The sequence below is a fragment of the Narcine bancroftii genome, chromosome 6, assembly GCF_036971445.1.
Source record: "Narcine bancroftii isolate sNarBan1 chromosome 6, sNarBan1.hap1, whole genome shotgun sequence".
Lineage (NCBI taxonomy): Eukaryota > Metazoa > Chordata > Chondrichthyes > Torpediniformes > Narcinidae > Narcine > Narcine bancroftii.
The window spans coordinates 20,668,881-21,245,596 of record NC_091474.1 but is presented as its reverse complement, the minus strand read 5'-3'; the positions used below and the strand labels follow the sequence as shown (position 1 = coordinate 21,245,596).

At 41.1% G+C, this 576,716-nt stretch overlaps 1 protein-coding gene and 3 long non-coding RNA genes across 6 annotated transcripts; 2 read left to right on the top strand and 2 right to left on the bottom strand.

The window, feature by feature from the left end:
• Positions 1-50,401: 50,401 nt before the first annotated feature.
• LOC138737448 (uncharacterized) lies at positions 50,402-66,060 on the top strand. Its single transcript, XR_011340930.1, has 4 exons — positions 50,402-50,447; positions 58,738-58,947; positions 64,400-64,498; positions 65,956-66,060. It is a non-coding gene; the product is annotated as an uncharacterized lncRNA (long non-coding RNA).
• A 143,676-nt stretch (positions 66,061-209,736) lies between these two features.
• LOC138735786 (transcription factor MafB-like) lies at positions 209,737-522,366 on the top strand. Of its 3 annotated transcripts, none has more exons than XM_069884211.1 (3): positions 209,737-211,295; positions 220,131-220,184; positions 522,348-522,366. In XM_069884211.1, exons 1-3 carry the CDS (start codon positions 210,376-210,378, stop codon positions 522,349-522,351), a joined length of 978 nt encoding a protein of 325 aa, XP_069740312.1. In that variant the 5' UTR covers positions 209,737-210,375; the 3' UTR covers positions 522,352-522,366. The 3 variants fall into 3 exon arrangements, with proteins under 3 accessions (XP_069740312.1, XP_069740311.1, XP_069740313.1); XM_069884210.1 differs by lacking the exon at positions 522,348-522,366 and adding an exon at positions 319,004-319,073; XM_069884212.1 differs by lacking the exons at positions 220,131-220,184; positions 522,348-522,366 and adding an exon at positions 213,032-213,516 and having other exon boundaries at positions 209,738-211,295.
• Positions 283,595-291,758, bottom strand: LOC138737447 (uncharacterized). Its single transcript, XR_011340929.1, has 3 exons — positions 291,709-291,758; positions 287,672-287,821; positions 283,595-284,621 (listed from the first exon to the last, which is right to left on the bottom strand). It is a non-coding gene; the product is annotated as an uncharacterized lncRNA (long non-coding RNA).
• Positions 522,367-525,707: 3,341 nt separating the features above from the next.
• On the bottom strand, positions 525,708-540,769 carry LOC138735787 (uncharacterized). The gene is made up of 3 exons (XR_011339943.1): positions 540,627-540,769; positions 528,220-528,352; positions 525,708-526,717 (listed from the first exon to the last, which is right to left on the bottom strand). It is a non-coding gene; the product is annotated as an uncharacterized lncRNA (long non-coding RNA).
• Between the last annotated feature and the right edge of the window lie 35,947 nt (positions 540,770-576,716).

Genomic DNA, 576,716 nt, shown 5'->3' with positions numbered 1-576,716 from the left:
CCCCTTCATGGACTCCATCTACGTCTCCTGCTGCCAAGAAAAGGCAGCTAACAACTGAAGGACCCATCACACTCTTCTCCCATTAGGGTGAAGGCTCAGGAGCGGCTTAAATGTAATTTCTTCAATGCAGCCATCAGGCTCCTAAATTAACCACACAACAGTGTTGCCCATAGAATAAATCCTTCCCCTTCTAATTTTCTTTTCAATTATTCTCCCCACCCCCACTGTTACCCTGAACTCCCCCCACAATCTACCACTCACCAACACTGGCCAATCAACTTGCCAAACCACACGTCGTTTGGATGTTAGAGGAAACAAGAAAATCCAGGGAAGTCACACTGTCACAGGGAGAACACGCAAACTCCTCACAGGCAGCATCCAACTGCTGCAACAACCTTCAATACTGTAATTCAGGTTTGCAATAAAGGCAGATAGTGCAATGTTGTTGAGGGCGTTCAGAGTTGCACTGAGGGATCTCTTGACCTGTAGTCAAATTCTCTGCCAGTGAGCTATACACTAGAGCCATAACCTACACTTTTCCCATGGCCCTCAATTCACTTAATAACTAAACATTCTAACGTGTGCTGGCTGGTATTGACTTGAATAGCTTCAGAGTATTCCACACACTCAGCTGGGCTTGGGAAATTGGAAATGAGCAGCCCTGAGAATTTGGCAGTCCCCAGAAGTATTCCATTAGGAAAATAAATGCTCAATTATATGAAATTAGAGAATTCCTCCATCCATGCTTTCTATGCCGTAAAAAGCACATCCAGATATCATTTAAGGATATGTAACTAGTCCAGCAGAATTCTAACCTTATATATGAATATACTTATATCATAATTAAGTATTCTAACCAGGAAAAGATAAATGGGAGTGTGAGCAGGTAACGAAGATGGCGCTGATTACTCTTTATTAATTAAAAATAAGATCTATTTGCTGCCCCTTATCTATAGATAAGGGAATATTCCACAGTTACTCACCAAAGGATTGGTCAACACCTTGGATGCTTGTATGTCTCTGGTTTCTCAGCTCTGCATCCATTTAGTGTTTCCTTGAGCTTTTAGCTGTAACATTTGCTATGCCTTGGACAGTTGTTAATTTACAAAATCTCATAATATTGATTTTGAGATTTTTCAATCAAAGATGCTTTAACTGCAGAATATCACTCAGAGGCTAAACTGAACAGAAGATTCCATTTTTTCAGCTCACTGAATCGATTGCAATTTTCATACATTACCGCTTAATTATTTTAATCAATTTAACAAATGGTACAATCTCGCACCTCTCTGCTGTAGGGAATGTAATAACTCGCGAGGACTCAAAAACTGCACAAGCATAAAGCTCTGAAGCATCGTCAAACTAGGCTAATCCCTCTCTACATATCATGGAGAGTGTCACAGGCACAAATCCATTTGCTTTTATGATTTAACGGCTCAAAAAACTCAAAGACAGGAACTGGCTGCTCATAGCATTTCCTTTCATTATTATTAAATCTGCAAGAACATCCAAATGGGTCTATTAACAGCATCACAGATGCAAAGGGAAGGATTACTTTTTTTTCTTTACCTGGAATGAAAAGTTTTACAGTCACATTTATTCATCATGTTCTTTGCTGTTTCATTGATCTGTTTGGGAATTATCTTTTATTAGTCCTTTGAGTACTTTGCTTTATAGTCTAATGCAAAAAGGTGTCAAGTAAATAGTCAATTAATTACACATGTACTACGCCTGGCTGTCAGTTCTCTGTTGATGAAAGGTCTTTTAATAAAATCCAGCCACAGATCTTGATATTAGCTGAATAAGCTCCAATGCTCAGATGGCGGTGTGTTGGTTACTACACCACCCTTGGAGCAGGCTGACAGATACTCTACAAAACTGGTGAAGTTGTGTAACAGTCCTATTAGCCCTGATTGGGGAGATTGTCCACTCTAATGCTTTCTTTCTCAGCATCACACCATGCTAGAACTCCTTCCTTCCCTCCTCCTTTGGGGAGGAGGGGCTGGTTGAGCCACTGCTGCACAAGTCTGGCGACCCCAGTTCAAACCTGGTCTCCCGTACTGTCTGTGAGCACTTGTACAAGTCATTCAGGTATTCCGGTATGCTCCCACATCTCCAAGACGTGCGGGTTGTTAGCTTAACTGGCCCAGGTGGGTCGGCGAGAGATAGAATCGGAGACAGAGTTGATGGGAATGTGAGAGAATAAAATGGAAGATTAGTGTATGATTAACGTGAATGGCTGCTTGATGACTGATGGACTCTGCTTTGTATGACTTCATGATGAGATCATCTCCAGGCTCAAACTAAGTGGAGCAATATGGTTGCGACCTGGATGGGAGAGAGAGTCTCAAAATACCAGTTGGAGGGAGGATTTACCTGGAACAACTCATGATAAAAATTTTCTTTTGATGTCAAATGATCTTTAAGGACAGAAGCACATATTATTAAAAATAATAAGCGTGTCTTCAGCTAGTCACGGCTTCCTTATTTATTCGATTTTCTTCCTTTGCTTTAGAAGATCAATATGGGGCTCAAGCTATGTAGCTATTTCATTTAATTATGAATGCACAGTGATGCTTAATAATTTAATAAAATTAATGCTTCACACAATAAAATCAGAAGAATTCTTAGCCTGAGCAATAAAATTGAATCCTCAACAGGTCAGAGAGAGGTTAGCATAGCGGTTAGAGCAATGCTGTTACAGCACCAACGACCATAGTTTGAATCCGACGACGTCTGTGTTCTCTCTGTGTCTATGTGGGTTTCCTATCACCTATCAAAACATACAGGGGTGGTAGGTCAATTAGGGTATTTGGGCAGCACAAGTTTGTGGGTGAGAGGGCTGTATGTCTAAATTAAAAAATATATTTATATATACTGTATATATTTCGATGAATTGAGGACATTTCAGTGGTGCAGTGATGAATGTTTCCTTACAGCACCAGAGACCCAGTTTGGACCCTAAACCTCCACTGCTCCAACTTCAGTGGTTTCACTCAAGATACTCTGTCTTTCCAGTTGCACTCCAAAGGTGCGCAGTTTGATAGGCTGCTGGAGCGTAGCCTTCGTGTAAGTGGGTGACAGGAAAAGCACAAGGGAATTTGATGGGATGAGAGAGAAAGAAATGGGGGCGGGGGCGGGGGGGTTGAGCAACAAAATTCTGAGTTCCAGCCTTGATATGATTGATTGAATTGGCTCTTTGTAAGAGAAAATGAGAAATTGTCAAATGATGTCACGAGATGCTGGAGGAACTCAGCAGGTCAAACAGTGTCCCTTATGTAGCAAAGGCAGATGGTAACCAAAAAAAGGGAAAAATTCTGCAAAAAATTGATTTGTGCCTGGTTGTTAGAAATAATTTCTTTGTTCCTCAATTTGGCAAGGTAAAGTTGGAAACAGGTTCATTGTCAAGAAGAACTCACCAGGCTGACTGTGGAATTAAGTCTGTAATGGATTGATTCTAATGAGGGCTCAACAATATAAAGTGGAGCAGTGTGCTGTTGTGAGGAAAACTGGTTTCTTCTGGCTTGGCTGTGCAGAAACATTCCCAAGCACAGCAAAATCTTGGGGCACAATAAAGCAGCATAGATCAGCACTGTGTAACTGATCCAATGTTCGTCCGATCATCTGAAAATTATAAATAAAATGGCACACCATGCAAAAACCCATGCTCCAGGGAAATGGACATAAAATGGTAGTTCCCAGCATTTTTTTTTTCGTCGTGAGGCACTAGGAATGGTGGGGGTCCAAAGAGATTTACTTCACAGATCCCTAAAATATAACAGTCAGGCACAAAATAATTCACAAAGGAGGATGGAGAAGGTCTTCATATACCAAAGGGTTGGACTATTAAAAGATGGAAACTGATCTACACTGTACAAATCTTTAGTTAAATCACAACTGGAGTGAAACCTACATTTGTGGGAAGAGACAGATTAATCGGAGAATTTTAAAAATGTTGTTCTTTATGTAAATATTGCTGATGAGGATTGTACACACCCCTCGTCCCCTGATTGTCCTTTGAAGCCATCAGTTGGTTGGGCCATTTAAGGGGGTTAATAGGAACTAACCATGTTGGTGAGTCAGGAGTCATGTTGATTAGGTCAGAGAACATTAGCAGAACATTGGTGAATGCAGAAAGGTTTTATAGCAGTATGGCTGTTTCATAGGTTCTGTTACCAATATTGGTTTCTCTCATAATGTGAGATTTTAAATTAATTATTTGAATTAAAAATCTCTTGTGCTTTCAAGATTGGATTCACAACTTGCCCCTGCATTCACGTCTCTGGGTGTGAGTTCACTATCTTAATTATTATTCATCCAAACCACAAATTATGAAGACAGAAGCATGATCTTGTATTCCTAAAATTATGAGCTAAGGAATAATCTGGCCATGAGTAACAGGTGTTTAAAGGGAAAAGAGGGATTAGCCAGTGTTGTTGGAGTGAATAGGGTGATGTTTAGGACCAGATTACTTTTCAGAGGGTAAGCATTTAATCTTAATCATAAACTTGTTGTAAAGTTAAGTTGTTTGTGGTGTTAACAAGAAAATCAGGAAGTTAAGCAGCATGAACCCTGATGCTAGATAAAGATTGGCTAAGAAGAAAGGTGAATTTAAAAGAATACAATCTTTTTATCAAAAGGATAGAAAAGGTTTAGTCAGACAATTTATGAGTGTCCCAGCAGAGATTGGCTGTTTAGAAGAGCATTTAAGTCTTATTTTGTCATTTTTAATTATGAGCTTATCTCAGATAAAATTATATTTTACTGTGGGCGAGGTTGTAAATGTTATTGATGGTTTTAAAAAAGACACTACTGCTGGCTCAGGTAGGTCAGAGAGTATTTGCAAAATGGATACCAAAGCATTAGCTCGAATGAATTCTTCCTGTTATTTCTAATTTAGAGACACAGCATGATAACAGGCTCTTACGGCCTGCGCCACCCAAATACACTCATGTAACCAATTAACCTACTAACCTAGTATGTCTTTGGAATGTGGGAGGAAAAGAAGCACCCAGAGGAAACCCACACAGAACAGGGAGAACGTACAAACTCCTCACAGACAGCAGCAGATTTGATCCTGGGTCGCCGCAAAATATAGGTAAATAGCATGGGCATTTGGAAATATTTCTTCACACAGCATAAGCACTGGTAAAGGTGTGGATGCAGAACTGTAGGCTAAAGTCTGGAAGTGGTCTGTTAGTGTGAGGGGAAAACCCTCAATTATTCAGTCTGCTTTTCAGCTTTTATTCAAGTCTTATACACTATTTTCTGGATATCTGTCAGCTGAGATATTAGGCATGAGCAATACATTGCAGGATTAGTGATGTGGTAGATTTGTGGTTCTATTGATCCGATAGGAATCTTGCTGAGTCCATGGTTTGATGGAGAACTGGCTACATAATGCAGAATAAATAAACAGTATCTGCAACGTGGACCATGAAGCGCAAGGATTTTGGTCAAAGACTAACTGGTTCTCAATGTCATTCTGAGAATGAGGTTTGTTCATCATACCCATTCTTACTAAAATTATCTCCAGGCAGGTGGCAACATTATAACACATAACTACCATGTGAAATGTCCCAGAAAATGGTAAAGTTCTGGGACACTCAGGGTAGGCAAATAATGTTGATCTTGCCATTAAAGATACATCCTACATCAAACATTACAGCACAGTACAGGCCCTTCAGCCCACATTGTGCTGACCTATGTAAATCTACTCCACAACAATCTAATATTTCTCAATCTCATGCCCATAACTCATTATTATTTTACATCCTCATGCCTTTCTGAGAGTCATTTGAATGTATCAGTTGCATTCTTAATTAAATTGTATCCTGTGAATAAATAAATTGAAAGAACCTTTGGTCAATGTTTGAGACACTTGATGCTTCCTATGTTTTTTTAAAATGAAATGATGGGAAAATAACTTGGTAAGTTAAAAGCTGGTGCATTTGAAAATGGTGTGATTTATTCATGAGCTCAGTGACTATAATTTTAATTAATTATCTTGCATGGTTTGCTCTCCTGTGGAGAATGTGGACATATAGGGCTCAGGTCTTTGTTAAAGACAAAATATGGGAATATACACACACCCTGATTAAAACGTGAGACACACCCAATAATAATGGCTGCAGCTCAAAATGGAGGGAGGAAATGAGCAAAGCAATCAAACTTTTAATTCATATTTAATAAATTGTTAAAATTGCACCATTGTTCTACAAGTTGTGGTTTAATTATTAGCTTCAAAGAACCTGTTATGCTCTGGCAACAAAGCGTCAGTAATGTCTCATCATCTGTCCTCTGTTACATGGAAATCTTCGGCATTCATTTATCTTGTCTTTCAGACTAATTGCCTTAAATACATCATTGTGTTTCTACATGTGCACTTTTCCTGGAACATAAAAAGTCAAAGCTTTTGCTTGGATTTGTAAGTCAGCAGGAATGTTTACTGCAGCACTTTATCTGTTTCTGGGTAAGCAAGCAGCAGGAGATCTTGCACTATTAAATCCTTAAAATTCATGTCTCTTATTATCGTGTTACATACTGGTTGTATCTTACAATGCAAGGAGTGTCAACATTGTTTACAATATATTTCAGCTTAATATCATATGAAGTAGAGTGGTTGTATTAGTTTATATATATATAAATATAACTAGAAATCAAAACCAGATGCCAAGTATATTTGATATATTTTATAACTTATTTCAGCTGTATCACTAAAATGTATCACCTGTATTATTTATACATACTGACCAATGTTTGCTCTACACATATAATTGGTTAATATTAGATCATATATGATAGATGATAGATGTAATTAATATATGCTAGTATGTATGCAATATTATTTCAAGTCAAGTTTATTATCATCTAATTCTAGAAGTAAAACTTGACGAAACAGCGTTCTCCAGTCCTCGGTGCAAATCGCACAGACACACAACCAGACATAACACACAGACAAGCAATACATATTCAGGGCAAGTATTTCATCTATACAAATAGGGGTCCTCAATGATTTTTTGCAGCCTCTTCAGACAATGATCCAGGTAGATCACTCGATAAGGGAAACCCCTGTGATTCTCCTTGCCACTTTTATGATCCTGTGGATTGGCCTCCGAACCAGTTCTCTACAGTAATTGTACCACACTGTGATGCAGCCAGCAAGACCAAGTGTTATTTGCATATAATACAGTGCTTTATATGTAAGTAAATGCCACATTAAAAGTTTAATAAACATTTGCATTTACAATATGGATCCAGCAGCGATGGAGAAATAAAGTTGTGAACATTATTGTGAACCCTGAATGTGTAAGCATTTGGATTTTGGATGTTTTCAGATTTTGAATCTTTGTCCTTCGGATTGGCAACAGAGTCCCTGTGGTTGGTGTTGGTAAAAAAATATAAATGCAAAGCATATTCCAATTCATTATTTATAGGGAACTTGCTTTTGGATTGATCTATTAGCGATTTTCTTTGGGATCTTTTAATAAAATGTCTTTTTGAGTAGCATAGCAAAAAATGACTATTAAACCCAAGAGAAAAGAACTGTGATTTGGAGCACTGGATCTGAAAACAGGACTCTTTGGCTATTATCAGCCTGAGGGGATAATGTAAGCAGTGCCTGAATAGTGTAAGGGAAATTAGGATCAGTGGACAATTAACCCGTCTCTGCCCATGAATGTGGTAAAACCCACCACGCAATAGACCAAAAATATCTCATCCTGATCTTGATGGAAACTCAGTGTTGACATCTTTAAGATAACTCCCTCTCTGCTGACCCCCTCGCTGGTTCACTGCCATGGTCATTGTTCTGTAGGGTCATCTCCTATGGTTCTCCATCTCAACGATGCTCCAATCCACTCTTCTCCTGGAGTCTGCAACCCCGTTTGATGCGATGCCAGCACAGCTGTCACCATCTTAAACACACAGACTCCGTGATTGCAGCATTAACTTTTAACTGATCATTTAAAGCCTCACGGAGCAGTCGGCTTTAGAACTGGGCAACAGGACCTTGTGGAGCAGCACTGGGACTCTGCTCCCTGCATTCCCCCGTCTGCACCAGCGGCAGCTCTGCCAATACAGCAGCTCTGGCCACACTGCTCTTTTTAACCCCTGGAGGAAATCGGTGGGTCGAGCAGCACCAGTGAGAGAAAAAGAATTGTCAACATTTTGGGTTGGAACCCTTAATGGGAACTGAGAGTACAGAGGAGAGGTAGCCGAAGCATTTCAGAATGAAAATTTGAAGTCAGCTCAAACATGACAATGCTCAAAGAGGCATGGAAGCATTAAACTTAAGGGTCTTTTCAAAGCTGTACAGCTTTACCACTCTAATTCTGGTTCGGCTTTGCCTATTGTAATATATTCCAAAAACAACTTTGAACATACCAATCCACTTGTATTATTTCTTCATTCAACGAGCAACTTTAAATACATTAAATCGAAGAGTCCATGGGCAAAATAAGTTACTTACTTCTATTTATCTGTGCCTTTCGTTGGAACCTCATCTTTGCTTCCACACCCTCAATTGTATTCATGATTTTCTTTACAGTTGTTTAGCTAATAACTAGCAAATGTAATGAGATGTTCCCACTTCATGCAGCACAGACATGCAGTGACATTTTCTGATGCAATTTCCAGCTTCATTGACAGACTATTGTGATGAACCACTTTTGGATTGGCAGCTATTTGCTCGCAGGGCTGGTATTGACAGTAATGCCAAAGAAAGGCATTGACTGATTGATTGCTTTATTGAGGAATTGTAGGTTAAAGCGAGGAAAAGCAAATGAGAAAGTAGAGTTTGTAGATTAGCGCGAAAGGTTCTTTTTCATAAAATCAAGATAACTGCGATGTGGCAAAGTGAAGCTGTAAAATACAACATCTCGCTCTAAGATGGGGAAAACCTCGTGATTAGTGAAGGGAGAGTAAACACGCAATTTTTAACTCAGTAAATCATTCTCCAGTAAATCTATCTTTTTCTCGATCTTTCACACACACCCACACACACCCACACCCACACACCCACTCACATTCACACATTTTAACTATCTTAATATATCTTTTTCTTTTCTCAACCCAAAGTCCCATCAATACTTCCCAGTTTACCATTAGATCATACTGAGATCCACAGGTCCCAAGACAATTCAGGTTGGGGAATTGGAGGCACCAGCAGTAAGGGTATGGCATTATTAACTAGCAAAATTTTACACACACACACACACACACACACACACACACACACACACACGCGCGCGCGCGCACACGCACACGCGTGCACACACACACACACGTGCACACACACACACGCACACACATGCACACACACACGCGTGCACGCACACACACGCACACACACACACACGCACACACACGCACACACATGCGCACACACACACATGCACACACACACGCGCACGCACACACACATGCACACACACACGCGCGCGCACACACACACACACACGCGTACACACACACGCGCGCACACACAGACATACACGCGTGCACGCACACATGTGCACACAGACACGCACACACACGCACACACACACACACGCACATGCGCACACACACACGTGCACACACACACGCACACACACGCGCGCGCACACACACACACACACGCGCACGCACACACACACGCACACACGCACACACACATGCACACACACACACGCACACACACACGCACACACATGCGTGCGCGCACACATACACGCGCGCACACACACGCACACACGCGTGCGCGCGCACGCACACACACACGCGCACACACATGCACACACACACACACGCGCGCACACACACGCGCACACACACAGACATACACGCGTGCACGCACACATGTGCACACACACGCGCGCGCGCACACACACACACGCACACACACACGCACGCGCGCGCACACACACACACACACACACACACACACACACACACACAGAGCTGCATTCAAACCAGGGTCGCTGACGCTGTAACAGCATTACGCTAACCGTTACCACGACCGTTACCACGACCGTTACCACGACCGTTACCACGACCGTTGCCACGACCGTTGCCACGACCGTTACCACGACCGTTACCACGACCGTTGCCACGACCGTTACCACGACCGTTACCACGACCGTTGCCACGACCGTTGCCACGACCGTTGCCACGACCGTTACCACGACCGTTACCACGACCGTTGCCACGACCGTTGCCACGACCGTTACCACGACCGTTACCACGACCGTTGCCACCACACTTACATTTCATTTTCACTCTGTTCTGCTGAAAATTCCGTGTTTAACTTTCCTGTACGTTTAATCTCATTTTGGTTTATATCCTTACTTCAAAATGCTATGTAACCTAGGACCTGGAGAAAAATAGATTTTATGACACTATACCTGAAAAGATATTGGATTGATGATGTAGACCCTGAAGGTCTATTGAGTTTTTGATGAAGGACCTCAAATATTTCAAGGCCGTTTCACAAAAGATTGATTCACATGTGTCTATTATAAAACAATGTTTAAGATAACCAGGAAGGAGATGGATAAATTAGTTGCCCTTTGGGAAAGAATGATCAAAAATGACTACTTGCTCTCTGAATCCATGAAGCATTTTGGAGCAGTCACTGAAGAGTTAAATTGCGGTGAGATGCCACAGTTTTGCAAGGTGTATACTGAGAGTTCTGTGCAGTAAAGGTTATCTAAAGTGCAGTGAGTGAGCAGTGAAAAGGGTAACCTAATTAAAAAGAATATAGAGGAATCTTATTTACTCCTGTATACACACTGTTAATTCAATTGTACTTGAAACTGAATGGAGATCAAACTTTTCTGCTCAGTTAATGAGTGAGCTTCAGACTAACAGATCTTCCTAACTAATTTTCCAGTCTTGCTCTTGTTTGGACAAAATATTGATTCCCCAGTCTAAATGAGAGAGAAGAACAGAATTCTGGAAGAACAGATTTGCTCTGTCAGGCTTGTGTTTCCACTGGAAATCAGTGATTAACTGTGACTCCACTCCTTTCTCACCACCTTTCGTCGTCCTTCCGGATCCCCAGTCTTATCCATCCCCTGACATTTTGTTGGTGAATTCCCTCTGTTGCGCATCTGAAGTTTATTCCGGAGATGCTTCCTGTATGCTCCCAAAGTTAGCAGACTTGTAATTCATCCCTGCAGCCATTTGTGATAAATAGTTAATAGACTATTAGGGTGAAAGGCATGCAGCAATCCCTCTGTAAGACTCACTGATACGGCATAACATCTGGATCTAATAGCTCCCTCATGAATACACAACCCATATAACTGCTCTCCTCTCCAGATTATAATATGTTATTGTATAGGTCCCAAAGGCAGAATTATAATGAGACCTATCTTAAAAAAAATTTTGTGTCATTGTGTACGTTGCATCTCATCTGCATTGTAACTGTTGAACCATCAATTTTCTATTCCGTATCAATACTCCCCTTCATTGGTTCTTTAAGCATTTACGCATCTGTGCTTATAATCGTTCTAATTGTTTATTTTCAAATTTTGCTTTTCATTGCTCATCTCCAATTTTAATTTTCTCCCCAATTATACAACGTTTAGAAATTCTCCCTATTTACATACATTTCAACCTTAAAAAATGAGAAATGAGATGTGGCCGGCATAATGGAACTTTCTCCTCTCCACAATGCAATAAAAAGTGGCTGTCAATTTGGTAAAGGTAAGGCAAAGGTTCCAATATTGTCATGTAATCCTACATTTAGAATGTAACATACACAAAATTCTTTAATGTTTGTCTACGTTAAGGCAGACAGAGAGTCGCCACTTTGACTAGCGCCCCTCACAGAAACCTACAGCACCTGGCCTTCCTAGACGGTCTCCCCTTCAAGTGCCTGAGCCTGCTTAGCTTCCAGGATCAGAAAATAGTCAGGCTATTAGGCTTCATACCTGTTGGAGGTCAATGAACTGAGGCTATTACAGAAGATATCCTTCCTCAACAACATATCAATGAGACTCATTAGGATATTACCTTTGAAGACGAAAGAGTGCAGATGCAGACACCTGGTAGAACAAAAATGAACAATGGTAGAAGAACTCCATGGATCAAGCAGAATCTGTATATGCAAAAAGATGTAAATTGATGTTTTGAGCCAAGACTGCGTAAGGATCTTGGTAAACTATTATCTGTATATTTATCTGTCGGGGCACACCCATTGGCTGGCTGTACCTGTGGCTCCACCCACAGACCCCTGAATATAACTGACTGCACCACAGCCCCCCCCACCTCCCTAGCTCAGGACAATTGACCAGCATGTACGTGTCTCCATTCTATTGTAAATAAAAGCCTGTCAGTTTTTCATAACTCCCAGTCTTTTGGAGCTATTGATGGTGCATCAAGGATGTATCAGGATATTCTATTTGTTAAGTTGGGTTTTCAGTAGAGTGTTTATGTGTATGCACTACTTGGCATGGCAGAACACTGTGGGCTTGTTGTCCATGTGCTTTCTGTCTTTTAAGATATTAAATTGTTACTTGTGATTTCAGCAGTTTGCGGTGGGTGGTTGAAGTGCATGTTGGTAAAGTCAGTGTTTGTCACCTTCTTTTCCATTGTTTAAGTGCCAAAGGATTTCTTTTTGACATTTAACACAATGTACAATCAATTCACCAGAAGTAAACCAAATAGAGTGCAACCAAGCACAATATGGAACAATTGAACCCAACTACAGTACATTTCATAAAATGTAAACTAGTTTGGCAATATCCAGCTCAGAACTACTTTACTCCTGCAAACTGTCCCACAAACTGTCCCACGCCATTGGAGGAAAGAAGAATAGAATGAAAAAGAGCACCTCACAGGGAGCAACATTTCTCAGCCTATCTAGCATTGGAAGACAAACCAAAACCTGGTCTACTTGTCAGAACAATGTGGGTTTGGGGTCGGATGTGGGATCAGACCTTCTGCAGTGGATCACTGCCAACCTTGGAGATCTTCTTAAGTAAACCACTGCCAATCTTTGAGATATTCTTCAGTCAACCACTGCCAACCATGGGGAACTTTTGCAGTGGACCACTGCCAGCCTTGGAGATCTTCTTCAGTAGACCACTGCCAATTTCAAAGATCTTATTCAATGGACCACCGACAATTTTGGTGATCTTCTGCAGTGGACCGATGCTAATCTTGGAGATCTTTTTCAGGGGACCACTGCCAATCTTGGAGATTTTCTGCAGTTGACCATTTCCAACCTCTGTTACGTGTGATGTGGAAACTGACTAAACTTATGGATTATAATTTTCAAGTTCTGATTTGCCTTCTGTTCAATGAAAGTGGGTGGAAGCAAAATGTAGGGTACATTTGCTAGGCAATGACTAATGTGGAAATTTAAATTCAAGTTAAACTCCAGAGCTTCTACTGAGACCATCTTCAGTGGTGAGACCTCACTTGGAGAATTGTAAATAGATTTGGGATCTTCATTTCAGAAAATATGTGCTTACATTGGAGAGGTTTCAAAGGAGGTTTGCAAGAATGATTCCGAGAATGAAAGGGTTATCATATGAGGAGCATTCCACAGCTCTTGGCCTGTATTAATTGGAATTTAGGAGAACGAGGGGAGATCGCATTGAAAAATTTTGAATGTTGAAAGGCATGGACAGACCAGATGTTGAAGGTTGTTTCCCATGGTGGGAGAGTCCAATACAAAAGAGCACAACTTCAGGATTGAAGGGCATCCATTGAGAACAGAGATGCTTCGGAATTTCTTTAGCCAGTGGGTGTTAAATCTGTGGAATATCTTGCCACAGGCAATTATGGGCATATTTAAGTCAGAGATAGGTTCTTTATTAGCAGGGCATTAAAGATAATGGGGAGAAGGAAGGACAAGTGGGAAAATGGATCAGATCATGATTAAATGGTGGGGCAGACTTGATAGGTTGAATAATCTATTTCTGCTGTTATGTCTTATGGTCTTATAATCTTATTGTTCACTCTCTTCTTTAAGTCGGGGTGACATGGTTAATGTAGCTGTTAGAGCAACACTGTTACAGCGTCAGGGATTGGGGCTCGAATCCAGCACTATCTCAAAGGAGTCTGTGCATTCTCCTTGTATCTGCTTAGGTTTCCTCTGGGTGCTCTGGTATTCCCCCCACTGTTCAAAAACATACCGCAGTTGTAAGTTAATTAGGTTTAATTGGGCAGAACGACCTTGTGGGCTGAAAGGGCCTGTTACCGTGCTGTATATATGTCTTGTCTATATTTAAAGATGTTTCTTAAAATGCATCTATTTGATACTCAACTATATCTTTCTTTGAGATGGTGCCCTTTTCAACTCTTGGGTAGCATCCTGGGATACTTAATTATATTTTAAAAAAGCTTTGAAACTACAAGTTGTTTGTATTTTAATGTTATTTTCTGTTTCTTTTTATGCTTCTGTTGCTTTTGTCTAGTTCAGGTGAGCTCAGATTAAGTTGCATCTCTTATTGCGGTCCAGTTATTGGCTTCCGATAAGTGTAGAAAAATATTGTAATGGAGTGTTAAATTGGGCATAGTTTTAAGGGGAGTGGAGAGAGATTCAAATGTGACCAGAGGCTCAAAGGGTGGTGGGTATGCAGAACAGAGCTGATATCGTCGGAAGCAATTTCCAGATTGAAAAGACATTCAGACAGGTACATGGAGAGGACACATTAAAAGGGATCTGGGCCAATTGCAGGCAAATGGGACTAGCACAGGGAGGCAGCTTGGTCCATTTGTAGGAAGAGGTGGGAAGTCCAAGGGCCTGTGTCTGTGCTGTTTCACTCTAACTGTATGTGAGCAAGAATAAGGCTATTTGGGCCTCAAGCTTGATTTATCATAAAAATAATCTTTCACTGCAGCACTTTTTTCCTGCATTATTCCCACAGTCACTGTTTTCCTTAAATATCCAGATATCTTCTACAATCAATGCTCAAAGTAGAGAATTCCAAAGATTCATCTCCTCTTAATGAAGAAATTTCTCATTGTCTCAGCCCAAGAAAGCTTACCTCTTATTTTGGGGCTGTTGACCATTGGTTTGTAAATAGAGGAAATATCTATCCTGCCAGATGGAATTTGAGTGGGGAAATGGATCAGCTCATGAGTAAATGGAGGGGCAGAATTGATGGGCTAAATAGTCTATTTCTGCTACTATATCTTAGAGTCGAACAATGAGGTGTTGGTGGGACTCTCTGCATTGGGCAGCATCTGTGGGAAGAAGGGCTTATCCATCTTGTTCACCCATGTCATCAATAGCAACACCATGGGGTTTTGCTTTGCTTTTATGCTCGTGCCTTTCGGAGAATGAGGAATACGGACAATAGAAGAAATGGATCAGAAGAGGGCAATGTCTATAGTAGTGGTAGACATTTACTGCAAAAGGAGAACAAACTCGTTTTACCTTGCCAATTTATTAATATTTGCTCATGTTTCTTTCCCAAGTGAGATTTTCCAGGTATTCTCCATGAATGCTCCACAGTGCCAAACTCCAGTCCTGCCCACACCCCCCCCTCCGGTAACAACGTCAAATTCCCCATCACTGCCTTATTTTTGAGGAAAAACTGAAGCATATCTTTAATATTAATTCATAATATTCTAGTGCTCCTCATCAGGAAGGTATCTTCAGAAACAATGACTTTATCTGTGGCTTCCTTGAAACTTCCACCAAAGTTATGGGAGAAATTTGGAATTAAATCAGGAACATGTCACAAAATTTTCTGTTTTGTGGCAGAGTCACAGGTGCAAATAATAATGCCATAAATTACATTTTAAAAAATAGAGAAATTAGTGCAAAAGGAAAAGAAAGTAATGTCTTGTTTGTGGTTCATTGACCATTCAGATATCTGATGGCAGAGGGGAAGAAGCTGTCCTTGTGCCTCTGGGTCTTTGCCTTCAGGCTCCTTTCCTCCTTCTTGATGGTAGCAGTGTGTAAAGGGCATGATTTGAGTGGTGAGGAAAAAAAAGCGGTGGAGTCTCAAGACTCACCTTCTTGTAGATGTCCTCGATGGAGTGAAGACTTGCCCATGATGACGGTGCATTGGCACTTCCGTACCAGTCAACCAATCAGAATGGCCTTCTGTAGAACTTTGCATGTGTCTTTGATGACATGTCAAATCTCCTCAAACTCCTCATGAAGTGCAGCTATTGGCAGGCCTTTTTCTTGATTGCATTGACAGGGAGGCTCCAGGACAGAGCTTCAGAGATTTTGATAATCATATTCTCCTGATTTCTCCCTCCTGAAGTCCACAATCAGCTCCTTAATTTTGCTGACGTTGAGTGTGACATCACTCAACTAACTGATCTATATTTCTCCTCTATGCTTCCTCATTGCCATAGGTGATTTTGCTGACAACTGTGGTGTCGTCGGCAAATTTATAGATATATTTGAATTGTGCCTGGCCACACAGTCAAGGGCGTAGAACAAGCAGAGCAGTGGGCTAAGCATGCATCCTTGAGGTCAATCTGTGTTAATTGCTAATGAGGAGGAGATATTGTTTCTGATTCATACTGATGATGGTCTTTTGATGAGGAAGTCAACAGTCCAATTGCAGGGGGGAGGGTGAAGAGGTCGAAGTTTTGAACCTTGATGATCAGTACCTAGTGTATGATGGTGTTAAAAGTTTATTCATAGTGTTGAGTGCATCTACAGGGAACGCTGCCATTGGAGAGCAGCAATCAATCATCAAAGACCCACACCACCCAGCGCATGCTCTATTTTTGCTGCTGCCATCAGGAAAGGGGTATAGGTGGCATAAGACTCACACCACCAGGTTTAGGAACAGCTGCTACCCCTCCACCATCTGACTCCTCAACAATAAACTCAATCAGAGACTCACTTAAGGACTCTTACTTGTGCACTTTATTGATTTTCTTTTTGTTTTCTCTGTATTGCACAGTCAGTTTGTTTACATCCGTTATCTGTTTACACTTCTTTGTTTACAGGTTTACGCTGTGTACAGTTTATTTTTTGCACTACCAATTAGTAGTAATTCTACCACACCTGCAGGAAAAAAGAATCTCAGGGTTGTATGTGATGTCAATTATGTACTCTGACAATAAATCTGAAATCTGAAAATCAGCCTGATGTACCTATTGCAGTTGTCTTGGTCAACAGAGCTGAGTAGAGAGCCAGTGATAATTGGTTCTGCTGTAGGGCAATTGTGATGGTCAACAAATGGCAGTGGGTCCAGATCTTTACTTAGACACCAGTTCATTCTGGCCATGACCAACTGCCTGAAACATTTTATCACAGTGGGTATGAGTGCTTCTGGCCTATAGTTCATGTGGAAATTCAACCTCATTGTGCATCAGTCATTAAAATTGGGCAGGCAGGTGCAGCAAGCAGTAAAAAAGGCGAATGGTATGTTGGCGTTCATATCAAGAGGATTCGAGTTCAGGAGCAGAGAGGTATTGGTGCAGTTGTACAGGGCCTTGGTGAGACCTCACCTGGAGTATTGTGCTCAGTTTTGGTCTCCTTAACTGAGGAAGGACATCATTGCCATGGAGAGAGTGCAGAAAAGGTTGACCAGATTAATACCAGGGATGGCGGGACTTGCATATGGCTAGAACGACTGGGCTTGTACTCGCTGGAGTTTAGACGATTAAGAGGAGATTTAATAGAAACGTTCAAAATTCTTAAGGGATTTGACAGGCTAGATGCAGGAAGATTGTTCCCAATGTTGAGCAAGTCTAGAACCAAGGGTCACAGTTTAAGGATAAAGGGGAAGTCCTTTAGGACTGAGATGAGGAAGAATTTTTTCACTCAGAGGGTGGTGAATTTATGGAATTCTCTTCCACAGGATCCATAGCTATATTTAAGAGAGAGTTAGATTTAGTACTTGTGACTAGGGGGATCAGGGGGTATGGAGAGAGAGTGGATGATCAGCATGATCAAAATGAATGGTGGTGTAGGCTTGAAGGGCCAAATGGCCCACTCCTACACCTATTTTCTATGTTTCTATGTATGAAAAAAAAACATATACTCTTTCATAAAATGCTCCCAGGTGATATACATACATATATATATATATATATATATATATACATATAATTGAAAAACAATATTTATAATTCCTTGATTTCTTCTTTATGCAAAGACTGATCCATGTTTCTAAGACCAGGTCACACATTTGCTGTATATATAATATATAAACTTTACATTGCATTCAACTGTACAGTTTGAGAAACAGTTTTAAAAGCTATTAATATTTTCCCCCAAGTCGTTTAGAAATAAAGTAAGTGAACAATAAGAGTATGGCTCCCATGTCTGAAATATAGAACAGGAATGGCTTCTAAACATTTATTCCCTGGAGTACAATATTTCACTGAACCTTGAATGCTGTGTCATTGAACACGGAGTCTGAGTGATGAGGAGATAGTGGAAAAGAAAGGCTGGTAATAGTACATGAGACCTACATTGTCAGTGACTAGTGGCTAAAGTCACTACAATGAATGAGTCTGAATTAACGTGTTCTCAAAAGGATCCACCTGCCTGGCCAACACAGCTTAAAGATGTCTTCATCACGATTGTCTGTGCTGTCACCATGTGTAGCGAGCGCCCTTTTGTCAGCTGCTCCTTCCAAGCTGGTTGTCATAAGGTTGAAGATGTATCATTAACATGACAGAGGCAACTTCGTACAGTGCTTGGCAGCACTGTCACTGAAAGCGTATTCTTCACAGCAGGATCACCACCAGCTGCTACAGATGTCGACTATCAGATGACAATGTACAGCAACACACTGACTGCATATTTGGGATCCATTGCCACATATCACAGAGTCAAGGACTATTGTCTTATTGCAGGGGAATGGTAGTGCACTTCAAAGTATCTTCAGGACTCCACATGTCAATTAACCACTGGCTAAATATGGTATTCCACAGGTAAATACTCAGCTCACTATCAAATTTAATATTCCGCCCAAATTATTACAGATATCCCACTTTTGACCATTTTGAATTATGTATAAGAACAGTGAAATTGCCAGCTAATGCACTGTGAATGTGGATGCCTAAAAATACAGACTGTGACCATTTATAGTTAGTGATTTAGAGAAAAAAAGAGGAAAAGATTCAGGGAGGAATGAATGTATGTACCCTCATAATGCACAGTGTCCCAGGAGCATGTGTTCTCTCACTTCTATGTGCAGATTTCCACATTACTTAATTATTTTTTCTCCCGATTTCAAACGAATGTCTTTATGTTCTACATGCTTCTTTATGTTATGTGTAAGCCTAATTTACATAACACTACATGAAGGTAAATGGACGGCTGAGGCTACTAATTAGAGTAGGGTGGAACAATGCTGGGGATTGCTAATTGGGATGGACAGAGTTGAATTGGTGGTTATTGTGCAGTCTCACTAGCAGGTTGAGAGTGGGAGAAAAATGCAAGTCAAATCGTTTTGCAATCCACATTTCACAAATCCACCCCTTAGCTGGTCATGCTGCATTTATAGGACGTAAAAGGTAACCAACTTTTCGGGTTTGAGCCCTTTGTCAGGAATCCTGATCTGCTGAGTTTTTCCAGTACATTTATGTCTTGCACTCAACCCCAGCATCTTCAGATTTTCTTATTTAACACCTAAGTTCAAATCAGTTTACCTTAGCATCAATTTTTGCCTGGTAGAGTTAATCAATAGGAGGGTAACCAATTGGAAGAATGGAAGTGCAACATGGTTAGTGTAGCGGCTAGGGCAATGTTATTACACCTGGGTTCAAATCCAATCCTGTCTGTCAGGAGGTTGTACATTCTCCCACCCTCCAAACAGATAATTTGGTGTATGTAGGCAGCACGGACTCATGGGCCTGTTACCGTGCTGCATGTCTAAATTCTAAAAAATGAATTCTTTATGGCACCAATGAACACAGCAGTGCCTGTGGAATGTGTCCTACTCACTTTGATAAAGTCTATTTTAAGCTGAAGAAGAGAAGTCCGTGAGGCACTGGGGAGCTCGTATTCATCCCGCAGACTTTTGTTGTCAGTACTTTTACTGAACCTGGGCCTGTAAATAACAAAGCCTAACTATGCTGCAAACAGGCATCAGGATTCATTATAGAAAGGGTTAAGTGCCCTGCCATTAGTCATCCAGCTCATTGGAGGAACCATGCAGAGTCTTTGACAATAAAGCTCAGACTGGCTCATCAGGGAACAGCAGTGGGTCCTCAGTAAATGCAGTTGTGCGTGAAATATTCACAGCAGAATTATGTAAACCGTAAATATGGGTATAACTGTTGACTTTCCATTGCTATCAGCAGCTTTCATTTAATTACTTACAGAAGCTAATGCCCTGGTAAAAGCCCAACAAGATTATATTTATGATGTACTAATTCTTAGATACTATACGCATTGGTTCTTTTGTGACGACGCTTACCCACTCTAACTACTCTCGGCTGCAGACTTCATTTCATCCTGTGGTAATACTGTTATTTTTCACCACTTAATCAAGCTCCTGTGTTATTTTGAGACAGTAACGTATATGTTAGTCTCAGATACCTGTGATGTGCAAAACTTGCAGAGGAGTTATTTTTTTTCCCCAGCTAAGTGGCGTTGTGGAGAGGGATGTGGGATGAAGGGAGCACAGAGGAAGGCAAGTTTTATTTGGGATCAGGAGCATCTGGACTTTCAAACTACCTGAGGCAAGATACCTATCCATGCACAAGCAGCTTATTTGTGACGTTGAATTCAGTCCCCTCATTGCAGCAAGGATGTGGAGGATACAAAGAGAGCGCAGAGATTTACCAGGATGTTGCTTGGATTGGAGAATATGTCTTATGAATCAAGGTTAGCAGAGCTTGGGCTGAAGGATGAGAGGTAACCTAATAGAAGTCTGCAAGATTATGAGGATTAGATAAGACAGACAACATGTACTTTTTTCCCAGGGCAGGAGAAGCAAACACCACATATGTCCAAAGTGAAGGGAGAAAATTTTAGCGGAGATATTAGGGGTAAGTTTTTTTACATAGAGATGGGTGGAATACATTGCCAGGGTGATAATGGAAGGCTGAAACAATTGGGGCATTTAAGAATTTAAGATACTCTTAGACAGGCACATGGATGAAAGAAAAAAATGGAGTGTTATGAGGTAGGGATGGCTTTTTTTTGGTAGGCATATAACAGCACAATATCATGGGCCGAAGAGCCTGTACTGTGCTGTAATGTTCTATGTTCTCAATAATGGGTTCCCCACATTTAGGGGGTACCTTCACTGTAAGGATTGCAGTATTTTGAGAAGTGGCTCACCACACTATTTCCATTTTAGCTTCAGGATTCCAGCATCTGCAGATTTATTGGTTCTCGTCTCTAAATTTTCCTCATGCTCTTTAGTTGTACTGCCTGTTACCTTTCCCTTCCAAGCATTGCTAACTGCCTGGGTCAATTCTCCTCTGCATAGGCAGTATATGTGGCACTCACACATGTGGAAATTTCATGCTTTGATGATGTCTTTCCATGTGGTGTGCTATATGCTAGTCAACAAATCTTCTCCAAGACAAGAAATGGAAGAACAACCAAAGATCAATGGCATGGAAGGGTAACAAGAAGGAGAGCCAATTTTTTTTTCAGCAAAACCTGTTAGCGCAATGCTGTTAAACGCCAGTGACCAGGACCAGGGTTCAAATCCTGTGCTGTCCATAAGGAGTTTGTATGTTCTCCCCATGTCTACATGCACTTCATCTGGGCACTCTGTTCAAAATGTACCATGGGTTGTAGGTCAGTTGGGTAGAATGGGCTCATGGGCTGAAAGGGCCTGTTGCCTTGCTGTGTGTTTAAATTTAAACTTAAACTATCATAATTTACTTCCGTTTTGACTCAATCACTGATTCCTCCATCGTCCTTCAGTGCTTCAGTTTCTTCCTACATCCCAAAGACGAGGTAGGCTATTTGGCCACTGTAAATTCCCTGTGGTGTGTAGGTTAGAGGTAAGAATCTCAGCCTACTGTTGGGATAATAAAAAATAATATGGAAAAGTGTAGGATGAGTGGGATTGGTTGATTGACATCTCAGCGGACTAAAAGCCTTGTATCTGAATGACATTGTGACTTGATGACTTTCAATTGTCTCAACCTGTCGCAAACACCTGAGCACAAGACCTGAGAATAGCATAGTTCACTGTGCACCTCATCGCTCATTACAACATGCAAATGTGCTCTTGTTCTTAACCTTCCATGACCAGGTGCTCTAATTGCTTTGTAATTCTCTGTATTATTTCAAAATATCTTCAATGCAATATCAGTCATGAGGCTTCAAACTCAGTTTTCATGCTTCTGATCTTTGTCCCTGTGCTTTATCACCGAGAATTCTGTATCACCTTTTTAAAAGTTCAAAACTTTCCTTCAAATGAAGATTCAGGGCAAAGGAAACCAGATTTCCAGAATTTGGCTGATACTTGGATTTATGAACAAGATCCCTCCATTTCATTCACATTGCAAACTGCTGAATAAACATTTGTTTTGGATAATTACAGGCCAAATATCAATCGTACATGGAACTGTTTTGAGAAACCTCTATTGTGGAACTTCAAGCAATGTATGGCCTTGAACAGTATGTCGTGGGTATGGTGCACATGGCCCAAATGTGATTAAAATGGAAGGTTACTAGGTCTTTAAGATACAGGTACATTAGTTTTGAGCTACAAGTAAAGGTAAAGATAAAGGTTCCATTATTGTCAAGTAATATTACATTTAGAATGTAACTTTTTCTACCATAAGGAAGACAGAGAGTCACCTCTTTGCCCAGTGCCCCTCACAGAAATGCGGCTGCAGCGAGGATCGAACTTGCAACCCATGGTTTACAAGACCAGTGCTCTAACCACTGAGATATCGGAGCCTCAAAAAATAACTGAGATAAATCATCTCAGTAATAGGCCCCGCTGGGAGGTGAATGCAGGATCTCCTGTTTATCAGTCATGACTATTAGCTGGATTCATCTGTTGGACACGTGATACCCAACTGCCTCTTCCACTATTTGCAGCTTCTGTTGTAACAATGTTTGACATGCCATATGGGAAGAATTTTTGGCCCAAAATGCAATAACTTGAACTTAACTATGACTTACCACAATAAGTCAACTTGGAATTATAAATATTTTCCTCCACTTATCGAGTTGATCCTGAGGAGGACTCAGATGGATGTGGGAGGCACTGTGGATGACAGGAGGGGGGATTACTTCCAGCTGTAATCAGAGTTCTGGAAATTTGCACAATTTTTGACTTGGTTGAGAATTAAATGAGGAAAGAAAAGCGTCACTTTCAAAAACAGCCTTTTGGTACAAGGGCAGGAAGATATTGAAGCAAGAGCTCTTTAGAATAATTATTCGTGAAGGGAATAACAATATTCAACAACATCAACCACCAACACAGACCGAGATAGGCTCTGGGACATGTCTAACAGTCATAGTTACTCATGAATTGTAAACCAGAGTCTTACCTGCACTTGCTGAGGTAGTTACTTGTAATCGAGAAGGACAGTAACATATGGGTATGGAACAAGATTATTATTTCATTCTGCTCTTTACAAAATGATAAATTACTTAAACAAGTTCTGAACTTTGCTTTTCCTCTTGCAGGTCATTTCTCATATTAGAATTTTAAGACTTGCTTTATGACGTCTACAGAAACTATAGAAAATTAAATCTTTATAACAAATTCAGAAACCTGGGTGATTGATGTGTTTTGAGGCTCAGTTCTCAGAGCGAGTAGGGTCGTAAAATTATTAGGGCTTTGCTTTCCTCCACTGGACTGCCCTTCTGTTAATTAAACACGGTACATATGCTACTTTTTTTTTTAACAAGGTTTGTTATAATCTGAAAATGGAAAGCATTTTCTCTATAAATGCTACAGTAATTCTCCAACATCCTAAGGCTTGAATTTATTAATGGCAGAGCTATTGAACAAAAAATGTGTTATTTTCTCCTTTTCTTTGAGAGCTTCAGTGCACAAAAGCTAGACACCAGGCAGGGACCATGATTAGAAATAGCCCAAACTCAGAATGCAAAGCTAAATAGGCTCATTCATCCTTAATACGTTCTTTCCCATTTCTACAATGCCTGTAACTGCTGCTTAGTAAACATTTTTATTACATTACTAATTTAATGGGGGTGTTAAACCTGCCAGAGAGCTGTAGAGACTTTTCAGCTGTTAACACATAATGTTGGAATGCTAACTGCATACAGACCTGCACAGAATGATCCATTCAAATATCAATCTCTGAAATATTTCAAATTTTAAAATATGAGTCATCCAAGATCAGGTGAACAACCTTCCTTTTATTCTCAGCTATCAATCAATCTAAGGTCAAGTCAAAACACAATGCTGGAAAAAATCAGCAGGCTTAACAGAGCAAAGATGTTTCAGACTTGAGCCCTTCATCAAGGTATGAGCAAAATGTAGGCAGCCGACTGAGCAAAATGATGGGGTGTGGGTGGGGGAGGTGCAGGAGAAGGAGTGCAGTCCCATAGGCCGGAGGTTATAGGTGGATAAGGGAGGGAGGGCACACCAGCAAACAAGGAGGGGGGGGGGGAGGCTCTGTGAATGGAGAGGGAAGAGGGTGGAGAGCTGGAAGAAAGGAGACAGAGGGATGGGGAAGGGAGGGAGAATGGGGAGTGGTCTAGCAGAAATCAGAGAAGTCGATGTTGATGCCATCCGGTTGGAGAGCGCCATGATGGAATATTAGGTGTGGCTCCTCCAATTTACAGGTGGTCTTGGTTTGACAGTATGAGGCCATGGACAGACATGTCAGCAAGGGAGTGGGGTGCAGAATTGAAATGTTTGGCTACCACGAGATACCTGTCACTGATGAAGACAGAGTGAAGTTGCTCAGTGAAGTAAAGGTCAAGGGCAGTCAGGTTGAGTAAAACCAATGGGCCATAAGCAATTTACATACAATGTATTGAGGCAACCACTCATAAAAGAGAGTAAACCTTAGAAAAGTCTGAGATGGCCATCATTGGGCCATTAATCACTGGGTCATTAGCCTGGAACCAACCCTACTACTGTAGATCGAGTGTACACCTGGGCTGAATTGGGTAAGGACAACAGATTTCCTTTGCCATTGGGTTTTTTTTTTAAAAGCAAATCTCTGGTTTCATGGTCACCATTACTGCTTTTACATTTCATCACCGATTTAATTAAATGAATCAAAAATTCCCAGCTGTTGTGGGATTTTAACTCACGGCTTTGGATAAACTTCTTAGTAGGAGCCTCTAGATTGTGAGGCCAGTAATTCAGCCAAAACTCCCATATCCCCAAAGCCATCAGATCCCTGAGTAATCAATAAACCGAAGATGCTGCCTCACTTTTCGCGCACTATTATTTTATTTATAGTAAACGCTGTAAGAAGGTTATAATATGAATGTTTTCACTAGGAAGCTGCAGCTAAACCCCAAATTTTATGACTTGTTCATGACAATAAATTCTGAATCTGATTCTGAATAATCCCAATCCACACAGTTTCTGAATTGTTTGTTTTCAGAAATAAACCAAATAATATTATTCAAATTATCTGCCCCCAGAGAGGCCAATTTTCAATCTCCCTCACTACTTAAATCATTGTCCTTTACTCCACACTAAATGTCTTAAATGCTGAATGATACAAATAAAAACTACCAGCACCAGATGGTTCTTAGCTCATAATCTTATTACCTCCTCCAAGAATCCCATTAGTTTCAGGAGGCATGGCTTGTGCTTCCAAAACATGGGTCCATACACTTCACAGTTGAATGTTAGCAGATAGTTGGTTCCCCATTACACAGTAGGAAGCAAGATTTAAGCAGAGACCCTCATTTGGGAGTGTGTGGTGGAACACTGTATTACAGTCATTGAACTGGTTGGCCTACCCCGATACTGTAACTCCTCCCCCTCCCTCAGTACGGGCTTGGAATCAGACCAACAGCATGTAAGATATGATTGTAAGTTTATAGTGAGAAAATCCTAATAATATCGACTTCAGGTCTGTTGGGTCTAATTGAGAGTGCAACAGAGTGGCTGATGGGAAACAGGATGAAGCACCTTTTATCTCTGGTAGATATTCAAGGACAGCTTTGGTGAAGGTGGCCATGAAGGAATTACAGAATTGTCTGAGTCCCCATTCCCATTAAAATCAAAGCACTACATTCGAGAAACAGACCACTTGATCCATCCATACCGAACTATTATTCTACCTAGTCCTATTGAGCTGAACCCTGGCCAGTGGCCTCCATACATTTCCCATTCATGTAAAAATCAAAATTATCCACATTCACCACTTCAGCTGGCAGCTCATTCCACACTCTCACTATTCTTTGCATGAAGGTCCCCCCCCCCCACCCCCCCATGTTCCCTTTAACATTTCCCCTTTCATGTCTCTAGATCTTGTCTCACCTCTTCTCTTTCTTTTCTTTGGCTTGACTTCGTGGACAAAGATTTATGGAGGGGTATGTCCACGTCTGCTACAGGCTCGCTGGTGACTGACAAGTCCGATGCGGGACAGGCAGGCTCGGTTGCAGCGGTTGCAATGGAAAATTGGTGGGTTGGGGTTGGGTGTTGGGTTTTTCCTCCTTTGCCTTTTGTCAGTGAGGTGGGCTCTGCGGTCTTCTTCAAAGGAGGTTGCTGCCCGCCGAACTGTGAGGCGCCAAGATGCATGGTTGGAGGCGAGATCAGCCCACTGGCGGTGGTCAATGTGGCAGGCACCAAGAGATTTCTTTAAGCAGTCCTTGTACCTCTTCTTTGGTGCACCTCTGACACGATGGCCAGTGGAGAGCTCGCCATATAACACGATCTTGGGAAGGCAATGGTCCTCCATTCTGGAGATGTGACCCACCCAGCGCAGTTGGGTCTTCACCAGCGTGGATTCGATGCTTGCGGACTCTGCCAGCTTGAGTACTTCGATGTTGGTGATGAAGTCATTCCAATGAATGTTGAGGATGGAGCGGAGACAGCGCTGATGGAAGCATTCTAGGAGCCGTAGGTGATGCCGGTAGAGGACCCATGATTTGGAGTCGAACAGGAGCTTGGGTATGACAACAGCTCTGTACACGCTGATCTTTGTATGTTTCTTCAGGTTATTGTCTTTCCAGACTTTTTTGTGTAGTCTTCCAAAGGCGCTATTTGCCTTGATGAGTCTGTTGTCTATCTCTTTGTCGATCCTTGCATCAGATGAAATGGTGCAGCCGAGGTAGGTAAACTGGTTGACTGTTTTGAGTTCTGTGTGCCCGATGGAGATGTGGGGGGTGCTGGTAGTCATGGTGGAGAGCTGGCTGATGGAGGACCTCAGTTTTCTTCAGGCTGACTTCCAGGCCAAATATTTTGGCAGTTTCCGCAAAACAGGACGTCATGCGCTGGAGAGCTGGCTCTGAAAGACCTCAACAATGAAGACGCTGTTTACATCCGGTACCGCACGGATGGCAGTCTCTTCATTCAGAGGCGCCTGCAAGCTCACACCAGGACACAAGAGCAACTTGTCCATGAACTACTCTTTGCAGACGATGCCGCTTTAGTTGTCTCACCTTTTTCATCTTTCCCTATGACTCAGTCCCGGCAACATCCTCATAAATCTTCTCTGCACTCTTTCAACCTTATTGATATCTTTCCTGTAGTTAGGTGACCAATTGAATCATAGAAAGATCCATTGAAACATTCTAATTTTTAAAAAAGTTTTAAATGTTTTATTATTTAGACATACAGCACAGTAACAGGCCCTTCTGGTCCATGAGCCCATGCCGCCTAAATACCTACAACCCTGGTACATTTTGAATGGTGGGAGAAAATTGGAACACCTGGAGGAAACCCATGCAGATATGAGAAGAATGTACAAATTCCTTGCCGTGCTGGGTTCGCACCCATGTCGCTGGCACTGTAACAACATTGTCCTAACCGCTACACTAACCATGCTGCCAACATTCAGTGTAGAAATGGTTCCTACAGCCCACCACCTCCATGCTGACTATGATGTCTATCCACACAGATTCTGTTTGCCATCTATCTCTCTACTCCTTTCCAATGCAAGGCCTGTTCAAATGCCTCCATTTTCCTCCTCTGGCAGCTTCTTCTTCTAAGTTCAAAGTTCAAAGTTCAAATTTCAAATTTATTGTTAGAATACATACATGACCCATCAAACAACCCTGAGGTTATCTTTCCTGTGAGCCAGGCAGAATTTCTACTTAACACTAAGTGTAAACTGTACTCAGGAGTTCGTGAGCACTTCTTTCTTGAATTTTTTCACCTTTCTTGAGAAACAAAAATCATCAGACTCAAGGTGAAAACTTAGCCCTCAGATTTCCAACAGAAGAAGGCGGTGGCACATTAGTGAGGAATCAATATTCTTCTATTTAAGTGTCTGTATAAGTGATTCTTAAAGTTAATGATGGGATTGCACTAACAATTGTACAGACTCGGTGGACAATGAGCCACTTCCTGTGTTGTCAGAAAAATAAAATACAAGAAGTAAAAAATAACAGTGCATACATAGTACAGTAAAACCCTGGTATCCTGCACCTATGGGGATTGGTAGATGGTGGATAAATGAATTTTCTGGTTGCTTGAGACCTACTCTTACAATTCCTAACTTATACACCTGCGTTAAGAATAAACAGTTTAAAAGGCAAAAGACAAAAATATTATACTGGACTAAAAATACACTGAACAAACTTTACTTGCATGAACATATAAATCTTAAAACATTTGACTTTAGTTTCAGTCACATTCTTTGAAAACATTCAACTGCTGCCTGCAAATACAGGTTCTACCCCCTCCACAGAGCCGCCTGAACGACTAACAATAACTATAGATAATTAATCCCCCCTCCTCCAAGTTTATAAATAAAGCCTATCACTGGAGCAATTCTGACTAAACAGGGATAAGGAAACACTTTAAGAGAGTCACTCCAATCGTGAGTGGGATCAACCAGCTCTTCATCTTGGGCAATGCCATTGCTGTTTCAAACAGCTTCCACGAGCCAAGCATGACTGCAGGCTGAATAATTGCTCCCATCTTTACCAAAGTTTCATGTATTACTTCAGAGAACATTTACTTTTACAATTTTAAATTTATGTATTATCTCCTATTATTTTATTCATTTTTAAAAACATTTTTTTTTTGCCGGTTGCTTGAGGCTGCCAATTGCTTGAATTCTGGATACCAGCAGTTTTACTGATATAAAAACAAAACAGGAGGACCATAAAATCTTTTTACCACTAATACATTGACTTTTGGTCGAGCTCGGAGATAACAAATGGCAGATGGATTATCCAATCATTAAATAATTTCACTCTGCGGGGTTAGAATCACTCAGTGGATTGGCACTTGTAATGCCAAAATGCCAACAAAGATAATTCAATTTTTTGTAAGATGCATTCTTAGAATAGCTTAAACCTCGAGCATCATTTGGAATCTGAAGGGAGACAGAATTGCACCCTCACTCCATGATGTCAGTCCACCCATCCACAATTTCATTTTTTCATCCAGTCCTGCTGGACAGGGATGTTGTGGGTGAGTGATTCACCCAAGAATTTCTTACAACCACAGTTATTATCAGATCATAGGCCCCTGGGAGATGCATGCTCCATGCCCACTTTCTACACATGATGACAGACATGTCAACATGACCATACTGGGTGTCAAACAAAATGCGAGAGATTTTGCCAATAGGATCATATTTTATTGTGCACAGTGTTACTAAGTGGCTGGAATGCACAGATGTTACCAACTGCTTCACATGACTGTTTATAGTAGCAACGTCCATGTTATAAATACAACTTTTCATGTCATAAGGCCATGGGAAAACAGAAGGGTCTTTCGACACCTGCACTTCACTCTTCTGTCCTTAACAACCTTTGCTGATATAAATACACGAGAATATTTCAAACACTGAGTGATACATCTTATGGCAGTCAGAAGGCAAAGATGAATATTTAAGGATTGTACTAATGTTCATTCATTGGTGATCATTGTGTTGGATTTGACTGCCAGTTTAGATAAGGCTGAATTATCTTTCTGGCTGTGGGATGCAAATGTTGGGTGGATCCATTTGCTACTGTGGGTGACTTGCCCATTTATTGGTTCCCAGAGCTTCTTCGTTCCAGCTATATTCCAATGAAGGATCATTGAATTGAAATCTTCCTCTTTCCACAGATGCAGTGTGACTCTCTGAATGTTTCCAGCATTCTATGTTTTTGTTCAGCTTTGCACTTTCCATACGTGACCTCAGAGATTCCACTTCAAAATAAACAATACAATAGCAAAATACTGCAGAAGCAGGCCACCGGAAACAAAACCAAGTGTAGACCAAGTGATGTTTTGCAGAACACCTCCATCCAGGCCGCCAAGGTGTTCCTGAACTACCAAACACCATTACTATAATTCTCTAAACAAATTCCCAACTCTTTGTCTTTGACCATTTACACTGTTCCAAAGAAACCTATTCTTATCTCAATGGAAAGCATCCCATCTTCTGACTATACACAATTATGTCCTGAATTCAATAATGTCAATAAAATCAGTTCCATCCTTTATATACATTTGTTTTTCTTTCTGATAATTTTCCTGCTGTACCCTTTACAATTGGTTTTAGGTATAATCTTCCTCTCTAACCCTTCACTATTTACCTCACTCCATCATCCTGTTACGCATTTGAACTCTCCTGCCTTCCATCCTATTATAGATCTTTCTTCATTTACTTTAGGTTTCAATCTTGTTTATTTATTGCTTGAGACCAGGTAATTGTTGTTTTTAATAACCAAAGCTGAGGGATAACTCTATTAATACAGAGCTTCACATTTAATTTGGAAATTTAGACATACAACATGGAAACAGTTCTTTCTGGACCACAAGCCAATGCTGCCCAATTACACCCAACTACTTACCTACAATGCCCGTAAGTTTTGAAGAGTGCAAGGACACTGGAGCACCTGGACGAAACCCACGTAGACACTGGGAGAATGTACAAACTCCTTACAGACAACACCGGATTTGAACCCAGGTCACTGGTGCTATTAACAGCGTTGTGCTATCCACTATGCTACCCATGTTTATGACGTCAGAGATATTTACAGTAGATAAACATATCCTTTAGCATTGAGTGCATGAAGACAATCAACCCCATTTTTACACTCATCCAATGGAAACCCTTCCACCTTTCGAAATGTTGTTGTGTAGAAGGGTGAAGCTCAATAAAGATTTATTTTACTAATTTTTAGTTTATATTTGGTGACCAAAAAACAGCTCCAAATAAAATATCATTATAAAAATGATCCACTCAGAGAAAGATAAAAGATAATTCCAGGTCAAAGTGATTTAAGTGGGAGGGGTAGGATTAGTTGCGCGGGGGGATGCTTTTATGTTGATCACATTATAGAATAGGATGAAGATTTATAGTCCCTATTTTTATTTTCTTTTTAACATCATAATCTGAGGTTTTGAGCCTCATAATTTGGTTTACATTCTGTATTACAAATTACACATGTTATGCATATACTATGAATTGAATTGAATTATGCAATCAGAAATCATGTATAAAGGGTTTTTTCTATTAAGATCAATATAAAATATTTCAAAAAGATAAGATTCCTTTTCAAGATTCCTTTATTGTCATGTAATACAATACAATAGCAAAAACTGGAGAAGCAGGCCACTGGAAACAAAACCAAGTGTAGACCAGGTGATGTTTTGCAGAATACCTCCATCCAGGCCACCAAGGTGTTCCTGAACTACCAAACACCGTTACTTTAATTCTCTAAATGAATTCCCAACTCTTTGTCTTTGACCATTTACACTGTTCCAAAGAAACCCATTCTTATCTCAATGGAAAGCATCCCAACTTCTGACTATTAGTGCAGAGCATGTAATATTACACAAGATTGCCTTCTGCCTGCCATAAATCAGACAAAGAGTTGCCATTTATGTCACCTGGTGCCCCTTACAGTACAAGAGAAAGTGAAGCAATGGAGCTTCCCTTCAAAGTTACTGAATGTCCTTGGATTCACCACCAGCGCTCCCTCAGCCTCTGCAGCTACACAGACTCCTGTTTAAGCCGAACCTCTGCGCCTGATGCCCTTCAGGACCCCTTCCTGCCCTAAAACCCTCTCTCAAATCCTTGCTCCAATACCTGGTTAAAATTACCTGCTGGAAGAGATATTAGTAAAGTTGGACATGGGATTTTCTTAAGCTATTTCCCAAAGAAGGAAAGAGTAGAAGAGGGGTGGAAATGTTTCAAGAGGAACTAAAGGGCCAACAATGGATCAAAGCACAAGTGACTATGCCAGACAGTGGAAATTTCAAATTTGTAAGACTACAAGTCAAGCAGAAAATTTCATTTACTATAAGTACACGCCCAGTTTTTAAGGTAGACGGCACTTTCAAATTCACATCTGCAACACAATCCTCTTAAAATAATTGCTGCCTTGAACTTTAAAATCCAAGTGGAATTTTAGCCTAGAGACAATGCAAGACAACATAAGAAATGATTGTTGGTATCAATGGAAAAGCCATTGGAAACTACAGGTAAAATTAGAGTTTACCAGGCCTGAGAGGAATGATCTTGGAGGGGATTTATGCAAGATACATAAAAAGAGAATAAAGGTAAGTATGAGGCAAAATTTAAAGTTCAAGGGGAGCAGTGGGAGAGCAGGCCTCAAGCTTATGGATAGGAAGAGAAAGCTTAGAACAGATGTTTAGATGCACACAAGGGCAATAGCAGAAAGCTGTGGAAGAGGAAAAATAGCTAGTAACTGGTTGACAGTAGGTTTGATACTTTGGGAAAATGAGGCAAAATGAACTAGGTAACATTACTTATTTTGTGACATTCAGAAATATCAAAGTGAGGCTGTGGAAGGGAGATTATTGGAAGTGATGAGGTCAGAGTTAGTGGAAGGAAATTTAACAACTGCATTAAAAAAAAGGCTTGATTGCAAGATGACTCTAAAAGCCAGGCATGGGAACAATGTCATAGGACACCATTACATTTCTTTGGTGCAAAAAATTTCTCTGATGAAAATAAACAGTCCATCTTAATTAGTGTGGTTAAAGCCACTGCAGAATCTTTGGCTTGGCTTCGCGGACGAAGATTTATGGAGGGGGTAAATGTCCACGTCAGCTGCAGGCTCGTTTGTGGCTGACAAGTCCGATGCGGGACAGGCAGACACGGTTGCAGCGGTTGCAGGGGAAAATTGGTTGGTTGGGGTTGGGTGTTGGGTTTTTCCTCCTTTGCCTTTTGTCAGTGAGGTGGGCTCTGCAGTCTTCTTCAAAGGAGGTTGCTGCCCGCCAAACTGTGAGGCGCCAAGATGCACGGTTTGAGGCGATATCAGCCCACTGGCGGTGGTCAATGTGGCAGGCACCAAGAGATTTCTTTAGGCAGTCCTTGTACCTTTTCTTTGGTGCACCTCTGTCATGGTGGCCAGTGGAGAGCTCGCCATATAACACGATCTTGGGAAGGCGATGGTCCTCCATTCTGGAGACGTGACCCACCCAGCGCAGCTGGATCTTCAGCAGCGTGGACTCGATGCTGTCGACCTCTTCCATCTCGAGTACTGCAGAATAGTTTAATGAGAACACTACTTAACCTCAAGGTTCCTTTTTTACCATCATGTAAAAATACATTAAAAATGTAATATACATGATCAACTTTTGTCTCGTGTAAGATAAACAAAGAGTCACCATGGGTATTGCCCAATCCCCTTAACAAAGAGAAGCAGAAGAGAGTTCCTTCAGAGACACTGAGCATGCGTGGATTCATCTCCAGATCTCCTGCAGCCTTTGCAGCCGCACAGACTCCTATTCAAAACATCGGCCATCCTCCAGATACAAACATCTGATACGATCAGGAAGTGCCCAAGGCCTTTCGGAAGCTTTCTCACCCTCAGCACCCTCTTGAATCCTAGTTCCGATACCTGGCTCCCAAGATGGAAGGCCGTAGCCTGTGTGGGGTCCTTCGACCTCAAGTCTCCTGTAGTCTGCAACCTGTGTGGAGTTCACGAACAGATAATTGAGTCTCGTGCCTGGAACACTTTCCTATTCTGAGAATAGGAGACTTATTTGTCATTTTATCCTGAGACAAACATATCACAATGCTGGTTATGAGGCATGAACATTAACAGGTAGCACAGGATTGTCATCAAACGAAAGTAATTGTGAACCTATAAGTGACTATCCTTCAGAATATAACCTGCTGTTGTTCAGAAAACCTGAAACAAAAGTGCCTTGGTTCCTGTCACGGCACAGCCCACACTGGACAGGTTCCAGCAGATTTACCCATGGAAGGAAACTGAGGTCAGCTTTAGGTTTCATCATTCACAGCCAGAAAACCAGAGAAAACAACAAACCACTAAAAATGATAAAAGTGCAAAGAGGCGGAGTCTCACATTGGTAAAAGGTGATGCCCTTGCAGTGTTTTATTTCTTTATTCACTGCACTTGGCTTTTGCACTTTCTCCACAACTTACACTATTTGGCTACTATTACGTTACTCCCTACACTCACCTTTTTTTGTCAATTTAGTTGTTTATTTGTTGTTATTGCACCATCTTCTGAATGAGTTTGATTGCCTGGATTGCACACAAAATGAAATCGCAGTATGTAACAAATAAATAATTCACTTCAATTCATTTCAATTCCATTTCATTCCAATTAGTTCAATTTGATTCTATTCAATTCTTTTCTGTTCGGTTCAGTAGAATTCAATTCAATTCAACTCAATTCGAAACTAAGGAGATTTGTACATGAAGGTAGAACATCAACTCGTAACTACAGTTTTGGACAAATACAGTTTCCTGCTGAGTTTGAGGAGGCCACTGCCACATCAGGTCATTTTCTGGTGCATTTATAAGAACAAGGTCTCAAAGCGTGATCAATTCCTCGAATTGCCTTTAGGTAGGTATAGATCATTAGGAGGTGGTTTGACGTCAGGTTCCAGTGCATCCTTCCACTCATCTTCTTCCCCAGAAGATAAATCTTATTTGACAAATGTATTTGGAGTGACGCAATGGTTCTGTAGTGGCTGCAGCAATCTCCTCCTGTTCCTTAAATATATTTCAACATTTTTATAATTGGAATGGGTTGGCTTTCAAAGCCCTCAGCATATTTTTATCTTGTCTTTCCAGCACTCCTTCAGTCATACATTGCGATACGCTATTTCAGAAATTAAAGCATTTCTATTCAATTATAAACTTTCTCTGCCGCTGAGTGGGAACATATTTGACACATGCATCTATAAAGATAGCTCCACCTCTGTTAAAGCCATACCTAATGCAATACATGGAGCACTAACTCTATTTAAAAACACAGTGTGTAGAGGAATGCAATCCTAAACAGCATTAGCCTGAATTCATAATTGGACTTTCCAAAATGTAATTATGAAAGATGAAAAGCTCCTTTCAATGAGAAGGCTGTAAATAGAATAATTAATTTTGTATTTGGTTGAACAATTCTGTATTAAGGACCTTACAGTGTAACTGAAATTAATTAAGTGCACAAGGATTTATGGGAGTAGCAAACAAAAAGAATTAATATGCACTAAAAGATAGATGACTTTGGAAACATAATGATGCATCAGCCTCGGGTATTCTTTAACAAATTTAGCAGGCATGCAGAGAGTGCAAAGTTACACTGACAGAATTATCTAAACTAATGCAGCAGCTGGCTTTGCAACAAATTGAAATTGCAGATAAGAATGATGATACCGGGTGCTTACATACGATGATGAAGCTTTGCTTTCAATTTATACATTCCCAACTCTTCTTTGCCCCTTTCAGCTTTGTCCTGTCCTTCTCCAGCTGATGGCCCAGTTGCCAGAGCACTTCCTCTGTTCATCAACTGCCTTTCCAATAAGTTTTTTCCCCGTAGGGCATGACACAGGACCCTATTGAAGAATTTTCCTCCCATAATGCGGTCTATGCAGAATAGAGAGAGGCCATTAAGCCAAAATGTTCCATACTCACCTCCTCCCATTTTTCCCTTTCAAATCCTTGACCATGTTTCTGTCCATCCTTCTCCTAAATATATCTTTACCATTCATTTTAATCGTCTCCTTTGATAGCAAGTTCCTCAGTCTGGCCACCCTTTGGAGGTTCCACAGTCTGGCCAACCTTTGGAGATTCCACAGTCTGGCCATCCTTTTGAGGTTCCACAGTCTGGCCATCCTTTGGAGGTTCCACAGTCTGGCCATTCTTTGGAGGTTCCACAGTCTGGCCACCCTTTGGAGGTTCCACAGTCTGGCCACCCTTTGGAGGTTCCACAGTCAGACCATCCTTTGGAGGTTCAACAGTCTGGCCATCCTTTGGAGGTTGCACAGTCTGGCCACCCTTTGGAGGTTCCACAGTCTGGCCACCCTTTGGAGAACAAACAAGTTCCTTCCACAATACATTTCCTGTTAACTCTCTTTCACCATGTTCTTCTTACAAGTGGAAGCCTTGTTTCTGCATCCACTCTATTAAAACTTTGAATAATCATAAAGACCTCTGTAAGATCAATACCTGGCCTTTGTTAAAGAGCAAAGAGACATGGATTCATCTTGCTTTCTCAAAATGTTTTCCCTGCTTTTCTGCATTTATCCCTTTGTTACCTCAAAGCACAGATATGGGATCATTTTTCATGTGTCGTCATCATTGCACTGTGAGAAGTCTGGTGCCTATTTCATTGTGTTAAAAGGGTGGTTTAATTCCTGGATTCATTTAAAAGAAAAAAATAAATGTAGACGTACAGTATGTTAACAGGCCCTTCTGGCCCATGAGTCCGTGACCCTCAAATTCACCAATTAATCTGCAACCCTCCGACATTTTGAAGGGGGTTAGAATTAGAAGCCAGAGTTTAGCCCATTGATCCAGAGACATGTTTGAATTCTATATGGTAGCTGAGGAATTTAACTTAAATAAATCTGGCATTAATGCTTGATTTGGTATTGGTGTAAGTACTGTGAAAATATTGGATTCATATTAAAACCAATTTGGGACACTAATGTACTTTGAGGAATGATATCTGCCATTTTTACCTGGTCTGGCCTTTATGTTACTCAAGACCCATTATTGTGGTTGACTCTTCGCCTTCTCCTCAGTTCAAATGACTATTAAGGGTGGACAGTACATGCTAACATCAACAGCAATGTCCACATCCTGTGAATGAGTAACAGAAAGAACTATTTTCTTCAAGAATTACTGAGGGACTTCTTTCCCCCAACCCCCCACCCCCCCCATTGCTCTTCCCTTCATGCTGTTGGCCCAGGCTTTGTGCGCAGATCAGCAAGGTGATACAGAGATGAGAGCGATATTGCTCAATGATCCATGGATAACACCATTTGGCAAGCTACTTTAGCAAGAAGACCCAAAGCCAAGCTCAAACCTAATTTGGAGTACATACATGTTTAGTTGTTGGGTACGATGATGGGGAATGATAATCATTAAGTAGTATGTTGTTTGTTTCTCCTTTGCTTTGCATTGCTAATGGCCTGGCTGGCATCCCTTAATTCTCCATAGGTGACCCATAAGACCACGAGATCAGAAGTAGGTCATTTGGCCCATCAAGTCCATTCTGCCATTCCATCCTGAGCTGATCCATTCGCCCACTCAGCCCCACTTCCCTGCCTTCCCCTCATAACCTTTGATACCCTGGCTATTCAGATCCAGTTGCATAACCTCAGATAGTTTCCATTAATTCCATTTAGGAAACACTTAATGGTTCAAATTGAAAAAATAAAACAAATTAGTTGATTGACATATACATTGTACAATGTAAGTATGCACTGAAATTCTCAATTACTGGTGATGAACAGAAACTTTTTAAAAGAAAATCTACAAAAGATTTTTTTTAAAAAAACTACAATAGGATGCTTAATTGAATTAAAAAGAGGCAATAAATACAAAAAAAGATGGATGATAAATGTTCACCACAAAGTGACAGCAATGGTGTAGACAGTCCTTTTGTGTGGGGTTGCGGCAGTTTCCGATGTAGTTGATGCACAGAAGACTGAGGTTGTGAAACTTTTCGGCTTTTATTGACAATAGACTGGAGCTGCAACCAACCTCATCAACTGATCAAGGCAGGGTGAATGGGGAGCATGTAAAGGAGTTATGGGTATGATCGGTCTCAGGAGGTCCAATGATAGTGGAACAGTGGTTTACAGAGTAATGTTTAATTATTTGGTTAAAATAGAAAAAAAAATGATGCATAGTATGGGGAAAGGGAGTGTGCAATAGGCTGAATGGCCCTATTCTGCACCAGTTATAAAATGGTTCCGTGGCTCGTTGCTATTTAATGCTTTCTCATACTTCCATAACATCTTCACTGCGTTTCATTGTAACTGGGTAATTATTCTGCTTTTCTTAATAAAGATAATAGTTTGTGTATTTCAATTCCCCATCTGGTTCTCTGCAGTGATGTGGATCCACCAATCAGGAAATCTCATCAGACAACTGTTCCTGATTATAAGTGCAGCTTAAATATTTGCAACATTGTTGCAGTGTAGATTTTGTAGATTCATTTTTAATTAAAAATCCAGTCCAATAACCTTCAATAGAAAATCCAGTCATCCTTTCTGCTCTCTTTATATTGACAAAGCACCTATAAAATGTTAGGAAAGAGATATGGCTAACTGTAGATTGATCTTGGGTGCCAAATGGGTTGGTTGAACAGTTTTTAGATGCGATGCTGTGTATTTCTAACTATTTTGAAACAGTCAGACTTTAACATGTGGACAACTATTGCCCATAGGCCTGCCTTCCGGTTCCATTGGGTTCGATTGAGCTGACTATGCAGAGATGGATACATTGACTTCCAAAGTGCACAAAGTGTCTGTGGCAAATAACAGAAGTGTTTCTCTCATATTAGGTTGAAATAAAAGTGAGGTGAAACATGGAAGTCTGCAGACAGTGTGATTGCAGTAAAAACACATAGTAAATGCTGGAGGTTTTGCAGAGTAAAGATACATAGCCAACATTTTAGGCCTGAGCCCTTCTTCGAGGACATTTTGGGCCCTTGAAGAAGGGCTCAGGATTAAAACGGCGGTAATATATCTTTACCTCGTAATGACGCTGCGAGTCTGGTTGAGTTCCTCCAGCATTTCTGTGCATTTTTACTTAAAACAATGTGAATGTATCTCTTTGTTTCCAGCTTTCTGGTCATCTAATTCCCCCCCACCCCCCCACCCACCCAAGCCACATTGAGATGAAATGGGAAGTTGAGAACAAAGCTAATTAGTACATGGAGTCAGCTCCCTCTTCCAACTCATTTAGCCTGATCCACATAAAGCAGAAGAACAAGAGCACAATTACAAAATATAGAGATACAATAAAAGAAAGGTCAAATTGTGCCAAGCAAGAGAAAGATGAAAGAACTATTGTGGACTTCAGTTAGGAACCTGACGTCTATGAGAAGAAACAGTCTTTATATCTACTGGTGTACGATTTCACACTTCTGAGCCTTCAGATTTCAGATTACAAATTTTATTGTCAGAGAACATTCATGACATCACATACAAACCCTAAGATTCTTTTTTCCTGCAGGCGTAGCAAAATTACCACTTATTGGTAGTGCAAAAAAAAAACTGTTCTCAACATAAACATGTGAACAAATAAAGAAATGTGAACAAACTGACTGTTCAGTACAGAGAGGAAAACAATAAATTGCAAAAGTAAAGATCCTTAAATGAGTCCCTGATTGAGTTTATCATTGAGGAGTCTGATGGTGGAGAGGTAGCAGCTGTTCCTGAACCTGGTGGCGCAAGTCTTTCCTGATGGTAGCAGTGAGAACAGACCATGTGCTAGGTGGTGTGGATCCTTGATGTTGTCCTCCGATGGCAGCGTTCCCTGTAGGTGTTCTCAAAAGTAGGGAGAGTTTTGCCTGTGGTGTCCTGGGCTGTATCCATTACCTTTTGCAGGGTGTTTTGCTCAGGGGTATTGGTGTCCCCATACCAGACTGTGATGGGAGGAGGGAGAAGAGGGTGTGTCCTGAGTGTGAGAGGCACTTTAGTGTGCTGGCAGCCTTTCCTAGGCCCTGGGAGATGTATATGGAGTTTATGGAGAGGGGAGAAGTTTGTGCGATGTTCTCAGGTAATCTTAAAACAAGCATAATATTGTAGCCATTTTCCATTACACTTTGTTCCACTTCAAAAGACAGGAGTTGGACCCTACATATTGACTCCATTCTACTAATCAGGTGATTTTTTTATTTGCCATAACTTCACTTTCCCCGTTCTTCTGTTGCTTCAACTCTCCATCAGTGTAATTTTAGCTGTTGCTCTATCAATTGTATTTTACCAAGTATGTATGACATGTTATCCAAATCTATTTGTGGCAGCTACTGTGTTTAAAGTGACAATGCAATCTTTGGATTCATGTTGTATCCCTATACTTTTTGAGTTTTCCCATGCAAATCTCAATTTGACACTTTGTTTTCATCCAGATCATTCCATATCTGCCTTGGTTAATTTTGGGAACTTTTAATTCACTTTTTTCTTTCACAGGATAAAGACTGTACTGGTTAGGCCATTTATGGTAAACCACTGTTAAGCTATGATCAGCTGCTGCTGGCTGGACATGCCCCCAACCCCCCAGACCGATCCTACCCATAGCCCTTTGCATGGTCCCCATTCCACTCTGCCTTGATCAGTCAATGAGGTTGTTGGCTGTTCCAGTCTATAGTTAATAAAAGCCTCAATCAGTTTCACAACTTCAGGCTTTTGTGATTATTGATGGTGCATCAACATTATTAGGCACTTTTTTTGTCAGTTCAGGGGATCTTGCTGAGTTGGGGGTCATGAAGACAGGCTAAGGATGTCAAAATCCGTCCCAAAAGAACTTTAATGAACTCGAATGCCTTTTTGATCATAATTTAATGGATAGCATACAATAATCACAATTTGTTTTGTATTTATTTATTTAAATATGAACATTTAAATTACTTAGCTATCATGAATGAGATTTTGTAACTTGACCATGACTTCGCCATCTTAACTAGTGTTGGAATTTTACTTCTGTTCCCTTTGTTAAATCCTTTCATTTTTAAAGAAGCTTTTGACATTAATCTCCAATGACACTCAGATGACAACTTTGACTGTTGACATGCCCTAATTTCTTCACAATGACACAGAAAAGGGAGAGACCTGCATAGGTGAGCAAACATATAGGACTAGCAAAGTGAAGGGATTTTAAGGAAGGATGGGACAGGAATTCCATAGAATTGTAACTGGGTAGAGATGAGATAAGCAGAGTGGGGGAGAAACCAAGATGGTGGTGTGGCTGCAGTTGCTAAAATGGCAGCTCTGCCACTGTTGTGGACCTGGAGTGAGGTGGCATGGTTTCTCAGTACCGCACGATCCTACTGAGTGGCCGTCTTACCTGACTGACCCATAAATTGTCTGTAGAATCGGGTTGACCTCCATCAGAGCTCTTCAGAGATCTGGTGCTTATGTTCGGCAGTGCAGAACTCGAGGGCTGCAGGCTCCTGGGAAGAGCAGATTAGGAGAACAATATCCACTGGGAAGAAGAAGCCTAAGAGAAGGAGAGAAGACCCTATAGGGTGGGAAACCACAAAAGTACACCATCAAGGGTCTGAGATGCTGAAGGTTGTGGGCTGATGGAGATTGGCTTGTGGGAACCAGGAATTTGGACTGGGATTCGTGAAGGTATGAATGGTGACCAATGCTCCTATAGGGTCTTGGGCATTGACAGCTTCCTATTTGCTTCAGGGTTCAGCAATTGGGAACCGGGGGCCAAGAAAGGTGTCTTGTAAGCCTTGAACTTGGGATCATCACTGCTGGACAAGACAGGAGTCCATGCAGCTATGAAGATTATGGGGACACAGGAGGAAGCAGCCTCAGAGGAGGTGGTGCAATCCACGTTCATAATGTCTCTGAGAGAACTCCCTTTTGCTTCTCTTGCTATTGAGTTCAAAGGTAGAGAGGTCACGTTCCAATTCTATAAATTTCTGATGAGGCCACACTTAGAAAATTATGTTTAGACTGGTCACCTCATTATAGGAAGGATATGGAAGATATGGAGAGGGTGCAGAGAAGAGTTACCTGCATGATGCCTTGATTGGAAAATAAGTCTTATGAGGCAAGTTTAACAGAGCTGGGACTTCTTTTTGGAGCGAAGAAGGATGAGAGGTGATTTAACAGAGATCTACAAGATTCTGAGAAGCATGGATAAGGTAGACAGCCAGCGCCTTTTTTTTTCCAGGGAGCGTGTAGCAAGCACAAAAGGACATATGTGCAAAGAGAAGGGAGGAAAGTTTAGGGAAGACATCAGGAGTAAGTTTTTTACACAGAGAGTTGTGGGTGCCTGGAATGCCTTGCAGGGGGTGGTGGTGGAGGCTGAAGCATTAAGGGCATTTCAGAGACTCTTAGACAGGCTCATGGCTGAAGTAAAAATATAGGGTTATGAGGTAAGAAGGGCTTCATTTTTTTTGATAGGAATATATGGGTTGGAACAACATCGAGGACCAAAGGGCCTGTACTGTGCTGTAGTGTTCTATATTCCATGTACTATATGGACGTTGAGCTGGTGTTGGTGCCTCTTTGTGTGCATTTACAGGGCAAACATAGGAAAAACTCTTTAATGTGTTTTTGTGGACATAAAAATAAATGGAAGCTTGACTTTGGATCCAGATGGACAAAAGACCAGAATTGGCGCAGATGTGTGTCATGATTGGAGAAGTTGTAGAGAAGAGGAAGAATGAGCTCCCAGAATGATTTGAACAAGGAGAGGAATATTTTTAATCAAAATTAAAGGCAAATTCAATTCTTCAATTACTCTACCTTTGTTTTCTGATGGTTGCCATTTTGCTTGACTGAACCAGAGAAGCAGAATGCTAGAGAGTGGCAGTCAAGCTCAGTGCTCAGCAAACGGATTATTCCATAATCCACTGAAAACATCAGGCAACCACCATCTCTTTGTGATGGGGCAATGCATTCAGTGCGAATTGAAGATGCTGAGTAAAATTTCCGTTTGCTATCTTACCCACAAAACGAGTGATTTATATTTTTAAAAGAATCTTTCAAAGGATGAGAGGACATGAAAAATGTGCATGTTTGAGAATATTCTGTGGTGATAAATTTCTGATGGCTCTTCCCTCCTCAGTGCGCTCTCTCTCTCTAATTACTAAATTGCCTAACACCTTTTTTTAAATATCTGATTAGTATGGTTACCTCTACAATATGATGATGCCTCATTCCAGCAATAAAATGCAGTATTTTCTCTTCTCCACTTTTAATACTGTCTGCACTGCGTGGTGCCAATTACTGTGCATACGAGACAATCGAAAGTGACAAACACATGATGCATTTTCAAAATTCTTTAAAGTACTTAAAATTCTGGAATGTTGGATTTTCGTCTAAAGAAACTGTCTTATTGTTGATTCAAGCAACTTTGGCAGCTTAAGATCAGTTCGTTGGCCGACATGAGGCCGTGAATTTTTTCAACTCAATGGAGTCCTTCTGGGAAATATGGAGCTTTTCCCCATTGTTGTCGACATGGGAAGGACATCACCATGAAAGAAACAAGTTCTATTTGAACTCATATGATACTCAACAGTAAATGCTATAAAGTATGTTTTTTTTAAAAGTAATTCATCTATTCATTTTTGAATAGTGTGAAATGATTGTGTTGGGAAAGCTCTTTGATGAATAGATGTCCAAGACTGATCATTCACTCTAAATATGATCCTATACCATAAATGTTCTCTGGTCCTTGGTGCAAAAAGATAGCAGACATGACACACATGCAGATAAACAATATATATGCAGGACAAAATAGAAATAGATTAGAACTGTACAGCACAATACAGGCCCTTTGGCCTTTGACGTTGTGCTGACCCATATATTCCTTCCTAAAAAAAAGTACTAAACCCTCCCTATCCCATTACCTTCTATTTTTCTTTCATCCATTGTCTGTCTAAGAGTCTCTTAAATTCTCCCAATGTTTCAGCCTCCACCCCCATCCCTAGCAAGGCATTCCAGGCACCCACAATTCTCTGTGTAAAAAACGACCCTGATGTCTCCCCTAAACTTCCCTCCCTTAATTTTGTACATATGTCCTCTGGTATTTGCTGATCCTACCCTGGGAAACAGGTGCTGGCTGTTCATCCTATCTATGCCTCTCCTAATCTTGTAGAATTCTATCAAGTTTACTCTCATCCTTCTTTGCTCCAAAGAGAAAAGTCCTAGCTCTGCTAACCTTGCCTCATAAGGCTTCTTTCTAATCCAGATAACATCCTGGTAAATCTCCTCTGTGCCCTCTCCACAGCTTCAAGTATTCATCTGTACAAATAAATATTATTTCATGAATATGAGAGTCACAGATGGTTAGTATGAGCAGTTCCTTCGGTCATTCAGCATTCTCAATGCCTGTGGGAAGAAGCTGTTCCTCAGCCTGGTGGTGTGGGATATGATGCTCCTGTATCCTTTGTGAGAGAAGTGAAACCAATCAATGAACAGTGAAGGGAAATGTCGGCATTTTTCCACAAGCAACTTAAAGACTTCTGCAAACTGTTAAAGTTGTGATCAACCATTCAATGTCACATTTCAAATGCAACAGAACACTAGGCTTCTTCAGTGGACAGCACGAGACTGCCATGATCCCCCATCATCCACACTGAGGAATCCTGTACCTTGTGGGACCTGCTGGTTAAGGGTGTCCAATTTGCCATTTATTTCACTAAGTGGCTGCAAATAAGTAAATCACGTGTTATGCTTGCTTTAATGTTGAGTTTTAATTGAGTTAGTCCAAAGCATTTTAGATTTGCCGAAGTACACTGTGACATGTAGATAGCAGCAACCAATCTTAGACAGCAAGTTGCCGCAAATTGCAATGTAGCTGGAGAATTGGATGAAATATTAAATTTAACGTTTGATATACAGCACAGTAACAAGCCCTTCTGGCCCACAAGCCCCCATGCCACCCAAATACCCCAGTTGACCAAGAACCCTTATATGTTTTTGAATATTTATTATATTTGTCTATTTTGTCTCCACAGTAACTTTTTGTGATCTTAGATCAGTTTCCATCCCAAGCAGTGATGCATCAAGACAGGGTATGTTTTACAGTTCATCTGTCAACATTGGGTAGAGATATTGGGGAGATGCTTATTTTCCTTGGACTTCTGAGGAAGTTGAGGCTTTGTGAAGGAGTATTTATTATTTTGTGAAAGAATCCTCTCCATTTGTTCAGATGAATCCACCTATATCAACTTTCAAGAAACTTAATGGCATCCAGGACAAAAAGCCCACTCGATTGGTTGATTGGTACCCTTTCTGCAACCTTTAACATTCATCCCCTCCACCACTGGCTAACAGTGTGTGTGTGTGTGTGTGTGTGTGTGTGTGTGTGTGTGTGTGTGTGTGTGTGTGTGTGTGTGTGTGTGTGTGTGTGTGTGTGTGTGTGTGTGTGTGTGTGTGTGTGTGTGTGTGTGTGTGTGTGTGTCCCCACCCTCTAAAAAAGTGAACTATGGTTTGTTGGCTAGTTGATTTCTATGATGTCCCTCAAACCACCACCTCTACCTCTGAGAAGGACAAAGGCTTCAAGTGTGTTTGGAACCTTCAAGTCACATCTTGAATATTGCAAACAATGAATTTTAAAGGAAAATGACAGCATTTTTCCACAAGCAACCTCAAGACTTCATTGTTGCTGCATGTAAATCCTGAAACTTCCCCACAGAGCTGTGGGACAATCTTCATCAGATGTTCTCCAGCAGTTTGAGGATGTGCCTTCACACTACATCCTCATTTAAAGATGGGCATAAAAAAATGGGGCATTGCCTGTGGGGCTCAGATCACAAAATGTGGAAATAACAATTAATAAGTGTTATTTGGAAAGTGGCCATATCTCTCAATGCCTATTTTCAGTCCTCAGCACCTTATTATCATCAGGAGGTACTCATCTTTGATATGGCACTATGAATATCTAGCTGCGCTAGGACAGCTAATATCTTGCAAATGTCTCGATTTGGTTTGCGTATCCATTAGTTTGCACCTATTTAGTGTCCTACTTGGGACGATGCTTTGTTATTGCCATTATATGACTGCTAGTTGATCAGCAGCGTAATGCCTGTTGTGTCACTGATGCTACCAAATTATATTGCCTTGCTCTAGCAGGCAGTGTGAAATCTATTAAATAGTGTGGCTTAACTGTGAATGCAACATGCGGGGAATGAAACAAGCCTGAACTCAACCAAACCATGGCACCTTGTCAATCACCCACTTCAATGATATGGCCTTCAAAGAATTGCAGCCATACCTAGGTTGAATATTAACTGGTCAGAATGAGAGCCCTGTTGTTCAGTCTCACTTGGTAGTGTCCATGCTAAGGCCTTTTCCTTAATTAATTGTTCTATTCCGAATGCAAGTTGTTTAGTCCTCTCCCATTTAGCTCGGAAGTGGTTGAAATTACGTTCAGCTTGAGCAATCTTAATAGTCTGCATAAATAGAACCTAGTGTAGCATGCACTAACATCTCCATCCTTTGTCCAGAGATTAAATACATGCCACAAATGGTTTACACATCATCACACTGATCCAGGTTTCACAGCTTATGACCAGAGAGGATATTAAATTAATTTGCAGCTCACTTTAGCAAAGCTTGAAAACATTCAACCATCCATTAATCAAATAATTTCCATCAATCACAGCTGGAAAATGATAATAACAAGCTATTAGAGCTGGACAGGTGCACACTTATTCTCAACCATATTTGATAAGACTTTGGCTTAGCAGGGTTAAAACTCGAGGGCATCGGAAGTGTCAGCCCCATACTGGGTATTTGCTTGAGGGTTGGTTACCGCCCAGAGAGTTTATTAAATTAGACAATAAAGGACCATGAGGAAGATAAAAGTTTGGATATGTGACATAGATATAAAACATAAGTTGTCAAGCAGGAGAGTCTGAAAGGAAGCTTACAAGATGAGATGGTGGTGAAGGAGGCAAATGCAACGCTGGCATTCAAGAGAAACAGAATATAAGAGCAAGGATTTGAGGCTTTATGAGGCACTGGTGGGACCTCATTTAAAGTATTGTGAGTGCTGCTGTGCGAATGATTCTGACGCAAAGTCCACAGACTGTACAACGGGCTTTAATTAGCTTAAACTTGTGCACCAATCTTAGTATCTTTGCTGGCTCCACCTGTGTCTGACTGTCCCCTGAAGGGGCCGGCTCAAGTCTTCATATGGGATGGTGATTGACAGCTGGCAGATGGGGCCAGCCTCCCAGGTTGCCTACCTACAGGTACAATGGTTGTCCCCTGCAGTAGGCTGGTAGGAGTGGAGCCAGTGTAGTGGTTGTATCTTCACAAGTATTGTGAGCAGTTTTGGGCTCCTCATTTAAGAAAGGATGTGCTGACATTGGAGAGGGTTCAGAGGGGGTTCATAATGATAATTCTGGGAATAAAAGGGTTATCAAATGAGAAGAGTTTGGCAACTCTTGGCCTGTACTCATAGGAATTTAGAAGAATGAGGGGGAATCCCATTGAAAGATTTTGAATGTTGAAAGGCATGGACAGAGTAGATGTAGCAAAGTTATTTCCCATGGTGGGAGAGTCTAGAACAAGAGGGCACAACTTCAAATTTGATGGGTATCCACTGAGATCAGAGATGCAGAGGAATTTCTTTCACCCAAGGATGGTACATTGGTGGAATTTGTTGCCAAAGATGGTTGTGGAAGCCAGGTTATTGGGTGTATTTAAGGCAGAGATTGATAGGTTCTTGATTAGCTATGACATCAAAGGAGAAGGCTGAGCAGGGGGGCGGAGTGGGGATATGGTGGGGTAGATGGGCTGAATAGCCTATTTCTGCTCCTATGTCTTATGTATGTCTGGGAAGTAGAATCTGGGAATGTGTGGGTGAATAAAATAAAATGGGAGTAAATGGGTGCTGGATCGTCAGTGCTGTAGGGCTTGTTTCTGTACCATGTAGCTCCATGACTGCTTACCCTCATTAACAAGGACAGGAGGAGTAAGATTTTCTGAGCCTCTTTCATCTCCTATGTCTTCTAGTCTTATGAGTGTCCCAATAATGCTGACACCTCTTTCACCTCACTGATGTGGCATGCTCTGCAGGAAGATTTGGAGAACAAGGCTTTTTGAAGGTAAGGATGTCAGTGCACACAGTAAGTTGCCGCCTGAATAAAGTGCCTTCGCTGATATTGTCTTAGTGAGAAACTAAGACATGGTGTTAGAAGTGACAGTTGATGAAACTATGAAATTTTGATGCCTCCAAAGTGAAGAAACTTTGCAAAGATACTGAGGTCTATGTCAGAACTGAGAGAGCACATAACAGAGCAAAGAAGACATCGGAATCGCTTGATTTTTAGCTGTCTACCTTGTCTAATGCATGTAAATTGTGGAAGGAAGAGTTTGCATTCTGATTACATCTGGCTATTGCAGAATATCCATTCCAGAGTTACAAAAATAAATTGTGTCTCTTCCTCAGTTGAGCATTTTTTACCTTGAAGTGGTCTATTTTCTTTTCTTTGGAGTAGAAGATAAATGCAACAAGGGTGAATTTAATGATAAGAGTACCACTGGATGCATTTATGCCAAGATTTTGATACAAGGACAACCAGTGACATTGCAAACTGACTCTGGATTAACATAGAAAGAAAGTCAGCAATGCCATATGTTATCGATGTAATTCAAGACTTCACTGTAGCCTGCTGGGAAATGTTCCTTGAAGGTGGTGAACACAAAAAAAATTAATGGACATATGATGTTGACTTCTTCAGAGTGGACCATGACATATAGGGGCAGCATTCGGCCTGTTGAGTCAACTCTGCCATTCCATCATGAGCTGATTAATTCTCCCACTCAGCTCTACTCCCCTGCCTTCTCCCATAATCTTTGAATCCCTGACACTTCAGATACCTTTCTGCCTTAAATACACTGAAAAACCTGGCCTCCATCATCGTCTGCGGCAGCAAATTTCAGAGGTTCACCACTCTGTGACTACAAAATTTCCTCCTCGTCTGTTTTAAATGGGCACCCTTCAATCCTGAAGTTTTGCCCTCTTGTCCTGGACTCCCCTACCATGGGAAAGAACTTTGCCACATTTACTCTGTCCAGGCCTTTCAACATTCAAAATGCTTCTATCTGATCCCCAACCAATCTTCTGTACTCCATGGAGTAAACTCCAAGAGTACACTAGAAAGATGTCATCACTAAACTTGAAATTATTGCAGAACAGCAGATGTATTTGGGAAAGGTACATTATGAACTTGAAAGTTGATTGATTACATACAATTACTTTGTATTCAACTGACAGATAAATATGTAATTTTTTTTCATGAAAAAAGGATGGACAGAGACCAAGGACCATGTGCAGGTCTCTCAACCCTCTCAATTCAAGTTCAAGTTTATTATAATCCAATTGAACAAATACAAGCTGATGAAACATCATTCTCCGATCCTTGGTGCAAAATATGCAGGCACACAACCAGGTGTAACACACATACAGACTAACAATATATATATAAACATAAATAAAAAAATATTTTTTAATAAATATGATAGTCACAAGTGTGAGCAGTTCCTTTGGTCGTTCAGCATTCTCACTGCATGCAGGAAGAAGCTGTTTCTGAGCCTGGTGGTACTAGGTCTAATGCTCCTGTATCTATTTCCTGACAGGAGTAGTTGAAAGATGTTGTGTGTGGTGTGGTAGAGATTTTGCATGACTTCATGTGACAATGATCCCTGATCAAATGAGGAATTGACTAAAGTCTTCATTCAGTCCCAGATAGATTATGTGGAAAGTCAGGGGTGATTTGTTTCACCAGATGGGAAAATGTGTCTGGTAACTTTGTGGGAGATGGAGAAGGTCCATTCAGTGGCAATCACTGACATGCTCAAAAGGATGTTTTAAGTTCCCGATGCTCTGGTTGCTGATCATGAGTTCCCCAATGACTGGCAACTTGATCACTGAACATCCTGTGGAGTAACTAACAGGCAAGGAACCCTATGAAGAAGGCCAGGAATTGGTTAAATAGCTTATCATCGGAGAGGGATTTCTTCTAATCACCCATAACACCCCCAGCCCATGGGGTGATGAGCAGTCCTGTGCACATTGCTGAGTAGAAGACCACAAAAATTGCTTCCAACAGCAAAAAGATTCCCTGACTTATCAAAATGATGCAATAGGGTACCTTGGTTAACATCTCATCCAAAAGAAAGATTTGCTTGTGTACCAATGCAAATGAGACCAGCTCAGGTCAACAACATAGTTGGCATTGGTGAACTGAACTGAATTGGCTGTTTTTGTGCTATATAACTCCATGACTCTGAAGGGTTTATTTAGATAACTAGAGGCAGACAAAATTAAACAGGTACACTACCAGTGGCCAAGACCAGCCACTAATTTTTGTTGGAGATAGAGGGAGGATGAAACCTTTATCAGATTAACACCAGCAGAGGTTGACAGAATCAGAACCAGAATTTATTGTCATGAACATGTCACAAACTGCATTGTTTTGTGGCAGCTTCACAGTGCAAACATTTCTATGAGCCACATTTAAAAATAGTGCAAGAAAAAGAAAAAGACAAAGTGAGGTACAGTCTGCAGTTCATTGTTCATTCAGAAATCTGGTGGCAGAGGGGAAGAAGCTGTCCTTGTGCTGCTGAGTGCTTGTCTTCAGGCTCGTACCTTTTTCCCAATGGTAGCAGAGCGAAGATGGCATGGCCTGGATGGTGGGGGTCCTCGAGAATAAATGATAGACAATACTCCTGAGATCAAATGAGTTCACCGTAAAAAGAATAGAACAAAAGGAAGTGACCTTGTTGAAAAAGTAAAAACATACAAATGCTGGAGGACCTCAGCAGGTCATGCAGAGTCCATAGGAAGGAAAAATATTTTACCAATGTTTTGGGCCTGAGCTCTTCTTCTAGGTATGACCAGAAAGCAGGCAGGCACCTGATTGAAAGGCTGGGGTAGAAGGAAGGAGGGCAGGGGTTGGGGAGCAGAGGCCAACAGACAGAAGGAGCTAACTGGATATTGATAGGAGGGCAGGGGAGGAAAGGTGAGAATTGATTGGGGTTTGGGGCAGCTCTGGGAATATAGAGCTGGAGGAAAGAAGATGGAGGGAAAGGCAAAGAGAGAGAGACAGAGCTAAAGAAAATGAGAAATAGGGATGGGGAAGGGGAAGAACAAGGGTGTAGGGCTAACAGAAACTGGAGAGGACGATGTTAATGTCACCTGGTCGGAGGATCGCCAGCTGGAAGATGAGGTATTGTTCCTCCAATTTGCAGGTGGTCTCAGTCTATCAGTGCATGAGACCACGGACAGACTTGTACTCTCTCAATAAAACTAGGGACGACACCAGATATGGAGACACCAGAGGATGTCTTGAGAATATTGTAGCTCCTCCACAGTCCCCACAAGAAATGTAACAAATTGGGACCATCTCTGGAAGGAGGTCTTAATACATTGAAAACTTTGTGTCAAAATTAACCACACATCAACAGGATAGTTATTTGGAATGATTTTCTTCCTCTTGAGAATTTTCTTATTAAAGGAGGGTGTAACATATGTTCTAAATGTAATTTCATTTTACAGACAATAGTTGCTTTTTACTCCTGTTTTCCCTTTAAGAATTACTTTGGGTTACTAGCTCAGGGATAGTGCTGCAGTAAGGCTTGGTAAGAAGACACAAGGAATCTGGCGCAATAAACAATCCAGTGGTCTAGCACCATTGATTGGAGAAAATAAATGGTCAACATTTTAGGCTGAATCCCTTAATCAAGAGAAGGAATGCTCTAGAAGGAGGGTGCTTAGAAAGGAAAGTAGCCATAATGACACTGACTCACTTTGTGCGGTGATTAAAGTTAGACGTACAGCATAGTAACAGGCCCTTTTGACCCCCAGACTCATGCCGTCCAATTACAATCAATTGACTTAGAACCCCCAGATGTTTTGAAGGGTGGGAAGAAACCAGAGCACCCGACGGAAATCCACGCAGACACGGGGAGAATGTATAAACTCCTTACAGACAGTGCTGCATTTGAACCCTGTTTGCTGGCGCTGTAAGTGTTGTACTAACCACTACATGAACTGTGCTGCCCCAAAATAAAGGGAATAAGGGAGTTACTGAAATTGGTCAAGTTAAATCTCAAATTGGGGGAGGGACAATACTCACTGGATATAAGAATGATGGGAAATAATGTTATTGTTTACATTTATTCATTCTTGGGGGTAGGGGGCATGAGAATTATACTTTCACCCCTTAGTGTCATAAAAGGGAAAGGCTTATTGCCCTATGTCATGAGGTAGCCCTGCCTCAATGGTTTTGAAGTCACCAAACATGTCAGAATGGGGAAGAATGGCTGATTACCTTGTCTGAAGGAAACTAGTGAACAAAACATTATTTTAATAACAATTTGATAGTTTACATGAGCTCAATTACTAATAGCAGACATTTAATCCTGTATATATTGCTTAAGTTTATAGTCCCCCTTGGTGGGATTTGAGTTTAAATTGATCCTTAATAGCCTAGGGCTCAGATACCAATACCTTGGTTCTCCTGTGATAGCATCTGAGGAGGTTCCACTGGTAGGTTGGAATACTCAGCTCGGTTGGCTGTACTTTGGGTCATGAGACTCCTGTTCCTGAGCACAATAAATTCAGCAAATGCTATTTTGCTTAGCTAATTAATTTTTCCATCAGAACTTGGTGGGACTTTGGAATTTGAGGATCTTGGAGATTGGCAGAGGCAGAGCCATTGAATATACAGTAAAATCCCTTGTATCCGGAATTTAGCCAACCAGCAACCTTAAGCCATCGGCAGAAAAATCAAGGAAAATAAATGTTAAAAAATGAAATTGTAGGTAAAAACTATGTGGTTAAAATTGTAAGAATAAATATTCTCTGAAGTAATACATAATCCTTTGGTGAAGATGGGAGTAAATATTCAACCTTGGCTGTGCTTTGCTCATAGCAGCTGTTTGAATAAAGTTGTGTTTGAATGAAATGGCATTGCCCAGGATGAAGAGCTGGTTGACGCTGCTCACTGTTGGGGTGCCTCTCTTAAAGTGTCTCCTTTTCCCTGCTTAGTAAGAGTCACCCCAGTCAGAGGCTTTGTCTCTAAACCTGGGGGAGGGGGCGAAGGGGGAGGTGGGGTGTAATTATCTATAATGTTATTGCCTTTTGGGTGGCTCCATGGAGGAGGAGGAACCTGCAGATGTAGCAACAGTTAAATGTTTTCAAAGAATGTGACAAAAAATAAAATAAAGTAAAATACTTTAAGGTTTATATATTCATGCAAGTAAAGCTTGATCTGTATACGTCTAGTATCGTATTTTTGTCTAATCTTGATAACTGAAACATCAGTTATGTACTTTTAGCTTTGCTATATAAACTGCTTGACCTGCTGTTTTACTCCAGCTTTATGTTTTTACTATATTAGTATTTTTATCCTTTGGCTTTTAAACTATTTATACTTAATGCAGGTGTAATAGTTTGGCATTGTAAGAGTAAGCCTCAAGTAACCAGAAAATACACTCCTCCAGCATCTACCAATCCCACGGGTGCCAGATACCAGGGGTTTTACTGTATTGAGATCGAGATTCACAGACACTTTAATTACAAGAGAGTCAAGGGGAGAGAGTGGGATTGGATCGTCCATGACAAGGAGTGAAGTAGGCGCAAAGGGCCGATTGATCTGCTCCTGTCCTGTGTCCAGTCTGCCCTGCGGGACAGCTTGTTTGAAGCATATCCTCAGGGTCACATTGGTTTTATCGAATCAGAGATATTGTCACGGTCGGCAGCCGTTGATGACATAAGCAATGTGCATGGGGAGACGTGTTAAGCGTCAGTATATGGGTGATGGATCTCAGACGCAGGAGGAGAGTGAGAGCGTCAGGATCGCCCTTGTGGCAGTGAGCGATTTTAAGATTTGAAGCATGCAATGTTGTGTCTAGTGGTTCAAAAAAGAATGTTGACTTCATGTTGCGCTGAAAGAAACAAGTGAGTGCATTCTTTATTTGTTTTTAAGCTGTGATGAATCTGTCATTACAATATCTTCCTCACTGCCCCTTTGGTCCTTAACAAGCTTCTTTCATCTCCTTCCCAGTTTCAAGGAGGGTTCTTTGACCTGAAATATTAATTCTAATTCTGTTCCCACAGATGTGGCCTGACCTGTTGAGTACTTCTAGTATTTTCTATGCTTATTTTAGATGTTAAAAAGCCCTGTGAGAGAGTTATCCTGTCCTGTCCAATATGTTTTCCTCAAACAGCATCACTGAACTGACTAAATGATTATTGCCACTTTGCTGTTTGTACTCCTTAGCTGTGCACAAATCACCTCAACGCTGACTGGGAGATGGTTTCGCTTAGCACCTTCTCTCCATCCGCAACAGTAGAGGGGAACTCCCAGTGGCCAACCATTTCAGTTCTGTACCTGGTACCTTCTCTCTGTCTGCAACAGTAGCGGGGACCTCCCAGTGGCCAATCATTTCAATCCTGTGCCTCACTCCTGCGCCAACATGTCTGTTCATGGCCTGATGAACTGCCAGATTGAGTCCACCTGAATATTGGAGGAGTGTCACCTAATATTCCATTTAGGCACTCTCCAAATAAATGACATTAACATCAACATCTCCAGTTTCTGCTAAACTACTCCTCTTTCTACCTCTCTACCCATCCCTCAGTCGCCCAACTTCCATCCCCATCCATTTCCATTCAGAAAATTATTCCCTTACTCTATTTTCTCTTGTACCCATATCCACTTGTGTCCTCTGGCGTGGGACCTGTGCTCCTGTGCTCCTCTCCATGCCCCTAACCCATTATTTTCATTTGTGCGCCTTCCTGCTTTGATGAAAGACTCAGGCCCGAAACATTGGATATGTATCTTTATCTTTGCTGCGTAAAGAACACTCTGTGACTTACTGAGTATTTCCAGCAGCTTTGTGTAAACTATAATCACAGAGTCTGCAGACTTTGTTTAACACATATTACCTGTTGGGTTTTACATATTGCAGCGGTACTTACACCCCAAAGTGCTTCAGTGAATGTAAAATGCTTTGGAATATCCTGGTAGAGAAGTGAAAAGTGCTATATAAATTCAAGAGCTAAAAATTCAAGGCCTCTCTACCCCCCCCCCCCCCACCCCCACCCCACCCCGGCAACTGGATCCTTGACTTGCTCATTGGAAGACCACTGCCAGTATGAATTGAAAACAATGACTCTTCCTCACTGATCATCAACACAAGGATGCGTGCTTAGCCCATAGCTCTTTTCTTTATACACCCACTACTGTGGGACCAAGCACAAGTTCAATGCCGGCTATAAGTTTGCCAATGACACCACAGTTGTTGGCAGAATCACAAACAGTAATGAGAAAGCGTACAGGAGGGAGATAGATCAGCTCGTTGAATAGTGTAATGACAACAACCTTGCGCTCATCATTAGCAAAACCAAGGAGATGATTGTGAACTTCAGGAGGAAGAACAAGGAACACAACCCAGTCCTCATTGATGGCTCAGTGGTGGAGAGGGTCAAGAACGTCAAATTCTTGGTTGTCCACACCTCCGAGGATCTTTGTCTTGGAGCCTCCACGTTGGTGCAATCACAACAAAGACTTACCTTTGTGAACTGTTTGTGGAGATTCACTGAAGACTCTCGTAAACATCTACAGGTGTACTGTGGAGAGCATTCTGGCTGGTTGCATCAATGCCTGGTACGGAGGCATCAACTCTCAGGACAAGAATAAACTCAAGAGGGTTGTTAACTCGACCTGAGACATTACAGGCACCAGACTTCACTCCATTGAGGACATTAACATGAGGTGGTGTCTTAAAAAGCACCCTCTATCCTCAAAGTTCCCCACCACCCAGACTATGCCCTCTTCACTCTGCTACCATCGGGAAAAAGGTGCAGGAGCCTAAAGACGAGCCCAAGGACAGCTTCTTCCCCGCTGCTATCAGATTCCTGAATAATCAATGAACCAAAGGCACTGCCTTACCTTTCATGCACTGTTATTGTTATTATTAATTAATTAATTTTTTTTATATAGTAATGTCTTAATATGGCTATAATATGTATGATTCTGCCAAAAAAAACGCAAATTTCATGACTCGTTCATGACAATAAATCCTGATTCTGATTCTGACCTTCTTTTATTCAATACACTCCATAATAACCGTTGAAGGTGTCATTCTTCCAGAGCCTGGACATCAATCAAATATGCCCAATGAAACCCCAAAAGAGTTAAAGCATATGACTCTTCATGAGAACAGTCTGCCTCAACCATGATGAATCTGATTGGTATCATTCCACCTCACACAGCCTGATCAATATGGGTTCACAGTGACTGGAAAAGCCACACACTTCTGTGAGCTGCACTAGAAATGATACTCAATTTGTCTCTCGGTGTTGTGTTCAGAATAGGTTTGATGGGTTCAAAGAGAATCAAGTTTGAACATGTGTTATGATCAACCAGTGGTTTTTATTTACACACAGGGGAATTCACAAAAAGGACACACATTCACAGATTTAGATGCACAGCAACAATACACAAGTAACTGTACATCAGATGCAGATGAATCACTGGTAAACATTCCCAACTCCTGATTGGGAATGCCCATCCACCCTCAGGCACAGCACACTAATGAACAGTATATTAATTACAACTAACAAATATATCAAGTGAACCTAGTCTCCAGCATTGACCATGGCTCGGGATCTGGGATGGGTCCATTGCAACCAGTCCTCTGGTGGAGCCCATGGCCTGCAGCCTGGACTTCAGTGATGGTCTTGAGTGATGGAGAAACTCAGCAGGTCAATAAGTGTCCTTTAAACTGTATAGCAAAGATAAAAATCAATAACCTACGTTTCAGGCTTAAGTCCTTCATTAAGGTATGTGGTTGAGGAGTCTGATGGTGGAGGGGTAGCAGCTGTTCCTGAAACTGGTGGTGTGAGTCTTGTGGCACCTGTACCTTTTCCTGATGGTAGCAGCGAGAACAGAGCATGTGCTGGGTGGTGAGGGTCTTTGATGATAGCTGTTGTTGCCCAGCATTCCCCATAGATGTTCTTGATGGTGGGAAGTGGATTGCCTATGATATCCTGGGCTGTGTCCATTACCTTTTGCTGGGCTTTGTGCTTGGGTTCTTTGTGTTTCCATACCAGAATATCATGCAGCCAGTCAGCACACTTTCCATCACACATCTGTAGAAATTTATCATGGTTTCTGATGTCATACTAAACCTCTGCAAAATCCTGGGGGAAGTAAAGGCGCTGACATGCTTTCTTCACGATGTCATTATTATGTTGGCTCCAGGAACGATCACCAAAATAGTGACTCGCAAGAACTTACATTTGCTCACCCTCTCCATCTCTGATCCCCCAATAATCCCTGAATTGTACACATCTTGTTTTCCCTTCCTGAAGTCAACAATCAGCTTCTTGGTTTTGATGATATTGAAAACTTGGCTGAATAGTGCACCAACAAAAACCTCGCACTCAATCTCCCTCCTGTATGCAGAATCTTCTCCTCTCTTTAAACAACCCACAACCATGGTATTGTCAGCAAATTTGTAGTTGGTGTTGTTTTTGTATAGGTTGTAGGTGTAAAGCGAGTAGAGCAGGGGCTAAGAACGTACCTGTGGTGCTCTGGTATTGATGGAGACTGTGGAGGAGATGTTCTTACCAATCCTCACTGATTGTGGTCTGTGAGCGAGGGAATCAATGATCCAATTGCACAATGGGGTGTTGAGCCCCAGGTCTTGGAGCTGATGATCAGTTTTGAGGGTTTGATGGTGTTAAATGCTGTATTGTAGTCAATAAAGAGCATTCTGATGTATGCATCTTTGTGATCCAGGTGTTCAAGGTTGCTAGAGGAAGCGAGGTTACCAGAAGAAGTGAGGGAAGAGATTGCTGGGGCATTGGCAATTGTCTTTGCAGCTTCCCTGGCCATGTGTGGTGATGGAGGATTGAGGAAAGACATTTGTAGTTCCCTTGTTCAAAAAAGTTAATAGGGAGAATCTGGGAATTATAGACCAGTGAGTCTTACATCAGTGGAGGTGAAACTATTGGAGAGGATTCTTAGGGGTAGGATTTATGAATATTCAGAAGCATTGTCTTCTCAAGAATAGCTAGCATGGCTTTTTTTAGGGGCAGGTCGTGCCTCACGGTGCAAATCCATAGATCTCTCAAGGTTGCCACATAGGGTAGTTAAGAAGGCTTAAGGTATTTTGGCCTTCATTCTTTGGGGTATTGAGTTGAAGAATCATGAGGTAATATTGCAGCTCTATAAAAACCTTTGTCAGTTCTGGTCTCCTCATGACTGAAAGGATATAGAAGCTATGGAGAGGGCGCAGGGATTTATCAGGATCTTCCCTGGATTGGAGAACATGTCTTATGGGGCAAGGTTAACTGAGCTAAGTGCTTTTCTCTTTGGAGCGAAGAAGGATGAGAGGTGACTTGATAAAAGTCTGCGTGATTATGAGATGCAGATAGGGTGGACAGTCAACACTTTTTTCCCAGGGGCGACAGTAGCGAATACCAGAGGACATCTGCGTCAGGCTCCTCTGAACCTACCTCTTTGACAATATATTTGCCCATGTTCCATATTTTCTCTCTTCTGTTAATACATGGAAAATATGTTTATTTATAATTTGAAAAAAGCATGCAGAATGATAGAAAAATATATAGTGTGTAAATTAATGTGATAGATGGGGGCAGGATATTGGAAGTTCATTCATGGAGGAACCTGACAGCTGATATTGTAACTTGTGCCAATACATCCATCAGCCCTATGTCCCCTGGCAAACATTGGTACCTAGTAGAACTGTGAAAGATGCTTTATAAATTTTCATTCTCATTCTCAATTTTATTTACAAATCTCTCCAGGATAAATGCTTTTTTCCGGTCTTGAACATTCCTGATTTTAATCACAGAACTATAAAGCTTGAGATATGAGATCAAATCCTGCCAAAAGAGACTGGGAAATATGAATTCAAGAAATTAAATAAATGCAGAAATAAAAAAGGAAATCGTTAATGGTGATGAGGGAATTACTGGATTGTTGTAAAAGTTATCTGGTTCATTAATGTCCTTCAGGTAAGGAAATCAGCTATTCTTACATTGGCATTCTTGTGACCTCGAACACATAATAACGCGATCAATCCTTTACTGCTCTTTGAATTCCATGTTCTTGACTTCCTATTTGCCGCAATCTGGAATTGTCTCCCTGAACATCTATTCTCCCATTTCCTGGAAACCTCCTCAATCAAGCCTGATTCCTTCTTCTCGTTACTATGTTAGAAAATGTTTCTATGAAGCAACTTGAGACATTTAACTGGATAGAAGCTGCTATATAAATGCATAATAGTTGTTTGCAGAAAGGTGTTGTGTTATAGACAACTGAAATTAATGCACAGGCCAGGCCTGAAAGGGTTAAGGGTCTAGCAAATACCAATATAAAAGACGATATAGTCATGATAATTAGTTCATGTCTAAATACAGGGTTTTATGATAGAGCTGGTAATGGCTCCATTATCCAAGCATACCAATTAAACAGAGTTTCCTTTTACACAATGGTAATTAACCAAAAAGCTCTTAGAGTAAAAAAATGATGCTGCTTCTGGATGGCTGTTCAAAGAGCCATTACAATCCTGAAGCTGAATTTAAACCAATTACCCCAATTTCTTACAACCAGCTTCCATAATGGGTTATTGGAAATCTTTATGTTCCCATTCGGAGCAAGTAAGTTGGCAGTGAGGGAGAAGAAAATCGACCAAAAATTATAGGTATATAAGATTATGAGGGGCTTAGATAAGGTGAACAGCCTGCACCTTTTTTTCTGGGGTGACCAAAGCAAATACCAGAAGGCATCTGTTCAAGGCGAATGGAAGGTTCAAGGAAAATGTCAGTTTTTTACTCAGAGTGTGGTGGTTGTCTGGCCTGTCAAACCTGGTCCACCATTCAATGAGATCATGGCTAATCTGATGATAGCCTCATCTCCACCTACCTGCCTTTTCCCCATATCCCTTAATTCCCCTACTATGTAAAAATCTATTGAACCTAGTCTTCAAAATATTTATTGAGATACTTCAAAGGGGAATGAATTCCATAGATTCATCACCACTCTGGGAGAAGCAGTTCCTCCTCAAATCCATTACCCTGAATTTTGAGGCTAAGTCCCCTAGTTCTAGTTCCCCCCCCCACCCCCAACCCCACCAATGGGAATAACTTACCTATTTCTATCTTACCTATGTCTTTTATAATTTTATATGTTTGTGGTGGCTCATACAATAGGGACATTCAAAAGACTCTTAGAGAGGCACATGAATGTAAGAAAAATAGAGGTAGGGAAAAACTAGATTGTTGTTATGTTTCCATAGGCTGGCAAAACATCATGGGCTGAAGGGCCTGTTCTATGCTGTAATGCTCTATGTTCTATGTTCTAAAAATTGAGTTTACAAGAATCCTCTCCAATAGTTTCACCTCCACTGATGTAAGACTCACTGGTCTATAATTCCCAAATTCTCCCTATTAACTTTTTTGAACAAGGGAACTACAAATGTCTTTCCTCAATCCTCCATTACCACACATGGCCAGGGAAGCTGCAAAGACAATTGCCAATGCCCCAGCAATCTCTTCCCTCACTTCTTCTGGTAACCTCGCTTCCTCTAGCAACCTTGAACACCTGGAGAGCAAAGATGCATACATCAGAATGCTCTTTATTGACTGCCTCTCCTTTCTCCAGGGGGTTTGGTGTGAATCCTGCATACAAGATTTACAAAGGAGAGACAGAAGCTTAGTTCTACTTCTAACCCGTGGCAGGTTCCGGAGGTCAGTTCTGTAGCTATGACATGCTTGGCATGATGCCCAATAACTCCCTGCCCCAGGGCAGTAAGCAGCTGGGATCAGGAAGGTTTTACATTGGGCGTGGCTGAGGACAGTTGTGTAGACCAAGTTGTAGGGGCACCAGTCAAAACAATACTCAGACTTGTGCTTTTCTGTCCTGGGGTACTGATATCAGTGTGGCTGCATATTGAATCCTGGAGGAAGGGGAGGATTTAAAGGGGATCTGAAGGGCAGGATTTTCACATAGGTGTATGGAACCTACCACATGGGACGAGCTGCCAGGGGAACCAATAGAGGTGGGGTCAATGATTATTAAAAGGCATTTGGATAGGAAAGGGTTAAAGGGGTGTAGGCAAATCACACACAAATAGATTATCCAGGTTGGAAATTTGGTGGGCATGAGGAGGCTGTGCTGAAGGGTCTTGACTTGCTTCATGTCCCTGTGACACTAATTACAGGATGGTTAGAACTCATGAGAATACTGTTTGGCTAACTGAGACAATGCTGGCTCTATACAAGAACAATCCAACTCATCCCATTGTAGTGCACGCCAAAAGAATCAAAACCTTGTTGCTCCAAACCAAGGCTTTTGTTAACTAGAGGACTGGAGTGTATCACATGTAGGTCGACCAGTCTAGAATGATCTGGGTCTGGCTAGGACCTGCCAGTAGGTGTGGCTATGCTCTCAGCTAATCACAACCATCCTATACCGCAATATATGCATATACACATTGGTGATAGAATCCGTACTATCACACCCATTCCCTTGCCTTCTCTCCAATTTTTTTCCCTTAGAATCATTTATCACATTGGCAGTTGCATTCCACCTTTGGCTGCGCATTCCAGATTCAAACCACTCACCAAATAGCATAATGAGTAGATCCTTTTGAACAACACTGCCTTTGACCTAAGTGGAATGGAATGGAATCACCAAGGGTTGATCCAGATTCAGCCATTAGGACTAAATGTGAAGATTACCTTGAGTCCAAAATGGTTTTGTATTGATCAGGAACTACATAAAAACCCTAGTATCTGGAATTCAAGCAAATGGCAAAAAAGACTTTCGAGGAAAATAAACAATAAACAAAAGAAAAAATAATAGGTAAAATATTTATGTTTAAAATTGTAAAAGAAAATATTCTCAGAACCATAGAAACATAGAACATTACAGCATAGATATAGGCCCCTTCAGCCCTTCTAGTCTGCGCCAAAACAATTTTTTGCCTAGTTCCACTGACCAGCACCCACTTCATAGCCCTCCATTCCGCTCCCATTCATGTACCTGTCAAAATTCTTCTTAAATATTAAAATTGAGCCCTCATTCGCCACTTCAGCTTGTTCCACACTCCCATCACTCTTTGTGTGAAAAAGTTTCCCCCTCATTTTCTCACTAAATGTTTCCCCTTTCACCCTTAACATTTGTCCTCTGGCTTGTATCACATCTTCTCTCAGCCTATTCCACTCATAATTTTAAATACTTCAATCAAATCTCCCCTAATTCTTCTACAGTCCAGGGAATAAAGTCATAACCTATTTAACCTTTCCCTGTAACTCAGTTCCTGAAGTCTGGGCAACATCCTAGTAAATCATCTCTCCACTCTTTCTATCTTATTGATATCTTTCTTTGTGTGTGGAGGAAACATGGCCTCCCTGCCTGTCTGGCATGTGTGTATTGCAGGTGGTAATGTGTCCTTCCTGTCTGAAACTTATTTGGAAGTCACATCAACTGTCAATCAAGTTTGGACTCTGGCCACCTTGTCATTAGCTAATTTAAATCACCAAGGGTCATTATTGACTAGAATCAAAGATTAGCACTGTATTTAAAACCAATGTACAGCACATTCTTTCTCTCTGCCTCATAGTCCAAGCCCTGGATGTCACTCCATGCCAGGTTACTTCTGTGGGCATTGCTCAAAGTGTCATGGGTAAGGTGTGCATTACACTGAAGCTGAGCTGTAGTATTGCAATAGATCAATACTTGCAGAGAGCCTCACCCCCATTGGTATAGGAAACCAGTTAAGTATAAGAGTCCCTGTTTGTAATGTGTGTATTCAAGAGTGTGAGCGTGTCTAGTATAGGTTCGCTATTGACGGAGTCCAACCTAGGTCTGAGATGAATGTCTATATTGTTGCTTAAGTGAAATAATAATCGAGTACCATTTAACAATCTTTCCTGCTTGCCACCTTTGTCTTGAGTAAAGTTTCGTGTGATTGTAACAGTTAGTCCTGACTCGTATCTCTGTGAACCCACAGAGATACACGACAGTCCTGTAATTAGGTGACGAAAACTCCATACAATATTTCAGTTTTGGCCTCGCCAATGTTTTATTCAAACTTACATAACATTTCAATTCCTATACTCAATACTTTGATTTATGAAGGCCAATATGCCAAAAACTCTCTTTCCACCCTTTTCCACCTGCAACACCACTTTCAGGGAATTATGTATCTGTATTTTCACATCCTTCTGTTCTACCGCACTCCTTAGTGCCCTACCATTTATTGTAAATGCCCTTTTTTGGTTTGCCCTTCTAAAGTGCTACACCTCACACGTGTCTGCATTAAATTCCATCTGCCACTTTTTATTCTCTTTTACCAGTCGGTCCAGATCCCCGCAAGTTTTAAAAACCTTCTGTGTCCACAACAATGAAGTTACACTTAAATCTTTGGTAAAAATGGGAGAAAGAGTTCAGTCAGTGGAGAGTCTTGGTCATGCTTGAATAAAGTTTGAATAAAGTTGTGTTTGAATAAAATGCTGTTGCTCAAGATGAAGAGCTGGTTGATGCCAATTGCCATTGGGGTGACTCTCTTAAAGTTTCTCTTTATCTCTGTTTAGTAAGAGATGACCCGATCAGAGCCTTTATCTGTAAACTTAGGGGAGGGAGAGTTAAATATCTATAATGTTAATCATTTTTCGAGCTGCTCTGTGGAGGGGGAGGAACCTGCAGATGCAATGACAGTTAAATGTTTTCAAAGAATGTGACTGAAAATTGAGTAAAATGCTTTAAGCTTTATATATTCACACAAGTGAAGTTTGTTCAGTGTAAATATAGTATAACATTTTTGTCTTTTGAACTAGTTATCCTTAATGTAGGTGCATTGCAAGTGTAAGTCTCAAGCAACTGGAAATACAATATACTTATCCAGCATCTACCAATCCCCAAAGGTGCAGAATATGAGGAGTTTTACTGTAGTTATAAAATAATTATTTAAAGTTTGGAAAACCACCAACTAGAACTGGTTTGCTAGGCTAATGTAGATCAACTTTTTGGTGTCTCATTTCCTTCAAGAGCTGTCAGTCAGAATCTTACCTATATTTGCGTGAAAATTGGCCCTGCAGGTTTTAAATTATGCGGATTAATCCCAATTTAATTAACTAATTTAGCATGCAAGCACAATTAGTAATTGACATAATTCATTACACATTGCTGGGTTTTGCATTTACCCTCAGAAATGTCAGAAAATCTGGACTTTTTCAAATATATTTATAAGCTATTCCCCCCACCCCCCCCCCCCCCAACCCTGAACATGCTTGCAGACTCCTGCAGTTTCTTTTATTTTGCATAGTGCTGCAAACACATTAGGAATAGAGCTGACATATTGAAAATCTGGAGAGAGTCAAAGGAATCTTCAGTAACAATAACAAGACAAAAGGTTGCATTTGAAATGGACTTATAATTAATGATGAATCTCTTTATAAGCAGATGTCCCATGGCATTGCTGGAAGAACACATTGAAGGGTGACATCTGAAATGTGACAAGGAAGAACAAAATGCATTCAGTGAATGTATGCTAAATTACAGGTGTGCAGCTTCCGATGATTCTCCCTCTCAATACCTCGTATACTTTTGTAGATCTATCAGATCATTCCTCAGCTTCCTTTGCTTCAGGGACAACAAGCCCAACCTATCCAATTTATCCTTATAACTAAAGACATCCACTCAAGCTACATCCTGGTTCGTCTCCTCTGAACTCTTTGGCTGTGACCCGAGCTGCACTCAATGCTCCAATTGTAGTCAAAATGATCTTTTGGAAAGCTGCTGTATAAGGTCCCAATTCTAACTATACAGGTAAACGTGTCATACACCTACCTGTATTGCCACTTGCGGAGAATGATGGATGAGCCTCAAGGTCTCTCCATTTCTTGGTGCCGTTTTATTTACTACATATGTCCTGTCTTATTTGACTTCCAAAATACATCGCCTTCACTTGTTCAGATTCAATTCCACCTGTCAATGCTCCCCCCAATGTTTCATCGGACCTATCACCTACTGTAGACTTAGACCACCCAAACTTCCTCACTTCATATCGTCGCAAACTTTTGTGTCACCTGCAAATATACTCATAATATGTCTAACATTCACACCTGAGTTATTTTTTTTGACATATATACCACAAAAACACAGTTCCCAGCAGTGTTCTCTGCCATCTACCTCTGGTCGCAGACTTCCAATCGGTAAAATATTTCTCCACAGCCACTCTCCTAGAACCATATCACTTTGAATCCAATTAGTCAGTTGGCCTTGGATCGCAAATGCCTTAACCTTCTGGTCAAGATTAGCAGGGAGCACTGTGAGTGGCATGACTCTATGACAATTGCAATGACGTATCGACGTCGTCTTTCCATAATCAATCTAATAATACACTGGCCAGTTTGCATTGGGAATGTTGGTTGAAGCACAAATGTGGGCTGGGAATCCAGGAAGTGCTCACAATTCTCTTCAGAAAACAGTAGTAATGCACTCTTGGTGTTCAGCTTACAGATCAGATAAGTCATTGGTTTAATGAAAGCATCCCATTGCAACTGGAAGGTGGGTCCAACTCTCCAGAGCAAAACCTTCTGATAGAGAGGTGGAAGTGCTATCAACAAGACCACAGCTGTGATGAGCTTGTATCTGACTCCTTAAAAGAACAAGTAGTGTGAGTGTTAAGCAAACAATAAGGAAAAATAGTTTTCATTCTTCCCCACTGGCGTTCTTACAACTGACCTCATTCTCCTCGCTACAGTCCATATCCTACATTAAGAAATGTGTTTGTTTTAATTAACTCTTGTCTATGAAGTGTGGTAAGGAAGCTATGATCATAATTTGTATAGTGCAGGGAATATAATGAGGACAAGCAGGTTATTTGAGAACAGCTATAAATGAAATGCTTTTACTCTTTGTTGATGCTTCAGGCTAAAATTAATCACCCTAATTTGCTGAAAAGTGTATTGAATAGTTCATGGCTGTGTTTCTTTTTCATTCGTTGCATGGTTCAGCTGGAGACAGACCTTAACTCTTGAAAGACAGTCACCATCCAGTGCAGGAATCCTGCATGACAGAGATACCCCTGCTATTTGGTGATTGCAAGAAACGTAACCAAGAGAATTCCTGCTTTGTGAATGACCTCAATAAATTTCATGATGCCACTTGGAATGCATTGATCATTTTGTTTCATTTAAAACATGGCATGCTTCTTTTAAAATAAAATCAGATTTTGAAACAAAAATATTTTTGTTAATACCATGCTTCCTGGAGCAGATTTTTAAAAGAGATAATCAACAAAATAAATACAGCACAGATTAAGTGTGAAATGATAAAGGTTCCTTCTTTAAGTCGAGTGTGTTATTATATTGCTTCTTATCAAATCAGCTCCTTAAATTCTCTCCTCAATCTTCACTTCCCCGTTTCCTTTCCCATCTTTCAACACAATCTTGCTTATTTGGGAGAGTTCAATGTGTCATCTTGTTGACCAAGGTGTTTGAGGTTGTGAAAGATAGCAGCCACAGCCCCATACATCACAGGGAAAACTCTCCCCACCATCAAGAAAATCTCCATCTCCATCAGAGAGTAACACAAATCATCCAAGACTTACTCTGTTCTCGCTGCTGCTGTCAGGAAAGAGGTATACGTGCCACAAAACTCGTACCATCAAGTTTAGGAACAATTGTTACCCCTCCACCATCAGACTTCTGAACAACAAATGGAGATTCATTTAAGGGTGCTTATTTTCAGATTTCAGGTTACAGATTTATTGTCAGAGTACATAAATGACATCACATACAACCCTGAGATTCTTTTTTCCTGTGGGCGCAGCAGAATTACCACTAATTGGTAATGCAAAAATAAACTGTACATAGCATAAGCATGTAAACAAACAAAGACATGTAAACAGATAACAAATGTAAACAAACTGACTGTGCAATACAGAGAGACCAAAGGAAATCAATAAAGTGCACAAGTAAATGAGTCTCTGTTTGACTTTGTTGTTGAGGAGTCTGATGGTGGAGGTGTAGCAGGTGTTCCTGAACCTGATGGTGTGAGTCTTCTAGCACCTAGACCTCTTTCTTGATGGCAGCAACAAGGAACAGTGTGTGTGCTGAGTGGTGTGGACCTTGGATGATTGCTGCTGCTCTCCAATAGCAATGTTCTTATAGATGTACTTAATATTTTACACATTATTTATTATTGAATATTTATTTTCTGTATTGCACAAGCAGGTTGCTTACATTTCATTCTTTTGTATACATATCTTTTCTTGAGTCTAGTTTTTTTTTTGCACTACTGATAAATAGAAATTTTGTCTGGTGATACAGGAAAAAGAATCTCAGGGTTATATGTAATGTCATGCATATACTTTGACAACACATTTGAACTTCGAACTTTGATGTTCAATTGAAAATAAAACTGATGCCATAATACGATCAAAATGAAGTTTTCATCCACTGTTGGTCCCGCCACTGCATGAGAATTGTAAACAGATAAATGATAAGATTTATCTTTGGTCATTGCATATTTACAGATCTTTGGAATTTAAAGATAGTTTCTTCAGTTCTGATGGTAAAGAGGGTGAACAGCCTCTGAGGATGTTACCCACTGAGGAGGTAATATTCTTCACCCACAGTGCACAGACATACATAATACACAGCACATAATAACCCCATATAAACACAAAGATATGATGAAAATAAATATATATTATTATTTTTGAATAATTTACTTGGTTGCAAGATATTGTGCATCAGTCTCTCAGACACTGATTCATCTCATCATTGACTGAAAACTAACTTTTTTTCTCTCTTCCTCAAAGCTAACAAAGGGTTTCGCACCTGAGCTGTCAAATCCATTTCATTTTCCACAAATGCTGCCTGACCTGCTAAGTTTTAATTATAGAATTTCCGCATTTACAGCTTCTTATTTAATTTTGCCCACAGTAGAGGTTGAAATTCTGGAAGGAGCACACATCTACTGTGTTTCTGATCGATTTAACCCCTGTCTTAAAGTTGCACATGGGGCTGGTTGAGCACATATGATTTCAGATCCCCTCCAACATTACATTAGCCAAAGTGCCACAATTAGGATTTTGGTTAGTGCAACGCTAACACAGTGTTCAAATCCGACGTGGTATGTAAGGAGTTTGTATGTTCTCCCTGTGTCTATTTGGGTTTCCTCCAGATGCTCTAGTTTCCTTTCACCCTCCAAAACATACAGGGTTGCTGGTTAATTTGGCTGTAATTTGGTGGCCAGCTTAGGCTTCTATCATGTTGTAATTTTTTTTTAAATTGAAAGAAATAATCAACCAAGAAGTTGTTTGACATTTTGGAGGTGTGTACATGTCAATTCAGACACTGGAAAGTTTAAATTTCTGTTCAGGTTCCTTAATTCTGTGTCTAGGGAGAATTTTGGGCCTCAAGATAACTCACACCCCTTACCTAGCACCTGTCCTGAAAACAACTCCTGTGAAAGTAATGGATGTTATGAAAGCACACAGAAATGCTGGAGGAACTCAGCCGGTTCCACAGTGACCGTAGGAGGGTAAAGACCTTGGCTCTTCAAGGTATGAGCAAACAGTAGGGAGGAACTTGAATAAAAAGACTGGGATAGGAGGGAGGAAAGGAGAGCGGTGGGGGGGGGGGTGTGGGCATAGGCCAGTAGACAAAAAGAGATAACTGAATGTGGATAGGACAGGAGAGGAAAGGTGAGAATTTATCGGGGGAGGCATGTGGCTCTGAAAGCAGAGGTGGAGCAAAGGAGACAGAAGAAGGGGTCAGGCCTGAAACATTGGTAAAATATCTTTACCTCATATGGATGCTGCGAGACCGGCTGAGTTCCTCCAGCATTTCTGTGTGCTTTTATAAGACATCTATTACTATCTCGGCTGCACCATTTCATCAGATGCAAAGATCGACAACGAGATAGACAACAGACTCGCCAAGGCAAATAGTGCCTTTGGAAGACTACACAAAAGAGTCTAGAAAAACAACCAACTGAAAAACCTCACAAAGATAAGCGTATACAGAGCCGTTGTCATACCCACACTCCTGTTTGGCTCCGAATCATGGGTCCTCTACCGGCATCACCTACGGCTCCTAGAACGCTTCCACCAGCGTTGTCTCCGCTCCATCCTCAACATTCATTGGAGCGACTTCATCCCTAATATCGAAGTACTCGAGATAGCAGAGGCCGACAGCATCGAATCCACGCTGTTGAAGATTCAACTACGCTGGGTAGGTCACGTCTCCAGAATGGAGCACCATCGCCTTCCCAAGATCGTGTTATATGGCGAGCTCTCCACTGGCCATCGTGTCAGAGGTGCACCAAAAAAGAGGTACAAGGACTGCCTAAAGAAATCTCTTGGTGCCTGCCACATTGACCACCACCAGTGGGCTGATATTGCCTCAAACCGTGCATCTTGGCGCCTCACAGTTCGGCGGGCAGCAACCTCCTTTGAAGAAGACCGCAGAGCCCACCTCACTGACAAAAGACAAAGGAGGAAAAACCCAACACCCAACCCCAACCAACAAATTTTCCCCTGCAACCGCTGTAACCATGTCTGCCTGTCCCGCATCGGACTTGTCAGCCACAAACGAGCCTGCAGCTGACGTGGACATTTACCCCTCCATAAATCTTCATCCGCAAAGCCAAGCCAAAGAAAAAAGAAGATTACTTTCACTGTGTATTTTTCAGTGCAAGTGTTAGGTAAGGCGTATGAGTTATCTGGGGGCCCAAAGACACAGAATCAAGAACCTGAACAGGAATTTAAACTTTCTAGTGTCTGAATTGACACACCCACCTAATGACTCCAGTGTCTGCAGAATATTGTGTTTCACTTTATGATGAATGTTATGTAATCGGTAATCTTTCAAGAGATTGCTTAAATTTATAAATTTTAAATTTATATTTAGATGTACAGCACAATAACAGGCCATTTTGGCCACAAGTACATACCACCAAATTACATCCAATTAACCTACAATATCCAGCACGTTTCGAACGATGGGAGGAAACTGGAGCACCCAGGAAAAGCCCATGCAGACACAAGGAGAGTATATAAACTCCTGCCAGTTAAAGTGGGATTCGAACCCTGGTCTCAATCGCTGGCGCTGTAACGGCGTGGCGCTAACTGCTACGCCAACCATGTCGCCGCTTATCCTTGCAGTTGCAGGAACTTGTTCCCCATAGGTTAATGGGAGCTAATGGATATGGTCTTTAGCCAAGCTGACATCCGAGTCTCTGAACTGGTCTCCATTGCAACAATGTAAATGACATTGCCTTTGAGATTTGGTTTAAGACCTAATGTACATGTCAATCCAGCGCATGCCTGCTCTGGGTGGAAATACCAATGAGTCACTGATCTCGGCTAGTAAGAAGGAAATACACCATTGCTGTGCAACAAAATAGAGTTAATTAATGTCCTCTTGCTGAAGGCTGTAGCAACAATCATTGATTGAGTTTTACATTCAGTTTGAATGAAAGAAAATGGGTCCAAGGCTAGTATTGTATATTTAAATAAAATTAGGGCTTGTTATCTCAGGGAAACTGGTAAATTAGGTTAAGGCATTGATTGTTTGAGATAGAGAAAGCCAACCATCTGTGGTCAACTAAAAAAGTGAAGGATAGCATTAAACATGAAGAAGTATTTATAATTGGACAAAGGCAGGAAGCAGGTCAGAAAATTGGTCAGAATGTAAAGAGCAGAAAAGATTGAGCATTTTTGGCCTCCTCATTTAAGAAAAGATGTGCTGACATTGGAGAGGGTTCAAAGGAGGGTCATTAGGATGATTCCGGGAATTAAAGGGTTATCATAAGGGAAACATCTGACAGCTCTTGGCCTGTGTTTGTTGGAACGTTGAAGAATGAATTGAAAGGTTTTGAATATTGAAAGGTATGGACAGAATAGATGTGGAATGCTTGTTTCCCATGGTGAGAGAGTCTAAGATAAGAGGGCACATTTTCAGGATTGAAGGACGTCCGCTTAGAACAGATATGTGCAGGAATTTATTCAGCCAGAGGTCGGTAAATCTGTGGAATTAAGTGGTTGTGGAGGTCAAATCACAGAGAATGAAAGGTTCTTGATTAGCTAAGGTTATGGGGAGATTGGGCAGTGGGGATGAGTGGGAAAGTGGATCAGCTCATGATTGAATGGCAGGACAGACTCGAGGGGCTGAATAGCCTATTTCTGCTCCAATATCTTATGGCCTTATAAATATTAATTCAAATACCTAAGTATGAGACAAAAGGAGGGAGGAAAACAGATTGTCAGTTTCTATGGTAACTCAAGGGAGAAAAGATGAAAAGTGAGTTTGCTAGAAAGTGAGCTGGTAAGTTACTAATCTAAAACCAAGACATGATTGGTGAAGTAAACAGGTATCTTGCATCCTTCTTACATTCACAACACAAGTATCATCTCAGAAATAGCAGTCATTTGAGAAGTTGGAGAGAAAAACTCAGGAAATTGCAATCACCAGGGGAAGTGGTTCTAAGAAAATTGTCAGACCTTTGTGGCCAAATGTCTTCTGGTCTTGATTTTATTCATCTCAAGATTTTAAAAGAAATGGCAAGTGTGATTACTGATGTATGAGCTCATTTTCTCAAGTTCCCTGGACTCAGAGAAGGTTCCATTAGATTGGAGGATGACATTAAAGAGTAACTTGTTCTGAAAGAGGAGAGACATGAAACAGGAAAATACAGGCAGTTAACTTAACATCTGTCACAGGGAAAATGATGGAAGTTGCTATTAAAGGGGTTATAGTGGGGCACTGAGAAAATGTCAAAGTAATCAGGCAAAGTCAACATCAAAGGGTAATCATATTTTGACCAGCTTATGTTGGAGATCTTTGAAGAAGTACCATGAGTTGTGTTAAGGGGAATCAGTGGCTGTATGATACTTCAATGTCCAGAGGGAATTTGATAAAATGCAAGGGTAAAGATCGTTGCAGAATGTAAACTCTGGTGTAATCGAGAGTAGATTGCCTGGCAAACAAGAAAGAAAGACTGCACAAGAACTTGCTTGTGTAAGTTTGATAAGAGGTCATGAATGGCTTGTCACAAGTTAAGGTGGCTTTTACCAATTTATGAAAATGAGACTGAAAGAATGATTGGTGTATTTGCCGATGATGTGAAGGTCGGGAGGAAACTAAAGTGTGGAAAGGACATAAGGAGGATCATAGAACCTTACAGTTCAGGGCCTTCGACCCACGATGTTGTGCCAACCTATATAAGCCTACTCAACAAACTAAACCTTCCCTATCTCCCACCCATAACCCTCTATTTTTCTTGCATCCATGTGCCTGTCTAAGAGTCTTTTGCTCACATTGCCCAGGGACAAAGATGCTGGCTGTCCATCCTGTCTAATAATCTTGTGGACCTCTATTAAGTCACATAAGGATTCTGGTAGGGGATGTGAATGGGAAGTGTCTGGCAAATGGAGTATGATGTGGAAAAATGCAAAACTGTCCACTTTGACAGGAAACTAACAAAACTAAAAACCAAGTTTATTATTTAAATGTTGAAAATTGCAGATTTGAAATGCAAACAGATCTGGTTGTCCAGATTTACAAAAGATTTTTACTTTTTGTAACTGGGGAAGCGAAGAGAATAGCCATGGTTCATTGCTGGGGGAGCTGAATACAAATGTAAGGAGGTAATGCTTCAATTATATATTGGGCATTGGAGGGACGTATCTGTGGTGCCATGCACCAAACTGGTCTCCTTATTTATTGATGCATTGCAAGTGGTTTGGAGGAGATTTACGAGACTACTGCCTGGAATGGGTGAATTGTCTTATGACGAAAGTTCAGATTAGCTATGATTTAATTTGCTGAACTTTAGAAGAATGAAAAGTTCAAATTTCAAATTTATTCAGATTACAAACATGACATCACATACAATCCTGATATTCTTTTCCCTGCGGGGCCAGGCAGAATTTCTACTTATTGGTAACTTCAATCCACCTCTGGTTTTCCCTTCCTAAAGTGCACAGTCAGCTCTTTGGTTTTTGTGACATTGAATGAGAGGTTGTTGTTAGTACACCGTTCAATCTTCCTCCTGTATGCTGGCTCCTCGGCTCTTTTTATGCAGCCCACGAATGAGGTATCATCAACAAATTTTTAAATGATAAGATGAGATGATCGAACTATTCAAGATCCTGAAGGGTCACGAACGTGAAGAGGATGATTTATTATATGAAAATCTAGACCGGGATCACGGTTTAAAAAATAGGTTCATCCATTTCAGGCAAAGATGAGGCCATTTCTTTCCTCTCAGATGGTAGTGAATCTTTGGAATTCTTCTTCAAAATGCGGTAGAAGCAATCCTTTAAATTTTTTAAGGCAGGGGTAGATGGATATACAAAATGGATGAAGTTTCCCATAGCGTCACTCAAAAGAGCCATGATCTTATTAAATGGCAGATAGGCCTTGAGGGGCAAAGTGCTCTTAATTTGTATGTCTGCCTGCTGTATTTTAGATAAATATTGAACTGGAAGCCTTTTTGTTTTATAGAGACTCTACTGGCTCTGCAGCTTAATGGGAGTTAATCGGTCAAAATGCTGCTCTAATTTCCCATGTAATGCCTGTTCTTGTCTTCACCTGGCAAATTGTTATATGATAGGTAAGAATGTCCTTATTCAATGTGAAACTTCTCACACTATTTCTCACACACTCCAATCCACTAAATCTTGTCAGTTGAATTCTGGAAAAAATTCTAATATTATTGAGAAATGATGAAATCTACGTCAGGAACTGGTCACTAACCATCACATTATCAGTGGACTGATCCCTCCAACTTTCACCTTGTTTCCATCTTCATGTTGGATGTAGAGAGACAGGCATATAGACCCATAGAACATTGTAGCACAGAAGCAGGCCCCTTCAGCCCTTCTAGTTTGTGCCAAACCATTTTTTGCCCACTGACCTACTCCCAGTTCATAGCCCTTCATACGTCTCCTATCAATGTACCTGTCCTAATTCTTAAATGTTAGAATTAAGCCTGCATTCACCTCTTCAGTTGGCATTAGAAGAAAGTCTTTATTCTCTTTCTATTCACATGAGACAAAAATTACCCCTACCCTACATAAAAAAAAGTTAATTTGTTTTAAAATATGATTCAAATATGATGTCATTTGTTGGGCAATTCCTTCTGTCTTTATTTCCCTTTATGTATTATTGGGTCCGATTTTATCTCTGGCAACTTCAACCAGATAAAATCTTTGAATTACAAACAACCAACTGGAGAAACTCAATGGGCCAAGCAGTATCAGAGGGAGAAAAAGAATGATCAATGTTTTAGACCAGAACCCGTTATCAAGATGGAGAGTGCAGAGAGGAGATTGGTCTTATCTTGACAAAAGTCTCAAGCCCAAAATGTTAATTATAAATCTTTGCCGCCTATGGACGCTGTGGAACCTGCTGAGTTTCTCCAGCAGTTTTTTGTTGGAGACTGAAAACTTTATGAATTCACTTCATATTCTTTCAACCAGTGTTTCTTCCTGTCCTCGATGAAGGATCAAAACTTATCCAACTAAAAAGTACTCCATGGCAGCCTCCTCACTCCCCTCTGCACTCCTAGTCTTGATGAAGGGATCCAGCCGAAACTGCGACAATTCTTTTTAACCACACTGAAGCTCTTTAACATTCAGATTGTTGCTCTACCTTCCAGCATCTGTGGTCTCAAAATATTTAGGAATGCAATGTTTAATATCTGGATGCTCAGCCAATAAAATTGTCTAGCCTGTGCTCCTGAAAGATTCTCAGAAAGTCTTCATGAATGAATTGAGGTGCGGCAAATAAAACTGGACAACAAATTTTTTTCAAAGTTTGATGCTGACACATTATGTCAGTTCAACTGACCTAAAATTGTTTTGTTGGGTTATTTTTGTTTGTACTCAGCATCTGTTGCCTCTCGTGCCAGTGTCCAACAATAGTCGGCCAGTATTGATGGATTCCAGTTGGCCTGATAGCACTTTTCTATGGTCACAGTGTCCTGGTAAAACCTTTCACATGTTCATCACTGACTGTGCCAAGATCAGCAGGGAAGAAGTCCAAGTGTGAATGCAGGAAATGTATTTTCCATGACATCTTGCACTACATGATTTTGTATGCTTGAAGCATGTTAAAAACGTGGCAGGAAATCCCTAAAATAGGTTATATCCAAAACATGGTGTGTGATAGGAATTTTTTAAGGTAATTTTCACCCAAAAGTGTTTAGGAAGGAAAATCTTCATTGTCCAGTGTAATCAGGTGACCCTCTCGTTACGGCAGCTTGAGTGAGCAAAACCTGCCCTTATGAAAGTCACAAATCATTCCTAAAACATCTACAAGATGGAATGGAATTGAACTTCACTCCAGCAAAACTTCTATGAAAATAAATACAATTTTTTTTCAACTCATATTTCTCAACGCATATGCAGCTGACATCAGATAATAAAAAATTATGATACAGGTGGTTTTCTTGAAACATAATCTCCTGTGATGTTGGGGGTCGCCTGTGCATTCAAAGAGGTAGGGGTTTATTGACAAGGCACCACACTTGCTGTTTACATGTTAAGGGTGGCATGATGGTACAGTTGTTTCCCAGTTCCTCTGACTTGGGTTTGATTCTGAATTTGCAAGTCTTTCTATAACCACATGGATTTACATTGTGTTCTCTGGCTTCCTCCCACATTCATTAACCTGCCTGATATGTTAACTGCCTGTTGTAAATTACAACATAGTGCGGATGAGTAGTAAGAGAGGTAAAAGTGTGGAATTCTTTGCCACAGGAAGTAGTTGAGGCTGGTTCCCTGTCAATATTTAAGTGTAGGTTAGATATGGCCCTTGTGACCAAGGGGGATTAGGGGGTATGTGGAGAAGGCAGGAACCGGGTACTGATCAGCCATGATCATAATGAATGGTGGTGTAGGCTTGAAGGGCCAAATGGCCTACTCCTACACCTATTTTCTATGTTTCTATGTATCAAGGAGAGCCAATGGACGTCTGAGAGAGAGGATACAGTTGCAGGGCTGCAGGGAAATAAGAATGGGATCGAAACTGATGGGATTGCTCTGCTGGGGAACTGACGTACCTGACAAGTTGAATGGGCTGTAATAACTACCCTAAGTAACAATGCCTAAGGTCTAGGTCAGTGGTTCTCAACCTTTTTCTTTCTACACACATACCACTTTAAGTAATCCCTATGCCATTGGTGCTCTGTGATTAGTAAGGGATTGCTGAAGGTGGTATGTGAGTGAGAAGGGAAGGTTGAGAATCACTGCTCTAGACCCAATTGTTACTGAAATATTTTACTTGAAAAAAATGGTCATTGACCCATTCCCTTTGGAGTTATGAAACCGTGCACATAACAAGTCAATTAGGTACGATTAAAACACTGGCTTTCAAACTTTTTCTTTCCACCCACATGCCACCTTAAGCAATCCCTTACTAACCACAGAGCACCTATGGCATAGGGAATACTTAAAGTGGGATGTGAGTGGACAGAAAAAGGTTGAGAACCACTGGTCTAGGTGCAATTTGAATGGCAGTGTTCTAATATTGAGAAGCATCACAGCATTCAACAGTACAATAGGTACATATTCAGTGCTTACTTTGAAAAGACAGATCTCACTTGGACCTGTTCATGCAGATCCGTTGGACAATCGGCATTGGTCTGCAGAGAGATCACTTAGAGGGTTGACAAAAGAATGAGTCAGCATTGATTACAAGGCAGAATAATTTCTGTTGATTGGCAATGCAATTCAAAACCAACCATTGAAGAGAACTCAAGCCCCCAGTGACCAATTGAATGATCACACATGAAAAGAAAGCCCTCATTTCCTAGTACATTTAATGTTTTCAAAATCATGTGTTTGCACAGTTCACTCAAGTTCAAAGCATCATCTCTGTAGTGATTGAGGAGTGAAACACTGAAGTCTGCAGATGCTGTGATTGCAGTAAAAACACAGTAAATACTGAAGGAATTCAGCCGGTATCTCAATGCCAGAAGGACGTAAAGATATATTACTGACTTTCTGGGCCTGAGCCCTTCTTCAAGGTATAAGCAAAGAGCAGGCAGGCGTCCTACAGAAAAAGGGGGAAGAATGGGACGGGGAGGAGTCCAGACCAATAAACAAAAGGTGTTTATTGATTATGATAGGTGAGAATTTATTTTGGGTTTTAAATTTAAAAACAAGTTTAAAACTATTTTAAAAAAGTGCAGAATATAGAGAAGAGTTAAGCAGTGCAGGGGCATCATATTTTACCACAGAGAGGTCCATTCAAGAATCCGATAACAATAGGAAAATACTGTCTCTGAATCTGTTGGTTTGTGGTTGCAAACTTGTATATCTTTCAGACAATAGAAGCGGTGTGACTGGAATGGGATGGGTCCTTTAACATATTGGCACCTTTCCTGGGGCAGGAGAGGTATGGACGGAATCAATGGAGAGGAAGGTTGGTTTGCACAATGGCCTGAGCTCCAGTCACAAACCTTGTCGTGGTCGAGTACTTACCTTGGTCGGGAGGAGGAGAGTGAGAGGATCACCCATGTGGCAGTAAGCCAATGAAATGGTCAGAGGATTTTGGGAAGTTGAATGCAATGTTATGTTTAGTGAATAATAAAAAAAAATTCAACTTCATGGTGCGCTGAAAGAAATGAGTGAGTGTATTCCTTATTTGTTTGTAAGCTGTGGTAAATCAGTGCTGTCACAGCCTCTCCAGTTTCTTATGGTCTTGGCAAAGCAGTTCCCGTCCCAGTAAGCTGAAAGGGAACGCACCTGGGTCCATTTGAGGTTCATGGGTGGGAAGACCTATTGGGCAATACAAACAGGTTTAACCTTGAATTGAATGCAGCCCTACAAACCACTTGTGCCAATTACAATTGGTTGTAACTTAGCTCACAAAGAGTATTATATCCATTAAACGTTCAACTGAGAAGCTCTGGTGGAAAGGTGAATCCATTTTTCTTTTTTAGATACAAAACAAAAATAATGGAAATATTCACCAGGATACACTCTATATCAATGGGGCAAGAAAAACCTGAAGACCTGAAATATTGGTTCTCTTCCTTCAAGTGTGACCTGCATTTCCAGCAATTACTTTTTTTCTTTGAGATTTCCAAAATACCTTTTTATTTTGACTGCTGATTGATCTGCAGGGTAGCTTCAACCTTTAAATATCTTTGATTTGATTCTTTAGTCTTTTATATGGGTCTTTGGTGAAATACATTAATCGTGATTCTAATTCATGAGGTCCCTTCTTTAAACAGGGAGAGAATCCTGATGAAATACCCATTTTAATCTAGATTCTAGTGAGAAAATCAGACACTTTCACACAACCAATCAATAATCACAGGATAAAGTCTCTTTATTATTCTATTGATAAATAATTCTAGCTGTTAAAACTAAACTATCAAGAGAGAAAAAAAGACGTGGTTTTAAACAATAGCCCTCCCATGTGTCACCCTTCCTGTCATATTCCTGACACTTTCAATAGTATTGCCCTTCTCTTGATAAACCTTTTATTGGCATCTGAAAAGATCATTTCAATTTGTTCAGGCCATCTATAATTTATAGATAACATGAGTAAGGCTTCTGGTGAGCAATATGTGTTTCTATGGCCCCTGCTTTTAGGTTTTTATCAACAATGGCTTTGTGCTTTGCGTCACCAGCTCTTAAAAGTGTGCCTTTTGTTAACCCCCCTCCAGAATTTTATGAACCCTGTGACTGACCCCAGATATTTGAATTATAATTATGAACATTGGATCAGGAAACAGGGTTGAAAGAAGGTTAAAAGATACAAATCACATTGCTGTTCTCCTGAGCAGACCAGACCTCATTCATATTCCGCAATAATATCTTAAGGGAATTCTGGAGGGACAAACCAGCAATTACTTGTGTTATTTAATTGGCATTATCATTTTAACAGTCTGACAGAGACGGATCACCCTATCAGGTTAAACTGTGGTTGTGAAATAATGCAGACCAGTTGAGGCGTTGACTTTTATCTGAAAAAGAGAGGGTGATTTATGTTGTGAAACCAGAGAGTTCATTTGCTGCTCTCGACACTTGCAGGGAATGTCTTCCTTTTATCACCAGTAAGGTTGTTTGGATTTGTTAGAGGGGGAAATGCATTGACGGACGAATCTCACAGTGAGTGATGCAGTGAATGGACACAGTGACAGCAGCAGTGTTAATAGTGATGCAAACACTAACCCATTTATTGATCTGCTTTCTCTGTCTTGTGCTGCCCTCCCTGCTGTCACCCTTTTCCTCTTTTTCTTCCTTGTGCTCTCCAAGGAGAGACAGTGAAATAAGTAGGCAGATGACAGCTCTGAGCCTTTCTGCTCCCAACAGTGTCATCAACACCAACTGCAAACAGATAAATTGCAGGTATCCTTTCCTCTGTCTACCAGCCATTCTCCATCCAACTGCTACAGGGGAAACCCAATGTTTGTCAAGACTATTGAAGTGGAGTACAGAATAAACAGCCATGGCCAGCTTTTAGATTTGACAAGGGAACAAGTAAATATGAAAACTTTGCCTTTTCGGAGTGACAACAAATGCTAAGCTTTGCCTTCGTTCTCTCGCAAGACACTGGGGAAATTCTACTTTCTTTACATCTACATGGTTTAGAGATGATGCAGTGTTTTAGATTTGAAAGAAGGATATTGCTGCAGTTAAGTTTTACATCATGTGTTAAATTTTCAGGAGGAAGGTCCACTTCATGCCTTTGAAATACAGTAAGGCAGTGTATATGCAGCAATATTTTTGTAGCTTTTTCTAGCATTGGAATCAATGTTCGATACTAATCTCATTTCAAATTACATATTGGCCATTAGTACCTTCTGGTGTGAATGGTTGATACTGAGGATTACTAGGTGGTTATTTCCGGGTAGTGGTGAGTTTAGCAACGCTTAGAGATTTGATCAGTGACCAGAGCATTAAGAGATTTTCTCAAAATTTCTCAAAACTGCCACCAAGACAAGGTAATCCCTCATTTAATGAGATCAAAACTTCATGCTGTTCTCAAAGTGGTCTCCAAACATGCTATATTGTACAGCAATGTCCTTTGTCTTGTACATCACTGTAACTGTTCACAATCATTTATAATTTTAAAGGGAAATTTTGCTGCAATCATTGTTTATTTGCTGTTTTCTTTCAGCTGAGATTATTTAACTGGGAAGTTTTACTCGTTCATTGTTGACCATGCTGCTGAACTCATAGATTATGCTCTGTGTTTACATAGTCAGAAGATTTCTAAGCATGTATAAAGAGAGAAATACTCTCTTTAATTATTTAGAATGAATAACATTTGCAAAGTTTTATTATCTATATTAAAGATTGAGTGGCAATCATTTGTCTTGGGTAATGCCTGTATTTTTAATTGGCTTTCATATATCACCTTACCAATTCAGTTAATTTGTTTCCTTTCCAATTGGTAAATTGCTAAGGATTACATAGCGAAAGGGTGAAAGCTGAAATTATGGCTGTCAATTAATAGTATCATAAAGTGAATAATTACATGGTACATGTAAGCATGTTTTTCTTCATTATCACACCTCCTTAGCTATCAGATGATATTATTTGCAATGAAATGCACTGGGATGAGCTCTGTGAATTGCTTAGCAATTGACTAAAACAATAAAGTAAGCTAATTTGCATCTCAAGAAGAAAAGATCAGTTTAGGTTACTGGTCCTTTACTCAGCTTATGGAATGAATCTCGAAGGCAAGAAATGTCATCAGTGTCCATGTGGAAGTAGTAAGCATCTCCATAAGTCATTAATGGAGTCATAGAGCACAGAACTGGTCTTTTGGTTGATGCTGACTATAACTAAGAACCTATATTAGCCCCATTTACCCAACACCAAGTCTTTAGCCTCCAAAATGTAGGCAATTCATGTGCTCCTTTCAATGTCTGGCAGGCTGGAGATCGTGTCATTGAGCACCTCAGTTCTGTCCGTCTTAATAGATTGGATCTCCCAGTGGCCACACATTTCAATTCCCAATCTCATCCCCTTGCTGGCATGTCTGTCTATAGTTTCATGCACTGAGACCACCTACAAATTGGAGGAACAACACCTCATCTTCCATCTGGGCCCCTCCAAACAGATGCATTAACATCGACTTCTTCAGTTTCCATTAGAAACCCTCCATCTTCTTCCCCCCACCCCCAACTCCTTTAGTCTAGCATTCTCTCTCTCTCCATCTCCCTCTCTCTCTCTCTCTCTCCTTACTCTTTTCCTCTGTTTTCTTTCACAGAACCAAAATCAATTCTCACCTTTCCTCTTATCATATCCAATTAACACCTTTTATCTGTTGGTCCGGACTCCTCCCCCCACCCATTCTTCTCCAGTGTTTAATTTAGATGCCTGTCTGCTTTTTGCTTATACTTTGAAGACAGGCTCAGACCGGAAATTCATATAATCTTACTTACGCACTTTATTGATTTTTTTATTCTCTCTGTATTGCACAGTAAGTTTGTTTACTTTCATTATCTGTTTATAGTTCTTTATTTTTTACATGTATATGGTGTGTACAGTTTTTTTTTTGCACTACAAATAAGTGGTAATTCTGTCTAGCCCACAGGAAAAAAAGAATTGCAGGGTTGTATGTGATATTATGTATGTACTCTGACAATAAATCTGTAATATGAATCTGATAGAAAATTTGTAACTGCAAAGAGGGATGAGTATTGTTATCTACAATGGTTATTAGTTTGAGGTGTGTACCAGCAATAATGGACAGAGATTGGATTAGAGATGGAGTGACTGTATGTTTGAATTGTTGGGCAGTGACAATATTCAGGAATCATTCATACTTGAGTGTCCAATGATTCACCCAACAGACAACCAATGAAGAGAAGTCTGGGGATACTAACCAACCAGCCACAATGGTTACCACTCTAAGGTAATGAGCAGGAGTTCGCTGGTTGTCATTTCATTATTACATTGAATTGAATTGCTTTGTTGTCACTGGTACCAAGAGGCATTAAATGCTTTGTTTTGCATACTACCCAGGCAAGTTGATTCAGCAGATAGTGAAATAGTAACTAGAGAAAATGGTGTGTATCGCAATTTTCCACCACCCAGCCCTACACTATCTGCAAGTGTCAATTGAAAAGGAATGTATTTATTCATTTACTTTTTATTCACATAATATCTCATTTGATTCTGCACCTCAAATTTTTGGATGGTAATTTGTGAGCTCACAAGAGTCCATTTCTGCCATAATGCAGAGGTTGTCTGCAATAAGAGTGCTTCTCAAAACGTATGAATTTACAGTATTGACTCTGAGTGTCTGCCAGCATAATCTGCACATATGTTTGCTTCATATAGGGGTAGCAAGTGCCACTACAGTGTCAGTGAAATACTTAGGCAGAAGGCACACATCACTGAAGTGTCTGTGGAGGCTACCCTGACTGGAATGACAAATCTGCAGAACAGAGCAGCAAGTGTCCCAGATGGGGAGACAACCTTTTTTTGAGCAGTCTAGGTTCAGCAATTCTTTTGCGTAGTGAACTCAGACAAACCAGTTTATTGCAGGATTGAGGCGACAGTAAAGATCCACAAAAAAAGGTGATTGTGTGGTGGAAAGTGTGCTGACTGACTGCATCATGGTCTGGCATGGGGACGCCATTACCCCTGAGCATAAAGCCCTGTAAAAGGTAGTGGACTTCCAAAGGGCATCATCTATTTATAGAGTCACCAAATGGACCGAATTATGCACAGATTGAGCTGGATGACTTCAGAAAGAAGTGGAAAGGATTGAGAGGGGGATTCAAGAGTTCCAAAGATCCCCTGTTATGCTAGATCTGGGTTAAATGAAATCACTGCCGAACTGTGTGGGCAAAGTGCATCAAGGGAGGATGGTAACAGTTCTGGTTGAATCACAGGCAATCAAAATAACTGAGAAAGGAAGTTCAGAGGAAAGAACTTCCTGCCTGCAACAACACACACAGCAAATGTGGAATCAAAGTAGAAAGTGATGTAATACTATAATATTGAATTTATTGCATTTAGTAATATGCTTGAAAACAATATCTAATTACAATATCTAATTACATCTTGGCGCCTCACAGTTTGGCGGGCAGCAACCTCCTTTGAAGAAGACCGCAGAGCCCACCTCACTGACAAAAGGCAAAGGAGGAAAAACCCAACACCCAACCCCAACCAACCAATTTTCCCTTGCAACCGCTGCAATCGTGTCTGCCTGTCCCGCATCGGACTTGTCAGCCACAAACGAGCCTGCAGCTGACGTGGACTTTTTACCCCCTCCATAAATCTTCGTCCGCGAAGCCAAGCCAAAGAAGAAGAAAAATTACAGTAAAACCCCTGGCATCCAGAACCTATGAGGATTGGTAGATGTTGAATAAGTGAATTTTCTGGTTTCTTGAGTTTATGCGTTTCGTGATTATTGGTGAACTAACAGCAAGATATGCCAATTTTAAACTTCCATATTTTTTTACCTTCTATTTTACTTGATTTTTTTTTTTGCCAGTTGCTTGAGGCTGCCAGTTACTTGAAATCTGGATAACAGGGGTTTTACTATATTACTGCAGTAATAAATGCATTAGTAAACTGTGTTAAATTCAGTGATACAATTGATATTTAGAAAATATGATGAACAATGTATTCATGCCTTATGATTAGTTAAATTAACAATTGGAGCAGGAATTGTAGAATTAACCTATATAAAATATATTTGGGGAACTTGTTTGGATATTAAAAAAACCTGGAATGAATATAATGCAAATAGTAGATATAACTTACACATTGGGTTTGTATTTGAGAGGACAAAAGAAATGAGCAAATGAATTTTTTATTAGAGTTAAGAACTGTGCATGAATAAACCACTGTAAAAACCAGTTCATTCGGTAATTTCATTAAATTAGAACCAGAATTGTAGCTTCAGTAGAAAGGATAGGACTTCAGGATTGAGATGGTGATTATTTTTGTCATTTCGAGCAGCTATTCTCAGAGGGAACTATAGAACTATCCTGGGGACCACAGCATATTTAAGGGGCGAGTGGGCATGGACTGAAATCATAAAATATATTATATGTAGTCGGTAGGAGAGAAGTATGGATAAAGCCAACTAAACGTGATTGCTTCACAGGGAATGGGGGCCATAAACTTTGAGCAGAGTGCTAAAGGGGGGCATCGCCAAAAAAAAAGGCAGAGAATGGCTGATTTAGAGGATAGAGAATTCTCTGCCCCGTGAACTGTGGAGGCTTGGTCATAGAAAGTTTAACATAGAAAAGTACAGTACAGGAACAGGCCCTTTGGCCCACAATGTCTGTGTGGAATGTGATTAAAAGATACCTGCTGCTTGCAGATTCAGTTCATTCAACCATTACCTAATGGATTTCTGGACATGAAGAGAATAAAGGGATATGGGGATAGCACAGGAGATTGGAAAACTGGGGTAGAAGGTCATCCATGACCATAATGGTAGAGTAGACTCAAAGGACAAGAAGACTTACTCCTGCTCTTCATGCACATAATATTTTTATATTGGTGTAAATTTTAGCTGCTAGTTTCTATAATAGATCCATTTTTTAATGCAAAATGGAACAGAATATAACTGTGTATGAAGGATTTAGTGCTGTGTGTTCCATGCCTTATGATTTTTCAAACAGTGGTTGTACCAGCCACTGCTCTTTGTTGAATGCAGATTACCATTTGGTTGTTGGATTTGCCTCTGGTACTGCGTGGAGTTTCCCCATGTTCTCTGCAGCTGTGTGAATTTCTCTCAGGGACTCTGGCTTCCTCTCACATCCTAAATTGTCCACTGTAAATTAACATATAATAACATAACAATTACAGCATGGAAACAGGGCATTAGGCCCTCCTAGTCCGCACCGAACCAAACACCCCTTTCTAGTCCCACCTCCCTGCACAATGCCCATAACCCTCCATCTTCTTCTCATCCATATACCTGTCCAACCTTTTCTTAAATAATACAATTGACTCCGCCGCCACTATTTCTCCCGGAAGATCATTCCACACGGCTACCACTCTCTGAGTAAAGAAGTTTCCCCTCATGTTACCTCTAAACCTCTGCCCCTTAATTCTTAACTCATGTCCTCTTGTTTTAATCTTTCCTCCTCTTAACGGAAATAGTCTATCCAAGTGTAAGCAAAAGCATCAGATGGGAGTTAATGAGTAAGGGAAGGAAAATAAATCCTTGCCCGCAGGGAAATGGAAAAGGGGAAATAGTACTGATGAGATTACTCTTCAGTACAGCAGCATGGATTTGATGGGCCCAAGGTACTCCTTCTGTGTTATAATAAGTAAGAAAGTATAGGTTCCTCACTGAGGAGAGTTTGGTAAATCTCAGCTCCAGCATGGTGTAAAACTGTAACAGCTCTGCCTAAATCATTCAAAACTACCAAGTAATTATATATATAATTCTCTCTGAGTTATGATATTATTCCTTTAATGCATCAGAATTTCCCAAAGAATCATTCAGGAGTAAAATGAGAGCAAGTCTGATGCAGCATTGTCCGGTGAAATTAGCATGAATGATGATGGTTTTGTTCAAAGATTTGGGTTTAAATGCTTATTAAGGGAGGAAAGGAAGATGGAATGGTAGAAAGGTTTGGGGAGGGAATTCTAGAGGCAAGTGTTAATGGCTGATGGAACAGCTGCTAATTATCTAACAATTAACTTTGGAGATAATCATGAGGCCAAAATTCATTCAGATATTTTAGAGAAAATCAATCACAAAGACAAGCATGGACAAAACCATTGTTCTTTGAACTGACCTCCAACTTAAGGATCTAACATCATCTCAAATCACAAAATTCAGAGTGGTAGGGATTAATATATTGAGACTAAATAGACAAAACAATGATTTTTCCATGGGATGAGGCAATGGAGAGCATCTCTAAAATTCGTGGAGCGGTTAGCATTATGCTGTTGCAGTGCCAGCCATGGTTTGAATCCAGTGCTGTCTGTAAGTAGTTTGTACTTTTTCCCCCTTAGTCTGCGTGGGTTTTCTCCCACCCTGTAGATCAACTGGGTGGAATTGGGTGGCATGGGCTTATGGGCCAGAAGAGCCAGTTATGTCTAAATTTAAATTTTTAAAATATTTCTATGGCTACTTTCAAAAACTGAAAATGACCTCTTGTGTTTCAGTGTCAGTCTTTTTGGTAGAATGTGGAAAGCAGTGCTGCCTATTTCTAGATAAACAAACAATTAATTAAAGGTCCATATGAGGAGGACATTAGGCCAGGGATTCAAACTGGCCAGGCCTCAGGAGAGTACCTATACTCTTCATCGAAATAGCACCATGTGACCTGTAACACCTATAACACCTCCCTGGACGAATTCAGCATCTTGAGAAGCATCAGCGAGAGAGAAAGAATAGTTGATGTTTTGGGTCTTTGAAGGCAGATCATGTTCAACTTCAGGTTCCGGAGTCTACACTCTCCAGTGTGTCTCAGTTTAATCCCATCCATTATCAAGCACCTCTAATCCAGCAGAGAAGCAGCGTTTAAACCCATGGCCTGAGTCAGCACCAACCACTAAGGAAAGGTTGGTGGATAAAACAATTCACTGTTTGCACATCAGTGAATCTGAAGATCAGTGACTAAACCCAAGTACACTTCAAGTCTCTTAGTGTGAATTCAAATTACCTGGGTTCCTTTCCTCCCTCATCTCCTTGGGGACTTTTTTTCCCCGAAGCTTATGTCTAAAAGAAAAATCACCTTGTGAAGAGGCAATTCAACAATAAGAATGCCATAAAACTTTACCTATGCACAAAGTTTGTTAAGCAAATAAGACCAAAAGTGAAAAATAAATAATTGAAATGTTTGGAAATTTGAATGGGAGACAAAAGTGTTCCACTATTTTTTTCCATCTGAGGCAGTAGTGTGTAAGTAAAAGACCATAACCCAGGCAAGATGGTGCTGAGATAACCCTTGAACTTTTGAAGGTCTTGTCTTCTGGGTGAGAAGTTTCAAAAGGGATGCTGTTTTGCCTATCGGGCAGAAGTAAAACAAAGTCACATGAAAGAGCAGTGCAATTATCCTCATTGATCTGGTCAATGTTTAACCCTTGATATTTATTTAATTTCTGCAGGGGTGGGGGTGTGCAAAAATTGTCTGTTGCATTCTCTTTATTCCTACTTGGACCTTCAGAATTAGGGATAACTTGCTTCTTCTCCAGGCTGTGATGTTTCTTTCATATTGTAATAAAGAAATTTGGTTTCTTTAAAACAACTATATTTTATTAGCTTCATCATGACCATGTGGAGGCATCCAACTTAAATCCAATGAACTGCAACAAACTAGTCTCTGGCTCCCTCTCGTGATCAGGAGGATCGCTAGCACTCTATCACAACATTCCCTTTCCTTGAGATGTTCAATCTAACAACATGACACACTAGCACAGTATTCATTTCAATTTAAAGTTCAACATAAAAATGTAAGCACAACATCGGCAGCACAAACTTTTTAAGTGCGCAGTTCTTTTCTTTCAGAGATTCAGCCTGTCAGGTGCTTTGATAACACGTATAGATCTTCTTAATGCAGGTTCTTGTGTTGGCTCTGCTGGTCCACCACTGTCTAGCATTGGAGGTGTTTCCTCTGTTGCCGTGCAGGCTGGATCTTCTGCATTTGTCTGTTCCTGCAGTGTCTCTTGCATTTTCAGCAGGCTCTTTCGAGTCCTCCTCAGTACTTGACCATCCTCTGTTCTAACTGTGTAGGATCTTGGATTTATTGCCTCCAGAATAGTGGCCTTTTTGTCCCAAGTGTTGGAATCTCTGAGTCTCACTGTGTTATGTTATGCCAGTGGCCCTAAGCTTCTTGCTGACTTGTCATAGTTTGTTTTTTGTCTCCAGTGCAGATGCTTTTGTTTCTATTTGACATCTTCGACATCTCTGTCTTGTTTGGATCTGGAGAGTAAGTAATAAGTGTGGTGTGTAGTCTACGTCCCATCAGAAGCTTAGCAGCTGACATGCCATGTTCAAGTTGCGAAGATTTATAACTCAATAGATCTAGATTATGGATCTGAGCCACTATCTAGTGCGTTTTTGAGCAACTGTTTAACTATGCAAACTCCTTTCTCTGCTCTACCATTTGACTGTGGACGCAGAGGACTTGAAGTTACATGTCAAAAATCATACTTTCTGCACAGCTCTGGAATTCTCTACAACTGCAGTCTGGTCCATTTTCACTGTAGACAATTTGAGAAATTCCATGCCTGGAAAAGATCAATTTCATATATTTAATCTCGTAAACAGCAGACATGTTAGAAAGTAGTGCAATCTCCGGATAGTTCGATAGATAGTCAATAATCAGCAAGTAATTCTTTCCATCCATCTGGAACAAATCAGCCCAAACTTTCTGCCATGGTTCTGCTGGCAAGTCATTTATTATCATGGATCCCTTTGTGTGATGTTTTAAACAGATCTCACAGCTGGAAACCATCCTGTCAATGTTAGTGTTTATACCTGGCCAATAAACAGGTATTGTTCTATCCTTCTTGCATTTTTCCATTTCAAGATGACCCTCATGCACCCTTTTCAACATCTCGTTGCAGTGATTGAGAAATTATAATTCTCCTCTCTCTGTGTAGAAGTCCATTGACAACACTCAGCTCAGCTCCGATGTTGTAGTATGGCTGATATTCACCACCAGGCCATCTTTCATTTAGATTCTCGATGACCTTCTGTGAACTGTGCCCTTTTCTGTTTCAGCTATGATCTGCTTGGATTTCATGTCAGATACGGGAAGAGATTCTGTGATAAGGTTCACGTGGAGATTCACATCTGTCTCTGTGGAACTCTTCACTCTGCTTCATTCTCCCGGAAAACACATAAGCTAACGCAATAGGTTTCCCTGGTGTGTACACACTCTTGACTAGACTTAAGTTTTCACATGCTTTGTCACCCAGCAATGATTCATGTCCATCTGGGACTACTGTGAACCTGAGGTGGTGCTCTTTATCTTTAACTTTCACCTTGCATTTACATGTGCCTTTCATGTCAATGCTCTGTCCACTGTAGGCTTCGAGATGCACAAGATTTGCATGGATGTATGGCTTTATCTTCATTGCCCAGATGTCATGTTTACAGATCAAATTAACCTTTGCACTTGTGTGCAGTTTGAAAGGAGTATTTGCTCCATTTGTATGTAATGACACAATCCACTTATCCTGCTCAACTCTGTTCATGCTTGGCTGTTTAGTGTCTGTTGGTTTATAATCTTCCTGCACTACCATGCCTATGAAAAGTTTATCACTGAGGGCAGTTTCTTCTATAGTGTGTACAGTGTCTTTTATAGTGTGCACACTTTTACTTCTGATTTGTTTCCCTTTGGCAAAACATTGCTTTTCATAATGATTCTGCACTTTGAACTTATTACAGACTTTTCAATCGGCTGGACCGTCTCAGTGAATACTGAGTGCCACATTGTTTACAAATGAATGTCTCTCCTTTTTGTTGTTTCCTATATCTCAATTTTTGTTTATGTGTGCAGAAACATACTGTGGCTACACTTCAACTAAGGTTACCTCTGTCTCTCACAGAAACTTCTCTCACTTTCTCATCAATAATCCCGAACATAATTTGATCATGGATCATTGAATCTTGCAGCAATCCAAAATTGTATGTTCTTGCCTTTAGTTTCAATTTTGAAAAAAGCATCAAAGTTCTCTCCCTGCAGCTGTGTGTGTGAGTGAAAGACATACCTCTCAAATGTTTCATTTTTCTTTGGTGAACAGTGTTCATCAAACTTATCGATAACCTTGTCGAACTTTCCCATGTCTTCTGCCTTGGCCAAAAACCAATGTGTTGAAAACCTTTAGTGCTTGAGGTCCCACTACGATAAATAGCTGTGCAGTCTTCCATGCATCAGGTTTGCTATTGAGTCCAATAGCTTGCAGGTAGAACATGAATATTTGTGAACTTGTGGTTGACATTTACAGTCCAATTTACAGCGTCAGCAACCTTTACACTCTCTTTTTCTCTGCTGATAATGTCTGATTCTCACTCTGCACACTCCTGGTTCTTCTTCCACTCCTGGTGTATCTTCCACTCCTGGTACCACATGATGTTTCTTTTATATTGTAATAAAGGAACTTGGGTTCTTTAAAACAAATATACTTTATTAGCTTTATCATGACCGTATGGAGGCATCCATCTGGAATCCACTGAGCTGCAACAAACTTGTTCCAACTTCCTATAGTGGACAGGGGGATCGCTAGCACTCTCTCATTACACAGGCTAAGCAGGGTGATGTGAAAGCTGCTGATTTTCCTGCAGGTGTGGCATAAATTGTTTGACAAGATGAGCAGAAGTTAAACGATCCTTCTATTGCTTCCTCTGAGTTTCTGTATCTCCTGATGGATGGACCAGATGTCCCCAGTTGGATCTCTTTCTGTTACTATTACATTGGGAGGTTCTAAAATACCTTAAATCATCAAACCAAATGTTCAAAGATTTTGATTGGACTCAAGATGTTGGAGCAACAGTGATCCGTATCACACTTGTATTATGCTCTTATGTTAATGCAATTAATCTAGTATAGATACTGAAGTACTTCATATTCCATTGACCAGAGATGCTGATTTCACAAAACATGCTCGTGTTAAAAGATTAAGTGGGTATATTCTTTGAAGAAGTGGAATGAGGCGTGGTGGATGTGTATTTCATCTTGTTCACATACACACATTGAGCATAATAGTTAGCTGCCTATTTGTTGCTCATTCTTAGTTGCCCTTGAGAAGCTGATGCTGAGTCATTTTCTTCAACTGGTACAGTCCATCAAGTCAGTATCATGTCTACACAAGAGCAAACGCACAATGCTGGAGAAACTCATCAGATCAAACAGTGTCCTTTATGTCGCAAAGATAAATATATATATAGCCAATGTTTTGAGCCCTTCATCAAGTTATGGAAAAATGTCGGCAGCGCATCCGAACAAAAATGTAAGGGGGGAGGGGTAGGGGAAAGAGCGTGATCCCAAAGGCAGAAGGTAATATGTGGATAAGAGAGGGAGGGCACAACAGAAAGCAGGGGGAGGAGGGATGGCTCTGTGAATAGGGAGAGAAGAGGGCGGAGAGCTGAGGGAAAGAAGACAAGAGGGAGTGAAGGGAAGGAGAATGGAGAGTAGGTTGGCAGAAATCGATGTTCGTGCCATCCAGCTGGAGAGTGCCGAGGGTTGCTCCTCCAATTTACGGGTGGTCCTGGTGGGATAGTACATGAAGCCATGGATAGACATGTGAGTATGAGAGTGGGATGCAGAATGAAATGTTGGCCACTGGAAAATCTCTGTCACTGATGCAGACAAAGCGAAGGTGACCAGCCACTCCGACGTAGAGAAGGGAGCACTGGATGCAATAAATCACTCCTGCAGATACACGACTGAAGTGTTGCTTCACTTGAAAGGCATTTTTACTTCAACAATGGTGTCTGCAGTCTTCATACTTTACTTCTGTGCAAGGGCAGACTGATTTATCCCATTTCCATGTAGACCCGCTATTTATTTTCTTTCAGACCTTTATCCAATTCCTTTTTGAATGCAATTGTTAATTTTAATCCAGTACAAATCCTGACAATTTATTCCAGCTTCTAATTACTCACTGTGAAATAAAAAGTATTCATGTTACTTTTATCCCCTTCTCCTTTATTCTGTCTCCCCGTTCTTGACCTTCAACCAATGTGAAGAATTTCGATCTATACCCTTTGTGGTTTTTCAATACATCTATCACATCTCCTTATAATTTCTGTTCCAAGGAATACAACTCCAGCTCCTGTCTGATTCCTAGAATCAGCTGGGAAATCTCTCTGTACCTTCCCAAAGCTCTTAAACATTTCCTGATGGTGGTGACCTGAAATAAACACAATACTGTATCTCTGGCCAAACTTGCCTATAATTAAATCATTATGACCGCCAAAAAAACCTTCAGTGTAAATTTCTTTCTCAACCTGTCCTTTCACTGTTAATGTGTAAGCCTGGATCTTTCTGTCCTTGTGCCTTTTTTTTTAGAATTGAGCCCCCATTTACTCTCTTCCCTTTTTTTCTTGTCAAAATGTAACCTTCCATATTTTTCAACATTAAATTCTACCTTCCCCCTACCTGCCCATTCCACTTTCCAGCTTGCATCACTGTAAAATTGTTTGCTATCCTCTCCACAGTCTTGTGCCATCTACGAATTTGGAAACCATATCTTGTACACCCAAATCCAGATTATTATATGCTAAGAAAAAGAGAGGTATTTGTTCTGCCCCCCCCCCACCACATCCCCAACTGGAGAGATTCCCTACAATCGGTAAAGCTAACTCTTGTGATCACTTCCTGTTTCTTGTTGCTCAACCAATTTTTTTAACATTCTGCTCTTCGCCCTTTTATTCTGTGGCTCTCAGCCTTAACGTCAAGCTGTGTGTCTCGTTTTGGTGTAACACTGGTGTTAAATTGATGTTACCTGATATTGATGGAAGGGAGATATTTTTCTACATCATTTGATTTCACTGTGTATCTTTCCCATGATTCAGGCTAAGAAAGGGTGGTCATAAGTTTGTAAGATATTGCTGAAAAACTGTTTACATTGAATAAGATAAATGCAATTAGAAACTATCAGCCAAATAAGGCCTTCTACATGTTTTCGGAACTGATGCTTTATACTGGTGACAGCTGCTCCCTTTGCACTTTCCAGAGGTTAAGACAATGAAGTGGACTGCGAGAGGTTACTCAGGCTGACTGTGTGAGGGAGCTGACTAACATCACGAGGTGCAGTCATTAACCTCAGCTGTTGCAACAAGTTTGTCATTTTGACTGTGTGTGCTAATTCAACTTCTTCGCACTGGCGAGCTTCGTCACTCCTCCACACCCCCGACTCCAGCAGCATTCAGTGTTAATCAGAGAAACTTAAAAGAAATCAAAATATTGCTAAAAGTTGTCAGCTTTATCTTTGGACGTCTGATTTAATAAGGGAGCCCCAAAAGGGCAAGATTGATCCCCTTATGTAAACCTATGACATGATGACATGCTGATTTCCCATTCACTCTGAGCTTTAATTGCCATTTTTATTAAGGAATAAATTAATGCAAACAGTGAATGGAGTTTTAATGATCTTGTAGAAGGAGGGTAGTGGTCATGCAGTGTAAAGGGAAAGGGGCTGATTTGGACACTCTCCAGTCATGCGATGCAATGCGACCCAACAGCTCTATTTACATATCTCAAATGAGCTTAATTTCTCATCACCTCAAGTGAAATGAAACAAGGCTGGAGACCAAGTGTAAAATCGTCTGTCATTCATGACTCAAAAATTGTTTTCGCACTCAAATTCATTTGTGTTGCAAAGCTGATGAATGTTATATGGTAAAAGGTAGATGGAGCTTTGCTTCCATACGGGCATGAGAAGCTCAATTCATCTGCTTTGCCCTGGCGGTTCCCATCCAAATTGTTATTCTTATTTGTCTTGTTTGATCTGCACTGATCATTTTTGTGCATTGCCCTTGTGGCCTCAATGAGAAGAACTTCCTTCTTACTTTTTGAGTTGAACGTGGAAATTTCTTTCATCAGGATGCACAACAATGTTACAATTAATGCTTAGGGTAACGATGAATCCCAAGGCCTGAATGAAGCAGGAAAAGAAGGGCAAAGTGTGAGGAATGAGTCATTCACAGACTGCAATGAATCATTGGGTTTACTCTTTTTGCTTGGCTTCAATGGTTTTTCTCTTGAAATCCTGACAACCTGCTCAAAACATTAAGAAAGCCAAAATGGTGACATTTAGCAAAAAGTGTTTTTTTTTAATAGGTGAGGTGTGACAAATGATGACTCATGGTAACTGCTCAATTACTCCCACATGGTGACTGATTTGCTCATTCATGTCACTGTTACCGTCTTGAATCCTATTTTCAGCAAAACCATCCCCGTTTCCTGTCTAGGTAACTTTGCTTTCCACAGTGTCCGCTTTCACTATCGCAAGCTCTCCACTGCCAGGTTTGCCAGTTCTGACAAGCTCTCCCAATGTCGCAAGCATTCCTCGCAGATCAACCTCTGCGTTATTTTCAAGATCTTTCTTGGAGCTTCATTGATCTTAAGTATAACTACCGAGACAATCATATAATTTCTATCATAATCTCTCTCCTTCCTCTCACCATCAAATCAAATTTCCTCTGATACGAGAGGCATCCTCTGATGTGAAGGCCATAGATAAGGTAGATCACTTCCCTGTAATGGAGATAGAGGTTTAAGGTGGGGAAGGGGGTGGTGAGGAACTGCCTGAAAAGATGATGGGGGTTGGTGCTTTCACAGCATTTTCAAGGTATCTGGGTGGTCAACTGAATCAATCAAGCATAGAAGGCATGAGGCAAATGCTGGTAAATGGAATTCATTTTGATACTTTTTTTTAAATTTTTTTATTTTTCACACCATAAATCACATTAGCCATGATACACACTTTTTCCTTTTCACACATATACAGTGACATTTTCTTCCCCCACCCCCCTTCCTCCTCCCAACCCACCCCCCCACCACCCCCCTCCCATCCATTTAAGGTATACAATCTAGGTTACATTAAACCAGTCAGACAATGTTGTCATTCAACAAAAATACACTTGATGGACATGTTGCCACAGGTCATGTTTCTGTGCTGTATGACCTCATGAACCTATGCAGCACCGTAGTCTTAAATGTCCACCTCTCTCTGATACATCCCTATTCCTGAGCATGGTTTTGGGAAGCACATGGCCCTCCATATAAACTCATCAAGTTCCTTGCTGAGGCACAACATTGTCCATAAAGTGTTAATGAAACCCCAGGCCCCATTGTAACCCATGCTTACATTTCCCAGGATATTGCCAGTCAAATTTCTATGCATTTCTCCCTGATAATCAATGATTAATTTGGTGGAAAAATGACATAAAACTTGCAATCTCAAATATGTCCTCAAAAGTGAACGCTCCCACTCACTTCACGTAAACAAATAAAGAAATGTAAACAAACTGACTGTGCAATATAGAGAGAAAGAAATCAATAAAGTGCAAAAGTAAGAGTCCCTGAATGAGTTTTTTGTCGAGGAGTCTGATGATTGAGGGGTAGCAGGTGTTCCTGAACCAGGTGGTGTGAGTCTTGTGGCAACTATACCTCTTTCCAGAAGGTAGCAGTGAGAACAGAGCGTGTGCTGGGTGATGGATCCTTGATTACCCTTCCTTACGTTTTTCAATCCACCCTTGGTGCAAAACACTGCCCGACTCTGTTCTTGCATTGATAACTGTCCCTTTTTGGCTTCTCTCGAAGCCCTTTTCTTTACAGAAGTGCTTTTTGGAAGTAATTGTTTTGGGTTTTAAAGAAAAAAAGCAATTAGCACAATATGAGCACAAAAGTTTACATGGAAATCAGATCAGTAATTGAAGAAGATGTAGAGTTCAGAGGGCCTGGCACTGACGATGAGTTTGATATCGTCCTTGAAAGTCGACAACATGCTTCTCTTGTGTTTCACTCATGTTCCACAGCAATATTTTATTTGTCCCGAGAACTATGAGTGCTTGCGTAATCAGTTTCATTGTAATTCCAACTTTGTGTGATAGATATTGTTTGGTCAGATATTTCAAGTGAATTTCACGTGGTCCAGCATTTTTTTGGAAAGTAGTTCTCATGCATAGAAATGTATCCATTTTTCACTAGACCTAAAATGGGAACCTCCATTATTAAACTTATGACGAACTTTCTCAATGCTCATACTAACTGGAGTGGATACCTGCCTATCTAGATTTTTCATATCTTGATGAGGGGCTCAAACCCAAAACATTGGTTCTATATCTTTGTATTTGCTATATAAAGTACACTGTTTGACCTGCTGAGTTTTTCCAGCGTTGTGTTTTTACTAACTGAGGTGATGTTGGTTTTACAAATGTTATTGTTTCTGTTTAAATTAATGAGATCTAATTCTGGATTCACCGCTCGATCTTACAAACCACGTTTTGTTTACAGAAGATAAATGCATCTTCATGAGAATTACTGAGTGTGAAAGCTGTGCAACAACTTACATTTACATGGCACCTTTAGCAAAACAACATCCTTCACCGGAACATAAATTTTGAATTTGGGTCTTCCCTCAGAAGTAAGGAGATGTGAGTACTGTTGACAATCAGCATGGCTAAAAAAAGTTTTGAAGGAGTATCTATCATCTAGTAGCCCTCACATCTACTGTGATTAAATGCTGTGAGAGGTTGGTCATGGCCAGAATTAACACATACCTAAGTAAAGGCCTGGATCCACTGCAATTCGCCTACCAACACAATTGCTCCACAGTAGACGCAGCTCTCCACTCTGGAACACCTAGATCCCAATTCAGAGATATAGCTGCTCTTCAATGACTATGGATCAGCCTTCAACACCATTATTCCCTCAGAGCTGGTCAACAAGTTCCAAATCCTGGGCCTCTGCACCCCTCATCTGCAACTGGATTCTTGTCTTCCTCATTGGAAGACTACAGTCAGTAAGAATTGGAAGCTACATCTCCTCCTCACTGACGATCATCATAAGATCACCTCAAGGATGCATGCTTCGCCCACTGCTCAACTCATTATACACCCCCGACTATGTGGCTGGGCACAATTCAAATGCTATCTACAAATTTGCCGATGATACCATGGTTGTTGGCAGAATCACAAACAACAATGAGGAAGTGTACAGGAGGGAGATAGATCAGCTCATTGAATGTTCTGACAACAACAACCTTGCATTCAATTTTAGCAAAGCCCAGGAGATGATTGTAGATTTCAGAAGTAAATCAGGAGAACATGAACCAGTCCTCATCAAGGGGTCAGCAGTGAAAAGGGTCAAGATCTTCAAATTCCTGGGTGTCTATATCTCTGAGGATCTGTCCTGTAGCCTCCATGACAATGCAATCACGAAGAAGGCTTGCCGATGGCTATACTTTTTAAGGATTCAGTATGGTACCATAGACTCTTGGAAACTTCATTCTGGCTGGATGCATCATTGTTTGGCATGGAAGTGCCAATGCTCAGGACAAGAAAAAGCTTCAGAGAGGCTCCAGACTTCACGGCATCAATGACGTCCACAAGAGGCGGACTTCAGAAAGCAGCCTCTATCCTCCAGAGCCCTTATCCAGGCCATGCCCTCTTCGCTCAGCTACCATTGTGAAAAAGGTACGGGAGCCCAAAAATGAGCACTCAGTGGCACAAGGACAGCTTCCTCAACTCTGCTATCAGATGCCTGAAAGAACAGTGGACTACAGACATTGTGTCTTTTTTCTTGCACTATTTTTGTTTTGCATGCATTTTATTTAAATGTTTGCTCTGCTTTGCTGCTGCCAAACAATGAATTTCACGACATGTTCATGACAATAAATTCTGATTCTGCGGAGGAAAGAGGTGGATGGAGGCACAGTGAACTCACAACTGTTGCTGCTCCAGGGTTAAAGTTAAATCCTGACCTCGGGTGCTGTCCGTATGGAATTTTCCCAATCTCGCTGTGATCATGTGGGTTTCTGCTGGGAGCTGTTGGTTCCTTCCCCACCCCAAATGGTGTTTTGATGGGTTACTTACATCATAAGGAAATTTATCAAAAAGTTTCAGGGCCACAGAAAAGTAAGGAGAGGAGAAATGGTGCATATGGGAGGAGGCACAGATCCAAAGGGAGTTGAATGGGTTTTCACTGTATCAAGATTAATAAGAAATGGAACTTTTCAGTTTAGCGAATCCCAAGGGTAAAAGTTATTTCAATCAGTGAATGAAAGAAAAAAAACTGAGTTAAAAAGAGATTGTAAGGCTCAAATAAATTACAGGAGTGGAAAATGTGAGGCTCTGGAGGGAGTTGAAAGAATGGGAGAGAATTTCAATACCAACATGGAGCTCATGAGTAAATATTCTTGTAAAAGAGCATTTACTGGAAGACAGACTTTTGAATGGACTCAATTCAGAGATGCTGGAATTAATAGAAGCACGTTGGGATGGAAAGAGGACCAGAATCAATGAAGTTTTTTAAAATCTATTCCATTGTGTTTTCTCTGCCAACAAGGTTAGTCTCACCTCTTGGCAATGTTGATTATGATGACTTCTGCTTCCATTTAAATGCAGCAAGGGCCTATACAACCAGCAAATTTCAGGCCCAACCACTCATTAAGTGACAAAAATATTCTTTAACTCTTCTCTAATCCCATTGTTGACCCAATGCTAATCATTACTCTCCTTTCATTGACGAATAGGTCCTTTCAATGAAGAAGAAGGTTTCTTACAGGGCTGAATGAGTCAGTTCTTGAGTTAACATTTCCCCTGACTTGAGTACATAGAATAAAGTGTTAGAACCTTGTAATAAGGGTTATCTATTCAGGACAGAGATTAGAAGGAATTTCATCAGCTAAAAAGTGGTGAATCTTTAGAATTCACCAACTAATAGGACTTTCATACTAAAATTTTCCAGAGAGAATTCTGTAGATTTCTCAGAGGCAAAAGGGCTTTGGGGGTCATACATGAAAGTAGTACTGAGTTAAAAGAAAAAAATCCACCATCATCTCATTGAATGCAGAACAGGAACAAGGGACCAAATGGCCTACTTACTTCTTTCTGTTCTGCTGTTATTAGTAAGGATTGTCTGTGTGTCAACTCTGCAGTACCTGTGAGAACTTAGCTGCCTGAATCTAAGATATTGAAATAAACCTTGACATCCGTGTGAATTACATTCCAAGTGTGGCATTTCATCGGTTCTGCTGGGTTTTTTTGACCTCCTGTGAAAATCGAAGTTTCAACCTTGCCAATTTTTTTCAGGTTCTTAAAAAAAAACTTGCTCAGAAGCATACTCTGAGTACAGTAGCTTCATTAGTCATCGGACATGAGGCTGCTGTACAAATGTGCTGTGCGGTGCAAAACAATGCATCAGAGAACAACTGAAATAAATGGGCTGTCCCTAGTGCATTTAGCTGGAAATACAAGCATGCTCTTAATTGAAGGTTAAGCAAATAGGAAAGTAAACACCTGACGACCAAAGAAACTACTCAATGAGCCTGTGTTTCGAACTAATGACTTAAATTTGACTCAATTATTTTAACAGGATTTTTCATCAATTCAGAACAACGATTCCGAGAATTGGAATGCCAAAGCAATAAGCTTGGAGAACATTATGCACTCATTTGATGTTGCTGGCAAGAATTGGATAGCTTTTGTTCTTAAGAATATTTCAGAAACATCAGTTTTCAGACCTTGATGCTTGAACAGGTCCCAGACTTGTACTGAGATGGAACTGCACCTGCTACTGGACTGCACAGATGGAATGTGGCCTTGTTGCTATTTCATTGCATTGCACTTGGGAATTTCCTCTTCAATTCTGCTTTGGGCTGGGAATCAGAAATTCCAATGACTTAAAACAAAATTCCAGTGCTACTCAGCTGGAGATAAAGGGGAAGATTTATAATATGTGAATATTTATTATCTATTTATTTAACATATTCATTGACTTTATTTTATTTCAATTAAGTTCACTGTTTTTGTTTTTAGTTTATAATACAATAAAATCCCTGTTATCCTGCACCTATGGGGATTGCTAGATGACAAATAAATATATTTTCCAGTTGCTTGAGACTTACACTTACAATGCCTAACTAATAGACCTGCATTAAGAATAAACAGTTTAAAAGTACTTATATAGGTGTACCTGTACTGTGGAAAACATTCTGGCTGGTTGCATCACTGTCTGGTATGAAAGTGCCAATGCCCAGGACAAGAAAATACTCCAGAGGGTTATTAACTTTGCCGGTGACTTCACTTGCATGAACACACAAACCTTAAAGCGTTTAACTTTATTTTTAGTCACATACTTTGAAAACATTTAGCTGTTGGGGCATCTACAGTTTCCCCTCCCCATCCAAAGATGAAAAATAACATTATGGATAATTAGCCCCCCACCCCTCCAAGTTTACAGAAAATGTAAAAATACTTAATAATATACTAATAAAGATTAAGAGGCTTATTAAGTGAGGATAAGGAGACACTTTGAGAGAGCCTAGCCAACAGTGAGCAACATCAACCAGCTCTTCAACCTGGGCGACACCATTGCTGTTTCACAAGACTTTATTCAAACAGTTCCTATGAGCACTCAGCTGGCTGAATATTTGTTCTCATCTTCACCACGGGTTCATGTGTTATTTCAGAGAACACTTACTTTTACAATTTTAAACATACATATTATTCTTTGTAATGTACACCACCAACTCTCATTACTCGCGTAGGTAAGTGCTCATTTAATGTTCAATTTTTACCTGTTATTTTATGCTTTTTTATTTTAATTAAAAAAATTTCCTTGATGTTTTTGTTGGTTGTTTGAATTCTGGATACCAGGGGTTTTACAGTACCTGTTTGGCTGCAGCATGGAAGAATTTCACTGTGTATGTACATTGTACAATGTAGATGATATCATCCGTCACATTTTGTTTTTATGTTTCTAAATATTTCACGTGACTTAATGTTTTTAATTCACTTTGTTTTTCTGTAATAAATATTTTCAAATAATTATTTTGATTTTTTAAATTCTATACAGCACTGAGGTTTAAATATTTTCAAGGACCATCACATTTCTTACAGTTTTACACTAAGCAAAGGACTATCTGCAGCTTTTCTATCCCAAAGGGTAGAGGGGACGAGCCTAAGCCTAAGCCTATGCAATATAACAAGTTACACTGACTTCAGCACCCAACTTGAGGGTTTGGGGTGACCACTGCACGTCCAACCTCAGATGAGACCAGGATGACTAGGAACAGTAGACAAGAGTTCTGAATGAATGGCTGGGCCCAGCAATGTCGAGAATAACATCTTCAATGAAACTGGAGATTCCAGCAATTACTTTCGCTCTTTCACCTCTCTGCCCAAAGCACTCTTTGAAGCTCCATTCTGACAAATTGCCATGGAGCAGCAATATTACACTTTTATTTTGAATTTAAAATTTCCTATAATCTATTTTGTTCTTAGCACGTCTTCAGATTCAGATTGTCAGAGTACATACATGACTTCACAATTGTACACAGTGTAAATGTGTAAACTAATAAATGAACTGTAAACAGATAATGAATATAAGCAAACTGACTGTACAATTCAGAGAGAACAAAAGAAAATCAATAAAGTACACACGTGAGAGTCCTTAAATGAGTCCCTGATTGAGTTTGTTGTTGAGGAGTCTGATGGTGGCAGGTAGCAGCTGTTTCTGAACCTGGTGGTGAGAGTCTTGTGGCACCGATACTTTTGTGCTGCTTGGTGTGGATCCCTTATGATTATTTTGGGTAAGCTTATTCTGTCAATGTAACATTTTCTGTACTCGGCTGCCCAGAAATTCATCTCTAGTTTGTTATTCAAATGTATGATAGAGGAATGCTGTATATCTAAGAACAGTAAAACTCCAGAAATTTGGAATTCAAGCCACTGGCAGCCTCAAGCAACCAGCAAAAAATAAAAATAAAATAAACAAGAATAAAATAATAGGTTAAAAAAATGTAACTTTAAAAAGTAAAATTAATTGTTCTCTGAAGTAACACATGAACCGTTGGTGAAGATGGGAGTAAATATTCAGCCAACAGAGTTGCCTTGGTCATGCCTCACTCATAGCAGTTGTTTGATTAAAGTTGTGTGAAACAACAACAATGGTGTCGCCCAGGTTGAAGAGCTGATTGATGACTCTCTTACTGTCTCTCCTTTTCCTTGCTTAGTCAGTCAGAGTCACCCCAGTTAGAGGGTTTATCTGTAAACTTTGGGGAGGGGCAGTTAACATCAGTGTTTATCTTTCAGCGGCTCCGTGGAGGGAAAGAACCTGCAGATGCAGTGATGGTTAAATACTTTCAAAGAATATAACTGAAAATAAAGTAAAATAAGGTTTATATATTCATGCAAATGAAGTTTGTTCAGTGTAAATACAGTATAATATTTTTAAAAATCTTTTAAACTGTTTATTCTTAATGCAGGTGTATTAGTTAGGCATTGGATGGGTCACGTCTCCAGAATGGAGGACCATCGCCTTCCCAAGATCGTATTATATGGCGAGCTCTCCACTGGCCACCGTGACAGAGGTGCACCAAAGAAAAGGTACAAGGACTGCCTAAAGAAATCTCTTGGTGCCTGCCACATTGACCACCGCCAGTGGGCTGATAACGCCTCAAACCGTGCATCTTGGCGCCTCACAGTTTGGCGGGCAGCAGCCTCCTTTGAAGAAGACCGCAGAGCCCACCTCACTGACAAAAGGCAAAGGAGGAAAAACCCAACACCCAACCCCAACCAACCAATTTTCCCTTGCAACCGCTGCAATCGTGTCTGCCTGTCCCGCATCGGACTGGTCAGCCACAAACGAGCCTGCAGCTGACGTGGACTTTTTACCCCCTCCATAAATCTTCGTCCGCGAAGCCAAGCCAAAGAAAGAAGAAGGTAAGAGAAAGTCTCGAGTAACCAGAAAATACACATATCCGGCATACACCAACCCCCATAGGTGGTGGATAACAGGGGTTTTTACTGTACTTTAAAACCAATGGGGCACAAGATCAGAAGTGAAGTAGAGCAGTCGTTACCACATAACACCCTCTGGTCTTACTGACTGGGTATCTTTGCATATCTTTCTTTGGCTTGGCTTCACGGACGAAGATTTATGGAGGGGGTAAAAAGTCCACGTCAGCTGCAGGCTCGTTTGTGGCTGACAAGTCCGATGCGGGACAGGCAGACACGATTGCAGCGGTTGCAGGGGAAAATTGGTTGGTTGGGGTTGGGTGTTGGGTTTTTCCTCCTTTGCCTTTTGTCAGTGAGGTGGGCTCTGCGGTCTTCTTCAAAGGAGGTTGCTGCCCGCCAAACTGTGAGGCGCCAAGATGCACGGTTTGAGGCGTTATCAGCCCACTGGCGGTGGTCAATGTGGCAGGCACCAAGAGATTTCTTTAGGCAGTCCTTGTACCTTTTCTTTGGTGCACCTCTGTCACGGTGGCCAGTGGAGAGCTCGCCATATAACACGATCTTGGGAAGGCGATGGTCCTCCATTCTGGAGACGTGACCCACCCAGCGCAGCTGGATCTTCAGCAGCGTGGACTCGATGCTGTCAACCTCTGCCATCTCGAGTACTTCGACGTTAGGGATGTAAGCGCTCCGATGGATGTTGAGGATGGAGCGGAGACAACGCTGGTGGAAGCGTTCTAGGAGCCGTAGGTGGTGCCGGTAGAGGACCCATGATTCGGAGCCGAACAGGAGTGTGGGTATGACAACGGCTCTGTATACGCTTATCTTTGTGAGGTTTTTCAGTTGGTTGTTTTTCCAGACTCTTTTGTGTAGTCTTCCAAAGGCGCTATTTGCCTTGGCGAGTCTGTTGTCTATCTCATTGTCGATCCTTGCATCTGATGAAATGGTGCAGCATATACACTCCTTATATAATATAATATAATATATAATATAATATATAATATAATATCCAACTTGATTCTCTCAATACCATTTGCTTGAACAATATATGTTTAAAGACTACTTTCAATAGGATAAAATGCTCAAAGGTATTTCACAGATCTGCAATAAAACAAAATTTGACATGGGCACATTTAGGAAGTGATTTGGAATATTGACAAAATGTTCAATCAAAGAGGTAAGATTTTGAAGAGAAAAGAGAGGTGAGGAGCAGGCAATACTTAAGGAGGCAAGATTTAGGGAGTACATTGATCATGCACAAAAGTGCTGGAGGACTCAATAGGTCATGCTACTTTCATGGAAAGCAGTGTTTCAGACCTGAGACCTTTAGGTACTCCAAAAATCAGACAGACACCCCAGTAAGAAGGTTAAATTGGGAGGTGGGAGAGGAACGTAGACTACCAGGTGACAGGAAGGTGGGTGATCGAGAGCTGAGGTGATAAGGGAGGGGCGGGGGGGGGGGTGAGAAAGATATTCTCGGATAGGGGAAAGGAAGAGAAAGGGGCTGCAGAGCTAGAGGAAGGGAGATACAGGGATGAGGAACCGTGAGAGAATGGAGGGGGGGGGGGTTACTGGAAATTGGAACTGTCAATATTGATGCAATTTGTTTGGAGGCCAGGTCTTAGGGTGTTGGCAGCTAAAGGCATAGCTGTCAGTGTTGAGCAATTGAATTTGGGATGTGCTGTAAGCCAGAACTGATGGTACGACTTTCAATGTATATCAATGATTCATAAGCAAAATGTTTTCAAGGACTCAATAATTTAGAACGGTTTCAACAGAAGCTACTGGTATATGGAAGATTACATTGCTGCGTAGCATAATTTATTTTGCCAAATGATTTTGACTTCGCAATGCTCTTTGAAATGTTGTTTTGCAGTCACAAATTTTCCAAATTAATTGTTGGGAGGGAGCCATAAAGAATATCAGACAAGGTGGAAAAGAGCAGGAGCTGCGAAAGAATAATGCGAAGAACCAGGGATGGATAAACCACTGAGTTGGCTCTGTGGAATCAAAGAAGCAAAATAAAATAAAAAAATTTTTAAAAGTACTCTGAATGGTATTTGCAAAATAATTCAGTGTTTCATTTGAGCCATATGACTGCTAAGAAGTAACTCATCCAGACAACTAGAATTTCCCAAGCCGAGGACGCATTAAAAACAGGTGTGAAAAAAAAATTGAAGGCCATTAAATAACGAATGATCCCTGTTCATTCTGACTTAAATTCTGAAAACCAGAGGCAACCGGGACACTTCTGTAATATCTGGTGTGTCCCTTGATTACTCGCTGGACCAGTCTTCAATAAATCAGAGGGCTTCTCTTTAACTTGTTGCTTATGTCATTTAAAGGACAACCTTTGACTAAAAAAATCAATCATAAACAAATAAATTAAAATGGCAACATCACACAAAACACACTGCCTGCAAAAATCCGGAATGTTTATTTGCAGTAATTTAATACAAGGTCAAATGTTATAAATGGTTTGACAGCTTGCAAGAACAATGAAAGTGGAATGAACAAGGATCTTGTGAGCTGCCACCAACTGCATGAGCTCTTTCGATCCTTGGCAAGCGAGTGGTAACTGAAGCTTAACTAGCTTTCTTGACTGAGATCCATAAACATTTTCTATCCATAGAAACATTTTCTACTTCACATGAATCCATTATCAGTGAATAGAGGCACACAAGAGGACTGAGCTGGATTTATCTGAAGACATTGAGTTATTACTTATTCCCTTCTGATGACATAGTCTGCAATTTAGTTTCAATACCTTTCTGTCCATCGAGTTGTCTCGAAGAGATCATTTTACACTTTGATTCCTATATTCTCATTGTACCCATAAAATGAATGCCTTGTTACTCAATGAGGATGTTGACCATCACACTGAGCACGGGCCACCCCTTCCCCCCCACCCCACAGGGCTGCGTGCTTAGTCCACTGCTATTCACTCTGCTGACCCATGACTGTGTAGCTAAACACAGCTCAAACCACATCTCCAAGTTCGCTGACCACATGACTGTGATGGTCCTTACAGAGATGAGGAGCAGTCACTAACGGACTGGTGCAGAGCCAACAACCTGTATTTGAACATTAATAAAACAAAAGAGATGGTTGGTGACTTCAGGGGGACCTGGGGGGACCACGTTTCATTGACCATTGATGGCTCAATTGTTGAGGTCGTTGGAGTGCACTTAGCGGAGAATCTCACCTGGTCCCTTAACACCAGCTCCATAGGCAAGAAAGCCCAGCAGGACCTCTATTTCTTCCCAACCCCATCTGTCTTGGGTAAACTTATACCTCTCATTTTGTTTGTTTTAGATTGGTCACAGTGTTTGAGCTACCGAAAGAAAACAGACACACACACACGCACACACACACACCAAGAGCAGTTCAGTTTATACAAGGCTTTATTACTAAATAAAGCTGAATTCACACTACAATATGCAAGCCCTTCCCAATTATACTTATCAATGCCTGGACTGGTCCCAACTGCCGAAGCAAGGCAACGACTGCACACTTGTGTAGGTTGTCGGGGCGCAGGTAGCAGCTTCTCCACCTCCCTCGACCGGGACGTTAGCTGGTCTCTTGAAGTTCTTCTTCTTGCTGAGAGATGTTGCCACCTCTTGGAGAGTCTCAAACTTCAGCAGTGGGACCATGGCTTATATTACCCAAAAGTTGTTTACTTCAGATCTTATCTCTTTGAACAAATGATTTAATTATCTTCAAGGTCTCCTGACAGTCTGCGACCAACAAAAGACAACTGCATCTCTGGGCCTCATGGTGGAAGTTGGATAATGTCTACTGATTCATATGCATCCCTGGGTCCCATATAGTGTTAAATTTAGATAATGTCTTCTGATTCAACTGCATCCTGGGCCCCATGGTGGAATTTAGGTGTGTCTACTAATTCATATGCAACAAGCAGGTTTTCATCCTGCAGAAGCAAAGGCTGCAAAAGAGACATGGTTTAAATCTTCCATTACACCATCCTCACCACATTCCACAGAGGATGTATTGAAAGCATCCTGTGCAACTGTATCACTGCCTATTTTGGAAGCTATACCTCCTCAGTTCGCAAGACCCTTCAGAGGATAGTGAAGTCAGCAGAACAGATCATTTGAGGCTCTCTTCGTATGATGAAGGGCATTTACAACACCCGATGCAGGTGAACAGCAATAGCATTGAGAAGGAATCCACACACCCCTCACATAAACTGTTCTTCCCTCCTGCCATCTGGTAGGAGGTAATGTAGCACTCAGATCGTTAGGTCCAGGCTGGGCAACAGCTTTTTTCCCCCCAAGACATCACGCTCCTGAATTCCCAGAACATATGTGGATAGTGTACCATGAACTTTTTTATTGTATATGTCTTAATATTTTAATATTTCAATGTGTTTAACTTCTATTCTATCTTTTATTTATGTAAATATGCTCCCATGGTCCTGGAGAAATGCTATCTCGTCTTTACTGTGCAAGCATAGTATGAATGATAAATAAATGTAACTTGACTTGACTTGAACCTGCTCCAAATGACTGATATTGCCTTGGGCAATAGAAGGACCACTTTTAGTCAAGGTACAGTAGGCAAAGGAGGAAAAACCCAACACCCAACCCCAACCAACCAATTTTCCCCTGCAACCGCTGCAACCGTGTCTGCCTGTCCCGCATCGGACTTGTCAGCCACAAACGAGCCTGCAGCTGACGTGGACTTTTTACCCCCTCCATAAATCTTCGTCCGCGAAGCCAAGCCAAAGAAAAAAACAGTAGGAGTCCAAAAATCTGGATGCCAGAAATCTGGACCATCCGTGGATCAAAGATTTGAAAACTCTCAAGCTTTTTCAATTTAGTGGTTTTTTGTGTGTGTGAATGTGTAAATGCCACAGATGCACAGCACCAACAAGCAAACATGGTTGTTGACTTTATTTTTCTTTAAAACAGATCATTTTGATCAATGAAGCATGCTGTGTTTGCTAAATCAAAATTCACCTGTTTATCTCTTCTTTATTTCTCCTTAAATTTGAATTTTTAAAGTACTGCCTGAGAATCTGGAAAGTCCAAAAATATGGACCTACCCAATCCCCGTGCAGTTTGGATTTTCAGAGTTCTACTGTATGGAGTGGGGTGATGGGACCATGAAAGGATAAAAGGTGGGCCAATGGGAGTCAATGAGCACAGAAACCCTTTGCTGCACCATCAAGCTCCCATTTTCAATTATCCAATCCCCACACACCCCCACAACACACACACACACACACACACACACACACACACACACACACACACACACACACACACACACACACACACACACACACACACACACACACACCAATTTCCCGAAGTTCGAACCTGGAAGGAAAATGAAGCAGAGGAGAAAATGGAGTAAAGAAGGAAATCCATGTTTTCAACATGAGAACATGCAAACTCCACAAAGGCAGCCCACAAGGTCAGGAATGAATTTGGATCACTAGAGCAGTGAGGCATGACAGTGTTTGAAATCATTGAACTCAATGGGTCATATTGCCTTCCATCTGAATGAACATGGGAACTTTTCTAACCCTAAAGGACTAGCCTTCCTGATCTCTGTATCAAAGTGCTATTTGACAGACATTTTAAAAATGTTCAAATCAACATTGAGAAAAATATATATTCAAGCTGCTTCTTGCTTTCGTACAAAATATTGAATAAATAATCTTGTTCAAGTCGAATGGACAATGAGATTCATGAAAGGAGAATATTATGGATCTGAGAAAAGATGAGGGTTCTCTTTGGAATGCATTCACCATTCCTCCCTCTCATGGTGGCATGGTTTGTGCAATGCTCTTGCAGTGCTAGCAACCGGGTTTCGAATCTGGCGCTGTCTGTGAGGAGTTTGTACGGTTTCCTCTCACCTTTTAAAATGTACTGGGGTGGTAAATCAATTGGGTGGCACGGGCTTGTGGACTGAATGGGCCTGTTATTCCGCTGTATGTCTAAAAAAAATTAAAAATTAAACTTAAAAAATATTAGAGAATTCATTCAAATATCTTGAAGTAATAGCAAAAATTGTTTTAAAAAATGAATTAAGTAATCAGGTAACCTGTATTTACCCTTTTCCACAGGGTCACTGTGCATATTCCAATAGAAAGGACTGAGCTTGTTAATGCATTTTCCCTGCCATGAAGTTGATGATCAGCTTATCCTTATCATTCAGCGGATCAGTGCTTCACTGCTGTGATATGAATCCAGAGGCAGAGCACCAGGTCACATACACTGGCACTTGATCTCAGCTCATCTCTGAATTGAATTGAATTGCTTATTGTCATGTGCACCAAAATATAGTGAAAGCTTTGTTACAATAATGAAACAAAAGGACACATTGTGGTGTTACAGCAAATCATTGGGCACAGGGTTACAAAGGCAGAGTGCAGGCTATTGAGAAAAATCCTGCTAAACCAGTACAAGGGCACCATCTTTTATCAATAAGAGGTCCATTTAAGAGTCTGATGACAGCAGGAAAGTAAATGCCCTTGAATCTGGAGGCTTCGTGTTTTCAAGCTTGTTTATCTTCTGCTTGGCAGAAATGGGAGGGAGGGGAGAAGAAATTATGACTGGGGTGAGATGGGTTAAAACTTTCCTGAGGCAACAAAATATATAGATGGAGTCAATAGAAGGGAGGTTGCTTTAAATGATGGCATGAGCTGCATTCTCAACTCTACAGTTTCTTGTGGTCTTGGGCTGACCAGTTCCCAAATCAAGCTGTGAATATATCCTGGCAGAATGTGGTGTTTGGTGCAGCTATACAAATTAGGACATGCTAAATTTCCTTTGGCTTTTGAGAAAGTAGCATTGTTGGTGTCTGTTTGTGTGCTGAAAGGGTAGTCAGTGGCTCTGGGTGAGGAGAAAGGATTCCACCTGGGCACCCAAATTGAATGAATGGCATCTAGGAGGTGAGCCCAGGACACCGGGGTTCACTGCTGAACCCTCCGGAGGTGTTGTAGGTCTATCAGTGAAACACTGAGGCAGGAGGGTAATAACCCAGAAGATGCCACCACTCATGGTTACCCCACAGAGTCTAGGCAGCAAGTCTCAGGAGTGCAACAAGGGATATTAACATCTAGTCCCACCTCAACATGGTTAAACTAGAAAAAGGTGATAAGAACTTGAAGCTTCCACCATCTCCATCTTGGCACCATTGATAAATGCAGGGGTGTATGCTTCCCTGTTTGCTGAAGTCAGTGACCACCTCCTTCATTTTACTGTCATTGAGGAGAGAGGTTGTCATCCTGACACCATGGGACCAAACTTCATATCTCTTGCAACTTCCAACAGAAGTAAGATTTTTCCTGCGAATTAAGCATGAGTTTTTCTGCAAGCAATTCACAAAGATTTAACAAGGAGCATGTGTAATGAGCCCAAGAAGAAGAAAGAAAAAGGGGATGATCAAGAATATGTTGGAGATAAAGATGCTAACCAGAAAAGTGAAGAAAGAAATGTCACATTTAGCAGTGTGAGCCAAATAGGCCACTGCATGAAGACGCTTCTTTTCGTATGTTGTTTAACAAATGTTGTTTCTCCTCATGAATGATGAATATCATTTAATTACAAACACCAGCTTTTGTCATTAGTTGCACTATGAGTTCTTTTTCTTGAAGATTTACTGTCATTCCTATAGGACTGAATTATCTTTTTAAGTCTATTATTTAAATGTGATTAGCTAATGCTTTTCTTCTCCCTCCTTTTCATTTAATTTGTGAATACCGATCTTGTTTACTTCGCAAAAATATGCATTTTGTCTTTTTTTTTAAATCATCCACAATGTTACAAGGAAAAATGCAAAGAATAATTTATGTGGGACTTGGTTTGAAGTGGCATTGATACATGGGGTTTCCGAGTCAATTAATAAGACCAAGGATTTTTTTTTTTATAAACAATTTTCATGAGAAAATATAACCTCAATACATCAACTAATTGCAAAGGACCGAAATGCTCTTCCTGGAGGCAAAAACAGTGATATATTCATTTCTCATTTGTAGTTTTATCCAAAAGGCTCATAATTTAGATTCTGAAGAAACAATATATTTGCATAAAGACGGTTCGATTTTGCCAGTCAAGATCCTGAACTGTGGCCACCAATATATGTACAATTATACAAACAAACAAGAGCAATTTAACAGGGGTTTGCTATTCATTGGGCCAGTTGGCACCTTATTTCTTTTCTTTTTAATGATAATGTGTTTCTAGCTGAATTATTAACGGACTAGTTACCCCATAATGAGAGCAGATTAGGTAAAATGCTATGTAAGCTTAGAGAGAGCAGAAAAAAATAAATGATTTTTAGGGTTTTTTTTCCCCCTGAACTCTATGTCTTGGCTTTATTCCTTCTTTGGAACTTTTTCTCTAAGTTACACTGCCCCACATTCCAGTCCCAATAGCTTCGGGGCAATGCACTTGCAGTTACTTCAGACTCAAGTACACTTTTCCTCTGAAGCCATATTTGGGTCCATCCTGGAAGTGTTGATGGCATGCATCTCTTTCTCCACCTTCAGCCAACAGGCCAGGACGGTACCTCCACCGTACAAGAGCGACATCTGCCTGTAAATCTTTGGAATTCTCCAACCAAGGATGTTATGGATGCTAATGAAGGCCGAGGACAATGGTGATTTGGGATTAAGGGACGAGATGTTTAAGTGGACATGGGAGTACAGAGTTATCCAAAGACATGTTGACTGGTGGACAAGGTCAAAGAAATGTTAAAGCTTACAGCTACAATAAAATGTTGAAAGAACTCAACAGGTGAACTGTATGTAGGGCACTACCAGTAACCACAGAGACAAGCTGAGGAATCGATAGGCTTTAATACACAGAAGAATCTTGCTGGTCCGAATCCCAGGATAGGAATGGTGGCAAGGGAAATGTGGCTTGACCTTTATGACACAGGACCACAGGAGGAGGAGTCATAGGGTATGAGTCATCCGTGGGCAGGCCAGCTCCATATATACAACCAACAGCGATAACTATATACAATGGAGGAAACATATCACCGCACTGCATTTGTGGAATGTTTGAATTTTTAAAAAATATTTAGAGATGCAGCCCAAAATCCCAATTAATCTGCAACCCTGGTACATTTTTGAAAGGTGGGAGGAAACTGGAGCACCCGGAGGAAACCCATGCAGACATGGGAAGAATGTACAGGCTCCTTACAGAACCTGATTCACTGGCAATGTAATAGCATTGAGCTAACCGCTGCACTAACCGTGCTACCCTCGTTTTCTTTTAACAGAAAAAAACAAAAGAATTGATTTTGTTTGTTTGTGCAATTGAAGATATGATGGTGGCCACAGTTCAGGATCTTGACTGGCAAAATCCAACTTTCTTGATGCAAAAATATTGTTTCTTCAGATTCTAAATAATATGCGTTTTGGGTAAAAGTACAAATTAGAAATTAATAAATCTTTTAAGTGGCTAATGCTTTCAGTTGAGTCCTGGCATCAGGACTGAGAGTGGAAAGGGAAGCTAGCAAATGATCAGAAAGAGAGAGGCTGGTCAGTGATTGGTGGAACCAGATGATGGAGGGAATGATGGGCAGATGGAGCTAGATGGGAGAGGGGTGGGCTGCCAGTGAAACTAATAGGATAATTTCCACCTATTATTTACCAAGCTGTCTCAAGGCTCCCCCTCCTTTTCATCCTACCCAAATGGGCTCCTACTGCCCATCACCTGCATCTCTTTCATCTGTCGAATTATGATCAATGCCTCCCTTCCTTGGAAGCGTAGAGAAATTTGATATGTCCCCAAATGTCTCTTATTAATATTTATAGGTGCCCCATAGAAAATGGCACTGCAATTGGAGCTGCTGTAATGGCAGCAGAGCTGCTGGTGGGAATCTGCAAGAGAGGAGAGTGGAGAGCTCCAAAGTGTTCTAATGCCAACAGCTCTGTATGTTTATGAGAGAGAGAAGCCGACAAAAATAAACTAAAATCTTGCAACCAAGATGGCGGCACATGTGCTTGACAGCATCCATGAGGGGCTGCAGTCTCCAGGGGAACAACGGACCTGTGCAGGACATCAGAAGCTTGGAGAACAGCCCTCATTGAGAAGGAGAAGCTCTGTACTCGCTGCTACCATCAGGGAAGAGGTGTAGGTGCCACAAAATCCGCACCACCAGGTTCTGGAACAGCTGCTACCCCTCCACCATCAGACTCCTCAACGACAAGCTCATTAGGAGCACATTTAAAGACTCTAACTTTTGCTCTTTACTGATTTTTTTCCCCTCTTTGTATTGCACAGTCAGTTTGCTCACATATATTTATTTGTTTACATGTGTATGTTGTGTACAGTTTTGTTTTTGCATTACCAATAAGTTGTCATTCTGTCTGACCTACAGGTAAAAGATGCTATGTATTTATGCTGATAATAAATCTGAAATGTGTAATCTGAAATACACATTACTACCGCTATCTGTTCAAAGCAAATTTTAAGTGACATCTCAAACATTTATTTGAGCTTCTGTGTTAAGATTTTCTAAATAAATTCCCTCTCTAACCTCAAGCTGTCGGGAAAGATTTTAAAGACATTTTAATGTAGATGTTCTGTCTAGCCCTCAAGAAGGTCACTGTATATGTGTGAAAAGGAAAAAATGTGTATCATGGCTAATGTGATTTATGGTGTGAAAAAAAAATTTAAAAAAAAAGAGGGGGAATCTCAGGTTTGTATGTGATGTTATGTATGTATTCTGACAATAAATGTGTGTTTTGAATAAATCTGAACTTTAATGATTGTCAGTGTATTTTTTTTAAAAAAAAGGGAAATTTAAAGAACTGCAAGTGCTGGAAATCTTAAATAAAACCAGAAAATCCTGGAAGAAATATCAGAGGTCAGGCAGCTAAGCAGTTAACATTTCAAATTAAACTTCTTTCATAAGAACTGGTTCAGATGTAGCTTCTTCAATCTGATACATTAATTGCTTCCCTTTATTCTCACAGTTGGTGTCAAAAAGTCTAATTGGGGGGCATTAGGGTAACTGTGGAGGGGGAGGGGGGTGGGGGGAGGACAAAATGATGTTTGAAAACTCACTCAACCTGGGAGAGGGGAAACCCTTCTGCCATGAACCTCCCCCGTGCGCAGCCATCACATTTCCCCCTCCCTCCGACGTAACAGACAAACGCACTTGGTTATAGAGCGTGGAGACAAAACCTCATGACACTAGTGCTGCAGGTGGGTGAGGGGGCACAATAACTAATTGTGGGGGGGGGGTTTGGCATGGCCTGCGAATGCCCCCCCCCCCCCATGATGCCGAGCCTGTAAATATGGGATTGAAATGATTTGGTAAAAATATACACAAATGTGCTGGAGAAACTCAATGGGCCACATAGCATTTGAAGGAAGCAAAGGGTAAATAACATTTCTGGCATGAGCTCTTTGTCAAGGTATATCTAATACAGAGGAGGGGGTGGGGGAAGCAGTGAGAGAGACTCACAGAACTCCCTTTGATGAATGGAGAACTATTTCAGGGAAGGTGTCCCTAGAAGAGACTTCATGGTGGAGCAGATGAAGGGAGTTAAAAAAAGATATCTGAGGCAATTATATATACCTGAAACAAATTATTTTTATTAAATTGGTGCACGTAGAGAAGACACTTTTACGACGGTAGAAAATTTTGTATATGTTGAGACAAGATGGTAAAATGAATTAGCATTATATAAATTAGAAACATAAACTTTATAATTATAGACATGACTCCAGCTTGTTATAATCAACTCAATTATGATAATAATTATATGCCATTACAAACCTCTCTTTATAATAAACTGTTAGAATAAACTTTCTCCCTGGTGTACACCAAATCTCCACTAATGCTTGTTTGGGCTTTAGTTTAACGGGTTCATTAAAAAAATTCTTTTGAGCACTGTTTTCATGGATTCACCAGACCAGTTAAAACAAGCAATATTCCGTTGGCATTAAATAGCACACAAAGGTATCGAATGAGTTCACCAGCCTGCAACTGGAGAGAGCTAACCATAACAGACTCTCAAACTATTGACAAGACAAACTTCCAAGAAACAAAACAGAAAAAAATCCTTGAGGAGTGAAGCATGAATGTCTGCAAACTAATAAAAATCCAACAATGTTGGAGGAGCTCAACTGATCACGTAGCATCCATAGGAGCACAGATCAACATGTTGGGCCTGAACCCATCATCAAGATATGAGCATAAAGCAGGCAGGTGTCTGAATAAAAGGGTGGAGGAGGAGGGAAGATCAGATTTCAGATTTGTGGTTAGAGTACATACATGAGATCACATAAAACCTGAGGTTCTTTTTCCTGTGGGCGTGGCAAAATTACAACTAATTGTTAGTGCAAAAAAAAACTGTGCACAGCGTAAACATGTAAACAAATAAAGAACTGCAAACAGACAACAAATATAAACAAACGGACTGTGCAATACAGAGATACAAAAAAGAAAATTGACAAAGTGCACAAGGAAGAATCCTTAAATGAGTCTCTGATTGAATTTGTCATTGAGGAGTCTGATGGTGGAGGGGTAGTAGCTGTTTCTGAACCTATACCTCTTTCTGATGGCAGCAGTGAGAACGGAGTGTGTGCTGGGTGGTGCGGGTCTTTGATGATTGCTGCTGCTCTCCAATGGCAGCTTTCCCTGTAGATATTCTCAGTTCCCCATGTATGGACTTGAAAGGCCAACATGGCCTGTTTCCGTGCTGTAAACGGTTATATGGTTATATTTATATATATTCATTTTATATTGTATCTTTATTGTGTGTGTCTATATTTACGCACACACACACACACACACACACACACACACTTACTTGCTGTATAATGTGTGTGTATATGTGCACCATGGTCTGGAGATATATTGTTTCATCTGTTTGTATATGTATAGTCAGACAGTAATAAACTTGAATTTGAACTAAACTCAGTCTGGATCAAATTTGGATAAACTGACCACAGACCTGCTTTTTATCAGGAAGAGTGGTCTGTTTGGAATGGGGTGAGAGCAGGATCTAATTATTACAGAAAGCATACGACAGTCAAGATCTTCATTATTCAGTAGAAGGAGGTAGAGAGAGTTTAGCTCTTTTACACTTTTAAACCAACTAATTGCATGCAGCTTTATAAAGGTTGTAAGGAATTAGCAATAAGGCAGTCACACCACACACGAGAGGCTGAATCTGGAGCGATAAACAATCTTCTGGGCGAACCCAGCGGGTTGAGCAACATCAGTGAGAGAAAAAAAATCTGTCTCGATGGAGGTTTCTGACCTAAAAATATCAACCGTTCTTTTTCTCCAATTGATGCTGCTTGACCCACTGACTTCCTAAAGCATGCTTCTTCTTTTTTGTCACACTTCACAGCTGACAAATGCCACGAAGAACCGAGTTTACAGTGTAGCTGGAATAAAAATACTGAGGTTAAAAATTTTCCTATGGTTGTGATGCAAACATCAGGTCTGTCATAGGACATCGAACATTACAGCACCGTCCAGGCCTTGTATTGCATGATGTTGTGCCAAACCTACTCGACAATCTAAACCTTGCCTACCTCACAGCCATAACCCTCTTCTTCTTGCTTCCATATGCCTGTCCAAGAGTTTTTTAACCATCCCTGTTGTTCCAGCCTCCATCACGTCCCTGGCAATTAATTCCAGGCACCCACTGCTCTCTGTTTAAAAAATAAACTTGCTCCTGACGTCTCCCTTAAACTTTCCTCCCCTCATCTTATTTGCTGGTATTTGCTACTGTCGCCATGGGAAGAAGATACTGAGTGTACATCCTACTTCTGCCTCTCATAATCTTATAGAGCTCTATTAAGTCATCTCTCATCCTTCCTCACTCCAAAGAGAAAAGCTCTAGCTCTGTTAACCTTGCCCTGTCATTGGTTTCACATGAGCAGTGCAACAATATTAAATATCTTTGATGTCACTTATCATAACCTGCACATTCAAGTTCAAGCTTATTGTCACATTGCACCTGGCACAGTGAGAAAGGTACTTCCGCGAGTTGACTGGCAAGTCACCTCCAACAAAGTACTTCACTTAAATTAACATAGTATGTAGTAATGTTGCATTTTAGGCAATCATAGCAGCCAATTTACAACAAGCAAGCTCTTACAAATTTTAATGTAGTAATAGCCAGATAATCTATTTCTAAGGCAATAGTTCCCTGAACACTAGGGATAATTCCTTTGGATTTATTATCTCACCACATGACATTGCTTCCAATTGTGCAGTATGCTCTGAATTAAGCCATTTGGAATTTTAAAATTTCAATTTTTCTTTACAACGCAGAAGAAGTCAATTCCAGCTATTGAAACTTGTGTTGCACAATGACACCCAATTAACCTACAAGCCTGTATGTTTTTGGAGGGTGGGAGGAAACTGGAGCACTCAGGGAAAACCCACACAGGTCATGGGGAGAACGTACAAGTTCCTCACAGGGAGCGCTAGATTCGAACCCTGGTTGCTGGCGCTGTAATAGCGCTGCTTTAGCTGCTAGGCTGACTGTGCCGCCTTGTCAGTCTAGGCTTTGTTGTCGGGATTTTGGAGTAGGATTTATAATCAGAAGCATAGAAGGTGTTGCAGAGCAGATAACATTACCTTGCCATGGTTCAAATCATTGGTGATTCTGTCAGAATACAACTTCTCCATCATTTGCATTTGCAGGAAATTGGATGGGAAGTGCATCCATATTCAATATTGTAAGTGTAGCCAAATAATAAACTGCTGGAGGAACGCAGCAGGTCAGGGTTTCCATTTTGCATATTATTCTGTGCCTGCATTTCAATGTGATATGCAGCATAACTGGGCATGGATTCCATTCCTCCAAGCCCACCAGAACTTTAGAGACCATAAATACTGGCTACTGGCTACTGGGAGTAGAGTTTCTAATGCTCTGGTCTTCCCTCCCCATCAATCTGCCCCTCTCTTAAAATGGGATAACGGTTCTTTTCAAATGTGTCGATAATGTACGTTTGCTTGCTGATTACACATTGATAACTAAGGAAAACCATTCATCTATCTCATTTACAGACAGCTGAAGAATATGTTAATGAACCTCAGCCTATTGACATATTCTTCAGAATCTTAATTGCGAAGAAGCTGGAAATATCCAAGACAATTGCACTCCATCAGTCAGTTCAGTGAAGACTTTCTGTGGATCTTCACTACCATGAAACCACCCCCCCTCCCCCACAATGTCCGGTCCTTATTTACAAATTTGGAATGGACAATTCAACTGATTGACTCTCAGACTGGCAGCTGCTTCCCTGAGATCATGGAGGTGTCAACAATGAGAAGGGGAGAGGGAAGTGGTCATTTCAATGGCACAGTGATTGGAAATGTTGGTCCACCATTCCAGAGACCCATGTGTGATCTGTGTGGAGTTTGTCAAGTCACGTTTATTCTCATCTGATTGTACAAGTACAACTAGATGAAACCTTGTTCTCCGATCTTGGGTGGAAAACATGCACACACACTCCAGACATAAAGGCAAACAATACCTATGCATGACAAGTACTCATATCTACAAATAAATAAATAAGTAAATAGATAGATAGATATCGTTTCATAAAAATGAGAGTCTCGGATGGTCAGTGTGCGCAATTCCCTTGGTCGTTCTCTCTGCCTGTGGGAAGAAGCTGTTCCTCAGCCTAGTGGTGCTGGGTCTGACACTACTGCAGCTCTTTCCCGATGGGTGCAGCTGAAAAATGCTGTGTGCAGGGTGAAAGGGGTCTTTGATTTTGCACGGCCTCTTCAGACAATGATCCCAGTTGATCACGTTGATGGGGAGGAGGGAGAATTTAGTGATCCTCTCTGTCACTTTGCGTGTGATGATGTGGGATTCTGCCGGGTTCATTCGTCTCCTTTTTACATTTATTAAGTTCATTAAAAAAAATTACATTTTATTTACAGAAAGGTAGAAGGCAATTCCAGCCATTCAAACCCATGACGCCCAATTACACCCAAATTAACAGGAGCACCCAAGGAAAGCCCAGACAGACACGGGAAGAATGTACAAACTCCTTACCGATAGCGCATTGTGCTAACCGCTGCGTTTACTGTGCTGATGAGAGCCATAATGAAGTGACGTGGCTGGGTGTTTGTTATCTGTGGATGTGGTGAGCTTAGGTCTTTTTATCATGCTGTATGACTATAATTCTGATCCCTCCTCTGAGTATCGTGATTTCCACTTTCTTGGGAGATGATTCACTGAAAGGGGTGAGAGTGGTGCTGGCGGCAGAATTTGCCGACTCTCAAAGTTTTCAGGGGTTTTTTGGGAGAAAATGGTTCATAGCCCCAACATCAGTCAGGACGTGCCAGAAGAGTCCAGGTTGGCAGGTTTTCTCATCTGACCTGGGCAAAACAAATATTGTACCATAGATGATGATTGTAGGCTGTTGAACTCAGAGGTAGAATTCCTGCTTTTTATTCAGACATGTGTTAAGTCATTTGGATCCATTAGTGGGATGACCAAATGGAAGCTGATGGTATGATTTTTAATTACAAGAAAAATGTAGACATACAGCACGGTTACAGGCCCTTGTGGCGCATGAGCCGTGCCGCCCAAATACACCCGATTAACCGACAATCCCCAATGTTTTGAAGGGTGGGCAGAAACCAGAAAACCCAGAGGAAACTCGTGCAAACACAGGGAGAACATACAAACTCCTTACAGACAGCGCCGGATTTGAACTTGGGTTTCTAGCACTGCAACGGCATTGCACTAACTGCTACACTCTTGCAGAACAACTTGAATGTTCCGCTGTTGGAGCCGTGGACTTGTGAGTGAGATTCCTGTCTGCCTGTCAGATGAGAATAAAACATTTGCTGGCACTAATTTAACAGTAGATATGGTCCCTGGATGATGTTTCAAGTTCACGTTTATTGTTACGTGTACGAACTTGAAGAGAGAAAGTTTGTTTTGTGAGCTGCCCAACTAGACATACCATAGATAGTCCAGCAAGTAAGACCCAATTCTTAGAGAGGGAAATCAATTGGTATAGAATAAAGGCAATGTAATTTCTCCTTTGAGCTGTTCATTCTGGAATCTGACAATGGCAAGAAAGAAACTGTTTTTAAATACTTCTTCCCGATGGGTCGAGGGAGAAGAGAGTGTAACTAGTGGGGATGGGGTGGGGGGGAAATAAATCTTTTAATAGTGTGTCTGTTTCTCTAAGACAGCGATAGCATGATAGAATGGAGGGCGGACCACTCCATCAATCAGTCTACTCACAATATCAGGCAACTCTTAATATCACTGCCAATTTCATGGAAGATTGTTCACTGTAAGGGGTGAGTAATACTGGTGGCAGGATTTGCTGACTCTCCAAGTTTTCAGAAGTGTTTAGGAAGTGGGGCTCCCTGAGAAGATAGTTCATGGCCCCAACATAAGTCAGGACATGCCAGAAGAGCCCAGGTTGGCAGGTCAGCAAAGCAGGTTGTCTGCACCCGGACAAAGCATGAATGAATATAGGGGTGACCGTGGATGATAATTGTACTCCAATAGTACCATGACTATACTTCATAAGTACCCCACTGGATGTAAAACACTTTGGATTGTCTCAAGGTCCTGAATGGCTCAAAAGAAATCTAACTTTTCATTTGCTTTTCCTTTATGTTTTCATAATAAAGGGAAGTCCAGAGCTGAAAATGGAAATCACACCCTGTACCCATGTCACTGAGGCACGTTCTTCTTTAGCTTAAATGGATTAGTATTTTAATAGGGATTTAGCAGTGAATAGAGTGGCCAGTTGGAGACATTACGTAATACCAGGAAGATTTTTCAAAATGTCATAAACTGCTAAATAGCTATTGTCTGCACAAAGGTTCCATGTTCAAAGAGTCCATGGGCAACTCAGGCAACAGAGATCACATTACTTGGTGATTACAAACAGCTACTATACTAACTGTATTCATACCTCGTTATTGTGCCAAAACTCACACAGGATTGCAACAACTACGTTGCTTTTACTATGTAACTCCTGACCTTCCTACACAAACATCTTTTTCAAGTGAATTGTCCATCCTATAAGAAGAAATCATGTCGAATTTTTTTAAATACATTTTTCCAGTAAGCAGAACATGTTTATAATTTTGCCTTGGCCAACCCACATTTTGAAATAAATTATAATGTATCAGAACTGCACTGTTAATTTTTTTGGTAGACTTTTTTTCTGCACTAAGGATAATTGAATATTCATTATCCCTCTTTTTTACTTCTGGTCTTTTTTGATTCAATTGTACAAATGTTTTTTTTTTAAATAGGGGTTCAGGTTCAGTAAGAAAGAACTTCAGTACATTCATAGATTGTATATGGCAATAAACCTTTTGTAATTTTCCTGACCTTCCTGTAGAAATTAATCTATATTTAAGATTAACGTATTGTTTCTACAATGCAAAACCTCTTTGGACATTTGGGCTGTCCAATTCCACTTGAAAGGTTCCCACTAAAAATATGCTACTGCAGCAGCTGCCAACCGCAGCGCTACTGAAACAAAGTACATCTGCACAACACAAGGGTGAGCCAATAAATGACTTTATTTGAATCTCTCGCACTGCTTTTAGGGGATGATCCACTTCCTGTCTGGGGCGCACTGGTAGAAGGGAGAGACACCAGCGCGTGGCGGAGTCAGTGCCTGCCCAGCGACGCGCAACCAGGAAGTGGCGACTTCTCCCCGGCAAAGAATGTCGCCAAATGCAGGCTTCTCCTGAGAAGGGAAGACGGGCCCGTGCCATCTTGGACTAACTGACTGGGGTGGCGATTTGGCCCGTCTAACGGCTATTATTAAAATTAAGTGCCTCTGCCCTGATTCTAATGACTCTGGGTCTGATATGAGATTTATTTATTTGCTGATTTTGTCTCTGGATGATGCAAATGTGTGGCACAGGTATTTCTCTGCTGTTTTCCAATATGGTGAAAATGATATATTGGGAATCTATAGAATGGACAGAGGAGGAATGAGAATTGGAATTGCACAGAATGACAAAGAAACATAATACCAATGAGATATCTATGGTATCTTTTTTAAAAGAAGCAAATGATTTCCTTCATTGGCTCTCCTGATCCATTGATTAATGGAGCGATGCCATCCAACATAAAGTTCCTTTTATTCTCATGTGCTTTTGTTTGCCTGTAAAGGCACTCAAAGACATTCTATGTGTCCAGCGCCCCTGCCAAGAAAAGAAAGGGAAGTAAAAGAGAGTTACTACAGAGACATTGAATCCATGGATCCTGTCACACCCTCCCTTACTACTGACTCCTGTGCTCACATAACCTCTGTGGCTGCATGGCCTCCTGTTGTTCTAGCAGTGAACCATACTCCACCTGAGTCACCCTCAGCTCTTGCTTCTGAAACAAAGCTGCTCACACCCAAGGCCCTTTGGGATCCCTGTTCACCATTGGCACCCTTACAGATCCCGATCCTGATGCCAGGTTCTCACGATGCTCACAGAATTCTCCTCCTCATCTTCTTTACTCCGAGGAGATTAATTCTAGTTTCTGCACTTTGTCCTCATTGCTGAAATCTTCATTCCCTGCAAATATTTTGGAATGGCTGGATATTCCAGCGAGGTGGATTATAACCATTCCTCCTCAACACCTTAAAGATGTTGTTAACATTGTATCAGCGTTCTGGTAGATGGTCACCCACAGACTAGAAACTGAACTGTACCATGCAGTATAAGAGTGAAAGCTTGTAGTGCTGTAGGAAGTGATTCCACCATAAAGCCTTTCCACCATCGACAATCCCCAAGTCAGGAACTTAAAGGAATAATATCCACTTTCCTGGAGACCTGCAGTCCTAGCAACACTCTGGAAAGTTACACTAACTAGGACAAGGCAGTTCACTTATGTGGTAGCCCATCAAACATCTGAATCACCTCCTTCACCGTTAATGTACCATATCTATCGTGTGTCCCACCTTAAAAATGAACTTTAAATGCCAAATGATCTCTTTGTGTGAATAGAAATTTGATATTAACAAATCAAGCAAGAAACCATTACAGTTTAAATCAGTGGTTCTCAACCTTTTTCTTTCCACTCACATATCACTTTAAGCATTTCCTATGTCATAAGGGATTGCTTCAGGTGGAACGTGGGTGAAAAGAAAAAGATTGAAAACCCCTGTTTTAATCGTGCCTAATTGACTCGTTACGTACACGTTTTCATAACTCCAAAGGAAATGGGCCAATGACAATTTTTCTCAAGTAAAATATTTCAGTAACAATTGGGTCTAGAGCAGTGATTCTCAACCGTCCCTTCCCACTCATATACCACCTGAAGCAATCCCTTACTAATCACAGAGCACCAATGGTATAGGGATTACTTCAAGTGATATGTGAGTGGAAAGAAAAAGGCTGAGAATCATTAGTTTAAATCAAATAATATTCTGCACTAATATGGAAAACAATCTTATGTTTTGATCTTAATTAAATGGAAGATAAAGAATAGCATTTGCTGACGTTATATCTGCAAATACTTGTTTAAGTAATGAGTAATTATTTATAAATGTTCATTTGGAAAGGATTCTGAACAAATTGACACAGTGTTTAAAGAATCCTATTTGACTGTGTAGTGAGGTAGACTATTCTGGCCCAATATATGTCTACACAAGATGTAGTCATCTTACCCCAAACTATTTATTTCAGCTGTGCCTTCAATGGGGCAGTTGGCTTATTATTAACACTAAATGGATAGGGATCCATGCTGCATGTTCACAGATGCTCAACAACTGCATGTCCCTCATTGTATGTATCATTTGGATACATGCCTTGTGGTTTTCTCAGATAAATTCATAATGGAACACAGTCAGGAGAATGAGGGAGCACACCAGCAAAACAGCAAAAAAACAATCCAGGGTTAATTTTGACTTTTTACAACAGTGAAAAAGAGCAATAGGAAATCAATGATTTGTTTAGTGTGTCTTATGACTTTCATTCTCAATATTTGCGATAGTATTTACAGATGCAGCATCATGCAATATTCTCCTGTGCCTCTCATTAATACTTTACAATGCAGCGATGGTATTGTTCCCTGAGGTTAAGAAGGAATAGAAGTGGATAGGCTGCCAATCAAATGGACATACCACTATCAAGTGATGCGGTGGCTACATCCCTACTGGTGAAAGATATGATTTGGTCTGCCTGAAACCTGTTGGTCTTTCAGCACATGGTGATGTCGGTGAGAGAACGCTGCCGGCTGGCACATTCCAGACTGCAGGAGTACTTGCTGAAGGACCCACTGAGGCCTGGTGTAGCCAACGTGAGGATGCGGGAGAGGGCAGGACCACAGTCTAGAGTCGTCCCATTACCGGCCATTGAGGGGCCGAGACCGAGGGGAAGTCCCTCAAACAACAGAGGGGAGAGAAGCAATAAGGTGTCACAGTGGTGGTGATAGTGTAAATAGAATCGAATATAACAATATACAGTGATGGGAATGCATGGGTATGAAAGGTAGAGTAGGAGCAGACTCTGAACAATTTCTTTTTGTAAAATATTTATTTTGAATAAAGTCTATTTTTGGTTAAAGGATATCGAACCCGGGTTGTTTGCTCGGTATGAGCATTGGGCAAAATGTTTAATTGACATCAGTAACCATCAGCCAAAGGGAAATATTAAGTATGTAGCTAAGGTTAGGAACATACAGTCCGCTGGTGCAATCAATTCAAACAAAACTGTCAACTATTCCAATTCAGCGACTGTGACAACATGTAATCTGACTAAAAACAGTGACTGTGTCCGTTATTACTGTAATAAATTATGGTTGAGCTATGGTGTTATAAATCAAGACTGTCTAATAAACTCAGCTGTTAATTCATCAGTCATTCTCTTTGCTGTCTCACCAATTCAGTTCATTTGATCATAGATAACAATAGCTTTAGTTTAAATACTATTTGTTGTTTTGATGCCAGTAACAGATGAGTGGCTACATGTTCTCTCCTAATTAGATTCACCTGCCTAGAAGTCCAGGAGCGACACAACAGGCACACTGTGACTCCAGAGGAATACCAGCTCCCTTCAGCATTCAAAAGAACAAATGCCTCCTTGTCCATTAACAAACACATGAGAAATTTATGTTGACCTTTTGAGTCAAAACCAGTTTGTGCATTCATCAGAATTATATCTTTTCCTCATATTTTTAGTTTGGAATGTTTATGTTTCATTTTAAAAATAAATTCTGAAAACAAGATAAAAGCCTGTTTCTCGTTGTATTTTACAAGCCTCTTACAAAATAAAGATGATTCTACAGCAAAGAGAGAGGTGCTACCTTTAAAGGATTGAAAATCTATCAAATATCTTTTGGTTTGTAACAGTCTTGTCAGCAATAGTTTTTGTGAAGAAATGAACGAATATTCATTGGTGTGTTTCTAGTTATGACACTTTAGTTTAGTTTCAAAGTGAACCATTTCCTTCCATTATTTTTTTGTGGGGCACCATCTTTATATTTTCATTGAAGTGTTTAGCTAAGCAAAGAATAGTTTGTGAATGACTCTCATCTTTCTGTGGAGGTCGGTAAAACACAGAATTGCTGACAACAAAATGCAACTCACATCTCAAACGTGCAGAAGCAACACCACTTTTCCTTGCTTCTTTTTGATTTCCTTAATGTAGGAGATAATGCAGATCTGAAAGTGAATTAGCATCAACTAACCTATGCATGGTCTTATTGGGCTATTTTAATTCGTTCGTATTTCTGTAAGAGCAGCATTTGTTGCCTTCCATAATTGTCCTTGAACTTGGCACATAAATCACTTCTGTCAAAAGCATCTGCAGTTGCATTGTGATCATGGGGTTCTGTTTTGATCCGTTTGAGGTAAATATAACTAAATCCACAGCAAATTTATTGATTCTTAATACAGAATCAGAATTTATTTGTCATGAGCATGTCACAAAATTCATTGTTTGAGGCAGCTTTGCAGGTACAAATATTGCTATAAATTACATTTAAAGAAATAAATTAGGCCAAAGAAGAGAGAACAAGGTGGTGTCTTTGGTTCATTGTCCATTCAGAAATCTGATAGCGGAGGGGAAGAAGTTGTCTTTGCAACGTTGGGTGTTCGTCTTCAGGCTCCTGTACCTCCTTCCAGATGGTGGGTGAGGTGGGCATGGTCTGGGTGGTGAGTGTCCTTGAGGATAGAGGCTGCTTTCATGAGATAATGCATCTTGTAGATGTCCTTAATGGAGTGAAGACTATTGCCTATGATGGGTCTAGCCAAGTTCACCACTCTCTGTAGCCTTTTCCTGTCATGTGCATTGGCACCTTCATACCAGACAGTGATGCAACCAGTCAGAATATTGTCCACGGTACACCTGTAGAAATTTGCAAGAGCCTTTGGTGACATTCCAAATATCTTCAAACTCCTCACACTCTTCTGTCTTCTGAATTGGCTGAGAACTGACTCACTTCAAGAACAACTACTGTAACTCTAACCCTTCTACATGCTTTGGAAATATGGACTACCTACTGTTGGTGCCTCATAGCATCAAAGGATACCAGCAGTTTTAAATCCAATAAATCTTCCTTATCCATTGGGACCCAAAATTCCCCAGCTCTGGAGAATGGACCCCATTATCTACATGCCTGATACCAGACCCCAGAATTTTGCACTCAAGTCTGAGTGCAATCATGGCAACAGGCAGAGGAAATGTTTGAAGGATGTTCTAAAAGCCTCCTTGGAATTGTGTAACAATTTCACTCATGGGATCACTCAAATGGAGAAAGAGCAAATGGGTTGACACTAAGAACCTTAATCATATTTGATGGGAGCACAGAAAGACAAGTACAGACAGTGAAGGAGTTCACCATCTCCCAGCCTACCCATTCAACTCCTCAACCTGTGACAGAGTCTGTAAACCCCACATTGGTTTAATCAGAAGCCACATAACTGGAATAGAAAAGTTATCACTGATTCCACAAGAAGGCAAATTAAATGTTAAAAATGGATAGAAGCATGGATGAACAATTTTGCAACTGGTTTTAAATGTGGCAAAATTAAAATTCTGTCTTCCTAATAATCATTCCAGGGTCTAGAATTTTTAATATTTTTATTGGTTTCATCAAGTAAAGGTTACAAAGGAACATAATAAAAAATATTAATAAAACACATAATAATAACAAAAATGGTATTAAGACCTAAGTTACATTGAAAAGAAAAAAAAACCTTAAAACCCTTTATATTAATTGTCAACCCCTTCCCTTCGGAGGTTAAACATAAACAGTCTGCTACCTAATAATAAGGGCAAGGTAAACAATGGGGTAAAAAAAATCAAAAGTAAGCTCATGTTACAAGTTTTGAAAATATTTAAGAAATGAACCCCATAAGGAAACAAAATTAAGATTAATTTCAGTAGTGGAGCATTTAATTTTTTTTCCAAAGTCAGATATGCCATCATTGAGTCAATGGTCAAATTAAGGTATCCAATCTTTTTTTTTTAGAATTTTTTATTGACCAAAATCTTGTTTGCTTTGAACAATTATCCACCAAATTTATAACCACGTAAACATCATGTTTTTCGTTATTTACAGGTTAAGAGCTTCTTTTTTTAATTTTTTAAAATTTTTCACACTATGAACCATATTGACCAAAGTACACATAAACATTTCCCTCTTGGATATACACAGTGTCATTTTCTCCCTTTTTCCCACCCTCCCTTCCCTTCCTCCTTTCCATCCCCCTCCCCATCCACTAAACGTTCAACATATACGATACATTAAACCCATTAAACAATGTCATCACACAATGAAAATAAACAAGAAAATTGTGTCATCTACTTTTACACACTGGGTCAGTTCATTTCGTCTTCTTCTCATTTTGTAATTTTAGGTGGTGGAGGTCCGCGGTAGGACTTCTCTGTTGTGTTCCATGTATGGAGCTTCTTGAATTCTTTAATTTGAGGATCCCTCAAGATCTGGAATCTAATATGATAGGGAAGATTTATAATTTTAAACCTGATCACAAACAGTTGCTTTCAGTCCTTTTTGGATCTAGGGATAGTTCCCTGGACAGAATTAAAAAAGACGACGGGAACAAGATTTTCACCAGTTAATGGAATTCTATTCTGAAACATTCATCCTCTTGTTGTACGAGACATCCATTATTCCAATTTAAGGTCGTACACCGGGCCCACGATTCCCAAGTCCAATTAGTTAAATTCTATTCTAATCTCTCTTCTAAATGTGATAAATGTATAACTGATCATATGTTCTGGATGTGCTCCTCTCTCTCCAATTTTTGGGAAGGGGTATTTTGTACCTTGTCTTTAGTTCTTAACATTATTTTGACTTCAAATCCTTTTTTTTTGCTCTTTTTGGAATAAGTGGGCCAATGGGTCTGATATTGACTGCTTCACAATCCCTTGTAGTTGCTTTTGCCTCCCTTATTGCTAGAAGGGCCATATACATTCATATTCCTTACACATTTGTATCGACAAGTCAGATATCTCTGAAAGTCAAAGGCAAGGATCTGTTAATAATATTAAGATTGAGCTAGCTGATTTTATTAATGTTGTCCTTTGAATTAATCAGAAGTCATCTGAACTTCCTGCTTGAAGATCAAGAATACTAATTAATATGATTAAGAAATAATATCTTCATATATTGACTACTTTAATGTCATAGTTTCTGTTGTCTTACATAACCCTTCATAAAACCTTTGCTTGAACGTAATTTTATTTTGTGCAAGCAAAGAAAAGCACTATTTTAATTGAGCAATGAAGAGAAGAGATCTTGGGATGAAACACACAACAGTAAAGCTTCAATTGCTCACTTTCTGAGTTCAGAAATCTGGCTCACCAGTTACTCTTTGCTGCACTCCTTTTCTATTCACTGATGCCCCAGTTCCTGCATCCCCTCTTAACTTGGTTCACTGGAAAGGTAATTATCAAACTGTTATGCTAAAAAAAGTAATGAATTTTGAGGTTAATATTAAAAAAAACATCCAATAGTCCAGAAAATCAATCTGTCTGCTGCCACTGAAGTCCCAAACATGCCAGAATAATGGATATTTTTCTGTGCTTGCATCTTTACTCAGTTAAATCTTCAGTAAATCAAGATTCAAGTTTCAAGATTCTAGATTTCTTTCTTATCATGAAATGAAGACAGTGCAATATTACACGGAATTTGCTTTCGTTTGGCATAAGGCAGACAGACAGACCACGAGCAGAAATTGCCTGAAGCGCCTCTTACTGTCAGAGAAAGAGAAGCAAAAAAAAGTCCCCTCAGAGTCCCCGAGTGTCTGGGGATTCACCTCCAGCGTTGCCGCAGCCCCTGCAGCCACATAAAGTCCAGTCCAAACCATCAACAGCCCGAGCTCCAGATCCGAACCTCCAACGTGATCAGGAATCCTTCAGCACCCTCTCACATCTCAGTTCCATTACGTGGTACCTCTTTAGCCAGTCTCAACCCAGTCTCCAGCAGTCTGTAGTGTGGTGTGAATCCCATGACAGCAGCCGCCAGTAGCCTGCAGCCTCCGCAGGTTACTCACCTCGAGTCACCAACAACCCACCGCCTGTGTGTTCTTCAGCCACAGAAACCCTCACAGGTCCACCACAGTGGTCACCATCTCCTGGATTGTCTCCTCTGCTCTCCTTCTCAAACAGGGGTAGTCTCCCCATCTTCTAGTGCCCTGCGCCAGTCCTCTGCTTCTCCAGAGTCTGCAACCCCTTGTGGCTACTTTTGATCATAGGCACTGCCATCTTGGGTGCAAACACCATGGACGCAGAACCTTAAATAAAACTACCGTCGACTGCACTCTTGGGAAGAAAATGTTCATCTTCTCCTCGACATCAATGCCATCCTCTCCTCTGTGTCCTTCCTGTGAACTGATTTAATGCCCAAGAATTTACCTTTTTCTTCCACACATAGGGAAGTAGAACAAGTTGCACTGGAGTTTTGCAGATGCAATGTTACAGGTAATTTTCTAGTGCTTTGAGATGTTGAACCAATACACAGGTACCTCTGTAAACCCACCAGCAGCATAGCTAAGCCACATTCACTTCCCTTTCCCAATCTACAACCCCAACATCAAGGCTCTGTTCAGCTGTTTACATGACACCAGGCACTAAAGCAAGAAAACTGCATCAAACTCTGTTATGGAACGAAAATCCAGGACGATGGTTAATAGATATCAAACCTTGCAGTTCCCCAAATCTCCTTGAAAAGCGTAACATTTTCAGACTCTTTGAAATGTCTGACTTTTCCAAAGTAAAGGTTATATGCAGTTAGCAGAAAGAGCACAGTTAATAGCAGCATTTAAGAGGCTTTGAAATAGTCATGTGCCTATGAAGGAGATGAGAGGAATTCTATTAGGTGCAAGCAACATTTTTAGCTTGATTTGGGCACCACATTTGGTATGGACATATGGGAGGAAGGGGTTGTTCCTGTGCAATACTGGTCCATGTGCTGTGTTCTGCCATCAAGCACTTCCTCCCCTGACCATGGTAGAGTTTGCAGATCCCAGGCAGGTCACATCAGCATCCAAGGAACCTACAGAACTAGCGTGGAGGCAAGTTGACCTCGACCCTTAACCTCGTCCAAAGTCTAAAAGTCGGATGGGGGCCATGGGTGAATTATTGTCCAGAATTGCGACGGCAGACACATTCAGAAAATAACTATATTTAGGTTCTGCAAAGAGCAACATTGCAGAAAGTGCCCTTCTTTTTTCCCATTACAACTGAATCTGTGCTCCCCCTCCACCACCCCACCCAAAGGCCTATTGGAACAATTATCCACTCCTTGCTTCTTTCCCCAGCTCAGTCTGATGCCAATTCCCATTGGACACCTGAGTAGCTTCCCTCCCACATTTGGTCGACTAGGTTTGGGTCTGGGATGAGTAGACATGCAGAAGCGACAGCTCTTGGAAGATTGAGCCCTACATGTTTTTCTTGTAACTAAGGATGGGTCTGGGAATTAAACAGGAAAACGCCTGGGGATAAGATATCAGAACCATCTAAATGTGGGACAAGTTGAAATAACACAAAATTCTCTCTGTCAGTACAAAATGGGGTTTCTTGTTTTTGCACTCCTAAAGTTAATCATTAACTGTTAATTTAGACATACAGCTTGGTAATTGGCCCTTCTGGACCACGTGCCAATTAACCTACAACCCTCGAAATGGTTTGAAGTGTCTGAGGAGATCGGAGCACCTGAAGAAAACTCACGCAGGCATGGGGAGAATGTAGAAATTCATTATAGAGAGAGCCAGATTCAATCTGGTGCTGTAATAGCATTCCGCTAACCGTGCCGCCATCGTCAAAAGGTTAGCTCGAGGACGACATCCTGAAATTGTAAAATGCTCAATGGAAAGTCAACAAAATTCAATTCTGTTTCAGCTTCACTGATCAATTTCCATAGTTAATAGGAACATAGGAACATAGGAAGTAGGAACAGGAGTAGGCCAAAAGTGGCCCATCGAGCCTGGTCCGCCATTCAATACGATCATGGCTGATCTAATTTATGGCCTAATTCCACCTACCTGCCTTCTCCCCATATCTCCTAATTCCTCTATCATGTAAAAATTTATCTAACCAAATTTTAAATATGTTTAATGAGGCAGCCTCAACCATTTCCCTGGTTAGAGAATTCCAAACATTCACTACTCTCTGGGAAAAACTATTTTTCCTAATCTCTGTCTTAAATCTACTCCCCCGAATCTTGAGACTGTGTCATAATCAGAATTCACAGCGGGAATGCACTGTGCTGAGACAATGGAAGGGCTGAAGATAAAAAAAAATCCAAATCCCGCATCAGTTAAATCTATAAAAGTGAAGCAGACAACGTGAGATGTCAGTGATTCCAAAAGGTCTCAGGTCAGCAAGTGGCACATGACCTCTGTCTGATCAGGCGGCCGGGCTTCACAGAAATCCCTGGCTGGTTCCTATTCAGAGTGCTAATGCATCACCGTCAGAGAGGACTACATTTGAAAGTCAGAAATAAATGCCAAAAAATAAATTTAGGGAGATAATATAGGGAAAAAGTCTGTGGATGCTGTGACTGTAGTTTAAGACATGAAAGTCCTGGAGAACCTCGGCAGGTCACACAGCATCCATAGGAAGCAAAGATCCAAAATGTTGGTTAATACCTTGATGAAGTGCTCAGGCCCAAAATGTTGGTTGTATATCTATGGGTGCTCTGTGACCTATTGAATTTCTCCAGTGCTTTTGAGTATAAGGCCAAAAAATAAATACCCGTTTTATCTGTCAAAATCACAATAAAAAAGTATATATCAATTTTTTTATCTGTCAAAATTGCTGAGATGAGCTGCCAAGTTCAATTCATGGTTCAAAAGGCAAGAAGGATACCTTTTCCTCACACATAAATATGTAGGGAATGGAGGGATAGGTATCATGTTTTAAGTTGGGCACAGAAATATGCTTCAAAGGTCCTGTTCCTGTCCTGTTCTATGCTCTTGGGAAGATTATTTACAAAGTGGCAACTGAAGTTTACAAATGAGCTCAGCAGAGTGCACCTTGTGTGAGTTGGTCAGAGAAGGTGAGTAGTACTTGGCTTTGGAGAATTAGTATGGGACTGTGAAATGCAGTTAAAAACCAAATGCCGGAGGAACTCACCAAGTCGAGCAGCATCAGCGGGAGAAAAAGGATGTGCTGGGTCGGAGCCCTTCATTAAGACTGGGAGGGCAGAGGGGAAATAACTAGTATAACGAGGGTTTTCACACTATGAACCATACTAACTAAAATACACACAAACACATTTTCTCCCCTTTTTCCCCCTCCCTTTCCTCCCTCCTTCACCCCCCCCCTCCCCACCCACTAAACGTTCAACCTATATGATACATTAAACCCATTAAACAATGTCATCACACAATGAAAATAAACAAGAAATTTGTGTCATCTACTTTTACACACTGGGTCAGTTCATTTCGTCTTCTTCTCCTTCTGTCATTTTAGGCGGTGGAGGTCCACGGTAGGACTTCACTGTTGTGTTCCATGTACGGTTCCCAAATTTGTTCGAGTACTGTGATGTTATTTCTTAAATGATATGTTATTTTTTCCAATGGAATACATTTATTCATTTCCATGTACCATTGCTGTATTCTCAGGCTCTCTTCCATTTTCCAAGTTGACATAATACATTTTTTTGCTACAGCTAAGGCTATCATAATAAATCTTTTTTGTGCTCCATCCAAATCGAGTCCAAGTTCTTTACTTCTTATATTACTTAGAAGAAAGATCTCTGGATTTTTTGGTATGATGCTTTTTGTGATTTTATTTAATACCTGATTTAGATCTTCCCAAAACTTTTCCACTTTCTCACATGCCCAAATTGCATGTACTGTTGTTCCCGTTTCCTTCTTACAATGAAAACATCTGTCTGATACCGTTGGGTCCCATTTATTTAACTTTTGGGGCGTGGTGTATGGCCTGTGTAACCAATAATATTGTATCATGCGTAACCTCGTGTTTATTGTATTTCTCATAGTTCCGGAGCATAGCTTTTCCCATGTTTCATTCTTTATCTTTATGTTTAGATCTTGTTCCCATTTTTGTTTGTTCCTTTTGATGTCATAGTTGATTCTCTTTCCACAAGGAAGTGCATTCCAGATCTCACTCGAGTGGAACAGTTAGCATATAGGGTAGCATGGTTAGTGCAATGCTATTACAGTGCCAGCGGCCCGGTTTCCATCTGGTGTTGTCCGTCAGGAACTTGTACATTCTCCCCGTGTCTGGGTGGGTTTCCTCTGGGCACTCTGGTTTCTTGCCACCTTTCAAAACATAGTGGGGTTGTAGGTCAATTGGGGTATTTGGGCAGCAAATGCAGATGGGCCGGAAGGGCCTGTTACCCAGCTGTATGTCTAAATGTAAAAATTTTAAATGTAACATTCTCTGGCTAAAGAAAGATTACGTCCCTCTTGTAACTTTTTCTCAAAAAAATTATATCTACCTTTTTTGGTCCTTGAACTGTACTTGTCTCACCTTAACCAAGTTCAAGTTCAAATTTATAGTAATATATGCTAAAGTACAGTGAGAAAGTTCAATGTTTAAATAGTCCACCTCAAAACCTCATGCATAGTACGAGAGTAACAGTGCAGTGCTGAGTGCAGACCTGTAGTTATAGAGAGAAAGCAATTAGAACAGAGCAAAAGCAGCATTATTTTACTAGTGTGAGCTAGTCTGGTAACAGTGGGGTGAGATCAAATACTTTACTGGCCTCTGTGAAAATTTGTAATATTTTGGGTCAATGTTGCAATGTCAATAACGTAAGAACATAAGAAATAAGAGCAGAAGTTGGCCGTCTGGCCCATCAAGCCGGATATGCCATTCAGTGAGAACTTGGTTGATCTGATGATGAGCTTATCTCCATCTCCCTACCTTTTCCCCATATTCATTAATTCCCTTACTATGCAAGAATCTATCCGATCTTTCCTTAAATATATTTACTGAGATAGCCTCCAATGGGCAGAGAATTTGACAGATTTAAACATCCTCTGGGAAGAGCAGTTCCTCCTCGTCATAGTCCTAAATCTTGCAGCTATCTTCCTCATTCTGGCTTTCCCAAACAATAGACGCAACTTACTTTATCTTATCTATGCCATTTATAATTTTATATATTTCTAAAAGATCCTTCTAAATTCCAGTGAGCACAGTCTCAGATTACTAGGTTTCTCCACATAGGTTACCCCCCCCCCACATCTCTGGAATCAACTTGGTGAACCTCCTCTGCCCCGCCTCCAAAGCCAGTACATTCTTCCTCAAGTAAGGAGACCAGAACTGCATACAGTGGTCCAGATGCGGCCTCACTAGTACCTTCTACGGTGGCAGCATAACCTCCCTGCCCCTAAATTAAATCCTTCTAGCAATGAAGGCCAGCAATCCATTCATCTTCTTGATGGCCTGCTGCACCTGCAAACCAAACTTTTGCGATTCATGCGCAAGCTCTCCCAAGTCCTTCTGCGTGGCAGCACGCTGCCATTGCTTGCCATTTAAATAATAGTCTGATCTTCAATTTTTCCTTCCCAAGTGGACAACCTTTGCCAACATTGTACTCCATCTGCAGGACCCTTGCCCATTCGCTTATCCTATTTATATCTTTCTGTGCACTCTGAACCCTCTGAACAATTTGCTTTTCCACTCAAATAGAAGTTTGCAACTCAAACCTTTGGCCATATTTTGTGAAAACATCCCTCAACTGCAGATGCTGGAATCGAGCAAATAAAGAGAAGCGGAAAGGACTCAGCAGGTCAGGAAGCATCCATTGAGAGAAATGAATGGTCAACCTTTTTGTTCAAGATGCTTTCCTGAGATCATAGTTTACCATTAATTCAAAATAATTTATCCAGTCTTTTAAATGAATCAAAGGTAGAAAAGATCATGTGGGACGAGGGTAAATGCTAGCCATCTCCCCTCCATACTCTCTGTCTTGATGAAAGGTTCTGTCCCAAAACATAGACCATTCATTTTCTCCCACTGATGCTGTTCAACCCACTGAGTTCCTCTAGCACAGTAATTCCCAATCTTTTTCTTCCAACTCACATACCACTTTAAGTATTCCCTATGCCATAGGTCCTTTGTGATTCATAAGGGATTGCTTAAGGTGGGATGTGAGTGGAAATAAATAAATTTGAAAACCACTGTTTTAATCGTGCCTAATTGACTTGTTATGTACACAGTTTCATAACTCGAAAAGAAATGGGCCAATGACAATTTTTCTCAAGCAAAATATTTTGGTAACAATTAGGTGTACAGCAGTGGTTCTCAACCTTCCCTTCCCACTCACATACCACCTTAAGCAATCGCTTACTAATCACAGAGCACCAATGAGATAGAGAATACTTAAAGTGGTATGTGAGTTGGAAGAAAAAGGTTGGGAACCACTGCAGTCTAGCAGATTGTTTTTTTTTTGCTTAGGATATGAAGTATGCAGTTTCAAATTAAATGAACATATAATTTGAATTGAGTTTTAATAGACTGTATCTCTCACCTTATTGTTTTAATATTCCCTCCTAACAGTTTGCAGTTACCCATGTCTTATTTTTTAAGACCATCATTAAACCTTATCTCAATGACCAAACTTTTGGCTTGAGACTACACTTCATTGATCTGCTTAACTGGCTACATCAAATTTTCATTGATAGTCCTCTTGAGAATTGCCTACAGCTGCTTTGCCACATAAATGAAAGATTCTATTGCTTGTGCAAGGCAGTAGTGCACAGAGGTTATTTCAAAGCCTTTCTATCTAGGATGCTGGTTTGAAATTTTATTCATCTTTTGGTGGAAATTGATGCAAGATCAGAACTTGAGTGTATGATTTCCTCTGCAATTAATTCCTTTTTTCCTTCTGCTCCATCCACTTCAACAAGAAGTTCTAAAGACAGACCATTGGCAATATGTACGTAACAAATTTTCTTGAACTCATATTAGCAGAGCTCATTCAAGGTGGCCCTGAACACAAAAAGGAAGGATGAATCAGGGAAGGAAGCAGAGAAAGGAGAAAACACTAGTCATCTGCCTCTTTTCTACAGTTTCACCTTCCTCTTGTTGCTCCCGAGAGGGGGATGGTGAAGCTTAAAATTTTCTGCAACCATCAGATTTATGTTGGAGACTTGGAATGCATCACTGTATGAAATAGATGCACACAAGACAGGAAAGTATTTCCCCAAGCACCATCATGGGCACCAGTCTTCCCTCCATTAAGGACATCTACCAGAGGAGGGGTCATAAGAGAGCAGCCTCTATCCTCAATGGCCACCACCACCCAGGCCCTGCCCTCTTCACAATGCTACCTTCAGGAAAAAGATCCAGGAGCCTGAAGCACCCAGCAGCATAAGGACAACTTCTTCCCCTCTGCCATCAAATTCTTGAATAAACAATGATCCACAGACACTGCCTTACTTTGATTTTTTCTTGCAGGTGGCTTATATAAATGTTTTATCTGGAAAGCTGCCACAAAACACTGAATTGTGTAACGTGTTCATGACAATAAATTAATGAGGGTAAATGACCAAAATGAATCACCTCACACTTGTCTGAGTTAAATTCCACCTGCCATTCCTTTGCCCGTTTTTCTAGTTGATTCTGTTATACTCTTACACAACCGTCCTCACTTTCCACTTTCCATCTGCAAACCTACTCACTACACTGCATTACCTGCTGAGTTCCTCCAGCATTTTTGTGCTTTTACCACAATTATCACATCTGTAGACTTGTTTTACTTACCATGTTAACTTTTTTTCTCTCTCTGTCACACACACACACGCACACACACACACACACACACACACACACACACACACACACACACACACACACACACACACACACACACACACACACACACACGAGAGAGAGAGAGAGAGAGAGCAGAAAAGACCTTGCTTTATCATCTTATCTGAAAGACTTGTCAGTATTAATTACAGGCTTCAACCTCTTGTGTCTGAACCCTTGAGCCTCTAACTTAGAGGTGAGAGTATTTCTACTGATGCAAGTGCCTTTGGTCATGACAAGCTATCATGTCTCTTCAGTTAAAACCTCATGGATATAACACTGTTGACAGGTGGACAAAGTTTGACATCTCATCCAAATACACAATACACCTTTACATCTCTGACATTTTAACTATAGAATAAACTTGCTTCCTGATTAATACATTAAATAAAATCAGCTCCACAGATGCTCCACAGATGCACACTAGCATGCCATTTGCACACTGGACTTCACTGTCCATGAGTAAACCCTTGCAAATGGAGTGCTGCAGGACTCTCTGTGAAAAGTAAATGGTGCTGCATATAAAATTTGTTAAAAATCAATGTGTATGTTTTATCTGTAATGTTTGTACAATGTTCTAAATTAATTCCAAAGCTAGAACAACAATGTACACTTCATGCAGTCATACAGCACAGAAAAAAGCACAAAAGCCCATCAAATCTATTCTATCCATTTCCAATAATCCTATGATATAATCTCAACATTTCCAACCATTATTCCTAATCTACTACTCGCTTGCTTTTACTAAGGGCAATTTACAATGGCCAATTAATCTAACAAATCGTGCATGTTTGAACTGTGGAAGGAAATCAGAACACCAAACCCAGGTCGTGACAGGATTAACGTGCAACCTCCACATAGACAGCACTAGAGCTTGGGATTGAAGCTGGGTCACTGGAGTTGTAAGGCAGCAGGTCTACTGGAAGCATTGTGTTTTTTTTTAAGATGTAGCACTCAATGGTGGTTCACGGGAATGTTATCAATAGAAATACAGTACTGTGAAATATAATATGTTAAAAATAGAGTGTGTGGTGGGAGGTGAGGATACGGAATTCTATCCTTGTCTTGACTAGGAGGAGAGGGACTGAGAACAGAAGTGTGTGGGGTAGAGATGAGGGTCCTGACGACTATGGCATTCGAGGAAAAAGGAAAACACCTCAGAGGTATTAAACAAGAAAGTCTGCTGTGTGGAGACTCTCATCTTCAGAACAGATGAAATGGAGATTAAGAAACTAGGAGAATGGAATAGAGTCATCACTGGAAGAAGAGAAATAGAAGATTCAGTTAAGGTAGTTGTGCAAATCTTACTGACATTGGCCACTCACCTATTCTCTGAAATGAAAATAATGAAATTAAGAAAGGGATGGAAGGTGCCAGATATTAATGGAACTGTCTTGAAGGTCCATCAACTTTAGATAATTTGGAAGTGCATGTGTAAATCCCACCTCTTTAAGTATTTATTTGACCTATGTCAAAACACATTATCAGGTCATTATTGTTTATGGGATCTTGCTGTGTGGCAGTCAACAGTGTAAATAGTGCTTACATTTCTAGGGAGTATTTTGTGGCTGTGAAAATGATTTGCAACGAACTGCAATAGTAAATGAAGCAACTTATCCTTTCGACATAAATATTCAGAATTCTGAGGTGGAAGGAGTGCTCCTTGAGAAAGTAAAGTCAGGTGAAAATTAAATGAGCTTTATTTAAAAAAGGAGCAAGTTGTCCTATTCAATAAATTCAATACTGATCTAGAGAAAGCAATTATTGCAGAAAACCTGCCAAAATTAGTCATTTTTTTGTTTTATTTTATGATTTCAAGAGATTTATTTCTTGCAAATTAAACATGTGGAGTGCCCAGAGGGGAGGGGGGGAAGAGGGAATAAAATGTATCAGCATGTAACCTGTACAACCCCCTCCACACAGTGGAGTGTTCCTCTTAAATCATTTGCCTAAAATGGCAGTTAACGTGGCATTTGGTTTCAATTTTCAAAGATATTAAGTATCTCGGTGGAGCTGTCAGAGAGCCACTTAAAGAATAATTTAAAGCAATGGGAAGACAGTGCTCTCATTGCTCCAAGGGAAACCCTCATCTCTCCTCCCAGCTTGCTTTCAATGTAAAGATCTATTTGAGTAACTGTGGCTCGTGATTCCTTCAGTTGAATGGAATCTAATAATGAAGGACCACAACATGATTCAGGCCTGGCCCCAATGTGTTAATATATGCTTGTTTGCAGCAAATGGTCAAAGCAGCTATCTCTGAGGAAAGAATCTGAATTTGGAGATGACCCAGTAGTAGGTGGTCTCATCAGCTCCACAGAGAAGAGGTGGAAAATCTTGTAATATGGTGCGAAAGTAACAACCTGAGTCTCAGCATGCTTAGACGAAGGAGATGATGTAGAAATAATGGTTTTTCTTGTTGAGATTGGTGTTGATTAATACATCAAATACATAAACACATTCATTAATTAACCAGCGTCTTCATTGTTGGGGTCTTTCATGGCTTGGTTCAGCATCATGCTGAAGAAGATTGAAAAGAGGGTTGGTGCGAGAACACAGCCTTGCTTCACGCCATTGTTAATGGAGAAGGGTTCAGAGAGCTCATTGCTGTATCTGACCCGACCTTGTTGGTTTTCGTGCAGTTGGATAATCATGTTGAGGAACTTTGGGGGACATCCGATGCGCTCTAGTATTTGCCAAAGCCCTTTCCTGCTCACGGTGTCGAAGGCTTTGGTGAGGTCAACAAAGGTGATGTAGAGTCCTTTGTTTTGTTCTCTGCACTTTTCTTGGAGCTGTCTGAGGGCAAAGACCATGTCAGTGGTTCCTCTGTTTGCGCGAAAGCCGCACTGTGATTCTGGGAGAATATTCTCAGCGACACTAGGTATTATTCTATTTAGTAGAATCCTAGCGAAGATTTTGCCTGCAATGGAGAGCAACGTGATTCCCCTGTAGTTTGAGCAGTCTGATTTCTCGCCTTTGTTTTTGTACAGGGTGATGATGGTGGCATCACGAAGATCCTGAGGCAGTTTACCTTGGTCCCAACAAAGCTTGAAAAACTCATGCAGTTTGGCATGCAGAGTTTTGCCGCCAGCCTTCCAGACTTCTGGGGGGATTCCATCCATACCTGCTGCTTTGCCACTTTTCAGTTGTTCGATTGCCTTATATGTCTCATCCAGGGTGGGAACCTCATCCAGCTCTAGCCTTAGGGGCTGTTGAGGGAGCTGGAGCAGGGCGGAATCTTGGACTGAGCGGTTGGTACTGAAAAGAGATTGGAAGTGTTCTGACCATCGGTTGAGGATGGAGATCTTGTCGCTGAGGAGGACTTTGCCGTCTGAGCTGCGCAGCGGGCTTTGGACTTGGGGTGAGGGGCCGTACACAGCCTTTAGAGCCTCGTAGAAACCCCTGAAGTCGCCAATGTCCGCGCTGAGCTGTGTTCGTTTGGCGAGGCTAGTCCACCACTCATTTTGGATCTCCCGGAGTTTGCGCTGAAGATGGCTGCATGCGCGACGGAAGGCTTGTTTCTTCTCTGGACAGGACGGCTTTGTAAGGTGAGCCTGGTGGGCAGCTCGCTTCTTTGCCAGCAGCTCCTGGATTTCCTGGCTGTTTTCGTCAAACCAGTCCTTGTTTTTCCTGGAGACCCCAACAATGAAGACGCTGTTTACATCCGGTACCGCACGGATGGCAGTCTCTTCAATCTGAGGCGCCTGCAAGCTCACACCAAGACACAAGAGAAACTTGTCCGTGAACTACTCTTTGCAGATGATGCCGCTTTAGTTGCCCATTCAGAGCCAGCTCTTCAGCGCTTGACGTCCTGCTTTGCGGAAACTGCCAAAATGTTTGGCCTGGAAGTCAGCCTGAAGAAAACTGAGGTCCTCCATCAGCCAGCTCCCCACCATGACTACCAGCCCCCCCACATCTCCATCGGGCACACAAAACTCAAAACGGTCAACCAGTTTACCTATCTCGGCTGCACCATTTCATCAGATGCAAGGATCGACAATGAGATAGACAACAGACTCGCCAAGGCAAATAGCGCCTTTGGAAGACTACACAAAAGAGTCTGGAAAAACAACCAACTGAAAAACCTCACAAAAATAAGCGTATACAGAGCCGTTGTCATACCCACACTCCTGTTCGGCTCCGAATCATGGGTCCTCTACCGGCACCACCTACGGCTCCTAGAACGCTTCCACCAGCGTTGTCTCCGCTCCATCCTCAACATCCATTGGAGCGCTCACACCCCTAACGTCGAGGTACTCGAGATGGCAGAGGTCGACAGCATCGAGTCCACGCTGCTGAAGATCCAGCTGCGCTGGATGGGTCACGTCTCCAGAATGGAGGACCATCGCCTTCCCAAGATCGTATTATATGGCGAGCTCTCCACTGGCCACCGTGACAGAGGTGCACCAAAGAAAAGGTACAAGGACTGCCTAAAGAAATCTCTTGGTGCCTGCCACATTGACCACCGCCAGTGGGCTGATAACGCCTCAAACCGTGCATCTTGGCGCCTCACAGTTTGGCGGGCAGCAGCCTCCTTTGAAGAAGACCGCAGAGCCCACCTCACTGACAAAAGGCAAAGGAGGAAAAACCCAACACCCAACCCCAACCAACCAATTTTCCCTTGCAACCGCTGCAATCGTGTCTGCCTGTCCCGCATCGGACTGGTCAGCCACAAACGAGCCTGCAGCTGACGTGGACTTTTTTACCCCCTCCATAAATCTTCGTCCGCGAAGCCAAGCCAAAGAAGAATTAACCAAAATAGTAGGGGCAGTTGCAAATAACTCAGGTCAGTGAGGGGGGGACTAGGCTGGGTGTTGCCTGGCAATGACAAGCCATTAGCCATGACCAAGGACAGTGAAAGGCTCTGGAATGTGCATTTCAGATCCTGGCTGATAACTTCCAACAGTTCTCTTTCTCTCTAGAGTCATTTGATTTACTTGAATGAGGGGATCAAAACTGTAAAAATACCTGAGAGGAGAGAGGGCACATTTGTGTGACTGGCCCACAATATGGTGCATCAGGGGTGGCCAACCTTTTAATTTTTAATTTAGACATACAGGATGGTAATAGACCATTTCTGCCCATGAGTCTGTGCCGCCTAAGTACATACTCATGGACCAAAATGACCTGTTACCATGCTGCATGTCAAAATTAAAAGGTTGGCATTGCATAGCTTAATGCTGATGGGATAATCCTTGCTGTCTAGGGGGTTTTGAGATTGGTTAATGCCAGGTAGCATTGGAGAATTTAAACCCATGTTTTTGTATGCTTGGGGAGCTCCTTAATCCTTTATGGAGGTGATGCACCTCCCAAAGGCCTACGTGACAAATAAAGCAAATTAGCTAAAAAAAAATGTCCGAGTCCTTCATCCTTCAGGAGAGAGTAAACTGATGATTTGGATCTCACTGAACAACCTGAATCCAGGATCAACATTTATCCTCCACCATGATTGTGGATTTCAGGAGGACCAGGAATGACCACCCTCAACTGCACATCAATAACTCACTTGTGGAGAAAGTGGAGAACACCAAATTCCTTGGAGCCCACTTATTGTGGCCACACAACATCTACTCACTTGACAGGACAGTGCAACAGCGACTGCACTGCCTGATAAGACAGAAATGAGCAAGGCTACCAGCCACCATCATGTCATCCTTCTTCAGGAGCTCTATCAAGAGGGTACTAGCCAACTGCATCACAGTGTGGTACAGTAGCAGGAGAGAAATGGATCGGAGGTCAATCCACAGGACCATAAGAGTGGCAAACAAGATCACTGGTCTCTCCCTTCCCGTTCCCCTCGACATGATCTACCAGATTCACTGTCTGAAGAGGGCACAGAAAATCATTAAGGACCCCTACCATCCTGCACACATCGTTCAGCTGCTCCCACCTGGAAAGAGACACAGGAGGATCAGATCCAGCACCCCAGGCTGAGAAACAGCTTCTTCCCAAGGGCAGTGAGAATGCTGAACGACCAAAGGAACTGTTCACATTAACCAGCTGAGACGCTCATTTGTACAAAACATATTTATGAACCAATATTTATTTATATTTTTGTATGTATGAATACTTGTCCTGCATATGTATCACTTGTCTGTACTTGTGTTATGTCTCATTGTGTGTCTGTGTGCTTTGCACCAAGGACCAAAGAACGCTGTTTTGTTGGGTTGTACTTGTGCATTCAGATGATAATAAACGTGACTTTTAATGGCCAGACGTGCAATTTTGATTAAATGGAAAGACTATGTTTCACCTACACATGCACAATGGCTAAGGGATATTATATCTTGTTTAAATTTGGAAAAAAATTAGATATGCTGTCATTGATTCAAATATCAAATTTCAATTTTTCAATTGATATGGGGCTCGTTTATGGACTACTATCAGGACCTTAAGAATTAGTGCTGATTTGGAATTTTGGCAAGGTGCTCTCTCTCTCTCTCTCTCTCTCTCTCTCCCTCTCTCTCTCTCTCTCTCTCCCTCTCTCTCTCTCTCCCTCTCTCTCTCCCTCCCTCTCTCTCTCTCTCTCTCTCTCTCTCTCTCTCTCTCTCTCTCTCTCTCTCTCTCCCTCCCCCCCCCCCCCCCCCAAGATTATGTCACTTGAATGTTTTTAAAATTTCAACCTTGTTTAGGGGATGGGGTTTAGAATTTATCCTTTTTTTCTTTGTTAGATTCTATTGTAACATTAAGTTTGTGCTATTGAACTTTTGAATTTTTACATCTGATCACTACTGTTATTGTTTTACTTGTTCTATAGCACATATAATTGTATTGTTCATTTTTTATTGTGCAAATATCAATAAAGTATTTTAAAAAGATAGAAAACGTGACTTGACTTGATAATCCGTGATCTCCTCTACATCAAGAGACTGGACACCTCAGCTCTGTCCGCTTCAATACTCCATCCCATTCCCTTATAGACATGTCTGTCCATGGTTTCATGCACTGCCAGACTGAGACAAATTGGAGGAACAACACTTCATCTTCTGCATCTTCTGACTGGGATCCTCCAACTGGATGGCATTAATACCAACTTCTCTGGCTTTCGTTAACCTCCCCCCTCCCCCACTTCTTTCACCATCACCTTACACTAGCTCTGTCCCTCCAATCCACCTCTTTTATCGCAAACATGATAAATTCTTACCTTGTCCCTTATCAGATCCAATTAACGCCTTTTGTTAGTCTGGATTCCTCCCCCAGCCAGGACTGTCTGAATTCTGAGACTTTCTGAGATTTCCTGCTTCTGGCTCATTCTGCTTATCTCTTGAAGAAGGGCCCAGGCCCGAAACATCAACAATATATTTTTGTATCCTATGTACTCTGAAAAGACCAGCTGAGTTCCTCCAGCATTTCGGTGTGTTTTCATTACTCTCACAGCATCTGCAAACTTGCGTGTATCTCTCTTGACAATCTCTTCACTTGGCTTGGGCACTGCTTATGTAATTGGTTTTCAGGATTTTAATTGCTGCATTACCTGAAGAGCTAACTATAAGATGAAAAGATAATCCAAGGTTCTGACAAGCACCCAGATTGTCAGAAGCAATCAATTGGTTTTGAACATCACATATATTGCGATACTATAGAGACTGCAGCTCCAACAATTTTACTACTGCACAAGGCCAGATCATCCATTATGACATTGGGTGCCTTCTTGAGGCAGTGCCAGACCCTAACCCTTAACCCTAACCCTAACCCTAACCTAACCCTAACCCTCACCCTAACCCTAGATGCCTGCAATGGATGGGACGTCAGAGCTTGAGATGGACCTGGCTACATTTACTACTTTCTACAGCCTTTTCCATTCCTGGGCAGTCGCATTCTCAAGCCAGGCTGTTATGCAACCAGCCAATATGTCGATCACAGTGCAACAGTAGAAATTTGATAAGAGTATCCAACAACATGCCTAATCTATTCAGGCTCTGTTTCTGGGCTTTTTGGGAAATAAATGACTGCCTGCGTTTTTTTTAAAATCAGTCAACTCTGTAGTGCCTTAAGAGACCCCATTGTGAAAGTCAAAATGAAGCATCTCTGCATTGTGTTTCTGCAATGAAGTCATTTCAGAATGTAACATTGTGGCCGCTGGAGAGCATATGTGATCTGCAAAGTGATCACCCAATCTGTGTTAGGTTTCTCCAATGCAGAGGAGATCTCATCGGATGCACATTGTCCAGCGAGTACAGTAAAAGTCCAAAAATCCAGATGCTAGTAATCTGGACTACCTGAGAATCAGGACTGTCAAACTTCTTAAATTTAGCGGGCTTTTGTGTGCATGCATACATAAGATGCACAGCAACAACAAGTGACCACGCTTTATCCAGTTAATCTTATCACAAAGAAGTTCATAGGTAATCTGTATTTTTTTTTGCAATGTTCATTTTTAAACATAATTTCAAGCAATGTAGTGAAAAAATGTTTCCATTTTTGTCATGTTTATTTCTATTTAAAACTGCTCATTTTGATAAATGAAGCATGCTGTATTTGTTAATGACTGAACTATCAAAATTTACCTGTTCGTTTCTTCTTTATTTCTCTTTAAATTTGAATTTTACAAGTGCTGCCTGAGAATCTGGAAAATCTGAAAATCTCGACCGACCCAAACCCTGAGCAGTCCGGATGTGAGAACTTTTACTGTATTCAGTTGCTTTCTCCATAATTTTCCACAGCATGTGAAAAGTAGTAACTACTCTTCAATATTACCAACATTATCTCTGTACACACTGAGAATTCTGCACACACTGAGAATCAAGCCTTTTACATGAATAATCTGATGCACAGTCTCATATCTTGCAATCAAAATTCTAATGACATGTCACATTCTATAATCCAAAATCACTTTATTTTTTGCATAACTGCAACTATGCATATTTATCACAAGATCACACGATTGTAGGAGCAGAAATAAGCTCATCAGCCCATCGAGTCTTTTTCTTCTTTGGCTTGGCTTCGCGGACGAAGATTTATGGAGGGGGTAAAAGTCCACGTCAGCTGCAGGCTCGTTTGTGGCTGACAAGTCCGATGCGGGACAGGCAGACACGGTTGCAGCGGCTGCAGGGGAAAAATGGTTGGTTGGGGTTGGGTGTTGGGTTTTTCCTCCTTTGCCTTTTATCAGTGAGGTGGGCTCTGCGGTCTTCTTCAAAGGAGGTTGCTGCCCACCGAACTGTGAGGCGCCAAGATGCACGGTTTGAGGCGATATCAGCCCACTGGCAGTGGTAATCTATTCCTTTAAATGTATTATCTTTATTTCCCTCTCACGGCACATTGTGTTAATGAATGCTAATTGTTTGTTCGTGTATTTGGTTTTCTTGTGTATTTGCAGCAAGAATTTACCTGCATCTATGCATTCTATTTCTGCATATAATAATAAAGTCTCATCATTTGTTTTTCTTGTTGTTATCTCTATTCATGATCTAAGTTCCAGAAACCACACTGAGTTATTTTATTCATCCAAGCAGAACCGCAGGAAGTATAGAGAATGGAGAGAAAATTCCAGACATTGTGATGAAACATTCAAATCTCAGAAGCAGTATAAATATTTCCACCCTGACAGGATAGAAAAACCTTTCTTCGAAAGATGAAAGCATAAGGTTTACAAAATGTGCAGAAGGGAGGAGTGGATATTTGGATGAATATTTTGACCAGAAGGAATTTATTATGTTTCCTTTAGACAATGGTTTTCAAATATTTTCTTTCCACTCACATACCACCTTAAATAATCCCTATGCCATAGATGTATAGTAATTAGAGGGATTACTATACAGTGAGTTTGAAAACTACTGTTTTAATCGTACTTAATTGACTTGTTATGTGTTCAGTTTCATAACTCCAAAGGAAATGGGCCAATGACAGTTTTTCTCGAGCAAAATATTTCAATAACAATTGGGTCTAGAGCTGGGATTCTCAACTTTCCCTTCCTACTCACAGACCACCTTAAGCAATCCCTTACTAACGCCAGTGGGCTGATAACGCCTCAAACCGTGCATCTTGGCGCCTCACAGTTTGGTGGGCAGCAACCTCCTTTGAAGAAGACCGCAGAGCCCACCTTACTGACAAAAGGCAAAGGAGGAAAAACCCAACACCCAACCCCAACCAACCAATTTTCCCTGCAACCGCTGCAACCGTGTCTGCCTGTCCCGCATCGGACTTGTCAGCCACAAACGAGCCTGCAGCTGACGTGGACTTTTTACCCCCTCCATAAATCTTCGTCCGCGAAGCCAAGCCAAAGAAAACTAATCACAGAGCACCTATGGCATAGGGATTACTTAAAGTGGTAGGTGAGTGGAAAGAAAATGTTTGAAAACACTGATCCAAAATGAGAAATGTTAGGCGAGTTAAATGGTGGACTCCTATTATTTAGGTTTGGGAATTAAAAATAGTTTTTTTTGCTGCTATAATTTTTGGTCTAAGTTTCTTCGAATCTATTGTGATGTTTTTGATGAGGACAGGTCTTGGTCAACATCCCTCATTTTCCCATCTTTATTTTTCAGAGTGCTGTGGTCAAAGAAATATCACATCGGAACAAGAGGTGTGCGGTTTGCTGGGAAGCAGTCTTGAAAGTACCCTGTCAAAATTGGGAAGGAGGGTGGACAAATCCATGTTGACTAATCTCTTTGACTTGTAGCTGCGCTGATTAATTACAAACAAATAAAGAATACACTCACTTGATTCTTACAGCACACCATGAAGTCGACTTTCTTTATTAAACCCTAGACACAACAGTGCATTCTTTACCTTTCCAAACACTGCCCAGCCAAACCCCTCTGACCTTTTCACTGGATCTCTACCCCATGAGTGATCCTGACGCTATCACTTTGCTCCTCCTGCAACTGTCCACCCCCCCCCCCACCCCCACTCTAGTCTCCGAACCCTGAAAGCAGGCAACTGATTGGAACTGTCCTGCCATGTAACGGTCTGGAGGGCTGACAGTTCGGCCCTAGAGACAGGCATGGTCTGACTGCAAAGATGTGACTGGTCCTCTGACGTTGGCTCCGACACAGAGCATAGACTGTTGATATGCGATAGCTTTAATCTGTCGATGGAAACTGTGTCAGCTTCTCCATTCTTGTCAATTACAAAAGTCTTCGGGTGGCGTCATAAGACCTGAAAAAGACCATCATAAATGGGCTTAAGAGGTTTGCAAACAGATTCGTGCTGAAGAAATACATGAGTACGGTGTTGTAAATCACTCTGCTTATAAACGCCAGGTGATGCCTGCCGCGAAAGAGAAGGTTTGAGTAATCTCATGTTTTCCCGAAGATGATCAATATAACTAGCCGGATCATACATTGGACTCGGATTCACAGATTCGCCTGGCAAGGTTAATATACTAGTTCTGCTACTGAACATCCAAGATCTGCCTTATCAGCAATACACACACCAGGGAGAAACATTGGCAAATGTTTGCTCCACATAAATGCATCACCACCTGCTGTTAATGTTGCCTTCAATTGTTGATGGAAATGCTCAACAAGGCAATTGGCTTGTGGATGGTAAGCTGAGGTGCGAATGCAAGTAGAGCCCAGATCAGTGAGAGCTTGGAACAACACTGACTCCAGTTGAGACACTCGACCAATGCCGTAAGATGAAGTCCAATGATCCATGAAAGCCCTAGTGACCATCTCCGCAGAGATGGTCAATGATAGGAATGACCTCATGCCCCCTGGTAGTCCGGTGCTTATATCCCCGAGATAGCAGAAGTGGGCCTACCAAGTCTAGGTGCACGTGCTGGAAATGGGAATGCTGAACAACAAAATCCCCCAGCTTGGACTTCGTGTGCCTGGAGACTTTAGACCATTGACACAGCAAGCAGGTCCTAGTCCAACATCCCTGTTAACATGAGGCCAGGTAAAATGTTCCTTAACTAGTTTGATTGATGCTCTTTTACCAGGATGCAATAGATTGTGAAGAGACTCAAAAATTTCCTGCCTCATAACTGCTGGCACAAAAGGCCTAGGCCTTCCTGTGGAAAAATCGCAGACGAACTTTTCACCTGATTCATCCAGGGTCACGTCTTGAAGATGGAGACCAGAGTTGATGCAGCGGTACCAGATGAGATTGGAATCAGTGTGCTGTGCATGAGCCATGGCGGTGAAATCGATGGCAGTAGTTGTTTGTAAGGCATCAATGTCATGCCTGAACAGGGCATCGGCCATGGCATTTGCTTTTCCTCGGATGTAGGTCTGATGAAAATTGTAAGTCAAAGTCCAGGTGTCGAATTTCTCTGGATGAGTAGAAATGTGAGCTTGTACTTATGGTGCACACAAGAGGCTGGTGGTCTGTATAAATGGTGAAAGGACGACTTTCCAATAAAAAGCAGAAATGTTTCACTGCGAGATAGATGGCCAAGACTACCTGACCAAACATACTGTACTTTGACTGAGCCAGTGACGCCAGAGGTTCCCAGTGTTCCCACAGCACTGAAAGATGCATCTGTGGTAAGAGAGAGAGCAAGGCATTAGGGTTCTGATGTACAAGCATCATGGCATTCGCAAGTGCAGTCTTTACATCGTTGAAAGCCCACACAGCATCGTTTCCCAAAGTCCATGCCTTTTGGACATGGACGTCAGATCCTTTTAATTGTGCAGTAAGGGATAATAGAGATGCTGTACAGCATTCGGCAGGAATTGTGATACAAATTTATCATGCCTAAAAGATGTTGTAGGCCTGAGCTGCATTTGTCATTTCTCAAATATTGTCTGCTGCTGGATCAGCCTTAAACCAGGATCCTGTCCTTTCTGAGCCTTGCTCAAGGGTTTTCCCTATCTAGTGATACCAATGCATCATCATATAGACATTAAACATGTATTAAACCCCCCCATTATATACAGACTCAGGTCCTCTGGTTGCAGTGTGGGCTTATAGATTATCTCCGGACCGTATTAAAATTGTGAAATCGGAATTCAGCCACATGAAAAAGTTGGGTATAGTCCATAGATTTGACAGCTGCCGGGCTTCACCGTTGCATATAGTTCCAAAAAGATCTCCTGGGGATTGGCGGCCTTGTGGCAATACAAAATTCACAATTTAGAAGATTTCTCAGCAAACCTCCACTGCAAACATATATTTTCAAAAATAGATCTCATACAAGGATATTCTAGTCACAAACTCTCTTCATTCCATTAATGAGCCATAGAATCATACAGCATGAAAGCAGTTTTGTTACTGAATCCATCCCCACCACCACACATCCTGCTAATCCATACAGCACAGAAGACAGATCTTCTGGTTCATGAACCCTACACCACCCAATTACATCCAATCCACCTACGTTTTGAAGGGTGGGAGGAAATCAGGGTACCCGGAGATATCCCACACAGATCACGGGGAGAACACACAAACTCCTTATGGACAGCACCAGATTTGAACCTGGATCACTGGCACTGAAATAGTGTAGTGTTCTAACCGCCATGTGCTAAAATTCTGTTTTGTTGTTCTGACATTCTCATCTACTCCCCTACAAGATGTTTCTGAGCTGGAAACAAACTCTGCAGGTTATTCTTTGTTTATTCATGTTTTAGGCTGTGAACATTACTGACAAGACCGATATTATCAACATTTATTGCCCAAACCCCAATGCCCTTTCTCAAATAATATACGAAGAAACCATTTCTAATTGAACTGCCTGATTTTTCAATCTCATCTATACTTCTATTTTTAATTAGTTTACTCACAGTAAATTGCATTCCCATTATTCACCTCTTTGCAGGCAGAATTGGTCTCAGAGGAAAAGTTCACCAAATCAACAAGCTGGGTTAGTTTACCTGACTCTGGCAGAGTCAAAGAAAACAGTAAATCTCCATTGTCTATCCAACTATAGGAAAGATGTCATTAAAATGGAAGAAGTGCAGAAAAGATTCACTAGGACTGGCAGCTTAGGACAGGGAGAGGGTGGATAGGTGGCGGCTTAAAGCGGAAAGAGGGAGAGGGACCTCATCGAAGTGGCAAAGATAAGATTGTAGATTTTCTTTTTCCCGGGGTAGGGAATGTTTAGATGCAAGGTGAAAAAAAGAAAGATTTAAAGGAGACGTGGAGAGAGGTAGCAGAGGAATCAGCCGAAACAATGATACAATGGCAAAAGTGGAAAGGCATTTTGATAGAACATGGATAAAAAAGGTTTAGAGGGATGTAGATCAAATGCAGACAAATGGAACTAACTTAGATTGGCATCTTGGTCAGCAAAGACAAGTTGGGTTGAAGGGCCTGCTTATGGGATGTAAAACTATAGCCGCTTTCAGGTGCTTGGACACAGATAATGCGCCAACAGATGTGGCTGGGGGAGTGCAGCTGGGATGTTCAGGTTATCGCAGAGTCTGTCACCTGTATGTGCCAGCTGAAGGAGAGCCGCGTCCAAGCGAACGCCGGCTCCTGTGGACTGTGGCTGTAGACCCACTGCTGCTTTCATGTGCAACGGGGGAGTCTCCGAGGCGGAGAATACACCTACAGGAGGAGGATTAGGTAAGTGCTCCTCCTGGCTGGGTTCTCCACATTCAGGTGCCCACCCGACAGCCATATTGGGGTAGAATAGGCGGCTTTACAGTCGGGTATTCTGGCCACCTGAAAGCAGCTTATAGTTCTATGAAAATAATTAGGTTGTGTCAGCCTTAATTTTCATATAAAATGTGGCATATAAAACTCAATATTTTATATGAGAATTAGAATAATCAAAATGTAGTTCAGCATGAAGGGAGGCATTAATCTGAACATAGATTCATCAGTCTTTTTTTAAGAGATGTAACCCAGCAACAGGCCCTTTGGCCCAAGAGCATGCGCCACCCAAATACTCCCATGTGACCAATTAATTTACTAACCAGATTTGGATTTCAGATGTATTGTCAGAATTCATGACATCATATACATCTTTGAGATCTCTTTTTCCTGCAGGCATGGCAAAATTACCACTAATTTGTAGTGCAAAAACTAAACTGTACATAGCGTAAAACATGTAACCGAACAAAGAACTGTAAAACTGACAGTGCACTACTGAAAGATCAAAAGGAAAATCAATAAAGGACACAAGTAAGAGTCCTTAAATGAATCTCTGATTGAGTTTGTCATTGAGGAGCCTGATGGTAGAGGTGTGGCAGCTGTTCCTAAACCTGGCTGGTGTGAGTTTTGTGGCACTTCGACCTTTTTCCTGATGGCAGTAGCAAGAGCAGAACGTGTGCTGGGTTGTGGAGGTCTTTGATGATTGCTGCTGCTCTCCAAAGGCAGCGTTCCCTGTAGATGTGCTCAATAGTGGGGAAGAGTTTTCCTGTGATTTCCTTGGCTGTGTCCACTACTCATGGAGACTCGGGGATAATATGCAAACTCTTACAGACAGTGTTGGATTCGAACCCTGGTCGCTGGCTTTATAATAGTGTTGTGCAAACCACCGCTTTAACCCTGCCTTTGCCTTTCTTCAACATGGTCCCCTTTCAGGCAGTGGGGCATCAGCAGCGAATCTGAAATACCATCAATCCTTCTACGCTGATAATAAATCCTGACTGTTAGTGAGATAGCTTTTGTGAAGAGATGAATGCTGTTATCCTGGTTCCATAGGGGGCACTCTTAAGTTGCAACTACAACTAACAAGTTCAAGCTCACCTTTATTTTCATCTAACTGCACATGTACAACTTGACAAAACAGCGACTCTCCACACTATGGTACACACACTGAAACATGCAATACACAATACAGAAAGATCACATGAATAATCAAAATAAATATGTGTAAATATTTGGGATGACCTTTACGATTACAGGATTCTCTTTATCATTCAAAGTCTGCGGGAAGAAGCTGTTCCCCATCCTGGCAGTCTTGATTTTGATGCTCCTGTATGTGGAAGTTAGTTCCCAGATCAGTAACGTTGTCATTTGAAATTTCAGAATTGGGGATGAGAAAGTATTTGTTTAACAATCTAGTAGTGGGGTGGGATGGGGGGGAGATGGGTGGAATTTCCCCACCAAGCATTGGAAATTGGGTCTGCTCTACAAACATTGAGAGGTACAAGGTCCAATGGTGGTCTTTTAAGACCATAAGACATAGGAGCAGAAATAGGCTATTCAGCCCATCGAGTCTGCCCCGCCATTTAATTATGAGCCGATCCATTTTTCCACTCAGCCCCCCTGCCCGCCCTTCTCCCCATAACCTTTGATGCGCTGGCTATTCAAGAACCTATTAATTTCTGCCTTAAATACACCCAATGACCTGGCCTCCACAATAGCATGTAGCTACAAATGCCACAGATTTACCACCCTCTGGATGAAGAAATTCAAATGAATAAGCATTATAACAGTCAATAAAGTGCATTGCATCCAAGCCTTAGCTTCAAGAATTAAACTCTTAGATAAGGGATGTTACACTCTTCTCAACGCCACCTTCAGGTGTTGCGACAGAGCACTATACAGTGCTGCTAGAGCCAACTTGAAGGGAGGAATCAGGGATGCTAACGTGACCTATAAGATGCTAACGATCCACAGCGAGTGTGGCAGGGCATTCAGCATCTCACCAATTACAAAGCCAGTAACAGCATGATGGCAGCAGTGACGCCACGTTGGCTGAGGATCTTAATTATTTCTTTGCTCGATTTGAGCTGAAAGCAGCGGAGATGGATACAATGCCCTCATCCGTCTCCAACATCCACATCCTCACTGTGCAGGAGCATGATGTGAGATGGGTGTTCAGTGCAGGGAATCCAAGGAAAGCCGCTGGCTCTGATGGCGTGGCGGAAAGGGTGCTGAAGGAATATACATGCCAGCTCTCCGAGGTCTTCACAAAGATCTTCAGCCTGACCCTGTCTAAATCCATCATTCCATCTTGCCTGGTTGGCCTCAATCATCGCACTGCCGATGAAGAATGTCATCAGCGTCCTCAATGACTATCGTCAGCTTCAAGAGGCTGGTCTTGCAACGCATAAAAGCCAGCTTCCCACCCACCTTTGATCCATATCATTTGCCCATAGGGCAAATAGGTCTACAGTGGATGCCTTCGCCACTGCTCTTCACAATGCACTGACCAACCTTGAACACCAGGGGAGCTATGTGAGGATGCTTTTTAAAGACTTCAGCTCTGCCTTTAACACCGTCATCCCAGGCAAACTGGTTAAAACAACTTGCTGAATTAGTATTTTCTCAATCTATTTGTTTCTGGATTAAGGACTTCCTAACGAACCATTCCCAGATGATTAAAATTGGCACTCACCTCTCCCTTACACTTATTAGTCAACCTTATACTCAGTACCGGCTCCACACAAGGGTGTGCATTGAGCCCCATCATCTATTCCCACTATACCCTTGATTGTACATTCTACACCTTCTACCAACATTGTCATCAAGTTTGCGGACGGCACGACTGTGGTTGGACTTGTTATAAGAGGGAACAAGACCATACAGGGATGAAATCCAAAGACTCACAGCATGATGTTCAGAGAACAATCTTGTCTTGAGCTCTCCTGGATTATCAATACCATTGCAGGAGTTAAAAAGGCACAAAACCGACTCCAGGTCTTGAGGATTCTCAGGAACATCAAACTGCTTGGGAAACTGTTGGTGTCCTGCTATCACTACTCCATCCATTCATACATCTGCTCAGCAGCAGACAAGGGAGACCTTCAAAGGGACATCAATAGAGCCCAGAAGATTATCAGCTGCTCACTGCTCCATCCATTCATACATCTGCTCAGCAGCAGACAAGGGAGACCTTCAGAGGGACATCAGTAGAGCCCAGAAGATTATCAGCTGCTCACTGCCTTCTTTCAAGGATTTATTCCACTCTCGCTACCTCAGTAGAGCAGCCCACCTCCTGAACGACCCTTAGCACCCTAGTCATCGTTTGTTTGACCTGCTGCCCTCTGGTAAACGTTTCAGGTCCATTACATCATAGACAAACAGACTTAAAAACAGTTTTTAACCCCAGAGCCATACGTAAACTGAACACTGCCAAACATTGAATATGGTATTGCTTTTATATCTTATTTGTTTGATGTATGTGTGCTCTGTCAAGATGTGTACTCAATCTCATTGTACTTCTGCAAAGACAATAAAAGGTTACCCTGTCTTATTTTATCTTAAGAGGGGTGCTCAAAAGTTTTTTCAAACAAGTGGGGTTTCAGGAAAAGTCGGAAGATAGAGGGGAAGTTCTGGGAGAGAATGCCAAAATTTAGAATAGATTTTTGCCTACCACATGCAGGCAGATCGTCAACAGTGGAGTCACAATTGGAGGAGAGCAGAAACCTCCTGGGAGCATAGGATCACAGGAGTCTATATTGATCAGGAGCCATCAGGCGAGACTTTAAAAACAAGAATGTATTTTAAAATTGAGCTTGAATATTATTCCTCACTTGGAAGAGCTAATTTCACAAGAGGAAATAGTGATTAAAAAATGGTTTGGAGACAGATGGTTGTGTGTTAGGTTCTCCCCATATTCACTGAAACAGAGGATCTTACTTAGCACAATTACTTTTCAAGGAAAACCAGCAGGCCACTCTGAAAGAAAGCTATTTTTCACCTAAGAGCTTTCATGCCTCTCTTAATAAATGTAGGTTTGTTGATTTATGTAAGTCTGATGTAGGAGGTTCCAAATGAATGTAATCTGCATCAAGCAAAACACTAACCATTGGTGAACAGTGTGAATAATGATTCTCCACTGTATTCGATGGATGCTATTTATAATAATTTCTTGCTTTTCTCATTTCACCACGTATTCCAGTGATTAATCAATTTATTGGGCTTTGTCACCACAACAAATTGCGAGCACAAGACAAATTTATTGCTTCATGATAAAAGAACTTGTTTAGATACAAATAAATTAAATCCTCTTTCATTATTTGAGTTTAATGTTTACACAGATGACCTGAATAGTAAAAAGGCGAGCAGGGGTAAAAATCTCCAATTATTCCCCTTATATTTCACTTGCAGTATAAGGAATTACAAAAGCAAAGTTGTTATCAAGTGCTGAAGTAACCCTTGCAGAAAATTAAAGCTGTTCAAACAATGATCAGGACAGTTTAAAGTCCCAGTCCACACACTTCTGAACACATTGTGCTGTTATTTTTTTCCCACACCTTCTGGACCACAAGGGACAGCTACAAAAAGCTTGCTTGGTTCAGCTTGAGGTGCAATGATTAGTTTATACACAAAAATGCTGGAGAAACTCGTCAAACCATGCAGCGTTCTTTATGTAGAAAAGATAAAGATATTCGGACCTGAGCCCTTCCTGAAGCCAACTCCACCTTCTGACTTCCCCAACCCTCCACCCTCCCCCTCTACCTCCATTATCCCCCCCCACCCCATCCTCGCAATTCAGAGAGCTATCCCCTCCCCTTATCAATTCCCAGCTTTTTTCTCTTCTGCACTCCTCCCCCCCCCCACCCCCGTCCACCTCTGACTTCTTGCCTGTGGCCCTGTGCTCCTCTCCCTGACCTTCCCCCCCCCACCACTTTATTCAGGAACCTGTCTGCTTTTAGCTCATACCTTGAGGAAAAGCTCAGGCCCTTTATCTTTGCTACCTAAAGAATGCTAAGTGACTTGTTGAGTTTCTCCAGCATTGTTGTGGAAACTACAATCAGAGGGTTCGTAGATTCTGGTGTTTAATTTTCCTCATGTTTAGCTCGAATGAAATTGGGGTATGTGATAGTACAGATCTATCACCAATGTACATAGTGTATATAGTTACTGTATCTAGACTGTGCTTACAGCGATTGGCTGAGAGCTAAGCCACGCCTATTGTCTGGGCCTTAAAGGGTAGTGTCCCTAGCCAGGTCGGATCATTCCGGACTGGTCGGCCACCTGTGAAGACCTCCTGTCTTTTGCTAATAAAAGCCTTGGTTTGGATCAACAAGTCTTTGGTTCTTTCGACGAGCTCTACAGGGTAAAAAACATTTAATAAGATTTGCAGCAACAGAAATAATTACTGATGATTCTTGGCATAAATAAGACTTACCCCAACTCTGTGGAAACCACTGATCCTTTCTGGGGCCCAGTTCTTCAGTCCACCCACTCTTCACAATTTTCAAATGTGTGAGGTAGCATCATAAAAATTATATTTTTCAAAACGGCATTAGGCTTTCAAGACAAAGTGCTGCAAACATGTTTGAAGTGCTTTATTTTGGAAATACAGCAACAAAAATTCCACACTGCAAACTCCCAGACAATGCATTAAATGGACTGTAATATGTGCTATAAAATGATGCTAATTGAGAGATAAATATCAGATAGGACACGAGGGGGAAACTTTCAGCTCCTGGGATTTCTTCATCTACATGAGAGTAAACAGCCTCTCACCTGTCAATCTTTCAAGATTCTTTGATGCAGTACTGAAATGTGCCTTAGATTAGTGTCCTCATACCCCTGAAATGAACATTACACCCTCCATCTTCTTGCTCAGAGGTAAGAATGCTACTACCTAAGACATGGCTAAAAACAGTCTGCTGGAAGAACTCAGCAGACTGAGTGGTCGACATTTAGGGTCTGAACCCTTCATCTAGACGGAGAGAGGAGATGAGAGATAGCCAATAAGTTGGGGACACAGTGGGAGGGGTTTGAAAGGGGCATGTAGGGGAGGGGTAAAGGATGCCAGACAGACAGGGAGGTGGTTGCTTTATCTTCTAGCACTTGCAGCCTTCTGTGTGATTCCGGTACATTGTTCCATTATAAAGTCACTTCACGGCATGTTCACGTGGAAGACGTTTCTTCCTGAAGGTTTCAGACTTAAAACAGTGCCCATTCTTTTTGCCCACTTATATTGCCTGCCCACTATCTCTTTTATTTGCTTTAGATTCCAGCATTTACAATCTCTAGTTGTAAAAGTAGACCTGAGATTGCTTGAAGACAATCATGAATACAGCTGAAAAAACAGATTTGTGAATCACTTTGCAAAGCGTGAGAACTCTATTACAGCAAGAAGCACTGCTACAAGCAGCTAGTCTTACCCCAAGAGATTCTGCCTCATGGTTTAAGTTACATATTTATGCAGGTAAATGTCCAGACCTCCAGAACATTCAAACAGACTTCTCCAAAAAATGTAGATGTTTCTTAGAATTTTCATGGAATTCGTTAATCAGGGTCATGTCCCTTACCCAATATTTAATAGTCTTTTACTACCTTGCAGAATAAGAAGGTTCTTATCAGCTCTAGCTGATAACAAGAAAGAAATGAATACAGCTAGCTTCTCTCTTCCAGTCAGCATTTTAAAACTTATATTGTCATAGTGTGTCTTCAGACAGGGCCAACACTTGCCAAAGGGTTGTTAGGCTATTTAGTTGTGGAAGTCTATATGGGCAACGCTGAGATTTCTCCTCCCTGACATTGACAGCATTAGAACTGGAAGCAGATCTGGAGGAGGCAGCTTGATTGATTGCGTTCATCTTCAAATAAACTTAATTTGTTTGCTCAAGGCCACAATGTTTTAGCATCAACTAAAATGTATCTTGGATGGAAAATGCAGGCAAATAATGAAATAGGGAAAACAATTGTGCTCAGTGAGACAGATGGATAGGATTAAAGAAGAAATTAGTTTAGCAATGTAGTAGGGGTGGGATGCAGTTGATAGATGGCCTCAAGGATATCTGGGATGAAGATGTTGGATCAACACTGGCATGATAGCACTAGAGAGAATCAACAACCAGCTCAGAAAGACTGAAAAGTTGCAACATTCCCAGTAATAAGAGTAATTTTAATTCCAAATCTAATTTAAGGTCAACATTTCAGACTTAACCTAATCCTGCCTCAAAACAGCAATCATCCAGTTTCATTAACAATTGACGGGAAGGTAAGTGATAAATCTAGTCTCTCCTCACAGCCAGACAATATCCTGGTATAATATGAAGGCCAATAGAGGGTACAATATGAGATCAAACATAGGATTCTGTTGGCACCGTGGTTAAGTGAAAAAAGCACACAAATGCTGGAGAAACTCAACAGGTCAAACAGTGCCTTTATGTAGCAAAGGTGAAGATACATCACCAACATTTTGGGCTTGAGCCCTTCATCAAGGTGTGGGGGAACATGAGATATATCTGAACCAAAGGGGGAAGGGGGAGGGGGTGGTGAGGGTAGGAGATGATAGGTGGGGGGGGGGGGGGGGGGGCGGGACACCGCAGGAGGTGGGGGGAGGAGTAGGCTAGGTGGAGAGAGAAAGGAAGTAGGAACTGGAATAAATAGTTAAGGGGGTGGCGGGGAAGGCAAGCTGATTAGTGGAAAGCATTGAACTCAGTTCATGGCCTGGGTTTGGAGAGTGCCCAGATGAAAAATGAGGTGTTATTCCTCCAATCTGCATGTGGTTAGGGTGGGGTATTGTGAAAGGCCATGGACAGCAGTGCACCCTCTGTGGCCTTCTCTACGACGGAGAGACTGGCCGCAGATTAGGAGATCGCTTCGCCCAGCACCTCCTCTCCATCTGCAACAAAAGCGACCTCCCTGTAGCCAACCATTTCAATTCGGAGTCATATTCTCAACCTCACATCTGTCCTTAGCCTTTCACACTACCCCACCCTGACCACAAGCAGATTGGAGGAACAACACCTCATTTTTCATCTGGGCACTCTCCAACCCCAGGGCATGAACATTGAGTTCACTGCATTCCACTAATCAGCTTGCTTTTTCCCCCCTCCCCCTCCTCCCTTTAACTAGTTATTCCAGTTCCTACTTCCTTTTTCTCTCCATCTAGCCTAGACTCCTCCCCCTCCTGTGATGTCCCCCCACCCTCCACCTATCATCTCCCACCCTCACCACCCCCTCCCTTCCTTCCCCCTTTTGTTCAGATATCTCTCATGTTCCCCTACACCTTGATGAAGGGCTCAAGCTTGAAATGTTGGTGATGTATCTTCTCCTTTGCTACACAAAGGTACTGTTTGACCTGCTGAGTTTCTCCAGCATTTGTGTGTTTATTCATGAGGCTACAGTATGATGTTTATTAGAGGAAAGGCTCTGGGGGAAACTTTTCTTTCTCTTGGTATCTTTATAAGCACCTGAAAACAGACAGCACCTAAAATCTTTCACCTGTTTGAACTGTTGGGAGACAAAGTTTCCTCCTTTCAATATTTTTATGAAGTTGATTGCTCAGAGTTATTCCTCTATCTGTTGGGGCTCACATGTTGGCCAGATGAAATTTCTGCCTGCCTGGATACCCAGTAACTGAAGGGAATCATCGATTGCTGGAGGTAAGTGACTTGCTGGACTGTGAATGATTACAAAACTGACACCAACTTCAGCACTGCTGCACTGAGCTGGGCACGTGGAGAGGCTGGTTGACTTCACTGTGCAATTATAGCAAATAATGGACTGTTTAGATGCCAATATAGCCTTATGTCTTTCTATTAACATGGTAGAAGCAAAGTGCCCTGATTACACTGGACAATGAAGATTTTGCTTCCTGAACACTTTTGGGTGTATTTTATGGATTTTAGATTGCTGATCAGGAAAATCACCTTAACATTTTTCTATCTCGTACATTTTTGTTAGATATAACTTATTTTTGTGACCTTCTGAAATATTTTATTTCAAGTCTACAAAGCCACTAAGTGCAACATGTCATTGAAAATTAATTTTTTGCATTTGCACGTGGACATCTTCCCCGCTGATCTTGGTGCAGTCAGTGAGGAACATGGCGAAAGGTTTCACCAGGACATTGCGACCATGGAAAATCAGTATCAGGGCACTGGAATCCACCAGTGCTGGCCGACTATTGTTGGACATCGACACAAGAGGCATCAGATGTCGAGTGCAAATGAAAATCAGTGGCCATTTATTTTTAGGTCAGTTGAACTAACGCAATGTGTCAGCATCATTATGCAATTAAACATGTCAAATTCAATAAAAGTTAATTAATGTTTGTCCAATTTCCTATGTGATACAGCAATTTGAAATGATCTTTGTGTTCAGCTTGAAGTTGTCTATCATAATCCCCAATTTTTTTTCAGGAAGCAAACCTTTTGAAAAAAAATTGTTGTCCAGCACTGTGTATGGAATTGAAAAACATCTTTAATCATGTTAGCTGCGCATTATTGGAATGTAGATTCAAATCCCAGTCCTGAGATGGGACTCCAGAGTGCCATACTGTTGGAACATTGACAGCTTTGTGCTGAAGATACCTACACTCTGGGGCAAATGTGCAAAATCTCATGATACCACTCAAGGTAGAACTGGAGATTTATGCCCCCGAGCAACATGATCTAGTCATTATCACACCACTTTTGTAAGACTTTCCTGAATTCAACTTGGCTGCCACCTCTCTTGGGATACGAAGGCGATTACACCTCTGTGAAGGATCCACGAGAATGCCATACGCCGGTGCTTCTGAGTTGTCTTGCTGAAGCAGCCACCCTTTGACCATGTCAGAGAATTTAAACACACACCATGGCCTTCTTCCCTTTTACCATCCAGAGTCGAGCATAAATCATGGTTTGCCATAGAGAACAAACATAGTCTCTGCCCCAGCATTCAATTTCCTAAGCTAATTTAAGCTTAACCTCTACCTCTGTTCTCAGTTTATCATCCTGAGTTAAGTGGTCCTGATCTAGCTTAATTAATTAGTCCACTTCTCTTGATAGCTATTCTGGTTAAGTCCGCTTTAATTCATGATAATTAAATCTCTTCCTGATCCCAATTCTCAAGGAAAATCCCAGCATTATTTAATTAGGTTCTACAGGACCATTGGAGATTTACATCCATTTGGTTTAGAAATGGAATCTTCGCGGCATGGATTGTAAGAGTTAAGTCTGCAAGCAGCAGAATGCCTTTTCCCTGTTACATGCAAAGCAACATATGCCATGTTTTAATTGGCAATTCGGACGACAAAAATTAGAAAGATTTCCGGTGGTTAAATTCAAGGAGAGGAAATTTTTTTTTAAAATGCATGTGAGAAAATCTGTTCATTTATTAGGGCAACAAATCAATTAACATTTCAATTAATTATTAATCATTAGGATTACTCCACCTCCAGGAAGAATCTGTGCAGAAGAAATGTTTTACTGGGGAGAGCTGCCTAAAATTAGCTGTAGCCCATGGAAGAGTTTGCAGTCATATGTGTTTTTGCAGTATGAAAGTGATAAATTGATTTGGAAACCTAGGTACAGCAGTAATGCTGCTAATGCAGTGAAGTGCGATCTCCCTTGTCTCCCATAGCAATGAGGGCAGTGTCCCCTTTAATGCCTTTGCCATCCCTTGGGCTGTTCAAAGGGCACAGCAGATTGTTGGCATGAAGTAAGAAAATTATCCCAGTTCCCTCATGATATTCCCACTGCTGCCACAACTTCATTAGTGGAATGTTAGAGTGGAAATATATACAATATGCTATCATTCATGCTTTTCGAAGTATGGATAATGTCCTCGTATCCTCTGAAGTGTCTGCTGGGAGGTATGTAACTCAGGCAGTTTCAGTCTGCATTCTAACTGTGGGTAACAGGCTCCTTACTACCTCTGGGCATCATCTATAAAACATATTTCTTTCTAATCTCTTATCCTTTCAGTTACTGGATCACTTAAAGGAACATCAGATAATTTAACATTAATTGAAACAAAAGATTTTACTAATAGATGTACTTCTTACCATCTGCCTGCATGAAATTGATAGAAGCAACAGAATAAGGGTCAGTGATGTCGCAAAACCCCAGTCTGTCAAACAGTGCTTTAAGGGTTTTAGGACATTTGTGGATAATTTCATCGGAGCAATTCCTGCCATGGCATTCCGGCGAAGTGTGCGTATTGATGAAGTTTAACACCACACTTTCAGTAAGGCTAAGCCTAAAGGGCTGGAGCAATATCAAGTAAATTCCCAGCTAAAAGCTGTGCAATAAGTTTCAGTTGATTCATTAGACTTTAAATGAAGATCTTCTAGTTTGTATCCTTGCCTTCCTTTGTGTTCATGTAGGATCATGTTGTCAGTGTCCACCAGAACGGTTCCTCCTGGTTTAATTTTGAACTTCATCGATATCCTTAAGCTTCTGCACAGTCAATGAACTACTTTTCACGTTTTCTTACTGTTAATATAAAAACAAGTATAAAATGTAATCAACCTCATCTGACAATGTCTCCGCAGCGAAGGCCACTGCAATAAGTTAACGTGCACAAAATTAGAGATGCTAATTGGGGTTCAGGTTTGAGTGGGATTAAACAAAAGCACATACAGCTTTATGTTTGGAGGGAGAAAGAACAGAGTTAACATTTTAGGTTTATGACCTTTCTACATAAATGAATGTGTTTAGAGATAATTATGCCTTTAAATGGAGAAAGGGGTGAACAGCAGTAGAGATCATAGTGAAGATTTGTGGTCATCTGGAAACAAGGGATGATTGAAAAACAAAAATTCATAAGGGCGGACGAGAATGGTGATTTACAGCATCAAATTTTGGAAGACACAAGTCAGACAGTTTTCACAACAAGAGCACACTAAGCTGTCTGCTGCCAACTTCTATCATGTTTCAAATCTCCTATGCTTTCAGTTGGTGTCACTTAAAAGAACACCTGATAATTTCATATTAATTTTAAAAAATACTAATGGATGATGTATCTAAGCATCTGCTTCATAAAATCAGCAGGAAGAATGGAAATAATGGTGAGTCAGTGTTGTCAAACCCAATTGTGAGTTTTATAGGACATCGACCTGAAGCGTTAACCCCATATTCCCTTCTACTGATGCTGCCTGACATGTCGAATATTTTAAACATTCTTATTCTGTTCTTAAAGTAATTCCATGAAAGTAATCCAACTTACAATTTTATAGTCTTTGTGCGTCAAACGTCTTGGAAATAGTGTTTTTGTGTTTTCTAGGTTGTTTGAGAAATACACAAAAACCTGCCACATATATATATATATATATATATATATATAATTATTATATAAAATCTCTTTCTTTGGCTTGGCTTCGCGGATTTATGGAGGGGTAAAGTCCACGTCAGCTGCAGGCTGACAAGTCCGACGCGGGACAGGCAGACACGGTTGCAGCAGTTGCAAGGGAAAATTGGTGGGTTGGGGTTGGGTGTTGGGTTTTCCCTCCTTTGTCTTTTGACAGTGAGGTGGGCTCTGCGGTCTTCTTCAAAGGAGGTTGCTGCCCGCCGAAATGTGAGGCGCCAAGATGCACGGTTGGAGGCGAGATCAGCCCACTGGCGGTGGTCAATGGGGCAGGCACCAAGAGCTTTCTTTAGGCAGTCCTTGTACCTCTTCTTTGGTGCACCTCTGTCACGGTGGCCAGTGGAGAGCTCGCCATATAACACAATCTTGGGAAGGCGATGGTCCTCCATTCTGGAGACGTGACATATTATGTATAGATATATTATATATAAATAATATATTAAATGTGTATATGTGTGTGTACAGAATATACTGTAGGTATGTGTGTTTACATTGATTTTTACCTGTTGTAGCCATATATTATTTGCTTGAAGAAATGGATGCATAAGAGTTCAGGATATGGGATCATCACTGAAATTGATAGTAAGGTTTGGTGTTTTGGGATTGTGTCCTCAATAATTAAAAATATGCTCACATTATGTACAAAGGAAAAACAACAAATGTGATATTGCCCTTCAGATGATAAAAACATTTGGACTTAATTTGTGGCTATTTCGCAGTTTTCAAAAAACCCAAAGTTATTTAAAAAAGGAACGAAACTTTTGATGAAAGTTTGTGAACCTGTGATGTAACTTTCTTTTCTTTTTTTCTCCATAGATGCTGCCTGGCTTACTGAGAAAGTCCAGTATGCTGTATTTATATCTCAGCAAAACTCTGATCATTGGTCACTAGATTGTTTGGAACCTTGATGGTCCAGCATGGGACTAACTCATTGGTGCAGAATGTGACCCAAGGATATGGAGTGCAAGCAGTGTGCTGCCAGAACTGGAGTTCCCTGCCATATAACTACATGATTCGAGGACATTACTTTCAAAAGCAACCATCTCAAAAAGAAGTATAGCACAGACACATGCCCTTCAGCTGATCAAGGGCAGCACAGTTAGCAGATAGGACAATGCTGTAACAGCACCAGCGATCGGGACCAAGGTTTGAAACCAGCACTCTAAGTTGCTTGTACATTCTTCCTGTGTCTACTTGGGTTTCCGCTGGGTGCTCTGGTTTCCTTCTACCATTCAAAACGTACCGGGTGTTGTAGGTCAATTGGGTGTGATTGGGCAGACAGCCTCATGGGTCAGGGCTTGTTACTGTGCTGTATGTCTACATATAATAAATTTAAGTCCATGTTAACCATTTATATTTATTCAACACTCATTCCATTTTACTCTCCCCACATTCCTATCATTTTCACCCATTCTGTCACCTGTCTACATACTAGGGACAAATTACAGCAGCCAGTTAATCTACCAAGTTGCACATCTTTGGGGTGCGAGCAGAAGTCAAAGGACTTGGAAGAAACTCATATAGTCACATGGAGAACATGCAAACTCCACATGGACAGCACATTGGATCAACATTGAACCGGAGTCTCTGGAGCTCTTTTATTTGTGCACCCATGCCATCATTTGTGGCTGTGTTCTTTCTTACTTTTATCCTCTTCAAACAAATCCATTCTGTCTCCCAGGAATATCATCAAGACTTGAAATATGGATGAATTATCTGTCTAAATATGCAAGGATGATTTATGAATATATGACTTTGGAATATGAGACTTTTTTAAAGATTGCTGTGCAAGAGATTGAATTGTATATTTAAAAATATTATGCAATGAAGATAAAATTGGGCAATAAAGATTTTATATTTGCAGTCTCACAGCCATCCATTTTCTATTAATTTAAATTACTCATGGTTGTTATTCTAAAAGTGTGAGTGAAATGAGATAACATTGACAAATAACTTATAAAAGTGTAAGCTTCCTTTACCTGTCTCAAAGGCTTCAACTCAGACAAAAAATCAACATGAAAAGGACCATCTGTTTCAGGGTAGCTTGAACCAGTCTTTTTGATGAGGAAGAAACAAACAACAGATTGACTTTATAACAGGCTTTTTCAAGGAGAGGTATGGGAATGTCATCAAGTAAAATTCCTGTAAGGCTTTATGGTCAATACTTCAGCCGCACAGACTCCAATTCAAATGATTGGCAACCCGAGCTCCAGGTGCAAACCCTCTGCACGATCGGGAAGTCTTCACCATCCCATGCCCTTCATGAGCCCTTCTTGCCTCCAGCACCCTCTCGAATCCTGGTTCTGATAAGCCAGCCTCCAGCAGCCTGCTTAGTACATTGGTACGGACAGAAAATGAATGTTCTATGAATAATAATAATATCATTTGGTGTGAGCTTGATGTCAGGAAAACATCAGGTGCAGTGGTATGAATGTAGTTCAATTTCACTCAGAAATGACATCCTGGTTTGAACAACACTGAGTAAAGTCAAAATTAGATCAACCAATTTAATTTCTTAGTCAGAGAAAATAAGAAGCCATAGATGATTTTGAAACCCTCTGCCAATAACTCTTGACAAACTGACTGAAAATTAATATTCAATAATAAATATTGTGTAAAAATGATACAAATACAAAAGAGAGAAATGTAAACAAACTGCCTGTGCAATACAGAAAAAAATAAGTTTTGAATGAGAAAAAATGTGCAAAGAGTAAGGTTTTGGGAGTCACTGTCTTGGAGGATCTTTAATGGACCTAACACACCAATGGCATATTGAGGAAAGCACATCGGCGCCTCTACTTCCTCAAGAGTTTGCAGAGGTTTGGTAGAACACCAGAAACCCTGGAAAATTTCTATGGATGTGTGGTGGAAAATGTGCTGACCAGCTGCATCATGGTCTAGTATGGGAACACCAATATCTTTGAGTGTAAAGCCCTCCAAAAGGAAGTGATCACAGCCCAGGACATCACGGGTAAAACCCTTCCCACTATCCAGGACATCTACAGGGAATGCTGGTGTCAGAGAGGAGCAGCCATTGTCAAGGATCCATGCCATCCAGCAAATGGTCTGTTCTTGCTGCTACCATCAGGAAAGAGGTCTAGGTGCCACAAGACTTGCATGATCAGGTTCAGGAACAGCTGCTACCCCTCCACCATCAGAGTCCTCAATGACAAACTAATTTAAAGACTCTTACTTTTGCACTTTATTGATTTTTTTAAAAACATTTCTGTATTGTACAGTCAATTTGTTTACATTTGTTATCTTTTACAATCCTTTATTTGTTTACATGTGCATGCTGTGTACAGATTTTTTTTTGCACAATGAGTGGTAATTCTGCTGTGCCCGAAGGACAAAGAATCTTGGGGTTGTATTGATGCCGTGTATGTACTCAGACAATAAATCTGAAATCTGAAATCCTTAAATGAGTTTCCAATTGAGTTTGTTGTTGAGGAGTCTGATGGTGGAGGGGGAGCAGCTGTTCTCGAACCTAGTGGTGCGAGTCTTCTTACTTTATTTTATTTATTTGTTTTACTTAGACATACAGTACGGTAATTGGGCCTTTTGGCCCATGAGCTCGTGCCACCCAAATACATCCAATTGACCCAAGTTTTGAATGGTGGGAGGAAACTGGAGCACCCAGAGGAAACCCACACAGACATGGAGAGAATGTACAAACTCCTTATAGATTCGTTAAAGAGAGCACTGGATTCGAACCCTGGTCTCAATCACTGGCACTAACTGCTATGCTAACCGTGTTGCCCTTGTGGCACCTATACCATATTTCTGTTAGTAGCAGCAGAAACAGTTTGTTTTTCAGTACATGAACTTGTTTCAGCACCAAACCAATGTTTCATTGGACTTTCCATTCCCCGTGTCCAAGGTCTAACTCATGCCTGCATGTTTCACTCTGAATAAAACATTTGTTGTTATTTCTCTTTAATAGAGACCATACTGTGGGAAATCTCACCAACACTGTCATCATTTCTCCTGCCTTCACTGCTCTCTTGTAATTTTATGGACCAAATGTGATGCACCCATACCTTTTCACCATCTGAAAATGCCTTGGTAGCTTATTACACCCAATTCAAATGTGACGGGTGGCACCAAATCTGTGCTTCTGTTCATCCTCAAAAATTACTCGGGGATGTGTGCGTCACATTAAGAACTTCGAGAACTGGATCTATGAAGAGAAGGAGGAAAACAGAAAGGTGTCAAAGAAGCAGAACAGATAACAATTAAGAAACATGCTTTTGTTTCTTTCGTTCATGGACAAAATGCAACACAAGAAAATATGATGGCAGTGGGCCACAGGGCCTCTCAAGCCCTCCTCACCATTCAATACGAACCTGGGTAATCTACCGCAGGCCTCATCTCCTGTTAGGCTGCAGTTCCTTGGAGCTCTTAATTCTCCCACGATCCAAACATGTATCTACATCCTCTTAAGGTGACTCCAGTAATCAAGCATCCTCACTGGAAAACAAACAAAGCGTAAAGATTCAGAAGTCCAAGATCTGCAATCATCCTGTCCCTGGTGTGTCACACTACCTTCCAACAGGACAAGACCCTGAAAAATACAGGTCATTTCCTGTACCTAGGGATAAAAAATGTGATCAAGATACGTCACCTTTAGTCAGCTGAGGAAAAGACTGCTTGAAGATCTAGTCCTCGGGATTTAGGTTCTTCAGGGCAGCAATGGACTTTGCCGTTCTTTATGCTTCAGACACCTGAACTGTTTACAGCAGGCATCTTGAGGCACTAGAAAAACAACACTAATTCTGTTTCTACCAAATCTGCCAAATCCCTTGCAAGAAGAAGTGATTTGAAAATAGTAACCTCTCCCAGGCCAACATTTCCAGCGGTGAGATCCAAGTTAATATCAGGCAACCATGATGTTCACATGCATGACACCCTAGATCGAGAACACCAGGTTGACAGAAAAAAAGCCCCACTTTTGAGGATGTGCCTCAAACTTGATGAATCGCGGCACAACAACCAGACATTAGGAACCTCTAGCTCACAACACCTTAAACTGGGATGACATGGAGGAGGTCACATTTTCTTCTCTCCCCTTCCATCAGGCAGAAGATATACGTGCTTGAAAACACAAGCATCACAATTCAAGGGCAGTTTTTTTTCCTGCTGTTATTAGGCTTATAAAAGGTCTTCTCACTGCAAAAAATGATGCCCCTGAACTATACTTAATGCACTTTTGGAGAGAAATTAGGTCATCCTCAATCTCAAGGGCCTAGAGGCAGACACCTATAGAAATCCTTAATTTCTGTTGCTGGCCTTAAATAACAATTGCATCCTCTGCTCTGCTGCCTCCTCATGCAGCGGAATGATATGCCCTGATGACAGGATAAGAAACTAGACTTAACTTGGCTACCATCCACCGTAATGTCAACCTTCTACAGAAGCTCTAATGAGATCATCCTGGCTCGCTGCATCCTAGTGCGATACAGTTGCTGTAGAGAATTGGATTGGAAGGACCATAGTCGTGGCAGAAAGGATCATTGGAGTCTCCAACCACCCCCCCACCCCCCCACCCATCAACATGTTCTACCGGAATCATTTTCTGAAGAGGGGGTGCAAAATCATTGAGGACCTGCATCTTTCAACTACTCCCATCAGGAAAGAGATACAAGAGTGTGAGAGCCAGCATCATCAGGGAGAGAAACAGCTTCTTCCCGTGGGCAGTGAAAATGCTAAATGATCGAAGGAACTGCTCACTCTAACCAGCCGAGACGCTCACATTATGAAACAATATTTATTTATATATGTGTATATTTGCCCAGTGTATTTACTGTTTGTCCGGATGTGTGTTCTGCCTGGTTGTGTGTCCGAGTGTTTATACATCGAGGATTGGAGAATGTTGTTTCACCGGGTTGTACTTGTGCAATCAGATGATAATAAACTTGAACTTGAACCTCATGTAAGCACAATGAATGGAAGAATTACCAGTTTTATTTAATAATTTATCTGTTGCTTTCAATGTTTTCAACTGGTTTTAATGTGTTTTAAATGTTAATGAATACTTGTAATTTTCCAACAAGATTTTCACCTTGAAAGAACTATCACGTTGTATATCTCCGTGGGACTCAGACTATCTGCCTTTGCTGTTTGTGAGTCAGTGGCTGACTCTCCATTACATCAGCAAACTATTCGTCCAACGAGATATTTCATTGGCTTTAAAAGATAAATGGCAAGCTGGTAAAATGAAAAGTAAGTGTTGTTAAGCTAATTTAAATCTCAAACTTTATAACTTGTCTCTTGTTTTTCTATTCCTAAAATAAGTAAATGAAATTGAAGATTGGCACAAGAGTACACAATAGGAGTTCATGTAGTACGAACGAGGAATTAGATATTAAGAAGATAAGAAACAAAACTTTATTGTTTTATCACAAAATTAATATTTTGGCAATGGTTCTGGCAAAATACTTCCAGGAGCCATTTCATGAGCAGATACTGATTATAGCTGAAATACCTAGAAACATTAATGGGCTGAGCAATCAAAGGAACTGCTCACACTGACCTCCCGAGATTTTCATATTCACGGAACAAAATTTATTTATTCATTTATTTGTGCATCTGAATACTTGTCCTGCATACGTGTTTATGTCTGATTTTCTGTCTGCCTTAATGCCTGGCTCAGACAAGTTAACTGAACCTAAACACTCAGGTAGGTTCAGATATGATCGTGCACGTGGTGGTTTAAAGTACAAGGTGGGGTTTATTATCTGAAATTTATGTTCCACCTCTGCTCTTAAAAATTTTTATAAGATTCCATGGCACAAATTTGAAGAGGCAATTCCCAGTCTGCTGACCAACTTTTATCCTCATGGAACAAACTAGATTGTCTGCTTATGAGCTTGTTTGAGGGAGCTTCCTGTGTGGGAATTGTCTGATGGATTTCCATCTGTATAACTGTGCTTCTCTGAATAGTTCTGTCAGGGGGAGGTGTTTTTCCACGGTCTTCTCCCTACGCCATCATGCCACGCACCCCCCCACACACACACAACTGTGCTTCTGAAAAATTTTAGCAAGTATACTTTTATTCTTGGAACATCTCAGCAAGCATTGTTGGGTGTAGGCATGTTAATATTCAGGACCTGCTCACCTCCTTCATTCACTCAAAGCAAAATCCTTTTTGAAGAGTTGATTCTGTAGTTACTTTTTGGTCTCCATCAAATGACAAAAATGCTGACAAAACTTTCTATTTACTTAAAGATCAATGGTCTGTCAAGGAATAATTAGACTTAATTAGCATCGAGTCCACGCTGCTGAAGATCCAGCTGCGCTGGGTGGGTCACGTCTCCAGAATGGAGGACCATCGCCTTCCCAAGATCGTGTTATATGGCGAGCTCTCCACTGGCCACCGTGACAGAGGTGCACCAAAGAAAAGGTACAAGGACTGGCTAAAGAAATCTCTTGGTGCCCGCCACATTGACCACCGCCAGTGGGCTGATCTCGCCTCAAACCGTGCATCTTGGCGCCTCACAGTTCGGCGGGCAGCAACCTTCTTTGAAGAAGACCGCAGAACCCACCTCACTGACAAAAGGCAAAGGAGGAAAAACCCAACATCCAACCCCAACCCACCAATTTTCCCCTGCAACCGCTGCAACCGTGTCTGCCTGTCCCGCATCGGACTTGTCAGCCACAAACGAGCCTGCAGCTGACGTGGACATTTACCCCCTCCATAAATCTTCATCCACGAAGCCAAGCCAAAGAAAAGAAGAAGACTTGGGTATGCATTATGTCGGGACCATTCCAATGGGCTGTCAGCTTGTGGGTGTGCAGTTGTCATTGGCAATCACAGATTCCCTAATTGCAGAATTCCAGTCTGATTAGCTGAGCATTGATGAATCAAATGCTATTTGAATATCAACTGTGCAGCTTCTTTGGTGATTGGTAAGTGTCACTCAGAAAGGTTGGCGGGGAAATGCTTGTGCAAACATGTTCTTACTATAGTAATCTTAGGAGAATAAAAGTGTGTTTATGTAGAGCTTTGCAATGTTCCAAAATGCACCACATGCTAAGTGGTGGAATCTCTTGCTGATAGAAGGGAATGCAATGGCCAATTTGATCCGAGCAAGCCCTCACAGCCAGAAATAAGATCAATGGCCAGACAACCTGTGGTTGTCAAGTTGGCTTCAGTAGGTTTGTACTGCCCAGAATAGCATTATTCTTTGTGAAGCATTGCTATGGATTTTGGCTTAGCGCTTTTCTTCTGAAGTACAACCTATCTTTTATCAGGATAGCCAAGTGATGGCCTGGACTATGTGTGGTTGTCTGTATATGCTGGGCACTGAGTGGGATAAGTTAAAGCATGACCCTGGAGAAACTCAGCAGGTCAAACAGCGTACTTTATAGAGCAAAGATAAAAATGTATAATCAACTTTTCGGGCTTTTATCTACTTCATTTTTTTTAAATTTCATATTTATTGTCATCACATATACTCATGAGATTCCTTTTTCCTGTGGGTACACCAGGATTATCACTAATTGGTAGAAACCGGAGAAGTCAATGTGTAGGACCCGCAAATATCTGAGAGTCCTACACAACGTTAAGTGCTGCTAACCATCTGGGCACTCTCCAACCGGATAGCATTAACATTGACTTCTCCAGTTTCTGTCAGCCTACTCTCCATTCTGTCCCTTTCCCTTTGTCTTCTTTCCTCTCCAACCCACCCCCCCCCCCACCACCATTCTCCATTCACAGAGCCATCCCTCCTCCCCCTGCTTGCTGGTGTGCCCTCCCTCCTTCACCTACCTATTAACCCCTGCCTTTGGGACCATGCTCCTCCCCTTGCCCCTAACCTCACCCCCCCACAATTTTGTACAGGTTGAGTACCCCTTATCTGAAATGCCTGGGACCAGACGTTTATTGTTTTTTTGGATGTTTTTGGATTTTTGAACAATGGAACTAAGCAACCCAGTAGCATCAGCATGATACCTGTAACAGCGGTTAATAAACAGCAACAACGAACAACAGCAGGCTTGTTGAGCACCAACATGAAGCCGTAAGTATAAAATTCACATGAAATGATGTTTAGTACTTAACAAAAATAAACGATCTCTGGTTACAAAAGAAGACCACTTCCTTGACCACCTCCCCAATGCCACCACCAGTCCCCAACACCTCCCCACCGCCGCCGGTGGTGGACCAGGCATCTCCCTGTTGCTGCTGCTGGTCCCCAACACCTCCCTACAGCTGCCTGATGGACTGTGACTATGGTCCCCGCTCCTGCCCGAGAGCCTGTGCTCCCCGCTTCTGCCCAGGAGCCCGAGGTCCCCACTCCTACCCAGGAGCCTGAGGTGTCTACTTTGATGCAGACAGCACCGCAGCCGATGTTGAGAATGGAGTCACTGTCATCGACTCTGGCTGCAGCCAAAGTTGAAGACTTGGCCCCAGCTCCGTTTAGCATCTTCCCAGCCAGAAGCAAAGATTTTGGGTCTTTTTAGTTATTGTAATCAAACTGGTGTCAACAGAGCGTCAAAGCCCCACATGGGCAAGTCAGTGGTTGAATTTTTTTTAACACTTGTAATGTCATGTCAGCGCTAAAAAATTCAGTTTTTGGATATTTTCAGTTTTTGGAACTTTGGATAAGAGGTACTCAACAGCATTCTGTTCAGGCGGCTGCCTACATCTTTTCATAACTTGATGAAGGACTCAACAAGCTCAATACTTTGATTCTGGATCTTTCTCTTTGCTATAAAAAGGACACTGTTTAACCTGCTGAGTTTCTCCAGCATCGTGCTTTTACTTCAGCCCCGGTGTCAGCAGACTTTCCTCTTTTACTATTGTGTGGGATGAAGTGGAATTAATTCCTTCCAACACAGCTATTCACCTGTAAAATACAGGATAGCAAGCCTCAAGTGACACTTCCTAATCTCATGACCCCTCCCTCCTATGAGATAAAAGGTTTGCAGCTGTGCACAAGTGAACATCTCCCTTAAAGGTCCACGACATCCTCCCCATTTCTTGTCACGAGGTTGAACTCCTGGAAGTCCGTACATAAGGGGACTGTGGTAGAACCTTCAGCACTGTGAACGAGCAGTTCTTAAAAGTTGTTCACTGTCAACTCCACAAGGGCAAGTGGGATTGGGCATTAAATGGTGACTTTGCCAATGATACCATGTTCCATAATGTATTAAATAGTGCCTCAAAACACTTTACAGACAAATTGTTCACAACTTGGCTCTATCGTCAGGAATAAATGAAAAAAATAATCCGCACTTAGACATTATTTGAGGGATCAATGTTGAGCAAAACTTTTCCTGCTCCTTGTTCTGTCCCACAGGAGTCTTTATATTTACTTTAATGGAGCAGACAGGATCTCTGCTTAATGTCTCAATTGAATGCTGGTACCTCTGCCGGTGTTAACCAGCCCCCATCCCACCACAAAGTCAACGTTGACATTAACATAAAACTATTGCTCTGTTTAATCAGTAACCAGGTGAGTGTTACAAAGATTTAAAACATTTCCAGAAATTCTCCCAGAAATAAAAGATATTAAGCTTTTTAATTTTGATTACATTCAATTTGACTGTTTTCTGTCATGTGTATCAAGACATGGAAATCTGTTAGTATGTTACACTTCAAATTTCAGATCTATATCTTACATCATCATTGTTTTAAGATCATAATCCTGGTGCTGCTGTGAAACAAGATGTGTTTGTTTCTGTGCCAGTGAGTGATACAGTCCAAAATATACAAATGGAATATGCAACTTAACAATATAGATTCCTATTTATTCTTGCAACAATATAACAGCCATTAACTCCAAGTTCCAAATACATGAAACATGCGACCATTAATCCCATATCCGTGTATGTAAAACATAGCCATTAATTCTAAACTATAAGAAAAACATTCACAGCCATTAACCCCAATGGATAAAACACACAATCATTAGCTCCAAATGTAGAAAATCTCGAGTAGTTAATTCTGCAACTGAAATATAATTTAAAGCTAGTTTAATATTGGGAAAACAATTTGCACATTTTCTCCAGGTTCCTACTGCAAGGAAAAATGAATAATATATCCTTCTGGAATAATCTACAATAATTCTGCCAACACTTGAAGAAAGAGATTTGTGCTTTCCTTGATATGACAGCCGATTTTACTAGATCATGATCACTCCACCCAATTCTCTGTGTTTTGACTAGTTACGTCCCTCAGGTAGTGGTAAAATACCCTTGGCCATGTCAAAGAGTGGTGTTATTTCTGCTGCCTTGCTAAATATCTATTGCTTCATCAACATAAGTGTGATACATCATCTGGTCATCATCACAAATCAGTTTGTGGGAGCTGGAGATGTTTCCTGCATTAAAAACTCTTCAGAGGTAGTTCATTTTTTGGTGTAAAATGCCAAGGAGAAACAAGAAGGGTTGCAAACTATGAATGGAAGCATTATATCATAACTTACCAGTTGTTTGAGGGGAAATTGCGATAAAAGAAAAAAATACATAGGAACAGATCTATCCTCTTTATAATAGGGTGGATGAATCAGAATAAAATGTTATAATGTTCTGAGTTTTACTATCACGGCTTCCCCCTTTATACCTATCGGAAATCATCTCCCATGTCCTTATTAGAATAGCATCCAGACGTGGGATATAATGGAACTAAATTTAAGACTCCATGCTACAGTGCAGTGCTGATAAGAGCAGTGTAACACAAACGCTTACTTGTTATGTGCCACACATGTAACAGGGCATTGTGCACATCAGAGGCAGTTAAAAGAAAACAGGCAACTATGGTCTATTTACGTGGAAGGATATTATCATTATATTCACTTCATTGAATTAAAGTCACTGCAATTTCTATTTAAGTATTTTTATATTATTTAAAAAATGAAAACTTCTGTCCTATATTAAATGTAAACTTTGTTGCAGCAATCATACTTTATTGTTATCTTCTCTCTTTGGCTTGGCTTCGCGGACGAAGATTTATGGAGGGGGTAAAAAGTCCACGTCAGCTGCAGACTCGTTTGTGGCTGACCAGTCCGATGCGGGACAGGCAGACACGATTGCAGCGGTTGCAAGGGAAAATTGGTTGGTTGGGGTTGGGTGTTGGGTTTTTCCTCCTTTGCCTTTTGTCAGTGAGGTGGGCTCTGCGGTCTTCTTCAAAGGAGGTTGCTGCCCGCCAAACTGTGAGGCGCCAAGATGCACGGTTTGAGGCGTTATCAGCCCACTTGTGGTGGTCAATGGGGCAGGCACCAAGAGATTTCTTTAGGCAGTCCTTGTACCTCTTCTTTGGTGCACCTCTGTCACGGTGGCCAGTGGAGAGCTCGCCATATAACACGATCTTGGGAAGGCGATGGTCCTCCATTCTGGAGACGTGACCCACCCAGCGCAGCTGGATCTTCAGCAGCGTGGACTCGATGCTGTCGACCTCTGCCATCTCGAGTACTTCGACGTTAGGGATGAAGTCGCTCCAATGGATGTTGAGGATGGAGCGGAGACAACGCTGGTGGAAGCGTTCTAGGAGCCGTAGGTGATGCCGGTAGAGGACCCATGATTCGGAGCTGAACAGGAGTGTGGGTATGACAACGGCTCTGTATACGCTGATCTTCATGAGGTTTTTCAGTTGGTTGTTTTTCCAGACTCTTTTGTGTCGTCTCACTAAGTAACTCAATAAGTTCAAGGATAACTTAGACATCTAATGTGTGAACTTAATGAACTTTTTGTACCTGTCAAATATTTGGGGAGCTCTGATTTTCAGCTTCCTGGGCACGTGAGTTCATCGGTTATCCCCCAACTTGGAGGGTTTTCTGCCTCCAGAAGAAGTGAACCCTGGAGGGACTGCCTCCAGGCAAGGTGACTTATGTAAACTACTACCTTCCATGAGAACCTAGCTCTTTTGGAATCGCTGTTTTGGGGCTAGTGGCTCAGTGGTTGCTGAGAAACTTTCAGATTTCTTCAGCAGGTCGAAATATAATAAGCATTTGGTGGTTGATAAACTACAGGGCTCTGAGACCTTGCACTACACCTCATTTTTTAGAAATATGCTACTATTTTCAAGTAGCATACACGATTAGAACTATTCAGCCCACACGAAATCCAGCATTCAGTAAGATCATGGATGATCTGTTGGCTCAGAATCACTTTCCTTCATTAATCCCATATCCTTAAATATCCAAAAATAAAAAAAAATATAAAAAATTCTCTTTGCTTGATCCAGGCAGGAAAAATACATTTTACTTGTGCTCTCCAAGCCTGAATAGGGAATAATATCTGCTTGCTTTCTGTGTAGGGAGCAAAAACATGGACAAATAGGGAATAGGAGCTGGGATAGTCCATTTTGCCCTTCAATCTGCTGCAAAGTTCAGTGATTATTGTAGATCTTTTTATCTCAATACCATATTCACGCCCTCTCCTTAAACTCCCTTCTGCTTTTTGTATTCAGCTATATATCTTTCTCCTTTTTAAGTACATTTCGTGGCTTGGCCCTAAAAGCTTTCTGTGGAATGATCACACTGCACTCTGAATGGGAATCTCAGTCCTAAATTACAATGCTTACATATCATGCTCTTTGGTTACATTTACCCCAAGGAATGGAAACTTCCTTTCTCCATCTAACCTGACAAGCTGGTGAATGCATGGGCACAATTCTGACCATATTGGTAGGAGGCTTTTAACAGATGCCTATTATAAGCACAGGTCCTTAGCCTGTTTAATGAGCTTTGCAGAGGATCACATAGCCTCTCCACCCCCAACCCCATCAATTGTGTGTACCCCAGTTCATTTAGGTTGTTCTACATGAGCTGGGGGGTTCATGAAAATGTGTTCTGATTCTATGGCCATGGATTATTAACAGAAAAAAAACAAGCGAGTTGTGTGAAATACCAGTGTATTTCACCTCCAAAAGAGTACAAAAGTCAAAATGAGGTACATTAGATTTACCACTCTAGTATACAAGGACTCTGAGTGTTAAATGTGCAGACAGGGTGAATTATCCAGATTGCAGAATTTGAGAGATGTTCTGTCTGAGATTCTTAAGATGGATAAATATTGGATAAACTATTTCCTCTTGTGGACAAAACCAAAAGCAAGATAGAATTATCATAAACTTGATCAAGCCTAACTCAGGGGGAAAGTCGGAGAACAATTTCTGATTAGAAGAAATCAAGGACTCTTTCTCCAACTCATTGTGGATTCCAAGAAAACTGCAAGTTTTGGGGCTGAGATTGGCGATTTTATGGTTGATATTATAATGTTCAATGGAGCTCATCTAAAAATGGAAAATTAAGGCACAGATGAAACATGACCTCCTTGATGAACAGGTCTTGAGGGTCAGAAGGGAAATCTGTTCCTCTGTTTCAGCTCATTATGGTTCATGGTCTATACAAGAACCCTTTCTGACCAAGTGCTAGGTCCTGCCTACAAGACTTTATTTCTCTTTGTGATCTCTTCAACATTGTTGACTGTAATTATCCTCAGTCCCCAGAGAGAAAAATCCCAGCTTATTCACCCTCTCCTTATAACTCAAGCCCAGTAACATCATCGAGAATCTTTTCTGTGCTCTTTTACACTTAAGACATTGTTCCTATAGCTGGATTACAAGACTGCACAAACTACTTCGCATGTTCGCACCAATATCCTGTACACCTATAACATAAGAGAACATAGAACAGTACAGACCTTGGTGAAGGGCTCAAGCTTGGAATGTTGTTTATGTATCTTTATCTTTGCCATATAAAGCACACTGTTTGACCTGCAGAGTTTCTCCAGCATTGAGTTTTTATTTTAATAGAGCAGTGCAGCACAGGAAAAGGCCACATGTCTGCACCAAACATGATGCCCAATTTATATTTAAACCTTCCAGCTTGCACATGATATATATCCCTTGATTCTCTACATATTCATGCGAAAACTGATAAATCTATTTAGGGCGACTCTTATATCTGCTTGTCCCACTACTGTTCCAGGCACCTCTGTATAAAAAGAATTACCCTACACATCTTCTTTAAATTTATCCCCCACCACCACCACCCCCCCCCCCCACCACTCCCATCAACCACACCACCTTAAACTGTGGTGTCCCACCTCCTATACTCAATTTCCTGACCAAAGAAATGCTCAGAAATGCTGGAGAAACTCAACCAGTCTCGCAGTGTCCATAGGAGAAATTACCGATATTTCAAGCCTGATTCCTCGAAGAAGTGCTCAGGCCTGAAATGTCAGTAATATATCTATATCTCCTATGGACACTGTGAGCCCGGCTGTGTTCCTCCAGCATTTCTTTTTGTTTTTACTGCAATCACAATGCCTGCAGATTTTTGTGTTTCGCCCCGACCGATGAAGACAAGCATTCCAAATATCTGTGTTGCCACTTTCAAGGAACTGTGTACCTGTTCTCCTTGGTCTCTGTTCCACAACACGAGATACAATTGGATATGCAGCCAAAAGTAAGGATGTAATTTCATCTTCATTGCAACAAATACCACCACCACCAACCAAAGATCCCCCCGCCCCTCCCCCCACCCATCCCCCATAACTCACAAATTTATTAGAATGGAAGATGGGATGAATTTTGATAATGGACATATAAATCACTCTGCTCTAATAGTGAAGGAAAAATCTGCACTGAAGATTCTGATACAGTGCTCTCAAAGTTCCCAAGGTCACTCAGCGTCTATAGGAAGTAGGACACAGATGGCACTTCAGGAAAGGTTCAGGCCCGAAAAGTCAACTGCCTTTTACTTGATCAGATGAGTTTCGGCAGCACTTTTGTGAGTCCAACATCAGCAGATTTTCTTGTTTACCAAAGTTCCCCAGGACTCATTTTAAGTAGCTGAGCACAGGACTTTCTGCTTTATAGAGTTAACTTCCTAGAAGTACAAATCAGCATTGTGTGTCGCAACGGGCATACTGCATGATGCAGACCCATACTTTGTTACAAGCCAAACACGTGTTCAAAGATTTTTAAATCACTTCAAGGAGAAAAGCCTTGCTAGTGATTTTGTTCAGAAACTGGTGCTGTGGCGCTATGACATTCGTCAAAGGCCACACCTTTATCTTCTGCTCTCTGTGAATCATTCCACGAGTGTTTCAGTGAAAGGTAGTGATGATACAAAGAATGTCCCTGCATCTTTTCCGTCACTTACAGGCAAATTGTACCCGTTAAATTAAGATAATTGCTCAACTTGCTCTTTGTGAAGCTGACTGATACTGTCACCAAATAAGCTGTCAGTACACACCCTGAAACCTTTGCAACAGTTTCCAACCTACTCTTTTGTTTAGATTTCTCCCTCTTTGAGATGGAAATGGTATTCCAATATATATACGTATGTATGTACATTTTAGAAAGGGGAGCTGAAGTGAGCAGTTCCGACAGTCATGCTGCTTTGATTGATATCCCTGCACGGAGGTGTAATGAAACGGAGGCTGTCTTCTTGCACCTATGATTTATGGGGACTAAATTTGAGATGAGGAAAGGCCCCATGCAGGGAGACACATCTTTCCTTATGGAGCAGAGATGGTCATCCATCACGTACTGTGCATAGAGTCCACTGGTGAGCCACTCATCAGACGAGTGCACACTCTCTTTGTTGGGACTCCTAACAAGTGTTGGTTCAGCAGAAGTGTATTTAGACTGACGGACCTTTCTCAACAGATTGGTACTGGGTCATTGATTCTTGCCATTGCTACAGAGCACAGAATAGGAATCCAGAGAGTATTTTGCAGGAAATATTAATGGCAGTAACGATTGCCACTGAAACTGTTTTGAATCTACTAAGATGTTACTCAAGGCTTTCTCAGATGAAAAATAAAATGCTATTCACTTATTTGTGAGCTCAGATACTGATACTGGACTTCAGAGCCATTTTGGCCTCAGAGTTTACAGAGTTCTCAGTCTGCGTCTAGTCTCTCCAACCTAGGGAAGGCTACAGTGGGAGCACTGATCAAGCCCAAAATGTTGGTTAATGATCTTCATCTCTACTATATGAAGTATGTTTGCTATATAAAGTTTGACCTGATAAGTTTATAAAGCAATGTGTTTTTACTTCAATCACAGTGCCTGCAGACTTTCGTGTTTTACTCCTTATACCCAAAGATAATGATTTTCTTCTAAGAGTAGGCTATTAGGTGAGCTCAATAAAGTGGGCCGAAGGGCCTGTACAGTGCTGTTGATTTCAATGTTTTAAATGAATTGTTCCATCTTTCTATATTGGCCCTCAAGTCAAACTTTAACTTGCAAGCAGGAGAGACGTTTGTTGTTGAACTTCGTCCAATGTGATAGGCAGAATTGCAAGAGCAGTCTTTAAAAGATTCAAGTCTCCCTCTCTTAATTGGACTCACATTATTGGACTTCCAGCCAAGGGTGGAATATGTTCTATCATTGTCCTCTGGAATAGCATTTATGGACCAGAATATTGGTGGGTAAGGTTAGTTACAGGTCAAGCACAAAGTAACAATAATCCAGGGACAAGTTTCTCCCTGATTTTGTTTTCCCAGGTTCTGATTGATTTGTCAACAATGCAGCCAAATTCTGAAAGTGGTATCGTAGTAGTTAAGTTTTGGCAAAGTATTCATTATCAAGTTATACACTCAAAATGGAAGTTTGGCAAATTTAAATTCAAGTAATTGAATAAATTTGGAATAAAAAATCTGAAGTTAGTAATACTGATCCTGAAGCTTCTAGGTTGTTGCAAAACCAACCAATCTTTACCCCGCCGAAAACCTACACGACTCCTGACCCAATAATGAATCTCCTCAGTTCATGTTAATTTGGGATCCTGCTCTTCCTCGTGAAATCCATCTTCTGCAAAAATGTTTAGAAAAATACTCTTCCATTAAAATTTGACACTGTAATAAATATTTCCTGCTTGATATTTAGCGCCACCTCACTGGCTCTACACAAAGCCCTGGAACACCTAGACAGCAAAGATGCATATATCAGGATGATCTTTATCGACTACAGTTTGTTCTCTCTGTATTGCACAGTCAGGTTGTTTACATTCACTATCTGTTTACAGTACTTTTATTGTTTGCATGCTTACGCTATGCACCATTTACTTTTGCATTACCAACTAGTGGTAATTCTGCCGTGCCCGCAGGAAAAAGGAATCTCGGGGCTGTATATGATGACATGCATGTTCTCTGTCAATAAATCAATAAATCTGAAATCTAAAATCTGAACTCAAAAGCTTGATGCTACTATAAACATAATGCTGGAGAAACTCAGCAGGCCAAGGAACGTTCTTTATGTAGTAAAGGTAAAGATACCTAACCAACATAACTAGCCCTTCATCAAGGTTGCATTTATTCTTCACTCTCGGCATTTGCAGACATTTCTGCTTTATGTTTGGTGCTATTAACTGGTTCCATGAGATTATGGAGCCCATTCAGCTCCGGAGGCCAAGGGCAAATTTTAATTTTAACAATGGATTCAAATGTTCTGCTATTGCTAATTTTGGGGAGAGCTGGCCAGGCTTGAGGAACATATTCAGATTGATAAAATAATAGAGCACCTATGGCATTCTATTCCATAGGGTGGCCAAACTCTTTTGGTTGTGGGCCACATACATACATAAGGAGTCACGGGCCAAGCAATATTAAGGCCAGCAATTTTCAACCACTGTCAGCTCCTTTAGCAGGACATTTAACATCTGTACTGAGCCAATAGCAGTCGGACTGGGCAGTTGGACCCCGTGGGGGGCTGCAGACACTTCGCTTCCCAAGCTCCACGGGTCCGCACCAGTGGCAGCGCTGCCGTCACAGCAGCTCCAGCAGCGCCACCTTTTTTTTTCATTTCAAACATGCCACTTAAAAATGGGCAGGTGGCCCAGGGCCCGTAGTTTGGCCAAGCCTGATCTAGAAAATGGTCACAATTATGGCATTTCAAAGTCGCTTGACATGATCCACTCCTCCCACATGGGGGGAGCTAGGAATTGATGGAAGCTCGTGTTTGTCAAGTTTTAGCATGTTGTTCCAAAGTTCTGATGTAGAAATTTTTCCATTTGATATGTGATATGGGAGGACATGAAGATAAAGTATCATCAGAGGAGCTTTCAGAGCTCCTACCTATAGATAATGCCAGCATTTCCATCCTTGATAAACTGTCTTTTATCCTTGGTTTAAATGGATGAGACACTTGAGTATCTGGCCCTAATATTGTACTGACAGCAGTGATTAATACATCAACTTTGTGGTGATGAACTGGAGATTAAATAATGCTAAAGAGCAGACCTTTCAACCTAGGGTAGAAGAGATTTTGTTTGTGTAGCAGAGAAAGAGTTGCGGAGCTTTGTCTGTGTAGGCTTGCAGCATGGATCACCCCACAAAGCCAACAAAAATACAGGCATACCTGATGATACCCGTGGCTACCTCCCGTGGGAGGAGAATTGGCCTCTCCTCCCCACCCCTCTGTCTCCTTTCCTTCAGCTCTCCAACCCCTTCCTTCTCCATTCAGAAAGCTGTTCCCCCGCCCCTATTTTCTGTTGTGCCCCCCTCCCTTCTCTACCTCTTGCCTGCGAGACTGTGCTCCTTCCCCCATCCCCTCTCCCCATCATTTTCTTCAGGCACCTGCCTACATTGTGCTCATACCTTGATGAAAGTCTCAGACCTGAAAATGCGGTTATGTAGCTTTATCTTTGATATTTGTGTGACTTGCTAAGTTTCTCCAGCATTGTGTATTCACGAGGGTAGGAGATGCTGCTAAACTTCCTCTACTCCTTGACAGGTGATATGGCCCTATGTGATCAAGAAACTCATTCCTGGGATTCCAATTTTGCATCTTCCTACAAAATCTGATAAAGAAGCAGTTTACAAGTTCTAGTATGCACAGCTGGTCCTCAGATTTTCCAGTACTCCAATAGGATTTCGTAAACCCTAAATGAGGACTCAATGCCAAAAAGAATGGAATAAACAAGATGAACTTGATTAAGTTCTACCTGACTTTCCATCAAATCTCAATCCATTACCCATTATTCCCACAGTGATTTGGGAGTATATCACCATTCCTGGTTCTAAATCCTAAAATCCATTTGCAGCAATATAGGTAGTTAATGTAGTTCTATATATAATCGCATGCATAAAATTGATTAGATGCTCACCTCCAATCAACGGTGCTCATGGTGATTTTAGGACTTACCTTGTGTCTGTGGCTCATGATATTTTTGGTTGAAGTCTGTCAAGGATGTGCTAGCAGACATGCACTCAGCAGTTTGAAAGAAATAAATAAATGTTCCAAAGGACAAAACAGTCTCCACCTGTTTTTTTTTTAATGTTAAGATATAACAGCCCAACCCAAGCTGTTCAACACAGCAGTCGGCAGTGATTCAAGACTGCCTTAAGTTCACCAATCACGCAACACAATCTCAAGCAACTGGAAAACTCACTTATCTAGCATCTACCAATCCACGTAGGTGCCAGACGCCAGGGGTTTTACTGTCCCACCTGGAGTTTAAGTGCGACTCAAGTGAAGATCTTCCAACCTGAGTTAGAAGACTCAACTCACCTTTTTCCTGATTTTCTTTGAACTGAATTGGTTGGACTGTTTCAGGAGATTTGATAAAATTGCTATTGGAACCATATATAGGAGAGAAATCCATCAAGAATGCAATGGCTGACACAGTGGCACATCTTGAAGAGGCGTTGTCTCCGATGTCCAATGACCTAGGTTCAACCCTACCCTTATGGTGTTTCCTGTGTGAAGTTTGCAGCTTCTCCCTATGACCATGTAGGTTTTTTTCAGATGCTGTGGTTAATTGTCCACTGGAAATTGACTCCAATGTTTAGGTAAGTGCGAGAATCTGGAGGAATTGATTATTATTTGAGGAAAATAAAATGGGTTGGGGCTGGATTAGTGTAAAGAAGGGTTCTTGATGATTGATATGAGGTGAAGGCCTGATTCGGTGCTACAAATTTCCTTTTCTACAGACATGACTGAACATGGTGGATTTTAGGACTATTACAGATCCAAGACCCTTCATCAGAACTAGGAAAGGGGGAAGCTCAATTTAGTTAAAAACTGAAAATATTGGAACATAGAAACCAAGTTAACATTTCAGGTTCTGTGATCTTCAGTTGAACTGCTGAGTGTTATCAACATTCTTTACTTTTTATTTTTACTTTAAATATCCACTTTCTTATCTTTGTAATGCTTTGAAGATTTTTGAGCAAATGAACGGAAAGAAGCCTTCTTCATGAATCTACATCACCTTGAAAGCCTGCAGCCATATCATGAATTTAAAGAAAATATAGTCAGTTGATATTGTTGAGACATGACAACAATTATCTTTGCCTTATCTTCCATTGTTTGCCAGTATTATTATAATCCTTGTCATAGATAAGTAATTAACATAGAGTGAACATTTCTGGGTACTCTTTGTCATTTGTGTGCATCTGCTGACAGATTCTTTGCACATTTTCTCAGCAGTAAACACACCTAAAACCATAAGTTCACAGAGGATCTCTGTTTGTGGAAATCCTCCCCGCCTCTGCTTTAGGTGGCCACAGATCCAGTCAAAAGGGTCAGTCACTGCAGTTTGATAACTGCCAGAAGTCCTACCTCCTCATCTGGCAAAACAGTTATTGAATGAACTACAGAGAGAGCACTGTTTATATTTAATTGCAATTGTTGTGTACCATTACATTAGACCCCAGCCTTTGACTCAAGATTCATTTATTGGCATGTAATAAAGCAGAAAATGTGATAGTACACAAAAGTTAGTGTAAGGCAGATACACTAATCCAGCCCCAACCCATTTTATTTTCCTCAAATAGTATCAATTCCTCCAGATTCTCGCACTTATCTAAACAATATATACATGTCATATTTCTCTCTATCAAATTTATAAAAATATTTTAAAAGGAATATGAATTATGGATATGATTTACAATTTAAGTGTAATACGGAATATCTTATTTAGTTTGTGTAACTGTCCATATCATCTTATTGAATTGTACCTTTTATTTTTGTATAAGTCCTTTCTTAAAATCAATAAAAATATTTTTAAAAAGAAAGAAAGGAAACAGGGAAATAGTAAAGTGAATAATAAATTCATCCAACCAGTAAAGGTTACCGGTTATGAAAGTGAATGAAGTGTTGATATGTGATTAATAGAGGATTAAAAAACAAAATCGTAAGATACAGGTGGTGATGATCAAACTGTATTTGGGTGAGATGCCATTTTGAATATCGCACCCATGACCTTGTGGCTTAAGGCACATTTTTCCAAGAGACAGCGAGGATATGGAAGCAGAAACAGGGCTTGAAAGCAACTTGCTTTTTCACTCTCATTGCTGATGTTCCATCTCTGGTCAACTCAATCCCTAAAACTTCTGGTGCTAATTTCTTTTTATGCTGTTTGAGGCTCATATACCCACCCCACCCCCCCGCCGCCCCCACCACCCCATGCCCTGACCTCTTTTCACTCCAAAGCCCCCTTAAGCACTTAGATTCTGTTGTAATAACACTGAACGACAAATGTCTCAAAAGGTTGGCTTCTTGAAAGAAAAATTGGGGATTATGATAGACAACTTCAAGCTGAACACAAAGATAAAGTCAGATTTGCGGTATCACACAGGAAGTTGGAGAAACATTAAAATGAACTTTTATTGAATTTAGAATATTTAATTTATTATAATGATGCTGGCACATTGCATTAGTTCAAATGCCTCAAACTGTTTTCCCAATGATTGGTGCTCATCATCTGGTGCCTCCCGTGTCAGTGTCCAGTTGCCCTGATACTACTTTTCCTTGGTTGGAATGTCCTGGTGAAATCTTTTACCATGTTCAAGATGAACAGGGAAGACGTCCAAGTGCAAAAGCAGAAAATGAATTTTCAATATGTTCCACTTCACGGTCTTGCTTGAAGTGGACTTAAAATATAACAATGCAGCTACTGAAAATGCACTGGTGGCTGATGAACACGAAATAACGACACACACAGTTGCAGGTAAATCAGAGCTTGTTTACTAAAGTTACTCGCGCACTCTTTTGAACCACTGAACCACTCACACCATATCATGACGTCGCGACGTTATGGCGTCCTGCGCGGTTCCCTGGACTTCTGGGTGTTGTAGTCTATCTATTGCACCGCAACAACAGGAAATTGCAAAAATAGGTTAAATCTAAAACAAGTATGTGATAGGAAAATGTTAAGATGAATTTCGAGATCAGCAGCTCAAAGTCCATAAAATACTCCCAAAAGGTGTTCAGGAAGCAAAATCTTCGTTGTCCAATATAATAGAAGCACACAGAACAGTGTCAGTGTGGAAGATTGTGCTTTGGAACTTGTAGTTATCTTCACAACAGAAGAGAAGCAAATTCTGTTTAACATGAGAATCTGTGATTGAAGCTTATACAAAATTGCTGGAAAATCTCAGCAAGTATTTCAGTGTTCCTTATTCAACAAAGATAAAGATATATAACCAATATTTTAGGCCGAGCCCTTCCTTAAGGTATGAGGTAGGTGTTTGAATACAATGGTGAGGGGCAGGGGGAGGAGCACAGGGCCACAGGCAAGAGGTCATAGGTAGATAGGTTTGGGAGGATACAAGGGGGAAAAAAAATGAGAAATCTCCTTGAAAAAGAGTCCCTACTTACTCCAGGCAATCCATTCTTTCTCACAGTGAAGAAGGAACATTTAGAATGTTCTTGAGAACTTCATGTCCTTTCCTTCGAAATAGAGAGAAGAGCTGTGGAAGGAGATGAACCCATGACAGGCTATCCATCTATCCATCCATCCTCCTTCCCCTTCTGTGGAAGAGCCTGCATTTACCACAAGCAAATTCTTCTGAGGCAGTCCCTTGGTACCTGGGATGATGCACTTCCTCTTTGTGAGTTCTAAGGTGACCAATGAGAAAATACAGAAAAGCTTGGTCAGGTACCAGGACAGGTACCTGGTCAGGGATGAGCTCCTTCCATAGGATTTCTCACTACTCACAATGCAGATGCTCAAGACCATTCCAAATGTTCTTTCTTCACTATGAGAAATCAATGGAGTCAATGGGAGGTCCTTTTTTTTCACAGAGATTTTTTTGGATCATTTTCCTTTGCTGCCTGGTAATCTCTTCCCTTGATCAAGCTTACAGTAAACCATCTGTTTCGGGCATGCAAACAATTTGACTGTGAACAGAACCAACTGAGCGTACATTGGGCCTCAATGTTGGGAATATTTCCCTGGAAGAGTGCACATTGACTTACTTCTTCTTCCAATGATTTTAGAGGATTTTGTAGTGCTTGGACATGTCTGCTATGGGTAATGCAGGTCACCTGAAGGGCAGAAATCACTCCTACCTAGTAGACCATGAATTTGGCACAGTTAGCCTAGCGGTTAGAGCAACGCTGCTGCAGTGTAAGGATTCAACCCGGGTTTGAATCCAGTGTTGTCTGTAAGGAATGTTTACTTTCTCCCCGTGTCTACATGGGATTCCTCTGGGTGCTCCAGTTTCCTCCCACTCTTCAAAACTTACAGGGGTTGTAGGTCAATTTAGTGTTATTGGGTGGCATGGGCTCATGAGCTGGAAGAGCCTGTTACTGTGTCATATGACTAAATTTAAAATAAAATTAAATTTGAGTCAGATATGAGGTTGTTTTTTTTTTCTCATTTGACCAAACGCTAGGCTGACACATTGGAGGTGGTGCTGAATTTCATCATTGAGATCTCGGCCTTTGCTGAGAGATGGCTCCTGAGGTCTACATTTTCCATGATCAAAGGTCTAACTGAAGTCATGAACTAGATGTGCAAGCTTAGGTAGAGCATTTCTGTTAAGTTGTCATGAAAGCACACATTGAGGCAGAGGAGGAAATGTAAGCTCCCTTAACTGACTATTGGAGAATTCCAAATGTGGTCTGCAGACATGAGACCACATTAAGGCCTAATTAAAAAAGTGAAACATTTGATAATTATAAGCCCCGCCGTTTTCCGCAGAACATTATGGCAAAAAGCAATTATGGCCCTGGGTTCGACCATAATTTCCAGTTCCGCACTCTAAGTCTGGTTGGCAACTTTCCTTATAAAGCTTTCCACTGTTGTTAACCACCATTGTTTTCAGGTCTTAAATACTGTAGATTTAACCTTCGTTTCTCCTCACAAGGAGAATTATTTCAGGCAGGCATGGCAACGTCACTCTTAGACTTGCTAAATAACTACTTGGTCAGCGTACTTTCTATTCTGTATAAATGGATCGGAGGAGCAGCCAATTGTATACAAATATGGTTAAACCTTGAGATCCAATTCACTGGACCAAAAATATGCACTACCTGAATAGTGGCATCACATCCTGAGGTGCTTGCCCAGGCCAATTTCACCTTGAAAATATCACTGTTGTGATTTACACCCGGAAAAATCAACTTTGAACAAAGGAAATGCAATGGCATCCAACTTTTAAGGAATGCACTGACTTTAGACATCATTAATCTTATTAGCACGGGAACACTTCATATCAGTACCTATTTTCATGCAATGGCATACAAAGGCAAAGGCAGTGCTGAGGCATGAACATGTTTATGTATTTTTTTTTATTATTTAGTCAAACAGCACTGTAACAGGCTCGTGAGCCTGTACCTCCCAATTACACCCAATTGACCTACAATCCTGATACGTTCTGAACGCTGACACAGGGTGAACATACAGATGGTACGGGATTTGAACCCCAGTCCCAATCGCTGGTGCTGTAACGGCTATGCTGACCATGCCGCCCATGTACACTGCAAGAAATGAATACACCTCAATGCACTAATTTATCTTGCAGTCTTCCATTTGTGTACAGGTAAGGAAAAGAACGCACCAGTATTGAAAGGGTCTAGTGGCTGCCTTATGGCTAATCAAGTCATTTTCTGTACACATATTGAGAGATGAGATGTGTGCTGCCATTGGCAAGGGACTGATAGTTCTTTATATCCCTGGAAGCATATGTACTCACTCATTTCTTCCTCCACTTTGCCATATCATTGCCTCTGATATGATATATAGAAAGGTAATGATTGGGATGTAGCTGTGTCCTATAAATCTTATTCAGAGTATCTCAAAGTGCTTTAAAGTGCAAGTATTGTCAGAACAAAGGAAATGCAATAGCCTATATATGCACAAAGCAATCTCCACAAGGAGATGATGACCAGATAATCGTATTTTTCATGGAGATGCAACAGGGTAACTATCAATTCCAGCCCATGGGTCCACCCCATGTCTTTGGAATGCGGGAGGAAACCCTTGCGGTCCCGGTGAGAATGTGAGAGCTCCTTATAGACAGTGCAGTAATTGAAACTGGGTTACTGGTGCCTTGCGCTAACCTCTATGTGAACTGTGTTGTCCCAATTATTTGACGATAATAAGTGAAGTAATAATATAAGCCGGGGCATCAGGGTATTCCTTTTTTTAAATTCAGGATTTTCAATCAACATGGAGTTTAAAACAAGCAAAATCACAGATACAATATACACATAAAATACCAAAACCAAATGACATGTTGATATACAAAGAAAGAAGAATCAACACATTTTATCACAGTGCTCAAGTTCCGCACTATTGTTTATAAATATATAATTACACCATGCCAACCCTTAAAAGAAAAGTAGGAAACAGAAAAAAAGGAAAAGAAGAAAAGAGAAAAAAAAGAAAAAAAGAAAGGCCTTCTCCCACAATGGAAAAGAAAGGATAATTCTCCAATATGATGTGACAAAATCATGTTTTCCAGAAGCATTAATTACACACAGATGAAACATTACGTGATTCATCCAGAGCTTCCTTCCTCCCTTAAGGGATCAATGTCTTAACATAGGCATCAGTAGGGATTCTGAAGATGGTGGAGACCGGAGAGGGGAATCATCAAAGGTTAAACCCCCGTATATCTTCAATACGGTTCCATATTCTTAAAAACACGTGACAATTACCATAAGTAATCTTTTTCAGAGGAACATAACTATGCATTTCTAACTTCCAGTGGGTCAGACTCAGTTAGGAATCAGATTACCAAGTAATGGCTATACATTTCCTGGCAACCGCTAAAATGAGTTTAACAAATTTCAATTGATATTTTGACAGCCTCATTTTAGGACTTATATCTGCTAATTTTCCCAATAAAAACAATTCTGACACCCGAGGGTATCAAATTCTGGTATTTTCTTTTCAGGAGATTCCCCAAATCTTCTCAGAAAGATCTCACCATAGGGCATGACCAGGTCAAATGCAAAAATGGTGCCTATATCTTGACCTCGTCGAAAACATAAATTGGACCATTCAGATTTCAATTTATTTAAATTTTGCAGAGTAAGGTACAGCTGATGCAAAAAACTTCTATTGCATTGCTCATGCAGTCCTGACCAGCAAAATGGATCAGTTTCCATACCCAAATCTGATTCTCATCTCTCTCTTGACTTACTAGCCTTTGTTTAGGGGCTTCCACCTGAAGTAAGAAAGATATTTTTGGGATAAATTTCTTTGTGATTCCCCTCTTGATCCAGAATCTCAAGTCAGTACATTGCAGTAACATTTTTAATTGAAGATACCAGAAAAAGGATATATCTAAAACTCCAAATTTATTTCTGATTTATTCAAATGTCATAAATTGTCCCTGCTCAAAACAATCTGTATTTGATCCCACTCTAAGACCAAGTTTCTAGAATTTTATTATCAATTGTTAAAAGAATTAATTTATTTTGATCTAGGGATATTTTGGGTGAGAAGCCCTCCCAAACCAACTTGACCACTGAGTTTATTTTAAATAGGGACCAGATAGTAATTTAGAATTCCATTTATATATAACATTTTCTGCTATCTTCTCACCAACCTTATACTGTTTCAACTTGACCCACAAAGACTTGTCTCCTCCCTCAAAGAGGGAGGTGATGAACTTCATTTGGGTTGTCCAGTAATATTTTTTTTAATGTCCGGGAGCTTTAATCCTCCCAGGTTATTGACAGAGACTCTGGAAAACTTCCACAGAAACTTCCTAATATAGATATATTTAAATTCTGAAAGCATCATTGTGATACTAAAATGGTTTTTGAAAAAGATATTGTAATTTAGGCAATATACTCATTTTAATACAACTGACTCATCCAATCAAAGTAATTGGAAGAGTTATCCATTTATTAAAATAATCCTCAATTTTCTGAAGCAAGGGAAGATGATTCAACTTGTATAAATTCTGTGTTATTATCTATCTTAATACCTAAATATTTTATCCCATTAAGTAGCCACTTAAATTGAGAGTCTCTTTTAACATGATCATAATTCCCACCCTTAAGTGGCATAACTTCACTTTTATTCTAACTAAATTTGTAGCCCGAGAAAGTCCTGAAAAATTCCAATTGAGACTGCAATTTTTGTCATGAACTCGCTGGATCTATCAGATATATCAGAACATCATCAGCAAATAGATTGATGTTATGTTCTTTCTGGTTAACCCTGAAGCCCTTTTATGTCTGGATCGTGGCGGGCAGATTCCACTAATGGTTCGATAGCCAGGACAAAACAGGTCGGGGATAGTGGACAACCTTGTCTACTAGATCTGGACAATGGGAACACCAATGAGATTTGGCCATTAACGATTACTTTCACTTTAGGCTCATAATATAGAGCTTTAACCCAGTTAATAAATACCCCCTAGTCGAAATTTTCACAAAACTTTAAATAATTAGTCCCATCCCAGTCTGTCAAAGGCTCTCTCTACATCCAGGATCAGAGCAACACTCAATTTATCTCTTGTTTATCCCCAATGGATAATACTGAGCAATCTGTTAATATTGTCCGCAGACTGCCTCTTCTGTATGAATCCCATCTAATCTACATTTATTAATTTAGGCAAATGTACTGCCAATCTATTTGCTAGAGTTTTAGCAATGATCTTATAGTCCATATTCAATAATGATATGGGCTTATAAGATGATGGTTTCAATGGGTCGCTATGTTTTTGGGGAATCATTGCAAATAATTGCTATTGAGGAGAACTCTGGGAGAACATAGATAACCACTGTTCGATCTAGTACCATAAATAGAGGTATCAATAAATCTTTAAATTCTTTATAAAATTTTGGTGGGAACCCATCTTCTCCTGGGGATAACCATGTTTCCCCTATCTCAACTTGATTAAAGGGAATGTTAACCCCCCCCCCCACACCCCATTCTTCTACATTCAAATTTGTAAGGTTCAATTGTGACAGGAAACTATCTATTCAAATCCCCCACTGATTGAGGTTTGTTTAAGTTCATATGAAATTGTTTAAAAGCTTAATTTATGTCCTTTGATTTATAAGAGATCCTCCCCATGTTTGACTTAATTGCTTTTATTGTTCTCAAGGCTTACTCTGATTTCAACTGCCAGGAGAGGACCTTGTGGCTCTTTCCCATACCTCATAGTACCTTTGCCTAGATTTTATCATGTTTCCGTTCTATATGTGTTTGTGGCATTGTACTTGAGCTTCTAACTAATTAGTCTTCTGCTTTTCCACAGTTGAATGTCCTTTTCTAAAATTGTGATCCCCTTTTCCAATTCATCCACCTCCCTTATTTATTCTTTTTTTATTCCTAGAGACATAACCAATAATTTGCCCCTTTAATATGCCTTTAACATGCCCCAAAGTAAGAATTTGTCCACAGTTGAGTCAGAGTTTGTCTCACACAACATAATAATTTGATTCTGAATAAAATTACACAAATTCAGCTTTCTCAACAGCAAAATATTAAAGTGCCATCTGCGAACCATCTCTTGGTTATCTGACATATCAATGGTTAATACAAGAGGTGAATGGACTGATAGAAGTCTCACTTTGTAGTCAGTTCCTATGATCCTACTCTGTAATTGAGCTGAAATGAAAAATAAATCTATCCTTGAGTAGGAGTTATATTGTCTCGAATAGAAAGAATAATCCCTTTCTCCCGGATTGCCAACTCATTATTCATCGCAGTTAACATGGATAATCTTGCAGGATAGCTTTCTGAGGCATTACAATCCAAAATGACTGTGCTGGAAGCAAGCCAGTATAGGAAGCCAATGGGCAAAATGGTCTGCCTTCCCAGTACACTTCCTGCACACACTAATAACCATATAACCATATGGAAACAGGCCATATCGACCCTTCTAGTCCTTATCAAGATGGTGCATAGTACAGTTTGCTCCAGAAGTCAAATGCCACTATAACCTTCTGGGAAATGTTAAGGACTGAATCCCAAGAAAGGTGTGCTATGTTCTGAAGCAGAATGCAGACTTAGATTGTAGTTATGGCATGATTTCCATGACAGTATCAATGTGTTGCAGAAATTGGAGGGAGATGATTTCATTGTAAAAGGTTAATGTTGTTACCTCATCAACATTCACACCACCCTTCCTCTATTGCTTGTACTTTATATTTGGTCATGTATAATTAAATATAAACTTTTTGAATACATGCGAGAACAAGTAAACACTTTTTCAGTGGTATGAGTTTTTAATTACTACCATGTTGCAACATGTAAGATTTTGTTTCTATGTCTTGAGTAACTACTGGCTCAGTTAAGCTTCCTGACAAAATGATTTTTTCCATTAATTGTTTCAAGAAGATCAATAAACAGCAAATTAGGCATCTGACTCCAGAAATATATGAGGGTTTTGTGCAACTGGAGAGTTTTGTGCAGGTTAGAGAGCAGAGCCAAGCCAAAACTGGAGTGTTTTGGAGTATGCAACTGGAAATCTTCCTAAGGCAACCTTTAAGTGGGGAATTATCTTTGTCAGTACCTGCGGAAATATACTAAATATTTGTGTGGGATAAATGTGACCTTTTTCAAGCCTTACCTATCTAGTAGGACAAGTTGTATTTGATTCATTATATTTCATAGAAACCCTACAGCACAATACAGTCCTTTCAGCCCACAAAGTTGTGCTGAAACATGTCCCTGCTAGGCTTACCCATAACCCACTATTTTTTTAAGCTCCATGGACCTACCTCTTAAAAGACCCTATTGCATCTGCCTCCAACACCGTTGCCAGCAGCCCATTCCATGCACCCACCACTCTCTGTGTAAAAAATGTACCCTGACATCTCCTCTGTACATACTCCCCAGCACCTCAAACCTGCATCCTCGTGGCAACCATTTCAGCCCTAGGGGAAAAAACCTCTGACTATCCACATGATCAATGCCTCTCATCATATTATACACCTCTATCATGTCACCTCCCATCCTCTGTAACTCCAAGGAGAAAAGACTGAGTTCACTCCACCTGTTTTCATAAGGCATGCTCCCTTTACATTCTTGTAAATATCCTCTGCATCCTCTCCATGGCTTGCACATTCTTCCGGTAGTGAGGTGACCAGAACTGAGTACAGGACTCCAGGTGGGGTCTGACCAGGGTCCTATATAGCTGCAACATTACCCCTCGGCTCGTAAATTCAATTCCATGATAAATGAAGGACAATACACCAGATATCTTCTTAACCACAGAGTCAACCTGCACAACTATTTTGAGTGACCTATGGACTCAGACCCAGTTGGACTGGGTGATAGAACCCTGTGGAGGAACACTCAGTCTCTACTCCCTGCTCTCCACAGGACGGCACCAACAACAGCACTGTCATTATAGCAGCTTTGGCAGCGCCGCCATTTTTTATTTTTGCTTGCTAATCCTCCAGTGAAGCATCTAGGGATAATTTATTTTGTTCATGCCTTCTCATATTTGTTTTACGCCTTGCTTGATTACCCTATGACTCTATTGCTATGAATGTGCCAAGGGGAATTTTGTAGCCACCAAGTCTTCTTCTAACCTTGAGTTATTTACTTGCTTCACATGATTTTTTATGTCTTTTTCCAATTTCAACATTCAAAGAGTATTTGATATGATGCATAGCATCCTCCCCCTGCGACACATAGTTTGCTGACTTGGGAAATTAAAATGTCTATTTCTTTTCTGAAAGGGAGTGGCTTATGTGGTAACCTTGAAAATTGTATGGAAAATTTCTACCTGCGTTATATCTGATGTGTTATGCAGGGAGCAGAAATCCAAGTAACCAGGTTACAGCTTTACAAAAGGTGGTCATTCAGGACATTTTCGTGTCAGACTGCACAACTTTATATATTTGCTTGTCTTTCTTTTTTAATCTTTTTAAATTAATTTTCCACAAAAATAAATAGAATAATGTACAGAAAATGTGAAGAAGTAATATTCATTGTCCTTGAATATAATAATCAAGTACTTTCAAATTAATTCGACCTTTCCATATAATGACAGATACAATGAATAAGGAAATAAAAAGTTAATGCATAAAAAAACCATCTAACTTCGATGAAAAAGAAAGATTTTTAAAAACCCTAAAAACAAAAATAATTGGTCAATCTATTGTGAGAGTAATTTCAAAGTAAGTAGAAAAGAGATTCTTCCTGAGTAAACACAACACACATGGGAAAAATAAACTGGAAATGGTTCAATTTTGTTTATTACCTTGAGTCATGTGAAAATATTGAATAAATGGTCGCCAGGCTTTTTTGAAGTTAAAGGTAGAATCAAATGTCCAACTTCTATTTATTTCTAAACCTAAACATGACATAATGGAGGAAAGTTATTGAAGTAAAGTAGGCGGATTGCAATCTTTCCATTTGAGTGATATAGCTCTCCTTGCTATCAACATTAAAAAGGCGACTATCCTTTGGGCTGAAGCAGGTACAAAGCCTGATCCCAATACTGTGATCTTAAAAATAGCTGTGAGAAAGTTTGGGTGTAAAACTAGGTTCAACACTTTAGCTGAAGAAAAACACTGCCAAAAATTATCTAACTTTGTACAGGACCAAAACATAGGAGTCAAAGTGGCCTCTTCAGATTTACACCTATCATAAATAGAACTCATATTAGGAAAAATGCGGGTCAATCAATCCTTAGATATATCTTCCCTGTGCACTACCTTGAAATGAATCAAAGTTTGGCGGGCACAAATTGAAGAAGTAGTGACAAGTCAAAAAATTCTTTCCCATGAATCATCAGAAAATAGCTGTTCAAATTCCAATCCCCAAGCACCTTTAATTTTATCATTGATTATAGGACGTAAATTATGTAAACTGTATAAATTTCAATCCTTTTCAGGAAGGATTTAATTGAAGAAGAGAATCGATCAAATTAGTTGAAAAGGCAAATGGAAAATTTGGCAGAAAAGCGGGTAGAAAACTCCTAATTTCGAAATATCTAAGAAGATGTGTCTTAGGCAAATGGAACTTCTCAGCTAATTGATCAAATGACATTAAACAATTTCCTTCAAACATATCAAAAAAGGTGAGGCGAAAGCTTAGTCAGATGATGTCTTAAAAAAATTGGAATAAATTTTACTGGACAGAACAAAATTATTTAAATCAAATCCTTAATGTATGTCTAAGAATTGGATTAAAATCTTGTTTATATACTTTAGATAATGCAAAGGGGAGAGGAGTACCTAATAGAGAAGTTAAAGAGTATCCTCTGACTGAATTCTTCTCCAATACCACCCATAAAGGGCAATCATACATTTCAGAATATTGTCCAAAACCTGAAATTTGGTAATGCTATACCATTACTATCTCTTCTCATTTTCTGTAGAACCTAGGACTTTTATTATTCCATATATAAGATGATATTTTAGAATCTAATTTGTTGAAGAATACTTTGGGGACAAAAGTTGGGATAGCTTGAAATGTGTATAAGAACTTTGGTAAGATTATCATTTTAATTGCATTTTGATAACATTTGTTTAGCATAATCAATCAAATGGAGGTAAATATATTTATACAAATCCTTAAAGTTTTTTGTAATTTTTATACCGAGAAATGTAAATTGATTTTTAACAGCTTTAAAAAAATAAATGATCATATAAATTTAAATGATTTCTGATAGGAAAAAGTTCTCTTTTATTTAAATTCAGTTTATATCCTGAAAAAAATACCAAATTCAGTAAGCAAAGATAACATTGAATGAACCAATTTTTTTTTAGGATTGAAGGTAAAAACCAACAAATCATCTGCAAAGAATAAAACTTTTGTACTCTCTCCCTTCTCTGGATACCACGGATATTTGTAGAATCTCTTATAGAAATTGCTATGGGTTCCAAACCTAGGTTGAATAATAAAAGACTAAGAGAACAACCTTGCCGTGTACCGTCATGTAACCTAAAATAAGGAGATGTATAGTTATTAGTAATAACCGCTGCAATAGGAGCTTGATAAATTAGTTTGATTCAAGAGATAAATCCAGGACCCAAGTTAAATTTTCCCAAAACTAGAACAAATAAGGCCATTTCACTCTGTAAAAAGCTTTTACAGCATCAAATGAAACAACACATTCTGGCAATTTGGGTGGAGTGGAATAAATAATGTTCAATAATCTTCTAATATTAAAAAGAAAGTATCTATTCTTAATAAACCCAGTTTGATCTTTAAAGATAATTTTAGGCAAACTATCCTCAAATATATTGGCTAAAATCTTAGAAAGATTTTTTAAATCTTAATAATGAGATCAATCTATAAGAAGTACATTCAGACAGATCCTTATCTTTTTAGGATTCAATGAAATTGAAGCCTCATTAAACAGTTTTAGGCAAAGTTCCAGAAGAAAAGGAATCAATAAAAACTTCACGTAAGGACTCAATATCATTAACTGTTTTAAAATACTCAATTGTATACCCCAGAGCATTACCTGATTGAAGTGAAAATATTGCCTTTATGATCTCCTCTTTATTAGTAGGCATCTCTAATAAATTCAAATCATAATCAGGTATCTTAGGAATACTCAATGTTTGTAAAAAAATTAATCATAGAAGTATTATCTGGAAAGTCAGATTTGTACCAATTAATTTCTTCATAATTCAAAGTTTCTGTATCTTCAAGATTTGCCATCTAACTGTAGCTGTTTTAAGTTGTCCAGCTAACAATTTACCTGATTTGTCCCCATGTATATAAAATTGATTTTTAGATCTAAGAAGTTACATCTCAATGGGATAAGTCATAAGCAAATCATGTTGTGTCTGTAAATCTACCCTTTTTTATACAAGTCTTCAATGGGTGTAACAGATAAACCTTATCTATTTCTTTAATTCTTTTTGTAATCTGAGTAATTTCCATTTACATTTGCTCATCATCTGCCATTTTTTTCTTTTTTTTAAAATTTCTGTGTTTAAAAAAATTAAACATACAGAATGGTAATAGGCCAATTTGGTCTACGAGTCCATGCCACCAAATTCATACCCAATTAACCTACACCCCTGGTACGCTTTGAATGGGGGGAGGAAACTGGAGCCCCTTGGGGAAAACCCACACCAGCATGGAGAAGTACATACAAACTCCTTACAGACAGTGCATGATTCGAACCCTGGTTCCGAACGCTGATGCTTTAAAGGTGTTGTGCTAACCGCTACGTCAACTGTGCCGCCACCTTTGAAATCACTTTTGAATTTAATCAGAGAGATGTAATACCATTGTAACTGTCTATAGAAAGATCCTTACTCTTTGATCCCTTTCAATATGGGATTATGTTCTAAGTGGATGCTTAAATTTCATTTTCATGCTTCCTTTTTATTCTATATTTTTCTTCTTGAGACTCGCTGGAAATACAAGGAAGATGTTCATTTTTACAGCAATGCCCAAAATCAAATCCAATGAAGTGCTTTCCAGTTGCCAGGGTTAATATAGAAATTGCACCAATCAATTTCTGTATGGCAAAGTTCCACAGAAAGCTGCAATAGACCAATAAAACTCAACAAAGATTTGCATGAATTGGAAGCATAAAAATAAACTTCATTCAAAAGATGTTTAAATTAGAATATATGTCTCTGTAAAAGCCATGGGGTTAAAACAGAGCCTAATGCACATTCCAAACTTTGCAATTTGTCAGGATAAATCATTTTAAAAAATCCATGTTTTCATAAGGAAATGGGAAATATATAGCCCTCATCCAGATAGCTCTAAAAATGAAATTGGGTAGTGCCATAGAGTCAAGGAATATTCAGTGTGGTATAGTCTCTCTGTCCTAAATCATCCATGCTAACCATTCTGAGCTAGTTCCATTTGCCTGCATTTGGCTCATGTCCAGTGGCATACCTTGTTGGGGCTGCAGAGGGAGCAATCGCTCCCCCGAACACATTTTTCAAAACTGGTGTACCCCAACCCAGTCCAACACTGACGCCAATGCCGCACACCCCCCCCCCCCTCCCAGTCTGTCACCGCCAGGGCACCCCTTGCCCTGTTCCAAAGTTGCCATCACCCCTCCTCCTTCCCTGGTGTGACATCACCACCACTCCCTCCCCCCTCCACTCCCCCCTCTGGTTCAATGTCACCATGCCCCTCACCCCCCAACACTCTGATCCGATGCCGCTGAAAAATCAGTGTGGCCCGCCATTCAACCATTGACTCGCCATCTGGTATGTGTCGTGGCACTCCTTTTATGTGCTCGCACCCCTTAACTTTAAAACCTGGCTATACTCCTGGCTATGTTCTTTGAAATCCTTCCTATTCCTCTATCAGCCCAAATGAATTTTGAACAACACCAACTTCTAGAGTTTCCTCTGACAGCTCATTCCAGATACAGACTACCATCTAAGTGAAAAAGTTGCCTCTTGGGTCTCTCTCTCCCCTCTCATCTTAACTCTATGTCCTCTAACTCTGGAATCATCTACCCTGGTGAAAGAACATTCACTGTGAACACTCATTGTATGAATGCCACTCACAATTTTATATATGTCTTTAAGATCATCTCTCAGCTTCCAACACTTCAGAGAATGAAGACACGGCCTATCCAGCCTTTCCCTATAGTTCAAGCTCTCAATTCTCAGTAATATCCTGGTAAGTCTCATTTATACCCTAATGGTGATGGCAGAGTCTTCCATTTCTGCCAGCTTTGTCAACTTCCAGTCTTTTTTCAGTCTTCTCCTTGTTCCTTTTTATCTTCATTTGAAATGTCAAATGTGTGTCATGGGCTTGTGAGCCAAAAAGGCCTGTTACCATGCTGTATGTCTAAATTTAAAAATGTATATAAAATGCCCTGTTTGACCTGCTAACTTTCTCCAGCGTTGTGTTTTTACTTTCTAAATATCATTGTATATCAGGATCTCATAATACAGTCCTGCAAAATCAGAAGTTTAATGCACTTGGTTTGCAACTGAAAAAATGGCCAAAGCACTAAATTTTTTGTTCACACAATATAGATTTGCAATACTGGGTTAACTATTTCCTTATCATATTCCACCATTTTAAGAAGCTACTCATGCTGGATGAGCTTACCATACTGTCCAGCAATTGCTATTAATATTGTTTGTCTCTTGGTATTTTGGACACCAAAATAAAATTTAGAAATGATGGCATTTATCCTTCTCTACTTCATAGAAAATCCATCGTAATTTGTGAATGGATTTTACTTTAGTTATGTACGATAAATGATACATTAGATAATCAGCGTTCATACTTCTGTCCCATTGTATGAATGTCTTGGATCAAAGGCCAGTGACACATAATGAGAATAGGAGGATTGAAATGCAAGAAATAGAAGTAGGAGCAGGCCATTCAGCCCCTCAAGTCTATTCTACTGATCAATAAAATTGCACCAAAACTTGACTGGTCTTTCACATGATGTACTAACCCTATATCTCTTGATGTCTTTGCTATCTAAAAATTGCCCCCTCCAAAAAAAAATTGTGGTGTTCTTAATGTGAATTAGAAACAGAAAAGTCTGCAGATGCTGTGATTGTAGTAAAAAGATGCAAAAATGTTGGAGGAACTCAGAAGTGTCCATAGAAGGTAAAGGTATATTACAGACATTTTGGGCCTGAGCCCTTTGTCAAGCCATTAGCAAAAATCAGGAAGGCACATACATTCTGTATTGGATAAAACCCACAGAAGATAGCTTACATTTATGTTGTACCTTGAATAGTTTTGGTATCTCGTGGAACTTTTTGCAACCAGGCCGTGTTTTTTTTTAAAAACAGCTAAAGCCATCAACTTGCTTATTATGACACTTGAGACATTAAACCTGTTTGGTTGAAGATATTTTCTGGCCAAGCAATACCTTCTGTCCCAACCTTCCTCTTATTTTCCCAGCACCTCTGCAATCCATGCTCTCTCATGGCCCTTGAGATTTTGATTGTGTTCAAGGAAAATCACATGGATTTCTTAGATTGACTATTATCCTTGATGTTGCCCCATGTGGATACTGAAGACAACATGGATGTGGATTTGCTTCCAGTACTCACTCCGTGGTCGTTGTATAGGATATTGTGAAATCTTCACTCAGTTCCTATCAAATGTGTAAAGAATAATAACTTAGGAAAGGGAGGCATGTGGATGTTTAACTAGTAGCGAGAGGGGCATAATTGACTTGTTCAAAGATAGGCTTAGAGACAGGGATGATCTTCTGGATCTTTAAGAGAGATTTAAGACATATGCCTGTCTTAAAACTGAAACGCCAAGATTTAAGGTGAGAGGTGAATAATTTCAAAGGGAGGTAAAACTTCGTCACGCTGATTGTGTTCGCTACATCAATGGACTGTCAGAGGAAGTGAAAGAGGTGGGCCACGTTTAAAAAGACATTTCGATCGGTGGATGGATTGAACATGTTTCTAAGGGGGTGGGTCAAGTGCGAGACGTGGACAAGTTGGAGCGAAGGGCTCGTCTCAGTGCTGTGAAACTTGACAATTGCAGCCAATATTAAAGGAAAGGGGTTGATCCGTTGTGGTTGACAATTAGCCTCCTTACTGGAGATATTAGGTTCTGGATGAGTAAGGCGGCATGGTATATCAGAGAAGCTGTCAAAGCATGAGTTCACATCCTGGCAGAGGAGCCGCCTTTGTTGGTCTGCCGTCCGCTCCTGGTTGAACGAATGTCAGATTAACATAATTTGCAATGGTTCACGCCACTCCCTGCACTCTGCTCACAGAAAATACATTTTTTTAAAATACAGAAAGCGTTGCTTGATAGTTAAAGATGCTTTTGCACTTTGCGCGCCCTGTACTAATTTTAATCTCATCCATTAAATTTTTAAACAACTCTGCAAACAACTACTGGACTATTTCACCTTTTAACTCACACAGTAAAGCCGGGTTGTGTCTCTAATTAACGACCCGTTAATGAAAATACCCTCTCCACAATTTCAGCCTACATTTTTCGATCTGAGTTAAATTCTGGGTGCGAACGCGAGCTTGAGATCAAGGTCAATTTGCGATCTCAAGTCGCGGTGTCATTCCCGTGCCTTTCAAGAATGAGTTCGAGGGAAATCTCTCTGAACCCAGGAAAGTTTGGAAGATGTTTCTGCGTCGTCCCACCGAATTAACGAAAGAGTAATGAGCCGTTGGGACTCTTGAAAATTTTGAAAGGTGTCACTTAAGTCAACGCAATTTCGTTCGCCGGCGTTCCCTTGTGAGAGCAAACAGCCTTTCCCTCTTTCACACTGGAATTGCATCGAATGGCGATGTGGCTTTGGAAAAGGCAGAATTGGTGTGTGCACCCACTCTAATTTTTGTTGCAGAAATTCATTTAAGGCGAGGTTTCATCGCTGTGTTGAAGAATCAGTCGGAATGACTGTCCAAGTTTATTCCAGGACATACATGCTAAGTTTGCCATTCATCGTAACTTTGCCTAGAACCCGCACTAATACAGTTAAGTAAATGTACTCAACACAAGATACAGATGTAGATGACAGAGCAGCAGGGGCCCTGCCGATATTGTCCAGACCTGGATGAGGGGCTCAAGCCCGCACAACTGCGCTTCCCCTTTAAACACAGAGGAGAACATCTGCCCATTTTCAAACCAGATCCCCGCCCCCTACTCCACCTCCACCCCGAAACCCTGGAAGCGCTTGTTGGCAGCCCGCCTGGAATCCCACATCTCACTCATGTGACAGACACCAAATTAAACACTAGATGTGAATCCCTCGCACATTCGATGGAATTGCATCAACGCCTCGCCAGTGAACTGACTCGAGGCAGCCCCCTTTAGCTAGCCCGGTAAAATGCAGGTTTCAGCAATATGCAAATTGATGTTTGTCCTGGATAAAGATATTGTCTTCGATGCGAGTCAAGCAAGTGGCGGGACTTTAAAATAAAAAAGGACTCCCAGTCGACTCTGTTCCCACTCGAGTCTTAAAGTTCATTCGCAGAATGAATAGCAGCAAATAGTCCCACCACAGTGGGTAGGTCTGACGACCTGATACAGTCATCAGTCTGTATCGCCAAAACGATGCTGAGTTATTTGGCAAGCAATAATAAACAGCATCTGAAATTCAACACAATAACTCCATCACAAGCCGGACACAAATGAAACTCACACAGTTAGTAAAACATGTTGATGCTTTTCTTAAAGAATGCAATCGAATTGATTAAGTGAGTATAAAATTAACTCCAGTTTTCTTTTGTATCACGATGGTGATGTATATATGTGTGCGAGAAATGTACTGATCTACACTATAAGGGTACTCGAATTTCATTAGTTCAAGCAAAAAATTTAAATACCCAGGTCTCCTGATAATATATGCACGCTGTCCTACTGCCGGTGTTGGTTGTTACCCCTCTTTGCGGAAGCGTTTGGAGGAAACAGCCTCTTTGTAAGAGATGCCAGGAGCACATGCATGCAGCGATTGCTAACGGGTTATCAGGAGGCATTAAACGTCGGCAGAGGATAGACCCTAAAGGGCAACGCGCCTGCATAAAAATGTGATGAATTATTAACAATATAATTGTTCCCGAAAACACAATAAATGTGAAGAGAAATCGGCCAGTTTCTCCCCCTTCACTTGTTCTTTATCCGCCACACTGTCACTCGCCGTCTTGCTTTGGTCCCTCTCGCTGTCCCCCTCCTCTCTATTGCCTGGATTTCGCACTCTCGGAATCTTCGCGTCTAAATCTTTTCCCGCTTCGTTCGCTAAACAGCGAGAACTGAATCACAGCAGCATGTGGCTATATATTCCATTTAAACCACGTTTATAAATTCAATCTTCATGCACATTCAATCTACAAAGCAATCCCGGAGATTAAACAAAATTTGTCTGTAACGTGTGCCAATCGTCAGGTATATATATCTGCATTAATTTTTTTTTAGAAAAATGCAATGCTGGACAAACACAGCAGGTGTAGTTTATGTTGCAAAGGTAAAGATACATAGCCAACGTTTCGGGCTTGAGCCCCTCATCAAGGTCTGAAAAATGTCGGCAGAGCCCCTGCTGCTCTGTCATATACATCTGCATGTTCTGTTGAGTACATTTACTTAACTGTAATTGTGGCATTCTTTCAAATAGGTTTTATGTTTTTATTTTAATTTTGTTTGGCCTTCGCCATTCTTAATGTAAACCATTGGAATCTTTTGCATATTGAGTTTGTAACCGAGTTCAAAATATCAAGTGCAAAGGAGAGCCAAAAGAATAAACTGTCAGCGGGTCGAGCAGCGTCCGCGGTGGGAAAGGAATTGTCGATGTTTCCGGTCGTGACCAGGCACGAGGCAATGTTGCTGAGATTCGTGGTGTAGGCTCTGCAAGAGTGTAACCAAGGCTCTCTATAAAGGCAAAAATTTCAGCTTGATCCCCATGTCAGGTTTCAGATTTATTGTCAGAGAACATACATGACATTACATACAAGCCTGAGATTCTTCTCCCTGCGGGCGAAAGCAGATTTACCACTTATTGGCAGTGCAAATTAAAAAACCCTACACACGTACACATATAAGCAAATAAAGAACTGTTAACAAACTGTGCAATACAGAGCGGGGAAAAATCAATAACGTGCAAAAGTGAGAGTCCTTAAATGAGTCTTTGATTAAATTGGTCGTAGAGGAGTCTGATGGTGGAGGGGTAGCAGCTGTTCCTAGGATGGTATCCATGCTGAACGTCGGTGTCCAGCGTGGAGCAACGCCAGCTCCCCCATGCCGCTGAAGGTATCGTAACCCAGAAGCTCCGAAGCGAGGAGGGAGGTTTTAGGTATGATTTACGATTCCTCCAATGTTTCCTACCAAGCGCCTTGAGAATATTCTGAAATGCCAGACCGTTGACTCTGGGACAGCGCGTGTGAAGTTTCCTTGATGACAATTGTGCTTTGATGGTGCAATGTTTGAGAAGCGAGGGGGCTGCCTGCAAACTGGCTATTGCGCGGTGTATGTGTTTTTCTCCCCAGAATTTGCTTTGTGTAAGGCTCGCTGAGTGTGAGACCAGGTAGCTGTGTCCATATGTTTGTGTGCAAATATATCCTGACAAAACGTGTTTTCTTGTTCTCCAATGTCTATCTGGTCAAGGAGAAAGTTTGGCTGCCCGGTGCACATCCGCGTCTCTCGCCTGTTGAGAGCAGGTACCGTGTACGTATGGTTGTATCTGTCTCAGTGTGCACCTTGAATGTGTTGACAGGTCGCTGATAGATTCAGGACATAAAGATGCGGCTTCCTGCCCCACATCCCGAGAGGGAAGGTGGACCCGATGGAGGAAGGAATCTCACCCAACAAAGCTTCTCCATTTAAACTCTGGGTGATTTCTATCTGAGCCAATTTTACATCGGCTGGAAGCAACTAATAAAAACAACCCGAAAAATGTAAAATGTTTACCTTTAAATAATCCCCAAGTATCTAATTTGGCATGACCTAAATCTGCAGATCGATTTTTAGATCCTTATTTTTCTGTTTCTGCAGATGATCACAGCCTTTTCCATCCATTTGCTTTTCTTTAATCCCTTTAAACCTGTTTATCTCAAACCTCATTACACGGGCAGAGGGTGAAATATTTTATTCCCAGCAAGAGAGAGAGAGAGAGAGAGCGCGCGGAATTCTATAATTCATGTCCCTTCAGTTAGGCGAATCATCACTCCTGTCATCTAGAGTGATAAATATGTATAAACAGAAATATATTTATTCCTCTCCATGTGTATTTATGTCCTTAAGTCATGGCAGAGAACCCGACCCAGTTCAAAACCTTCCCCTCGAATAAACAGACACGGGCTTCAGCGCCTGGGATCAGATTGGTTGTGGAACATTGAAGAGTTCAAATATACTTGTATGCATCACTTTTAAGGGGAGTAAATAAAATTTACTCCAACCCGAGGAATATTCACGCCCTAACCAATGAAAAAACCTTTCAATCAAGAGAGATTAATTAAACTTGTCTTTCTATTTAATTCGTGGCTGCAAACATCTGTTTCCCGGAGTCACCCGAGTAACATCAGTCGTTCATGTCAAAAGGTTCCCTTTTTCTTTTGCACGAGCAATCGGTCTTTTCAAAGTCGATATTGGAACTTAAAAGCTACTTGTATCGTGCGAGACTTGAGTGAGAGTGGAATTTTCTGCGGTAGAAGCTGTTGTCCCAGTCGCTATCGCGTGCTATTTTTATGTGTTAGCCTAGTGTAGAAAGTCATGAAATCTGAAACCATGCCGATTTCAATTAAAAAATACAGCTTCTTAAATCGAATGAATTTAAGTAAGAGGGGTTAAACAATTAGATTGGTTGCCTCATCGGCTGAAATAATCCTCAAAGTGGCCTAAAATGTATATGGGGTATCTTATTACTGTGATCTGCGGGCTATTTTAATTCGGAGTAATGTAGGTACTGGCGTATTTCTATCTACTATGTGTAATTATTTGAAGACCCGTCTGTTGAAGTATCGACTCTGAAGCGATAGGATGCAATCGGGAAATAGTAACAAATTGATTTCATTTTTTTAAAAAGTCTTCCATACTCTTAGCGTTTGTCGGTCGTGAACCAACACGCAGACTGCGTGGATGGTGCGACCTCAAATGAATAGCATTCATTTGCCGCACTTTATACCATGCATTTCTGGAAAATGAAACTTCTAATTGTGTTCAATGTTGTAACACGCGCGCGCGCGCGCACACACACACACACACACACACACACACACACACACACATGTCAGGGGGATGGTTGAATGACTGTATTTGTATTTCGACGGAAGGAATATATGGGAACTGTCAGGAAGCAGGTTGTAACTTTCGAAGTATCACATCACACGGATGTTTCAAATGCCCCGTTAACAAGATTACACTAGTGCAACTAAAAAATTAAAACGAACACGTTAAGCCTATCGGTTAAGTAATACTTCATAGCCCAGACTGTCTGCATTAATTTAAACTTGAGGCGATGGGAGTGTGAGGACCGAAGGCTGCCCTGCGAAAGCCATCCACGCGGCGAAAGCTAAACGTTTGTTTTCATTCATCAGAGCCCAGGGTTGACAGTATCTAATGGTGGGAAATGTGGAAAATGCTGGTGGGCGGGAGGGGGGGGGGGCGATTATTGCAGACAATTCTGGGTAAATTTTGCAGCCGCCGCACTACAAGTAAAACAAATGCCCGTGGTTGTTTCATTGGTACATGAAGTTCATGCATCCAGTCAGATCTCACAGCGATAGGATGAAACAGATAACAAATGCCCACCTAAAACCATACTCATGCAGAATACGTAGATAACGCAAATTTGGAATTGTAGCAATCACCTCAACCCCTGCGTGATTGATGCAATGGTTTTCAAACTGACCCCCCCCCCCCCATCCCCAACTCACATTAAGTGTTCTATGATTAGTAAGGAGGTTGAGAACCACTGGTCTAGACCCAATTGTTACTGAAATATTTTGCTTGAGAAAAATTGTTATTGGAGTAATGAAACCGTGCACATAAAAAGTTAATTAGGTACAATTAAAAAAGAGGTTTTCTCTCCACTCACATACCACCTTAGGTAATCCCTTACTAATCATAGAGTACCGATGGTATAGGGATTGCTTAAGGTGGTCCGTGAGTTTGAAGACCACTGTTTATAAACATAAGCATTGATATTTTAGATGACGTTCGGCATCTGTAACGGGTTTACCAACTAGATTAACGCCTGTGATTTATAGATCGCTTAGGCGCCCTACGCCTTCACATATCTGTGTTCGAAGCAGGCTGTCCGCCAGGAATCTTCGCGGGATTGTTAATAGAAGCTATGGTCCCGCATTCTGCTGCCGTCGTCGCTGTTCGGTTCATTTGCGGTTCCACTCTGGTCCCAGCCTCTATTTTGAACACTTGGGGTCGCACTTTGTAGCGCTTTGACTCTGCATCCCTGTGTGTGTTTAGATGCGCACGCGTGAAAATTGTCGTCCCAGCCCGGGCAATCTGATCCGTGCAGAGAGCCGCCGAAGTATAGATGTATTTGAACACGCACCGAGCGCCGAATCCCTGTTTTTATTTCATTTGAACTTTGCAATATGGAATGCAAAAACAAGAATCAGCTGGCTATATTTTACTTGCGATGTTCTGGGGACATTATAGTCGGCCCTCGAAATTAAATCAACCCTGTTGGTGCAAATAAACAATCGTCTCGACCGAAATTATAATGTCACGGTGTAAAGTGGGTAATGTCGCTGCATGCCACCTCGGAAAGATCACAGTGCTTTAGATATTTGGAGTTAGATATTTTGCAATGGTTACAGGACTGCATTTTCTTTTTTTTACCTTTTTGCAGAACGCGCAGAATTCGAGCATTGTAGCAAGTTTTCAACGCACGGGTTTCCCCCTCTCTGGTAGAACAGATGCTGTACTTGGCGGAGGGACAGCGGGTCTGGAGACATGACGACCTGATCGACATTAATCTCCACAATGTCTCAATTCACCGGTTAATCTAGGTGCAAGCGTCCTGTCAGAGTATCGCGGTAAAGCAACAACAATAAAAAAACACACACACACACAGTCAGACAGATAAATCACTGAAGGGATTGCGAGTTTGCTTCAGTAACGGCGCGGGGAAGTGAGAGAGAGAGAGAGAGAGGGGGGGAGCAAAGGGAAACCGGGGGCGGAGGAGAGAGAAGCAGATGTTTGGGAATGTGAGGGAAGAGAGGGGGGGGGGGGGGTGAAATAACAACGCCTGGACAGAGGCAGAACAGAAAGATAGGAAATTGAAAGGATCAAAAAACAAAACGCAGAGCAGCACAGAGAAAGACAACCGAGAGATTAGAGAAAAGAGCAAGTGAGACACAAAGTGTCCGAAGAATGCAAGCGAGCAGTGAGATATGGGCAAAGGGAAAGGGCAATAATATGGGGGCTGAGAAATCACCGCGAACACTCTGGGAAATTGTCCTTGGGTTTGGCGAGGGGGGGATGGAGAACTCTGCCAGTGGTTGGAGTGTGAGGGTGGTGGCGTTCGGAGGGAGACCTCTCACTGAGCTTGGGGGAGGGGTGGTGATGGTGCTGAGGGTGGATGGGGAGGAGTCGTGTTCACTGTAAATGAACGGTGGTGCTGTTGGGGAGGAGGGAGGGGGAGAGGAGAGGATCCTCTCTAGATGTGCAGGGTGGAGTGCGGAGGGGTGGGCGCAAGGCTTTGGCAGCTCCGGGCTCCCCAGCTGATGATCAGCTGATTGGTTCTAATTGTCAACTCCACTTACCTTGTTTCTGTCCTATTATGCTAATCCCGCCGTGCGGAGGCGCTGATTGGCGGGGGGAGGCGTGAGCCCCGCCCCCGGTTGGTGACGTACGCCGTGGGGGTATATACGGTAAAGAAGGAGATTTGCAATCTGCGTTAAAAGCTGGCTGATCAAAGACAGATTGGCTGTGGGTGATTTTTTTTGTTGATATTTATTTTAATTTTGGTCTTGCAGAAAGGCAAAGCTGAGGCGGGCGAAGCGGAAGCAAGCAGTAATCACTGCTTTGCAAACGTAAGCTTTTGGCTTTTTACTTTGTCTCTGGGAGGGGAGGACTTGTAACTATTTTCAAAAGACTCCGCACCAGTGGGACACGTCCTCCCTCTTTTCCTCCCCTCCCTCAATCCTTGATTTTTTTTTAATGTCCCCCTGCTTTTTAAGAGAAGGAAACGCTTTCTCCCCTCTTCTCGGCTGCAGCAAGCACTCAAGACCAGAAGCTTGTCCCTTCATGCCAATCCGGCTCGTTTAAGAAGAATCGCTGCGCTGTGACAAGGACGCCACGCCAAGCGAGACTCGACTCTCCCCTTCTCCATGTACCGTGCCATTCAAAGAAGTTTGACTTGCTGAGAGGCTCCGTGGAAAGAAGGCGGTGGGGGGGAGAAGAGCGAGCGAGAGATACTTACCAGAACGCACTCACCGAGAGATAACATTCGGGCAAAAGGAAGGCAAGAGACTTTCAAGTATCAGGAACTCCCCCACCCCCACCCCAGAACAGACTTAAAGCAATGACTACAGAGCTGGCCATTAATACCGAGTTGCCGACCAGTCCACTTGGCATGGAGTATGTTAATGACTTTGATCTGATGAAATTTGACGTGAAGAAGGAGCCTCTGGGCGCTGATCGCACTGTGAGGCACTGCAACCGCTTGCAGCCGGCAGGCTCCGTCTCTTCCACCCCCATCAGCACCCCTTGCAGCTCGGTGCCCTCCTCGCCGAGCTTCAGCCCCACCGAGCAGAAGACTCACCTGGAAGATCTGTACTGGATGGCGAACAGTTACCAGCAGCTCAACCCCGAGGCTTTGAACTTCACCCCTGAGGACGCGGTGGAAGCCTTGATTGGCAACGCGCACGCCGTCCAGCAGCAACTGCAAGGCTTCGAAAGCTTCAGGGGCCACCACCACCACCACCACCACCACCACCACCACCAATTCCAAGGGGTCAACCCGGACGAGCTGGGCAACGGCAACGCGCACCATCAGCATCACAGCCACCACCAACAGCACAGCTCCCCGGCTTCCTCCACCTCCTCGACCTCTCAGCAGATCCAGAGCTCGCCTCATCACCAGAGCCTCCTGGCCGAGGACAGGTTCTCCGACGACCAGCTCGTCAGCATGTCGGTGCGGGAGCTCAACAGGCACCTCCGCGGCTTCTCCAAGGACGACGTGATCCGCCTGAAGCAAAAGAGGAGGACCCTGAAGAACAGGGGCTACGCGCAGTCCTGCCGGTACAAACGCGTGCAGCAGAAACACCTGCTGGAGAACGAGAAGACCCAGCTCATCCAGCAGGTCGAGCAACTCAAGCAAGAGGTGGCCAGGCTGATGAGGGAGCGAGACGCCTACAAACTCAAGTGTGAGAAACTCGCCAGCAATGGCTTCAGAGAGGCTGGCTCCACCAGCGACAACCCGCCGTCTCCAGAATTCTTCATGTGAGTCTGCGGTCGTCTGCCACCCTCCATCTATAACACCCCATCCATATGCCTGCTTGAGGATTGTTAGAGAAAGAGAGAGAGAGAGAACGGGAGAGAGAGAGAGAGTGAACGGGAGAGAGAGAGAGAGAACGGGAGAGAGAGAGAGAGAACGGGAGAGAGAGAGAGAACGGGAGAGAGAGAGAACGGGGGAAAGAGAGAGAGCGGGGGAAAGAGAGAGAACGGGAGAGAGAGAGAACGGGGGAGAGAGAGAACGGGGGAAAGAGAGAGAACGGGAGAGAGAGAGAACGGGGGAGAGAGAGAGAACGGGGGAGAGAGAGAGAGAACGAGAGAGAGAGAGAGAACGAGAGAGAGAGAGAACGAGAGAGAGAGAGAACGAGAGAGAGAGGGAGAGAACGAGAGAGAGAGAACGAGAGAGAGGGAGAGAACGAGAGAGAGGGAGAGAACGAGAGAGAGAGAGAACGAGAGAGAGAGAGAGAACGAGAGAGAGAGAGAGAACGAGAGAGAGAACGAGAGAGAGAGAGAGAACGAGAGAGAGAACGAGAGAGAGAGAGAGAACGAGAGAGAGAACGAGAGAGAGAGAGAGAACGAGAGAGAGAGAGAACGAGAGAGAGAGAGAGAACGAGAGAGAACGAGAGAGAGAGAGAGAGAACGAGAGAGAGAGAACGAGAGAGAGAGAGAGAGAACGAGAGAGAGAGAGAGAGGACGAGAGAGAGAGAGAAAAAAAACCTATCAGCAACATAGCCCCATTCATATATTTGCCTGTTTGGTTGTATAGAGAGAATGACAGAAAACTTGCATTTAAAACACACAAAAAAAATATTAATCCTGCATGCTGGACATGCATGGTAATAATTTCTATTTTGTACCAGTTTACTTTCGATTCGGCATGGCGTTTTATTTGAAAGAAGTTACCGCAGAATAGTTGAACTATTTTACTGCTTGTGCCGTTCTCGGTTTTTTTTTCAGCTGACGATTTTAACAGCTTGTAAATATGTGCAACAAGAACTGTGTCCAGACGCACTGATCTCTATTTCAGCAGACTTTTTTTTAAAAAAGGAGAAACCACCTTTTTTTCTTTGGCTGGGGGATGAGTGGGAGTGGGGAAGAGCTGTTTGAGGGCAAATTTCTGCTTCATCTGAAACCAATATTGTAATATCAGCTCTTTTTCTCCACCAAACCCCCACTCCCCGCCACTCTTTCTCCATTGTTTTGGTTACTTTTTTTTCTTGTGTTAGTTGTTGCAGAATTTAAAAGAAACGGACAGACGTGGAACTTAAACCATAATTAGCAACAATCATTTTTAAAAAAATGCCATTAATGTGTTAATTTTACTTGGCGCCTTGAAAATTAGGCAGCTATGGCTTCAGAACACTTTGGTTATAATATTTTGATTTCTTCATTATTTGAATTGTAAACTGTCACAGCGCAGGAAACTGTATTTGTTTTATAAATGCGGTTCATTTCCTAAATGCCTTCCAAACCGGGGGAGGGGAGGGGGGGGGGGGGGTGGAGAAAATAATGAAGGTCAAGTTTGGGTTCTGTATGTTGTAAATCCAACGCTTGTTAATAAAATATACAGTCACTGCAGTGAGAATGTTTTTAGTTTTTTTAAAATGTTGATTCAATTGAAATTGGGACTCTATTTCATCGCTGATAGTGTGGGAATTGCCCCCCTGACCAAGTCGACCTTCAGGCAAAAGCGATGCGATAAAGTGCACACTTTTTAATTGCAGACCTGCTTTCTCTTTGTACGGGACTTAGTGTCTAGAGAGCACGGACAGCACGACCAAAGTTCGAACTCTCTAACGTGAACGGGAGCGATCAGCTTCCCACCCCCGCGCGTCTGTGTGTCTTAAAACGAGGAGGATGACCATTTGGAGAGAGAAAAAAGTAATAGGGACAGCATGTCAACATTGTACGGCTTTACTTTTTTAAAGGACGCCTCTTTTTTTACCCGAAAGAGAAATTAAACCTTGACTGTAGTGATTGAAGCAATTTTGATTAATCGTACCCGGACACACAAAAACTATTTCTCTCATAAATTCTGAAGGGTTCGTAAACATATCGCTGATGGAATGTCTTTTAATTAACTGTTCCAGTTTGGAGTATTGTAGTGTAATCCAAAAGAAAGAAATGGTTCCTGTCTTTTATCTTTTCTCTTTGGTTCTGTGAAGACATTTTTTTCCATTATATGCTTATTAAAGTAATTCAAATGGCATTTATTTTGTTGACATGCTTCTTTGATGTTTTCTTTATTCTCACCTCTGCTTGGTCCTTTGTTTTGATTTACTGATTATTGTTGGAAAATCAGGAATAGGAGGGGATGTCAAGAGGCATGGTGAGTGTGTGCTACATAATACATAAGTTTTAACTTATTTTATTACAGTCACATACCCATTTGTATCATCTATCACCATTATTACCCTGGGTACCTCCATCCTTAATATGCATTTGGCACCAGGAATCATTCTGACAATATGCCAGGAATTATGCTTGAAATCCCACAGTAATAAGAGATTTTTTTATGTCACTGGAAAATCATTGCCTTTAATCTGTAACATATTTCAGATATTTATTGTTGTAAAACCAGTACTTAAGCAGCACAGACTTCAAGTTTTAAGTTTGTTCTTTGCACTATGTGAGCAGAGTTACTGGGTGGGTATGATTTTGAAGATTTTTTTAACTGCTCTGTGAGCCAGTTATTGCAGGCGAGCTTGGGAACGTCTGAGAGGAATATTGTTTGTGGGAACTGCCAATTAATGTCCTCTTATTAATGTCCTCTCGTGCATGCAGTGAATGAAACAGTGGGGCTAATTGAACAGCAGTAATAAGAAAATAGAAGGAAAAGGTCTTGGTATGTTCATCATGCTGTATTCTGTCTGAATACTGTGTGGCTGGGAAGTTTTTGGAGGTTGGAGTTCATTGATGGAGGAGGAGCTTATGTCATATCTGTAGCTGTTATGAATTTTAATTTTGAAATACACATTTCAAATGGCGGGAGCAGAGACGAGGATATTAAGCCTGCCTTTCCGTTAACTGACGCCAATAAAGCACAAACCATTTAATGGGTCCCAAAACCAGAGAAAAATAATGCACAGAATCGCAGTTGTGTTGGTTTAAAGGATGTTCTTGATGTCATTGTGTTGCCCTCTTTGCAGCAACTGTAAACTTCCAAGTCTTTGGTGTAATTTCAAGGTTATGGCAGAGACCCGTGAACCTTTCGACTGTGCAATGCTGTATATTGGATGAAATTCACATTGCAGGCAGGATTTCAGCAGGGATGCATTGATCGCAGCAGAAATCTGAGAGAGACGACAAATAGCTGATCTTTCAGAAAGTGATCATTTAAGCCCAGCCTTTGGAATTTTCCTAAACGTGAGGGTCTTGCTTTTGTAGATAGGAGCAATTTACTCTACTTTGAGAAAGAAATGCACATCTATTTAAAAAAAAATTTTGAATAAACATTTAAGCCTTTAAGTAATCCAGTATAATTTAACATTTCCAAGTGTCTTCAGCCAATTTACACACACACACATGCATTTAACTCATGCCATGTCAAAAAATTATTTTTAAACTGCTTTCATAACCCATTTGGCACACACATTGCAAGGCTGCTTTAAGACGTGTAAGTGAACAGCACATTAAAGAGTTGACAATTTGGGATATTTCATATTATGTAGTTTCAAGCAAGTGGGTTCATTAAGTACAGTGATTTTGAGCAGTGTGCACCAGTCATCCAGCCAGTGTTGTTCTGGACTAACCGTTCCCAGCTGTTTTAGGTTGAGTTTTCAGCACATTGTCGGCTTGACATGCTGTAGCGAGCTGGTTGGTTACTAGTGGTTGATACTAAAGGGTCAGGGCATCTCTTCTGGCGTTGATGGTGTCAAATTACTGATCCTAGATACAGCAGAGATAAAGGTTGGGCCTGACTTCAGCAAGAAGGGGGTTACTCCTCTGGTGAAAGATATTAAGGGCTGACACTGTGCTAAACATAGCACATGCTGTTGATGGCGGAGCCACACTTTAATCATTTGTGTGTGCATATAAAAACTGAAATACTACAGAAATTGGAAAAAGCCAGATACTTTTTTTTTCCCAGGCTAAAATTTATTGTAATAGGAAACGAAACAAAACTGAAATCAAAAAACCACAAGAGAATAGCTGACACTGCAGTAGTTAAAGCAATTTATAACAATGTTATCCTGAACTGATAATTTGCCTTTAATAAAATTAACCATGCACAAATGCGATGAAATTGAAAGAATTGTTTCTATTAAACTGTTTAAGGGAATCAATTATTTAAACATAAGATCAACATTAAGTCCAAAGAATTTTTCATCCACTTGCTTATCAAAGATGTGGTCTATCAGAAGATATTATTTTCCTGTTTAAGAATAATGTCACCATTCCACTATTTACATTTGTTGACAATATATTTGGGACATCATGGTACTGAAATTATATTTTGCAGTTTATCATTATAGTTTTGAATAAAATAAATTGCAGTGCTTGGAGAACACCAAATGTATTTAGATTTTAAAAACACTGGTAATCACAATGGAATACAAAACCTAATAGCCAATATTTTAGTCTGTCGTTATTACCACTATAAAGATTGATATAAAAATTGCCATTACAGTCTGAGGGAGCCAATTGATAATCACAATTAATGTAAAATAAGAGTCAGTGGTAGAGAAATTGACATGCTATGATTCAAACCATCAAGATCTTTTGTATTATGCTTGAGTCTCATTTTTTTTATTGTTGCCGACCAGTGCCATTTTCCCACAGTGCATGTGTGGGTACGTTTCCCGCATAGGCTTCATCCAGTCTGCAGCACTACACATCTTTTCTTCAACACTTCACCAGGTTTTCATCTTAGAGCACCAATGGAAATGATGTCAATTTAACACCACACAGCGTAATTTAAGAAATAATCATTTAAATGTTTTGCGAACCCAAAGTCTTAAAATTCCATTCATCGCACTGGGAGATAATAATAGTTTGAGAGATTCAGATAAAAAGCCTTTGCCACTGGATACCAGAAATTTTCTGCGAGATCATTTGCCACATACAGTGAACACAGCAAATCAATACTTCTATCTCTACTAAAACAGGATGATGTCTCATACATCAATTCATTCCATCCTCAATATTCTTTACACTGAGGTGAAGGGAAATATCTTCAGATCTTGTTTGTCCACTTTAAAATAACAGGGACACCGTGCACAAACATTTGGTGGAAGGTCTGGTTTTGTCAGGCCATTCTACAATGGGATAGACCAAAAATATCTGTCATTCCTAATATCGAGAATGAGGTACCAGAACAGCAGGTTTGGTAACTTGTAATTGGATAAATACTTGAAAAAGAATGGTTTGTGAACCAGACCTTTCACAGTCACAGGCAATGATAAGTCAAATGTTGCTCTCTAGAGCATATGATCTGCAAAAAAATTTAAAAGTGGAAGATTTTTCTTGTTTCTACCTCACCAAATTATTTTACAATGGTCACCGTTACTTGCTAATATACATAATGATGTGCATGTGTGGGTGAATGCATATGATTATTTTTGCCGATAATGAGTCGGTCGCGTGATTCGCTTGTCGCAGTAAGTGATGTGCTGTGGCTCAGATCCACTGAGCAACTGGCATTCTTGCTGCCTTTGGGAGTTAATGTGTAGAATTCACAGTAATTACCATGCACGCTGTGTTGTAAGTGTTGAAATTCTCAGGATTTGTTGTGGAATTTTGCACTGCATCAAATCGCTTGCTCTGTGGATGAGCAAAACTTCACATCTTGATAATTGGTGCATCACAACATAATGCCTGTCAACGTCATTCTAATCATTGGAATTTTTCCATAACTGCTGCTATAGACAGCAAGAAATGAGTTGTTCATGTTTAATACGCATCATGGAGTTGAAATAGCCTCAACTCCAATCCTTCATCCAGAAAGGAAGTATTTGTTCGCTTCCGATGCCTCTACGTAATGCTGCATTCATGTAAAATGATCCCTTAAGCCGTGCTTACACTCAGCCTTCATCACAGAACCAACCGCTTCATCTGGTAAGGCCGTTAATGACTTTTAATGAGCGATTGTTTTCTTTTCCGCACTTGCTGCAGGAAATGTACGACAAGTTCCAAATCTATCGATCTGATTAGATGATCATGCAACATTCATCAGAGTGATCTCCTGGAATTAGAATATTGCAAAGAAGGTTGGACTACAGGTGATAGGTGACTAATATGAGATAAAATGCATGACAATGGACAGAACTCAGGAGGATCACATTAGCTTTTTAAATAATAATTCTTGGAATGTGGCGGTTGCTGTTAAGGCCAACATTTTTATTGCCCATCTCCATTTGCCCTTCAGAAGGTAGTGGCAAGTTCTACATCCTGTAAAATGGTATTGGCACAGTAAATGACAACAGGCTGATAGTCCATAAGGGAATTGGGAAACCAGATACGAATTAACCTATGTGCACAGTGAATTGGTGGAAAATTATATTTTTAGCAAAAGGCTTTGTTAGATATTTCTGAACTAACTCATCTGCAAAGCTGCATGGAAACAGAAGACAGGCTGAAGAAAGGTGCAAAATAACAGGGGGGGGGGGGCGGGGGGGCTGGCGTTTGGATACATTGAAGAAAATACATTGCCCTGCTACATGGAAAAAAGGAGAAAGGGAATGGGATTGGTGGGATAGCTTCCCGAAGAAGCCAGCATAGATTGAACAAACTCTATGGCCTTCTTTTTTCCTATAATAAACAAACAGTTCCCACCTAATCCAAGAACTACGGCATAATGTGAGTTCCTAGATTTGTTCACACTTAGTTTAAATAAATAATGTTCTCTGGCATCCCTGCAAAATGGTCATGGATTGTTGACCCCTTTGCTTCTCCCCCTCTGTGCACGAGACAGGAAACAGAGAGAAGGGAAAGAAATTAACAGCACAACACTGGTACAATTTTTCACCTTCACTCTTATTACTGCTTTGGACGGGCGCATTGCGCAGCAGAAGGCACAGTTACCCCTGCTTCTCAAAACAAAAATCTCGCAGCTTTACACCAGACTTTTCCAACAATATGACAGGTCAGGTGGAATGGGCCATAAAGCATGTTTTAAAAGAGATAGTGTGCAAACCAAACTGGGCCTCTTTGGCTGTTTATAGGTGACATCAACCTTAGGGCGTGTGGATTGTTTTTTTATGATCTGCAACTAAAATGTCAACTCTCAAGGCCTGTCCTCCATACTCCAGTCTATCCCACTGTCCTTATATATGTCTAGATTGTGAGGTTCTAACCAGCTTCATCCAGTGGAATGGGAGCTAAGACATCTTACTGCCTTAATAAAAGGTCTCCAGTATAACATCATATGGCTAGCCTCAGCTAAACCTCTTGCCGGATCACAGCAGAAAAGTTGCCGCTAATTCAGCACTCATTGCCAAAGCCCCTGGTGAAGGAGGCCACAGAGATGCCTGTGTGGGAAGTGAAATACCACACTTCTGCAGCGGAGGGTGCTCTTCTGAGATAATAGCTTAGGCATGCAACAGAGGAATGGAGGAGTTTTACATTCCATCAGGCACCTTGCAGGGGTCTTTGACATGGGTAGACAGGAAATGGGTCAAGTTTACAGACCACCTCAGTAACTCACAACTTTGCTTTTCCTAGACCACAGAAACTGAAGCAGCAAAGTTTTAAGACTCAATAGGGCAGCTGGTTGCACAGCTGCCTCCCAGCTGCAGGGGCCTGTATTAAACCATGACCTCGCATGTTGTTTGCATGGAGTTTGCACATTTGGCCTGCGTCCACTTGGGTCTCTTCTGGGACCCCTGGTTTCTTCCCTGCATCCTGAAGACATGAGGGCCAGTACCCACCTTGAGGGATGGGAATTGGCTCCCTGTAAATGACCCTCTGTGAAGGTGGGCGGCAGGAGCACGGGGAGGGGCAGGGCAATCAATGGAGCTGCTGGAAGAAACATAAAATGAATGGATTAGCATAGATGTGAAACATAAAATTCTGCAGACTACTGAGAATAAAGTAAAAACACAATTCTGGAAAAACTCAGCAGGTCAAACAGTGTAATTCATACATAACCAATGTTTCGCACTTGAGCCTTCATCAAGGTAAGATTAGCATAGATGGATGCTTGATGATCAGACCATTTGCAGTGGACAAAGGACCTCTTTCTGTGCAATCTGATAATGACAATGGTAAGACTTCAGTGGGATCATCGTGATTGAGCAACACATTGATTTTAAAAATATAAATATTTTTTACCTTCAAATACTTCAAGGATTTCATTCCTTCCATTTCTGTAACCTCTACCTTGATCCATCCAGAAATAAAATCTAAGTTCCTCCAATTCTTTTCTCAATTGTCTTCCAAATTGGATGCTCTTTGTGTCATTATCCATTCAGCAGTCAAGGTCTGAATCTTTGGAATCCATTTCCTAACCCTATCTACCACCCTATCTCTCCTTCCTATTTAAGAATCTCCTTAAAATACACTTCTTAAACCTAGCTCCTCATTACCTATCCCAATATATCCCCAGGAAGTTGGCTGTCAAATTATGTTTGAGCTGGCTCCTGTGAAACACCATAGGACAATTCACTTTGATTGCGATGCTACATTAATGCAATTTGTTGTAGATTCCTATGATCGAATTACTTTCAGCCTCCAGTAGTTGATTAATCTCAGGTTATTAATGCCAATGCATTGATTCATTGATGGGTGCATTTCATTAACCATTTGTCCGTAATGTCTTTCATTCAATGAGATCAGAAAGTAAACGTAATCTACCTTTTGATTTTATATCTTACGTTTACACAGATTCCCAATGAAATGCACAAGAAAGCAGCCACTGCGCTCCATGCCTCATACAAGGTAAACATCTTTTAATTTGCTTTGGAAATGGGTAATTTGGAACTCCAGAAGTAATTTGGAATTTGCTTTTTTTTGTTAACGATTGCCTTCTGTCTGGAAATGAGGAACATACAAAGGAATCATTTCACTGGGTAAAAAGTAGATAGTCTTGCATGTTGCCACATTATAGTGTGACAGCAGCTCCATGCAGCAGAACAAGTCTCCATCCAGTGTAAAGTGATTGTGTTTGTATATTAAAGGGCAAAACAGATCAAATGGGTTAAATGGTGTTTCATTTTATTGTTAAAGGTCATGAGTGAAACACATCAATAAATGAGCAGTCGAAGCAATAGTATTTGTCAGTGTCCTATCTGCAAGCAAAGACCAAAGTTTCATTGCAGGAAGGTTACTTGTAGTTTTTAATTGAACACATTGTTCTTGAGCAGCTCCTTAAATTCCCAGGAAGCAGCAGATGAAGGTGGTTCAGTGTTAGCTGGAAACATGTGAATCGCTAGCCTACCATCCAGTCTGAGTTTTGGACACTTCTTGAAGACCCAGATACAATAAAGAGCCTCCTGTATAGAATCCCTCTGTTCATGGATCACAGAAGTGATAGAAGTCATAATTTGTATGGCATTTGTATTTATTGAAAATGCTTAAAAGATGGAGGCTGTTCTCCAATTCTTTCATGGGGATATGAGAATTTTGAACTTCAAGTTACTATTAAGTCTGGAAATCTAACACCCATCACTCATTGCTCCAGAACTGAAAGACTTGACAACTTCAGGTTTCAAGAAATTCACCCCAGTCGGTACCACTAATGTTACTACATTTGTCGGTGAGACAGAGCCGAATTCTTAATAGGAGAAATTTCCCTTATGCAGAGGAACATCAGAGCACCAGCAAATGTGGGTTTGGACAGTTGCAAGGGCTTCTCAGAACAGTTATTCTCCAGTTCCAAATTCATCACATTTAAATCAATTTCTGTCAAAATCCAAGAATTCCATGTACTTCCCTTAGATGTTACTGTTCTAATTTAACTTGGGTTCCCCACAGGATTTAGTGCAGTGGTTGTCAACTTTTTTCCCCACTCACATACCACCTTAAGTAATCCATTACTAACCACAGAGCACCTATGCCATAGGTGCATCTTTAGTAAGGGATTTCCTAAGTTGGTATGCAAGCGGAAAAAAAGATTGAGACCTCTGCTTTGGTGGGAACTGAACTCTTATCTCAGTGGTTCTCAATCCTTTTTTCCCCTTAGGTTCTCTGTGGTTTATAAAGGATTACTTAAGGTGGTATGTGAGTGGGGAAAAAAGATTGAGAACCACTGACATATCCCCAGTTAGTTAGTCCTGCTTTCTTCTTCAGTTATATCGCTACTGTGTCACTGTATTAAAGAATTGGATTGTTTGTTTGAAGCTGACCATGTGATGTCAATTTGATGATAGTGTAAACTCCACATGGTACGGAGATTGGGAGAAGAATCAGCGTCCATTTTGTAAACAGTCATAGCAGTTACTTAACTCAATTTGAAACATACAATACATACCTAAACGCTCAGACAGAGGCACTGGATGCTGATTGGATCTTTTGCGAGGAAATGCAGTGGAAAACATCACAGTAAAATAAAACAGACAGCTCCGATGAAAAAGAATTCAGGCAATGCAAACGCCAGAAAATCTGCTATTCCGAGCTTCTAATTTCCATTTCCCTTCATATCTGAAGAATAAAATGTAGCTGACTGCGTACGATTGAAAGCAAGTGCATGCTAAAATACATGCCCACACTGTGAGAAAAAAATCTTGAAAATCATCTGAATCATCAAACAAATTAAAGATCAAATTGGTTATAATATTTTTTACAAAAAATGCCAGAAGACCTCTATTGAATTAAAATCTGAATACATGTTGGGCCTTTTCACTTTTAAGTCGTAGCCATCAGAAATGGTAGATGAAGTTAAATAAATGAGAAAAGTGCAATAACAAACTGTGTGAGGTGACATAGAGTTTTAACTCTTTGAGGATAATTTAGCTCCATGCTATTGGTTACAATGCACACATTTCCTTCCTCTCCACTCTCCTTTCCAGCTCATTCATTAAATATCCTGAATAAGGCAAAGCACCTTGTTATCGGTCTATTTTTAGAAACTTGGGAAGATCGAGCTTTGCAGGGTTTAGATGAGGAAGCAGAAGCTCATACGTTCAGTGCTCGGTGACTCAAGATGATTTTAGACAGGGGTGTGGGTGCATGAGTTGGGGGGTGGGAAAGAACATTCCCCTCTGTCACCACCTCCCGTAAAATATTAAGTATGTGCAGGTGAGCATGTTTGTGCCACGTCACGTAAGTGTTTAATTTGTCCTTTCAAAATCAGCTACGAGAAACTAAATCCTGATCTCTGGTGCTGTTCACACTGAGTTTGCACCTTCTCTCTGTGACCACATAAGTTTCCTCCTCTGTTCCAACGATGTGCAGATTGGTCGGTTAACTGGTCATTCCCAGTGCCTGTCTAAATTAAAATTGTCCCCATTTCCTCTAGCAGCTTGTTCCATATAACCTGTGTGGAGAAGATGGCCCTCTGCTCCCTTTTAAATCTTTCTCCTCTCACCTTCAGTCTCTGCTAGTTTTAGATTCCCCTGCTGTGGGTAGAAGGGTGTGACTATTTACCTTATCTGTGCTCCTCATGAATTTATAAACCTTTACAAGGTCTCCCCTTAGTCTCCTATGCTCCCGTGAGAAAATTCCCAATCTATCCAAACTTTATATATAATTCAAGGTGACCAGTTCTGGTCACATTCTTGAGAATCATTTCGGCACCCTTTCCAGCTTAATGATGTCACCGATTGATTCCTATTGCGAATGAATTCCACATCCATAAGTATGATGCATAAAATAAGTTTTTCCTTGCAATTCTCTTGTACCCTTTCCCCTAAATTTTAAATGAATGCCTCTTTTATTGGGAACATCTTCCCCTTATCTCCCTTGAATGAACAAAGGGAAGTTGGAGGGGCTCAATGGGTCCATGGGGGAAAATTGTCATTTAGGTGAGGACCTATTATTGAGATTAAAGTTCTGATAGCCAGCATAGAAATGGGTCGGGCTGGTGGTGAGGGGCAAAGAGGTGATAGGATACAAGAGAAATTGAGGTGGAGAGACAGGCTGTGAGAAGGAGGGGAGGGGTGGGTTGTGAAAAGTAGAATGGGAGCAGATAAAGGAGAAATGAAGCCAGTGGAACCAGATTGGGGTGTGGCTGTCTTGGAAATCCCAGTGTTCATGCTGCTGTGTTCTGAGCTACTCAGGAGGAGTATGATTTGCTACTCCTCAGGTTTACATTTGCCAATGGATGAGGGCAATGGCAAGTCTGCCCTCAATGTGGACTGGTGATGGGAATTAATTGGCTAACAACTGAAAGCTCCAGTCTGTGCAGGAAGACAGAGAGCTGGTGCTGGATGAAGCAGTACGAAACAGTGCTGGAGAAACTCAGCCAATTACAAGTATCCTCAGCAAGTAAGGGGCAGTCGATGCTTTGGGCCTGAGCCCTTCCTCAGCAACTACTGGTTCCTTGATGAAGCACTTACTCACTCATCGGTCCAGCATCTTCACTTCTTGTGTTTCCTTCTTATCTCCTTTATTTATTGCAAGTTTCTGCTTGGTTTCCAAATGATTTAGCTTCTATGGACAAATTTGCTAGCCTACGCTTTGTTCTCCCTCTCTTCCCTTTCTCTTTCTTTTCTTTCCTCCAGCTCTTCACTCCCTTTCCTCTCCATTCACAGAGTCATTCCTCCTCCCCCTGATTGCTGGTGTGCCCTCCCTCCCTTATCCACCTATCTGCCTTTGAGACCATGCTCTTCCCCCTACTCAATGCCCCACCCCCCCACCCCCCACCATTTTGTTTGGATGCCTGCCTACATTTTCTTCATAACCTGATGAAGGACACAAGCCTGAAACGTTGGTTAAGTATCTTTATCTTTGCTATATAAAGTGCACTGTTTGACCTGCTGAGTTTCTCCAGCGTCGTGTTTTTACTTGTTCCAATTAGAAGATTTGGTTGACCTGCTGATTTCCTTGAAGACTCAAAAGCCTCTGAGGATCTAAACATTGATCTGCACTATTTGGTTTGTTAACAAACCAAAAACACGGAAGGTTAAAGTGAATGCATGCAGTCTTTGTTACCAGGGTAGATTTATAGAGTGAGAGGGCATAGGTTTAAGGAGAGAGGGGAGAGATTTGAGCCAATTTTGAGGCAATATTTTTTACTCTGTGGGTGATCCATATCGAAAATGAGCTGCCAGAAGAACCTGTAAAAATGAGTAGACATTCCAAAGACATTTGGAGAGGTATATGGATAGGAGGTGCTTGAAGGATGTGGATCATATGCAGGCTAGCTCAGAATGTCAACTTGGCAAGCATGGATGAGTTGGGTAGTAGGATCTGCTCCAGAAGATCATGAGTCGGAAGCCAAATTAGGCCATGCAGCCCAAGAAAATCTGCTCCACTATTCAAATTATGGCTGTTGCATTCTTCTTTTCAACCCTGTTCTCCAACCTTCTTCCCATAACTTCTGACACCTTAACTAATCAATAACCTATTAACCTCTAAGTGTACCCAATGATTTGGCCTCCATAGCAATGAATTCAACAGATTCACAACCCTCTGGCTGAATAACTTTCTCTTCATCTCTGTTTGAAAGGGATGTCCTTTGATCCTGAGGCTCTGCCCTCTGTTTCGAGACTCTCTCTCCCACTGGGATCATCTCTCCATATCAACTTCATCGAGTTCTTTCAATGCTTGAATGAGATTCCCCCTTATCCTTCGAGACGCTAGTGAATACGGACACAGTGCCATCAAATGCTCATCATATATTAACCCTCTCATGCCAGGTATCATTCTTGTAAATGTCCTCTGGGCTGTTTTCAATGCTAGCACATCCTTCCTTAGATATGGGGCCCCAAGTTGCTCCAAACATGGTCTGACCAATGCCTTATAATGCCTCGGCATTATCTTTGCTTTTCTATCCTAGTTCTCGTGAATAGTTTTCGCAAACATTGCATTTGCCTTACTTACTACTGACTCAACCTGCAAGTTCACCTTTAGGGAATCATTTAGGGGCTTCCACTTTCTGAATTTTCTCCCCATTTAGAAAATAGTCTATGCCTTTATTCCTTTTCCGAAAGTGCATGACCATACACTTTCCTATGCTACCTTCCATCAACCACTTTGCTAATTTTCCCAACCTGTCCAAGACCCTCCGCAGACTTCCTGCTTCCTCATCACTTCCCGCTATCGTCATATGATCCACAAACCCAGCCTCAAAGCCATCAATTCTATCATAAGACATAGGAGCAGAAATAAGCTATTCAGCCCATTGAGTCCATCCTGGCATTCAGTCACCAGCTGATTCATTTTCCCACCCAGCCTCATTGCCCAGCCTTCTCCCCATAACCTTTGATGCCCAAACTAATCAAGAACTTATCTAAATTATTTACATACAATATGAAAAGTAGTGGACCCAACACTGACCCCTGTGGAACACCATTAAGCTCCGACAGCCAGCCAGAAAATGCTCCCTTTATTCCCACATTTTGTCTTCTGCCAGCAGCTAATCCTTTATCCGTGCTAGTACCTTTCCCATAACACCAAACGTCATATTTAACATTATAAGCGGCACCTCGTCAAAGGCTTGCTGAAAATCCAAATAAACAACTGACTCTTCTTTGTCTGTCCTACTCGTTCCATGCTGTCTGACTCTATATCAGTCACGGCTATTACAGTCCAGCTCCCAGGTTAAGTGAATGTAGTGTTTAAGTGTTGCAACAGTTTCTTGAGGGTTGGACTACTGAAGAGGGACATGAGTAAACTCCCAACAGTGGGAAATTTAAATGCAAGTAATATAAATAAATGTGGAATTTATATTGGTAGTATTTTTAGTGTTGAACATGAAGCAGTGAGATGGCTGTTTTATTTTTAAAACATCCTATCCAGACGACTGAAGTACCTTGGTGAAGGAGATTTGGCATTCTTTCTCAGTCCAGTCTACATGTGACTTCACCAATTTGACTCTGAAGTAGTCTCTGAAGTGGCCTCACAAGTCTCTCAGTTCAGGGACAATTAATGAAGGAAAATAAAGTTTGCAATGTCAGTAACACATGCAGATAAAAATGAATTGCCTCCATTATGATCTAACCTTCTTTACATTCTGTGAGCCACTTTTCCATTGGAAATTCTTATAATCAAATGGAATGGGGATCAGCAATACACAAATACACCTTGGAGTTCACGTTACTAGTGACCTATCATGGACACACAACATCTCTTCACTTGTCAGGAAGGTGTGACAGCGACAGCACTTCCTGAGAAGACTGAAACGCGCAAGGCTACTGGCCACCATTATGCCAACTTTCTACAGGAGCTCTATCAAGAATGTCCTGGCCGTCTGCATCACAGAGTGGTACGGTTGCTGTAGAGTAATAGATCGGAGGTCAATCCACAATTCCATAAGAGTGGCAGAGAGGATCAGTGGAATCTTCAACCTCCCCAACTACCCCCCCCCCCCCCGCCCAATCGATGTGATCTACTGGGATCGTTATCTGAAGAGGGTGCGCAAAATCTTTGAGGACCTCTTCCATCCCAGACACAGCACCCCATCAGGAAAGGGATAGAGAAGTATCAGCGCCAGCACCACCAGGCTGAGGAGTAGCTTCTTCCCATGAACAGTGAGTGTGCTGAATGACCAAAGGAACTGCTCACTTGAACCAACCAAGACTCTCATATTTATGAAACTATCTATTTATTTGTTTGTATATATGAATACTTGTCTTGCACTTGTATTGTTTGTCTCTATGTATGTTATGCCTGGTCACAGAGAACCCTGTTTCATTGCGCTGTACTTGTGCAATCAGATGACAATAAACTTGACATGATTTGACAAATGTGCTGGAGAAACTCAGCAGGTTATGCAGCATCTGTGGGAAGTAAAAGTTAACCAACATTTTGGACCTGAACCCTTTTTCAAGGTATGAGCAAAAACAGGATGGGGGGTGGGTGCTGGAATAAAAAAGGTGGGAGGGAGGGTTTGTGGGAGGGGAAGAAGAGGAGAGGAGGGGGAAGGGGTAGAGGAGGTTAGCAGCCAAGAGGTGGATGCAGGTGAGAGGACTGAAGAGAAAAAAATCTGAAAAGTGATAGGAGAGGAAGTAGCTCTGTTCTGAGAGAGAAGGGAAGGAGCTGGGGAGCTGGTGGAAAAGAAACAGAGAGATAGGGAATACAGAGGAGGGGTTCAACAGAAACTGGAGGTCGAGTTGGAGAGGTGCCCAGATGGAATCTTAAGTGTAGTTCCTCCAATTTGTTGGCAGTCTCAGTTTGGCAGTGCATGGACATGGACAGAAATGTCGGTGTGGGAATGGGGCATGGAATTAAAATGTTTAATCGCTGGGAGGTCCTTGCTATTGAAGTGGACAGAGCTGCTCAGTGAGGGATCAGCGAACCTTTTCCCAGTTTTAAGCTTGCTGACCCAAAGCATGAACACCCAAGGTTTTGAATAGGAATGTATGTTAATGGTAGCGTTCCTTTGGGTTGTAGAACATTTATGACACAGGGGGATGCTTTTTGACCCATCTTGCTTGTGCTGTTCCAGAAAGACCTATCCGATTTAAACCCATGTTCCAGGACTTTGCCTGAAACCCTCCAGGCCACAGCTCTTCAAGTATTTGTCCTGGTACTTTTCAAATGTATTAAAGATTTTTGCCTCTTCCACCCAATCAGGAAGTGAATTTTGAACCCTTACTGTTCTCTAGATGAAAATGTTTCTCCTCATTTCCTCTCTAATCATTCTAATGACTGTATATGCATTCGTATGCAACCAAACTCCAGCTAGCTGGACTCCTGTCAAAACCAACTTGAACTTGAATGCTTTGCACGTACCATTCTGTCACATGCCGTCATTAGCCTTATTCGAGGAGACGAGCACAGAGGATGATGTAATCGAGTCCATGCTTTTCCCCTGCTTCAGGAGGCCATGTGTGCAGTGATACGTTTGACATTTATACTCAGAAGTACGACCGCAGTACTGAGCAACTGGTTCTTTGGAGGGTGGCTGAAAGGAAAGGGATTTTTGCCACGAGTTTCAAGTTCCTGTCAGGATATCTTGCCCAGTCGATGAAGTGCATTCAATATAAGGCAGGAAAAGTGCTAACCAGCGTGTGCACAGCAAAGTCCCGCAGACAGCAATGTGATAATGAACAGATAATCTGTGGCAGTGTTGTCCATTGAGAGGTAGATAATTTTCAGCATCGGCTCTGCTTTTACTTTCCTGTTCTCCTTCATGTTAGACCAATGGAATCTTTTATGTCGGCTTAAGGAATGCCTCACTTTAGCATGGGACCTCAAAGAAAGCTTCTGGAAGTTCATCACTTTTGGTAGTGGTCATACTTGAGAATCACTTCCAATAACTTCAATGTTCATGGATGTTAACTTCAAGTTATCAAAATGAAGTCGAATCTGCAGCTGTTATTAAAATGACTGTAAACAAATTGTGTGGGCATTGCATCAGTACTGTTTATGGGGTTTATAGATTTTTTTTGTGTTTTGCAATACCACAGTCATGACTCCACTTCATAACTCCTTCAACGTAAAGACATTGTCAAGGAAGCACTTTAATTACACATTCTTTCCCTGATGATGTCATCCTGGCTTTGGTAGTCACATTTAAAAAATAGTTGCCTTGTTGAGTGCAAAACACACCACAGGATAATAAAGTAAATGATTCTCTGTGTAACTGTTTCATTTTTAAACAGTTTTTTGTTTTACATGCTAAAAATAAATTCTGCTAAAATGGTTTTCAAAAAAAACACAAAGTATGGATCAGGGAAGTCGAATTGATAAAGCAAATTCAGAATCAGAATTTATTATCGTGAGCATGTCTCGAAATCCATTGTTTTATGGCAGCTTCACAGTGCAAACATTTATGTAAACCACCTTACAAAATAAATAAAATTAATGCAAAAAAAGTCAGACTGGTTCATTGTTCACTCAGGAATCCGATGGCAGAGGGGAAGAAGTTGTCCTTGTGCCGCTGAGTGCTAGTCATCAGGCTCCTGTGCTTTAAATCTGATGGTAGCAGAGTGAAGAGGGCGTGGCCTGGGTGGTGGGGGTCCTTGAAGATAGATGCTGCTTTCTTAAAACAAGATGCATAATGCATTCTCTTAATAACTATGTACAACGATGGCTCTGCTTTCCAAAGGCAAAGGTCACAGGTGGAGGTTTGGGGGGGGGGAATTTCAAGAGTGTTGGTTAATGAAATGTCAGTGATCCCCAGTGATATTTAAATTTTGAAGGAAGACAGGTTAAGCATATCAGATTACTGCTTCTGATCTGTAAATCATCTGAAATAACTTCCCGGGTCACTTTTCACAGGCGGGCGTGAAAGTATTCTGAGCAGCCAATTCTCTTCAAGTATTTTCAAGTTTAAAGTGGCTGTGCACCCACTTATTTGGGACAGCTTGCAAAGAGTTGCCACACTCCCGAACCATCTTTCTTGTTAATGATAATGATTAAGATCTTTTCAACACATTGCAGCCCTTGCAGATTTAATTTCTTTTAAAAATTGAGTTTAATTTAGAGATTCAACATGGTGACAGCCCGTGAGTCTGCACTGCCCAAATACACCCACGTGACCAATTAACTAACTAACCCCGTATGTCTTTGGAACAGTGGGAGGAAATTGGAGCGCGCGCGCACACACACACACACACACACACACACACACACACACACACACACACACACACACACACACACACACACACACACACACACACACACACACACACACACACACACACACACACACACACACACAAGGAGAATGTACAAACTCCTTACATACAGCACCAGATTCAAACCCATCACTCACACTTTAAGAGCATTTGGTGAACCATTTTACTTTTTCTCTAACACTAAATTTTACACGTTTTTTTTGTTTGCAATACCTGAATGGCAAGCAAACAAAGTGCAGTATTTCAATTCATCTCGGTACATGCGTCAACAATAAAGAATTCTGGTTTTATTGTGGTCAGATAAATAATCCCAAGATGTGGAGAAACATCCGATGGAAAATTAATCAATTCCACTTTGCAGTTTTATGTATTGAATTATGTTTGAAAGAAAGCTCATAATATTAAACAGTGTGCTAAAAGTAATCAGAAAGTTGTCATATTATGTGAGTAGCCTAACTTGTTGGCTAATGTACTTCAGGGAAGGTACTAGCCCTTATCGCTAGTCTGGGTTTTTCAATATTCCAATCTAGCCCTGGCATTGCTTAGTAAATCACAAAGTTGCATCAAAGTGCAACCTCTGGTCTAAAACAGAAAATGCTGGGAACATTCAGCAGGTCAGACAGCACCCGTGGAAAGAGAATTAGAGTTAGTTTTCAGATTGAAGGACCTTTGTGAGAATGTGCTATGGAAGTTAGACCATAAGACATAGGAGCAGAAATATGCTATTCAAGATTCAAGGTTCAATTTATTATCATAGTAATAAAACAGTGTTGTATTACATGAAATTTCTTTTAGCCTGCTGCGAGGCAAACAGATTTGCCACCAGCAGGAATTGTCTAAGTGCCTCTTACAGTCAGAGAGAGAGAGAGAGAGAGAAGCAAAAGGAATGTTCGTAGATTCACCTCCAGTGCCTCTGCAGTCACACAGAATCCAGTTTAAACCATTGACGACCCGAGCTCCAGATCCGATCCTCTGATATAGTCAGGAACCCTTCAGCGCCCTGGGCACCTCCTGGCATTCCGATCCCTGGTGCCCCTCCAGCCAGTTCGAGCCAGTCTCCAGCAGTCCGCAGCCCGACGCGAGTCCCCCGACAATGGGCCTCCAGCAGCCCACAGCTTCAACGGGTTCCTCGCCTCGAGTCGCCAGCAGCCCGTTGCATGCACTGGTCCCTCAGCTGCAGAGAACCCCTCACTGGTCCACTGCCGTGGACAACGTCTCCTCTGCTTCTCCTTCTCAGGTGGGTGATCTTCCTGTCCTCTGGTGGCCTACTCCAGTCCTCCGCTTCCTCGAAGTTGCAGTCCCTCGTGTCCTGCTGCTGATTGGTAGACGCCACCATCTTGGACGTGGATCCCACATTCGCAGGATCTCAAAGCCTGTTCGGAGCCGACAGCAGTCGATTGGGCAGTTAGGCCATGTAGGAGCACTGCATCTCCGCTCCCTCCTTCCCTGCGGGTCCACACCAGCATCAGTGCTGCCGATTGATATTGTTCCACTGTTCCACTATTCAGCCCATCAAGTCATTCAATCATGATCCACCCAGCCCCACTCCCAGTCTTTTTCCCTATTACCTGTGGTGCTCTGGCTATGAAACTCTGCCTTAAATAAACCCAATGACTTGGCATCCAAACCCATTTGCGGCAACAAATTCCACAGTTTCCCTGCCCTCTGGAATGGTGTTGGATTTAAGTTGTACAATGGGATGGTGTGGAGAGGACGAGCCTCCAACCCAAAACATTCACCCTGTCTCTCTTTCTGCAGATGCTGCCTGACCTGCTGAGTGTTCCCAGCATTTTCTGTTTTTTATTTCAAATTTCCCATAGTTCTTTGACTCAGGGCAATTTAGGATGAACATCAATTTGCCTTGCCAATCATGCCACACTTCAATAGCATGTCACACTCCTTGACCCCCAGGCCCGCTTCCCCAAAGCTGTCGGAGCATACTTATGACCAGAAGTAAATCATGAAAGTCTGCGGACACCATGTTTGAAATAAAAACACAACGCTGAAGGTCAACAGATCAAACAGTGCACATTATATAGCAAAGTAGTACTTTATATAACTTGATGAAGGGCCCATGCCTGAAACGTTGGTTATGTATCTTTATCTTTGCTTTATAAAGTACTCTGTTTGACATGCTGAGCTTCTCCAACATTATGTTAATACTTATGACCATGTTGTTATGAATATACCATGGAATATTCAATAAAGAAACTTATTGACTTCACAGATGCATTGCTTGCATTGTTACGGGTAGGCTCATTAACGGAAAAACAGCAGAAAGGCACTGAAATTTTGTGTTAAATAATTTTCCAGATGTTGAATATCCTCAACACCACATTGGAATTACACAAAGACTGCAGATTCACATCACTGGATTTAACTACTTTGTTCAAATTTTGGAAAAGTCCCTCCAGACGGAGAGCAATTTAAAAATATATAATTTTTCTGGGGTCAGAAGAGGGAAGGTCAGGTGGATTGACCTCTAAAAATGATTCTTTGTACTTAAGTCACCTGTCCAAAACAATAGGCTGAAGATTGTTTCTTCCACCATCAACACCCCTTCCCCCCACCAGCTATGTGAAGGGCTCAGGCCCAAAATGTCGACTGCCATTTACTTCCTACTGATGGTGCCTGATCTGTTGAGTTCCTTCAGCACTTTTGTTTGTGTACTGCACTAGACCCAGCCTCTGCAGGGTTTCTTGCTACTTCCGTGTGGCTTTCTGAGGCAACTTTTGATAGCAGTACTCATTCATAGGGTGAGGAGAGCTGTTCCATTAGTGGTGAGTTTGTCAGTGATGGGTTGATGGAGAAGTGGAGCTTGTTTCATCTTTCATCAGGTTCAGGGCAAGGAGGAGCTGAAATTAGCAGCCAACATTGACAAATGTTGTTTGTGCCTTTTTGGGTCTTCCTACCAGCTTGTCTTTAGGCCCAGCCATTGATACTGTACACCACAGTGTTGGGTCAGTTAACCCAGCCAGTTAGACAGGTTCCTCCGCTTCATTCTGAGGTGGTTGCTGAGACTCTGACTGGCTCAGGCTTGTCTGACAATGCAAGCAGCCTGCATTAACACAATTGAACACAATCTGCTGGAGGAGCTCAGCGGGTCAAACAGCGTCAGTGGGAGAAAAAGAATGCTCAACGTTTTGAAACAGGACACTTTATCGAGGCTGCTGTGCGTCTCCAGCCTGCATTAATGCTTGTCAAGCAAAAGGATTTAACCCCTATCTCTCCTTTTTTTTCTTTGCACACAGCCTGAACTTTCATGTAGGCTGCAATAATGGCATTTGCCTCACAGCCAAATACTCATTTACAGACACCTTCAACTTGAAATTATCCCGTGTTTACTTAGTGCTTATCAGATGTTAACAACATTGACATGAAGTGCTTTGACTGAACCATTTGTGCTGTTTAAATTACACATCTTCCACATCATGTTCTCCCATCTTCTTGAAAGTAAGAGCAAGGCCAAGATTTTCACTGATTGTGTCTGTTTCGATCCTTTTGCAACATATGATTGGAAGAAAGGTGGAAATATAGACTCAAGTCGAAGTGCCACGTCTTGGACACGACACAACTCGAACCTCCTGACATTTTGGGATCAAATGTCATGTTCAGTCACACAGCCAACATTTGTTACATAATAATTCCCTGCTTGACAGATGTCACCATTCAAGTTGAATTTTAAGGGCAGCTCAATTAGTTTTATTTCCTTTCTTGACACAACTCTGTATTTTCTCGCCCATTTCCTTCAATATTTGCATCATGAATTGTTAACTAAGTGACACAGTTGAACTGTCTGTAGGTTTTAGTTTATGTTGTTTTGCAACTACTAGAAGATAAGTTAAAGCAGTATGAGTTGCCTGAGCTGCCGTCTTTTATCTGTCCCTTGGGAACACCTTGGATTTTATTACCTTCTTTCACCATCTATCTCATAATGGATAACGGGAAATGTGAAACTAAACATTAGGCAATAATGCCAAAAGCGTACAAAGTAAACAACTTGTATTTATATGCCACTTTTAATGACAAAAATGTCTTTAGTCACCTTGCAGGTTTAACTTTCACACAAATCCAGGACCCGACTACATGTTATGACAGGTGATCGGGGAAGTCTAAAAGGGAGAAAGTGAGATGGAGGGATGAGGAAGCTGAGAAAAGGGTTTTGAAGCTTAAGGTCTGGGTAATCGAAGATTTAGGAGTAGGCCGTGTTCTTAGCTCCTTGGCCTACTCACTTTACACGAACGACTGTGTGGCTTGATACAACAATAATACCATCTATAAATTTGCCGACAATACCACATAGTGGGTTGTATAAGGAAAGTGGGTTGTATAAGGAAAGGGATGAGTCATACAGGATGGAGATTGAAAACTTGGCTGATTGGTGCACCAACAACAACCTTGCACTCAATATCACCAAAACTAAGGAGCTGGTTGTTGACTTCAGGGAAGGAAAGCCAGAGATATCCAACCCAGTGATCATTGAGGGATCAGAGGTGGAGAGAGTGAGCAAATTTAAGTTCTTGGGAGTCACTATCTCGGAGGATCTTTCCTGGACCCAACACACCAATGATATCATGAAAAAAGCACACCAGCACCTCTACTTCCTCAGGAGTTTGCAGAGGTTTGGTATGATACTAGAAACCCTGGCAAATTTCAACAGAAATGTGGTGAAAAGTGTGCTGACCGGAAGCATCACGGTCTGGTGTAGAAACACCAATACCCCTGAGCATAAAGCCCTCCAAAAGGTAGTGGATATAGCCCAGGACATCACAGGAAAAACCCTCCCCACTACTGAGTACATCGACAGGGAACACTGCCGTCGGAGGGCAGCAGCAATTGTCAAAGACCTTCACCACCCAGCATGCGCGTTGTTCTCGCTGCTGCCATCAATAAAGAGGTCTAGATGCCACAAGGCTCAACCCACCAGGTTCAGTTACAGCTGCTACCCCTCCACCATCAGACTCCTCAACAACAAACTAAATCAGAGACTCATTTACAGATGCTTACTCGTGCACTTCATTGATTTTCTTTTTTATTCTCTCTGTATTTCACAGTCAGTTTGTTTACAGTGCTTTGTTTGTTTACACGTGTACATTGTGTACAGTTTATTTTCTCCGCTACCAATTAGTGGTAATTCTGCCTCACCCGCTAAGAAAAAGGAATCTCGGGGTTGCATGTGATGTCATGTATGTACTCTGACAATAAATCTGATATCTGAGAATGAGGGCAGTCAGCAATTCACAAGGCATTGGAAGTGGAGGAGTACAGAAGCAGGAAATTTGAGATATTACTTTTCACAGTAGTCTCCATTTTTTTCTATTGCCTTTGAAGACTAGATTAGAATATGTGTTGATGCTATTGTACAAAGCCGAAATAACAGCCATTGCCCCTACACGATCATGGGAAAATAGGACATGGGATGAAAATAACATTAATGAAGCCACACTCTGCTGCATTGGTTTTAAGTGTTCGCTGGAAACAGTGCATATTCAGGTGTTTATGTAGAATTAGCAAAGTTTAAGTTGCTTTTTTCCACTGAGATTAGGTGAGATAAAATCTAGAGGACCTGGTAAAAGTAAAGGTTCCATTATTGTGACTGTAACATATAGAAATTCTTTAACTTTTGTCTACCGTAAGGTAGACAGAGAGTCGCCTCTTTGTCCAGTGCCCCTCATAGAAATTTACAGCACCTGGTGTTCCTCCAATTACTGACCAGTCCTGAGCCGAGATCAGACTATCCCACGTGCATTCAAGCTATTAGAGTTAAGGTTGAAAAGGAAAAGTTTAAAGGGAATACTTGTTCAGGCAGAGAGGGCGAGCTGCCAGCTGAATTGGCGAATGTAGGCTCAATTTTGACATTTAAGAAAAATTTGGACAGGTACATAGACGGGAGTGGCATGGAAGGATATGGTCTGGGTGCAGGTCAGTGGGACGAGGCAGAAAAATAGTTCAGCACAGACTAGAAGGGCTGAAGGGACTGTTCTTGCGCTGTAATTTTCTATGGTTCTACAGTGCAGGTAAACATTCCCATGAAATCCAATTTACACTGAACAAATCTCCTCACACTCATTTTCATCGCACCCCATCAACATAATTCTGGTTATTTTTGCTAGGCTCTGGTTTATCAAAGAATTAACACAGCACAACGCAGCTCATCAAGTATATGCTGTTTCTCGTCACTCTCATTCCCCTGCTTTTCCCCATAAAGATGCAAATCATTCTGCCTTGTGTCTCTCCACTTCTCTTTTGAAAACACAGATAGCCAATGAGTTCCTGATAATGATCATTCTTTGTTTATCAACCCCCTCCCACCCCTCACCCTTCCATCCATTTTATACCAATTGCTCAAAACATTAGATCAGAGGCGTTGTCAATGTGAACATTTCCCTCTGTTTACTCTTTCTAATCCTTGCACAGCTCATTCAAATTTCACCTCAGCCTATGCTAGAAGAACAATTTCCACTGCACTAGTTCTGACTTGTAGCAGAAATCCTTCGTCTGTCAAAATAATCTGCAAAAAAAATAAAATTGAAATAAAGCTGACCTAATTAATTATCCTATAAATTTCTCTCCCTGGTATTGTCCTGTCTTTAAAAAAAACCTATCTTTTGACAGATTAACTTCATATGATCCATTAAGTGTGACTTAATTGCAATAATTCTTTCATATCTTATCAAAATGCATTTTAACTTCTGTTTATTTTCTGTTCTCAACTGTTTTTTAATTACTGTACATTGGTATACTTTATATTCATGGTCATCAGTGCTTATGGTACAATATGCATGATACAATGCAATTATTAAATTGCAACAGAATTGCTGAGCAGATTTGGAGAGATCTTGTGCTGTGGCTGACCCTAAGGGCAGATTTCTGGGGAAGGGTAGTTGGTTAGCAAGCAAAGCCATGCTTGGTTTTGATGCATCAGGAACTAGTTCTAAATCAGGACCTGTTCTAAATGTTTTGCTTTAGTCGCCTGATTTTTTAAATATATTTAATACATTTAAAATCTGTGTTACTTTTTGATAGATCAAACAGGTTCTCTAGTTCAGCAAAACCTTGAATGTCATATTCTTATTTTGAAATCTCACTCTTGAGTGTTCTTCTGCCCTGTAACCTTCCAAAATGACCAAGGAAGTCCCGATTTAATTGATCTGCCATTGCTATTGAGTCTTTAGTCATCATTATTTTGAACTCTGGAATTCCCTCTCGGCTCCCCTACATCCATCTCTCTCTTTCCCTCTTTTTCTCCTTTTATGCGGTTGCTTTAGATCTCCCTGCTTTGATCAATTTTTGGTCATCTACCAAAGTTCAATATTGTGTATGCTAATACACCTGTGAAAAAGCCTTGGGATGTTTTGCAATGTTAACGGTGCTTTATAAATGCTGTTGTTTAATATGGCACAGAGTTGGTTTATTTTGCCTCAAGAAACCAGCAAATGATTTGTCATGTCCTTAATATAAAAGTGGAAAGGATTATTTTTATAATTAAACTGATGGGGAGTGGGGTAGAATAGAGTAGGAGCGGAGGGAGGAGGAAATTCTGTGAGTGCCATGAAAGTTACATTTGTGTTTTGGAAGGCTTCCAAACACTAGTATCAACCTAAACAGCATCAAAAAAATCGGACAACAATATTGAGGCAGGTTGCTGCAAAAACTGCTGACAGATGATCTCTCATTGAAGCCGATGCCACAGATATTAACCCCTACAGGACCATGTAGATTTTGTACTTTAGTAATAGTCAGAATGACTTTCTTTATTGAGGATCCTTTCCATCCAGCACACTATATCTTTGACCCATTACTATCACAAAGGAGGTACAGGAGCCTGAATATCAGGACTGCCAGGTTGGGAAATAGCTTCTTCCTGTAAGATTGATGAATGGTATCTTGTAACCAAGCAAATTCTTCCAAAATATATTTATGTTTCTTTCTTTGGCTTGGCTTCGCGGACCAAGATTTATGGAGGGGGTAAAAAGTCCACGTCAGCTGCAGGCTCGTTTGTGGCTGACAAGTCCGATGCGGGACAGGCAGACATGGTTGCAGCGGTTGCAGGGGAAAATTGGTTGGTTGGGGTTGGGTGTTGGGTTTTTCCTCCTTTGTCTTTTGTCAGTGAGGTGGGCTCTGCGGTCTTCTTCAAAGGAGGTTGCTGCCCGCCGAACTGTGAGGCACCAAGATGCACGGTTTGAGGCGAGATCAGCCCACTGGCGGTGGTCAATGTGGCAGGCACCAAGAGATTTCTTTAGGCAGTCCTTGTACCTCTTCTTTGGTGCACCTCTGTCACGGTGGCCAGTGGAGAGCTCGCCATAGAACACGATCTTGGGAAGGCGATGGTCCTCCATTCTGGAGACGTGACCTACCCAGTGCAGTTTTATATTATATCTTTATTTATGTATGTGATTATTATGTGCTGTGTATTGTGTGTGTAAAGTGTGCATCATGGTCTGGAGAAATGCAGTCATCTAGTTGAATATGTACAGTCGGATGATAATAAACTTGAATGTGAACTTGACAATCTTCAGAGAAAGCAATGAAAGGCTGGAGGAACTCAACAGGTTAGTCCATATGCATGGAAAGAAATGATGAGTAAACATTTCAGGTGGGGACAATTCATTAAGGTTTTATCAGTGAATTCCTCGGTCTCTCATTGTTTGCTCAAAGTCCCAGCATCTTGTACTTATCTTCTGAAATAAATTGTGCACTCCCTGGTGGCATACTTGCTTGCCTTGCCTTTATCAATTACAATGTTCCCATCCTGTATTGGATTAGAAGTTACCTTTCTTTTCATGTCAAAATTGGCACAGAGAGGTGGATTGCCACTGACCTGCCAGAAGTTAACTCACCAGCTCTTGTCCTGTAAAAATTTTAATCCAAACCTGATGCTGCATTCTGGAGGGGTGAAGTACAGGTCACATGCATTAAGTGGATAATTTCATACAATGTTGCACAATAAATGAATCTTGTATCATCAGGGATGATTTACATTCGTCTTGTGATAGGGGTGTTGCTGGCAAAGCCTGCATTGAATACCTGCCCCTAATTGCCCTTGAGAAAATGACGATGAGTAACCTTCTTGAGTTGCTGCAGTTATTATGGTGGAAACACATTCACAACACTACAAGATGAGGAACTATAGTGCATGGGCACGACTGTATAGCTTGCCTGACCATTTCAGAGGGCAGTTAATAATCAACCACCTTACTGGGTCTGAAATCATATATAGATCAAATAATGAGAAATTGTCATATAATGTAACTACATTGGACAGATACACCAAAATTCGTATTTGCTACAGCCACGCAAGTACATATGTTGCACTAGCTACAAAAAATAGGGGAGCACGGTAAGCATAGAGGTTAGTGCAATGCAGTTACAGTGGAAGAGAACTGGGTTCGAATCTGGCACCGTCTGTAAGCATTTTATATGTTCTCCCCATTGACTGCGTGGGTTTCCTTTTGGGTGCTTTGGTTTCTGCCCGTCCTTCGAAAACAGTCATGTGGGGGTTGTAGGTGAATTGGTTGTAAATGGGCAGGAGGGGGCCAAGGGCCGGATGGGCCTGTCACCATCCTGTATCGAAATTAAATTAAAATTACGACAAAGCTGAAAAAGAGAATAAATATAAAATCATGGATAAATATTCACCATTGCAGTTTATGTCAGTAAAAAATGTAAAGTTTTAATCGTGCAGCCAAATCTTTTGGTGGTCCTGGATACAAAGAGGTTCAAGAGCTGGATGGTTGTTGAATCTAGAGGCTTCTGTACCTTCTATCAGTAGGTGGCAGTCAGAAGAGTTTATGTCCAGGGTGATGGGGGTCCTTTGTGATGTTGGCTGGTGTCTTTACAAAATGTAGAATATAATGTGGTGAGGGGGACAGACACTAGTAGGAAGAGATCCATTTTAAATATCAGCTCACATAGGGCATAGACGTAAGGGGTCAACATTCCTTGTTTGACAGATCTCTAATAAAATGCCTTAGGAAGTTTTTGGTATGTGAAAGTTGAAAAGCTCTACAAATTATTATATTTTATACATACATTTCCATGGGAGCTCTTCCTTGTCCATAATTTAGAGAACACAGTCAACTTCTAACTTAGATGAAGAGATAACAGTGATACTAGTTTAGACAAATCAATCTTCACCATGAATTTAAATAGCAGCGTAACGCAACGCACAATACGTGAAGGTTTGGGGCTAAAGACTTCTGAATGTTCTGCCTTTCACACTCCACCCCCCCCCCACCCCCCCAACTCAATGATAATTCTGAGCAGTGTGCTTCTACCATCTCCATTACTCCAGATGTAATCTAAGAAGGTTATTGCTTGTCATATTGATTGACGCTGGTGCAGCGATTATGCCTTTGACCCCATAGGGTTAATCCATAGGATATGATTGGGTTCTTTTTAACTGGATATCTAACCATCTTAAATTATTTCATCAGATAATATTTTTCAATTAACTCTGAGCACCTAACAGTTTAATAAAGCTGCACTGATACACTTACACTTGATAGGCTATAACTTACATGTGATTACCCAAATTGAAACATCGTGAATCACATTTTTTACAGCCAGTTTTACACCCTGCCAGCACCTTGTAGTATAGTTTGATTAGTGTAATATATACTGGGGCTGGGTGACATGCAAATTTCACCACCAGTGAACCCTTTTTAAGTTGATACTATTCGGGTATTGAAATTAGGTGCAGGACCAACTAATTATTGCAGGAAAAAGATAGGTGAAAGCAATTATTTGAATGGAATATTCATCTTTTTAGCATTTATTTGGTCAATTAGTTATATGTATCAAGTTATCACATTGAATATATTCCCTATAATTCTTATTGGAGTGTAAAATGCATGGAATTAAGAGCAAATTCAGCAGGTTATTTTAAATATTGTGGCATGCTGTTCTATGGTGTAAAGGAGAGAACTCCTTGCTTGTGCTAAATTTATCCATATTCCCCACTGACCTGCTGCATGAAGGGTGTAAAACTGATGAAGGTGCAGATTTCAGGTAATGTTACAAAAACATATTTAGCTTGATGTATCTCCCAATCACAACTCCTGGTTTGCATTCCACTGCCAGTCTCTGGAGTAAAATGACACTGGGTCAAGGGAGAGAATGTCCAGGAAGGACAGTGCTGCTAATTTCACAAAAAAATTTCACCTTCGCTGTGGTGCCAGGCTTCTCCCTGAGAGTGGTCATCTGCCACCATTAAACAAGGCGCAAAAGCCAATAACCATGTTCATGTAGCCAGAGTCACAACCTTGAATTGGGACCAAGACTCAGACAAACCAAATTATTTTCCTCTCTGAACCACCACTTCTGTTTGTTAACATTTAACATTGTTTTTTTTTGTTTTGATCTGCACAGGAATCATTCTGATAGCAAGATCTAACAGTGTGTTTTCAGAGGAAAGGGTGTTTTTTGGAACTGACTTGTCAACGTGAAGAACATAATGTGAAGGGTGGCCTGGTTAGAGAAGCAGTTAGCACAATGCTGCTACAGTGCCAGTGACTCAGGTTCAAATCTGGCGCTGTCTGTAAGGAGTTTGCATGTTCTCCCCATGACTGCATGGGTTTCCTCCAGGCGCTCTGGTTTCCTTTCACTATTCAAAAACATACTGGCGTGATAGGTCAATTGGGTGTAATTGGGCAAGCACGGGCTCGTGGGCTGAAAGGGCCTGTTACCAAACTGTTTGTCTAAATAAAGATTCCTGACTTTTGTTTTTTGCGTATGTTTTAGATGTAATGTTAACAGTAGCATACTGGTGGTAATTTCCTAGAAGTTGAAGCACGTCGCTTTTTTACAAGCAACTAAACTAGAACTGGAAAAATGCTGTGTATGACGGGACAAACTGCCCCATTAGTGACCCAGAATAAGAGAACCATTCATCTGAGCTGTGGCTGTGTATATAATGAAAATAACTGACGTGCAGTAATGTTGCTAGTGCAGTGTTCTCTCACATTTCCAGTGAGCCAGATTCAATCCTGACCACTGGTACTGTTTACTTGGAGTTTGCAAGCTCTAGTGGGTGCTCTAGTTTCCTTTTGCATCTCAAAGATGTGCAGGTGGTGTATTAATTGGCCATTGTCAATTGCTGCTTGTGTGAGGGTGAGGGGTAAAATCAGGGGTTAGTTGATGACAATATGGGAAAATAAAACTGTGAAGGTGCTTGATAGTCCTTGCAGACCTAGTGGACTGACAGACCTGTTATCAGGCTGCAATTCTTTATTTCTAACTGTGCAGGATTATTTACTGGCCCAAGGTGGACATTGTGTCTTACAGGATAAGATGTGCATAAAAATAACCATGCTTGTACTGACTGCATGCCTAACTCAACTTACAGACCCCATCATCAACGTTTGTATCATTACTTTTAAATTAATTAAAACAAAATTTAGACATACACATACAGCAGGTCTAAACTTTGTTTTAATTATATTTAAATTTAATTTAACAGGTAATAAGCTCTTTTGGCCCACAAGTTTGTGCCACCCATTTACACCCAAGTGACCTGCAGCCTGGTAAGTTTTGGAGGAAATCAGAGCACCCGGAGGAAACTCATGCAGACACAGGGAGAACGTACAAACTCCTTGCAGACAGCATTGGATTTGAACCCTGCTTGCTAGTGCTGTAACAACGTTGCGCTAACCGCTACACTAACTGTCCCTCCCCAAAACCCATGTGACTGATTATTGCCTGTATCTGTAAAAATACTGTGCTAGTACTTCAGTGCAAGGTACTGCAAACACACAAGCAGACATGACACACATACAGACAGGTGATACATGTGCTCTGTACTTATACTGATTGTATCTATAACAGAACAGATTGGACCAAAGTTGACTGAGAAATCAGTAGCCCCTTTTATACAGAGCTGTAAAGCTGGGTTTTATCCACCTTTTGAGCTCTGTGTCAAAATATCAAAGGCGGACTGGTGGACCAGACTTACCCGTCCTTGATCCTCCAAGGGGTGGGGGGTTAGTCTCACTGGTGGAGCATATTTGACTCGCGGAGCCGGCTTTTTTCGGTTCTGTGTGAACATGCAAGCTGACTTCCTATGACGGGTCCTGTCTATGGGAATACCGCAGCTTTGCAGTATAAAAGGGGCTAGTGTCTTGTGCCTACCTTGAAGCTTTCAGTTGTGTTGTAGTTTGTAATAATTCAAAAGCAGGATATGCACGCTGCCAATTTGAAGTAAAACAGAAAATGTTGGAAATACCCAGCGGGACATTTGTTTTGGTAGTTCTGGTGAAGAATCACAGGCATGAAATATTAATGCTGTTTTTCTCTCACCATTGATCCTGCCTGTCCTGATGAGCATTTGCAAAATTTTCTGACTCATTTGAGTTTTGAGTATTTTGCAAAATCAACGGGACAGGAAACTGAGATCGACACAATCGATGAGAAAGAGGTGTAGCACACATAGGGGGTGCAGTAACTCAGCAGGGTCATGCAGCATCTAGGGAAAGCGAAAGATGGCCGAAGTTTTAAATCCATATTCTTCTGTGGGTGTGCCGAACACCAGGCGGACGCCACAATAAAGAGGTGGGATGGGGGAGGGGGGGTAGGAGCACAGTCTAGCAGATGCTAGGTGGATGCAAGTAGGAGGGGAAGGAGCTGAGAGGTGACGGGGAAGGGGCAGAGGGTTGAGGAAGATAGGAGAAGAAAGGGGTGGGGCTGGGGAGTTGGAGGAAAAGAGAAGAGGGATGAGAGAAATGAGATGGGAGATGAGAAGAAGACTTGCATGCGGATAGTCTCTTTCACAGCCTCAGGAAATCCCAAAGCATGTGATGGATTTCCAGGTTGCAAATAACAAGATTCCACAAACAGCAGTGTGATCAGGAGCAGGTCTACTGGAAAGAAAAGGTCACAACATCAAGATGTCCAAAAGTGCTTTTGAGGGGAATAAGGACAGAAAATGTAGAAAAGCTCAGGTGCCTTTGTGGAAAGGGAAACTACCAATGTCTCCTCTTTTGGGAGAATCTCTTCCCAAAACTGACAAACTGACAAATCTATTGAAGATGAGCATGAGATGATGTCAATTTGGAGTCTTTGAAACTCATCCTCAAAGTGGGAGTAGAGTCTATGAATGAGTTTTTTTTATTAGTTCTGAAGTCTAAGTTTGTTTCTCTTTCCACAGATACTGACTGATCAGTTGAGTATATCCAGTATTTTTTTTTACTTCAGAAATGCTGCACTTGAAATTTTTTTCTCGGGGTGGGAATTTTCATGCTTTTATGGCACCGCCACTACTGTATTCCATTCAATGACTTTGGTTGAGAGATAAAGTTCGGCCACAATTCCACCGTGAATTCCCGTTACTGCTTGCTCCAGCAGTGTGGAGGGATCTTTTTCATCCAATTGTGAAGGCAACATTTTATTTGAAAACTGGCTTGCTTAACAAGACAATATTCTCTCCGTGGCTCTTTGGAAACATCAGACTGGAGATTTAGCAGAGGTTAAACATTTAATAAGTAATCACTGCACTTTTGGTTAATCAAAACTCAAAACTGCTCACAACACTTAGCAGATCCGAGTTCAACGTGAATCATATCCTTCGTTGTCATTTCACAGATGCTGCCTAATCTGCTCGGTGTTTCTGGAATGTTCTGTTTTTATTTCAGATTTTCGGCCTCTGCAATTTTCTTTGATTTTTCATTTACTGTACCTTTTGTTAAAGGGAGAAATCCTAAATTATTCAGAGGTATTCTTTTAAAGGATTACGAAGCTCCTGCTCTGATATATTAGTCAGATCAAGCGCGCTAAGCAAACACATTTTTATCTGTCCATCACACATGGATTTTAAAGCTAATCTGAAGTCATTACAAAGACATCTTGCAGGATACTGTGATCAGCTCTCACTGTGGGGAGGTGAAAGGCCTACTGACCCTCTGTCTTCTGTAAAGGAAGTATCGTAGCATATTTAGCCCTTTGACAACCAAAAATCACAAAGCAGCAGTAGGGGATATTTGAGCTGGAGTATGTATTTATTTTTCTAATTTGTAAAGGCACCCCCCTCGAGATGGCTATATAATGAAGCTGCTATTTATCTTGGGATTAACAGGAAGGTGAGACACCAGCAATGCTGGAAACATCTGGAAGTTTCAGACTGTTGCTCCATTTCGTACTTTGTCCCCAGAGAGGACACACTTTTCCTTCATTTTACTGTTATTTGACATGTCACAATGTAAGATACCAGAAATAATGATCTGCTGAAACAAATCACACTTGGACACAGACAGAAGCTGTGCATCGAAACAGAGGCAGTGTGGGGAAGTGGACAATGGAGAAAGTAGATAATGCTGCATTATCTGCCGGTTTGACGTGAGAAATGAGCTATCCCTAGTTACCTGTTACAGCTGATATTTCACGTATCGGCTTGGCCTGAATGACTACAGTAAAAGTCCTAAAATCTGGACCACTTGGGGATTGGGTCTGTCTGGATTTTTGGATTTGCTGATTCTCGGGCAGTACTTTTAAAACTCCAATTTCAGGAGGAATAAAGAAGAGACGGACAGGTAAAATTTAATCGTTTATTCATTAGCAAATACAGCATGCTTCATTTCTCAAAACGAGCAGCTTAAATAAAAATAAAGTCAACACTTGACAAAAAATGTAAACATAACATTTTTTCCACTGGAAAAAAAGAGCATATAATGCTTGAAATTATGTTTAAAAATGTGCATTGTGAAAGAAAAATGCACTCTACAAAATAATTTCTTTGCGGTAAGTGTGCCCACTTGTTGCTGCTGTGCATCTGTGGTTCTTACTCAGTCACGCACGCACACAAAAGCCCGCTAAATTTAAAAAGTCTGTGAGTTCAGATTCTCTGGTGGTCCAAATGTCTGGACATTTACTGTATTTCATATTTGGTTAGTTTGCAGTGAATATTAAACCTGCCAACCCCATATGTCTTTGGAACATGGGAGGAAACTGGAGGACCCAAACAAACCCTTTGAAGGTCACAGGGAGAATGTACAAACTCCTTACAGCCAGTGGAGGATTGGAACCAAGGTTGCTGGTGTGTCATTGTGCTAACCCTTCCATATGAATGTGAAGTGCTTGTGTCCTTTGGAAAGCTACCACTTAATTTTTCAAACTATCTATAACAGTACGGCAATTAAGTGATTTCAAAGTAGAGATACTTCTGTAAAGGAGGAAAATGCAGCAATCAGACTAATAAACAGTTTGAAAATTGAATCATAAACCAGAAGACATAGCCACTTGATATTGATGCTCAAAGAAAGCTCTTTCATTGGTACATAAACACCCTCCCCCACACTCCCACTTTGAGTATCTGACCAATCTCATTCTGAAAATGGTTGATCAACTTCCATTCCCTTCAGGATGCTCAATCTGAATCACATCACTTTATCTTTAAGCTGGTGGAGTGGTACCCCAGTTATGGCTGCTGACTCTCAGCTCCAACTACCTTGACCTCGGGCATTGCCTGTGTAGAGTCCCAGTGATCACGCACTCTGGTTTCCTTCTGTATTCCAAAGATGTGATGATAGGCTCATTGACTCCTGCAGTTTGGCCTTAGGGTAGGAATAGAATCAAGGAGGAGTTGATCGCTTTATGTGAATGTATAGGTTACAGTGAATGGGACTGATGGTAGTGCCCTGACAGCAAACATAGACTTGAGGATGATAATGATAATACACTTTATTGTAATTGTGCTGGTAGACCAGCCAACAAGACACAATCAGTGTTGACCATAAGCACATACAATAAACCATATCCAATTAAAACCACACTATTCTAAAAGAATTGTTAAAAATCCCTTATAAAATACAAGTGCAGCACCACTCAACGCCATGAATTGGTGTTTAACATTGTCACAACCATAAAAAAAGCTCTTTTTAAACCTAGTGGTGTGTGAGCGAAGGCTCCTATAGTGTCTGCCTGATGGTAGGAGAGTAAATAGTTAATGTGTGTTGCGTCTTTGATAATATTTCTCGCCCTGCCCAAACATTGTCCCCTATAATGGATTCATTGTTAGGCAATTGCATTCCAACAATCTGTTGGGCAGTTTTCACTACCCACTGGAGTGCATTACGATCTTGTAACGTGAAATTCCCGTACTGCACCGAAATACTCTATGTCATCACGGCTCAATTGTGCATCTATAGAAATCCAACCAGTATTCTTGGGCAGAGGTGGATCTTCCTCATGTATTTTCAAAAATAAAGATGGACTGAATTCTCCTTTTCTGTGCCTTCCAATTCCTTCACTAAACTATGTCCTTTAATTATTTAATTTCTTATTCTGGCTCATCACTAACAAATACTCACCAGTAAATAGATAATCTTTGCATATTTTAGCAATATTCACTCAAATGACTTCTGTTCTTCCTTAAATAGAGCCAAGGGGATTTTACATGCATGAGAGAATAAACTTGATTAGATTTGATCATGTCGGATGTGGCATTGAATTATCTTAGCACTCCCATAGTACTGTTGTAGGTAATCTTCATTACATGCTCAAGGCTTCGGAGTGGTCTGTTACAATGTGTCTCAGCAACAAGAATATATTTAAAAAATAGGAGCAGAAATAGGACACTTGCACTTCCAATTCTGCTCTGCCCTTCATGACCTCATGGTGATCCCTCCTTTACTTCCTGCTGAGTTCCTCCAGCATTGTGTGTGTTTTACTTTCTGGTCTCTTCCCTTCGGTTGTAGTTTAAATATCTAACCACCTCTGTCTTGAATCCAATGACTATCTTTTGGGGTACAGAATTCTGAAGATTCTCGACCTATTGGAGAAGACATTTCTCTTCATCTCTATGTTAATTAGGGATCTCCCTAGTTGTAAAGACACCAAGCCAAACACACTCAGCTGGAGAAATTAAGCAGGTGAACAGTCTCAGTAGGAAAAGCTGAATAGTTAATTTTTCAAGCCCATTCTCCCACTGCTGCTGCTTGATCCATTGAGTTCCTCCAGCACAATGTGTTTAACTTCCGAATCCTACATCAACAATCTCTTGTAGAGAACCCACTTTGTCTTGCCCACTCAGAATCTCACATCTTCAACAGATTACTTGAACTCGTTGCAAGCCCAATTTACTCCACCTTTCCTGACCTTCATAACAGAATCCAATCTCGTGAATCTTCTTCCAGCTGCTCTCTATTCTTTTCATCGTTGCACAGAGCTACTGCATGGAAAGAGGCCTTCTGACCCAACATTCAAGCCAACCAAGTTGTCTACTTAAGCCAATCTCCTTTTCAAAACAATCCAGCAATTTATTGGGCACCTTTACAGGCAATAGCTTCCTCATTCCCAAAGCAATCACTTGAGTGCAGTCTTCCAAGTTAGGGTAAAGGCCCTGGTATCCAGGAATTCAAGCAAACGGCAGCCTCAAGCAACCGGTAAAAAAGAAAATCCGCATATTAGCTGAGTCTAGTGAGCAGAAATCAACAGATCATGAGGGAGCAGATATGCTTTAGTAAGGCATTGTATAAGTAAATCTCAGGCAACTGGAAGATACTCTTCCCAGCATCTACCCATCCCCACTGGTGCCGAATACCAGGGGTTTTACTGTATTATGGTGGGATTGGAATTCATAGCTCTAGGATTTTGAATGCTGAACAAACAAAGAACTCAGATATAGAACCAAAACTCCATGTGGCACTTCAGATGTGACCATAGCATTGACCTGTAAAGTTGCATCAGAATGTGCCTACTATATGATACTCCATCTTCCATACAAAACAAAAGCCAATGTTCCAATTAGGACTCCAAATTACTTGCCATTTCCACAGCAACAAAGCCAATTTCCTGCAGTGACCTCGGACGTATTAGCTCAGGAGAGATGTGGCCTGTTCAATCTCGATGGTCAGCATATAGTTTAAGGTCTGTCTTTGAGAACATTGAAAGAGGTTAGAATTGTTGTGGAACATTAGGCAATATATTTCTTGTTGTGATGTTAGCTGTTTCTGGTTATAGTTTGTGGCTCAACCTGGAAAGTAACTGAGAACTACATTTGCATTAAAAATCGTGTTGTAGAGATGCCAGGGTTTCACATGGTCACAACTGAAGAAGCACCAAGAGAGTTGGTGGCACTTTGAGCAGGCATCCATATAATCATGGCTGATCTTCCTCTCATATACAGTTCTGTTGGCTCTGTTTCATCAACTTGATTGGTGACAGCTGTCACTAAATTCTCTGCAATCCACATAAAACCATGTTCTTTGGAAGGGTGACTTAGCAAGTACGTGGTTTCGAATGAACACTTACACATTACGTTACAAGAATTCTCTGAGAAATTTTCGGATGAATCTGCCAGCATATCTCATGGCTTTTAAGAAATATGAAGCAGCATAAAGAAGGTATATGTAAAAAGTATTTTACCTTTCTACTCACAGCTTATTTTTTGTCTTATTTTGCTTACTTTATCATAAAAGAGTCAAGGGGATTGAGAATGTTTTTATCGCCCAAAAGCAGGACATTTGGAATAACTCCTTTGAGCTTCCTTTTGCTCATTTAACTTCCCTTGAAGAAAGATAGATCATGCCATTCATCTCAATAATTCCATTGGGTAGCAAGTTCACATTCTAGCCATTCGCTGAGCAAAAAGGTTTTTGTTGAAATCGTCACTAGATTTCAAGTTCAAATGTATTTATCGTCTGATTGTACAAGTATAACCTGAAGAAAGAGCATTCTCCGGTCCTCAGTGCAAGCCTCTGCAAACACACAAGCAGACATGACACACTTGCAGACAGGTGATACATGTGCTCTGTACTTTTAGTACAATTAGTAAAGTAAATATATATGACAATAAATAAAGAGATGAGTCACGGAGAGCCTGTATGAGCAGTTAGTTCATCAGTCATTCAGCAGTCACACTGCTCATGGGAAGAAGTTGTTTCTCAGCCTGGTGTTTCTGGCACTGAAACACTCCTGATTCTTTGTCCCAACAGGAATAGCTTTGTACTCTTTCCATGTTAATGAATTCTGCATAAACTGGTGGATCTTTTCAATGGAAGTAAGCATCATTGGAAAAATCCAGCACTTATTTCCAATCCTTATGCTCAAGACGTTTGAATACTTAGAAAACCAAGGGGAAGTGTACAAAATCAGCCTTCATCTTATGAAATGGAGGAGCAAACATTGAATCATGTGCCTAACCCTACTCTTACAACTGATTTTATACGTACTATTCCCTTCATGTGGTCGCAGGTTCGACATTTTAACTGCTTTCTGATAAAGCAATTTCTTCTCAATTCCCATTGGATCTATCAATGATTGTCGTATTTTTATTGTCTTTAGTTTTGGTCTTCCTCACAAGTGGAAATGTGTCTAAAGCTAAAACCATATTGCAGGCATCTATCATTTTGAGAGAATGAGAGTGTGTTTATTCTACTCACAAGTTCAATCTTCGTAAAATCCTGCGTGGTCTCTCCTTTGTGGATTTCCAGGACTTCCTTGATCGTGCAAGAATTTGTCTATTGCATAGTTGCATGCTGTGCATCATTCACTTATGGCCCAGGTGTGGCCATAAAAACTGGAGACAGAGCAACGTTATCCCATGTAGCTGAATACCATCTGTTGGATGACACTTTCCTTCTTGAACCGTAAATCACACCAATCACTGGCCAAAAGCAAAACCAAATTCAAGCTGTAGTTTGCAATAATCTTGGTGGGGTTTTGTAATTGTGACATATCCTCTCAATAGGCACACCATCTCGACCCAACCCACTTCCAACATCCAGCATGACCCCGTTCTTTGCCTTGATCATCAAATCTCACTTTGTTATCATTTGCTTTAGCTACGTTCAGCTACAAAAGGCAATGTGATCTTGGAGCAAGGGAATACCTCAAAACCAAAGCAGAAGGAGGTGGCATGGCTCAGATAAGGCTGAGGTTGCCGTGATACTTATATTTTAAACAATTTTATAACTGCCATGTGTTAAATTATAGAAATGAGTGTGAGGTTAAAATTCCTGATAATTCAAAGATTGCTTCTTTAATGACAAGTTAAAAGATTAACTGAATTATGGATTTCTTAACGTTCTTCATCCATATGCATTAAGTTCCCTAACCTGTCAGTTCCAGCAATTCTCTTCAATCATTAGTCTTAATATTTCTTATTTTACTCTTTGTCTCAAAACTGAGTGGACTCTCAACGCCAGATGGAAGGGGACCAGCACAGCACCATGCTTGCATTGCTGTACTTGTGTTTAAGCTGTTGGGAAAGAAGAAAACACAAACAAAATTCACCAGGTCATACATGTGGTAAAGAAACCTGGTCAATTCTAGACCATGATAATCACAAAATTCAAGGTCTTTTCGTCCCTCTATATAAAAGCATCTTCACTTATCCTCATCCCTCACCTTCTCTTGGTTGCCTTGCCAATTTCTTTTCCCTTTTAGTTGCTTATCTATCTCTCTTTGAATGCAAATTTGGATATGTGTTAATGCATTCTAGATCCTAACCATTTACTATAATAAAAATATTTTTTTATTATTCCACTTTCTGCTGTTTTGGCATTTATGAACCCTTGGTTTTTGACTCCTCTGCCAATAGGAATAGTTGTTTTTCTCTGTCAATACCCTTTGTGAGTTAAAATATCTCAATGAAATCTCCTTACCACCCTAGATTAACTCTTCAAATCTTTCAAATAAACTAACACCTCTCATTATTTTAGTAAATGTCCTCTGTGTCCTTTCCAATGTCTTTACTGTCCCAAGGTTGGGCATCAAAGGGAACGTAATGCCTCATTTGTTACCAAACCAGAGCCTTATAAAGATCTGTCATAACCTCCTTGCCTTTGTAACACCCAGGATCCCATGTGTTTTATCAACCACTTTCTTAATCTATCATTTTACTTGCAGTATTCTCCGCTGAAAAATCCATGGACACCTTGAGAGTCTTTTCCCAAGAGACCTCCAGCTCATTCCCAGTGAAATCAAACCCTACGATTGCTCTGAATATATGCCTTGATCATTTTTGCAGAAAATTCTGATTTTTGGCACACTTGCTATTTAATTTTAACATGCAATAAGTTACTGGAGTTGTGTGGGGGGGGGGGGTGGTGCAAACTGGGCAGCATGGACTCGTGGGCCAAAGTGGCCTATTACCGTGCTGTATATCTAAATTTAGCAATTTATTGACTTGAGCTGTATACAGATCCTGGTTTGGTTGCTTTTTGTATATTTTCCTACTTTTGCGTGAGAGGAGAGGGACCCACTCTAGCCCTGTGTTTCCTTCACTCCTGAGATTGTTGTTGAAAGTGCAACGAGTATTTGCCCATTGACCTTTGGCTCTCTGGTGAAGAGTGTGAGTGCATCCTTTGAGGATTTGCCGGACTGATAATTTTGCAACAAACCACTGCAATCTGTGGAGTGACAGTGCAATAAGGCACTTGTAAAATCTTAGAAGTGTAAGCACAGAACTAGGCCAATCAGCCCATTACTGCATTTGCAGCTCCTTTTCTGCAGCCTTTTTTAATTAGAACTTTCATTTCTTTCTCTATTGTTCTGCAAATGATCCTATTCAATTATTCAACTCATCTTCTTTCAAAAAGTTTCTTTGGACTTGCTTCCAGTACCCTTTTAGGCTATAAGTGCTGACATGCTTTTTGCTCCCATGGCTCACAAGCATAGCGTGATTTTGTTTTGGCTTCATCTTTCACTCAAGTTATTTTCCTCCAAGTCTCTGTGTGCAAGTTAACAAAAGGAGAATTAATTGAATTTACTTTCAGTAGCGCAGTCATTTTTGATTCATTGGAGAAAATTACCTTTCACAATCTAATGACTTTCCAGACTAACTTTACACCACTAAATTACTTTGGCACCTGGTCATTGCTGTACACAAGGGAATATCACACCTCATTCAGATGTAGCTGGCATCTGCAGATTGCAATATGACCGCATTGCTTTGGGGCAGCACAGTTAGTGTAGCGGTTAGTGCTGATCAGCACTAGTGAAGCAGATTCAAATCCAGTGTTGTCTGTAAGAAGTTTGCACCTTCTCCCTGTGAGTGCATGGATTTCCTTTGGGTGCTCCCACCCTCCAGAAACAGAGTTAATTGGTGTATCTTGGGTGGCCACCTATTATCATACTGCGGCTCTTAAAAAAAAGAGTTGGAACACCAGGAGAACATCCCTGTTCTTCTTCATGGTTTGCTGTGGGATTTTTCTCACTTATAAGCAGAGAAGACAAGAGGGGTGCTTACAGGACCATTGTTTAGTTTCTCATTTAGAAGTTATTCGTTGTTGAATAACAGCACTATTGTATGTGGGTTGGGTTCTTGGGCTCTATTCAGTAGAGCTTAGAAAAATGAGATAATATATGATTCTAAAAGTACAAAATTCTGACAGGCAACGCAGATTAGACCTTCCAGATCAGGCAAGATGTTCACAGGCACCTCACCCAACCGAGTGCACCGTATTTGGTTCACTCCTTGTGGTATCCTCCATATTGGTGAGTTCAAGCATAGAATGGGCAACTGCTTCTCTGAACACCAATGATTTACCTCTGGGTGCAAGCTGGGAACTTTTAATTTCTTTCCCCATTCCCATGCAGACATGTCTGTTCTTGGTTAGTGTTGGCACCAGTGAACCAGGTTCAAATCTGGTGCTGTCTGTAAGGAGATTGTACATTCTCACCGTGTCTGCGTGGATTTCCTCCAGGGGCTTTTGATTCCTTCCTCATTCCAAAGCGTACAAACTTAATAGGCTAATTGGTCACATGGAAGTAAATGGCCGGCACAAATTCATAGACCAGAAGGGCCTGTTACCATGCTGTATCTCTAAATTAAAATTGACATATCGCATTCCATCTGGATAACTTAAAATCCATGGCATTAATATTGTATTTCAAGTAACCTCATCCCTATTAAGTTCCTCTATTTTTAAATGTCATCTTCCTGTTCCCATATCTGCTTTTCTCTAAACATACCCTCCACCAAAATGGCCTCTTCCATACCTGTCACTCCACCTTTCCCAGCTTAATTGTTTTGCAGCCTATTACATTTTAGCCCTTCTCTTGTCCTTCCCCTACATATCCCACTCCCTTTCCCCCTCCTTCCTGGGAGAGGTAGCCGACACGCTGAAGGATGTTTCCACACTTCCCCCCCACCCCCAGACTCCACCTCACCCCCTCCATGGATTCCATCCACACATCTATTTGCCCACATTTGTACCCTCCCATCCACCTTTCATGGACTCTATCTATACCTCACCCGGCCTGGGAGAGGTGGCCAACACATTGCTTAATATCTCCCATTCCTGTTTGAGCCTTGAGAAAAGGTCCTGACCATCCATTTCTCTCCATGCCTGCTGCCTGATCTGCTGTGTCCCTCTCACCTATTTTCAAGATTCTAGTGCTTTTAGCCATTGTGTTTGTCTAATATATTTCTCTTGGCTAGGTGGTGGCAGGATTAAGTTCACAGAATTATTATTTAAATTTAAATTAAATACACCGTAAAATATTTAGAAGTGAGCTGAAGAGAGATTTCTTCAGTTAGAAGGGGATGAACTCGTGGAATTCTCCACCATAGAAGGTTCTAAGGACCAATTTGCTGAATTTATTGAAAAAACTCTACAGGTCAAGCAGAATCAGTGTGGATAAATGTTGACATTTCAGGCCAAAATCCTTCATAGACCCATTGTGGAGAGGGGAGATGGTCAGCATAAGGAGGAGAGGATGGGAGAAAGAGACAGGGGCCAGGAGGGGATTGGTGAGGCAAGGAAGGCTGAGGGTAATGGATGGATGGGTACGATGAAGGGTGGGTTTAGGAGACAAAGGACAAATAAAGAGAAAAAGTGAGAAGAATGAAAACAAAGGGGCAGATGGAGCAAGATGAACCGAGAACTGTGAAGGTGGAAGGAGATCTTGAACAAAGGCTACTGGAATCTTACAAGTAATGAAGTTGATAATTAAAGGTGATGTTGAAGAAGGAGGTAGATTTATAATTACTAGAGGCATCAATAGGTATAATGAGAGGGTGGATATTTAAATTTAAATTTTATTTACAACCTGAGAGAAGCCGATTCTGTTCATTTAAAACTGAGCTGCCCAATAACACTCAAATTAACCTACAAACTGATACATTTTGGAATGATCCACAATATATTGAGTGAGCAGACTTGAAGGGCTGAATGGCTCGTTCCTATTTACTTTGTTCGATGATTCAGTGTTACAGACAGATATTGGCCAATAAAATGAGCTCTAGTCCCTTAACAGGGTTGTAATAGGACAACTAGGGATGGGAATGCAGCCTTGGGTCAATTCAGTGCAATACCTTGGGGATGCAATTAATCATGAATGATGTTGGTTAACTAAATACCCTGAAATATTTCTAAATTATGGTGGGTAGGGACAGGCAGATACTTCAAGGTTTTCCTTTGAGAAGACTTTGCAGTCACAATCCAGAATATGGTGAATTCTTGGATGTCTGTGGAAGGTATGAGCTGGATTGGTAAGATGGTCTTTGCTCATTTTATGTTTTCTTCTGTTCTGAACTGTGTCTGCATTGGAGGACCTGAAATGTATTTTAACTCATCTAATAGCTCTAAGGTAAAAATAAAATTATTAGACCCACAGCTGGAATATCTTTAAATTCAGTCACACTTTTGTGTTCACAATGGCATAAGTACTAATTCATGAACCACATTTTTAATCATACTAGCTACACAACCTTTCCAGCTGGAAAGTATTCATCATAAGACTTTGTGACAGTTGTCATACCCTCCACTAGAAAAGTTGGATTCATTGAAAAGGTTGTGTGATAGGACTTGGTGGTTTTTGGGTGTGGAACTCGGAATGAAAAGAGATCCAGAAAAAGGAAAGGGGAGATCCTTGTTCTCTCTTAGTTCACACATCTCTGTAATTTGTTACTCGTGTATTATCTCAGAAATAGATGGAGTTGGAAAACTTCACTTTGGTAGGTTGGTTGTAATAATAATTACATGGTGCCCCAGAATGTACATCTATTCGAATGGATTAAGGCCTTTTGCCCTTAGTAAGTAGAGAAACATACAAACATTCTTTTAATTTAGTCTTAAGTAAATGTGAGAGAAAGGCAAAAGATCCAATTATGATTTAGAAGAAGGGTATTAAAAGAAGAAAGGGAGACTCTGACCATCAGATTGGAATCTCCTGACTCCAAGAATGGTGCCAGAGGATTAGTGGTATGATAATATTGGTATGATAATATACCAACAGAGCCATTTTGTCAGGTTATTGACTTGTGCAGTACATAGGTGGTGGAACCAGCACTTCAAGTTTTGGTTATGACCAGAAAACTCACCCCTCTGCGACTATGCTGTAACTTTTTATGTAAAGTATATTCTTCATACCCCGATTCTCTGCCAAACTACTCTGCAGCATCTTGACCAAGCTTTCCATGACAGCACTTCCTGAATCTCTGACCACCAGTAAGGACGAGGCAGCAGAAACAAGGGACCAAGTCACCTGCAGGTTCCCCTCCAAGATGCACACCATCTTGACATGGATATATATTGCATTTCTTTCATTACTTACAGGCTCAAATCCTTGCACTCCCTAACCAATAGCTACCCAACACTGTGATTATGGGCCAATACCTATCCTTCAGCTAACACTGCTTACAAAACAGTTTATCGGGCAATTATCACAGTGCCATGTGTGGGAGATTACAGTTTCCAAATTGCTACTTTTATTTCATGACAACATTTGGATTTTCTATCACGCAAAGGGTCATAATTAAAGGTTTAGCATTTTAGCAAGAAAGAAGTGACATGAAAATCTTTATTGCTTAAATATTAATTTCCTGTTGAAAGTGTTCAATTGTCACATCAGTACACAAGACTGTCTCTGAAATATGTTTCATACTTCAGTGGGATGGGTACTAGAGGGATAGCAGAAAAAATGCTGGAAACACTCAATAGATCAGACAGCATCTGTGGAGAGTGAAACAGAGTTAGTTTCTTTTCAATGACTTCATCAGAACTGATGAAACATTGGCAATGAAAAGATGAATGGCTTGAAACGTTAACTGTTGTTCTCTCTGGATATGTGGCTTTACCTTCAGAGTATTTTTCAGAATTTCTGTTTGCATTTCAGATTTTCAGCACCTGCAGTATTTTGCTCTTAGACAACCGTGTAGTATATGCATTTAAAGCCAGAAAGAGGGATCATTCTCAATGCAGTTTTTTTTAAAAATTGTTTTCCATAGGACTCGGTGGGGCTGGATTTCAACTGGCATTGGATGCTGTCACCAATGTAAAGATTCAGAGGAGGGAAAGAAGTGTGATTGTAGTCTTGCCTGTACATATGATAACTTTATAACTTTGATATAAACAAAATAGAGAGAGTGCAGAGAAGGTTCATGAGAATGTTGACAGGATTTCAAGGTTTGAGTTACAGGGAAAGGTTGTGCAGACTGGAGCTTTTTTCTCTTGAGCGTAGAAGATTGAGAGGGGACTTGATAGAGGTGTTTAAGATTTTAAAAGGGACAGACAGAGTAAACGAGGATAGGCTTTTTCAATTAAGAGTTGGGGAGATTCAAACTAGAGGGCATGGTTTAAGATTGAAGGGGGAAAATTATAAGGGGAACATGAGGGGAAATTTCTTTACGCAAAGGGTGGTAGGCAAGTGGAATGAGCTTCCGACAGACGTGGTCCAGGCGGGATCATTGGTTACATTTAAGGAAAGACTGGATAGTTACATGGATAGGAGAGGACTGGAGGGGTAGGACCGGGTGCTGGTCAGTGGGACTAGGAGGGTGGGGATTTGTTACGGCATGGATTAGTAGGGCCGAACTGGCCTGTTCTGTGCTGTAAGTGGTTATATGGTTATATGGTTATGGTTACATGCACACACTTCCACTATCCCCTATGTCCACAGCAAACAATAATTTCAAACAGATTTTGTTCACATCAGATTGAGATTCTATTTCATTTAGACTGGTTTAGAAAAAAAAAAATCTTGATGGAAACTGTCTTTTCTGAAAGAGTACTTGTCCCTGACTGAGTTAATTGCTGTGGTGAGTTTCCAATTTTTCCACCTGTTCGGGAGCTTTTGAAGAAACTTTTGAAACTAAAGTTATCATATGTAGCAACAGATATTTTCTTGAAATAGACTAGCCATCCAAGACTCTCATATGTACAAAACAACATTTCTATTTATATATTTATTAGTATAGATAAAATACTTGTCCTACATATGTATTGCTTGTCTGTATGTGCGTTACGTTTGGCGTGTGTCGGCATGTTTTGCACCAAGGACTGCAGAACGCCGTTCATCATGTTGTACTTGTGCAATCAGTGATAAATAAACTTGACTTGAAAGACTAAATTTTAGTTAAAAAAAAGCATACAATGATGAAACTATAATATGATTTTGTTTTACAAAGTAATTGTCAATAATTAGCTTGCCATACCTTAGAAGTTGACACAATAACAATATTTAACAAGCATTTGGACAGATTTATGGATAGAAAGGGCTTAGAAGTATGTGGACCAAATGCAAGCAAATAAGACTTGTCCAGAGCACCAACTTGGTCTACAAAAAGGGCCTGTTCTATGCTGAATGATTTGATAATTTTGGACTCTATATTAGCCTTGATATAAGTGCTAGTTACTTTGGTTAAATTCCTTTATTTTAATTTATTTTTTAATTTAGCGATACAGCGCAGCAACAGGACCTTCTAGCCCTTGAGCCCATACCACCTGAATACACCCATGTGATCAATTCACCTGCAAACTCCATACCTCTTTGGAATGTGAGAGGAAACGGGAACTCCCAGAGGAAACCCACATGCCATGGGGAAAACATGGACACTCTTCACGAGCCCAGAGGACCCCAAAACCCAGCAGCAATAGATATTCACCAAGACAAATGGTTATTTCAACAAAAGTTGCTTTTAATTATCTTTTAACATGAAAACTGGATCAAACTTTAACTTATTACTATTAACTTAATTAACCTGACTTAACCCCTTCTAATTCTAAGCGCATGTGTATATAATATATGTGTAAGTTCATAAAAGTCCTTTAATTCACAGTCCAATCTCACTTCTCATTCCTCCAAGTTCATTGGTTTCAGGCAATTCTTAGACTGTGCACAGAATTTAACATTTATGAATTTCACCAGGCTTTGGTGCTTGAAAGGTAAATGGTTACCGCTCAGGAAGGTGCTTGTCAGTTTTCAGAGAGAGATTTGTTGTTCCTGGACACAAGCTGTTCCCTTTTAATCAGCCATGTCAGTGTCGTGCCAAAGAAACTTGCGACATCAGGGTTTTCCAGATGATAACCTCTTTCTTTCAGGTCACCACAGAGTTCCTTTTTGTTTCCCTTATTTCAAGTGAAACATTAGGCACCCAGTCCTCTCCTCTTGTATGGTCCACAAGGACTTTGACCATGACGAACTAAGCACCCACAACCTGTCTTCAAAATGGGGTTTTTCACAAGCTTTCCAGCTTGTCCTGTTCCAGTCCCAAATGCTGCTGCTGACTGTAAAACTGAATCCCCCTTCTCTCTCTCACTCTCTCTCTCAGAGAATAAGCCTGTTTGACTCTCTCTGCTTGCTAAACCACATGACCCTCATAGAACAGCAAGCTGCACTCCCAGACCCAAACCTACTCCCCCGAGTTCTTTCATCTGTTGTTTTTCAAAACAACACTCCATTAGTGAAGTCCCTTGGGCACTCTCCAAAGATTTTTGTAAAGGCCTTCAGAGCCAGACAGTCTAGCTTGAGCAGAGCTCCAATATTTTAAATGAGAACTGTTTTGAAGTGTTTGTATGTGACCTACACTAAAGAAAACTGCCATATTTCATCTTTATATTGCATATCTATATGCAATATAAAGCACAACATATTCTGTCACAACAGAGAGCAGAAAATTCCAACTGGCGTCATTGCTTGGCATTAACTTCTATGTTAGCCACATCACCCCTTATTTAGTTCAACCATTATTTTTTAGCTGCTTTGATAAATGCTAATAAATTGCTCTAATATATCGTGTGATGTCATTCACACAATAATTTTCTTAAACTATCTGCCTGGTTTTATTGATTTTATTTATATTGTGTGTAGATGAGTACAAATGAAGCTCAGGCAAATAATTTAATGAACTTATGTAGTTTTGGCTGCATTGTATGTAAATAGGAAATAGGTTGCAAGCTGCACTCCAGTGTTTATAACGCACTGGTGTCAGAGAGGTTGGAGTGGGACAGAGATGTGAACAGGGAGCAAACTGAAATGAGATAAGTTTGAGAAAAGATATCAGAGATGGATGGATTTAAAAAAAAAACTTTTGGTTATTTTGGGAATAGATGGTTATGATAATAGTACTGGAAATTGATGCTGTTGTCCAAAATCACCCATCCTGGAAATGTGTTACAGTGCAAGTACAAGGGGTTGAATACCCGATTCTTGTGTTTAGCTCTTATGTTCTTTAAAAATAAATAAAGTAATGTCATGGAGAAGTGAGGCTTTGGATTCAAAGGGACAGTTTCAGGCCAACCAACCACAAGAAACCTCGGTTGAAGTGGGTTCATTTTCCAGTTAATGTCTATCTTCCTGGCGATATCCCTCCATTTCTCCCTGACATCTGGCCACCTGACAACCAGATCAAGTGCCTACTTTATTTTCCTGCAGACTACTACAATTCTAGATTTTATCTGAAGAGGTACGGAATGTAAAAGCTAACTGATACTGATCGTGATTCAGACTTTGTAGTGACCTCAATAAAGTGCATTTTTGGACTCCACATTACAGGAAGGATATTAAGGCTTTACAGAAGACACAACACAGATTTGCTAAAACATTGGCTGCTGCAAAGAACAACAAATAAGATGTAAGCCTCAAGAATTGGATTCAATTGTCTGATGTTATTATGGTTACATTTAACATTATGAAAGAATGTAAGAGAGTAGATTAAAACTGTCTTTTTTAACAAGCAAGACCACAGGACGATATTAAGCATAACAGATATGGAACAGAGGAGAGAATTCACGTTGGGAACTGTAAAGCAGTCAAATTCATTTCAAGGTTAAGGTAGGAAGTGTTAAGATTCAACATGAGTTGGGGAAAGACAAGAGTTTGACGGGATAGTGAAACAGAGTGGGCATATGTAATTGGAATTCTTTGTGTGGAGGGCATTTCTTCATCACAGGCAGTTCCTGGAGTCAAAGATGATGCCTCCCTCCAGGTGCACTAGGTCCTGGGATGATTGTTGTAATCTGGAGATCAGCAGGTTCTGGGGACATTGAAGCATACGGTGCTTAATGGAGCAGGATGGTTTGGGATGATCTCTGTTCCTTTTTCTGGTTTGCATTTATTCACAGTGCGTTGGCTGAAGAAATGTAAGGAGTCAGTGCCATGTTGGATGCTGGCATCGTGAATAGTCACGCACCAAGGATTTCCCTGAGCCAGTGAAGATGTTGCATGTTTTCAAGGAAACATTGAGAAAATCTTCAAAGAGTTTTCTTTTTTTCTCCTAAATGACTCTTACCACTAGTAGACCGTTTACTGGTCTCCAGTATACATATGGTATCTGCTGTGTCCTGGAACTGGTTGAGTGTGGTCAGAGCCTTTGTGTTTGTTGACTGGGAGTAGAAGCTGATTTGTGGATGCAGCACTGGCTTTAAAATTCCTGCTTACTGGAGAGCTTAGTGAACCATGCCTGGAGTCTTCACCATTGAATGACTTTTCCTCAACCAGGTTGGAGGAGAATATTGATGTCATAATTCTTGTGTAGCTTCACTGAGAAATGGCCACCCACATATTTAAGGTGATTCTTAATGCTTGGGGCTGGTGGTATACAGGGCCATGGAAGACCTTTACCTCACAGGTGTTATGTGTGAAGGCACCCATGAAAACACTTCAGTAAAAAGAATATTGCTGACTCGAAGTTCAGTCTTCGAATCTGCACATCATCTGCACATTTGCAAACATTGTGAGCCCATCATAGTTCGATGACTGAGACTGGAGCGAACTTGCTTTTGGAGTGGAGTCAAAAAAAGCTGAACAGCCTGTAGATGAATCAAATTTTTTTGTTTGTTGGATGTGAATTGAAGGAAGATTGAAAGAAAGCTTTGTGCCTTTCCTGTCCTTGCTTGATTCCAGTCTGCTCCGAGTTTAGGCAGTGGTGGATTTGTTATTGAGGATCACAGGGTAAGGAGTGGTAGCAAATTTCTGAGGACACCCAAATTTCAGAAGGATTCTCTCCGTAATTCCTTTTGATCGACTGAGCTCTGAGGTGGAAAAGGTATAAAGAGGGCGATATGTCTCCTTGCTTTTTTCTTGGATTTCACATGTGACAAATGTCACATCCCATTTCTCCTCTTGGTGAATGGAATCTGCATTGTGACGAACAGGAGATCTTCAGTCACTGGGGGAAGGTCTCTGAGGGAGATCCTTGCATTGACATTAAATCCTTAAAGAGGGCTCAGAGCATCTTAGTTTTTAGACTGCAGCATGCAACGGCACAATCAAGGAATTTTGCCATTACATGGGCAGTCTAAAAAGGGATGTACAGGAATTTTGAGTCAACTCCTGCACTGTGATTTATCCTGTAGGACTCCTACAACTTTTAGGAGGAGGTCTGCAGTGTAAATCGTACCAGAAAAATTAGTTGTCAGTCATTCGCTCTATTGCACGTCCAACCACCAGGACTGGTGCACTCAGGTACTTGCAGTCTAAAAAGGTGCCCAGTGTGATGACCACACGGAGAGTAACTATATTAATTTTTTCAATGATTTTCCCGACATTGCAGTCTAAAAGTCTATTGAAGACCCTTATCATCCAACCTGCGGTATCAACCTTTTTAAAGAAGATATACAGGAGCATAAAAACCAGGACTGCCAGGCTGGGAAACAACTTTGTCCCACAAGCGGTGAAACTGTTGAACAATCCTAGAATTTCATAAATTATTTTTATTTATATTTATTTTGGTCACTTTATATATATGCCGTTTGTGTGTAGGGGGTGCTGTGCATCTATTTGTGTGCACTATGGTGTTGTCATTTATGTGTGTGTGTGTGTGTGTGTGTGTGTGTGTGTGTGTGTGTGTGTGTGTGTGTGTGTGTGTGTGTGTGTGTGTGTGTGTGTGTGTGTGTGTGTGTGTGTGTATGTGTGTGCGCGCGCGCGCGCGCGCGCGCATGTGCTTGTGAGTGTACAATCAAATGACAATAAACTTGTACTTAAATGTGAACTTGTGGAAGATGTCAGGGGGCCTGCTGTGTCACACATGCCTCCTGCCTGAATGATGATCATGAAGAGGTTATTTCAGAGATTCCCTAGGTTCTCATATCATCACAAGTGAGGAAAATAAATTTCTGGGTTTGTGCCAAAGTACTTTTCTGCTGACCTGTCAAAGCTCAGCAGGGAATCTTATCTATAATCAAAATCGTGATTGCTTTTCATTCATCAGATGTCATTTTTAATTCTAATCAGACCCGGTGTAGCAGAGGTTGTCACAGATTAAGCACAGAAATACATTCAGCTCACCAAGACCATCCACCATTTTACACTAATTCCTAAATTAATCCCAATTTTTAAAAATTCTGCTTATTTTCTCATCAATACCCACCCCCGCCCCCCCCCCCCCGCCCCCAGGGCCAATTGCCTGGTGGTCAATTAACCTACTAAGCTGCACATCTTTGAGATAAGGGAGAATATGGGAGCATCCAGAGGAAATCCACACGGTAATGGGGAGAATTGCACACAAACAGCACCAGAGATAAGGATTGAATTCTGGTCCTTGGCATTGTAAAGCAGCTAGGCTTCTAGAAAGACACATGATAGGAAGCGAATGGAGGGATATGCATCAAGAGCAGGCAGAAGAAATTTAGTTTAATTTGGTATTGAGTTTGGCGCAGACACTGTGGTTTGATGGGTCCACACCTGAACTGTAATATTCTATTCACGATTCCTTTACCATCATGTAATAGTACAGAATTAGTAATATTACCCAAAAAAGTGCCTTCTGCATGCTGTAAGGTAGATAAAGCTTCATCATTGGTATTGTCCGGTATCCTTTACAGAAAGAGAGAAAGAGAAGAAAAAATGAGACCTTTCAGAGTCACTGAGAGCCCATGGATTCTCCTCCGGCCACATAGTCCCTTGTTTGATTCACCAGCAAACCTAACCTTCAGATCCAAACCTCTGATATGATCTAGAAGCCTTCAGTGCCTGAAGCCCGTCGGAAACCCTTCTTGCCCTCAGCACCCTCGTGAATTCCGGCTCCGATACCTGGTTCCCATTAGCCGGGCTCCAGCAGCCTGCAGCCCCCCCCATGCGGGTCCCTCAACTGAAAGTCGTCCACAGACTGAATGGGTCCCTCAGCCACTGAGCCCCTCACTGGTTCACTGCCGTGGTCGCGTTCTAAAGTGGAGAAAAGGATTTGAATTGTTGAACCCGGATTCTATTTGCCCCATCAGATACCGGGTAGTAGCAAAGCATCTCATAATACTATTCAGGAAAAATATTATGGTACAGGTCGTTATCACAGTGTCAAGAGAAACATTCAACACTCAATCAACAATTCAAAAATGGGTAATATGGTCTGTAACCTTGTTGTTTATTGGAGCTTGCTGCATCCAAATTGGCATTCCTATACTACAGCAATGGCTCCTCTTCAAAGGTTTTTTTATTTGATTAACCTGCAAAATGTTGGATGAATGCAACAGATCAGGGAGTATCCATGGAAGGCAAAAGATAGTCTTTTAAATTAAAAAAAAAATTCACACTATGAACCATATTAACCAAAATACACACAAACATTTCCCTCTTGAATATACACAATGTCATTTTCTCCCCTTTCCCCCCCCCTCCCTTCCCTTCCTCCTTCCCGCCTCCCTCCCTACCCACTAAACTTTCAACATATACAATACAATAAACCCGTTAAACAATGTCACCACACAATGAAAAATAAACAAGAAAATTATGTCATCTACTTTTACACACTGGGTCAATTCATTTTGTCTTCTTCTCATTCTATCATTTTAGAGGGTGAAGGTCCGCGGTAGGCCCTCTCTGTTGTGTTCCATGTATGGTTCCCAAATTTGTTCAAATAATGTGACTTTATTTTTTAAATTATATGTTATTTTTTCCAATGGAATACATTTATCAATTTCCATGTACCATTGCTGTACTCTTAGGCTCTCTTCTGATTTCCAGGTTGACATTATACATTTTTTTGCTACAGCTAAGGCTATCATAATAAATCTTTTTTGTGCTTCAACCAGTTTGAGGCCTAATTCTTTACTTCTTATATTACTTCGAAGAAAGATCTCTGGATTTTTTGGTCTGTTGCTTTTTGTGATTTTATTTAATACCTGATTTAGATCTTTCCAAAACTTTTCCACTTTCTCACATGAAGGCAAAAGATAGTTGATGTTTCAGAATGAACCTCTTCATCAGGAAGTTCAGAGCTTTAGAATGTTCAGAAATAGAAGAGAGGAGTTCTGTATAAATTAAGTTCCTATCTCAGGGGTTCCAAGGTCAATCATAGTTCTTCATCACGATCTGTCTGAGATCAGCTGACCTGCCAATGAACCCGGCAATTAATTTTAGTTCTCTCCCAACCACTCTGTTCACCCAACTGACTCTGCAAACACATTTTGGTCTCGGGCATTGTCATTATATAAACTGGACCTTGCTGGAAAACATTCCCGTCTCTCACTGTAGAACTTGCCAATATAATTCACAACTTCAACTGTAAAAATCTCAGACACATACTAAACACATGCCAACATTTAAGAAAACAGTCCTCTTTTTCACTCTGAGCTCGGCTTTCAAGCTTTGAAAGAAAGATTCATTTTATTGTCTAGGTTGGGAGATTGTCACTTTATTAATCAATCATTGAAAGGGAGGGTTGGACGTTAGATAGTTGGAGCCAATTAAACCAACCGCGATGCAAATCTGTCAGAACCGATTAATTTAACATTGATTTACGGATTCAGATTTGATGCTGGGAAGATTTTAGAGTCAGTCACAGGTGACTGTATTCAATATTTTTTCAAAAACCTGAAAGCTTCTTTTAAAGTTTTTTTTAAACTTAAACCTTCCTGTCACAAGACACACTTTGTTGTCAGAGTTTTAAAAAAATTGTAGAGGGAGAAATGATGTGAATATATGTAAAAATGACATGGATTTTCCGTGTTTAAGAATTTACTGCAGGGTGCAGATAAATGATGCCTGTGAGTGAATTATAAAATGAGTTTATGGTCTGAACCTTTGAACAGAGTTTATAATATTGTTTGCATGCTTATGTTGAAGGCTCATTTTATCACGCAGTCACTTATGTGATCTAGGCAATCTCTGCAACATTAATCTCTTTCTGTTACATATCGTCAACTCAACACTATTTTTAACACACCCCTCCATTATTAAAACTTTGAAGGCGTCTTCATGGATAAGAAGCCTTGAAATTAGTTTGTATTGCACTGCTCATTTCACTGAACATCCCATGGTGTGAAATACCCTTGCGAGCATTTCAGGGTTATTATGAGTGACTCAGGAAGGTGAACTGCACATTCCTAGTTATGAATCGTAAAATATAGAATCTACAGCATAATACAGGCCCTTCAGCCTATATTGTTGTGCTAACCTAATAACCTATTCTAACAACTGCCTAGAATTTCCCCACTGCATAATCCTCCATTTTTATCAGTTCCATGTACCTGTCTAAAAGTCTCTTCCTATTCAGCTGTGTACCAAATTATCTTTCCCATGCAAGGATCTTTGATGAGCACTGGAGGATAAATGAGATTACATTGTCCCAGGAACATTTGTCACTGTCATACACCATTCATGACCATTGGAGCTTAAGACATAGGAGCAGAAATAGGCTATACAGCCCATCTAATATGCCCTGCCATTCAATCATGAACTGATCCGTTTTCACACTCCCCGGCCTTCTCCCCACTAGCTAATCTAGAACCTATCAATCTCTGTCTTAAATGCACGCAATGACTTGGCCTCCACAATGACCTGTGGCGATAAATTCCATAGATTCACCACCCTCTGGCTTTAGAAATACCTCTGCATCTCTGTTCAACCTTGAAATTGTGCCCTTTTGTCCTAGACTCTCCCACTAAGGGAAACAACCATTCTACATCTACTCTGTTCATGTCTTTCAACATTCAAAATGTTTCAGAGATTTCCCCCCCCCCACCCTCATTCTCCTAAATTCCAATGAGTAAAGGATAAGAGCCTTCAAATGTGCCTCACATTATTACTTTTTCATTCCCATAATCATCCTTGTGAATCTCTTCTGTACCCCTTCTAACATCAGCAGATCCTTTCTTAAACAAGGAGCAAAAACTGCTCACAATACTCCAAGTGAGGTCTCACCATTGCTCTATAAAACCTGAACATCACATCCCTGCTCTTATATTCTATTCTTCTTGAAGTAAATGCCAGCAGTCCTCTAGTCCATGCTGATCTAGATGATAGGGTGGCAAATTGGATTAGTAGATTTGCAGATGATACAAAGGTTGGTGGTGTTGTGGACAGTGAGGAAGATTATCAAAGCTTATAGGGTGATAATGGACAGTTAGAAGATGGGAGATGGAGTTTAATACTGATAAATATGAGGTGCTACATTTTGGGAGGACTAATCAAAATTGGTCATATATATTAAATGGTAGGCAATTGAGGAGTGCAGTGGAACAAAGGGATTTAGGAGTCATGGTACATAATTCCCTGAAAGTTGAATCACATGTGGATAGGGTGGTGAAGAAGGTATTTAGTATGTTGGCTTTCATAAATCAGAGTATAGAACACAGGAGTTGGGATCTTATGTTGAAATTGTATAAGGCATTGGTGAGGCCAAATTTGGAATATTGTGTGCAGTTTTGGTCGCTGAATTACAGGAAGGATATAAACAGAATAGAGAGAGTGCAGAGGAGATTTATGAGAATGTTGCTGGGGTTTCAAGGTTTGAGTTACAGGGAAAGGTTGAGCAGGCTGGGCCTTTATTCTCTGGCATATAGAAGGTTGAGGGGTAATTTGATAGAGGTATTCAAAATTATAAGGGGGACGAATAGAGTCAATGAGGATAGACTTTTGTTCCACTGAGAGTGGGGGAAGATTCAAACAAGAGGGCATGGATTGAGAGTAAAAGGGGAAAAGTTTAAGGGAAACATGAGGGGGAATTTCTTCACGCAGAGGATGGTGGGGGGTATGGAATGAACTTCTGGCAGTGGTGGTAGAAGCGAGATCGATGTTAATATTCAAGGATAGGTTGGATAGATATATGGACGGGAGAGGTGTGGAGTGTTGTGGGCCAAATGCGGGTCAGTGGGAGTAGGTGGGAGATAATGTTCGGCATGGACTAGTAGGGCCGAACTGGCCTGTTTCTGTGCTGTAAATGACTATATGATTATATGGACCACCAGGCACTCATTCTTATTAATTGTACTATCTGCTGTAAGTATGGGTTGACTTGTCTGGCTAGCATGCAAAATAAAACTTGCGACTGCATTTCATTCCATGTGCCAATAAACCATTCAGTTTAATTATGACCATTGAGGTTCTTTCCCATGTTGACCTATGAACCAGCCTTCATTTCATGTGGATCATTTTATGAGACAATGTAATTCTAATTCAGCAATGCAAGATCCTAGAGAAATGGTTCCCAACCTTTTTCTTTCCGCTCACATGCCACCTTGAGCAATCCCTATGCCATCGGTGCTCTGTGATTAGTAAGGGATTGCTTAAGGTGGGATGTGGGTGGAAAGAAAAAGGTTGAGAACCACTGTCATAAGCGTACCTTATTGACTCGTTATGTGCACGGTTTCATAACTCCAAAAGAAATGGGCCAATGACAATTTTTCTCAAGCAAAATATTTCAGTAACAATTGGATCTAGAGCAGTGATTCTCCACCTTCCCTTCCCACTCACACACCTCCTTACTAATCACAGAGCACCAATGGTATAGAGATTACTTTTTTTATTTTTAAAATTTTTTATTTTTCACACTATGAACCATACTGACCAAAATACACACAAACATTTCCCTCTTGAATATACACAGTGTAATTTTCCCTCCTCCCTTCCCTGCATCCTTCACCCCCCCCCACTCCCCACTCACTCAACGTTCAACATATACAATACATTAAACCCATGTCATCACACAATGAAAGTAAACAAGAAATTTGTGTCATCTACTTTTACACACTGGGTCAGTTCATTTCGTCTTCTTCTCCTTCTGTCATTTTATGCAGTGGAGGTCCGTGGTAGGACTTCTCCATGGTGTTCCATGTACGGTTCCCAAATTTGTTCGAATACTGTGATGTTATTTCTTAAATTATATGTTATTTTTTCCAATGGAATACATTTATTCATTTCCATGTACCATTGCTGTATTCTCAGGCTATCTTCTAATTTCCAGGTTGACATAATACATTTTTTTGCTACAGCTAAGGCTAGCATAATAAATCTTTTTTTGTTCTCCATCCAAATCGAGTCCAAGTTCTTTACTTCTTGTATTACTTAGAAGAAAGATCTCTGGATTTTTTGGTATGTTGATTTTTGTGATTTTATTTAATACCTGGTTTAGATCTTCCCAAAACGTTTCACTTTCTCACATACCCAAATTGCATATACTGTTGTTCCTGTTTCCTTCTTACAGCGAAAACAACTGTCTGATACTGTTGGGTCCCATTTATTTAACTTTTGGGGTGTGATGTATAGCCTGTGTAACCAATTATATTGTATCATGCATAACCTCATGTTTATTGTATTTCTCATAGTTACGGAGCATAGCTTTTCCCATGTTTCATTCTTTATCTTTATGTTTAGATCTTGTTCCCATTTTTGTTTGGGTTTACATCTTGTTTCCTCGTTCTCTTTCTCTTGCAGTTTGATGTACATGTTTGTTATAAATCTTTTAATTATCATTGTGTCTGTAATCACATATTCAAAATTTCTTCCTTCTGGTAACCTCAGCCTGCTTCCCAATTTGTCCTTCAAGTAGGTTTTCAGTTGGTGGTATGCAAATATTGTACCGTGAGTTATATCATATTTGTCCTTCATTTGTTCAAAAGATAATAATTTATTTCCCGAAAAACAATTTTCTATTCTTTTGATCCCTTTTCTCTCCCATTCTCTAAAGGAAAGGTTATCTATTGTGAAAGGGGTTAGTTGATTTTGCGTCAATATTAGTTTTGGTAGTTGATAATTTTTTTATTCCTTTTTACGTGGATCTTCTTCCAAATGTTGAGCAGATGGTGCAGTACTGGTGAATTCCTATGTTGCACCAGCTTTTCATCCCAGTTATATAGTATATGTTCAGGTACCTTCTCCCCTATTTTTTCTAGCTCTAATCTGGTCCAATCTGGTTTTCCCCTTGTTTTGATAAAAATCTGATAGGTATCTTAATTGTGCTGCTCTATAATAATGTTTGGTAGCTGTATGCCCCTTGTTTGTACCATTCTGTTAATTTATCTAGCGCTATCCTCAGTTTCCCCCCTTTCCATAAGAATTTCCTTATCATTTTCTTTAGCTCCTTGAAGAATTTATCTGTTAGGTGAATTGGTAATGATTGAAATAGGTATTGTATCCTTGGGAAGATATTCAGTTTAATACAATTTACCCTTCCTATCAGTGTTAGTGGTAAGTCTTTCCAATGTTCTAAGTCGTCTTGTAATTTCTTCATTAATGGCTGATAATTTAGTTTGTATAGATGGCCTAGATTATTATCTAGTTGTATACCTAGGTATCGAATTGCTTGTGTTTGCCATCTAAATGGTGATTCTTTCTTAAACTTTGTGAAATCCGCATTATTCATTGACATTGCTTCACTTTTATTTGTGTTGATCTTGTACCCCGATACTTCTCCATATTCCTTCAATTTCTGATGTAATTCTTTTATTGATAATTCTGGTTCTGTTAAGTATACTATGAAGTCATCTGCAAATAGACTGATTTTATATTCCTTCTCTTTTATTTTTATCCCTCTTATTTTATTTTCTGTTCTTATCAGTTCTGCCAGTGGTTCTATAGCTAACGCGAACAGTGAAGGAGATAGTGGACATCCCTGCCTAGTGGTATTTTCATTTTCTTCTTCTTCTTTGGCTTGGTTTCGCGGACGAAGATTTATGGAGGGGGTAAAAGTCCACGTCAGCTGCAGGCTCGTTGGTGGCTGACAAGTCCGATGCGGGACAGGCAGACACGGTTGCAGCAGTTGCAAGGGAAAATTGGTGGGTTGGGGTTGGGTGTTGGGTTTTTCCTCCTTTGCCTTTTGTCAGTGAGGTGGGCTCTGCGGTCTTCTTCAAAGGAGGTTGCTGCCCGCCAAACTGTGAGGCGCCAAGATGCACGGTTTGAGGCGATATCAGCCCACTGGCGGTGGTCAATGGGGCAGGCACCAAGAGATTTCTTTAAGCAGTCCTTGTACCTTTTCTTTGGTGCACCTCTGTCACGGTGGCCAGTGGAGAGCTCGCCATATAACACGATCTTGGGAAGGCGATGGTCCTCCATTCTGGAGACGTGACCCACCCAGCGCAGCTGGATCTTCAGCAGCGTGGACTCGATGCTGTCGACATCTGCCATCTCGAGTACTTCGACGTTAGGGATGAAAGCGCTCCAATGGATGTTGAGGATGGAGCGGAGACAACGCTGGTGGAAGCGTTCTAGGAGCCGTAGGCGATGCCAGTAGAGGACCCATGATTCGGAGCCGAACAGGAGTGTGGGTATGACAACGGTTCTGTATACGCTTATCTTTGTGAGGTTTTTCAGTTGGTTGTTTTTCCAGACTCTTTTGTGTAGTCTTCCAAAGGCGCTATTTGCCTTGGCGAGTCTGTTGTCTATCTCATTGTCGATCCTTGCATCTGATGAAATGGTGCAGCCGAGATAGGTAAACTGGTTGACCGTTTTGAGTTTTGTGTGCCCGATGGAGATGTGGGGGGGCTGGTAGTCATGGTGGGGAGCTGGCTGATGGAGGACCTCAGTTTTCTTCAGGCTGACTTCCAGGCCAAACATTTTGGCAGTTTCCGCAAAGCAGGACGTCAAGCGCTGAAGAGCTGGCTCTGAATGGGCAACTAAAGCGGCATCGTCTGCAAAGAGTAGTTGAACTGCCTAGTGGTATAGAGATTACTTAAAGTGATATGTGAGTGGAAAGAAAAAAGTTGAGAACCACTGTCCTAGATCTTTATCTTAGTGTTGATAAAGGGACCTGACATGAAATGCTGACTGACCAATTCTACCCCTGGATGCTGTCTGACCTACTGAGCTTCTCCAGCAAAACTTTGTCCAAAATCCTGAATGTCAGGAGTTATTAAACCACGCATCATTGATGACGCTTGGCTATGACGACGTGGGTATACCAGAACTTCTGAGCTCACCATTTCTAATTTGCTCTCCTAACCTCCTACCCTCAAGAAAGTACTCAAAATGTAAAGTGTACTTTTTTTTTTGTTTCAAACAGTTACAGCAGAGCATAAGTATTAGAATAAGTGGAAAGAAAGAAACTGTTTGCTTTATAAAGAATAACTCATTATTGGAAAGGGCTCAAGGAGCAGGAAAGGTGACAACACAGATAGTAAGAGCCACAAAATGGGAGTATAAAATTATCAAAAACAGTCTGAATGTCTTTCAAAGGCCATTTCTTTAACTAATGCAAAGTCATTGACCTGAAACATTATCTCTGTTTTTCTCTCTCTATAGAAGTTGCCTGACCCATTGAGTTTGTCCAGCATCTTCTGTTTGCACTTCATAAGAGACTGTTAGCGAAAGTTAAGCTGAAGGAGTTGAAGGCAAATTATTGACCTGGTTATTGATCAGCTGAACAGCAAGAGAAGGAGAATAGGGATAATGGGGAAGAATTCAGATTGGCAAGCTGTGCCTAATAGTTTTTTTTGGAAAGAATATGCAACGGGCTCACAACTATTTATAAACAATGAGAAACAAGGTCACGTATCCAGGTTTGCTGGTGGTATAAAGACAGACAGCACTGTTAAGCAGTACAGGTGGAAGCATAATGTTACAGAGAGATATTAATAGATTAAGTGAATTGCACAATCTGATTTTATGCCAGTGTTATTGATTCAACCTGACAGCAATATGATTAAGATCAGATACTTTTATTTCTGCGTACAAAGTGGTCTCACACGAGGATTAAAGCAATAATTATTAACAGGGAAACTGATTTTAAGTCCAAATGCCTGATTTCAGTGCTGAGACAAACATGCCTACGGTATTTATAAAGATTTCTAAGTAGTATAAAAACACAGAAATTGCTAGAGGAGCTCAGCAGGTCTCACAGCGAGACCGACTGAGTTCCTCCAGCATTTCTGTGTTTTTACTACAATCACATCATCTGCAGACTTTGGCCCCTCTCTAATCCAGCCAAGAGGCTTTTGAATCCCTTTTAAAGTTGTCAGCTCCCAAATGCTGTACTCTCAAATGCTTCAATTTGACTGTGGACTAAACTGAATGCATAGTGAATTTTCACTCTCAAATAAACTGATTTTTCCAACCCAAACATTAAATTAAATTATGTCAAGTTTGTTTATTTGTCACAAAAGTGAGAAGGGCTCTGCAAGGAGTCGAACAGTTTACCACTAGCGTTCATACAATTGTGAAAGGAGCACAACTTACAGAGATTAGTAATAATGCGTTTATTGCAATGATTTTCCTACTTGTTCCAGCTGAGCAGGTACTGTGCTGAAAAAAAAGCGACAGTAATATACTTAATTGAATTAAGAAACAATAAAATTGGGGCGGCACGGTTAGTGTAGCAGTTAAAACAACATTGTTTCAGTGCCAGCGATTGGGACCGGGGTTCAAATCTTGTGCTGTCTGTAAGGAGTTTGTATGTTCTCCCTGTGTCTGCCTGTGTTTTCACTAGGGGCTCGGTTCCTCCCACTGTTCAAAACGTACAGGGTTGGGTGTGATTGGGTGGCATGGGCTCATGGGCTGAAATAGCCTGTTACCATGCTTTATCATTAAAAAAATATAAATTTAAAAGCACAAAAGATACATAATAAATCTTCACAGTTATACTGGTGCAAAAAAAAAATGACCTTGAAATAGTGGAGCAGTCCATGGTTAGCGTTCAAGAGCCTGATCGCTGTCGCAAAGAAACCATCCTTGAACCTAGAGGCATTGGTCTTCAGGCTTCTGTGCCTTCTCCCCAAAGGCTGCAGTGAAAAGAGGCTCTGACCTGGGAGATGAGGGTCCCTCATGATGTTGGCTGCCATCTTGGTGACATTGAGAGCAAGATTGTTCTTCGGGCACTACCCAGCCAGCAACAATGAATTGAAATGAATTATGAAGTTACAAAGATTACAATTACCACGACTAAATGAACTCCTTACACTAATCATCTGAGACTCTCGTATGTACAAAACAAAATTTATTTATTTATATAGATGAAATACTTGTCCTGAATATGTATAGTTGGTTTGTGTGTGTGTTAGGCATGCTTTGCTTCAAGGACCAGAGTGCACTGTTTTGTCAGGTTGTACTTGTACAATCAGTTAGCAATAAACTTGAATCGAAAAGGAGATCAATCATCCCCGGAGACAAAATTATAGCACTGTTACGGGTTCATTGAGGAGCCTGATGGCTGTGGGGAAGAAACTGCGTTCAGGCCTGCTACTGTGTGCTTTCACACTCCAGCATTCTCCCTCTTGGGAGGAGGGAGAAGAGTGTGCCCAGGGTATGATGCGTCTTTCAGTATGTCGACTACCTTTCCTCGGCAGCGGGAGATGTTGATGGAGTCCAAGGATAGGAGGGAAGGTTGAGGGGGGTGATCTAGTTGAAACTCTTTTGACATTATGGGGAACCGACAGAGGAGACCAACTAATTCCTCTGCCTGGAGAACATAGACTAGTGGAGCTTCATCGAGAAATTAGAGCCAGATATTCAAATAGGAGACATTGAAAGTTTGAAGGTTTCCTCCGCAACTGGCAATTTGATGTATGATCAATAGTTAATATTAAATTAGATTTTTTTTAAACCAAAGTCTTTATAAGATATGGGGAAAAGACAGCCTTTGACAATGAAGTCAGAGATCAGCCTTGAGTTTTATTGAAGCTTGAGAGATATTGTTCTGAGAATGTTCACTTTTATGTCAGTGAGCAGTTTGGACCATGGTTGTGATTTATGGTCAAATAAGTTGATCTTTGCAGGATGGTAATAAGAACTCTACAATTGGTTTTAGTGATTTGAAGTGATGGAGGGTTAAGTAAAGCCAGTCAGGGTTCATGTTTCTCATTATCATTCTGTGATTGCTGCTTGAATGTCTGCATGTGAACGTAAAGATAAAGGGAGTCTAGGGTTCAACAAGGATATGGGTCACAATTATGTTTCCTACTAGAAATCAATGGCTTGGATAGAATGTATCAAACAAATTGTACCTTGGCAGCAGTATTATTGTTGGATGAGCTGATGCCAGGGGCGGTAGAGAAATGAAATGAACTCCATTTTAAAAGTGAAAAGGTTGAGTTTGAGCTCATTTAGAAAATTGATTCAAATATTTGTAAAAAAAACCCTTGATTTTTAAAAACTTACAATATTTAAAATCTTTGAAAGTAACATGAAAAAACTACACTGAACCATCTAATGCCATCTGTGGTAAACACAGGTTAGCTAATTTCTTTCTTCTTTCTTTGGCTTGGCTTCGCAGACGAAGATTTATGGAGGGGTATGTCCACATCTGCTGCAGGCTCGTTGGAGACTGACAAGTCCGATGCAGGACAGGCAGGCACGGTTGCAGCGGTTGCAAGGGAAAATTGGTTGATTAGGGTTGGGTGTTGGGTTTTTACTCCTTTGTCTTTTGTCAGTGAGGTGGGCTCTGCGGACTTCTTCAAAGGAGGTTGCTGCCCGCCGAACTGTGAGGCGCCAAGATGCACGGTTTGAGGCGATATCAGCCTACTGGTGGTGGTCAATGTGGCAGGCACCAAGAGATTTCTTTAAGCAGTCCTTGTACCTCTTCTTTGGTGCACCTCTGTCTCGGTGGCCAGTGGAGAGCTCGCCATATAACACGATCTTGGGAAGGCGATGGTCCTCCATTCTGGAGACGTGACCCACCCAGCGCAGTTGGGTCTTCAGCAGCGTGGATTCGATGCTATTGGTCTCTGCCATCTCGAGTACTTTGATGTTAGGGATGAAGTCGCTCCAATGAATGTTGAGGATGGAGCAGAGACAACGCTGGTGGAAGCGTTCTAGGAGCCGTAGGTGATGCCGGTAGAGGACCCATGATTCGGAGCCAAACAGGAGCGTGGGTATGACAACAGCTCTGTACACACTGATCTTTGTGTGTTTCTTCAGGTGGTTGTTTTTCCAGACTCTTTTGTGTAGTCTTCCAAAGGCGTTATTTGCCTTGGCGAGTCTGTTGTCTATCTCTTTGTCGATCCTTGCATCAGATGAAATGGTGGAGCCGAGGTAGGTAAACTGGTTGACCGTTTTGAGTTCTGTGTGCCCGATGGAGATGTGGGGGGGCTGGTAGTTATGGTGGGGAGCTGGCTGATGGAGGACCTCAGTTTTCTTCAGGCTGACTTTCAGGCCAAACATTTTGGCAGTTTCCACAAAACAGGACGTCATGCGCTAATTTATTTGTTATCTAAATGGGGAGCAACTTATAAATTGTGAGAGTCGGGAAAATAAGCACAATTTGAATCGAGTAAAGAACAAAAGTCTGCAGACGTCGTGAAAGAAGTTAAAAACAAAGCTGGTCAGCAAGACAAACAGTGTACTTTATGTAGAAAAGATAAAGATACATAGCCAACATTTTTGGCTTGAGCCCTTCATCAAGATAATAGAATTATGCAACCTAGATTGTATAACTAAAATGGATGAGGGGGGGGGGATGGGGGGGTGGCTTGGGAGGAGGGAGGGGGGAGGGAGAAAAAGTCACTGTAAATGTGTGGAAAAGAAAAAGTGTATATCATGGCTATTGTGATTTATGGTGTGAAAAATAAAAAAATTAAAAAAAAAAAAAAAAGATAATAGAATTGATGGAATTATGGATTTTTGGAGGTATGATTGGGTTGCAACTATTTCGAATGAATTGAATCGAGCATGGGCAATAGTTGTGGGAATCATGCATTTAAGTGGTTTAGGATATAATAGTGCAATATTTTAAACCCCACTACTTTAATTGTTGATTAAGATGACTGCATTAATTATATTGGAAACTAGGCAGAAATGAAAAAAAAGACATTTGAAATACAATTACATAGGCATATGTATGTAAGAAAAAATAGAGATTTATGGATATGAGGAGGGGAAAATTTAGATTGTAGTGGATTTAGATTGTAGTGGCACAACATCATGGGCTGAATGGCCTGTATTGTGTCGTTCTATCTTAAAAGATTTGCATTTATATATCACCCTTTGTGTCCCTTTAAAATTGTGGTCAATATGCCTTGGATCCAACGTACATCTGAAGTGTATTCATTTTTGTAGAATAGGAAATTGTTCAGCTTATTCACGCCCAACAAGATCCCACAATTAATGTTGTGACAATCTATTTATTAAGTAAAAATACTGGCCTGGACATTGGAGCTGAACATCCTGCTCTGCAAAGATTTGTGGGAACTTTCTTGTCCATCTGAGAAGTCAGGGAGTTTAATATCTCCTCAAAACAAAGAGTTACTGACAGTTTAGCAATCCGTCAGTAGGCCTTTTCATGCAGACAAAAAGCCTGAGTGTAAAGGCGGAGATTCTCCGTCCTTTTGTCGGGAGACTTACCTCCTTGAGTGCACCTTGGTCAGCTCCAAGGCGCCGACTGCAATCCCTCTCGGGGGAAGGGTCAACGGCAGAACCCAGCGCTCCACCACCTAGCATGAATATAATGCCGCTGCAAGCGGCTGGCTAGGGGGCGGGCTGATGATTTTATCAGCCGGTGACCCATCTCACTCACTCCTCTCCCTCCATGACCCCTCAGGGCAGGAGCAGCTGGTGAGGGCTGTCAGGGCAGTGCCAGCCAGCTGGGGCTGTCAGGGGGCAGCTGGGGCAGGCTGTGACAGCTCTGATGGCTGCTTTGGCCTTTAGTGCTGCTTGTCAGCCCATAATCCTCCACACAGCTGGAACCATTCTGGGAAATGCAGAGAAGTTCCAGCTGTGTGGGGGAATTATGGGCAATGAAGTTGTACATTGCTCAGCAGATATGTATGGCGTCATGGCACCAGTAACCACACCTCCTGAAAGCCACATCAATGCCCCAGCCTCCTCCCGGCTGAAAAGTGACATCAGAGCTGGCTTTTCTGGGCCTGCATGGAAAGGTAAGACATACCTTTTAATTGGGATTTTAAGCTGGCCTCCGTGGGGAGGCCAACTATGAAAAGGCCTAGTAATAACCCCATGGAATTCTGAGTTCAGGCTCCAGACTGGGGCTCGAACTGGAACTCAAATGTAAATAACTTCCTCCTGAAATGAGATCGTCCCTTCACTGAAGCACTTGTTCAAATACCCTACCTTGGAAATGGGAAATATTTCTTAACAAGCTAATCAATCGATTTACCTCATGATGGAGCTTTCAATGCAGCAATTTTCTGCATTATCTCCTTGAAAGAAAATGGTAGAAAAATCAGATTAATGAAAAGATTTGTAGGTAATGAATAAGGCTTTGACAATCTTTTTATCTGATACTTACTGTTCTTGTCTGTATCAGCTGTGTTTTATATCATGTACCACATGAGAAGTAATTGCAACCCTGTGTAATCCCAAACCATGAGCTGTAATTAGCTATATTCCAGACATATAATTATATTCTAATTAATACTAAGAAACACTCAGAGATTAATGCTACAGCTGTGTAGCAAGGGTGGGATAAGCAATGCTTAATTATATTAAATCATAGTTGATTTTGATGAAACATAATTGGCTTTATTACTGGACCACATCCACACCTTAATAAAGATGTTATTATGTAATTCATAAACTGCTGGTAGACAGCCTGAGACTTCAAATAGTAGCAGTAATAGATCTGCAGGCATGACTTTCCTTGATCCTTATAGTGAATGTACTTAATTAGGTCACGTATTGAACAAATGCTGTGTCGTCAAACCGAGGAAGGTACGTTCAGTTGTGTGTTTATTTTGGAGTATGAATGAGAAGGGTAAGATGTGACAAGTTATCCCAAAGAATTGCTCTGGATTATCCTTTCCTGTGAGCAAGCTGTGATGCACCACCCAGTTGATTTTCACGGAGAATGCCCAGAATCTGTAGATGGAACTTCTAATGGAATGGAGAGACAAACTTGCCTTTGATCCTGAATGCTGCATTTAAGAGGGAATATTAACTCGCCTTCTGATGGGTGCCAATGGATCAGAATGTGCAGAGGGGGAATGCAACCCTTTGCCAGTTCTCATGGATATCCTTGCACCTGGCATTCAAGGACAAATTTCTCCACTGTAATCGTTTACAGGTTGCTGATGGGAAGTCACTCTTCTGTGGTGATCCACCAATTTTAATATTAAGGAATTGAAAAAGCAGACTGGGCACCATGGGTCGATCAAAATAAGAAATTAAAGCATGATTTATGCACCATGAAAGATGAATCCTTATGAAGTTCTCTGCAGCAAATCCTCAGAAGTGTGACATCTCGAATCGAACAGGCAGTGACTGTGGCAGTTACAGAATGCCGTAGCTACATGCATGACATGATCTGAGTGCAGAAAATGTGAAATGCTTCTAAAGGATGGTTTTAGAAAGTTTTGCTGCGGAACTGGAGTCTTGCTTAGGTTTTGGAGGAACAACACCTCATCTTCAAAATGGCGGAGAAACTGGGCTCAGATCTGTCTGCCGCCATAGCTTGGATTTCCCAGTGGCTATCCATTTCAATTCCCCATCCCATTCCCTTCTGATATGTCTGTCCATGATCTCACGCACTGCCAGTCTGAAACTACCTATAAACTGGAGGAACAACAGCTCATTTTCCAACTGAGCACCCTCCAACTGAACAGCATTAATATTGACCTCTGGCTTTCGTTAAACACCTTCCCCCACACTTCTTCCCCTGTTGTCTTCCCCCAGCTCTATCGCTCTCTCTTTTCCCTGTCTCCTTTTGCACAGACATAATCAATTCTCACCTTATCATATCCAATTAACACCTTTTGTTGGTCTGGATTCCTCCCCCAGCCGGCATTGTCTGTATTCTGAGATTTCCTGTTCTTTGCTCATTCTTGTTTATTCCTTAAGGAAAGGTTCAAACTTGAAACGTCGACAATATATCTTTGTCTCCCATGGACGCTGAAAGACAGGTTGAGTTCACCAGCATTATGGTGTGTTTTTGCTACAATTACATTGTCTGCAGACTTCCGTGTTTCATTTTGCTTAGTTATAGACCAGGTCAGATCTACTGTTAGTACACTGTAGTGGGGCCTTATAGCTTGATTCTTATGGAGAATGCAACAGTTATATGGCATCCTGGTGTTCCATTCCCTCCGTAGTTTTGCATGCTGTCACTCTCACTTTCTCTTTCCTTACATTCCATGCAGAGCAGGGCATTTCGCTGATGCTTAACCTCTGACAAATCCCTGATTTCCCATGCTCAACATTCGTGGCTATCTCCGAGGCTCCAACATGGAGAATCGTCGTGGAGCCAGGCTCTTCAGCCCATGCAGTCCACCCAGCTTTCACTAATACTAGAGGAACTTATTAACTTACCAGCGTACGTTGGCGATGAGGCATGAGGGAGGAAAATGGACCACCTGTAGGAAATCCTGAAAATTTCACACAGAGAATCCTAACTGCTGAACCGTTGTGCCCTTCCAACTTCTCACCCTTGCCAACATCATGGCATATACGATGAGTCCGCCTTTAAATGTATTTTCTGTATCTGTAGTTTAATTTTTGCTGACTCCTGGGATGAGGAGTTTAATTTATTTTTGTTGCAGGGGGACTTTGCAAAACTGGTGGTCCTGATGTCCAACTAAGAAGCTTAAAGTGGGGAGTGGGACAGGTGTTCAGAAATGAAGGGTTTAGAAAATGGAAAACAGAACAAACTCCACCAGTTGATCAGTCAGTAACAAAAGAGTGTAACTTGAAAACCATCAGCAAAAAGCAAATCAAAGAGATTCTATTTACCAAGAAGGCTGAGGTGACATGAACTGCTCTAGCTGAAAAAGTAATGGCAATGATAAAATGGCAAAATAGTGGGAAAGATTAAACCATGGAATTCAACAGAATGAGGTTCTATTTTGAGAACTACATAAATGCAAGCAGCGGACTGAATGTTATTTTACTTTTCTGCAAAGTTCAATCATTCTAATAAAGTTCAATACGTAGACTAGATGTAGCTCTTTGAACTTGAAATCATCCACTTGTTTGAATGTTGCTGTGATATCTGGATTATGAGATTAATATTAAATTTGCAGGAATTGCTGCCCTGACTTCACAAATAAACAAGTTAAAGTTTAACAAGCTGTCTCCCTGTTTCCTCCACGTGATAGATTACAGTTGTGAAATAGAAATTCTTGCTGACATTGTTTGTGTACTTTAACCCCTGTAGCTCACCGGAGGGGAAAAAAAAGTACTTTACACCGAGCTTCGCTAGATTAGAAACTAAACTGGACCAGTCTAATAATGGGAGCAGGCTGGAGGCTGGGATCTCAAATCCTGACTTTGCAAACTCCTCCCACCATTACCAAGACCCAATTTGGAGCATGATGTAGAAATTGTGTAGCGTGACTTTAACAATTACCCAGGGATCTGCAGCAACAGGACAATGAAACTTATTTGATTGGCACATCACTCACATGGCTAAACATTTTCTCTTTCCACTTCCATTGCACTAGTGCACTGTGACTGCCCCTTCCCCATATACGATAGCAGTTCAGGATCATGTCTCATTACTGCCTTCTACAACCAGGCTGTTCGGGGATGGAAATAAATGCTGGACATGCAAGTGATATTTACTTCCCATGAATCCATGAAGAAAGGGCCAAGATCTCAGGTGTAAAGCGAGACAGGCTATACCTTAATGCTTGAAAATTCTTGACATATTATCAAATGGTGCCATTGATTTCATTGCCATGATGGTCTGAAACCTAATGGTATTTCTGTCTCACTATAAGATTCACTCTATCCTAAGGCTATTGTTATTTTGGATGTGGAGATAGCACTCCTTGATCTATAACTACCTTGGCTCTGTCCATCGCAATAGCATGGATCTCCTAGTGGCCACCCATTTCAATTCCCCATCCCATTCCCTTAATGACATGTCTGTCCATGGTCTCGTGCATTTCCAGACTGAGGCCACCCCCAAATCAGAAAAACACCTCAGCTTCCATCTGGGCACCCTCTAAGCGGCGTCAATAACATCAACCTCTCTGGTTTCTATTACCTACCCCCCCCCCCCCACATCCATCTTTGTCCGCCTATATCCTTTCCTCTAGTTCTGTCTCTCTCCTCCCTTTTCTCTCTGTCTCCTTTCACAGAGCCAAAATCAATTCTCACCTTTCCTATTATCATATCCTTGTGTTTGTTGGTCTGGACTCCTCCCCCTCCCATTCTTCCCCCTTTCTCTCCCAGTCTTTATTCAGACACCTTCCACTTTTTGCTTATATCTTAAAGAATGGCTCAGTCCAAAAATATACCTTTACTTTCTATGGTTGCTGCAAGACTGGTGGATTCCTGCAGGATTTACTATATGTTTATAATATAACTTTAAATCCCTGAGTGCCGGTGAATCTCCACAAGTAAACATGTCAATGAACCCTACATCATTATTCAGCGGATCCAAGCATGGTCGCAGTATGGCTTGCAAGCTGAATTATTCTCCATGCAGTGTCTAAGAGTTGGACAGTTCTGAACATAAAGGAATCTCACCAATTTGCTTCAATCTCACAGACAGACATACACCACGAAACAGGTCCTTTCAGCCAATGAGCCCATGCCACCCAATTTCAGCTAATTGATCTATAACCCCCGGTACATTTTTAAATGGTGGGAGGAAACTGGATAAAGGTAAGGCTCCATTATTGTCACATAATACTACATTTAGAATGTAACAAACATGAAATTTTTTACCATTGTAAGGCAGTCAGAGAGTCGCCATTTTGTCCAGTGCCCCTCACAGAAACCTACAGCACCTAGTGTTCCTAGGCAGTCTCCCTTCCAAGTACTGACCAGTCCTGTGTCTGCTTAGCTTCTGAGATCAGAAAATACTAGGCATATTCAGGCTATGAGCACCCAGAGGAAACCCACACAGTCACAGAAAGAATGTATAAACTCCTTATAGACAGCATGGGATTCGAACCCCAGTCCTGATTGCTGGTGCTGTAACAGCATTACACTAATCATTACACTAACCATGCCTCCCAACATTATCTCTGACAACCTCTCAAACTGCTTTGATTGAACTCAATAGTTGATGCAGCCACAAAAATTTACAGCAGGAGTTCACTCAGTCCATTATGACACATTTAATCCTGTGTTAACCTTTGGACCTCATTTCTGTGCCACCACTGTGCTTATTTCCACTTCTGTAACATCATCTGCCTGAAACCCTCCTCCCTTTTCCCCTCCACATCTCTCTGTCACTTTTCCTCTTTTCCATCAAGCAACACAAACAAGCCAACACAGTTTCCTTGGTCTTCGAGTAAACTCTGGAATCTTGTTATTTGTCTTGGCATCAAGAATTTAATAATGCTCCAAAGAAGCAATTTGGAATATTTTTGCTGTGTTATTACAGTTTAATAAGGTTGTTTAATTCATAAAGTGCAACACAAACGATCACAAACTTTATCACTTTCACTTTATTAATGTGTGCAGAGTGATGTTCCCAATTACAATTTTTGAAAAAATCCATTCCATTTTATCTATAATATAACTGGACCTTAATGGACCTTAATCACTTTTGCAAAGTTAACGTCTGGTAGAAGATAACATGACAACATTTTTGTATCAGATAATCCCAGTCATTTTTTGAATTTGTGTTGATTACTTGTCAATTTCCGATCCTTGTGACTGAACTTGAGCTACTTCCTCTATTTCATCAAACTCAGTCACACTCCAGGAGCCATCTCCTTGGCGTGTGTCAAATTTAGCGACTTCTGCGGCAAACAGCATTTCTCAACAAAAGGGTTGTGAAACATGGGGATTGGTCGGGTAAGGGATGGTAAGGTAACTTAGTTCAATGTGTTACTTCAGTACATTGCAATTGAGTTTGCCATTGTTCAAATGTATGTGATACAGATGAATGATGTGCAGTTCATTTTAGTTCATCATCTATAATATTGACTTGAACCTAGCTTTGAAGCTGAATAATATTAATAAATAAATTGCAGATTTATTGATATTAGGGTTGGTCTTCTGTTTGTGCAAGAGTATGAAATGGGTGTTGCAGAAGTTTTATGTTTAATTTGACTTTTATTAAGGAAATAAAAACAAAGTTCACATCTCTTGAAAGAGCAAAGAGCAGAGCCCAACTACTTTCTAATGGAGCAGGTCACAATTCTTGGTCATCACCATAAACCATATCATTCTAAATAATCAGATGTAATTGCATGAATTATAACGAATGAAACATGGAACATTGTGAAGATCACAGTGTCTACACATGAAATCCAATTGCAACCCTAAATTTTGGATTTATTTCAAGAATCTATATAATGTCAAAAACAGAGAGTTTATATAGAATCTTTCTAAAACACTGGTCAGGTCACAATTGGAATATTTTGGTCACCATATTTTTGGAATGATGTTGAGAAGAGGCTCCCAAGGATGCTTCCACTGATGAGCAATTCAATCTACGTGGTTATGGTTGAGAATTTGGTTTGTTCGCCTGGGCGTTCAGATCCTAGAGAGAAGATGAGAGAGTCGTACATAATTATGAAAGATAAATAGAGAAAAGGTTTTCTTATTTTTGCATGGTTCAAGGACTAGGAGGTACAGATCCAAAGAAACTGGACAAAAGATACAAAGGGGACACGAGAAGATGTTTTATACCATGCAGAGAGTGGTTATGATCTGGAACACACTGCTGGGTGTCGTGGGAACAGTGCCAATTAGTTGATTTAGAAGAGATTTGGAAAGGCACTTGACAGGAAATAACTTGCAGAGCTACAGCAACTGATCTGGATCATGGAACTGAAAGCTGAAATGGACACTTTTTAAAGAGCTGCCACGGAGTAACCTCCAAAATATTTATTCAGTTATTTCATGATAAGATCTTCACAGATGCCACATGTTCAAAATTAAAATAGAAAATATTATAATGACTCTTGAGGTGTCACTGGGGCTCAAAAGAGCTAAAAATGTGGATGATGAACTTTCATTAGAACTGGGAAAGAAAAATAAAAGTCAGTCCTAAGTTCTGGAGATAGAGTGGGAGGGATGGACAGGACAAGGGTCTTTGACCTGTGTGGTGATATGTTTCCTCCATTGTATATAGTTATTGTGGACTACTGTATATATGGAGCTGGCCCGCCCACTGATGACTCATTCCCTATGACTCCTCCCCCGTGGTCCTGGGCCATAAAGGTCGAGCCACCTCTCCCTTCCCTCCATTCCTTTACCTGGATCTGGGCCAGAAAGGTTCTTCTGTATATTAAAGCCTATCGTTCCCTCAGCCTAGCCTCTGTGGTTACTGGTAGGTGCCTATCAACCTGATAAAAAGTAACTGTTTCCTTCTTGCAGACTAATTAAGTGTTTCTAACATTTTCTGTCTTTGTTTCAGATATCCAGCAACTGCAGATTTTTTTAAAAATCATTAATGAGTAGAATAGCAGAGAATAAAGATTCAATTGTGCAATGAACATAGAACATAAAACATTACAGCACAACACCAGCCCTTCGGCCCATGTTGTAGTGCTGACGCCCCCAAAAAACTGAACCCTGCCTACCTCATAACCCCCTATTTTTATTTGAAGGTAGAGAACATGTTGTCCTTAGTTCAGAGAAGGTTAAGAGAACATAACTGTAGGCTTTTTCAGGCGCATTCTCTGCTGAGAATGCGCCTGAAGAAGCAGAAGCGGCCCTTTAAATTGCCGTTCAGGTGGCAGTGTTTAAAGCGCAACGCTGGCCACCTGAAGGACACAGCTGCACATGCGGATCTGAGCCCACTCTGGCTCCTGCCCACTTTCAGCCAGCTGCATTCAGGTGGCTGGGGGAGCCACTGAGCTGAGGTGATTATCCCTCTCAGAGGAGGGTTACGTAGCTCGCCTCAAGAGCGCCTCCTGCACACTCAGGTAGCCTCAAAATAGCCGCATATTGCCTAAACATGCAGCTTTACATGCGGGGCAATTGGCCACCTGAAAGTGCCTTGTGAAGGGTTTTGATGGAATAAAGCAGGGGAAATCACTTCCATTGACAAATGGTTTGGTTGCCAAGGCTTGAAAATTTAAATGAATGGGTGAAGATAAAACAACTAGTGTGACAAATTTTTTTCTCATGCAGAAGATTTTTGAGATGAGGGACATTGTACTGAAAGATTGGTGGAAGAAGATTCCACAGGATGTTCCAAAATGTAATTGGACATTTAAGTCTTGAAGTGCATTGATTTGCAGGGCTATGGAGGAAAAGCAAGGGGTAAAGTGGACAGTATTTTCAAAGGTTTCCTTCAACAATGCAATTTTTTAATAAAGAGAAGATATAAATTGTTTTGGTCATACGTTTGATTTCTTTTCATATCAGAAGAAGCTGAAGATTGTATCAGTTATGGTTTTATGAAGACTTTGCATCTGTCCTGATCTATCTCTTGTGTTTTTACTGATATCCAAGAAAGTCTGAGCTAAACGGGAGGAGCAGATGCTCAAGGCTTCCATCTTTTCAAACACCTTCAGCGACCTCACCCCTTCCGCAAGACTTTATTTATGTGTTAGAGGCTGCAATTAAACTGCTGTAATTGCAGAGGATCAACAGCTTGTGAACTGGTGGGAAACTGTAATGTATGAGAGCTGGGGGTGGGGTGTTTTATAATTATTAGAAATTGGCAAGTTAATGTATGTATTCCAAAATAAAATGGTTTTATTGGCTGTTTTAAGGTGCATCTTATCAAATTCATGCTTGAGTGCATTAAAAGTGCACCTTCAAAGAAATATTAGGGGTTATGAGGTAGGGAGGGTTTCGTTTTTTTCATTGAACTTGCCAAAGAATTAACTGTGCTAGTTCTGCCCAGATTACAGTTAGATTTCTCACAAGCAATAAAAGTCTAAACATTATTGATAGATAATATCTTAAATAGCGTAGCAAGAGCCAGTGAAATTGCAGGAGACAAGTCTGGACAGTGGCAAAGACTTGATAAAACAATGGCTGGCAAAATGTTCAGCTTCTACTTTGGAAACAAACCAAAGTCTGGCCCTTCCTCATTGAACCAATATCCGTATCTAATATTCTCCATTAATTATAGCAGGTTAAGATTTCTCATTTATTTCCTTGCATTTAGCCCTTTACATATTTAAACCGCCCCCCCTGCCCCCCGTAGACATCCAACAAAACAATCTCTTCATTACCATCTCTCTTTTATTTTGCTACAGCGGTTTCACTTATCCTCTTTTGCACAAGTGCATCATCTTCTCTTTGATCCTTTTGCTGCCTGGGATGTGTATAACCACTGGTTATATGCACCCCAATTTAAGTCACTGGTACATCAATGTGATGTGGGACAAAACCAGGACATTTGGAGGCAATCCAAGCAGTCACAAAGAGAACATGCAAACTCTATGCAGAAGCAGGCGCTCAGATGTCTGGATTACACTTAGGCCAATGGTGCATTGAGACAGCAGCACTAACTGTTTTGCTCTGTGAATAGCTACTGCCTATTTCCACAATGCCCCTTTATGGATCAGAACCTGTTCTTTTACTGTTTTGGGTTTAGGTCAATGAATAACCCTGCCCTCTGTAACTCACAAACTAAATAGGGGCTCAGTGGATCCTCCACGCAATGTCTTCTAATATGTGAGCCATTAATATCCATGCAGCAAGTCCAGCTCTTCCCTGTCACTGGATCAAGTCCTCACTCCGTCAAGTCTGTATAATAGCTGGCATGCAACAACATCCCTGTGTTAAAAGAAATCACATGCAATTTAAGATGATTTCCTGGTAATGTATGAGATACCATCATAATTTTTTTGCTGTCTTAAATCATAGAAAATTACAAGGTTACCTGTTGCTCTCTAGTCAAGTTTATTATCATCTGATTGCACAAGTACAACCCCCTTAAGCAACGTTCTCCGGTTTGCAGTGCAAAACACGCAAACACACAATCACACATAATGCACCTACAGGCAAACTAGAGATGTGCATGGCAAATATTCATATATTCAAATAAATAAATATTGTTTCACAAATATGAGGGCTCCGATAGTTAGTGTGAACACTTCCTTTGGTCATTCAGCATTCTCACTGCCTGTGGGAAGAAGCTGTTTCTCAGCCTGGTGGTGCTGGCTCTGATCCTCCTATATCCATATTGTTATGGGGTATATTAAATATTAATATGTCTTTATTGTGGGGGGTTTAATGTGTACATCACTTCACAAACATAGTTTTCTTTTTTTTTTCTTTTCTTTGGCTTGGCTTCGCGGACGAAGATTTATGGAGGGGGTAAAAAGTCCACGTCAGCTGCAGGCTCGTTTGTGGCTGACCAGTCCGATGCGGGACAGGCAGACACGATTGCAGCGGTTGCAAGGGAAAATTGGTTGGTTGGGGTTGGGTGTTGGGTTTTTCCTCCTTTGCCTTTTGTCAGTGAGGTGGGCTCTGCGGTCTTCTTCAAAGGAGGCTGCTGCCCGCCAAACTGTGAGGCGCCAAGATGCACGGTTTGAGGCGTTATCAGCCCACTGGCGGTGGTCAATGTGGCAGGCACCAAGAGATTTCTTTAGGCAGTCCTTGTACCTTTTCTTTGGTGCACCTCTGTCACGGTGGCCAGTGGAGAGCTCGCCATATAATACGATCTTGGGAAGGCGATGGTCCTCCATTCTGGAGACGTGACCCATCCAGCGCAGCTGGATCTTCAGCAGCGTGGACTCGATGCTGTCGACCTCTGCCATCTCGAGTACCTCGACGTTAGGGGTGTGAGCGCTCCAATGGATGTTGAGGATGGAGCGGAGACAACGCTGGTGGAAGCGTTCTAGGAGCCGTAGGTGGTGCCGGTAGAGGACCCATGATTCGGAGCCGAACAGGAGTGTGGGTATGACAACGGCTCTGTATACGCTTATCTTTGTGAGGTTTTTCAGTTGGTTGTTTTTCCAGACTCTTTTGTGTAGTCTTCCAAAGGCGCTATTTGCCTTGGCGAGTCTGTTGTCTATCTCATTGTCGATCCTTGCATCTGATGAAATGGTGCAGCCGAGATAGGTAAACTGGTTGACCGTTTTGAGTTTTGTGTGCCCGATGGAGATGTGGGGGGGCTGGTAGTCATGGTGGGGAGCTGGCTGATGGAGGACCTCAGTTTTCTTCAGGCTGACTTCCAGGCCAAACATTTTGGCAGTTTTCGCAAAGCAGGACGTCAAGCGCTGAAGAGCTGGCTCTGAATGGGCAACTAAAGCGACATCATCTGCAAAGAGTAGTTCATGGTCTTTGCCCTCAGACAGCTCCAATAAAAGTGTAGAGAACAAAACAAAGGACTCTACATCACCTTTGTTGACCTCACCAAAGCCTTCGACACCGTGAGCAGGAAAGGGCTTTGGCAAATACTAGAGCGCATCGGATGTCCCCCAAAGTTCCTCAACATGATTATCCAACTGCACGAAAACCAACAAGGTCGGGTCAGATACAGCAATGAGCTCTCTGAACCCTTCTCCATTAACAATGGCGTGAAGCAAGGCTGTGTTCTCGCACCAACCCTCTTTTCAATCTTCTTCAGCATGATGCTGAACCAAGCCATGAAAGACCCCAACAATGAAGACGCTGTTTACATCCGGTACCGCACGGATGGCAGTCTCTTCAATCTGAGGCGCCTGCAAGCTCACACCAAGACACAAGAGAAACTTGTCCGTGACAAACATAGTAACACTTCACAAAAGACATCTCATTTAAAATGCAAGAGCTATGCATAGGTAGAGACTTCATGTCCACAGTGACTTTACGGAAACTTTGAAGAAGGCCTATGGAGACTTCACAAGTAGGTGTTAATTGGACTGATATTATGGAGTAAATGGACTATTGTCTTTAAAGCAACAGATGCCCAAGCAGAAACTGATTCCTGTGCCAGCAATCTGTCTGGTTACAGTTTGCTGTTCTAAGAGGGGTCATGTGGTTTGCAAACAGAGAGAGAGAGAGAATTCAGTTTGAAATTTCTGCAGTGGCTTTTGACTTCTGAAGATGGGTTGTGATTTCTGAGTTAGCATGTTTAAAACCCTTGTGGTCCTTACAAAAGGAAATAAGGGAAACAAGAGGAACTCTGTGGTGGCCAGGAAGAAGAGGTTATCATTTTGAAAACCCATGATGGGACAAGTTTCTTTGGCAAAACACTGAAGTGACTGATTGGAGGAAATCAATTTGTGTGTGTCCAACAATCAACAAATTTCTCTCTCTGAAACCAACAAGAACCTTCCTGAGTGGCAACCATTTACCTGTAAGCACCAGAGCCTGGCGAAAATTCATAAATGTCAAATTCTGTGCAGAGTATAAGAATTGCCTGATACCTGTGAACTTGGAGGAGTGAGAAGTGAGATTGCACTATGAATCAAATAACTTTTCTGAACATATACACATTACATACATTTGCGCTTAGAATTAGAGGGGGGTTAAGCTAGGTTAAGTTAAATTAATGGTAATAAGTTAAAGTTTGATCCTGTTTTTAAGTTTAAAGAAAATTAAAGCAACTTTTGTTAAAGTAACCATTTGTCTTGGTCAATTTCTATTGGTGCTGGACTTTGGGGTCCACTGGACTTGTGACAGTATTAACACAGTGAAAAAGTTACCTATCCTCAGATTTCAATATTCTCAGCCAAATATTGAACCAAAGACTCACTCCTAACATAACAGAGTAAACGTTTGCTTGCATTTAGGTAGTTTCACAATTCAGAACTTTCTATATAATAGACACATCAAGAAGTCCAAAACTATAATAATCACATACTAAGAGCAAAATGCACATGGGACTTTTGTGAATCAGTGAGGATGTTACATTTTCTCAAGGAAGCCTTCAAAGGTTTTCTTTTCCCTTATTCACTAGTCTCTCGCCATGATGGAGTTCAGAGTAAAACGTCCCACATATAGCTTATTACTGAGGCGGCCTGTACATCAGGTGTAATTAAATATACTAAATTCCAGGCATAAGTGGTACCTCTATGCTGAGGGTATTGTTCTGGGATAGAACACTGATGGTGGTTTGCTTTTCTTACAAGAGGATAGCGTAGGAACTGCTGTTTTTGCAGTTACACATACCAGGTCAGATTTACACACAAATAGTAGAATAATTATTTTTGATACAACCTGAGAGATTTTACATTTTCAACTGTACGGCTTCAGAGCATTTTTTTTTTGCTGATTTGCTTTTACAACCAGCACAAAGGCGTCTTAATTAACGTGAAGCCCCCTCCACTTCCTTCACATTCTTAATAACAGTGAAGACCTGATAGTGTGGCTCTTCTCTAATTAAAGGTAAAAGCACAAAAATGATGGAGGAGTTCAGCATGTCCTGTAGCGTTCATGGGAGGTAGATATATATTTGAAGTTTTGGAGAATGAGCCCTTCTTTGAGGTATGAGCAAAAACCTGGCAGATGCCTGAATAAAAATCTTTACCTCCTATGGAACCTGTGTGAATTGCTGAGTTTCTCTAGCATTTTTGTGTTTTTACTACAATCACAGCATCTGCAGACTTTTGTGTTTCACTCTCTTCTCGACCTAAACTTTGACAGTGTCTCTCTACTGAATTTAGACTTAAGATCAAAGATTGCCTTTAGCCTCCTGATACAAAGGGGCTTCATCGAGAAGGCTAGAAATTCACCTTCAGCCATGAGCACTGCAATATCAACCACACTTCACATTGCCCTTGCAACAATCAGCTCTGGATTCTTTTTGATTGGACAATAGTCTCCGGAATTTTGAAACATATCGATTCTAACTGGTCCCGACAAGATAGGATGCTCAGTAGGTGATTACCTCCTGGATTCTAAAATGAGAGAGAATTGTCTTTGAAACCCAGAAAGTTGTGAATAATTATGTTACTGCATCTGGTAATAGATGCATTATTGGATTGACAGCTGGACTTCTGAAATATTCATCCATAGATGTGAGTTCAAATCCCATCATGGCAACTGGAGGTTTTACATTCAACTGATGAAATAAATCTGGAATTTAAATAAAAGTGTGGATCTAATACTGAAAACTGTTCAACTGAGTTGCGATGTTCATTCAGCAAAGTTCATTAGGGAAGCATATCTGCTGTCCCTGCGCAGTGTGATGTTAATACCTCAGCAGAGGACATCGGGATGGATATAAAATACTAATGTTACCAGTGACAGCTGAATCCTATGAATGAATAATAACATAATTCTGAACCCAGAGAGTTGTGAATGGTGAGTCATTAAAGGTATTCACAGCTGAGAGAGATTGTTGGACTACAGGGAATGGAGGATTAAAGGGATTGGATGGAAATGTGGAACTGAGGTGAACAATCAGATGAACCTTAACCTCACAGAATGGTGGAGATGTTTCAAGTAGTTCTGTGAATGACCTACAAAATTCTAACAGGACCAGACAAATTCAATGCAAGAAGGACGTTCCTGAGAGTTGGTAGCTCAGATCTGGTTCACAAAAATAAGACTGAAATGAGGTAAAGTTTCTTCTCCCAGAGAGTGGTGAATCTATGGAATGATCTCTCTCAGAATTCAGTTGAATCATTAAATACAATGGTTCTCAACATTTTTCTTTCCACTCACTTATCACTTTAAGTATTCCCTATACCATAAGTGCTCTGTGATAAGTAAGGGATTGCTTAAGGTGGTATGTGAGAAGGAAGGAAAGGTTGAGAATCACAGCCCTAGTCCCAATAGTTACTGAAATATTTTGCTTGAGAAAAATTGTCATTGGCCCATTTTCTTTGGAGTTATGAAACCGTTCACATACTGAGTCAATTAGATATGATTAATACAGTGGTTTTCAAACTTTTCTTTCCACCCATATAATCCCTTACTAATCACAGAGCACTTATGGCATAGGGATTACTTAAAGTGGTATGTGAGTGGAAATAAAAGGGTTGAGAATCACTGATTAAATACATTCAAGTTCAAGTTTGAGTTTGTTTTTTTATTATCTGATTGTACAAGTATGTGACGAAACAGCATTCTCCATTCCTTAGTGCAAAACATGCAAACACACAACCAGACATAACACATGCAAATGATACATATGCAGTACAGACTGCATATATAAAAATGAATATTGTTTCATGAATATGAGAGTCTCGGAAGGTTTGTCTGTGCAGTTTCATTCGGTCATTCAGCATTCTCTCAGCCCATGAGAAGAAACTGTTCCTCAGCCTGATGGTTCTGGCTCTAATGCACCTGTATCTCTAGCTGAAATATAACCATATAACCATTTACGGAGCGGAAACAGGCCATGTCGGCCTTTCGAGTCCGCACCGGTTCACTAGAACAACTCCACTAGCTCAAACCTCCTGCTCACCGTCAATAACTCTCCAACCCCCTCACCTCCATGTACACATCCAACCTTCTCTAAAATATGCTGTGGATATTTTGCTTCGAGCTTGAGGGATCAAGGGATACCAGGAGAAATCTGGAACAGCCTACGGAATTTGGATGACCAGACATTTGAGACTTTCTCAGAAACGTTTTTACTGAGATCTGAAAAATGAAGTAAACTCCAATTGGCTATGCTGCGTGTTAGGTGCCACACCTAATTTTCATTTCAAGTGAGGCTGAGAGCCAATGGATAAATGTGCTCACTTTCCTTGATTTCCACCATTTTTTAAAAGCCACATTGCACTGAAAGGATTTAACTGGTAACTGCACAACTGGTGTAACTGTTAGCGCAACACTGTTATAGCGGCAGTGACCAGAGTTAGAATCTGGCACTGTCTATAAGGAGTTTGTATGTTCTCCCCATCTCTGTGTGGGTTTCCTCCAGGTGCTCCAGTTTCCTCCCACCCTCCAAAATGGACAGGGATTGTAGGTTAATTGGGTGTAATTTGGCAGCATGGGTTTGTGGGCTGAAAGGGCCTGTTACCGTGTTGTATGTCTAAATTAAATTAAAACAGTGCCGACTGTACACTGTAGTTCATTTGTAGAATTCACTCTATTGATTTTCAAAGAATGAATTTCACAGACAGAATAGAATGCGCTGACTTTACGATGTGGTGCTTTTTGAACTGGTGACCAGCAAATAATCCTGCAGTTGTGTTGACCTTCTGCAAAGCAGGCTCTTTGATCCTGATATTCAAAAGGAAAAGGAAGGAGGAATCAGGGAATTAGAAATCAGATATGCAAATTGCTTTAAAATAGTAAGTGCTCATGAGAATTCCAAGGCTTGCTATCAATACTCATTTAAAGTACATGAAAGGCAATCAGCGTGGTTTCCAAAAACAAGAGTCAGGTCTCACAAATCTACCAGAACCATTTAGCAAAGTTATTCAATATGACACAGCCACTGGTGGTAATAGACATGCATTTTTAGAAACTCTACTAGAACTATGCAACATAGTCTCAGGACTCAGGGAGTAGATTCATGTCAGAGGTAAGGAGGAGAGGCACAAAACTGTGTATTTTGGAATCTTGAACAAATAATGATATGCCAGAGGGGCTCAGTATCTATGGGTAGAAATGGCCAGCCAACAATTCAGGCCAGCAGCACGGTTAGTGTAGCGGTGAGTGCAATGCAATTACTGTGCCTGCATCCCGGGTTTGAATTCAGCGCTCTCTGTAAGGAGTTTGTACATTCTCCATGTATCTGCTTGGGTTTTCCCAGAGTGCACCACTTTCCTCCCATCCTGAAAAACATATGGGGCAATAGATGAATTGTAATTGGGCGGAATTGGTTTCTGCCTTGCTGTAAATAATTTAAATGAAGTTATCAAGACTGAAGTAGGAAGTGGTGATGTCAAGCATATCAAGGGATAGGAAAAGAGGCTGGAGAGGGGATGAGAGGTGATAGGATATTGTATTGAAGGAGGGAGAAGTGTAAAAACAGGAAGGGGGGGGAAAAACCAGAGAGAAAAGCGAGGACAGGAGAGATGGAAACAGTGGAAGCAGGGAAGGAGTTACCAGAACCTAAAATTAGAAAAGTCTTCGGATTACATCAGAGTGCAGCCTCTTTTATGGTGGAATAATGATTGTTGACATTGTTGTTGCTACCCCTCGGTCGAGGATAATGGCCTTGGTTGTTGATCTATTTATGGGCCCTCAGGTGGCCCACAGAGCGGAGATGCCTGGGCGTGCATTTGTTTAACGTGTACCTGATGTTGCGCTCCAAGAAGCACATGATACTTCATAAATCAACCAACTAATTCCAATGGCAAGGAAACCATGGTGATTGGAGCTGATGCAGCCTTCAGCCACCTTCACAGTCATTGAGTTCAGAGTAACTTCGTCTGCCTCTTCGGCCCTTCAGAACTTGGTTGGATTGTTCTTTGTCAGGGGCCTCACTCTTGTCCTTCCTACGATGGGTGATCCTACCAGGAGCATAGGTCCAGATGGCATCACCCTCAGGATCTCAGGACCTCACAAGCTTCTCCACCATGACAAGGTGACAATCCATGGGATAATGATATATTATGGCAGACTATATTTAGTTTAGATGGGGAGAAAATTCAAAATTCTGAGATATAAAGGGTCTTGAAAGTTCTGGTGCAGGATACACTAAAGGTTAACCTCCAGGTTGAGTTGGAGGTGAAGATGAGAAATCAATGTTTACATTAATTTCTAGAAAAATAACATACAAGAGCAGGGATGTAATGTTGAGATGCTATAAAGCACTGGTGATACCTCACTTGAAAACTGAGTATGATTTTGGGCGCCTTATTTGAGAAAAGCTGTGCTGGTTTTGGAGAAGGTTCAGAGAAGATTTATAAGAATGATACCAGGAATGAAAGAGTTAGCGTATGAGGAACGATTGTCGGCTCTTGGACTGGACTCGTTGGAGTACGGAAGGATGAGGGAGGACCTCATCGAGGCATTTCAAATGCTGAAAGGTCCTGGAAAGAATGTTTCCCATGGTCAGGTATTCTAGGACAAGAGGCCATAACTTCAGGATAAAAGGGCATCAATTTAAAACAGGGATGTGGAAAATTTTCTTTCATCAGATGGTTCTGTGTCTGTGGAACTTGTTGCCATAGGCGGCTGTGGAAGTGAAGTCATTGGGTGTATTTAAGGCAGAGATTGACAGGTATTTAATTAGTCAAGGAGTAAAGAATTACGGGGAGAAGGGCGGGGAATAGGCCAGAGTGGGTGGATGGATCAGCTCATGATTAGAATGGTGGAGCAGACTCGATGAGCCAGTGGGCCTACTTCTGCTCCTTGTGATCTTGTGATACGGCCCTGAGAAGAGCACTGATGGAATGGACAAGGTGGAGGATGGATCCATTGTAGAATTAAATGCTGAGATCTGTCAAAATAAGAGTTTGAATAGCCATGTACTGTGGGGTGAACATATTCTGATGGTGGGACTGGGTGTATAAACCATCCAAGAAAAGGTGTAAATTTGGAATATGAGTACAAATCAATGGGTTGTGAAATGGCAGATAAGAGTTTAATTCTAGTCAAGTATAAGGTGCTGCATTTTTGGAGGTTAAGTGTATAAGGAAAGTCTACAGTTCCACAAGGCTTAACCCTTGGAACATTGATGTACAGAAGGATCTTGGGGTGTAAGTCCATGGCGCTCTGTAAATGGAAAACCAAGTCATTAGGGTGGTAGAGAAGGCATACAGCATGCAAGCCTTCATCATTGGGATGTTGAATATAAAATCTGGGACATCTTGTTTATAGCTGTATAAAAATTTGGTGAGGCCGCATTTGGAGTTCAATATGCAGCTGTCTCTGTGTCACTGGAAGGATGGGAAGCCTTGGAGAGGGTGCAGAAGAGGATTAATTTCTCTGAAGCATCGGAGTCTCAAGGGAAAACTGATAGAAATATATGGAATTATGAGAGGACTTTGATTGGGTAGATTTGATATAATTTTAAGTTAGATATACAGCATGGTAACAGGCCCTTTCAGCCCATGAGCCCGTGCTGCCAAATTGCACCAATTAACCTACAAACACACGAACGCATCTCAAAAGCATAGCTTCAAGGTGGGTGGGGAGGGAATTAAGGAGATTTATGGGATGAGTATTTTGTACAGGGTGTGGTAGGTACCTGGAATGCACTGCCAGAAGAAGCAGGTACTACAGTAACATTTAAGAGGCATTTAGATAGATGTACGAGAAGGTAGGGAATGTGCCTTGTAAATGGGCCCCATAGTTGGCACAGACATAATATGGCAATGAGGCCTGTTCAATTGCCATATTATGTTTCATGATTCTATGTTCCAGTGATGTTGGAGTCAGCGATGGCTGCTGTGGAATGTTTCCTTTTCCATAGATACTGCCTGATCTATTGAGCTTTTTCAGCATTTTCTAATTTTATCTCGAATAATATGAGATTGGTAAGTTTGTCCATGCTACAAAAACGATCTACAAATCACTTTTGGGGCTTTTATTTCATCCTGGTGGCTGCATTTCTCTATCAAGAGGAACTTCTTGGCCAAAATAGTCATGGCTGCAGTTCTATAAAACTGCCAATGCCATTTTGAGACCCTTTATAACCTGTCAAATGTGTGAAATTTGATCCCAAATTTTTAGGTTCAATCAAGTGATTGCTGAACAGATTTATACCAAGATACATTTTAGTGTGTGCTACTGAGATATGCCATTATTTGACATGTTTAAATCTGAAACTGCTGGCAGCTTGTGGAAAAATGTTGTTTCACTGGGATGACTGGTCATCCACCATAAAGTTGAAGCAGCTTGGTGATTACAATTTCTAATTCAGTTAAGAAGCCTTTCAATAAACAAGAGTCATCCACATATATATTAACCCTAAATGTGAAACAGTAAACACATCATTTAATCGGAAAAAAATTAAACCTAACTTACTTTACTTTGTCATTCTTATTTTCATCCTGTTTTCCCTCACTTACATTGAAACTTATTTTTGTACCCCTGAATTAATATACCTCCAGTTTTTTCCTCCCGTTTTAAAAATTTATCTCAGTGGTTCTCAACCTTTTTCTTTCCACTCACATACCACTTTAAGTAATTCCTATGCCATCAGAGCGTTGCCATTAGTAAGGAATTGCTTAAGGTGGAATGTGAGTGGGAAGAGAAGGTTGAGACCCAATTGTTTCAGTCCACTATTGTTTGTTATATATATTAACGATCTGGAAGTAGGGGTGGAGAATTGGATAAGCAAGTTTGCGGATGATACAAAGATTGGTGGTGCTGTGGACAGTGAGGAAGATTACCGTAGATTAAAAGGTGATTTAGGAAGGCTGGAGGTGTGGGCTGAGAAATGGCTGATGGAATTTAATACAGTTAAGTGTGAGGAGTTACATTTTGGAAAGGCAAATCTAAATAGGTCATATGCATTAAATGGTAGGCTATTGAGATTTGCAGAGCAACAAAGGGATTTAGGAGTTGTGGTAAATAGTACCCTCAAGGCTGATACGCAGGTAGATGGTGTGGTGAAGAAGGCATTTGGAATGTTGGCCTTCATAAATCAGAGTATTGAATTCAAGAGTAGGGAGGTTATGATGAAATTGTACAAGGCATTGGTGAGGCCAAATTTGGAGTACTGTGTACAGTTTTGGTCACCAAATTATAGGAAAGATATAAACAAAATAGAGAGAGTGCAGAGAAGGTTCAGGAGAATGTTGACAGGATTTCAAGGTTTGAATTACAGGGAAAGGTTGTGCAGACTGGGGCTTTTTTCTCTGGAGCGTAGAAGATTGAGAGGGGACTTGATAGAGGTGTTTAAGATTTTAAAAGGGACAGACAGAGTAAATGTGGATAGGCTTTTTCAATTAAGAGTTGGGGAGATTCAAACTAGAGGGCATGGTTTAAGATTGAAGGGGGAAAATTATAAGGGGAACATGAGGGGAAATTTCTTTACGCAAAGAGTGGTAGGGATGTGGAATGAGCTTCCGACAGACGTGGTCGAGGCGGGATAATTGGTTACATTTAAGGAAAGACTGGATAGTTACATGGATAGGAGAGGACTGGAGGGGTATGGACCGGGTGCTGGTCAGTGGGACTAGGAGGGTGGGGATTTGTTACGGCATGGACTAGTAGGGCCGAACTGGCCTGTTCTGTGCTGTAAGTGGTTATATGGTTATATGGTTATAAATATTTTGCTTGAGAAAAATTGTCATTGGCCCATTTCCTTTGGAGCTATGAAACATTGCACATAACGAGTCAATTAGGTATGATTAAAACAGTGGTTTCCACCCACATACCACGTTAAACAATCCCTTACTAATCACAGAGCACCTATGGCACAGGGATTACTTAAAGTGGTATGTGAATGGAAAGAAAAAGGTTGAGACCTACTGCCTTAGCTGATTTCTTCTGTTCACCAGATATTTTGGAGACTTAACATTTAACTGACTTAAGATCTTTAGCACGCTGAACACATGCTACGAGAGGTTGGTCATAGCTCACTTCGACTCTAACCTCTTCCTCCATCACCTATCAGGCTGTGTATTCCAGGTTAAAACCACCCTCTGGATGAAAATATTATTCCTGTAAACCAGTGGTTCCCAACCTTTTACTTTCCACTCACATACCACTTTAAGTATTCCCTATGCCATGTGTTCTGTGATTAATAAGGGATTGCTTGAGGTGGTATGTGGGTGGAAAGAAAAAGTTTGAAAACCACTGTTTTAATTGTACCTAATTGACTCATTATGTGCACGGTTTCAGAACTCCAAAGGAAATGGGCCAATTACAATTTTTCTCAAGCAAAATATTTCAGTAACAATTGGTTCTCGAGCAGTGCTTCTCAGCCTTCCCTTCCTACTCACATACCACCTTAAGCTATCACTTACTAATCACAGAACACTTATGGCATAGGGAATACTTAAAGTGGTATGTGAGTGGAAAGTAAAAGGTTGGGAACCACTGCTGTAATCCTTAAAAAACCTCTACCCCGCTACCCGGCTCTCCTTTATCTTAAACCAATTCTCTCTAGCCACCTCTGCTGGAGGGGAGTTTCTTATTAGCTACCTCATCGGACACACAAAATTCAAAACGGTCAACCAGTTTACCTATCACGGCTGCACCATTTCATCAGATGCAAGGATCGACAACGAGATAGACAACAGACTCGCCAAGGCAAATAGAGCCTTTGGAAGACTACACAAAAGAGTCTGGAAAAACAAACCAACTGAAAAACCTCACAAAGATAAGCGTATACAGAGCCGTTGTCATACCCACACTCCTGTTCGGCTCCGAATCATGGGTCCTCTACCGGCATCACCTACGGCTCCTAGAACGCTTCCACCAGCGTTGTCTCCGCTCCATCCTCAACATTCATTGGAGCGCTTTCATCCCTAACGTCGAAGTACTCGAGATGGCAGAGGTCGACAGCATCGAGTCCACGCTGCTGAAGATCCAGCTGCGCTGGGTGGGTCACGTCTCCAGAATGGAGGACCATCGCCTTCCCAAGATCGTGTTATATGGCGAGCTCTCCACTGGCCACCGTGACAGAGGTGCACCAAAGAAGAGGTACAAGGACTGCCTAAAGAAATCTCTTGGTGCCTGCCACATTAACCACCGCCAGTGGGCTGATATCGCCTCAAACCGTGCATCTTGGCGCCTCACAGTTCGGCGGGCAGCAACCTCCTTTCAAGAAGACCGCAGAGCCCACCTCACTGACAAAAGGCAAAGGAGGAAAAACCCAACACCCAACCCCAACCAACCAATTTTCCCTTCCAACCGCTCCAACCGTGTCTGCCTGTCCCGCATCGGACTTGTCAGCCACAAACGAGCCTGCAGCTGACGTGGACATTTACCCCCTCCATAAATCTTCGTCCGTGAAGCCAAGCCAAAGAATCTCATCTATGACTCTCAATGAGAATGCTAAACGACCATAGGATCTGCTCATAATAACCATCCAAGCCTCTAATATGAATAAAATCAAACATCTATTTATTTATTTATTTATTTGTAAATTTGTCCTGCACATGTATTGTTTGTTTGTGTGTGTGTGTGTGTGTGTGTGTGTGTGCGCACGCGCATGTGTGTTAAGTCTGGTTATGCGCGTATATGCTTTCCACTGAGAACACTGTTTCACTAGGTTGTATTTCTGCACGCAGTTGATACAAAACTTGAACTTGAATAAACAAGCTTGAATATTGTTCAGCTCAAAAAATAACTATGCTCATATTGCTTGAAAAGTGAATATACAATAAATGTCAGTTGTGACTTCCTCCTCTTATCTTGTGAGTGAAACCCACTCAAGAACACTTGGTCACCACTTTGAAGTATACTGTCCATCACTTTGATGATCCTTAAAAAGAAACTCTTTTCAGGATTTGGATGTCACTGGCAAGGTTAGCATTTATTGTGTATCCCTATCTGTCCCTTGTGAAGGTGACGACAGCTTGATAGGACATATCAAAGGGGACTTTTTAAGAGGAAACTAGGTAGAGTGGGTTTAGTCATGTACAGTCTAGACCTAGTGAGGAAACTCATCAGTGACTCTGGTGGGCTTTTACAACAGTCTGATAGTCTTTCATCTATGTTGTGCAAATTAATGGCATTTAAATTTCACAGCTGTTGGATGGGAAGCCCTGGCCACTGGATTAATAGTTAAACAGTAAAGTCTGCAGATGCTGGGGTTGAGTGTAATACACAAATGTGCTGGTCCTACTAAGTTTCTCCAGCATGTTTGTGTATTACACTGGTTTACTAGACAGTTACATGAACCATTATGTCTCCGCTGTCTCTTCTATTCCCTCAAATGAATAACATGACACAATTTGGAGAAGGAAAAGGGAATAATTTGTATGTTTACTTGGTATCACTTATCCTCTCTCCGATGCAATGGGAAAAATTATATGGTAATTGATCACCTCTGGAGGAAAGTTCAAGAGAGATATTAGAGGTAAGTTTTTTTTTACACAGAGAGGAGTGGGTGCCTGGAATGCATTGCTGGGGGTGGTGGTGGCTGGTACAATAGGGACACTCTTACATAGGCACTAATGTTACACAAACAGAGGGTATGAGGTAGGGAAAAATAAGATTGTTATGGAGTAGGTTTACACATCAGCACAATATTGTGGGCTGAAGGGTCTGTACTATGCTGTAATGTTCCATCTTCATTGCGGAATGTACAATGCCCACATTTTAATGAATGAATTGGTTGAGCCAGCCTTTAGATTGCCCTGTTATTGTGAAAGGCCATTTATAAGTGATAGCTCTTTCAAAGACCATGCCCATATTCTGAGAGAACTTGGCATTGTTGGAGGAGCAGTCATTCAGATGCAACTATAAACAAATATGCCTTCTGTCCTATCCACTGAACATAACAGAGAATGGTTTGCAAGGAATAAGTGGTGGAATGCGATCGATAGGGATGCTCTGTGAGATGGCAGGGGCTTGATTGCAAAATGGCCCTCTCCCACATCCTCCTTTACTAAAGGTGTCAGGGTCATAGATTCATACAGAATACAAACAGCACCTCCAGCCCAATGAGCCCATACTGACCTCATTTGCCTAGATTTGGCCCATATCTGCCTGAACCTTTCCCCATCCATGTACCTGTGAATATATAGAACATAACATGACAGCATCTGGAAAATGTAGAGCTATCCCCAGTGTCACAACCAAAACAACACTAAAACACTTTTTGTTGCAAGCAAAAACAATGAAAACTAATTGGTAACAATCAAAAGTAATTCATTGTAAAGTGTTAAATGAAAGATGCTCAGTAAGTGAACATTGTTCTTTCTAATTTTACAAGGAGAGGTTGGATAGGCTGGGACAGATTTCCCTACGAGTTGAATAATGGCCTTATAGAGGGATATAAAATCATGATGGTCAGGGATCACATCTTATGTAAAAACACTGGGCAGCACAGTTGCAGAGAGGGTAGTACAGTGCTATTACAGCGCCAGTGACCAGCGTTTGAATCCGCTGTTGTCTGTAAGGAGTTGTACGTTCTCCCTGTGTCTGCCTGGGATTCCTCCGGGTGCTCCGGTTTCCTCCCACCTTTCGAAATGTACAGGATTTCAGGTTAATCTGGGGGATTTGAACAGCACGGTCTCATGGGCCAGAAGGGCCTGATTGTAATTTAAATCCCATTTCATGGTTTGGTGGTCCTTTCTTTCATCCATTAATGGAACATACATGGGCCTGAGCCCTTCTTTAAGGTATGAATCTTCTTTTCCAGGGTAAATTTAGATGGCATGGATTTAAGGTGAGGGGTGAGATTTAGAGGGGAAACTATTTCACATAGAATATTATGAGTATACGGAATGCGCTGCCAGAGGAAGCTGGAGAGGCAGGTACAGTAATGTTTAAAAGGCAGTTTTAAAACTGGGAAAGATTTAGGGAGATATGGGCCAAATCTGGACAAATGAGATTGACCTATGTCAACAGCTTAATGCTTGAAGTTGGTCTGGAGAGCTTGTCTCTATTCTGGACAACTCTATGATTCTCATACCCTAGATATTTAAATAAGAGAGAATGTAGTAACCAGATGGGAAATGGGCTTTTTGGAGTTCAAACATCACCATAGTTTGTTTGGATTCAATAGTCTGCTTCTGCTCTGAAATCCAAGGCAACTATAAAAATGGAATAAAACTAATTTTTACTTGCTAGTCTCTCTCTCTAATATTTTTATTGAGCTTTATATTGGTAATAACAAGAATATATATCCAAAAGAATAAACATATATTAACAAATAGCTGTAAACAACCTATGAAAGAGACAAAAAACCCCAAATATATATAAAACAATAACTATTCTAATAATCTAACCCTTCCCTTGTGAAGTTATGATTAAACATATATGTTCCATTAATGCATGAAAGAAAGGACCACCAAACCATAAAATGGGATCCAATAATCAAAATTCTGAAGATAATTAAGGAAAAGGATCCCATAAATTTAAATCATTGAGGTTCATTACATTAGCAGAGCATCTAATTTTTTTTCCAGAGTCAAGCATGTCATCACATCAGATCACTGTTGAGTATGTGTAGGAGGGACAGCATCCTTCCATCTCATAAGTGTAGTTCGTCTGGCAATAAAAAGAGTAAAGGCAACTACATGGGATTGTAGCCCAGACAAATTTAATCAGCTGATTTACTTCCTCCAAATAGGGCAAGTAAAGGATTTGGAGCCAAATTAATATTAAGAATTAAAGACAAGGTACAGAAGACACTTTCCCAATATCTGGAAAGCAAGGAACATGACCAAAACATCTGAAATAATGTACCTTCTTCAGTCTTGATCTATCAGATTTTGATGAGAAATTAGAATAAAATGTAGCCAATTTGGAGAAGTAAGCTCGATGCACAACTTTAAATTACAATAATGAATGCCGGCCACATAGAGAAAATGAATTAACCAATTTCAAGATAAAATCCCATGTAGCATCAGAAAAGTCTCGTTGAAAATCTTGCTCCCATTGTTTTTTCATCTTGACCAGGGAATTACCATTAAACATCAATAATAACTCAGAGAACTGAGAAAAACTTTTTAGTATTTGGTTTAAGGTTATACATCTTCTTTATCATCTTTAATTCCAAATCTTGAGGGAGTTTTAATACCAAGGAATTTAAAAAAGCTCCTAATCTGTAAGTATCTAAAAAACAATTATGTTTAGTTATTTTAAAATTAGATAATTGCTCGAGAGGGTAAATTTTGGAAACTAAACTCTGACCATTGACAAAAACCAAAATCTTGTCCCAAAGGTAAAAAAAAAAGGAATTAGCTAAAAGAGGACAGATTAATAAATATCTACAGCATCCAAAACATTTCTAAATTGAAACCAAATCCTCAATGCATGCTGAACAACAAAATTATTAGTTAATTTAGAAGCAACTATCTGATGAGGGAATAATTCTCGGGAGCATCAATTTTCAAATGAATCCAATCTGTCTGTCCTTATGATGAACTCAAAAATGGATGTATCTAATATTAGCTCCCCAATAATACAATTTAAAATCAGGCAATGATAATCTCCCTTTCTTTTAGGATTTTATTAAGACAAGGGTATTTATTTTTCCAGACAAAGAAAGAGATAATAGAATCGAAGGAATCCAAAAAGGTTTTGAGAACAAAGACAGGTATTAAAAATATATAGGAACTTAAGCAGAATATTCATCTTAATAATATTTAATACGTCCAATTTGGGACATCAAAAGAGGAAACCACTGAACTAAGGATTTCTCAACATGGTTCATTAAAGTAAGAAACTTATCCTTAAACAAATTGTTGAAATTCTTATTAATAGTAACACCTAAATAATTAAATTGATTCTTAATAATTTTAAAAGGAGCAGTGAAATCTGGAGTTTAAGAGACTCAGATTTTATACAGAAAATTGATCAAATTGATGAAGGGGGTGATAAAATAGCTGGAATCAAATGATTAGGGTCAGATATATACATTAAAAGTTAATCTGGATAAACAAAACCCTATGAATAGTCCCACCCCTTGTCTTCTTTCTTTGGCTTGGCTTCGCGGACAAAGATTTATGGAGGGGGTAAATGTCCACGTCAGCTGCAGGCTGACAAGTCCGATGCGGGACAGGCAGACAAGGTTGCAGCGGTTGCAGGGGAAAATTGGTGGGTTTGGGTTGGGTGTTGGGTTTTTCCTCCTTTGCCTTTTGTCAGTGAGGTGGGCTCTGCAGTCTTCTTCAAAGGAGGTTGCTGCTCGCCGAACTGTGAGGCGCCAAGATGCACGGTTTGAGGCGATATCAGCCCACTGGCGGTGGTCAATGTGGCAGGCACCAAGAGATTTCTTTAGGCAGTCCTTGTACCTTTTCTTTGGTGCACCTCTGTCACGGTGGCCAGTGGAGAGCTCGCCATATAACACGATCTTGGGAAGGCGATGGTCCTCCATTCTGGATCATCAAGTTGCTGAAAATGATATTCTAAAAGGATTAATTTAGGAGCTATGCTATTCCTATAATTAATCCAATCAAGTTTATTTCATCTGATTATACAAGTACAACCCGAAGAAACAGCGTTCTCCTGTCCTCGGTGCAAAACATGCAGGCACACAACCAGGCATAACATACATACAGGGAAATAATACAGAAGCAGGACAAGTATTTTATCTACAATATACAAATAAATAAATATTGTTTTGAATAAATGAGAATCTTCAGTGATTAGTGTAAACAATTCCTTTGGTTGTTCAGTATGGGAATGACACACTGTTCATGACTTAAACTGATTGAAGTACATAAGTTGTGTACAACTTTGCTCCATGCACTGCTTATTTCCCTAGTGAACTTGCTCTACTTTTATTGGGAGAAGTTGCTGTTCTTTCTCCAATGATCCTTATTTTCACGTGCTTTAGAAAGACCATTTCTGAGTGAACATACTGTTGTCACAAGGGACATTGATTGAAAAAATGTTCATGTATAGTTAAGAGTACAAGCTACACACAAAGAAAGTTCAAATCCAAGCAATTTTTAATGGGTTAATTTGTCAAATAAATAATGATATAATTGTTTTGCCCCACATCCAAACTCATTGGGATGTTAATTTGTCTGAGTTGACATGGTTTTTATCTACAGCAGCATTTATAAATCTTTTATGGAATCATAGGGTCAATGAGTTTTACAACACAGAAACAAGACCTTTGGCCCATCTTGTCCATGCCAACCAATCTGTCAGCCATTTGCCTGTGATTGGCCCATAACCTTCTAAACCTTTCCCATCCATGCTCTTATCTAAATTTCTTTAAAATGTTGCTATTGTATCCACCTCTACCATATCCTCTGGCAGGTCATTCCATGTATCTACTAGCCTCTGTGTGAAAAAGGTGCCACTTTAAAATCTTTTTCCTCTCCTGCTTTAAATTTTGGCCTCTAGTTTTACACAGTCCTCCCTTATCCTGGGGAATAATGTTGACTGTTTACATTATCAGTGTTCCCCGTGATTTTATACATTTCTATTAAGTCACCCCTCAGCCTCCTACACTCTAAATGGAAACTCACAACTTATTTAACCTCTCCCTGATAATTCTTTTTAAAATGTTTTTATTGATTTTAGTAAAGAACTTGTACAAACAAAAAAGGTACAATTCAATTAGATGATACTGACAGTTACACAAAATAAATAAGATTTTCTGTACAACACTTACATACATAAATTGTAAATCATATCCATAATTCATATTCTAAATAGTAAATATATTTTTTTGGGGAAAAAAAATCTAATAAAAAAAGAAAAGAAAGAAGAAATAGTAAAGGAGAAACTTCAACCCCTTACCTAACCATGTTGCCAGATGCTATATATGACTGGTATCAAAAGAAAATCAGAGGTAAAAAAAAATTGACATAAGGAATGTGGAAGAGATAGAAATCAGACAATTTAATTATATAGAATAAAATTTTAAAGTAAGATAGTGAGTCAGACATGACCCCCATAACTTTTGGAATCTTATATCTAAATTATTAATTGAATAACAGGACATGACGAATTGTTGAGTTTTTTGAAGAGGTGACAAAAAAATTGGATGAAGATAAGGGGGTTGATGTGATCTATATGGATTTTAGTAAGGCTTTTGATAAGGTTCCGCATGTAAGGTTAGTAGGGAAGGTCCAGTCACTAGGGATTAATAGAGAGATAGTGAGATGGGTTCAGAGATGGCTGGAAGATAGACGGCAGAGAGTTATGGTGGACAACGATCTGTCAGGGTGGAAGCCTGTGACGAGCAGTGTGCCTCAGGGGTCCCCCGTTGTTATTATTGATATTAATGATTTGGAGGAGGGGGTGGTTAACTGGATGAGCAAATATGCAGAGGATATGAAAATAGGGGGAGCGGTGGATACTGAGGAAGGTTTTCTTGTATTACAGAAGGATTTGGTTTGTTTCGAAAAGTAGGCTGAAAGATGGTAGATGGAATTTAATGTAGACAAATGTGAGGTGCTGCATTTTGGGAAAAAAAATAACCAAAATAGGACATATGCAGTTAAGGGGAGGGCATTGAGGTACGCAGAGGAACAGAGGGACCTGGGGGTTATGGTACAGAGTTCATTGAAGGTGGATTCCTATGTTGACAGGGTGGTTAAGAAGGCATATGGTATGCTGGCCTTCATAAATCGTAGTATAGAGTATAGGAGCTGGGAAGTGATGCTACAACTGTTTAAGGCATTGGTGAGGCCAGGTTTGGAGTACTGTGCTCAGTTCTGGTCTCCAAATTATAGAAAGGGTATAGATAAGGTGGAGAGGGTGCAGAGAAGATTTACAAGGACGTTGTTTGACTTACAGAATCTAGATTACAGGGAGAGTTCAAGGAGACTGGGACTTTATTCATTGGAACATAGATGACTGAGAGGGGATTTGATAGAGGTATTTAAAACTATGAAGGGAATAGATAACTAGACGTGAGTAGACTCTTTCCCCTGAGGGTAAAAGAGGTTGGAACAAGAGGGCATAAGTTAAGGGTGAGGGGGAAAAACTTTAGGAGAAATGTTAGAGGATGCTTCTTCACTCAGAGAGTGGTGACAGAATGAAATGATCTTCCCGAGGAGATAGTTGCGGCAGGGTCCTTTCTGTTATTTAAGAGAAGGTTGGATGTGTACATAGATATGATGGGGTTGGAGAGTTATGTGCAGAGAGTGGGAGGGGTGGAGTTGTTCAAGTGAACCGGCGCAGACTCAAAGGGCCGATATAGCCTGTTTCCGCGCTGTAAACGGTTATATAGTTATATGGTTATATGATGTCACGCAACCACTGATCATGAGTAGGTGGGGCAGCATCCTTCCATTAAAGTAAAATCACATGCTCTGCCAAAAGAGAGGCAAAATAGTGCATCTCTGAACCAGAGGCAAAGAAGAATCATTCCCTGATAATTCAAGCCCAGCTACATTCACAAGAATTATTTTCTGTACCCTTTCCAGCTGACCGATGTCTTTCCCAGAATTGGGTGAACAAATTGGGTGTTCATTGATTATTCAAGAATATGATGACAGCAGCAAAGAAGCTGACCTTGTGTTGCTGAGTGCTCATCTTTAGACTCCTGTACTTTTTTTCCGATGGTAGCAGAATGGAGGGTATGACCTGGGTAGTGGGGGTCCTTGAGGATAGAGGCTGCTTTTTAAGACACCGCCTCATGTGGATGACCTTGATGGAGTGAGACTGGCGCCTATGATGTCACAGGCCGAGTTCACAATCCTCTGGAGTTTTTCCATGTCCTGAGATTTGGTGCCTTCATACCAGACAGTGATGCAACCAGCCAGAATGCTCTCCACGGTACACCTGTAGAAGCTTTCAAGGGTCTTCGTCGACATACCAAATCTCCTCAAGCACTTCACAAAATACAGCCACTGGCGGGCCTTCTTCGTGATTACATCAACATGGAGGCTCCAGGACAGATCTTTCAGAGATGTTGACACCCATGAATTTGAAGTTCTTGACACCTTCACCATGTGTTCCTGAAATGCATGTGAAAGGAAGACTACCATTTGATTCAAGCATTTAACTGACACACCCAGACAAGGGCTCAAGGAAATACTGATGGCTGTACATAGGCACACTGCTGTAACTGGTTGACTGTGCAATTTCCCAGTATATCAAGCTTAGTAACCTTACGACTGAAAGAGACCAAATTTAGTTTTGTGTATATAATTTATACAACTATCTTCCACTTTGCAATTTTCTGGAAAAAAAATATCTTTCATATATTGAAAGGTCACTGCAGTTTCTGTTTCCTCTGCCTTTTAAAGTTGAGCTTGTCCGGTGTACAAAAGGCTAATTATTGAGTCCTTGATCACGACTCTAAACTCTAAATCATCAGGTGAAGTGATGCTGCCAATATCTACACTGAATACTGAATGTGTGAGGTATGGCTCATGATGCAGAGAACTGAATTTTCCAAGGAAAACAATACAGGCTTCCAGGAATACCAGGTCATTCAGATTGAATGTGGAATTATGTCATGAAATAGAGTGAGAAGGCCACATATTTCTCAGAACAAGCTACAACAGAAGCATTGTTATGTACATCTTACAATTAACAAAATATCTCAAGCTATCTCACAGGATGTCAACAAATACAAATTGATACTGACTTTCGTGAAGCGATAATCAAAACCATAGAGATATATATTAAAGGGCCTCTCAGTGAACAAAAGATAAACAGAAGGGCAGAGAGGTTTTTTTTTGGGGGGGGGTGAATTTACACAGCTCAATGCCATTGCTGTTGGGGTAATAACATTCAGGAATAAGCAGAGTTCGAAATAAGAGGAACACATATCTTGGTGGCTTAAGGAGATAAACAAGGAATCGGCAGATGCTGGAGAACTTGAACAATCCACAGAAGTGTTTGAGGAACTCAGCAGGTCATGCAGCCTCCATGGGGAGTAATAGGCAGCTAACATTTCAGACCAGAGCCTTTTTTCAGGCATACCTTTTGTGGTTTGCCCTTGGTGGTTGGTAAGACTGTGTAACTATAGGACGATATTGCAGAGCTGCCACAGGCCTATGCTGAGGTCACATTTAGAGCAGTAACTACAAGTTCAAAGCCCATTTCTGAGGGGGAATAACTTGTTTCAGAGTTGGTGCAGCATGGATTCACCAAATTGATTGCTGGGATGAAACTGTTATGATAAACTATTGAGAATATACGTATGTCCATACCCTATAGAGGGAAGGTCATCCTACTGAGTCATACATTGTGACAGTGATTGACAGAGAACAGGAAAAGAGTCTACTTCACCCATCTAGTGACTTTAGAACTATAATTTAATTTCAGAATAATGGAGCTGCTATTTACAATTGAGATGTTGGGAATTTTCTTTACCTGGATAATGCATTGTATCTTGGGACTTTTTTTTAACTTTTAGGCTGGAGTTTACAGAGATGAGAAGAAGAGAGATCATTGAGATTTGGAAAGAAATGTCAAAAATTTAAAATGAGAATATTGTAAGAAGCAAAATAAAGTTGAGGAAGAGAAATGCATAAATTGTCAAAAGGAACTACACAAGACGATGCGTGCTTTGCTCATACAAAGTGCTCTGTTTCCTTTCTTAAAGAACAGAATACAAAGCCGGTGAGGTAATGTCAAACTTACATGGAGCTTTGGTTAGACCACACTTGGAGAACTCTGATGGCTTCTTACTGGGTGGCATTGGATTACTGTATTTACAGTTACAAATCATGGATGCGTGTCTGCTTTGAGTTATTAGGTTTAAAGGTTGTTTGCATAACACTTGAAGGGAATAGGCAAAGAGAAAGAATTGCAATTATGCAGAGCCTTTGTTGACCTTGAGATGCTCCAAAGTTAACAAGTACTTTGAATTTTTGTAACAGCAACATTGGCGTTGACATTAATATACCAAATTCCCACAAACATCAATAGAATAATGATGACCTGTTAATCTCTGTTAATGATGTTGGTGACTGGAACTGCACTGTTCTTCTTCGAACAGTGCCATGTGATCCTTTTTTTGTGAATTGGAGAAAGTCTCATCTGAAAGTTGATATGACTTTCTTTAAGATTTCTTCACTACAACACAGTGATAAAATGGATTAAGTGTTCATCTCTGGACAGGAACTTAAGCTCTCCAAAGTTTTTAGAGTGTTTTGAGGTGGGAATAGGGGTGTGACAATACTCTAATTTTAAACTGACTTAGAAATGTGCTTTTTAACAAGGTCAGAGTTTTCATAGACATCCAGAAAAATCATGTAGTTAAAAAGAAATGATTCTAATCTTGGAAATTCAATGACAGACATGTCTGTAGCTAAGGTTGGAGTTAAGTTGAGGGGGCTAAAGTAATTTCTACAGATGTGAGGTGAAAAGTGTGCTGACCGGCTGCATCACGGTCTGATATGGGGACACCAAAACTCCTGAGCATAAAGCCCTGGAGAAGGTAGTGGAGACAGCCCAGAACACCCAAGGCAAAACCCTCCACAATATCGAGAACATCAACAGGGAATGCTGCTCTCAGAGACAGCAACAATCATCAAGGATCCACACATCCAGCACATACTCTGTTCTCACTGCTGCCATCAGGAAAGAGGTATCGGTGCCACAAGACTCGCACCACCAGGTTCAGGAAGAGCTGCTACCCCTCCACCATCAGGCTCCTCAACAACAAACTCAATCAAGGACGCATTTAAAGACTCTTAATTGTGCACTTTATTGACTTTTTTATTCACTCTGTATTGTACAGTCAGTTTACATTTGTTATCTGTTTACAACTCTTTATTTGTTTACATGTATATGCTGTATACATGTATATAGCTTTTTTTTACACTACCAATAATTGGTAATTCTTCCTTGCCCACAGAAAAAAAAGAATCTCAGGGTTGTACGTGATGTCATATATGTACTCTGACAATAAATCTGAAATCTGAGAATAAGTGTCTCCTATACGTAATTGCTTGTAATGAGTTTTTCCAAAAATAACATGGATACGCATATACTCTTGCACCTGAATGTGTGTTAACTGTTAAAAGATGAGTTAGAGAAAAATCACTTGAGATTCTGCCATGCTATTAATTAATGTCTGAACATGTAAGGACTAGTCTTCAACTACCAATGTGTCATTTCAATCTGTGAGATTTATAAGCCTCTTTTTGCTTTAGGGAAGTAGGATTTTCAGAGGATCGTAGGGGATGGGTGTGGTCTGGTAAACATTATCTCCAAAGCTAAAATGAGAACCACACCATATCACAAGGAGGTGAGTCCTTGTTCCTCACCAATCTCACCAGCCTGACTTCCTTGTTGTGATTCTTCACATTGAATTTACCTTACTGTAATCCTACTTGTATCACCCCTCTCTCAATCTCTCTATCCCTCCATCATTAGTCTCATTGGGGAAATTTTTTTTTGGTCTTTTACTGTAAAGTTATGCAAAATGAAATAGTAGTAGGAGGAGGAACTTAAGGTTTGGTGAGCCTTGTACAATTTGCAGAAGTTTTGAAGTTCTTTAAGGGAAGTACAGAAGTCTTGAGTTTTCCTTTCTCTATGTCACCATGAGAGAGTTGGAAACAAAAACAGAAGGTAAAGCAGTTTTGGAGCAAATCGGTTTGAAGGCCAGACTTGTGGCATTGGCTGAGAAAATTCATTTGTTGCAATCTCAGCTATCACATGCTTGGTTTTTGGAATAATGCCATCATTTAACCAATGGGAACGGGAAAGACGAAAAAATATATTGCACTCTTGGGCTTTCACCTGTGTTCTAGCATGAAGGTATCAGATAATTAGGATACCTTGCAGCATGTTTAGGGAAAATTGTAACTTCTACAACCGATTATAGTTTACATTTGCTTTGGAGGTGGAATCAACAGATTTTACATGAACTGAACTTCCTAAATCATGGTCAATGCATAATGAATAGAAATTTTGTGGAAAGCATATGTAATATTACTCAGTGGCAAAATGTTGCAGGCCTATATAATAAGGTAAATAGTGGCCATTCAAAATTAGAGGTATTTTGCACTGAAAGTTATTTGCATGCTTTCTGATATTCATTAGAATCAAATATCAAGATAATATCTAGGGAAAGGAAGATCATTGGGGGATTAGCGGTGGAGTGGATGAGCAAATATAAGTTCTTGGGAGTCACTATCTCGGAGGATCCTTACTTGACCCTATACACAAATAGGCTTGTGAATAAAGCAAGTCAGGAGTTTACATAGGTTTCACCTACGGCTCCTAGAACGCTTCCACCAGCGTTGTCTCCGCTCCATCCTCAACATTCATTAGAGCGACTTCATCCCTAACATTGAAGTACTCGAGATGGCAGAGGCTGACAGCATCGAATCCACGCTGTTGAAGATCCAACTGCGCTGGGTAGGTCACGTCTCCAGAATGTAGGACCATCGCCTTCCCAAGATCGTGTTATATGGCGAGCTCTCCACTGGCCACCGAGACAGAGGTGCACCAAAGAAGAGGTACAAGGACTGCCTAAAGAAATCTCTTGGTGCCTGCCACATTGACCACCACCAGTGGGCTGATATCGCCTCAAACCGTGCATCTTGGCGCCTCACAGTTCGGCGGGCAGCAACCTCCTTTGAAGAAGACCGCAGAGCCCACCTCACTGACAAAAGGCAAAGGAGGAAAAACCCAACACCCAACCCCAACCAACCAATTTTCCCCTGCAACCGCTGCAACCGTGTCTGCCTGTACCGCATCGGACTTGTCAGCCACAAACAAGCCTGCAGCTGACGTGGACATTTACCCCTCCATAAATCTTCGTCCGCGAAGACAAGCCAAAGAAACCCTAACAAATTACCACAAGTGTGCGATGGGAAGTGGGGTGACCTGCTGCATCATAGTCTTGTATGGGGGAACCAATGAAAAGCACTGCAAAAGCTAGTGGACACAGCCCAGGACATTATGGGTAAAACCTCCCTACCATCAAGAACATCTACAGGGAATGCTGCCATCAGAGAGCAATCATCAAGGATCCACACTACCCAGCACACACTCAGTTCTCATTGCTACCTTCAGCAAAGAGGTATAGGTGTCACAAGACCTTGCACCACTAGCTGCTACCCCTCCACCATCAGACTCCTCAACAACAAATTCAATCAGGGACTCATTTAAGGACACTTGCATTTGCACTTTATTGTTTTTTTCTCTCTGTGTTGGACAGTCAGTCTGTTTACATTTCTTTATTTGCTTACATGTGTTCGTTGAGTCAGTTTCGTTTTACTGCCAGTAAATTGTAATTCTGCCTCATCCACAGGAAAAGGAATCTCAGGATTGTACGTGATGTCATGTAAATTTTCTGACAATAAGCCTGAATCTAAATCTGAATAGTTTGGAAGTTAATTTGGGTAATGAGGTTTTAGGATTGTGCAGTGTTTTTGCCAAAAGCAAAAACAGCATACTTTAGCGTAATATCCAGCAAATGCATAGACATGCAAATCAATGCTGCTGCAGGCTGTCTAATTAGTCAAGATACCTTTGCTGGTAAAACTAGTTAGATGATATCGATAGAAATAAGAATAAAAACTAATTTTGATGAGTCTTTGCAGATGTTAGAAATGTAGAAGAGAACAGTCATGTTCAATGCCGCATCAGTGCAGCAAACTATAACAACAGGCTAACTGTAATGAGGGCTGAAAATCTAAAAATAAATGTAAATCTGAAGCAAAAACAAAAAGTTATGGAAAAATTCAGCAGGTCTGGCAGCGTCATTGGAAAGTGAAACAAGATTAATGATTCAGGCTGAAGATCACACCAGAACTGGAAAATTGAGAAATAAAGTTAAAGCATGTTTGTTTTCAAATGAACTTACTTTCTCACTTCCTCTATTCTAACAGAGGGTCTTTGACAGGAAAACCCTCATTCCATTTCTCAGCCATGCATTTTCTATTTTCTTCTACAGGGTTCATGGGCTCTAGCTAGATTGGAAGAATATTTTCTGCATAACTGCTTCGCTGTTGACATGTTGTTGGAAAGATATGATGAAATATCTTGAGGCCACTACGTTGCCATACAGGATACGAGTTATTTAATTGCCTTCCAGATAAGTTTTATATGATCCAAAGAATCAAAATGAGGGGGAACTATGTGGGACAAAATGAAATAAGAGGCTTGTGATATTGATCAGAGTGAATTGGTTATACTTAAGGCAGCAGACAAGTTAGTGAAGCTTTGTCGAAACTATGGAATCAAACAATATAAACTATTCATTTTGTAAGACTTATACAAATGTCATTAACATCAAAAGTGTTTACTTTTGATGGGACCTCCCCACAATTATATATAATCAAATCTCAACGGCGATAGCTAGCAGCACCTAATTATTAATATGGAAATATTCTCCAAACTACCTATAAAATCAAGTCTTTGCTCAAATATTTTCCAGACCACCAGTGATAAAGTTTGCAAGAATTGGATTATTACGTCGAATGAAGGTGGTCCGCTGACTTGTAGGAGCAGAAAATAAAATAATTTTGTTTTGGGGGAAACATTCATTAAGCCGTGGGGCCAAAAATGAGGTAAATGCCCTTTACTTTCAAGACGCAATGATCTTTACGAGGGTTGGTACTAATGAGGGAAAAATTTCAGGCTATTATAGATGTATCAATTCCTGAAAACATTGCAACACTAAGTTTGTTCCTTGGGATAAACCTTATGATTTTTGCTGGTCTCTCATTGGTACTCAGACTATTGCATCATTTGTTCCAAAATGATATAACATGGATGTGGAATCAGGATCCATCCACAATGAATACAAGAAAAGTTCACAAAGTGAGCTCTTCTTGTGCATCTGAAGCTTGTTCACAGATTGAAGTTCAAGTTTATTATTGTCCGATTATTCAATTACAACCTGATGAAATAGTTCTCTGTACAAAAAGATGCAAACACCATATACAGACATAACACACATACAGACAAACGACACATATGCAGTACATACATATAGGTATCAAAAAAATATTGTTAGTTAGTATAGTTTTGGGGGGTTTGTATGAGCAGTTCATCAGTTGTTCTACAGTCTCACAGCCTGTGGGAAGAAGATGTTTCTCAGTCTGGTGGTTCTGCATCTGATACACCGAGATCTCTTTCCTGATGGGAGTAGTTGAAAAGTGCTGGATGCAGGGTGGTAAGTGTCCTCAATGATTTTGCAACCCCTCTTGAGATAATGATCCCAGAAGATCATGTCAATGTGGAGGGCAGGGGGGTGGGGGATGGAGACCCCAGTGATCCTCTATGGCACTTACAGAGGATACAGTGAGTCTACAGAGAGATATAGATAGGTTGTGAGTGGACAAGGGTCTGGCAGATGGAGTATAATGTTGGCAAATGTGAGGTTATCAACTTTGGATGGAAAAGTGGAAGATAAGAATGCTATTTAAATGGCAGGCGATTGCAGCATGCTGCTGTCCAGAAGGACTTGTGAATGAAACACAATAAGTTGGTTTGCAGGTGCAGCAGGTTATCAAGAAGGCCAATGGAACACTGTTAGAGGGATGGAATTTAAGAGCAGGGAAGTTTTGCTGCAACAGTACAAGGTACTGGTGCGACAGCATCTGGAGTACTCCATGCGGATCTGGTCTCCTTACTTGAGGAAGGATGAACTGACTTTGGAGGTGGTGCAGAGGAAGTTCACCAGGTTGATTCCAGGGATGAAGGGGTTAGCCGATGAGGAGAGATTGGATCATCTGGGATTTCCTGGAATTTAGGAGAATGGAAGGGGATCATATAGAAACGTATAAAATTATGAAAGGCTTAAATAAGATAGAGGTAGGCAAGTTGTTCCCATTGGTAGGGGAGACTAGAACTATGGGTCATAGCCTCAGGATTCAGGGTAGTTGTGGGGATGCAGCAAATGAGCATGTTTCGTCAGATCTCCGGAGGCCATTGCTCAATTTCAAGTCTGCCTGAATACCAATTTCAAACTTGGTTGGTGGATGGGGTAAAGGTTTAAAAAAGGTAAAGGTTGCATCATTGTCAAGTAATATATTACATTTAGAATGTAACATACATGGAATTCTTTAACTTTGTCTTACGTAAGCACACCCCTCACAGAAATTTTGACTTTTATAATCCCCCTTTTTTCTTTTTCCTTTCCTTTTCTTTTTTTTAACCATTCATTATATGTTTGGATTAGAATATGAGCCCATGTATTATTATTTCTATATGATATGTTACCAATCCAAATGTATATTATATTTAATTTATATGGAATTATATATGGTTGTATGATAAAACTCATTAGAAATAAATTAAAAAAAAGATTCAGGGTAATGGATTTACCATTAGATGAAGAGGAACTGCTTTTCCCAGGGGTTGGTGAATCTATGGAAGCAGTGGAGGCAACCTCAGTAAATGCATTTAAGACGAGGTTGGATAGATTTCTAAATAGTAAGGGAATTAAGGGATATGGAGAAAAGGCAGATAGATGGAAATGAGCCTATCATCAGATCAGCCATGATCTCATTGAATGGTGGAAAAGGCTCGATGGGCCGCTTGCTCCTCTTTCTTAGGTTATCCCCGTGGATTGATGGAGACATGTCGTTCATCAAGTTAACACGTAGGTGCAGTGATCAGATCATTGATGGGCAAGAGACAGCAGCTTCCAAAGTAATGAGCTGAAATGAGCACAAACTGGGATGTGAAATTCTTCCAGAACCAAATGATTCCGTTGGCTTACCCTGGGCAAATCCTTTGTCCCAGCAATAGATCTTAAGCTGTTTTTTTTTTAAAGCAGTATTTTGTGCCAAGCCAACTTATGTTATTGAATGGCAATAAGAGAACATATTTTGATTAAAATTCACTCTGGTTCATCCTGTCTGTTAAGTATGAAGGTAACTACAAGGCACTTTTGTTTATTAGTGCCTGCTAAAACTCAAACCATTGGTCAACAAATGCAGTATTTGCCAAAGTTTGGGGGAAAAAAAATCCTTTTTTTAGTGAATACATATGAACTTTAATGAAAACAACAGATTTCTTAGCATAAGAAATGATTTTAAGTGAAGCGCCCAGATTTACATTCCATGAATGAGACCACTGTCTATGAGGTGAGGTTCACGTGTGTAAGCTGCAGCTTAGCTGAAGAGTTTGTTTCTGTTAGAGGTCCTGGTTGCAAAATTTGTGAAAGGAATGGTATCAAACAGGCTTACATTCGTGTGTTTAACTTCAAAGAAGACAACAGAGAGGTCACTCATAAGAGTTATGGGTATCTCAGAAAGCAAGTATTGGAGAGATTTTTAAAAGTTTTATTTAAACGTACAGCAATGTAACAGGCCATTTTGGCTCATGAGTCTATGCTGCCAAATTGCACTCAATTAACTTACACCCCCAATACTTTTGGAATGGTGGGAGTAATCCAGAGCCCCCTGGGAAAACCCACACAGACATCAGGAAAATGTACGAACTCCTGACAGACAGCATGGGATTCGAACCCCAGTCCCAATCCCTGGCACTGTAAAGGCATTGTGTGCTACTTGCTCTGCTCACTGTGCCATGCCAACAGATCAGCAATGATCTCACAGAGAGGTGGAACAGGCTCAATGGGCTGGATTTGCTACTCCTATGCCAACCATGCCGTCCACATGTTCAAAACCTAATGTGAAATGGTATTTGACCATATTATTCTTTCAGAACAAGTCTGCACTCCAACAATAGAACATTTGTTGAAGAGAATTATTGAAGAGTGACATAGTGGTAAGTGCAACGCTGCTACAGTGCCAACGACCGGGAACAAATCTAGCGCTGTCTGAAAGAACTTTGCATATTCTTCCCATGTCTGTGTGGGCTTTCCCCGGGGAAGGGGGGGTCTGGTTTCTTCCCACCCTTCAAAACATGTGGGGTGACACACGCTCATGTGCCAACAGGGCCTGTTCCCATGCTGTATGTCTAAATTTAAATTTAAATTTTAGAATGGATGACACGACAAGCATGGTGGAGGTTGCAATATCATTGCAGCACCAGGCACCTGGGTTCAAATCCAGTGCTGCCTGTAAGAAGTTTGTATGTTTTCCCCTTAACCTGCTTGGGTTTCTTCTGAGTGCTCCAGTTTCCTCCCACTCTCCAAAAACATACGTGGCTTGTAGATTAATTGGGGTATTTAGTTGGCATGGGCTCATGGGCCAGAAGGGCCGGTTACTGTGATGTAGGTCTAAATTTATAAGAAATGAAGTGATCAACAATCTAAATCTTCACCGGTAACTGGTTTCAGAACCGTCCTAATTTCCTTGCTGACTTTGATATTGAGAAGCACCATTTGGACCTCGTTGTTCTGGACTGGAACTCAAAGGAGCTTTCTTTTCTCTACCAGATTGCATGGGTTTGGCACTTCACTTTTTGAAGTCTGCATTGAACCCTGCTGAGGCTCAACTTTATGACTGAATGATTAACTTTCCAAACCTAGTTCATCACTCGCAGAGATCACTAATCTACAAGAGCGCGTCAGGTTCTGAAAATTCTATTCCGCTTCAGACCTGCTATGAACATAAGGAGCACATTGATACCTATTTGTGTGTTATTTTGAACAAAGATCTGGGTAGCATATTATGAAGAATGTGTTCAAAAAATAAAGTGCAGGATGAACTCAGTGATGTGTTCCTCGCTGTCAGTGATGTCTTGCAACGTGCCTGCTTTGGAGTGACATAATGTTGTGGCAGGAACATTCAATCTGCCTGCTTAAACTCCGAAGGTCTACATATCTTAAGTGCAAATCCATGAAGAGAAACAGTCATCTTGTGTCATGACAAAGGGATGTTGGAACTGCAACAACAAATGTACACAAGTAGCAACATAATAATGAATTCTTTTTCAGAAATTGAAGAATTCATTGACCATAGCTGTTGCTTTCTGAAATAATGCCATCAAATCTTTTACTTCTGTCTGCAAGGAAAGAAAACATCTCCCATTTATGGCTACAAGGAAAGGTAAACATGCACAGTTTTGCTCAAAGCATGGAATCTTGCAGGATAGAAGGAGGATCATTAGCCATTGAATCCTCACCAACCATTAAGCTCCCATTTGCATATCCTGCACTAATTCCATTTTATTCTCCCAATATTCCCATCAACTACCCCTCAGTTACCATCTGCTGACACCCTCTGGGCAATTTATTATCAGCTGATATCACGAGTAAAACCCTCTCCACCAATGAGAACATCTACAGGCAACACTGCCGTTGGAGAGCAGCAGCAATCGCCAAGGATCCACACAGGGCCGGCACCAAGTGGGAGGGAATTTGGGGGAATTTCCCCCCCAAAATGAGGTATTGTGACCACCTCCCCTCCCCCCCCACCCGCAGCCACAGTGTCACTAGTCTTCACATGATATAAGCAGCGCATTTGTCTGTTACCTTGAGGGAGGGGGTAATGTGACAAAGGAAATTCATGATAGGTAGACACCACCACCACCCCTCACTGAGTGAGTTGTTTTCAAACATCAATTGTTCCCTCCCCCCACCCCCTGCTGTTACCCTCATGCCCCCCGATTCGACTTGTTCTGACTCCAACCCTGGATCCACACCATCCAGTACATGCTCTATTCTCACTGCTACTATCAGAAAAGAGGTCTAGGTGCCAGAGGACTCACTCCACCAGGTTCAGGAACAGCTGCTACCCCTCCACCATCAGACACCTCAATGAGAAACTCAATCTGGGACTCATTTGCATTTTATTGTTTGATTTTCCTCTCTGTTCTGCACATTCAGTTTGTTTATAATTTCTTTATTTGTTTACATGTGTACATTGAATCATTTTTTTTGCACTACCAATAAGTGGTAATTCTGCCTCACTCGCAGGAAAAAGAATCTCAGGGTTGGAAGTAATGCATGTAATCTGACAGTAAATCTGAATCCGAATCTGACATGTCTTTGTAACATGGGAGGAAATGAGAGAACCCTGAGGAATATGGAGACACCTCAATGCAGCTCAGAGTGTCAGGATTAAATCTGGGTCATTGGAACTAGGAGGCAGTTGGTCATCTACTTGCGCTTCTGTGTTCTGTATGTTTTGTGTTTCAATCTCTGGAGTTGGATTCGAACTGACAACCCATTGACTTGGATACAAGAATGTTTCCAAGTGAACCGCAGTATGCAGTTATTTATCTATCCTACTCTCCCAGCTTCTCCCACTGCCCACCACCACCAAGGAAAAGAGCAATGGGTACAAGCGCACAATGCCGTCTGCTTATTCAGCTCCACATCCACACCATCCTGACTTGGTCATTACTGGGTCTAATTCTCGAGCTCCCTGACCAACAACACTGCGGAAGGACCTTGACCAGAAGGATTGCAGTAGTTCAAGACTGCCTTCTCAATTCTAATTAGAGATGGACAATTAGAGATGGAGAGACGCCAATGGTCAGAACAGGAAAGAATCTAAAGGGTTGTTAACTCAGCCAGCAACATCACAGGCACCAGACCACTCCACCGAGGACATCTACAAGAGGCGGTATCTTAAAAAAGCAGCCTCTATCCCCACCACTTAGGCCATGCTCTCTTCATTCTGCTACCATCAAGAAAAGGGTACAGGAGCCTGATGGTGAACACTCAGCAACACGAGGACAGATTCTTCCCCTCTGCCATCGGATTCCTGAATGAACAATGAACCACAGACACTGCCCCACTTTGTCTTTTTTTCTTTTTCTGGCACTGTTTTATTTACTTTCATATGTGATTTATGGAAATGTTTGCACTGTGATGTTGCCACAAAACAACAAATTTTGTGACACGTTCACAACAATAAATTCGGATTCTGAGGTGCAAAATGAATAAGAGTAACATACAATAGACATTTGCTCTGGATCTGCATATTGTGTGGTTGGAACTATGATAAATTTCTAACTGACTATGTTGTGATGAATGTTCTGGGATTTAATTTTCTTTAGTGGTGCAGTACTTAACACATTCATGTAAAATGACGTGGCATGCTATTTATTTGTGTAAATATGTCAATTTAGCAAGGATCCTACTTCTGAATCAGATAGATGGGGGCTTAAATCCTCCTCCAACAGGTGACCCAAGCTGACACTCAGGAGCATTGTGTTACTTTATTTCTTCTGAAGAGATGTTGAATTAAAGCCTGCCTTCTCACTCAAATCGATGTTGAAGATCCCGTGACACCAATCAAGGATGATCAGGGAGTTAACCCAGCCAATATTCCTCCATCAACCAAAATACAGATTTACTGATCTTTCATCCCATTGCCCTTTGTGGGACCCTGCTTTGCTCAAAAATGACAGCCCTGTTTGTCTCCACAACACTAATCATTGCAATTCAAAGTAAACCCATGGCACATGACGTGCTTTGAATTTTTCTTTCGCCCCTGTAAAATGTGCCAAATAATGCAAATCATTACCATTAACCTGTTTACATTAAATGGGTTAAAGACTGTGTAGACAGAAATTTTACCTGATCCACCTCTTACTAGAATAATGAAATAAAGATTATCCCTCTATTGGCGAAGGTGCCAACAAGCAAACGGAGTCCAACATATGCCCAATTAAGATAAAGTGGTAATATATAATGATCTGTAACAGACTATGTAATAAACTACTTCCCATTAAAATACTGGAAAGAATGCCAATGCAATTCAAGTGTTGTTGCAATGACCCTGTATTTTAAAGTTCCTTGATACTTTAACACACAAAAAGCCTAGATTATGATCTTTCCTGCTAGTTCTTTTGGCTGGTAAACGCAATATGTGGTTGAATGAAAAAGTGACCTTTCTTCTTCTGTCAAATGATTCTTGTATCTTTCTTGTCAAATATAACATTAATTACCAAGTGGTGTTTAAAAATGTGATCTCGTGCTCAGGTACTAACAATGGAACAATTCCAAGCATTTTAACCCTTAGTTCCAAGCCGTTGTTCTTTCCATTCCAGTGGAACTTTGACAACACCTTAGGCCTTGAAAGCCATGCATTGTTCACAAGTTAAGAGTTATTAATTGTAGAAATGGTGAGCACCTATTGGGGATGGTGTATCAGAGTGAAGTCCTTTGCTGAAGGTGCAGTTGGTAATCTACAACATTTATATCTGACAGACAATTTTCTGCACTTCTACACTTAATATGTGAGTTGTTGTGAGATCTGGGTGAATTTGCAGGCATTGGTTCATTGGCAATCAAAAGTAGTTGCCTCCAAGGAAATATTGTAATGTGAATTTGAATTTGACTGATAACATTGACCTGAAACAAATAGGCTCTGCTGTAACTTTGTGACTTATTTCCAAGGGAGGTGAACATTCTGAGATGGTCACTTTGGTCCAGAGCAACTCTTTCTGCTCTTGCCTTTTGAAGTGTGAAGTCCTTGTACCAGACTCTCAGACCATCTAGACCTTGGCTCAGGAGTCAGAGCTTTGGCCTCTATTTGATTTGACACATTGTCTTTACTTGAGAGAGGATGTTGATATTGCTCCTTCTGCTTTGACTGACTATGTTCATATCTACAACAGGAAAAGTTGACGATACTTCATTGGTTCCAATAAGTTGTTTTCTTCCTGATCCAAAAATAGGGAGGTGAATATGCAATTGAGAGGCACAATCTTCATATTATTTCCTCGGGTAATCTGGGACTTCTTTCGTAGACAAAGTTCTGAACCTATTCAGCAGAGAATAAAATCTCCCTTGTGATCACCCTAAATTTTAGAGCAAGATCCATCAGGAAGCTCACTCCAAAAATGTCTAACCAATATCTGTGGTCACACCAGTGCAGCCTAAATCTATGGAAGAAGTAAGGCTAGTTGGAACATCAGTTCGATTAACAGGTCTATCAATTCCTTTATTGGGCATGCATGGGGTTAAGCCCACTTACATCGTTTCTGTGCACCAAACTGTCAAAGCCATTAAACACATGATTACCATTATCTATACCATGACATCTACCTTCAACACCCAGTTCTCTCCATTCCTCACCCACCAATGGAGGATCCAGTGATCAATGGGGGTCAGAGGTGGAGACAGTGAGTAAGTGGAGTCTCTATCTTGGAGAACCTTTCTTGGACCCAACATTCTAATTACATCATCAAGAAAGCACCTTAGCACCTCTTCTTTCTCAGGAGTTTGTGGAGGAAACTGATATGATATCAGAGACTTTGGCAAACTTCTACAGATGTGTAGTGGAAAGTGTGCTGACCATGGTCTTGTATAGGGATACCAATACCTCTGAGGGTAAATCCATCCAAAAGGTAATGGACTCAGCCCAGGACATCACAGGCAAAACCCTTCCCACCATCGAGAACATCTATAGGGAATAATGCCATCAGAGAAGGGCAGTGATCATTAAGGATCCACACCACCCAGGACATGCTCTGTTCTCACTATTGCCATCAGGAAAGAAGTATTGGTGCCACAAGATTTGTACCACCAGGTTCAGGAACAGCTGCTACCCCTGCACCATCCTCAACAACAATCTCAATCAGGGACTCTTTTAAAAACTCTTACTTTTCACATTGCTTATTACTAAATTTTTTTTTACATTGCATGGTCAGTTTCTTTCTTACTATGTTTATATTTCTCTTTTTTGTATACATTTATTTTTTTTTTCTTTATTCTACTAATAAGTAGAATTTCTGCCCGGCCTGCGGGAAAATGAATCTCTGGGTTGTATATAATATATGATATTATATATTATATATAATATATTATATTGTATATAATATAATACTTTAAATGCAATAAATTTGAACTTGAACTTTGAACCCACTCCTGACACCTAATGCAATATTTGCAGTTGAAGAATTACATAGCAGTAAGTTTGGAACAGGAAAATGAATTTGTAGCATGCCAAGGTGCAAGTTGTTCACACTTTAAAATCAGTTATGGTATCTGTGAGCAGAGATTTGGGGGGGGGGGGGGTGGGGGGGGGTGGGTTGGTGTTAAACAGATGAACCTAAGCTCCATCTCAATGCATCAAAAGCAGAATTGTTGAATACTTCATGTGTCTGTGCAATGAGCAGAAAGCTGGGCCTTTGAGTTAATTAAGGCGAGACATTGAAACAAAGCAAACCACAGAATCATTTCAAAGAAGGAAGAGTCTCAGGGTTTCTGTCAGTTCACACTTGTTCTCTGCTGCTCTCTTAATTACTGTCAAAGTTGTATAATAAGAGAAGTTTAAGTCCTTAATTACATCTGCTTAATTTAGAAGAAACGAAAGAGTATTTTTGCACATTAGTCAGAAAGACAACAGTGGGGGGCAAATGTAATGAGAACATAACAGCTCAGAAAATTAAAGTTGGTAGCTATTGAGGGCATAGAAATCCCTGAAGAACCCATGCAGGGGAAACAAGCTGAGTCTTGTGATGCTTTAATCACATTCTCTGATAGTCCTGCTTCACCAAACACTGGGTAAGGATTATTTTCTGGCCGTGATGCTGAACAGAGTTCGATACTCTCCTCCAAAGTTTAAAGCGCATTTGTTCTTGGGCCTAAGCACAGAAACATTCCAATGGAAAATGTTGGGAGTACACGATTAGCCTAGCTATTAGCACAATGCTGTAACAACGCCAGCATTCCAGGTTCGAATCCGGCGGTGTCTGTAAGGAGTTTTTACATTCTCCTTGTGCTTGCGTGAGTTTCCTCCAGTTTTCTCCCATCCTTCAAAATGTACGGTGTTTGTAGGTCAATTAAGAGTAATTGAATGGCAGGGTCTTGTGAAGGGACTGTTACCCTGCTGTACTGAATGTCTAAATTTAAAATTTATAAATTTACAATTTGAAATATTCAGTAGGTCAGGCAGCATTTGTGAGGCTGATGTCTCGGCTCAATAGTTTTAAGCAGAACTGGAAAAAGCCACTAGTAATGTATGTTTTAAGGCTGAAAGAGAATGAAAAAGAACAAAAGGAAACATTGATATAAGCAACAATGGCTTATATGGTGATGGTTATGGGCAATGACAGGACAAATAAAGAAACAAAAATTAGGTCTAAAGGCAATTTCAATGAAAGCAGCAGAATCATTATCCAAAATTGTTCTGTACTAGATATAACATGGCCCAGTCAAACGATGAGGTTGGAATATTATGGGAGGCAATAGATAAATGAGAGAGAGTGGGAGAAGGAAATAGAGTGTCAAGCAAGCGGAAGTTTGGAATTAGCCTTGCAGAGAGATTGGGGGTGGAGTTAAAATCTCAGATTTTAGGTGAGGGACTGAGATCTTAGCTGATTATCTCAATACTTTAGAAGTTTGGTGCAGACATGTTTTGCAGGCATTATCTTTGTCAAAAATATCAATTTTTAATTTAGATGTCTCACTCTCTATGCAATTCAAAGTATATTGGGACAGTAGTGTTTAGTACTGGAAGCGCACACAAAAAAGTATTAAAATCCTTATTCATTGCTCACGATGTTCAGTCTTTTACTTTTAGTCGAATGAAACCCTCTCCCTTTGAATGAGAATATTTGACTAAGATTGACCAAGTTCTCACACTAGTTTAAAAGTTACTTCAATACTTTAAAGAAATGGGAAGTGGTTCCTTCTCAGGGTAAAAGATTCTGGACATGGTGACAGCATATCCCTTGCATAGTGTACCACAGTCTTTGGGTGTGTGAATGATTTAGGAACTTATCAATTTTGCCCAATTATTCTCACTTTCTTTCTTTGTCACGGAGTTTCGATTGGATCATGCATTGGCCAACATGGAGCACATGAGCTGAATGGTCTGTCTTTATGCTGTATGCCGATGATTCTATGAATGTATGATTTTTTTAAAATTTTAAGTTTAGCGAAGCATTTAGCGCCACACAATTATAGCACCAGTGACCTGGGTTCGAATCCAGCTCTCTCTGTAAGGAGGTTGTGCGTTAACCCTGTGCCTGTGTGGGCTTCCCCTGGGCACTCTGTTTCCTCTCACCCTCCTAAAGCATACAGGGTTTGTTCTTTAATTGGTGTATTTGGGAGGCTTGGGCTCGTGGACTGGAAGGACCTGTATCTCAATATTAAAAATTAAAATTGTTCCTTTGAATTGTTGTAAATAATTCCTAATTGGCAATGGAACGCTATATCCTGACTGTGGGATTTCAAGCAGGATCCATCTATGAAGCAGTCACTTGGGAAAAAGATGCCTGGAATGATTGCATGGACTTACTTGGCCTTTGAAATTTCTATCAGGAAAGCTGGGAAAATTCATTCTTCTAGAATAAATCAGTACATTTTAATGAATAATGAGAGTTTATTGCCAAATGCATAAGTAAAATGTACAGGTATACCAAAATTCTTATTTGCTGCAGCCAAAAAAGGTGCATAAGAGACACCAGCTATTACCACACTATGCCAAGATAGAAAAGGAGATGATAAATATAAAAAAGGATAGATAAATAGCATTAATCCAAAGAGCGGCACGGTTAGTATGGAGGTCAGCAAAATGCTGTTGCAGCATTTCAAATCCGACGCACTCCATAAAGTAGTTTGCTCGTTCTTCCTGTGTCTGCATGGGTTTCCTCCAGGTTTCCTCAAAACAAGTCAATTGGGTGTAAATGTGAGTCACGGGTTTGTGGGCTGGAAGGGCCTTTTTCCGTGTTGTATGTATATGTCTATGACTAAGAGGTCAATGCATGTGCCTTTTCCAGTACAAATTAAATCAAATTACTGGATTTATTTTAAAAATGAGTTAAAATAGTTCAATTCATTGTTTTTGCCAAATTATTGTGCCTGCCATAATGTATTGGAGCCATTATTGAATAAGAAATGGGAGCAGGAGATGTCCATCAAGACTGTTCTGCCATTTAATAAGATAATGGCAGAAATGCCTGTGGACTCAACTCCATCTGCCTTTTTCCCATGAGCCCTAACATCCCTACAATGCAAACATCTATCTAACCATGTCTTGGATATATTTAATGAGGCAGCCTCCTTTGTTCCTTGTGCAGAAAATTGAACAGATTTTCTACTCTCTGGCAAAAGCAGTCCCTCCTTGTCTCGATGCTAAATCTACCCCAAACCTTGAAGCTAAGTTCTCTAGTTTTAGTCTCACCGTACTTGTGGAAATATTTTTCCTGCTTCTATCGATTATATCCCTTTTGTAATGCTTTATGATTCTCCATGGTTCCCGCTCTCCCCCCCCCCCCCCCCCCCATTCATCTGAATTCTAATGACTATCAATGACTATCATCTCAGGTAACTCTTCTGCTAACTTCCTCATCTCAGAAACCAATCTGGTGAGCCTCCTCTGCACCACCTCCAAAGGCAGAATATCCTTCCTCAAGTTCAGAGACCAGAATTGCACAAACTACTCCAGGTGCAATCTCACCAGAACCCTGTGATGCTGCAGCAGAACCTTCTTGCTTCAATTCAATCCCTCTAGTAATGAAGGCCAGCATTCTCTGTGTCTACTTTATTGCCTGTCTCACCTGGAAATCATCCTTTTGTGATGCATGCACAAGCACTCCCAAGTCTCTTGGTACAACAGCATGCTGCAATATTTCAATTTAAATAATAATCTACTCTTCTATTTTCCCTTCCAAGGTGGATGTCCTTGAATTTACCAACATTGTACTCCATCTGACAAAGTATTCCCACTGACTTAACCTCGCCAAATCTCCCTCTATCCTCTGCACAATTTGTTGTTCCACTCAGTTTAGTGTTATTGGCAATGTTAGATGTGCTGCACTCATCCCTTTCTTTCAAATCGTCATAGTATAATGAAGCAGTCCTGACCATGAAGCAGCCCTGACCATGAAGCAGCCCTGACCATGGCAGCCTCATTGATTGACAGCCAGGGAATCAATCATTTATCTCAAATCTCTGCTTTCTATTGGTTAACCAATTCTCTGTCGATGCTAATTATCCCCAACACCATGCATCCTTAGGTTATGGACATACTTTATGTAGAAACTCATTGAATACCTTCTGGAAATCCAAATACACAGCATCTACCTGTTTCTCGCTATTCACTGCACTCGTTATATCCTCAAAGAACTCCAGAAAATTGGTCAAACATCCTTCCTGTATCCATAATGCACCTGATTGATGCACCGGGTGTCTCGCGGTTTCTTCCTGCAAGCATTTTTCCATCTTTAGACATTGAACCATAGTTACCTGACTTTAGCCGATATCCTTTTTAAAAAGTGGTGTGCTGTTATCCAATCTGCTGGAACCTGCCGAGTTCTGAGAAATTTGGTAAATTATTGTAAACACTGCCACGATATCTTCTGTTATTTATTTTTGTACCCTGTGAAGCATTCCATCAGGATCAAAAAACTTCTGTTCCTTTATCACAACATATTTGTGGTTATTTGACCTTAGCAGTCAAGACTCTCAAACAAAATTGAATTTGCATGGTAAAATCTAAAAATATACTGTTCTAAAATTGAATTTGAGGCATCTGAAATATCCACAACCTCAGAATAAGCAGCTGTGAATAGTGTTAGATCTCTCATTGCTTATCCCCTCTCCCTTTATGCTAAAGGATGGGTGTGAGGGACGTGTGAAATTTTTCGCTCAGAAGTGATTGGTACTTTGGAAATTACTCTCTTTTGGATGCAGGCAAACAAGTGGAAGAAATACAAAAGTAAAACAATGAATCAAATGACTTTTCCTCGATTTGATTCAGGATTCTTGAAGTCTGAGTAGAAAAAAAGTGATATGAATTTTTGACAATCAGATTATAGATTAAACACATAGACCTACAGAAAGCATGGGTATTAGAAGCACCACAAGACTAATAACGGCATCAAATTGATCACCAAATATAATTGGTGGCTCATGAATATTCCAAAATTAAGGTTGATTTTTCATTATGTTCTATTTTTCGGGAACTTGTTATTGCTACTGGCATTTATTACCCATCCTTAATTATCTCTAAAATAATACGGTGAGACAGCTTTTTAAACTGCCACAGCCTTTCAGGTGAAGGTTTTCTCATAACACCAGTTGTTTGAGGCATTCTACAATTAAAGCTTAATGTCAATGGAAAGTGTGTTCATTGGCTGCATCATGGCATGGGGACAGCAATGGCTTTGAATGTAAAGCGCTGCAAAAGGTGGTGGACAGCCCAGTGCATCACAGGAAAAGCTCTCCCCACCATCGACAAGATCTAAAATCTATGTGGAATGCTGCTGTCGGAGAGCAGCAGCAAGCATCAAGGATCTGCACACCCAGGACATGCTCTGTTCTCATTGCTGCCATCAGAAAAGAGGCATAGGTGCCCCAAGACTTCAGGAACAGCTGCTACCCCTCCACCATCAGACTCATCAATAACAGACCCAATCCAAGATTCATTTAAAGACTCTTACTTTGCATGTTATTTATACTGAATATTTACATTTCATGGTCAGTTTGTTTCTTTCTTTGTTTATATTTCTCCCTTTTGTTTATGTATCTTTTCTCTTGAGTACTGATAAGTAGAAATTCTGCCTGGCCCACAGGAAGAAGAATCTCAGGGTTGTATGTGATGTCATGTATGTACTCAGACAATAAATCTGAACTTGACTTGAACTTGATGGAGGAACAGCGATATGACTGAATCAAGATTGAGTGCAGCTTTGAGGGGACCCTGTAGGTGTGAGGACCCCAGATCCCTGAAGCCCTTCCACTTCATTGTAGAGGTCATAGGTTTGATTAATGCCTTTGGAGTAGCTCAGGTGAGTAATTGCAGTATATTTTGCACCTGGTTCTGCAGCCACAGTGCAGCAGGAGCAGAGGGAACAAATATTGTGCTTGATCGATGAAGTGCCGAGCAAATGGTTTTGCTTTGACCTGGATCAAATCGAGCTTCTTAAATGTTGTTGGAGGTTCACTCATCCCAGCAAGCGGAAAGAAATTTCACAGCGATCTTAGTCTTTGTATCGTAGATGGAGGAAGAGCTTTGGGATGTTAGGAGGTGAGTACAGAATACATTTTCACTGAACCTGTGACCACAGTATTTAAGTGGCTGGTCAGTCAACAATGACCTCCAGGATGTTGATGAAGTGCAACTTGGGGAGGGTAATGCATGGAATGTCAAGAGTGTTTAGATTGTTTCGTGGATATGGTCATTGTCTGGTAGTTCTGAAACACACATGTTACAAGTACACATTTTTCTGCAAGGATTTGTGTTTCAAAAAGCGGATACATTTACTTATTTCCAGATATGTAAGAGCAAAAGTTACTTGGTGAGAGTTGCCTGGGGTAAAATAAAAACCTTATGGAATAATGGAAACACTGGTGGAAACAGGCAGCACCGTGTTATTTAGTGCTGGCGCCCTGCATCTCCAGCAACCCAGATTTGATACTGACCTGGGGTGTGTCTATGTGAAGATTGCACTTTCTCCCTCTGGCCATCCAGATGTCTCTCAGATGCTTAGATGGGCTGGGAACTAATTCTAATAAATTGCTTCCAGTGGGATGACGTGGTAAACATACCAGTTAGCACGACACTGTTACAGCACCTGCGTTCGAATCCGGCGCTGTCTGCAAGACATTCTCCCCATGTCTGTGTGAGTTTACTCCCACCCTTCCAAATGTACAGCACAGGTTCATGGGCTGGAAGGGCCTGTTTCTGTGCTGTATGTCTACATTTTAAAAATTGATAAAGAATCAGAGAGGTCATGGTTGTGTGAGATGATAGGCTGCAGGGAAATATGATGATATGCTGGTATGTTAATCGTCCATTGTAAGTTGCCTCCAACATGGAGGTGAGTGGCACAATCTGTGGGAGTTAAAGAGAATGTAGGGAAAATACAATGAAAATAGTGTAGGATTAATGAAAATGGGTCAACACAAATTCCAGAATCCGAATTTATTGTCAAGAAGAAGTCACAAGATTTGTTGTTTTGCAACAGCTCCACAGTGCAAGCAGGTCATGTTTTGAACCATCTTACAACAATATATATAAAAAATATAATAGTGGATGAAAAGTAAGGCAGTGTCTTTGATTCATTGATTATTCAGGAATCCGATGGTAGCAGGGAAGAAGTTGTCCTTGTTCTGCTGAGTGCTCGTCTTTAGGCTCCTGTACCTTTTTCCCCGATGGTAGCAGAGTGAAGAGGACATGGCCTGGGTGGTGGGGGGGGGGGGGGTCTTTGAGGATAGAGGCTGCATTTTTAAGACATCACCTCATGTAGATATCCTCGATGGAGTGAAGTCTGGTGCCTGTGATGTCGGAGGCTGAGTGACAACCCTCTGGAGTTTTTCCTTGTCCTGAGATTTGGTGCCTCCACACCAGACAGTGATGCAACCAGCCAGAATGCTCTCCACGGTACGCCAAGAGTCTTCGGTGACATACCTCACAAAGTATATCTGCTGGCGGGCCATCTTCGTGATTGGATCAACATGGAGGATCCTGGACAGATCCTTGGAGATGTTGACACCCATGAATTTGATGTTCTTGACCCTCTCCACTGCTGAGCCCTTGATAAGGGCTGGATCATGTTCCCCTGACTCCCTCCTGAACTTGGTGTGCAAAGGGGCTGCTTTGGTACCTTCCTCTGAGTTGGGAAGAATGGGATTGGATACACACTGACAATTGACTTGGGCTTACAGGCCTCCTTCTATGTCAGAAGATAAAATGAAACATTGAATATATATTCATGATTCAAGATTCCTTTATTGTCATGTTATAGTACAGAACATGTAATATTACACAAATTGCCTTCTGCCTGCTGTAAGGCAGACAAAGAGTCACTATTAGTCACCAAACACCCCTTACAGAATGAAAGAAAGAGAAACACGAGAGACCCTTCAAAGACACGGAGTGTCAGTTGATTCATATCTAGTGCTGCTACAGACTCTGCAGCTGTGCCGACTCCTGTCATATTCATCGGCAGGTCTAGCTCCAGATCCAAACCTTCAACGTGATTAGGAAGCCTTCAGCGTTCAATATATAGATGTTGTTATTGGCAAATTATTTTTAATGCATTATTAAAATCAAAATTTGATAAGCTACAATTTTTGTTAATTGTTTTGCCAAATAAAGATAAGTATTCACCACAAATCCCACTGGACTAATACAGAATTAAAAAGTTCAAGCCTTGCACATAATGCAGGTGTGGGTCATATGCTCTACGCTTGTGATGTGCATACGCAGGTAATGTTGGATATGCAATACTTCAATCATTGTCCAGAACTTGGTTGACATGGGTTCTGCTGCCTTATTCTGTGCACAAGCAGAATTGAAAGAGTGGATCAAGCAGAACAGGTCAGGGGAAGGAACAACTATGCATACCGTTACTTACATCTTTGTTGAGAATTTATTAGAGCAGATGCAATTATTACCAACCATTTAAATGAAACATTTTATATTGCTCTACTCACTCTGCATCCATGACTTTGTGGCTGGGAACAATTCAAATGCTATTTACAAATTTGCCAATAACACCACAGTTGTCGGCAGAATCATAGATGGCAATGAGGAAGCGTACAGGAGAAATATAGATCAGTTAGTTGAGTGATGTCACAACAACAACCTTGCACTCAATGCCAGAAAAACCAAGTAGATGATCGTGGACTTCAGGAGGAAACCGGGAGAACACGAACCATTCCTCGTTGAGGGGGTCAGCAGTGGAGAGGGTCAAGAACTTCAAATTCCTGGGTGTTGACACCTGGGGCCTCTGTGTTGATGTAATCATGAAGAAGGCTCCCCAGCAACTATACGTTGTGAGGTATTTGGGGAGCTTCGGTTTTTCACCGAAGACTCTTGTAAACTTCTACAGGTGAACTATGGAGAGCATTCTGGCTGGTGGCATCACTGTTTGGTACAGAGGCACCAAATCTCAGGACAAATAAAAAACTGCAGGGGGTTGTTAATTTGGCCTTCGACAACCCTCTGCACCCAGGCCATACCCTCTTCACTCTGCTACTAGTGAGAAAAAGGTACAGGAGCCTAAAGACGAGCACTCAGCGGCACAAGGTCAGCTTTGTTTCCTCTGCCATCAGCCTCCAAAATGAACAATGAACCACAGACACTGGCCTTATTTTGACTGTTTTTCTTTTACTTCACTATTTTTATTTATTTTCTAATATAATATTTGGAAAACAAAACAAATTGTGTCCTGTTCATGAGAATAGATTCTGATTCTATTGTATGGAGTATACTGTGCAGCCAATCCTCTCTCTCATTGCCTTCCTCTGCCTCCACATACCATGTCTCATTTTCATGTTGGTTCAAATAGTTAATTGACCCAACTATCCAATGACTTGCAGCAGCCACTGCAATTCAGCCTCACTGCTTTAAGAGGACCAGATGTTAAGGCTGATAGCACATCTTTGTTAACGATGGCATGCATGATGCTCTAAATTACGCGGTTAATCTATGCAGCGGTGGAAAAGGTCAAGAATGCACGCTTACAGCCATTGCTTAGTGATTCTCTGGATCTTGCTTCAACAGCAACAGGTGGATAAACTGGCATGAGTCCACTTTTGATCTTCATGATACCCATTTGTTTGATTTCCAGATAGAGAATTTGAAAAATCACAGATTAATTTCAAAAGAACATTTGGTAATTTGAAATAATCAAATCATAATAAAATTGAGATTGGCATTAAAAAAGAAAATTATTTCTTTCCAATATTAGAAATATTTGATATATTATTTCCATGAACCCATCAGTATCCAGAGACTACATTAATGTAGATGAAGGTTTTCTCCAGAGTTGTAATGAAAAATAAGAGCCCCGAGAGGACATCTTTGATGTGCTGAATATTTTGTTAATTCTCTTTCTTTTTATTTCTTCTGCAGGTTATGTAAATAAAACAAAAGTATTCTTGCATGAGGAACGTAAATGGCATTTCCATCTATTTATTTATCTAGCCGTCTATTTACTTATTTATTTACATCAGGGTAGGTCAATTCCAGCCATTTAAACCCATGCCGCCCAATTATACTCAAATTAACCGACAACCCTGCACATTTTAGAGGGTGGGAGGAAACCAGAGCACCTGGGGAAAACCCACGCAGACATGGGGAGAATGTACCAACTCGTTACAGACAGCACTGGATTTGAACCGAGGTTACTGGCGCTGGTGTAGCATCATGCTACCCGCTACACTAACTGTGCCACCCAATAGATCATTGCAATATCAAATTCTCCCTCACTTTAACCTTAACTCTCCACCTGATATCCTATCAATGATTTTCCTATCACTTTACTACAGCTGTTTTTCTAACTTGTAACCTGCATTGTATTTCTGTTAACCATATCATATCCTCCATCTCCTAGTGCAATTACTTAGTATCCCTTATAGACACAGTTAGACTTTTCTCTGAAAACTTTGCTAGCCATCATTCTATCCGCTGCTCTTTATATTGAGATTCCCTGTACATTGTCATAATTGGAGTGATTGTGCATTACTCCAGGATGAGGCATCAGTTTTCTGAGTCCCCCTAATGTTATCTCTATATAGTTGCACTGATATTCTTTAATTTATCTGAACTCCAACTCTAAACATTCCACTCTACTCTCTTTATTTTTTGACTAGTTTCTGGGGCCTTTTCTGGAGCATTTCATGGTGTTTTTTTCGAATTAATAGTTTTAGCACGTTTGAAAGAAAGTCCACTTCGTGAAGTGAATAGAATTTCAACACAGACCCAACCCTTTCAAGATCGAAAGCAAGCATCCTATGAATTTGACAAGACAGTTCCAAAATGTAATTGTGGGCAGAAAACTATTGAACAGAATATATAGGCATGTTGGGGAATTCTCAATCTGCTGCAAAGAATTGATGTGCAACAGGCCACGCAAGCCGTCACATGCACATTCATACTATGGCATCAATTTGGCACCCCAATATTTTTTGCTTCTTATTTTGTTAGTGTAATTTTTTGCAATTGAATTGATGTTTGACTGTGCCAAAAAACACAATTGTAACATTTTGTTGGACTTTAAAATAGTTGTGGTCTTAAAAATAATGCTATTTCTGTTTTCTGAAGTTACAAACACCCCTGAATTGATATTAAAAACACACCCACACACAGGCACACATCTGAACCATTCTCCAATTTATTCTCTATCTCCTTGCATTTTGAACTTCCTGCTCAAATAGTTATTGTAAACTGATTACATGGAAATGGTCTGTGCAAAGACATTAAACACCCTGCCATATCTGAATTGAGTGAAAAAGCAGATGTTGTCATCAAAGCCTACTCGAATCAATTTGTTATGAGGGCACAAAGTGGTAAAACATGCCTGCCTGGGTAGTTTGGAGATCCCCCAGGGCTACTTAACATCAGTGTTTGGTTTGTACTGTAGAAGGCATGGCTTTAATTGTTGGTATAGATGGCTGTGGCAGATCAGTGAAGGGTTGCTTCTTTCAGTGTACTTAAATCCTCTTTTCAAGTTTATTTAGTCACCTATTTATTTTGCTCTGTCAGTCTTCAGTTTTAACCTCGCATTCCAGGTGTTTACTTATGGAAACCAACTAATTTTGTGTGACTTGTCATTTGACCATTGCATTGAATAATTCTCACTAAACTTTCCATTTGAATTTCACCTGCCTAAATTTTATTTCTCAACCCTGTGCAAATGCCCCACACAATCTTTTTATTGGCAGACTAATAAAAAGAGTGGAAAGTGTTTATTGGCACATAATAAGATTCAGTAGCATCCAGAAGTTTGTCTTTCCCAATTTGTAGTGTTATGTGAATTCCAGTACTCGGCACCAACTGCCAAAGAATTTTGACTTAATTTGTTTAAGGATTTGTGTAAAATTACTTTCCAGATCAGTGATGTTGTACTTGTTTGAAGAACAAATCTAACAAGTCTATCCCTGCCTCAAACTGTTTTGTGGACTTTTTTTATGTTTCATCCAGATCTATTCTTGTACAAAATAACCCAAAATTATCCAAAGACTGCCAACAAACTAAGCTAATATTAGTATCAAAGTTTTTAAGAACTATTTTGCACTTCATTCAAATAGGTTTGTATAGCAACAATACCGACTAACTCAGCATTAGTAACGATATCGTGTCCAGTAGTTTATAAAGAACATCCTAAAGTGGTGGAAAATGTATCTGAAAGGAATGTTTTGCATCTAACTTTTTGAAAGCAAGAACCAGGTAAAGCACCATAACATTATAAGAACATATGAAATAAGAGCAGGAGTAGGCCATCCGGCCTGTTGACCCTGTTCTGCCATTCAATTAGATCATGGTTGATCTGATTATAGGCTCACCTGCCTGCCTTTTCCCCATATTCCTTAATTCATCTGCTTTGTAAAATAAAATTCCAGCCTTGTCTTAAATATGTTTACTGAGGTAGCCTCCACTGCTTCAATAGGCAGTGAATTCCATAGATTCACCAGCCTCTGGAAAAGCAGTTCCTCCATCCTAAATCTACTACCCTGAATCTTGTCCCCTAGTTCTCAACACCCCCATCAATGGGAACAACTTACCCACCTTATCAATGCCTTTCACAATTTTATGCATTTCCATAAGATTCCCTCTCATTCTTCTAAATTCCAGACAGTACAGTCTCTCCTCATTGGCCAGTGGTTCTCAACCTTTTTCTTCCACTCATATACCCTTCAGTAATGCACTACTAACCGCAGATCACCTCTGCCATGGTGCTCCATGGTTAGTAAGTGATTATTTAAAGTGGTATGTGAATGGAAAACCCCTCATCTCTGGAATCAACCTGTTGAACCTTCTCCAAAGCCAGTGCACCTTCCTCAAGTCAGGAGACTTACTTCTTATTGTTTTGCATTATATTTGCATCCATTTGGATTTTAGCTATGAATGGAATTCTGGGCACGTTAAAGTAGAAAGGAAAATTTTGCATTTTTAATGAGGCTAGGAGATCCGCCCAAGTGTTTACAACCAATGAGGCTCTTTTCTTTTTAAAACATTTTTATTGATTTTAATGACGAACATTAAGGTTAGGGTTATACAGAAAATAAAAATGATAAGAATAGTTACACAAACTTAATAAAACATTTGTTATATCAAAAACATAGATAAATTGAAAATCATATCCATAATTCATATTCCAAAAGATAAATACTTTAAAAACTATTAATAAAAAAATAATAAAAGGAAAAATGTTGCCAGATGCTATATATAATAAATATTGAAAGAAAAACCTATGTCCCTAATGAGACTCTAAAGTGTTATTAATAGGGCAGACAAATCAAGGTCCCCAACAACACTTGTATAAGCACCAGATGATTTGTTTTGAATTTTTTTTGAATTATAATAATTGGACGTGGTGGGATTGGAACGGTTACACAGTGGTCAAGTTATTCGAGTAGTAGTCAAAATGATTCAGGGATATATGCTTCAACCCCACCATGGATATTGAGGAATTCAAATTCAAGTAATTTAAGATATGACATTAAAATAAAACACAATCTCCTCAGAACCCATTTGCTTCACTGAATCTGCCACTTTCACCTGGTTTATGTATGACTCAGCTCAGCAACACAATTGATTCTTAAGCGACTTCTCAGTTCAGATACATTTATAGGGATAGACAATTAATGCTTGTTTTGGCAGTGACATCCATGATCCTTGAGCAAGTAAATTAAAGGAAAACTTTCCTTGATGTTATCCTGGAATATCAGCCTATTTTGGACTCTTGAATTGGAAAAGCCACAACCAGAGGGGATGAAAATGTTGCTTATTGATAAAACAACTTGCCATGGGTTCACATTTCTGAAGCCCATTGTCAGTTCCCCTTGGTGATAAGTTTGTATTCACCATCAATTGCTGCCTCCTTATCCTCCAGGTTTTTTAAAAAAAACTCATTCCCCAGTTGTAGAAGTGGGATTCGAACCTAGATCTCTGATATCTAGTCCAAGACTCTGGATTTCAGTCCTGTTACATGGGGTAATGATCCTACCCACTGACTTTCTTAGAAACTTAAAAGCTGGAGAAACTCAGCAGGTGAAACGATGAACTTTATGTAGCAAAGATAAAGATACATTACCAGAGTGTAGTTGGTAAAGATAATAACATTGTAGTTAAGAATGATCACAACAACAGTTGCCTATGACTTTCTTAAAAAGTTCCTCCACTCTTTTTGAAGGGAGGAGGATCATTGGTGCATTTGATGTGTTTACACTGAAGTAGGTTAAGTTCTGGACATTCTGTTGATATTCTGCTGCCCATGTTAGCCACATTCAGCCTTTCTCTTTTTGTTACGGGTAATCATTGGGAAGCTGTGAAACGAAAAAGGATATTACAGAATTTGCTGCCTTTCCACCACCTGCCACTTTGTGCCCTAAATATAAACAGCTTGTATCCCTGCCTGACATACGAGTGCAAACCAGGACTCCTCGATATCAGTAGGGGCCAGGTTCCCTTCTCCCATTGGGGAGAAGGTTTGGCTTTGAAGAAACACACCAGCAGCTTTAAAAACATTCCTGCAGTCATCAGGATCCTGAATGAACCCTACAACAGTGCTAGCAGGCTGCCTTTCCTTGGTACTGATTAGATCATAGAACATTACAGCACATTACAGGACCTTTAGTCCTCAATGTTGTACTGATCTATATATTCCAACCAAAATTAAAAATATCCTTTCTTCCTCATAACCAACTATTTTTCTTTCACCCATGTGCCTGTCTAAGAGTCTCTTAAATGCCCCTAATGTTTCACCACCTCGGGCAAGGCATTCCAGGCACCTACAACTTTCAGTGTAAAAATAATCATCACTGATGTCTCCTCTAACCTTTCCTCCCTTCACTTTGTATAGATGTCCTCCAGTGTTTGTTACTCCTGCCTTGGGAAAAAGGCACTGGTCTGTCTACCTTATCGATACCTCTCAGAATCTTGCAGATCTTCCTTTTTCATTGGAAATGTATACCCTATAAATTATAGTAAATTTACAGTTAGTAACTAGAGTATTTACTACAATCACAACGTTTGCAGATTTCTTTATTTCACTATGTAAATATGGTTGCATGAATATTTGAGATGACATGTTACACTACTCATGGAAGAACCCTTCTCGCTGCACTAGGTATAAAATGACAAATAAACTCAATCAAATTCCAAATTTAGATGTCATATTCTTTAACTTTGGTATCTAGCTGGCAGCTAGCCCACTATGACATGGACGTGCAGAGTGATTAACATTTGACATGCTTTGAAGAAGCACATTAAGCAAATGTATTACATGCACTGAAAATGAAAATCTGTCTGCCCTGCTGAGTGTTTCCAGCATTTTCTGTTCTTATTACATACATACCAGCCTGGCCTTAATGTGCCTGCATGCCTAATGATTATTTGGATGAGAATTGACCTGCTCCCCTCCTCTTCTCTCCACAACCCATTCATTCCTAATCCACCCATTTTATACCTAGTGCAATTACTCATTTACCAGCTCTGCTCGAAGTGAATGCCATCCCCCGCATTATTGCAATTCTGTTATAAATAGAGGAGTTTTTGTAGGTTAACAAAATTATAAAATCATCTCCTGATGAATTTTTAGTATTAAATACATTTTACCGATGACAAACATGGAAGAACGTTCAGAACATATTCTGTGCAAGGGACATACAAGTTCTTGTGCTGTGCGTACATCATAAAACAATTAATTTAGACCTACGGCACAGTATAGACCCTTTCGGCCCATGAGCCTATACTGCCCAATTACACCCAACTGACCTACAGCCCCAGTAAGTTTTTGAATGGTGGGAGAGTACCCAGAAAAAAACCCATGGAGACACTAAGAGAACATACAAACTCCTCTCAGATAGCCCTAGATTCCAACGCCAGTCACTGGTACTGTAACAGTGTTGCGCTAACCCTGATGCCCTAAAATTTAAATGTACAGCAGCATGGTAACAGGCCCTTCTAGCCCACGAGACTATGCCATCTAGATATCTTAATGAACTGACAACCCTTCACCTTTCGAAGGGTGGGAGGAATCCGGTGCATCCGGAGGAAACACACGCAGCCACAGAGAGTGCTGGATTCAAACCCAGGCCACTGGCATTGTAATAACATTGCACTAACCGCTAGGCTAGCTAAATGTTCCAATGTAAATGATCAGTACAAATTTTTATCAAATTATCAATTCTCTGTGTATGTTAAAAATAATCATCCATGGTACTTTGAGAAATGAACAGATTATTACAACTCCGAACTAATCAGTTAAAGTTGTTCCACGTTACAACAGAATTATTATGGTACGATAATAAAGTGCATGACTGCCACAATGAACCATAGCTCATTCAATTTGTTACACACTTGCTTCAAGCAATTTGGACTGGGGGTCTCCATTCCTGCCTTACTTGTCCCACGTATCGTGAAACTAAACAAAAATAACCCTTTCCCTGCACTGATTTCAGTGAGGAGTTTTGGAATCTAGCACAAAATTGGGGAACAGCTGCTGCCTGAGTAATAAATGAACTCTGTGCCTTTGCAATCATGTCATCACCTTGCGTCCTCAATCAAAATGCATCTGTTTCCCATTTAATGTTTAAGCTATGTACCTAAACCAACATTTTCTACATTAACTTGAACCTGAAGCAACAATTCTCTTCCCTATGATTTATTGCACTTGTCCACAGATTGAAAGCACTTATTACATCCACCATCTGTAAACAAGCATTTAATTTCATTGATGTTAAGGTGTACAAATGATAACCCCACCCACCTCCAGGTGATCTGTTGAGTTTCCCCCTAATCTGCCAGTCTCGTTTTAATTTATTCTGGAGATGTGAACTTACCTAATTGCCCTCAGTTAAGTGGTGGTGAATCTCCATCCCGAACCAGAAAGCATTGAGGTGAATGTGCTCCCACACTGTGGTTAGGTATGGAGATCCAATATTTTCACCGAGTGACAGCCATGCATTTCTGAATTGGGGTGACTAAATAAACTTGAAAAGTTACTTGAAAGAAGCAATCCTTCACTGATCTGCCACAGCCATCTATACCAACAATTAAAGCCATGCCTTCTACAGTATAAACCAAACACTGATGTTAAGTAGCCCTGGGGGATCTCCAAACTACCCAGGCAGGCCACTCTCACCATTCTCCTTCTCACGAAAGAGTAGAATGAAGCCCTGGGGAATTCCAACTCTGGACATGACCCAAATCCTAAAGGAAGAATGCCATTTGCCAAATTTAATTCCAACATTCTTGACATTGGAAAAATCTCTGAACTTTTAGTGCTGAACTTGAAACCAGGATACCATCCATTTGTTCTTTTGCTCCACACCCTACAAAGTGTTTGAATAGATCACTCTTAGCTGGACTAAAGTTGATCTCCTGAATGAGCAGGAAGACTTAATTGAGGGAAGAAACAAGTCTAATATGATCTTTCCAGATAAGGTTTAATATAAGAGCTTTAAGAAGTTAGAAGTTAGCGGGCATTTGGCCATTCATGGAAAATGGCTAATTATTTACCTCAGCGTCCTTCTCCCAAACTAATATCATATCCCCTTAATATTTAAGACAGAAGCCTATGGAAACTGGAGGTGCCTCCATTGATTTATCATTAGTAATAGAAGTTTTTGAGAATCACACAAGAACACAAAACATTGGAGATTATTCATAATCTGTTGAAAGACCCACGTCAGTCTTGGCAACAGGAGCAGCCAACCACAGGGATCAACATATCAGTTCTGTCAGACATCTACACAATAGACCACGCCTTGCACTAAGTCCCAAAGCACCATCCCTGCTGACCACATTTCACTGAGATGGCGAGTGGGTTAATTGACTACTCTTGGTATGCTGTTTCTAGATCTGGTCCCTCTGGATTAATCTGGATAAGGCAGCCTTGTCATCAGGCCTCCAGTATATCATAGATGCTGGGAAATGGCAGTAGTCAACTTGAGCCCTGTTCCTGGGTGTTATCCAACATTGATTGCACATAAACTGGCTACTTCTGACTAAAACTGGTCAGAGAGTGGGAGCAAGGGTGAACCTGTCTGGAAATCTGATGGATTATCATGGGAATGCACAGCCAGACTCTACATTGTAACACTGGCCTTGCTGAGGGTCACTGCTCTGCTTCATGGATCTGTGGGCAGCTGAATGCCGCCATGCACCAAATGACAGAGTTCACTAGTTTTCACTGCCCCGCCTGTCATTCATCAATATTCTACTGTCCTCTACTTGATGGGGGAAATCACAAGGCCACCACAGGAATTTTTAAAGCAACACCAGTCTTTCAGGGAACACTGCTGCTAACTATTTACTTGGAATGCACACGAGCTGCTCCTAGTGCAGAGAGCATCAACCCCACAGCAGAGGTACCTGGGTTTAGCCTTGCTGGATAGGTCCTTCTGATCACCTCCTAAATAAATGGAACATAATCAACATGAAATTGCAGCCACCAGCCCCAAACCAGAAAACAGATCACATCACCCTGCCCAGTAAGATCTGAGGCAAGGAACTTTCTTGTTCCTCTACTTGGCCCCCAGGAGTCCAAGGATGAATTGAGAGAACATGAAGCTTTTCACATTGACTAAAAGAGGAAGAGACTTATTTAACTACATCATTATTGAAAACAACTTCTTCTTTTCATTTTGGAAGTTTTGTTATGGGTTGAGTTGCTGAGAAATCTTGTTTGTGCAAGGAAAATAGAAATTCATAGCAGAGGAAATACCATCCGGCCCAGTAGGTTGATGCTGGCTCTCCTCAAGGTCTCTACTTTCCATTGGCAGTTCTGTTCTTCTTCATCTCCATGCACTTGTCCAACTCCCTTTATAAAAGTGATTTAGAAAATTGGCTTCAATCAGCTCTTTGATTATAGCAATTTAGATCCGGACAATCTTCTGAATGAAAAATCCTCCTCGTGTCTGATACTTTGCCAGAGATTTTAACTTTATGTTTATTGACTAACTCTCAAGATAGAATAGATTTTCTTTAACTACTCCATTGTGAAGAAGGAAGCTTTGCTTCATCCAGGTAAACAGTGAATGCTCTCTTTTGAATCTTTGCCTTTGATGCTGCAGTCTACTTACTTGTCTAAAATAACTTCAAGGATAGTGGATCAGTACTGGAGCCATTGAAATGCTCTGTAATCTTCCAGGGTGAGTTGCAAGAATGTTGTCAGATAAACTGGGTACTGAGCCACATAAGGAGATGTCAGGACAGATGATTTAAAACAAAACTTGGACAGGGGTATGTTTTACAAAGTATTTTAAAAGCTAAAAGGGAGGTAGAGAGATCGATGTTGAGGAAAGAAATGTTAGTGCTTTGAGCATTGGCGGTTAGGGGGGCATTAATGCTGGTGGATGCCCACAAAGCCAAATGTGAAGGTCTTAGTTGGCTGGAGGATTTAACAAAGCTAGGGAAATTAGAGATCATGAAGTGTTTGAATCGGAAAGCATCTAATTTTAAAGAAAAAATTCATCTGCCAAACACAGTATGATCATTTGAACATTCTGGTGTGCTCAAGAGAGTGTGTGGGTGGGGGAGGGTGGTGGGGGGGGAAGGGTACAATACACAAAATTGCTGGACAAACATAGCAGGTCATGTAGCATCTTTAGGAAGTAAAAGGGTAACCAATGTTTTGGGCCAGAGCCCTTCATCAATGCCTGAGCAAAAAGCAGGCAGGTGTCTGAGGCTAACAGGTTATAGGAGGATATGGGTGGAAGGGTAGAAAAAAGAGAATTGAGAAGTGATAGGGGAATGGGGTAACTCTTTAATGGAAACTGGAGAGGCTGATGTTAATGCGATCTGGTTGGTGAGTGCCCAGGTGGATTATGGATTATTAAGTGTTGTTCCTCCAATTTTGGGATAGCCTTAGTTTGGCAGTACAGGAGGCCATGACGGTGTGCAATTGGTGAGTAGAATTAAATTGGTTGGCCACTGGGAGGTCCCTATTATTGCAGTAGACAGAGTGGAGATCCTCAATGAAACAATCTCCCAGTTTCTCCAATGTGTAGAGAAGGCCACAATAGATGCACTGGATGCAGTAGATGATGCTTGCAGATTCACAAGTGAAGTGTTGCTTCACGTGGAAGGACTGTTTTGGGCCCCAAATGGTGGTGAGGAAGGAGACTAGAAGTCAGAGGCACCATTATAAAGACCATGGTAATCAAGCTATCTGTGAATGGCAATTTGTGAGGGGCCACATCCTCTCTCTACTACCTTCAGGAAGAAGGTTCAGAAGCCTGAAGACCAGCACCTCTAGTTCCAAAAATTACAAAGCCAGCGACCCATTTTGAATTCGGCGCTATCTGTGAGGAGCTTGTATGTTCTCACCATGTGCTGCATGGGCATTCGTCAGTTGCTCCATTTTCCTCCCACCCTTTAAAATATGTGGTTTTTGATAGTAAATTGAGTGGCATGGGTTTCATGGGCCAGTAAAAGTCCCTCTATCTTGTTGTAACATTAAAAGTTTTTTAAAAAAGAACAGATTCTTTCCAGTGGCTGTCAGATTTTTGAACACCCCCACCACCCCCTTCCTAGACCAATCATAAACTACCCCAAAACCACAAAACAATTAATTATAACACTATTGTGATATCATTTTTTATTCACGCACTATGGTAATTGTGAATATTTATTATCTATCTATATTTGTATTTATTATCTCTTTTTAATTTCTTTCATGGATACTTTAGCTGTTATTTTTAAAAGAAATTAAGTACCTGTTTGGCTGCAGCAACCACGCATATAACAATAAACTCATCATTATCCAGTACATACCTATCTGAGGGAGTTCATAGCACATAAATAGAGTGGATGGTGCATGTTCAATATATGGAAGGTTGTTTAGTTCTTGAGCACTAATGTGTATCAATTACTTTTACATCACATTCCCAAGGAATTAGGATGTTGAAAAATTATTCCACATTGAAATTGGGGAACACAGGCAGAGCAGAATTGACAGGTCAGGAAGTTTGGACAGGGAAAGACAATTCCTGCCTCACAGATTCTCAATAAATGTTTGTTGTTCTGTGTAATAATAGACACACACAAAGGGCAACATGGTTAGAGCAGTGGGTAGCTCAATGCTATTACCATGCCAGACACATGGGTTCAAATCCAGTGCCGTCTGTGAAGAGTTTGCACGTTCTCCCTATGTCTGCGTGGGTTTCCACCAGGTGCTCCAGTTTCCTCCCACCCTTCAAAATGTACTGGGCTTGTACATTAATTGGAATATTTGGGTGGCACAGGCTCGGGCCCTGAAGGGCCTGTTACCTTTGCTTTATGTCTAAATTTAAAAACAATAAAATCTTTCAATGTTTCTGATCTCAAATGTCATTATTTCAACAGAATTTCTTACAAATAATAATTTTCACCATTATTTTTTAATTCTTGTAAATCGTAGTTAAAGCAATGGTGTTCATAATTGCACAGAGATGTCATTTAGATAAAATTTGCTTTAAACCATATAAACCAATATTGACAGAATGCAGGTGAGGCTCAGATTTGCAGGATTGTACTGCTTAGTATTCATCAACAATGAAACATTTTTGATCAGATGAACAACATATTCAAGATTCAATTTATTGTCACGTAATAAAGACAGTGCCATATTACACAAAATTTGTTTTTGTCTGCTGGAAGGCAGACAGATTCACCATTGGCAGAAATTGCCTGAAGTGCCCCCTTCTTACTTTGGCTTGGCTTCGCGGACGAAGATTTATGGAGGGGGTAAATGTCCACGTCAGCTGCAGGCTCGTTTGTGGCTGACAAGTCCGACGCGGGACAGGCAGACACGGTTGCAGGGGAAAATTGGTGGGTTGGGGTTGGGTGTTGGGTTTTTCCTCCTTTGCCTTTTGTCAGTGAGGTGGGCTCTGCGGTCTTCTTCAAAGGAGGTTGCTGCCCGCCGAACTGTGAGGCGAGAAGCAAAACTCAGAGTCACCATGTATCCATGGATTCGCCTCCAACACAGCCACACAGAGTCCATTCCAAACCATCCGTAGCCTAACCTATAACACGATCCAGAACCCTTCAGTGCCCTCAGCACCCTCTCAGATCCCAGTTCTGATACCTCGTACCCCTTCAGCCAGTCCTGAGCCAGTCAACTCTCAAGTTACATTTCTCAATGAACCTTTTCCATACCAATGCAGAAATGGCCAAATGCTTGAAACACTTAGCAGGTCAGACAGCAACTATAGAAAAAGGAAACAGACTTAATCTTTCAGAACTTGGAAAATGGGAAATTATGCCAATCATCCCTTGTGCAGACAGTCAGTCCTGGTGTATTTTCAGGAGAGAATTGTTAAAGTAGACCTGATGTTGCTTGAAAACAAACACAAATACAGCTGCCAAAAAAAGATTTTTATCACTTTGCAAAGCATGAGAGCTCCATTACAACAAGAAGCACTACTACCACAGGCAGCTAGTCTCGCCCTGAGAGGGTCAGCCTTATGGCTCGCAGGATGGATATTAATACAAATAAATTTCCAGCTCTTCAGAACATTTGAACTGACTTCTCCATAGAAGTAAGCTCAGGGTTCATTAATCAGGGTCTTGCCCCTTATCCAGTGGTTAGTAATCTTTTACAGTTTTCCGAATATGGAGTTCTTCTTCTTCAACCTTGCTGAACGTTCCCTGCTATATTATTTTAGCTATCACTTTAAAACTTACATTCTCAGAAAAGTCCTTCATATTGCGCACAGTCAAGAATGGTGCCATCGGGTGCTGATGCTGTTTGCTCTAAGTAGCCAGCTGAGGGTCCATTGCACCCTGTTACAGAAACAGACGATACAACATGGGTTTTAAGGTGAATAGGTAGACTTGACTGCATAACACACAGCATTAATCAAGATAATGACTTGGCGCCCCAAGCAGTGAGTGCGGATTGTGGGGTGAGGGTGGGAGTGAGCGGGGTGTTCATTTATGAAGTTCTAGCCATTCTGTACTGTTACAGTTGCTGCACATTAGGCCCTTTCACACTTTCACACAGCTGATGAAGAGCATAACATTTCTGGAAAAGTGTAAAAATATCGAGATGGAATTTATTATGTAAACAGGCCTTATTAATATGACTCTGCCCCCCCCCCACCCGACCCCCAACAAATTCCACAACACTGGAAGGCTGTGTAAAAGTGCCCTAAAAGTGCTCCTGTGTAAACGACCACATCAGGATACACCGAAGGTAAATAAGCTATTTAAAAAAAAATAATTCCAAAGTTTCTTTGCAAAAATGCTAATTGGTATGCTGGTGGCTTGATGCCATGCCTCTGGGATTTGCGCTACTTATATCATGTGTGAATTTGCTTAATCCTTACATGCTCATTTCAATTAACCAAAAGGGTGATAACAGCGGCCCAGGTATGCTAAACTCAGTTCAGAGTTGGGCTTGGTTATCAAGGTACATAGTTGATACACATGCAGAAGAGATGCAATGTCTGATAAACAAAGGAAGTTCATAATAGCCTAATCTGCATTAAACTGGCAGGTAGTTCCAGGAAAAATTGCAACCTGACATTTTTTTTTACTACCAGCTGAAGAAAGGCTATCCAATCTCAGAATGCATTTTTCCTAATTCACTAGATCTCATCACAAGGTTCTTTGTTTCTCTTGGTCGAAAAGAGTGGAATGCATTAGCAGTTTCATATAGCAAAATAGGGTGGCAATTTTTCTTCTCTGAAGAACCAGATGGGATTTTACAATAGTTTCGTCGGTTTCATGGTCAATGTTACTGATCACAGACTTTCATCCAGTTGCCTTTCTGAGAAAGGAACCTCTATTTTTTGATCAATAGTCCACGCTTTTAGATCTGGGTAGTAAAGCTGACTGTATTGAACAAACAGTTTTAATTCTTTTTTAAAAAATTGTAATGATACAACACAGTTGAAAACCCTTCCAGCCCATTTATAACCAATTAAACTACTAACCAGTATGGTTTGGTGGGTGGGAGGAAAGAGTAGGACCTGGGGAAAACCCATGCTGGTCACGGGGAGAACATACAAACTCCTTACAGATGCCAATAGATTAGAACCTGGGTCACTGGCGCCATAATAGAAACCCATTAAACGCCAAGCTTGACCGCGAAGTCAAGTCCAAGTTTTTAAAAATTCCTCAGAATGAATGAGTTCCTAATAGAATATTGAAAGTTTTTTTTTTCAATTTAGAATAAGAAAATGGATTGAGAGACATGAAATAGAGAAAGTTAGCATAAATATGTTAACCTTATTTAAATACAGTATGGTAACAGGTCATTTCAGTCCACGAATCTGTGCCGCCCAGTTTACACCCCATTAACCTACACCCCTGGTACATTTTGAACAGTAGGAAGAAACTGGAGCCCCCAGAAAAAACTCACACAAGCGCGGTGAGGACTTACCAATTCCTTACAGACAGCACAGGATTCGAACCTCAGTCCAGTCCCGATTGCTGGCGCTGTAAAGGCGTTACACTAACCGCAACACCAACTGTGAGGTGATGCAGTTTTTTTAAATTAAAAATCAAATAAAGGGTTAATTACAACAAATGCAATTGGTGTGCTGCACATGGATTTCCAAAAGGAGTTGCTGAGATGCCACATAACAGGCTTGAAATGCACTGAATAAAACAGCTTGTAGCAGCTGACTAAATTACAGGAAACAGGGAGTAATGGTGAAATCTTGTCTATCACACAAGGAAGTTTCACTGGAATTCCCCAAGAGTCCATGCTGGGACCATTCCCTTCCTTGATGTAAACTAATGATTTGGGCAGGTGTGCACAAAGCATGATTTCCAAATTTGTAAAGGACTCCAAACTTGGGGGCGTAGTGAACAATGAGGATAGTAACAGACTTTCAAGGGATATAGATGGAAACTGTAGGTGGATTGTGACTGATTTTAACCACTGAGATGTATTATATTTAAGCTGGAAAAGACACAATTCTGAAAGATGAAAGTCAAGCTTCAGTGTCAATGTGCGTCATTCTTGAAAGTGACAAAATGGATAGAGAAGCATATGGGATCCTGGGATTTAGAAATGGATGTATGGAGTATAACAGCAAGGAAGTCAAGATAAAACTTTAGATTAATACTAGAGAATAGTGATTGCTGCACCTTGGCAAAAATGGGAAAGCTTTGGAGAATGTATTGTTGAAATCTATCAATTTGATTCAGGGATGAAGGTCTTCATAAACCACTTCATGTTCCCGATATTTATTTCTCCTTAACTTCTCATCCAAAGATGTTCTTCAGGGGGGAGTCACGTGATGGAGTAGTGGCCGGACGGTGAACTCCAGCCCTCTCCAGAAAAGTCGGGAAAAACAAAGGAAAACACAAAGGCACAGAAATAAAAGTTACAGAAAAGTGAGTATAAAGGTGGAAAGAAGATGGCGACAAAAAAAGAAAAATCGAAAGCAACGGTAAGAAGAGAGGAAGAGAAGACAAAGGAGGAAAAAGGTGAAGGCCTTACCTGTCCGAAGAGGCCCGCTGCGGAGAGAGAAACCCGCTCCCTCAGGTCGGTAAATAATGGACTACAAAAATGGCTCGCAGAGCCGAGTAAAAGTGCGCAACCGCGCATGAAAAAAAACACACCGACGGGAGGGGGGACCAGCTGGGGAGTCGATCTCCACAGCCGGCAACGACAGCTGCAGAACACCTGCAGCAAGAAGAGACCACAGAAGACAATAGAAACAAGAAAGAAGAGGAGGAAAGGGCACCAAAGAAACAACAGATGGTCAACCCAGAGGAAGAAGAAGAGGAAGAGGAAGAGTACAGTGAAATAGAAGAAGAAAAGAAAGGCAAGGTAAAGGATATACTTGCTCTTATTAAAGGATACATGGAGTCATTTAAAGAATGGCAAACACAGGAATTTAAGGATTTAAGAAAAAGAATAAACAACACAGAAGAGAAAATAAATAAAATGGAGATGACTTTAATAGAAATGGGAAAAAAAATGGACAAGATGGAAGAGCGGGCAGTAGCAGCAGAAATGGAGGTAGAAGACTTAAAAAAGAAATTGGAGGAATCTAATAAAAAACTAAAGAGACACAAGAACTACTAGCTCAAAAAATAGATACAATGGAAAATTATAACAGAAGAAATAACATAAAGATAGTGGGCCTTAAGGAAGATGAAGAAGGCAAGAATATGAGGGAGTTTATAAAAGAGTGGATCCCTAAGACCCTAGGATGTCCAGAACTACAGCAAGAAATGGAAATAGAAAGGGCACATAGAGTATTGGCCTCTAAACCACAACCACAACAAAAACCAAGATCTATTGTAGTAAAATTCCTAAGATATACTACAAGAGAAAAGGTACTGGAGAAGACAATGGAAAAAGTAAGAGAGGGCAACAAACCACTGGAGTATAAAGGGCAAAAAATCTTCATTTATCCAGATATAAGTTTTGAACTCCTAAAGAAGAGAAAAGAGTTCAATACAGCAAAGGCGATTTTATGGAAGAAAGGGTATAAATTTATACTAAAGCGTCCAGCGGTATTGAAAATATTTATTCCAGGACAACAAAACAGACTATTCTCGGATCCAGAAGAAGCACGAAAATTTGCAGAACAATTACAAAAATAGACTGAGGGAGGAAGACGGGTAATGAGAGTTAAAATGATCACGATTGATATGTATGTGGGTAAAGACAAAAATAGACTGAGGGATGAAGACGGGTAATGAGAGTAAAAATGATCACGATTGATATGTATGCGGGTAAAGAGGTATAAGAGTGAATAGAGACAATGTGCATACGTGAATGTATCTGTACTTAGAGGAAAATATAGATAGTATAGACAAGAATTAATAAGGGAAGGTAATGGAATAGAGAGAATAAGGAGGGAATTAAAAGAGTGACCTTTGTGACATATGAAAAGTGAAATCTTTTCTGGGGGGGGCGGGGTGGGGGGAAATAGCGGTCACTGCAAAATCAGTTGACGCTTGCGAGTGGATTCGCAAATCCAAATGGAGAGGGGAGATGTGGTTGTCCGACAAGGGATAAAGGACAACTCAGGAGGGGAAGGAGAGATTGGGGATAAATAAGATAGAAATAGGAGAATAAGGAAAATGTTGGATGTTGTAGGAATGTTGTCTTATAAAGAATTGAAAATAAGAAAACAGAAATGGAAAAGGAGGAAAGGTAATGATGGAAAAACGGAAAGAGAAGATAAACAAAATATAAAAGGGCTACGCTGAACTATAACACTTTAAATATTAATGGAATACATAACCAAATTAAAAGGAAGAAACTACTAAATTTAAATGAATAAATGTATTCCATTAGAAAAAATAACATATAGGTTAAGAAATAATATTGAAATATTCGAACAAGTATAGGAGCCTTACATTAAATACAATAGCGAAAACGTACCGGGGACAAACATTACCTAAGTTGATGGAAGGAGAAGGAAAGAAAAGAATGGACTCAGTAGAATTTCTGGTGTATTTTTGTTGAATGACAACATTGTCTGACTGGCTTAATGCAACCTAGATTGTATACCTAAAATGGATGAGGGGGGGGTGGCTTGGGAGGAGGGGGGGGGAGAAAAAGTCACTGTATATGTGTGAAAAAGAAATAGTGTATATCATGGCTAATGTGATTTATGGTGTGAAAAATAAAAAATAAAAAAAAAACAAAAAAACAAAGATGTTCTTCATTATAAGACATAGCAGTAGAAATAGGCTATTTAACCCATCGAGTCTGCCCCACCATTCAATCATAAACTGATCCATTTTCCCAGTTACCTCCACTGCCTGACCTTCTCCCCATTAAAGTGCACAGCAGTCAGAGCGAGTAGAGATTAATTCCCAGCAGGGATTTAATTTTTTTAATGTAGATACAGCAGGGTAAGAGGCCCTTTCAGCCCACGAGCCCATAGAAACATAGAAACATAGAAGATAGGAGCAGGAGTAGGTCATTCGACCCTTCGAGCCTCCTCCACCATTCAACGAGATCGTGGCTGATCTTAAAGTTCAGTACCCCGTCCCCGCCTTCTCTCCGTAACCTTTAATACCCTTATACTGAAGAAATATATCTAATTCCCTCTTAAATATATTCAATGAACCTGCCTCTACTGCCCTCTGTGGCAATGAATTCCACAGATTCAACACCCTCTGGGTAAAGAAATTCCTCCTCATCTCGGTCCTAAATGGTTTGCCTATTATCCACAAACCATGGCCCTGGGTTCTGGACTCCCCCACCATTGGAAACATCCCTTCCACATCCATTCTGTCCAGTCCTGCCGGAATTTTATAGGTCTCTATGAGATCCCCTCTCAATCTTCTAAACTCCAGCGAGTACAATCCCAATTTACGCAATCTTTCCTCATAAGTCATTCCTGCCATTCCAGGTATCAGCCTGGTGAATCGCCTCTGCACTCCCTCCCTCCATTTGACCCTATTACACCCAATTAACCTATATTGCATTGAATGATGGGAGGACCCAGAGGAAACCTACACAGGCACAGGGAGAATGTACAAACTCCTTACAGACAGCATGGGATTCAAATCCTGGTCCTGAGCTGGCACTGTAACAGTGTGGCACTGACCACTACGACAACTTTGCCGTCGACTTATTCCCTGTAGAATATCATCAGTTTTGGTAAATGGGTCCAGGGACTGAGGAAGTGCAATGAAGACAAAGTCTTGGGTGCCAATAGCCTTCAAAAGTTTTGGGGAATCAAAAGGAGGAGTCGTTGAGCTCTCCTGGAGATCAGGCAGCTGAATACATGGAGCCATCAAATGAGGTGATTCACTTCTCAATCACTTGAACAATTTAATATATTAAAAAAAAGTAATGACCCCCCACCCCAAGCCAATTACAGGTAGGTTGGGATGCAGTCAGCTGTATGAAAGTTAGAATCAGAGGGAAGTCAGAAAGGAAGATGTTTTTCCCAATCTTGCTCTTCCCCTTGCATATGCCTTCCGATTCTTGAAGTATTTATCCAGCTCCATTTTGAAAGCTTCAATGAAATCTGCTTCCACTGCCAGAAAGTGCATTCCAGACTGTAAATATTTATTGCATAAAAAGTTCACTGCACTTTCAGTTCTTTCACCAATCACCTCTTGCTCTTGGCCCTTCTGCCAATGAGAACAGTTTCTCTCTATCTACTCTGTGTGAACCTTACGGATATCAAATACCTATCGAACTTTCCTGATCTGAGGAAAACATCTCCAATTTCTCCCATCTCTCAACATCACTAACGTGCTTCATCCTTGGAATCATTAAAGTAAATACCTTCTGCGCAGTTAGTGAAGCGGTTCGTGTAATGCTGCTAAAGTGCCTGCAACCCCGGTTCGAATCCAACGCTATCTGAAAGGAGTTTGTATGTTCTACCTGTGTCTGTATGGATTTCCTCTAGGTGCTCCAGTTTCCTCATACCCTTCAAAACATAAAGGGTTTGTAAGTCAAATGGGTGTAATTGGGCGGCATGGGTTTGTGGGCCAGAAGGGCCTGTTACCATGATGTACGTCTACATTTTTTTGAAGCCTTTGTACATTCTAGATATATGGATCATTGTTATCAAAAAAGTATTTAATGAAGGTTCATCGTGACTTTGTAGATCTTGTCATTTATGCCTCTATTTAGAAAGCTTAGGAGTCCTTCGACTTTCTGAGCCGCTTTCTTCAGTGGCACTTCCAATAATCTAGGTGCACAGGCTCAGATCTCAGTGGGTTAGGTAGTATTTGTGGAGAGAGAAGCAGTGTTAATGTTGTACATCAATGACCTCTCATCAGAACCTGCCTCCACTGAGAAGTTATTTTTCTCCCTGCTGCCTAAATTCTAGCTCTTCTCTCTTTCTGTTTTTAATCCTATTTCCAGGATTGGCAGTTTATTTTGCTTTTCAATACCACCAGATCGCTCTGCTCCTGTACCTTGCAGAATCGTGCTCTTTAGTTTATATTGCTTCCCCTCTTTCTTCTTATTGAAATGTATGACTTCACATTATTAAATGGAATCTGCCAGCTGTCTGCACGTTGCTTGTCACAGTTCACCGTGCCTTCAAGTTTCGTGCCATTCACAACTTTGGAAATTTTACCCACGCACCTTCGAAATTAATAATATATTAGGGAAAGTAATTGTCCTCATATTGACTCCTCTAGATCTCCCAACTGCAGACTTGACTCTTTTTTAAGGTTAGCAGAAGATCCAAAAATATTATTACAATAATAATCAGACATTTGTGGTGATGTTGTGGGATACACATTGGCCAGGATACGAGGAAGAACCCGCTTGTTCTTTAAAATACTACTGTGTGATCTACTTGGAAATGGGCCTGTTGCTCTCCTGCAACATCCAGCTGCCATTCCTCTAAGAAAGGAAATGATTATTTCTTTAAATGTTATTTTCACACCTTGCTCCCATATGGCATCAATCTCCCACAACACTCTTTCCTCTTGCTCAAGATTGGTGCCAAATCCACTCTTTTATCACCGTGTCATCGCTGAAAATTACATTCCATAATTGAATTGAACTTTCAGTGACTTCTATGTTAGTTGCAAGTGTTCAGCTAAAGACTTCTGCCTGAAACTGTTCCTTTTTCATTCAGAAGCGTATCCAGAGTAAGCATACTTTTCAGAACTGGCGGGGTCCACTGTGGTCTGATTTTGCATCGATGGCTATACTAGACACTGCTGGTTAATAGAGAGTTTATTAACTTCAATCCAGAATATTTTGCTATTCCCTCTTTTATTTTTGCTTTTGAAAACACCTGTTTGTTGTGGGAACCTGTCTTCCCTGCAAGGCCAGCACTTATTCCCTGTTCCCTTGTTGTCATTGAAATGCTAGATCAGTTCGGAGTTGCCCACATTTCCCAGAGTGTCAGGCGTAAACATGTTTTCCAAGAACTCTAGTTAATCAGATGGTTTTCTTCCGATGATTTATCACTGCCAACATTTTAATAGAGACTTGCTTCAACCAGCTCATGAAACTTAAATTCTCTTTGGCATGATTTGAATTCTAGCTCTCTGTACCGCCAATTCTGTAACATTACCATTGTGCTATGCACGACTTCATTCTGCTTCTCAAAATTGCGCTGGTTTCATGGCTTTCTGGAGCTGCGGAGGTTGGGGTGATGGGGGGCGGGGGGGAGGTGGTCCTTTGAATGTAATCCCTTTGATCATTACCTATTCCCAGACTGGAGCTTTTCCACGCTTTGTGCTATTTCCCAGTCTCTGCTGTGATTTGTTCTTTGTGTGGCTTTCACAGCCTGGCTTCACTGTAGTGTAAAGTAATGCTGAATCTAGCCAATGTCTGTTTGCTCAGCAAAAAAAAAATAACCAAATGTGGTTGACCGAACTGCTCATGACTTTCAAGGGTAAACTTGGAACTGATGGTCAACTGTGTTAAGCAAGCCCTACATTAAATAGCCCCTTCAGATGATCTGAAAAATACCCCAACTCTGCACACACTTCTTCTTAACAAGCTCTTTAGTCAAAGTGATAGATTTGGTTCTTTAGGCAGACTGCCTGGGGTCGACTTCACAAAGCAGTTACAAACAACTCAACCTTCTTGACAAAACTAATAAACGGCTGCCAAATGTAATGTCGGATTTCAAATCCATGAGAGGAAAGAGGTTTGGAGGGGTGGTGGGTGATGCAGACAGTTTCTCGAAAGTCACAGATTGTTTCTTTTCTCAATAGGTCAGTTGAATCAAAAAAAATTGGTCAATGTCCAGATTTGATCTGCACATCCATTTCTGTGGTACTGGATTCCTGCTTTAAGCACATCTGCTGCTCATGTGAATGGCTCATTTTTACACAGTATGCCTCAATGATCAGATGATCCCACCCACTCCTGCCTTACGTGTGAAGTGTTCCATTCACTCTAGTCTGTGGGCTCCAAACTGCTCTTCTTAAAGGCAAAGGGTCCAGGAAGCAAATTGAATTGAATTGCTTGTGTCACGTCTATCGATATAGAGTTAAAAGCTTTATTTTCGATCAAGTCAATTTTATTGTCATCAGATTGTTCAAATACAATTGGATGAATCCAGTCCTCGGTGCATAAAAAAGCAGACTTACAATCAGACATAACACACATACAGACAAATAACACATATGCAGGGCAGTATATCGTATGTACAAATAAATAATAAATATTATTTCATGAATATGAGAGTCTCAGATGGTGAGTGTGAGCCGTTCCTTTGGTCGTTCAGCATTCTCACTGCCCGTGGGAGGAAGTTGTTCCTCAGCCTCGTGGTGCTGTCCCTAATACTCCTACATCTCTTCCTGATGGGAGCAACTAAAAAATGCTGTGTGCAGGGTGGAATGATTATGCGCACCCTCTTCAGACAAGATCTGGCAGATCACGTCGATGGTGGGGTGGGGTGGGGGGTGGGGTAGGGAGATGATTCAGTTCTAATCATCAAGTTTTTCAGGATGTAAAGGGCCTTGAGAGAGTGCAGACGAAGTTTAACAGAATATTCTAAGGTTAGGAATTTCAGTTACATGGTTCGGTTGCAATGTTGGGGTTCTTCTCCCTGGAGCAAGGGAGATTTGAGAAAGGTCTACAAAATGCGGTTGACTGGATTACTGAGGAGGGAGGATTACTGCCATGGTCTCGATGGGTGAAACATCCATCCTCAGTGCCATTATGATTAATACTGAACTGCAGATGATCGCATGACTTCACAGAGTTTTTAGTGTCTACACATATGAAATGGGTATTTTTGAGACTCTGCAGCATTTAAAAGACTCTTAGTCAGGCACATGGATGAAAGAAAAATAGAGGGTTACGGGGTAGGGTGGATTTAGTACATTTTTTTAAGGAATATATGGGTTGGCACCACATTGAGGGCCGAAGAGCCTGTACTATGCTGTAGTGTTCTATGTGTGCATCACTGAGGGGACGCTAATCTTTTCTTTAAATGGTTGTTTGATTGTGCAGAGCTTGTTCGAAGACTACTTGCATTCTAGATAAAGGTTCCATTATTGTCACTTAACACTATATTTGGAAGGTAACATACATGAAATTCTTTAACTTTTGTCTACCGTAAGGCAGACAGAGAGTTGCCACTTGGTCACAGAAACCTGCTAAGCTCTTTGAGGACTGGCCGGTACCTGGAGGGAAGACTGCCCAGGTACACCAGGTGCTGTAGGTTTCTGTGAGGGGCACAGATCCTGAATAGGGGTTCAAGACGGATTTGCCTGAATAGGTCCATGAGACATTTGTGGGAGTTTATAGTCATGGCACAGCCTGACATCAGATAAAAAGCAAAAAAAAGGTAAAGATGTGTCAAACATTGCAGGCAAGAGTGAAATATTGAGATAAGCTGACATAACTTGACTCATCTTCTCTTGAATTTAAAAAGTCTCATTTATAATGATAAAAATATTTGATAATGTCATTAATAAGAAAAGTAATTTGCTGTGGTGAAGGGATCCAGTGCAGGAAAACATAATCTTAGCAATTAGAATTTTAGTGTTTGAAAGAAATCAGACAATTTTTTGTTCACTCAAAACATGTAGTGAAAACCTCCCAGATAATGGTGGATGCTGAGTCAGTTGAACTTTTCTTGACTGAGGTCAATTGTTCTCCAAACCTTGAGGAAGGGCCCACTGTATATCTTTACCTCCTATGGACACTGCGAGGCCTGCTGAGGCAACAGCACCTTTAAGGGGGGCCACAGACTGACATCATAATTTTTTTTGGTGTGTGGCCAGTAAGAAAGAACTATGGAAGATACCAAACGTGACTGCTTCACTGGAAAGGGGCCCATAAACTTTGAGCAGAGTCCTAAGGAGGCCATAGCCAAAAAAAAAAGGGTTGAGCCTGGTTGGACTTTGGAGGATGAGTCACCTGCTTTTGCTCTGTTTTTTTTTAACACAAGAATTCAGAGCCGGTTTTGACTATCTGGCCCATCAAGCCTGTCCGTTATTCAACAAGATCATGGCTGATGAGGGTGTGAATATAACCCTTCTTCCTTGCCTTTTCCCCCCAACCCTAAATTCTCCTAGAATGTAAAATCCATCTACTTTTCTTTTAAATATGAGGTACTCCTTCCTTGGGCAGAGAATTGCACAGATTCAGGTGCAGGTCAGTGGGACTTGGCAGAATAAGAGTTCGGCACAGACTTGAAGGGCCAAAAGGTCTGTTTCTGGGTTGTAGTGGTTCTCTGATTCACTCCTCTCTGGGAGAAGCAGTTCCTCCTCATCTCTCACCTAAATCTACCTCCCTGAAACTATGTCTACTACTTCTCGTCTCTTCTGGCAGTGGAAACAACCTTACTGCTTTTATCTTGTCCATTCCTTTCAAAATTTGTTTTCATTTCTATCAGTTCCCCTCTCATTCTTCTAAACTCCATTGGGAGTTAATCTTTCCTCAAAGTCTAATCCCCTCATCTCCAGAATCAACCAGGTAAACCTCCTTTCCACCACCTTCAAAGCCAGTGTATCCTTCCTCAAGTTTGGAGACAAGAGCTGGATACAGTACTTACTTTTTAGTCCTTACTTTATTTTGTGACTTGAACCACCTCTCTGGCTCTCAGCAGGGCTAACAATGTCTTGCATCCAAAACAAGGTTTCTACAACCTCCTTATCCAGCATGTATTTCTGTTCCAACTCCACTGCAGCAATGTCTTCCAGCCCTGCAGGAGGGTTACTTTCAACAATTGGACCATTAGTGATTCATATGCGGCCTTCTTTTCTCCCCCATGTTGGTGAGTCCAAAGCTACAGAGCATAGGTTTGTGTCGAGGGAGGAAAGATTTAAACAGAACCTGAGGAGAAATTTTTTCACTCAGAGGACTGTGGGTGTTTAGAATGGGCTGTGTGCGAAAGCTGTAGAGGTGGATACAATGGCATTTAGATGGTGGATAAATAGGAACAGTTTAGAGAGCCAAGCATAGGCAAACGAGACGAACTCAGGTGGACAATTCTCGCCTTTTTCCTTGCAGTATAATTCTATTTTTTATCTCCTGGCTTGAAAATCCTGGCAAAGTGCATGTACTGCTTGCTGAAGAATAGGGCAGATGTGGCGAGAGCCAAGTTTATGAGTATGTAGGAAATTTTATATTAGTTAATATTTTTATGCCTTTGTTATGCAATAAATTTTATGGTTAGTATTTTACAATGATCATGTGCTTCATTTAGATTTATTTTATTGAAGGTCAAGATTGGAATTTGCGTAATGTGGTGAATGAATAATGAGCAGAAATGAGTAGAAATGGACCAATCAGGAGATGAGAGATCGGGGAGAAAAATATGAACTTTGAAGGGGAGGCTGTTATATCCTTGCTGATGAGACAGGAGCAGAGAAGTCCAGTCATGTAGCTCTGCATGCTTGTGGATTACACAGGAGAATTCTCCATCACCCTAGTCACAACCTCTTCTGCCTGCTACCCTCAGGAAGGAGGTACAGAAGTTTGAAGTCCAGATGTTGAAGGTACAACTTGAGGAAGGACTCAAGTCTGAAACATTGGCTATACATTTTACCTTCCACGGTCGTTGCGTGATCTGTAGAGTTCCTCCAGCATTTTTGTGTTTCTATTACAATCGCAGCAGACTTTGGGTTTCATTCCTTCAGGTTCAAGAACAATTTTTATCCAATGAAAATCTGGCTCTCAAGCTTCCCCTTACTATCCTAACCAAGTAAAAAACTCCGACACCCCAAAAAGACTGCAAGATTGAAATTAAACTTTGTTTTATGCATGACAGTAACTGCATATTTGTTGCCTCTTCTATATTTATTATTTTTTTACCATACTGTATTTTAATGTACATTATTGGAGTTATTCTTTTATAACATAGCTGTTTAGCTGTAGCAAGCGAGAACTTTGGTGCATATATATGTTGTACTTTTGCATATGATAATAATTATCATCATTAGTGTGAACAGTTAGGGGAAATTTTAGCACAGGCCTCCATACACACCACACACTTACACAAGAATGGCCTTTGAGTTCACGATACAGCAGTCAGCACAGTGATGCAACACTCACAATTGTGGCTCTTATACACTGCAGCTCCCAACTACAGGAGCAGATCTTAACAGCAGAATTTCAGTTTAACTTGGGGTTCCTGTTCAGCTCAGACAAACGGCCAAAAGGGTCTGTTCCTGTGCTCAGCGGTTCGGTTTTCTGTGTCATTGCCCACAAGACCTCTATGGGGATTGGTAGATGCCAGATAAGTTTATTTTCCAGATGCTTAAGACTTATTTTTAAAATCCCTACTTTAAGAATAAACAGTTGAAAAGGCAAAATACAAAAATACTATTCTGTACTTGTACTGAATAAACTTCACTTGTATGAATATATAAACCTTAAAGCATTTTACTTTATTTTCAGTCACTGTCTTTGAAAACATTTAACTGTCACTGCATCTGCAGGTTCCTCTCCCTCCAGGGAGCTGCCCGAAAGATGAACAATAACATGATATATAATTAACATCCCCTTGCCCAAGTTTACAGATAAACCTTCTGACTGGGGTGACTCTTACCAAACAGGGATCAGGAGACACTTTAAGAGAGTCATCCCAATGGTGAGCGACATCACCCTGGACGACACCATAGCTGTTTCACACAACTTTATTCAAATACCTGCTATGAGCAAAGCACAACCAAGGCACAATGCTGGTTGAATATTTGCTCCGATCTTCACCAAATATTTATATGTTACTTCAGAGAGCATTTACATTTAGAATTTAAACCATGAATTTTATTCCTATTTATTTAATTTTTAAAAAATTATTTTCCTTGATTTTTTTTGCCAGTTGCTTGAGGCTGCCAGCTGCTTGAATTCTGGATACCAGGGGTTTTACTGTATTCCTGTTCAACATGCATGGAGGTCATTTGAGTCAGTGGGTTGGTACATAGAGCAATCCAATTTCCCCAACTAATTCTCCCTGAAATCCATTCCCATCACATTCAACAAGTTACCTGCAGACAAGGGGAAATTTACCATGGCCATCTATCCTGCAAACCTGCACATTTTGGGGGCGTGGGAGGTCATAAGGAAAATGCGTAAACTCCACAGAGACAGCGCCTGAAATCAGGATTGAACCTGTGTCATGGAAGCAGTGAGGAAACAGATCTATTAGTTGTGCAACTCTGCTCGGAAAGAGCTGCTCTAGTGATAGCCAAAAGGCTGCAAAGTTTATCCTCTACATCAGCGAGACCTAATTTAGATTGGGTGACTGCTTTCTGAGTACCTGTGTCTGTGAGTCCATACTGTCATTCCTAGTTGCCAGTCATTTTATTTCCCTGAATTTTATTTCAGGTGCCGGCCTACATCTTGTTGGTTTTGGATCTTTATCTTTGCTATATAAAGGACACTGTTTGAACTGCTGAGCTTCTCCAGTGTTGTATTTTTATTTGATTTGCCCTCACGATTTTCACACAGATAGCTCTGTTCTTGGCTTTATCCATTGTCCGGGTGAAGCTGAATTATATTTCTGATGAAGGGCTCAGGCCCGAAACGTTGGTTATACTTTACTTCCTATGGATGTTTCATGACTTGCTGAGTTTCTACAGCACATTTGTGTGTTGAATTTTACTCTGGCATCTGCAGATGTTGTTGAATGCTGCCTGACCCATTGAGTCCCTTTGACTTCTCATTGGATTGTGGCTGTGGAGGCTGCAAGAGCGCTGGAGGCAAATCCATGGACACGTCTCCGAGTGTTACACTCGGGCAATTTCTGCTGATGGCAAGAAAGTCAATTTCGTCTAATATTCCACTATTGCTATTACATGACAATACAGGAATCTTGAACCTTGTCATGCAGGAAACATTGCAGTCGGCTTGTACACAGTAAGCACCCACAGATATACAAGTGATCAGATAAACTATTCAGAATGGGATATCACACATTAATCATGGCAGATTTGAGAGTCCCTCGCTACGGGGAGGCACAGACAGATTACTCAGACAGAGATCATAGCGGATCTGTGAATTATTTTGAAAGTCCGCAGTGCAAGACTGAAATGTTGCAAGAAGTGTGTGCAGCGCTGAAAATGCAGGCAGCGCATGCTCAGTGACACATCGCAGTCCCAGTCAGATTACATCTTACAACCAAATCAATGGAAGGTTTGCTTGTTATTTTACTGAGAGTTATAATTGAAGTTATAGTGTGTATAACATAGCTCTCATTTCTGCCAGTCAGGTAGTTTAGTATTACGTACATTAATGATGTCGTGGACAATGGAGGAAAATAAATGTGCTGAGATAAATCACGACCAGAAATTCCCTGTCCAATTTCCTGTTGGACAGAAGTAAAAGACGAAAGTCTGCTGACATCATGGTTGAAATAAAAACACAATGCTGGAGAAACTGAGCAGGTCAAACATTGTCCTTTATCATTTGGGTTAGAGTGATACTCTGATGAAGGGGCTCAAGCCCAAAACATTGGAATTGTATCTTTATCTTTGCTATTTTAAGTACATAGTTTGACCTGCTGAGTTTTTCCAGTATCATGTTTTTACTTCCTGTTGGATGTGATATAAATAGCTGCCATCAAATTATGGTACTTTCAAAATAGCTTTTACAGGCAACATGTGGGGTAGCATGTACTTTCCTAGATGTAGTGTTAATTTAAAATTTTTGTGCCCTGGTGTACTCTGTCATGTAAATGTAAGAGTTTGAGGAGATTTGGAAAGTCACCAAAGATTCTTGCAAATTTCTACATGTGTACTGTGGAGAGCAATCTGACCAGTTGCATCACTGTCCGGTGTGGAGATGCAATTGGACAGGAACGGGCTATAGTCTTGTGAACTCAGTCAGTGCCATCATGGGCATTAGTGCTCCCTCTGTTAATGCCATAAAGGGCATCTTTAAGAGGTGGTGTTTCCAGAAAGCAGCTTCTATCATCAAGGGGCTTCACCACCCAGGCCATGCCCTTATTTCATTGCTATCATCAGGAAGGAGATACAGGAGCCTGAAGACACAGCTTCTTCCCCTCTGTCATCAGATTTCTGAATGGAACAATGAACTGACAAACACGACCTCACCTTTAAAATCTTTTTTGCATTACTTGTTTATTTTTTTAATCATGTATTTACAAAATTGTAAATTATAGTCAATTTTGCACCTTGTTCTGCACCATAATGCTGCCGCAAAACAACAAATTTCATGACATGCATTCATGGTAATAAACCTGATTCTGATCCATCACATGATCAATAAGAGCCATGATTCGACCATGTCCTACAAAAGCTACACAGGAAACCACATAGATCACGAATAACTTCATGCTTCTGCACCTAATAGCCTGAATATGCCTGGAATTGTCTGATCTCGGAAGTTAAGTAGGCTCAGGACTGGTCAGTACTTGGAGGGGAGACTGCCTAGGGACACCAGTTGCTGTATGTTTCTGTGAGGGCCGTAGGACAAAGTGGCAACTCTCTGCTTTATGGTAGACAAAGGTTAAAGAATTTCATTTATGTTCCAATCTAAAACATAGCACCACGTGACAATAATGGAACCTCTACATTTACCTTTACCTTTATCTTCCTCTCTCAGCTATGACCTCACCAAGTTGTCTGTTAGAAAATCAAGAAAAGCTACAGGTGCTGTAAAAATGAACTAGAAACAGGAAATCCTGGAAACACTCAATAGTGCAGACAGCATCTGTGGAGCAAAGAACTGGTTTCCACAAGTTACCTTTTACTCACAGCTGAAAGCTCTGGTGGTTGAGCAGAAACAATGAAGGCAAAGATTTGGTCAAAGTTTCAGGTCGAGCCTCTGCATCAGTGCTCGCACTGGATCTCGACCCATTTCTTTGCCTCTGCGGAGGTCACATCATCCATTGAGTTCCTCAAAAAATGTTATTTTCTGCATCATATTCTGGCATGTGCAGTCTCTTTTGCAACACACATGGGTGCTGGAGAATCTCAGCAGGTCATTCCGCATCGATAGGAAGTAAAAGGCCATCAGTGATTTGGGCCTGTAATGTGGAAAACGGGTAGACACCAGAATTTAAAAAATTGTGGGTGGGGACGGGGAGGTAGAGGAGGAGAGGAGATGGGAATGGGGAAGAGAAAGGATCACAGGCTTACAGATACCCTTTCTCAACTTCTTCCTCTTCTATCTTCTCATTTTATATCCCCCTATTACATCTTCACTGAGCTTGAGTTTGATTTCCTCCTATTTCCCCTTCCACATTCCTAAGAAAGGACTTGGGCCCAAAATGTTGACTGCCTTTTATTTCTTATGGATGCTGTGTGATCTGCTGAGTTTCTCCAGTACTTGTGTGTGTAAAGTGCATGTTCTATACTATTACCTGACAATAAAAAAAAGTTTAATCATTATTGTACTGTGACAGAATATGTTGTGCTTTATGTTGCACATCGATATAATCTTGGGTGATAAAGTGTGGCAGGTTTTTTTAAGTGTAGGTCACATACAAACACTTCAAAACAGTTCTCATTTAAAATACTGGAGCTCTGCTCAAGCTAGACTGTCTGGCTCTGAAGGCCTTTGCAAAAGCTTTGGAGAGTGCCTAAGGGACGTCACTAATGGAGTGTTGTTTTGAAAAAGCCACAGATGAAAGAAGAGTAGGTTTGGGTCTAGGAGTGGAGTTTGCTGTTCTAAGAGGGTTGTGTGGTTTTGCAAGCAAAGAGAGTCAAACAGGCTTTTTCTCTGAGAGAGAGAGAGGAGGGGAATTCATTTCTGCAGTTTTACAGTCAGCAGCAGCATCTGGGACTGGAACAGGACAAGCTAGCGAGCTAGTGGAAAACCCCATTTTGAAGACGGGTTGTGAGTGCTTAGTTCAGCCTGGTCAAAGCCCTTGTGGTCCATACAAGAGGAGAGGACTGGCTGCCTAATGTTTCACTTGAAATAAGGGAAACAAAAAGGAACTCTGTGGTGACCTGTAAGAAAGAAGTCATCATCTGGAAAACCCTGATGGGGCAAGTTTCTTCGGCAAAACACTGACGTGGCTGATTAAAAGGGAACAGTTTATGTCCAGGAACAATAAATCTCTCTCTGAAAACTGACAAGAACCTTCCTGAGCAGTAACCATTTACCTTTCAAACACCAAAGCCTGGTGAACTTAATAAATGTTAAATTCTGTTCACTGTCTAAGAATTGCCTGAAACCAGCGAACTTGGAGGAGTGAGAAGTGAGATTGGACTGTGAATTAAATAACTTTTCTGAACTTACACACCCATTACATCCATGTGCACTTAGAATTAGATGGGGGTTAAGTTAAGTTAGTTAAGTTAATAGTAATAAGTTAAAGTTTGATCCTGTTTTCATGTTTAAAGATAATTAAAAGCAACCTTTGTTTAAGTAACCATTTGTCTTGGTAAATATCTATTGGTGCTGGGTTTTGGGGTCATCTGGGCTCGTAACAGTACGAGAACCCACCAGATTTTCTTGTTCAGCTGCAGTCGCTTTTTATCTCCTTAATTTTTATTGTGACTGATAAGAATCATCATTTATCTGAAAATGAATGGAGGCAATAATCTTTACCATCAGCTACTGCTCATCCTCTCCTGGATGCATGAGTGAGATAACCCACTTCTCCATGACCATGACATGGGAGCTTAGAGTCACACGTAGAAGAGAGTTAATTAATCCTTGTCAAAGCTAATAGGAATCAGTTTCATATTCAAAGTTAAAATTTATTAATGAACCCATTGCCCCAACTTTTTTTAATTTTTTTTTATTTCATAGGAAATCTAAAGCAAAGTACTGCTCGCAAAATGAACTTTCTCACTATACCTCAGTACATGTGATAATAAACTTGAACTTGATGTAATCTTCAATCACTTTAAGTTATTGAACGAATTGATAATCTCTCCCAATACATTAACACTTGCAATGTAGTTGCATCTCACCTGTACCATGGTTGATTGCCCAAAATATCCCTGATTATAGAAAGTCACTGTTCCTTGGCAATTGCACATTCCAACACTTTATGAAATGTTAACCCTGGATAAAAAAGGATATTCTCTAGTTTTGAAAGCTTCTTCAGGGTACTGATCCCAGAACATTATCTAATCTCTAGACTGAAGTTACTGGCTGGGTTTGACAGATACTTCAGAGCTTCTGACACCTCAGGAATTATCTTTTTGAGCTGAAAAAAAAAATGTTGCAATAGAAGGCTTCATGATTGACCCTAATCCTGTCCTCATTCAATATCTCTGCATGTCCCATCACATGTGAGTCAATAGATGGAAATCAAGGATGTGAACATGAGTTATTGATTCCTCTTAGGCCATGTCTGCTATTTGCTTCCTATGGAGACACGTTTACTTATTAGAATCATAGAGTTTCAAGGACACACAAGGAATTCATTTGCCCTATTGAATCGAAGCTGGTTCCTTGTTGAGCAGTTACATTAGTCCCATTCCCTGATCTTTCTTCATAGCCTTGCAAATTATTATCTCTCACTTCCTTTTTGAAGATCTTGATTCACTGTTTCCACCACTCGTGTGAGTCGTGAATTCTACATTATATTTATTTTCTGTCTAAAAAAATATTTTTCTCACTACCTCATTGTACCAAAATTTTAAACCTCTCCCTCCAGACCCTTGAAATCTGTGATCCACAGCACCTTGTACTCAAATATGAACAACTTAAATCTCAAGGAACATTCTCATGAAACTTTTCTGAACCTCTTGAGGAGTGAGATTATTCAAAATAATTGTTCACAAGATCTTAAGCTGGTGCCAGTCAAAAGTGTGAACACGATTAAGTTCATAAAACAAATATAAGAAACCAAGACAATCCTGGTGTGGCAAGGTTGGCATAGTGGTGAGCACAATGATGTTACGGCACCAGAGACTGGGTTTCGAATCTGGTGCTGTCCGCAAGGAGCTTGTACCTTCTCCCCATGTCTGCATGGGAATCCCCTGGGTGCTCCGGTTTCCTCCCACTGTTCAAAACATACTGCGGTTGTAGGTCAATCTGGTGTAATTAGGCTGCATGGCTCCTGGGCCAAGAGGATCCGTTACCGTGCCATATGTCAACATTTTAAAAAAAGATCTCCAGTTTCTATAACTCCTGTGGAAGATCTTTTGGTTTTATTGCTTCACTAACCAAAAGTTCCTCCACTTCTCCAGAGGTGACAGGATTTGTAACTATATATCAAGACCGCCCTGTAGGTTGTGCTGTGGAAACTGCTTGGAATTCTTTCCAAGAGATATGACCAGGTGCTATCTAAATGCCAAGGTTTTTAATTTGTTCTCTACTGTGTTTGACTCAGAGAGAAGTGGAGTGTATGAAAATTTTAAACTGTTGATTATATTTTACTGTAGACTCAATAATGGAAAGCATCAAAAGAGAGCAAGCAAATAAAAAGATGTCAGTGATATCTGGTGCTACATGCTACGAGGAACACTCTCCTGCCTAAAGTGCACATTGAAATATTTGCTGTTGGGCTAAAAAATTGTGATAATTAATGTTAGATTGCCACAGCATAATCTCATTGAACAAGGTTATGATGAGGGCTTTGGTGAGACCACACCTGGAGTATTGTGTGCAGTTTTGGTCACCTTATCTAAGGCAGGATGTTCTTGCAATGGAGGGAGTGCAGAGGCGATTCACCAGGCTGATACTTGGAATGGCAGGAATGACTTAGGAGGAAAGATTGCGCAAATTGGGATTGTACTCGCTGGAGTTTAGAAGATTGAGAGGGGATCTCATAGAGACCTATAAAATTCTGGCAGGACTGGACAGAGTGGATGCAGATGGGATCTTTCCAATGATGGGAAAATCCAGAACCCGGGGCCATGGTTTGAGGATAATAGGCAAACCATTTAGGACCGAGATGAGGAGGTATTTCTTTACCCAGAGGGTGGTGAATCTGTGGAATTCATTGCCACAGAGAGCAGTAGAGGCAGGTTCATTAAATATATTTAAGAGGGAATTAGATCTATTTCTTCAGTATAAGGGTATTAAAGGTTACGGAGAGAAGGCGGGGACGGGGTACTGAACTTTAAGATCAGCCATGATCTCGTTGAATGGCGGAGCAGGCTCGAAGGGTCGAATGACCTACTCCTGCTCCTATCTTCTATGTTTCTATGTTTCTATGAGTGTATTTGGACTGTGCTCCATCCCCATAACAGTCTTGGCAATAATGATTCCAAGTAAATTTTTCACATTATCTAAACATGGGGTCTGTGGAAATATGTGGAATGGCCCTGAATGGAGGAGCAAGTAGTGGTGTAGAAGATTTATCATTTATCAACATTCAGCAAAAAAAATATTCAGCAAACAACTCCAAACAGTGGCACTGATCTGGCTGGAAGATTCCAGTGCCAAATGAACTGTAGCAATCCACTATGTGTTGGCATGGCTCCACAGATGGAGAACACGTCCCGAATTTGGCTTTCTCCCATCGCAAGCCTGATGAATGGATGTTTGGAGTCATGAAAAATTTATGCATTAAAACAAGGCAGTTTTCTGAGTTTATAGGTTAAATGAGTATATTTAGCACTATTCTCCCAGATAGGTTTGTTGAGGTAGGTGGGTGTTCTTTACTGTACAACTCTATGACCTCATTTCTGAATATCATAAGGGAGTTTCATTTATGGCTTTAGACCCAGCCACTGGAGACTGAAGTAGAATAGAAAGGACTTCTTAGCATTTTCTCCAACCATGTTCCGTCTGGCAAGCAGTGTTTGAGGCATCATGTGTTTGGGTCCCATTACTTTGCGCTGCTATTGTGTACAGTAATGAACATGCAATTCCCTCCCCACTGTGGTGAAGAATTTCAGTCTACAAAGGGCTTTCAAAATTATCCAAAAAAGCTTGATCTCCTTACAAGCTCAGTAATGTCACTTCAGCAAACAGAGCAAGCAGAAAAAAGAGATAAAATTTCATTAAAGTACCATTTATACTGGTGTAATAGTCAATACCATTATAAAAGTCGACCCCCACCCCCCATTTTTGGCCCTGGCTGCCTTCCCACCATTCCCAACAATGCTTAACCATGATCTAGGCCTAGGCTATCCACCCAGTGGAGCTCCTGAAGCCTCAACCACAGACTCTTGCCTAAACCCAGGCAGCCCGCCCATCTGAGCTGCTGATACCTTAAACGCAGACCTTCCATCCAATCCTGGCTGCCCATCTGAGGAAACAACCTCTCCCTATAAGCTCACACCGCCACCCACCCCCCGCGACCAGTGGTTTCAAACTCCCCCCAAACTCACATACTACCTTACGCAATCTCTATCCCAAAAGTGCTCTGTGATTGGTAAAGGATTGCTTAAGGTGGTATATTAGTGGGAATGGAAGGTTGAGAATCCCTGCTCTCGACCCAATTGTTACTAAAATAGTTTGCCTGAGAAAAATTGTCATTGGCCCATTTCCTTCGGAGTTATGAAGCCATGCACATAACGAGTCAATTAGGGACGATTAAAACAGTGCTTTTCAAACTTTTTCTTTCCACTCACATACCACATTAAGCAATCCCTTACTAATCACAGAGCACCTAAGGTATAGGGATACCTTAAAGTGGAATGTGAGTTTAGGGGGGCAGTTTGAAAACCAGTGCTCTAAACCATGCAGTATCCTAGTAAATCTCTTCTGTGCACTTTCAAAAACTGTACATCCTAAATGAAGGGGATGTGAAAAAAGATCACTTTACTTATTTGCTGTTCTTAATGATCTCAGACTGTCCCAGGGATCTTTGCAGCCAAAATACAATGATAATAATTGAAGCTGCAGCAAAGTTGATTTACTCAAACAATACAAAGGGATATTTTGTCATTAATGTGGAATCATTGGGCACAAGAGCACTTGTGGCGAGAAATAGAAATAAAAGATTAGAGAATTAAAATGATGCTTCCTTGGAGTGAAGAAGAATGGGGGAAGATTTAATAGGGGTATACAAAAATATGATGGGTATGGATAGATTAAATGTTAGTAGGCCTTTTCCACTGAGTTTAGGTGAGATACAAACCAGAGGTCATGCATTAAGGGTGAAAGGGGAGAAGTTCAGGTGGAACATTGGGGGTATTTCTTCATGCAGAGCATCATGGGTGCATGGAATGAGTTGCTGGCTGAAGTGGTGAATGCAGGCTCAATTTTAATGTTTAAGAAGCATTTGCACAGGTATCTGGATGGGAGGGGTATGCAGGGATATAGAATGAGTGCAGGTCAGTAGGATGGCAGAATAATAGTTTGCCACAGACTAGAATGGTTCAAGAGCCTGTTTTCTATGCTGTAATGTTCTATGGTTCTAAAGTGAGTCGACAATGTCCATTTATATCAAGAAAATTTTTATATGCTATATTCCTTGGTGTTGGAGATGGTCTACTCCATTGCTATGAATATGCCAGGTGTATTAAAGATTGAGCAGGTGATTATAACAAAGAACATTACAGCCCAGTACAAGCCCTTCTGCTCACTATATTGTCCAACTTCTGAAAACCTAGTCCATAATAATCTAAATGTTCCCTACTTCATACCCATAACCCTCTATTTTTCTTACATACACGTGCCTATCTAAAAGTCCTATTGTACCAGCCTCCACCACCAACCTGGCAATGCATTCAAGGCACTCACCACTTTGTGTCAAAAATATTGACCTCTGACATCTCCCCTAAGCTTTCCTCCCCTCACTTTAAACAGATGTCCTATGGTATTTTCTACTGTTACCCCAGGAAAAAAAATGCTTGTCTACCCTATCTAAGCCCCTCATAATCATTTATACCTCTACTAATCCACCTCTCATCCATATTAAAATAAACAAAGAAGATGACAGCTTTCCTGTGTGACTAACACACCTGCTCAGGTTGAAATTGATTAAGCACAGGTTTGAGGTGCATCAGAGACATCTCCAATACTATCTGACCACACACTTCAAGTACAATCAGTTAGGAGGGAGAGGTGACATTGAAATCACGGGTTAGCAGCAAGTTATCTCCAGGAGTGAGAGAACAGAAATATCTGCTAGTCCTGCAGGATATCTAAAAGAAAATTTATAACCCTTTCTCCAAAGCACCTCTTTAGCAGAATTAAACTCTTTATGTCTTCTGATAATTTCTTGACTCAAATCTGGATTGGAAAAAAAAACCTTATTTCCCTGTACCATTGGGGATTGATATCTACGTGCATTATGGACTGCTACTCTCAAAATAGTTTCTCTATCTTGATATTTTAGACAGTGAATCAAAACAGCTCGTGGTGGTTGACCTGGATATGGTTTACTCCTTAAAGCCTTAAGAGCCCTATCCAACTCCAAACCTTCTAGTAAAAATTCCAATCCCAATGCCTCAGGAATCCATTAAAAAAAATTTTTTATTTGCTCTGAACCCTCAATTCCTTCAAGAATTCCCACTATATTAATATTATTTTGACAATTTTGATTTTCCAGAGAGTCTATCTTCTTCAATAAATCTTTCTTCTGAATCTCCCATCCAATGAAAGAATCTTCCACTTTCTCTATTTTCTGTTTATTACATTCCATTTGATCCTTACAAACTTGAAAGGCACCTTCCATTTTCTTAAAATTATCTTGATATGTGTCCACCAAATTCAAACATTTATTGACATCGCCTTTAACAACAAAAATGTCCTTTTTAAGAGAAGAAACTTCAGAAATATTATTCATTTTTTCAGTTATATTCATAAATCCATGTTCCATCTGAGTAGATATTTGCATTAACATATTGCCCATTTGATGTGCCATTGATTCCAAAATGGTAAAAACTGCTTCAAAATTAGTGTCCTCTCCTTGAGGCCTACCTTGTTTTTCTTCAACAACAATCAACAATTCTTCTTCCAATTCTTTTAATTCAGCCTTCAATTTCATCTTGTTTCTGGTCTGGACCCCTACAGGTCCAGACCCAGTCTGTTCAGAATGCCGTTGACCCTCACCAACAGCCTAGACCTTATCCAATAACTCCTGGACCTGCAACACACTGCGCATGCCCGGCAACACAGAGGTACGCGCATGCACGTCTTCTGACATGCCGCCCCGAACCTCCGCACCGCCGGGACTCATAGTAACGCCACGTGTCGGGTCCATCATGGACTCCAGCGACTCTACAGCGTGCCGGTGATATGAAGAAAAAATTGGTAGCCAGGTGCCATTGCAGAGTAACACTCAGCTGGGCTGGAGTCCTTTGATGCTTGGGTGGCTGTCCAGTCAACTCTGAGGATTTCATTTGGTAAGTTAGGCCTCACTTCTTCTGAACTTTTAAAGTGAAGTTTCTTCTGAATCTGTATCTTCGATTTCTTTGTATTAGCTGCCATTACAGTCTTTAAACATTCAGATAACTTCAAAGCAAACTTTTTAAACTTTTCCAAGTATTTAAATTCTGGTATTTTTTAGTCAATCTGGGGGAATATGGAATTACACTTCTTCCTCCTTTGCCATCAGGCCATGTTGGTCGTTGAACCGTTAGCTCAGGCTATCAAGCAGAATGAGAATATTACAGGTATAAGGATTGGACAGGTTGAATATAAGATTAATTTATTTGCTGATGATGTTTTGATATATTTAACTAATCTGGATCAATCTTTAATTTATTTGCAAAATTGTTTAGAATTATATGGTAAATTATCTAGAATTAAAGTGAATTGGGATAAAAGTGAAATACTGCCAATTTCTGAAGGAAATTATGATCAATGTAGACAAATTAGTAAATTTCGATGGACTGATAAAATTAAGTACTTAGGGATAATGATTGATGTAAATTTTCAATCACTGTATAATTTAAATTGTGTACCGTTAATGAGAAAGATTAAAACGGATTTCACTAAATGGAAAGATTTACCTTTAACTTTAATGGGTCGAATAAATTGTATAAAGATGAATATTTTTCCGTGAATTCAATATTTGTTCTCTTCTGAAATCCTTTTTTCAAGATTTAAATAAAGTAGCTTGAGAATTTTTATGGAAAGGGAAATTAGCAAGAGTAACGGTACATAAATTGACCTGGCAATATGTTTTCGGAGGTTTGCAATTTAAAAAAATTATTATGAAGCAGCTCAATTAAGATTTATTAATCGTATGTTAGATGTTTCAAATCCTCCCAGTTGGGCGAGGGTGGAATTGGCTGTGATAGTGGAATCTTGTCCTCATCAGATTGTATTTAAATGGAATACTGGTTTATTACAGAAATATAATGTACCAATTTTGAAACATTTATTAGAAATTTGGACTAAAAGGAATTTATTAATAGGATCAAAAGGTAGTGTATCAGTTCAAACCCCAATATATCAAAATACATTGATTCCTTTTTCATTGAATAATAGAGTTTTAGAAGATTGGTGGATTAAAGGAATAAAAAGAATGCAGGATTGTTTTGAAGAGGGTCAATTTTTATCTTTTAATCAGCTTAAAGAGAAATTTGGGATTTTAGAGAATTCTCTGTTTGTTTATTACCAAATGAGGGCACTAGTGAAAGATAATTTTGAAAGAGAAATGAAAATGTCTAAGTTAACTAAATTTGAATCTATGGTTTCATATTTTTCAGATAAGGGTTTTATATCAGAGATGAATGCATTATTACAAGATACTATGATTTAAAAAAATTTAGATACCTCTAGGATTAAATGCAAGCGTGATTTAAGTTGTGAGATTAGTTGGGTGGATTGGGAAAATATGTGTTATGATGGGTTGACTAAATTAATTAAAGTAAGATATAATATGGTTAATTATAATTTTTTGCATTAACTATATTTAACCCCTGAAAAGTTGAAAAAATATGGATTTAGTAATTCAGATCTGTGTTTTAGGTGTGGATTATGTGTTGGAACATTTATACATTTTGTTTGGTTTTGTGATAAAGCTTATCCTTTCTGGTTTAAAATGAGAAATTTTTCTTCAAAATTTGCTTAAAATTCAACTTCATTTAGATCCAAAAATTTTTTTGTGAGGTTATTTTACTCCGTTAGTGGACTTAGGGTTGGATAAGTTTCAGACAGCGTTTATTCATCTAACATTGGCAGTTGCTCGTAAATGTATTGCCATGTCTTGGTAAGATGAAGAGGAGTTAAATGTAATTTGATGGCAGAATGAGTTGAAGTCGTGTATTTATATGGAGGAAATAACATATAATTTACATAATAATTATGATTTTTTTTGTTAAGATGTGGACATCTTATATGAAGAATATGAATTTAGTAATATTGTAAATTACTGAATGTTTTTGTTTATTTTTAATGCTTGAGGGATCTGTTGTGGGAGGGGGAGGGGTGGGTTTGTTTTGTTTTATTGTTTTATTATTATTAGATTACTTATTCTGTAAAAGTCTGTTTATTTTTATTGAAAAAATACTAAATAAAGTTTAAAAAAAAGAAATATGTGCCAGTCAGGAAAAGATGTTTAAAAAGTAGCATAGAAATAAAGGCCAGGGTGAGATCAGATAGATTTTTTTTGTTTTTGTTAATTATGTAAGCATTGCAATATTAATTGCAATAATAATGCAATAAATCTTGTATTTTCTATGTGATGATGAGCAGAAATCAAAGTTGGCCTATCAGATATCAATACATTCCATCAAGACCAATTGAGACAGTGGCAAATGGAATTTAACTCCAACAAGTGTAAGGTGTTGTACATTGGTAAGTCAAACCAGGACTTACATAGTGAAAAGCAAAGGCTAGGAATGTGGAGCTCGTGACATATTTCCTTAAAAGCAGTGACACAGGTGGGCAGGGTGGAATATTGAGTACAAAAATTGAGTACAATTAATGTCACAGATCCAGTGAAAAATTAGTTTTTAAATTAATATGAAGTCATTTATAAGTTTCATGGTGTGCTATGTTATTCAAAGACTACACAGTCATTTGTCGAAGTTAATTGCTGCATCTAAGTCAACTCTAGTTCAGTCATGTACATGTACAACCTGACAAAACAGTGTTTTCTGGTCCTCAGTACAAAAGCATACAGATGCACAACCAGACATAACACTCAGAGACAACACTGCATATGCAGGAGAGGTATTTCATCTATAGAAATAAATAAGTATTGTTTCATGAATATGAGAATCTCAAATAGTTAGCATGTGCAGTTCCTTTAGTTGTTCATCATTCTCACTGCCTGTGGGAAGGTGCTGTACTTCTTTCTGGAGATGCTGCTTTGGATACTCCTATATCTCTTCCAAGATGGGAGCAACTGAAAGATGATGGAAGAGGCCCTCAATAATTTTACACGCTCTCTTCAGACAATGATCCCGGCAGATCACATTGATGGGGAGAGGAAAACTTTCTGCCACCCCTTATCGTCCTGTGGATTTACCTCTAATCCACTTCTCTGCAGTAACTGCACCACACTGTGATGGAGCCAGTCAGGACACTCTCAATAGACATAATGGTGTCCAGTAGCCTTGCCGGTTTCAGTCTTCTCAGGATGTGCAGTTGCTATTGTGTCTTGTTAAGAGAGGAGATGAGGAGTGTCCAAATAGGTCATTAGTTAAGTGAACACAAAGTAATTTGGTGCTTTCCATTCTCTCTACTACAGAATTGTTGATGTGTAGTGGAGAGGACCGTTCATGGTCCTCCTAAAATCCATGATTATCTCCTTCGTCTTATCCACATTGAGACTCAGGTAGTTAATCTCTCACCATTTCATGAGATTTTCCACCTCTTCTCTGTAGTGCGACTCGTTGTTATTATTGATTATACCAACTGCTGTTGTGTCATCTGCAAACCTGATGGCACTGTTGGAGCTTGATCTGACAATGCAGTCATGGGTCAGTAGCATGAACAGGAGTGGGTTGAGCACATAGCTCTGTGGTGCGCCAGTGGTCAGCGTGATGTTGCTTGACCTTCTGCTACTGACCTGCGCAAACTGTGGTCTTTCCATTGGGAAATCCAGAATCCTGTTACAGAGATGGGTGTTAAGTCTCAGCAAGGACAGCTCCTCCACCAGCCTCTGGGGAATGATTGTATTAAAATGAAGTCAATGAAACAGCAACCTAGTGTAGGAGACATCATTCTCCAGGTGGGTCAGCATGGAATGAAGGGACAAGGTTATAGCATTGTCTGTGGAACAGTTTCTTCTATGGGTAAATTGAAATGGGTCCAACATCTATGGGAAGTGTATTTTGATTCATTCCATCATCAGACACTCAAAGCATTTCATAATGGTGGAGGTCAGTGTCACAGGCGGTAGTCATTGAAGCCTGTTATTGTTGCCCTCTTGGGTACCGGGATGATGGTGGCTGTCTTGAACCCTGTGGGAATGATGGACTGCTGCAGTGAGGTTTTGAATATGTCCATGAAGACCTCGTCAATTAATCTGTTCAGTCCTTCAGTACCTGACCAGTTGTGTTGTCTGGTCCCACCACCTTGTGTGGGTTCATCTTAGATAGGCCTCTCCTCACCTTGGCCACGGCTATGCAGGGGGACACAGAGCTTTCTTTGGTGTCATCCTGTTCTTCTCATTAAACCATGCATAGAAGATGTTCAGTCTGTCCAGAAGGGAGCCATCATTATCCTTAACTTGTCCTTGACTTGTGATCTGCTATATAGTTTTGATCCCTTGCCACAATGCACCTTGTGTGGTTGGTGTCACACATCTGTCTGTGGATCTTCTGTGCATACCCCTACTTTGTCTTCCAGATTGCACGGGAGAGTTCAGCCCTGGTTGACCTTAGTGGCAAACCTAGTACAGTAGTGGAATCTATACCTCTCTTTGCTTTTAGTCCAAAGAAGTAAAAGATAACCTTGAAAGAAACTTACAAAAAAATATTTCATTCTGTCCATTGGCCTGACTTCCATTATCTTGGTATAATGCATTTAGAAGTGCCATTCCAGGTTAATCATTTAATCACAGGCCATAATTAGATAAGTCCTAAAACTAAGTCTTGGACTACAGATGGATATAACACTATTGTCTGCAGTTCATTGTGGACACCTGTCGTGGATATGTAGCAGACATCCACATTGACAAAATGTTGAAATTCCACTGTGGAATCATATAGACTGCAGCATGTTAGAAAGAAGCCTCCTCATCAGCTTCTAAAATTCAACTAGTGATGGCCAAATGCTGACCTTTCTCCTAATAGCATATGACCACATCATAGAACCAGAAATAGGCCATTCAACCCATTGAGTCAACCTACCTGATCCACTTTCACACTTAGCCCCAACTGTCCAGCCTTCTCCCCATAACCAGTAAGAAAAGGAACAGAGAATATTTCTCTAGTCTGTATGTTGCAAGCTTAAAATACTTGCATGGCAAAAAAAAAGGATGATTTGAAAAATAACCCAGAGAGCGCACCACATACACTCTAATCTAGAGAGAAAGGGAGAGTGGTTCACCATTTTGGACAGATGACATACCAACCAGCCATAATTTTAGACAATATCGCTCTTGGACGTTTTGAGAAGCACAGTTCCAGGTACATGGCTTTCATCTAAAGAGGTGGTAGAGCAGTAAGATGTTTATATGTCATTAACCTTGATACCTTGATGAAGGGTTCAAGCCAAAAATGCTGCTTATGTATCTTTATCTTTGCTATATAAAGCACACTATCTGACCTGCTGAGTTTCTCCAGCATCGTGTTTTTATTTGAATATCGGTCGGTGTCTGCAAACCTTCGTATTTTTTTCAAATGACTTTAACTCCAGGCTGGTCAACAAAGACTTGGTCATGGCATTGTGGCTTGGTATGAGGATAGGTTTTTGTCAGGGGATATTACAGAAAGCTTGAACTAAAACTGGCTGTTTCTGTGGCACCTTAAACTGAAGGAAATCCATTTTGTGCCACTGTGTGGAATAACAATATGTATCACAACATTTAATGGGCTATACTCACATAAACTATTTACAACCTACTATTGTTTTCAAGATATTCTAAGTGAATTGCATTAAAATAAAATTAAATATTCTTGAGGTTTAATGTCTGTAACTGTACTGAATGGAGCATCTTTTTTTTTACAGTACTCCAGCTTTCAGTAGACTAAGAATAATGGGCAGATTAATGAAGTATATGTTAGCAATCACCCTGTATAAACAGTCTTACATCAGTCTTACTCGAATGAACAAGGGGTATGAAGCAATTTACAAATGTTTAAACAAAAACCTAAAAGACCTGTTTTCAATTTTAAATTATTTATACCTATCTCAATTGCATACAGCCAAACATCAGGATTATACACGGGACCTATTGTATCAATCTTTCAGTTATATATACTGTAGCTCTTTATATCAATCACACAGTTATATACAATGGAACATTAATTATCTCCATCACACTCTTTCCGATCAAGTTAACCTCTTCTACTCAGGAATAGCTTCTCAGTTATATACTGTTATTAAAGCTGTGTGGATTACTCTCTTGGCACTGCTATAATACACATCACACTTGATCACCTGTCCCCCCTACCTTATTCATAGTGTTTCCATTTATAATTCATCACAGCCACATGAACAGTGAAGAGGAAAACCCCAGTGCAGGAAAATTTCAACCAACTGTTCAGGTGGGCAAGTGGAACTCTGAGAGAAGAAATAGGTGAGGCCTCAAGGAAGGCAAAAATGACCCAATAAAGGAAGCACAATGAAGGGACCTCAGAATGCATGTCCACACTTCTCCGAAGGTAGCAAGGGATATGGGATACTTCATGAAACAAGGCTTGGAATACAAGAGCAGGAATGTTATGCTTGATTGGCATAAAACTTGAATTAAATCACAGCTGGGTCACTGTGTGCTGTTCTGGGCAGCATGTTACAGGAAACGACAATGCTAGAGAGGAGATTTATGGACCTATTGCCAGGACATGAGAATTTTAGTTATGAGGGAAGATTAATTAGTCTGTGATTTCTTTCTTTTGAATCAAGGAGGCTAAAGGAAAATTTAATTGATGTGCATGAAATTATGAGGGACTTGGGTGAAATAAGGAAGACCTATTTCTCTTATCAAAGGGCTCAATATCTGAAGATTATATATTGAAATGAACTGGTAGAAGAATTATAGGGAAATTGTGCAACTCACTGTCTGAAGGGATGTTAGAGGTAGAAACCCTTGCACCATATTTAAAATTTACTTGAACATGTGTTCGAGATACTGGTTACTGAGCAAAAGGTGAAAGGTTATTTGACTGGATCCCTCCTCTGGCACATTCTCCAGCCTTTGATGGATATAAATTCTATTCAATATTTATCTTTCAATTGCCTCCCTTAATCCTCCTTCTCATCACCTCCTCTTTCATTGTAACTCTCCAGCTCTAATCTTCTCTATCCTTTCTCACTCCAGGGCACCACTTTTCCCTTTCATGTGTCCTTCGACAAAAAGGTCATTATAAGCCAAAAGGCTTCTGTACTGACACAGAGCTATGAGCTGAAGCATCAACTATTCTTTGGGTACCACGGATGCTGCTCAACCTGCTGAGATCCCCCAACAGCACTGGACAACAAAGATTTTGCTTCCTGAGCACTCTTCAGTGTATTTTGTGGATTTTGGGCTGCTGGTCTCAAAGATCACCATAACATTTCCCTATCATGAAACTTTTTTGAAATACAACCTATTTTTGTGATTTCATGTCATATTTTAAGTCTACTAGTGGTGGGCCTCAGGAATCAGTGTTGGGACCATTATTGTTTGTTGTCTATATTAATGATCTGGATGATGACATGGGAAATTGGATCAGCGAGTTTGCTGATGAGACTAAGATTGGAGGCGTCGTGGACAGTGAGGAAGGATTTCAAAGCTTTCAGAGGGATCTGGACCATCTGAAAAATGGGCCAGAAAATGGCAGATGGAATTTAATGCAGACAAGTGTGAGGTGTTGCATTTTGGAAGGACTAATCAAGGCTGGACATACACAGTAAATGGTAGGGCATTGAGAAGTGCATAGGAACAAAGGGATCTGGGAAAGGAGATATATAATTCCCTGAAAGTGGCATCACAGGTAGACAGCATTGTAAAGAAAGCCTTCATAAATCAAAGTATTGAGTTGGGATGTTATGATGAGGTTGTATCAGACATGGGTGAGGCCAAATTTGGAGCATTGTGTGCAGTTCTGGTCGCCAGACTATAGGAAGGATATCAATAGGATTGAAAGAGGCCAGAGAAAATTTACTAGGATGTTGCTGGGTCTTCAGGAGTTGAGTAATGGAAAGATTAAACAAGTTGGGACTTTATTCCTTAGAGCATAGAAGAATGAGGGGAGATTTGATCGAGGTTTACAAAATTAGGAGAGTAATAGGCAGAGTAGGAAAGAGAATTGGCTCTTTCCACTTAGATTAGGAGAGATAAATATGAGAGGATATGGCTTCACAGTTGAAAGGTTTAGGAACATCAGGGGGAACTTCTTCACTGAGAGAATGGTGGGAGTGTGGAATGAGCTCCCATCTGATGTGGTAAATGCAGGCACATTCTTAAGTTTTAAGAATAAATTGGATAGATACATGGAAGGGAGTGGTCTGGAGGGTTTGGAGTGGGTGCAAGTCAATGGGACTAGGGGAGCCATGTTTTAGGACGGATTAGAAGGGCCAAATGGACTGTTGTCTGTGCTGTAGTTTTCTCAGTTCCAAATTGGCTCCTAAATGATTACATTGCATTTGTCACAGTCATGCATTCATGTGCAGTGAACTTCCTGCATAATGCCTGGCTTTGCCCAGAGTGATGGGTTGTCAAAGTGAAATTTACGAAAATAAAAGGTTTTGCACTAAGGCAGTAATGAAGCATCTTTAATTATGAAAGAGAGACAAATAAATCTACAACAGCAAGATACAAATTTGAAGGCAATGGAGGGGAATTAATTATTAAGATTAACGTTTACTTTGCTTTGAATACATCCTATATTTGTTGCTGTGTGCAAAGTATGCTGAGCAGATCATTGGTAGAGTGTAAAACAACATAGAAAGCCTTAGTCTCAATTGGCTGAATTGCAGTCCATGCTATTCCCAATTTGAATGACCCATAACTCATTAATGATTTGGCTTAGCTGGCAATCTACTCATAATGGATCATTAATTACTCATAATAAAACTGATCCTAGTGGTTTAGCCTCTCAGAAGAATTCTTACTAATGCAGTGAAACATGTTTTATGGCATCTGTGGTTTCTTCTTTTTCTTCCCCCTAAGGAAGCAAAGTAGAAGGTGATATTTGGGATCTAATTAACCTTTCTCAATGCAGAATAATCGTAGTTGCCTCAGGTGAGTGTGAATAGGATATGAGTTGAATGTGGGTTAATGCAGCATTACAGGAGCAGGATTTTATTAGGGAGCTAGCAATGCTGTTTTTCTTGTACAGGGCTTTAGTGAGATAACATTTTGGAGGAGAATGTGCAGTGTCAGTCTCCATTCCTGAAAGATATCTTGGCCTTGGAATCAATGGATTGTCCTATGAAGAGCAAATCAAAGAAGACTGGGAACAGTGAAAGAGGATCTCACTGAGTTAGACAACATTCTAGGAGAAATTGGCAGGCTAGATGTTCGGAACCATTTCATGTTGATTCAGAATTCAAGGGCAATTGTTAGGATAAGGAACCAACCACTTAGAAAATAAATGTGGAGACATTTCTATGCATGAAGGACTGTAAATCATTGGTATTCCCTCCCTTAGAGGGCAGTCAGTGAATGTTCCATCATTACGTAGATTCAATTTATTATCATAGTAATAAAACAGTATCCTATTACATGAAAATTCTTTTGCTTGCTGCAAGGCACAGATTCAATGTCAGCAGGAATTGAGCACAACTCACAGTTGGACTGAGGGAAGCAAGAGAGTTTACTCTCCACCCCCCCCCCCAAGTCACCGAGTGTCCATTGATTCACCTCCAGTTCTTCCGCAGCCACACAGAGACCAGTCCAAACCATTGGCAACCCAAGTTCGAGATCCAAACCTCTGACATGGTCAGGAACCTTTCACCTCCTCGCATTCCGGTTTCGATACCTGGTACCCCTCCAGCCAATTCGAGCCAGCCTCCAGCAGTCCGCAGCTTCCATGGGTGCCTCACCTCGAGTCGCCAGCAGCCCACCACGTGCGCTGGTCCCTCAGCCGCGGATCTCCCTCATTGGTCCTCCACCATGGTCACTGTCCCCAAGATTGATTGATTTTCCATATGAGGATTTGGAAGAGTATTATATGAGTGAGTTGCAGTACATAAAACACTACAGCACACTACAGCACCGTACCTTCAGTCCCTTGGCCTATATGTTTGTGCCAAATAACCCTCTATTCTTTGGCTTGGCTTCGCGGACGAAGATTTATGGAGGGGTAAAAGTCCACGTCAGCTGCAGGCTCGTTTGTGGCTGACAAGTCCGATGCGGGACAGGCAGACACGGTTCCAGCGTTTGCAGGGGAAAATTGGTGGGTTGGGGTTGGGTGTTGGGTTTTTCCTCCTTTGCCTTTTGTCAGTGAGGTGGGCTCTGCGGTCTTCTTCAAAGGAGGTTGCTGCCCGCCAAACTGTGAGGCGCCAAGATGCATGGTTTGAGGCGTTATCAGCCCACTGGCGGTGGTCAATGTGGCAGGCACCAAGAGATTTCTTTAGGCAGTCCTTGTACCTTTTCTTTGGTGCACCTCTGTCACGGTGGCCAGTGGAGAGCTCGCCATATAACATGATCTTGGGAAGGCGATGGTCCTCCATTCTGGAGATGTGACCCATCCAGCGCAGCTGGATCTTCAGCAGCGTGGACTCGATGCTGTCGACCTCTGCCAGTCTCAGTCTCATAAATGTCCCTAATGTTTCAGCCCCTGGCAGTGCATTAATCGGCAAGTCACAGGATTGGCCTTGCTTTGACAAAAAGCAGATTAGGCTTGAGGGATTGTTTGGCCCCATCCTTCCTTTGTTTTTCAGATTCTTATCAATTTCCAATATTCGTCTCACCTTTGTTTCAATGAATGGGGTCAACCCCTTTCCTGTGTGTTGAAGACTAAATCGAGGCTGATCTTTCAGTGCCAGTTTTTTTGGATAAATTTTAAACTGATGCAATTATTTCAAATATTGACAAATACTCATCTGTTACTTTGTGGGACTACATTGTGAACAAATTGCTACATATCCTACATTGCAATGGTGACAAAAAAAAATCAAGGGGACTTCACGGGGATATGTTGACGTCTAAATGGTAGTTATTGGGAATGTGTTCTTTGTCACAGGTAATGATTGTGGGGGTTCTGCATCACCTCGTTCCCCAACCGTGACAAATACAGGTAGCCTGATATTTGGCGTGCTGGCTTTTATCAGTCAGGGCACTGAGTACTGGAGTTGGGACATAATTAGAAATTCTGCCTGGTTTGCAGTAAAAAGAGTCTCTGGGGTGAAAGTGATGTCATGTATGTACTCTGACAATAAATTTGAACTTTGAACTGAAACATAATCATTTTACAATGGTACAAGACATTGTTCAAAACTCCAAGTGCAGTCTGACCAATGTTCTGGTCACCCAGCTAGAGGAAGCTGTTTCATCTTTATCCAGAACTCAGGAAAACAACTGTTAGGTTAAGGGCCCACCCATTTGAAAATGAAATATTTCTATTAAAAATAATCTTCATCTTTGGCTTGGCTTCGCGGACGAAGATTTATGGAGGGGGTAAAAAAGTCCACGTCAGCTGCAGGCTCGTTTGTGGCTGACCAGTCCGATGCGGGACAGGCAGACACGATTGCAGCGGTTGCAAGGGAAAATAATAATTAATAAATAAAACCCCCCCCCAAAAATTAAAAATAGAAAAAAATACTGGGACTTGTGGACTTGAATTGTAAGGAGAGGACAGCTAGATTGGGATGATACCTGGAGAGTAGGAGAATGAGGTGGTTTATAAAATAATGAGGGACATGGCTAAATTGAATTCCCACAAACATTTTCCCACTTTGGATGATTCTAGAAATAGAGGGCTTGGGTTCAGAGTGAGAGAGGATGGATTTCAAATGGACTTGAAGGGCAATTTTTTCTCTAAGAATCTGGAACGAGGTCTGGAATGAGTTTGTATCTGGAACGAACTGCCAGAGGGAATTCAAGAAGTGGGTACAATTACAATTGTCAAATTACATGTGGTCAGGTATATGGATAGGAAGGACCTGCAAGGATATGGATTAAATGCTGACAAATGGGACTAGCCCAGAAAGATAACATGTTCAATAGAGTTAAGCTGGGCTGAAGGGTCTGCTCTCTCCTGTATGACTCTGTTATCTTTGCTTGGTTGTGCTTTTGGATGAAGCTCATTATGTCTCTGCTGAAGTGGTTTTTCAGACTGAAATGGCTAGGTCTCTCTTCCCTGGAGGAGAGGTTAACAGTGGGCATGAATGAAATACATAATATTATAAAGGGTATGGATAGGTGTGGTGATATGACCTTCAGCCTACTCCAGGGGGCGATCTCTGTACCTGTAGGAAGACCACCTAAGGGGCTAGCTCCACCCACCTGGCTGTCAATCAGCCGACCTGAATATAAACCTGATCCGGCCCCCTCCTGAGCTAGTCACATGGTGCCTTTTACTGGAATAAAGCCTGTTGTTCAGTCTTTTGAGTTTTGTGCTTGCTTGCTACCTCAGTGCACCACAATAGAGTAGACTGCAAGAACTTTTTCTCCATATCAAAGAGGAATAAAAGAAGAATTTAGAGAAATAGGTAAGAAATTTGGAAAGGATTTGATGGGGTTCTTTTTTCACCCAGAGAGTGGAAAGTACATGGAATGCACTGCTGGAGAGGGTGGAGGAACCAGTCACTGACAAAATTTAGGTGTTTAGAAAACACTTTGAAGGGCCCAGGCCAAGTGCTGGAAGGTTGGGCTGAATGGCCTATTTCTTTGGATGCAGGTTTAGATGGAAATGGTGAAGAATGATTGGGCGAACAGTAAGGATGTAGTGAACTCCAGCACTATACTATCAGGCAGAAATGATGAAGCCTGATCTGCTAGGCCTGTGTCTGTGCTGTTTTATTCAATGACACTCAAATTTTAAATTTATTTGTCAGAGTTTCTACATGACTTCATATACAACCTTGAGATTCTTCTACCAGCGGGCTAAATTAGGCAGTCCTTGTACTGTAGCTAATTAGGCTAAATTTCTAATTATCAGTAACTGTAAACTGTACTCAAACTGACCTGGAGGTATGAATCCTGTGGCATCTGTACCTCCTTCCTTGAAGTCAGCAGTGAGAACAGAGCACATCCTAGGAGATGTAGATCCTTGATAATTGCAGCACTCCATCTTCTCAATGGTGGGGAGAGTTTTGATGTACTTACCTATGTCCACGACCTTTTGCAGGGATTTTTTGCTCAGAGGTATTAGTGCCCACATACCAGGCAGCAGGTCCAGTGCTATCATTCGGCCAATGAGGCAGCTGCCTGGGGCACAGACCTCAGAGGGACACGGTTGAAGAGAGAAAATTGTGCCCCACAGTTCAGGTAGGTTGAGGGGAGGGTTCTAAGCCAGCGTGAGGTGCTGGGTGCTCCCGACGCCCAACTCTGAACCCTCCTCTTGACCTACATTGGAGCTCGACTGAGCCTTCCCTGTCCCCTTGGCCTACTCCCGCACACCGGATTCAGAGTTGTCGTCGGGAGCTCTGGTGTGCACCTGTTTGAATAAGTTGGATACTTACATTTATTTTTCCAATAATTCGAGCATTGGTTTCAGCAATTTATTAACCTCATCAAGAATAGTTGGTCAGTCCAAGACTAGGCCCTTTTTTAAAGAGGATCATAATTCATGAGAAGAAGAACCAAGCAGATTTGAGACCAAGATGGCCCAGGGTAGTTCATTAAGGTAGCTCCGGGCAGGCACTGGCTGTTTTCTAATAGCTGAATAATCATCAATATTCATAGATGAGAAATAAAAATACACAAATTCTTAAAGGAAATCAACTCAGCAATTACTCCATGCTATTTTTTGTTGTTATATTAATGATTTTGTTTATCCGAGTTGTCAAAATTTTTTCAAAGTTTCATAAAACAGGAGAACTTCAAAAGGCAGACTAATAGAAAAGCATTCTTGTATTTCTGTGTGTAAAGCAATGCTGAAATTATATAGTTACATTTTGCTCTGGGTTCTCTATCGATGTATTGCAAGTTCTCACAGTTGTGTAATATGGAGGTATTATTCCTTCCAGGCAGTTCTTAAATAGACATGTAATCAACTTTATTATTGCTATAATTGATGCTGTCTCACAGTGGTGTAATTAATAGAGCTACTACCTCACAACTCCACCAATCTGGCTTCTGCCCTGAACTCTGGCCGTGTTCTGTGTGTTGTTTGCACGTTCTCCCTGTGTCTATGTGAGTTTCCACTTGGATGCTTCAATTTCATTTCATATCTCAAAAATGTGGGCAGGTAGATTATTGGCCATTATTGTAGAGTGCAAGTGAGTTGTAGAATCTGGCAGAGAAATGATAGAAATGTGGGAACATTAAAAAAGGAATAGCATAGATTTGTAAAAATGGTTACGGGAAATTCAGAGCAAAATTGATAGGCCAAAGGGGTTTTAATGTTGTGCTGTCCTTGGCAGAGGTAGGCATTCTACTGAGTGCCCTTTAGTTCAAAATTATGTGTGCTAAAATATTTTCTTTTGTATTTGAGAATGACAATCAAAGATCGATGCAATTTAAAATAAATTTAGCAGTTTCAAGTTTTGTGCTTTTCATTTTTTTCTACAAACTCCTGGTTTTCTTTTAAATTGAAATTGGCAATTTTTTGTGGGGGGAAGAGTGCAAGTAGTTGGCCTTGCCTAGGGTGCAAAATAGTCTGGCACCAGCCCTGCCAGGCAGTCAGCACACTTCCCACTGCACATCTATAGAAGTTTGCCAAGGTTTCCTGGCGCTGCCAGGTCAATAGAGTCTGATCCAATCGTTGTGGTCGCGAGGGAACTGGACAAAGGAACTGAATAAAATTTAAATTTTACATTTTTAAAATTTAGATATACAGCCTAGTTACAGACCCATTCGGCCCACAAGCCTGTTCTGCCCACGTACATTCCTGTATATTTTTGAATGGTGGGAGGAAACCAGACCACCCGGAGGAAACCCACACAGACACGGAGAGAAAGCACAAACCCGTTGCAGCCAGCGCCAGATTCAAACCCCAGTCGCTGTCTCTGTAACAGCATTGCACTAACTGCTTCACTAAGTGTGTTGCTCTTGCGTGGAGCCAGGAGAGTTTCCACAGACCAAATGGCCTTTCTTCCAGACAAAAACCATTCAGCAGTTTTACAATTCTGTGATTTGGAAGCGAAGGCATAGTACAACTTCATAGCTGTACAATGCACAACAGAGGAGTACTGTGCAGCTTGAAGCAGAGCTATAAAATTCAATACAGGAATCTAATTCATTAGCGTAGAAGAGAGTTTGACACACTGCATGATAAAATGCAGCATAATGAAATGCACAGTTCATTAACCATCCTACAAATAAATCAAAAACATGCATTTCAAAGTAATACAAGGAAAGGGATTAACACCTCACAATAAGCATCAACTAGAAAACAGTACCATACAGTACGAAACAATACAGCATGACAAAGAGCAAGATAAACTCAGCCAATAACCAGTAGAAGTAATACAATGGCTTTAGGACAACATTAATCGCTCAACTAACATTAAAATAAAAAAAAGATTATCTGCTCTTTATCATGTTGCTGTTTTGAAGAGCTTGCTTGGTGCAAATTGGCCGGATGTGTCTCCTGCATTAGAACAAAGGCTACAGTTGAAAAGTGCTTCATTAGCTGAGATATTTTGAAAGGAACTTGAAAGGCACAATATCAATGCAAGTTAAATAAAATGCCAGAACAGAGCAAAATAGAATGTAATTCAATGTACTGATATCTTTGAATTTAAAAACTTTTGAAAATTTAAAAAGAAGTTTAATGTCTTGTCTCATTCTGTTTTCTACCATGTTTCCCAGAAGGAAACAGCCAAAACTAAACCATGCTATTGTATATTAATAATAATAGAATAATTACATGCTACTTGCTGCTTTTTGCTTAACATTGCTTAGTATATTGTGGAGAAGAACAATCACTGGTAAGGATGCAAGCCAGTGGCTGAGCCTTAGAAAACTAATGAGATTAAATTGTTCCACATTTGCACTTGTGATTGATCATTGTGTAAGAAAAGAAAAATAACCTCGGGCTGGAAAACCCATGGGGTGAAATTAGTCAACATATAAAATCAAAATGGCTTTTTGGTGAATTGGAAAAGGGAATAACATAGGATGCAAAATGCATTGTCAATTTTCTGTCCGCCACGTTTCATCAGTTTTATTGCCTGTTGTCTTTTCATGCAGGAACCTCAATATCAACTTGCTCAAGAAGTAAAATCAATGCTAGAGAAACTCAGCAGGTCAAGCACTTGCCTCTGTCGTGGGCTTATTTAATTCTATTTTTAACCTCCTTCATGTCCATTGGAGCAGCAGATTAATGTCGTTGTTTCTAGTGTAACATCGAGGAAGTTGGTTCAAGTTCAGCAAGTTAAAATTTGTCAGAGTATATACATCACGTCACATACAGCCCTGAGATTCTTTTTTTTGCGGGCCAGGCAGAATGTCTACTTATTGGTAACTGTATTCAAGAAAAAAAGATATATATACAAAAGAGAGAAATGTAAACAAAGAAAGAAATGTAAATACATTATGTAAAGCAGAAATAAATATTCAATAATAAATAATGTGCAAGGTAAGAATCCTGAAGTAAGTCCCTGATTAGGTTTGTTGTATGGAAGTCTGAAGGCAGATGGAATATTACATGGTATGTGTATAGTCCTTCTGCTAAAATTTTAAGTCGGCTATCTGCCCATTTTGACGATTGAGGAGAGTGTTAAATTTGAACGTTGTCCAAATCCTTCTGAATTATTCCTTCCCAATGGCCAAAGGGCAGCTCCCTCTTACGCTGTGCGATTTCATCTATCAAGAGGCACATTGGACATGAACTTCACTGTATGATAACTCAAAACAAAATGCAGGGAGCAGCATCAACCCCTAATTAATTAACCTGACCAAAGCTTTGACACCATCAGTCCAGTTTGACTGTGGAAACCTTCCTCAAATATGGCTGCCCACAAAAATTTACCTGATTTTATGCCAGTCCCACAGCAACATGCATGCCATGATTCAAACCAACAGGTCTACAACAGGGCAAATGTTACCAAAGACTCGTGTCAAAAGGGCTGCATTACACTGGACAACAATGTTTTTTCAAAATCTTTGCTTCCTGAAAGATGCATTCAAGCTGAACACATAATTTTGTATGTGCTGTATCGCATAGGAAGTTGGTTGGAGAAACATTAAATTAACTTTTATTGAATTTTCCATGTTTAATCACATGAAGGTGCTGACACATTGTGTTAGTTCAGATGACCTAAAAATATTTTGCCGCTGATTTTTGTTTGTACTCAGCATCTGATGCCTCTCATGGTCAGTGCCCATCAATAGTTGGCCAGCGTTGATGGATTCCAGTTGTCCTGATACTGCTTTTCCATGGTTGCAACGTCCTGGTGAAACCTTTCACCAAGTGCATCACTGACTGCACCAAGATCCGCAGGAAAGAAGTCCAGGTGTGAATGCAGAAAATTAATTTTCAGTGACATGTTGAACTTCGTGGTTTTGTTTGCTTGAAGTAGACTTAAAATATGACAGAAAATCACAAAAATGGTACATGGTTGAAAATCTTTAAGGTGATTTTCGTGATAAGGAACCAAAAATCCATAAAATACACCCAAAAGTGTTCAGGAAGCAAAATCTTCATTGTCCAGAGTTATTGCCCCATCAAATGTTTGATCTTCCTCATTGTAATTTTGCACATCACCTCCAACAATGGTCCTGAAGGAGTATACCTCACCTAATTGAAAACTATTCAACCAATTGTCCATACTCCAGAACAAAACTCATCCAAATCCTGATCCCTCCACCTCTCCCACTTTCTTCAGTCCAGTGCTCTATACTTCTTGGCCCCTCCCCAGCCCCCTTCATCCCCTCTTTTTTATATATATGTCATCTCTCCTTCACCTTGGATACAGGGCCCTGACCCAAAAAGTTGTCTGACCATTTCTCCCCACAGACACTGCCTGGACCCCTCCGCTTCACTATGTTCATTCCTGTGACCAGACACTCTGTCATAGGAAGAGATTACCAGTTTAAAAAATATGCAGGAAAAAATTCACAAACGTGGTCATCCTTGAGGAAGAAACACAACATTCCCAATGACTCCTGTGCATCTTTGACTTTTGACTGCTAAAAGTGGAAAAAATGCATTGGAGATTGAATGATACTTTTTGCACAGCCTTTTGGATACATGGCTAAGTCAAATGCGCAATTATAAAAACAGGAGACTTGATTGGGATCTCAACAGAAAGAGGTGTACATGGTACAAAATATATGTGTATAAAAGAAGTGATGACTAAACAAGTTAATACTTGCTCTTAACGTTGCCTTTTTGTGTTGTTATTGCCGCTTCACTGAGAGGAATGGGCAATCTCATCAGCTCTTTTGAATCATGGCAAATCTCAGTGTCTCATACTTAAATCATCTATTGATGGTCACTGTCTGGACTGACACAAAGGGACAGAGCCATTTGGTTTGGTGACGCATCAGAGAGCAGAGCTGTATCCAAAGGCTGCTTTTAGAAGAGAGAAAAACTCAAAACAAATCAAATTGTCAGCATTTAGATGCTTCAGGCAATAATATTTGCATCTGTTTGATTATGTAAGTGAAGATCGATCCTTCCGAACTTTCACTATGATGTTACTGACCATGGAAGTAATGTTTTCACTCTCATTTGCTGTGGATATAAATTGAACATTATGCTGTGAAGCAGAACTGTAAGGTTTGGGTCCCTTTATTGAGGTACAAAAGACACAAAATTTGATTGTAGTTAATCAAGAAAAGTCTGCAAACACTGGGATTGAGTGCAGTACACAAATGTGCGAGAGAGTCTCATCAGATCATGTGGATCCAAAGGAAGTGAAGGAAACCAATGTTTTGGGCACAGGTCCTTTCACCAGTATAAGCAAACCAGGCAGATACCTACATAAAGGTGGGGTGGAGGGAAGAGCAGAGGAGGCAAGAAGGACAGGGGGAGAAGTACAGATTATAGGTAAGTGGTCATATGTGGATACAAGTGGGAGGGTAGAAGAAATAAAAGCTGAGGTTATAGGGGGATAGGGCAGAGGGTAGCTCTCTCAGAGGAGAGAGAAGGGAAGAGGGTTGGGAGATTTTTGTTTACTTTCATTGGATCAAGAGACATCACTAGTCTACTGCCCCTATCAAGAAGAGAAAGAGAAGCAGAAAATAATCCTTTCAGGAACATTGTTTTCGAGGATCTCTTCCAATACCACTGCCTCCTGCATTCCTGTCACCTCCTTAGCTGCATGGCCTTCTGACTGCTTCATTGAAGAACCAGAGCTCCAGTCATTCAAATTGCCCTCCAGTATTTGTGAATCCATCCTGTTTGAAATAATAAGGATTTGTAACGTCGATAGAGTTGCTGGAGGAACGCAGCAGGTCAGACAGCATTCATGGATAGAAATGGTCAGTCAACATTTCGGGTCTGAAACACTTTATCAAGACTAAGATAGAATAGGTAAAATTATATTATAAATGCTTCTTTTCTCTTTTACATAAGCCAGAGGATGGACCCTGAAGTGATAGAGTGAAGGATATATGGCATGGGAGGAGGAGAGACTGGTAGGAGGAACCATTCTGTAAGTGGTGGGGAAAGAAATGTTGTAAAATACTAATTATACAATCCAGACCTTTGTGTCTCAATTAATGACCATTGGGTTTAAAAGGGAAGAGGTCAGATGCAGGCCATTCCAGGGAAGAAGTAAACAACAGTCTGAGTCAGGATGAGATGCAATATTCTGGAGCATATTCCTGGAAGTGTCAAGCACAAATTATGTTATAATTGCTATCTTGCATTTTATTGCTCAGAAACAGAAGTGGACATAATAAAAAATAAAATTCCATGGAAAAGCACAAAAATAGCGGGAAAAAGATCATGGCTTTCTTCTGCCATTCAATATATTCCTATGCCTTCCCATAATCCTTCTTGACCAAAAATCTACCTTGAATTAACAAATCTATGAGCAAGCATCCAATGTCACTTGAGGTACAGAATCTTGTGAATATATTTAATTTATTTTAGTTTAAACTTAGACATATGGCATGCTAATAGGCCATGCTGCCCAATTTACACCCGTGGTACGGTTTGAATGGTGGGAGGAAATTGAAGTCCCCAGAGAAAGCCCAAGTAGACACTGAGAGAATGTACAAACTCCTTACAGACAGCACAGGACTCATAACTGATCCTGGTTCTGATTGCTGGTGTTGTAAAGGCACCACGAACCACTACGCCAACCATGCTGTCCAGATATCACAAACTTTTTCCCATTCCAGATTACTGCTGCTGTTAGACAAGTGAATACTTGCACACCAGCCAGGTATATCTGTGGAGAGTGAAACCACCATAGAGGTCTTATCCACTGATATTGAATGTTCCACTCTGGAAGCCATCTGACTCTCTAGCACTGATATCTAGCTAGAATAGATGCATCCTGGACTGTTTTTTGTCTGATCTTCCTGCAATACAAGACTTAATCACCTTCTCCATATCTTGTAGCTTATGAATTTCTAATGCCGTCATTTAAGATAGATCCTTTCTATTATTGACTCTTCTGAGATAACGTGATAGGGATCTCTGCTGGGGAAAGGTAACTCTTTACGCTTAATTGAAGAGCTGGTTCCTTACCCTGCTCATCCACTGCCTTGCCCTCATTCTTCATTGTGAGCAGTGCTTCACCCACTAACTGATCTGATGATTGTCCTATTGTCTTCCCTCAATGGCGAGGTGTTGTTGGTGATGATAGTGAGATGGAGCTTACCATGAATTAAAGGAATATTGGGTCCAACAAAAGTATTAAAATAAAGAAGGATTTAATTAAATAAACAAGGAGAATTGTTTGCATTGGCAGTAAATCCTGAACCAGAGCATGTGAATGTTTATAATTGGCAAAAGAATGAAAGATATGGACATAGCTCTTCATATTGACTTGTTATAATCTGGAGTGTACTCATTAACAATGATGGAGTTATCCAGTGGTACCTTTTAAAAGGGAATTGGATATTACTTGAAATGGAAAGTAGGTGCAAAACTTTTGAGAAAGATCTGGGAAATTGTACACACTGAATAGCCTTATTTTTAAAAAAAAACTGGGCACAATAGTTCCAAAGGGGTGATGTCTCTACCAATTGGATTAACACCACCACAAATTTATTTCCAACAAATAATGGAGGTACTTTCCTTTTCATGCCAGCCCCTGGAGAGAAGAGGACAACTTGCAGATCCTGTTCCAATTTTGATGTGCATGAGGAAATACTTGTTCTCTCTGCAGCAAGTAAAAGCAAGTGAACTCGGGATAAAAGGGTCAATGACAAACAGACCAGATATACTTGAATTAAAACAAAATCACATGTCCCTGAAACCACTGTTGATTAACAGCTGCTGACTCAAGGCTATCTCTATCTCATTGTAAATACCCTCACTTCTCCCTATTTGGAAGACAGTGAGCGCCTTCTGTGTCAATGTGGACAGTTCTGTTCTGACTACTGCCATTGCGAAAAAGCTTTTCCTGTGAAATTAACCATTCAAGCCACACATTTTTCAGATATATCCAAAAAAAATCTTCCTCAGTCTTACATAAGTTCCTCACCCAGCACTGCTGAGGAAAGATCTAAGCTTTCAATCATGTCCAGAATTAATCTCAATATTTCGATATTCCAGTTAGAGTGAGGTGAGCTATGAGTTAATGATGTGTTTCGCCTAAAGGAGTCAACATCAAAGAAACCAAAATTTAGACTTTTGTATTGCCTTTAAGCAGTAAATAAGTCAAAGATTTATCGGAATGCTGTTTGAGGGATAATTCCTACAACAATACTTCCCTTAATGGTCCTATTTGAAATGTTCTTTCACTTAATCTCACCTGAGAGATCTTTAACACAGAAAAATTGTATTTTTCCATTTTGTCATACCAAAATCGAGAGACCAATAAAATCTTAACTGGATTCCTGCACAGGAGATATTGTGAAAACATTGTCCAATGGAGATGTAATTAACAGATAAATATTACTGGCATGCTAATACAGTAATCCAACTTCATCTATGTGACTTTTCAAAAAAAGTGGTGATCATAATTTGGAAGGTTTTCTTTAAATCATTTGCAAAGTATTGGCCATACCTTTGATGGCCCTTTTCTTCATTTCTATGGTGTTAGCAGGAAACTATCACCAAAGCAATTCCATTTAGATCATATCTTTATAAGTGTTCTATAGTTCATGCGTTAGATCAATTGTGAAGTATAAACCTTTTTATTCAGGCATCTCCCTGGTTTTTGTTCATACCTTGAAGAATTGCTCAGGTCTGACTCATCAGAAATATATATCTTTACCTCCCATGGACACTTCAAAATCTTCAGAGTTTCTCCAGCACTTTTTGTGTTTTTACTACTGCGTTTTAAACCAGAGACTTTGAGTCTAAATATCTTTGGAGCCTGCTATATTTTAGGGCAGTACAGAGGTGCCACACAGATCTACCAACCTGGGTTCAAACTCAATCTTGTCGCTGTTTGCACTGAGTATATGGGTTTCTTCTGTTACTTTCCCCAATTGCTAATATTTTTCTCCCTCATCCCAAAACATGCTGGTGACAAATTGGCCAGCTGGATTGGAGAGCATTTTGAAAGAGCTAGAGCTTTTCTCTTTGGAGCAATGTAGGATGAAAGGTGACTTAATAGAGGCATATAAACTGAGGTCCTCCATCAGCCAGCTCTCTTTGGAGCAATGTAGGATGAAAGGTGACTTAATAGAGGCATATAAACTGAGGTCCTCCATCAGCCAGCTCTCTTTGGAGCAATGTAGGATGAAAGGTGACTTAATAGAGGCATATAAACTGAGGTCCTCCATCAGCCAGCTCCCCACCATGACTACCAGCCCCCCCACATCTCCATCGGGCACACAAAACTCAAAACGGTCAACCAGTTTACCTATCTCGGCTGCACCATTTCATCAGATGCAAGGATCGACAACGAGATAGACAACAGACTCACCAAGGCAAATAGCGCCTTTGGAAGACTACACAAAAGAGTCTGGAAAAACAACCAACTGAAAAACCTCACAAAGATAAGCGTATACAGAGCCGTTGTCATACCCACACTCCTGTTCGGCTCCGAATCATGGGTCCTCTACCGGCATCACCTACGGCTCCTAGAACGCTTCCACCAGCGTTGTCTCCGCTCCATCCTCAACATCCATTGGAGCGCTTTCATCCCTAACGTCAAAGTACTCGAGATGGCAGAGGTCGACAGCATCGAGTCCACGCTGCTGAAGATCCAGCTGCGCTGGGTGGGTCACGTCTCCAGAAAGGAGGACCATCGCCTTCCCAAGATCGTGTTATATGGCGAGCTCTCCACTGGCCACCGAGACAGAGGTGCACCAAAGAAGAGGTACAAGGACTGCCTAAAGAAATCTCTTGGTGCCTGCCACATTGACCACCGCCAGTGGGCTGAAATCACCTCAAACCGTGCATCTTGGCGCCTCACAGTTCGGCGGGCAGCAACCTCCTTTGAAGAAGACCGCAGAGCCCACCTCACTGACAAAAGGCAAAGGAGGAAAAACCCAACACCCAACCCCAACCCACCAATTTTCCCCTGCAGCCGCTGCAACCGTGTCTGCCTGTCCCGCATCGGACTTGTCAGCCACAAACGAGCCTGCAGCTGACGTGGACTTTTACCCCCTCCATAAATCTTCGTCCGCGAAGCCAAGCCAAAGAAAAAGATAAGATGACGGGCTTAGATCAGATGGACAGCTAGCATCTTTCTTCTGGAGAAATAATTGCAAATACCAGAGGTGAGTAAAGGAAAGTTTCAGGGAGATGTGAGAGGTAAGTTATTTCCACTGAGAGTGGTGGGTGTCTGGAATTCAGTGTCAGGAGCAGTGGTGGGAGTTATTAAAATATGGACATTCAAAAGACTCATTGATGTAAGAAAAATAGATTGTTATGGGTGTGAGGTAGGGAAAAATTAGATTGTTGTGGAGCAAGTTTACACAGGTCAGCACAACGCCATGGGTTGAGCAGCCTATATACTGTTCTGTAACGTTCTAAATTGCCCATTAGTGTCGGTGGGTGGCCGTGGAATCAGAGCAATGTTGATGGGTTTGTAAGGGAGAATAGATTACAGGGAAGTATTGGGAATGTTGAGGGAGCTAGCATAGATTCAATATTCTTCAATATTGTAAGGAGACATTTATACGTTAATAAAAAGGTCCTGGGTGTTTCTCACCAATGCTAACAAATTTTGATTTGTGCGATTTTGGGGGACAACAGGATATGTCCAAAAGTACTCAAGACACTAAAGTTGGAGCAACCCAGATATTTAGAGGTTTTTTAGGAGGAGTACAGAAATTCACCCTTGGGCTTAGACCACTAAACACAGAATGTAGTAATGACTGGACATATAACCTTTCTTCCAAAATGTTAATACAATGTAGGGTGCAATGTGTTGAGGTGGTCATAGTGTGCACAGAGTACTATGAATTCAATGACAAATCTTTCTCCTATGAGGCTATAAAGGAAATAGAATGCTTAGATGAGAGTTTTGAAACTTGATGTTTGAGTTCTCTAGTATCAGGGAACTGAACGATGTGCACACATTACACATGATGTCATTTCTCAAATATCCCACCCCAGCTTAATGATTAACCATCGCAACAGCTTTGACTGCTCAGTCTTTTAAATTCAGTAACTTGCTTCAGTCTCTTGGATTGAAAATGTCTTTTTCCAATCTTCTTCCTTCAGTTTTCCTTTCAAATCTTCCCTTCCTGAAGGCAGCAGGATAGATTTTCATCTGGGACTTCCTCCTGTTGCATAGATCAATTCCCTTAATTCTCCAGTCCCTGGTCAATAATGGCCCGTGCACGAATGCACAAGAGGTCAGTTTCCTGAATGGGCCTTACAGTGGAAAGTTAAGGAGGAATTAAGAGCATGGTCTATAGTAGAGCTCTGAATCAGCAGCATGAAGATGGAAGGTGCTGTATCTTGCGGAATCTGTGAATGAGAAAATCATTTCTGGATACCCTTTTAAATTGAGTTGTCAGCTGCCTTCTGGTCATCTTATCAAAGAAAAGATGTGGAGGCTATGGTGAGAGGGCAGAGGAGATTTTTTTTTTTAAACACAGAGTTGTGGGTGCCTGGAATGCATTGACAGGGCTCATGGTGGAGGATAAAACTAGGGGTAGTTAAGAGTCTCTTCGACCGGCACATGAATGAAAGAAAAAATAAAGGGCTATGAGGTAGGGAGGGTTTAGGATTTTTTGGATTATTTTTCTCTGGATCAGCCCATCATCAAGGGTTGAAGGGCCTGTACTGTGCTGTTCAATGTTTTTTCTTCTTCAGATCCATTGTTCTTCATAAGAGCCCTTTGTCTATTTGAACCAACCTTATGTTCATGATTTATAAGACAGCTAACTTTTCTAGCGATTAGTTTCCAGCACAAATCTGTCCCAGGTGTCGTCAGTTTTGTTGTGGGATTTCTATTGAGCTCATTGAAAGTACTGCATAATTCAAGAACAGATTGGCAGAAGGAATATTCAAATTGTATATGTACGGGGTAAGTGGACAGTGAGATCTCAATGTCAAGCTGGAGTATAGGAAAGAATAATTAACTATCTTTACTATGGCACCTGAATAGGTTGCTCAGCCCTTCAAACCTGTTCAGATGACCCACTAAATTACGGCTGATTTGCACCTCAATTCCAAGCTCAAACTTTGTACCTTGGCTACAAAAATATGTTTCTCTCAATTGTTACAATTTCAATTGACCTCCTTGATGCGACTGTTTTCTGTAAGAAAGTCCATGAGATTTCTATTACCCATTGCCCAAATCAATGCTCCCAGATATTTTAAGCTTGAATTTAATATTAAGGTTATTGAAATACAAATGTTAGGCAGGCAGCTAAGGAATTACAAACATTTTGCTCATGTTTGCCCTGCTCTATTCTACCTGCATATGTACAAAAGGTATTTTACTTACTTACATTTTTGATGCCTATCAGACCATAATCTATATCGGAGATCTATGTTTTTGCCAATTCTGGGCAAACTTACAGTCAACTACATTGTACACAACCTGACTCTATTTAAACAAAAAAAAATATCAAATTCCAAATATAGGATTTTAAAACCCAAATGATACTGGAAACTTCCTGCGATGGTCAGAAATTCGCAGCTTCCTTATTACCCAATGAACACTGTTTCCTGTTACTGTTAATGCAATCTTGCATGCAATATACCCTCGATGAAAGTCCCTCTTTCCCCATCCTTTGCACCTTTCAAACTGAGCAACTTCTAACCATTCAAAATGTCTGTGCCCCTTGGAATTGTTGCCTGTTAGAAAATTCTCATTAGTTACCCAATTGCCCAACTGAAACTGTGAACAGAAGAAGCAACATGAACAAATTAACAGCCAAGTGTGTAAAGGCAACAGAAATACGTACATGCAATAAACAAAAGTGGTGGAGAAACTCAGGAGACGACAGAACATCCATAGAAAGTAAAGGGTGACCGAAATTTTGGGTCTGTAGCCACCCACGTATTGGAGAGACAACACCTTATATTCCATCTCTCCAACCAGAGCGCATTAATATCGACCTCCAAATTTTTCCTCCCTGGTCTATCTCTTTTCCTCCAGCTTCCTGCCCCCCTACCCTTCCTTCTCCTATCAGAGACCTACCCTTCATAGCAGCCTGCCCTCTCCCATGATCTTCTTTCAATTCTCCCCTCCCCCCCCCCCCCCCAAACCAGGCATCTACCTGTTTTCCAGCTTCCTGACGAAGGGCTCAGGCCTGAAATGTTGGTTACTTTTTCATTCCTACAGACGCTGCGAGAGAGTCTGAGTTTCTCGGCATGGATGTTGTGCTCTGTGGCATGATTAGGGATGACAATGGTTCTGTTAAACTCCATGACTCTCTATCAGTATGGACAAGTTGGCCTGCTTCTGTGGTGTAAAGCTGTACGACTCATTGATTCAGAGGAGATTTGCTTTGCACTTCATTGTTTTTTTTACCCTTCTATCCTTCATTCCCAACCAGAGTACAATGTGACCAAATATTTCATTTTTTTGACTTAAAAAAAAAATTAACAATACAGTGTGGTGGAAGACTATCTGGCCCAAAAAACCCATGCTGCCCAAATAACCTACCACCCTGTACATTTTTGGAGGGTGAAAGGAAACCAGAACACCCGGGAAAACCCACACAGTTCACAGGGAGAACGTGCAAACTAGTTACAGACAGTGCGAGATTTAAACAGGGGTCACTGGCATTGCACTAACCGCTATGCTGGCTAGTTTTCTGGGATTTCCAACTAGTAACTTTCTGTGTACTAACTGTGTAGAAGGGATTACTCTGTCAACTCATTGGCACAAGTTATTCCCTCATTTCATTTCTGGCAACACTACATTGGTCCAAATGACTGGCTGAGCTGCAAATCTTTCTGGTCAACATATTAGTAGACACTAAAATTTTCAACTATTTCAACAGTCCCAATGTCTTATTTTAAAAATGTATTAATTTTGTAATGCATGCAACACTCGAGATAGAGTTAATTTCTTCTAAAATAGAAGCACATCCCTGATGACTAATGTGATTTGCAATTCCGTGGGTTTCGTGATGTAAGTTTCTATGTAAGTGCTATAAAGGGACACTTCCAATATGAGTGATTGCTCCCAGGATTTACAGTATTGTTGGAATATACGGATGCCTTATCTTATTGCATTGGTCTTAAAATCAAACCCCCAGTCAGGCATCTAGTTTTAAGGCTGATTTCATTGACGAGCTCATGCAATTGGTGGAAAATCATGGCTTGTGATTCTCTTCTATTCCAACTCCCCTATCTTTGTTTTTGTGAAGAAAGGGCTGAATAAAACCAATCAAAATGTCAAGATTCGAATGAGCAGGCCTGTATGTTCCAAAACTTCTTAGTTTTTGCATTGGAGTCACTCTTCTCTCCACTGAAATCATAATTTCCTAGTTCCACCCATTGTTGTCATATTAGAACCCCTCCCTGAATATGCATCATGTTCTGTATTTCCATTACATTTTTATCTGGTACCCCCAACTCTAACAGGCTGGAAAGAGTGCAACTTGCATCAGGCAAGTGGCCAAAAGATGGTGAGCTCACAATGTCAGCCTGCGAAAGTGCGTCTGGTCTGTTCAGATCAGGGTATTGCTGTTCCTGCCTGTCACCTCCCTCATTCCACATGAGCCTTTCAAATTCCAAAGGTCATACTAGAGTTCTAAATGGTATAAAGTTCACCCAATTTAAGGATGGATCTGGAAATGACCAATTTAAAAAAATATATAATAATAATTTAGAGATATGGCATAGGCACACAAACCCATGCCATCCAAAAATACAGCTATTAATCTAAAATCCCCATACGTTTTAATGAGTGGGAGAAAACTGGAATACCCGGAGGAAACCCATGCAGACATGGGAAGGACGTTCAAACTCTTTACAGACAGTGCCGGATTCGAACCCCAGTTGCTGGCACTGTAATAGCGTTGCGCTAATTATTATGCCAACGGAGCCTCCCAATATCCTTGCAAAGTTGAGAGCTCTTTCACAGGCAGTTTATTTAAAATAGGTTTGCTTTTAAAATACCAGGTTTTAATAGCTGAAAATAGAGATGTTCAAAGGAGGAAGGAGAAATATTCTTCCTTACATCAAGTAAGATTATTAATATCATTCCCATCATGCCGGGGACTTCTTGCCATAAGGATGACAACACCTACCTGGCAATCTCATTTTCTATGGTACTAATATTTAGACTGTAAGACATGAGCTATTCGGTCCATCGAATAATCATGAGCTGATCCATTTTCCCACTCAGCTCCACTGCCTAGCTTTCTCCCATAAACTTCGATGCCTTGGATAATCAAGAACCTATCAATCTCTGCCTTAAATACACATCCGGCTGTGGCAACAAATTTCACAGATTTACCACTCTCAGGCAAAGAAATTCCTCTGCATTTCTGTTCTCAGTGGACACCCTTCTTGTCCGAGACTCTCCCACCTTGGGAAACAACCTTTCGACATCTACTCTGTCCGTGCCTTCAAAAGAGCCATTTACATCAGAGTGTCCAGAAGTGCCTTGATTCTCATAAACAAAGTATTCTGTTCCAGTTAAATAAGAAAATCTGCAGATGCTGGGCTCCAGTGCAGTACACAAATGCGTTGGAGAAACTCAGCAGGTTGAGCGGTGTCGCAAGGAAGTAAAAGGTAACCAATGTTTTGGGCCTGGGCCTCTGAAAGGTGGAAAAACAGGCAGATGGCTGAATGAAAAGGTGGGGGAAGGGGAGTGGGAAAAAAAGGGTAAAGGGGAGAAGGCAAACAAGCAAGAGGGAGATAGTGGATGCAGGTGGGAGGGAGATAGTGGATGCAGGTGGGAGGGAGATAGTGGATGCAGGTGGGAGGGAGATAGTGGATGCAGGTGGGAGGTAGATAGTGGATGCAGGTGGGAGGTAGAAAAGAAATAAGTTAAGTGATGAGGGAAGAAGGCTAAGAAAGAGCTCTCTGATTGGGGATGGAAGGATTGGCGGTGGGGACCTAGAGGAATGGAGACAGGGACAGCGAAAGAGAGAGAGAGACTTGAAAAAGAGTGTGCCTCTTACCAGTTAGACTGTGCATCTACACCTTCCAACCTCCTCTCCTCCTAACCCCCTCCCTGCACCATTTTATTCAGGCATTTACCTGTTTTTAACACATTCCCAAGGAAGAGCTCAAGCTCAAAATGACTACAGCCTTTCACTTCCTACTGCACGACCTGCTGGTTTCTCCAGAATTTTTGTGTATTGCAGTGCTCTGTCCATCTCTGTGTAGTGTAGTCAGTCCACACAGATGGGACAGAATGCTCCCATGTCCAGGTAGCAGCTAAAGTGTTCTCTTTCTGAGATGAATGTCTATGCCACTATCATTTGAACACGAGAGCAATTTCAGAGGTTGACTCAGGGAAGACTGAGACAGCCTTCTCCAACTGTGGTTCATGATCATTATTGGAAGGATGTGGAAGCTATGGAGAGGGTGCAGAGGAGAGTTACCAGGATATTGCCTGGAATGGAAAATATGGCTTATGAGGCAAGGTTCGCTGAGTTGGGGCTTTTCGGTTTGGAGCAAAGAAGGATGAGAGGTGATTTAATTGAGGACTACAAGATTCTGAGAGGCATAGATAAAGTAGAAAGCCAGCACCTTTTTCCCTGGACAGGAGTAGGAAACACCAGAGGTCATCTGTACAAAGTGAAGGGAAGAAAATTTAGGGGAGGCATCAGAGGTAAGAGAGTTGTGGGTGCCTGGAATACCCTGCCTGGAATAGTGGTGGAGGCTGGAATATTTTGGGCATTTAAGAGATTCCTAAACAGACACATCGATGAAATAAAAATAGAGGGTTGTGAGGTAGGGAGAGTTTAGGTTTTTTTGTAAACTTTGGTTGGAATGCATAGGTCAGCAGAACATTGAGGGCCGAAGGGCCTGTACTGTGCTGTAGTGTTCTATGTCCTCATATCAGCAATGGGGAGATGGAAAGCAAACTATCTCAGACTAGCAGCATTGCAGATATTGGTACAAATCAGGGTTAAGATGGAAATCCCACACGAGCTGCCACAGAACTCTTCGGCCTGAACACAAGGAGGCTTCTGACTAAATGCGTTAGCTCAAGAAACCTTTGCTGCCGGCTCCACTACAAGGCCAGTAACCGTCCGTTGTCAGGAGGTCTCGTGATCTGCCTGGGCTAAGGCTCTGTCGCTGAGGAACGGAGAAGATTCCTTCACCACTGCTTCCACTTTCTGTTCCTCTTATGTTCTGGCTTTTCTTCCTCAAATTCTTGATAAATCCTCTGCCGCAGACATAGCTGTGCTGGTAACATCTGGGAGTGATACAGGGTGGTGTGAAATGGACCAAGGGATTAATATAACAGAATTAAATAAGATTGGATCCCAGGTAATAATTTGGGATGCAGCATGCACTCGACAGATGCCCCCTGTGTGTACCATTGTCCCCTAGTGATGTATCTAGCTTTAAATGATTTCTCCTCACTTGAAATCCAATTTCTCCACCTCTCTTGTGCCCCCTTGTCAGGCAGGAAACAATAAGAACCTAAATCCTTGGAGGCTGCTTCTGTATTGTCAGGAGGGTGTCTTGGCTCATTTATTTTTACCCAAAGGCAAAGATGTGGGTTATGATAATTGTAGAAAGGAGCAGAGATGATTGAGTTTGTTGGATTCAGCACAGGCTACACCATTTTGTAGTGGTATCCACAATTCAACAGTTCCAAGTCCTGACATTAGGGAGATTATAGCAGTTCATGTCACAATATAACATTCGTTTTTGCTTCAGAGCTGTCTTAATACAGGGCCAAGCTTTTGGAAAATTAAAGACTCTCCCAGGTAGAGAAACCAATACAATCAACAAATATTTCTGGCTTCTACATTGTCTAACAGATGAACTGTAGTCCTTCCAATTTCGCATCCCACATCCTCTATTCTTTACCTGCAAACTTACTTGTGAGTAGAAAGTAATTATTTGTGATTCCTTTAGAACCAGGGAATTTAAAAAAAATTCTTCCCCAATTCATTACCCAGTTTTCCACTGCAGATTTCTCATTCTAACTGTACTATTAGTTACTCCGCCTCAGTGAGCCAGAAACGCCTGCCCTATTTTGAGCACTCTCTTGCTTCTCTACGAGTCTGGTTAAGCACCTCTTTGGAATTAGTCCAACTCGCATTGATAAATTGATGAACTTGCATAATGGTCATGCATTCAAGTCTTAGCACAGGAGAATGTTAGTTCAAAACAATTAGAATTAGTGATGCGCACATCCCTTGTTCTGACTATGGACATTTTGTAGAATGTTACAGCACACAAAGGGTGGCTGGGATCCGGCCCACACTCCTGGGCTGACCTATATAAACCTACTACGCCACAATCAAATCCAGTGGTTCTCAACCTTTTTCTTTCCATCCACATACCACTTTAAATATTCCCTCTGTGATTAGTAAGGGATTGCTTAAGGTGGCATGTGGGTGGAAAGAAAAAGTTTGAAAACCACTGTTTTAATCGTACCCAATTGACTTGTTATGTGCATGGTTTCATAACTCCAAAGGAAATGGGCCAATGAGAGTTTTTCTCAAGCAAAATATTTCAGTAACAATTGGGTCTAGAACAGTGATTCTCAACCTTCCCTTCCCACTCACATACCACCCTAAGCAATCCCTTACTAATCAAAGAGCACTGATGGCATAGGGATTGCTTAAAGTGGTATGTGAGTGGAAAGAAAAAGATTGAGAACCACTGACCTAATCCTTCCGTACCTCACACCCTTAACACTTAATTTTTTTTAACCTCCATTTGCCTATCTCAGAGTCTTTTGAATTCCCTATAGAACTAGCCTCCACCACTGCCCCCGGCAATACATTCCAGGCACCCCACCACTCTGAGTTTAAAAAAAAATTACTTGCCTCTGTCATCTCACCTAAACTTTCTTCCATTCTAATAAAGTAGAAAAACAAAGAAGATGCTTCGTGGAGTTGAAGGAAGCTCTCCCCCACGATGAGTCCGGAATACGAGTTTCAAAATGGTGTTGAGATACATGAAACATAAACAACAGCTATTCATTTAGATATCCAATAGATACACATTAGGACTGCTCCCCACCTCTATTTCCTTTTCTCTTTCCTGACTTCCTCCACAATATAAATGGAATTCAATGAATATTGATCATGTCTGCTGCCCTTTTTTTCCTGTATTCCTGACCTATGATTACATGCATAGTAGATGCATCAGCTTTAATGTCTCATTAACTACATAACTGAAAGTTAATTAATTTTACCAGTAACTTGTGTTTTGTACAAAATTACTCAATCTGAGAATTGATGCTGCCTTCTGCAAGACATCAATTCACACAAACTATAGCGTTCAGCTTGAGAGTATATATTTCAAAGCCAAAATTGTACCAGAGGTTCTTGTATGAAGAGGATAGGGTCATCGTGTCATGGAGTCAGAGAGTTGGACAGCGTCGAAACGGGCTCTTTGGCCACTATGTCTATGCCAGTCCTCATCCTTGAATAAGTTAATTGCACATGCCTCCATTAATACCAAGTCCCTTTCTGTCCTACTTATTTAAGTACCTGTTTAGATGCCTCTTAAATGTTGGCACCTCCTTTGGCGTTTCATTCCAGATCCCGGCCACCCTTTGTGTGAAAAATGTGCCCCTCAGAACGCCTCTAAATCTATGCCCTCTAGTTTTAGATACACCTAGCATAGAGCCTTTCTCTGCCCTTGCTTTGTTCTCACGTACATTTAGCATGTCACCTCTAAGCCTTCGACACTCTGGGAAAATAGGTCCAACCTCTCTCCTTAAAACTCAAGTCCTTCAATCTATATCACGTCATTGTGAACCCTTTCCACAGCCCCTCTTGCCTAATCACACCCTTTCTATATTGTGGTAACCAGAACACCACCAAGTGCTGCCCAATGGTATTGTAATGTGACATCCCAATTTTTATGCGTAGTACCTTAGCGAATTAAGGCAGAGACACCATACACTTTCTTCAACAACCTGTGTATATTCACTTTCAGGGAACTATATACATGTATTCCATAGTTTTTCTGTTCAACAGTGCTCTCTACAGCCCTGCCATTCACTCTCTGTGTTCTACCCTGGTTTAACTTCCGAGAATGTATTATTTTACTTCTATCTATGTTAAATTCCATCTGGCTTTCTTTTGCCTTGTTTCTCAGATGATGTATCCTCTTATAACCTTAAACAATCTTTTCACTAACTTACTGGTTACATTCTCAACCAAATCATTAATATAGAGGGGGATATAGGGGGAGGGGGGGGTCATTATTGAAACATTTTGAATTCTGAAAGACATGGACAGAGTAGATAAAGAAAGGTTGTTTCCCATGAGGAAACAAGTGGGCATCTGCTTAGAACAGAGATGCATAGGAATTTCTTCAGACAGAGGATGGTAAATCTGTGGAATTTTTTTTTTGCCACAGGTGGTTGTTGGAGGCCAGGTCATTGGGTGTATTTATGGGAGAGATTGATAGATTGTTGATTAGCCAGTGCATCAGAGGTTATGGTGAGAAAGCTGGGCAGTGGCGCTAAGTGAGAAAATAGATCAGCTCATGATTAAATGGCAAAGCAGACATGATGGGCTTCATTGCCTATTTCTGCTCCTATGTCATACGGTCTTGTACATGAAAAACAACAGAGAATCTAGTCTTGATATTTTTTGGCATGCCACTGGTCACAGGCCTCCAGTCTGAACGCCACTCTTCACTCCCCACCTCTCACTCCTACTACCAAACCAATTTTGATTCCAATTGGTGAGATCACCTTGGATCCTCAGCACTCAAACATTCCAGACCAGCCTACCATCCATGTATAGAATGTCGTCTGCTCTGCCTTCATGAATCATGTTGATCACCTCTTCAAAATACTCAACTAAATTCATGGGATATGATTTCCTACTGACAACATCCTTGCATTTCCAAACACAAACAATTCAGTTCTTCAGAATCCCTTCCAATGACTTTCCCACCAATGGTGTTATTCTCACCACCCTGCAGTTCCCTGGTTTTGTCCCTGCTACCCTTCTTAAATAAAGGCACAACATTTGCTGTCCTCCAGGAAAAACGTTCCTTCAGGTAATTGGCCCAATATTGAGTTATTAAAACAATAAGTAAACAAGCAATAATGTTTCACAAGGCCACAGACTATAAGACATAGGAATATAAATAGGCTATTCAGCCCATCGAGTCTACCGCACCTTTCAAACATGTAACGATCTGCCAATTAGTCTCTTTTTTCAAAATCAAGTTTACTGTCATCTGATTGCACAAGCACAACCTGACGAAACAATGTTCTCCGTGCAAAGTATGCAGACAGAAACAATACATATGCAAGTCTAGTATTCATATATGCAAATAAATAAATATAGTTTTGTAAATATGAGAGTCTCGGATGGTTAATATGAACAATTCCTTTGGTCATTCAGCCTTTTCACAGCCTGTGGGAAGAAGCTGTTCCTCAGCCTGGTGGTGCTGGCTCTGATCCTCCTGTATGTCTTTCCCAACCGGATTAGCTGAAAGATGCTGTGAGCAGGGTCCTCAATGATTTTGCATGCACTCTTCAGACAACCATCCTGGTAGATCACATCAATGGTGGGGGAGGGATGGGGGAGAGGGAGGGATGGGGGAGAGGGAGGGATGGGGGAGAGGGAGGGATGGGGGAGAGGGAGGGATGGGGGAGAGGGAGGGATGGGGGAGAGGGAGGGATGGGGGAGAGGGAGGGATGGGGGAGAGGGAGGGATGGGGGAGAGGGAGGGATGGGGGAGAGGGAGGGATGGGGAGAGGGAGGGATGGGGAGAGGGAGGGATGGGGAGAGGGGGGGATGGGGAGAGGGGGGGATGGGGAGAGGGGGGATGGGGAGGGGGGGGATGGGGAGAGGGGGGGATGGGGAGAGGGGGGGATGGGGAGAGGGGGGGATGGGGAGAGGGGGGATGGGGAGAGGGGGGATGGGGAGAGGGGGGGGATGGGGAGAGGGGGGGGATGGGGAGAGGGGGGGGATGGGGAGAGGGGGGGGATGGGGAGAGGGGGGGGATGGGGAGAGGGGGGGGATGGGGAGAGGGGGGGGATAGGGAGAGGGGGGGGATGGGGAGAGGGGGGGGATAGGGAGAGGGGGGGGATGGGGAGAGGGGGGGGATGGGGAGATCATGATCATCTCGGCCACATTTATGGTCCTGTGGATTGACCTCTGATCAATTTCTCTGGAGCAACTGTACCACACTGTGTTGCAGTCGTCCAGGACTGTGGGTTCTGTTCCACCTGAACATGAAATGCTTGACATGTGCAACAAATACCAGTATTTATATCTTTAGCTTTAAGAAGCACAACAAATCCTACATTTTACTTAAATCAATACTTAATATTCATCCTCCTGCAAGGTTCCTTTGTAAGAAGCAATGGTGATTTCTGCATAGTTTCTTGAATGCGCGTAGATTGACACAAGAGCCATGTTGCACAGCCTTTCAATTAAATTCATACTTACAATTGGAAGTGGGTGCAGTATTTTAATTTTAAAAATAGTTGATATATACAAGAAAATGTACCACCAAGGATGAATAATGAAAATGAACCGACATATTACTTGGATATTGACTTAATGAAACAAGAGAATTGCATTTGGAAGATAGAGAAGGTTAGGGTTAAAAAAATACTAAATAAATTTCTATTTGCTAGAATATGTCTGTTAAATTTGGTAGAGGTTCTCTCGGAGATAATCTGGAAAAGACTTGGAATTCTATAGGTCTGCTTCAGTGGTATAGAAGTGCTATTGTGGCCATTCCAGATGCAAGAATATATGATTTAAATTCTGTTAAAGTCTAATCTCTGAGCCTGCAAAACAATCATTCTGGGTCAAAGCATAGAGGAAGGATTGCTTAATCCAGCACATAACTTTGAATTTCTGATTTATTTCTGTAAAAAAAAAACCTATTGGATCAACTCTAATATTCTCTCTTGACTCTCCTGTTTTGCAGCCTGCATCCATAGTATGCCCTACAACAGCTCCAGCTCTCCCTCTTTGTTTCCCCTATAGTTTAATAGTAACACCCAATTTATTCACCAAGAGCACCTCAGTGTAACTATTGCACTTCACAAGCAAATGTAAACCAACACTTAGAACCATAGAACATTACAGCACAGAAACAGGTCCTTTGTCCCTTCTGGTTTGTACTGAATTATTACTCTACCTAGTCCTGCTGACCTGAATTTGGACCATATCCCTCCATTCCCCTCACATCCATGTACCCGTCCAAATTTTTCTTCATGTTAAAACTGAGCCTCCATTTAACAATTTAGCAGGCAGCTCATTCCACACTCCCACCACTCTCTGCATGAAGTTGTTCCCTTTTTTCCTTAACCCATGTCCTCTGGTTTGTAACTCGCCTAACCTCAGTAGAAAAAAAGCCTGCTTGCATTTAATCTATCTATTCCCTCATGAGTTTGTATTCCTCTATCAAATCTCCCCACATTCTTCTATGCTTCATGGAAATAAAGACCTTTCACTGTAACTTAGTTCTTCAAGTTGCGGCAACATGCTTGTCAATCTCCTCAATCTTGATGCTATTCTTCCAGTAGTTAAGAAATCAATCAGCAACTGCTCTTGACTGTTACTACCTTCTTTGGTTAGGAGTGACTAGTGGATGGTGTTGGGCCATTAGTTTTGAGTATTTATAGGGCATCTGGTGGCATGCAACATCAGGAATAACATTTTAAGTAGAGAGCATAGAAGACTAGAGCTTCCTCGCAAAAGAAACAACCACCACACTGGTATGAGTGGATTAAATTAGAGCTAATATCAGGTTGGACATGTAAGAAATGTTTTGTAGTAACTGGTGTTTATAGAAAACTGCTTATATTGGAAAAAATGTGTTAATTTGAAACCTTGGGGACAGTTTTTGGGTATTGTTGGCATTATGTCATTATTATAATGTTAAAGTGGCATTTGAAGTTTGTCTCTTATGGAAGCAGTGATGACTTGTGTCAGACTCTATTACTGTAATCTTCATGCATATCCTGTCTGGATGACTGTTTCATTTTCACTCCAGGCGGAACAAAGGCTTTGACTTGTTGCTCAATCTCCAGGTTTATGGAAGCCTCTTGCTCTTAGGTTCCACCTTTGGCTGCTTCAAATGATAGCTGAGGGTGTCTCAGCTTTTCTGCTAAATGCTAGACATGTATGGTAATAGTTGTCATCAATAAAGACACAGTATGGCATGCAGCCGCATAACCAACCACAAGGATTAGCTCCAGAACATTGAGTGCTGAGAGAAGAGATGTTTTTTTTAAAAAAAAGACACGTTCTCTGTTGGCCACTTGAGGAAAAGGTTCTCTCTCTAACCGGAAGTTTCTCTCCACATCTCCCAATACTGCAAGTGAAGAATAAACAAGTGCATGTCTTGAAGAAGGAAAATTGAATTGGCATTGAGGAGATGGTTGGAAAGGGAAAAAAAATTATGAAAAAGGAAATGGGGACATCTCCCTTAGAGCAACATAATATTGAAATGTACTTCTCTTTGATTAATGTTCTCAGCAGGACATTTACATTAATTTTCAATCATGGCTGCTTCGATGTCACCCTCACATTCTTTATCCTGAACTTGGTTGTAGGGTTCGAAGCAAAACCTTAGCATTCCCTTCCTCTTAATATTTTGACTTCAGTGTCCTGTCTTTAAGATTAAAATTAACAGTGACATCTATGACCGAACATTTGTTCAGAATCCGTGTCCTTCTGTGGCCATTATCAAGTTTGGATCTATACCATTCCTGACATATGCTTTGTGACATTTCACCATTTTAGAATTAAGTTGTCATTGTGATTCAATCAGAGTTGACTGTGTATTGAGAACTGGTGCTTGTAACAGATCGGAGAGCAAAAATAAACATGAATGTGATTCTGATTGCTCAGTTTTTGGCAGACTCAACCCATTTTCTAGTAGGGATAATACTGGTCTCACTGATGGGAGACAGAGTAAATGTACCATGTGATAGATTAGGCATTACAGGGCCAGCTGCAAAAATGAGAGAATTTAACCTATTAATTTGAAACCGTAGGCATTGCAGGTGCCATCAGCAAAACTAGGATCAGGTGAGAACTGCACTTATTATTCTCTTTTGAGCTTCAATAGCACAAGTGACTGGGGTTCACATCTAATGCTGTCTGTAAGGAGTTTGTAGATTCTCCCTGTCTCTGAATGGATTTCCTCTTGGTGCTCTAGTTTCCTCCCACCCTTCAAAAGTGCATCTGGCTTGTAGGTCAATTGGGTGTAATAGGGCGACTGGATGTATTGCCAAAAAGACCTTTTACTATGCTGTATATATAAATTTAAAATGTAAAATTTTGCATCAGACACATCACCAAGACCACATCTTCCACTTCTGTCCCACGTATGAGGAGCTCTGGTCACACAGATGTTTGTGGTGTTTGTGATGTTTATGGTACCTTTGGCAGATCTAGTGGATTTTGGGATTTTAAACTTGCCAGAGAGTTTGGTCTGGAATTATGTAAGGGGAAATCACCATCTTGTTTCTAAACGATGCCAAATGTGCCTGGGTATTATTGAAAATAGCACAGGCAAACTGTTTCTCATCTCTGAAACAACAGTTGTTAAAATGTTTGATGATAGAAAGTCCAAAGTGTTTTATTCCTCAGAATCAATATCTCTCTATGGTCCAATTAAAATTTGGTTCTTGAGCTTGCAATGAGTTTAGAGAGATCATGTTTAAGAATGGATTACTCATATCATCTGAATTGAAATTTGCTTATGTTCCTTATTTTTGCTGATATTGGAAGAGAAAAATTAGATACTAATGATTGTTTTAGTGCAGTTTAAGGGCTAATTTTATATTTTGAGACGAGGAATGATTGATTTTTTTTTCCCTCAGGTTGTTTACATTTCTTTATTTGTTTACATGTATGCATATCTTGTGTACAATTTTTTTGCACTACCAATCAGTGGTAATTCTACCTGGCCCGCAGGAAAAAAGAATCTCAAGGTTGTATGTGATGTCATGTGTGTACTCTGACAATAAACCTGAAATCTGAATTTGATCTCCATTTATCAGACTGTATAGAATATGAATGAGTGCAGAACTAACTCCAGAATAGCAGTCCCAAGATGAAAATCTCCTCATTGCCTTTATATGCTGCCTTGTGTATACCACCAGTGTTTGTATGGAGATGTCATTATTTGATCATGGATGTTTGATTCAGAATTACTTAGCAGTGAAACAGCAACATGGTTAGCTTGGCCGAGAGCGCAAGGCTGTTACAGTGCCTGCAACTGGAGTTCGAATCCGGTGCTGTCTGTAAGGAGTTTCTACGGCGTCTTCGTGTCTGTGAGGGTTTCCTGCTGGGTTCTCCAGTTTCCTCCAACTGTTCAAAAATGTGGTTATAGGTCAATTGGGTGTAATTGGGTAGCACGGGCACATGGGCAGAAAGGGCCTTTTACCCATGCTGTATGTCTAAATTAAATTAAATAAACACTAAAGTAAATCCTTTCCAATCTATATTTTGGGTAAGTTGTCAAATTGAGGCCATTTGACCTCTCCAGTGGAAATGAAAATCCCACATCACTGGTCAAAGAGGAGAATTCAGCTGGTCTCCTGAGAAAAGAATATCTCTTAACTAATTTCACTGAACAATACTACCATTTCAGTCCCTTCACTGTATTTGCGGGAGTTTAGAAATAAGCTGATGACTGCTTTTTTCCTTCATCACAGAACTGATTACATGGCAATAGAGGAGAGGCATTTACCATGTCCTCAGGTTAGAAAAGCCGCTTTTAGGTTTATGCTCGTATATAAAGACATAGCAGAGGGTTTTAGATATTTGCGGGCAGAAGAAATGATGAATGTTGACACATATATGGTTGTGAATATTGCAGATCAAATTTCACACAAAGATCCATGAAGCTGGAAAATAGGAACAGGAGTAAATCACCTGGTCCTTCAAGCCTGCCCTGCCATGCATGCGTTAAGTCCTCATTGCCCTTTTCTTAAGTGTTGTGGTACTATGGACTACACTATTGATAATGTACATTTGAGATAGCAACCATGGATTTATTCACATTGGAGATTATTGACAGCAAATTGTGTCATAATCTAATGTTGAATCACTGGTTCCATCAGCGTTTCAGCAAAGCCCACTGTCAGGAAGCTGAACCATTCTTTAGCAAGGGACAGGCTGGCGCACAACGCAGCTGATACCTCAAGCCTTTTGTGTGCGAAATACAGAGCTATATCAGCATTGCGTTTGGTAAAAATGACCAGTAAGGGTTGGAAAAGGACTTGGACATATTTGTCAGACCTACAGTTACATGAGATTGGAAAAGCCACAATCGCCTGAAGATGGGAGAGACCTGATGGAACTCTTGATAGTTTCCTTTAACCAGATCTCTTCTGCTTCTGAGGCAATCCCTTCACCTCCATAATATGAGTTCTGAGGTGGTGCATGAAGCTAATATGGAACTGCACACTCTGACACAGGAAATCCTCGATGTGGTCTTGCACCTGCTGACCAATCAACTCTGGACCTCTCTCCAAGCTCTTTTCCCCCCTTTACATATATATATGTGTGTACTTTTACATTCATATCTTGGTCTTGATGATGGGTTTCAACTCAAAACATTAAATGACCATCTCTACCATGCATGTTGTCTGATCTGCAGAGTTCCTCCAGCAATTCCTTGTCTGCACCTGTTTCAGGATGGACATGACAATGAATTCATATCAGAGCCACGAACTCTCCATTAAGTTTGTAGCCTGGGTGAGCTTGCTTGGCATTGGTCCACTTATCTGGCCAGCGTCCTGCTAGTGCTTAGTCAATATTTCCAAAATGACCAGGGGCTTATGACTGCTTTGTAAGATGAAGACTTTGTGATTGGTTTGAGTCCTTGATCCTCAAGCTCTTCTTTCCTCAGAGAGCCAAAGACTGACTGCACTGGTACATTGAAAGTGAGCTATTTGCTCAACCTGCTCCTGTTTACACAGCTCTGACACTGTCATCAGGTTTGCAGATGACACTACAGTAGTTGGCCTCATCAGCAACAACGATGAATCACACTACAGAGATGAGGTGGAAAATCCTGCGAAATGGTGGGAGAGGAACAACCTGAGGTCTCAACGTGGACAAGATAAAGGGGATAATCGTGGACTTCAGAAGGACCTGGAATGACCATCCTCTATTACACATCCACAACTCTGTAGTAGAGAGAGTGGAGAGCACCAAGTTCCTTGGAGTCCACTTAACTAGTGACCTATTGTGAACACTTGTCAGGAAGGTGCAACAGTGACTGCACATCCTGAGATGACTGAAGCAGGCAAGGCTACGGGCCACCATTAAGTCAACATTCTATCAGAGCGGCGCTGCTCCCATTGCAAAAGAGATAGGAGTATCAGAGCTAGCACCACCAAGATGAGGGACAGCTTCTTCCCACGGGCAGTGAGAATGCTGAAGAACCAAAGAAACTGCTCGTGCTAACCATCCGAGACTCTCATATTCATGAAACAATATTTACTTATTTGTATAAAATGCATATGTATTGTTTATCTGTGTGTGTATTATGTCTGGTTGCATGTCTGCATGTTTTGCACCAAGGATCGGAGAACGCTATGTCATTGGACTGTACTTGGATAATTGGACGACAATAAATTTGACTTGACTTGAGCATGTTCTGATGTCAGCAAAGCGAAGGATTCTAACTCCTGTCTGCATTTTCAGCAGTATTGTGCTTAGGGCCAATTTGTCCTCCACCACAATTCATGAGACAGATAATTGGTATACATATTTATGTTTAAATGGCATTCTAAACAACAAATCAGTACGAGGTAAGGAAGGATCAGGTTTACACAGGTTGGCACAACATCATTGGCCTAAGGGTCATCGTGTACTGTAATATTCTATGTTCAATGTTCTAAGAATTCAACATCCTAACAGTCATTTCTGGGTTGCTATCTCTTTGCTACTGAAGGCTTTGCCAATAAGGGACCTCTTATGTGATTGTTTCGCCTGTTGTCAGATTATAAGGAACTGATGTCTTTTGGCACCCCATTTTCTGCTTTTTCAGTTACTGCATCACTTCCTCTTTTTCTTGCACTATTTTTGTTTATTTAGTAATGTAATTTATGTAAATATTGGCACTGAGATGCTGCTGCAAAACAATGAATTTCATTACACGTTCATGATAATAAGTTTTTAATTCTGATTCTGAAGTGTGTCTGAGATATCACCCTTGAGAAGGAAAGGGGAAAAGAATGGACTACGGCTTCTCAGGCTTTCTTGCCTGGCTGTGGGAGGCAAAGACACCCGATTTGACAAGGATATCCCCCCTTCCTCAAACAACATGGCTTTCCCTCTACCACCATCATTTCGGCCCTGACCCACATATCCTCTATTACCCACACATCTGCTCTGGGCCCCTCTACTCCTACATGCATCAAGGTCAAGATTCCCCTTGTTTCACCTACCACCACTTTGTCCAACATATCCTCCTCTGCCATTTCTGCCACCTACGCAGTGCCACACATATTCCCCTCTTTACCTTCCATGTGGACTGCTCCCTCCGTGACTTCCTTGTCCACTCCTCCATCCCCACCAATGTCCCCTTTGCAACTATCCCTGTGTACGCAAGAGATGCTCAACTTGCACCCGCATGTCCTCCATCACCCACATTCAGGGCTCCACAACAGTCCTTCCAAGTGAAGCAATATTTCATTTATGAATCTGCAGGGGTCATCTACTGCATCCAGTGCACCCATTGAGGTCTCCTCTACATAGGAGAGTCTGGGCACAGACTGGGAGATTGCTCTTTTGAGCACTTTGGTTCTGTCCACTACAATAGCCTAGATCTCCCAGTAGCTACCTACTTCAATTCCTCATACTATTCCCTTTCTGAAATGCACTGCCATATTAAGACCAACCGCAAATTGGAGGAACTACACCTTATCTTCCACCCTCAAACCAAATGGCATTAACATCAACTTTTCTGATTGTTGTTACCCCCCCCTCCCTCTTTGCCTTTCCCCCAGCTCTCTCTCCCTTTTCTCTCCATCTCCTTTCACATACCAAGATCATTTTTCACCTTTCCTCTTGTATTCAATTAACATCTTTTGTTGGTCAGGACTCCTTCCTCTGCCAGTCTTCAGTCTTTATTCTGATACATTCCTGTTCTTTGCTTATCCCTTGAAGAAGGGCTCAGGTCCAAAACATTGGTAATATATCTTTAATCTCCTATGGATGCTGTGAGACTGGCTGAGTTCCTCCAGCATTTCTGTGTATTTTTCCCTGATTTAAATTTGCCTTGCTCTGGAAGTAATGGTTAATCCTGACTTCATTCTTATTGCCCGATTTCTTCCACCTCTTAGCTGTTGTACCAGGCAATATTTTCTGTCAAAACGTCCCTCAGTTCTTGAAGAACATGCTTCCCCACCCTGAATTTTTACCATTTGAATGTGTTTCCAGTACCTTTTCCCATTCCTGTTCTTCATCGATTTTGCTGATGTAACATTGCGCTGATTAAGCCATATTTAAATCCTTTCTAACTGCATGACTAAAACCTTTGTTGCTTCTGAGTCACTGGACAGTGCATGAATATTTTTTTCCATCCACCAATAGTATAATCATGCCTGAGGCAGATTTATTTGTAACTATTTGACCACTCAATGTTCACCACCAGCGTCGAAGATAACATTAGTGCTGAATATTATAAATTGTCAGTGGAGACGTCACCTGTAATTGACTACCTACCCTATCTAGGGTTCTTATAATTTTATGTTCCCTTATCAACCAACTGATAATTTTATGGATGTTACTTATTGAACAATTCAATTTATGTTCTGTTTATTTATTGTCACAGATACTGAGGTACAGTGAAGATATTCATTTTGCATGCAATCCCCTGCAAAAAAAAAGTTGCCCCAAGTTAAATGTTCTTGAGAGTACATTCCGTTACTAAGCAGATACATTCCATAATCTCTCCAGAACCAAAGTGGATTCAAACATTCACAGAACACCACATGGCAAAAACAAAACACGATTAATCATGGCAATGGTTAAAGTAAGTTTCTAGCATTTTAGCATAACAGGCAAATAAAGCTGCTGTAAATGAATTTCAATAAATGCACTAATAGCATTTCAAAAATTACATCAGTTATAATTGTTGAGTATTAGCAGTTATATCTTTAATCCAAATCTGAGAAGTGCTTGGCCCAAAGGAATTAGGACAAAGAATCTTCTGTTGTACACCAAGTAACAGAGCTTGTACAAGAACAGGCATTTGGGATGAAAATGGAAAATGTCTCAATCAATCATTGCTATAGTGGCTTGTCTTCTTGCTAGAGGTGAGAATGTGTTTGGTGGGAGGCATAACAGAAGAATAAAGAATCAGGCTTGCTGCCTTTCACCCCCCCCCCCCCTCCCCAACCCCCACCCACTCAATCCATGCTGGGATACAGAGATCGTGAGATACAGACATAGACTGTGATATTGTTGATGACATAATTCTAGATCACATCATCAGCTGCTGAACCACTAACAGGAAATCCTATCGATACTTAAGTATGATGCATTCCACACGCTCCCTCTGATTTGTCCCTGAAACTAGCAGATAAAATTGTTTCAAACCTGTTATATGCAGAGATTTACATTCTAATAAACAGCTGGGATTTACCGTCAGAATAAAAATCCTAAATATACTTTATATTTTCCTTGATTTTCAAATGGATTGCACATTCTATCTTTTTTTTTTAAACTCATGTGCAGTCTGTTTTCTTCAAGAAACAGTTCATTTTTCTTCATTTACATCCCTGTCACTCACAGATTATTTCTGTTCCCTTTCTACAGTTTCATTCTGAATAACAAGAGATTATGGGACGTATCTATTTAGCAATGGAATGTGCTCTCAAGAATGTTTTACAAGAGGGGGAGAAAGCAAACACATATAACTTTGCCATTATGACCAAATATTTGGTTTGTTCACAAACAAAGGACCCTAACCTGTAAACTCTGAAGGTCCAGGGCAATGGTTGCGTAGGGAATCCCAGGTAATCTCCATGTCATTAGACCTTAAGACATAGAAGCAGAAATAAGCTTTTCAGTCCATTGAGTCTGCTCTGCCATATAATCATTTTTGCAGTCAGCCTCGTTGCCTGACCTTCTCCCCATAACCTTTGATACCCAGGCTAATCAAGAACATAACTTTTATGTTTTTTACACAGCTGTTTATTCCAAATTATTCCAAAAGATCGGAACAGGAATAAGGACTCCTTCCCGTTCCGACATTTTATCTCCTTGACCCCTAGTTATTTTCATGGATCGCTTGCAGTTTAAACTGAACTACAAGCTATCCATGAACATCAGGCTAATGAATAAGAAAGAAGCCCAGCCTCCTTAAATACTGCACGCCAGGTATTCTGTCTAAACTCGTGGTGTGATACGGTTATTTTGAGTTTTGGTCATTTCTGTGTGAACGGCCACTCCCGGAAGGTAGGAAAACACTTCAGAATGGAAAAATCATGTAGGTTTTATGTAAAAACATGCATCTCTGCCTTAGATATACCCAATTATGTTTTTTATACAGCCACTGCATTCTGGGAAATTATTCCTAAGTTCCCAGAATGCAATCTGTGTAAAAAGATCGGATTGGGAATGAGTGACTCATTCCTATTCCGAAATTTTTCCTGTAGCACCCCTAGACATTATTGCGGATTGCCTGCTGTCTAAACTGAATTGCAGGTGGTGTGCAGCAATGGGTTGGTGAAAAGGATTATGTCGACACTGTGACGCTGTACGTCGCATGTACGGTATATGTCATGGTCGAGGTTGACCCACATCCAGCTACAGGTCATTCCAGTGTGAACGGCCACTCCAGTAGATAGGCATGATAATTGCCGACGGAAGAAATCCGTCAGTTATATGTAAAAAACATAAACGATTTGGCTTCCACAAATTCCTGTGACCACAAATTCTGCAGATTATCACCTGGTGAAATAAATTCCTTCACATCTCTGTTCAAAGCGGACACCCTTTCATCCTAAAGTTGTGCTCTTTTGTTCTAGGCTCTGCCACCATGGAAAACAACCAGTGGCAAATTAAGGTATTTTCGGGCCAGTAGCATAAATTTTAAAGAGGCCCTTAATTATGTCAGCTGGCACAAGTGTGACCTTAAATAGTGCCAGTTAGGGGGTGGAAACACTTACACTGAAATTGCTCCCCTGTTAAAACAAAACTTGCCCTTGGAGGCAACGGCGGCTGGCTCAATGCAGGAAGAATGGCCAACCTTGTTACCTATAATCCTTCACACAGCTGAAACTGCTCTGCGTTTCCCTGGCGCAGACACTAGCAGAGCTGTTCCAGCTGTGTGGGGATTATGGGTAACAAAGGTGGCCATTGCTCCCATCTCGCGCGATGGACGGCTGGGGCTTGGAGCGAGACGGTCATGTGAGGTGATGACATTGCCCCCCCCCCCCCACTTCAAGTGGCATGTTACATCCTTGATGAAAGGTTATAATAATTTTTGCTACCACCCCTTTGTTTTCATATTTTATTTCCCAACAGTTGTGCAGCATGCAACAGCCATGGTCTGTTAATAACCCCATTAAAGGTGATAATAGGCTAAAATTGCTAATCAACATGGACAATAGTTGTATTGTATCTAATAACTGCTTCACAAAGATGGAAATGAAAATGCTTAAACCCATAATTCATAGTTACCGTTATAAACACAGGAGCCCTTTAAAATGCGGGCCTGTAGCATAAGCTACTTCCGCTGTGGTGTTAATCTGGCCCTGGAAACAACCTTTCTACATCTGCTCTGTCCGTGCCTTTCAGCATTCATAAATGTTTCAGTAAGATTCCCTCCTCATTCTCTGAAATTCCAACGAGTACAGGCCAAGAGTAGTCAAACGCTCCTCTGATGATAACCCTTTCATTCCCGGAATTATCCTTGTGAACCTCTTGTGCCACATCTTGACTTCGACCATTCTTCCAGTATTACTGGACAATGAAGATTTTGCTTCCTAAACATTTGTTTGATTTATTTTATGGATTTTGTGCTGCTTGATCACAAAAAAAATTAGGTCTAACCTATTTTTCTGTGATTTCCTGTCATATTTTAAGTCTATGTCAAGCACACAAAACCTATAAGTGCAACATGTCATTGAAAATTAATTTTCTGCATTCACGCTTGGACTTCTTCCCTGCTGATCCTGGTGCAGTCAATGCCAAATATGGTGACAGGTTTCACCGGGATAATGTGACCATGGAAAAGTGGTCTCAGGGTAACTGAAATCCATCAACGCTGGTCAACTATTGTTGGACACTGACATGAGAGGCATCAGAAGCTGAGTACAAATGAAAATCGGCGGCAAAACATTATTAGTTCAGTTGAACTAACACAATGTGTCAGCATCATTATGCAATTAAACCTGCTAAATTCAATAAAGGTTCATTTAATGTTTCTCTAACTTCCTACATGATGCAGCAAATATGAAATTATCTTTGTGTTCAGCTTGATGTGTGTGCCCCATTTTTTTGTTTCAGGAAGTAAACCTTTTGAAAAGTATTGTTGTGCAGTGTTTGGCTTCCAAGCCAAATGCACAGTAGTCATCAGTTTTTTTTTTAAGAGGGCTGCAGCAGTTTGCTTGCCATCAACATCTCCGTCCCAATTACACATAAGAAATATATTTAGGCAATACATGAGACATGGCAGATGCTGCAATCTGCAAACAAAACAATCTGCTAGAAGAACTCATCAGTGGGCAAAAAAAGAATGGTCAACATTTTGGAGCGGAACCCTTCATTAGGACTGAGAGGGGAGAGGAGCTATAGCCAGTATAATTAGGACAGCATGGGAGGGATTAGACTGGGTCAATTGGTGAACTAGCGAGGAGTTATGAATGATGGATAAATTGGGAGGTGGACCCAGATGATTGGCAGGTATAAATGTTGGCCTTAACTGAGGTACCCAAGCTCTGAATATTGATGCAAAATAAGAAAATCCAACCTATCAACATTGCAATAGAGCATACAGTTAATGTCATGCACTAAAATATCAAATATTTTATGATTTGAAACAAAGTGCACCATTGACTCGTCACCTCCATCTTCTTTGGATTGTCATGTTTTGAACTGCCCTTTAAATATCCTTGGGATAAACTTCCTCACCAAAGATAATCCATAAACCTTTATTGAATATAGTTCAGTACTTGTCAGGCAATTACCATGAAGGGAAATCAACTGGTGAAAAAAAAATTGGAATAGCAGGAGGGATGAAAGAAAAACCTAAATTTTGCTCTTAAAATGGCACATTAAATCATCCATTCTCTACCTTTTTTTTGGTTATTAACCCATTTGGACTCTGCTCAAAGTTTATGGGCCCCTTCCCTGTGAAGCAGTCAAGTTTTGGTTTCTTTTGTACTTCTCTCCTACCAACTACATAAAAAACAATAAATATTTATGTATCATGAGGTGAAAAGAAAACAAAGCTTTTACCTAAAATATGCTGTGTCCTCCAGGGGGTCCCTAGGGCCCCCATTGAGAATGGCTGCATTAAATACTTTAAAATATGGTTTAATGCATTGTTAGATTGCATTAATTACACTCATTGTACTTTAAATGGCACAAGTATATGGAGCGACTGTAAAAATTGAAATCAATGGTTACACTGGGAGCATGAGTGATCTTACTACAATTATACAGGGTCTTGCAAAGACTGTACCTAAAGTATCGTGTATCGTTTTGATCTCCTTTTCGATGGAAAGAATGTATTTTGCATAAAGGGTATGCAATAAAGATTTGTCACTTTGATTCCACGCGTGGACTGTGTGAGCAGAAATTGGATTGAGTGTACCTGCATCTATCTGTGCTTTGAGGAATGACAGGAAATCCCTTTATAACATGTAAAGTTCTGACAGAGCTTAGCAGGGATGATGTTTCATTGGCCAGTGATCCTAGACCACAGGTTACTCTCTCAAGATGTAGATCTTGACACTGAGGACTGGGATTGGGTGAAATTTATCCAGTGAAGGTGGTGAACCTATGGAATTCTCTGTCATGGAAGGCTATCGATGAAGATATTTAGGAAAGATATTTATGGTGAATTTCTAGACACAAACCAACAAAGGGGTTTGAAACAGAAAAATGATATTGAGAAAGAGTATCATATTGAATGGTGTTGCAGACTTGAGGGACTAAATGGCCTACCCCTGGTCCAGTCAATATATCAGTCAATTCACTGAATTGGTGACTGATATACAACCTAATTGTATGTACCTGCCTGTTCTCCAAATCCTTTTTGGCTATCAAGTACACACCAACCTCCAATTTTATATTAGTAGCTAACCTAGCATTGGGTGCCTTTTGCAAAAGGGACAAGAATAAATTTCAGCCACAGCATGCCCCAAGTTAATTTAAAGCTTGCCTGAGTTTTGGAGGAGAATTGGTCTTGGTCTCCCCAGTTGGCAGAAGTTTATTCTCTCTGCACCATATTCATTTCTTGTCACCTAGTGAGGGGAAGAATGTCATTGAGTTGCAAAGTGTGCAGAAAAGATTTGCAAAGATGTCACCAGAACTTGAGATATAAGGAGAGCCTGGATAGTCTGGAAACTTTTTCAACTGGAATGAAGGAGGCTGATCGTCAAGAGGTATATAAAATCACAAGGGAATGAATACTCATATTCTTTGTGCCAGGGTAGGGGAGACTTAAAAAAGAGAACACAAGTTTAAGGTGAGAGGGGAAAGATTTCAAGGGAAAGAGAGGAGCAATGTTTTCACATAGATACTGGAGTATAAATTGAATGAGCTGTCAGAGGAAGTGATGACAGCAGGTACAATTACAACATTTAAAAGACATTTGGACCAATACATGGGCAGGAAAGGTGAAGAGGGACATGGGTCAAAAACAGGCAAATGGGAGGTAACTTGACTGCCAAGGACAATTTGAGCTGAGTCTGTTTCCATGCTGTAAAATTTCATGACCCTTTCAATAACCTGAAAATTTCAGTTGTCACACTTTAAGTTTCAGACAGAACTAGACCTGTGTGCTGGCGTGGAGTACGCATGGGCCCTTGAGCTTTAAGTCAGCACACCTCCAACAGTGGAATGTTGTTTCTCCACCGGTTTAACCAACAGGTACATTTTGTCAAAAGCATATCGGCACGGTTAGCAAAGCAGGTAGTGCAACGCTATTACAGCGCCAGCAACTTGGGTTTGAATCCGGAACAGCCTGTAAGGAGTTTGTACGATCTCCTTGTGTCCAGGTGGAATTCTACCAGGAGCTCCAGTTTCCTCCCAGTGTTCCAAAGATTTATGGGGTTAGTAGGTCAATTGCTCACAAGGATGTACTTGGGCGGGCAGGTTTGTGGAGCGGAAGGGCCTGAACCTGTGTTGTACCTCTAAATTTTAAAAAATTAATAATTAATGCAAAAGATCAGTACATTAACCTTATTCTGAAACATACCAAATGTTAAAAATATGCTCATGATCTTAGAAGAAACCTTTGTTAACGTTACTGGCAAAAAAATAAGTTATAAAGTTTTGTTCATTGATGTGCCCCATTCTGAAATAAAGAATAAGCTGGTGAGTCACTGTGTGCTAAGTTACGCAAAGGCCAGTGGACTTCTTGCTGCAATGTAGGTAAGAGTTCTCGTTGTTCCAGTCTGCCAGAAGCTTCGCCTGATTGGACAGGAGGAGTGTCTTATTGCAACATCTCGTTGTTTCTTTGGATACAAGTTGCGTCTGGATTAACTTCATATGAATTTCAAATCACGCAGCAGAAATCATCCTTATTCTGGCATTCGTTAATAACTCTGGGGTACTAATGGGAAGACGAGAATTTACTGCTGGTTTTGAGAAGGCAGTGGTGAACACGTTCTTGAACAGTTGGAGTCCTGGTGGAAAATTTCCCTCAATATTCATTGGGTAGGGGTTTGCAAGATTTAGTCCCAGTAATTAGAATAAGAAACCACAATATGTTTTCAAGTCAGGATGGTGAGGAATTGGAAGAAAACGCAGAGCAGTGCTGTCTGTTCTTCTTGCTGGAAGAGGTCATAGGTCAGGATGTTGCTTTTGGAGAGGTTGCAATGTATACCATATTATATGCTGACATGTAAGACAGATATTGAACTTTAAAAATGTCACCCCCAAATCATGTCATCTTATACGCCAAGTATAAAATCTGAAACTTAATGCAAAGTCTCAGTGCTCCCCTGTGGAGTCCATCCACCCAGTCCGACTGCCATCAGCTCTGTTAAGCCTTTAAATAGCTGTTAAAGGAGCCAACAGTGGTTTATTTTAAAATATACTAATAAAATTTAAACCTTCATCTGTATAAGATGAACCCTTGAATTTCTACCTATAGCATTGTTTTTGAGCTCTACTCGCTGTGTAAAACTACCCCAGGTCTTACTGCCCCATTAGCCCTTTATCATCCAGCTCACTGACCAATGGAGTGATGCTATCACAATATTTTAAAAGCAAATGACCCGATAAAGGTTTATAAGCATATTTTAAGTTAAACCACTCTTGGATCCTTTAACAGGCTGTTTAAAGCCTGTTTAAAAGCCAAGGAAAGTGCAGAGAACAAAACAAAGGACTCTACATCACCTTTGTTGACCTCACCAAAGCGTTCGACACCGTGAGCAGGAAAGGGCTTTGGCAAATACTAGAGCGCATCGGATGTCCCCCAAAGTTCCTCAACATGATTATCCAACTGCACGAAAACCATCAAGGTCGGGTCAGATACAGCAATGAGCTCTCTGAACCCTTCTCCATTAACAATGGCGTGAAGCAAGGCTGTGTTCTTGCACCAACCCTCTTTTCAATCTTCTTCAGCATGATGCTGAACCAAGCCATGAAAGACCTCAACAATGAAGACGTTGTTTACATCCGGTACCGCACGGATGGCAGTCTCTTCAATCTCAGGCACCTGCAAGCTCACACCAAGACACAAGAGAAACTTGTCCGTGAACTACTCTTTGCAGACGATGCCGCTTTAGTTGCCCATTCAGAGTCAGCTCTTCAGCGCTTGACGTCCTGCTTTGCGGAAACTGCCAAAATGTTTGGCCTCGAAGTCAGCCTGAAGAAAACTGAGGTCCTCCATCAGCCAGCTCCCCACCATGACTACCAGCCCCCCCACATCTCCATCGGGCACACAAAACTCAAAACGGTCAACCAGTTTACCTATCTCGGCTGCACCATTTCATCAGATGCAAGGATCGACAATGAGATAGACAACAGATTCGCCAAGGCAAATAGCGCCTTTGGAAGACTACACAAAAGAGTCTGGAAAAACAACCAACTGAAAAACCTCACAAAGATAAGCGTATACAGAGCCGTTGTCATACCCACACTCCTGTTCGGCTCCGAATCATGGGTCCTCTACCGGCATCACCTACGGCTCCTAGAACGCTTCCACCAGCGATGTCTCCGCTCCATCCTCAACATCCATTGGAGCGCTTTCATCCCTAACGTCAAAGTACTCAAGATGGCAGAGGTCGACAGCATCGAGTCCACGCTGCTGAAGATCCAGCTGCGCTGGGTGAGTCACGTCTCCAGAATGGAGGACCATCGCCTTCCCAAGATCGTGTTATTTGGCGAGCTCTCCACTGGCCACTGTGACAGAGGTGCACCAAAGAAAAGGTACAAGGACTGCCTAAAGAAATCTCTTGGTGCTTGCCACAATGACCACCGCCAGTGGGCTGATATCGCCTCAAACCGTGCATCTTGGCGCCTCACAGTTTGGCGGGCAGCAACCTCCTTTGAAGAAGACTGCAGAGCCCACCTCACTGACAAAAGGCAAAGGAGGAAAAACCCAACACCCAACCCCAACCAACCAATTTTCCCCTGCAGCCGCTGCAACCGTGTCTGCCTGTCCCGCATCGGACTTGTCAGCCACAAACGAGCCTGCAGCTGACGTGGACTTTTACCCCCTCCATAAATCTTCGTCCGCGAAGCCAAGCCAAAGAAAAGAAAGCCTGGACAGAACTAATGGCAGTCGGACTGGGTGGATGGAGACTGCATTAAAAATTTGGATAAGAGGACTCATGGTTTTGAGGGTGACATTTTTAAAGTTCAAGATCTGCCTTATACACTGGCATATATAGTAACTGTAGACAATTTTGCAGAAGATGTACATTACCACCTTGAAACATTGGTGGTGGAGAGAATGAATGTTCGATGTAGTAAGTGCTTTTCAATAAAGTGAGCTGCTTTATTCTGCATGTTAAAACTTGCACAATTGAAGAGATTATCTTGCTGCAATTTGTCGAGTCGTTCCCTTCGTTGTAAGCCATTAGCAGGTTGAAGTTCACTTGTCTACCTTCTATATGTTGAATTTCTCTTGTTGAATCATGTTTTCGTTGTTGCATAAGATTTGCAATTGTGATAAACTCATTGTGGATGAAAACAAAACACATTGATACACAACCACCTCTCTGATCGGTGTTGCTGGCTTTGTACATAATAACCATGCCATTCATTGCGGGCAGATTATGATCAATGCATTTTGACAGTGTTTAAAAATAGTTTCTCCCACCAGTTGTCTTATTACCTATTTCCAGATGCATAGCACCATCTCATTCTGAATCACAACAAAGTGTCTACTTAGACTCCAGTGCTTCAACAGAAGAATATTAGATTATTATCAATCGAGATACCTGTCTAATATGTAAACCATTAAACTGCCAGTTACGTTAATGAGCTGTTACTATCCTTTATTCTTCCACCAGCTAAATCAACTATACCTCTCCGAGGTTGACAAACATTGTGGTTTAGATTGCTTATAAAAAGACGTGATCGGGGTTTAAGAACAATGTATGACTTGTGTGCAGACTCAACATGGATTCAGGAAGGGTTGGTGAATTGTGACAAATTTACCGGAGTTCCTTAAGGATGTAATGAGTGCAGTGGACAGAGGGGAACAGGTGGGAATTGAGTTCTTGGATTTTGAGAAGGTGTTCAATAAGGTGCTGCATGAAACACATCCGTAATAGAAGGATGCATGGTGTTAGGGGTAATGTATTTGCATGGATGGAAGATTGGTTGACCAATAGAAGACAGAGAATTGGGATAAATGGGTGTTTTTCTGTTTGGCGGTCAGTGGTGAATGGAGTGCTGCAGGAGTCGATAATGGAGCCGTACTGTTCACAGAAGCATAGAATACTGCAGCACAGAAAACAGACCATTTGGCCCTTCTTGTCTGTGCTGAAACATCATTCCGCTAGTCCCACTGACCTGCACCCACTCCATAACCCTCCAGACCTCACCCATCCACGTATCTATCCAATTTATTCTTAAAACTTGAGCCTGCATTTATCACGCCAGATGGCAGCTTGTTCCTCACTACCATCACTCTCCAAGGGAAGAAATTTTCCCTAATGTACCCCTAAACCTTTCCCCTTTCATCCTAAATCTTGCATTTATCTCTCCTAATCTAAGTGGAAAACATCTACTCGCATTTATTCTGTCTACACCCCTCCTAATTTTGTAAACCTCTATCAAATCTTCCCTCATTCTTCTGCGATCCAAGGAAAAAAGTCCTAACCTGCTTACTCTTTCCCTGTAACTCAACTCCTGAAGACCTGGCAACATCCTAGTAAATCTTCTTTGGACTCTTTCAATCTTACTGATATCCTTCCTACAGTTAGGTGACCAGATCTGCACTCAATACTCCAAATTTGGCCTCACCAATGTCTTATACAACCTCATCATAACATCCCAACACCTATACTCAATATTTTGATTTATGAAGGCCAATATGCCAAAAGCTTTCTTTACAACCCTGTCTACCTGTGATGCCACTTTCAGGGAATTATGTGTCTGTATTCACATATCCCTCTGTTACTTCTGCACTCTTCAATTCACTACCAATTATTGTGAATGTCCTCTCTTGGTTTGTCCTTCCAGAATGCAAAACCTCACACTTGTCTGCATTAAATTCCATCTGCCATTTTATGGCCCATTTTTTCCAGTTGGTCCAGATCCCTCTGCAAACTTTGAAAGCCTTCCTCGCTGTCCACAACGCCTCTAATCTTAGTGTCATCAGCAAACTTGCTGATCCAATTTTCTAAATTATCATCCAGATCATTGATATAGACAACAAACAACAATGGTTCCAGCACCGATTCTCTGAGGACTCCAGATTGAGAAGCAATCATCCACTACCACTCTCTGTCTTCTCTCATTCAACTATCTTCTCCCATTCAACTAATTTCAAATCAAGTTTACAACCTCTCAATGGATATCTAGTGTCTGAACCTTTTGAACTAGCCTTCCATGTGGGACCTTATCAAAGGCCTTAATAAATTCCATGTAGATAACATCCACAGCCTTTCTTTCATCTACTTGGTCATCTCTTCCAAAAACTCTAAGATACGTTAAACATGACCTACCACGCACAAAGCCATGCCGACTATCCTTAATCAGCCCTTGGCTGCCCAAATACTTGTATATCTGATCTCTTAGAACACCCTCCAATAATTTACCTTACTGGTCTGTAATTTCTTGGTTTACTTTGGGAGCCTTTTTTAAACAATGGAACCACATGAGATACCCTCCAATTTTCTGTACCTCACTCGTGGCTAAGGACATTTTAAATATTTCTGCCAAGGTTCCAGCACTTTCTACGCTACTCTCCCTTGAAGTCCAAGGGAATATTATGTCAGGCCCATGGGATTTATCTATTTTTATTTGCAGTAAGGCAGCAAGCACCTCCTTCCTCTTTAATCTCTGTGTTCCATGACATGACTGCTTGTTTCCCATCCTTCCTTATAAATTAAGCCAGTTTCCTGAGTAAATACTGATGCAAAAAAACACTGTTTAAGATCTCCCCATCTTGTGAGTCTCCAGACATAGACAACCACTCTGATATTCATGATTATATATAAATGATTTGTAAGAGGAGACAGAATAAACATATCTAAGTTTACTGATGGCACTAGTGAAACAAATTGTGCATGGGATGCAATATATCTGAAGAAAAATACCGATAGGTTAAATAAATGGACAAGGGTCTGGCTGATGGAGTACAATATTGGTAAATATGAGGAGATTAGAAAGAAAAATAGAAGATTAAATTATTTAAACAGTGAAAGATTGCAGCATGCTGTTGTGGAGAGGGACCTAGGAGTGCTTGTGCATGAATCACAAAAGTGTGGTTTGCAGGCCCACCATGTATCAAGACTGTGGGCCTTCATTGCCAATCGGATTAAATTTTAGAGCACTTCTACTGCAACTGTAACAGGGTACTGGTGAGGCTACATCTGGAGTATTGCGTGTAGTTCTGGTTTACTTAAGTGAGAATCATGGGATTAGTTTCTGTAGAGAGAGTGAGTCACCTGGGGCTGTACTCACTGAAACTCAGAAGAAGAAGAGGCGATCTAGCAGAAACATAAAATTCTGAAAAGGATAGATGAGATAGAGGCAGCAAAGTTGTTTCCATGGGTAGGTGGGACTAGAACAAAGGGGGCATCCATAGGGTTAAGATTTGGGGAGTAGATTTAGGATGGAGATGAGGATTAACTGCTTTTCTCAGAGAGTAGTGAATCAGTGGAATTCTCTGCCACAGAAGACAGCAATAAATATATTCAAGTTGGAGAGATTTTTGCATTGTTTGGGAATTAAGGGTTTTGGGGAAAAGGCATGTAAATCGAGTTGTGTCCATGGCCAGATCAGCCATGATCACATTGAATAGAGGAGAAGGCTCAATGGGCCAGATGGCCGACTCCTGCTCCTATTTCTTGTGTTCGTCTATGTTCATTTGACTTCTAAGTGTATTTCATCTGTTGTGTGACAGCTGTTTTGCGAGACTGGTTGATTAATTGATTCAGTGTATGCTGAGCCTCTTCCGATGCCAATGTAATAAGTGGTTTTCTTTCACATTTGCCCAGTACTTTTTGTAATAAATTTGAAAATAAGAACATAATAACACAAGGAATGGGAGCAGGAGTTGGCCATCCAGCCCGTCAAGCCTGCTCCTCCTTTCAATGTGATAGTGGCTGATCTGACGATGGATTCATCTCCACCGACCTGCCTTTTCCTCATATCCCTTAATTCCCCTACTAGGTAAAAATATATCCCACCTTGTCCTAAATATATTTGCTGAGGTCACTGCCACTGCTTCAATGGGCAGCAAATTCCACAGATTCACCACCATCTTGGAAAAGCAGTTCCTCCTCATCTCTGTCCTAAATTTATTGCCCTGGATCTTGTGGCTTTGTCCCCTAGTTCTAGTCTCCTCCTCCAGTGGAAACAACTTACCTACCTCAATCTTATCTATGTCTTACATAATTTTATATGTTTCTATAAGATCTCCTCTCATTCTCTGAACTCTAGCAAGAATTTTGAGAAATTACTCAGATACCTTGCAACCCAGATGTTTCTCGAGTTAAAAACAAATTGCTAAAGGAACTCAGTGAATCTCATAGCATCTTTGAAGGTAAAGGAATGGTCGGGTCATATGTCTATACCAGGATTGAGCATGTAGAGGGAAGCTTTTCGGTATAAAGAGGTGAAAAGGAGGAATGATTCAGAGGCTGGTAGGTGATAGATGGATCCAGGTGAGGTGGGTGATGATGGGCAGATGGAATAAGATAAGGAAGGAACTCGAAACGGTAGGCTGTGGGAAGGTTTCTGGGGCGGATAGGTTTTGTGGGGGTTCATAGGCAGATGGAAGTGCGAAAGGTGAACAAGGGGAGAGAATATTGAAGTGAACAGTAGGAGTGGAAAGGAACACAGAAGAATTTTAATTCTTTTTGTTCATTCACAAGATCACAAGATAAAAGAACAGAAGTAGGCCATTTGGCCGATTGAGTCTGCTCCGCAACTCCACCCTGAGCTAAACCATTCTCACATCTAGTTCCAATTTCTGGCCTTTTCCCCGTATCCCTTGATACCCTGACTAATTAGATACCTATCAATTTCCTCCTTAAACTCCCCTAATAATTGGGCCTCCACAGCTGCATGTGGCATTGAATTCCACAAATCCACGCATCTCTGGCTAAAGAAATTTCTCCTCATCTCTAATTCTGGCAAATGTTAACGACTGAACCTGTTAATCTTAACTGATGTTTAGCCTCGGTACTGGTCAGGTCCAGGTAATTATCCCTTCCCGACGGGCTCTATTAAAACTCCCAAAGATTACATTTAAAATCTACAGTACAAAAGCAATATCGCTTTGGCAATTAATCTCTGTGTCTTGGTTTCTCCATTTGCTCGGCATTTCAGAACCAACTCATTGTTTTAGACAAATGCATTAAATTGGAGAAACTTCTTGGAATAAACCCAATTTAACCAAAATGCTTAGACTGCACTTCCAGATATTCCTGTGCCAGATGATTTATTTTAGTCAATCATTTCATATCCTTGCAGCTGGGTAGTGGGAGTGAATAGTAACATATCTGGGTTGTGCTAGTATTGTAATAATGTGTGAAGTTGTTAACTGCACAGTGCAGGAATGCAATTAGTGCAGTCACTATATCCTCCCCCCTGGTCTTGTATGAAATAACCAAAGACAATACATCATGTTTGATGTCTGTCACAGAGTGGTGGACATTCTGACAAATGGGGTAAAGCCCAGAATTTGGCTGACACCCACCTTCCCCTCATTTTTGCCTTCATGAAGGGGCTGGATATTTTGCATCAAGTAATCTTTACCAAGTTAGCTACAGATGAATGAAAAATGAGAGCTGTGTTAAGGTCCTTGCAGTGGCCCCAAATCGGACTCAGCCAGAAGAAGTTGGCTCTGGTTCCTGTTTCATTTCTCCTTTGGTGAGTCATAAGTGACATTTGTGAGCATCTTTTAGGATTATTAAAGATTTATTAACGCAATTCCAAATTAAACAGAAGTGGTGGTTCATTGCTGGGATGAAACTGTGTAAAATTCGGGTGTCTAGGCTTGTGCCTAACTTCTGTTCACAGTTAAGGATCCGATCCATATTAATGCCACCCACAAAAAATGTCATCAATAAAGGATAGAATTGCTGCAGTAAATAATATCAGACCACTCAGAACTTACCCAAAGCAAGGTATACTAAGCATGACCAATTATTAAAGTAGTAGATGGGAAATTGAGTATTGTATCCAGTTTATCATCCAAATGAAACCACAGTAGGTTTTGTTGGCAGAGGTCGACAGCATCGAGTCCACGCTGCTGAAGATCCAGCTGCGCTGGATGGGTCACGTCTCCAGAATGGAGGACCATCGCCTTCCCAAGATCGTGTTATATGGCGAGCTCTCCACTGGCCACCGTGACAGAGGTGCACCAAAGAAAAGGTACAAGGACTGCCTAAAGAAATCTCTTGGTGCCTGCCACATTGACCACCGCCAGTGGGCTGATATCGCCTCAAACCGTGCATCTTGGCGCCTCACAGTTTGGCGGGCAGCAACCTCCTTTGAAGAAGACCGCAGAGCCTACCTCACTGACAAAAGGCAAAGGAGGAAAAACCCAACACCCAACCCCAACCAACCAATTTTCCCCTGCAGCCGCTGCAACCGTGTCTGCCTGTCCCGCATCGGACTTGTCAGCCACAAACGAGCCTGCAGCTGACGTGGACTTTTACCCCCTCCATAAATCTTCGTCCGCGAAGCCAAGCCAAAGAAGAATCTACTCCCCTTTCTCTTGTTTCTGAGGTTCAGGGTTAAGAAGAAAGTAATAAACCAACAAAAGGTCTGATTGACTAACATGTTAGGGAAATCTTTCAACTCCACTGGAGCTTGGGTGGTTAAATATTGCAACAATGGGGAAAGAATAAGAATGGCCCAATTACTGGAATCAAATTTGAGGCTGGACAAAGGTGGAACATTTAGTATTGTGAAGAAATATAAACTATATGCAATGAAGAAACAGGGGATCTGGTGTCTGACCTGATGGTGAGGCAGTGGTTAAATTATTAGATTGGTGTCCCAGATGCCTATGCTAACAATCCAGGGGTTTGAGTTTAACTCCCACTTTTACAACTGCATGCTTAAATTCAATTTGCAATCTAAAATTAAAATAAACACCCAATGAGTCATATCAATGATGACCCTGAAAGTACTGAATTGTTGTTAAAAACTAATCTTCTCCACGTTTGTCCTTCAGATGAAGAACATTCTGGACTTTTCATGGGAAATAATTCCAAACTGCTGGAGGAACTCGATGGCTGAATGGTACATGAGGAGTGTGGTAGAACAGAGGGATCTGGGAATAAAGAAGCATAATTCCCTGAAAGTGGCATCACAGGTAGTTAGGGTTATAAAAAGAGATTTTAGCATATTGGCATTCATAAATCAAAGTATTGAATATAGGAGTTAGGATGATATGGTAATGTTGTATAAGACATTGGTGAGTCTACATTTGGAGTATTGTGTGCAGTTTTGGTCACCTAACTACAGAAGAGATATTGAAAGAGTACTGAGAAGATTTACTTGGATGTTGCTGGGACAACATGAACTGAGTTACAGGGAAAGGTTAAACAGGTTTGGACTTAATTCCCTGGAGAATAGAACAATGAGGAGAGATTTGATGGAGGTATTTAAAATTTGAAGGGTATAGACAGAGTAAATGCAAGTAGGCTGTTTCCACTGAGGTTATGTGAGATGTTAATCAGGGTTCAGTGTGAAAGGGGAAAAGTTTAGGGCAGTGGTTCTCAACCTTTTTCCTTCCACTCACATACCACTTTAAGTAATCCCTATGCAAAAAATGCTCTGTGATTATTAAGGTGGTATGTGAGTGGGACGGGAAGGTTGAGAATCACTGCTCGAGACCCAATTGTTACTGAAATATTTTGCTTGTGAAAAATTGCATTGGTCCATTTCCTTTGGAGTTTTGAAACTCTGCCCATAACGAGTCAATTAGGTACAATTAAAAGAGTGGTTTTCAATTTTTTTCCCACCCACATACCACCTTAAGCAATCCCTTACTAATCACAGAGCACCTGCAGCATGGGGAATACTTCAAGTGGTATGTGAGTGGAAAGAAAAAGGTTGAGAACCACTGGAATAGGAGGAACAACAGAGCAAAACATCTTCACATAGAGCTAAGTGAGTATGTGGAATGAGCTGTGAGCTGAAGTGGTAAATATGGGGTAAATTTTCACATTTCAGAAAAATTTGGAGGTATATGGTTGGGATGAGTATGGAGGGCTAGATGCAGATTAGCACAACTAGGCAGAATAATAGTTTGGCACAGACTTGAAGGGCCGAAGGGCCTGTTTTCTGTGCTGTAATGTTCTATGGTCCTATGGTTCTTTGGCTTGGGCAACATCTGTGGATGGAAATGGACAGTGTATATTTGTCGAGACCCTTGACCAGGAGAGTAGAGGGGAGATCGTCTTTCTAAAGTGGTGATGGGGAGGGTGGGGCAATAACTGGCAAGTGATAGGTGGATCAAGGTGAGGGGGGGGGGGGGGTTGATTGTTAGATGGTTCCAGGTAGGGGAGGAAAGAGTGGAGAGGGCAAAAGAGGTTGGGAGGTGATGTGAAGGCAACAAGGGACTGCAGATTATGGAATCTGACAAGATAGGAAAATGAAGAATGGAAGCAGATAAGGAAAGAATAAATGGACAGGAGGGAGCAGTGTTGGTGGGTGCCGATAAGGAACTCTCTATAGATGAAGATCCTTGCATGGCCTGACCTGTGGGTGACCCCCGGCCTATCAATGTCATGCTGATTCTGCTTCATCATTTCAGGAAGAATTTGAAATAAAATGTATTTATGGAATTGCCAGTGATGTCCACATTCCTATGGAAGAAAAATAAATCATCAGTGCTTGTTGCACACAATGAGTTGAAAAAAATTCCTTGGGAGAATAGGAATGCTTTTGGAAATCCTTGGGTCAAGTCTAAAGGCTTTTTCAAACACATGGAACTTAACACCAATTTGACCTTTATTGTCCTTTGCTCATTGGATATCAACACATTTCAATGTACAGCAAATCTCAATTCTCATCAGTACTTTGGAATCTCGATTAATTCCAAAGCTAAATGCCCACCCTTTTGAATTTTCTCACTTAAATCAGCCTCACCAAAGTCCTTCATTCAGAAGATTAGCAAAGTTACTTGTATTTTTTTGTATTGCTGTGTTGCCAATGCCAAGGTTTTCCTGCTCTTTAATATTGCAACAACATGAAAAAGGAAATGCATAACCAAGCTGGAATTTGATTGATTCCCTGATTATTTGGTGCCTATGTCACAAATGTAATTGATAAATAAAGAACATAAGAACTGGAAGCAGGAATAGGCCATTCAGCCCCTCTTGGCTGGTCTATAGTCCATTAAGATCTTGGCTGATCCTTATCTCCACTCCACTTATACACCTGATTACAACCTTCATTGATGTCCATCAGTTCTATGACTCCATAAAGAAAGGCCCCTGAAGCCACACAGTTTATCTTGTACTACATCTCTTACAGGACAGAATGAATAACCTTACACCCTCCAGGTCCTTGAGAAGATTCCATTTTAAAATGTATCTACTTTACTCTAATTATTGCTACTATTTTGTGTTCCTATGCACAATACAGCAAAACATGTAACAATGGTCGGAAGCAAAGTTGCCCACACTTGATTTTGTTGCCAAATTATTGATCTTGTTACAGTATTTCATGGTATAGACAAGGGAGAACAGTTACTTTTCCAGCTACCTTTCTTACCTCAGTGAATTTAGATCATCTAAATCCTTAACACTCAGGCCATGCCCTTTTCTCACTGCTACCATCAGGGAGGAGGTATAGGTGCCTGAAGAAACAACATTAGAAAAACAGCTTCTTTCTCCCTCCACCATCAGATTTTCTGAATGGACAATGAACCTATGGAAACTATCTTTTTTTTTTGCACAAATTATTTATATTTTTAAATCATGATTTACAGAATTGAATTTATAGTAATTTTGCACCTTGCCCTGCACAAAACTGCCTCTGCAAAACAGCACATTTTTTTAACACATGTTCATGACAACAATCCTGATTCTGATTCTAATTCCACTGTATAAAATAACAACTATAAACATGTTCATGGAGGCATTGACAATACTGATGGAGTCACAGAACTGTGGAAACTTGATCTATATATAGAAACCACAAATTAATAACTTTCTTAACTGCTTGTTAATTACTGACCTCCACATTATTTTAAACCCTATAATAGAACATATTTCTTCATGCCATAAACTTTTATTTCTCTACCCAGTGTAAATACTGTGCAAATATGATCTAAATTTGGAAGTGATAGCTCCAGAATATCACGTGATTTATCTTTCTTTGTGCAGTAAGCATGCTCTTCATGGAGATCTGCCTAATGTTTAATTTCTGACAAATAAAAATCTGGATCATATACAGTAGATCTGAGATGTTTCAAAATAATTCCAATCGTAACACTACATCTTGTTTTCATCGTGAGTGCAATGTAAATTTATTCTGTAGCTACCGCAAAACCATATAAATGTACTTAAACAAAGGAGCTCATTAAAATCATTATCTCTGTGTTAGTTGTTCACAAGCATAATACAACACAAGTCCAATAGATTTATTTTTATCTAATCAACCTATAAATATATTGTGACCTCAGTCTCAACCAATTCTAATGGCAGCACTGAACAGGCCATTTGGTCAGTCTGTGATTTATGCACCATCTCCAAAATTTATTCCATTAAATTCAATTGAATAAATTAAGGGGAGGCACAGTTAGAGTAGAGGTGAGCTCAACGCTATTACAGTGCCAGCGACCCAGGTTCAAATTCAGTGCTGTCTGTAAGGAGTTTGTACGCTCTCCCTGTGTCTGCATGGGTTTCCTCCAGGTGCGCCTGTTTCCTTCCATCCTTCAAAAATACAACGGAGATGTAGGATAATTTGGATGTAATTTGGCTGCATGTGTTTAAATGGCCGGAATTGTCTTCTACCATGTTGTAAATAAAATTTTAAAAATTAAAATTCAGAGGTAGAGAGTACAACACAGTGATGTTTAGGTCTGTTGACTGGGAATGAATTCTCATTGATTCTCCTCTTCTCCCTCTTTAATCTCTTATTAAAAACTTCAACCTTATCATTGACTCCACAAACTGAAGAGTGAGGGTAGACAAACATTGATCTAAAGATGTCAGATCACAGTGTATTCAGATGATCAAATGTTTGCAAGCATTGATCGTTGTATGATATTAAAAATCAAACATCTGGGAAACTCAGGCAGCATCTGTGGAGATCAATGCGGATGATCGATGTTTCATGTGGAGACCCTGCATCAGGACTGAAGTTTGAGTCTAAACATCAATTGGGACTTCACTCGAAAGATCAACCATCCTTCTGACTCCACAGATACTGCATGACCCGATGAGTTCTTCTAGCACTATGTTGTTATGGCCGAAATCCCAGCAGTTGCAGGGTCTTGTATCCCCATCACACTGATCTTACTCAGTTGTAAATTGAAGACAAATGATCAAAGATGAAGATGAATCTCCTGTTAATTCTATCAAAGCCCTTGATTTTAAAAGACTGAGTTTCATTTCTTCCTTGCCTTCTCTGGTCAAGAGTCTCTGTATCTTCCATTGCTTCACTGCTACAGTGAGCCCACCTCACTGACAAAAGACAAAGGAGGAAAAACCCAACACCCAACCCCAATCAACCAATTTTCCCCTGCAACCGCTGCAACTGTGTCTGCCTGTCCCGCGTCGGACTTGTCAGCCACAAACGAGCCTGCAGCTGACGTGGATATTTACCCCCTCCATAAATCTTTGTCCGCGAAGCCAAGCCAAAGAAGACAGTAATGGGTTTTTTGGCCTCGTGTGACTGAAGCCAGTTCAAGTTCAGGTTTATTGTCACATGTACCAAAGGACCATCAGAATAGTCATTTTGTGCGCAATCCATAAATTATACAGTAATAAAATAGTGCAGAGTTCACAGTTAGAGTTCTGGGAGGGATGAGTTAAAGCAGTGGTTCTCAATCTTTTTCCCATTCACATACCACTTTAAATAATCCCTATGCCATCAGTGCTCTATGATTAGTAAGGGATTGCTTAAAGTGGTATGCGAGTGGGAAGGGAAGGTTGAGAATCATTGCTCGAGACCCAATTGTTACTGAAATATTTTGCTTGAGAAAAATTGTCATTGGCCCATTTCCTTTGGAGTTATGAAACCTTCTACCTAATGAATCAATTAGGTATGATTAAAAAAAGTGGTTTTCAAACTTTTTCTTTCCACCCACATACCAGCTTAAGCAATCCCTTACTAATCACAGAGAACCTATGGCATAGGGAATACTTAAAGTGGTATGTGAGTGGAAGGAAAAAGGCTGCGAACCAGTGAGTTAAAGCAAAGCAATATTGTTTTACTGGTGTAAGGTTAGTTCAGGAGCTGATAATTGTCCTCGAACCTGGTGATGTGTGATGTGACACTCATGAATCTTCTTCCCGATAGGGGGAGGGAGAAAAGAATGTGGGATGATTTTTTTAATATGTTGACTGCTTTTCTAAGGGTGGGATGGATTCGATGGAGAGGAGGGTGGTTTGTGTGATGGTCTGAATTGTGTTTACAATTCTTGCATCTGCATTTTGCTATTAAAATGGTGACATTGTCCTTTCTCTTGCAGTGCCCAAGGTTTCATTCAAGCTGAAATTTGTTTAATATAAATTCATAATAATATTTTCCCCCATGATTTATGCTGTGGTTTATATTCCATTTCTCCCTATCCTCAGGCTCATTTGCTCATGGTTTGATCTTCCAATGCATGAACTTGTGGATCATGCTCTAAGTTCACACAATTTTTTTTCATTTATGACACACAGGAGCTTTCCAGGAAAAGCATATTTTAATCCCAAAGTATCTTACGTTACTTCTCACTTGTTTGCCCTTTCCTTCTCAAGCCTATTACTACCCTTCTTATTCTCAAAACCCCTTCTTTTGTATCTTCATCATATTTCAAGATTGTTTTCCTTGCATCTGCTCAGGTGAGCTATAAACTAAGATTAGAAGAGGATTCTAGCATACCTAATTCCAACTCCTCTCCTGTCTGAGAGACTCACCCTTAACCTAACATTTTGTTGCAGTCTCCACGCAAACCCAGAAATTAAATAATCACTGTTTTTGTTGAGCTATGGCATGTAAGTTTAATTTAAAATGAATGGCTATTGAAATACTGGCAGACACCGGGATGGTGATGGGAACCCAACTCAAGTAGAACTTTGTTATGTACTCTTTCAGGGTTTCAATCCTGCCACACAATATGGCAATCCTCCCCAATTGCATAAACTCTCCATGCCTGCCCATTCTTGCCCCACTTATTGTTTTGTGAACCTTCCTTCTACAACAACGACAATTCACCTCCACCTTTGTAAAGACCATGAGCACTAACCCCCTTCCTCAGCACACCCGGCTTCCACTACAGTCACCCAATGGTACTTACCCCGCCCCCCCCACCCCCACCACTCATTGATCTCAAGACAGCCAGCTCTTGTCCTCACCCCTCTACTCATTGATCTATCCTGATTTCTGATCCTTCCTTCATACCATTTCCCACTCCTACATCTATCTCAGATCTACATTATCGCCCTTGTGTATGACCAATGTTCTCATTGTAAAATGTCCAATATCTAAACTCCTATGGCTCCTTTGCATGAATGGATCCTCCATTTCTTTTGCTTTTATGTTTATTCTGAATGACCCATATGACAATTGGGCATTTACTGTGATTCACCTTCCCAGTAACTACTATGGTTCACGTGGTGAAGGTTCTCTTGTACTGCATTGAGATGTTTTGCTTCCCTTATGTTTTTACAAAATGTCTTGGTTTAGATCCGTATTCCAAAGCATATGCTGTCCTGACTTAGAAATATATTGATCATTTCTTCATGGTCTAATGATTTGGAGTCACCTATATAATACCAATATGGAGGTAGTTTCACTGCAGAATGGATACAACTCTCAAGGCTAGTTAGGGATGGGCAATAAATGGTGACTTTGCCAACAACACCTACATCTTGTGAATAAATAAAACACAGGATCTGATTGCTCAAAATTAATTTGGACCTAGATGTACATGATATATAAAACAACTGCCACAACTCGATGATGCTTGCATTTGTTCTGCAATAAGTACAGTACTGTATTTCATTTTTGAGATGGTTCTCTATTAATGGATTCCAAACATTGCAAGACATTTCCATCAATTTTCTCTGGCTGGTGATGTAGATGTTCAAAATCTCTCATATTACTTTTGAAAGGTTCTGCCTGGTAGATTGAAAGAAAAATTAGACAGCAACTATTCCAATAATCTGTTGTAAAAGTAACCAGCAGATTATTCCACACAATATTTACCATTCCAAATTCCATGACTCAGTCAAGTAACATTCAACACTACTTTCATCTTAAAGTAATCCAAAACTATTTCCAGATGCAAGAAACACATGGCCATGATTGTAAGATTTCAATGAAATGATGCACATTGATGGTTCCCTTGATAAATGCACTCTCCATTGTGGAACAAGTGAATGCCAGATTTGATTCATGGTCTGTGGTGAATTAGCTGATCTTGGCTCAAAGATACTACAATAGACTTACATTACTCCAGAGGAGGAAAGGACAAAATCAATCAGAGGTCCTATTCTTGATTGCCTAGTGAGCCTCCTGGAAAATAAAGGGCAAAGATCTGACTTTGGTCATTGGTATCAAATGGATACATGGTTCCAAGGAAAGAGGGACCGGAAATGGAGCAAATGGTATTACTACCCCAACATGTCTGCAAAGGGGAATTTGATTGGATCAGCAATCAAGGTACTGTAATCATCTGAGCAAAGTACTTTACTGTATTCGGCACCTGTGGGGATTGGCAGATGCTAGATAAGTATATTTTCCAGTTGCTTGAGACTTACTCTTACAAGGCCTAACCTACATTAAGAATAAACAGTTGAAAAGACAAAAGACAAATACTATTACTGGACTTGCACTAAACAAGCTTTACTTGCCAACATATAAAGCATAAAACATTTACTTTATTTTAGTCACATTTTTTGAAAAGATTTAACAGCTGCTGCACCTGCCCCTCTACAGAGCCACCTGAAAGACGAACAACATTATAGATGGTTAACTCTTCCCCCGCCCCCCCCCCACCCCGCCCACCCCTGCCCCACCAAGTTTACAGATAAAACCTTTGACCGGGGTGGTGACTCTTACTAAGCAGGGTTAGACACTTACAGAAAATCGTCTCAACAGTGAGCAGCATTGCTGTTTCACACAACTTTATTCAAACAAGCACAACCAAGGTACTCCACTAGCTGAATATTTCTTCACCAAAGTTTTATGTGTGACTTCAGAGAACATTTACTTTTGCAATTTTAAGCATATGTTTTACCTATAATTTTATTATTTATTTTAATTTTAAAATTTATTTTCCTTCATTTTTTTTTTGCTGATTGAGGCTCCCAGTTGCTTGAATTCCAGAAACCAGGGGTTTTACTGCACCAAAGATTTATTAGAATCAAAGGCGTGCTGAAACCTTCAAGGGAAGAATAAAGTGAATGAAAGAGAGGTCATGGTTCCCATGCTGTTCAAGGTAGAAAGTGACACAGTGTAGGACAGAGACATTGTTCAGTGGACTGAAAGGAAGGAGAAGAGTAAGATGGTTAACAAGGTGATAGTATTGAATCGATGAGCAGTTAGTATGCCTCTGTCTCAGCTTTGGAATATAGTTCATGACGGGTTGTCTGGGGGAAAAAGGCAGTGTGTCTTGGGTCACTAAGAGTTGACAGAGACTGAATGGCACATGTTATTAATAACACCAACCTTAATATAAAATGCTCACAAAATAGAGATTTCCAGTACCTTTGATGTGAAATCTTTGATCAGGTTCAATGCATGCAATTTGCAAACAGGTATCAATAGCAGTGTATGAACTTACTTATTAAAATTGGCTGTGTAAGAAATAATAAAACTCAATTAAGGTAAGCTAACAGTTTTCTCAAGTTTTACATTTTCTCTTGTAACCCTAGTTATCAGCATGAATGCTTTATGCAATTTTCAAAAGTTAATAATTTCCAGCTGATTCCATTTATTTTCCTATTGCTGGTGTTGGTACATTCTTTAGCAATTCTAGGGAATTATGTGGTTAATTGTAAAGTGGGGTTTTCTCCCACCACCCTTAAACTCTTTCCATTATTAGTACATAATAGACAGAGGTTGCCATGTTTCGAGGTGCCCATGTCGGTATTATGGTGTCCATCTTTGTTTAGACATGTTGCATGGATATCCATATTTTAGTTGTGAATGTCCATACTTAGAGATGTTCATCTTTTTTGTGGATGTCCATTCTTGTTTAGGTATGCCTGTGCTTTATTAGGGATGTCTACATTTGTGCTTTATTAGGGATGTCTACATTTGTGCTTTATTAGGGATGTCTACATTTTCCCCAAAGTTTCACTGTGAATGTTTAATATTTCCAGACAAATAATGCACTGCTTAAAGTTATTATGTAAAGTTCAGAACATAGAACATTACAGCACAGTGCAAGCCATCCAGCCCTCAGTGTTGTGCCAACCTGTATAAACCTACTCAACCTTCCCTACCTCACACTCATAACCTTATATTTTTCCATGTGCTGTATAAGAGTCTGTATAATTGTACCAGCCTCCACCCCTCTGGGCATCCACTACTATCTATGTAAAAAAACACTTTCCTCCCCTCACCTTGTACAGATGTTCTCTGGTGTTTGCTACTCTTTCCCCCAGAAACAGGCACTGGCTGTCCACCCTATCCATGCCTCTCATAATCTTGTAGACCTCTATTAAGTCCCCTCTCATCCTTCTTCACTCCAAAGGAAAAAGCCCCAACTCTGTTAACCTTGCCTCATAAGACACATTTTCCAATCCAGACAACATCCTGGTAAAAATGCTGGAGGAATTCAGCAGGTCTCGCATAGTAGGTAAAAATATCCAGTATAACTGACATTTCGGGCCTCAGCCCTACCTTGAAGAAAGGCTCAGGCTCGAAACGACTGTAATGCATCGTTACCTCCTATGGACGCTGCAAGATCTGCTGTGTTCCTCCAGCATTTCTGACTCTAGTGCAATGACAGCATCTGCAGAATTTTGTGTTTCACAACATCCTGGTAAATCTCGCTGCACCCCATCCATAGCTTCCACATCCTTCCTGTAATGAAGTGACCAGAATTGAAGACATTTAATAGTTTATTATTTCAATGCATTTTTAAAACTGTTTAAATGAAGTTAACAACAGTTTGAATGGCTCACAGATATATTTATTATTGACATTAAATAGCAGACTATTAAATTGAAGGACATTTTCAAATAGTAAATTTAAGTGGGAAATCAGCAGGGAAAAATTAGTGGACTTAATCCATCAACAGTGTAACTTTACAAGAACAATCTATGTTTATATTGTATCTTTAACATATTAACTCCTAAAGCTAACAAATGCATGGATGAGAATTTCTGATTGGTATTTTTCCCTTTTTACTAACTCCATTCCCCAGTCACTGACTCAATCATCTTCAAGAAACTGATGTGGAACCAGGGTCTTCATCAACTTAAAACTGCAAAATTTCTATCCCTCCCGTTCTGAATGTAGGAGAAAGAAATAATTTGGAGGTAACAGAGCGTAATGGAATCAAAAACTGCAGAGCATTTATTTAAGGTGAGGGGAAAGATTTTAAAAGGAGTTGAGGGGCACGTTTTTCACAGAGAGGATTGTGGGCATGTGGAGCGAGCTGCCAGAGGAAGTGGTCGAGGTGTGTACAACTGTAACATTAAAAATATATTTAAACAAGTACCTGAGAAAGAAATCCAGCTTCAGGATTGAAGGGAGTCCATTTAAAACAGAGACGCGGAGGAATTTCTTTAGCCAGAGAGTGGCGAGCCTCTAGAATTTCCTCGCACAGGTGGCTGTGGAGGCCAGATTGTTGGGTGTATATAAGGCAGAGAATGATAGGTGTCTGAATAGTCGGGATATCAAGGGGGGGGGGGGGGGGGTAGGCAAGGGAGTGGGGCTGAGTGTGATCAGTTCATGATGGAATTATGAAGCAGACCTGATAGGCTAAATGGCCTACTTCTGCTCTTATATCTTCTGGTCTACATGAAGGCAAACAGGACGAGTAGATGCTGGAATCTTGAGCAAAGTAGGATTTGCTGGAGGAACTCAGCTGGTCAGATAGCATACATGGGAAGAAATGGTCAGTCCAACGATTCAGGTCTGGTCTGTTTAATGAGGCTAGAGGGAAGCAGGTAAAATTACATATATAAAGGGAGAAAGAAGCAAGAGATATTTTTACGGTGAGAAGGTGATGATTCAATAGAGTAGAGGACAATGGGTTGTGTGGATATCTTATGGATTTAAGAGGCCAGAGGTTGATGTTATCTGCTCAACTAAGGTACAAAGATGTAGCATTTTATTTGGGATTATTCCTCATATTTTCTTATGACTTAGAAGGAGACTAGTTAAAAGAGCAGACTAGTTCTTAAGGCAACCCCATCAATGCCACTTCCATGCAATCTTTTCTCTCTCACGTGCCCATCAAACTCCCTCGATTCTCTTGCTACCCACCTACACCTGGAGAAAGTTATTGTGTTATTTCACCTGCCAGCATGTTTTTGAGAAACAGGAGGGAATTGGGAGCATCCAGGGGAAAATCACCCATGAATAAACCATTAAGACTTCACACACCCACTCCCCTGGGAGAAATGTTGGAGGAACTCACCTGGTCTTGCACCCTCCATAGAAGGCAAAGATATAACACTGAAATTTCAGGCCTGAGCCCTTCTTCAAGATGTAAGCAAAGAACAGGAAGGCATAAGAATAAAGAGACTGAAGACTAGCTGGGGAGGAGTCCAGACCAACAAAAGGTGTTAATTGGATATGATGAGGAGAGGTAAGAATTGATTTTGACTCTGTGAAAGGAGACAGAGGGAAGAGAGAGAGAGAGAGAGACACACACACACAGCTGGGGGAAAGGAGATGGGAGAACAAGATGGAGGGTGGAGGATGGCAGTTTCTAATGGAAACCAGTTGGAGGATGTCTTCTTTCACAGATCCAAAATCAATTCTCACCTTTCCTCTCATCATATCCAATTAACAACTTTTGTTTGTTGGTCTGGACTCCTCCCCCTCCCATTCTACCCCCTTAATCTCTAGCCTTTAATTAAGATGTCTGTCTGCTTTTTTTTTTTTTGCTTATACCTTTGAAGAATGTCTCAGGCCCAAAACATCAGTAATGTATCTTTACAGTTGACGGCAGAATCACAAAGTGCAATGAGGAAGCATACACATGGGAGACAGATCAGCTCGTTGAATGGTGTCACATCATCAATCTTGCACTCAATGTAGCAAAACCAAAGAGATGATTGTGGATGTCAGGGAACATGACCCAATCCTCTTTGAGGGCTCAGTCATGGAGAGGGTCAAGAATTTCAAATTCCCGGGTGTCAACATCTCCGAGGATCTGACCTGGAGCCTCCAAGTAGATGCAATCACGTAGAAGGCATACTAGCAGCTATACTTTGTGAGGTGATTGAGAAGGTTCTGAAGACTCTCGTAAAAATCTACAGGTGTACTGTGGAGAGCATTCTGGCTGGTTGCATCACTGCCTGCTATAGAGCCGCCAACTCTCAGGACAAGAATGAACTCAAGAGGGTTTCTAACTCGGCTGCGATATCACAGGCACCAGACTTCACTCCATTGAGGACATCTACGTGAGGTGGAATCTTAAAAGAGCAGCCTCTATCCTCAAAGACCCCCACCACCCAGGACATGTCCTCTTTACTCTGCTACCATCGGGAAAAAGGCTCAGGAGCCTGAGAACAAGCACTCAGCCGCACAAGGACAGCTTCTTTCCTGCTACTGTCTGATTTCTGAATAATCAATGAATTAAAGACACTGCACTATTTTTTATTTATTGTTATAAGGAGAATGTTTGTATGAATGTTTGCCCTATGATGCTACCTGAAAACACTGAATTTCATGACTTGTTCATGACAATAAATACTGATTTTTTTTCATGGACGCTGCAAGACCAGCTAAGTTCCTCCAGCATTTCTGTGTGTTTTTACTGCAATCTCAGCGTATGCAGACTTTTGTGTTTCACTCCTAGCAGACTACTCAGACTGCCTGTACAGTGAGGAAGGGACTGAAGTTGTGTTAAAAATAATGGAGGATGGGGATGAGGATTGCATACAGAAACTACTGTGTAAGCAATGTGTGAACTCCAAATGTAGAGGAAAATAGGCTGCATGTGGTTGCAAATCTCCCGAGCTGTGTTGTAGCAGCAATTCTCCAGCCAAATGCTAATCTTGCTCTCCAGTTGCCTGCCACTTGACCTGGCCTTTCACCCTCCCCAGTCCTGCTCGCCAATGCAAAGCCTTGGCAATGCCACTGGAGTGAAGAAAATAATTCAAATTTATACATAGGTACGATGTAAAGGTAACTGTTAGGACAGAGGACAGAAGAATATCCATCGTTAATGGAAGATACATTTCTTGGACCTTGTGCTGACCTCTATTGGAACACCAAAGGGTGGTCCGTAAATGGAACAAGCAGCCAGAGGAAGAGGTAGAGGCGAGCATAATTATGGCGTTTAAAGGACACTTGGACAGGATCATGGATAGGTAAGGATTAGAGGGACATGGGCCAAGCGCAGGTTATTGGGCTGACCTCCATTTGGCAACATGGTTGTCATGGATGAGTTGGGGCAAAAGGCTTGTTTCTGTGCTATGTAGTTCCATGACTGAAAAGCCAGATTTGGACCAGAAGGGGAATTAAAATGCAGAGCTGTTAGGAACTCAGGATGGAGCATTACAGAAAAACAATAATCTGCCTTTGATGTTGCCATCTTCGCAATGACCATTGCTTGCAGGACGCTCCACTGGCTGAGGTGTATAAACTCCCACACAGAGGCAGGTGCATGTGGTCTGGATAGTTTCAACCAAACTTGACATAAATTTATCTTCTCATTTCACCATTTCTGAAAATGGCCTTCATCCTGAAACTTACTCTGTTTCACTGTTAACAGATATTACCTGAACGGCCAAGTGCCTCCGATATTCTCTGTTTATCATTGATCTCAGTCTTGATGATGTCTAAATTACTCCCCACATCTCCACTCTCATCCTTTCTTTTCCTCTCCAGATCAAGGAAGGAGTTTACCATGGTCCTCACCTTCTACCTCGCACCCCTTTACATCATCCCCTATAAGATTTAATGAGCAGGCACATCCTCTCAGGCCTGAAATGTTGGTTATCCTTTATTTCCTAAGGATGCTGCGTGTCCTGCTGAGTTTCTCCAGCACTTTAATGCATTGCACTCAACCCCAGTATCAGTTTAACCCTGTTCCTCCCCTCACTTTTAGCAATTTGAACAGGTTGTTTTCTTTGAGTATCTGGAGTACTGTGTGCAGTTCTGGACTCCTTTCCTAAGGAAAGATGTACTAGCTTTGGAGGCCGGGCAGAGGAGGTTCTCCAGGTTAATTCCAGAGATGAAGCGGTTGGCCTGTGAAGAAAGATTAAGTCATCGATTGAATATAGAAAAGTGAGAGGGGATCTTATTTAATCATATAAAATTATGAAAGGCACAGATAAGATAGAGGTCAGTAGGTTGTTTCCTTTAGTGAGGGAGACCAGAGCTAGGGGACATAACCTCAAGATTCAGGGTAGTACATTTAGGACAGCACTGAGGAGGAACTGCTTTTTCCAGAGGGGAGTGAATCTGTGGAATTTGCTGCCTATTGAAGCAGTGGAGGAGACCTCAGTAAATGTATTTAACACACAGTTGGGTAGATTTCTACATAGAGAATGAAAGGATTCAAGATTCAATTTATTGTCATGTAATGAAAACAGAGTCATATTACTTGAAATTGTTTTTGACTGCTGTAAGGCGACGGATTCACCTTTGCCAGAAATTGCCTGAAGCGCCTCTTGACAGTCAGAGAAAAAGAAGCAAAAGAGACTTCACCCCAGAGTCAGGGAGTGTCTGTGGATTCACCTCCAGGGGTCTTGTAGCCTCTTCAGCCACCGAGTCCAATCCAAACAATTGGCAACCCCATCTCCAGATCCCAACCTCCAGTACAATCAGGATCCCTTCAGCGTCTTTGGCACCCTCTCGCATCCCGGTTACGATACCCTTTCAGTCAGTTTCGAGGCAGTCCACAGCCTGGTGCGAGTCCCTTGACTGCAGTCTCCAGAAGCCCACAGCCTCCTTCAGCCACAGAACCCCTTACTGGTCCTCTGCCGTGGCCGCCAGCCTGTGGATCATCTCCTCTGCTTTTCCTTCTCAGGCAGGAGGGGGTATTCTCCCCATTTTCTGGTGCCCTGCTGCTGATCATAAACATTGCCATCTTGATCGCAGACCCCGCAGTCACGCCATTTTAAATAAAACTGCCATTGGCTCCTTTAATGGGTCATTCAAAGCCTGTATGGAGCTGACGGCAGTCGAACTGGTTGGTTGGACCCCGCGGGAACGCTGTGTCTCCGTTCCCCACTCTCCTTGAGTTTGCGCCAGTGGCAGCCATTACAGCAGCTCCAGCAGTGCTGCCATTTGGATATGGGGAAAGAGCAGGTAGGTTGAGATGAGCCTATCATCAGATCAGCCATGATCTCATTGAATGGCGGAACAGGCTCTACTAGCTGGATGGCCTATTCCTGCTCCTATTATATTCTTTGCTTTCCTGGCTGATCTTCCATCCGCATCCACCAGTCCCCTTCTGTTTTCCCATGCAATACATGCAACGCCTGCTCTTTTTACTTTACCCTTTCCAGCCATCAAGAGACCCAAACTGTTCTTTTAGGTGAAGCAGCGACTCAAATGCATTTCTTTCTATCACACACTGTATTTGCAAAAGCAAACACAGAATGTGTAACTACTTTGATGGGGAAACCCTGAACTTTCCATTCATCAGCTCATTAAAGACACAAGTTAGGAATATGAAGGAACACTCTCCACTGACCTGGAACTCTGAAAGGCTTCACTCTGTCCAGGACAAAGCAGCCTTGTTGGTAGGCATCTCATCATCACTGGTGCACTTTAACTACAGAGTACACCACAAAATGTTCTTCTAATTTTCATCCAAGCCAATCTGTTATCTCCTAAACCCACTGCCATCTGGAAGGTCAAGGGCACTAACCACGAGAGAGCACCACTACCTGAAAGTCCTCCTCCAAGTTGCATACAATCTTGATTTGGAAATATATCATGAACCTTCGTCATCATTGAAGATAAATCCTGGAATGGGGAGGCACAGATAGCAAGGTGGTTAGCGTTATGCTAGCGATCCAGGTTCGAATTCAGCACTGTCCGTAAGGAGTTTATGCATGATAACCATATATCCATATAACCATATACAGCACAGAACAGGCCAGTTCGGCCCTACTAGTCCATGCCAGAACAAGTCCCCACCCTCCTAGTCCCACTGACCAGCACCTGGTTCATACCCCTCCAATCCTCTCCCCTCCATGTAATTATCCAGTCTTTCCTTAAATGTAAATAATGTCCTTGCTTCAACCACCTCCGCCAGAAGTTTATTCCACATCCCAACCACCCTTTGCATGAAGAAATTTCCCCTCATGTTCCCCTTATAATTTTCACCCTGCAATCTCAAGCCATGGCTTCTGGTTTGAATATCCCCTACTCTTAATTGAAAAAGCCTATCCACGTTGACTCTCTCTGTCCCTTTTAAAATCTTGAACACCTCCATCAAATCCCCCCCTCAATCTTCTACGCTCCAGAGAAAAAAGCTCCAGGCTGCTCAACCTTTCTCTGTAACTCAAACCCTGACATCCTGTCAACATTCTCGTGAACCTACTCTGCACTCTCTCTATTATTTTGTTTATATCTTTCCTATAATTTGGTGTCCAAAACTGCACACAGTATTCCAAACGGCCTCACCAATGCTTTGTACAATTAGCATTCTCCCCATGTCTGGTGGGTTTCTTCCAATATATGGTTTTAAGATGAACTGGTCCCATGGGTGTATTTGGGTAGCACGGGCTTGTGGGCAGAGGGCATGTTGCTGTGCTGTCTGACCAAATTTTATAAAAATACAGGTGCCAAGAATTAACCTCGTAGCTTCTTCAAAAAGATGACACTGAATTGAGGAGTCAGCTACCTTGGGGGAAAAGTGAGATGGGCCTTAAATAGTGGCTCATCCACTAACCAAACAAGAGTAAATAGAAGGAAAGATAAAATAGAGAAAGGTTGGGGGGGGGGGGTGGGTGGTGGTTAGTGAGGTATTGTACAACTCAGAGCCTAGATAGACATAAGCTGAGCCTGAATAGTGGAACAATTAAATTGAAGGATGATCAAGACTTGTGGGGCATTCTCAGATAGTTGTCTTCCTGGAGAATATTGGAGAGTTGAGAAGGAGTGAGTCCATATAGAAACCAAGTACAAAATTTTCAAGTCAAAGAATTGTTCAAGTAATCAGTCAGTGACCACAGGTGTAATCCTGGAAAAAATGCAGGAAGACCACTGCACTTCAACATCACCAATACAAGATTTAACTGCATGAGGTGCCCACAATAATAGATGACTGGCATTCCAATAGTGAAATTACTTTGTGCCACAGAAATGCTAGAGGAACTCATGGGACGCTGTGAGACCAGCTGAGTTCCTCCAGCATTTCTGTGTGTTTTAATTATTTGAACAGAATTCAGAATCTTTTCAAAGAGATAGTGGTGATTCCTGCAGCAAAATGCTCCAGTTGAAGTCAGAAATAAAATGCTGCAGATGCTGGAAATCTGAAATAGGAACAGAAACTTTTAGAAATACTCAGCAGGTCTGGAATTATCTTGTAGAGCAGAACATAGTTAAACTTTCAAAACAATAAACTTTCCTAACCCGGATCCTGTTAGGAATTTAAAATGTGTTCTGAATTAATCTGCTCCCTTTAAGTTATTAACAATGATTGAATTGTGCAATACATGAATAGAACATTTCAGCACCTTTGGCCCATGATATTGTGCTGACTGATATAAACCTACTAAAAAAATTAAATTCTCTCTACCTCATGACCCTCTATTTTTTCTTTTTTCTGTGTGTCTGTTGAAGAGTCTTTCAAATGTCCCAATTATACTAGCCTCCACACCTGGCAATGCGCTCCAGGCAACCTCTAATCTCTATGTAAAAACTTAACCTCACCCCCTGATGTCTCCCTTAAACTTGCCTCCCCTCACTTTGTACACATGACCTCTGGTGTTTGCTACTCTCGCCCCAGGAGAAAGGTATGGGCTGTTTCTCCCCCCCCCCCCCCCCCCCCCCCCACCACCTATACCTCTCATAATCTTGAAGAACCTCCATTTAGTCACTTCTCATCTTTCTTTGCTCCAAAGAGAAAAGCCCCAGTTCTGTTCACCTTGCCTCATAAGACACATTCTCCAATCCTGGTAAATCTCCGCTGCACCCTCTCCATAGTTTCCACATCCTTTCCGTAATGAGGCAACCAGAACTGAACATAATATTCCAAGAGTTGTCACACCAGAGTTTTGTAGAGCTGCAGCATTACCTCTCAACTCTTGAACTCAATCCCCTGACTAATGAACGGCAGCATACTGTAGGTGTACCATAAATAGGAATCAATCAGCCCATTTGATTCGAGCTAAAATAGCAACCATTTTGTCCTCCTCCCTGTCACTCTCCAATATTTTTCTTCTTTGTTTACACACCAAATTCTTTTTAGTAATGCATTTATTGATAAATGTACAATGTATATACGCACCAAAATTCTTACTGCTGCTGAACAAAGAATAATAGTATTCATTAAATTAAATTAAAAATTGTTAACAATAATAATAATATTCTCTCTTTGGCTTGGCTTCGCGGATGAAATTTATGGAGGGGTGTGTCCACGTCTGCTGCAGGCTCATTGGTGACTGACAAGTCCAATGGGGGACAGGCGGGCACGGTTGCAGCGGTTGCAAGGGAAAATTGGTTGGTTGGGGTTGTGTGTTGGGTTTTTCCTCCTTTGTCTTTTGTCAGTGAGGTGGGCTCTGCGGTCTTCTTCAAAGGAGGTTGCTGCTCGCTGAACTGTGAGGCGCCAAGATGCACGGTTGGAGGCGAGATCAGCCCACTGGCAGTGGTCAATGGGGCAGGCACCGAAATTTCTTTAAGCAGTCCTTGTACCTCTTCTTTGGTGCACGTCTGTCTCGGTGGCCAGTGGAGAGCTCGCCATATAACACGATCTTGGGAAGGCAATGGTCCTCCATTCTGGAGACGTGACCTACTCAGCGCAGTTGGATCTTCAGCAGTGTGGATTCGATGCTGTCGGTCTCTGCCATCTCGAGTACTTCGATGTTGGTGATGAAGTCGCTCCAATGAATGTTGAGGATGGAGCAGAGACAACGCTGGTGGTAGCGTTCTAGGAGCCGTAGGTGATGCCGGTAGAGGACCCACGATTCGGAGCCGAACAGGAGTGTGGGTATGACAACGGCTCTGTATACGCTAATCTTTGTGAGGTTTTTCAGTTGGTTGTTTTTCCCGACTCTTTTGTGTAGTCTTCCAAAGGCGCTGTTTGCCTTGGCGAGTCTGTTGTCTATCTCGTTGTCGATCCTTGCATCCGATGAAATGGTGCAGCCGAGATAGGTAAACTGGTTATATGCACGGTTACTTGCCACAGTGCAAAAAATACAGTAAATGGCATTACAATGGTGCAGACAGTCCTTTTCTGGTGTACTAGCAGTCCATGATTAGTGTAACAAGAGGGAGGCTCCTCGGCCTGACAGCTGTCAGAAAGAAATTGTTCTTGTTCCTTGAGGTGTGAAACACAAAAGTCTTCAGACATTGTGACTGTAGTAAAAATGCAGAAATGCTGGAGGAACTCAACAGGTCACGCAGGGTCCATCGCAGGTAAAGATATACAATCGACATTTCGGACCTGAGCCCTTCTTCAACGAGACCTGCTGCATTCCTCCTGTTTTTTTGTGCTTTTACTCATACCTAGAGGCACTAGACCTCTGACTTCTGTACCATATGCCCAAGAATCGCAGGGAGGTTACCATTCCATCTGATTTCACCCAACTTTCACAAACTTCATTCCAGCCCAGAACAATGCAAATAGAAAAAAAAATTCTCCTGATTCCTCCGTTAGGTCCTTTACCAATTACCTTGGAGTTACGGAGTCGTACAGCAGGGAGACAGATGCTTCAACCCACCAAAGGTAAGCTAACTCACATGCACCCATTTAGACTGAGCCCATTTTATTCTGGCCACATTGCGATTTACTCCCTAAGATTCTATCATCCACCTAAAGCATAATGGATAATTGTCAGTGGACAATTAACTGACCAATCCCTGATTCACAACTCCACCCCTCCTTCTCCCCATCTCTCAACCCTCACCCCCTCCCTGGTTCACCAGTCTCCTGTTGATGTCTGTCTCACCCTCCCACCCTCTCCTCCTTAGACTCCCCTCTCCTCAAATCTGTCTTGATGAAGAATTCCAGTCCAAGATATTGACAATTCCTTTCCCCCACCGATGCAGCTCCAGATTCCACCATCTGCCCTTGTGTCTCCATGCACCGCCCCCTCCCCATGTTTTGTGACGGAGAAGGAAACTCATGTAGTCATAGAGCAGGGGTGTCAAACTCAAATTCACGGAGGGCCAAAATTAAAATCTTGGACTAAGTCGAGGGCCGAACTAAATATTTATTGAAAATTTTCAACAACATCTGCATGTTTTCTCTTCTTTCAACATATGTAATGTTAAACTTTGGGATATAACTTTAGGAGGATAATGTTACAGGTCAGGAGTAGGTAGCTGAAGTTCACCCTTTGCTTGACCTGAGGGAAACATATTTGGTCCCTATGGAGATGTAGTCAGCATTCACAGGCTGTGTCCATTTTGGCCTGCATCAGGACTCAGCATTTCCTGCTCACTCCTCAGGCTCTAGGCCTCTATTCACCCTCGACCCACCATCCCTCTACCTGACCAGTCCTTTACCCAACCTCTACTCACCCCTCACTCCACTTGCTCTGCCTCTACCCACCCCATCCTATACACGCCCCTCCACTGCCTCTCCCCTCAACCTGTTCCTCCCTCTACCCGTCTCTCACCCTCTAACACCCCTCTCCTACTCGCCCTGCCCCTCCCCTTTTACCTCTTCCCTATCCACCCCTCCTTCTACTCATCCCTCCCTCTAACTGCCCCTTGCACCACCATAACTTCCCCTGTCCATTATCCCTCACCTACACCCTCTGCCCACCCCTGCTTACCCACCCACAGGCCCAGCGTGCTGCCGATCAGCCTTTGCGGACAGCCACCATCTCTCTCTTCACGTGCAGGGCCGAACCTACCGTCTCTGGGGTCCGCGCGGGTGCAAGCGCTGAAGGCCGTGGCAACCGGGAGAAGTGCGCTCGCGCTGTGGAAGGGCCGTCCGGTGCCAGTCGCATGGGGCTCGTGCTGCCCGGGGGCTGTGCGCAGCCTGCCATGCCCGTCGCACCGACAGGAAATCATAGGCGCTCGCCCATCCGCCGCACCGCTCGACAGGTGGGAGAAGTGACTGGTTGTGCGGGGAGCCTTCCAACTGGCTTGCCGGCTGATGACATCGACAGACTTCTCGTGTTACAATTTCTCGTGTTACAATGGGGAAGGATGTGCAATGAAGGGGGAGGATGGTGGGGGTGACATTACCAAAAAACAGCATCGGCTCTCGCTGCAGGGCGGGCCACCTCTAATACATTTTTGAAATGATCTTGCGGGCCAAATATAATTATATCGCGGGCCAAATCTGGCCCGCGGGCCAGAGTTTGACATGTGTGTCATAGAGGAATTATATAAACCCCACACAGAAAGTACACAGGATTGAACCTGCATCACTGGATCTGTGATGAAGCAGCCATGCCTGCTGCAGCAGACTCACTGGAGATTGCAGATGCTTGAATCTGAAGCTAAACACACTCTGCAGCAGGAACTCAATTGGTCAAGCAGCATCAGTGGGTAGGGTGGCACAGTTAGTGTAGCAGTTTGTGATCCGCGTTCGAATCTGACACTGTCAGTAAGGAGGTTGTACCCTCTCCTTGTGATGGTGTGAATTTCCTCCGAGTGCTCTGGTTTCCAAATATGTACGGGGGTTGTAGTTTAATTGGTGTATTTTGGTGGCATGGGCTCGTGGGCCAGTTATAGTGCTGTATCTCTAAATTTTAAAAAATATATAATTCATGGTCGATATTTTGTGTCTGAACCCTTCATTGAGATGTTGCTGCATGACTTCGTTCTCTATACACTGCTACCCCATCCAAACTTCTCATTACCTTGAACAATTGGATACAAGAAAAGTAGAGGGTTTGGGTGTAAGGTAGGGAAGGTTTAGTTTGTTGATTACATTTCTACTGGGCGGCACAACATCGTGGGTTGAAGAGTCTGTACTTGGCTATAATGTTCTATGTAAAAATGCAAGATGCTGGAGAAACTCAGCGTCCTTTATGTAGCAAAGGTAAAAGTACATTTTTTTAAACCTTTGCTACATAAAGAACACTGTTTGATCAGCTGAGTATCTCTACATTTTGTGTTTTTACTTCAACCACGGTGTCTACTGTGATTTACCTGTAACGTTTTATGTTCTACATCTCTTCTTAACCTTCTCTGCTCCGAGAAGAACTATCAGTGTTCCCTGGATGTGGAATGATGTCAGGGAAAGCGCTTGATGCCTGTGATTATCCTAGAATTGACCTGTGCTGTTTCAGAGGGGTGTTAAGAGTTAAATTTATGGAAAGACTAGACTAAGAAAGAATGGCAGATTTCCTCCCTGAAGGATATGAGTAAATCAGATGAGTTCTTGTAATAATCCAGCAATTTCATGGTTACTATTACAAAGTTTCAATTCCAGATATTTTTAATGAATTAAATTTAAATTCCCATATTGGAATTTGAAGTTTATCTCCAAATCATTATCCCAGGAGACTGAAATTCACAAGTCATCAACACGACCTATTCCACCACACCCTTAACATATTATATTCATAACAATATCCCCTGGTACGACTTTAGTAACCAAGTAAAGTTGCTTTGAAATGTGCTTTGAGTGTTCTTATTCGAGATACTTAAACTAATTACATTCAAGTAAATTCTAATTAGGCTCTTTGTTGAGACACAAAGTGAAAATGAGTCTTTGGTTCAGAAAGAGGTGTTGAGTGCCTATTCATGTGTGTTCTTCTGATAATGGAGTACATCCAGTCTAAAATACATTAAGAGGCCCAAAGTAGTCTTGCTGGCTCCATGATCCCCCAATGGGTCTGATTGTTGTAGATAACCAGAGTGTTTTACAAGAGCTGACTTTACAACTCACACAAGAAGAGAGGAAAAACCATCAGTTGATTCTTTCAACCCCTTTTAAAATGTAGGAAACACTTTACTAAAAACAGAACAGCATGTTTGTTTTGATAGATGATGAAAATGCTTTTTGGGTAATTGTGATGGCATCCTGGATGACAGGAAGTCTTTTTTATGAAGGTATTGATTTTAACCCTTTTCTTGACCTCTAAGTCAGCATGGACTGCTCTTGATAAACAGTAGGATATTATTAATGTAAACTAAAAAGAATTCCCCCCCTAGCTCTTCCCCAGTTTGTTGGGTACCACCGTTAGCATAGTGGTTAGCACAACACTGTTACGGTGCGAGTGTTCAGGACTGGGGTTTGAATCCCACGCTGTCTGTAAGGAGTTTGTACATTCTCCCTGTGACTGCATGGGTTTCTTTCGGGTACTTTGGTTTCCTCCCACTCTTCAAAAAGTACTGGGAGTGTCAATTAGGTGTAATTGGGTGGCACAGGCTCATGGAGCGAAAGGGTTAAAATCAATACAGCACATTACAGTGCTGTATGTCTACATTTTTTAAAAATTAAGAATTCCTTGCATCTGAACTAAGTACTAGACTTGTATTCTCCAGAGGTTATAAAAATGACAAAAGGCTTCTTTGAAACTTGCAACATTTTTGTAAGGTTCAACGATTAGATGGAGGGAGGATTTTTATCCTGGCTGAGGTTTGTAGACACAGGATCCTGGTCACAGAATAACTAGGTTGGAGTTGAGAGAAATCTCTTCACTCTTGGTGTTCCACAGCACAGCCCTACAGTGCAAACTGTCCATATTAGTCCCATTTGCCTGGATTCGGCTTGTATTCCCTCAAATCTTTCCTCTCTATGTAAATAGCTATGTGTTTTAAACATCACAATTGTTCTCGTCTCTTCCACTGCCACTGACAGCTCGTTCTAAGGACCCATTACCCTCTGGGTGAACAAAGCTCCCCTCAGCCCATTTTTAAATCTTTCCTCATTCACCTTAAATCCAAGCACTTGAGTTTTAGATTCCTCTACTCTCAGAAAAAGGCTTTGACAATATTTATCTTATCCACACCCCTCATGATGTTATAACCCTAGAAGATTCTCGCCTCTCACCCCTCCCCCATCCCCCCCACCTAGTCCAGGGTGAAAAGTTCCAGCCTATTTAACCCCTCCTTATAATTTAAGAGGACCAGTCCCAGTAACATTCTGGTGGATCTTTCCTTCACCCTATTATAAGGTGAGAAATTTTTGGTGTTTTCTAACCCAAAGAGTAGGGAAGAATAAATAGAAATCAATCGGCATTGGAGTTCCAGGACAAGGGGACAATGCAGGGCAATGCATAAAGTGTAAGATTGAATCTGATCTTGATAAATAGTATTGCAGATACAAGATGCAGAATGGCTGCCTCCTGATGCTATTTCTTATGTTCTTAATGCCAAGAGCATTCAGTTTGTAATGTCTTAAAGTCAGGGCATATAATAATTGTAAAGGTGCACAGACAGTGGCCCTTTAGTGAAACTGAGACATACTGTCCAACTGATAGTAATTTTCCATTGAGATTTTAGGAATATTTATAAATATTATTTTGCTTGGATTATTGCACAAAATTGTTTTTTTTTCCCTTTGGTGTTTCTTTCAACAAGTCACATGAAATCTTGTTTGTTTATTGTGTGCTGAAGAGAGTGTATAGCACAACAAGCCACAGTGATGAATGATGTATGTGCAATAGTCAGTCCAGGCCTCATTAGAAGCCAAGACACATGCAATTGACCTCAGTAACCAACGTACTTTGTATATTAAATGAAAGAACACATTCCTTGAGAGCGGCGTGTTTAATATAGCAGTTAGCAATGCTATTACAGTGCCAGCAACCCGAGTTCAAATCCAGCGCTGTCTGTGAGGAGTTTGTACGCTCTCCCCATGTCGGCATGGGTTTCCACCGGGTGCTCTGGTTTCCTCCCACCCTTCCAAACATATGGGGTTGGTAGGTTAATTAGGTGTTATTTCAATGGACAGTATTGGCCTACGATGCTGAAAGCTCCTGATCCTGTCAAAGGTTTGGACTCGGAGCTTGAATTGCAAATAAATCAATCAGGAGTCTGTACAGTGGTAGAGAATGTGGGAGCACTGAAGGTGAATCCACGGAGACTCAGTTACTCTGAAGGGACTCTCCTTTGCTTCTCTTTCTCTTATACTGAAAGGGGTGCCGAGCATTAGTAATGGCAACTCTTTCTGTTATGGCAGACAAAGATCAAAGTATATCATGTATGGTACATTTTTAATATGTTATTACATGACAATAAAAGGAACCTTGAACCCCAGTTGAAAATCTTGCTGGACATAAGTTTTGGCCATTGAACAATTGTTGCCATCACTTGCTTGAGCTGAAGGCCAAGAAAAGATACAATATTCTTGCATGAAAAAGATTGCAAGGCATGAGCAACCCTCGAATTCAACTCTCCCATGAAAGCACATCAAATTGCTTAATGCTGTGATCACGACATTTTCATCTGTGCAATGTTATTTTTTCGGTTATTGGTCAGGTAAATTTCTGTGCCAACGGCATCTGCTTGAGCAAGTCCCCTGTCAAGCCAGCTGGGAAAATAGAATAAGGTTTAAGAAAACCATGCCTTATTTTGAAATGCAATTTAGATAATGAAAGGAAATGACTGGAAGCAAGTCTTTATTCATTGAGATACTCCTGGGGAGGGAGTAGCTGGAATTTGACACAGCAGTGGTAAAAGTATAAATTGAGACTAAAGTGAAAGCTGTCCTTCAGCAAGGTACCTAGAGGTTAGATGATCATCCCCTGACTTCTGCAATCACATGATGAAACAGCATTCAAATGAAGGCAAAACTCCCACAGGTCCAAGATTTTACAGAAAGCATTCCTACCCTTACAGACACACCCCCCCCCCCCACCCCCCACCCCCAATCTGGTTCCCAGATCAATAATCTTGGCCATAGCCAAGAAAGTGTGCTGACCAACTGCTTCATGGTCGGGGATGGGGACACCAATGTCCCATGAGTGTAAAACCCTGTAAAGGGTAGTGGACACAGCCTATGACATCATGGATAAAACCCTCCCCACCATCAAGAACATCTCAAGGGAACGCTGCTATCAGAGAGCAGAAGCAATCAGCAAGGATCCACACCACCCAGCATACGCTCTGTTCTCGCTGCTACCATCAGGAAAGAGGTAGAAGTGCCACAAAGCTCACAACTGCCGGTTCAGGAATAGCTGCTCCCCCTCCACCATCAGACTCCTCAACGACAAACTCAATCAGGGAATCAGGGACTCATTTAAGGCCTCTTACTTTTGCACTTTACTGATTTATTTTTCTCTGACAGCACAGTCAGTTTCTTTGCTTTTCTTTAATTGCTTACATGTTTACATTGAATCAGTTTTCTTTTACCCTGCCAATAAATGATAATTCTGCCTCACCCACAGGAAAAATAGAATCTCAGGATTGTACAGATGCCTAACCTTTTATCCGGAATTACAAAAACTGGCACTTTTTAGAGTAGATGACATCTACTCATCAAAGATGGAGTTTGGCACCAAACATAACCTGATGCAACCCTCATTCCGCTACTTTATAAGCATCTCCGAATCCCCTACACTGACACCCATCGAGCATCGCGGCCTTTTCGATTGGACCAGCGGCTACTCAATGGCCATAGTCACCACCCATATTCCCTCATGTAGTTGAAACTGCTGTACCAGTGCCAGCACAGGGGAACCAAGAAGGGGGGGAACGTTATCCTGGCACTGGTTATAGAAGGGGGAGAGAGAGAGAGATGGCAGCATGACTCGGGCAGATGAGGAGGGAGGAGAGAGAGGGAGACAGCAGCGTGATTGGGTCGGGTGAGGGAGAGACGGCAGCCTGACGGGTGGGCGAGGAGGAGAGATGGCTTCATGACTCGAGCGGGCAAGGGAGGGAGGGACGGCAGCGCAACTCAGTCAGCTAAGGGGGAGAGACAGCAGTGCGATTTAGGAGGGCTTAAAGGGATGGAAGTCAAAATGATTCCGAAATCCGGAAGATTCCAAACAACAGTATATGTCTGGTCACGATGATCCCGGATAAAAGGTTAGGTGCTTGTATGTGATGTCATGTATGTACTCTGACAATAAATCTGAAATCTAAATTTAAAGTCTACTGTTGCCTCTGCTTCCTTGGAAGCCTAAGGAGCTTTGGCATCCTGGGCGAATAAGGAGAAAAAGCATACTCCATGGGCTCTTAACTGGATGCATAGAAACTCCTGAAGAGACCACAGAAAGGAAAATGTGACAGAGGAGAGCCACCTCAATGGAAGCAAATGAAGTTCTCCAGAGATCTGCCAACCTTCCTATCAACTGTTGAATGCCAAAGCTGTTTAAAGAGATGATTAAATACCAATGGCAGGTGGGTGATCACTCAGATGGAGCACGTGCTGGTTTACCTACTTTAACAAACCAATCCTTACTTTACGTAGCTTAAGAGGGGTTAAAGGATCATCGAGACAATGAAGCAAAACCTTGGAATCGAGTCCTGGTTAAAAGATCACACTCAACATTAATGTATTTTCCTTTTGTTCAATGCTAATTAAACTTGCTGTCCATTTCAATCATTAATTGTCTTCAACAGCTTAAAATGAACGATGAGATAAATGATTTGCAAATTGTGAGCAAAATATTTGTTCCATTTCTATGTGTGATAATATACATGATAAATAGGACTGCAACTTTACTAAATCAGTGAGAGGATTTCCATCCAAGCACATAAACTACTTGCATATGATTACAGATTATAATTTATTTACCATAATGTTTTATTTTAATTTTGTCATTGCACCAAATATCTTCAAAGCCAAAATGATGAAAGATTGCCATTAAAAAAAGATTAAAAATTAGAGGAAAAAAGCAAATGCTGAAAATTTAAAATAAATGGTTAGCATAGCACTTAGTGCAACGCTGTTACAGCGTCAGCATCCAAGGTTCAAATTCCGCGCTCTCTGTAAGGAGTTTGTACATTCTCCCTGTGTCTCCGTGGGTTTCCTCCGACTCTTCAAAAACGCGCTGGGGGAATGTAGGTCAATTGAGTGTGATTGGGCAGCTTGGGCTCATGGGCCAAAAGGGTCTGTTACCATGCTGTATATCCAAATTTAATACCTGAACGTGCTGGAAAAACTCAGCAAATCAGGCAGCCTCTGTGGAAAGAGAGAACAGAGCTAAGAGAAGAATCACAGATTCAAATCAGTGACTGCTTCTCTTTCCAATGTGCCCATCCTGATTTGTTTCTTCAACTTGGTTCTTTTCATTAAACTTCTTTCGCTACCTCAGAATTTTCCAAACTGTTTTACGTGTGTTTTAAATGTAAATATAGTTGGAAACATGGCAGATAATTTGTAATCTGCAAGGTTCTTCAAAGGGCAATGTTCAGAATTTGCTGTTGGAAGGTGGAGTGGCCACTCTTGTGGAAGAGGGAGGGAGCAAATACAAGGAGAAGATGGTGGGAGGGGTGAGATAGTAGCCAGCAGTGCATTGGTGGAGCAGAGAGAGGTGGAGGATGATGGACAGGTGGAGTTGAAAGGATGAGGTATGAACTCCAACCCTCACCCTCTGCCAATCGATTCCATCCATCAGCCATCACACACCCCTCTCAGGTTCATTAATCATCTTCTGGCCCCTGTCTCACTCCTTCCACCATTTCTTCCTAATTTTGGCAATCTCTCCTCTCCGTGATCAGTACTGATGAAAGATTTTGATCTGTCACCAATTCGTTTTCTTTCCACCTCCCCACCACCCTCACAAAAGAAATAGATACTGCTTGATCCACTGATTTCTTCCAGTAAATTGCTTCCTCTACTCACAATAAGAAGGACAGGGTAGCAGGGGTTAGACAAAGGCAGTAGGGCATTGGGAATCAGGGAGGGATGAAGGATGATGGACAGATGGGAAAGAGGAAGCAGTTGAGTGGCAGGTACTAGACAAAGGAAGAGAGAAATGCAAGGGAAAAGGTGGGGTGGGGGGAGGGGTCAGGTGAAGGAAGATGAATCATATAGAGTGAAGTTGGAGATAGCCGGAGGGTTTGTTATGTGAAGGAAAGGCAGCCAGTTCTGGAATTTGATAGAAGGAGAGAAGATGACAAATGGAGAAGTGAAGGTCAAATTAGACCAGATGAAGTGGGGGGTTGGAAATGAATTGGCAAAATGTGGGTAGAAAAGGACAGAATTGGGGGAGGGGGCTTAGGAATGAGAATAGGTGGGGAGGGGAGGATGGGGTGAATGGAAAAGGGGCAGAGCTATCAAGCTCTTGAATCTCCATGTTCAACATGAACCCTCATCATGAACTATACAGGAACCACCAAAAAAAATGTCAGCATGACTGAAATTTCACTTTTTTTTCTAGCACTGTGAATAATTATTTAACTATCATTTCATAGTCATTAACTATTTTTCTCTTTTATATTGAGGTCATTTGATACGCTGTTGTTGATGACATAGCTTACACATCTGTTTGTTTGCAGCAAGGAAGAATTTCTGTGAATCTGTACATCATGTTTATAATAATAAACTCATCATCATCAATAAATGTGAATGGGAAGGGGGAAGAATGGATGAAGATTGGAAGAAGAAAGAGAAGGTTTATTTTACCTGAGATTGGAATATCCTATGGTCATACCAGCAGGCTGTAGATTGCTTAGGCAGCAAGAGGTTGTTCCTCTTGTTTGCATTGGACCTTGCTAATTGATTTTTGGAGACAAGTGAATGCAGATCCTGGAATCTGGATTGTTTTTTTTAATACGATCTCGTGGGAGTGATGAGTCAGCATACAGGAGAGAGAATGAAAATTTGATTGAATGGTGCACCAACAACAACCTTGCCAAACTAGCATTGCCACCAAAACTAAGGAGCTGATGGTTGATTTCAGGAAGGGAAAACCAGAGGTGTACAATCCAGTGATCTTTTAGGGATTAAAGGTGGAGAGGGTGAGAAAATTTAAGTACTTGGGAGTCACCATCTCGGAGGATCTTTAATGTCATCGTGAAGAAAGCACGTCAGCACCTCTACTTCCTCAGGAGTTTGCGGAGGTTTGGTATGACACCAGAAACCCTGGCAAATTTCTGCAGAGGTGTGGTGGAAAGTGTGCTGACCGGCACCATCACAGTCTGGTATGGGGACACCAATACCCCTGAGCGTAAAGCCCTGCAAAAGGTAGTGGGCACAGCCCAAGACGTAACAGGCAAAACCCTCCCCACTATCGAGAACATCAGAGAGTAGCAGCAATCATCAAAGATCTGCACCACCCAGCACATGCTCTGTTTTTGCTACTACTATCAGGATAGAGGTAGAGATGCCACGAGACTCGCACCACCAGATTCAAGAGTAGCTGCTGAACACGATCAGACTTCTCAACAACAAACTCAGAGACTCATTTAAGAACTCTTGCACTTTATTGATTTTTGAAATTCTCTCTGTATTGGTTAGTTTGTTTACTTTCATTACCTGTTTACAGTTTTTTATTTGTTTACATGCATACAGTTTTTTTTTGGCACTACCAGTAAGTGCTAATTCTGCCATGCCTGCAGTAAAAAGGAATCTCAGGGTTGTACGTAATGTCATTTATGTACTCTGACAATAAATCTGAAATCTGAATGAGATTGTCCACAGCTAAGAGCAGCTTTGAGACGCAAGTATTCACGGAAATCTTGAAGATCCTGCCTGTGACGCAGAAAACAGCAGCATATCCATCGCTAATTTTTTTTGCAAGGTTTTGTCCACTGAGAGGAGGGCAGACCCAGCTTTTTCATTCAGTAGCTCACCCAGAGGATGGCACCTCAGTGGACAGATCACTCTTGTGAAAATTTATGTGGATTGTAATGCCCAACTAAATGAAAAGTCTTGGTGGTTGCTCCGTGCGCTGAAGGAGAGTGTTGTCAAAAGGATGAGTGTATAATTGCTGAAGTCAAATCTAATTTGGATTTAACACTTCGGGCTGTCAGTGGGAAGAGGACCCAGTAGGATTGAAGAGTAGGAATTCACAAGAATATTCCCATTGAGATATCCTTCACAACAGATCACAAACCAACGTCCGCAATTTCCTAATGGCTGCTCACTGTCAATATCAATCAGTACATTTCAAGTTCAAGTTAAGTTTACTGTCATGTGTGCTGAGGTACAGGGGAAAGGTTTATTTGGTAACCATCAGGCTTTCCATAGGGCAAGTGCAGCAGAGTAAAGAGGTCAGTGCAGTGGTCAGCGTAACACTATTAAAGCACCAGCGACCTGGGTTCGAATCGGTGCCTGCCTGTAAGGAACTTGTACATTTTCCCTGTGTCTGCGTGGGTTTCCACTGAGTGCTCTGGTATTCCTCCTATGTTCAAAAGACGTTCGGGGTTAGTAAGTTAATTGGTTACATGGGAATATTTGGGCAGCGCAGGCTCTTGGGCCTACAGGGCCTGTTACTGTGCTGTATGTAATTTAAAAAAAAATAAAGTACAGAGAGCAGGGTTACAGTGAGAGATCAGTTTGAACGGAGAAAGGCCAGCATTATTTTACTTGATGATTCTTTCAACATTGTGAAGGTAGCAGGAAAGAAACTGTCTTTGAATCTGGTCAGAATCAGAATTTATTGTCATGAACATTTCACGAAGTTCATTGTTTCACAGCAGTATCATATAGTGCAAACATTTATATTTACCACCTTACAAAATAAATAAAGATAGTATATAAGAAAAAGTCTAAGTAAGGCAGTGCCTGTGGTTCATTATTCATTCTGGAATCTGATGGCAGAGGGGAAGAAGCTGTCCTTGTGCCGCTGAGTGCTTGTCTTCAGGCTCCTGTACTGTTTTTCTGATGGTAGCAGAGTGAAGAGGGCATGGCCTGGTGGTGGGGGTCTTTGAGCATAGAGGCCACGTTCTGAGGACACCACCTCTTTTAGATGTCCTCGATGATGCCCGTGATGTCACAGGTCAGGTTAACAACCCTCTGAAGTTTTATCTTTCCCTGAGCGTTTTCACCTCCATATCAGATAGTGATGCAACCAGTCTGAATGCTCTACACAGTACTTCTATAGAAGATTTTGAGAGTCTTTGGTGACGGACCGAATCTCCTCAAACTCCTCACAAAGTATAGCCACTGGCGAGACTTCTTTATCATTGTATTGGCATGGAGGCTCCAGAACAGATCCTCGGTGATGTTGACACCCAGGAATTTGAAGCTCTTGACCCCCTCCACTGCTGACTCCTCAATGAGGACTATTTTGTGTTCTCCTTATTTCCTGCTGAACTCTACATCATCTCCTTGGCTTCATTAATGTTGAGTACAAGGCTGTTATGACACTACTCAACTAGCTGATCCATTTCCCTTCTGTACACTTCCTCATTGCTGTCTGTGGTTCTGTCGACAACCACTGTGCTGTCGGCATATCTGAAGATGGTATTTGAATTGTGCCCAGCCATACAGTCATGGGTGTAGTATAGCAGTGGGATAAGCATATATCCTTGAGGTGTGCCTGTGTTGATCATCAGTGAGGATTGTTTCCAATTTGTACTGACTCTGGTCTTCTGATGAGGAAGTCAAGGGTCCAGTTGCAGAGGGTAGTGCAGAGATCCACGGTTTGGAGCTTGTTAACAAGCGCAGAGAAAATAATGGTGTTGAAGGCTGAGCTGCAGTCAATGAAGAGCAGCTGTATGTATGAGCTGCTGTTTTCGAGGAGACCCAGAGTTGAGTGTCTACTGTGGAGCAATTTTGATGGTAGATGAATTGCAGTGGCTCCAGTCCTTTACTTATGTTCGCATTAATTCTGGTTTCTTCACCGAACATGTGAGGCAACTCATCCTCCTTGGGCAAAGGGATGATTGATGGCTTTTGAAGGAGATGGGAATCTCTTGATGGTGTGTGACTGGGCTGGAATGAGTCCTTTAGAAGGTTGCTTTTCTGAGATATTGGGAGGTGCCGATGGAGGGAAGGGAGATTTACGTGATGCTTTGAGCTGCATTCCCAATTAATTTCTACTTTATTGTAACCTGCAAATTAAGAAAATTATCATGACTTCAGGCAATATAAAAAAAGTCACAAGGTAGATTTTGGAATACGCAATCTATTACCAAAATACCAAAATAATTGCAGGATGGAGGTGAGGTAGGCGTCAAACCTTTCTGATTGTACAGGATAAAAATTGCTGATTTCAGTCAGTTTTTTTTTTCCAATTTCAGATTTCAGATTTATTGTCAGAGTACATACATGACACACATACAACCCTGAGATTCCTTTTTCCTGTGGGTGCGGCCAAATTATCACTAATTGGTAGTGCAAAAAATAAACTGTACACAGGGTAAAACAGGTAAACGAATAAAGAAATGTAAACAGATAACAAATGTAAACAAACTGATTGTATAATACAGGGAGAACATAGAACATCAATAAAGTGCTCAAGTAAGGGTCCTCTTTCCAATATTTTTATAGTTTTATATACCAGTGTGTGTGTATGTATGTGTATATATAACATGCCCCTGTATATCAACCAGTTTACCTATCTCGGCTGCACCATTTCTTCAGATGCAAGGATCGACAATGAGATAGACAACAGACTCGCCAAGGCAAATAGCGCCTTTGGAAGACTACACAAAAGAGTCTGGAAAAACAACCAACTGAAAAACCTCACAAAGATAAGCGTATACAGAGCCGTTGTCATACCCACACTCCTGTTCGGCTCCGAATCATGGGTCCTCTACCGGCACCACCTACGGCTCCTAGAACGCTTCCACCAGCGTTGTCTCCGCTCCATCCTCAACATCCATTGGAGCGCTAACACCCCTAACGTCGAAGTACTCGAGATGGCAGAGGTCGACAGCATCGAGTCCACGCTGCTGAAGATCCAGCTGCGCTGGATGGGTCACGTCTCCAGAATGGAGGACCATCGCCTTCCCAAGATCGTATTATATGGCGAGCTCTCCACTGGCCACCGTGACAGAGGTGCACCAAAGAAAAGGTACAAGGACTGCCTAAAGAAGTCTCTTGGTGCCTGCCACATTGACCACCGCCAGTGGGCTGATAGCGCCTCAAACCGTGCATCTTGGCGCCTCACAGTTTGGCGGGCAGCAACCTCCTTTGAAGAAGACCGCAGAGCCCGCCTCACTGACAAAAGGCAAAGGAGGAAAAACCCAACACCCAACCCCAACCAACCAATTTTCCCTTGCAACCGCTGCAATCGTGTCTGCCTGTCCCGCATCGGACTTGTGAGCCACAAACGAGCCTGCAGCTGACGTGGACTTTTTACCCCCTCCATAAATCTTCGTCCGCGAAGCCAAGCCAAAGAAAAGAAGAGAAGTATACAAGATAAACAAATTAACAAATAGCCGTAAACAACCTATAAAAGAGACAAAAAACCCAAAATGTACATAAAATATAAACTAGTCTAATAATCTAACCCTTCCCTTGTGAAAATATGATTAAACATATATGTTCCATTAATGCATGAAAGAAAGGACCACCAAACCATAAAATGGGATCCAATAATCTTATAACTTCTGAAAATAATTAAGACCCCTTACGTTTAGAAAATTAAGGTTCATTACATTAGCAGAGCATCTAATATTTCCAGAGTCAAGCATGTCATCACATCATATATCAACTGAGTACGTGTAGGAGGGACAGCATCCTTCCAGCTCATAAATGTAGCTCATCTGGCAATAAGAAGAGCAAAAGCAACTACATGGGATTGTAGCCCAGACAAATTTAATCAGCTGACTTATTACTCCAAATAGGGCAAGAAAAGGATTAGGAGCCAAATTAATATTAAGAACTAAAGACAAGGTACGGAAGATATTTTTCCAATATCTGGAAAGCAAGGAACATGACAAAAATGTATGAAATATAATGTTCCTTCAATCAGTAAGAGTCTTTAAATGAGTCTCTGATTGAGTTTGTTGTTGAGGTGTCTGATGGTGGAGGGGTAGCAGCTGTAACTGAACCTGGGGATGCAAATCTTGTGGCACCGAGACCTCTTTCCTGATGGCAGCAGCGAGAACAGAGTGTGGGCTGGGTGGTGGGGGTCTCTGATGATGGCTGCTGCCCTCTGACAGCAGTGTTCCCTGTAGATGTACTAAATAGTGGGGAGGGTTTTTCCTGTGATGACCTGGCTGTGTCTACTTCATTTTGCAGAGCTTTATGCTCAGGGGTATCAGTGTCCCCATACCAGATTGGGATGCAGCCAGTCAGCGCACTTTCCACCACACCTCTGTAGAAATTTGCCAGGGTTTCTGGTGTCATACCAAACCTGGTTATCAGTTAATTTATCAGTTTATGATGGCCCCGAGCCATCCCTGACAATAATATATTGGTGCCAGATTGCAAAGAAAACCTGTGGGAGCAGATTATGTGTAGCAATTTACAGATACATGTAAATTAATGCCATCCATTCCCTAATTTTGCTTACTTGGGAAAGAATACCTTTGCTCTACTTTTTAAAAAAATGATTTTATTTTTCACACTATGAACCATACTGACCAAAATACATACAAACATTTCCTTCTTGAATATACACAGTGTCATTTCTTCCCTTTTCTCCCCTCCCTGCTCTCCCTCCTTCCTACCCCCCTCCCCACCCATTCAACATTCAACATATACAATATAATAAACCCATTAAACAATGTCATCACACAGTGAAAATAAACAAGAAAATTGTGTCATCTACTTTTACACACTGGGTCAGTTCATTTTGTCTTCTTCTCATTCTGTCATTTTAGGGGGTGGAGGTCCGCGGTAGGCTCTCTCTGTTGTGTTCCATGTACGGTTCCCAAATTTATTCGAATACTGTGATGTTATTTCTTAAATTATATGTTATTTTTTCCAATGGAATACATTTACTCATTTCTATGTACCATTGCTGTACTCTCAGGCTCTCTTCTGATTTCCAGGTTGACATTATACATTTTTTTGCTACAGCTAAGGCTATCATAATAAATCTTTTTGTGCTTCATCCAAATCAAGGCCAAGTTCTTAACTTCTTATATTACTTAGAAGAAAAATCTCTGGATTTTTTGGTATGTTGCTTTTTGTGATTTTATTTAATTCATGATTTAGATCTTCCCAAAACTTTTCCACTTTCTCACATGCCCAAATTGCATGTACTGTTGTTCCCGTTTCCTTCTTACAACGAAAACATCTACCTGATACTGTTGGGTCCCATTTATTTAACTTTTGGGGCATGATAATATAGTCTGTGTAACCAATTATATTGTATCATGCGTAACCTCGTGTCTATTGTATTTCTCATAGTTCTGGAGCATAGCTTTTCCCATGTTTCATTCTTTATCTTTATGTTTAGATCTTGTTCCCACTTTTGTTTGGGTTTACAGCTGATTTCCTTGTTCTCTTTCTCTTGCAGTTTGATGTACATGTTTGTTATAAATCTTTTTATAAATCACATATTCAAAACTGTTTCCTTCTGGTAACCTCAGCCTGCTTCCCAATTTGTCCTTCAAGTAGGTTTTCAATTAGTGGTATGCAAACATTGTACCGTGAGTTATACCATATTTGTACTTAATTTGTTCAAAATATAATAATTTATTTCCCAAAAAACAATTTTCTATTCTTTTCTTTTTTTTTAAATTAATTTTCTATTCTTTTGATCCCTTTTCTCTCCCATTCTCTAAAGGAAAGGTTATCTATTGTGAAAGAGATTTGTTGATTTTGTGTCAATATTAATTTTGGTAGTTGATCATTTGTTGTTTTCCTTTCTACGTGAATATTCTTCCAAATGTTGAGCAGATGGTGCAGTACTGGTGAATTCCTATGTGGCACCAGCTTTTCATCCCACTTATATAGTATATGTTCAGGTACCTTCTACCTTTGCTCTACTTAATGCATTGACAGGCTTCACAGCTAAAGCTATGTTACTGTTAAACAGGGACTTAATCTGCACCTGTGCCTGTACCTATGCACGTTTTAAAATGCCTTAGACCTTGTATTTGTAGGGTTAGAAAAGGGGAAAGTGAGAGTTCTTGTTTAAGCAACTTGTGGCGGGTGATTCAAGGTAAGAGCTGCTTTGCCCCGGCTACTTTGTATGAACCTTAGAAAGTTGTCATCAGGGGATTAGCTGGGAAAGGAAGAGACAAGAAATGATCAAATAAAACTACCTGGGTGTTAATCCGGCAAGGCTTAAAGCAGGCACACTGAACGTCCTGCCAGGTTACTACCCATGTGGCAAAAATAAGTATAAGCCCATTAGTAACTGATTCTCAGACACGACCCCAGGCTCTTGCACACTAACACTCAGCTGGCACTGTATTCAAAGAGGCAGGTGGCTGGGAGGGAGGATCAGTGCGTACAAAGAAGAAATGAACCAACTCCACCCGAATATCACAACATATTAAAAATACAAACTAACTGCGACGCCTCAGGGAGTTGTCTGTCAAATGGCAGAACTTCCTACTGCAGAACTTCAAAACGTACCAAAGGAGGAAGGGCAATTGGGTGACACCAGTTCATGGGCTGAAAGTGCTGTATGCATGTCTAAATTTAAAGACCATCAGCTAAATCCAGATTTTATTCTTGTTCCTGACTTTATAAGAATGACACCCTTTTTCATCTGTTTTGTATTTTCTGCAATGATCTGTATTGCAAATAAAGAAATCCTCTCCATACTTTGCAGATTCCTCATAACAAGAATAACCGCAAGTGCTTAGGAATGATTGTTTTATTGTTTTTTTTTGTTCTTTATCTGCAAGACCTCCGCTATGAATGCCTCATCTCCAAGGTAGTTAAGTGAAAGTGTCTTCACCTGTTACCTGCAATCAATCCTTGCTGGTGTCAACTTGACATCGCTCAGATCATTATTCTTAAAGCACAGCCAATAGATTGCTGCATGTTTGTCTGAGGCTTTGGTTCAATGCAACTGATCTGGGTCAACTGGCAGCAATTTCTAGTCTCTGACTGAAAGAGCGAGGACTAATCTCCCTGGGTTTCAATAAATATTTTCTGGAGTTGAACACACCACAGGAGTGACAGACGATAAGGACGGCACTAGGAAAACAAAATGTAGTTGGCAACCTTTCACAGTTCGAAAGCGGTCCTGCCATTTGCCTTGTTCTTGCTCTGTTGCACAACTTCCTACAGTTTTGAGCCATTTGTGTCAGGCGACATCCTCCCACTCTCAAGCTATTAAAAATGTATTGTGTAGAAATCTCTGAACTGGGCTGTTATCTAGCTTGCACACAAGCTTTTGCATTTATATTTGACATTGACATCCGTGTAAATGACAGCAGCACTCTACTGATTCATAGTTGTCCAGCTTGGAACTTAGAGAAGTATTCTTCATAAAACATATTGCCTTAAAGGGATATCAACCTTCTTGTTCCACCTTTAACTCTTTGACTGCTAAATAGAAATAAGGACTGGAAATAATTCTCACAGATGCACACAATTCCTTACTAAAGGTTTACTTTCACATTAGGACATGTTTCCAGAGAAATGGCTTCCTTCTAATACCTCAACCATGCTGCTGTTCTTCACAGACAAACCTTTGGAGTAAGGCGACGGTTTTCTCTTGACTTAAGTTTTACACCTGCCTGCTGAAGGGTCATTATTGGAATTTTGTTGACAGGCACTAGCAAGTGTTCTGGTGGCGCAAAGATATTCTTGGGAACTTCTTCTAGAAATGGATCAAAGGACCAGTCAGACTGCAGGCAACACATCCTAAATCTCTGTGACGCACATACCAATTGCTGACTGATCTGCACCTTACAGAGCACGCAGTGGTCATGGGGTGCTGGATGGCTGCTCTGTTGGAGGAGGTAGTGAGATCCTTGGCCACTCTATCTCTGGAAGGATCCTCTTTTGGTCCTCTTTCCTGATTTAATAATAGTGCCAGCACTTGGCAACTATTGATTGTCTTTCTCTGGCAGGTAAAGACAAAAGTTTCAGTGTACACGGCAATATCTTTAATCTTACTGCCAGGTAAGTTTTGAGTTTGGGAATATGGATCTTTTAATCTACACTATCCCAACTTTTACAACAAGGTCTTTGAAAATGACAAATGTTAAACTTTACTTGAGACTACACATCAAACCCATAGAGTTCACAGGTTTGGTGAGTGAACAAACTCTTGGGGCAGGAGCTTGCAGGACTGCTTAGGAAATTTTGCAGACCTTATGTTAAGCAATTAGTCACACAGGATGAGACAACCCATTAAAGCCCTGCCTTTGTCTCCTTAGCAATACTGGACATTTGCCGCAGTAGGGACAAAATGTGTTGCATTTACATACCATCGGGAATGTAGATAAACATCCATGTTGTGTGTTGAGCGGTACAAGATATCAGTTTGGGTGGCCAGAAACTTGTCCAGAGAAGCACTTGACTGGAGAAGAGAGGTGGATGGAATTCCAGAGCTTATAGTCCAGGATGCTAAAAGATGGAACTGTTGCAATTGGGGATGTACAAGAGACAAGATTTGGAAAAATGCCTTGGAGAATTGTGGAGTGGAAAAAGGTTATATGGGGAAGGTAAGGATATAGAGAGATTGGGCAGTACATTTGTGCAACTAATAGAGCTTTAGGAAGACAGGTTCGATCCTGACCGCTGGAGCTATGTGTGTTTGCAAGTTCTCTTGGTTTCTTCCCACATCCTAAAGATGCAAAGGTTGGTGGGTTTAATTAGCTGCTATAAGCTACCTTGTTTTTAGCTGAATGCAGGAATATGGAAGATTTGATGGGTATAGGGGGTGAACGGGTTACTTATTGTGGAATTGGCTCAGTGGCCACCACAGCCTCCTATAGGGTTGTAAAGAAATATGAAAACAAAGACTCCAAACCAAGCATGGCCATCAAGCACAGTCAGAGTGACACAGCATGAAGCAGAGCCTTCAGCCCACCCAACCATCAAGTCCAAATTGGCATTCTTGGCTAGTCTCATTTGCCTGCATTTGGTCTACTTCCTTTTGTGCTCTCCTTATTCTCATATCTGTTCAAATGTCTTTTGAATGTTGAAACTTCATCCAATGGCTTGTTCCGGACATGGACGACCCACTGAGTGAACAGACTAGGTGAATGGGACATGGTGGCTATTAACTTGCAAACCTGCCTCAATATTGATCAGAATATGTCAAGAGTATTATTGTTTGATCCATTATCCTGAGGAGAATTCTACAACCTGGCAATCTGAACAGCCACATATTACTGGAAACATATTGCAAACACAACAGGACATGGAATGGGCTTTTCTTTTGTTGATCTGAACAAAGTGATGACTGAATCAGGTCATGGGACTGGGCTGATGAACAACACATTGAACACTCACCATTCACTCATACAGCAAAAAAAATTCTAAGCTCCATTTTTTTCCAAACATAAAAGCATGAATAAAAGTTTGGGAAGAAACTGAGGAAGAGCTGTTATGAGGCACTTTAAATAGACCTAATATTCTTGAAAACCAGCCAAATCAAAAGGTTTCAGCAACCTAAATCTTCTTTGAGTGAAACCAGAAATATTTTATGAGGGAAGGCAAAGATAGAATTTAACGGGTGTGAAGTGAGCTGTTAATTTTGTTTTGGATTTATTCTACAAAATGAAGGCTGTGGAAGCCAACATAAACTGGTGTGTGTGAATTTTGAGGAGGGCTCGCTGTAATTTGCCTTGGACTGTGAGATCCGTGAGCTTGCCCTGGGGCTTTTGTAAGCAAGTCTGTGTCCTGCTCAAAGGAACATTAAGTGTTCAAGAGCAAGGACATGACCACAGAGGGTGCCCTCAAGGTCAGCTGGTAAATGGTCAACACTGGACAGAGGTGCTTGGGGAAGAGTTGATAAAATAAATTGGATTAAAAATAAACACTGTGGCATTCTCCAAGTTTCCTTTAAAATCTAGCAGTTGAATTTTGCTAGCTAGTAAATAACAGAGGAAATTAGACTTCTACCACATACACTTTTCTTGATATCTTGGTAATATCAAAACTCCCAATGTAGGTACAATGAGTGACCCCATGAGGTCTATTCATTTTTATAAACAAGAATCATTTGACGTAATGAGCATCCCTCATGCCCCATCGTACAATTAATTTAATATTGGAAAGCATTCAGAATGCTTGAGCATCATGGCTTGAGTTGGAGTGCGTCTCTAACATTTAATAATTATAAACTACAGCTCTAATATTTTTTAGATGTACACTACAGTAACAGCTATTTCAGTCCACGAGTCCGTGCCGCACAATTTACACCCAATTAACCTACTTCCTCAGGAGGGTGGAATCTGGAGCTCCCAGGGAAAACCCACTCAGACACGGGGAGGACATACAAAGTCCTTACAGACAGCACTGGATTGGAAGCCCAGTCCTGATCGCTGGCGCTGTAAAGGTGTTGCGCTAACCGCTACGTCAAGAATGCCGCTTGGAAACAAGTCATACCGTGTGTGTGCCTAAAACAAATGAGGAAAATAGGGTAGGCACTTCATGGGCAAACCCTCCCATAGGCCAAAATTATTTTAGAGTGACTGATTGATCAATTGTTATAGGGTCATGCAGCACAGAAACAGGCTCTTTTGCCACATGAATCCACGCTGACCCCCATCCATCCAGTAATACTGATCCTACATCAGTCTCATTTTATGGTCCCCTCTTTCCTGTCGACTCCCCTGAGATTTTAACACTTATCTATGTATTAGGTGCAACCACACAATATGGAATTCATACATTTGACAAATCCAATCAGTTAAAATTAATTTCCATCTTTTTCTTACATTCAGAATAAATGCCATTAATCAAACAATGGTTCATTCAGCTAATGAGAGGTAAAGGTTCCAATAGCTGCATAGTATTTAAATTAGTACAGTGAGCACAGGGGCAGCATGGTTCGTGTAGCAGTAAGCACGTTGCTGGTACAATGCCAACGACTTGGGTTTGAATTCAATGCTGTCTGTAAACAGTTTGCCTGTGTCTGTGTGAGTTTCCTCCAGGTGCTCCAGTATGGTTCCATGTTTCAAAGATGTATGGTGTTAGTAGGTTAATTAGTCACATGGGTGTATTTGGGTGGTGCAAGCTTGTGGGGCAGAAAGGTCTGTTACTGTGCCTGATCTGTAAACTAAAAATTAAAATGAACTCATAACTGAAAGGCTTGAGTGAAGAGCTAGGAGTTCAAATCCCAGCGCGATTTACTTCAAACATAACCTGGAATTTTAAAAATATCTTGCCTTACTAATGGTGACCACACAATTATTGGATTGTTGTGGAAACTCACTTGATGGCTCTCAAGAGAGAAAAATTGCCTTAGACTTACCCCAGATGCATCATGCGGTTGATTATAAACTGCCCTCTGACATGACCTACCAAGTTATAAAATAACTGCTAAATAACAAAAGCTTTCATCTTCATTGAAAATATCCACCTGCCCATTGCAACAGCAACCACTTGCTCCATCAGTGGAAGAGTTTGTGGTTCACATACTGGCCTCAGTAAAACCAGAGTGGAGGCAAGTCATGCCGTGTGTGTGCCTAAAACAAACAAGAGGAAAATATGGCAGGCACTTCATGGGCAAAGCCTCCCACAGGTCAAAATGATTTTAGAGTTACTGATTGATTGATTGACTGATTGATTGATTGGTGTCACCAGCACATATTCATTGTCCTCAATTGTTATAGAGCCATGCAGCGTAGAAATAGGTTTTTTTGCCTCTTGATTCCATGCAGTCTGCCGACCATCCAATTATACTGATCATTTTATGATCCCTTCTTTTCCGTCCACTCCCCCGAGATTTTAACACTCATTCATGTACAGAGAATAGGTTACAGGGAAATAAGGGAGGAAGGAGTCTGATTGGACTGGTCTGAGGACTGGTATAGGCTTGATAGACTGAATGGCATCCTTGTATGTCAATGGTCTCAACAATTTTTTCCACTCACATACTACCTTAAGTAGTCCCTTTTAACCACAGAGCACCTAAGGGATTACTTAGAGGTAAACGTGGGGGAAAAAAAGGTTGAGAACCATTGTTCTATGTCACAAGGTGACATATATGAGAAGAAAACAGCTCCTTGCTGCCTTTTCAAGGGCAGTTATGATTCTGAACTCAGGTGATGTTGTTTGGAATTTGAACGTTTTCCATGTGAGTGCATGGGTTTCCTCCAGGGGCTCCAGTGTCCTCACCCAGCACAATGACACAAAGGTTGGTTGGGTATTTGGCCTCTGTACATGAATGAGTGTTAAAATCTCGGGGGAGTGGACGGAAAAGAAGGGATCATAAAATGATCAGTATAACTGGATGGTCGGCGGACTGCATGGATTCAAGAGGCAAAAAAACCTATTTCTATGCTGCATGACTCTATAACAATTGAGGACAATGAATATGAGCTGGTGACACCAATGAATCAATCAGTAACTCTAAAATCATTTTGACCTGTGGGAGGCTTTGCCCATGAAGTGCCTGCCATATTTTCCTCTTGTTTGTTTTAGGCACATACGCGGCATGACTTGCCTCCTTTCTGGTTTTCTGTAGGTGAGCCACTGATGGAGCAAGAACATGTCATTGGGCTGCTCTTGGGGTAATTTACAATAGGTGATCAACTTGAGGACCAACTCGTCTTTGGGATGTGGAAAGAAACACGTGGGAGAAACCAACACACAGCTTGAATTTTCACAGTGAAGAATGTGTATGCACCACACAGGCAACACCACAAACTGGACTGAACTCAAGCAACTCTACTACCTGCGGGGCCACACAATCATCTCTTTCTTGAACTGCTGTGTTCCCTTTTGCTGATGATGTTCCTGCAACTAGTGAATGCAGAATTAAAGCCAAGCAGCGAAGGACTGGTGATATATTTCCAAGTCTTGACAGTACGTGTATTTGGAGGGGAAAAGTCAGGTGGCTGTTTCCCATACACCTGAGCCCTTGCCTTTCTTGGAGGTCAAAGCTTTTGATTTGTGAGCTGCTGTTGGCTGCCTAGTTCATGAAGGTGTCGAACTTCCAGAGAGTAGTTGAAGCTACTCACGCTCGTTCTAGTCTTATTCCTTGAAGAAGGGCTCAGGCCCTTTAACTCCTATGGATTCTACAAGACTTGACTTTGTTCCTCTAGCCTAATTTCTGTGTGTTTTTGCTACTCATATCTGGCCACTCATTATTTTTGTGGGTAGTTTGGGGACAAATTTTGATCAGGACCCCATGACTTGGAAGGATGATTTGCAATGATGTTACAGGTATCAGGGGACTTGGGTTATAAGGAGAAGATGGAAGGCTGGGACTTTGCACCCTTAACATAAGCGACTGCGGGGTGAGTTGATAGATGTATACAAAATCCTGAGGAGCGTGGATAAGGGGAAGAGTCACAGTCTTTTCCCTAGGGTAGGAGAGTCTAAAACTCTAGAGCATAGGTTCAAGATGAAGGGGGAAAAAGTTGAAAGAGAGGTCAGGGCAACTTTTTCCTGTGCAATGTGATGGGTATATTATAATGAGGTGCCATGGGAAGATGCTGTCACATGTACAATTATAATGATTAAAATACATTTGGAGATGTAAGTGGATAGAAAAGGGCCAGTAGGATATGGACCAAATGCATACAAATATGATCAGCTAAGATTGGTATCTTGGTTGGCACAGTGAGTTAGACCAAAGGGCCGGTTTCCATACTATAGAACTCAATTACTTCAAAATAGTGTCATAGAATCCTTGCTCTCCACTTGTTCAGGGGTGGAGGGGCGGAATGTGTGTTGGCAGCTGATAATGTGCCCTGGAGTGGGATTTACACCCACAAACTTTAAACTCAAGTTCAGGCATATTACCCACGAAAGAAATCACAGAGCCCTCACCCCTAACTCCATCTCCTCCATCTCCTGCAGAGACCTCACCCTTAACTCCATATCCTTCATCTCCTGCAGAGACCTCAGCCAACTCTATCTCCTGCAGAGACCTCACCTTTAACCCCATATCCTCCATCTCTGCAGAGAGCTCACCCCAAATTCATCTCCTGTAGACCTCACCCTTAACTCCATATCCTTCATCTCCTGCAGTAGAGCTCACCCCAATGCATCTCCTGTAGAGACCTCACCCTTAACTCCATTTCCTTCATCTCCTGCAGTAGAGCTCACCCCAACCCCATCTCCTGTAGAGACCTCACCTTTAACTCCAAATCCTTTATCTCCTGCAGTAGAGCCCACCCCAACCCCATCTCCTGAAGAGACCTCACCCTTAACTCCATATCCTTCATCTCCTGCAGTAGAGATCACCCCCCAACCCCATCACCTGCAGAGTCCTCACCCTTAACTCCATATCCTTCATCTCCTGCAGTAGAGCCCACCCCAACTCCATCTCCTGAAGAGACCTCACCCTTAACTCCATATCCTTCATCTCCTGCAGTAGAGCTCACCCCCCAACCCCATCACCTGCAGAGTCCTCACCCTTAACTCCATATCCTTCATCTCCTGCAGTAGAGCCCACCCAAACCCCATCTCCTGTAGACCTCACCCTTAACTCCATATCCTTCATCTCCTGCAGTAGAGCTCACCCCAATGCATCTCCTGTAGAGACCTCACCCTTAAATCCATTTCCTTCATCTCCTGCAGTAGAGCTCACCCCAACCCCATCTCCTATAGAGACCTCACCCTTAACTCCATATCCTTCATCTCCTGCAGTAGAGCTCACCCCAACCCCATCACCTGCAGAGACCTCACCCTTTACTCCATCTCCTGCAGAGAGCTCTCCCCAACCCCATCTCCTGCAGAGACCTCACCCTTAACTCCAAATCCTTCATCTCCTGCTGTAGAGCTCACCCCAACCCCATCACCTGCAGAGACCTCACCTTAACTCCATATCCTTCATCTCCTGCAGAGAGCTCACTCCTAACCCCATCTCCTGCGGAGACCTCATCCTTAACCCCATCTCCTGCTTCAGCATCATCATGGGATGAATCAACCTAAACTCACGCTGGTGGTAAATCAGAGTTTCCCTCTCCCTTTCTCTCCACCACAAAGAATTCTATCTGTGTAATGTCTCCTGTTACCATCCCTTTCTTACACTGTTGATGAAACAAGCCTCCATTCAGTTACATCTCCTGACTCATTAACCAACCGACAACCTTTATCCAACAGAAGTTTGTCCAGGATTACAGCCCCTACCCTAATTGCATTGCAAGTCATTCCTCCTTGTCCTCCCTTACCCTTCCTCATTAACCTGATCAAATCTGCAGAGTTGGAATGATCACCATGATTCCAAAATCCCTCAACACTCCACGTCCAAACAACCTCCTTCTCTCGTTCCTTCCTCGCGTGCCTGGTGCACCTCCCTTCCTCTTGTTGCAACAGTCTTGTCCACACTTCCAAACACTGTTTGGCTTCATCCTTCAAATTCCTTCTCTCAATCCAAATCCTTCTTCAGGTTCTTCATTAGACTCCTCACCTCTTCAACCCATTTGAAATCTTCAGCCTCTTTTTCCAATGCTTCTCGATTCACTTGGAGAATTCCTTCTCGTTAAATGTGCCATATCAAACAAGATATGTTTGAGGTGGTTACCAAGAATAACAGATTCAGCTCAACAGATCAAAGCAAGTGAGGGCAAAACTTGACTGAGGTCTTCGGTTGGGCATTGAATAGGTAGGTCTCTATTATTCACTGTCTTAATCCTCTCGAGGACAGACCATGTAGAAGTCCTAGAAATCATGGAACAAGCCTTCAATCCATCAGTCCCTTTTGAGCAATGAACATTTATTTACACAGATGCCATTTTTATGACTCAACACATCCCCATCATGTTGTCCAACACACATGCACAATAGGGCTAACCCAGCCATTCTCAAAGACTGGGGGTGGGGGGCACAGCACATTAAAATCATTAAAGTAAAAGCCTTGCTTTCTCATCACCTCACATAACATTTTTTTATGATGTTTATGTCATCGGTAGGAGAGAAGTACAGAAGAAACCAAAACTTGACAGCTTCATAGGGAACGGGGCCCATGAACTTTGAGCAGAGTTTTAAGGGGGCCATAGCCAAAAAATAATTGTTGAGAACTGCTTGGCTAACTCACAATAGCCAATTAATTTGCCAGCCTGCACATCCCTGGAACAGGAGGAAATCAGAGCACCCAGAGGAAACCCACATCGTCATGATGAGAAACCACAAACTCCAAGCTGCAGTGGAGGCCAGGATTGAACCCAAGCTGCTGAAGCCAGCACCTCCATCAGCCACCCCAGCAGGGGACAGAGAACATGTGAGGAAGGCTGAATCCAAGATTCATCAAGAAAATTGTAACAGTACAAGGGCCATTATGGGATAGGTTGAAAAGTTAGCTGCATTAGTGCAACGTGGGAAAGCGCTGGACTCTTAGATAATGGATTAAATATCTAATGGAAAATCTAGAACTTTAATTGTGAATTAAATCTAAACCGATCTTATCATGAAATAGTTTGCAATCTGATTCTATGCCAGTAATATATGGGTCACAAAATAGCTCAACAATGTTGCTGCAGAGATATGAGTATTCTGCACTTTAATTAAATAGATTCTTTTTTTTCAACTTCTCTAGGCTAGTACAAACTGTATACAAATGTTCTATTCCCAGCACGGAGATATCTCAGCATATCAAACAAAATAGTAGGAAGCAACCTGTTTCCTTGCTGAGATTCTGAATGGAGATATTTTCTACTGCTTGACTGAGCCATCACAGGGTTGTACTGTAGAGTATTTTCTGTGATGACATAAAGGGCTATATCTGCATTAGACAACCTCCACCACTGTACTCACTCGCTAAGCCGACCCTCTGATCACCCCAACCTTCTCCTGGGCCTAGGCTCTAATCAACCCCTCATCCTGCCCCACATCAAACTTCCCATCAGTCGAGAAAATCTTGGCCCACTCAGCGGTTGGGTCTTCTATCTTTCCTGGATTGAGGCCTCAATGTCCATCCCTTGCCCTAGTTGGCCATCTTCCCGATCATAATCCTCCCTTTTCCATGACCACAAAGGTGTGTAACACGATCAGCACTTGCATGGTGCAAATATAGTTGCAGGTAAGCTCATGCTTGGGACATTCATTAGTGCTGAGACCTCCTGAGGCATCCTTTAAGCTTTGCAGAATTACTGAACCAGGGTGTTCCTGTTTTTCAAATAGGATTTGGACTACTTATTATGTAAATGTGGGGTATGAGTTATTATTTTCAGAAATGTGGATGTTATAACCAAATATTCACATTTCTGATCTATTTTATGTCACCGTGTAAGAACATTTCAGTGATACCTTACTCTATATTCAAACCAAACAAGTGAGCTGGGTAGTGTCCCAATGCCCACATGCAGAAGGGAGATCTTCAGACCTAACCTGCTGCACCCTTTCAGCTAATAAAGCTCCAACAATATTCTCCCTCCGACTGTGTTACACGTGTTCTGGTTTCCCCTCACCTCTCAGAATCAGAAAAGACTTTATTGTCATGAGCATGTCAATGTCAGGGCAGCACAATTAATGTAGCGGTTAGCACAGTGCTGTTATAGGACCAGGTTTCGAATCCATTGCTGTCTGTAAAGAGTTTGTATATTCTCTCTGTATCTGTGTGGGCTTCCTCTGGGTACTTCAGTTTCTTCCCATCATTCAAAACGTACCGGGTTTATAGAATAATTGGCTATAATTGGGCAGCATGGGCTCGTGGCCCGAACGGGCCTGTTACCATGCTCTGTGTCTAAATTTTAAAAATATCCAAGACCCAGGAATGCTAAAGAAAAGACAAAATACATTCAAGGATGGTGTGGGATCTTGCTGATGCACCCACCTCAATATTTGCATTTAGGGGATGGTGTTGAAGGTCATCCAGGAATGGCCTTCAATGAATAACATGCATGGGACCAATTGAGGTGATGACAGAGAGGGGTGGGGGGGGGTAACGCACCCTCACACCATAAAGGGGCTAAGGCTTTGAAGAGTGCGTGCAAAGATAGGTGTGGAGATTTGGAGAATTCCAATGTTTAAGGCCCTGCCAGCTGATGGTATTGTTGGAGTATAAAAGTTCTCTGCTCCCCTTTTGATTACATTGCTTCCTTGTGAACTGTTCCCACTCTGCACCCTGCCCGCACCAATCAGTCTATTTGCCTCAATTCTAAGAGGAAATGGCAATTATATATTTTATATAGCAGAGGTTCAAAAGGAGAAACTACATTAGAAGCAATCAAGGTGCAATTGTTAGTTGAAGAGTATCGCTCATTCAAAGAGAATGGGTAGCTGCAGTTAAATGGTGTCAATTAGATTTCGAGCTGGTATACCTTGTGACCAGTTCTCCAGAAAAGTGAAAGACACTCGAATGAAATCTAGTTAATCCCACTGAATTCAGGTCATCCTTACCCAGTGACCTCTCAGGGCTTTTTACTTGATCCAAAGTATTAAACGACTTACTGCTGTTACAAACTGAGCTCAGGGGCAGGTAGAATTTTCTGTCTTTCTCTTGCCAGCTTCATTTATTCATCTGGTATCTCATGTCAGTTCAAATTATGGATGTAATTTTCACATCCCCCGAAGCTCCTGTATTCCAACTCCCCCACCCCACCCCCCACCCCAGCAAATCTTGCCACACGTCACCAGAGAAATGTGTCAAATGGAGTGATTTTCAAGTGTTACTGAGTGTTACAGATGATCAAGCAGCAGAGACCGTTTTCTCTCTCAACGGAACTGCTTTCAAACTGATAGCTCCTTTTCTTTGCCTCTCCTCCACCACCTTTATCCTTAGTAACCAAATTATTCATGGAGGCATTGGGTCAAACAGCAGAGAAACAGGCCTTTCAGCCTATCAAGTCTGTGCCAACCATCAAATATCCATTTGCACTCATACAAATATCTGCATTCTAGATGAAGGGCCCAAAACCAACTCACTTTTACTTCCCTTGGATGCTGTGTGAACTGCTGTGTTTCTCCAACACTTTTGCATTCTGCACTTGACCCCAGCATCTGCAGGTTTTCTTGTTGACCTCTTGAAAGATTCAAGGTTGTTTACCTTAATCTTCGATGTCCTAAACAGGAGGGGAATACTGACAGAGCTGTGGCAAAACACTGTAGGAGGGGCATTTTTCATCTACTGTTCCATTATTAGTAACCACTCATCCTCTGTACTACCCACACCAGTGACCGCTGACCACACACCTAAGCTATGGCTTGAGGCAGTTATCTTCAAAGACGTTAAGCACAGCCCTCTTGCCTGTAGCGCGCAGACTTGTATGATTTACAATTACGAGACTTTGGCTAACATCTGACACTGCCTCATTATGGATGAGCCTAGCACAGGTTTAATTCCTCACTGACATTTAGGAAGAGTGTATGGCATCAAAAGCTAGTGGTACCTGTCAAACCGCTGCCCAAAACATGGGGAGAAATAAATGGCAATAAGGAAGACAGAATATGAGCCTCACAATATTCCAAAGTATTATGCACTAACAATTTATTCCTGAGATACAGCTAATGTCATGAAAAGGGGAACCAAATTGCAAGCACAGAGTGTCACACGAAGATGTAGGGTCTCAACTTGAAGCATCCCTTTGCCTCCTCAGATGGTGCTTAACCCAATGAGTTCCTTCACACAAAAAGTAATAAGGTGGATGATTTTGCTGATAATGGATAAAGAATGTTAGTTAAGGCAACTCTCCCTTTGTGACTTTTATGTTTTTACACAGGTGCTGCATTCCAGGAAATTATTCCCAATTTCCCAGAACGCAGTCTGTGTAAAAGATCGGAATGGGAATGAGTCCTTATTCCTGTTCCAGCATTTTATCTCCTTAACCACTACTAATTTTCACGGATCGCCTGTGGTCTAAACTGAATTGCAGGTGACCTGTGAACAATAAGCTAATGAATAGGACGTCTAGTCTATGAAAATACCGCACTTCAGGTCTTCTGTCTAAACTCGTGCTGTGATATAGATATTTGGAGTTTTGGTTTTTCCTGTGTGAACGGCCACTCCCAGAAGGTAGGGAGACATTTCACAAAAGAAAAATCGTGTAAGTTCTATGTACAAAAGCATATCTGCTGAGGCATAGTTTACATCCAGGGATAGAAAAAAAATCACTGGTGCGGCACGGTTAGTGTAGCGGTTAGTGGAACGCTGTTACAGCACCAGAGACGGGGGTTTGAATATCACATTGTCTGTAAGGAGTTTGTACATTCTCCCTGTGTCTGCATGGGTTCCCTCTGGGTCCTCTGGTTTCCTCCCACTGTTCAAAACATAATTGGTGGCACAGGCTCGTGGGTCAAAATGGCCTGTTACCGTGTTGTATGTCTAAATTTAAATTTTAAATAAAAAAAAATTCAACCTGCTTGAGAAACTCAGTGAGTCAGCCACTTTCTGTGGGAGAGAAAGAATCTGTCGACATTTTGCGGGAAAACTCTTCAGCTGTGCTGATGGTCTTCGACCTCGAATATTGACAAGTCCGTTCACCCCCCACAGATGCTGTCTGACCCACTGAGTTCCCGCAGCAGAAGGATTGTTTGCTCCAGATTCCAGCCTCTCGTCTTTTACGTACATCTGAACAAGTTTTCCTCATAAGCAAAAGGTTTTGAAATATTCCCTTGACCCTGAATGGAAGTTGGCGTTTTCAGTAAATGCTAATATCTTGGCTGTAGGATCTGACCCACAGGTTTCTGATTTGGAGGTGAAAATGCCAAGCTGACAAATCGTCTGCAAGTAAATAGCTTAATGGTTCCTTTTAGTTATTCAATGTTTCATAAGCATAATACACCCCCCTGTGAAATTGGAATGCTACCAAAGTGTTATTATACATTTAGTTGCAATGTGTATTGGAAACATACCATTTAAACTTGTAAAGTGCAGCAAGGTGTACCTCTCTAGACTACGAGTATTGAATTCCATTGTCATAAATCAAATGGGTCAAATTAAATAAATACAACATGGTTCTTAATTGATGATAAATTTTTTACACATGCCAAATTAGTTTATGCATAAATAATGCAGAGCTAATTGTTCTAAAACAACACCATCCTGCTACACATGACTTCATTTATCATTGCTTGGATTGTTTTTTAATGCTTCATTTGTTTGGTGGGGTGTTTGTCCTTTAGAAAATAAAATTGGCCTGAATAGGGAGGTGCTTTAATGCTTTAAAAGGGGTCACTGGTTCTTTTCAGTCAAGCTGCACAGGAGACTTGTCAGGACGATGGTGTTCAGCTCCAATTTATTTAAAAGTGGTTTGAAGGGAAGCAGCCTTGTTAGGGCTTTTGTCTTCAAGCCCCCATTAATGCAAAGGCAGTTTCCCCAAGAGGCTTTTACCATGATCAGAGTCAGATCTTGTTCAGCACTCAGGTAGACTTTAAATCTCCCTCAGTGCTCAACGTGGCTCCTAATAACCAATTCAAAAACTCAGAAGGCAATGGCCAACTCATAGATTTAAGAGGACTGGCTTATTTATCTTCCTCAAGCTCAGTCAAAGCTCAGTTCCTATGTGGATAGAGTGTATCCTTCTTCATCAGTTTCCATTTGATGTGATTTCTTCACATCTCAACAATGTTCCCCTCCTTTCCAATGTTCAAAGGTGCAGAATTTTAACTAAGCAACTGCCTTAATTAAAACCCTTCCTCCCCCTGTTGTCACCTTAAAATAAACAATGGGGCAGAGGCCTAGCCTGAAGGGGCCACTGCTTCCAAACTCTAGAGACCCAGCTTCACTCCTGAGCTCAAGTGCCGTCTCTGCAGAGTTTGCACATCCTCCGCCTCACCCACAGCAACAGATTCCCCCAGGAGTTCTCATTGAGGACTGGAAAGTCATTTTGATTTCTCCTAATGCGTAGACCGGCACCACCTACGGCTCCTAGAACGCTTCCACCAGCGTTGTCTCCGCTCCATCCTCAACATCTATTGGAGCGCTTACACCCCTAACGTCGAAGTACTCGAGATGGCAGAGGTCGACAGCATCGAGTCCACGCTGCTGAAGATCCAGCTGCGCTGGATGGGTCACATCTCCAGAATGGAGGACCATCACCTTCCCAAGATCGTGTTATATGGCGAGCTCTCCACTGGCCACCGTGACAGAGGTGCACCAAAGAAAAGGTACAAGGACTGCCTAAAGAAATCTCTTGGTGCCTGCCACATTGACCACCGCCAGTGGGCTGATATCGCCTCAAACCGTGCATCTTGGCGCCTCACAGTTCGGCGGGCAGCAACCTCCTTTGAAGAAGACCGCAGAGCCCACCTCACTGACAAAAGGCAAAGGAGGAAAAATCCAACACCCAACCCCAACCCACCAATTTTCCCCTGCAGCCGCTGCAACCGTGTCTGCCTGTCCCGCATCGGACTTGTCAGCCACAAACGAGCCTGCGGCTGACGTGGACTTTTACCCCCTCCATAAATCTTCGTCCGCGAAGCCAAGCCAAAGAGAAAGAGAGAATGCGTAGGGATCGATGCAGGGTCAGTGCAAATGGTCGGTGACAGGTGCAGACCTGGATAGCTGAGAACGGAAGGACTCGATGGGGTGAAGTACCCGTTTCTCTCCGTGAGTCTAATAATGTACCAGATTTTACACACTCCTATTCTCTCTGGCTTGCTCTTTTTGTTATAAAAGTTTCTGTGTATTCCTTGAAAAAGGGCTCAGGCCCCAAATGTCGGCAATATAACTTTGTCTCCTATGGACGCTGATAAACTGGCCGAGTTCCTCCAGCATTTTTTTTTACTGCTGACGTCTGTGTTTCACTTTGTTCATTTTATTGCAGCCTGTCCAGAAGGACGATTTCATTGAAGTCATACTGAGGGAGTGTGAACACTGCACAGCACGTTGTGCAGTTTGGAAAGGCGTTTATATGGTGAACACTGGGAGTGTGCACCCTGTAGAAGGATCTTTGGCTTGGCTTCGCAAGATTGATGGAGGGGTATGTCCACGTCTGCTGCAGGCTCGTTGGTGACTGACAAGTCCGATGCGGGACAGGCAGGCACGGTTGCAAGGGAAAATTGGTGGGTTGGGTGTTGGGTTTTTCCTCCTTTGTCTTTTGTCAGTGAGGTGGGCTCTGCGGTCTTCTTCAAAGGAGGTTGCTGCCCGCCGAACTGTGAGGCGCCAAGATGCACGGTTGGAGGCGAGATCAGCCCACTGGCAGTGGTCAATGGGGCAGGCACCGAGATTTCTTTAAGCAGTCCTTGTACCTCTTCTTTGGTGCACCTCTATCTCGGTGGCCAGTGGAGAGCTTGCCATATAACACGATCTTGGGAAGGCGATGGTCCTCCATTCTGGAGACGTGACCCACCCAGCGCAGTTGGGTCTTCAGCAGCATGGATTCGATGCTTGCGGACTCTGCCAGCTCGAGTATTTTGATGTTGGCGATGAAGTCATTCCAATGAATGTTGAGGATGGAGCGGAGACAGCGCTGATGGAAGCGTTCTAGGTGCCGTAGGTGATGCCGATAGAGGACCCATGACACACAATCCCTGGCTTCAAAGAAGGTCAGACTATCTTGGTATCCATCAGCTCTTTTATGGATTATGGTGAAATTACTGGGAGAGAACAGGCTCTTCTGCCTGGATTACTGTTCACCCACATCCCCAGGAACTGATCCCATTCCAAGGTAATTTGATCTGTGCATTTTCCTTTTCTGTCAAGAGTTGATTTTATTTGCTTGGATCCTGCTTTACTGAAAAGCCCTGGCAGAGGTCCTCCGCCCTTACGTCAGGATACTTACCTTCTTGAATGCGCTGTAGCTGGCTCCAAGGCATAGACGGCAATCCTTCTTGGGGAAGGATAATCAGCGTAGTGCTGTGCTCCGCCATCCCACATGAATGTGCAGCCGCTCGGGGGTGGGCTGATGACGCCGTCTATGCTTTAATTAAGGCAGTTGCTTTGTTAAAATTCTGCACCTTTGAGTGGGTGAGTGTGTGTGTGTGTGCATGTGAGAGTGAATGTAGGTGTATGTTTGAGTATATAGATGTGACTGTGCATATGCATGCATGGATGTGTGTGTGTGTGTGTATGTGTGTGTGTGTGAGAGAGAGAGATCTTGCAGATGATCCATTCTCATCAACTCTCCTCAGAAATGAGCTTTATTCTGTATCCTGCTTAATCTTTGCCTCTCAAACTAATTCCCCAATTCAGGACATGTGCCCTTTTCCTATCTATGTTGAGCAGTTGTGGGTTCCCCAGTGGCAGGCACATTTCGAAAGTCCTTAATTAGCTGCAAAGCAGTTTGTGACACCCTGAGAATCAAAAAAAGAAATCTGCAGATGTCCAAAATGAAATCGAAAGTGCAAGAAACACACAGTAAGTCAGGTAGCATCTGTGGACAGAGAAACAGGATGGTTTCATTTTGAAGTTGAAGGATCTTTAATCTGAAACATTAACTCCATTTCTCTTTCCACAAATACTGTCTGACCTGCTTCCAGCATTTTCAGTTTTGGTTGGGAAAACCTCAGGATTAATTCAAGATTATCTTTTCCTTACATGTGCAGAGCATGGTAGAGTAAAACAGATGCTGTGATTGTAGTAAAAAATGCTGGAGGAACTCAGTCAGTCGCCATAGGAGGTAAAGATCTATTACCGATGTTTCGGGCCTCAGCCCATCCTCTCGATATAAGCAGGAAGGCATCAGAATAAAAACAAGAATGGCAGGAGGATGACTTCAGACCAACAAAAGGTGTAGTGTAAAACACAGAGATCTTCAGACACCGTGGTTGAAGTAAAAACACAATGCTGGAGAAATTCAGCGGGTCAAATGGTGTACTTTATGCAGTAAACATAAAGATACATAACCAATGGGCATTTTAACACAGTGTAGAGCTCATCGAAAGAACCAAAGACTTGTTGATCCAAACCAAGGCTTTTATTAGTAAAAGACAGGAGCTCTTCACAGGTGGCCGACCAGTCCAGAATGATCCGACCTGGCTAGGGACACAACCCTTTAAGGCCCAGACAGTAGGCATGGCTTAGCTCTCAGCCAATCGCTGTAAGCACAGTCTAGATACTGTAACTATATACACTATATACATTGGTGATAGGTCTGTACTATCACACACAGAAACCTCAGAATTATTCCAAAAGAAATGAGCATACTTACCTCTGGTGTGTCCTGATGTGGTTGTTTATACAGGCTCACTTTTAGGGCACTTTTACACAGCCTTCCTGTGTTGCAGTTTGCCGGTGTGGGGGGGGGGGTCGGGGGGGTGGGGAACATTGTATTCATTGGGCCTGTTTCTTACAGAGTGGCTGCAATCAATTGACACTGCAGTCGCTCCGTAAAAATGTGTAGGGGTTCAAGTGGGAAAAATTATGGGATGAAATTTTCATTAAAAATTCTGTCCCGACATTTTTACACTGCTTCCGCTCCGGGGCAGAAATTTTCTGCTGTTCAGTGGCTTGTTGTTTTTACAACAAAAGGTGTTAATTGGATATGATAAGAGGAAAGGTGAAATTTTTTTTTGTGAGGAGAGAGAGAGGGAAAAGGGAAAGAGAGAGGAAAAAAAGCGAGGGGAACAGCAACAGAGGGAAGAAGAAAGGTGGGGGTTTAATGGAGACAAGAGAAGTTGATATTAATGCCATCTTGTTGGAGGGTCCCCACGTGGAAGATGAGGTGTTGTTCCTTCAATTGGCAGATGGTCTTAGACCAGCAGTGCATGACACTATGGACAGACATGTCAGCAAGGGAATGAAACATGGAATTAAAATTGGTGGCTACTGGGAGATCCATGCTATTACGGCGGTCAGTCGAGGTATTCAACAAAGTGATCTCCATGTCTGCGCCCAGTCTCTCCAATATAGGGGAGAGGATGCATTGTCAGAGCATTCGGAGGTTCTGTGGTGATGTTTGAATTTCATTTTGACTTGATCATGTACCTTTAAAATGAAGAGAGACAGAATTCTAATCTAAGCTATATCAATAATAAAGCACTCACAATACCTTTGAAAATGTGCCAGATTGCAACAGGAAGCTCTGTGTGTTGGCTAAACAATTTATCTAAGTGCTCAAAGCAGCAGCGGCGATGGGAACTGATTTCAATATTTGTTGCTGCGTGTGCTAATTATATTGATCACACTTTGTTTCAAGTTTTACAAGTTCCCATTACCCTCACACCACCACCTCCCTTTCCCCCCATCCTCCTGCCCAACCTTCCATTCACTCACAGGTAGAAGCACTGAGTTGCTAATTCGGTCAGAAAGGTCAGTCTGAGGCTAAGATCCTGGTCTGAACAGAATCACTTCATACTTGGCTCAAGCTGGGTACAGATGGTGGAATTGTTAAGAGATACTTCAGTGCCACAGGTTAAGAGTTGGACAGGTTCCATACATGGCTGCCATCAAGTGACATCTACTGTTAGGCAGAAATTGAGTGTGCTCATCATACATGTCAGTCTGAGCACACAAATTGAGTTGTGCATACCACAGGTGTGTAGACATCATTTTCTCACATACTTAGACACACAATACACACACGATGCACTCCTTTGTTACATGCAAAAGCACCCAAATGAAGACACCACATTTGTGCATATGATGTTTGTATGCCTATGGGTATGTGTGCATGTGTGTGTATGTGTGTATTGTGTGTGTGTGTGTGTGTGTGTGTGTGTGTGTGTGTGTGTCTTCTTGCTCACTTAACAGAGGAAAAACACACAGAAATGCTGGAGAACTCCGTTGGCTTCACTATAATCACATTGTCTGCAGACTTTCGTGTTTCACTCATTTAATACAGGATCAGGTTTGACTAACGTGGCCTGAAGATCAGAAAGAGTGAAACATGAAAGTCTGCAGACGCTGTGTTTGGAGTAAAAACACAGAAATGCAGGAGGAACTCAGCCAGTCTCGCCATTTGTACAGGATTTAAAGAGAAATAACTGATGTTTTGGGCCTGATCTCTTCTTCAAGGTATGATACCCCACTGTCATTTATAGTCTTTGAAAGATTATCACTTCGAGGAGGCACTAATGATGAAAACTTGCTGACATGGAAGAGAGGAGAAAATCTGTCAGGTGAAAACAAAGTGTCTGGCAAAAAGAAAATCACACGGTCGATAGTTGGTTGACTGGTGAATGTTTACATTGGTGAGGTGGACTGTCCCTTTAACAGACAAAATCTGAAGAGTGGATTTGTCTGCACATTCCTATTGATGATGATACCATGCTCTGTGCTCCACCCGATAATTACTTCACAGAATACTCCCCACATGTACAAGTTTCAACAGACTAACTCTTTGATCAAAGAGAAAAAGATGCAAATCTCAAGGAAGTCCGGCTTTTAACCTTCACCTTGCTGGGTATTGATGATTGTGCTATTGTAAGGCAAATGTTTGGACTGACACTTTCAACCCCTATAAAATAAACAGGAAGTCAACAAAGTTAGATAGCTTGTGACCTTCAACCTGGTGAGTAAACAGGAAGTATATCCAGCTGCACCAGAGAACACTTATCACCACCATTCCCTGTGCCACCATTAGAAATCAACATGCATAACGGATATCAGGAGAATGTCTATTTCCCGAGGCTAGGCAAAGGAGGCAGCACTAAAAAACACAAAGCTGGAGAAACTCAGCAGGTCAAGTACTTCTATAAAAAGGTAAAAATACATAACTGACTGCTGTTATACATATGAAGCCTTGCAAAGTGATCCATGACATCTTCGAGGGTCACAGATTCAAAATTTTGGGTATTGGGTACAAGGAGAGAGAGAAAAAAAATCTCCAAATCTTGAACACAGAGATCAAAGAGTGAGTGTCCACCATATGCTTTCCTAATCTTAGACACATTGCCTGGGGTGGGGGGGTTGGTTGGTGAACGTGTGATAATAGTTTGGCTCTGGAATTCACTGCCAGTAAGGAGGGTACAGATAAGAGGCAAACATAAAAGCAGCAGATGCCGGAATTTCACCCCCACCCCCCAACTTCCTATTGGTTTCTCCTTCCACACGCCACATGTGTTTGCATGTTGCTAATTCGGGGTGTGAAGAATGTTGTATTCTCCAGTTGTACTTATACAATTGAATGATAATTTGAACTCTTCACCTTTAATGCCTGTTCTATCACCTTTGGGCCCCTCCCACATATTTCAGATTTCAGTTTTATTGACAGAGTACATACATGACATCACATATAACACTGAGATTCTTTTTCCTGCGGATGCAGCAGAATTGCCACTAATTGGTTGTGCAAAAAAAAGTGTACACCGCATATACATGTAAACAAATAGAGAAATGTAAATGGATAACAAATGTAAACAAATTGTGCAATACAGAGAGAATAAAAATCAAAATCAATGAGGTGTACAAGTGAGAGTCCTTAAATGAATCTTTGATTGTGTTTGTAGCTGAGTAGTCTAATGGTGGAGGGGTAGCAGCTGTTCCTGAACCTTTAGATGTGTAATTGTACCTTTTTATCTTCTTCTGGATAGAAGGTTTTGACTCAAAATATTGATTCACCATTTGTACCCATGGACACTGCCTCACCCTTTCAGTTCCTCCAGGAATTCTTTGTCTGAGAGAAACAAGGGTATTATGGAAGTAGAACCATTCGAGGTGGAGATTGCTTTTCCAAGAGTCAGCACAGAGTGAATGGTCTGAAATGCCAAACAGATAAGCGTAGAAACAAACACTCAAATTAATTTGAACACATTTGATAATCTCTTCCAGTCTTGAAGACAAAGAAGGAAAACTTGTATTTTTGTAACATTTTCCACATTTCCTTCAAGGAGCCAGTAGTCTTCTTCTTTCTTCTTTGGCTTGGCTTCGCGGACGAAGATTTATGGAGGGGTAATGTGCACGTCAGCTGCAGGCTAGTTTCTGGCTGACAAGTCCGATGCGGGACAGGCAGACACGGTTGTAGCGGTTGCAAGGGAAAATTGGTTGGTTGGGGTTGGGTGTTGGGTTTTTCCTCCTTTGTCTTTTGTCAGTGAGGTGGGCTCTGCGGTCTTCTTCAAAGGAGGTTGCTGCCCGCCTCAAGCAAGGCTGCGTTCTCCCACCAACCCTCTTTTCAATCTTCTTCAGCATTATGCTGAAACAAGCCATGAAAGACCTCAACAATGAAAACGCTGTTTACATCCGGTACCGCACGGATGGCAGTCTCTTCAATCTGAGGCGCCTGCAAGCTCACACCAAGACACAAGAGCAACTTGTCCGTGAACTACTCTTTGCAGACGATGCCGCTTTAGTTGCCCATTCAGAGCCAGCTCTTCAGCGCTTGACGTCGTGTTTCGCGGAAACTGCCAAAATGTTTGGCCTGGAAGTCAGCCTGAAGAAAACTGAGGTCCTCCATCAGCCAGCTCCCCACCATGACTACCAGCCCCCCTACATCTCCATCGGGCACACAGAACTCAAAACGGTCAACCAGTTTACCTATCTCGGCTGCACCATTTCATCAGATGTAAAGATCGACAACGAGATAGACAACAGACTCGCCAAGGCAAATAGCGCCTTTGGAAAACTGCACAAAAGAGTCTGGAAAAACAACCAACTGAAAAACCTCACAAAGATTAGCGTATATGTTCGGCTCTGAATCATGGGTCCTCTACTGGCATCACCTACGGCTCCTAGAACGCTTCCACCAGCATTGTCTCCGCTCGATCCTCAACATTCATTGGAGTGACTTCATCTCCAACATCGAAGTACTCGAGATGGCAGAGGCCGATAGTCAAAGTAAAAACACAATGCTGGAGAAATTCAGCAGGTAAAACCATGTACTTTATATAGCAAACATAAAGATATATAACCAACGTTTCAGGTTTGAGTCTTTCATCAAGGTATATAAAGTACTTTTTTGCTATATAAAGTACACAGTTTTTACCTCAACTACGCTGTCTGCAGACTGTGTTTTACTGCAGTCAAAGTAGTTTCCTTGAAATGTGGTCACTGTTTTAATGCAGGAAATGCAGCAGCCGATAGGGAGACAGCAAACTCCCATGAACAGCAATTTGATGATGGCAAGATAATCTGTTTTAGTGATGTTGAATGAGGAACAAGTATTGGCCCAAGGTACAACATCCCCTGCTATTCTGCAATGCAGTCCTATGCATCTTGCCTCAGGGAGCAGAGAAAGTCTTGGTTAATATCTCATCCCAAAACCAGCATTGAAGACAGAGCTGTCCTGGAGTATCAGCTACTTAGGTCCCTAGAGTCAGACAGAGTCTTAACAATTTATGGCAAGGAACCTACAGTGTTCTGACTCCGAGGCAAAAGTATCACCAAATGTAAGTTGGCTCACATCTCTCACAGTGCGTTTATTGGTTCAACATATCTGTGCATAAATGTATTGTCAATTATTTTAACAGAGGTCATAGTCTTCTAAAACATCATAAAGATCTGTCCAAATTATATATCAGCCAGGGAAATTTCACAAGTGTCTTAAGCAGTGGGATTATTTGTTGAGTATACTGGGTAATTGTGTTTTAATGGAAACCAAGAACTGATTTTGATTTGTGGCTTGAATCAAAACAGTTCAGTCCTGCCTTCTACCAGGTTACTGGATGTAAAATATTACCATCATCCTGTTTCCCACCACAAATAATGTGGTGAATGACCCAAAAGTTAGAACACAAAGATCAAAGAGTGAACACCCAGAATACGCTTTCCTTATTTCAGCCACATTGCCTGTGGCATTAGGTTGGTGAAAGGGTGTAAACCTCAAAAAGCATCCAGCTCAAGGAAACAGAATATAAGTAAAAGAGAACTTTAATAAAAAAACTGCATTTACCAGAATAGGGATGTCAAGGCCCACATTTATATCTATTTTCTTGAGAATCTGTTCAACTTTTTGAACTCTTATGCTCTTATTGAAGGTACTCCCACAGTGCAGTTGAGTAGGGGTTTAGAAAACACAGGAACAGCAATCATGGAAAAATGAAAATACAAAAAAAGTTATATTAAGAACAATTAAACTATTATAGATAAACAATGTCATAACAGTCAAACAGAAAAAAGTAGCGAACATTGAAACAATTACAACATATGGCTAATTGAAAAAGGTTTTAAAAAATAATGGAGGACCATTGCCTTCCCAAGATCGTGTTATATGGCGAGCTCTCCACTGGCCACTGAGACAGAGGTGCACCAAAGAAGAGGTAAAAGGACTGCCTAAAGAAATCTCTTGGTGCCTGACACATTGACCACTGCCAGTGGGCTGATATCGCCTCAAACCGTGCATCTTGGCAACCTCCTTTGAAGAAGACCGCAGAGCCCACCTCACTGACAAAAGACAAAGGAGGAAAAACCCAACACCCAACCCCAACCCACCAATTTTCCCTTGCAACCGCTGCAACCGTGTCTGCCTGTCCCGCATCGGACTTGTCAGCCACCAACGAGCCTGCAGCAGACGTGGACATTACCCCTCCATAAATCTTCATCCGCGAAGCCAAGCCAAAGAAAGAAAGATTATACTATACTACAAATTTTAATCCCTTCCCTTCTGAAGTTATCTGATAAGTACATATAATCTCACAATGATTAAAATAAACCATAAACTCACAAAGCAAGATCCATATGAACCCATAAGTTGCAAAAACAATTGATAAAAGGACCCCATAAATTTAGAAAATTTAAATCAGTTACAGTAGAAGGACATCTGAATTTTTCCAAAGTTAGACGTGCGATCATGTTGGATAGCCATTGAGTATAAGTAGGAGGGAGAGCATCTTTCCATCTCATCAATATTGAATGTCTAGCAATAAGGGAGGCAAAAGAGTCTACATGGGATTGGGACATAGATGAATTCAAATCAGTTGTCTTAGTTGACCCAGAAAGGGCAATTATAAGATGAGGTATCAGATTCACATTGAGAACTAAAGATAAGGTACGAAAGATAACTTCCCAAAAAAAAAATGGGAAGAGAGGAGCAAGACGAAAACATATTTAACAAAGTACATTCTTCAGTCTTACACCTGTCAATTCTAAGGAAACGTTAGAGTAAAATTTGACCAATTGAACTTTTGAAAAGTAAGCTTGATGTGCTACCTTAAATTGTAAAAGCAAATTTCAGGCACATAAAGATGTATTTATCAATTTTAAGATAGAATCCCACATAATATCCAAAAATGAAGGTTGAAGATCTTAGGAACAGCAATTTATTTCTGATTTATAATGCCACTGACTTGATGTTCTAACTCACCTGGTGCCCTTGACATTCTCAGTGTCTTTGAGTATGAAACACCTTGAACACTATACAATGCACCTTGTCTTATGTAATACCATAGCTTGCATTTCTAATACAGTAAAACCTCTGGTATTCAGTGCGTGTGGGGATTGGTAGATGCCGAATGAGTGTATTTTCTGGTTTCTTGAGAGTGTGTGTTGCGTGCTTGACGAACTTACAGTGAAACATTCCAATTTTAAACTTCCTTATTTTTTTGCCTATTTATTTTCCATTTTTTTGCTGTTTTTTTGAGGCTGCCAGTTGCCTGAATTCCAGATAACAGGGGGTTTATGGTATTATCTTTTTATTCTTGCTGTACTATGTAGAGATTGACTTGCCTGGATAGCACACAGAACCAACTTTTGCAATACAAGTGACAATAAGCAATTCAATTTCATTGAAAACAGAATAAAACGGGAAATACAAAGTAAGTCAGCCAACATCTGTGGAGAGAGGAGCAGAGCGATTTTCATTAAAGTTTGTGGAGCTTGAACATTAAGTCGCTCTGTCCCTCCACTTTTGCACCCTCAGCCATGGGAATTGAAGCTTTTCTTGTATTCTCTGAGTTTTTCTTAATTTTGAAAAAATAGATTTTATGTTAAAACAAAGATAAAGAAACAAATACAGGGGCAGGCTGAACAGTCTTTGAGCCCATAATGTACCTTAGATACATAATCCTGCCTGATTTCAAGATCTTCTGTGACAGATTATGTTATATTTTATATTGTATATAGATAAGTCTTAAAAGGAGATAAATTGTGGCAGGTTTTTTTTTAGTGTAGGTCACAAATAAATACACTTCAAAACAGGTCTCATTTAAAATGCCAGAGCTCTGGTCAAGCCAGACAGTTTAGGCACTGGGTGCCTTTGCAAAAACTTTGAAGGATGCCTATAAGGACTTCACAAGTAGGTGTTAATTGGACATGCTGTGGAGTAATGGGCTATTGTTTTGGAAAGCAACAGAATGAACAAACTCAGATTAGGTCCAGAGCCACAGTCTGAGTGCAGTTGGCTGTTCTAAGAGGGTCATGTGGTTTTCTCCGAGTGAGAGAGAATTCAGTTCTACAGTTCAGCGCCAGCAGCTGGGACTGGAACAGGACTTGTGGAAAAAACACATTTTGAAGATAGGTTGTGAGTTCTTAGTTCAGTCTGGTCAAAGCCATTGTGGTCCATACAAGAAGAGATAGCTGGCTATATAATGTTTCACTTGAAATAAGGGAAACAGAAAAGGAACTCTGTGGTGACCTTGATAGGGCATGTTTCTTCGGCAAGACACTGACATGGCTGATCAGAAAGAATCAGTTGTGGGTGTCCAAAAAGCAACAAATCCTGAGCAGTAACCATTTACCTTTCAAGCACCAAAGCCTGGTGAACTTCATAAATGTTAAATTCTGTGCACAGTATAAGAATTGCCTGCAACCAGTGAACTTAGAGGAGTGAGAAGCGAGATTGGTCTGTGAATTAAATAACTTTTCTGAATTTACCCACACATTACATACATATGCACTTTGAATCAGAGGGGGATTAAGTTAGGTTAAGTTAGTAGTAATGTTAAAGTTTGAACCTGTTTTCATGTTTAAGGATAATTAAAAGCAACTTTTGTTTAAGTAACCATTTGTCTTGGTGAATTTCTATTGCTGCTGGGTTTTGGGGTCCTCTCATTTGCAATGTGGTCAAATATTTGTTCTCCTCAGCTGTTTATACTCTCATCAGATAAAGTGGATCTCTCCAAAGATTTACTAGTTTCAGTGTCAAGACGTTTCTCCTCAACCTGCCCATATGTCTCAGAAAATGTTACTTCTCCTGGCCTCGTCAATGATGGTAAGCAGTCATGGAGCCATATGGTACAGAAACAAGCCGTACGACACTGAGTCTGCACTGACGATCCAGCACCTATTTACTCCCATGCCATTTTATTCTCCCCACATTCCCAGATCCTACTTCCCAGGCATACATAAGAACATAAGACATAGGAGCAGAAATAGGCTATTCAGCCCATCGAGTCTACCCCACCATTCAATCATGAGCTGATCCATTTTCCCACTCTGCCCCACTGCCCAGCCCTCTCCCCAGAACCTTTGATGCCCAGGCTAAACAAGAACCTATCCATCTCTGCCTTAAATACATCCAATGACCTGGCCTCTACAACTGCATGGGGCAACAAATTCCACCCATTGACCACTCTCTGGCTGAAGAAATTCCTCCTCATCTAAGTGGACAGACACCCTTTAATCCTGAAGTTGTGCCCTTTTTCCCTCGACTCTCCCACCAAGGGAAACAATCTTTCCTCATCTACTCTGTCCACGCCTTTCAACATTCAAAATGTTTTAATGAGATCCCTCATCATGAGTCCCTACACTCAGATCAGTTTACCATGGCCTGTTAACCTACCAGTCCATCTGCTTTTTGGGGCATGGGAGGAACCCTATATGGTCAAAACACAGTGAATTCTGGAGGAACTCAACCAGTCTTGCAGCATCCATTGGAGGTAAAGATAGATTATCGACATTTTGTGCCTGAGCCCTTACTCAAGATATGAGAGAAAAAAGACAGGCCTAAATTAAAGGCTGGGGAAAGAACTTGAAACCTATATGGTCACAGGGAGAACATGCAAATTCTGTGCCAGAGCTCAAGTTTTAACTTTGATTAAAGGAGCAACAATATGGTCATTCTAAAACCTGTACCACTGAGCACCAGTCCTCATTATTTTTTACCCCAAATCTTAAATCATGTACCTTCCCAGTCCTTGAATCGTTCCCTCATAATATCCCAATCTGCTTGTGTATGTATTGGGGTGAAGGGCTTCCTTCTGTGTTATCAATTTCTATGATTTTATCCGAATCAGTAGGTGTGCTGGATTTCAATACAGTATACGATGAACCTCAGCAATGATGGACAGATCTTCTGAATGGCTCCAGCCATCATTATTTGCATTGCATTCTTAAAATGTCTGTAGTTCAGTTTCTCCTGGACATTCTCTCAACTAGAGGTCCTACAATAAAGGATGCTATGCTCTCTTGTTGCAAGTAAGCCTTCGACTGTGGGATTGCCATTAATATTCTCACCACCTTTAGGAACTTGCTGCACAAAGAACTGGAACTGCAACTTCCCCACAAAAAAGTCTTTGCAAACATCCTCATGCATTTCTTCTGTGGCTGCCAAAAAAAAGGCTTGAAAATTAATTATTCATTGAATCCAAGGAATAGTGGGTGTGCAAGGAAACAAAAAAAAATGGTTTTGAAGAATTATTGAATGATTTCAAAATCTGGAGGTTTAACAGAGATTTGACTGTTTTTGTCATTTACTTTTAGACAAACACCTCTTCCAATAATTCTATTTTGTTAGGCATTACACCACTTTCAAAATAAATTTGTGTCACTGATTTCCCTGCTTTTTTCAATCAGATGTTATACTCACCTGCTGCACTGGAACTTATGTTTGGAAATGGAATTATCCAGTGAGGAAATGTATCAATTTGTTGTATCAACTAAAAATTGAGCAATGGGTTATAAACATTGCATCACAGAGTTTGCCTTCGAAGTTGGAAGGATACCACATTTTTTTTTCTTGACATTTGTCATACTTTCTTCATGGCCCCTTTCTCAATAATGCTGGGATAAGGGGAGGGTGTAGAGGTGGTAATACGAATTAGCATTAATTATTTTTATTGAGCTTTCAAGAGAATAAGATGTGTTCTCAACAGGGGCCCTGGGAGGGGGCATGAACTGAAATCATTTTTATGTGCTTTAAGTAGTCAGTAGGAGAAAAGTATGGAAGAAACCAACTAAACTTGAATGCTTCACAGGAAAGGGAGCCATAAATTTTGAGCAGAGTCCTAAGGGGGTGTTGCCGCAAAACAAGATTGAGAATGGCTGATCTAGAATGACCACCTTTTAACTTGTTAACACATGAAGTTTAAATCTTCATTACTATGGCCATGGTTTCATTTTTGTTCAATTATTGGACCTAATATCCAGCATTAATAATCAGGAAACATGAGCTCACATCCTGAATTGTCATTGGGGGATTTGAAGTCAAGTAATTGAATAAATCTGTATTAGAAGGTTTGTCATAAAGACCCATAAATGTCTTTAAGGGTAGAAAATTTGCCATCCTTCACCAGAAAGCTTTATATGTGACTCCAGAGTCTCTTTGTAGTTGAATCTTGCTCTGAAGTGTCCTGACTAGTTTCTCTGCTAGGTGTGTGTATAGGAATGGACAACACATGCAGATCTTACCAGTGAGAGCAAATGAAAATAAATAATTTGGTTAACAAATGCTGCCGGTTTTGGTTTTAACAACTTCTCAATTTCTCAGGTTTGAAAATTAGAAACCTGGTGCTTCTATGGATAAGGCAGGCGGTGGTCATCAGCACAGGTATATAGATGGTTGGTGAGGTGACCTACCCCATCTGCCTCTTACACAAGGGTTCTGTGTTATCTTGATGCAGTACCTCAAGGTTCTCATGGCCATCCAAAATGTGCCTTCTCCATTTTGAGTGGAAGCGACTCCCATGAGTCAGTGGGGGTGTGGCATTTCTCTAAGAAGGCATTGAGTGCATCTTGAAATCTTTTCCTCTGTTTGCCTGGTAATCTCTTCCCATGATGGAACTGCTTCTGATGCTTGGTGCCAGGGATGTACATGATGTAGCTTACTCAGTGTAATCAGTACTGGGGGCATTGGCTGGGAGTGAACATTGAAATTTGCTTGTTTACACTGGGAATTTGGTGGGGTTGTGTGGAGACAATACCAATGGCTTTAGTTGTCCACATTCTCAGAAACAAGCAAAAGGCCAGGGATCACTGCTGTCCAAAAGATCATGATTTTTGTGCCAAGTCTGAGATCTTGACCTTCGAAAAGGGAGAAACAGAAGAAGTGCAAATGCTGGAATCTTGATCAAACAATGAAGAACTGGAAGCACTTTCATGCCAGGCAGCGCCCGCTGGAAAGAAATGATCAGTCAACATTGTGGGCTGGGACCCTTTTTTCAATAATAACCACTTCTTTCACACATCAATGAATTAACTGTAGAGAATTTTGAGGAAAAAGAGTTCCAGTCCAAAACATGGGCTATTTCTCTCCATGGATGCTGTCTGACCTGTGTAGTTCCTCCAGCTTGACTTTGTTTGATCTTGACTTTCAAGTTATTTTTCCTTAATTGACCAATGACTGTTTGAGGAAATTGACGGCAGTGGTGAATTTCATCATCGGTGAGTCCGATGTGCTCTGGGACTTGGGAGTCAGCATCTTCCAATGTGTAGGAAAGAAATTTAGAGATTTTTGTTTGCTGCTTTATTTTGGTTATCTGATGTTAAAAACAAAACTTAAACATAAGCAAAGTGGAATTCCATGGTGACTAACTGGGTTATTTAGAACAGTCAGCCTTGAAAATTAGGATTTTTATCAGCGTTTTGCAGAAGGACTCCTGAATGTCTTGTTTTATGCAGTAAATACAGGGCTTCCATGCCAAGACGGGCAGCTTGTTTTCCCAAAGTCCTTGTTCTGTGGTAATGTGGGAGGATGAATATGCAAAGGTGGGAGAGGGTGGGTGTGCATTTCATGAAATGACCACTTCCCTTGATTATCTTCAAGTACAATTGTTGCCTGCTGATAGGGATGTAGGAATTAAGTCTTCTAACCTCAACTATTATTGGGCAATGTTGTATTGGACTGGTTGTCTCCATCTGCATTCCATGCCTAACCAAAGTTTGACCTCCAGGGGTTAGCTAACAGGAAGAGACCATCAATAGCTTCTACTTGTCTGCTTTAAAATTTCTGTTCTTCACCCTCCAAAGCCTTGTTCCTTCAGATTTCAATAGCGCTCTCTGATCTTTCAATTTTGGCCTCAGGATCTTTAATGGTCTTCCTGGGTAAAACATGAGCAGTTGGGCTTTCAACTGCTGAGGCTTCAACCTCCGAAATTCCTCTCTAAACCCTTTATTCCTCTTTATCTCTCTTCTTTGACCCTTTAAGCCCTCCTCTCTGATCGGCTTTGGTCACCACCCCTTATACCTCCGGAAATAAAAACAGAAAATTCTGCAAGCAGTCAGCAGGTCACGCCACACCTGTGGAAAGAGAAGACATTAACTTTTCAGATGGAAGCCCCTTCAACAAAATGTTAACTCTGTTTCTCTTTCCACAGATGCTGCCTGACCTGCTAAGTGTTACAAGCTCTTTTATTTCAGATTTCCAGCATTTCCTCTTTTGTTTTACTTTTCATCTTCTAACATCTCCTGATATGGGCCAGTATCAGATGGTGCTGGCTGTAAAGAACCAGGAGAAATGTAACCACATTTAGGCATAATGTACATGAGAGTTGTTATCATTGTCTTTCCCTGGCTGGGTTTTGTCTTACAACGAATGGCTTGGCATTGCTGATGCAGTGTGCAGACTAGGAGGAACTAATAATGTATGTCTGACTGCTTTCATGATCTCCAGAGAGTTTGGTGATGATAGATAGATGGCCTGCTAATGACGCAGTCCACTTCATCTTGACCCAAAAGAGTGTATGTTGCATTCAATAAAGAGGGAGAAAACAGGAAAGAGCACTTGTAACTATTTATGAATAGAGTCTGCGCATTAAACAAATAAAATACCAACAATACAAGTCTGTATCCTTTCTACATTTCCTGGAATAAATAGTCCATGTTTTATACCCCTATCTAGTATTTTGCTTCTCTATCAAACCAAATAATTCTCCAAGGGATTAGGGCAGGTGGCCTAATTATTTCTCCCTGTTAGTCTCTTGTTTCCACACACCATCTTTGCTGCATTATTTGGACTCCTTTCACTTACTAAAAATAGAGTATCGTTTACACTGCAATTCCTATCCTTCACGCAGTTCAGTAGGAATGATTTCGCCAATGCCTTTCTGAATAGTCCATGTTATATTTCAGTTCCCAGATGAAGAATACAGCATTAATTGACATTTTATTTTAAAAACGGATATTCCGTAAAGCCCACAGAACTAAAATGCATATAAGAAAGTGCAAAACTCCTGCCAATTATAAAACTAAAATGATATCACATTTGTATGTGTCGGAAAAGGAAAACCATATCAGCTTTCAGCAATTAAACAAAACTGCAGATGCTGAGAATCTGAAACAAAGCAGAAAATGCTCAGAAAGGCATAAAGAGGTGGAAAGAGAAATAAAGTCAACATTTTTGGTATGTCAGGTTCTGACCAAGTGTCTTTTCTCTGAAAAGTGAATGTTTACACAGTATTTTCTGGTTTGCTCCAGTTCTAAATACATTGCTGTGGTTCCTCAGGGACTCTTTGTTCTAATAATCTTGAACTGCTTCCTCAGAGATCCTTTCCTTAGTTTACAAACTGAGATTAGTTGTTAACAACTCTGCTGAAGTTCTGCACCTTTATCAAGGATCTGGGACTAAGAGTCTTGGGGTCATTGAGGGAGTCAGCATGGAAATAGGCTCTTTGGCTCTATAAGTTTGTACAACTATCAACCTATTGAAAATGAACTCAAGTCAGTCTTGCAGCATCCATTGGAGGTACAGATATATTACCCACGTTTCAGGCCTGTCCTTCTTTAAGATATAAGCAAAAAACAGAAAGGCATCTGAATAAAGACTGAAGAATGACAGGAGGAAGAATCCAGATCAACAGCCAAAAGGTGTTAATTGGATATTATAAGAGGAAAGGTGAAAATTGATCTCAGCTCTGTGAATGGAGACAGAGGGAAAATGGGAGAGCTAGAGAGAGAGAGAGAGCACTAGGAGAAAGGTAACAGGGAAGAAAAATAAAGTACAAAAAAAATTAAAGGATAAAAGGTTAGAAGTTCACGTTTATGAGAGGCCAACAGCTTTTTCCTGGAATGAGAGGACATCTGTGCAAGGTGAGGGGAGGAGTGCTCAGGGGAGATGTCAGAGGTAAGTTTTTTCACACAAGAGAGTTGTGGGTGGAGGTGGATGCTGATAGAATAGACTCTGAGACTGGCACATGGATGTGAGAAAAATAGAGGGTAATGAGTAGAGGTTTAGATTTTTGAGTAGGTTTATATCGGTCAGCAAGATATCAAGGGCTGAAGAGCCTGTACTGTGCTGTAATGTTTTATATTCAAAAATTAAAGGATTTTGAGCTAGCCATTTGGAGACAGAATTTTTTTGATGGTAGGTATCATAGTGTTGTTATTCAAATTGGTGGTCTGTTGCAAGGATCAGTGCTGAGCCCACTATCTGTATTAACAACAGGAATGATGATGTGGTCAGTATGATTAGTAAGTTTGTGGATGATATCAAAATTGCTGGATTATGGACAGTGAAAAATGTTATCTCAGATTACAATAAGATCTGGATGAACTGGAAAAGTGGACCAAGCAATGGCAGATGGAATTCAATTCCATCTTTAGTAGATTAAACCAGAGCAGAACTTACACAAAAAATGGTAGGGCCCTGGCGAGAGTTACAGAACAAAGAGACTTGGGGATAGAGGTACATCATTTCATGAAATGGGCAATGCAGGTGGCAGGGTCGTGAAGAAGGCATTTAGCATGCTTGCCTTCATTGGACAGGGCACTGAGTACAGGAGCAGGGACATTATATTACAACTGTACAAGACGTTGGTGAGATTACACTTGCAGTATTATGCTCAGTTTTGGTCACCCAGTTATAAAAGGGATATTATTAAACCTGACAAAGTGTATTCGATTAAAAAAAAACATCCAAGATAGATTCCTCCAGTTCTTGTGTTGTTGAAGGCAGATTATTTTCTGGTTTTCAATGTACAATAATGAAACAATGTACTAAGTGCAATGTTTGATTTGGCACAGCTTCAATTTCCAATCTTGACATGATCCTTGTTGAGAATCATCAAGGAATTAAAAGTGCCTATGTATTAGTTGCTTAGTTCCAGGGATGCAGATTCAAGCTCGATCTTGGCAGTGTCCCTAGAGAGTTTGGACATTCTCACCTGGACGGCGAGGGGTTCCTGCTAGATGCTTCTGGTTCTTCCCACATTTCAAATTTTACATAAGAACATAAGAAATAGGAGCAGGAGGAGGCCATCTGGCATGTTGAGCCTGCTCCGCCATTCAATGAGATAGTGGCTGATCTGATACCTGCATTTTCCCCATATCCCTTAATTCCCTTGCTATGTACAAATCTATTCATATATACATATATATATATATTTTTTTTTAAATTTTATTTTTTTAATTTAAACATACAGCATGGTATCAGGTCCTTTTGGCCCATGAGCTCATGCCACCAAATTGCATCCAATCGGCCTACAACCCCAGTAGATTTTGAAGAGTGGGCAGAAACCGGAGGGCCCAGAGGAAAACCAGGCAGATACAGGGAGAATGCACAAGCTCCTTACAGACAGTGCCAGATTCAAACCCCGATCGATGGCACTATAACATTGCACTAACTGCTACACTAACCATGCCATCCATTTACTGAGGTGACCGCCACTGCTTCAATAGGCAGTGAATTCCACAGTTTCGCCACCCTTTGGAGAAAGCAGTTCCTCCTCACCCCTGTCCTAAATCTACTACTCTGAATCTTGAAGCTATGACCCCTAGTTCCAGTCTCACCACCAACGGAAATATCTTTCCTACCTCTATTTTATCTATTTTTCATAACATCTATGGCAGGTTAATTGGCAACTGTAAATTACCCATCAGTGTAGGTAGTTGGCAAAAGAATAAGAGGGCTTTTGGAGAGCATGTGAGAGAGAATATTGGGGTAATAATGGAACTGAAGGGAATGTCTCCATTGCAAACCAGCATGAGTACAGTCTCCTTCTACATCCTTGTAAGTAAGTGAACCCAACAAGGTGCTTCTTACCGAACAAAATAAATTTAAAAAGCTATTTACTCTGTTAGTTATTGAAAGCGTTAGGTAAAGGTAAGGTGTCTGGAAATAGCAGGAAAATTTCTTAACCAAGCCAAAGGGTACTGTTCTTGTGGGAATACTGTTCAGAGGGTGCCCTAATTGATAATGAATGTATGTTGGGATTAGTTAGGATGCCAGATGCAGATCTAATAACCAAGGACATTAATCACAAGTTAATACACACCTTCCTGTTTACTGTAAGTTAAATTAATTACATTTCCTAATGAAAAATGCATTGCAGTTACATCAGCAGAATTGACTAAATATCTCTGGGCTATCGCAGGTTACTGAAGTCCCATCGCTGCTTTCCCTGTAGAAGTTACTGACAGCAGAGCTGGATATCACATTAGTTGTTACCAGATGCAAAGGCAGCAATTTGTTTAATAGATAAAAGCTCTCCGATTAATTATATGTTTCGACTAAGTTATATTGAACAATGGCCAGGATAATTGCTGGACAAACCAAGATTGGACAGAAAAGTCCAAGAGTTTTCTGGAGAAGTTATGGTTCAGAATGACATGTATTCACCAGACATAATTCAAGTAATCAATTAAAAATGTTAATTAACTAGAAATTAAATAACTATCTTATCTATCCTGTAGCCAGTGCAGAATTGGTACAGATCTGATAATGTTATTTCAAACTTGCTACACAGCTCTTTGCTGTGATGAATAAAATAAACACTACAATCTTTTTTTTGTTTAATAATATCAACAAAAAATTTAATAATTTTAGCAATCCGTTTCCTGTTAGCCATTCATGTTGTGATCTACAATCTTATCAGATTTTTAATCGATGACAGCTGTGGACAGTACAGCCCCCATTAACTATGGCACTGCCTTTGAATACATTTCGAGGTTCTACATTGAAACATTATGGATAACAAGCCCAATGTGTGAATGTGAACATTTATCATGTGAAGAATCAGAGATGGCAAAGTCCAGAAGAGGTTTACGAGAATGATCCCTGGGATGAGAGTGTTCAGAATCTGAATTTATCATTATGAACATGTCAAAAAATGTGTTGTTCTGTGGCACCATCACAGGGCACGCATTTCTATAAACCACATTACAAAATAAATAAAAATAGCGCAAGAAAAAGAGAAAGTGAGGCAGTGTCTGAGTTTCATTGTTCATTCAGAAATCTGATGGCAGAGGGGAAGAAACTGTCCTTGTGCCGCTGAGTGCTCATCTTCAGGCTCCTGTATCTTTTTCCCAAGGGTAGCAGAGTGAAGAGGGCATGGCCTGGGGTGATGGGGGTTCTCGAAGAAAGAGGCTGCTCTCTTGATACACTCATTTTGTAGATCTCCTCGATGGAGTGAAATCTGGTGCCCGTGATGTTGCAGGCTGAGTTAACAAGCCTCTGGAGTTTTTTCTTGACCTGAACATTGACAGCTCCATACCAGACAGTGATGCAACCAGCCAGAATTCTCTTAATGGTGCACCCGTAGAAGTTTCCTAGAGTCTTTGTTGACATACTGAATCTCCTCAAACACCTCACAAAGTACACCTGCTGGCGAACCTTCTTCATGATTGCATCAACATGGAGGCTCCAGGACAGATCTTCAGAGATGTTGACACTCAGGAATGTGAAGTTCTTGACCCTCTCCACAATTGACCCCTCGATGAGGACTAGGTCGTGTTCTTCTAATTTCCTCCTAAAGTCCACAATCATCTCCTTGGTTTTGCTAACATTTGAATGCAAGGTTGTTGTTGTGACAGCACACAAATAGATGATTTTTTCCATCCTGTAGGCTTCCTCATTGCTCTCTGTGATTCTATGACAACCGTGGTGTCATTGGCAAATTTCTAGATAGTTTTTGAATTGTGCCTGGCTACGCAGTCATGGATGTAGTAGAGTGAGAAGAACAGTGGGCTAAGCACGCATCCTTGAGGTGCACGTGGGTAGATTATCAGTGAGAGGAGATGTTGTTTCAAATTTGTACTGATTGTGGCCTTCCAATGAGGAAGTCAAGGATGCAGTTGCAGAGAAGGATGCAAAGACCCAAGGCTTGGAGCTTGTTGACCAGCACCGAGGCAATAATGATGTTGAAGGGTGAACTATAGTTGATGACGTACAGGTGGTGTATGTTGCTGTTGTCTTGGTAATCTAGAGCTGAGTGGACACCCAGTGATATTGTGTCTGCTGTGGAGTGAATGTGATGGTAGGCAAATTGCAGTGTTAATGTATGAGAAGTGTTTGATGGCTCCGGGTCTGTACTCACTGTAGTTTAGAAGAATGAGGGGGTATCTCATTGACACCTACACAATATTGAAAGAGCTGGAAAGAGAGAATGTAGAGAAGATGTTTCCAGTGATGGGAGAGTCCAGGATCATAGGGCATAGCCTCAGAATAAAAGGACATCCCTTTGGAACAGAGATGAGGAGAAACTTATTCAGCCTGAGGGTGGTGAATCTATGGATTTCGTTGCCACAGATGGCTGTGGAGGTCACTATTGGTTTAATTTAAAGCAAAGGTTGATAGGTTCTTGATTTTCAAGGGTGTCAAAGGTTACAGGCAGAATGCAGGAGAATAGGGTTGAGAGGAAAAATACATCAGCCGTGATTTGAATTGTGGCATAGCCTCGATAGGCTGAATGGCCTATTTCTGTTCTGTTTTTTATGGTCTTATTTGCATATTAAATAGCCACTTGTATCAAGAAAATATTTGCATTTATGTGGCATCTTTCATCATTTCTGGTTATTCCTACAGTAAGTAAGATAAATTTTGGATGCTCCCTTGGTTGGCATGCAGCAAACACAACTACCACATAGCAGGCTCATGGAAGCAGCACCATGATAATGGCAGATCATTTGCTTTTGTAACTTTGACTAAAATTAGTCAATACTGATGAGGAGAACTCCTGTCATCTCTAAAATCATGACGTGGATTTGTTTTTTCCCCATCCACCTGAGAACGCATGTATTGTGTTTGCATCTGCTCTAAAAGGCACCATCTCTCGAATTGCAGCACTCCCTCAACCCTGTATCAGGTTTAATGTTTGTGGTCATGTCTCTGGAGTGGAATTTGAAGCCACAACCTTCTCAGTGAGGGGTAGGAGTGCTATCCATGCAGCCACAAGTGACAGTTGTCGCTAACAGTTTTGACGTGACATGTCTGCTGCTTTTATTTCCCACTATTGTCATTAATTCATGGATGAATGCAATTGTGCATGCACAGACAAATAGATATGGATATACAGACATAAATAAACACATATAAATTGTGATTAATCTGAGATGTCATTTGCTGTGTGTAGCATGCCTGGAAGGACTTTGACCCAAAGTTTTTAAAGCTTTCAGCCACTGAAGTTTACCCTTCACCACATGTTTGGCATGCTGTGGTGTAATTGATCGAGTTGTTGACTAATTTTGCAGTCTCTCCTATTGCTCTGTCATAACAGTGGAATGTGAAACAAACACACATTATTTCTTCATCCAGCAGCTCCCATGTTCTTACATGGGTGTTTAGTGTTGATGTGTAAAGTTTCTCTCTCTCTCTCTCTCTCTCTCTCTCTCTCACACACACACACACACACACACACACACACACACACACACACACACACACACACACACACACACACACACACACACACACACACACACACAATTTTCTTTAAATATCATTAAATTCTTCCCTACAGAAGTTTTTTTTTAATTTTAGAGATGACCTGTGCTTGTGTTTATTTGAAGTCTAGGAACAGGTCTTTCATGATGCCCAAGTTAAATTTAAACTCTGCTGATGTATATGATACGTGTCTCTCTATTCTGTCTAAATTCATGCATCTAGAACCTTTTTCAATGCTACTATTGTATCTGCCTCCCCCACGACTACAGACATCTCTGTGTAAAATGCCTCCCTTCCACCCCTGCAAACCACCACCCTTCCCCCACCCCGCCACCACATCTCTGCACCTCACTTTAAACACAAGTCCTCTTCTATGTGGGATTTTTACCCAGCCATCCTTCTCCTAATTTTTATCAATTTCAATCAGGTCACTCCTCAATCTGCTGAGAAAACAATCAGAGTTTGTCCAACCTGTTTTGGGACACAAACTTAAATTTTGTAACTGATGTTAGTATGGGCGACTGATCATTGCAGCACTTAATTGCTAATTTTCAAAGATCCCCCCCCCCCGTCACAAAATTTCTTAAATTCATTACTTAATAAAATGTAAAAAAAAAACAGAATAAATCTCATACTGTCCCAAAACATGAGGAATTCTAAAGGACCCTTCCTGTGTGCACACAGCGGATCTGCGCACAATTGTTGAAACGCTTTTGAGCTAGAGGCCACTTCAAGCATTTCCACAAAAAAAATTTAAGTAACACAGCAAGCCATTAATCACCTCTTTACTGGTGAGTGAGAGAGAATGCCTTCTCTGCTTGAGAACAAAACAAAATTACTTATTGCGACATAGTCTTAAAAAACACTTTTTTTTGTTGTAATTTCTTTTAGTCCTTTTTCTGATATACTTTAGGTTGAGCAACACCACTTTGTTATTGTTTTGCATTATTAATGACTAAGTGGCTTATGGTTATACAACAAATCTCTGAAGCATGATCATCTGTACAAGTCTCAAATGATGTTATTTTTATTAATGTAACCGCAATTCTTGGTGTAACTTGTGTTTAAGATCTCTCACCTGAAGTAATAATGTTCAGCCTGAAGGGGGGATCCTTTGATATCTGTGAGATCCTGCAACTTCAATAATTGTAGGAGTCAATAAATTGCATGTGGAAACCATGCATTTAGTTAACGAACAGTCTCAGGAATATCTCCTGCAGCTGGCTTGCCAAAGGCCTTGAAACAAGGGCCTTGTGCCACCTCCACACAATCAGGGTGAGAACATTCGATAACGACTATTTCTCACAACAAGAGGATTCTGTCAGCATGAAACAAATACATTTCTAAGTTCCTTCCTAGAAGTGAAAAATTATTAAATGGAGTGGATCTCAGGAGAAATAACTAAAATCTTGCTTAGAATCGATTTTAAGGAGGAGTTCAGAAGGAGGAGAAGACAGAGGGATTTAGGAATGAAAATCCTGAAGCAGCTGGAGTCACGGCCAATCACGATGGGACGGGGGGAATGGACAAAGATGGTATCAGCAGGATTTAGAGATGTAATTTGGAATTCCTGAGGCAGCTGAAGGCATGACCAACCATGGTGTGATGAAGAATGAATGACAATGGAATTAGTGGAATCTCCATATGGAATTCCAGAGGTGGCTTAAGGCACAATGTCAGAATGGGAAGGCAAAGGGGTTGGCCATTGAAACAGTTGATGGCATAGACAGGGTATGGATAGGAACAAAGAGAAACAGAACAACTACAGATTCTGGAACAAAGAGTATCTGGAGGGAATCGAGCAGGTTAGACAGCATCTGGGAATAGAAATGGTCAGTCAGTGTTTCAGATCAGGATCTTTATTGAAACTAAAGGGGAGGTAGCTAGCGTGAAAAAGTGAGTGGGGTTTGAGACGGCCATAGAGTACGAGACAGATGGAAGTGGAGACATGTATGGGAGGAGATCCCAAAGTGGGGCCATGATTGGGGGGGGGGGGGCAGGTTTGAGAGAACAGGTGCACATAAAAAGACAGAGGCTGATGCTGGAACCATATTGGGGTGAGGCTTCCTAAATTTGGAAAACCCGGCATTGTTTTCTGCTTCAGGATCCAGCATTTGCAGTCGTTTGTGTCTGGAATGGTCTGATGAAGCAAAAATATCTTGGAAGAGATTGAGGCAGGAAGGAACAAATGTGATATGTCCCATCACTTAAAGTGACTGAAAATGGAGAGGGAAATTGACTTGAAAGATATTTATTTGAGAAAATTCAGGGCAATATACAGGTGAACACTAAGTCATCTGTGATTGTTATAGAGAAAGATACATTTCCCATCCATATATCTCTTCATTCGGAATTTTAGTTGCTGATCCCTATAAATGGCTAGTGTTTTGAGGTGAGCCACGTTTTTGAATTGCTGCAGTCAGAATGGGGAAGGTTCTTCATCAATCCTGCTGAACATTAGATTCAGATTTAGATCCAGAGCAATGGCAGGGAAGAGTCCACCTTGGAGGAGAACCTGCAAGAACTGACATTCCCATATATCTATTGGCCTGCCCCTTATCGATTTGTTCTCCACATGACGTTACACAAAGGAATTTAACTTCTTGCCAATTTTGTTTACAAATCCTCCAGTTCCAAAGTAAAAATGATCTCTAAGCTGCCCCAGTTTTTTTAAAATTAATTGCTACATAATATAGTGTTCACATGCTACACATTTGGAAGACACGAGAACTTGAATGTTTGTCAGAGGATATGAAAGTAGGAGAATATCTTCCTGCCAGTTACACAGTGAGTGAGTATGGAATACAATGAGTTATAAAAATGATATGTAGTTCAGGAAACATTTTAATGAGTTGTGTGAAGAACATTGGAATTGCTAGAATATCTCTCAAAGAGTTGGACAGAGAATGCAGAGAATAGGATACTCTCATATTTCCTTATGGCAGGAAATTCGTGTTTGATCTCAGAACATTTTCTTCAATTTTATTCCAGTTATTTCTCTGTAATTTATTATTTCTCTGACACCTTTTAACTCCCTTTCAATTCTTCAACCACCTATTCACTCACTGGGCCAATTTACCCTGATCAATTAAGCCACCGACCAGCACATTTTTGGGATGTGCAAAGTAACTGGAGCATTCGGGGGAAACCCCCAAGGTCATAATGAGCATGTGCTAACTCCACACTGCATCAGAGGCAGGGTTTGAACCTGGATTACTAGAGTTGTGTGGCATTAGCACTCCCTTCCATGCCAATATATCATTCACAAAATCTGTGAGTGAATGGAAGAATCAAGATATGCCTTTGTGAATTATTCAGAAATTTGATAAAATATGTATAGATAGAATTGGTTATCCCGTAGCCCTTGATTCCCTGACTAATCAAATATCTGTCAATCTCTGCCTTATCTACACCCAATGACCTCGCTTCCACAGCTGCCTGCGGCAGTAAGTTCCACAGAATCACGACTCTCTGGCGAAATACATTTCTCTGGGTCTCTGTTTTAAATTGATGTCCTTTTATCCTGAAGTTATGCCCTCTCGTTCAGTGCCGGATTAAGGTATTCCAGGGCCTGTAGGGGCTCTAAATTGTGCCGGCAGGTGCATACATGGTGAGGGGAATGCAATTACCCTTACACTGAAATTAAAACTTACTTTCACGTTTTGTTAAAACAAAACTTACTTGCAGCGGCCGTCTTTGTTATGCATAATCCCCAATGCAGCTGGAACCGCACTGTGTTTCCCTGGTGCTGACACTGGCTGTGAGTGGGATTATGGGTAACGAAGATGGTCATTGCTCCTACATTGTGCCTTCTCCACGAGCTGCCGGGGCGGTCCTTAAGCGGCCCAATCAGATGAATTCTGGCAGCACTGCACCCCTGCTGCCACGTAGAGAGTTAGATGTGTGGGGGGAGGGGGTGGGGTGCGGATGTCAGACGGCTAGAGCTAGAAGCGAAGTGGTCAGGCAAGGCGGGGATAGTGGCGCCCCGCCTTAAGTGGCATGTCACATCCTTGATGGAAGTTTATAATAATTTGGCCAGTAATAAGACTCCAATGCTAACAGTTTCAGCACTTCCATGAAGTGAAAGCCCTCATTCTCCTAAAAAGTTTACTACTTCAGTTATTTGCTCTAGAAATGTGCCCCAATACTTTTGTTCAGTCTCCACTTCTTTCACAAGTTGGGAATCAAATCGACAGACAAACCTTTGTTTTTGAGCATAAACAGTGAAATTAAAGCTGGTCTAGGTGAGGTATTTTCTTCACGTCGACGTAATAGATTGCATAGCATAACCAAATTCTTGCACGTCGCTTGTTTGTCGGTTTATGAACACGTGTGAAATAAAACTTCTGACAGGGCCGAGGTTTATTTTCACTGTCATACAATCGCATGAATGAAGAGAAGTCATTATTAGCAGGTTGACATTAATCACTTCCCTTGACTATCCAATATTCACCATTACAATCATCTAGATTGTTTGGCTAATGACCAATATCATTACAGAGTGCTTCTTCTTTCTTCACTTGTTCTTTTGCAACCAATGGATGTTGGCTGTTGAGGTATCCCTTCTGCCACACTGGTTCTAGTTGTTCCTATATTTCCAGCTTCAACCATTATAGCACCATCACCGCGAACATCAAACTATTCTGTCAACTTGCATGTTTTTGATATCACAAGTTGGTCTCTTCTTTCTTTTGCTTCCTTTGCTTTACGTTTTGCACTTCCGGAAGCATAATGATGTCAAATATCTCTGGGTCTACTCATTGCTATCTGCAGCATTCAACTCCCCTGACATGTAAATGAATGAAACCAGCCAGCTGGGGCTATTAATATAGGCCATCAGTGTGGTTTCTCATAGCTGCTACACAAAGATAAGAACAAAAATGTTTAAGTTCATAATTCATAATACTGATGTAAACGTGGGGAGCCTTTAAAACGCGGGGCCTGTAGCATATCCTACTTTTGGTATTATGTTATTCCGGCCCTGCTTTTGTCCTAGACTCACTTACTAAGGGAAACATCTACTTTGTCCAGGCCTTTCAGCATTCAATATGTCTCTTTGTAGTCCCCCTCATACTTCTGTCATCCAAAGAGACAGTTCAAGAGCTGACAAATGCTCTTCATCTCCCAACCCTTTCTAGTAAATCTTCTCTGAACACTCTCCAATTACAATCCAAGAAATGCTGTTTCGTTGGTTTGTACTTGTACAATCAGATGACAATAAGCTTGACTTGACAATGCCAGCACATCCTTTCTCAAATAAGACACCCAAATTATCGAATTACTCAGTACAAGTTAGTGCTGTGTGTCCATCCGCAATCCGTAGTGACTGATTTGGGCTCAGTCAATTGGAAACTCCAGTAGGTGGGATTTCTTGATGTTCATGCAATGATTCCTTGTTCTCCTTTTACACGAGTGCTGAGTTATTATTAAAAGAAGATATGAACAGATGTGAATTTGGAACTTCTTGCTTGGTGCTCAAGGCAGACCATTAGAATAGACCAGAATCAGAATTTAGTTTCATGAACAAGTCATGAAATTTGTTGTTTTGCAGCAACAAAACCTTACAAAATAAAAATAGGGCATGAAAAGACAAAGTAAGACAGTATCTTTGGTTCATTGATCATTTAGGAAAATTGTCCAATTGTCCAATGATTATTCTTTGAGTGCCTTCGTAGAGCAAAGGAGTAGATCAGGTCCTGCTGAATGCATTGTCCAGCTGTTTCTATTTTCCTTATGAATAGTCAATCACATATCATATATTTAAGATCGTATTATCATCCTTTGTTGTTTGACGGTTAATTGCTTGATTGGGGCAATTAACCAAGTGTTATTTTTTGCATTGACTAATACGCATTACAGTGAAATATTCAGTGAGATAAGAAACAAATGCAATGAATCTTTACAAGTTTGGCATACGTAAAACTGGATACCTTGTGAATGGAATTTCTTAGATCCTTAACAACCCTTATCCTTGTCAAGTTCTAGATTACAATCAACAACTTGGGATTTAAGTTTACAATCATAGTAGTTGGTAAACAATATAACTCCTGTATATTTACATACAGGTACTCCCCGACATACATTCGAGTTCTGTTCTGGATGACTGGTCGTATTGCAGAATGGATGTATGTTGGGGAATTGCCGTACCTCTGATATGAAGAGTAAAACAATCAATCTCTTTCCATTTTCTTTTTTTTTTGGAAAAGTTTATTTAAAATTTTACAACATATAAGCATAAAATATACAAAAAAAACCCCTTCTAAATTACTCACCATAACCCCCAACCCCCATCCTTCCATTTTCTAACTCCGAATCCCTCTCATTCTCTCTCTTGATGAGGACCCTGAGTATCCTGCAGACTCTACTGGCCTCTAAAATTTGCCTGACCATCAGAATATTGAGCAACAGAATCAGAAAAAAACAGGACACAAAGAGTTAAAATGCAGTGAAATAACTCAACATGGCAGCCACCAAGGCCAGCTCTCGCGAGAGGTTGGTCAACAGCCAACATGGCGGCCGATCGAGATAGGCCCAATTTTCACCATAATTGCGGAAGTTTTATATTTTTTCTTTTTTAAAAAAATTTGGTCGTGTGTGCAGATGGGCGAAAGTCGCAGAGTTTGCAAGTCGGGGAGTACCTATATAGAAAATTTATCACACAGAACAAAGGCATTTGGTCCATCACATACTGTATAAATCAATGCACTACACTAGTTGTTGGTTGGCATTTGTCTCTTGTTAAGTTATATAAGATGCACCTTCCTTCTGCATCATGCAAACTAGATTCAGATTTCAGATTTATTGTCAGAGTACATATATGACATCACATACAACGCTGAGATTCTTTACCTCTTATGGGTGGTGCAAACAAAACTGTACTCAATTGACACATGTAAACAAATAAAGAAATGTAAACAAAATGACTGTGCAATACAGAGAGAACAAAAATCAATAAAATGCACAAGTAAGAGTCCTTAAATGAGGGATAAGATTTCTGGATCATTGGGATCTCTTCTGGGGAAGGTCGGACCTGTATAAAAGGGACGGACTCCACTTGAACTGGAGGGGGACCAATGTGCTGGCAAGCAGATTTGCTAGAGCTGTGGGGGAAGGTTTAAACTAGTTTGGCAGTGGGGTGGGGAACAGAGTGTGAGTGCAGTGTCAAGGGAGCATGGATAGGAATAATAATGATAACAAATGTAGGATGAAGATTAGGGTAAAAGGTAGAAAAGAGAATATAGGTGAGGGTCATTCTCTGAAATGCATATATTTTAATGCAAGAAGCATAGTGAACAAGGTAGATGAGCTTAGAGCATGGACAAATACTTGGGGTCATGATATTGTGGCAATTAGTGAGACCTGGCTACAGGAGGGGCAGGACTGGCAACTTAATATTCCAGGATACATTTGTTTTAGATGTGATAGAGCAGGGGGTAAAAAAGGGGGAGGAGTTGCTCTGCTTGTTAAGGAGGACATTACTGCCGTGAGGTGGCAGGATGGACTGGAGGGATCGTCCAGTGAGGCTGTTTGGGTGGAATTGAGGGGTGAAGGAGGCATAAGGGTGCTAATAGGGGTGTATTACAGACCACCAAATGGGCCAAGAAAATTAGAGGAACAAATTTGTAGGGAGATAATGTATATGTGTGAGAATCATAAGGTAGTGATCATGGGAGATTTTAACTTCCCTCACATTGATTGGGATACCCATACAGTTAGAGGGCTGGATGGGCTAGAGTTCGTTAAATATGTTCAAGATTGTTTTCTAAATCAATTAGTAGAAGAACCGACTCGGGACGGTGTAATACTAGATCTCCTGTTAGGGAATGAGCTAGGTCAGGTATCGGACATTAATGTTGGAGAATAAATTAGGCCTAGTGATCATAACTCTGTTAGTTTTCGGGTAGTTTTAGGGAAGAGCAAGGAGGGGCCTAAAGTTGAGCAAATTTCGAAGGAATAAGAAGGGATTTGGGGAGTATTGAGTGGGACAGGATATTTTCAGGTAAGGATGTAAATGAAAAATGGAGGATATTCAAAAAAGAAATTTTGAGGTTACAGAGTAGATATGTCCCAGTGAGGATCAAAGGAAAGGCTGGAAGTCATAGGGAGGCTTGGTTTTCGAGGAATATTAGAAATTTGGTTAGGAGAAAAGGGGAGGTGTACAAGAGGTATAAAGAGCAGGGAGCTGAGAGTTTGAAGGAGGACTACAAGGAGTGTAGAAGGAATCTTAAGAAAGAAATTAGAAAGGCCAAAAAAAGGCACAAAGAGGCCTTGGCAGACAGAGTAAAAATAAATCCAAAGGGTTTCTATAGGTACATTAAAAGTAAAAGATTAGTGAGGGATAAAATTGGACCCCTTGTAGATAGCGAAGGTAGGCTGAGTGAGAAGTCGGAGGAAATGGGGGAAATTTTGAATGAGTTCTTTGCCTCGGTATTCACTAGGGAAAAAAATATTGAACCAGTTGAAGTAAAGAAAAATAGTGGGGAGGTCATGAAGCATATAAGAATAACTGAGGGGATAGTGATGGCTGTGTTGAAAAAGATAAAGGTGGATAAATCTCCGGGACCGGACAAAATATTCCCAAGGACACTCAGGGAGGCTTGTGGACAGATAGTGAGGCCATTAACAGAGATATTTAGGATGTCACTGGTCACGGGGGTAGTGCCAAAGGATTGGAGGGTGGCGCATGTGGTTCTGCTGTTTAAGAAAGGGTCCAAATGTAAACCTGGGAATTATAGGCCCATGAGTCTAACATCTGTGGTGGGTAAGTTGATGAAAAGTGTTCTGAGCGATGGTATTTACAAATATTTGGAGGTACAGAGATTGATAGGAAGTAATCAGCATGGTTTTGTCAGGGGTAGATCATGCTTGACAAACCTGATTGAGTTTTTCGAGGGTGTTACAAAAAAGGTTGATGAAGGGAAAGTTGTGGATGTTGTCTATTTAGACTTTAGTAAAGCTTTTGACAAAGTTCCCCACAGGAGGTTAGGAAAAAAGGTGGAGGCATTAGGTATAAATAAGGAGGTAGTGAAATGGATTCAGCAATGGTTGGATGGGAGGTGTCAGAGAGTAGTGGTAGAAAATTGTTTGTCCAATTGGAGGCTGGTGACTAGTGGAGTTCCTCAGGGATCGGTCCTGGGTCCACTATTGTTTGTTATATATAAACGATCTGGAAGTAGGGGTGTAGAATTGGATAAGCAAGTTTGCGGATGATACAAAGATTGGTGGTGTTGTGGACAGTGAGGAAGATTACCGTAGATTAAAAGCTGATTTAGGAAGGCTGGAGGTGTGGGCTGAGAAATGGCTGATGGAATTTAATACAGATAAGTGTGAGGTGTTACATTTTGGAAAGTTAAATCTAAATAGGTCATATGCATTAAATGGTAGGCTATTGAGATGTGCAGAATAACAAAGGGATTTAGGAGTGATGGCAAATAGTACCCTCAAGGCTGATACTCAGGTAGATGGTGTGGTGAAGAAGGCATTTGGAAAGTTGGCCTTCATAAATCAGAGTATTGAATTCAAGAGTAGGGAGGTTATGATGAAATTGTACAAGGCATTGGTGAGGCCAAATTTGGAGTACTGTGTACAGTTTTGGTCACCAAATTATAGGAAAGATATAAACAAAATAGAGAGAGTGCAGAGAAGGTTCAGGAGAATGTTGACAGGATTTCAAGGTTTGAGTTACAGGGAAAGGTTGTGCAGGCTAGGGCTTTTTTCTCTGGAGCGTAGAAGATTGAGGGGGGACTTGATAGAGGTGTTTAAGATTTTAAAAGGGACAGACAGAGTAAATGTGGATAGGCTTTTTCAATTAAGAGTGGGGAAAATTCAAACTAGAGGGCATGGTTTAAGATTGAAGGGTGAAAATTATAAGGGGAACATGAAGGGAAATTTCTTTTCTCAAAGGGTGGTGGGGATGTGGAATGAGCTTCTGGCAGACGTGGTTGAGGCGGGATCATTGGTTACATTTAAGGAAAGATGGATAGTTACATGGAGAGGAGAGGACTGGAGGGGTATGGACCGGGTGCTGGTCAGTGGGACTAGGAGGGTGGGAATTTGTTACGGCATGGACTAGTAGGGCTGAGCTGGCCTGTTCTGTGCTGTAAGTGGTTATATGGTTATATATGGTTATATGGAGTCCCTGATTGGGTTTGTTATTGAGGAGTCTGATGGTGGAGGGGTAGCAGCTGCTCCTTGACTGGTGGTGCGAGTCTCTTGGCACCGATACCTCTTTCCTGATGCTAGCAGCAAAAACAGAGCATGTGCTGGGTGTCCTGAAGATTGCTGCTGCTCTCCAATGGCAGCATTCCCTGTAGATTTTCTCGATGGTGGGGAGGGTTTTGCCTGTGATGTCCTTGGCTGTGTCCACTACCTTTTACAGGGATACCAAAGCAAATTTTTAAATACAAAGATATCCCTCTCATTTGGATATACAGACTATATTCTAAGAACTATTGACACTGAAAATTTATTTCTTTAACTTGTATTGTGAACAGTTCTGATTGTGTATGAAAATATTTGCATTTATAGAACATTTTGCATGAGGCAATTTATCCTCAAGCTGGAATTCAGGAGAAGAGTTGGAAAAGTCGACGGAAAGTCTTGTCAGAGAAATAACTATTGAGAAAGTAACAGAAGATAGTCAGGTAGCAACATCTTATTTTTCAGGGAAATTCTGATGTTGACTCATGATGGATGAAGCATCTGGCAGTTTCAGCGACACACACCAAGTGGGTGGAATAGGCAGAGTCTATGGAGGGTCTATGGAGCAGGTTTCGATGCAGTGTTGGAGAAGATTGTGGGGTGGGATTTGTGTCTAATCATTATGCCGTGAGGGTCTCGCAAATTTAATGTTGGTGGACCTGATGGTGCATGAGATGAGGTACAGAACTTGCACAGGATGCATCGTGCTGGATGTGGGATGATGCAAGCTATTGGTGCCAATAATGAAGTGCAATGATACATGAACCATTCTCTACAGATTGTTTCACAATTCTAGGCTCTGTGTGGATCTTCGCATATCCATTATAATCCTAAGCACATCTGAAATCCAACGTGTCTTCAGTTGTCTGCAGTACTTTGTTTTTGAACCATGATGTGGACCCTTGTGAACAATTGTTATTGGTTCCAAGCCTGTTACTACAATGTTTATGTTGGAAATATTGGACTGTTGGTAGAAACAATGAATATTAAATTGAAATCTGCTCAGACTTCTCTTCTGAGGATAGAATGCTGACTTGGAAATCTGTCCCTTGCTTATTCCCCTTAACATCTAATCTATTGCATTGCCAACAGCACTGTCTGTAAGGAGTTTGCATATTGTCTCTGTGACCTGCTTGGGTTTTCCATGCATGCTCCAGTTTTTACCCACCCTCCAAAACATACAGGGAAGTAGTTGGGTGTTATTGGGTGGCACAGGTTTCAGGAGTTGGAATCAGCTGTGTTGTTAGAAAAACTTTCCATTATGTGTTTACATAATGTTGCAAGGCAATATCTGCAGTTCAATATGGGATATTTCTCTTTTCACTGATGTTCCTAGCAACAGCCCAGTGCTAGTGACACCTTCTGCAGGGTAAAATTGTTGGACCTAATTTCTATGTGGGCTCTGGCCATTCACAATAAGTCCGTGGGCATCTCCTCCTTGAGTTTTGCTGAGTCTTTGTTTGACATACTCAAAAATGTGATCAAAATTTTAGGGACTGCAAACTCTCAGAAAGAGCAAGATGACAAAACAAGATTCCCTGTTTTGATGAAGTTGATTAAAACGAGAATCGCCACTTACAGTTTTCAAGTGATGCCACAGGATCTTTTATGTCAGGCTGAGATAACATCACTAACAGAGAAGCTCACTTTCCATACTGCACTGGATTATCAACATAGATATTCAGCACAAGATATTCAGAATGGGATTTCAATCCACAACATTCTGACATGACTTCAACCTTGCTATGGATCCAGAATTTCAGTTGTGTGGCTAGCGCGATCAACCTTTTGAAAATTATTTAAGGTCTAATGCAAGGAAGACTAGCACATTATTAAAAGCTGGGAATTTCTTTGTTACGTTAACATGTGTGTTCTTAATGTCTGTTTATGGGCACTGCGTATATCCCATCACATCCATTTTAGTGTTGTCTCCACATAACTCTTTAATAATTCTCCCCTTCTCATTTCTCTTTAGCTAATTGAAGACAAGTTATAAAGAAGCTCAACAGAGCAGGTAAATTACCTTTAGATTCAGAGATTTGTTTTGCAATCTTTGATGTCTTCATCTAAAAATAAATGTTCAAGTGTTTTTCTCAGCTGCATAAGTGTTGTGCACCGGAATTGTAAAATACAGTTGCGAGGATACTTTTTGGCAGATAGATGTTCAGCTGACTTTGGGAACAACATATTGGCACAGAATTTAGTTAGAAATAAAGAATTAAAAATGCTGAAATACCGAAGAGGTCAGAGGATATCTGTGAAAAGCAACATAGCTAATATTTCAGGAGGATGACCTGTCATCAAAACATCTGATGCTAGGTCATCACCTCGAAGCATTAACCCTACTTTCTCTCTACAATTGGTATCTGAATGCTGAGTATTTCTAGAATGTCATGTTTAGATTTTAGATTTCCAATACGTGATGTAAGGTCTGAACCAAAAACATCAGCAATTCCTTTACCCCCTGCAGAGTCCATTCAACCCAGAGTTCCTCCAGCAGGTTGCATTTTTCGCTCCAGATTTCAACATCTGTAGACTTTTGTGTTTCCAATATCGGCACACTATTTTTAATTTTACTAACTGAACAAGGCGACTCTACAGGCTGAGGACCATTGGAAGAATAAATTCATTCCATGCCATTGCTCTTTTCCAATATCTCTGCAAATTTCCCTCTACTTGCATTAATTGAATCATAGAACATTACAGAACAAATACAGGTCCTTTGGCCTTTCTAGCCTGTGCCAAACTAATACTCTGCCTGGCCCCACTAACCTGCATCCAGTCTCTATCCCTTCATGGCCCTCCCATCCCTGTACCTGTCCAAATTTTCTTTAAATGTTAAAAGTAAGCCTGCATTCCACTTCAGCTGGCAGCTTGTTCCACACATTCACCATCCTCTGTGTGAAGAAATCCACCCCCCCCCCAAAAAAAAACTTCTCCCCTTTCATTCTTAACCCATGTCCTCTGGCATGTTTCTCATCTACCCTCAGTGGAAAAGGCCTACTTGCATTTCCTCTATCTGTACCCCTCATAATTTTGATCCTGATTTATCATGTCTCTTCAGCCAACTGAGCTGGAAAAAGTTTCTCCATATTTACTTGGAGAAATGTTTCATAATATCTATTTTAATTCATGGGGAAATGGAGGGGAAGAAGCCAGGTCCATCTTTAATCAACCTTGCACAAGTAGGTCATTTCAGAAGGGCTTTTAAAAGACTCTTGAGGTGGGTCTGAAGTTATAAATGTTCCAGACTGGATAAGGACAGCCAAATTATTTTGTTGAAACATTTTGTGAAGTAATTGGAATTTAACAAACTATTTGAAGGTTTCATTGTCACCATTATGGAGATCAAGTTTCATAGTTTCAGATTTATTGAATTAAACTCCCTTATTTTCACAGTGGGGAAAGGGTCTCTCACTCCAGCTAATCTTAGGATCACAACCCACAACAGACAAGTGGAATATTACTTACTTTTTTTTCATGTACTTACAGATAGTACGGTACATAATGAATGGGATAATATTGTCTGCATCCCTGTCAGATACGGCCTCTGTCCACATCAGTGACAGGGATTCCCCCAGTGGCCCACATTTGCTCTGCCTGCATCACTGATAGGGATTCCCCCAGTGGCCAACCATTTCAATCCTGCGTCCCACTCCCATATTCACATATCTGTCCATGGCCTCATGTACTATCCCATCAAGATCACTCATAAATTGAAGGAATACACTTGATTTTCCATCTGGGCTCTCTCCAACCAGATGGCATTCTCTGCTTTCTGCTAACCTACTCTACATTCTCCCTCCCTCCTCTTTCCCCTTGTCTTCTTTCCCTTAGCTTTCCACCCCTTTCCCTCTCTATTTACAGAGCCATCCTTCTTCCTCCTGCTTGTTGCTGTGCCTCCCTCCCTTCTCCACCTATTACCTCTTACCTTTGGGACCGTACTGCTCCCCCTTTCTCTCCCCCCCTCTACCATACTGTTCGGACGCCTGCTGACATTTTTCCATTTCTTGATGAAGGGCTCAACTCCGAAACATTGGTTATGTATCTTTATCTTTGCGATATGTAGTACCTTGACCAGCGTTGCATTTTTACTTCAACCTTGGTCTGCAGACTTTTGTGTTTTACGTCGGATAGTAATACCTTAGCTCTTCTCAACAAAGGCACAATGAAAAAAGAAATTAAGTAAAAATTTGTGCAATTAAATAATCAAGAATCACTGTTTCCAAAATTAACTAAAATAGATTTCAATTTTCATGTGAAATCACATGTGAAAGAAATATTCTCTAACTCACAATGAGTAATTCCAAAATAAGGAACTAAATGTTCTAAAAAAAAGCTTAGAGATATGTGTGGGTGAATAAGCATCTTTAATTTACAATTATATTTATTTTCTATTCAAGCTGGGGTGTTTTTTTTTCATGATACACATTTGCATTAAGCAACCGCAGGTTCATGGATAACTCACACCAACCAAGCCCAATCATCCTGTCGTAGTTGTGTGGGCTCTTTGATGAACTATTCCTACTGGAGACACAAGTGTTTGCAGATGTAGGAGTCTGGAGCCAAAGAAAAGGGTTCCTGGAGAATCTCAATGAGTCAAAGTGTAGTGGTTAGCCCATCGATACTACAGCGCTGGTGACCTGGGTTTGAATCTGGCGCTGTCTGAGAGAAGCTTCTACTTTCTCCCCATGTCCTCCAAGTGCTCCGGTTACCTCCCACCCTCTAAAATGTAGGGGGTTGATAGGTTTATCGAGTGTAATTGAGCGGCAGAGGTTTCATGGGCCACTACGCTGAATCTTTAAAATTAGAATTAAAATAAAGGGTTGTGTTTCCGGTTAAGTTCCTTCATTAAAGTGGAAGGGTCTCGTCCTGAGGCGTTGATTCTCCATTTCTCCTCACAGATGCTGCCTAAGTTGCTGTTCCTCCAACAACGTTTTTTTCTCTCTCTCTCTTGGGCACATTATTCCAACTTTCCTGCTCTCATCAAACCTTCATCCCTCTCTTTGAGAAAGTAATTTTTCTATCTTAGAAATAAGACAAAACTGAATCTCGGACATATGCTGTGAGTATTCCCACCGATCTACAGCCTTCTAATATCCAATTATGGCATTATCTACTGAAGGTATTGATGTTCTGCCATTATGGCCTTCCACCTAGGTTTCAATAACAAACAAAAACACGGATACGCACAGAAGGTTCCAATTACGAGGAAGGATCAAAGTTCCCAATTCAGAATAATTGGAAGCAAAGTGAGGTTGCAACTTGATGGTAAAAACACAATGTTGGAGAAACTCACCAAGTCTAACAGCAAACTTTATAGCAAAGGCAAAGATTCAAGATTCAAAATTCAATTTATTTTCATAGCAAGCCAGACAGATTCAACACTGGTAGAAATTGCCTAGGCACCTCTTACAGTCAGAGAAAGAGAAGCAAAAGAGAGTCGCCTCCCCCCCAACCCAAAGTCACCGAGTGTCCATAGATTCACCACCAGCACTTCTACAGCCTCCGCAGCCACCCAGAGTCTGATCCAAACCATTGGCAACCCGAGGTCCAGATCCGAACCTCTAATGTGATCAGGGACCCTTCACCGCCCTCGGCACATCCTGGTTCTGATACTTCGTACCCCTCCGGCCAGTTCGAGCCAGTCTCCAGCAGTCTGAAGCTCAGCACGAGTCTCCCGACAGCAGGCTCCAGCAGTCTGCAGCTTCTGTGGGTTCCTCGCCTCTTCAGCAGCAGCCTGCCGCGGAGCCCCCTCATTGGTCCGCTATCGTGTTCACAGACCCGTGGGCCATCTCTTCTGCTTCTCCTTCTCAGACAGGGGTTTGTCTTCCTGTTTTCTGGTGCCCTGCTCCAGTCACTTCCCCGGAGTCTGCAGCCACTCGTGGGAAAGATACACATCCAATATTTTAGGCTTGAGCTGTTCAAGGTATGAGTAAAATGTGCCTGAATAAAATGGTGGGATGGGCGGGGCATGGAGAGGAGTAAAGTCCTACAGGTGAGAGGTTATAGGTGGATAAGGGAAAGAGGGAACAACAGCAAACAGGGGGAGGGGGATAGCACAATGAATGGAGAAGGGGTGGAAAGCTGGAAGAAAGGAGACAGAGGGAGAATGGGGAGTGGTCTGGCAGAAATGGGAGGTCCATGTTAATGCCTTCCGGTTGGAGTGTGCCTGGACGGAATATTAGATGTTGCTCCTCCAGTTTATGTGTAGCCCTGGTTTGGCAGTGCATGAGGCCATAGACAGACACAATTGGCTACTGGGAGATCCCTGTCATTGATGCAGACAGATGAAGGTCCCCTAACCCTAATGTCTGTATCAATGCATAATGATGGCCACAGGACCTGGAGAATAAAGAGAAACACATAACTTACTTAAATATTAATTATAATTTGACATATTAATCAACAATAAATTCCTACTCCCTGAAAATAGTTGCCAGAGCTTGTCCTTTCTCCTGAAATACGTGACATATTAATATAATTCATGTTGAATTACAGAACTTTATTAGCTCAAACAATAATATTCAGACTATGTAATTTACCCTATATCATTCCAATAATCATGTCATTTTAAATGTAAAAACTTTGAAAACCTTTCTTTTAAAATCAATGATGATTTAGCTTTATCCATAATTTCTAGCTGGATTTTATGTGCTCCAACAAAAATTTTATTAAAGAACTACTAAACTTTTCCTTTATTGTTTTTAAAATTTAATTTAGACCAACAGCACAGTAACAGAATCTTCTGGCCCACAAGCCCATGCCAGCCAAATACGCAAATTATCCTCCAACCCCTGTACATTTTGAATGGTGGAGCGAAACTGGAGCGGCTGGCGGAAATCCACGCAGACACAGGGAGAATATACAAACTCCTTACAGACTGCACCAGATTTGAACCTAGGTTACTGGTGCTGTATTAGCGTTGTGCTAACAGGTCCGCTAATCATGCCACGCAAATGATCTTTTGATGATCTTAAATGTTTGTCCTCTTATTGACCAGACCTTAGTAGATTTGAGCACCTTATCAGAGCTGTAATTATTTTCCAAAATCAAGGGCCTCTCTTTCTCTAATGTTTCTTCATAACACAATTCTCCCATGTCATATTCCTGTAGTGAAAGAAAACAACCTTCTAACATTGTGGAAATGTAACTTTAATTAACACATTTCTGTTTCTTTCCATCCTTCAACAATCATAGATTTTATTTTTACATTCTTTGTAGAGTGCATCATTATGCAACATCTTTTTTAAAATGCCATTTGAATAATTAGTGCTTTCATAACCAGCAAATTGTGATTAACCAAACAGCCATTAATTAATTGCAATCTACAAGAGAGGAACAGGCTCTTCAGCCCACCTGATCTGTCTGTTGTTTGAGCCCCTTTACCTCATTTCACCTCACTCAATCTGCCAATTGACCTAAAAAGAGCAAATGCTGGAAGCATTCCACAAGTTAGGCAGCATCTGAGGAAAGCGAAACAAAGTTAACGTTTCAGGTCAAGGACCCTGCATCAGATTCTCCCTGATGAAGGGTCTTCAACTTGAAACATTAACGGTTTGACTTTCTGCAGATGCTGCCTGGTCTGCTTCACATTTCATACATTTTCTGCTATTTCTTCATATTTTTTCAACATCTGCAATTTTTTTTTTGCTTCCTATTTACCTGTTGATGAAATCTAACAATTAAGGAACTTTCTTGAAAATAAAGCGCCTGTAAAGCTCCTGAAATTAAAATTATGTCCTCCTAATATTTGCAAGACTTCAGTTTAATTGGATCCACCAGTGTGACTTCAAATCTCTCAAACATCGCCAGAGGTTTCAAAGCAGGTGACTTGCTCTACTCACTGTGGTGTAGTTTGATGAGAGAGTGGTTGGTTGCTGGACAAGTATTCAGAGCCAATGGATTATTGATCGGGCTTCACGAGGTTGATTCCAATCTCCACAAAAGAGAAATTGATGTTCCAGAAACTAATTAGATCTAGAATTAAAAAGCGACCACAGCGAGACTGTTGGATTGTAGAAAAAAAACACTTTTTTTCCACTGTTGTTCAGAGAATGAATCTAATATCCCAATCTAGTTTATATGACTCCAGTTCCTTAACAATTTCAATGGATATTGATGATCAATAAGCCACTTTACATTGTAATTAGAAGTATTTAATAAATGCTAGCCTAATATCCGTGAATAAATGAAGAAAATAAATGCTGGTGTCTGATTTGTTAAATTTGGTGCAGAAACTCTTCTAAATCACAACACCAATTCTATTTTCTTAATTTTGACCGTCATTATATTTTCTGCTTATTAATTCCCTAAGGACGCCAGGAAGCAGATGGATTTTTGTGTGTCAATACAGAATGAAAAATAAAACAGGTAACTATGGTAGTATATCCTATTTCCTAGATTAAATTTGATCAATAGTTCAATTAGCATAAATTGAGCAAAAGTAAAGATGATTGAATATTGGAGAATTCTAAATTTGGTGGCAGTCGAGGGATAGATTGGTACCTCAGGCAGCACTGACGAGAAACAGTGTGGCAATAAAACAAAGTGCCATGTCACTGTTCTCTGCAATTCCCGACTTCTTTATGATCTGCAGTTCTGAACATCCTCAGATAGGCAAGCAACAAACAAACCTCTGGTAATTTGCATTAACTTAGAATTAATGCTGTTACTCTTTAACTTGTGGATTTAGAAGCTTTATTGAGCAAGTTAGATAGTAGCAATTAACCCTGCTTACCCCACCTCCATAAAAGTATTTGGATTTAGCCATTACTGCCACGTGTACCGCATAAAGATTTGTTCTGTGCCATTCAAGGGTCACCATGCTCTGGCACCATCTTATAAAGAATAGTGAAGGAAAGAAAACAAAGGGAGAAAGTCACTTCAGAGACAGCGGGTCGAAGATCATGCCACATTCTTGGGTTATCCAGTGGTGGGAGCCCTGCAGACACCCAACTGAAGCCTTCTGTGGAGCTGGATTGTAAATTAAGGCTTAAATTTAAATTTCGATATACAGCACTGCAACAGGCCTTTATGGCCCATGAGTCCATGCTGCCCGATGACCTACAACCTCGGTATGATTTGAAGGGTGGGACGAAACCCACGGGAATCCTGGGGAGAATGTACCAACTCATTACTTGTATGTGTGTCAGTACAAGGATAGCAACCAAAGGATTGATCCTGATCCATGAGGCTTGAACTGAGGTAATTGAACCAACAAAGTATGATCATATACCCTACATTCCACTTTCATGCTCAATAAAACTACTCAAATTTCAAAACAAAATTATTATTCCACAGAAAAGGGCATCTAATTTAAGCTTCTTCAGCAAAAGGCAGAAATGTCGGACAAAGTGGACAAATAACTCCATTGGGAGTACTCATGATTGCCTCTATGAGAGTCAAATGCCAGGTATTCACATGAATGCAGTGACCAGATAGGCATCTCTTTCTGCACCCTAAAGGCATCTCCCTCGTTCCAGTGATCCCAATTTTCCTCTCATCCCATCCATTTCCCCTGCCAACTACCCACACCAACCTCAATTTACAGTAGACAATTAACCTACTACCAGCTACACCTTTGGCATGTGAGAGAAAACCAGAGCACCCAGAGAAAACCCAAATGGTCAAGGTTGAGACCTAGGATTGAACCGAGGTCTCTGAAGAGGAGAGGCAGCCCACTAACCTTTGCAGCCTTGTATTGCCTGACTTCTGAGTGCTGAACTTTTGCATTTCAGCATGATTGAATCTTCCCCGGCTGACCCTTAGAAATAAATTATAGTTATTGGTTTCTCATAGAGCTGGACCAATCCAAAGGAAGGTTTGCTGCAGTGTTGGAGCAGCCGTAGACATTTCCCACATGGAATAGGAAGCTGCCTGATTTGGCGAAGTAACAAGCCATTGCTGTTAAGGGCCTTGTGAGATCCGTTTGGTGGATCTCCACAGTACACATTGTACTTGATTGAGTTTCATCATTCTTCAACTAAAAGGAGGCAGGAACTGAAAATGTTTCTGTGATGCAAGTTTTAAAAAAAAATTATGGCATGCTTGCCCTGAAAGGAACCCATTCAATCAAAACTTTCAAAATAGAATAAATTATCGAAAAGGAAGTGTTTGAAGATCTTCGGGGAAAGTCCAGCAGAGTGGGTAAAAATGGAAAGTACTTTCAGAACTATCCAAGCGATGTTGAACCAAATAGTTTCCTTCCAAACTACATCACCCATCAATGATATTAAAGCTAACATTTGGAGAACTTTGTTACCACAGAAGACCATTCCCTCATGGAAAGCATGGACAAAATATTACCATTACAATCCGACTTTCAGTCACTTAACTAAGATTAGTATTGATTGCTTAAGAAAATATATTTGTTCAAGAACTGAAAGCTATGAATTAGACCCACATTAACATAATATTATCACTGTTATCTGTGGTTGCAATCAGTATTTAATATGAAAGTTGACTATAGATTGAGATTAATGTTTATTTTTGCAAGAGTATTGACCCTCCACTTTAATACATTAATGCAGAGCAAAGGGTAGCAGTTCTACGCAGTAGGAATTAATGATTTCTTATTCAAATCCATAATAATCACATTATGATGCGATGCAAAGCCAAGTTGTTACAGCTTCTTTGCACTGGTAAGCAAAATACGATTACTGTACAAGAACCAATTGTAAGTAGGTCTCCCTGCAAGTTTTATCTGTAATTATGGCTCCTATTCTGCCTCTTCTCTACCTCATTTGTCTTTCTAATTGCACCTACTTAGCTAACCGGTTCCATACCCTCTAACGCTATCTCTAAATTGCATCCCTCCCTATAAAGCTGTAATATAATATGGTATCTCCTGCTGATGCTCCTTCACTAATGGAGAAACACTATTGCAATTTATTCTCTATTAATATGAGATGTCGAGAGGGCCCATTCAGAATTATTGTCAATATGTATCTCAAAATTACTGATACATTTATTGCGATGAATTGCAAGTCAAACTTAACAACAATCTGCTTGACGTAGCTTTTAAATATCTGAGATTGTTTTGCGGCCCAATGCTGCATATTTTAACCCTTTAGACTCAGTATCCCTGTTTTTAGGGGATACCAACAAGTGCACATTTACTTAGTGTCCCCGTTTTCTGGGACTGGTTTTACACCCAACCACCAAATGGTTCATACTGGTGTTCAAACTGTAATTTACTTAAGGACCAAGACCAGGTTAAAAATGTCCAGAGTCCAAAGGGTTAATTCCATATAGAACGAGATAAATGTGCTTGTCTAACAGTCCAAAAGAAAGGAACATTGCTTTATAGGCAGAAAAGGTGAGCATTGTGCCTTTTTCTGACTGTTTCCATCAGTTAGGCATCAGCGTTGGCCAAAATAGGTAAATCCCGTTATCCCAAGGTTTTTGGAATGAGTGTTACTTAATTACTGAAATATTTGTCACAGCCAAACTGATTTCTTTTTCTCTCAGGCCAAAATTACTTTTCCCCTCAACACTTGACATCATAAGTGGCAGTCCCAAATGATAAACAAAAATTATGGCCTATTTGATCATGTCTTGTTCTGAACCAGCCACTCTATTTGAGCCTCTGTCCCAGGAATGATTACCATGTAATAAGAGTAAAAGATTCTAAGTTTCCTTGAAAAATTGCAACATCCCCTCCAATGTCTGGGAGTCCCTGAACTGTGATTATTCAAAGTTGAAAACGAGTCCTTGGGATGGCACTGATCCCATGTATTCAGAACTCAGCAAAGTAAATGACAAAAGTCTTGCCCAACTGCAAACATAATTCATCTGCCCATCCCATCAAGCACTTCCTGCTCCATCTTCATTTCCTATGTTGGCCTCATCAATTTCTTCAAAACCCACGTCACCTCAGAACCCAGAGGACTGGAGTGATAGCGAGTTATCCTCATTCCTGAAGGATTGCCTAGATGATGAAGATTATCTTCTTACCTTTCAGCTCCAAGGTTGACACCTTGGTTTAGATCAGTGGTCTTTTCTTGCCACCCACTTACCACCTTAAGCAATCCTTTACAAATCACAGAGCATGGATGGCATAGGAATTACTTTAAGTGATATGTGAAGCGGACACTAGATTTTTATTTATTTATTTAACCAAATCATAACCATTTACTTCCAAAACCAGTTGCCTTTGGAGAGGGAATTAATGAATATCTGAAGATTCAAACAATCCAAACTCTTTCTATTTCACAGTATGAGATTTTACAACTCATCACTTTGTGTTTATTTTTAAATCTGATTGCCAGATGTGAATAAACGTTTTGCTATCTGAACATGCGATCAATCGAGTAAGTACTTGTCAGGATTTCTCCGTCCTCTTTGATATCTTTATATTTAACAAAAGAGGTTGAACAATGTTTACTGAAGCTGGGCAAAACTATAGGTAATTGCTGTTACATTAGATCAAGTTGAGCCGGAAAGAAATAAGTTTGAGCAATATAGTTTAGCGAACATTTAAATCAATCACAGCTGTGAATGTAGCTCAATGGCCATGATATCCAGTAGTTCTGCCATTCGGCTGAATTAATATGATCTTTATGTTGCTCCTTAACACTAGTTCCTACTGAGAAACCCAATATCTTCAGTGCACTTTGCAAGTTTAATCAATCTTTAGAACTGTATTAACATGGGGTGTTTGTGGATAGGACTAATAACAGTACTTCAAGAGGTTATATATTTCTTTCATGGGATTGGAAATTGACATGTTGAAATTCATAATTATAAAATCATGTAGAACTGAAGGAGATCATTCAGACCACCAGTGAAGACTGGACGTCGAACAGTACAGGTATCCAGGACGTCTCCTGATGCTGCGGACTAGTGCAGTACACAAAAGTGTTGGAGAAATTCAGCAGGTCATGCAGCTTCCATTGAAAACATTTTGCGCGAACATTTCAGGAGGCAAAGAACAGGAACAGGCCCTTTGGCCCATGATGTTTGTACTGAACATGATGTCAAGTTCATCTAAATCACTTCTACCTGCATGTGAACCATATCTCTCCAATCCTTGTATATTTACCCCCTACCCCCTAAACCCCCGCTCATGCTAGCTGTTTGAACAAACCATTCAAGTCTTTCCACCCCTACATTTTCCCCCAAGCCCTGCAACCTATATATTCAAATTATTTTCCAACCTTTCTATTAAATCTGTCTCCATCTGTCAAGCAGCAGACACAGATCAGAAAAAAATGCTGTATTAAAAACAGAGATCATGTCTTTATCTTCAAAAGTACCTGCTCAGATCATCAATTTGTATGAGTGAGCTTGGTGCTGAAAAGAATGATGTAGAAACCTGCAAATGGGGATACGCACATGACTTGCTAACTTGCCAACCCTTGCACAAATTCGTGCACAATTCCTTCTTGAAAGATTTCATGTGAGCAACCAGATGATGGAGGGGTATCCCTGCCTCTGTACCCTTCTATTGCAAATGTACCTTACTGCAGATTATTAGTTTTAATGTAAAAGATGCTTTGGTTTTGAAGTAGATTTAACATACCCTCATTGTTTTATATGACCAAGAAGAACTACTCTTTGATTGCTGGCCAACACCTCTCCACTGGAAGGAGATTAGAAACATAGAAACATAGAAGATAGGAGCAGGAGTAGGTCATTCGACCCTTCGAGCCTGCTCCGCCATTCAACGAGATCATGGCTGATCTTAAAGTTCAGTACCCCGTCCCCGCCTTCTCTCCGTAACCCTTTAATACCCTTATACTGAAGAAATATATCTAATTCCCTCTTAAATATATTTAATGAACCTGCCTCTACTGCCCTCTGTGGCAATGAATTCCACAGATTCACCACCCACTGGGTCAAGAAATTCCTCCTCATCTCGGTCCTAAATGGTTTGCCTATTATCCTCAAACCATGGCCCCGGGTTCTGGATTTTCCCATCATTGGAAAGATCCCATCTGCATCCATTCTGTCCAGTCCTGCCAGAATTTTATAGGTCTCGATGAGATCCCCTCTCAATCTTCTAAACTCCAGGGAGTACAATCCCAATTTGCGCAATCTTTCCTCATAAGTCATTCCTGCCATTCCAGGTATCAGCCTGGTGAATCGCCTCTGCACTCCCTCCATTGCAAGAACATCCTTCCTTAGATAATGTGACCAAAACTGGACACAATACTCCAGGTGGGGTCTCACCAAGGCCCTGTATAGCTGCAGTAAGGTTTCCTTGTTCCTATACTCAAACCCTCTTGATATGAAGGCCAACATACCATTTGCCTTTTTAACCGCCTGCTGTACCTGCATGCTCGCCTTCAGAGACTGATGTACAAGTACCCCTAGGTCTCTCTGCACTTCCCCATCTCTTAATCTATTGCCATTCAAATAGTAATCTGCCGTCCGGTTTGTATTGCCAAAGTGGATAACCTCACATTGATCCACATTGTAGTGCATTTGCCATGGATCTGCCCAGCCCCTCAATTTATCCAAATCACACTGGAGCTTCCTGACCCCCTCTTCCGTGCACACAACCCCTCCTAGCTTAGTGTCATCTGCAGATTTGGAGATATTACATCCAATCCCCTCATCCAGATCATTAATGTAAATTTGTTGCTCATGGTATCTCACTACGTACAAACTGGTGGCAGTGTTTTTCAAATTGTAAAGGGAGCTACAATCTTAAAATACATCATTTGCTGTCGAGTGCTTTAGGACATCTCGTCAATGTTGATAAACAGAATTAACATCATCTGAACAGCTGCCAACAAGGAAACTTTACCAAATGGATCTGGATGATATTCTTTCTTACATGCACCTGGTTTCTAGCCTTTCCAAGTTTGATTGGGCAAGAGATGAGATTATATTTCTGACAATGTTGGACTGATTAAGATGTAATATTAACATTTACTTAGAGTGATGTATGCAAGGTAGTTAGGAGCAAGATGGGGAAAAAAGCAGGGACATCCCCACACGCAATATCATCAAAATACATTTATCAATACATACACAGACTTCATCCCCATAAAGCTGAATCATATGCAATTGCCTTTAATTGATGTGCAGGTCCCTGTCTCCCTTTGGGCATGGATAGTGTAGTGGTTAGTTCAAAATTGTTACAGCGCCAGCGACACAGGTTCGATTCCAGCACTGTCTGTAAGGAGTTTGTACATTCTCCCCACGTCTGCGTGGGATTTCCTCCAGGTTCTTCTGTTTCCTTCAAAGCAGGCATGGTATTGTAGATTAATTGGGTGTATTTAGGTGGCATGGGCTCATGGGCCGGAAGGGTCTGTTACTGTGCTGTATGTCTAAATTTAAATTTAAAAAATCATTTAATTTAAAATTTGAGGTGATAAGGAACATCTTTCCTTTTGCAAAAAATGCTTCTGGTCTACAGTGCCAAAAAAAAGTGTATCCAAGATTATTTAAGATAAGATCTTTTTTTTTTGTTTTTAATTTATGGTGGTTTTAAATACAAATCATTGTTGAAAAACTAAATGTGCTTTCTTAACCTTTCCCGAGCCTTAATTGGTACATGAAGAAGACACTAAATGTGTACTTTGCTGGACAGATTCAACTTTGTAATAATTGTGGCTTCAAACTGATAATTTGGCCTGGGCAAACAAAGCTGATAAAGCAGCCATTCTCAATGGGGCCTTACGGCTCCCCTGGAGGCCACAGCACATTTAAGGGGGTGCGAGGGGGGGGGGGGAGCACACACTTGCATTATAATTCAGTATTTCTCAAGCCTTTACTTTCCACTCACATGCCACTTTAAGTCATCCTTTACTAACCACGGAGCACCTCTGGCATAGGGTGCCATAGGTGCTCTGTGGGGAGTAAGGAATTACTTCAGGTGGTATGTGAATGGAAACAAAAGGTTGAGGACCACGGTCCTAAATATTCTTTATGTTTCTATATAGTCAGTAGGAGATAAGTATGGAAGAAACTAAAACATGGCTGCTTCACAGGGAAGGGGGCCCGTAAACTTTGAGCAGATTCATAAGGGGGCCATGGGCAAAAAAGAGTCAAGAATGGCTGTTGAAAAGCATGCCTGGGTCATTCATCGAGGATAATAATGAAGGATTTACAGAGCAGGGGCCAGCAATCTTTTTTAAAAACTCACATTCCACCTTAAGCACAATTTTCCCTATGCCGTAAGTGCTCTGTGATTAGTAAGGGATTGCTTAAGGTGGTACGTTAGTGGAAAGAAAAAGGTTTGAAAACCACTGTTTTAATCTTCCCTAAATGAGTCGTTACGTGCATGGTTTCATAACTCCAAAGGAAATGGGCCCGTGACAATTTTTCTCAAGCAGAATATTTCAGTAACATTTGGGTCTGGAGCAGTGGTTCTCAACCTTCCTTCCCACTCACAGACCACCTTAAGCAATCCCTTACCAATCACAGAACACTTATGGCATGTGATTTAAAAAAAAACGTTTGCACAGCCCTGTTATAGAGAAACAGAAAATGGGAGAGGATTAGATGAAAGATTATATTGACTGATTGCATTATTAGGGGCTGGCACACAAATCCCGCAAACGCACTTTATGCATGTCTATTGGAGAGAAGTAAGGAGGCATGTGAATGATGGAGGGCTGGCTTATGAACATGCCATGGAGTTGGTGTCTGGGTACCAGAGAGTTTATTCCTGTCAATTAACCTTTGGTGCCACTGAGTTAGATTGCAGGGATGCTGCTGTTATTCATGTGTTTTCAATTATGTCATTAACTGTGACAACTTTCAACAGCCTGACATTATCAGACAATAGCATTTAGGAGGCAATTACATCAAGTGTCCATCTGCATCTGACTTCTCAAATTGAATTTTATCTCAACAGGCTGACGGTACAGGTTGGGGTTTAGTTGATGTAGTTTATCTGTTGATGTATTTCAAAGGTACACTACATCTTCACGAGACCGTTATAATGTAACTAATGTGCAAGCAACATTTGCTTTCTGTTGATTAAATAACACAGAATTATTTTGCTCTGAGGTATTTAAAATCTAGGAACAAGAATAATTATAAAGGCCTGATGATTAGTCTGGGAGCTCCCATTAGAATTGCAGATATATGAAGGTAGGCGGAGGAGCAGGTCACGTAAAGGAAACAGAGAAGCTGCAAAAGACTTGGATTAGGAGAATCGGCAGAGGAGTGGCAAATGTAGCATAATGTGAGAAAATATATGGCCGTGCACTTTGATAGAAAAAAATTAAATGACTAGATTTTTTTTACATGGGAAAATTGAAAATACCCAGATGCAAAGAGACCTGGGAGTTCCTCATGTAGGATAACCATGAGGTAAACTTACAGGTTGAGATGGTGGTGAAGAAGGCAAATGCAATGCTGGCGTTCATTTCAAGTGGAATAGAATATAGGAGCAGGGATATGATGTTGTGGCTCTATGAGGCCCTGGTGAGACTTCATTTGAAGTATTGTGAGCAGTTTTAGGCTCCACATTCAAGAAAGGATGTTGGAGAGGGTTCAACGGATGTTCATTAGGATGATTCCAGGAATGATAGGATTATCATACGAGGAGCATTTGTTTGGTTGGAATTTGGGAGAATGAGGGGGGGGAATCTCATTGGGACATCTTTAATGTTGAAAGGCAGGGACAGAGAAGATGTAAAAAGGTTGTTTCTCATGGTGGGAGAGTCTAGGATAAGAGGGGATAGATTTAGGATTGAAGGGCATCCTCTTACAACAGAGATGCATTGTAATTTATTCAGCCAGAGGGTAATAAAACTGTGAAATTTGTAGCCACATGTAGCTGTGGAGGCCTGGCCATTGGGTGTATTTAATGTAGAGATTTATAGGTTTTTGTTTAACTAGGGGATCAAAGGTTATGGGGAGACAGCCGGACAGTGGGGGCTGAGTGGGAAAATGGATCAGCTGATGAATGAATGGTGGGGCAGACATAATGGGCTGAATAGTCTATTTCTGCTCCTACGTCTTGTGGCCCTACGATCTAATTGTGGTCAGCCACACAGTCACAAACAGTTTTAGGATCTTGATTTTCTTTGTATGATTCAGCCAGTGCAGGGATTAGAAAATCATCTTTATATTTCTTCCAGTATTAGAATTGAGTCCTTCCCAGACAGTCTCAGTGACACTTTGCTCGAAATAGAGAGAATTATTCTTTGATCGTTGTGATAAAGATGTGCAAGAATCGACTGGCGTTACTTGTCTCCCCACTTCTGGTTCCATTGTGTGTTGAGCTGAATTCAATTAGCCACCAATATTCTTGCTTTGACACCAATAAATAAAGACAAATCTTTCCCCTATTCTACATGATCCCAACAATTCTCTTGAGTGGATCATTAATGAAGACCTGCTCTGGTATTTTTTGGGTCTTGCAATTCTTTGTCCTCATTGCCTTACTGATGGCATTCTTGCCTCTGGGTGAGAAAGTTGTGGGTTCAAGCTCCTTTCTACTACCCAAATCCAAGATGACACTTCAATGCAATACTGAGTGGGTTGTACTCTGGGAGTTCTCTTCTGTAGACACACCACTGATGCAATAATAAACAGTTCTGAAGGCTAATTTGATGAGAAGAGGCATTATAAGATCCTTACATGGAAGAGGGAAATCTTTCAGATGGGATTGAAATAGGAACCTTTTGGCCACTTGTGGCCTACAGGAAAGATTACCATCAAAGAGAGCAGAGAAATCTCCACCATGTTCATGCTGATATTTGTCCCTTAACCAATTTCTCTTGACAAACATCATTCAGTTATGATCTCATTAGTAAAGTCTGTCTACAAATCGGCTCTCAGCTTTCCTTCAACATAACTACACTTCAAAAGCAAGTAGTATCAAGTAGTTTATTTTCTTCCTTTCCTCTCTCGTCCTCTCTCTTTGTTTTTTTCTTTCCTTCCTTTATTTCTCCTCTCAGATGGTGACACATGTTAATGCTCAAAGAGCAAAGGATTTCTCCCACTGTGCCTAACCCAAGATCAACATAACTCTGTTTGGTGACCTGGTCATATTGTTACCTTGCCACATTCAAATTACCAGCAGCATTTTAAAGACACATCAGAAGCTCTGTAAGTAATAGTTCTCTTTTTTTCACTAAGGGCATCTTTCTACCTTCTGAAGAACACTCTTAATTGAAGGCTTTATTATACTAAATGTCCTGAAAAGCCAGGATAATGATCAACCCAAATTAATGCCTCAGATACACTGCTAAAAGGTGCAAGAAAGTGAAAGTTTTCATCCTGTTACTGAGTTTGGAATTTAAGACTGGATATGAATATTGGAATGACTCAATTGACTAACATTTCTGGGGCTGAATTTTCTATTTCCTGTGCCTATGGAGTTTATCCTAAACAACTTCCCAGGGTCAAGTCATCTCAATGGCTGAAGCAGGCTCTATTGGTGTTTCTATTGCTGTTGACTCTGCACCCGAGATGTTGGGGAGAAAGACACATATCTAACTCATGACTTGGAACCACCCACAGTGACGTCCAATTGGCTTATGTTGCTGTGACACACATAACATTGGGATGGCAGGTAGAAGACCTGCTGCCTTCTACCTCCTGGGTTCTCATTCATTCCTGACGTACAGTGCAGTCTGTGTAGAATTTGAACACCTTCCCTGTGATCACACCATTTTGCTCTGGGGTTTCCTCCCACATTTCAGAAGATGTGTAATTTGTAGGTTGATTGGGTCAACTTGCAAATTACCACTGGTGTGTAGGAGAGAGCTGAATGGCAAGCGGTGAGAACAAAATGCAATTGGTGTAGGGTTCGTGCAAATGAGAGGTGCCAATCTGTGTGGAGTCAATGGCTCTGTGGGGCTGTTGCCATGTGGTGTGATTCATTACTCTGTTCTACAACAAAGGCTACCTCAGGAATATCACTGCTCTTCTTTAATCCACCTTCTTGCTTCTCTCTTGCCAATTCCCTCCCTCTGGAATATTATGTAGCTTCCCACCCAGTAGGTAGGTGGTGCTGCATTTTGCTTTGCGGCAGCCAATGAACCTCTTCAGGCCAGTGGAATCTGCACTTAATGTAATGAGGCTGGAAGATGGTGTGAATCAAGGGACAGTGTGCAAATTATACATCCATTGTTCAACAAGACAACCACCCACATGATACTGTGAAAGAAACACTTTACAAATATGGACCTTTGAGTATAGGATTATTAGTATGTATGTTCAAGACTTTAAAGATCAGTTTTGGCAATCTGCAAATATTATATTTGTGTGGAATGCTTTTCCCACTATTTTCAAATCACTACAACATTGAATGAAAGAAGAGACTGCAATATACACTTACCAGACACCTGGGAATCTAGGGTAGACGTCTTGACTCCAGGCACAGACTTGGAGATTTTAATCTGTTCCTCAGGCCAAGTTATACTTTCCTTCAACAGAACAACATCACAACAACCTCTGTCAGATGCTGAAAGAACATGCACAATTCTGTGATTCAAAATTGTGTCTTTACTGCACGCATTACACAACTTGAAGTTGTTGGACTATTTTTGTTTGGTTTCACTTCCGAGTCCAATGATGTGCAAGAATTTAAAGAAATACAGATAGGGAGAAAAGTAATTGTTCAGGCCTTTTTCTGGTTCCCTTTTCATCATCACTTCTGATGGCAATTAACATCATGTTTAATTCAACATTAGCCAATATTCTAATTCATAAAGGTTTCCCTAGGGAGTTGGAATAGAATTAAGGAAGTAGCGTAGTTAAATTGATGGTCTTTTACCAGTGGCGTTTCATCTCCAGCTATGGTTATAATACTTATCTCCACCAAACTCATTAATTCTCTATTATTTTGATTGTCACAGGTATCTCAGTATCTGGAGAACAGAAGTCAGTGAAATTAATACATAGTTGCCAATCACTACTTCATGCATTACACTCTGTTTTAAATGATTGGAAGAAATAACTTAAGATTTGGGTGAACTTTTGGGATGATAAACATTACTTATTAAGTGCTGCATTCCTGTTGACCACAGTTCCACCCTGTAGAATGTTGGATGATATTCCAGGTAAAGTAAGATTCTCCAACATTGTCTGCACCATTTCTGATTTAACTTAATATTACATTCTGAAAATAGAAGGTTGATGCAGTACATTGTGCAATGGAAGGAAAATTGGAATTCAAATGGCATCCTTTCCAAATTTAGGGTGTCCCCAAGTGTTTTCCAGCCAATACTGCTGAACTGTAACCACTGCTGCTACACTGGCCAGAGAATGGAAGAACTCTGAGGCAAACATCAGCCAATTTGTGGATGGTTAGCTCTCAGCAGCAATCTGAAATTGGCCATTACTCGTCTGCGTTGACAATAATTATTGAGCAATGAATCCTGATGGATGGGACGAACTACCTTGTTCTGCAGAATTAGAGGGAGAAAACAAATTGTTGGCATTTCAGGACCGAATTCTTCATTAAGACAAGATTAACTTTGATCAAGATCAATTTTGCTCTGTACTTCAGCTTCTGCATTCTCTTGTATCTCAATGTTCTGAAAAAAATGGTGCAGTGACATCTTTTGCATCCAGTAAGAGTACAGTGAGGGACTTTGTTTAATATCTTATCAGAAGAGCAGTTCTTGTCTTTTATTTTCATTGACTTTTTTTGTGAGTGCTTAATTTTATACAAATGAATTGTTACATTATTGTTAATTTCAATACAATTTTTTTAAAAAAGGACAGTTCTCTTTATGTGAAGCTCACCTTCCCTGTAGCTTTGAAGTCATAGGCTATGTTTTTTTGTCGTAAAATCACTGGAATGGATTCCAAATCCATAACTTTCCAGCTCGGAGCGAAAATACAACCCACTGAGATATGGCTGGATTATCAACAAGTTGTACCATGGAGAGATTGGCAAATTCATCCAGTAAGTGGACGTGCTCTTTTCTCTCTACACCCATGACTATGTGGCTTGGCACAATTCAAATGTCATCTACAAATTTGCCGAGGACATGACGGTCGTTGGCGGAAACACACACGGCAGTGAGGAATTGTATAGGAGTGAGAGAGATCAGCTAGTTGAGTGGTGTAAAAACAACAACCTTGCACTCAATGCCAGCAAAACCAAGGAACTGATTGTGGACTTCAGGAGGATATCATGAGAACACACAGCAGTCCTCATTGAGGGGTCAGCAATGGAGAGGGTCAAGAACTTTAAATTCCTGAGTGTCAATGTCTCTGAATATCTATTCTAGGCCCTTTTCACGTCAATGCAAACGTGAAGAAGGCTCACCAGTGGCTATAATTCGTTAGGAGTTTGCGGAGATTTGGAATGTCACCAAAGACTCTTGTGCCGCAGAGAGCATTCTGACTGGTGGTATCACTGTCTGGTATGGAAGTGTCAATGCAGAGGATAGAAAGAAGCTACAGAGGATGTGAACTCAGCCAGAGCCATCATGCGCATTAGTCGTCACTCCAATAAGGATATCTAAAAGAGGCAGTGCCTCAAGGAAGCAGCCTCCATCATCAAGGACTCTCACTAACCAGGCCAACCTTCTTCTCCCACCAGAAAGAAAGGTAGAGGAGCCTGAAGACGAACATCCAGCGATACTAAAACAAGCTTCCTCTACCTCTGATTTCTGAATGGGCAATGAACCAGTCGCTACCTCACTTTTTCTATTCTTTTGCACAAGTTTATTTATTTAAAAAAATGTAATTTATAGCAATATTCTGCACCTGTAAAGCTGCTGCTAAACCCTTCCTACCTCGTCACCCTCTATTTTTCTTTCATCCAGGAATATAGGAAGTAGGAACAGGAGTAGGCCAAAAATGGTCCATCAAGCCTGCTCTGCCATTCAATAAGATCATGGCTGATCTAATTTATGACCTTACTCCACCTACTTGCCTTCTCCCCATATCCTCTAATTCCTCTATCATGTAAAAATTTATCTAATCGAATTTTAAATATGTTTAATGAAGCATCCTCAACCACTTCCCTGGATAGAGAATTCCAAACATTCATACTCTCTGGGAAAAACTATTTTTCCTCATTTCTGTCCTAAATCTACTCCCCCGAATCTTGAGACTGTGTCCTCTCATTTTAGTTTCCCCAGCCAGCTCAAAAACACCTTCCTACATCTATCCTATCCATACCCTTCATAATCCTATATGTTTCTATAAGATCTCCTCTCATTCTTCTGAACTCGAGCGAATACAATCCTAGACGATTTAATCTTTCATCATAAGTCAACCCCTTCATCCAAGGGATCAACCTAGTAAACCTCCTCTGGACCGTCTCCAAAGTCAGTTTATCCTTCCTCCAATATGGAGACCAGAACTGGACACAGGACTCCAGGTGCTTTATACAGTTGCAACATTACCTCCCTACTCCTGAATTCAATTCCTCTAGCGATGAAGGCCAACATTCCATTTACCTTCTTAATAACCTGCTGCACCTGCGATTCATGCACAAGCTCTCCCAAGTCCCTCTGCACAACAGCATGCTGTAGTTTTTCACCCTTTAAATAATATTCAGCTCTTTTATTTTTCTTGCCAAAATGGATAACCTCACACTTACTAACATTGTACTCCATCTGCCAGACCTTTGCCCACTCATCCAGCTTAACTATATCCCTCTGTAGACTCTCCACATCCTCATTACAATTTGCTCTTCCACTCAATTTGGTGTCATTCGCAAACTTGGCTACACCACATTTTGTCCCCTCCTCCAAGTCATCAATGTAAATGATGAACAGTTGTGGGCCTAGCACTGACCCCTGCAGCACCCCACTTACCACTCTCTGGCAACCTGAAAAACTCCCACTTATCCCGACTCTCTGCCTCCTGTCAGACAACCAATTTTCAATCCATGCCAATATACTTCCCCAGACTCCACTTTCCTGTAAGTTACTGATAAGTCTCTTGTGCGGCACCTTATCAAACGCTTTCTGGAAATCCAAATATACAACATCAACCTGTTCCCCTCTATCCACCGCACCCATTATATCCTCAAAGAATCCTAACAAGTTTGTCTAAGAGTTTCTGAAATGCCCCTAATGTTTCAGCCTCCACCACCACCCCTGGCAAGGCATTCCAGGCACCCCCAAATCTTTGTGTATAAATACATACCCCTAATGTCTTTCCTAAACTTTGTAGAGATGTTCCCTGGTGTTTACTATTCCTGCCCTGGGAAGAGGTTCTGGCTGTCCACCTTATCTATGCCCATTCCCCTTATTGATGTAACATTGCACTGGTTGTCATGGACTCCTCCAAATTTTTGAAGTCACAGCACATTGCTAAACCAATGGAACCCTAACCAAAGGGTTAGGGTTCAGAACTGCAGCTGAAAAATAGATATATTGTGTGCCCTTCCCTTCACTTCTTAACCTCAATTCCATGATCATAAGCGCCTCTGCATTCCAAAGACCACATGAAATAGGATTTGTACCAAGTCTGGTGAAATTACAGAGCTGTTATTTCACGAATCAGAAAAGCTGCTCATGGCTGAAATCAGATCATAAGATCACAAGATACAAGAGCAGAAGTAGGCCCTTTGGCCCAAGAGTCTGCTCAGCCATTTGAATCATGAGTTGATCCATCCACCCACTCAGCCCCACTCCCCGGTTTTCTCCCCATGACCCTTGTTGCCCTGATTAATCAAATCTCTCAATCTCTGCCTTAAATACACCCAACGACCTCGCTTCCACCATTGCCTGTGTAGCAATAAGTTCCACAGACTCATGACCCTCTGACTAAAGAAATTTTTCTGCGTCTCTTTTTTAAATTGACACCCTTTTTCCCTGAAGTTATGCCCTCTTGTCCAAGAATCTCTTATCATGGGAAACATCCTTGCCACATCGACTCTGTCCAGGCCTTTCAGCATTTGAAATGCCTTGATGAGATCCCTATCATCCTTCTGTACTTCAAGGAGTACAGTGGAAGTGCAGACAATTGTTTTGCACATGCTAACCGTGTAATTCCTCTTATCATTATAGTAAATCTTTTCTGAACCCTCTCCAATGCCAGCAAATAAGGCGCCCAAAACTGTACACAGCACTTCAAGTCAGGTCGCACCAGTGTTTTATAGAGTCTCAACATTACATCCCTGCTCTTATAAGGGTTGAGGGAAGCTGATGTGTGCTTGATATGAGAACTTGGGGCTCTCTGTGTCAGAAGCCTTAAAGCATCCTTGCTTGGAGTTGTTCCAAAGATCTCTGCCATCAAAAACGAAAGACCAAAGGAATCAAATTGCTTGTGAGTACACTTTGGCAATGAAAGGGTTGCTAGCTACTGCTCCAAAGTATACCTTCAGCATTGATGCAGAGGCAAGCAACTTGCAGTTTACACAGATGGAATAACTCACTTGAGAAAGAGAGAGACTGAACCACAAAAATTCTGTCTGCTATCCAACTTAGCACTTCTGAGACAGGAAAGAAAAGCAACACAGATAGAAATAAGATATGGTAGACGAAAGCAATCAACTCAGGCAGACAGGGAAAGAAATTTTACTGCCCCAGAACTCTCAAACTCAACTTTTTTTCACTTCTCTTCCTTGGAGGTATTAAGATGAGTGCTTTAGTTTGGATTAAGTATCTTGCAGAAATTTGGTTCCAGACTGTGACACAAGAAAGAGGAATAGGTCATCAGCTACTACTGTCTAAAGAAACTTGTTCAGCACAGCTGCAATAGAGCCATTTCAAAGGAAGAGTCCAGTTAACCTCTGAACACCATTTCAATTATTCTTCACCGTGCTGCTTTGTTAAGACCAAGCCTTGCCAACAAGTGGCTTTGGACATAAAGAATGGTAAAACATTCGGTGATCTACGTGGACAGACGACAGATGACTTTTAATGTGAAATTTGTACTCAAAACAGCTTTGGGTATAATTGTGAGATTCTAGGTCAAAGAGCAGTGAGCCCTGTTCTGCAAGCAGTTTGAATGACTGACTACCTCAGTAATTACAGTCAGACCCTGGATCTATCTGTGCTGTGAGACCATACTGATACCCCTCAGAGACACATGGCATGACAATGAAAAGATCGCTCTTAACCTCACAGCAAGAAAGATCATCCCCTGTGGTGTGAATTCCTTTACAAACGATATATTAGAATGAAAGTGACACGAAATTCGAAAATCCCCACACGAGTGTTCATTTTGCTTTCATACCAGTTTACAGCAACTAAAAGTATGTCGTGTTCATATTAATGTCAGAAGTCAAAGTAAACAGAACTATTAATTTCTATGAAAGATTTTGGAAGTATGTTCAGAAGTGTAATAACGGTTGTGTTTGTCAGAGATGCAGTCAATTCTCTGCACACCGTGTTTCGAAAGAATTTTTCTGGGGCGGGCGGCGGACGGGCGGTGAAGTTGTGTGGTTAGTAGAGCTGCTGCCTCTTAGTCCAAGAATCCAAGGTTCAATCCTGACTTCTGGAGCTGTGTGGAATTTGCACTTTCTGTGACTACTTGAGTTCCTTCTGTTTTCATTGGGATGGCAGATTCAACACCAAGAGGGAGGTAAAATGGAGATACTACAGGTAGTGCAATAAGAAAAGTGGTAGATGTAATGCTGCAATAAGTCAAAGGGCAAGGTGTGGAAACCACTGTAATGTATAATTACCTGGTCAAGCATACCTATTGGCTGATTGTACCCGTGGCCCCTCCCCACAGGCTCCTGTATTAAGGTGACCGTTCCACAACTCCCTGCAATTCAGTGCAGGGCAACTGAACAGTAGGGATATGCTATGCTCTCAAGTAAATTAAACCTATTGGTTTCTCCACCTGAGTGATTGATGGTGCATCACAAGGTTTAGATAAAGCTGTTAAGCCAGTGTGAGGTCATATTTTACCAGTGAGAGGTCCATTTAAGAGTCTGATAAAAGTACAAAAGAAATCATTCTTGAATCTGGAGGGCTGTGTTTACAAGCTCTTGTATAATCTGCTCGACAGAAGGGGGGAGAAGAGAGTGTGACGATGGTGGGGTGGGTCTTTTACTATGCTGGCAGTTTTCCAGAGAAAGTGGGAGGTATACATGGAATTGATGGGCATGGAACTGGGTATCATATATATTCAACAAGCAGGGAGATACATTTCATAATGCCCAAGAGATCAAGGGGGAAGAGGGAGCAGTCAAGTAACAAGAACTAAATGAAATGAATTTTCTGAATGTTGAGGCCCAAACACAAAACATTGGTTAACTCAGTGGTTCTCAAACTTTTTCTTTGCACTCACATGCCACTTTCAGGATTCCCTATGCCACAGTTGCTCTGTGATTTGTAAGGGATTGCTTAAGGTAGTATGTGGGTGGAAAGAAAAAGGTTGAAAACCACTGTTTTAATTGTACCTAATTAACTCGTTATGTGCATGGTTTCATAACTCCAAACGAAATGGGCTAATGACAATTTGACAATTGTTCTCAAGCAAAATATTTCAGTAACAATCGGGTCTAGAGCAGCGATTCTCAACCTTCCCTTCCCATTCACATACTATCTTAAGTAATCTCTTACTAATCACAAAGCACTGATGGCATGGGGATTACTTAAGGTGGTATGTGAGTGGAAAGAAAAAGGTTGAGAACCACTGGGTTAACGCGTTACTCTCTTTGGATCCTGCGAGCCCTGCTGAATTTCTCTAGCACATTTGTGTATTACACTTGACCCCATCATCTGCAGACTTTCTCATTTAACTCCTATTTTCTGTTGCCAAAATATATTTATATTCCAGCACCTCTATTGATAAGGCTTTGCATTGGGGCAGGAGTTCAGATTTTTGTGTTGAGTTCTCAGGAGGAGGATATAGGAACCAAAATATTCGAATTTGGTAATAAATCTCTGGGCTGTAATCCTCAGCTGACATCAAAAGCATTTACCACCCTAATGTAGCACCATGTCTTCACAGTATGTACAATACTTACAGCACAAAAGACATAATTCATGTCCATCCTCAATGAATCTTTTGATTGCCTCCTCCTTCTTCCAAAAAATGGTTTGGACACTGCTTGCCACAGAGGAGATTTGGGAAGGTTACAAATAATTTTCAGGCTGACTGTGACAGTTGCTTTTGATAGCAAGGTTCCTGTGTCAAATTTTCAAAAAATCCGTAGTTCCCCATCCTAATCGATATCCGGCGACAGTGCCATTGACCAGGTTCGAATTCGATACTCTCTGAAAGGAGTTTGTTCATTCTCTCCATGACTGCATGGGTTTCTTCCGGGTGATCGGTTTCCTCCTACCCTTCAAAATGTACATCTTCGGCTGCCTTAAAATCACAGAATTATAGAAATATACAGCACAGAGAAAGGCCCTTTGGCCCATCAGGTCCATGCTTGCCATTGTAGTTATTGATACTCATCCCATTTACCTCAAATTGCCACACATCCTTCTGTGCCTTGGTGATTCAAGCTCTCGTACCTGCTTCTATCCCTCCTACCTAAACCACTCTGCTACCTGATCATTCAAGGTGTTCCTTCAGATTTCTAGTTACCTTATCCTAAAAAGGCTCAGTCAATTTAAATTTAAACTTTGTCAGATTACACCCCTATGAAATGTAATCTTCATGTGTTGAAGGTAGTATATTCATGTGCTGATCCTTTTGACTTTATCCCAGTTTTACGGCATTACCAACAAGAGCATGCACTCTGTGTCTCAGTTTTCTGTGCTGGCTTTATACCCAAGCACTAGCTGGCTCATACCAGTATTCATGCTATAAAAGTTTACCTATGGACCCAATCCGGAGTATATATTATGAAAGGTTAAAAATGGCTAGAGTCCAAAGGGTTAAAGGTTGTATATTCCTTTAATTCATTCATTTATTGGAGAGGGGTATTGCTGCCAAGGCCAATGTTTTTATCCCCTCTCAAATTCTCCATGAGCAGTGAAATGGCAGGCCTATTCAGGACAGTTAAGAATTAACGATGTTGCCTTAGGTCTGGAGTCACGTTTAAGCCAAGGACAACAAATTTCCTTAAAAGAATTTAATAAATCAAGTGGTTGTTTAACGACAGTTTCATGGTCACCATGACTGATAAAAACTTCCAAAATAAATTAAAATAATTGAATTTCAGCCCCCAAGCAGGATTTGACCTCACATTTCTGGATAATCAAACCAGTCTGTGGGATTCCTTGCCTAATAACTCAAACAACCTGCTCTCCCATCTCACTAAGTTGCACGCCTTCATTGTTTCAACATCAGTTGAAGATAATATCAGACCTAACTCTATACCACTCTGCTGCAATTGACCAAAACAGGCATTAAATCATCCTGTGTTAAATTCAGGGGATGGCTAACTTCAGGGCAGTAGCATCCCTAGGTACTTGATTTACTCGTATGATGATGGCCATACAGTGGGAGCAAAGTGTGGAAATTCTCACCATCTTTTACCTGAAACAATCTATACCTAAGGTGTTCTGATAGGGATCAATCTTTCTGCAAGTAGTGGATAGTTTCTAAGAACTCTTACATAATTTAGAATTTTATTGGAGTAAAACAGCTGTGAGTTGTGCAGTTCATCTTCCAACAAGGCTGGTTTGAATCTGTTGCTGCCTTTAAAGAGTTTGCACATTGTCCCTGTAAGCATGTGAGTTTCCTCTGGGTGTTTCAGATTCTTCCCACATTCCAAAGACTTGCGGGGGTGAATTGGTTGCATGGGTGTATTTGGACCGCATGGGCTCGTGGGCCAGTAGGGCCTGTTACCATGCTGTATCTCGAAGGAAAAAACATGAACAGAAATGTATGCCAATAAAGAATAGACTTCAATATTCATCAGAATCCCAGCAAAGTTATAATTTCTGCTAAATAATGTCATGCAGTTCAGATAGAGTAAAAAAATACTTCTCTAAAATATCTTGTTCAAATTTTCATTTGAAGGAAGAAGCACATAAAGGCGGTATTCTAAAAGTCAGCAGAATTTTCTTTCTTTAGGTTTTGCTCAGGGTGTTTCATTGACTGGGTTCAGGTCTTAGCAAGTTACCCAAAGCACCATTCAAGTCTCAGCCTGGGCTTTAAGTGCTCATGTGGTATTTGAATATTGGACAGGCAAAGTAGATTCTGGTAGAAGCATAGAACATTACAACACAGATACAGGCCCCGTCAGCCCTTCTAGTTTGTGCTGAACCATTTTTTTTGCCTAGTCCCATTGACCTGCATCCAGTCCACACTCCACCCCCCCACCCCCACCCCCCCCCCTTCCTCACCCTCATCTCTCCCATCCATGTACCTGTCCAAATTCTTGGTAAAATTAAGCCTGCATTGACCACTTCAGCTGGCAGTTCATTCTGGTCATGTGTACATTTAGGACCTGGATAAGGAAGGAAAGGTATGATTTCTGTAGGAGAGGTGGGAACTAAATCAGGAGCTTTCTACGTGAACTGGATAGCCACTTGAGAGAACAAATGTTAAGGCTGTGGAGTTTGGGATTGAAGGGTCTAACACACTTGCTGGGTGAATGATTTGCTTCTGCATCATAACAATTCCAGAATTCTGTGAATGTTCACTATTCCCCCCCCCTCAAATCAGTATTTTTGAAGATTTTGAAATTAGCGAATTCAACCAGGACTAAAAACTTGAATCAATAAGTCTGTTCAAGTCTTGAGGTTCTGGATGTGCAGAAGAAACTCATCAATCAACATACCAATCTGCACCTCTACAATGGGTGGTAAAATCCGTCATTGGAACCACAGTAAATGATCGCATTGCCAATATACCTCAGTAGGCAGGGTTTCGCTGAGGCCCTTTGCCCTATAGTTCTTGCTTGCACTGAGCAGCTGCTGGGATTATATTAGGGTCCATTCCATGGAATACAAACCTTCCTGAACAGTTGGCATCATGCCTCAAGTTAATTTTAGCCAGAGGTTTTCCTTGTTTAATAACCATACCCCTGTTAGTGCACAAGGAGCTTCTCAGTTTTCACCTTATTTATGCCTTTCATGACTTGAAGCACTCCAATCATTTCTTGTGATGCTATGAATAAAGTTGAGAGCTTATCATTCTTTATTTACTAAGGTCATTCATCTTAAAGTAAATTTTTATTAAGAATTGATCAGGAGGGACCTTATATGAACATTTCCTTTCTTATAAGACATTGGTTATGGAAAAATAAAGCATTTAAAATGTCCCTACATTATACACATTATTACAAACAAAGCTTTCACATGGAATTAATCCAAGTGAAATTGTTCTATCTAAACTGAGCCTTCTGAACTCTTCATCTGACCCCAGAAATCCTGTAATGTTTGATCACACCCAACAAGTTCACAATGCAACTGTCACACACACATTCTCATGTCTATTCAGGCATTTTCTCCACAATTCCTTTGTTATCTCTATCAGAAAAATAGCTAAACAGTATTTTATCAGTTGGGTCAAATATTATATTAACAGCTGAGGAAAGCTTTTACATTTAGGGCTCCATTGCTCTCCACATGAGTCATTTGATATGGATATGATTTAGACCCAGGAGACATCAGAGCAATTTTCTTTTGCTTCTCATTTTAAATAAGGAAAACAATGTTAGATATACACACTAAATTTAATATATTCCAATATTTAAATCTAATATTGCTGGATAAATAAACAGAACTTAATAACTATTACTGTTACTTCAGAAATAACTTTACATTATGAATTTTTGAGAAGATACATTAGGGTCATTTTCCAAATTCAATTGTGCTTTTGTACAGCAACATCCAGTCAGTGCCTGGTGATTTTATATGGAAAGTATTTGTAGCAGGGACTCCAACCATTGATTTGTGCCATCAGGAGTGACATAACTTACCAGCCAAACCTTGTGTAACTGATACTTGCTGCAGGAAATGATGTCTTTTTTCTTCTGTTAACCAATAGAAGTAAAATTAAGCAACAACTTCCATTCATAGAACATCTTAGCAAACAAATCACTTCACAGGAGGATTAGAAAACTGAAGTAGTTCAGGGTAAGAGACCAGCATGCTCAATGAATCGGAATTGAAGGTACTCTTTAAAGTGCGTGAGAAATGTGGAGGCGTTGGAAAAGGCAAAGGAGAGAATTTCAGAGCTGAGAACCAAGACAGTGGAGGGGCTTTACTAATTACAGTGATAATTAACTCAAAAAGTTAATGGGATGAAGGGGCAGTGATAGGCAAGACTATGAGATTTATGAAAATTAAGATGAGGCTTTTAAATTTTAAAGTAATTCTAAGGTTCAGGTTCACAAAAAGGATAATGAAGTTCAATGCCAACCTTCAGTAGAAGCAATGGCATTCATAAGAGAATGAATGATGCTGAAGTTTTAGGAGTTAATGGGAGAATAGCTGCCTTGAAGCACGTGGTGAGCAGAAAAGAAGAATTAAAGAAGAGTTTCAGGAATATAAGAGGATAAACTGCAGTCATTAGTTTCTACCATGCAGCCTGTGTGCTAATGTAGAGATTTGTGAAGAGCTCACTTGAAATGGTAAGGAAGTGGTGGCATGCTCAAAATTAGCAGAAACTCATGCCACACCAAGATGCTATGGTATAACATTGTCAAAATATCCCCAGGACTTTCTCCAGCCAAATAAGATACAAGCAACAAGCTTTTGATTTTGCAAACCTTTAACCATAAGACCATAAGATTCAGGAACAGAAATAAGCTTTTCAGCCCATCAAGACTGCCCCAGCATTTAATCAGGTGCTGCTCCATTTCCCCCACTCAACCCCACCATCCGGCCTTCTCCTCATAATCTTTAATGCCGTTGCTAAGTAAGAACTTCGGCCTTAAATACACCCAATGACTTGGCCTCCACCACCATGTGTGGGAACAAATTCCACAGATTTACCTTCCTCTGGCTGAAGAAATTCCTCCGCACCTCTGTTCTAAGTGGACGCTCTTTAATCCTGAAGTTGTGCCCTCTTGTTCTACACTCGCCCACCGTGAGAAACAACCTTTCTACATCTATTTTGTCTATGCCTTTCAACAGTTGAAATGTTTCTCACTCTCCTAAATTCCAACCAATACAGCCCAAGAGCTGCCAAATGCTGCTTGTATGATAACCCTTTCATTCCTAGAATCATCCTAGGGAACCTCCTTTGAACCCTCTTTAATGTCCTTTCTTAAATGAGGAGCCCACAATACTCTGAGATCTCACCAGTGCCTTATAGAGCCTCAACGTTACATCCCTGCTTCTATATTCTATTCCTATTGAAATTAATGCCAGCATATTCTGCTCATTTGTTTTTTTTCTAACAAAATGCATGACTATACAGTTTCTAGATTTAATTTGTCACTTCTCTGCCTATTCTTCTCATCTAGCTAAGTCCTTCTGCAACATCCATGTTTACATTACCTGCTCCTCCACCTACCTCTGTATTGGCCTTAAAGCCATTCAGTCCATGATCCAAATCATTAATATACAACAGAAAAAGAAGTAGCCCCAACACTGACCTCGGTGGAACACCACCGGCAACTGGCAGCCAATCAGAATATAATCCTTGTATTCCACTTCCCTGCTTCCTGCCAATGAGCCAATGTTCTACCTATACTAGTATGTTTCCTGTTATACCATGGGGTCTTATCTTGTTAAGTCGCCTCAAATATGGCACCTCGTCAAATGCCCTTTGAAAATCCAAATACACAACATCCATGGCATCTTCTTTATTCAGCCTGCTTGTCACTTCCACAAAGAATATCAACAGGTTTGTCAAGGAAGGCATGTTGGCTTTGGCTTATTCTGTCATGTGCCTTCAAGCATTTTGCAACCTCATCCTTGACCATCAACTCCAACAACCTCCCAACCACTGACGTCAGGCTAACTGGACTATAATTTCCTTTTTGCTGCCTCACCCTCTTCTTGAATAGTGGGATGACACTCGTGATTTTCCAGTCCTCTGGAACAATACCAGAATCCATTGATTGCTGAAAGATCATTACCAATGCCTCCACAATCTCGACTGCTACCTCTTTCAGAAACCTCCACGATCCTCTTATTCCAGCCTGGAATTTAATTAATCCATTATTGGCCGCTGTGCTTTTGGCAGCATCTTCTGCTGCTTTGGTCTTTATTCATTGGAATTTAGAGTTAATGTGATTAAAATGAGTAGTGTTGACAGTGGATGTTGAGAGGACATTTCCTCCTGAGGAGAAATCAAAAGGTATATCTGTAGAATTTTGGGTTGCCCACTGAAAGAGGAGATGAGGAGGACATTTTCCCTTCTGAAGTGTGCAAATCTTTGGAATGTTCTACTCCAGAGAATAGTGGACCTGAATCACACAACATATTCAAAAGTGAGATAGATGAATTATAAGTTATTGTATTATTCAAGGATTATGGGAACAGATAGGAAAATGGAGCTAAGGCCTAGAAAGATATTTGTCCTGATAAGTCAGCTCTGTTCCTCCTTCCCTTGATACTGCCTGGCTCAATGAGTATTCCAGCACTCACTATTTTATTTCAGATTTCCAACTTCTGCAGTATGTTGCTTTTTTTGTATGGGACAGATGCTGTCAAGTTCTAACTTTTATTTTTAAATTTAGACATACAGTACGGTAAGAATCCCTTGCTGCCCAAATACCCCAATTAGCCTATAACCCGTGGTACAATTTGAAGGGTGGGAGGAAACCCATGCAGATACAGGGGGAACATACAAACTCCACATAGACAGTGCTGGATTCAGAAAGGTACATCTCTAGGCGTAAGGGCGGAGAATGTTCACCTTTAAAGATGGGCATTTTCCTTGCTTGAAAGGGCCTATAGAGAAAAAAGAGACTGCAAGTAATCTTCTCAGCCATTTTAATGATCCTCTATATTCTTTGGGTAGTTCATCCACTCACTGAATTCAAGCTTCAGAGGGAAGATAAAAACTCTTTGTAGAAGGTTTACAAGATATTTAAAATAGTTCCAAATCAAGTTTAATAACAAGACATTGTACAGTGTCTTTTGAGTCCATGACCATCACACAGGTTTCCCATCATATGAATGGGGAAACTTTGACCATATCTTGAGAAGGACTTACTGTCAATAACTGAATAAATGAATTAGCATGAACTCGTACTAACAAGTTTCCCAGAAGACTGCTCCTATAGAGACTTTAGACATGGTGAAAAAATAAGTCAGGGATTCCCATTAAGAACTGTCAAATTTCCCACCACATAAAGTAGTTGAAGCTAAATCATTAAATATTCAAACAGAAATTAGATATTAAGATATAGGATCAAGTGATCTGGAGGTTAGGTTGGATAAGGCTATTTCGAGATCAGCAATGGTCACTTTGAAAGGGAGAGCAGACTCAAAGGGCTGAATGGCTTGGAGCTGCTTCTATTGCATTTGATTCTATTTTCTGTGGATTCTACTTCAGTCTGGCTATTGGCTCGATGTCCAGTTCTCACTTGAAGCAATAATTCTAAATGACATGGGACATCTGCAAAGACGCCACAACTCACTTGCTCCATCTTCTGATTGAAGCTTGACCCTATACACCTGGACCATTCCTCTGGTCCATTAGATGAAAGAAAATGAGGCTCAGCTGCTTGAACGCCCCACCAATTCCCTGCATACTGCTTTCATTATCTTCTTCTTGTAGCCTATTGAAATGCTCCCTTGCTTTGACTTGAGAGCTCTGAATAAAAGTTTGACTATCTTTACATCTGAGTGGTTGCGTGATCCTGACCCCTCAATGGTTTAAAAATCTATTCCTGAGGTTGATTGATATTTCTTTCCTTCTCCTATTCCTTCATTCTTAGAGGAAAAGTATACTTTGAAGACAGAACATGGAAATCTGTAGCACACTCCAGACCATTCAGCCCATAGTGTTGTGCCATCCTAATTATCTACTCGAATAACTGCCTAGAATTTCCTTTCTGTATAACCCTCCATTTTTCCATGTTCCTTTTTCGTAGTCTCTTAAAAGATCCTGTTGCACCTTCCTCCGCCACCATTGCTGGCAGTATTTTCATGCACCCATCACTATATCCTTGTGTATATTTCTGTAATAGAACAATACAGCACAGAAGGTGGCCCTTCAGCTCCAGAGCCTACATTGGACATCAAGCACCCTTTTACACTAATCCTACATTTGTAGCAGCCCACTAACTGGGACGTGACCCAGTACAAAAAATGGCTGACAAGTGCGACGACCGCGCAGACACTGTGAGAGCCAACAAGCTTCATCCCAAGTGACCACCCGCATGGCAGGAAAGAGTGAGCAATGGCAGGAAAGCCGCCCAATTGGAGATCGGCATTGCTGTGATGTCACTCCCGTCATCAGCAGAGAGGAGAAAATGTAAGTAGAGCTGTCAGTGCAATTAAATCAGCCTTCAACTTTGACTCCTTGTATGTGTCTTCTTTCCACACTTCGCGATAGTGTGCACGCTACACATTAATCCCCATTTTTATTCTTCTCACCAACTCGCTCAAGATTCGACCCAATGAACCTACATCCCCAGTACGTTTTAAATGTGGGAGGAAACCAGAGCCTCCGGGGAAAACCTACGCAGACAAACTCCTTACAGACAGCGCGGGATTCAAACCCTGGTCCTGATCACGGGTACAGTAAAGGTGTTGCGCTAACCTCTACCCCAACCATGTCGCCAAAAGTGGCCAATTAACCCACACATCTTTAGGATGTGGAAGAAAACCAGAGCACCTGGAAGAAATATGATCGAAGGGAGTACATGAAGATTAAGATGCTGTGAGACAGCGACCCTACTTGCTGGACCACTTCTAATTCTCACAATTTTCCATTTTTCATTCTATTTAGTTGATGACTGTTAAACCAGAACTATTTCAGATATATAGAACTCCAGTATGATGTGCAGAGGTTAATTTTAGACCCAATAAAGGGCTTTAACTCAAAATGTTGACCATTCCTTTCCCCCCCGACAGATACTCAATCTTGACCATTGAGTTCTCCAGAAGAGTATGCTTGGATTTAGTTCCTTTAGCCCATGTTTTGAACTCAGTTGTGCTGCAGAAGCCAAATGTTTCCATGCACAGTACAGTACAACTCAGATTAGTACTGATAGAGGGGGAAACTTGAACTTGGTTGCTAATGGTGGAGGAGTATCATCTTTTCACAAATACTTCATCCATTAGGATGAATGATCCATTAAGAACCATTATCTGGTTCCGTCAATGTAAGGAGGTGAGTACACTCAGTGGCTAGTAATCTCACACTTGTTTAGGGCTAGTGATTAATGTTAAAATTATTCCTTGATACTTTCCTCTCCTAAATATTTAGACCATTTCTCTGAAAAAAATAGTAAAAGAGTCTGCATTAACTGGTCTTTATATTCCAACAACTTTGCATAAAATTTAAAAAAAACAAACTTCTAAACGCACTTTCTGGTGGTATTTTAAACTGTGTACCCCTTGTGTAACAGTAAAAGAATTTCCAATTCAAAGAACTAACATTAAACGTAACTTCAAAACAGTTTCCGTCCCTGTGGCAGCACATCAAATGTTTAATTGTGAAATATCATTGAATGCAATGGGATTGTCAAGGGATCGCTGAGTCCCTTTATGTTCTGCTGACACATGGGGCTAATAAAGTATGGGTTCTTTGAAAGGGAAACCATGAAATAATACCTAATTATCTCCATATTATTAGAATCCGAGGTAGATTGGGTTTATGATGGAGAATGCTGGGAAGTCCAAGTCTTGGCTGGTATCTCTTCTGTCAACAATTCAAGCTCAGTTGCGTCAGTGCCAACTTACTCAGCATGTGTTTAAAGCAAATGGGTGAGGATTAATTTACCTGAGCATTTAGTCTTGTAGGCCAAAAGTTCAGTGACAAGAGAATCGATGGGATAGGCAGTAAACAAGAGAGACTGTCTATGGCCTCATGAGCTGCCATGGTGAAGCCACAGCCAAATTGGAGGAGCAGCACCTTGACTGTCTCCAAACAGACAGCATCAACATCGACATTTAATTTCCAGCAACCTCTCCCCTTATTTTCTCAATGACTCACACCATTGCTTTCCCTTATCTCTCTGGACCCATTCCTCCTTCACGTTCCTTCCCCTTCCCCCTTCCCCCACCTTCTCTACCTGTCTGTTATTCACATCTTCCTTCCTCCATTTCCCCACCCCCTCCCTTTCTTCCTACTATCACGGTACATCTTCCTCTGACTTTTCCTCCTATCACCTCCCAACTACTCACTTTTGTTCCTTCCTCCCCCCAGTATTTTTCCAGAGTGGTTAGTGCAATGTTATTACAGCGCCAGTGACCAGGGTTTGAATCTAGTGTTACAAGCCCAGAGGACCCCAAAACCCAGCAGTAATAGATATTCACCAAGACTTAAACAAAAGTTGCTTTTAATTATCTTTAAACATGAAAATAGAATCAAACTTTAACTTATCACTATTAACTTGCTTAACCCCCTTCTAATTCTAAGCGCACGTGTGTGTAATGTGTGTCTGTAAGTTCAGAAAGGTTCTTTGGTTCATAGTCCAATCTCACTTCTCATTCCTCCAAGTTCACTGGTTGCAGGCAATTCTTATACTGTGCACAGATTTTAACATTTATAAAGTTCACCAGGCTTTGGTGCTTGAAAGGTAAATGGTTACCGCTCAGGAAGGTTCTTGTTGGTTTTCAGAAAGAGAATGTTGTTCCAAGACATCCACAACTGATGTACTTCCATCAGCCACTTCAGTGTCTTGCCGAAGAAACATGCCCCGCCAGGGTTCTCCAGATGATAACCTCGTTCTTTCAGGTTACCTCAGAGTTCCTTCTTGTTTCTCTTATTCCAAGTGAAACAGACACCCAGTCATCTCCTCTTGCATGAACCACAAGGGCTTTGACCTGGCCGTCTTCCAAAAGGGGGCTTTGCATAAGCTTTCTTGCTTGTCCTGTTCCAGTCCAGCTGCTGTCTGCTGGCTGTAACACTGTACAAGTGATCTCTGTCTCTGTCTGTCTGTCTGTCTCTCTCTCTGTCTGAGAGAGAGCCTCTTTGAGTGTCTCTCTCTACTTGCAAAACAACTCCCTCAAGTTCTCCTTCAGACAATCTGGAGCTCCAGCAAGATCTTTCATCTGTTGCCTTTTGTAAACAACAATCTATTAGCGAAGTCACTTGAGCACTCTTCTCTTGCAAATGCTCTGAGGCCCCGAAATGGCTAGCATGGGGCAGATCTCCAGTATTTTAAATAAGGTCTATTTTAAAGTGTTTGTATGTAACCTACTCTAACAAACCTTTCCCAATTTATCTCCCAAAAACATATCTATATATACTCTGTCACACTAGCACTCTCTGTAAGGAGTTTGTACATTCTCCCCATGTCTGTGTGGGATTCCTCTGGGCACTCCAGTTTCTTCCCCCCCCCCCCCCCCCCCCACCATTCAAATATACCTGAGTTGTAGGTTGTAGCTAGGTGGCATGGGCTTGTGTGGGCCAAAAAGGCCTGATGCTGTGCTGTATTTCTAAATATGTTTAAAATAAAATATGTCAATCTACCTTTACCTATCACATGTCTGTTTTCCCCCCCCCCCACCCCCCACCCTTTTATTCACACTTCGGCCAATTTATTTCTATGATGAAGGGTTTCAGCCCGAAACATTGACTATCCATGCCTTCTATGGATGCTGTCTGACCTGCCGAGATCCTCCAGCAATTTATGTATTGCTTGAGCTGGGATACATTCTGAGCAGAGAAAGTAAGATATGAACAGTGCAGTTTAATTCAGAAGTCTTCTCTTTGGCTTGGCTTCGCAGACGAAGATTTATGGAGGGGGTAAAAAGTCCACGTCAGCTGCAGGCTCGTTTGTGGCTGACCAGTCCGATGCGGGACAGGCAGACACGATTGCAGCGGTTGCAAGGGAAAATTGGTTGGTTTGGGTTGGGTGTTGGGTTTTTCCTCCTTTGCCTTTTGTCAGTGAGGTGGGCTCTGCGGTCTTCTTCAAAGGAGGCTGCTGCCCGCCAAACTGTGAGGCGCCAAGATGCACGGTTTGAGGCGTTATCAGCCCACTGGCGGTGGTCAATGTGGCAGGCACCAAGAGATTTCTTTAGGCAGTCCTTGTACCTTTTCTTTGGTGCACCTCTGTCACGGTGGCCAGTGGAGAGCTCGCCATATAATACGATCTTGGGAAGGCGATGGTCCTCCATTCTGGAGACGTGACCCATCCAGCGCAGCTGGATCTTCAGCAGTGTGGACTCGATGCTGTCGACCTCTGCCATCTCGAGTACCTCGACGTTAGGGGTGTGAGCGCTCCAATGGATGTTGAGGATGGAGCGGAGACAACGCTGGTGGAAGCGTTCTAGGAGCCGTAGGTGGTGCCGGTAGAGGACCCATGATTCGGAGCCGAACAGGAGTGTGGGTATGACAACGGTTCTGTATACGCTTATCTTTGTGAGGTTTTTCAGTTGGTTGTTTTTCCAGACTCTTTTGTGTAGTCTTCCAAAGGCGCTATTTGCCTTGGCGAGTCTGTTGTCTATCTCATTGTCGATCCTTGCATCTGATGAAATGGTGCAGCCGAGATAGGTAAACTGGTTGACCGTTTTGAGTTTTGTGTGCCCGATGGAGATGTGGGGGGGGCTGGTAGTCATGGTGGGGAGCTGGTATGGATGGAATCCCCCCAGAAGTCTGGAAGGCTGGCGGCAAAACTCTGCATGCCAAACTGCATGAGTTTTTCAAGCTTTGTTGGGACCAAGGTAAACTGCCTCAGGATCTTCGTGATGCCACCATCATCACCCTGTACAAAAACAAAGGCGAGAAATCAGACTGCTCAAACTACAGGGGAATCACGTTGCTCTCCATTGCAGGCAAAATCTTCGCTAGGATTCTACTAAATAGAATAATACCTAGTGTCGCTGAGAATATTCTCCCAGAATCACAGTGCGGCTTTCGCGCAAACAGAGGAACCACTGACATGGTCTTTGCCCTCAGACAGCTCCAAGAAAAGTGCAGAGAACAAAACAAAGGACTCTACATCACCTTTGTTGACCTCACCAAAGCCTTCGACACCGTGAGCAGGAAAGGGCTTTGGCAAATACTAGAGCGCATCGGATGTCCCCCAAAGTTCCTCAACATGATTATCCAACTGCACGAAAACCAACAAGGTCGGGTCAGATACAGCAATGAGCTCTCTGAACCCTTCTCCATTAACAATGGCGTGAAGCAAGGCTGTGTTCTCGCACCAACCCTCTTTTCAATCTTCTTCAGCATGATGCTGAACCAAGCCATGAAAGACCCCAACAATGAAGACGCTGTTTACATCCGGTACCGCACGGATGGCAGTCTCTTCAATCTGAGGCGCCTGCAAGCTCACACCAAGACACAAGAGAAACTTGTCCGTGAACTACTCTTTGCAGATGATGCCGCTTTAGTTGCCCATTCAGAGCCAGCTCTTCAGCGCTTGACGTCCTGCTTTGCGGAAACTGCCAAAATGTTTGGCCTGGAAGTCAGCCTGAAGAAAACTGAGGTCCTCCATCAATTCAGAAGTAGAGCAAAGACAAATGGGTCTTCCTGCACGTGAGTGTGTTTGTATGTGTGTGTTTTGAGACACAGAGGATTTGCATAGAGAATTTGATTTAGAGACCACTTGACATCTTTATTTTGATTGTAATTCTTCTAACTGAGCCTTTTATCTGGGCACAGTCTGTGCATTTTGAAATGATTTCAATTCAGCGCTCTGAAAGAGCTGTACTCTCTAGTTCCGCATAGGAGGCAGTCAAGAATGCCTCCCTGCCACTAGTTTGCCTTTGCAGGCATACATGCAGGCTTTTCGAACAAACATAATATCATAATTGCTTTTATTCAGATGACAGCTCTTCCCAAATGAGTTCCACTGAGAAGGCATTTAGTCATCTGTCAGATCTCATAATGCACAGTATAGATAGCTGTTTAAATGTCTGTGTTGTTCATTTACCCATACTGTTGTTTGAGTCATGTTTTACTTGTTCATGGACTAGAAGCTATTAGATTTAACCCGAGGGAAATGCCACAACGAAAACACATCAGTGATTCAAGAAAACTAAAAGCAAGCAGGACAAAAGGAAATTATTTTTTTATTGGTTTGGATTTAAGTTTGGAAGGGGGTGAGGGATGGGGTGCCGGGACAGTAAAGGGGAGTGAGAGTGAAGGATATGCTTGAGTACTTAGCAGAGAGGTCTTTAAGCATTGAATTTTGTGTTTGACTCCATCCACAGCCTTACTCTGGAGAGGGTAACTCTCAGAATTTTTAAACTGAATGGGTTTTCTAAAAGCTCTCAGCTTTTCTATCTCAAACTCAGAGTTTCGATTCCTACGATACGAGAGTTTCATAGATCAGACCACATTACTGTGAGGAGCCTGAGTCATGACCATGTGGAATCTGACTCACTTGCATCACTGAAAGACTCGGTTTAATCAGCTGACCTTTCGTGATAGTTAATGCACCTGCCTGTTCTCATTTTCAACAGTGTGCAATTGCACAAGTGTGAAACATTGAAGAAGCATCTCCAGGAATATAAGCCAGAGAAGCAGGGGGAGGTTATTTGGACCCAAGGTCCTACTCCACCATTCAATGAGATCATGGCTCATACTTTACCTCAGCAGCATTTCCTGATCTCTGGGTGGTTGGTCAAGACAAGTCAAGTTTACTGTAATCTGATTGTACAAGTACAACACAATGAAACAGTATTCTCCAGTCCTCGGTACAAAACATGCAGGCATAAAACCAGATATAAACACACATACAAACAAACAATATGTTCAGGACAGGTATTTCATCTATATAAATAAATAAATGTTGTTTAGTACATAGGAGAATCTCGGACGGTGAGTGTGAGCAGTTCCTTTGGCCGTTCACCATTCTCACTGCCTATAGGAAGAAGCTGTTCCTCAGCCTGGTGGTGCTGGCTCTGATCCTCCTGTCTCTCTTCCCTGACAGGAACAGCTGAAAGATGCTGTGCGCAGGGTGGAAGGGGTCCTCAATGACTTTGCGCACCCTCTTCAGACAACCATCCCGCTAGATCACCTCGATGATGGTTGGAGGGAGACTCCAGTGATTCTCCCCGCTACTCATTCGGTCCTGTGGATTGATCTCTGGTTGGTGCTCTCTTGGCTGGCCAGAGAACTTGCTACCATACTGTATGACTTTATGACTTGAAAAATTAAATGATGCCCTGCATTGACTAAGTGAGTTAGCAAACTCTAGCACAAGGAGTGAAACATGAAAGTCTGCAGACACTGTGGATTGTAGTAAACACACAGAAATGCTGGAAGAACTCAGCAGATCTCGTAGCATCCATAGGAGGTAAAGATATGCAACCAGCAATTCTGGCTTGAGCCCTTCATCAAGGTATGAGCAAAAAAAGTAGACAGGCACCTGATTTAAATAGGCTAGGGGAGGAGGAGCAGGCAAAAGGCAATAATTGGACATGGATAGGAGGACAGGAGAGGAAAGGTGAGAATTGATCAGGGGATAGGGTGGCTCTGGGAATGATGAGCAGGAGGAAAGGAGGCAGAGGGGAAGGGAGGAGAGAGACAGAGACAGAGCTAGAGGAATGGAGACATCAGCCCTTTTCACACTGGCTAACCTGTAAATTGGCTGTTCAATGGACTGGTTAAAGAAGGCATTTTTGCCATTCATAATGGACCACTGTTAACTGATTCTCTGCATCCTTTCGCACTCACCACCAGGCATCCCCAGGGAGAGGGGTGCCTATCCTTCACCGGTGACATCTGAGTAACGCATCCACTAATTATGATCTTGTATTTAAACAAAATTAATCATGCCTAATTATAGGATAATTAAGCATTATGTATGGCACTGTATGAGTCCTTCCGCCTCTGTTGTTATGCCAAACTATATAAACCTTTATAAATTTATGAAAGACCTTGAGAAAGTGGTATAAAACACATAGCTGCACAATTTACAAAGACCGTGGGGAAAGTCAGCATCGAGCGATGGGGGACCTGCCCACCCAGAATTCTGTGCAGCAGAGAAACCCCTCCATGAGTGCTCCGTGTATACAGCCTTTTCTCTGCTACATGGAATTCGAGGAGGGCAGGTCCCTCATCACTCAATGTGTGTATTTCATCCCCGACATTCCCACGGTCTTTATAAATTGTACTATTGCTGCTACCACATTCTCACTGTCCTTTATAAATTGTTTTATATTGTGCTGGGCTGTACATAAAGCTTAATTATGTTAAAATGATTAGGCATGATTAATTTTGTTTAAATACAAGATCATAATACATTGACCAGGATTTAGTAAATTGAATTAAAAAATTATTTTTAATCTTGTTTCCTTCACGTTTCTGCACTCATGTAAAAAACGTCATCAACGTGTTACTACTTTGTCCTTGGATAGTCTATATCCCTTTCACATTGAGCTAATCGGAACACAGATGTCTGACGACCCTGGGGATGATATTACCTACCTTGACAGTCCATCCCTGGCGTGATTTGAGGCTTGCGGGGTGATTAAGGAGTGTTCACACTGGACCCTTAACCTCTATATCGGTGGTTAATTACAAAGACAAGGTGCCAGTGTGAAAGGGGTTAGAATGATAAGGAAAGAGAGATGCATTTGGGGGGAACTAACAGAAACCAGAGAGGTTGATGTTAGAAGTAATACACAAAAATCTGCAGACATGCGTGGTTGAAGTAAAAACACAACACTGGAGAAACTCAGCAGGTCAAAGAGTGTAAAAGAAAAAGATACATAATCAACGTTTCGGGTTTGTATGTATGGAAAAATATCGGCAGGCATCCAAGCAAAATGGTAGAGGGGGGGGTAAGAGGAGCACGGTCATAAGACAGGTGATAATAGGTGGATAAGGGAGGGATGGCACAGCAGGAACCAGAGGGAGGAGGGATGGCTAGATGAATAGAGAGACAAGAGGGTGGAGAGCTAAGGCAAAGAAGACAAGGTGAAGGGAAGGGAGAGAGAATGGAGAGTAGGTTGGCAGAAATAGGATAAGTCAATGTTCATGCCATCCAGCTTGAGAGTGGCCAGACGTGTTCCTCCTCCAATTTACAGGTGGCCTTGGTGGGATAGTACATGAGGCCATGGACAGACATGCGAGTAGAGGATACAGAGGCAGAATTGAAATGGTTGGCCACTGGGAGGTCCCTGTCACTGATTCGGACAGAGTGAAGGTGCTCGGCGAAGCCATCTCCTAGACGGCGATGTTAATGCCATCTGGTAGGAAGATGCCCAGACAGAATATGAGATGATGTTCTGCCAACTTCCATGACTGGCAGTGCATGAGACTGCGGGCACAAGGAATACGTTGGTGCTGGATTTCCTTGTGCAGGAAGGAGAAAGCTGCTCTCACTCAGAAACTCTTTGCACAAATGGGTTCGGATCATTTTGAAGTTGAAAATTTCAATGGGATGCTGTTACATTTGAGAAACAAGAAAACAATTAAAAAAAAGCCTCTTATCCAGCTCGGCTGCATCCAACAAATTCCCTTGAGCCTCTGTACAACTTTTGTTTGTAAAAAAATACCCTTGCCTATTTTACAGAGTCATAAATAGAATCTAAAGTACATGCCTGATGTCCTGATTTTCTTTTGCTTTATTTTTCTTAGTTGAATAAATTCAGAACTAAATTCAGAAACACTGAACTGTGGATTTCAAATATATAAATAGTCTCAAAAAAGGAGAAAGTGTGCCTGAGATGAGAAAATAAATAGAGAAAAAAAACAGAAATGAATCGACAGAGATTTCTGGAGTAATGGCAGCAAGACCAAAAGATTTAATAGAACATAAGGACAGAAGCAAGAATGGACCATATCAACTCTCAGGCCTCGTCCAGCATGAAGGAATGATTAATCTTTTATCTCAAACCCATATTCCGACAACATCTGCTTGTCCTTTGATTCCCTTAGACTTAAAACCTATCATTCACAATGCTGAATGGACTCAGACACTGAGTATCTAGAGATAGTTGGGGACAGAGATTCATCTTTGAGTGAAGAAATTCTAATTTCAGCCCTACGCTGAGATAAGTGATCCTTGGTTCTAACCTCTCTGCAGTGAACTGAGATCCGCTGGTGGTGTGTTATGCAGATGGCTGGCTCAGCCCCCATCTACCCATATATAACCCTGGTTTCCCGCCTAAACCCTGAGCCCTTCTGAAGACCACTGTAAGACCCTACCCTCAATTATAAGCTAATAAAAGTGTATGTTCTCCTTCCAGTCGTGAGAACTTTTATTCATGCTACACTCTCCAACCAGAGGAACACGTTTGCAACATCAACCTGCCAAGCCCTCTCAGAATTGTGTACATTTTGATAAGATCATCTTTTATTTTTCTGACCTCCAGAGAGGTTTGGAACATCCCATTCAATCTTTCTTTATATAATATTATTTAGCTACTTGCTAAATCTACATTCTTTGAGATACAGGAAGAGATTTGAGTAGAGTTGAGTTCTCCCACCTTGATGTGATGTTATCAGACCCAAACTTCCATTTTAATGTTAGCCTGATAAAGTAGAATTTGCGGAAGATTGGCATGACATTGGAAACCCTGGTAACTTTCTACAGGTGTGCGGTGGAAAGTGTGCTGACTGGCTGCATCACAGTCTGGTATGGGGACACCAATACCCCGGAGCATAAAGCCCTGACACAGCCAGGTTATCACAGGCAAAACCTTCCCCACCATCGAAAACATCTACAGGGAACGCTACTGTTGGGGAGCAACAGCTATCATCAAGGATCCACACCACTCATGTCATGTTTCATTCTCACTGCTACCATCAGGAAAGAGGTCTAGGTGCCACAAGACTCACATCACGAGGTTCAGGAATAGCTGCTACCCCTCACCAACAGACTTCTCAACAACAAACTCAATCAGGGACTCATTTAAAGACTCTTAATTTTGCATTTTGTTTTTTCTTCTCTGTATTGCCCAGTCAGTTTGTTCACATTTCTTTATTTGTTTACATCTGTACATTGTGTACAGTTTTTTTTTTGCACTACCAATAAGTGATAATTCTGCCTCCCCTGCCGGAAAAAGAATCTCATGGTTGTATATGATGTCATGTATGTACCCTGACAATAAACCTGAAATCTGATAAATCTAAAATCTGAAAAAGAACTGAGAGATTCCTAGATTAGAAGAAATTTCCTTGTGTGAACACAAACCTCCTAAGTTACCAATTCCATTTCTCTTCTCAAACCAACCTCATCCTCACTAACATAACAATGGATTAATGCAGTGGTTCTCAACCTTTTTCTTTCCACTCACATGCCACCTTAAGTATTCCCTATGCCGTGGGTGCTCTGTGATTAGTAAGGGATTGCTTAAGGTGGTATGTGAGTGGGAAGGGAAGGTTGAGAACCACTGCTCTAGACCCAACTGTTACTGAAATATTTTACTTGAGAAAAATTGTCATTTGACCCATTGGAGTTATGAAACTGTGCACATAATGAGTTAATCAGGTATGATTAAAACAGTAGTTTTCAAACTTTTTATTTTCACCCACCCTCATTCTACCCTAAGCAATCCCCTACTAATCACAGAGCAACTATGGCATAGAGAATCCTTAAAGTGGTATGTGAGTGGAAAGAAAAAAGTTGAGAACCACTGGATTAGAGGAACCAACTTTCGAGAGCAAACCTGTCTTCACATATTGAAATCAAATCCCTTGGTGTCTGGAACAGATAAATCCCCAGAGAAATATCATAGGGGAAATTAAAGCGTTTGCAAACTTCTGTCCTTTTCTTTGAATGGTTATTTTTGGCACTAATTAAAAGTTTGAAGGAAGTAAAGAACATTGACTGATATTTAAGGATTATTTAATTCAGTGATTGGATTATTTTGATGGAAGGTTAGGAACAGGTGTTAGATGGATGCTTTCCTTAGAAAGTAGGCTTGTTTTTAAAAAGTAGTTAATTTTGAGCCTAATTGTTGATTATGAACTTGCCTGGAGGTAGTGAAGCACATGCAACTTTAACATTTAATGTTGTTTAGATGCACATTTTGTGGAGCAATCTTCTTGGCCTCTGAAGGAAACACGTGAGCTGGTTGGTGCCTTGTTTTTGGAATAGTTCTGTTTCCTACTTCTGAGGCAGTCCCTCAGGGCCAGACAACTGGCCTCCACTGTGCTGAAGGTGGTTAGTAGCTACTTTATTTTGATGTGTGGTAGTAATTGAGCACATGTTCTTAATGAAGCAAATTGTGGTAGGAAGGGCAAGGTGATTTGAAGGCCCCTTCAGGCATTTCATGAGGTCCAAGGGTTAAGATATCCCAGAACTGGCTTCTGATCCAGAGTAGAAGTTTCTGAGTCAATCGCACATACTTTACATAGATAACAGTTTGAGAGAGGGAGAGAGAGCATGAGGGAAAGAGAGAGAGACACAACAGATAAAATAATGACATGGAGTTACAAATCAGACTGAGGCAATGTTAGAAATGCAGCAGCAATATCAAATGCAAGGTGATAATGAGCAACCAACTTGTTTTTGTAATATTGATTAATCAATAGATATTCAAGATTCCTTCATTGTCATGTAATAGTGATACTATTGTAATGTTGGGAGAACATGAAATATTACACAAAAATTGCTCTTTACCTGCAGTAAGGGTAGGTTGGAGAGGCATTACATTAAATATATGATGTTGATGTGATCTGAATTCCTCTGGAGATGTTATATTTTTGGGAAGCAGGTATGTTATATGACTCCGATGTCCAATCAAACCATAGCACATGCATTCACATGAATGGAGAGGCGTAGCGTTAACCACTAAGCCAACCGTGCCGCCCAGCAGCAGTGATCGGGACTGGGGTACGAATCCCATGTCGTCAGTCAGGAGTTTGTACATTTTCCCCATGTTTGCATGGGCTTTCCCCAGGGGTTTCGATTTCCCCCACTGTTCAAAACATACCAGGGATTGTAATTTATTTGGGAGTAATTGGGCAGCACGGCCTTGTGGATCAAAAGGGCCTGTTACTGTGTTGTATGTCTAAATTTAAAATTTGTATGAAAATGTTGGTGGCATGATTGATTGGTTTGTAGATGACTCAAAAATTAGTGGTTAGTGGACAGTTGTCCAAGGTTACATCGGGATATTGACCAGCTGGGTAAATGACCAAAAGGATGGCAGCTGGAAACTAACTCATACAGGTGCAAAATGATGCATTTTTGGAACCATCGCAGGGCATACACAAGGAACGACAGCATTCTGGGGAGTGTCATTGAACAGAGAAACCTTGGGGTACCAGTGCACATTCCCTAAAGTTGGCAACACAGGTAGACAGAGGTGAATAATGCATATGGCATGCCTGCCCTCATCTCTCAAGGCACTGAGTACAAGAGTTGGGATGCCACTTTACTGTTGCACGAGACATTGGTTTGTCCATAGGTGGAGCATTGTATACAGTTCTGATCACTACACAAACAGGAAAGGTATGATTAAGCTGGAGAGGGGGTAGGGAAGATTCACAAGGATGTTGGCTGGATTGGAAGGCTTGACACAGAGATGAGATAGTTTGGGATTGCTTTCCCTGGAGCAGAGGAGGCTGGGAGGTGATAGGATTAAGGTATAAGAAATTATGAGGTGCATAGATGGGGTAGATTGTTAAATAGAGACTATATCCCATGTTAAGGGTGTCTAAAATCCAAAAGCAAAGGTTTAAGGTGAGAGGGGGAAGGTTTAAAGGGCGAATGAGTAAGTTTTTCACACAAAGAGGGGTTGGTATCTGGATTGAGCTGCTAGAGGAAGTGGTGGAGGCAGGAACAATAACAACATTTCAGAGGTATCTGGAAAAGTTCTTGTATGAGCAGGGCATAGCGATGGAATTAATGAAGCCAAGTGGGATTAGAGTAGATAGGTATGATGATGGGCATAGATATGGTGGCGATAGGGTCTGTTTCGATGCTGTGCAACTGTATGACTCTAACTTCGATAACCCTGGATATCAATTGTGAGTTATATTTATGAAACCACAACAGTATAAATATGCACACGACAAGCTCCCATAATAATTGGTTCAGTTTCAATAATGTTGGTTGAATGTTAATTATTTTCCAGGCATAATCTTGTAGTAATCTTCAAAATATTGTCATGGGATGTTTCAGACAATATAAGAGTGCCCTTGGGTCTTTAGTTTAACATTTCACAGAAAGGTCAATTTGCTGAAAATTTATCTACAGTTGGTAGAGTTTAATATGTTGTATAATAACAGCAATGCTTTGTAATCTGCCTTCAACATCATTTCTTTGTAGCACTTTAACTACCACTGACTGAGGATCAATTTCTAGGTCAATACTCTCTAACAGTGCAGTATTCCTTTCATACTACATTGGAAAATCAACTAAATCTCTGATGCAGGACATGAACTTACAATCTTTCGACAAAGACAAGAGAATAACCGACCTAGCCAAAACTGACAAGGTTAATTTGATGCAATAATTGAATGCAAAATCATTAATTTTAGTTGAAAATAAACATGTCCCTATAGTAGCAAAGCCTGCAGAGCTCTTTTGCCAGGATAAAACAGTGTACTGCTGGGCAGGGTTTTGATTTTAGCCATAGAATATCCAAAAAAAAGGCAATAAAATTTCTCTCCAGCTGACGATGCTGGAATGAATAAAAAAAATAGCCTCAATGATTGCCAGGGGTTAAAATGGATGTTCGATTCAGCTATCTCTAAAACATTGATTTGTAACCGCAGTTAAAGGTCGTAGTTCACTGACACCATGAATGAGGTCCTCTACATTTAAACAGGAAACAGGAAAGAAATGATGTTAAAGCAATAATGTCGAATTCCTGCAGACAAAATTAAATGGTTTTAATGCAGTAACATTGCAAGCATATGCCATGTTTAATCTCCCACTCTGTGAAGAAGTCTATCTATTGGCTGCACACTGAAAAGGCAGCAACTTATTCTCCTAAATTGCTCCAAGTGAGCTTCCCTGGCCCTATTCAAATGGAATTTGTAGTTAGATAAGCAGAATAATGCTGTTCGGAATTGGTCCTCATTTAAATTATCCACTATCTCCCACAAAACTCCTCAATGCAATAAAAATTCAACTTTTTTTGCACAATGCATTTTTAAATGGAAGTTTTAGCTTTGCTTCAGGATGATTTAACTATTTTTCTTCTTGCATGCATCTTAGAAATTAGTATTTCCCTCCTCCCTGTCTCCCTCCAGTTGGCCTCCTTCTACTATTATCACCCTTCTTAGGACTCCCTATCACTTCTCAGTTTCTTTCTCTTCTTCATCTTCCCACCTGTATCCACCTATTACTCATGAGCCTGTCTCCTCCCCTTCCTGCCCCTTCCCTATCCTCACCATTTTTATTTTGGTCACTGAACTGCAGGAAAGATATCAATAAGATTGAAAGAGTGCAAAGAAGATTTCCAAGGATGTTGATGGGACTTGAGGAGCTGAGTTACAGGGGAAGATTAATTAGGTTAGGACTTTATTCCCTGGATCTTCAGAGAATGAGGAGAAGATTTGGAAGAATATAAAATTCTAATGGGTATAGATAGAGTAAATGCAAGTAGGCTTTTTCCACTGTGATTAGGTGAGATAAGAACTAGACAACATGGGTTAAGGGTGAAAGTGAAATATTTCAAGGGAACTTTAGGGGGGACCTCTTCATGAAAAGAGTGGTGAGTGTCTGGAATGAGCTGCCAGTTGAAATGGTGAATGTGGGCTTGATTATGTCTTGACTATGAACATATAAGAAAAATTTGGACAAGCTTATGGATGGGAGGGGTATGAAGGGCTATGAACCAGGTGCAGGCCAGTGGGACTAGGCAGAATAATAATTTGGCATAGACAAGATGGGCCAAAGGGGCTGCTTCTGTGCTGTAGTGTTCTCTGGCTCAATCTGCTTGGTTTTTGGCAGTCCTGAAGAAAGGCTCAGGCCCAAAATGTTGACTGCATTTTTGCTTTCTATGGATGCTGCGTGACCTGATGAGTTACTCCAACACTTTTGTGCAGTGTTCTAGACCCCATCATCCGCAGATTTCTTGTTTATCTCCTTAGAAATGAGTATTTAGAATTTGAAATACATGCAGTTTAGCAATGCCAATTGATCTACTTCCTGAGTTTTAATCACAGGGAGCAAGGAAAGAGTACAATCATTTTGAAGTGTGTCATCAGATAGATCGTAAGAGAGCCTGATCTCCAATTTTTCTGGAGCTTCTTTGCCCTTCAGTCACAATCTTGCTCTGCCATCTCTGTGTTTTTACTGCTGCGCAACAGAAGAATTCATACACAGATGTCTTCCATTCAGAAATGGAGCAGAAGTGCAAGACTACAGCTACCCAGAAATGGCAATATGTGCAAATTGTTAGGGTGGTTAAGAAGGCATATGTTATAAAAGTTGGGAAGTAAGAGAGCAGCCAACATGTCTTTAGGATGTGGGAGAAGCCTGGAGCATCTGGAAGAAACACATACAGTCATGGGGAGACATCAAAATCCACACAGAATGAAGGGGAGATAACCAGTCTATCAAGGGGGGGGGGGGGGGAAGAATGGAAGGGGAAAAGCTAGAGAGGGAATGAATTGAAAGAGTAATGGACAGATGGTGAGAGAGATGGAGACAAATAGAGGGATGGACTGTTGAGAAGAGAGGGAAGGTTAGAGAGAAAGGTAAGAACAGGAGTAGATAAGGAAGAAGTGGAAACTGTGGAGCCAGATAGAGGTGAGGGTTACCTAAAATTGGAAAATACTGTGTTCCTGTCAAATTTAGGTGACCCCCAACCTCTATCTGACCTCTAGCCTTGATTGAGGGTCTCAACTCGATGCTTTGACTGTCCATTTCTCTCATGGATGCGCCTGACCCACTGAGTTCATCCAGTTTCTTATAGTTTGCTCAAGATTCCAGCATTTGCAATTTTTGTTTTTTTTCTATAATCATCCATTGAGTTGGAGATGATGTGAACCGTGAGCAATCAGCCGTCTAATACATGGCAAAGAAGTTGATTTACTGAGACAACAGTTCATTCGAAGAGCTGAGAGGAAACAGAAACTTCAACAAGATTGCACAATAAAATTAGGGTAACTTTCCTTGAAAAATGAATTGAGTGGGGGAAACTTGCATTGAAATTCTGTGCGTTGAGTCATTCTCGGACATTCCCAGTACTGAAAGTGAATAAGACCGTGAGAGATACTGGAAATCTGGAATAAAACAAAAAAAAATGAAATAATTTGGCAGCAGTCGTGTCTCTTCCCGCAGATGCTGAATGTTTCTAGCATTTTTTTGTTTTTATTTATTGTGGTACGATAACTGGGGTAATGGTCATGCGGTGTCAAGAGACTTGGGGAACTTTCCTGGGGAAGTAGGGGATCTAATGGATATCCGGATCCAGAAACAGGAGGTTGTGAGTAAATTGTTGGGACTGAGGGCTGATAAATCCCCAGGGCCTGATGGGCTGCATCCCAGGGTGCTTAAAGAAGTTGCTATGGAAATTGTGGAAGCACTGGTCAACATTTTCCAAAGTTCCATAGATTCGGGGGAGGTCCCTGAGGATTGGAGAGTGGCTGATGTGGTGCCGATTTTTAAGAAGGGAGGGAGGGAGAAAATGGGAAATTATAGACCGGTCAGCCTGACGTCAGTGGTGGGGAAGATATTGGAGTCTATCATAAAAGGAGTAATAGCAGAACACTTAGGCAGAAATAATAGTATAAGGGCTAGTCAGCATGGATTCCTTAAAGGTAAGTCATGCTTGACTAACCTTCTGGAATTTTTCGAGGATGTGACAAAGAGGGTGGACTTGGGAGAGCCTGTGGATGTGGTGTATTTGGACTTCCAAAAGGCCTTTGATAAGGTACCGCATGGGAGACTAGTGGGCAAGATCAGGGAGCATGGTATTGGAGGAAAGAGGCTGACATGGATAGGAAATTGGTTAAGAAATAGGAAACAAAGAGTTGGGGTAAGCGGGTCTTTTTCAGGATGGCAGGATGTGACGAGTGGAGTGCCGCAGGGATCGGTATTGGGTCCTCAGTTGTTTGTAATTTATGTAAATGATTTGGATGAGGGGATTATTAATAACTTGAGCAAATTTGCAGATGACACGAAACTGGGTGGCGGTGTGGGGTGTGAGGAGGATGTCAGGAAAATGCAGAGGGACTTGGACAGGTTGGGGGAGTGGGCGGCTGAATGGAAGATGACGTTCAATGTAAGCAAATGTGAGGTTATCCATTTTGGGGGCAATAATAGGAAAGCTGAGTATTATTTAAATGGAGACAAGCTAGGGAGTGGGGAGGAGCAAATGGATCTGGGAGTACTTGTTCACCGGTCACTGAAGACTAGCATGCAGGTTCAGAAAGCTGTGAAGAAGGCTAATAGCATGTTGGCTTTCATAAAGAGGGGATTGGAGTATAGGAACAGAGACGCCCTTCTGCAGTTGTACAGGGCCCTGGTGAGACCCCACCTGGAGTATTGCGTCCAGTTCTGGTCTCCAATTTTGAGGAAGGACATACTAGCTATAGAGGGTGTGCAGCGCAGATTTACAAGGTTAGTTCCAGGGATGGCGGGGTTGACATATGCTGAAAGGCTAGAAAAACTGGACTTGTATCCGATGGAGTTTAGAAGGATGAGGGGGGACATGATTGAGGTATACAAAATTATCAGGGGGATAGACAGGGTGAAGTCAGATTACTTGTTCCCAATGATGGGGGAGACGAGGACTAGAGGGCATAGTTTAAGAATACAGGGTAGGCCCTTTAGGACGGAGATGGGAAAACATTTTTTTACCCAGAGAAGTGTGAATCTGTGGAATGCTCTGCCACAGAGGGTGGTAGAGACAGATTCGCTGATTATGTTCAAAAGAGAGTTAGACAAGACTCTAGTGGGCAAAGGAGTTAAGGGTTATGGGGATAAGGCTGGAAAGGGGTACTGATGGTAGTGATCAGCCATGATCTGTAAAATGGCGGTGCTGGCTCGACGGGCCGAAGGGCCTACTCCAGCTCCTATTGTCTATTGTCTATTGACCGATGGAATTTTGCAGTCATGGTATGCTGCTTTTTGTGGAAACCCTCTGCTGTTGGCTAAGTGGGCTATTCACCGAGATTTCATCCGGACAAGCTGCTCGAGCCCAAAACGTTGGTCCCCCTTTGCTTCCTGTGACTTGCTGAGTTTCTCCAGCACTTTTGTGTAACCTCGACAGTTAAATGTCCTCATTTTATTACAAATGTCTTCAAATTATTAATGCAGTGCATGATGCATTCCACAATCCCAGCACTTGTACGTATTATAAACACCAAATGGTTCACATTTGAAAAAACTGAACTTAGGAGTCTGTAGTCACAATTAACAAGGCAATTGGTTCATTAACATAAATTTATTCATAGTACTTACTAATTTAGTTGTATCATAGGACTCTTCATCCTTGGCCATTAATTTTTTTTACCCCATCTTGCCTGACTCCATCTGAGTTTGTGTTTTTTTTCTTTTGAAATTCTGAAGTTTTCTTCTTTCACTCCTTTTATCAATCATCTCCAGGGCCTTCACTCGTGTCTTGTTGCACTCTACTGGACATTAATAAAGTCCATACCACTATGACATCCCTCGTAGGATCTGCATTCCTTTGAACTTCTTTCAAATTACATTGAAATCTCCTCTTAATGTATCAACTCTGAACGATGTGAGCCAGACTACTGTAAACAACTAAAATAAACCTGGATATCCCGCTCCTGTTGACTTTTCTTTCACACCCATATTGTTTACATCACACTTAATTAAATCATATCACTGCACCTCATGCTGAACTTTCATTACTCTGTTTGGGGATACTTATTAGCAGTACGGTTGATGTCTTGAAACTCTGTCTTAAGATTCTAATTGATGCCTTTGTCTCTGAACACTTATTCTGGACCCTTCACCAACCTTGGACTCAGTCTATCCTTTGCTCTGGAACATCTTAACCTGCTCTAACAATGTTGCCCAGCTTTTAACTTGCTTGGCAAGGCTGTTTCTGAACCTCGTGGCACTCTCTTCATTCAACACTTTCTGCAAAGAGACATAGTTAGAAAGTTAATGGGGGGTGGGGGGGGGGGGGGTGGCAATCACTTAAAATTGAGATGCCTAGAAGTTCCTTTTTGCAGACTGTGGCATCTTTGGATTATCTTCCCGAGGGGTTGTGAATGTTAGAAGTTTGTGGAATTTAAAGAAGAGATGGATGCAATTTTGTATTTTAATAAAAGGAGGCATTCAGGGCTATGGAGGACAGGCACAGAAGAGAACCAATAAAAGCAGACTGCTGGAGAAACTGACCCAAAATGGTGACCATCCTGCTGCCTCCACAGATGCTGCTTGAACCCGCTGTCTTCCCCTAGTAGCTTGTTTTTTTTTTGCTCCAGATTACAGGATCTGCAGTTTCTTATGTCTCCTCAGTACAGAAGGGAAATTAAGCTCGGGGCAAATGATCATACTGAATGGCAGAGCAGCCTCGAGAGGTCAGGTAGCCGACTTCCTCTTCTACTTAGACCATTAGATCATAGGAACAGAAATAGACTATTCAGCCCATCGATTCAGCCCCACATGAGCAGATCCATTTTTCCACATCCCCACTGCCCGGCCTTCTCCCCATAACCTGGATAATCAAAACGC

Excerpts from the sequence above, each read along its gene's own strand:
- LOC138735786 (XM_069884210.1), top strand. The coding sequence starts at position 210,376 with ATGACTACAGAGCTGGCCATTAATACCGAGTTGCCGACCAGTCCACTT. Across the intron at positions 211,296-220,130 it reads CCGTCTCCAGAATTCTTCAT|ATTCCCAATGAAATGCACAA; the intron begins GTGAGTCTGCGG and ends ACGTTTACACAG. Across the intron at positions 220,185-319,003 it reads CGCTCCATGCCTCATACAAG|AACAAGTCTGCACTCCAACA; the intron begins GTAAACATCTTT and ends TTATTCTTTCAG.